The sequence below is a fragment of the Dermochelys coriacea genome, chromosome 3, assembly GCF_009764565.3.
Source record: "Dermochelys coriacea isolate rDerCor1 chromosome 3, rDerCor1.pri.v4, whole genome shotgun sequence".
Taxonomy (NCBI): domain Eukaryota; kingdom Metazoa; phylum Chordata; order Testudines; family Dermochelyidae; genus Dermochelys; species Dermochelys coriacea.
The window spans coordinates 86,385,637-86,962,352 of NC_050070.1; the positions used below are offsets into that span (position 1 = coordinate 86,385,637).

Here is a 576,716-nt window from a genome sequence, read left to right on the forward strand (position 1 = left end):
TGTTATCTCAGGTTTCAGAGTAGCAGCCATGTTAGTCTGTATTTGCAAAAAGAAAAGGAGTACCGGTGGCACCTTAGAGACTAACAAATTTATTAGAGCATAAGCTTTCGTGAGCTACAGCTCACTTCATCGGATGCATTTGGTGGAAAAAACCACCAAATGCATCCGATGAAGTGAGCTGTAGCTCACGAAAGCTTATGCTCTAATAAATTTGTTAGTCTCTAAGGTGCCACCGGTACTCCTTTTCTTTTAACTGTTATCTGTAACCTATCATTTAAATCCGCTTCTGTACCAAATGACTGGAGGATAGCTAATGTGACGCTAATTTTTAAAAAGGGCTGTAGAGGAAACCCCGGCAATTATATGCGGGTAAGCCTGACTTCAGAACCGGGGAAACTGGTTGAAACTACAGTGAAGAACAAAATTGTCAAACACAGAGATGAACATAATTTGTTGGGGAATAGTCAACATGGTTTTTGTAAAGGGAAATCATGCCTTACCAATCTACTAGAATTTTTTGAGGGCATCAACAAGCTTGTGGAAAAGGGGGATCCACTGGATATAGTGTATTTTGATTTTCAGAAAACCTTTGACAAGGTCCCTCACCAAAGGCTCATAAGCAGTCATGGATAAGAGAGAAGGTTCTCTCATGGATCGGTTACAGGTTAAAAGACAGGAAACAAAGAGTAGGAATAAATGGTCCGTTTTCAGAAAGGAGAGAGATAAATAGTGGTGTTCCCCCAGGGTCTGTACTGGGCCCAGTTCTATTCAACATATTCATAAATGATGTGGAAAAAGTGGTAAACAGGCAGGTGGCAAAATTTGCAGATGATCCAAAACTACTCAAAATAGTTAAGTTCAAGGCAGACTACAAAGAGCTACAAAAGGATCTCTCAAAACTGGGTGACTGAATTTCATCTGCCATTTTGTTGCCCAATGTTGATAAATGCAAAGTAATCCACATTGGAAAACATAATCCCAACTATACATATAAAATGATGAGGTCTAAATTAGCTCAAGAAAGAGATCTTAGAGTCATTGAGGATAGTTCTCTGAAAATATCCACTCAATGTGCAACGGCAGTCAAAAAAGCAAACAGACTGTTGGGAATCATTAAGAAAGGGATAGATAATGGGACAGAAAATATCATGTTGCCTCTATATAAACATCTTGAATACTGTGTGCAGATGTGGTCACCCCATCTCAAAAAAGATGTATTGGAATTGGAAAATGTTCAGAAAAGGGCAACAAAAATGATTAGCGGTATGGAACGGCTCCCATCTGAGGAGAGATTAATAAGACTGGGACTTTTCAGCCTGGAATAGAGACAACTAATGGGAGACATGATAGAGGTCTTTAAAATCATGACTGGTGTGGAGAAAGTAAATAAGGATGTGTTATCAGAAGAAGTAAATAACACAAGAACTAGGGGCCACCAAATGAAATTAATAGGTAGCAGCTTTAAAACAAACAAAAGGAAGTATTTTTTTCACACAACGCACCGTCAAGCTGTGGAACTCCTTGCCAGAGGTAGTAGTGAAGGCCAAGACTATATCAGGGTTCAAAGAAGAACTAGATAAATTCATGATGGATAGGTCCATCAATGGCTATTAGCCAGAATGGGCAGGGATGGCATCCCTAGCCTCTGTTTGCCAGAAGCTGGGAATGGGTGAGAGGGGATGAATCACTTGATGATTACCTGTTCTGTTCATTCCCTCTGGGGCACCTGGCATTGGCCACTGTCGGTGGACAGGATACTGGGCTAGATGGATCTTTGGTCTGACCCAGTATGGCTGTTCTTATGATCCAGAATGCAGCCTGGTCCGTGATTAAGGCACTAGTATGGGAGTTGGGAATGGAATGGGAATGGAACCTAGATATCCTAACTTTTCCAGTGACATGTGGTATGACATTGGGCAAGCCACTTATAGCTTGTCCATTTGGGGATACTCTGGAAAGTTAATCTGACTGAACCGAAAGGTGTGAATTTAAAGTGTATTAGTTAAATCACATTAAACTCCTGTGGATGCTCTCATTCAGAATTAAAGTATGAGACTATCTTTACGGTTTCCCTAATTTGTCATAATATTCAATGTTTCACTACAACAATTTATGATAAGGCTTTGCCGTGGTTAATGAACTATCCCCATTGTCTAGCCCAGATAGGGGCTAGGATGAGCAAACTGACTAAACTCAATACAGACAAGACGGAGCTGTGTCCTAGCCTTTGGTCCATATTTGCTTTTTACCTACAATTGACTGTAAAAGAAATCCTTGTAACCCAGTATCACCTCCGTCTTGTCTGAAACAGCAGGGAGAGATAGAAGGACAATGTTGGCACAAGAACACATGAGTATAAACTGGCTATGAATAAATTTAGGCTGAAAATTAAAAGAAAGTTTCTAACTATCAAAGGAGTGAGGGTCTGGAACAGCTTTCCAAAAGTAGTGGGGGCAAATAACCTAATTTGTTTTAAGATGGAAGTTGATAAATTTATGCATGAGTTACATGATGAGGTTACTTGCAAACACAGGGGACTAGACTTGATGATCCAGGAAATCCCTTCCAGTCTTATCTTCCTAAATACAGAGAGTGGGGAGTGGTGGAAGCGCAATGATATCTGTAATTATTGATGGTATTCTTGTAACTAATTGCCAGTTACATTGGGTATTAGTATTAGGATTCTCAGCTGATAATGGTAAGGCTCACAACCCTACCTCAGAAGATTCCAAGAAAAAAACCAAAGAGGTTCCTTTATTGTTGTGGGTTTGAAAATACTAGCTTAGCTAACGTTTAACCTTTTATATTTGCTGTTATTTTTTCAAGTACATGGTTAAAGTGCTTGTTAATTTAAAACAAATTGCATAGTATTTAGATTCATATAGTGGTATAAGAGTAATAGAGTAAATAAAGGATTTAAATTTCAAGACAAAATATTTAGTTTTATTTACATATAGAAACAGTAACTGTGGATAAATTGGTGATAAAAAGCAAGACGATTCAGGTAGATATATTTTGTGTACTGAATGTGCACTGGTATCTGGAAATGGAGCTCTCCAGAGAGAGGCTGGAGACAGAACCTCTTTTTAGGAAACTGGACACTGGAGAAATAGGGAGAGCATATAAGTTAAAAAGGCTTTTAGGAGTGTGATATGAGAGGGCATAAATTCATAAGCAATGTGGTCCAAGTCAACCAAAGCATACCTGACAACATCTTGCTTCTATAGGAGGAGAGGCTGCCCCATTACCAGCCAGTCATTGAATTATAAATGGGAATATTGAGTAAAAATAGGGATGTGGCATTAGTTATGTGGATAGCATTAGATTGATCATTGTGGGAATACTGTATCCAATTCTGGTGTTCGCATTTTAAAAAGAATGTTGAAAATGGGAAAAGCTACTTAGATAGCCATGGAATCAATTTCTTTTGAAAGCTTATCCAATGTCTGGCAAGATAAACAATAGCAATCTTCTCCCTTTCACATGTATTCACTGTTGCACATGATCTGGGCATACAGATTTTGAAATTCCCAACAGAGATTCTGGATATCAGATGGCCGATGCACTCAGTACTTGAATGTTGTAGCTTTGGTTTATAGAAATCGGTTTGCTCATTAGGCACTCAGATACTACAATGATAGGCATGGTATAAGAATCTAATTGTAATAGATTTATGGCTTTGGTTCCAGAATCAAACACAGGATGTATGCAATGGAGCGTAGAAGAATATTTTCAAAAGCAAATTTTTTCTGAACACGTAGAAGTTGAGGAAATTTAATTTAGGTCCTTAATTTTTTAATAATGACATAAGTATAGCACCTTTATAATTCCACATAATGTTTTTATTAGTGTAAACTTGGCTGACATTTTCAATATGCCTTTTATTCTTGTATATGAAAGATGTCAAAACATTTTTAAGAATTTCAGAATTGTGTATAATAATCTTAGACTGGCTATATTTTATACTACTGTGTGTGCTAATATTGAAGACACTGATAAGTGGTTGACTGTATTTGTAAACATTGTATTTTGTGTATTATTTTGACACCAGTTAACATTCATATTGCTAGCATTAACTCCATGCTTTCTAAATCTGATTCATTAGAAACATAAGGATTGAATGTTTCCTGTTGTTCATGGTGCTAAAATAATTGTAATCAAAATCTCAATTATTCAGAATAAAGTAGTGTAACTGTAGTTCATAAGTGGTCGTATTTAGTATCATGGGTATCATTGCAGACCACCTTATGTTTTCATCTGATATACGCCTGTCTCATATGTTTGCATTTGTGTATAGAAAAAAAAGTATTGCTTACTTACCTATTTACAATAGTATTCTGATTAGATATGCTCCATTTAACTTGGATTTATATTTAATTTTAAATGAACATGGTGCAACCTCACTCACTTTAATCCCACTGGGTACATTTTAAAATCACCTGAATGATTTAGGAGCCTAAATCATTGACTTTCACTTAGGCACTTTTTTTTTTTTACCCACTATCAATATTTTCCCTCTTATGATTTAACAGGGTTTTACAAAACATACCAGCTATATGATGGGAAGGTTGTATGTAAAAAAGAGAGAAGTAAAGTTAGACTAGGGGAGACACTATTGTAAACTAGCAAATTATGATGGAAGGTATTCCCTAACCTTCCCTAACATTTTTAGGATTTCTGCATATTTTGATGCATACATTAAAGCTGCTGATAAACTTAAACAGTACTTTGACAGTTTATCACCCAACCAGTACTTTAATCTTGGCTGGCTTTGGCAGTACAAAAGAGAAAATATTTCCTCATGAATAACTTTTAATAAATCATAGAAATTAATGTAGGCCTTTCCTCAGTAATAGGGATATAAATTTTCACCTTAACAAACACTGCTCTTGAAGATAAAAGGAGAAACCTATTCTGCAGTCATGCTAGTGTTGTCACTTGGACTGAAGGAATCTTCCTATTCTCCCAGCCTGATAGCAACCTAATCTCCAAGTGTAAAATTTTCAAAAGTGCATTGGGACATAGGCTCTTAAATCGCTAGGCACATTTTTTAATTTTTATTGGCTTCTTTAAAACTCCCAGGCAGTGAGACATTAATCAAAGCAGCACTCTCCATTTACGCATACCAGGTGAAGTGGGATTATCACCATTGATGCACCAAGAGCTAACACTAGGTGTCATTGGCATTGCCAGATCCTCTCTTTTTCCAATTAGGGAAGACATTAACTGGAACCCTTTCCCCTTACCCCCCACCTCAATCACAGTGATAGGGTTGGTGGAAGATTAAAATAAACTAATGAGAACTACCATCACATGGGATGAAAAATATCCCTTAACAGCATTCAGTAGCAGTACAAGCAAGGTAATGTGAATATAACAATTCCCCGTCTTAGTCCCCAGTTATGGTCCATAATCTAAACTTTTATTTAAAAAGATTGTTTCTACTTCTCATGATTATGAAGAGAACACTGTAGATGTGAACTGAGTGTAAACCAAAGTAGTATTGTCTTCCTGACTCTGCAGATGACCTGAAATAATAATTCTAAGCAATGTGAACTGCCCCATGTATCTCAGTGACTGAAGCCTATTACCATTTCAGTGTCAGCATTTCCTCCATTTCACTGAAATATCTAACTAATTTTCTTGTACACAATCCTGAACTACATGATGCCAAAAGCCCCAACTATTCCATACCCAGATGCCAAATCTCCATCTTCTGCCTTTCAGTTTCTAAGACGCAGCTTATATATTATGGATACAAAAATCTCTAGCATACTGCAAAATGATAGTATGGAGACAATGTACGTTTTAATATCAAAATAATTAGCAGGGGATAATTTACTGATCATGATAGTCATAATATTTAATTTATTTTAACATCTCCATTTTTAATTTAAATGAAGGTGCTGCAGAATTTCTAGTCTGCAGCAGAGTCCAAACACTTTGCTGTTAAGTAGATTTTATTCTGTATGCTTGGTTTTGTTTCACTGCTTTTCAGAGGAAAGCCTCAAACCTTTTTGATACCAAAGAGCATTTTTCCTCTCCATTAGTAGTTCTATTATCCCCAGGAAGGATCTGAGGAAGAGAGAGTTTTCTTTTTGACACATTGTAGAATTTCAGATGCTCATGTCCCATACCCCAAGCTTGTGGATTGGCAGTGACTGTGAGTACCAAAAGTGTGAGCATCATGAACATGAATTGTGCTGAGGCTCTTCAGTAGTGCATTTATCATGAATTTGAATAATTCCAGTGTAAGTAACAATTGGTAGAGGCTGATGCTTTCTGCTACAATATAGTGCAAACTACATTCAAATTGTGCTGCATTTTTCTGAAACTTTGACCAGACCTCCTCATGTCTGTGTTTTAAAACTTGAATTGATATATCCTTTAAGCTAAATCCCAGCCACTAAACATTGCACATCCACATACTTTGGCTTAATGCTACACATTCATCTTCTCCCTTCTGATGCTCAGATTTATGGTAAATTCCAGAATAGTCCCTGTCCAATATTTTGACATTATAAACCAGTTATATAAAGAAAGAATGTGGAAATTTATTTAGCTTTGTATTCAGCCAAAGATCTGTAAAATATGAAAGATACCTTTATTTTAAATAGCTTATGCAATTTCAACTCCTATATATTTGTAAAATTTTTAAAATTTATTTTTCAATATTGCTGTGGGCAGTAATGCTTTCAGTAGTTATATATTACATTGCTTGATGACAATTGCTAAACTTAAACAAATGCAAAACAAATTTCATTCTTATTTCTACAATATAAAAATATTGTACTACTAGACAATTGTAAAATTGGAAAACCGTTGAAAATTACGGTTTCTGTATATTATCAATTATGGACTACATCAAAAATATTGATGTAGTGTGCTAGAAGAAGTTTCAAAAGGGACCGATCCAAAAGATTGTTGTATACCCTTTGGAACAGCAGGACAGACATGAATTGTCTTGACAGAGCTGTGTGGTAAAGCTTGTACAGTATCTAACCACACTAGGCCTGGCTCAAAGCCAGCACTCAGGTCCCTTATTTTCATGATAACCAATTTCATGTAAAACTACATAAAACACTTATTTTTTAAAAAGTTCAAAGAAGATAAAATGAAAATAAATAAAAGTTCCCCAAATGCAAGAAACCCATAAAACCTACTTCTTGTATCATTTTCCTGGTATTTCTTTCAGTAAGTAAGTTTTATAGTTGAATTTATCATGCAAGCTGATTAACAAGAAGGTTAATACATAGGCTTCTAATAAAATATAATTTGTATTGTACATTATTTTTTAACAACAATTAGATGAATCCCTTTTATGTAAAGAGTTAATTGTCACATTTTCCTATAAACGTTCAAAAATAAGCTGCAGAAATTTGATGTTTAGGTCTATTGTAAAGGTCTGGGCAAACTGGGTGTGAACAGGCAGATTTAAATGTCATTTTACCTCATATTTGCTGTAGCTAAACATGTTCTTCCTTCTTGATATGCATTCATTCCCTCTGACCATCCTAAACTGGGGCTGTAAAAACAAGTTGCTTAGCACACTCTTTGAAAGAAGGAGTATGTTGCTAGAGTCCAGGACTATATTCACTTGCTGTTATGTTCCAGCACAGATTTCTGCCATGAGCAACTCAGTGGGTTACAAAATATATGTAGATCCCAGTGAATGCTTTTCCTCATAACATTAAAAAACACACCCCTCTCTGAAAGCCTGATTCTGAAATCCTTTTACTCCATTCAGTCGTTCCTTATTCCACAAGCAGTCCCATAGTACTCAATGGGAATAAGATAGACAATGCTAGGCCCTGAGCGAGTAGCTAGCTGTTTACTTCTGTCCGTAGCTTAAATAAAACCTAGTTTTAAATAGAAGGCATGCAAGCAAAAACATTAGATACATTTTGCACATGTAGTAATGCTTGGAATTTGAACTAGCACAGTAACTAAAAAATTTTGCCTTACTGATAATCGTGGTTACAAAATCCTTTTTTAAAAGGCCTGCCAACCACTGTTGGCAATGATTGAAAAGTATGTGAGAGTAAACTTGTCTGGCAGTCCCTATCATAACGATTTGTTTGTTTGGAAAGTTAACTCCAGTAGCAATGAAACCCACTGTCACACTGTCAGTGCCACCTGAGCCTATTGCTTTCATCAGCAAGAAATCAGTCACAATGAACTTTTGCAGAAACACTTTCCTAGACTCACATGGTTAGTGCCTTTTCCTGTTGTGCTAGATAATGGCTACTGCATTCAGCCTTCCAAAAAAGCTTCTAAATTGCAGATATGAATTTCAGTATTTTTGCAATCAAGCAGGACACATTTCATGGTTAAACATACTAATATTCAGCATAGACACAGAAGGAGGCTTCATCAATTACTTCCACTGGGATCTTCCAGAACTCCGAACATTCCTTTTAGGAATGACTATTGGATCTGAATCTATCAAAATTAGATGTTGGAAAATCTCTTGCCCCTAGAAATAAAGGAGATGTAGAAGTCAGATGCTGAAAAACAAATGTCTGCTGACTTTATTATTGAACAGCAAAAAATTAGTAGAAGTTGGTATTTATTTTTATTTACTTGTGATTAGTCATGTTCTTCACCAGATGCTCTAACTGGCCAATTATTAGAGGGACACAGTCAAAGATATTTTAATAATTTAGTAGTATTTTTGTATTTTTACTATTTTTTGAATAGTGCTTAGAATATTGAAAGTTAAATTGCTTTCCCTACTAGCTTAATATTTCTCCTTTGTATTCCTGTTCCTAGTTTATGAAACATAAGCAGACATGGAAATAGGTGGTTTCCTCTTTTTGATGGAAATATTGTTGATGTCAGCAAGTTTTAAGGAAAAGGGATTGTGAATTAACAGTGCTGTATCTCCCGATGCAGAACCTGAACAAAAAACTTTTTGCAGGTTAGGGATTATTTTTTGTACTCATTTTTAATTTTTCAGAAACAAAAATAGCAGATTAAAAATAGATATTTAGAATCCCCAGAGGTCTTTTACTTCTATAAGAATTTTGAAATATATTGTATCGAATTTTGGGCACGAACATGAGTTGACTTAAATCCTTTGCGACTCATTGTCATAACCCTAATCTTGAAAAACTCTTCCACTCTTTACATAAAAAGTAATTCCTAAATGAGACTATTATATTTTTAGTAAGTAAACGTATAAGTTTCTTAGCAACCCAACTGTTGATCTAAAGATACTCTTTGCCAGTTGATTGATAAAAATGTCAATCTGATTTTATTAATTTCTTTGTCTAATTTTTTTTATATGAAGCATGTTTATGCACAATTAAACAATGCCAAAATAATGAATTCCAAGAAAGCCTTTAGTAAGCATCATGTCAATCAGAACTCAGGGCTACAGAATAACTTTTTTTAGCCAAAGAATGTGAAATTATACTTTTGCTATGTTATAGTTTTAAGTGCTTTTGCTATTTTTACATAACATTTTGGATAGGTTCCCCCCTAAATTTTCAAAAGTGTTCGTATCTAGGCCAATAAATACAATGGCCAAAATTATGAAAATCTGGCAACTTTATTTAGGTGCCTGTCATGTGAGCTCTTTTGAAAATCTAGCTCTCAGTCTCCATCATTAAATCATTTAATATTTTATGACTTTTAACCAATTCAAGTACTTAATGTTAAAACTGCATAAGTATATTCACATGCTAACTGTTAATCTTGTCTTCCCTCCGTGCATATGGGCGCACCTCATCATTTATGAGTGAAATTTACGTGTACCTGGAAGGATGAATGGACCCTTTAGAAATCAAACAACCTTAATTTGAAGATAGTTCCATTTTTAAATGCAATTGTCAGTGTTGAGATGAAATGTTGTCTTGTTTAAACATCTGTATAATATGAACTGTAGGGTGTACATCTCCAGTATATGTAAAAATGTATTTTCATATTCCTTTATTATGTATCCAAAGGGGTACATCTGGTATAAAACAAATTGACAATATTACTGAATAGAACAATGGCTTTGGTTTTATTTTCAGCATAAATGGTATAACACTGAAGTCATAGTGGCTATCAGAGACATGAACATTTTGTTATTACTTTATCTGAGAACTGAATTATTCCTTTATTTCTTTTCTATCCTCAAAAATTAGAAAGGAAAATGTTTGTTTTGAGAGAGCACGTGTACATTCAGAGCGTGCTGTACACCCAAACTCTGGCTTTGCTTTTCTTTCTCCAGAATATGAAAGTACTGGCATAAATGTTCAAATGTAGATTTCTGTGCTGAAGGATATCACTGCTCTTGATCTTACTTGGTATTTTAAAATTTTCCTCTTTACATTTTAGTGCATTTTATTACGTTTTTAAAGCCATGATTCTTACGTTATCCATTTTGTAATATGTAGTTGAATGTAGGTGAAATAAATCACTTCAGCAAAATGAACTGTTTTAACCATTTTGGCAGGTTTCAGAGTAGCAGCCGTGTTAGTCTGTATTCGCAAAAAGAAAAGGAGTACCCGTGGCACCTTAGAGACTAACAAATTTATTAGAGCATAAGCTTTCGTGAGCTACAGCTCACTTCATCGGATGCATTTGGTGGAAAAAGCAGAGGAGAGATTTATATACACACACACAGAGAACATGAAACAATGGGTTTATCATACACACTGTAAAGGAGAGTGATCACTTAAGATAAGCCATCACAGCAGCGGGGGGGGGGGGGGGGGGGGAAAGGAGGAAAACCGTTCATGGTGACAAGCAAGGTAGGCTAATTCCAGCAGTTAACAAGAATATCAGAGGAACAGTGGGGGGGTGGGGTGGGAGGGAGAAATACCATGGGGAAATAGTTTTACTTTGTGTAATGACTCATCCATTCCCAGTCTCTATTCAAGCCTAAGTTAATTGTATCCAGTTTGCAAATTAATTCCAATTCAGCAGTCTCTCGTTGGAGTCTGTTTTTGAAGCTTTTTTGTTGAAGTATAGCCACTCTTAGGTCTGTGATCGAGTGACCAGAGAGATTGAAGTGTTCTCCAACTGGTTTTTGAATGTTATAATTCTTGACGTCTGATTTGTGTCCATTCATTCTTTTACGTAGAGACTGTCCAGTTTGGCCAATGTACATGGCAGAGGGGCATTGCTGGCACATGATGGCATATATCACATTGGTAGATGCGCAGGTGAACGAGCTTCTGATAGTGTGGCTGATATGATTAGGCCCTATGATAGTATCCCCTGAATAGATATGTGGACAGAGTTGGCAACGGGCTTTGTTGCAAGGATAGGTTCCTGGGTTAGTGGTTCTGTTGTGTGGTGTGTGGTTGCTGGTGAGTATTTGCTTCAGATTGGGGGGCTGTCTGTAAGCAAGGACTGGTCTGTCTCCCAAGATCTGTGAGAGTGATGGGTCGTCCTTCAGGATAGGTTGTAGATCCTTGATGATGCGTTGGAGAGGTTTTAGTTGGGGGCTGAAGGTGATGGCTAGTGGCGTTCTGTTGTTTTCTTTCTTGGGCCTGTCCTGTAGTAGGTGACTTCTGGGTACTCTTCTGGCTCTGTCAATCTGTTTCTTCACTTCAGCAGGTGGGTATTGTAGTTGTAGGAATGCATGATAGAGATCTTGTAGGTGTTTGTCTCTGTCTGAGGGGTTGGAGCAAATGCGGTTATATCGTAGCGCTTGGCTGTAGACAATGGATCGAGTGGTATGATCTGGATGAAAGCTAGAGGCATGTAGGTAGGAATAGCGGTCAGTAGGTTTCCGATATAGGGTGGTGTTTATGTGACCATCGCTTATTAGCACCGTAGTGTCCAGGAAGTGGATCTCTTGTGTGGACTGGTCCAGGCTGAGGTTGATGGTGGGATGGAAATTGTTGAAATCATGGTGGAATTCCTCAAGAGCTTCTTTTCCATGGGTCCAGATGATGAAGATGTCATCAATGTTGCGCAAGTAGAGTAGGGGCATTAGGGGACGAGAGCTGAGGAAGCGTTGTTCTAAGTCAGCCATAAAAATGTTGGCATACTGTGGGGCCATGCGGGTACCCATCGCAGTGCCGCTGATTTGAAGGTATACATTGTCACCAAATGTGAAATAGTTATGGGTCAGGACAAAGTCACAAAGTTCAGCCACCAGGTTAGCCGTGACAGTATCGGGGATACTGTTCCTGACGGCTTGTAGTCCATCTTTGTGTGGAATGTTGGTGTAGAGGGCTTCTACATCCATAGTGGCTAGGATGGTGTTTTTAGGAAGATCACCAATGGACTGTAGTTTCCTCAGGAAGTCAGTGGTGTCTCGAAGATAGCTGGGAGTGCTGGTAACGAAGGGCCTGAGGAGGGAGTCTACATAGCCAGACAATCCTGCTGTCAGGGTGCCAATGCCTGAGATGATGGGGCGTCCAGGATTTCCAGGTTTATGGATCTTGGGTAGCAGATAGAATACCCCAGGTCGGGGCTCCAGGGGTGTGTCTGTGCGGATTTGTTCTTGTGCTTTTTCAGGGAGTTTCTTGAGCAAATGCTGTAGTTTCTTTTGGTAACTCTCAGTGGGATCAGAGGGTAATGGCTTGTAGAAAGTGGTGTTGGAGAGCTGCCTAGTAGCCTCTTGTTCATACTCCGACCTATTCATGATGACGACAGCACCTCCTTTGTCAGCCTTTTTGATTATGATGTCAGAGTTGTTTCTGAGGCTGTGGATGGCACTGTGTTCTGCATGGCTGAGGTTATGGGGTAAGCGATGCTGCTTTTCCACAATTTCAGCTCGTGCACGTCGGCGGAAGCAGTCTATGTAGAAATCCAGGCTGCTGTTTCGACCTTCAGGAGGAGTCCACCCAGAATCCTTCTTTTTGTAGTGTTGGCAGGAAGGTCTCTGTGGGTTAATATGTTGGTCAGAGGTGTGTGTGTCTGACTTGGCTTATCTTAAGTGATCACTCTCCTTACAGTGTGTATGATAAACCCATTGTTTCATGTTCTCTCTGTGTGTGTGTATATAAATCTCTCCTCTGCTTTTTCCACCAAATGCATCCGATGAAGTGAGCTGTAGCTCACGAAAGCTTATGCTCTAATAAATGTTAGTCTCTAAGGTGCCACGGGTACTCCTTTTCTTTTTGCGAACCATTTTGGGTTGACAGACTCCTACAATGAAAAAATGTGAAACCTCTCCTCACCCAAAAAAATTGCAATAAAATTTTTCATGCAAACTTCATACACTTGTGTGGTTATATCTGTCTATATTTAAAATTCCTCAGAAAATGAAATTCAAATAGACGAATAATACTCTACACAAGAAGCATAAAGTGGTAATTTAAAACTGAACACAGCATATTGAACTATAGCCTTATAAAGAGAGGGTAGCATATCCTGAGTACAACACTGAGCCAAAGAATGTCATTGGCTTATCATTTCATAAATTCAGAATCAAAGTCAAAACTGCTGGGGGTGAGGATGGGTGCTCTAATCACTAGAATATGGAGTCATACCCTCTTTCTCTCCGTCTGGTAGGTGGCCTCTGAGCACACTTGCTAGATCAGGCCCTGCATGCAAGTTAGGCATCTGAATGCCTATCTTCTCCCTATTTGTGAATCACTCTGGGGATTAAGTGGGAGATAGGTGTCTGGATGCCTAAAATGCTCAGAGGCAGAAACATAGACACTAAGGGAACTTTTAACCAGAAAACATAGGCACTGTGTTTTGGCACCTATCAGGTTCAGCAAGAGTTTTGTGGGTTACAACGGAGCCAAAACTGGGACCTACATGCCAAAGTCTGGAGTTTGGGCACCTAAATATCTTTTGTGGATCTGGGCCACAAAGTTCAAACAATCTGACTAAAACTTTCCTTCTCTCTCAGCTTACACTCTGCTGACTTGTCTTATTTCCCTAGTTCTCCAGTTTCCACAAGTTTTCCATCTTAGAATGGATGTGGATTTTAAATGTAAAAACAAAACAACAAATAATCAACAACAAAAACTTGTCTGATTTCTACACAATATAGAGAAACAAACAAGTGCACACCTAATTTTATTTTTCCTTTCTAGGTTACTTTTAATAAAAAAAAGTTTAACCATGCCATATGGCACACATTCCCCACCCAAAGCAGTCCATACTTTTCCTCCTGACTCTGAATGTGAATAGGAAGAGCATGACTATGCTGTAACCTTTATGCAATCTAATAACTGCTTGTCCGAACTGATATCTTTTCCTCCCTTTATAGTCAGCATATTGCTAGCAGATAAGCAGAACATTTTCTATGATCTTGGGGCTCCTTGACCCAATCCTGCATCCATTGAATTGAATGGGAGTTTTGCCATTGTCTTCAATAGGATGAAGATTTGCCTCTGACTGTACTAGTCCAGTGTATATATAAATTGTAGCATGATCAGAAACAGTAACTGGGAATATTTATGAAATTATGTAAACAAATGGGAAATAAAGTGTGTGAATATTATTAAGGAAGATTCAATGGATGTTATTTAATAAAGGAATTAAGTAATTCTTATGTTGGAGAATGTTCCTTAATCATTGTAAGTATGAAAAAGTATTCTTCAACCTTTGTTATTATTTTTTCCTTTAGTTCCCTTTAGGATATATAACTGAGAGAGGAGAATGGCACAAACCCTGCCAGAATAGGATTCTTAAACATTAAAGAACAAATAGAGTAAAATATGCTAATTATAAATACCATGTTACCAGTGGTCAGATATGCTGATAGGTAACTTAGAAAGGTAAAATGTGTTCTAATTAGAATACCTATACCTGTAGCAATGGATATGAGACACCCTGGCACCCCACTATTCACCAATGTCATGTAATTAGGATATGTTTTGTATAATGCATGCCTTGTGAGGTATCATTCTAGAAGTCTTGATCTGCTAGACATTAACATTTTGTTGGCTTTGATGTGCTATCATCGTATGTGAAGTTTGGCTTAGTTACTGAAACATGTTGTGAGGTTGAAAATACCAACAATCAGCCTTTTAGGTACAACAGTAAAAAGGCCAAATAATGTTAATGGCTTATTGAGGAGTCCTTGTGGCACCTCAGAGACTAACACATTTATTTGGGCATAAGCTTTTGTGGGATAGAACCCACTTCATCAGATGGATGGAGTGGGAAATACAGTAAGAAGGTATAAATATACAGCACATGAAAAGATGGGAGTTGCCTTACCAAGTGGGGGGTCAGTGCTAACGAGGCCAATTCAATTAGGGCGGATGTGGCCCATTCCCAACAGTTGACAATAAGGGGTGAATATCAACAGAAGGAAAAATACTTTTTGTAGTGACCCAGCCACTCCCAGTCTTTATTCAGGTCTAATTTGATTGTGTCAAGTTTGCAAATTAATTCCAGTTCTGCAGTTTCTCGTTGGAGTCTGTTTTTGAAGTTTTTTTGTTGAAGAATGGCGACTTTTAAGTCTGTTATTAAGTGTCCAGGGAGATTGAAGTGATCTACTGGTTTTTGAATGTTACAATTCTTGATGTCTGATTTGTATCCATTTATTCTTTTGCATAGAGACTGTCCAGTTTGGCCAATGTACATGGCAGAGAGGCATTGCTGACACATGATGGCATATATCACATTGGTAGATGTGCAGGTGAACCTTGGGAGACAGGCCAGTCCACACTTATAGACAGCCCCCCAATCTGAAGTAAATACTCACCAGCAACTACACACCACACAACAGAAACACTAACCCAGGAACCAACCCCTGTAACAAACCCCTTTACCAACTCTGTCTGCATATCTATTCAAGGGACTCCATCATAGGACCTAACCACATGAAGGGCTCATTCACCTGCATATCTACCAATGCGATATATGCCATCATGTGCCAGCAATGCCCCTCTGCCATGTACATTGGCCAAACCGGACAGTCTCTATGTAAAAGAATAAATGGACACAAATCAGACATCAGGAATTGTAACTGACCCCCCACTTAGTAAGGCAACTCCCATCTTTTCATGTGCTGTATATTTATACCTGCTTACTGTATTTTCCACTCCATGCATCTGATGAAGTGGGTTCTATCCTATGAAAGCTTATGCCCAAATAAATGTGTTAGTCTCTAAGGTGCCACAAGGACTCATTTTTACTGATACAGATTAACACAGCTACCCCTCTGAAACAAGCAGAAGGATTACCCCAGGAACTGTGTACAACAGAAACCTCTCAGAGATAGCACTACACAAAGGGAACTGTTTGACCCAATTCACAGCAAAAGAGCTTTCCACCAAGTGGGAAGAAGATATAAAAGGGGGAAAATGACATTATGGGGTGACCTCACTCTCCCTACAACACCACCCTTGGAACTACCTGAGGAATAAAGACTGAACGGGGGGAAGTGATGGACTCAGGCTAAGGGATTGCTAGCTTGTGTATGAAATCCAGGGAAAATCCAAGCTGTGAAGCCAAGGCAGCTTGTGCCTTAAGAATCTGCCAGCCTGTTTATCACTCAGGGTAAAAATTTGCTAATTCATATCCCACCTGTCTAGTATGTTAAACTCAGTTTGCATTTTTGTTTATTTACTAGGTAATATGCATTGATCTGTTTGCTATCACTTAAAATCTATCCTTTTGTAGTTAATAAACTTATTTTATGTTTTAATCCAAACCCAAGTGTGCATGGTCCTCTTCACATTGAGGGAGACGTGGACCGGGTATTAAGCCCATATACTGGCCAGAGTTGACCAGGGCAGGATGGTACTGCTCTGGGGTCCTAAGCTGGGAGGCTGGTGGTTAGAGAGCCTGCATGTGACTGCAGCTGGGTGTGTCCCTACCTTGTGAATGCTGGTGAAAGTGCAAGCGTGGAAGGCTTTGCAACTTGTCACAGCAGCACAGTGTGAGAGGGAGCCCAGGCTGGTGGGTCAAAGGGCTCAGTGGTACCTCAGTTCCAGATGGCACCAGGGAGAACCCATCACAGGATGAAAGTCCAGAAATCAAAGGCTTGGTTGTTCCAGGCACCCATCTTCCATTTATTGCTCTCTGGCTGGGAATAAAGGGAGTAACTTGGATAAAAGCCAGATCTCCTATGTTTGTGAAAATATAATGAGACTCATCTGTTTAATAGACTGATAAGGGCTGTATAATGGGGCACACAAGCCTCCATGCAAGGCAGGAAGGGGGTTAATTGGTTACAGAAGACTCAATTAGCCCATATTAAGACACTTATAGATTCATAGATACTAAGGTCATTCTGATCATCTAGTCCGACCTCCTGCACAGCGCAGGCCACAGAATCTCACCCACTCACTCCTATGAAAAACCTCACCCATGTCTGAGCTATTGAAGTCCTTAAATCATGGTTCAAAGACTTCAAGGAGCAGAGAAGCCTCCCTCAAGTCAACCATGCCCCATGCTACAAAGGAAGGCGAAAAACCTCCAGGGCCTCTCCAATCTGCCCTGGAGGAAAATTCCTTCCCGACCCCAAATATGGCAATCAGCTAAACCCTGAGCATATGGACAAGATTCACCAGCCAGATACCCAGGAAAGAATTTTCTATAGTAACTCAGATCCCATCCATCTAATATCCCATCTCAGGGGATTTGGCCTATTTACCCTGAATATTTAAAGATCAATTACTTACCAAAATCCCATTATCCCATCATACTATCTCCTCCATAAACTTATCGAGTAGAATCTTAAAGCCAGATAGATCTTTTGCCCCCACTGTTTCCCTTGGAAGGCTATTCCAAAACTTCGCTCCTCTGTTGGTTAAAAACCTTCGTCTGATTTCAAGTCTAAACTTCCTGGTGGCCAGTTTATACCCATTTGTTCTTGTGTCCACATTGGTGCTGAGCTGAAATAATTCCTCTCCCTCTCCTATATTTATCCCTCTGATATATTTATAGAGAGCAATCATATCTCCCCTCAACCTTCTTTTAGTTAGGCTAAACAAGCCAAGCTCCTTAAGTCTCCTTTCATAAGACAAGTTTTCCATTCCTCGGATCATCCTAGTAGCCCTTCTCTGTACCTGCTCCAGTTTGAATTCATCCTTTTTAAACATGGGAGACCAGAACTGCACACAGTATTCTAGGTGAGGTCTCACCAGTGCCTTGTATAACGGTACTAAAACCTCCTTATCCCTACTGGAAATGCCTCTCCTGATGCATCCCAAAACCGCATTAGCTTTTTTCACAGACATATCACATTGGCAGCTCATAGTCATCCTATGATCAACCAATACTCCAAGGTCCTTCTCCTCTTCCGTTACTTCTAATTGATGCGTCCCCAACTTATAGCTAAAATTCTTGTTATTAATCCCTAAATGCATAACCTTATACTTCTCACTATTAAATTTCTATTAAATTACTCCAGTTACTCCTATTACTATTACTCCAGTTTACAAGGAGTCAATCCAGATCCTCCTGTATAATATCCCGATCCTTCTCCGAATTGGCAATACCTCCCAGCTTTGTATCATCTGCAAACTTTATTAGCACACTCCCACTTTTTGTGCCAAGGTCAGTAATAAAAAGATTAAATAAGATTGGTTCCAAAACCGATCCCTGAGGAACTCCACTGGTAACCTCCCTCCAACCTGACAGTTCGCCTTTCAGTAGGACCCGTTGCAGTCTCCCCTTTAACCAATTCCTTATCCACCTTTTGATGTTCATATTGATCCCCATCTTCTCCAATTTAACTAATAATTCCCCATGTGGCACGGTATCAAATGCCTTACTGAAATCTAAGTAAATTAGATCCACTGCATTTCCTTTATCTAAAAAGTCTGTTACTTTTTCAAAAAAGGAGATTAGGTTGGTTTGGCACGATCTACCTTTTGTAAAACCATGTTGTATTTTGTCCCATTTACCATTGACTTCAATGTCCTTAACTAATTTCTCCTTCAAAATTTTTTCCAGGACCTTGCATACTACAGATGTCAAACTAACTGGCCTGTAGTTACCCGGATCACTTTTTTTTCCTTTCTTAAAAATAGGAACTATATTAGCAATTCTCCAATCATTCGGTACTATTCCTGAATTTACAGATTCATTAAAAATTCTTGCTAATGGGCTTGCAATTTCAGGTGCCAATTCCTTTAATATTCTTGGATGAAGATTATCTGGGCCCCCCGATTTAGTCCCATTAAGCTGTTTCAGTTTCGCTTCTACCTCTGATATGGTAATATCTACCTCTATATCCTCCTTCCCATTTGTCATGCTACCATTATCCCCAAGATCCTCTTTAGCCTTATTAAAGACTGAGGCAAAGTATTTGTTTAGATATTGGGCCATGCCTAGATTATCTTTAACCTCCACTCCATCCTCAGTGTTAAGCGGCCCCACTTCTTCCTTCTTAGTTTTCTTCTTATTTATATGGCTATAGAACCTTTTACTATTGGTTTTAATTCCCTTTGCAAGGTCCAACTCTACTCGACTTTTAGCCTGTCTCACTTGATCCCTACATGTTCTGACCTCAATTAGGTAGCTTTCCTTGCTGATCCCTCCCATCTTCCACTCCCTGTATGCTTTCTGCTTCTTCTTAATCACCTCTCTAAGATGCTTGCTCATCCAGCTTGGTCTACAACTCCTTCCTATGAATTTTTTCCCCTTTCTTGGGATACAGGCTTCCGATAGCTTCTGCAGTTTTGATTTAAAGTAATCCCAGGCCTCCTCTACCTTTAGATCCATAAGTTCTTCAGTCCAATCCACTTCCCTAACTAATTTCCTTAATTTTTGAAAGTCAGCCCTTTTGAAATCAAAAACTCTAGTTGCAGATTTATTTTTGTTAATTCTTCCATTTAGTTTGAACTGAATTAGCTCATGATCACTTGAGCCAAGATTGTCCCCTACAACCATTTCTTCTATGAGGTCCTCGCTACTCACCAAAATTAAATCTAAAATGGCATCCCCTCTAGTCGGTTCAGCAACTACTTGATGAAGGAATCCATCAGCTATCGCATCTAGGAAAATCTGAGCCCTATTATTATTACTAGCACTGGTCCTCCAGTCTATATCTGGGAAGTTAAAGTCTCCCATGATCATGCAGTTTCCATTAGTATTTACTTTATTAAAGACATTAAAAAGGGCTTTATCCATATCCAAATTAGATCCCGGAGGTCTATAGCACACCCCAAGCACTATCGTAGGAGAGGCTTTACTAGTTTTCTTCCCCAATGTAATTTTTGCCAAGACGGACTCTGTCTTATCCATTGCATCGCTTCTTATTTCTTTACATTCTACCTCATCATTGATATACAATGCTACTCCACCCCCTCTACCTTTGTTTCTGTCTTTCCTAAACAGCACATACCCTTCAATACCTGTAGTCCAGTCATGACTACTATTCCACCATGTTTCTGTTATCCCTATAATATCTGGTTTCACTTCCTGCACCAGTAGCTCTAGTTCCTCCATTTTGTTACCTAGACTCCTCGCATTGGTGTACAAACATCTTAATTTTTGCTGTTTGGCCTCGCTCACATTTTGTACCCTATTAGGCACAGTCATTCTACATCCAGTATAACCTATTAGACTAGTATCCACACCGCCCTCACTCCTTATATACATTCTCCTACCCACGGCTATATCCATTCTTACTTCATCTTCTTCCCTCTCAATGCTAAAATCTGGCGTGGAGATTTTCTGGACATCTCCCATCCATCTCCCCCCAATTCCTAGTTTAAAGCTCTCTTTATCAGTTGTGCCAGCCTCGATCCTAGAAGTCTATTTCCTTCCCTACTGAGATGAAGTCCATCCCGAGAGAACTGACCTCTGTCCGTGAATGCCTCCCAGTGGTCATACATCCCAAAGCCCTCCTTATAGCACCACTGCCTAAGCCATCTGTTGACAGTCATAATCTTGTCACACCTTTGTTGCCCTTCTCTAGGAACAGGAAGGATCCCGCTAAAGATCACCTGAGCCTCAATTTCCTTAAGCGTCTTCCCCAGCCTAGCATAGTCTCCCTTAATACTTTCCAGCGAGAATCTAGCCGTATCATTTGTTCCCACATGAAGGATAATTAGGGGATTCTTTCCCGCTCCCTTTAGGATCCTTTTCAACCTCAGGTCTACATCCCGTATCTTAGCACCCGGAAGACAGCACACCCTTCTATTCTCAGGATCAGCTCTAGTTACAGGCCTGTCTATTCTTCTCAATAAAGAGTCCCCGATCACATAGACCTGCCTTTTCCTGGTGACAGTGCTATTCTCCAGTCTCTCCCCTGTTCCCTCTGGCTGCAAGTTCTTTCCATTCCTATTTTCCCTTACAACCTTCTTCAACCCATCCTGTATCCTCCTGGGGCTCATATTTGGTGTAGTCTCCCTTGACTCTTCCCCTTTTTCTATAGGACTAGCCTCTCTTCTCTTCTTCCTTACCCTTCCACCTTCAACAAGTACCTGCTGAGCCCCTTCTTCATTTTCCAACTCTGCAAACCTGTTCCTAAGCTCTATTTCTCCTTCACTAGCCCGTCTTTTTCTCTGCCTGGTTCTTTGAGTCACATGTTTCCACTGACCACTTTCCTCATCCAGTCTCTCCTCAAAATTCCCCAGCCCTGCTTCCATCTGTGAGTCTGAGCTTTTCCCTTCAGATACCTCATATCTTTGCTCCATCATCTGCTCAAACCCCTTCCTAAACTCAACCAGACTTTTCACCTGCATCTCCAAACCTCGGATCTTTTCCTTAGAGTAGGAAGAAAGCTTCCAGGGAGGGGTTTAAAAAGAACCATAAGAATGTAGGGCTGGAAGGGACCTGAAGAGGTCATCAAGCCCAAGTAAACTTGGACCATCCCTGACAAATGTTTGTCTAACCTGTTCTTAAAAATCTCTATCCACAACATTCCTTAGAAGCCTATTCCAGAATTTAACTACCCATATAGTTAGAAAGTTTATCCTAAAATCTATCCCAAATCTCTCTTGATGCAGATTAACCCCATTCCTTCTTGTCCTAGCTTCAGAAGACAAGGAGAACAACTGGTCATTGCCTTCTTTGTAACAGCCCTTATCATATTTGAAGACTGTTACCTGGCTGTCCTTTAGTTGTCTTTTGTCAAGATTAAACGTGCCCAGTTTTTCCACCTTTCCTCATAGGTCTGGTTTTCAAAACCTTTTATCATTTTTGTTGCTCTTCTCTGGACTCTCTATAATTTGTCCATATCTTCTTTTAAAGCATGGCACCTGGAATTAGATACAGTACTCCAGCTAAGGCCTCACCAATGGTGAGGAAAGCTGGACAATTACCTCCTGTCTTACCAGTGATGTTCCTTTTAATACACTCCAGAATGATATTAGCCTTTTTTGTGACTGCATCACATTGTTGACTCATATATTCAATTTGTGATCCATCCAGTTTAGTACTTTGCACTTGTTTTTATTGAATTTCATCTTGTTAATTTCAGACCAATTCTCTAATTTGTTAAGGTGATTTGTTTGAAATTTTAATCCTGTTCTTAAAGTGCTTGCAACCCCTCCCAGTGTGGTGCCGTGTACAGATTTTATAAGCATACTGTCCATGCCATTCTCCAAGTCATGAATGAAAATACTGAAAAGTACCAGAACAAGGATGGACCCTGGCGGAAGCCCACTAGCTATGCCCTCCCAGTTTGACAGCAAACTATTGATAACTCCTCTTTGATTACAGTCTTTCAACCAGTTGTGCATCCACCTTATCTAGAAAGATGATGAAAGAATTTCTCTCGTTTGCTTATGAGGAATGTGGAACTATGTCATGTGGAACTATGTCAAAAATCTTACTAAAATCAAGGTATATCATGTCTATTGCTTCCTCCCTATCCACTAGGCCAGTAACCCAGAAGAAAGAGAGCAAATGTGGAACTGTCACTGTAGGAGAGAAGGCTGGCCAGAATCAGACTTTGCCTAGCAAATCTCCTGGAGGAAAAGGAAGCATTTGTTTATGTTGCTTCCTTCTTGTTTTGAACTTTGAGTGCCTGGAATGGGTAGAACTGTAAATTACCAAGCTGGAGAGTTGTCTGTGCAACCCAGAATACAGTGGAGGTTGGGTGAAGCAGTGAAGACCAGGAAGGAAACAGACTGAGTGGCTGCTGCACCACATAATGCCAGAAATGGGGTGCTCTGGTAAGAACAAGCTATAAAACATGGTGGAGAATACGGGCAGGCAATTGGCCACTGGAATTGAGGGGAAACTGAAGCCAGTGAGTATTGACTGACGCTCCACCCACTTTAAGTAACTTGGAAAGATGGAGGAGGTGACATGCCTGCTGGTGATGATGCAGCAGCAACAGGAACAGAAGCAACACACTCATACCTTGCTCCTGTAATTGATGGAAAGCCTGCAAAAACAGCAAGCAGCACAATTTACTGCTCAACAGTGGTGGTAGGATGCCCAACAACAGGAGTGGTTGCAGAAGCAGCTGGGCTAAAAAGCTCTGGGGACTTCGGAGAGGGTATTGGAGAGGGTAGCTCAAGCCGGCTGGTTCCCGGACTGGTAAAGTTGGAGCCAGAGAATGACCAGGAGGCCTTCCTCTGTATCTTTGAATGAATGGTCAGTGTGCTGGGAAGAGTCTACTTGGGTGGCTCTGTTGGGCAAGGCACAGGCAGTCTATTGAGTGGTGAGCAACAAGTAGGCAAACTCATAGCCTCTGGTGAAGGTTGATCTCTTGGATAGACTGAAACTATCTCTGAAGCATGCCAGCACCATTTCTGGGATGAACTCTTCCCACAGAGAGCGTAACCACAAGTAGTTGCTCAGAGATTATGGGACTTCGCTGCCTGGTGGTTTTTCCTAGACACTAGTTCCATAGAGAAAATAACAGACCAGGTGGTTCTAAACCAGTTCTTGAAGGTTCTACCCATGGGAGCCTACAGCTGAGGAAGGCAAGCCCAACCTGCCTCAGCAGGTGAGGCTGTTGAGTGGGCAAAGCCTATTTTGAGGCCAGAGGAGCTGAATGATGTGGTAGACTGAGTGATCCACTCTGGAAGAGGGGCTACCCCAATCTGGGGAATTGCAGGGAAGCTCTCAAATAGAGAGTGTCCAAAGTAGCCCAAAAAGGGAGATGCACAGAAGCTACCTGAGGTCCTGGTAAGTCCCACAATCTGGGGGTAGGAGAGAGGTCCAGTAGCGTGCTTCAGATGATGTATGCCTGGGGATATTAGGTGAGAATGCCAGATAATGGAGTGTGATTATCTGGGTGGTTGTTACAGCCAAATTTTTGTCCTGGGTCCTCTCTGAATGGAATTGGGACCTAGCCATACGTGATACTGCTCAGGCTGGGAGGTGGAAGACCTTGTGGACTGAGGCTGTGGGCACACCATTGTCCAGGAAAATGAGGTTTTGGCGGAAAAGATGGAATGGCATCTCCATGTACAATGCCTGTGTGTACATTATTAACATAGGTCTATCTCACAGAGGGAGTTGAGCAGGAGGTACAGAGCTAGAGAGGTTGGTTACATGTCAGGATAGTAAAGGATCTTTTGTGGCTGGTGATGTTTCAGTGGCTAGAGTAAACCCACACAATGAACCTAACTGTACAGTACTGTACTATGTGAGAAATCTGCTGGGCTCCAGCTAGTGATCATCTTAAGCCTTGGAACCCAAAGACTGATTGCTTGGAGGGAAAGTTAAAATCCCTGTGACTGCAGTGACGTATCTGGATTACTCCCTTCTAGGATAAATTTGTTAGTCTGATAAGACAGAAAGGTCAATGGACCAAGGGTTTCCCAAAGGTATAAAGAAAAATCATGGATCGTGAGGCAGCCCTCCATGTTACTGCTGAGGTCCCTCTTTCCCATTGTAATAGGGCTCCCTCAGAAGCTATGCTGCCATTAGGTAGCCACTTGTATCCTAACAGCGTCCTTTTCCCCAGCCCTGCAGTGTGGATGGCCAGGAGAGTGGATACTATACCATACGCACGCACCGGAATTAATGGTGATAGTCAGCATTTAACTATAATTCTGAAGGAATTCTGGTCCATGGATTAGAACAATTTACCTCTTTTGCTGCTCTTAAATGTACTGCTCTAGCTCAAATAGCACAGGTCTGTGCAGTAGATTTAAAGTTCCTCCTGGGTACAGGACTGCTAATGGCTCATGCACAGGAAGGAAGGCAATGTGGTTCTGTATGATGAAATTACGTTTTTCTCAGTTTGCTTAAAAAAAAAACAAAACAACCCTAGGAAACTACATACAAGAACCATTAGAACATTCAACCTGTAGTCAAGCTCTCAGAAGTTCAGAAATGCCAACTTAAGGTAGCCTGTGCAATCTTACTTTGACCCCCTTATGTGTGCAGACTTTAATTACATGAGCACATACTGTTTGTTCTATAATACCTCTCTATCTTATGCAGTGCCCAGGCCAGACAGTTAATGAGACAGAAGGCTGCAAGACGAGAAGTGACATTTTCTTGTACGTAACACTGGACTGTGTCTCAGAAGAGGGGTTCTACTTCTACCTCTTAACACTGACTGATGTTTGTCAAAATTATAACACCTATGTACAGAAGAGGCTGGATTAAAGTTACACAAATAGGAAATACCAAAACTAACACTAACTTTTGAGAGCTTGACTTTGCAACCTTTGTTCTTTTAACATAGGTGAGGTGTGTTTGAAGAAATCATTATATTATATTTATTTGTATTGTGCTTGTACCTACAGGCCCCAGCCTCACTGTGCTAGATGCTGTAAAAACATACAACAAAGTTGCTGTCCTTGCCCTGAAGAGGTTGTGATCCAAATACAAGACAACAGATAATACATATAGTAAACAGCTGTAACACTGAGGCACTAAAACGTACGGTGTAAAGAGGAGTAAGAGGAAAGGCACAACCCTGCAGGTACTCACCAACAGAACATAAAAAAGAACTATAAAAATATCCAAACATAAGAGGTCCTGCTAGAGAAGTAATGTAATGCCCTGATTTACAAAGGGCATTGGTGGTGCTTATAGCATAACATGGAGGTGATTCAAAAGGTAATTTCCTCTAGCTTTACAATAAGATATAGGAAAAACTGTCTTGAATAATCACAAGGGTCGGTAGCTTATTGGTAAAGGTGGAACAAAACTGTACTACAATACACTGGGAATACCTTCTGGTGGTCTCAAGATATGATACTGGCTAAAAAGGTTGGTCTCAGACAAGTTTTACTGTATCAAATTTGACGTATGGAGCTGTCCATAAATTATGTAACTTATTTGGGGTGGGTCTTTAATCTTGTGAATTTGGTTCATTGTTACAAAGTGTTACAAGGGGTGGGAGCGTCTTGAAATTTTTTTTTTTAAAAAAGTTATATAATTTATGGACAGCCCTGTGACCTTTGGCAGTCTGGACTGCTAGTCAAGGACTGAATGAATAAGGAGGAAGAGCTCTCTCTCAAGCAGAATAGAGCTGAGGCACACTGGATGGTATAGAGAAGCCTGTACTGCCACTGCCTCTGATAGAAAATAAAAATTGTAAGGAAAGCTCCTATAGAACCTGGTGAGCAATAAATAATATTTATGTGGCTATGGAAGCTCCTCAGATACATTCTGGAAGGATTTGGTAATGGGGAAGCTAAATGTATTGGGTGGGGTTATTTTATTGGAATTTGGCTCTAGGACAGAATAAAAGAAGGACCTGGCAGGTGCATGCATCTTAGCAGCCACCAGAAACATAATATGACACTCAACATAGGAAACAAAGATTGGTTTGTTAAGTAATCTGAGACTGAGTACAAGAGTCATTTATCAAGTTGGCATTAGCACAACAGCTTAACAAACTAAACTGTAACCTTTTTTGTCTCCATTCCAGTTTGCACAAAATAATATTGCAAGTACAAATTCGCTGAATATGATAAGCTATTGTTCAAAAAGTCAATACAATAAAATAAAACCACACAACTAAAGTATTTGAATCTGAAAGATATTCTGCCACGTTCACTTCAGGTTACCTGGATTTTGGACTCTCCTATCGAGGAAAGAAAATGAGGCAGGCAAAATTTTAAGGAACTTTGTTTTGAAGAATAGAAGGCCTTTTTTTCAGAAATGGTGGCATCTGCAGCTTCCTCAGACTTCATATGAAGCTGTGGATGCTCAGCCCCTCTAAGAAACATAAAGCTATAAATTGCTGTACTGTTAAGGCTTGATTTTCAAAACTGTCCAGACAATCACATCTAAATTGAATGAACTAGTGAGATTGCTAGTAGAGTATTTCTACACACGATTTCATATTTGCTTATTTGCAAGTACTCAGTTTGCAAACAATCATTGATAATCATGTGCATAATGTGCTATGCTATGTTGGCATCTATAGTTGTAAAAATCAGGCCTTTAATGTCCTATGTTATATTCAAACATAATACCATTGCCTAAGGGGAAGTTATTCAGGAATAAGGTACGATGTGCATTTAAAACACTATTGCTATGCTGGAAGAACTCCCTGTGTGGACTCTTATTATGGAAGTTATTCTACTATAAATTATTCTATAGCTATAATGGAAAACTGTACTTATTTAGGAACAGCTATGCCAGTCAATTTCCCCATGTACACAAACCCTAAGAGACACGCACAATCTTTCAGACACTGTTATTCAAAAACTCACTCTCTGTACAGGTAAAATATATATAAAATTCTGGCAGTTTAGATTAGGGTTAGGTGTTTCCATATCTGAGCGAGTGTAGGAACCTCCCTTTCTGTAAATATACACTATATAATATTTCTGTGTGTGCATGTTCTTGTAGAGAGTTAGGGTGTTTAGTTCCTAATATGAAGTTTAAGACTTTGGAATGCAGAGTTGTACTCAGGATAACTGTAGGTACAGTGAAGGAGTACTTCTGGCACCTTAGAGACTAACAAATTTATTAGAGCATAAGCTTTCGTGAGCTACAGCTCACTTCATCGGATGTAGCTCACGAAAGCTTATGCTCTAATAAATTTGTTAGTCTCTAAGGTGCCACAAGTACTCCTTTTCTTTTTGCGAATACAGACTAACACGGCTGCTACTCTGAAACCTGTAGTAGTCTCTGTTCACAACCCCTTATGGTTCTATTCTATAATAGTTTCCATTATAACTCCATTTCCAGCCATATCACTGTCTGAAATGTACACCTTTCAGGCTGAAATTTTCCAAACGTGGCCTTTAACCAAAGGGTAAATAATTCTAGAAAGTTTGAGGGGGGAAAATGTTTAATCTGTTTTTGTTTATTGAGGAGATGGTATGATGGGATAATATGATTTTGGCAATTAATTAATCTTTAAATATTCATGGTAAATAGGCCCAATAGCCTGTGATGGGATGTTAGATGGGGTGGAATCTCAGTTACTACAGAGAATTCTTTCCTGGGTATCTGGCTGGTGAATCTTGCCCATGTGCTCAGGATTCAGCTGACCGCCATATTTGGGGTCGGGTAGGAATTTTCCTCCAGGTCAGATTGGCAGAGGCCCTGGAGGTTTTTTGCCTTCCTCTGTAGCATGCGGCACGGGTCATTTGCTGGGGGATTCTCTGCTTCTTGAAATCTTTAAACCATGATTTGAGGACTTCAATAGCTCAGACGTAGGTGAGAGGTTTATCGCAGGAGTGGGTGGGTGAGATTCTGTGGCCTGCATTGTGCAGGAGGTCAGACTAGATGACCATAATGGTCCCTGCTGACCTTAATATCTATGAATCTATGAGTGAGATTAGAGTGAAACAAGATACTTTCCCCATTATAAAACATGATCTCATTTTTTTGTAAATAACTGGATAGCTGAGAACCAAGAGTTGAAATTAGGTATGGAAATTGGCATCTCTAAAGGCTTTTAAGGGTTCTGATGAAAAAAAGATGGTTTTAATTTACTGGGCTATGACCCTTTGGAGATCACACTATCTGAACATGTCATAGATCTTGCATGCAGTGTTGCTGTAGCCATGTTACAGTATATTAGAGAGACAAGGTGGGTGAAGTAATATTTTTTATTGGACCAGCTTCCACTGGTGAGACAGACAAGCTTTCCAGCTTATAGAGAGCTGATGTGGCAGCTATGTAAATGCATATTTAAGTTTATCCCTAATCATCAAAGCATTGAAGTGGTACTTAACTAAAACCCTATTGACTTTAAGGGGACTTGAAAGGGTGTGCTGAGCAGTTAATCAGGTGCTAGTGGAGTTTGTGGAAGTGGTGCTTTACTGAATGTGTCTGCTGAACACCCTTTCAGTGAAACTGCCTCTTTATTCCCATTATGGGTAAGGTAAGAAAGGCACCGAGCTGGTACTGCTAACATTTTTGAAAGTGTTCATGAATTTTGGTTGCTGTATTGTTTAAGAGCTCTGCTGACGTGATGCCTCTCAGTGCCTCACCAGCTGTGTCTGAAACACTGAGAACCTGGAACTCTCAATTATTTTAGCTACTAGTGAGTGCTCTGCATAATGACAGGTTTCAGAGTAGCAGCCATGTTAGTCTGTATTCGCAAAAAGAAAAGGAGTACTTGTGGCACCTTAGAGACTAACAAATTTATTTGAACATAAGCTCACGAAAGCTTATGCTCAAATAAATTTGTTAGTCTCTAAGGTGCCACAAGTACTCCTTTTCTTTTAGTGAGTGCTCATTACTGCTAAAAACAAGTCCTAGGTGTTGTGAATTAGGCACACACAATGAGTGAGCGCCTTTGGAAAACTTCTGCCTGTCAGTGACTTGCTCAACCAGGTTCCCAAAGGAAGTTTGTGCCACAGTTAGGAACAGAGCCTAGAGCAGGGCTGCTCAATGGGCCGGTACCTCTCAACAATTACAGATGGGTTCTGAGTTACCCTGTCTGCAAAGTGCGGGCACGGGGCTGGGCCCATCACGCACAGCAGGGGGCGGATAAGCGAAACAGCGGCTGTGACCCCCCTCCCCGGAGCAGCAGCCTCGGCTGAGACCTTTGGCATCATTGCACCGTGCTGCTTTGTCTGGCATGTGTATTATGAATTTTGTGACTTTGTCCGGACCCATAACTATTTCACATTTGGGGACAACGTATACCTTCAAATCAGCGGCACTGCTATGGGTACCCGCATGGCCCCACAGTATGCCAACATTTTTATGGCTGACTTAGAACAACACTTCCTCAGCTCTCATCCCCTAAAGCCCCTACTCTACTTGCGCTACATTGATGACATCTTCATCATCTGGACCCATGGAAAAGAAGCCCTTGAGGAATTCCACCATGATTTCAACAATTTTCATCTCACCATCAACCTCAGCCTGGACCAGTCCACACAAGAGATCCACTTCCTGGACACTACAGTGTTAATAAGTGATGGTCACATAAACACCACCCTATATCGGAAACCTACTGACGGCTATACTTACCTACGTGTCTCCAGCTTTCATCCAGACCACACCACACGATCCGTTGTCTACAGCCAAGCTCTACGATACAACCGTATTTGCTCCAACCCCTCAGACAGAGACAAACACCTAAAAGATCTCTATCATGCATTCTTACAACTACAATACCCACCTGCTGAAGTGAAGAAACAGATTGACAGAGCTAGAAGAGTACCCAGAAGTCACCTACTACAGGACAGGCCCAACAAAGAAAATAACAGAACGCCACTAGCCATCACCTTCAGCCCCCAACTAAAACCTCTCCAACGCATCATCAAGGATCTACAACCTATCCTGAAGGACGACCCATCACTCTCACAGATCTTGGGAGACAGGCCAGTCCTTGCTTAAAGACAGCCCCCCAATCTGAAGCAAATACTCACCAGCAACCACACACCAGACAACAGAACCACTAACCCAGGAACCTATCCTTGCAACAAAGCCCGTTGCCAACTCTGCCCACATATCTATTCAGGGGATACCATCCTAGGGCCTAATCACATCAGCCACGCTATCAGAGGCTCGTTCACCTGCGCATCTACCAATGTGATATATGCCATCATGTGCCAGCAATGCCCCTCTGCCATGTACATTGGTCAAAGCAGACAGTCTCTATGTAAAAGAATAAATGGCCATAAATCAGATGTCAGGAATTATAACATTCAAAAACCAGTCGGAGAACACTTCAGTCTCTCCGGTCACTCTATTACAGACTGAGGGTGGCTATCCTTCAACAAAAAAACCTTCAAAAACAGACTCCAACGAGAGACTGCTGAATTGGAATTTATTTGCAAACTGGACACCATTAACTTAGGCTTGAATAGAGACTGGGAGTGGATGGGTCATTACACAAAGTAAAACTATTTTCCCCTGTTTATCCCCCCCCTTCCTCATAGGTTGTCAACTGCTGGAAATGGCCGACCTTGATTATCACTAGAAAAGGGTTTTTTTCTCTCCTGCTGGTAACAGCTCACCTTTTCTGATCACTCTGGTTACAGTGTGTAGGTAACACCCCGTTTCATGTTCTCTGTGGATATAAAATCTCCCCCTGCATTTTCCACTGAATGCAGCCGATGAAGTGAGCTGTAGCCCACCTAAGCTTATGCGCAAATAAATGTGTTCGCCTCTAAGGAGCCCCAAGTCCTCCGGACACGTGGGGGTCGCGCCGGAGGCACGCGCCCCCCTGCAGCCCCGAGGCCTGGCTGCCCGCCAAGGGAGCGACGCCCCGCCCCCGGGGCCCCGGCAGTGCGCCACCCCAGGGGTTGCCATGGCGGCCAGGTTTACAGTCACGTGCGCCGCGCCCGGCCGCTGTTCCGGGTGGTTTGCGCTCACGTACCCACAAAGCGAAAACGAGGTTGTTGAATAGGGAGGAGAAGGGCGAATCTGCCGCCATTTTGTACCGAGGCCAAGCGTCCTCCCGGGTCCCCCGCCCGCTCGCCCGGCAACGTCCATACGCGAGCAGCGACGGCGAGCCCGCCGCCTCCTCTCAGCTCCCGGCGTGCACCGCGGTAGGTGGGGCGTGTAGGTCCAAAGCTACGGAGCGTCAGCAAGGGCGCGGGGGAGGCGCGGTGCACGCTGGGAGTTGTAGTCCCTGGCTCCTTCCGCCTGTCACGTTAGTGGACACGCCGGTGTCTCGGCGGCCGCGGGGGCGGGGCTGGCCCGCGCCGCTCCCCGCACTCGGAGCCATGGCCGGCGCCGGCAGGAAGAAGCAGGTTCGCTTCGCCCGGCCGGAGGCGGAGGACACGCTGCGGGGCGGTGAGGGCCCGGCGGCGGCGGCGGAGCCGGAGCCGGAGCCGAGTCTGCTCCCGCAGCGCGCGCCGCGGCCTGAGGTGATCGTAGCCGGCGGCGGCGGCGGCAGCGGCAGGCGCCGGGGCGGGGAGGGAGCGGCGCTGCTGCTGCGATGGTGCATCTCCGGGGTGCTGTGCTCGGGCTTCCTGGGCCTGGTGAGCGGGGGTGGGCCGGGCCTGGATCTCCCCTCCCTGGCAAACCCGCCCGGGGCGCCGCTGTCCCAGGAGCCGCCCCCGAGGGGCAGCCCCGTGCTGGGGGCTGGACCTGGTACCGGTGATGCTTTGGCGCAGCCCCTGCTTCGGTGCGGTTGGGGGCCATGTGCGGCCCCTCTTCCCCGGGGGCAGGGCCCTGTGCGGGGCTAGTGAGCACAAGACCTGCAATGCTGGGGCAAAGCAATGGTCCCTCTAGCCCCATATCCTGTCTCTGACAGGGCCGCGGCCAGCTGCTTCAGCGAGGACCACAACAGGGTAATTACTGATAGACCCATCCCCTGTTGTCCGGTCCCAGCTGCTGCTATATGGCGATTTAGAGATACCCAGGGCATCGGGTTGAATCCCTGACCATCTTGGCTAAGAGCCATTGCTGGACCTATGATCCATGAATTTGTGTAATTTTTTAAAATCCCAGTTATAGTTTTGGCCTTTGCAACATCTTCCACAGGTTAACTGGGCTGTATGAAGAAGTACTGCCTTATGTTTGTTTTAAACCTGCTATCTATTAATTTCATTGGGTGACCCCTGGTTCTTGTGTTATGTAGAAGGATAATTAACACTGTTTTATTCATTCTCGCCACACCATTCAGATAGTAATAAACTAATGAGGCAGCACAGAGAGCATTGATAGAGCCCTAGGGCTGAGCTCAGCCATGTTGGCTTCCTGGTCATTTCTAGATAGTATTTTGGGTTTGGTTCGTCACACAGGCAGGTGAAACTATCCCAGGTGCTCAGCTGCTTGAGGAGTAATGTTTCTATAGCACTGGATTGTATAAGAACCTTTAATTTTGCATAGTAGTGAGCACATTGCTGGTACTGAAATGATGAATGTCCCATACAGCCAAGTTTTCCTTTGGTCTTATTCTCACAATGAGGTACTATTCCCTGCCTGAAACTCACTTGAGTGCTCCACGAGCTTATTCCAAAGGTGACTGCAAGTAAAACTTAAATTTCACTTTGCACTTGGTGCTTTTCACACAGTTAAAAGAAAACATGTATGTAAATGATCGCGGTAGAACAGATTTGGATTACATCAAGTGATATTTTAATATTCATTAGTAAGGCTAAGATTTTGTCCCTGATAGTTTTAATAAAAATCAGGGACAGGTCATGGGCATAAAAGAAAAATTAACGGAAGCCATGACCTGTCCCTGACTTTTACTAAGACTATCCGGGACAAAATGGGGATCTGTGCATCCCCACACCGCCTGAAGTGGGGCAGCTGCACAGGGGCTAGGAGCCGCCTGCAGGAGCTGGAGGCTGCAGGATACCGTACTTCCTGCAGCTCTGAGGGTTATCCGCTGCCTGTATGGGCTGGGAGCTGTGGGGTGCCCCCGGCTCCCATGTCAGCCAGGAGCTGTGGGATACGCACATGGGGGCCAGGGGCTCATGGTGAGCTGGGACCCCGGGGGTTCCCCCACTGCAGCTGGGAATTCCCACGCAGCCTCCACTGCCTGCGAGCTTGGGGGTTCCCTTCTGCCCGCAGTGGCCACCAGAGGCGGTGGGGGGACCCTGCAGCTCCCAACCGCTGAAGTCACGGAGGTTGCTGGAAGTCACAGATTCTGTGACTTCCACGACCTCCGTGACTAAATCATAGCCTTATTCATTAGCAATATTACCATGGCACCTAGGAGCCGTAGTTCAGGACAAGGATTCAGTTGTGCTTAATGCTATACAAAAATGGACAAAAAGACTGTCCCTGCCTTGAAGAGTTTACGATGTAAGGCACTATCTATATGGCCACTTTCAGTGCTAAAGCTTTAGTCATTCAGGGGTGTGAAAAAACACCCCCCCCCAGTGACAAAAGGTTTAGCTCTGAAAAGCGCCAGTGTAGATAGCGCTTTATCGTTGGTAGCCACGCTGTAACGTGAGTAGTGTAGACATACCCTAAGTAATCTGCCAACCTATTTTGGCCTGGTCTTATGTGAAATTCATTACCAACTTATAAGTTAAATTGAAAACTGGCACTTTAAAATCAAAATAAGAGTGCCCCCAACATTAGATTGCATTGTTTAACTAAATCAGTTTCTAAAGTGACTTAATTAAGATGGTACAATTTTTGTTTGCAGACAAAGTCTTTGTAACATATGTCATTTCCTGCTGCTGGTGAGAGTTTATTTTGTTAACCCTCCGCCCTCTAAAATGAACAAACAAAAGATCCCCACTGTTTTTCAGGGTATGAGCATTGCTGTCCTGGGACCTACATTTCAAGATTTGGCTGCAAATGTGAATAAAAATGTCAGTGATATTTACTACATTTTCGTGGGTCGTTCTTTGGGATACCTTGGTGGTTCAGTGATTGGAGGGATTATCTTTGACTGCATGAACCCTCATCTCCTCTTGGGTAAGTGTACTCAAAATAATAATCTTTTGTATGTGACAAATGTATATCTTGATGAATCTTTAATATCTTTTTAAAGTGTGATAACCTTCACTTTTTCCAGAGGGGTTGGTATAGTAACAAAATGTGAAAGTTGTATTCAGAAATATATCTCAAGCCAGCTTTCACCTCCCTTACCTTGGTGTGTCCTGCAAGTATCCTGTTGGCCTTTACCCTGCAGCCTTGTAGGATGAAAGTTGCATGTATGCTATCATCAGCATTGTCATACTCTTTTAAAAACACTGTACACTGCTGCAGGAGTGATACAATTAAAAATGATGAAATTCTGTTTCTGTTTCAGTTTCATTCCTGTCTCCTTTTATATTTGTGCTTTTAGTGAATTGATATACAATTTGATGATATTTCCTATGCAGAAGCAATAGTCTATTGGTAAGTCTAATAGGATAGCTGTTCTTGAATTGCAAAGGACCATATCTATGACTATCAGAACTAAATAAAAGATGCCTTTTTGCTCAAACAAAAAGAAGCAGAGTTGGATTTTTGTTTTTCTTATATTTATATAAAACAAATCAAATTTGATAATGGCCACATCACAAGCTCCATGAGAAAAATGAGAGAAGCTCAGCTGAGGTTCACATCTGATCATCTGTATTGCTGTCAGTGATACCACTTCACACAATTGAGTTACAACTTTACAAAAAAAAGATGTTGCAAACTCAACCTCTGTTAAAATACACTGCACCCGCTTGTTCATCTGTTCCATCTGACATGCACAAAATTTATGAATAAAATCTATTACAAATCTTCTGCTTCTCATTGATTCTCATTTATCTGTCAGACTTGAGGCATGTAAGTAAGCTGAAGACACATTTATCTAAAAAAGAAAAGGAGTACTTGTGGCACCTTTGAGACTAACAAATTTATTTGAGCATAAGCTTTCGTGAGCTACTCTAAGGTGCCACAAGTACTCCTTTTGTTTTTGCGAATACAGACTAACACGGCTGCTACTCTGAAACACATTTATCTGAAACCTGAAACAGAGATTCCTGAACTAATAAAGCAAAATCTTTCATGCTTATCATATTCAAAAGTAAGGTGAACTGATGGCAAGCTCTAAACACCGTTATCTGTAGAACTGTTTCCTAGGTTTTGCCTTAATTTTTCATGTATTGTCAATTTGAGAAATAATTCTCATGCTTTCAATTTTCAGTTGAATAGGCAATGGAGAAAAGATCTCATCTCATAGGTTGACTAAGTTTAAATTAATAAATTCTTTTAACAGAACTTATTCTTTTTGAAACTCTACAGTGAATTAAGAGCCTATTTATGATGTGGGCCTATAACGTGCTAATGTTAATGGAAGCTAAATTTGTGCATTGAGAGTAAGTGGAGAACATAGTTTAGCTGAGGACTGCCTAGTGTGATCACTAGAGCTGGTCAGAGGATGATGTTTCAGTTTTGTGAAGAATTTGACATTTGAAAATTTGACTTTATTTAAAATCGAAATGAAACTCAATTTTGAAATCTTCCAATCTAAAATGAGCTTTGCTTTGTGATCAGAATGCCTTGGTTTGACAAAACCAGAATGTTTTTCATCTTGGTTTTTATTTTATATTACTACCTAGTAATGCAAAATAATTTTTTTTAAACAGTCACTTCAAAATGAAAAACTGAAACCGTTCGTTCCAAAAATCTCAAAACATCCCATTTTACATTGTCAGAACTTTTTTTTTCCTCTCTCAAAAAGAAAATTTGGCTTGATTTTTGTGTGTTTTGATTTTAACAAACACAATTTCTGAGGAAAAAAATGGTTCCATCGAAATCTTTTCAACCAGCTCTCATGAACACTAATTCAGTCTAACCTGACTGCTTTAAGCTTAAGCAGTCTGTCATAAGACACAGATTTAATTATAATAAATTGACTGTTTTGGAGCTTCAGTATGGATTTTGGATTACCTTTATAGGGTTAACCATGCTGGGAACAGCAGTTGGTCTTCATGCCATACCATGGTGTAAGAAAGCACTATTGTTAACTGCCCTGATGTCAGTCATTGGGACTTCCATGGGTGTTCTAGACACAGGTAAGTTAACAGATCCTCTTCCCTGCTGCAGGAAGTCCTGTGGATTGAATGAGTCAACTGGAGTCTGTCAACTCCCCTTGCATCTATCTGAGAGAACTGTTTGCACTCATGAGGTGCAAGAGATCCACAAGAGCTGAGTTTATGCTCATCATTAAGACTTCCAATTTGTGTGGCAAGCATGTTCTGTTGTCAGGATAGGCATACGGCCTGCTAAAATAGTTAAATTTCACTTAGTGAAGGAGGAGGAATATGTATGTTTTGTTTTCTAGCATGCATGATGTATGTATGCTAAACTAAATTTGTGTTCATATTCATTGTCACTTGCCATTAAAGTTACTCTCTCTTGCTGTTACTACAGTAATATCATCCATACTGAAGACAGTAAGAGCAGTTTTTTCCTGATTGTGATGCAAATGGTGAGGTAAATGGCAGGCTGGAATAATCTCTAGAATGAATCTGCTGGTATATCTCTGACTGTATGTGGGATGGCATGGAAAGATTGCCAAGTATTCCTCAATTAACTACTTATTCAACCCATTTGTGTGACTAAGGTCTGAGTGAGCATCTCTAAGACAAATTTGATGCTATCTGCTGAGAAGAGAGCCTAGGTCTGAGTGTCACAAATAGGATGTCAAAGAAGATCCTGAGCTTTATCTGAAATGCCATAATGCTGCCAAATGGAATACTGTTTGAACTGAGTTAGTTCTTGTTCTTGAGATAAAAAGGTAAAAAAAAAAAAAAAAAAAAAAAAACCAGCATGTGCAGTGAAACCTTCTACTGCTTAATGTTTTTATAAGCAGAGCTTCACTCTAGCTAGATTTGCAGTTTTCACATTTCATGCCCTGAAACAGGTAAGGACTTTTGATTCCATATATTATAAAAGAAGTTCTTTATAATCGGCTTCCACTGTAGATTGTTCTGACAGATTGACTAGATATATATTAACTAAATAACTGATTGGGAAGAAACCATACTGTATCTTTAGTTTCCATATTAAATAAATGGATCCTCATCTCTTTAATCTGCAGGTGGAAATGTCCTTGCATTGAATACATGGGGAACAGACGCTGGACCACATATGCAGGCCTTACACTTCAGTTTTGCACTGGGTGCCCTTGTGGCCCCAATCCTGGCAAAAATGGCATTGGGCAGCTTCATATCTCCTAAAGTCCAAATGGAAGATGAAAAGACAAACCACTCTGTTCCGAGTGATATACCTAATGCACTGTCTGGATCAGCAATGACGCTGCATTCTAATATGAGCTTTACGTGGTCCTATATTTTCATAGGGACCTATATTTTGATAGTTTCTTTGTTGTTTGTTGTTCTGTATTCAAGGACCGGCTCAGTGCGAGATAAAGCAAAAGCTTCTCTGCAGAAATGCCAAATTGCCAAATATCACTGTGCCCTTCTCATTCTCCTTTTCCTTTTCTTCTTTTGCTATGTAGGAGCAGAGGTCACCTATGGCTCTTACATTTTCAGTTATGCAAAGGTTTATGCAGACATGAAAAAAAGTGAAGCAGCTGGTTTGAACTCCCTTTTTTGGGGAGCATTTGCAGCTTGCAGAGGACTGGCAATCTGTTTTGCTACCTGTTTATACCCTGGTACTATGATTCTGCTGAGTGTCATAGGTTCCACTGTCTCTTCTCTGTTCCTGGCACTGTTCAGTAAGCATCCAGTTTCGCTCTGGGTTGGAACAGCAGTGTATGGTGCTTCAATGGCTACCATCTTTCCCAGTGGCATTTCCTGGATTGAACAGTACACCACCATACAAGGAAAGTCTGCTTCTCTCCTTATAGTTGGTGCTGCCTTGGGGGAGATGTGCATTCCAGCAGTGGTTGGGTTTCTTGAAGGAAAATTTCACAATGTCCCTGTGATGATGTATGCTGCATTGGGAGCATCTGTAATGACAGCCGTACTATTTCCTGTGATGTATAAATTAGCCACTTCTCCCAGTGAGAGTAAGTTAAAAGATGGTGGTGGGAACGAGGACCAGAAAGCTTTGTTGTCCAACTTTGAATTTAATGAAGATGAGGAAGATGAAGAGGATGCAGGAGAATGGAATGAAGCAGACTTTGAAGTAATTGAAATGAATGATACAGTGAGAGAGTCTGTGGTAGAGACATCTCAAAAGATCCCAGGGGAGTCTCCAGCTAAAGTGTCCTTGCAGCCACCTTCAAACATATTTAATTCTTCTCCAGTGATTGCTCTTAGCTCCCCAGGGAGAAAGCAATTCAATAGAGACAGAGAGAAGAATGATTAAAGTAAAAGCTAGGCTGCTTACTTGAAATGACTGCCTGGCTTCTGTAAGGTAGTAATCACAATCAAATAAGCTGTTTTTGTAAAGAGATTCAGAATTTTAATAATGGTACAAAGCCAAGTGTTTCAGCCTCTGTGCTTGCCAAATCCCAGTTTATGCTTTTTTATTTTAGTCTGCAACCGTGCATCCTTCAGTGTCAAAGAATGTGTATGTTGGACACACCAAAGAGGGAGTCTGTGGTAATACGATCAGGTGTTTGTGTCATGGAACTAAAAGTAATTTAGACTAAACATATGGGAAACATTTCTTAAATGTGTGGCTGTAAACAGTTTCTCGAAGAAAGTGGTGGGCACCCTAATGTAACTTCAAGTGAGATTGTTCGGAGTATTTTAAACATATTTTTAGAACAATTCTTCATTGGCATCAGAAATGAGAGAAGAATATTGAACTTCTTGAATCTAGTGAAGGGGATATTCCATGGCACTTAGTTTAGTATGTAACATAAACCAGGAAATTGAGTTAAACAACAAGCTGTCGGTTGTGTCCTTGTCCTTTCGAGAAAGTGGAAAAGTTGATAGCTCAACAGCTTTAGTTAATGGATGTATTGTTGATCTTGACTGGGAATTGCCTGGCTCTGTCATTTTCATGTAATGTTGTGTAAATATAGATTTCTGTGTTTAGTTCATTTTAAATAATGGAAACATCAAATGTGTTGCACTAGAATAAAATATTTATTTAGGGAGGTTTTTAAAAATGTGTATTATGTACTCTTTCCAAGTATCTGGCAAGCCATCTTGCTTTGAAGAACAAAATGGTTTATCAAACATCTGCTGCATATTTTTTATTTTGAGAGGATGGAGAGAGAGGACAAGGGAGTTTTTTAAAAAGTAGTTGAGCTGACCTGCTATAATTTTTAACTCTTGATTGTTGAGCCATTATGAGCTACTCTTTAATCAATGGTTGGTTCCACTGAATGCATCCGATGAAGTGAGCTGTAGCTCACAAAAGCTTATGCTCAAATAAATTTGTTAGTCTCTAAGGTGCCACAAGTACTCCTTTTCTTTTTTCTTTAATCAGTGTTTGATAAACTACTGGTATCACAGGCAGTAATACACAGTAGCGTAATTACTTTACATATACCAAAACTAAATTTCAAAGGCAGTTTTACCTTCTTAGTAACCAGGAACCCCTAGTCCGTAGTATTGACTGAGGCCCTTAACTCTCAAATCATATTGTTCAAACAAAAGTTTTAAAGATCTGTTCTGGCTTTCCCTGAAGTTAATAGCAAAAATCCAGTGGGAGCACATACTTCTCTAGAAAAGGAAAATACATATCTTTTTTTCAAAGCAAAATGTACAAAACTGTCTGACTGTGTGCAAAGCTTAGCTTATGGCACACTTCAATAGCTGTTGGTTTACTTCTGGAAAATTAATAGGTTACAGTTACTAATGAAACCTTCCCTTTTCTAACAGCCACAGTATTGAGTGCAATCCAAGTTCTGAAAGGTACCAGAACGTGACCTATAACTGCTTCTTTTGTGCAAGTTGGATTGTTGCCCTCTGCTTTGTACTCTGGTAACATTGTAATGTTTCAGATACTTTGGATGTATTTGGAAGCTGCCTTAAGAGAAGGTCCATGTTCTGCACAGATGAGGTACAGTGGAGTGTTTCATGTAGAGAGAGAGAGATTGGAAATACCATGCTGGGGGAGGGGAGAAGAACTGAGTGCTAGCAAATAAATAAATCACCATAATGCCAAGAACAGACAAATATCAAAAGTGTTGTTTAGAATTAATTTGGAGCCTTCCATTTAATGCAGTCCTTCTATTTGAAAACCCAGATTTTGAAGGCAGCTTTCTGTGAGGCTGCATGATCAAAACTGGCTGTTTGTATTGCTCATTGGATAGTTAAGATTTTTGATGGTAATTTACTTTTGTAGTAAGAGTTGCAGTTTGTTTACATTTTGGAGCGTTTCTGTTGTGGTACAGAAACCTTTTTTAGAAGTTTGGGTTTATGACTGCTTCCCCTCTTCTCTCTCTCTCACCCACCCCCACACCCTTTATAAATTTCGCTTTCCTCTGAAATCTGAGGGGAAGAAATGGAGCAAGACCTAGCCATACTGGAAAACTTTTGCAGTTTATGGTGAGAGACAATGAAATCTTCAAGACATTTCCCCTCCCTGCTACTCCATAATGTTAGTGTAAATGCCAGTGTATTGCCTGTTTTTTCTGCAAAAGAGGGGAGCAGGATAAGATAATTGGATACTGACAGAAGACATATTTTAATAACGGACTGGTTCTGCTCCTTGAGTTGTCTGTTCAGAAGGGTATATTTTACCTACCTGGGTCTGTGATTAAACACTGGTAGGTAATCTGACTAGATTTTTTTTTTTAATTTATATCTTCATAGCTTCTGTTATAGTATCACACCTGCTATATCAATGCATTGCTAAACTTGGATTATGCTGTTGCAGTTGATGCATGAAAGCTCTCTCCTTCCCTTACTTAACAGTGTAAATATTTAAGGACCATATTCTACCCTTGGATGCATATGGCCGCCCATAAAGCCAATGGAAGCAGCTCTGCATATGCATTTACAATACTAGAGTTTGGCCTGCAAATCAGTATAGAAAATAACAACTGAACTGCAATGGTGGAGATCTTGACTTAAATAAGGAAGTCTAGGATAAGCTTTTGTTACATTCTGAAAATACTATTGAAATTCTATACTAAAAGCACTTACCATTTAATACTACTTATGCCTAATAATTGGAAAGCATGAATACTCTGTGCAACAACATGTGCATGGATGGCAAAAATCCCACAAATGACTTTGAAAATAAGCATATGAAGAAAGGTGGTGAGTCTCTCATACTTGGTGCTTTTTTCCCAGACTTTTTACAAAGGGATGTAAGAGATCTGTTGTTGCTGTAGGATCCTGAATGGAAACTGTTACAACAACAGCAAACCTGACACAGACATGCTGTCCACGTATGTGTGTTGTTTGAAACAAAACAGGCTTAACTGCCTTTTAGAGGTGTTTTAGACTTTTTTTGTCAATCAACTGGGTTTTTACTAAAATTGATACTCAAGCTTTAACAATTACTGGTTTTAAAGAGGAGCTTTTACTTGACAAAATCTAAACACAGTATGTTTTTGAATCATCAGTTCTATTTTGGTTTTTTTTATAAACCCTGTTTAGTATAATCTCTCGTAAAGCCAGTGATGGGTGGGAAGAAAGTGGAGGCTTTGTTCACTAAGCCTAGAGCATCTCTTTTGGCATCTCCATTCTTTACAGCCAGTGATCTTGTAGCCAGAAGAAAATTTTTTTTAAACCTTTCTGACCAGCATACAATATTTTTAATAAACCATTTAAACTGAATAGGAATCAGGAATTTCATTCCTCTCGCCTCTCAACATTAAAACAAACATGAAACAAAGCAATAGGGCCAGTGCTGGGAGACTGAAAGGCTAAATTAAATTTTTTTATTTTTGTGCTAAGGGAGGATAAAGTGAGGATGACGACAGACAAAAAGAAAAAAGCAATTTGAAGAGGGAGGTAATGTAAGCAAGGTCATTCTCAAGAATGTCTAATCAGTTTATACCCTGGTAGTGAAAATGAAATCCAAACTCCATGGAGAAACTTGGGCTCCATAGTCGGAAATTTACTTTGTTTGTGATCATAGCTGCTTTCTCCACAGTGGGCTGCTCAGTGTAGAGAGATTACATAATGTGGAGGTTTTATTTCAAGTTCACTGTATAAATTCCTGCATGATACATGCACCTAAATAATATTTTAAATATATTTTATAATATATATCAGATAAATGATCAGAGGGTTCCCCTGTGATACAATATAAGAGTGGCAAAGTGTAACACTCAAATAATTGGGGTAGCGTAAAGCTTTTTCTCTGTCACAGGACAACTGATGGAAAAATTGAAACTAAGAAATGCGGTATGTAGACAAAAAAAACAAATCTGTAGTGCAAGTCATCAACTGCTTTGACTAACGTCATGTGGAAATCTAGAATCAAGTTATACATTTAAAAATTACTTAGTAATAAGCCTGTCTGTAAGCCATTCCTAAAATGTTCAGATTGACCCCTAGCAGCCAGTGAGATGTTTTGTAGTATTTTTGAGTGATCACCTCTCTTCAAATTTGAGCACTTTTAGTTATTATGCAATGAAAACGTTAACTAAAATGGTGATGGGATGTACTTGCACAACAGCCAGCTTTCCCTCACTACCCCCTTTCAGCAACTATATTTAAATGTATGTAGGCAGTTTTTGTACATCAGATGATACATACTGTTACATGTAAAATATACTAAAGACAGATCAGCCAGGATGTATGTCAGTTTAGATTGATTAAGAAACTAATTAGTGACATGCTGCATTAGAATATTACAAGTTTCCTCTGCTGTCATCTTAAGATCCAACAACTATATAAAAGTTGCAGCCTTATGTCAGTCACTCTGTTGAGGGATTTCTGGGCTTTTTGTTAGCTGGAAAACACAAGTTACTGGTGTTTACTTTAAATTCATGTAGCTTTAGTATATTTGAATGTTAAAAGTTACCAGGTATTGCAGTTTAACCAGGAAAGTGCCTTCTTTGTCAGTCAATCAGTATTTAATTAGGACCTTAGTTTTGAATTTGATCAGAACCTTAAGAGACAAAGTATTTTATACTAGAAACAACCAGTGTCCTCCATATTTTTATTGGTTAATTTGATTATTTGGCAATACAGTTGTCATTTTAAGAAACCCTTGTTTCCTTAAGTGTCAGTGATCATCTTTAGTACAACATTTCAGTTATAGGCTTGTGGGAGCTGTGTTATGCTCAACGATAGCTAACTGAATTAATAGCAATTGCTTATGTCATTGAGAATCACAAGTACAAACTGAAGAAAGAAGAAAACACTATGAACATTTGCACATCAGTGCAATAAGATCTGTTCCTCTTGCTACATAGTTAAGGTGGGCAGCTGGCAGCAAATTGCCAATCTTCGAGCTAAATGAAAACATACTAATAGATGACAATGTCCATTAAAAAAACAGAATGCAATACTGTTTTTAAGATGAAGCATTTAAATGGTAAGGAACAATGTGAAGGTATTTTTGGTATTTGCACTTTTATCCCATAAATGAGACAGCACAAAGCTAGTAATATCAAGTAAGCAACAGTTCTTTGTGGTTTTTCTGTTATTCCAGTCTTGCTGTTGCTTACTGCTTATGCAACAATCTACACTTACATGAATTCAGTTTTTTCCATGCTTTTGTGTATGGTGGGCTTTTTGATTTAATATATTTAGGTTGAAAACTGCTTGATGTTTACATGACTGTGTAATGTGAAATTTATTGGATGAACAGTTTCTTGAATGTAATAAATTGCTCTAATTTACAAACAGGAGTAGCTTTTTATAATAAAGCTTGTACTGTGTTTCTGAACACTACTCATGAGCTTTAAATTTGCAATAAATAAAGGCCTAACTATTTCTACATTACTAGTAACAGGTCATTTTCAAACAGAAGCCTCCCAGTTTTGAAGCTTCCACTTCTCCCCTCTTTCCTTCCATTCCACCCTCAGACTGATAGAAGAAAAAATGGTTTAAAGAAAACTAGTTTTTGCTATTTAGAGACCGCTTTCTCCTTTACAAGCAGAAACATGGTATAAGTTTTAAACAAAAATTAGTACTTGTTGAAGAATGCTTTGAGGGCCCCCAAAGTTGTATTGTAATGAAAGGTGTTGGTTAAAAAGGGAGGTGAAAGCAGCAATAAAAATAATAGGAGTTAACTTTAATAATTAAATTAAATTTAATAGTTAAATTTAATAATTGAGTGCAAATCAGCACTTAGTGAAAAGACCAACACTGGAGGAGAGGCGAGTTTTATTAGTGAGAAATAGATCGTAACCAATCAAACTCTAAAATTAAAATTATCAGTCATGAATCATGATGTAGAAATGAGACAAGCTCTGTGAGGTAATATCTTTTATTAGACCAACTTAGAATATCAGGTTTGGAAGAGACCTCAGGAGGTCATCTAGTCCAAGCTCCTGCTCAAAGTAGGACTTAATCCCCAGCTAAAACTTCTCTATAATATCGTGGGACCAGTCTGACAACACTGCATCCATGATGCAGAAGTAGTCCATCAGTAATTGGGGAGGATGTTAAATGCTTTTAAATCAGCACAGCTTGATAACTTGCACCAAAGAGGAACAGTGCTTTGCCAAGATTGAGTGTGCATGTGCTCTTAAGATACTGCAGCTATAGCTATTTGGATGGTGAATTTCCAAGAAATGTGACGAAAGTGAGAATTCTTTGTAATATTTTTATGAACTAGCCATATGACTTTGTATCTATCCACTCTGTGTCATTATCTTGAGGGGGAAAGAATTCTCTCCCTGGGAGAGGTGTTTGAGACATACAGCCATAAGGGCTGGCTGGAATCAACACATTTGAATGGAAGACAGACAGTGGAAACCTCCATGACTGAAGATTGACTCCTACTGCATGTTATTTCCCTTAGATGTAGACAGTGGATTGAAAACAGCAAAGGGCTGTGATAACAAGGTTCTCAAACGTTATGCACTGTTGCTTAAGCTTGCCTTTTTCATTGCTAATGGAAGAACTCTTCAACATAATTGTTGTACAGCATTGAAAAGGCTTCTTGGTGCCACTGCAAATACTGAGTGAAGTGCATCATACCCTCTGCTGATAATAGCACTCTCAGGACTCCTACTTCACTCAGGATATGTCTACACTACGAAATTAGGTCAAATTTATAGAAGTCAGTTTTGTAGAAAGCGTTTTTATACAGTCAAGTGTGTGTGTCCCCACACAAATGCTCTAAGTGCATGTAGTTGGCGGACTGCGTCCACAGTACCGAGGCAACAGTAGACTTCTGGAGCTTTGCACTGTGGGTAGCTATCCCACAGTTCCTGCAGTCTCCACTGCCCAATAGGTAGAAATCCTAGTGCCTGATGGGGCTAAAACATTGTCACGGGTGGTTCTGGGTACATATCATCAGGCCCCTGTTCCCTTCCTCCCTCCGTGAAAGTAAGGGCAGACAATCGTTTTGCACCTTTTTTCTTGAGTTACCTGTGCAGATGCCATACTATGGCAAGCATGGAGCCCGCTCAGCTAACCGTCACTGTATGTCTCCTGGGTACTGGCAGACTTGGTACTGCATTGCTACACAGCAGCAGTTTATTGCCTTTTGGCAGCAGACAGTGCAGTATGCCTGGTAGCCGTAGTCCTGGGTGCTCTTTTAACCGGGCACCTGGGTAAATATGCGAGTGACTCAGCCAGGTCATTTCCCTTGTTTTGTCTCATGGCGATTGAGTACTACCGGCAGTGTACCGTCTTTTAATTTGCAGCCAGCAGAAGACGATGGCCAGTAGTCATACTGCACAGTTTTCTGCCGAGCACCCAGGAGGTGATGATGGCTAGTGGTTGTACTGCACAGTCTGCTGCCAGCATGATGTATATAGATAGATGAAGTGGCTCAAAACAAGAAATAGACCAGATTTGTTTTGTATTCATTTTCTCCTCCCTCCCTCTGTGAAATCGATGGCCTGCTAAACCCAGTTTTGAGTTCTTTCCTTGAGGCGGCCATTCAGTTTCTCATAAAGCCACCCTCTTTGTTGATTTTAATTCCCTGTAAGCCATGTTGTCAGTCACCCCTCCCTCCGTCAGCAGACAATCATTCCGTGCCTTTTTTCTGTGCAGACGCCATACCACAGCAAGCATGGAGCCTGCTCAGATCACTTTGGCAATTAGAAGCACATTAAACACCACATGCATTATCCAGCAGTATATGCAGCACCAGAACCTGGCAACATCAGCCCGTTGACGAGAGTGATGAGTACATAGACACAGACTTCTCTCAAAGCACGGGCCCTGCCAATGTGGGCATCATGGTGCTAATGGGGCAGATTCATGTGGTGGAACACCGATTCTGGGCCCGGGAAACAAGCACAGACTGGTGGGACCGCATAGTGTTGCAGGTCTGGGACAATTCCCAGTGGCTGTGAAACTTTCGCATGCGTAAGGGCACTTCCATGGAACTTTGTGACTTGCTTTCCCCTGCCCTGAGGCACAAGAATACCAAGCTGAGAGCAGTTGAGAAGCAAGTGGCAATAGCCCTGTGGAAGCTTGCAACGCCAGACAGCTACTGGTCAGTCAGGAATCAATTTGGAGTGGGCAAATCTACTGTGGGGGCTGCTGTGATGCAAGTAGTCAACGCAATCAAAGATCTGCCGATATCAAGGGTAGTGACCCTGGGAAATGTGCAGGTCACAGTGGATGGCTTTGCTGCAATTGGATTCCCTAACTGTGGTGGGGCCATAGACAGAACCCCTATCCCTATCTTGGCACCGGAGCACCAAGCCAGCGAGTACATAAACCGCAAGGGGTACTTTTCAATAGTGCTGCAAGTACTGGTGGATCATAAGGGACGTTTCACCAACATCAACATGGGATGGCCGTGAAAGGTACATGACGCTCGCATCTTCAGGAACTCTGGTCTGTTACAATAGCTGCAGGAAGGGACTTTCTTCCCAGACCAGAAAATAACCGTTGGAGATGTTGAAATGTATATAGTTATCCTTGGGGACCCAGCCTATCCCTTAATGCCATGGCTCATGAAGCCCTGCATAGGCAGCCTGGAGAGTAGTCAGGAGCTGTTCAACTACAGGCTAAGCAAGTGCAGAATGTGCATTTGGATGTTTAAAAGCGTGCTGGCACAGTTTACTGACTCGGTTAGACCTCAGCGAAACCAATATTCCCACTGTTATTACTGCTTGCTGTGCGCTCCACAATATCTGTGTTCTGTAAGGGGGAGACGTTTATGGCGGGGTTGAGGCAAATTGCCTAGCTGCTGGTTACGCACAGCCAGACACCCGTACGGTTAAAAGAGCACAGGAGGGTGCAGTGCGCATCAGAGAAGCTTTGAAAACCAGTTTCATGACTGGCCAGGCTACGGTGTGAAAGTTCTGTTTGTTTCTCCTTGATGAAATCCCCCGCCCCTTGGTTCACTCTACCTCCCTGTAAGCTATCCACCCTCCCCACCTCCCTTAGATCACCGCTTGCAGAGGCAATAAAGTCATTGTTGCTTCACATTCATGCATTCTTTATTAATTCATCACACAAATAGGGGGATAATTACCAAGGTAGCCCAGGAGGGGTGGCGGAGGAGGGAAGGACAAGGCCACATAGCATTTTAAAAGTTTAAAACTTATTGAATGCCAGCCTTCTGTTACTTGGGCAATCCTCTGGGGTGGAGTGGCTGGAGGCCTCCCCACTGCGTTCTTGGGCATCTGGGTGAGGAAGCAATGGAACTTGGGCGGTTGGTTACACAGGGGCTGTAGCAGCAGTCTGTGCTCCTGCTGCCTTTCCTGCAGCTCAACCATACGCTGGAGCATATTAGTTTGATCCTCCAGCAGCCTCAGCATTGCATCCTGCCTGCTCTCATCACGCTGCTGCCACCTTTCAGCTTCAGCCCTTTCTCCCCCCAGTCATTTTGTGCTTTCCTGCATTCTGACATTGTCTGCCTCCCTGCATTCATCTGTGCTCTGTCAGTGTGGGAGGACAGCATGAGCTCAGTGAACATTTCGTCGCGAGTGTGTTTTTTTCACCTTCTAATCTTTGCTAGCCTCGGGGAAGGAGAAGATCCTGTGATCCTTGAAACACATGCAGCTGGTGGAGGAAAAAAAAAGGGACAGGGGTATTTGAAAAGACACATTTTTATAGAACAATGGGTACACTCTTTCACAGTAAACCTTGCTGTTAACATTACATACATAGCATATGTGCTTTCATTACAAGGTCGCATTTTGCCTCCCAGCCCCCCCCCTCCCCCCCACGTGGCTAACAGCAGGGAACATTTGTGTTCAGCCATAGGTAAACAGCCCAGCAGGAACGGGCACTTCTGAAGGTCCCCTTAAGAAAGGCACCCTATTTCAACCAGGTGACCATGAATCACACTCCTGAGGATAACACAGAGAGATAAAGAACGGATGTTGTTTGAACGCCAGCAAACATACACTGCAATGCTTTGTTCTACAATGATTCCCGAGTACGTGCTACTGGCCTGGAGTGGTAAAGTGTCCTACCATGGTGGATGGAATAAGGCTGCCCTCCCCAGAAACCTTTTGCAAAGGCTTTGGGAGTACATCCAGGAGAGCCACGAATGCCAGGGCAAATTAATCATTAAACAAGCTGGCTTTTAAACCTTTTATAGTATTTTAAAAGGTACACTCACCAGAGGTCCCTTCTCCGCCTGGTGGGTCCGGGAGGCACGGGCTCCAGGTCCAGGTGAGAAACAGTTCCTGGCTGTCGGGAAAACCGGTTTCTCCACTTGTTTGCTGTGAGCTATCTATCTACAGCCTCCTTCTCATCGTCTTCCTCGTCCCCAAAACCTGCTTCTGTGTTGCCTCCATCTCCATTGAAGGAGTCAAACAACACGGCTGGAGTAGTGGTGGCTGAACCCCCTAAAATGGCATGCAGCTCATCATAGAAGCAGCATGTTTGGGGCTCTGACCCGGAGCAGCTGTTCGCCTCTCTGGTTTTCTGGTAAGCTTGCCTCAGCTCCTTAAGTTTCACACGGCACTGCTTTGGGTCCCTGTTATGGCCTCTGTCCTTCATGCCCTGGGAGATTTTCACAAATGTTTTGGCATTTCGAAAATTGGAACGTAGTTCTGATAGCATGGATTTCTCTCCCCATACAGCGATCAGATCCTGTACCTCCCGTTTGGTCCATGCTGGAGCTCTTTTGCAATTCTGGGACTCCATCATTGTCTTCTCTGCTGATGAGCTCTGCATGGTCACCTGCAGCTTGCCACACTGGCCAAACAGGAAATTGAAATTCAAAAGTTCACGGGCCTTTTCCTGTCTACCTGATCAGCGCATCTGAGTTGAGAGTGCTGTCCAGAGCGGTCACAATGGAGCACTCTGGGATAGCTCCCAGAGGCCAATACCATCCAATTGCGTTCACAGTATCCCAAATTCGACCCAGCAAAACCGATGTCAGCGCTAATCCCCTTGTCGGGTGGAGTAAGGAAATAGATTTTAAGAGCCCTTTAAGTCGAAAAAAAGGGCTTCGTCATGTGGATGGGTATAGGGTTACATCGATTTAATGCTGCTAAATTCTACTTCAATGCCTAGTGTAGACCAGGGCTCAGACTTGCTGCAGAGAAACAGTGGTTGTTGGAGCCCAAAGGCTCCATCTCCGAGTTGTGGCCACAGGTCTCCTGTGTGGCTCCTTGGGGTCCAGCAAACTGAAGGCAACTGTTTAAAGGCTAGGGCATAGCCCCAGCCCCTGTGAATTCATGACAGAGCAGGTGCTCAGACTATGAATGTTGTGACAAAATTTAAAAAGGGTAAATGGAATGCTCCAGGTACCGTATAGGTTACTCAGCCTGACATCAATCCTTGGCACACTCATTAATTACTGCTTGTATCCTTGCTGAATTAAATGTTGGTAGCATAATTAATGCCAGTTAAGATGGGCTTTATGGAAAATAGTCTTAGACTCTGCTTGGATGAGATCACAAATTTGGTTGATACAGAGCAGGATGACATAATATACTTCAACTTCGAAGGCATTTGATTTAATCCTACATCACATTCAGATAAAAAAATAGCACTGTACAAAAAATCAATATAGCCCATATAAAATAGAGCTTGGGGGGCAGTCCCTGGTTTGAGACTCATGGGCTCTTTTACAGTCCAAGTGCAGCTTGTGGAGGTTCTCTCTACCTACCACATGGGGAGGTGGCAGTGTGGGACCTCTGCCTTGCACAAGGGGGGTGGGTATAGGGACTTTTGCCCAGTATGGAGGAGGGGCTCAGGCCCACAGGGTGTGCATGCTGGGGATTGGCTGAAGCCCTGAGCTCTAGCAGGCATGCCCTGCTTCTCAAACTTTTGAAGATTGTTGTGTATGGCCCAGAAAGTTAGCCATCCCTGATATAGAGTAAGAAGTGGTTAACTGATGTACCATAATAAGTAAACAAAATTAAAAAGGTGGTGTGTCTTTGGGGTGCAGGGTGTCCTGGAAGGCTGTGTTCTTGGAGAGGGTGGTTCAATATCAGTGAGCTTGAAGAAAATAAAAAAAATTACTGGTAAAAGCGGCAGACACCATAAAAATGAGTGGGACAGGTCAGTTATACAGGCCAAGCAGCATTGCTTGGGAAGGCAACTTATTTGAAAAAGGTTTTAGTACAGCCATATGCAAGGTCAGTTTAATTATTATAGTAGGCAGGAATGGAAGTTCTCCCCATATAAAGCAAGAACTTTATAAACCATGTGGGAACCAATCCAGTAGCAATGCAAACATACTTGTAGATCTTCCTCCAATGAGGCTCATACATATCCCCCTCCTGCCCCAAGGCATTCCTGTGAATAGTTTTCTAGACCTAGTATGCCAACTGGTGCAAAACTTTACATCACATGTGCAGCAACTCTGAGGGCTCTTTCAAGGGTTAGAACAAAATGAAGGGTGTTCTATTTACTTTGAACAGAAAGTTTGCTAGAGCTATAAGAATAACTTTTTCTTTATGACAAAAGGAGTGAGAGGCTTGTATGGCTATGGGAATTAATTCCTAGGTCTGAAGGACCTCAGATATGAAACTGCAGAGCTATTAACTGTGATATGTTTCAGAGTAGCAGCCGTGTTAGTCTGTATTCGCAAAAAGAAAAGGTGCCACAAGTACTGCTTTTCTAACTGTGATATGTAACTTATCAATCACTTAAATCAGTTTCGGTATTAGATGAGAGACTAGCTAATGTGACACCAATTTTTAAAAAAGGATCCAGAGGTCATCCTGGCAATTAAGACCAGTAAACTGAACTTCAGTACCAGGAAAATTGGCTGAAACTACAGTGAAGAACAGCATTATCATAGCAGAATATGATTTGTTGTTGATGCTTTTCCACAGCTTTTGTAGAGGGAAATCATGCTTCCCTAATTATTAGAATTCTTGGAGGGGGTCAACAAACATGGACAAGGGTAAGCCAGTGGATCTAGTGTGCTTAAACTTTCAGAAAGCTTTGACACCCTCACCAAAGGCTCTTAAGCACAGTAAGCAGTCATAGGATAAGAGGAAGGTCCTCTTATGGATCAGTAAAAGACAGGAATAAATGGTCAGTTTTCAGAATGGAGAGAGGTAAATAGTGGGATCCCCCAGGGCTCTGTACAGAGACCACTGCTGTTCACCATATTCAAAAATAAGGATACGATTATGGCACAGAGGTTTCCATGTCTTCCAGAGACCTCCCTGATATTTTCTGCTTCAGTCTCAGGGAGGCAGGGCTGGAGCTATCAGCCAACAGGGGCCTCTGCAGCTCTCAGTCACTGTGGGTTGCAGGGGGACCTGGAGTGTCAAGTTCTGAGGGTAATGGGGGGGCCCACCCCAGAGCTGTCAGCCACAGCAGATGGTGAACACTCCCCTTCCTCCGTAGTAGGGTTCAGGCTCTCATCTCTCTCCCCCCGTTAGCCTCACGTTTTTATCACATTTATTTTTATTAAAAGTCAGGGACAGGTCATGAGCAATAAGCAAAAATTCACAGAAGCCCATGACCTGTCCCTGACTTCTAATAGAAATAATGGTGAGAATCTTAAGCTTATTCATAAATGAACTGGAAGGAGAAGTAAACAGTGATGAGACAAAATTACTCAAGATAGTTAAGTCTAAAGCAGACTGTGAAGAGTTACAAAGGGATCTCACAAAACTGGTGACTGGGCAACAAAATGGCAGATGAAATTCAATGTTGATGAATGCAAAGTAACGCACATTGGAAAACCTAATCCCAACAATACATTCAAACTGGTGGGGTCTAAATTAGCTCTTGCCACTCAAGAAAGAGCTCCTGGGAGTTATTGTGGACAGTTCTCTGAAAACATCTGCTCAATGTTCAGCGGTAGTCAAAAAAGCTAATAGAACGTTAGGAACCATTAGGAAAGGGATAGCTAATAAGACAGTAAATAGCATAATGCCACTATATAAATCCATGGCACAGCCACACCTTGACTACTGCATGCAGTTTTGGTCACCCCATCATAAATAGATATGGAAAAGGTTCTGAGAAGGGCAACAAGAATAATTATGAATATGAAACAGCCTCCATCTGCAGGAAGATTAAAAAACCTGGGACTTTTCTGTTTGGAAAAGAGATGATTAAGGGGGGATATGCTAGAGTTCTATAAAATCATGACTGGTCTGGAGAAAGTGAATAAGGATGTGTTAGTTACCCCTTTACATAACACCTGACCAGGGGTCACCCACTGACATAACTAGGCAGCAGGTTTAAAACAAAAGGAAGTACTTCATATAACATACAGTCAACTTGTGGAATATGTTGGCAGGGCACGTTGAGAGGGCCAAAACTATAACTGGGCTAAAAAAAAAAAGGCTTAGCTAAATTCATGGAGTCAAGGTCTATCAACAGCTTTTAGCCAAGGCAGTCAGGGACGCAACCCTATGCTCTGGAGGCCCCTGACTGGGACTGGATGGCAGCTCACTCAATTACCCTGTTCTGTTCAGTCCCTATGATGCATCTGGAATTGGCCACTGTCAGAAGACAGGATGCTGGACAAGATGGACCATTGGTCTGACCTAGTATGGCTATTCTTATGGTCAAAACTTGCCTTTCAGAGGTAATGAAGATTAGAAAGGCCAGCTCCAGACTTGTCTAATTTGTAATTGTGATTAAACTTGGCATTTGCTACTTAAATGGAGAAATGGATCTGCCTGGCTACAAAATGCCTGTGACACAGGTATGGCACTTTATCTTTGAATAAGGTCATTGTAGATCTGGGATTGTATGTAACTGCTCTAGTGGGGAGATGCGACAGAGATAAGACCTGGGAGCTCAGAAGACTATACTGAAAATGTGCCAGACAGGTATAGGGGGACAATATATATATATTTGGGAACAATAAATGTTAAGTGACTTTCCTGGGGAATCTCTAAGGGGCAGTTATGCAAATGCCAGAATTCCAATTATGCAAAAACCCAGCCTTTTGAAGCTATGCCCTGAGGAGAGGGTCAGTGTCTAGTGATTAACTATTGGCCAAAGCTGTACAAAGAAATGGGGGATCTACCCAGGCTTGGTTCTGGATCTAAAATGGATTAATTTGTAATCACAGGAAAAACCCAGCTGTGCGTTTTGAAGAACTAAAACCTAGCAGAGTGCTAGGTTGGAGCCGGGGGTATCTCTGGGTAAACTTTTAAATGTGTGTGTAGGTTCTTTTATTGTTTTAATGTTTTCTCTGTAATGTTTTTGCCTTAACAACAAATGTGCTTACATAGAAGGTAACTTAAAACTGCGGCTAATATACTGGTCATAGCCCTTGAAAACAAAGCAATGCACAGATGCTGGCTTGTTTCTGGGGCTATTATAGTGAAAGCAGGGTGCAAGATGCATGTCTCCACTCAAGAGAGGTGACACGTGGGAGCTGGAAACCTAAAGTGGGTGCTCTTGGTGGACCATGGAGGGGGAATGTAGGTGCAGTTGCCCTGAAACACCGACAACTGGTATGTCTGGTACCCATGTTTCTAAGGGGCTTAGTTGTAGGGCTCCAACCAAGCCTCCTGGAGAAACTCGAGTGCAGCTGAGATAACCAGAACCTTGAGATTATTATTACATTTTTATCACAGCAGCACAGAGAGATCAGGTGTGACGGGCACTACACAAACAAGGCAGTCTTGCCCCAGAGGGCATTTTGTTTCCCCTCACACCTGAAATGCAAATTTGACCAGATCTATACATGAAATATCCTGGTTGAGTTCTCTCCGAGATCTGTGTGTCACAGGTCAATGGAGAACATATGCTGAACTATAGCTCTCTTCCAATGCCCACACTATCTGTAGGTGTTCCTGGTTGGGAATATAGGAGTTTCTGCTTCAAGAGGTTTGTTATTTTCTGCATGTACAATATGGAGGCCTTGGCTCTCTATCAAGTCCAAAATATCTTATAGGCCACTGGAGGACTTCAATTCTTCTTTTTCCTCTTTTCTGTATCCTTTACGTCAGCTGTCTTGAAAGACAACAGATCTTTCTCCGTCCAGGACATTATTTCCATTGCCCCTGAGAAGCTTTGATCTCTGGTTACAGAAGAGATATAAATACTCATTCCTCAGTCATAAGCCAATGGGAGGTAGGGGGAGACTTCGTCTGCAAGTACCATAATTCCCTGCTACATGTTTCACCTTTCACCGTTTACTGATGCAGCTGTTACTGACCACTGTCATAGACAGGATACTGAGCTTGATGGACCACTACTCCTAATTCATGGTTTGTTTCTTCTTCATTTTTTAAAAAAGGATGTCAAAATGAACTAAAAGTATGATTGCTATGATATTTTTTTGAAAGTCTGTTGTCCAAGTATGCTTACTTCCATAATGGGTCTACAGTGAAAGTTGGGTTGGCTTTCAACATATTGTTTGTACTTCCCTGCACACAGTGAGGCATTTGAATGTGCTCTGTGAATGACCCCCTAATTTTGTATTGCATCACATGCATGATTCTGTGTCCTCAGGTGGAATTTCTGCAGGTGCATTTTGAGAAACCCAATCAAGAGTGAAACTAATGCATGGCACTAGCAAACCTACCCCATTGAGATAATTGGACTGCTGATGCCCTTCAGGAAATGATTGATGCAATGAAATTTTGGATCTTCGTACGTCTTTACCATGATGGTAACATTATGGCCAGAGCCATGGCTGTTTTGACTCTCTGTATAGTCTGTAAATGCTACTTCACAGAGGGACCACCACTTAGATTTAAGCCAGATGTTTGTAGGACAGCTCTGCCATGCGAGAGTGGGGGAAGAGGAGTCAGTCAGGGAGATACTACAGCAGCAGATCCAGGTGGTTGAAACCATCATTCCGCTATTTACCCAATCGGAGAGAAGTAGAAGAAAGATTGAAAGTTGCAACTGTATAAAAATGAATAAAAATAAAGGTTTTAAAACAAAATGGTTAGGAGAAACTGAACCACCAACTTGTTCCTCCACAGGAGATGATATGGCCTGAGCTGAAGGATTGAATCTCAGTCCAGGTGCCTCGAACAACACCAGTGGACTACCTCCAAATTCCATTGGTGGAGGATATTAACCATTAGTAATGAATGAGAGGAGGAAAAGTATAACAGAATGGATATCGTTCGAAAAGACTGAGTTAGAAGTTATGGGCTTGTTGACTGGATTACCAAGAGCTATTTGGTGACCTGTATAATACAGGTGATCAGACTAGATGCTAATAATTGTTCCTTAGTCTTAAAATCTATCAATATATGACTTTCCTAAGCAAGCCTCTCCATAGCCAAGTACTGTTCAGGATCAGAGACTTCCAATGAAACAATTTTACAATATTTTGCTTCTAACAGCTTCCTGTCTCTGCAATACTTGTAAATAATGTACTCTGCATTGCTGATTTTACGACAGACCCTGAAAAAAAAAGATGACAATGAGGATTTGTGAACAGCCGCTTTTCTTTCTTGAGTTTTGAGCTGATTTTTCTCCCAGATAGCAAAAATATTAAAACCAAAGGCTCTGCTTGCTACCCAGTGATGAGTAGATTGACCCATGAGAATAGCAACTGTATGAAACAATATTACTGTTTTGACCCAATGGAAGAAGAAAGACAATTAGCTAATTAGCTGGTTTCCCTCATTCAGCACATGCATGCTATTGAATGAAGTAATGACTTGGACTGCAAATGTGTTAAGTTTAAAAAATGCATATAAATTTACCATAGCTCATATTTTATTCAATTTTAATATGGTTTCCATTATTAACTTCTAAAACAAAATGATTTCCAGTTTAGAAAACAATGCACTGACCACATAATTCCTTTTTCATTTTATACAGTTATACAAATATTCTAAATACACATTTTGTCAAGATGATGGCAAATAAGATTTAACTGTACAATACATAAGGAAAGAAAATATTTTAAGCATATTTAGAAGCAATAGAAATGTCTATACAAAAGAAGCAAAAATGGAATAAAATTTCTTATATTTAAAGTATTGCAACAGTCCCACAGGTTTGTAACAAAAATGTCTTTGCACAGTTCCTCACAATGCCCCATTAATAGCTAAAGCAAGACAGCAATTTAAAGAAAATAATGTTTAAAAATGCTACACAATACTACTGTTTGCACAGTTTGATCAAAATAACAAATCTACTTGGAATCAAGCAAAACTTAGGAGGAAATATACCAACGAACTTTAAAATTATCTGTATAAAATTCATTGCACATTATTTTACTCAGTTGTTTGAAAAGTAAAAAAGTGTATTTACAAAATATTTCGCAGACAAAATTATAAAGTGAATGGATAATATATCTATAAGTAACACGTCTTGATACTGACTGTTCAAGAACACACGCTAACGGTTTCATTGTTTCAAGAGGTTTTCAGTGCTCCTTCCACAGCAAACCACTGGGAAGTAAACTTGACTTCTACTTTGAAATGGATTTACAAAATGTTACACATAACTATTTCAACATCTGCATTATAAAACAGTATGTTAAAAAGGTGAAAGAATGAAGGATTTTGTACATCTTAAAAAGTGAATAGATCAATAAGTGTATTTCTCATTTAGTTAAGATAATTGTTCATTATTCTTCAGATAGTAAAACCAACAGCTAAAATGGAAATCTTGGACTAGATGAACATTGAAAAAGCACCATGCACAACAGTTTTAGTGTAGTAAACACTGAAAAAAAAATAGCACCTGGAATCTTGTAACACAGATCATTTAAAACTGGTCGAGTAGTTGTCGGAGATATGGTGCCTTTGATAATTCTCGGCTCACTCTGGATAGCTTGAAAAGTACTGGACAGTTCAGAGAAACACACTGGATCTGTCGATCAAAGCAACCTGTACAGTTCTTGCATATCTAGATATATTAAAAAAAACAGCTTTTTTAAAATTACATTTAATCATAAAGGACTATTATAAATCAAACATAAATAAGACTCAGATGAAGCTTTTCCTTTTAAGTGAATTTTATTCCAATTGTCAGCCTAAAGTCCAATCAACAGAACAGGTAAAGCTCTGTCATTATTCAATTCTGACACAGAGGGATCAAGTAACAGTTGCAGTCCCCATGCTACCATACTGTCTCTCCTGAGACTGTCCAAGTGTCAATTGTGACGGTGGTGTCTGGAATGTGGACATCATCTAGTGTGACCTGGACTGAGACCAACAACTAGTTACACATCTCATTTTCAGTCACATTTCCCAAATTTTACTACCATCTGGTGGTAAACGCGAGAAATCCGTCAAAAGTATTACAAGTATTACTTTTAAAATATTAGGATACGATGATCGTATTTATGATTAAAAATTGCTCTTTAACAGTGGGGACTTAAACAATATTAGAAATCAAAGGTATTTCAAGCCATGATCAGATGTAAACAAGTATCTACCCTTTTAAATGTTTTGTTGCGTGAATTACTTACGTAATCTGAGATATTTGGTTGTAGCAATAGGGACAAACTGCCATGGTACAGCCACATGATCTCAAATGCTTCACCTGAAAAATCTTAACACACTCACCACTCTGTTTCTTTTAGTTCTCACCCCTTTTCCTCTTCTGCCTCTCTAATGACTTTCTCAAGATCTCCTAAACCTGTTTCCAGTTACACTTCAGTTTCCTTTTACGTTTGATCCTTACTGCATTCACATCCGACTCTGCATAGTTTAAGCAACTTTAAAAATCATAGGGAAGCAACTTCCTCCATTCCTAAAAATCTGTTCAGCTCCATGTCTGCAGTATCATCAAGCCCAAGCAGTTAAAAAAAAAAACCCATGATTTAGCATCCCCTGCCCATGAAATTCTAAAAAATAATAAATGTGGGTTCTTTTTATTTGTCTTCTGGTTTTTGAGCCTCTAGAATTCATGCTTAAAGCTTTACTCTATAACCTCAAGGGTTAAAAACTTAAAATTTTGTTTTAAAACAAGCTGAGATTCTCACATAATCACAGGACTCCAGGAGGTGGGGCCAAATATTCTTAAGTAAAGCCCTGTTCTTGCTGAAGCCCCAAGCCGGCATGCCCCACAGAGCTGAAGCCTCTAGCCCCTCCTCTCTGCCGGGTAGAAGCCACTACCCTACCACCCTGGTGCAAAGCAGAGGTCCCAAGCTCTCTCCCCTTCCTGCCCCCCAGTCTGATAGGTGAAGAATCTGGGGAGGAGACTCCATGAGCCACACTCTGACTGTAAAAGATCTGCATGCGGCTTCTGAGCCACAGTTTGGCTACCCCTGACATATAATTATTTCCTCATAGCAACTGAAAGGGAGTTACCCTCACAAACATGTTTATCCTGGTACAGGCTGTTTTCACTCCCCTTTGTACCTGGAATGCATGTGCTTAAAACAAGAGAAAAAGGGGTATACCATGGTACTAGAAACAAACAAGGTAAAAAGCTGATTAATTGAATCCAGTTCCAGGTGATGTATCTAGTACCTTTTACTTAAGCACAGTAAGCTTTAGGGATGTAATTTTGAAGAGCATACTTTCTGTGTATGGTCAATCTAACACTGCACAGGACTGCTCTTTGGAGACTGGTATCATATAGAACCTTTTTCCTGTACCATATTAATAAACTTGACTGACTTCCGTTTTTTGGTTTCTTGAGTATATTTCATAACAAAGTGTGGCCAAACAACTCTGTATACAATTTATCAACAGCCTCAACATGGGAAAGTCTACCTTTACACCCACTCAACAATTAGACTTCACTGGGGCCACTCCGGACTTCTCCGCTGCAAGAGCATACTTGCTCAAGGACATACTCAGGATGGGAACCTCCCAGGAAATGCTGGAGGACTGTAGCCAAGAAGCTTAGTACATGACTACTGCTGTAACCATGGAATGTGCAGCTACATCGGTGACATCAAACAAAGCCTGGAGAGATGCCTTGGCAATTGTCTGGCCTTCTGTTACAAAGGCTTCAAATTGTTCCCTTTGATCCTGTGGCAGGTTTTCAATAAAAGATGAAAACTTCGAATCGTTTGTAAAATTTTATTTTGCCATCAGGGCTCAGTAACTGGCTACCCTGAGCTGCAGAGACGCTGAGGAGTAGCTCTTGTGGTCCAGTCTCTTTATCTCTTTGTCAGATGGCATTGAGCCGGGTCAGTGTTGCTTATTCCATTCATTAAGGGCCTCAACAACCAAGAAGTTGGGTGTAGGGTGGGAGAAAAAATACCCCAAGCCTTTAGGTGGGATGTAGTATTTTTTGTCAATCCACTTACACCTATGCACTACAATAGCTGAAATTTGCTATACTATTCGTATTGGGGACAAGAGAGCATTATCAATTTTGCCCTGGGGTATGTCTGAAGGATGTCTAACAGGGAATGGTTGGATTCTTGTATCTCCTCCAATTAAATTTGTAAGGTCTTTGCTATATGTTTCATAAGGTCTTGAAAGGCACTGGCACCACCAGTGTAAGACAGTGGGGGAGGCATGACAGTCTCATCTGGTAAGACAGATTTGTGGGAAGACACGGTTACTTACTGTAACTGCTGGCTCTTTGAAACATGTGGTCCTTATCTAGATTCCAAATGTGGGCATGCATGCGCGCCATGCACTGTAACTGTTCATAGTAGCGTCTGTTGACCCGTGTGTATATTTTGCATCAGCCACTTGGCATGTTCGAGGCAGATTGACGCCACTCCAGTTCACTCTTACCAGGCATTAGCAGAGCCTGGAGCAGAGGGGATGGAGAGTGGGATTGGAATCCAGATAGGGACCACACATCTCAAAGAACCTCCAGTTACAGTAAGTAACCTTCTCCTCTTTGAGTGATGGTCCATATGTGGATTCCAAACATGGGAGAATAGCAAGCCGTACTCAGTGTGGAGGGCACAAAGGCTCTCATAAGTAACAGTCTGAAGGACAGCTTGGCCAACAGTTGCATCTGTGGCAGGTGCAAGAGCATAATAGTCGATAAAAGTAGGGATGGAGGACCAAGTGGCTGCCCGGCAAGTGTCCTGCCAGGGGATGTATGCAAGGAAAGCCAACATGGTGGCATGAGCCTGCATGGAGTGGGCTATGCCCCAGGGCAGGAGGAGGAGGGGATTCCAGAGAACGCATAACAGTCTGCAGTGCAGTGGGAGAGACATTGCAAGGAAAGAGCACGGTTGTGACAGTGGTCGGCGATGGCGACAAAGAGACTAGGGGAAGTGTGGAAGGTACGGATGCGCTGGAAGTAAAAGGCTAGCGCCCGATGTACATCGAGGGAGTGCAACATGCAGTCCCAGGTGGAGGCGTGTACTTTAGGATAGATGATAGGTAAGTGAACGCACTGGTTGAAGTGGAACGAGATGACTACTTTGGTAAGGAATTTGGGGTGAAGGTATAGGGAGACAATGAAGGGCGGGTCCCCCATCATGGCCGCCAATTCGCTGATGTGTCATGCAGAGGTGATGGCGACCAAGAAGATCGTCTTCATAGAGGTGAGCAAGGGAGCAGGTCACCAGGGATTCAAAGGGTGGCTTAGTGAGGATGGAGAGGAAAAGATTGAGGTTCCAGGCGGGGGTAGGTTTTCACACCGAGGGAAAAGCATTAAGGAGACTGCGGAGGAAATGGGTGGTAGTTGGATGCGTGAAAATGGAGAACCCATTTATAGGTGGAAGGAAGGCACTGAGTGCCACCAGATGGATGCAAATGGAGGAGTGAGCGAGGCCTGAGCGACGGAGATGGAGAAGGTAATCCAGAAGAATGGGAATGGAGACAGAGTCCGGGGAAAGATTGTAACGGTACACCCAGGGACTAAAGCAGCGCTACTTGGCGTGGTAGCAAGTACGGGTAGATGGGCATCTACTGTGCATGCGGACATCATGTATGGGGGACATGCAGCATCTATGCACAAGCCTCATCCGAATAGCAGGTTGTGGAGAGGACAGGTGGACAGTACTGGGGTTGGAGTATTGGAGGTGGCCGTGGGCTTGTGTAAGGAGATCAGAGAGCAGGGGAAGGCGAATCAGGGAATGAGCAGAGGTATAAAGGAGGTCTGGAAACTAATACTGGCGGGGCCAAGCAGGGCCCACAAGAAGAACCATTTCCTGATTCCCGGCAGATTTTGTGCAGGACCTAGGGGAGCAGGGGAATAGGCAGGAAGGTATAATGGAGCTTGTTGGTACAGGGAATGAAAAGGGCATCTCCCTGTGAGCTGGACTGAGGGCTCCCCCGGAGCAGAAGAGGGCAAGTTTGTGATTGGTCACTGTAGTGAAGAGATCCCATTGAGGCATGCCCCACTAGCAAAAGATGGAGGGGAACGTGGGGTTGTGGAGTTCCCATTCATGATTCGCATGGACGGAGTGATTGAGCTGGTCTGCAAGGGATTTGTTCACATCGGGAAGAGGTACAGCATGGAGGGAGATGTCGTGCTGGAGGCACCAGTTCCAAAGGAGGATGGCCTCTATGCAGAGGGACCGGCTCCGCCCTGCTTGGCATAGATGACAGCCACCATGTTGTTGGATAACACTTAAGACATGGCAGTCATGGAATAGTGGCAGAAATGCCTGGAAAGCAAAGTGGATGGCACGTGATCTTGCCCCAACTATGGGTGAACAGGGCAAGACAACTGCCAAAAGTAATCGGTTGTGGAATCAGAAGAACGGAGTAGGATTCATGGTTCTTGTGGAAAGAGTAAAAAGTTTTGCCTGGGGGTTCATTGCAAAAGGGAAGATGTGGCCAAGATAGAGGCATGGGAATGTCGTGGATGTTGTGAGCGAGGATGGAAGTGAGAGGGCTCAGGATGGTGCTGTGGATAGGGCTGATAAGGATGTGTGGGAAGGGAGTCGGAAAGACGACCGGTGCTGCCTACAGGTAGGGGCAGGGGTATAGTGGCCCAGCAATTGAAAGGTGACCTGAGAATCCTTCAGTGAATGGAGGGACTCATCAATTTGATCACTGAAGAGCTTTGGTTGTCGAAAAGGAGGTCCTCAAGTGTGGTTTGGACCTCCTTTGGGAAACTGCTGGACTGCAGCCAGGAGTCATGATGGAGGACTAGTCCGGAAGCCAATGAGCAGAAGGCAGTATCAGCTGAATCGACCATGGCTCGAAGGGCCACCTTGGTGACTAATTTGCCCTCCTCCATGAGGCGTTGGAAATCCTGATGCTTATCAGGGGCCAGGAAGGCTTGGAAGTCTGCAATCTTAGTATAGGAAAGAAAGTCTTATTTTGCCAGAATGATAACTGGCAATGCGAAACTGGAGGCCCACAGAGGAACTTCTTAGCTTCCTGGTCTGGGGGCGGGGTGAGTGAAACGAAGAGGTCGATGGAGGGCACGTTCCATGGCAGCCTGGACCACCAAGGAATTTGGAAGAGGGTGGGACAAGAAGTTCATACCCTTAGCTGGCAAAAAATGTCTACACTCAGTCCGTTTTGGAGTGGGGAGTGCAGGAGGCTGAAGTGTGCCAATCTGCTTGCACCAGGTGGAGGATGGCATCGTGTATTGGCAAGGTGGTGCAGGAAGGTCCAGGGGGCTTCAGAATGTCCAAGAACTGATTGTGGGGTCCTGTACACCTTCCACAGGGAGGTTGAGGGCAGCGGTCATGCAGCAGAGAAGGTCCTGTTACTGGGCATGGTCATCCAGAGAGGAAAGGGAAGGTGGAATGTATGCATCATCAGGCGATGAAGAAATGCCAGTAGAGACAAAGGGAATCAACGGTGCTGGTGGTACGGAGGGTGCTGGGAGAGCTGAAGCGTAGTGGGGATCCTCATAGACGAAGGGAAGATGGACAGGAGGTGAAGACATGTGGTGGTGCAGCCATGAAGAGAGTCTGCGGCTGCAGTACGGGTCACCAGTATGGCCAAGCATAAGGGTTGCCAGGCACTGGCAGTCCCTGTGGGTAGGCAAGCCACGGATTAGTCACTGGGCCATAGTGAGACAGATAGGGTTGGCAGCAGGGCTCTGGCTTGTAGGAGCAGGCTGGCGAGAAGTCTGGGTCCTGTTTGTAGGACCAGCCAGACTCTGAAAATGGATCTAGTAGGGGCAGGGCTGCCAGTGCCGGCAGAGCCATCGGTGTGGGGTGGAACAACGGAGGGTGGTCCACAAACGGGAGGTTCCACGGCCGGAGATGAGGGACTGAGAACCTGTGGTGTGGAGTGCCGAGGAGAGCCAGCAAAAGGCAGCAGTAGTTTGACTGTTGGTGTTAGGGGGCACAAGTATCCTGGAGTGCATATCCTGGACCAGGTGGTCCCAGTGGTGTGGGTGGCACCAGAGGTGACAGTGGCTGCGCGGAAGCCTCGGAGTCAATGCGCGACTTCTCACCAAACTTGGTGCAGCTTGGGAAAGGTCTGGAGAATCACCCGCCGTTGGTGCCAGCTGGCTTTCCGACGGATCTGCTGGTGCCAGATCTGTACGTGGCCACATCACTTCTTCCATGAGGAACGTAGGGAGATGAAGCTCCTGAGCTTCCCGAGTTCGGGACAGAAAAGATCGGCAGATGGAGCAGTGAGCGGTAATATGGGCTTCGCCCAAGCAGTAAAGGCAACGTTGGAGCTCGTCGCTTACAGAGAAGGAGCGAGGGCATGAAACAGTACTTAAAACCGGCTTGCCTGGGCATAGGTCCTGGGCTGGGGGAGAGACAGTCCCACAAGGGAAAAAGTCCAAAGAGTAACAACTAGCTAAAAAACTGACAACTAATTACAACTATTAAAAAGAACTGTGTACACGGCAAAAAGGTGAAAAACGCAGTACTTCTAGCAAGATAGGAGCACCGAAGAACAGGAATTCCGACTCTGGCCATGTGGCAATAAGAAGGAACTGAAATAGCATTGACCTATGCAGCCTCTTAAAGCTTTGGACATGCCACGTGGCTGATGGACGATATATATGTGGGTCAATGGACACTACTATGAACAGTTCTGGCTCTGGTGCATAGCACGCATGTGCACCCACATTTGGAATCCACATGGGACCATCACTCAAAGAAGGGGACCATCACTTCTTCCCCAGTTTGCTCTTGCTCCCCTGTAAGGTCCTCTGTGGAGCAGGACCCAAAGGCAGTGGGTGTTGCTCCTGACATGCCCTCTTATTAGATAGATCCTGTAGAACTGTTTGCCATAAAAGGGCCATGGGTTCCAATAAGCCCACTGATGGGCATAAGTGAAGGGGATAGGGTCCCAAGGTCTTTGCCAGGTTGCCAGGTGTCTTTCCTGCTGGGATTTTCCTCTTTAGTATGTCCTTCAAGGAAGGGAGGCTGGAAGGTGGATGAATCTTGTACAAACACCTTGGAAGCCTCCCATATCTACTGGAGGAGCAAGTGGTGCTAGTACCATGGTCAAGTCGGCATCAGGGCCCAAAAGGCATCTTGTAATTGCATCGGTACCAGAGGTTGGTAGTTGGATGGCTGGTGGGCTGAAGGGTATTGCATTGGTACTGATTAGAAATGTCTCTCTGTACCCTCAAAAAGTTTGTGTGGGGCTGGTGACAGTGTTTGTATTAGAGGACAAGTCACCTCTTAAGGGTGATCAGAGGGTAAGCAAGCTCTAGGAAGTGAGTTGGTACCAGCAGAGTGTGTCCCTCAGTACTCCTCAGTAACAGTAATTCACGCTCTTGTGGGATTCCAAGGTCCTCATGGAACAGACCCTGGACAGTACCGGTGACCCTGGATAGGGACCTTCAAGAGGTAGTATGTCAGGTAGTACTGGAGATGGTACTGAAGTGTGATCGGTGTGCTCTTCATGTTTGGCTACAGAAGACGGTACCAATGACAATTCTGGGTTGGCTCTGAAGTCCTTGTGTATTGAAGGGACTGGATCTGGGGTCAGTGCCACTCTATATTGTTTACCTAATGTCTTCTCAGTATGTGGTGGGTGTGATAAATGAAGTGGGGGTGAGGGGATAGTTTCCTTTTATGAACACTGACAGTGGTGTGACAGAATGTACTCATGTATCCACACCAATGTTCCCTCAATTTTTTTCCATCCTTGTGTGAAATTTTGTTATGTGCACCGAGGTAGTGCAGATGTGCGCCACCAGTAGAAACAAAGAACCTAGATATAATATTTATTTTTAAAAAGTTAAATAGGGATAATTACTCCAGCAAGGACAGGTTAGGCATTTTAGAACTCACTACTCAAAGAATTAAATTTAAGTGTAAGAGAAAGTGTAAGTGCAGCTTACAGGGAACATGGGTCCACACCCCACACACCATTGTGATCATCTTTGTACAAAGTATGCTTTGTGAGGTGTCATTTGAACACTCAATTTTCTGGTCATTATTGTCCTAATAAAATGTGTGTGGCAACATTGTATATGAAGTTATAAGTTTTCACTACATTGCATTATTAACACGTTTTAAACTGAAGTTGACAAAGAGGCCATCTCAAACAAAGGAGGCTGGAAGGTGAGGGAATCTTGTACAAACACCTTAGAAACCTCTCATATCTACTGGAGGAGCAAGTGGTGCTGGTACCACGGTCTCTGTGTGCACTCTACTTAATTTGAATGTGAGCAGTAAACAGAGTCATCAACTAGGAAGGGAAACAAAGGAAGTTCAAAGAGGTAAGGTAAAAGCAGCAGGGAAAATCTTTCCATATAGCCTCTGTCTCCTGAATCTCAGACAGAAGTATTTTTCAAGGGGGGGCTGATACTATAAAACACACAAAGGCACAAACACACAAAGGCACCCCCCATCTCTCCCTGCCCATCGTGTTCACTGCCCCCAAAGCGACAAAAGAAGCATTTGTTGAACTTTGGGAGAAGGGGTCCTGACCTAAGAAGTCTAGTCAGTCAGACTGCTGAAAGCATATGGTGAGAAACGTTGCTTGAATTTGATAGCGTTTGTTAAGTTAGGCACCAGTAGCATTTTAACTTTCTTTTTTTGTAACCATTTCTGCCTTTTATGTCTCATTACTTGTATTAATTAAAATCTCTCATAAACTTGTTTGATCTAATCCAATGTGTTTAAATTGAAGTGTCTGGGAAAGTCTATTTGGGATGGCAAGCAGTGTGCATATTATTTCTATTAAGTTAACAAGAGATTTTATATAAAGTTGCATTAGCCAGAAAGGCAGGACATACATTTCTGGGGGGAAAGCTAAGACTGGGAGTGTGTTGGGGTCACCTGGCTCTATAACAAAGATTGGTAAGAGCCAAGATGTGGCTGGCTGGCTGCAGCAGACATGCAGATCTAGCTGGGAGTGACTTGCATGCTGGAAGCTCTTTGTGAGCAGTCCTGGCTTGAGGCTACAGCAGGAAAGCACTGTAAAGGGCACCTCAGATTAGAGGGCAGGAGTGACACAACTACTCTTTAGTAGGACTGCACCCTGGTATGTCACTTCCTAGCCAGTGCTGTGGTCTCCATACCAGTGGGGATGGGAGCCTCAGCGGTACCTTTATGAGGATGCGTTTCTCTTCTTTCATCCCATTCTGGAGAAAGAAGTCTTTTCTTCTTTGAGGGCCTCGATCAGGGTAGTCAATAGGCAGATCGTGGGCAAAATCCGGACCGCCAGATGCTTTTGAAGAGGCCCTGAAATCTTTTTATTTACTTATCATTATTCTTATTTTTTATTATTATTTTCTCTGGAGTCTGGTCCTTGATCAAGAAATTTAGACCTTGACCAAAAAATAACTAACCAACCCTTGGCCTAGATGATTCAGGAGGGCCCCCAAGGTCTTTGCTTACTGTCACAATAGAGACAGTTGTTGGGGCTCTCTGAGCAGCCGGATCCAAAAGATAGGTGGGTGAATTGGATCCTGCAGCTCTCAGAGATCACTCCATCCACAGGAGTTTAGTCTGTCCTGCCTCAATTTCTTACATCTGCTTCTAAAACCTGAACAGATCTTACATTTGGAGGGGACGAGTGTCTCTCCCACTCAGCGGAGGCACCTTGAATGACTGTTACTGTGGGGGAAAGACCTATGGCAGGTCCGGCAGGGTTTGAAGCCCAGGGTGTTATATATAACCTGTTCCTGAGGCTGTGGATCAAGGCTCAAGAAAACAAAAGGGCCCAGAGCAGACAAAGGAAAAAAGGAAAGGGAACTGCCTCCCACCCCAAACACAAACTGTGCTAAATAACAAAAACAAAAAACCCCAAACAAATCCCCCCTCCAAAAAATAACACCCCCTCGCCCCCCAACAAACAAATGAGCAAGATAGGTAGCAAGCTGCACAGCCAGCTGTTGGACACCGTGATGCTCCATCTCAAGCTACAGGTGGTTGAGAAGGAACTGGAGTGGTGGTGGGTCTGCTCCTCCCTATATACTCTGTTACCAGAGCATAAAGTGTCCAGGGCACAGGCATGGACCCATGGACACTGCTGCTGAAAATCTCCAATTAAGAGTGCCTGGGTGTGTGAACATCCAGGCATGGAGCACCCATGGAAAAACTACTTGGCGAAGTGGGTTTTACATTGCATTCTGAAAGCTCTGAGATTTGTGATCATTCTGGGAATGAGCTGCACATTCATGGGCTAGTCCCTGAGGAAGCTCTGCCTCCCACCCAAAACTAACCCTCCAGATCAGAAATCCCATTGTTCCAGTCAAGTAATGCTCACACAGGGTGAAATGGCCCTGAGGAAGTTTGAGTGAATCCCATAGTGAGCTTTGATGATGACTGAATCTTGACTTTGAACAAGCTTTCACTAGGAACTCAGGGAAGACAACGTAGCACTAGAGTGATGCATTCTTGGCAGCATGTGCTGCAGGTATGCAGGTTGCTGAATGCTAAACCAATCAGACTTTAAACAGTCAGCAATTATATTGATCTCTGATCTCAACCCTACGGGATGCTAACAGTCGGTCTCCCTCTTCCCCCATTCTGTGTCCTCTGATCTATGGCAAAGATCCTGATGACAAAGGGCAGCAACAGTAGAGTTGATTTTGTAATGGACACTGCTGCTGCTGACAAGCCAGGCTGCCGCTGCCACCAGACATGTATTACATTATCCCTATTTGAAACAGAAACATAGCTGTTCCGTTATAAAACCATAACTCATTAACAAACAGCTCAGGGACTCCAAACCATTCACAAAATATATAATTCCCCCATTACAGCTCTGTGCACTGCTCCTTAATCCCAGTGCCAGAACAGATCAATAAATATTTAAATTACACTCTGCATTGCTTTGATAAGTTAGACAGACTGGAACTACCTGCTTTACTGAATGTATCAACAAACTGAATGTTTAGTTTCATCCAAGAACCTTTACCTTGAGATTTAAATTAAGCGACACAGTCTCATTGGGATATAGGAGATTTTTGTGACACTTTCCCATTGTTTCTAAATAGGAAGATGATTATTAGTGCCCCCCACAGATTTACTTAGACCAAGGCTCGTCAACCTGTGATGGACAGAACCCTGGGCCGGCAGCAGGCTAAGCAGGGCCGGCGGCTGGGACCTTGGCTCGCAGGGGCTGGCAGATGGAACCCCAGACCGGCAGTGTCTGCTGCCCCCACTGCTGGTCTGGGGTTCCATCTGCCGGCCACTGGCATGCAAAACCTTAAATTACAGTACATAAATGAAGACTTGGCACACCACTTCTCAAAGCTTGCTATCCTAAGCTATCCTAAGCTAAGCTATGACTTAGACCCTTTCCATATCCCTGTCAGCCTCAGGTATGTACTGTTTTTCTGAGACACAAACACTTCTTGTTGCGATTTGAAGTAAAACTGGAAATTCATCAGTTATTTTGGCATAAAATGCCTGTGTTTTGGATGGGTTTCCATAACTTTTGCCATTGTCACCACAAAAAAAAAATCTAACATTCATGATCTTTTGCTGAAACACAAACATCATCTTGTTCTAAGCATTTTCTTCAGAGTTGTGCAGTGCCAGGCTACTATAGTGCCAGATGCTATATAAAAAACATTAGACAAAGATACAAATACAGGAAGATAGCACCCGGTATGATGCATCTGGATTGTGCTTTCTGTTTCAGTTTGGTTTCAGAACTACTGAGTATTTTAATATTAAAAGGGCACCCACTAAAATGTTGCCCTGTGATCTCCTTTACCCTCAAGGAAAAAGTTCAGCCACTTTTCAAGTTAATTCTGCCTCTCTGTATTGTGGGCAGCTGACTAATTGGTCAATGACAAAATGCTGTGTCTGCTTTATTCCTACCTTGACCAGTTGTTCCTGCTTACGCTCCAACTCTCGGATTTCTTGGTTGAGAATCACTGCCACATGCTGTGGCTGGCTTCTGCATTTACTACAGATCCCATGCTGTGTCAGTTCATCACACACAGGACAGTGTAAGGTAGTGAAATACTGGGAGATCGTGACTTTTCGGCCTTCCAGATCGGTGCGGGCATTGGAGGCAGCTCTCTGGATCTATAAAAAAAATGTAAGAGATGAGGAGCTCTTAAGTTGGCTGCTATATTTATGCCTGAGTCATTCATCAGATTTTTAAGGTGTATAAATTTAACAGGATCTGCCGAGCTTGGGCTCATGTGTTAGTTATTAACAAGAACTAAGTCTCTTCATCTGAAGTGTATGATTTATACCCAAGTGCTTCAATACGTGTTAAGCTACTTGTACAGAGACCACCCATACACTGTGAGCTGTTTCACAGCCAAGCTCAGCATGAGGCAGCAGCAGAAAGAATCAGTAACAGAATTACATGCTAGACATATTCCTAGACAGGAGGAACTCATCTTGCCAACCTACGTTCACAAATCGGTTTAGCTGGTATCCTGCAAAGGTTCTTCTTAGGTGCTAAGGTCTAAGTCATTTCTGAGTACACCCATGATTGCAGTTTCAATTGTTCTCATTTCACATAGTAGAAACAGGGAAATTTTAGGCCCCAAATGTAACACACTGAACAGAAGTTAACAATTTTTTCCTCTTCTGAGTTCCACTTCTCTTCCACCAAGTTTAGTTTCCAAGTACTATTGCAATTCCCTGTCATATGCTTTTCATGTCCATTCACTGGTGATTTTAGCCCAAACGCCCAGGGATACATTAAGAAGAAACAGGCTCTAGGATCCACCAAAATGCCAGGTTGACTCTTAAATATTGCCATCCAATTCCTGGCAGTCTTCCACCTAGTCTTCTTCCCCATGTCCTGGACAGACTCTTCCTCCTACTGTTGCCCTCACCCTACACAGACTTTTATTGAGCTTGGCCCTCGCCTCCTCCCCTCACTGCATACACATACCTCTCCCCTCTCAAGGTACTTCACCCAGCTCCGCAGCCTTGAAGAAAGTAAGCACTCTGCATACAAGGCTCACCGGCACTGCCTCTGTCTCCTCTCATCTAACTGCTGCCACAAAACTTTCCTTGAGCTTTTAATCCATCACTATGGCGATAGGGAGCTCTTGAGAGCTGTGCTGTCCAGTATTCAATAGGGTGGGACACGGGGAGGCAGAGTGTACAGGTGATCCTTGTAGTGAGTGTACCAAAAAGCCAGTAGGGAACATTGTTTACCACATGGTAGGAGAAACTAGAACATACTGAAAAAACAAGGGGAATTTGGAGTTTTCTGGTGATGGTAGGGTCTGATCTCTAGGGCACACAACAAAGGTGTAAAATGCACCAGGGCTCCACAAAAGGGTGAAGAGCAGCCAGTTGTTATAAGAATGAAGAACCTCCCCTCTATCCAGAGTCAGCACTAGGAAAGGGACAAGTTTCCCAGGGACTTGGCATTGTGGCACCACGAGTTCTACTGGAGCAATCTGTTGAAGGTATTAGGTTGTGTGAATCTCACAGTAGATTAATCAGGACATGGGAAAGAAGCAGAAGTGAAAGTACAACTTGTATGGACATTATTAGCATAAAAACAAAACTCTTGAACATTTTTAATAATGATTCTATTGAGTGACAATTAAACAATACAACACATTATGGAGAGATGCTGGTCAATCCATAGTTAAGGGTAAAGCTAACTTTCTATAAGCACAATTTTTTTACCCTCCTTATATTCAGCAAAAACAAAACAATCCACCCAACATTTCACTTACTACATCTCAACCCAGGGTAGATTTTTCCCCCCTGAATATTCCTGGGCAAATCACAGAGTTTCAGAGACATCAGGGTTTAAAATTTCCTGTCATTCACTTTTAAATATTTTCCTCCTATTTTTGGTGCGTCATCTCTCCTAAACATATTGATGTAGAAATATAAACTTTGCTTTTCCAAGAGGGCCAGATAAGTACATGGGCCTTTCATAGGTTTTGAATAGATGCATGCAGGTATTAGAGAGAAAATTAAAGGGTGAATGCAAATGCAAAACTAGATACATATCCAGATATGTTAACAAAGAACACATGTAGTATATACTAAGGCAGAGGTGGGCAAACTATGGCCTGCGGGAACTTCCTGCCTGGGAGGCTAGTGCCCAGCCCCTCCCCTGCTCTTCCATGTACCCCGCAGTCTCAGCTCACTGTGCCACCAGCGCAATGCTCTGGGTGGCAGGGCTGCGAGCTCTTGCCGGGCAGCGCAGCTGCAGAGCCATGGCCTGACCTGGTGCTCTGTGCTGCGCTGTGGCGTGGCTGGCTCCAGCTGGGCAGCACGGTTGCCTGTCCTGGTGCTCTGGGCGACGCGGCTGTGCGCCGCCAGCCACCGGTGATCCAGGCAGCATGTTAAAGGGGCAGGGAGCTGGGGGGGGGGGTTGGATAGAGGGTAGGGGAGTTTGGGGTGGTGGTCAGGGGGTGAATAGGGGTTGGGCAGGTCAGAGGGCAGGGAACAGGGGGGTTGCATAGGGAACAGGGGTCCTGGGGGGCAGTCAGGAAGGAGGGGGGGTGGGATGGGGGGCGGGGGGCAGTCAGGGGCAGGGGTTCTGGGGGAAGTTAGGGAGAAAGGGTGGTTGGTTGGGGCAGAGGTCCCGGGGGGCAGTCAGGAATGAGAGGAGGGGTTGGATAGGGCAGTGGGGTCTGGGGGCGGTCAGGGGACAGGGAGGGGTGGATGGGGCGGGGTCCTGGGGGCGCTGTCAGGGGACAGGGAGTGGGGGGCAGGGGCCAGGCCACGCCTGGCTGTTTGAGGAGGCACAGCGTCCCCTAACCGGCCATCCATACAATTTCGGAAACCCGATGTGGCACTCGGGCCAAAAAGTTTGCCCACCCCGTACTAAGAGCTAGTCTACACTGGCAATACTAAAGTGCTACTGGCAGTGTTTTAACGTGCCTTGTGTGGTCATGGTGCAGCATGGGGAGAGAGCTCTCCCAGCGCTCTAAAAAAAACCACCTCCACGGGGAGCTTAGCTCCCAGTGCTGGGGCACTGTTTACACTGGCGCTTTACAGCGCTGCAACTTGCTGCGCTCAGGGGTGTGTTTTTTCAAACCCTTGAGCAAGAAAGTTGCAGCACTGTTAACTGCCAGTGTAGACAAGCCCTTAGATTCTTTTGAATTAATTTTGGAAGAGGCCAGGCAACACAGCTGATGATATGTATAGGACCAACCTTGAGTACTAGAGTTGCAAGGGAAACTAATTTTACTAAGTGAAAGAACTGCAGAGGGTTTAGTGATTTAATTTATACACTCAGGCACCAAATTATTACCTCATAAAATAAATCACTCCTGCTGTTACCTCGCACACAGCTCTTTGTTTAAAAAAGAGTAATCAAATTCAAGTACTACCCAAATACACTTATCTGACACGCTTACCCTTGGCAATTCATGATACCAGCTGAAAACATCTATGCCAATTAGCGAGAAAATTCTAGCCAGGGGTGGAAGAATTTGTTTGGTGATGTAATATGTGGCATTCAGCCTCAGGTTGGTATCTTGTAGGACCTCAATGGGCCGCCTCACCAGTTGTATCAGAGGCAATCCTGGCATGCCATACACAATGATATAGGGTACTCTTTCCCCAACTCGAGGCTCAGAACGACGGTCATATGCAAGCATCCTCCTGTTTAAAAAAAAAAAAAAAAGTCCTCACAATGCATCTTAAAATTAAATACTTGCAAATGAAACAAATAGGTATTTAAATCAGGGCATCCAAACTTGACCCAACTGAAGGTCATATCGACAGCTCTCCTGAAGCCTGAGTTCTGCAACTAACAAGCATAAAAAGGAGCATGCTGCAAGCTGTCTTGACCTTTAAGACAGAGGTATGTTCCACATCGAATACATGTCATAGAAAACTATGCTACAACTTGATCCAAACAGCCCAGCCTCCAGAAGTAACAGGAGGGTGGCCACAGGTCATATTTGGTTTACAGGTCACCTTTTGAGCAGCCACTATATTCAAATAAGTATAAATGACCAGAATACAAATGATTTTATATTCTTGAGCTAAGAGCAGGGTTTGTTTTTTGGTATCCATTTTATTTTACTAGGAAAAATATGGCCATAAGAAATTTTGTACTGAATATAGGAAAAATTCAACGGATGGCAAAATATGTTGAACCGGTTCATATGCAGCTGACCTTTTATTGTAAAAAAAATCAGTATGGTGAACTACACACTAACAACAAGCAGGATTGCTGTTTACTATCACAAACTATGGCAGAAGAGAAGCTTAATAGTATTAAAATAAGAGAATCCACTAACAACATTTTTTCTACAAAATTAATCTACTGCCAGTGAGAGGCATCAAATGACCTCTGAGACTGAAGTCCTCAAGAATGGTCAGTAACAGCATAGGTTTCACTACACTGCCTTGACGGTAGGTCTTGTTCTTGACCTTGAGTGATAATCTCTAGTAGTAAGGAAGAAACTGGGTTTCCATTATTATTCAATCCTTGATCCCTCTTCTGAGACACCCAACTAGGGCTAGTACTAACGGCTATGTTAGTCTGTGATGTAGACATATGCTCTCTGAGAAGTGGGCTGAGAACCACAACCAGAAGCACAAAAGATTAAGGAAAAAGGTGTTTGATAATCCATGATTAGCACTTTTAGGCTTCTCATTTACCTTGTGATTTCTAGTGCTGGTACACAGGCTCCAGGTCTGTAAGCGGAACTCCCTCTGTATTCCTTTGCAAAGATGAAATCTTGCATGCTGGCTTTGCCTTCTAGTAATTTCATGCATTGATTCTGAACATACTGTTTGATCTGACTTATGTCACGTGTTTCAAATAGCAGCTTGATAGAACGCTCAAGTATCTTCAAAACAAAAGGAGAGATGTGAAAAATCTGGTTTCTTGTTCAACATTAGTAAAAGGAGTTTAAATTTATATAAAGAAATCTTTTAAATATATATTCAGTATAAATTCAAAAACATACGTTTTAAAAAAAAAGAACCAATTTTTGTTTTTCCTCTAAGAAATCCCTATCTCCCATCTCTATTTTTATTTTACAAAGCAAAGAAAACCTTAAAAAGAGCACTGTATATGGAATTTATATGACAAACATATGGCAAATGCCACTACACTATATAGAAAGATTTTTCTTAATTTTGAAATAGAATATTATATACGACACCTTTCAGTATTCTCCTCTGCTCTTCAAAGGTGCTAAATAAATGCACCATATGAGCAGCTGTTTCTCAGTTTTTTTGAGGTTAACAATATTTTCCATACTACTTTTTCCTTTCTCGCAATACATATTTTTCTAATGAAAGAATGATCCATCACTTACAGAGTCATCAGCAAGAAGTATTTTGTGGGAACAGAACATAAAAAATAACTAATGTTTTGGCCTTCAGCAAAATTAGGTCAGCAGAAAGATTAACAAAAATGTTCACAGGGTGCTAGATTACAAGCATTCTGTTGGAAGGGGCTAAATAAAAAATAATTGTTTCCATTCTAGCACCCCATTTTTAGTCACTCAACTTTTTGGCATTTTCACCTTTCAGGCTCACATTTTCCATGCCTTGTCTCTGCCTGAAGGTGGTTTTTTTTTTCCTCAACAGTTGAAGAGTTTTTGAGTATGGATACAGTGAAAAAGATATTCTCCCACTTCAAAAATATTCTTGCCACCTTTTTCTGAGTAGCTCTACAGAAAAAACAGCTTGGGTTAAAAGATAAAATATGGCACAGAAATAGCCCTTATTAAGGAGGGTGCTTTTCCTTGTTTCAAAGGAAATTGGTTTTGATTTGACCGAGTATGAATAGCTGATTCTTTTTTTAAAAAACAAATTGAAAATAGACAGCTAAGAAAGGACACCCTCAGCATGAATTCTTGGCTAAACTAGCTGTGTAGTGAGAAGTGTGGTAGAATCCCCCATGAACACCTTGAAAGGTGCAAAGCATTTGAGAGAGGCTCCTGATCACCTTGAAAGGGGAGAAGTTCCAAGGACAGCCTTCTGCAAACATTGTAAGGACCTGAGGGAAGGATCATATGTGCTCTAATGAGTGAATGCAATGAAAAGTTTTGCTTAGTTTAAAGCAGGGGTCGGCAACCTACGGCACACGAGCTGATTTTTAATGGCATGCTGCTGCCTATTGAGTCCCAGTCACCGGCCCCGTTCAGCCCGCTGCTGAACCCAGGCCGGGACCCTGGCAGGCAGCAGCATGCCATTAAAAATCCTGGCCGGCTCTTCTCTGCTCCCCCGGGCAGGGTGAAGAAGCTTGGTCCTGCCAGCTGCTGCTGCAAAGCAGGGAAGTTCCCCCCTCCCCGCTTCTTCCCCCAGCATGCTGGGTTCCTGCCCCTCCTCCGCTCTCTCCCGATCAGCTGATGGTCCTTGCAAGGGAGGGGGAGAAGCTGCTCCGGAGAAGAGGTGGAGACAGGTGGAGACAGGATCTTGGGGAAGGGGGGTGGAATCAGGGCATATCCTCTCCAGCCCCCTGCCGTGAGCCCTGCACCTCCCCACATACCCTCCCAGCCCTCTGCCCTGACCCCTGCACCCCCCTCACACACCCCATGCCCTGACTCCAGCCTCCACACACATACCCAGCCCCCCCCACACCCCATACCCTGACTCTTGCACCCCCCACATTCCCACCCCCACCCTGAGCACCAGACGGGAGCTCCTGCACCCACCTCACATTCCCACCTGCACCCCTTGCACCAAGTGGGAGCTGCCCAGATAAGCACTCCATACCCAAACCTCCTGCCCCAACCCTGAGCCCCCTCCCTCATTCTAGCTCCTGGCCAGACCCTATACCCCAACTCCCAGCCTGCTCCTTCACCCTCAACCCTGTGCTCAGCACACTCCCACCCTCATCTCAGTGCAGAGATCGAGGATGAGAATGGGCTAGAACCAGGGAGAAGGTAGGTACCCACTCTATGCGGGCAGGGACGGGATCCCAAACCGGCAGCAGGGCCAGCAGCCGGGACCCTGGCTGGCAGGAGCTGGCGACTGGGACCCCAGACCGGCAGTGGGCTGAGTGCCTCAAGAGCTGCTCAGCTCACTGCCAGTCTGGGGTCCCAGCAGCTGGCCCTGCTCAGCCTGCTGCTGGTCTGGGTGTTCTGGCCGCCAGCCCCTGCCAGCCGGGGTCCCGGCCGCAGACCCCACTCAGTGTGCTGCCGGTCTAGGTGAACGGAACCCCAGGCCGGCAGCGGGTTGAGCAAGATCAGCATTTTAATTTAATTTTAAATGAAGCTGCTTAAACATTTTGAAAACCTTGTTTACTTTACATACAACAATAGTTTAGTTATATAATATATAGACTTAGAGAGAGAGACCTTCTAAAAACCATTAAAATGTATTACTGGCATGCAAAACCTTAAATTAAAGTGTATAAATGAAGACTCGGCATACCACTTCTGAAAGGTTGCCGACCCCTAGTTTAAGGTGTTGAAGGATTGGGTGCTGGTATGGTGGGCTGTGGCAGTGCCCTGTAAAACCATGTAGCAGTCCTCAGTTCAGTTCAGAAATCCAGGTCTTGCACTACTTGTGCCAGAAACAATGGAGAAAACCCCAAAGAACAGAGACAGATCTTGTCTCCAGAGTTAGAATTTTTATGGGGCATATATTGAAATGATTTTTAAGGACTGCATTTTTAAGGAACAACATACTATATTTGTAAAACTTGAAAGAATTTGTGTGTACTTTACCTTGGAAACAGCAGGACAAGAATCTCTTCGAACTGTCTCTATGCCTTTTGCATCAAATACTGGGTCTTTTTGATCCAGTGTTTCATACATATATCCCACATACCTCTTCTTGGTTTGCAAGACACATGGCAAATACACCTGTAGTGTTAAAAACATGTAGCCTCTTTATACTGTTATTCATTGGCAGCATAACAGGATTGCATGTTTAGAGGTTTTTCTAAGGATATGTTAATTTTGACTTTTTTACCTTTTGTTTCCTCACAAACACAAATAAAAGTAAGTTAAAGGAACATTAAAGGTCCACAGGAAAAGTGTAGGTTCAGACTGTCATTCCACATTTAACTCACCTTATATTCTATCTAGATATTGTCACATGATACGCAAACTGAGGATCCTGTAAGATTCAGGCACACAAAGTCACATACAGTCTAACAGTGACAGCCATCATTCTGAATGCTCTTGCCATTCTAGCCATAAAGAAAGGTTACTTACCTTACAGTAACTGAAGTTCTTTGAGATGCATGGTCCCTATGGGTATTCCATTGTGAGGTGCTGAGACTGGAAGATTTTTCATTAGCAGTATCTTTTGGTCTATGCTTGTGCCCTACACCTCCTCATGCCCCAAACGAAGGGCATAAGGGGAAGCACAGACTGCCTGCCTCTCCAGTTCCTTCTCTACTGTAAATCACTTTAGGAAAGGAGCTGAAGGAGAGGGGAGGAAGGGTGAGTAGTGGAATACACATAGGAACCACACATCTCCCAAGAACTCCAGCTACTCTACAAGGTAAGTAATCTTCCTTTCTTCTTCAAGTGATGTGTATTCCACTGTGGGTAATTCACAAGCGGTACTCACAGAGAAGGAGAGTGCACAGACTACATGGATGTTGTAGTGAAGGATGCATTTGCTGAGGGCGAAAAGTCTAGTAAAGCTATGCATAGAACCCTACATTGCAGCTCTACAGATCTCCAGGAGGTGAACAGCCTGAATAAAAGCCCCTGAGATAGCTTCTGCTCTGGTCAAGTGGGCCCTCACACCTTGAGGGACAGAGTTTCCGTAAGCTCATAGTAAAGTGGGATGCAACCCGAAATCCATTGAGAAAGTTTCTGTGAAAAGATTGCTTTCCCCTTCATCCACTCAGCAATGGAAAGGAATAGTTCGATTTCCCAAAGGGTTTTGTTCCTGCAGGTAGAAAGCTAAGCTAAGGCTCAATGGCTATCCAGAAATGGAGCTTCCTGTCTTCTCTGGTGATATAATGAGTTTGATAGAAAAAAGGCACATATCTGATCTGATTATAGTGGAATTCTGATGGAAACTTTGGAATGAACTTGGGGTGTAATCTCCAAAAAATCTTACTCTTATGGAAGATCATGTAGGGAAGTTCTGCCATAAGGGCCTCAAACTCACCTACTCTTCTGGCAGAGGTGACTGCTGTCATGAAGGCACCTTCATAAACAGATGGAGAAGGGAGCATGAGGCTAGAGCAGGGGTTCTCAAACTTCATTGTTCCGCGAACCCCCTTCTGACAAGAAAAATTACACCTGATTCCCACTGACCTGTGTTGGGGAGCCAAAGCCAAAGCCTGAGCCCTACTGCCCTGGACTGGGAAGCTGTCAAAGCCGAAGGCCAAGGGCTTCACCCCAGCCAGAGGGCCTGTAAACCTGAGCCCTGCTGCCCAGGGCTGAATCCCTCAGGCTTTGGCCCCGGGTAGTGGGGCTCGGGAGTCAGCCCTGAGCCCCAGCAAGTCTAAGCCAGCCCTGGAAACCCCATTAAAATGGGGTCACGACTTTGGGGTCCTGACTCACAGTTTGAGAACCGCTGGGCTAAAGGTTTGAATAGAGTATTCACGAGAGCCGACAATACTAGATGGAGATCCCAAGTTGGCATCGATTTTAGTACCAGAGGAAACATTCTGGCAAGGCCTTTCAAAAATCTCACAGTTGTAGGGTGCGTGAAGAACAGTTTCCCACTGGAGGATGGAAGGCATTAATTGTTGGCAAATGTGTACACAGCAAGCTGAGAGAGAGACTCAACTTCTTTAGAGAAAGGAGTAGTCCAAGATGGTAGGGATTCTCATGAGTCCTCTAAAGGTATCTAATGACGTTAGCACCAAAGGAAAATCCAATTTGTAGCATAACATTCCCTCAGAGATTTTCATGCTATAACTAAGGATGGAGATCATCATCTACAAACATGTCCTTTCTCGGTTTGTCTTACATTCAAATACCAAATAGATAGAGGTGTGCTGGATTGGGATTGGTGGTCTTTTATTGACCTGAGTCAATAAGTTCAGAAATAGCTGGATGCATGGCTGTGAAGCCATCTGCACAATGCTGGTGAACTAAAACTACTTCTGCCACCAGGATAACTGACAGTTTGTCCTGCTTGATTTCCCTCATGGTAAGTGGGGAATGGATGGGGAAGCTTATATTAATGGCTCTGACCACTATACTAGGAATGGGTCCCCGAGCTCCTTGGGAACAGTAAGTTGGGTATTTCTTGTTCTCTTGGGACATGAAGAAATCCTCATTGCTGGAAAATACAGTGTAACATCAAGTTGTGACATTTCTACTCATGGTCTCTGTGGAAGTGCTACTGAGACTGTCCACCAAGGTGTGCATTGCTCCTAGGAGATGCACTGTCAAGAGGGTGATCTGGTGTTGCATACACTAATTCCAGAGTCTGATCTCATCCGTGCAAAGGAGCAGACTTTGATCCTCCCAGTTTGTAGCTGTAGTATACTGTAGTCATATTGTCTGACATAACCTGAATGTGTACAGCATGGATGAAAAGCAGGAAACTTCATGTACTCCTTACTATTCATTGATTTGAAGCTTGGATTCTAGTTGGGTCCTAGAACCTGAACCACATTTTTGTCCAGATGTGCTACAGCCCAGTAGGGAAGCACCAATAATTAACTTCTTTGTGGATGGAGCAGGAAACACAGGGAACCCCAATGAATACAACTTTTTTGTTTCACCCACCAGCTGAAAGATGCCAGAACATTGTGGTGAATCAAGACTCTCCTGTCTGGATTGCCGCTGCTTGGATTGTAACCAAAGGTGAAGGCCCTGAAGATGGAGCCTTGCAAAGGGTGTCACGCAGGCAAAGGAAGACATGATCCAGTAGAACCACACTATTGTCTGAGGGCTCAATCAAAGCTGGTTGATGAGGTCCCTCGGGGCTTGGAATCTGTCCTGGGGTAAGTATGCTTTGGTTGTAATTGAATCCAAAGTTACTACAATAAAGTTTATAGTTTGCATGGGTACTAACGTGGACTTTTTTAGGTTTACTTGGAGTCCTAAGGATTGAAGGAGGCTGAAAGGGAAAAGACCACCGATTGTCCTAGTATGACCAACATATGGGCAGCTAGTCATCAAAGTAGGGAAATACTGGGGTGCCATGGTGACACAGGTATGCCACCACTACGGATGGCACCTTTGTGAAAACCCTCGGGGCTGTCAAGAGACGGAAGGGAAGCACTTTGCATTGATAATTGGTCTAGGCCCACTGTAAAATGCAGGAATCTCCTGTTCGCTGGGTGAATGTCTATGTGGAAATGGGCATCTGTCAAACGAAGAGCTGCAAACCAGTCATCTTTGTTTAGAGAGGAGATTATTGAGGCCAGGGTGATCATTCTGAATCTTGAACAGCATATGAAGATATTCAATTGTCTGAGATCCAGACTAAGTTTCCAGCCTCCTTTCTTTTTAGGGATGAATAAATATCTTGAATAAAAGCCCCCCCCCCATGCTATAGTGCGAGTAGGGAGTCTGCACCTCCTGTCAGAGTCCTTTCATGACCCCTCATGACATGGGTCCTTCAAGAGGGACAGGGGGATGAGTTTTTTTGAAAGGGATGTACAGAAATTCTATTGTATAGCCAGTGTTGATGATCTCTGGAACCCATCTGTCTGATGCGATATGATGCCACACTGGGGAGAAACGGGCCAGATGGCCACCGAATGGAGTATGGGTGTTGGGGGAACTGGTTGGCGGCTCTCACGGGTCCCATCAAAAATGTCTTTGTGGGAGCCTGGGACTGGGAAGAGTACAATGGAGGGATGTTCTGTCTGTTGCACTGCACTCTCTGGCACTTTCTGGGAGGCTCAGAGGCCCTTTGGTGGTAATAAGGTTGAGGAGCAAGATGTTGTTTGCATGGAAGCAGTTTGGAGTATTTTCTCTGAGGTGCTGGAATGTATATATCTAAGAAGTGGAGACTTGCACAAGAGTCCTTACGGGTGTGTAGTGACTCATCCATTTTTGTCACTGAATAGGTTGTTGCCCTCTAAGAGGAGGTTCTCCACAGGAGCTTGAACTTCCTTTGGAAACCCAGAGGATTGAAACCACGAAGCTCGTCTTGTGATGGTCAAAGTTGCTATGGAATGAGAAACTGTGTCCTCAACTGAAGCTTGCAGGGATGATCTATCTATCAGCTTACCCTTGTTGATGATGGCCTGGAATTGTGGTCTAAATTTCTGGGGTAGTTTGTCAGTGAATACAGAAAAATTATAATGAATACAATCATATTTAGACATCAAGGCCTGAAAATTCACAAAGTGGAAACGTACCCTAGCTGAGATGAAATTCTTTCTTCTGAAGAGGTTCATGTTTTAGCATCCTTGTCAGAGGGAGTACACCTAGGCCGGTGCAGTCTGTTATGTTCAGTGATGGCCTGACATACAAGGGAGTTCAGGGTGTGAAAACAAGTATTCTACCCCTTTAGACAGGACAAAGTACTTCTCTCCCCATCCTTTTTGAAATGGGGAGCAAAAGTAGGTAGGGAATGCCAGATTATTTTGGTCAGCACTAATACGGCCTCATTGATTGGAAGTGCCACCTTGCTAGGACCTGCAGTCTGGAGGATATTCAGCAACTTGTGAATGATGTCTTGAACTTCCTCCAGGAGAAACTAAAATGCATCTGTGATTCTCCTCAGGAGGTCCTAAAACTGTGTACAGCTTCTGGATGGCAATGGTGAGGTCACTGCAACTGCATTGTCAGGAAACGAGGACAAAAGTGAAATGAGTAGGTCCATTTGCTCAGGTTGTTCTTCCGCCTCATAGTGATTCTAAGAGGGTTGGGGGTTCTCTTCTATGAGGTGACCTCTGTTTGAACTTCTTCTCTGATCCCCTGAAATTGGGAGGTTTTAAATACAGATCCCGGGAACCCCAAGAGGGCCAGCAAGAGGGATCATATGGATAAGGAGGTGATCCCCAGGGAAAAGGGTACTGTTGGTCCTGAGCCAGGCAGTGTGTTCTATGGGAGTAAGAAGATGCCTAGGAAATTCTGGAACCTTTGTTGGGGCTGATCTCACGTCATGGTATAGTCAGTGAAGCCACTGGCTTCAGTCTCATGCTCACTGGAGGAATACGAGTCCTCAGATTCCACAGGCCTTGTAACTCTAGGCTGATCGACCGTACTGGTGAATGATGAACTGACACTGCAGGCACCACTAGTAGTCATCTGTATCAGTGAGTATTGGTGACTGTGGGCCAGAATACATAGCCAGACTGTTGAGGATAGTACACGCAGTCATAGAGGAGGGAGAGGGGATTCTGCCTTTTGGTAGAGCTAACAGTGCCAATTTAAGTCAGACGATGAGTGTTAGTACCACTGAATCCTTTTCCTTGCTGATGGACTCTACTGTTGGTTCAGCTGATGACTGCTCCCTTCTTTGCCTTGCTAGTGATAGGCCTGGGCTAGCTCCTTTGGTGATCAGTGGCTTTGGAACACTCTTGGCTCCCCATGAGCCAAGTTGGATCCGTGCTTCCCATGAGGTCCCGACATATCCATACTGGAGCATGGAGTCTCATCACATTTGGAGGGCATAAGGGAGAAAGTCCTCTTCTTAGATGAGGACTAAAGAGAGGATTTGTCTCACTTTTCATGTGAATGCTTGCTCTTACCCTCCTCCCATCTGCTTTGCCTGCTAGAGTCCTTAGCTCTGCCCTCTGATGTTCCAGAGCTAGGGAGCACTGTGCTTGGTGGGACACTTCTCGGCACCTCTGCCCGATGTACAGGGGATCTGAAGACCCAGGGTCGGACTAGGGCCTCATCCAGCACTCCATCAGATACCTTCTGAGCTGGAACTCACAAGACTGCCAGGTTTGGAGCCAAAAGGAACAACAAATATTGCACTTGGGAGGGAATGTGGGACTACCAAGCAGTATAAGCAAATGTCATCGAAGTCACTAACTGGGAACAATGGGGGGCAGGCTGCACAGGGCTTGAAGTGGAGATCTTGGGCATTCTAAGTACCCCAAATGATGGAGGAAGCCCCATACTAACCATCTACAAAAGGTCAACTACAGAAAAAAACCTGAATTTGAGGCAGGAACGCTAGCAAAGCTGTGGACACTGCAGGGGTTTGGTCTGAGACTAGAGGTGGTAGAAAGGAACTGGAGAGGCGATTGATCCATGCTTTCCCTTATGTCCTCAGTTTGGAGCATGAGAATGTGCAGGGCAAAGGCATGGACAAACAGACACTGCTAATGAAAAATCTTCCGGACTCAGTTGCAAGGAGCACATGTGCACCCCACAGTGGACTATAGATAGGGACCATCACTTGAAGAACCACCAGACTCTCAATATTGTTCTATTGAATTGTGCTGTCTCTCCCTCTCTAAAAATAAATTAGTTTAAAATATTAAATGAAAGGACAATCTCAACAATATAGCGGCCCTTAAACTGATATTATTCTTACCATTCATCATGTCAAGTGAAGGAGACACATTTATGAAAACAACAAACTTCTACTAAAGATATTCTCCACTGCTCTTTTGGATGTGCAATAATATTAAAATTATTTTGATCCACACTGCATTCAGGAACCTGTTCTTTGTGGGTGATTGGGGCCAATATGTCTAAATTTTCTCTGCAGACTTCCTCTGACAACTGCAGGACAATGAAATACAGCTGAAAGGATTGCTGGCCGTACACTCAAAGAAACACCCACAATTCTGTTAAGTCACTGATCAAAATCAAAACCTTATTGAACAGCTGAACCACTAACATGTTTAAAGATATAACATTTTCTATCCAGACATTTGGCGTAAAATGTATTTTCCTTTTACCTTTTCAAATTTCAGTTTTACTGGTTTCGGGTTGGTAGCTGTTACAGCTTCAGCAATTTCTTGACCAATCTTGAAAGACTGTTCCTTAGTGGCTCCTTTCAAGAGTACAAACATGCTAAAAAGATAAAAGTAGAAATAGGAAGTAGGGACACCATTACTTTAACATATATCCTGGAATGGGTTTACAAGCTATAATACATTTGCCAGTATCTTGACTGGGAAACAGGGACATATGTGGTTGACAAAATTCGTTGAGATTGTCCACCAGTCTACTCACTGACACATCCTCAACTTCTCACAGCAATCCCTTCCCCTCCAGCTTCCTTTACAGCACTTCATTTTCTTGCCTAACTACCTCCCCCTGGTGGTCCATGCATCATAGTTCTTCCACTGAATAAATTTTTACATTTCCGGCTCCGAGACATGGAACCCAGCCCCAAGTCCCATGACATCAGGAACACAAGATTCTATGCTATACCTGTGATCTGAAAGTGCTAGGCTGTGGGCGGTTGAGCTAGAAACAGCAAATTCTATATTGAGGAGGGATAAAGAATATAATTGGTACTAAACAGTTTATTCAGTATGAATTTAGTAGAGAAGTGGCTGTGCAGAAGGGGTCAAATTGGAATGGCACTTGATGGCTTGGTGAGCGGGTTCTCATTTCCAGGACGATTTTTAGTGCTCCAGGACTTCAGCTTTTTTTTAAAAAAAAAATACTTAATCTCTAAGTCCTTATGGCTGTGAAGGGGCTTACCGTGGCAGGATGCGTGCCAAAGGTTGCCGGTCCCTGCTCTGTAAAATTACCATAATGATCTTTGGCATGTTGAGAGGTTTAATGATCAATTTTTCTTTACTGAAAGCCAGCCAGAAAATGTATTGCTTAATGTGTGTATTACCTAACAGGACATATCTTATTTATATTTTTAGTTTATATATTGCACGACAATTAGTTATGAAGTGCAAGCTGGTTTCATTTTAAAACAGAGTGGGAATACTTCATGCCGGGCCAACATTAGACTCAGATCACAGAAGTAGTCACCAAAGGCACCTGGTTCAAAAGGGGCAGTTCTGGCCTGGCCACCCTCCCCCCCCCCCCCGTAGCAGGGTAGTCACCTGCTCCAGCCTTAAAGAGCTTAAAACAGCTCAGGAAAGGGCTGTGGCTGGGAGCAAGCAGTTCCCAGGCTGATTGGGGAAAGCAGGCTCAGATGTGGCCACGCCCCAATCAGGGCTCAGCTGGCCCTTATAAGACGGCAGTGGGCCAAGAGCAGACAGTCTCCTCTAGCTGTTGAGAGAGATGGGCCTGGCTTCTGGGGAGAGTATCAGGGTACCTGAGGTGAAGCCAGGCTGGGGAAGGCCAGAGGAGTTGGGAGGCTCCAGGCTGGAAAAGCCCCAGGATGCAGGCCTGGCAGACGGCCTAGGATAGGTACTGGAGTCACAGAGGGCAGTCCAAAGGGAGGCAGAGGCAGCAGGCCCAAGCCCCCCTGGCCTGTGATGATTGGCTTACACACTGCAGTCCACCCCAGTGTGCAGGGGCTCAATAGTGATTGGCAGTAGCCAAAGACTGAGGCAAGGTGGCGATAGTGGGTGGGGGTTCCCCGGGGAGAGGAGGCCCAGAGACTGTGGGGGTACTACCAGAGGGCAACACCCTGGGTAAAAGGGGCACTGGGGTCCGGGATGGACACGGGGGCCAGTGGCAAGCGGGACACCGGCCTGTAGAGGGCGCTTCGGAGGCTGGAAGAGCTAATTCCCTGAGAGACCAGCAGGAGGTGCCACAGAGGTGAGTCGCCGCACTGTTACACCCCCATCACACCAGTTAGGAACTATACCAGCAGGGCTCTGGTCCATTTAAGAGCATGTACCCTCCACCTAGCAATGGTTGGGAGTCAAACAGCAACCACTAATCAGTTTTTGAGGGACTGATGGCATGAAAGGGGATCTCTATCCCTATTAGCAGCACTTGGGAACTGCCATGGTAGCCCAGCTGACCCTATCTGACAGCTTTTCAAAATGGGGAAGCTAGCCCAGACTCCATAAAGGTAATTTAACAGTCTGAATTGAAATACGTACTGAACTGTATGTTTAATGCAACAGGCAAATATCATTTATTAAAACAACAGAAAAATAGATCCATGGAGACCTGCCGTAAGCTTTTGAATGCAGATCATGGTGATTTCCTCCTTTCCACCTCACAAAGGAGGCTAACAGTTTCACATAGCATCAGAAGAAGCAGCCATTAATTACCTGTCAGTATCGCCATATACAACCCGAGCTCCCCATTTTTTCGTATCATTCACCAGTTTTATAGCTCGCTCCAAGGTCTCTCTGGCTTTATGGACAATACTATCCCCAATCTGCAAATAAAGATACACTGAAAATCTTTCCTGCTGTACTACTGCATTCAAAACAACCCCTGTGTAAATCACCATCACTCTGAATCCATCTCTGCATCATCATCATCATCATGCAAAGTAAAGGGCTGCATTTGCTGGTTTAAAAAAACAACAACAATAGAAAGCAAATTCTGAAAACTGATTTACTGTAAACACGAATCAATAAAACAGGAAAGAATTCAGGAAAGAGCAACAGAAATGATTACGGCGGTGGAGGGATTAATTTAGAAGGAAAGATTACAGCTTTAGCTTACCTAAATAAGTGAAGGGAAGTTATAAGCAGCTATAGATATTTGAAAGGTTTAAGTACGAAGGAAGGAGGAGGATTGCTTAGAATGCTCTCAGAGGCTACAGCTAGGAGTACCGGGATAAAATTGTGCTAAGTAAAATGTAGACTGGGTATCAGGAAAAAACCTCACAGGAATTGCTATTCATAGTTTAATACATCTCTCTAATGAAGTGGTGAAAGTCCCATCTCTTGAGTCATTTAAAACTAGACTATGCACCTGAGAATGTACTGTACGGAACAAATGTGCATTAACGAAGAGATGGACATGATGACCTAAAATGTCTTTTTCTCGCTAATTTCAATTATTCATTAAAAGCAGAGGCTGCTTGGACAGACACAAACTTATCAGGTGTCAGTTTTTAATGGAAGTAAATGAAGAAAATGCTACTTTTGTCAACTTCTTTCCTGTACACAGAAAAGATATTCATTTTAATCATGAAGTTCCCTTTTTCCTTTTTATAAATTCAAGCTTTAAGAGTAAACCAAGTGATATATTGTCTCCTTAATATCACATATCATTCTTAGCATTGTAAGTGCATGTTGAGGAACAGTGACAGTCACAAGGGTGTGATTCTAGTCCTACTCAGCCAAAACTCCTCACTGAAATCATTGAGGCATTTTCTTCAGTATGGGTCTTCAGAATAAGGTTCTAAATGTCTAATTAAGGGACATATGTAACTTTATTTGTAAGACATTGTGCGGTAAACAAACCAGCAGAATTAATTTCAATTTATTTTAATGAAGGCTGAAATAAATTAACATGGAAGGTACATAATTTATTACATTCTTACTTATTCAAAAATCAGGAGAAAGCACATTTGTTCCATACAGTCTACATTTTCCTTAGCACATTTTTGTCCCAGTACCCGTAGCTGTAGCCTCCATGAGCATTCTAAGCAATCCTCCTCCTTCCTTGGTACTTAAACCTTTCAGTTTACTCTGGTTTTTGGATTGTACTGTTTTGTTGTTGTTTTTAAAAGAAGGGCTGAAACAGCTACACAAAATTGTTTTACTTTGATGATTGGAACTCTAGTCCAATCCATCTTTATGAAAATACTAATTCTAAGTATTTTGTCACTACAAAATGGATTTCAAAAGATTAAGCTCAATACTGAAACCAAGAGATTTTTAGTACTTTAAGAGCAAAAAAACAGCACTTATGGTAGCATTTAGATTAAATGTAGGTTTCAAGCACTGACATTACGTTATCTGGTGCTGCTTTAACTACAGTCTCTTTCCTAAATCCCTTTTGCATTTTATCTGCATCCCTTACCTCTATACATGGCATTCTTCCAGAAAAGTTAGCAGCAGTATAACCAAACGTGACATTAGCTATCAGTTTAAGACCCAGCTGACGCGCCTCAAGCATTCGAGTGATAGCTTTGTCATGCTTGTAAGCCTTTATTGACTGCTTCACCATTATCCTGGTCTTCAAAATTTCTTCCAACATTCTTGGCAACACGCCCTTTCTTACTGAAGGCTACCAAAAAAGGAATGAAGAGAAACAAAATGTTTAAAAAAAGCCAACTGAAACAGAACACAGGAATTAGTAGTTAGCCTTTGACATGAATATACATTAACCGTGAGGTGTTCTAGCAATCAGTACTTTGGCTGGTTTTGTTAATATACTTAATCTGAAAGGGAGGCAAAGTTTGGGGGAGCAGCTTTAATGTTATTTTTTTGAATTGGCAATGGACAATGTGATATTGTGCACTTGTACATATATTTAAAAGATTGTATTAACTGAAATAGGATTTGACTGTTTTACTACCTTTATTTGTTGACACATTTAAATATTCAGGATTTTTTTAAACTATAATATTCCTTGGAATACTTATCTTTTAACTTAAAGTTTTTGTTTTACATTAAATATTTTTCTTGGTGACAAGCTGAAACAGTTTGGGGCCATGAATGTACATTAGCTATAGTCAGCTAGGTCTACACATGACATAAAATGAAAACAGTGGAATTCAAATTAAATTATCTTCATCTTCAAAAGCACAGGCCTTTCTGAGCAGCAGCAGGAGAAAAAACGGTTAACTACGTTTTGTAACTGTTGTTTTTTGAGATGAGTTTCTCATGTCCATTTCACTGTAGGTGTGCACGCACCCCCGTGCATGGTCATCTGAGACTTTTGCCTTAGCAGTATCCATAGGAACTGTGTGCCCTCTGGAGAGCTGCGCTCACGGTGCGGTATATCAGGTGCCAACGGCCCTATGCCCTCAGTTCCTTTTTGCTGACAACTCCGACAGAGGTGTAGGAGGGCAGGTAATGGAGTGGACATGAGCAACACATCTCGAAGAACAGTTACGAAAGGTAGGTAGCCATTTTTTCTTCTTCAAGTGCTTGCTCATGTCGATTCCATTGTAGGGGACTTACAAGCAGAATCCTTGGAAGTGGACTCGGAGTTCACAGCTTTGCCGATTGTGGCATTGCTCTGCTGAAACCAGCATCATCTCGAGCTGGCTAGGTCAGCACATAGTGCGCAGCGAATGTGTGGACGGACGACCAGGTTGCAGCCTGACAAATTTCTTGGATCAACACCTGAACAAGGAAGGCTGCCGAGGAAATCTGCACCCTAGTTGAGTGAGCCGTCACAACAGCTGGCGGGAGCACCATTGCCAGCTTGTAACAGTAGTGGATGCAGGCAGTGATCCAGGACAAGAGTCTCTGAGCTGACATCATGCAACCTTTCATCCTGTCAGCGACAGCCACAAAAAACTGCACTGACTTATGGAACGGCTTTGTTCTATCAATGTAGAAGGCCAGCGCCCGCCTGACGTCCAGGGTATGCAGCCTGCGGTCGCATGAGGCTTCGGATATAGGACTAGTAAGTAAATATCTTGGCTCATGTGGAAGTGAGAAATGACCTTGGGCAGAAAGCCTGGGTGTGGACGCAGTTGGACCTTGTCCTATAGAAGACCATATAAGGTGGCTCTGACGTGAGCACCCTGATCTCAGACATCCAACTGGCCGAAGTTATAGCAACCAAGAAGGAGACCTTCCAGGAGCAAAGCAAAAGGGAGCAGGACGCCAAGGGCTCAAAGGGGGCGACCCATGAGCCTTGACAGCACAAGATTCAGGTCCCAAAGGGGGACTGGGTCCTTGACATGCAGGTAAAGGCGCTCCAGACCTTTCAGGAACTGTGCCATCATGGGATGGTCGAAGACCGACCTGCCTTGAAACGGAGGGTGGAACGTGGAAATGGCGGCCAGGTGTACCTTGACTGAGGACGACAAGCCCTGGAGCTTGAGGCGGAGCAGATAGTCTGGGATGTCCTGCTGCAAGGCCTTCTCTGCACGAATGAGCTGATCCAAGACCCAACACGTGAAGCGTTTCCACTTCGTCACATACATACATACATAGGTAGCCCTGGTGGAGGGCTTCCTGCTGCCCAACAGAACCCACTGGACACCAGCGGATCAATGCTACTCCTCCCCGCACTGTGACCAGTTGGATCACAGAAACCCCCTAGGGAACTGCCAACTAATGTGCCAAGACTACTTCTGCCCCTGCTTTCCCTGCCAGTTTGGGACTCCAGCAACCTGTCTTGCTGAGCCAGACAAGCCAGTCTGCTCCAACACAGACCCAGGGTCTGAACCACGTGCCCCAAAGCTGCAGACTTAACTGAAAGCAACTTAGGAAGTTCCTGTCTTTTACACTCAGATGCACAACTCCCAATGGGGTCCAAACCCCAAATAAATCCTTTTTACCCTGTATAAAGCTTATTCAGGGTAAACTCAAATTGTTCGCCCTCTGCAACATTGACAGAGATAGGTACAGTTGTTTGCCCCCCCTCCCCCCCGGTATTAATACATACTCTGGGTTAATTAATAAGTAAAAAGTGATTGTATTAAATACAGAAAGTAGGATTTAAGTGGTTCCAAGTAGTAACAGACAGAACAAAGTGAATTACCAAGCAAAATAAAATAAAATGCGCAAGTCTAAGTCTAGTACAGTAATAAAACTGAATACAGATAAAAACCTCACCAGTTCCAGTAAGCTTCCTTTTACAGACTAGGCTCCTTCTAGTCTGGGTCCAGCAATCACTCACACCCCCTGCAGTTACTGTCCTTTGTTCCAGTTTCTTTCAGGTATCCTTGAGGGTGGAGAGGCTCTCTAGCCAGCTGAAGACAAAATGGAGGGGGTCTCCCAGGGGAGAAATAGACTTTCTCCTGTGGGTAGACGCCCCTCCCTCCCCTGTATAGAATCCAGCTACAAAATGGAGTTTGAGTCACATGGGCAAGTCACATGTCCATGTATGACAGTTTCTTACCAGCCAAGCCACATTCCTGGGAAAGTTCAGATGTGGATTGGCGTCTTCAAGATCCATTGTCCGTTAAGTGCTTCTTGATTGGGCATTTAACTTGCACATTCCTTTCTCATGAAGCTGACTAAATGCTTACTAAGGCTACTAGAAATCAAGCAAGTCACCAGCCAATATTCATAACTTTGAATACAAAAATGATATATGCATACAAATAGAATGAATAGATTCAGTAGATCATAACCTTCACAGAGATATGTTACATGGAATATGTAGCATAAAACATATTTCTGTCATATATATCTAAACACACACACACATTCATCAGCATATTTCCATAAAGCCTTATGGGGGGGCACCGTCACAGTGTTTCCACTTCGTCACATAGGTAGCCCTGGTGAAGGGCTTCCTGCTGCCCAACAGAACCCACTGGATACCAGCGGAGCAATGCCATTCCTCCCCGCTCAGCCACGCAGCAGCCAGGCTGTCAAGTGCAGCACCGTCAGTTTGAATGCAGCAGGTTGCTGTGGCTCTGGGAGAGCAAATCCAGTTGAAGAAGCATCTGCAGTGGGGTGGTTGCTGACAGGCTCAGCAGCATGCCGAACCAGTGTTGCTGAGGCCACGCTGGGGCTATGAGGATGATCGTCGCCTTGTCTTGCTTCACCTTGAGCAAGACCCTGTGGATCAATGGTACTGGGGGAAAATAATATATTAACGTTTTGGACTATGGAATCAAGAAGGCGTCTGACAAGGAGCCCTCGTTCCTGCCCTGTAGAGAGCACAACACATGGCACTTCCTGCTCTGCTGAGATGCAAAAAGGTCCACCTGGGGAGACCCCCACTTGCGGAAGATTAGGCTGGCCACCTCCACATGGAGTGACTATTTGTGGCGAGACAAGAAGTACCTGCTGAAGTGATCTGCCAGGACGTTCCTGGTTCCAGGCAGATGGACTGCTACCAGGAAGATGATGTGCTGTACACAGAAGTCCCAGAGGGGCACCAGCTTGCCTGTTGATGTAATACATCGCAGCCATATCATCTGTGAGGACCTGCACCACCTTGCCCTTCAGATCGGGCAAGACCGCTTTGAGTTCCCTGACGTTGATGTGCAAGGCTAGGTCATGCTGCAGCCAACGTCTCTAGGTGATGAGCTTGCCCAAGTGGGCCCCCCACCCTAGATCCGATGTGTCCGAGACTAGGGTGAACGAAGGAAACGGGGTCACAAAGAGAACGCCTTGCAACACTCGGAGTTCCACCACCAGTCTAAAGACAGTGGGACATGGCTCGGCATCGTGACCACTTGGTCCAGGAGGTGCCTGCTGGGAATGTAAACCGAGGTCAGCCATGTTTGTAGGGGCCTCAGATGAAGCTGGGCATGGCTGATCACATACATACATGTGGCCCAACAGTTGCAGGCACGTATGGGGCACGATGAGCGGGTGGGCCTTTATGTAAGAGATTAAGTCCACCATGGTCTGAAACCGCGCTTCCGGAAGGAAGGCCCTGGCTTGCGTGGAGTCGAGAACTGCCCCGATAAACTTTATGCGTGTACTGGCGTTAACATGGACTTCTCCATGTTTATCAATGGGCCCAGGCTGAGACAGGTGGAGCGAACCAGATGGAGGCTTCTTTGCACCCTCTCCGGAGACCTGTCTTTGATGAGCCAGTTGGCGAGATAGGAGAACAGGTATACCCCATGCCGCCTGAGGTAAGTCGCTACTGGTGCCATGCACTTGGTGAACACTCTTGGGACTGACAATAGGCCAAAAGGGAGTGCTGTGAACTGGAAATGGCGGCCTCTCACTATAAAATGGAGGAAATGCCTGTGTCCCGGGAATATGGAAACATGGAAATAAGCATCCTGCAAGTCGAGAGTGGTGTACCAGTCTCCCGGATCCAGGGAAGGAATAATGGAGGTCAGGGAAACCATGCGGAACCTCAACTTCTTGAGAGACTTTGGGAGACTTGTTGCAGTGATGCAGGTCCCAGATGGGTCTTACACCCTCAAAATGCATGCTTCTGGCCTCCAGAGGGTTTAGAGGGCCCAGGCTGTGCAGGTGAGCGGGAAGAAGAGGGGCGATGTCTGTCCCTTCTTCTTTCAAAACCCTGGTGGGGCAGCCAAGGTCTTGGCGGTGGGGGAAGCTGGAAGGGCTTCCGAGCAGGCTGTGGCATATGTATGCCCAACAAACGAAGGATGGGCTTTGTATCCTTCACCCCATGCAGTCTGGCATCTATCTGTTCAGAGAAGAGACCACCCCATCGAACAGGAGGTCTTGGATTGAATTCTGCATCTCCTGCAAGAGGCCCGCCATTTGTAGTCACAAGTGATGCCTCATCACGACCGCCGACGTGACTACCCAAGTTGCAGAGTCCATTGCATCCCAGGCCATTTGTAGGGAGCACCTGGCTGCAGCTGTGCCTTCCTCCACTGGCGTGCAAAACTCCTGGGCTAACCCCCATGGGAGGAACTCCTGGAACTTACGGAGGATATCCCACAAATCCCAAAGTTTGTTGGATATCCCACAAATTAAAGTCTACCCAGGAGAGCCTGGTGGTTTGCCAGCTGGAATTGTATGCTGGCAGTAGAATAAATTTTCCTCCCGAAGAGATCCAGTCTTTTGGTCTCTTTATTCTTGGGAGTAGAGGAGGACTGGAGCCATTTTGGCCTTTTCGCTGGCCGCAGAGACGACCAATGAGCCTGGGGATGGATGGGTGTATTAACACTCGAACCCTTTAGCTGGGACAAAGTATTTTTTCCTCTACCCTTTCGGAAGTGGGAGGGATAGATGAGGGATTTTGCCACAGGGCCTTAGCAATCTTTAAGACCCCTTCGTGGATTGGCAAGGCAAGGCGGACTAGGGTGGAAGCAGAGAGGACATCGAACAATGAGTCAGTCTGCTCAGCCATCTCCTCCACCTGTAAGCCCAGATTGTCCGCCACTCTCTGGAGCCGAGCCTGATGCTCCTTGAAAGTCATCAGGGGGGCTAGCTCTTGAAGGGCCTGCCACTGCTTCGTCTGGGGACGAGGAGGATCTGTGGCTTCTTCCCCTCCAGGGGAGGGAGGTTTAGGGCTGGGTACCACTTCCTCAACCCTGGCCTCTGAGCAAATAGCATGCACTGAGCCCAGTGCCATTGGTATCACCGGTGCCACTGGTGCTGCAGGCACATCCGGTGCTGCACGGGGTCCAGTGTCATCTGCTGTTGCTCTGAGGCAGCAGCCGAAGATCTCTGGGAAGGGGGCATAGCCATGACCAGCATTCCCCACGAGCCCCAGTAAGGCCACTGGGCTGGCCACTTTCCTTGGTGCCACTGCTGCGATGTCGCGACTGATGCAGTGTCAGGACCCCAATCACACTGGTGGGATCTGGGTGAGGGGCTAAACTGAGCTCTCGAGGCCACAGGCAGTAAGAAGGAACTGAGAGGGCGTAGGGATGGCAGTGCCTGAAATGAGCATGGCACTCCAGAGGGCGCCACAGTTGTCCCTACGGATACTGCTAAGGCAAAAGTCTCCACCGACCACGCACATACCTACAATGGAATTGACATGAGCAAGCACACAAAGAAGAACTGTTACACATAGGTAACTGGGATTCCAGTATGATTAAGAAGTACAAATACATCACTGAATCACTGCACTGCATGATTAGAAATATAATTTCAATAATAGAGAAAATGAGCCTTTATTGAAACCCTAGTAAAAGTAAAACTATGCAACTATCATATTTATTTCCTGAATTGTCAAAATTTCAATCCTGTGATTTGTACTGTCAAGTGCTGGAAGACAACACACTGAAAAAAACAAAATATTTTTTCTTTTGCTAAACCAGCAACGTGTTTAATTTTGGATTAACCAACAAACTAAAAGTGAAAAGGTCTGTCAATGAGCAATGAAATCTCAGTACCTTGACAAAAGCCACTCCATTGGGTGACACTGTGATATCATGCCGAATCTGATAAAGTAAGTCAGGAGGTACTCTGAGGGATGTACAGCCAAATTTAAACTCATCAAATCTAGTAAAGAAGAAAATAAAATAAGGTCACAAAATGATCAATTAATTTACATTCAAAATAATTGGAAGTAAGAGTCTACACTAAAAATATTGATAGCACAACACAAACAGTATGAAGAAAAAGAGTACTTGTGGCACCTTAGAGACTAACAAATTTATTAGAGCATAAGCTTTCATGAGCTACAGCTCACTTCATTGGATGCATTTGGTGGAAAAAAACAAAAACAGTATGGTTACAGTCACAGACTACTATGAACAAGCCTATCACAATTTAAAATTTCTTAGTTACAAGTAACATTCTTTCAAAGCAAAGGAGCTATGTGTGTCCAAATTCTATGCTGAAACTATTTTGTCAATTTGTTCTGCAAATATCACCATGGTACCCAGGGGCCAATTTCTCATAGGCATGTAATCTTGATCTAAACTCAGCTAGAAATTGCACATGCTTTATTGGGTAATCTATAAATTGTTTAAGATTTCAAATCAGAAACTTGTAGAGTTGCCAACCTTCCAGATTGGCCGGGAGTCTCCCGGAATCAGGCTCAATCTCCCAGAGGCTACTGAAGCCAATCCAGGAGATTTTAGGCCACCAAAAGTCCAGCGTCGCAGTGCGGCTAAGGCAGGCTCCCTACCTGCCCTGACTCCACGTGGCTCCCGGAAGTGACTGCCATGTTTGGCTCCTAGGCACACAGGCATCCAGGGGATCTCTGTGCACTGCCCTCGCCCTGAGCACAGACTCTGCAGCTCCCATTGGCCAAGTGGACACGCTGGTTGTTTCCCGGGAGCCACCTGAGATAAGTGCCTCTTGGCCGGAACCCGCACCCCCTCCTTCCTGTACCCCAACTCTCTGCCCCAGACTCAGCCTGGAACCCCCTCTCACACATAAACCCCTCAGCCCCATACCCCAGTCCAGAGCCCAACCCCTTGCCCCAGTCTGGTGAAAGTGAGTGAGGGTGGGGGAGCGAGCAATGAAGGGAGGGGGGATAGAGTGAGTGGGGCGGGGCCTTGGAGAAGGGGCAAGGCCAATGGGAAGAGGCATGACAAGGGCATTTGGGTTTGTGTGATTAGACAGTTGGCAACCCTAGAAACTTGAGAAACTTTATTCTTAAGCTGGGTCATGATTTTAAATATCTCCCAACTTTGCCAACTATTGTTTACAATTAAAACAAACAGCAGTTTAAAAAAAACAAAAACAAACTAATCAACATTTTGGTCTCTAAAAATGGAAATGTACTGTACTGAATAATTAAGTCTAGCCTTAGATTTGGATCATTAAGGTATCAATAAGGAAAACTACAGCTTTTATATTAAAATAAGAAAACAACATATTGCCATATATCCTGTACATATAAAGGAGGAAAAAGTGGTTACTCACCTTCATGTAACTGTTGTTCATTGAGATGTGTTGCTCATATCCATTCCAATTAGCTGTGTGTGAGCTGCATGCACAGTCGTCTGAAAGTTTTTCCCCTAGCAGCACCCATCGGGTTGGCTGTGGAGCCCCCTGAAGTGGCGCCATCATGGTGCTCAATACATGACTCTGCCAACCCAGTGCCTCCTCAGTTTCTGCTTGCCAGTTACTCCAATAGAGGGGAAGGCAGGTGGGTTTTGAATGGATATGAGCAATACATCTCAAAGAACAACAGTTACGGGAAGGTGAGTAACTTTTTTCTTCTTTGAGTGATTGCTCATATCGATTCCAATTAGATGACTCCCAAGCCTTACCTAGGGGGTGGGGTCAGAGTTATGGAATTGCTGATTGGAGCACCACTCTGCCAAAAGATGCAACATCTCTGGCATGCCAGATGATGGCATAAAGAGAGGTGAACATATGCACCGAGGACCAAGTTGCTACTCTGCAGATTTCTTGTATTGGGACCTGGGCCAGGAACGCTGCTGATGAAGCCTGGGCCCTAGTGGAGCATGCCGTAAGAGCCGGGGCTGGTATTTTGGCCAGCTCGTAGCACATGTGGATGCATGATGTGATCCAGGAGGATACTGTTTGAGATAGACTGGGAGTCCTTTCATCCGGTCTGCCACCGCTATGAACAACGGCTTCGATTTCCTGAATGGCTTAGCGTGCTCAATGTAGAAGGCTAGTGCTCGCCGAACATCCAGAGAGTGCAGCCTCTGCTCACGGCTATTGGCGTGAGGCTTAGGATAAAAAACAGGCAGGAAAATGTCCTGACTAGGACGGAAGTGTGACACAACTTTAGGAAGGCCAGGTCAGGTCTGAGTTGCACCTTATCCCTGTGGAAAAACATATAAGGTGGGTCTGAGGTAAGGGCCTTTAACTCAGACACCCTCCTTGCTGATGTAATGGCGACCAGATAGGCTTCCTTCCATGACAGATAGAGAAGGAAGCAAGTTGCCAGCGGTTCAAATGGGGACCCCATTAGCCTGGAGAGGACCAGGTTAAGGTCCCATGCGGGGACAGGCTGTCTGATCTGGGGATGTAGCCATTCCAGACCCTTGAGGAACCGACCAACCACAGGGTTGGTGAAGGCGGAGTATCCAGACATTCTCAGGTGGAAAGATGAGATAGCAGTGAGGTGTACCTTTATGGAGGATGCTGCCGGACCTTGCTGTTTCAGGTGCAGAAAGTACTCTAAGATGAGAGGTATAGGTGAAGAGGGGGTGTACGATGCTGGTCACACCAACAAGTAAATCTTTTCCACTTTGCCAGATATGTGGCTCTAGAGGAGGGCTTCCTGCTGCTGAGTAGGACCTCTCTTTTGTTCTGAGCACAGAAGCTCCATGCGGTTCAGCCATAAAGCTTCCAAGCCATGAAGTGGAGGGACTGCAAGTCGGGGTGATGAAGATGACCGTGGTCCTGAGTGATCAGATCTGGGAGGAAAGGCAACACGATCAGGGCGACCACTGACAGTTCCAGGAGCATGTTATACCAATGTCGTTGAGGCCACACTGGCCAGAATTATCTCTGCCCCATCCCTGCGGACCTTGAGTAGGACCTTGTGCACAAGAGGGAACAGGGGAAAGGTGTAGAGCAAGTGGCCTTCCCAGGGTAGCAGGAATGTGTCCATGATTGAGCCTGGGCTGTGCTTCTGGAAGGAGCAGAACATTGGGCACTTTCTGTTGCTCCGGGTGGTGAACAGCTCGACCTGGGGAAACCCCCACCTCTGGAAGATGGAGTGTATGACATCTGGCCGGATGGACCACTTGTGATTGTGGAAGGACCTGAGGTGGTCCGCTAGTGCATTCTGAACTCCTGGTAGATAGGATATTTCCAAGTGAATGGAGTGGGTTATGCAGAAACTCCACAGCCAGAGGGCTTCCCGACATAGGGGAGAGGACTGGGCTCCGCCCTGCTTGTTGACGTAAAACATGGCAGTGGTATTGTCTGTCAGAACTGCTATGCACTGACCTTGTCGTCGGGCCTGAAAGGTCTGGCATGCTAGTCGCACAGCTCTCAGCTCCTTGATGTTGATATGGAGGGAGAGCTCGTCCTGAGACCAAACCTATGTTTGGAGGTCTCCCAAATGTGCACCCCATCCCAAAACTGACACGTCCATTACTAGGGACAAGGAAGGCTGAGGACTGTTGAAAGGGACTCCTTTGCACACTGTGCGAGCGTCAAGCCACCACTGAAGGGACTCGAGCACCTGCCCTGGCACCATGACCACTGAATTCAGACTGAGCGATAGGCCATGGCGATCCACGCCTGTAGAGGCCTGAACCTCAGTCTGGCATGCTGGGTCATGTAAGTGCAGTCTGCCACGTGACCGAGGATACTCAGGCATCCCCTTGCTGTAGTGGTCATATTGCCTGAGGCCTTGAATGATGTCCGTCATGGCCTGGAATCAGGACGCTGGCAAAAGTGCTCTTGCCTGAACTGAGTCCAACACTTCACCAATGAATTCTATTCTTTGGGTCGGTGACAAGGTTGACTCGTTCAGGTTGAGGAGGAGACCCAGTCTCTCGAATGTGGATCTGACCAATCTGACTTGAGATTCCACTTGCCCCCAGTGTGGCCCCTGAGCACCCACAGTTGTCGAGATGGGGTATACCTGTCTCCGATGGAGGAAAGCAGCCTCGACCGACGTGCACTTGATAAACACTCAGGGGGCTGTTGGGAGACCGAATGGAAGGACCGTAAATTGGTAATGTCTGTGGTCGACCACAAATCATAGGAATTGTCTGTGTGCAGGCTGAATAGCTATATGGAAGTATACTTCTTTCATGTCGAGGGCAGCGTACCAGTCTCCCGGATTCAAAGAAGGGATAATTGTGCACAGGGAGACCATGCGGAACTTCAACTTTCCCATGAACTTGTTGAGTCCTCGCAGATCTACAATAGGTCTGGGGATTAGGAAATATTGGGAATAGAATCCCTTGCCTCTGAGCTCCTGAGGAACTTTCTCCAGCACTCCCATGGCGAGGAGTGCCCACATCTCCTGGATAAGGAGTTGTTCATGAAAAGGGTCACTGAACAGAGAGATAGAAGCAGAGGTGGGAAGGGGGTAGGAGCTGAACTGGAGAGACTATGCCACTTCTACCATACAGAGAACCCAGCAGTCTGAAGTTGTTTGGGACCAAGCACAGTAGAAGTGGGACAGAAGATTCAAGAAAAATGGGGAAGGATCCAGAATTGTGGCTGGTGCGCCGCCCTTGGGCAAACCTTCAAAAGGCCTGCTTTGAACCCAACGATGGTTTAGTCAAGCCCGGGCCCTGGCCCTCCCCAGGCGGGGGGGTTTGAAGGCTTACGCCTGCCATTCCTGCCCCTTCTGCTATAAAAGTCCTGCCTCGGCCGAGGAGGATAGGAGTGCTGCTATTGCTGCTGAGGCTGGAAATGCTTACATTGGGTTGCCAGGGTGGGCATTCCCAAGGATTTCATGGTAGCCCTGGAGTCCTTTAGGCTCTGCAGCCTAGAGTCAGTCTGCTCCACAAACAGAACTGCCCCATCAAAAGGCAGGTCCTGCTGGGTCTGTTGAACCCTGGGCGGAAGTTCCGAGGCCTGCAGCCATGAGCTATGCCTCATGGCAATACCAGAGGACAAGGTGCGCGCCGCTGAGTCCGCAAAGTCTAGTGAGGCCTGTAAAGAGGTCTGTGCACCACCTTACTCTCCTCCACTATCACTCCAAACTCCTCCCTGGACTCTGTTGGCACCAGCTCCTTAAACTTGAGCATCGAGTTCCAGGAGTTGAATCTGTATCTACTCAGAATTGCCCTGCTGGTTGGCAATCCTGACTTGCAACCCCCCCTCCCCCGTGGAATACACTTTGCGCCTAAATAAATCTAGGTGCTTGGTGTCCTTGGACTTAAGTGCTGGGGCTTTGTTGTCTTTGCCTCTCCTTTTCATTTACTGCAGCCACCACCAATGAGCAAGGCTGCAGGTGTGTGAAGAGGTATTTATACCCCTTAGATGGGATGAAATACTTCCTCTCCACACCCCTTGTGGTGGGAGGAATGGAGGCCGGGATCTGCCAAATGGTTTTAGCATTTGCCTGTATAGTCTTGATGAGGGGTAGGCCACCCTCAACGAGCCATCTGGGGACAAGATGTCAACCATGAGGTCCTCTGACTCCACCACCTCCTCAGCCTGGAGGCCCGTATTTCGCGCACCCTGCGAAGGAGTTCCTGGTGGGCATGGCTGTCTATGGGGGGCAGCCCAGAGATGGAGGTGCCTGAAACTGCCTCATCCTGGGAGGATGATGAGGAGGCTAATGGGGGAACAGGGTACTCCTGACCCCGTTGGTCTCCAGGGGCCTCCTGTCCTGCCTTTCTGCTGGGGCCAACCACACCTGGATCAGGCTCAGGAACTGGGGTTGGTTCCAAGGGAAGTAATGCAACCAGTACCTCCTTGGCACTCCTAAGGGTGGGGTGACTGGCTGATGCCTCTGGCACCCGTGGTTCAGAGGCTGCCGAATTGGAACCTTTGGATTGGGTGCCCTGGGCCTGGTGGTACACCCATGGGGTCCAAAATGGCTACTGCGCTAGTCCCTGCCACTATGCAGGCCATGGTCCGGCCCCCACCTCAGGCCTTCCACAGCCTGACTGGTGCTGGCCCCACTCTGAGTATCTAGACCTCATCTCCAATCCAAAGACGGGGACCAGGACCATGATGGACAGAGCAGTGCCAAGTGCCAAGCTGAACTGGGGGGCGGTGCCGCAAGGCTGGAGAGCAGTGCTGCGATCTGGAGTGGTACTGAGATCGGGGTTTGTGCGGGGACGCTGACCCATGCCGGGATGACCGCTGCTGGGAATGGGATCTGATGTGTGATGGGGATCAGCATGAGGATAGCCATCATGATCGGGAGTGCTGGTACAACCTGAAGTGGTGCCACGAGTGCAACTGATGTTGCGATTCTGAGTGGCGCCTACACTCCGAGCAGCGCCAAGATTCCACCAGTGGTGCTGAGGGACGCTTCGCCGGTTTGCCTCGAGATGGTGCCACATGTTGTGAAACTGGAGGCTTGGCTCGAAAGACCGGGGATTACGGTGCCCTCATGGTGATGAGGTCCCTTGCGGCCTCAAAGATGGATGGCAATTCCACCTCCTCAATGACCAGGCTCAGGGAGTTCAATGGCACCGGACTCGACGGTCCCCCTTGTGGGGCCGAAGTCGATGATACCAGCTCCAAAGTCTTCTGCCCTGGGTGCTCCTCTCTGGGATGCGCCCCATTGGCTGCTCCAAAAGGGTGGGTCTCTGAGTTGGAGATCCACTCCTCCCCTGCTTCCAGTGCATTGGGGAATGGGACTGGTGCCGGGTCGATCCTGCTGGTTTCAGTGCTGGTGCTGCGGTCTCTCCTAGAGTCCTTCCATGGTGCTGCTTCTACCACTGCCGCCAGGGTGCTGTGCACTGATGAGCTTGGTGCCGGGTGTTGCTGTCTAAGTGCTGCCTCCATAAGGAGCTGCTTGAGGCGAAAGTCTCACTTTTTTTTTTTTTTTCTGGGGTGAAACCCTTTACAAATCCTGCACTTGTCTGCTTGGTGTGCTTCCCTCAGCCACTTTAAGCAAGCGTCGTGGGGGTTGCCCATTGGCCTGAGCTTCTTGCAGGACTTCCAGGGCTTGAACCCTTGGGACTTATGCATACCCCGAATCCCAACGGGGAATGTGGTCGGGGTGAAGGGGAAGACACCCCACTCCCAACGGCTATCTGCTCTAACAATCAAAAACACTGAAACTAAACTTAACGAGGCTAAGAGTAACTGTGAACTAAGCTAAATTGAAAGCTAGGGAAAATGAGAAGAGCTTGCTAAGCAAGTCACCACCGTTCCACCAACTATCACCGATGGTAAGAAGGAACTGAGGAAGCACCAAGTTGGCAGGGTCATATATTAAGTGCCATGAAGGCGCCACTCCTGGGGGCTCCACAGCCAACACGACGGGTGCTGCTATGGGAAAAACTTTCCGACAACTGTGCATGTGGTGCGCTCACATCTAATTGGAATCAATATGAGCAATCACTCAAAGAAGCATGTTAGTTCAGTTTGGAAAATGTCTAAAGGAATTTAGATATCACATTTTAATTTCTTAGACTAAAATCTTTGAATTATAATGGCAAAAATTTTGTATTTTATACACACATGCATACGGTTATGGCAAAATAGAGAAGAGACCAACAAGACTCTATCTGGACTCTGATTCACTCTTAAACAGTCAAGAGTCCAATTTTCAAAGATAATTGTTTTAGCACAGCATTCATAATTGCATATTTAAAAAAAATTATTGGTGAAACTTAGCACTATTTTTTATTGTAACCCTTTGAGATAATATTCACTCTCAACTTCCATGGTCTTTGATGGAAGATGAAGGTTCTCAGCACCTTACAAAAGATGCTCAATTCCTTGCAGGTTTATATGAGCAAGAAAAATAACTTACTTTCCTAAGTTCTCAATATGTCCCAGGCAGGTTGAAAAACAGTAATTGTATGCTATCACAATAGAAGGATATAACGACTGGAAATCTAGTACGAGAACAGCATTACTGTAGAAGCGGGACTCTGGCTCCATTATTAGGGGAATACACTGTGGGGCTTTCATTTGAGCTCGCTGCTGGACACTAGGCGTGACAGGGATATAATTCATTGGTTTAGCAATACGCAGCATCATTGACTCCACACGATACTGCAAAACAAAATTGAATATACAATTATAGTTAATATTTCTAAAGTGCAATATGCATGCTAAGTATTATATCCATACGAATATGCATTTGGGCTGTGCTGCCCTTAAACCAGAGACAGCAAGTTTTGCAATAGAATACAGTCACACTAATTTTTATTTTTAATGCACACTTTTCTAACATATGTGCCGGAATTCTTTCTTGTGTTTCTATGTCTTTTAGGGATAAGTACTGAAAACACTGCACTTTTGATGTACATCTACTAGCTGCAAAATGAATATAAGTTATAACCACTTCCAGTGTGCAAGTTCTTACCATGGCTGTGTTTTTGTTAGGTTCAAAGACTGTTGTGCAAAAGCAACAATGAGAACATGCAATTCTTACTTGCCATTTTCAACAGAAAATTGTGCAGGAACATTATTCCATAATGACCAAGAAAATTTAAATGTATTAATGTGATCTATATCATGTTAATAATTGTGTTCCACAAAACAGCTTTTATGTAGCACTTTATGATGCAAGGTAAGTGTAATTCAGTCTGCTTTACACACGCAGAAACAGAGAAATGATTTGCCCAAATTTGCTCCTCAGGGTCAGTGGTAGAGCCAGGAATAGAACCCAATCAGCCTTCTGAATAGCAGGCCCATTCCTATCCACTGCCTCCTTTATGCTGCTTGGGGAGCATAGGCAAGATAATAAAGCATGTCAAAGTGAGTACTTCTACCTTGCCCAAACTAATATGACACCACCACCAGTAGTATGAGAGTTATGGACAGGTGTAGGCACTAATATTACAAAAAGAACCTCAGAACTCTATATAAATAAAAATGTTCTGAGCCTTTGAAAGCGTCTATAAAAGTGAAAAGTACTATAATTCTAAGATTTGGATTTATTTAGGAAATGAAGGTTACTTACTTGTAACCAGAGTTCTTCAAGATGGCTCTGCAGAGTCACATTTATATATATTATAATGACTACTGGTGTCAAACAGTAGAACCTTCTCTAAGCAGTGTGTTATGAGTGCTCACTGCTTCCTCCTCCCTGTCCCCTCAGCGTCTCTGAACATTTTGAGGAAGAGGCTATATAAGGGGGCACAGAGCCCTCTACCATCTCAGTTCCTTCTGCCACCAACCCAGAGGCACAGAACAAAGGGACTCTGAGACAGAAGGGAAGGTGAGTGGGAAGTGTGAATTTGCAGAGCCATCTTGAAGAAATCCAATTACAAAGTAACCTTCATTTCTTCCTTCAGTGGCTAAGTACTACCATTTATGAGTAGCTTGATAAGCAGTGCTGAAAATAACATGGAGGAGGGAACAGAGTCCTAACTGAATAGAGACTGAAGCAACCCTCTACCAAATCATCATCAGCCCTAGAAGCCTATCGAAAGGATGGTTAGTAAAAGTGTACATAGAACTCCAGGTTGCGACCCTACACATTTCAGAAACAGGGACTTGCTTAAGGCAAGCAAAAGACACTGTCACAGCTCTGGTGGAATGAGACCATACTGTCATAGGTGCAGGAATACCCGCTAATGTATGACATTAACAGAACATTGTTTAATCTACCTAGAAATAATCTGTGGGGAGACAGCATAACTCACGTGATTGTTAGCATAAAACACGAATAATTTAGATATTTCAAAAACTTTAGCTCTATTTAAATAATGTGCAAGAGCTCTTCTTGCATCCAAAGTATGTAAAATAGATTTCCCTTTCTTAGTATGTAGTTTTGGGAAAAATACCAGCAAATTAATTGTCTGACGGATGTGAAATTCAGAAAACACTCTTGGCAAGAACATGGGATCAGGCCTCAGAACTGCCTTATCTTTATGAAAAGACATAAAAGACTAGACCTTTTACATGTACACCATGATCCAGTGGATCAATGGTTGCCTATAAATAAAAGGTGGCTCAGCCATCAAGACATTTAATTCACTCACCCTTCTGGCTGATGTTACTGCAATAATGAATGCTGTTGTAATAGACAAATAATACAAACACCACTCAGCTAAGGATACAAAAGATGGTTTCACGAGTACACACTAGACCAAATTAACAACCCAAGGAGGGACAGGTTTGCTCAAAAGGGCGCACATATTACATAGTTATTTCATATATTTCTTAACCAAATCAAGCACTAATGGCAATCTACATTTAACCAAAATATGGTAAGCTGAGATAGCCATCAAATAAACTTTCAAAGATGAATTAGATAACCCCTCAGTTTTTAAGTGCACTAAATATTTTCAAGTACAAGATATGGAACCTAAGACAGGATAATCAGATTTTCCCTGCATCCAAGCCACCATCTGGACTAGAGAGGAGGAACAAAGACAAGTATGACTCCTCAGAGTAATTGCAGAAGCTAACACTCTAAAAGAAGAGTCCAACGCATCAAATTAAGACCTGGGAGTATGCTTTGCCACATTGTGACCTTTGATTAGAATTGCATTTGCCAAGTTCCTTTTGTTATCTGGCAAATCCTGCACAAATAGTGTCATATTTTCCCACAGGAGGAATTGATATTGGGGCCTAACTGCTTAGTAATTTGCCACCTTACTATCAAGGTAGGCAGAAGAGGACACCTTTCTCCCCAGGGAGTCGCTCTTTTTCCCTTCTCTATCAGCAGGAGTAGAATGTGCTCATCCAGACCTTGACCTGATTCTGGCATCAGCCATCACCAGCAAATTAAGTTCAGGGCCTGGGTGAAAATATGAAAACCCCTCAGAGGGTATCTGATATAATTTGTCTGTGTTAGGATATAGATATTCAGGCCTGTCTATAAAGGCCTATACTCTAAGAACGTAGGTATATGTTTATCATTTAGCTAGTAATAGAGGTATACAAGAAAGAATCTGTGTAAGGGCCTTTTCTCACTGTGACAGTCTGAGGCCCTATTCTTAGGCCAATGCCTTCTGCCTAAGCAGCAGAGGCAGCCATAAGCTGGGAAGCGACTGGTCACATCCTCACATTCCAAACTAGTCAATATGGGGCTGTTAGGAAGGTGATCCAATCTATCACCTCCAGAGAAAGGGAAGAACCTAGAAGATGTAAAAGGATATTTAGGTTGATAGTTTTCCGTCTGGTAAGAACTCACTTATCAATAGACACAGCTGGGAAACCCTTATGTCTTTATAGATGTAGTTGTGAAATCCTCACTTCTGTATTGTTTTGTCATTATAGTTCCCACTTTGCTATTGTTTATTGGAATGGTCTCTGTCTGGTTCTGTGATTGTTTCTGTCTGCTGTATAATTAGTTTTTGCTGGGTGTAAACTAATTAAGATGGTGGGATATAATTGGTTAGCTAATCATGTTACAATATGTTAGGATTGGTTAGTTAAATTTCAGTAGAATGGTTAAAGTATAGCTAAGAATATTACTATATAAATTAGGGGCAAACAGGAAGTAAGATGGGATTTGAAAATAAGGAAAAAGGAACAAGGAACTTGGATTTAAGCTTGCTGGAAGTTCACCCCAATAAACATCGAACTGTTTGCACCTTCGGACTTTGGGTATTGTTGCTCTCTGTTCATGCGAGAAGGACCAGGGAAGTGAGAGCGTGAAGGAATAAGCTCTCTAACAGTCTGCCTTCTTGGAAATAACTTGCAAGAGACAAGAATGGACCACACAGCCTTAACAGGCTGCAGTAGACAATTGTGGTTTGGTAATGACATCCTACTCTTGGAAGTAGCCCCAAGAAAACCCCAGATGGGAATTTCCTCCCCAGTTACTGAAGGTAAGTTCAACATGGACATCATGTGATCCATAAGGTCATGAAACTGTAGAGCATCCTCAGCATGGAAAGAGGCAGAAGCACCAGCACATGCTCACGTGGTGACAAATCAACATTGTAGTCTGTCTCACCATCTCCATCTCCTCCTCATCTTCTGCAGACAGAATATCAGCCACCACTGTCTAAGATGAAGACGGATCAAGTGGAAGCAGATCCAGGGATTTCTCTGCGGCCGTATCCTTTACAAATGAAACATCACTCACCATCCATATGCAGGATAATTAAGAAATTCTTGTGACATACCACAAAAGGCCTTGGAGTCCAGGATTGCCAATTTCCCCAGCAACTGGGAATTGGGAATATACCTGCAGGCAGGGGACCAAAAGGGGGCACAAACCATGAGGAAACAGGTCTCTCTAGTCTTTCTCTATCCTCTTCTGGATACAGATCCAGCCTTGGATCCACTATGGAACACAGTCAGCAACGGCCTTGGAAAATAGACAGAAATAAATGGAAAGAAAGTGCTTCATGGAAATCCTGAAGGAGTCTTAGGAAGATGAGATACAAACTGATCCAGAGAAAGACTAATCTCCTCTATTCTTCTCTGTTTTTTAGGTGAAGACAATGCAGACCTAGGAACTGGCAAAGTTTGTCTCTTTCTTGAGACTGTCTGTTTCTCAGTTGGGTCCGAGGAACGCTTTGAAGTTGCACAGTGTACACATCGGCCACCAAAGTAAAAGTTCTTCTCGGATTCAAAGATGGATCTGGAACTGGAGTAGGGGTCAAGGCTGCCGCTGAAAACTTGGGATAGCACAGGAAATGGCTCTTGGTTCAATCATAGGTGGTTTGCCCCTCTACATCAACAGTAACATCGAAGACCTGACTGCTCAAGCTGCAGGACCCGGAGCCCAATCCAATGAGGGCTCTGACTTCCTGGCAATTTGAAACTGCTTCAACTTGCTGGAAGAAATCACAGGATCTGAAACTGGTCTCAAACCTTGGATCCGACAACTGTCCAGATTCAGCGGGTTTAGCCTCAAGCACCTTTTTAAGGAGAAGCACCTGCAACCTGTTCTGCCTCTCCCTGAAAGCTCTGGATGTGAAAGTCTGGAAGATAGAAAACCCAGACGGCGAGTGGCCCTCTCCCAAGCACTTGAGGCACCTAATGTGGTCGCTTGATCCCAGGAAGATAGCTGGGTACGAAGCACACATTTGAATCCCTGCTTCTTCTTTTTCTTCAGTTCAGCCATAACCCAAAACCAAACTACTAACTAACCTATCTATACTTATCACAAACTATACTAAACAATTAACAAGACACTAAGAATGGAGAAACGGCCTCCCAATCCAAATGGATCAGTTCACTTGCATCTTTGGCACGTGGTTGGAAGGAACTGAGATGGCAGAGGGCTCTGCACCTCCTTATATAGTCTTGACTTCAGAATGTTTGGAGATGCTGACAGCAGGAGGGGGTGCACGAGCTCTCTAAAAGACACCGCGTGGAGAAGGTTCTACTGCACCATGAGGCAGAACGATATCCGTAAGAGGGATAATGCAGAACCACTCGAAGAATAATATATATTAATTTATTTAGGAAAATAATACATATAGATAATATAAAGAGACAAAGTTGATTATTTCTACCTTGCCCAAACTGATATAACAATACCAGCAGCAGCGTTATAAAGACGACCCTCATAACCCTCTGAGGGTCTTCCACTCCTGCAGCACTTTAGAAGGGACCATGTGGTGAACAACAACAGCATATCTTGCTGGTCTGCCCATGCCTTTTGGAATAAGACTTTCTCTGCCTCCTGGTCACTCTCCTCAGTGTAATGTCATCAAGTAGTTAGAACAGCCTAAAGGGGACGCAGAGGAGATTACTATCCAGACTCTACCTTCGTACCCTGGTAACCCCCCTCACTCTTCATCTCAGCCCCCTCATGCCCAATCAGGGACAGCCTGAAGTGCAAGCCCCAAACTGGATCACATTCTGACTTGGCAACAACCTGGATCTATAGAAGTATCACCAAGACACAACTTTAATTGCAAATCCCAAACTGGGGAAGGCACATCTTGAGGCAGCAACAACCCACACTCATACAATTACTGCCAAGACACAGCATTGGCTGCAAGCCACAAACACTGCCCCTAACCACACATGGCTAAGGGGAGCAAGGATCAACACCATCTCCCAAGACTGGGATAAACCTCAGGGGGATAGAATTCAGAAATAGCAGATTAACTCAGTGTGCAATAAACTCCCTGTGCAGACAAGCCCTCAGAGTGATGAAATGCTAAAGTTCGAATTGCCTGTGCCAGCTTGACTCTGCCCCAGCATATATACATTACAATACAGTTCTTAATTACATGATTGCATACAATTTTGTTCCTAGAGGTCCTCTGCCTCATTCAGCAGCTAGGCTGAAAGGTGTACGGTGGATATTTTACTGTTCAACATCTGGCCCTCTGCCTCATGTACTATATATTCAACCATTTCACTGAGGTCTTCCAGAAACATTGCTTGACAGTAATAGAATATTGTGTCCTGAACAATATGTGCACTAAGTAAAATTACAGTTCCTGTAATGTACATCTAACTCAGCTTCTGCAGAGCTCTTCCTCATTAGAATATGTGATTTTGAACATATTTCACACACTTCTGTACATCTAAGAAAGTCCTCTCAACTTTCTTGAGCGTGATGAACCATTTTTCTCAACAACTTTTAAAAGAAATTTCACTTTCAGGCTAAGGCCAAGCATGGAAAATTTCAGCCCTTAAACAACATTAAAGTAATTATAAGCAACAGCAAGAGGTCCTTTAGAATGAATATACTTGGGCAACTACTGTAGACAACACTACACAATATGTCTATAAAACAGAACGTTCAATGTGGCCATATTACCGCTGCTTTTGAATTTCCTGACTTTCTTTAATTTAATATTTCAACCACTGTATTGCACAATGTAATCCTCCGTATTTAACAAAAAATACTGAAGACAATGTATAAATAAGGCGCAAAACAAACTTTGCACACAATATTTTTCATTCGAAAAGTGTCAGGAAAGTTCAGACTTACCTGTGAACCTCTTGTTAGTACATGCAAGAACTGAATTCCAAAAAGCCTTGCCATTTCACTGGTTCTACCAATCAAGTCCAGCTGTTCTAACATTTGGAGATTTCCACGGACACGGCTAATATAGTGATCAACCATTTTCCATCTGTGAAAGCAAATACCTAGGTTATAAACATCAGGGAGCCAGGAAGTTTGATCATGTAAAAAGATCGCTGTTCTTTTTACTGAAAAAAATGTATACTTTGACCAGGTGTTACAGATGGGAAAACGTGTTTCCGGTTTCCTATGAGACATATTTATATGATTCTTTCAAAATTGTGAAGTGCACGAACTTACTCCTATGAATTCTAAGACTTATGCAGAATTTGGTTTTGCAAGTTGCTGACATAAAGACAGTCTCAAATTCTCTAAAAGGTATATCTATCTATCTTTAAAAAAAATTATATATGCACACTGTATTCTTTCTGCCCGAAGAGAACCTAAACCACAGAATTTGAGACTTGACTTTGCCTGGATAAATGCACATTTTTTGTATAGAGAAAGAAAATCAAGAGGAGGCAACATAACCAATCTAATTATTACCACCTTTATTTTCAAGGCCCTGACACAACTCATGGGTCTGGATGTCAAACTGATGCTATATTTTAGCAATCTCCACATAGTGTAGAAGCAACCCTACATGTTTACAGATTGTCAGTTTAATTTACAATCTAAAAATAAATGTTTAATTTTCCATCTCTCACCCACTCAAAATGCAGTTAAGCTTTAAAGAAAGCATGACATGTATGTCCTGGAATACATTCAAATCAGTACTCTAATATTAAGAAGAGGTTACACACTTTGTGCAGTAACTACAGTTCAAGTTGTGTACCCCTATGGGTGATCCCATTGGTTAAAGGAGAGACTGCAACGGGTCCTACTGAAAGGCGAACTGTCAGGTTGGAGGGAGGTTACCAGTGGAGTTCCTCAGGGATCGGTTTTGGGACCAATCTTATTTAATCTTTTTATTACTGACCTTGGCACAAAAAGTGGGAGTGTGCTAATAAAGTTTGCAGATGATACAAAGCTGGGAGGTATTGCCAATTCAGAGAAGGATCGGGCTATTATACAGGAGGATCTGGATGACCTTGTAAACTGGAGTAATAGTAATAGGATGAAATTTAATAGTGAGAAGTGTAAGGTTATGCATTTAGGGATTAATAATAAGAATTTTAGTTATAAGTTGGGGACGCATCAATTAGAAGTAAAGGAAGAGGAGAAGGACCTTGGAGTATTGGTTGATCATAGGATGACTATGAGCTGCCAATGTGATATGGCTGTGAAAAAAGCTAATGCGGTTTTGGGATGCATCAGGAGAGGCATTTCCAGTAGGGATAAGGAGGTTTTAGTACCATTATACAAGGCACTGGTGAGACCTCACCTAGAATACTGTGTGCAGTTCTGGTCTCCCATGTTTAAAAAGGATGAATTCAAACTGGAGCAGGTACAGAGAAGGGCTACTAGGATGATCCGAGGAATGGAAAACTTGTCTTATGAAAGGAGACTTAAGGAGCTTGGCTTGTTTAGCCTAACTAAAAGAAGGTTGAGGGGAGATATGATTGCTCTCTATAAATATATCAGAGGGATAAATACAGGAGAGGGAGAGGAATTATTTCAGCTCAGCATCAATGTGGACACAAGAACAAATGGGTATAAACTGGCCACCAGGAAGTTTAGACTTGAAATCAGACGAAGGTTTTTAACCATCAGAGGAGTGAAGTTTTGGAATAGCCTTCCAAGGGAAGCAGTGGGGGCAAAAGATCTATCTGGTTTTAAGATTCTACTCGATAAGTTTATGGAGGAGATGGTATGATGGGATAATGGGATTTTGGTAAGCAATTGATTTTTAAATATTCAGGGTAAATAGGCCAAATCCCCTGAAATGGGATATTAGATGGATGGGATCTGAGTTACTACAGAAAATTCTTTCCTGGGTATCTGGCTGGTGAATCTTGCCCATATGCTCAGGGTTTAGCTGATTGTCATATTTGGGGTCGGGAAGGAATTTTCCTCCAGGGCAGATTGGAGAGGCCCTGGAGGTTTTTTGCCTTCCTCTGTAGCATGTGGCATGATAGACTTGAGGGAGGCTTCTCTGCTCCTTGAAGTCTTTGAACCATGATTTAAGGACTTCAATAGCTCAGACATGGGTGAGGTTTTTCATAGGAGTGGATGGGTGAGATTCTGTGGCCTGCGCTGTGCAGGAGGTCGGACTAGATGATCAGAATGGTCCCTTCTGACCTTAGTATCTATGAATCTATGAATCCACTTCAGCCGTGCATGCACTTCTCAAGCCCTTGATTGGAAAATTCAAGTTAGCAGCATCCGTTTGACCCTGGCATGCTGGATACCAAGGCTATATAGTAGTGTGGGGGCGAACCAGTCTCAGGTCCTTCTCCACCCAAATATCCCTTAAGGAACAGTCCAAAGCAGAGTGGAAGGAGGGTGGGTTGTAGAGCACCCAGAGGGAAACACATCTTGAAGAATAGCAATTTCACAACGTGAGTAACCTCTTCTTTGAGCAGTGTCCCTGTGGGTGATCCACTTCAGGTGACTTCCAAGCAGTATCCCCAGATAGAGAAAGGGAGCTTCAGAGTAGAGTCTAGAACTGAAGATAATACTTCAGAACCATGTGCCGCATCATACCTGACAGCATGGATTAGGGCATAATATTTTGAAAATCTTTGTATTGAAGCCCACGTAGAGGTACATATTTCAGAAACTGGTACATTTTTCAGTAATGCTGTAGATGTTGCCTGCAGGGATGAATGCCCACAGCATCATAAGTGATAATACAGCCATCTCAACAGTCTTTAAGTAAAGATCAAGGACCACGTGGATCCAGGAAGGAAACAAAGAGCCTAGGTGACTTCCTAAATTGCTTGGTCCTATCTAAATAGAAGGCCAATGCCCTTCTAACATTGAGGGTATGTTAACAGGATTCCTGCAGAGAACTATGTGGCTTCAGGAAAAACACTGGTAGATGAATAGATTGATTAAGGTGGAACTCCGAAAGAACCTTTGGTAAGAATTTAGGGTATGGATGAAAATAGACCTTGTGCTTAAAGCTCACCCTAAAGGGAGGAAACTGCCAACAAGGCTCCAATTTCCCTGGCCCCATGGGCCATTATGATGGCTACTAAAAATGCCATCTTCACAGATAAATGCAACAAAGAACAGGTTCAAATAGAGGTTCAAATAGAACTTTAATTCCTCCATCATCAAGAAGTCCTTAGTATATCTGAACTTCTGTGGTACTGAGTAGGGGACAGGTACTGACTTTGTAGCTGAGATCACGGTTGCTGAAGCCAGCAGTACTCATGATGATATCTGGCACCGTTGCTTGCTCGTGTACCAACGGATGGACTGAATGCATAGGAACTGATGGCTGGGCTGAACTTGATGGTGCCAGTCCTAAGTGGCTATGGTTGCCCTTCTTCCTGGTCAAAGGTACCGAGGCCCTACTGAAGCTGCGTCTCTCCTTTGTGCTCTGGGACTTCACAGCATTGCCAGTTCCAGAAGAGGAGTTCTTTGACTCAATGGTATTTAGTTGAGAAGTCCAGGTCTCAGAGACCGCAGATCTTGCTGGAGACCTGGGCTTTTTTGGAGCTGACACCTTAAGGTGAGAGTCGACACTCCTCTTTTCAGAAGCATTCCTTCAAAACCTCCTAAGTCTTCCCTTTTTTAGGGGAAGCCTGCGCTGAGGTAGGAGGAGCGCTGGATCTGACTGGAGACAGATGTATGGGAGTGCGTCTCCTGACCTAACTCAGGAACTGGCTGAAGAGAACGTTCCATCATTAGCAGTCTGAGTTTAATATCCCTGTTTTTCTTTGCCCTTGACTTGAGGGCCACGCAGAAGTTGCACTTTAGGGAGACATGGGATTCCCCCAAGCAATACACTTAGAGTGGCTATCACTTATAGATATAGCATCTTAGCAGGAAAAGCAATGTTTGAAACCTGCCAGGAAAAAAAAAAAAAGTCTCCCCAAGAGGAAAGAGGAGTAAAACAAGCCTCTCACTACTTATCTAACTAACTGATTATAACTATACTAACAGCTAACTATACAAACTATCTTAACTATAGAAATATTAGAAAAGCCAAGGCATGATCCAGGTGGACAAACTAGGGCTCTGTCTCAGGCTGAGGTGGCTGAGAAGGAACTGAGGGAAGTTTGCCTGGGCATGAGGGGGAATAGAGCACAAGTGCAGGCTGATTGGACACTGATAACTAAAAATCTCCAATCAAAGGCTCAAGAGGTGCATGCACACTTGAAGTGGAGCACTCATTGGAACACAACTCAAAGAATTATTAGTTGTTTATGTTAATTGTGGCAAAAAGTCCCCTTCAAAAGATTAAAAAAAAAAAAGGAGTACTTGTGACACTTTAGAGACTAACAAATTTATTTGAGCATAAGCTTTCGTGAACTACAACTCACTTCATTGGAGGCATTCGGTGGAAAATACAGTGGGGAGATTTATATACACACACAGAGAACATGAAACAATGGATTTTATCATACACACTGTAAGGAGAGGTTTCAGAGTAGCAGCCGTGTTAGTCTGTATTCGCAAAAAGAAAAGGAGTACTTGTGGCACCTTAGAGACTAACAAATTTATTAGAGCATAAGCTTTCGTGAGCTACAGCTCACTTCATCGGATGCATTTGGTGGAAAAAACAGATCTCTCCTCTGTTTTTTCCACCAAATGCATCCGATGAAGTGAGCTGTAGCTCACGAAAGCTTATGCTCTAATAAATTTGTTAGTCTCTAAGGTGCCACAAGTACTCCTTTTCTTTTTACTGTAAGGAGAGTGATCACTTAAGATGAGCCATCACCAGCAGCAGGGAGGGGAAAGGAGGAAAACCTTTCATGGTGACAAGCAAGGTGGGCCATTTCCAGCAATTAACAAGTATGTGAGGAACAGTGGGGGGTGGGGTGGGGGGGAGAAATAAAATGGCGAAATAGTTTTACTTTGCGTAATGACTCATCCACTCCCAGTCTCTATTCAAGCCTAAGTTAATTGTATCCAGTTTGCAAATTAATTCCAATTCAGCAGTCTCTCGCTGAAGTCTGTTTTTGAAGTTTTTTTTATTGAAGGATGGCCACCCTCAGGTCTGTAATCGAGTGACCGGAGAGATTGAAGTGTTCTCCGACTGGTTTTTGAATGTTATAATTCTTGATGTCTGATTTGTGTCCATTTATTCTTTTACGCAGAGACTGTCCAGTTTGACCAATGTACATGGCAGAGGGGGGTCTGTAAGCAAGGACTTGTAAGCAAGGACTTGTAAGCAGATTGACAGAGCCAGAAGAGTACCCAGAAGTCACCTACTACAGGACAGGCCCAACAAAGAAAACAACAGAACGCCACTAGCCATCACCTTCAGCCCCCAACGAAAACCTCTCCAATGCATCATCAAGGATCTACAACTATCCTGAAGGATGACCCATCACTCTCACAGATCTTGGGAGACAGGCCAGTCCTTGCTTACAGACAGCCACCCAACCTGAAGCAAATACTCACCAGCAACCACACACCACACAACAGAACCACTAACCCAGGAACCTATCCTTGCAACAAAGCCCGTTGCCAACTCTGTCCACATATCTATTCAGGGGACACCATCATAGGGCCTAATCACATCAGCCACACTATCAGAGGCTCATTCACCTGCGCACCTACCAATGTGATATATGCCATCATGTGCCAGCAATGCCCCTCTGCCATGTACATTGGTCAAACTGGACAGTCTCTACGTAAAAGAATAAATGGAAACAAATCAGACGTCGAGAATTATAACATTCAAAAACCAGTTGGAAAACACTTCAATCTCTCCAGTCACTCGATTACAGTTTTTTGTTTGTTTGTTTGTCTTCCACCAAATGCATCCGATGAAGTGAGCTGTAGCTCAGGAAAGCTTATGCTCTAATAAATTTGTTAGTCTCTAAGGTGCCACAAGTACTCCTTTTCTTTTTGCGAATACAGACTAACACGGCAGCTACTCTGAAACCTGTTATTTTCTTTTGTAACACATCCTGACTTTTATGCATCATCACTTGTAATCACTTAAAATCTATCTTTCTGTAATTAGCAAACTTATTTTATCTTAATCAGTGTGTTTGGATTTGTGTGTGTGGGAAACTCCATTTGGGATAACAAGGCTGGTGCATGTATCATTTCCCTTTGATAAAAGGATGGACTATCTATGAGTCTGCATTGTTCAGTAGTGTACTGGACAATACAAGACGCACATTTCTGGAGAACAAGGCTGGGAATAAGAATTTGCAGGTGTCACCCTATATGTAATTCATGAGTAAAGCTGTGAGTTTGTCACAGAGGTCACAGAATTCCATGACTTCTGCAGCGGCCAGTGCGCCTGGCCTGGGGGCAGCTCAGGCAGCCCCGTGCCACTCGCACTGGTGGCTGCTGGGGCAGTCTCAGGCCACCGCTCCCCCCTCCCCCAGCAGCAGGAGTTTGGGTGTGGGAAGGGGCAGGGAGGCGGGGCACGGGACGCGGTGAGGTGGGCTCTGGGCGGCGCTTAATGGGGGTCTCCCAGAAGCAGTGACACCTCCTTCGCTCAGCTCCTAGGCAGAGACGTGGCCAGGCAGCTCTGCACACTACCTCCATCTGCAGGCGCTGCCCCCGCAGCTCCCTTTGGCTTTGGTTCCCGGCCAATGGGAGCTGTGAAGCCACAGTTCTGGACGGAGGTAGTGCACAGAGCTGCCTGGCCATGACTCTGCCTAGGAGCTGAGCGAAGGGGATGTCCCCACTTTCGGGGAGGCATGGAGTCAGGTAGGGAGCCTGCTGGCCCTGCTACCCCACCACCCACAGCGCTCCCGGGCCAACCCCCTTCCCCCCAAGATTTAGTCAGGGGTATATAGTAGAAGTCTTGGACAGGTCACGTGCTGTGAATTTGTGTTTACTGCCTGTGACCTGTCCATGACTTTTATTAAAAATATCCGTGACTAAAAGGTAGCCTTATTCATGAGTGACTGGTCAGAGTGCTCATGTATTTAGCTGGGAGTGAATTTGCATGCTATAGGCTGTGTGAGCAGACCATGAGTGGATATTCTGACAGTAAAGCAGTATAAAATGAACCCCAGGTTAGAGAATTAAGGGGCACAGTTGTTCAATGATCCAGATTGTACCCTAGGTAATGTCACAACAATGAAAGCTAGATAGTAGGGATATCTCATTAGAAGTCCTTTGATAAACACTGTATGCTAAGTTAAGTGCTCTATAGGAAGTAATGAAAGACTTTAATACAGCACATCATGCCTATTCACGTATCTCAAAGCTGCAGCTCACATTCTTGTCTTGTTTTTTCCACAGTTGCTTTTCTATAAATAATAGAGGAAAGTCATACCACACTAAACTGCGAATCTTCCTTAAAAATATTCTCATAGCAATGAATCATTAGATCATTCATTACCTGTAGATATCTGCCTTGTTGTCAAACCAATCAGACAAAACTCGAGAGGTAAATAGAGGAAAACGCTGATGAAGAACATGAAAACCCACATTTTCAAATGTGTAGTTAGTTAGAGTCACCTAGAAAAATACAAGAGACTTGATAATGATCTTATATTTTTATAATGCCTTCCTTTCAGAAGACTCCTAAAGCTCTTCACACACTTTAGCAATAGATTTATGAACTACAAATAGGAATTTATTATCGCTGACATGCAGTTACCTAGTAGGTAAAATCATAGGAAATGTTTAACAGTCCACTGAAACAACACAACTGTTCATGACAGAAAGGGAATATCTTTCTCCAAATGAAAGTACAGGTGATAAATAGACTGCAATTACCAAATTAGAACTTGCCCAGGAATGGGTTACAAGAGGGACCCAATAAGAAGGTTAAACACAATGTAATCGAAGAGCAAAACAGTGATGGAATACGATAGCTCAAAACAGTTCCACAGACTTGAAATATTTCTTTTAGTAAAAGTACCATACTAGCTATTTTGCTAGGGACAAGTAAGCTGTTCTCAACACACATCTTGGACACAAAGAAGTAAAAAGAAACTGTGTTAAGAAACATTAGTGAAAATCAAAAGGCAAGGACTTCAGTATTTACATTTCACTAAAACAGTATCCCTTCAACATTTCAAAACACATTATATATCTGTTTCTGAAAATAACACTGTCTAAAAAGGGATAAAAAAGCTGTACAACAAAATACTATAGCCCAAGTCCCTTCATAAAATGTCTCAACAAAAGATTCTTTAAAAGTTTAGGATTAAAAATAATTAAAAAACAATTTCTCTCTCTTCTAAACTATTTTCAACATATTTTTAACTTATTTTACTTTACCTCATTTCTCATCATTCGCCAAAGATTTAGGATAATTCGTCCAACAATATTTATTTCACTCATTGTATCTGACCCATATTCATCTTGCTCAGCTGCAAATCTGTTCTCTTTCTTATCATCTAATGTAATGAAAAGAGGATACATTTAGACAACTTATAATATAGTCAACATTACTTCAAGCTACTTCTCTGAGAAGTTCTAAGAGCTTCCTGGGAAAAGAGCTTGAATGCATTTAAAATGTGTAGTAGCAGAACTGGAATTCAAAACCTGAGCGTGTGTAGGTAAAAAAAAATATATATTCTCATTACTCATTAAATAAGATTTTTAGTTATCAAAAAACCCAAAAATATTTAAACCAAACTCATGTCCCCTTAATTTTTCCTCTGGTATGTATGCCTATTTGAGACTACAGCTTGGTCTAGTTTTATTGAACTGTCCATTGCAAGTCTTTATTCTTAATGGAAATATATTGGAGCAGAGTTGCTGAAATGTTATTTGCATTTGATACTGCACTATAAAAAGGAGGAACACTTCCTATCCTAAAGGGCTTATCCTTGTGATAAAGTCTTGCACTACTGGGCGGAGGGTCTGAGAGAGGAGGATGCACAAAACCTTTTACAGTGTGAAAGTGGGAAAGGAGGCAGAAGACTTTGTTGGCGCAAAGGGAGGGAAAGGGAGATAGGAAGATTGCAAAGCTGTATGGAGAAATATTTTACTCTTGATATTTTAGACATCACTCTATCATAGGGAGAAAGGCAAAGTGGGTGAGGTAATATTTGTTACTGGACCACGAAGGGCCAAAAATCCATTAATATGTATATGAGATCTTAACCACAGTCTCTGTTAAGGACTTTTCACATAGGCCCAAATTCCACAGCTTGGTCTGAGGCCTGGGGCCTAGCTAATAATGGACAATATATGGCTAAAGAAAAACTGGGTAAACAAGAGACAACCTTGCTTTGTTTCAACTAGATAACTGGAGTCAGCAGAACTCCAGATGCAGAGCAGTAATTGAGTGTTCGTATCATGAGTTACAGACACACAAAGCACTGAGAAGAGCCTCAAAGTCTACTCCCTGGTGCAGGAAGGAGATTGCCAACACCCTCCCCAAATGCCAACCAGAGTTCAGGGAGAGGCCTAACATGTCAGTATGAGATATGACATCCTCCCTTCCACGGATATATCCTCCTTCACAGATGCCAACTCTAGTTCTCAGAAACACAATGGTGAACCCTAAAACTAAAACAATTGCTATTTGCTGTGTACTTTTCACTGTCTTTTTGTTTTAAACCCCCAAGAATGCACCTGTTGGACAACCAGAAGAGCTACCTCATTCATATAGACCCCAAAATCAGGATTTAACCTACGAATTGCAATAGGAAAAGTTTGAGGGAAAACACCTGTGTATTAGCAACATGTTAATCTGAGCTATGGGCGGAGCCATTATGTAATCTTTTAGACTATTGGTTTATTGTGCTAATCTTGTCTTGCTGCTAGAACCTATCCAGGGGCTTGGGAACTCCAACCCCGTCGCTTCTCTCTGCCCATGAAACCCTATATAATCTAATTGTAATCAATTGTTTAGCAGTGTCTCACTGAGCCTAATAAATAAAGTGACACTCCACTAGTGCTATGCGTAATAAACCCGCTTGCTTGACTCTCCATGGTGTCCATTCCTGTTCCTTCAGACCAACTTCTGATGGTGAGAGAGACAAGATTTCAAGCTACACAGAGCTCTTCCTCAGGTCTAGGAAAGGTACTCAGTGTGTCACAGCTAAATACAAGATCAAACAAATAGTTTATCATAAGTAGTTGGCATATATTCTGAAGGACGATTCAAGATATTACCTTACCTACCTTGTCTCTCTAATATCCTGAGACCGACATGGCTAAAACAACACTGTATACATGGGCAGAAAGGGAAAGATGACTTCCTTACTCTCAATTTTCTTGAGTCTTTGAAGTGCTGCAGAGGGTGCTCGTGGTGTCTTTCCTAGCATTCTCTTTGCTCTAAAATGGGAGGGCCATAGTTCTGGGAATTTTTTTTCTAAAGTTTATACGGATGTTTTGAAAGTGCATCAGACATAATTTAATATCTCAACATGAAACATTACAGTGACTATACTCTATGATACATTTTTAAAAAATTTTATATTTTTAGAACTATTTCTCCAAATTGTATCAGCTCCATCTGGTCTTTTAAATTAGCATAACAGAGCAAAGAGCATTCTGGGACATTTCTCCCACAATTCTGTATGTATGCCTACCCCATTTTTATTTGTTTGCTGCACAACTCTGTCCCCCACTTCTAATTTATCAAAGATACTCCTATACGGTATCCTATTAACAAAGAAGAGACAACACATTTTGCAGAATAAAGTAAACAACCGTATATAAGAATGATCAGATCTCAGCATCTATTTCCTCAAGTGGCCATAATGTAAATTTCCCCTTGAACGACTCTCAAGAGACAATTTATTCACTGCGTTCCACTTTGAGCACGCAAATGAGATCATAGAGAAGACAAAAGAACATAAAGCTATTGCTCACACTCTTTCATGCGTCATCTCAATCAGCAACAATGCTATGAATAAAATCTATTTCCCATTGACAAACTTTATCGATAAAACCTATAAGCCACTGACAAACTTTAGTTAGTCTTTCATACACATCATCAAAATGCATGCTATCTTTTTATCTTCTTTATTGTTTCAGACTTTTAGAGAGGAAAAAACAATGATTCTCCTTTGCCTGGCCAGCTGTAAAAAAAAAAAAAATCAAGGCAATATAAGTGGTAACAATAATTAATCTTTTCTGTCCACTTATATGCAGGATCTCCTGCAAAGCTAGAAAATGTCTAATATTTTTGAGTCTGTAACCTTTTTCTGTGACCATCAAAATTTCACAGAGTTTATTCAAGTATAAAGTCAGCCTGATCAGATAACACAGTCTCTCTCACTGGTTTTATCAACATCTCCTCTTTCGGCTTGTCTCTGAGTCTCTACATTTCTTCACTATGCATCATACCACGTGCTAACAACATAGAAATGAATTTTGCTGCCACAATAAAGATAATTAATGTCCTAATCAGCAATAGGCTCCCCAGTTGATGATCTGCAGAAACTCGTGGAACGTTCATAACTGGTACCTAGAGAAAACTATGTGTAGCAAATAAATCCCCACATACATACTACCACTGTGTGCATGCGCATCAGACTCAGTCAAAGGCAACAGCAGAGGGAAGAGCTCAGCTTTCCTTTTGCTAGCTGAATTTACAGGAAAGAGAAGGAAGAGTCCATGAAGGAGGCAAAGGGTACTTGCCAGCTCCCCCCTCAAAGGAGTAGAAGAGGTAGGTCCTAGTTGGAGAAGCACAGACTACTGGGGACTCTGGCCACAAAAAAGAGAGGACAACTTGGAACACAGGGGTGGGAGAAAAGAAGGGAACACGGGTGGAATCAGAACCCTAGCCAGAGGGTCATGCAAATAATGGAGGACACAGAACACACAGACACAGGTTTGCAGGAGGCGCTTTATCTGAATAGCTATTTCCTAATTTCCCCCCATCTTTGGAGCCAAAATCTATTCAACATAAAAATAAAATAAAATAAAATAAACCATCACTCAAGAAAACCTGTACTTCCTAATTTTTTTTAACGTCTGTGGTTGCGCCTATGTACCTGCATAAGTGCAGATATCCACCAAACAAAAAATAAATTAAAAGCATATTACCTTTTACCTAATGATATAAGCAGGGGCTGTGTTATAGTCTATAATATAACCTACCTGGTACACGAGAGATCATCTGGCATAAATCAACACTTAGTGCAGCAGCCCTCTGTAAGAGGTAACCCCAGGAATGCATTTGGACTTCATATCCTAACATAATATCAGGGTCATATCTAAAAATGGGGAAAAAGAAAATAAGCTTCATAATATCAATACATTTTTCTGAGACAATGTGGGCTTGATCCTGCTCGTGCTGAAGTCAACAACAAAACCACCAACGATTTCAGTGAAAGCTTGGTTTGGTCCTTCAATGACCACACACATAAAATATATTTTATTATAAACAATATTATTGACAGAATAATTGTTAACCTTAGTTTTTGGGTTTTTTTTTTTTTTTTTAAAAAAAGATGAACAAAATAGGGATCTCACCACATTTTTGGAAAGCATTATTATATTGACTGTAGGTGAAATTTGAGTAGTGGGACAAGACATAATTAAGTTGTGGTCCAGTAACTTCAACAAACTTGTTGCAAGCAGTCTGACAGAGTATAAACAGATTAATATGGCAAAATACTTCTATATTGTTTCCTTGAGAGGAAATTAATCCTGAATCTGTCTGGAATTTTGGTATTCTTCTTAGAGTAGAGGAAAGAAGGCTAATTTTGCAACTAAAAACACAAAACTAGATTCTCAGGAGATCTGAGTTCTATTCCAGGCTCTGCTACAGACTTCTTACATAAACTTGGACAAGTCTCTTAACCATTCTGTACCGGTTTCCCCATCTGCAAAGTAGAGCTAATTCTTCTACGACTACTACCTATATCTTCTCCTGCAAAACCTACTATTATTTGGGAAAACAGTCAAGCAATTCCTTTGATTACCAACAGAGATAAAAATGCTGGCTATGATGCTGAAGAAAATTTTTCATCGCATTTACAAAGAAAATAACTGAGAAAAAGGGACATTTCATAGCTCATGCTTTAATTGCTCAGTTTTACATTTCTTTTTCATCCTGCCCCCTCACTGGTTTATGTGGGATTTTGTCTTGTAGTTTCTGTTCTCAAAAAGCCCACGCTGTCTTCTTCACTAGTCAAACAATCTTATTAAGAGACACACTATTTGGGCCAGTTTTTGTACCTGCTAGAAACTAACAAATTCTAGTGACTGAAAGCTGTTGACTGGGGAAAAAAGTGAGTGGGATTGTAGGTATGTATGTCAGAGCAGGCTACATGGCCTCAGGTAGGCCAATACTGAGTACCTTCTGGCTGATACCATTGGCAAAATAAAAAGATGGGCCTCAAAACTATCTTGCATACCATTGCCAATCTTTCTGCAGAGATGGAAAGTAGCATTTGTACTGGCAGGATTTAAACATGCAATATTAGTAACAATCCAATCATCCTTGCTGTAGAGAGAAGAAATATGATCATTTTCCTCTCTAGACAGAAATTCACTCTGTACTAGCTTTGCTGCTATGTCATCTACCATTTCTTTCCATTCTGTAGTAAACATTTCTTTTTATTTCAATGAATTGCTTCTTCTTTTCTTTTTTTAATGTAAGTTTTTCCTGAGTGCTCATTTTCCTCCCGCTAATATTGAGGCAAATGGAGGAAAGAGTGCAGGTCAGACCTACAATACAGACAGAAGAGGGAGTTGTCTAGGGCCACAAAATATTTAGTGGACAGTAACTGCATAACTGAAAACTCTGGGGAGCTTTTTCCAGTTTTCCTTGGGCAACAAAACTCAGAGCTGGTACTGGAAAGTAAGAGGGGATTCTTAGAGGAAGATGCTACTGACCCAGGAAAAGTTATTTCAGTGAAGTTTATTTTAAGGCAGATGCAGGGGAATTTTCCCCTTGCAACTTGATGTTAAATCTTCTTGACTCCTGAAATGGTGCTAGGGAACTTATGAGAAACAAATATAATATTATGTGTCTAATATGAAAATTTGGTTAATTCAATGTTTATGCAGCCCTTTGCATGTAAAAGCACTATGGACAAGACTTAAGTGCTAAGAATGATTGTTTATTATGGCAAAATCTGCTACAATTTTAAAAAGTGACTTTACCATATACTCTTCAAGGAGATTATGTTCTCTTATATCCTGGTATATTATATTTCATATCTTCTCTCAGAAGCCACTCCCTGCTTTCTCACTCTGGGAGAGGGAGGGAGAAGGGGGGCAGATGGCTGTTGGACCATGCAGCAGTGAATCCACTGACTCTGTCCATGCTCCTTCTATTCCTGATTCCCTTAGCTCTGTGTCATGCAGAGGTATGCATTCCTGTGTAAAGCCCCCAAATCCTGCTCATCCCCCTCTGCGCAGCAGAACAGCACCTTTTCCATTGTATGTAGGGACCTCTATACCTGCACCAGAGGGGCAGCATTTGCCTTAAATGTGAAAGAAAGAAGCCCATAACATTTAATTTCTCTTTCATGGGAATCCACTGCTCCATCAAACTTAAGTTTTTCCATCTTTTTCAAGTCATTGAGGCAAAATGGCTTGCAATTTTAGCCTTCCCTTATCTTCTCTAGAAGCCTGTTTTAGAGCATCCTCTAGCGGTTTGCCTATTGAATTGCAGGCACAGCTCTCCTAAGTCTTCTACTTTTGGGTCTTTGACAAGAGGTTCTCAGTTCTTTTCAAGTACACTTTTCCAGTTTTCTCCCTCTCCCTGCAGACTGGCCTCCATTTGACAGGAAGATGGTCTCTCTGAGTGAGGACAGGGATTCCTTTAGTTGAACAGCAGATCCCCAGGCTCCATATCAGCAGAAGTTGAGCTGTCCCAACAGCAACTCCGAAAAACCTAGAGTTCCTGCACTTGCCTCTCTGTGCTGGTAGATCATATTCACTGTTTACACAAAGTTAGGGAGGGGCTGCTTTATAGCTGGTATCTGGCTTCTTAGCATATTTTACGCCCAATTCCTCGTTTTTTTCCTGATCATCTCCACACCACTGCAACCAATACAGGACAGGTCAAAGAGGGAATTTTGGAATTTCCCACCCCAAGACTGCTCCTAGCACCTGAAGGAGGGCCTTTGTAACTGTCCTTTTCAGTTTCAATGCATCTGATGAAGTGAGCTGTAGCTCATGAAAGCTTATGCTCAAATAAATTTTTGTTAGTCTCTAAGGTGCCACAAGTACTCCTTTTCTTTTTGCGAATACAGACTAACATGGCTGCTACTCTGAAACCTGTCCTTTTCAGTGACTCACTCCAACTGAAGTTTACTCTTCAGTTTCTCTGAGAGTTCACCCTCCCAGGCTGTATCTGCTCAGAGACAGTTTCCTGCACCTCCTGAATCTCAAATCTCATGTTATTCAATATCTCAATAACCTTTTAGAATGAGGATTTGTTGGTTCCCACTCCTCCCAAGTTCCTCCCTTTAGCTGTCTCCACAAACAGTTAAGCCATTCAGACACCCCTAGTTGTGAGTGCTCCTACTCTCCTCAGACAGCTCACGCTCCAGCAATCTCTCAGGACAGCTGGAATCTGCAGTAAAAATAAAACATTTTGCCAAAATCAACTCTTCTGTAACACCCTTAACATGAAGGAACAGGCAGCTGCAGCTCAAACATAAGGACAACATTTCTAGGAGCACCCTTTGAGGTGAAACCTCTCAAGTTTTAGAAAAAAATCTGAAAAAATCTATAAAATTTTGATAAAATTATGCCTAGCCAATCCTCATCTAGATGCTAGAATGTGCTGCAGCTCTTTTTGCTACAGCTTTCAGTAATACCGGAACTGTCAGTGATTTCATCCACTGTGTCCCATCAAGGCCAAGAACTAATAAGAGGGCATTATGTCAGAGAGGATCCTCTCCAAGACAATGAAGCCCTGCCAACTCATGTTTGCCTTCCCTTGATGGAACGTTCAAGAAATTCTTTGCAACGTGGGCTAGTTTCATTTCAGACAAATGGGCTCTCAGTATTATGAGAAAAGATCTCCTCAATAACTTTTGAGCACAACTAATTTTTCCATCATTTCCTTTGCCACAAGACCTTATGAAAACCAAAGGTATTCTAGATAGTATCTCAAAACCTCGCTTCTTTGGCATAATCTCCCAGTTCTAATGGAAGAGGATTTGGTTTCTTCTCCAACTTCTTTGGGGGTATTCAAAATATCTGGAAGTTTTCAGCACAGAAACACTTGTGCTTTATGAGTCAAGAGAAACACCAAGGATTTCTTATGCATCATGGGCCTCAAGAAGGCTTATCTTTAATGTCAAAATGCCCCATCGTTGAAAAATGTTAATGTTAATGCTTCTCAGCCTTTCATCTGCTCCACAGGCATTTACCAAACTGATGGTTATCTTGGCAGTCAATCTGAGATGAGGGTATTCAGATCTACCACTGTGGATGAACTACTGGGCATAGATGCAATTGTATGAGGCTTCACAGTTGCTGAATTTTCTTGAGCAACACTGAAGATGAATCTGTAATGAATGCTCTAATTACATCACAAGAGCTCTTAATTCTGTGGACCACTTTTCAAAACTGACATTGGACTAGTGGTGTTGAAGAAAAAAAACCCCAACTTATCAAAAGTTAGGACCTCATTCATTTATTGTTCTTCACTCTATAGGTTTCAACATAATAATGCCTCCAAATAGTTTTCTGAGTGATGTTCCACCTCCTCTCCGTCATAATTTTCTGATCAGGTAATGGGATTATCAAAATTCATTAAACCGATCTGCTGTCAGTCCCAACCAATAGATGCTGAGCTCCCTCTCCTGCTAGAGACCCCTGGGTCATTTGTTAAGGGAAAACCATTGGCAGATCCAACAGCAATCTGTATGATGAACAACAGATTGTTCTGATGGGAAACTCATATGTGTTTGCATACAACAGAAAGTAAATGGTCCTGTCCCCGCACAGAAGTCCTAGCCAGGCACCAATGCCATGGATCTGCAAACGATGGGGAATGCAGTAGTCAGCTTTCTTCGATATGTTCTTCCAGAGTTCATAACCAACCATGTAGAAAGTGGAAAGTGATGAAACCACTGTGGCTCAATCACCAAGGCAGAACAAGAAACAAAATCCTAAACAGAGGTCTGGACGACTTCTATTGCACTTGGAACATCTGGCTGTCTCCCTCAATGTCACATATATCTGGAGAAAGACCAAGAAATAAGCCAGTTGGCTCCACTGCTGCGGGATGGACCTGGGAGCTGAACTAGTAAGTCCCTGATTGTTTGGAGATGGTTCTTCCCACAAGTAGATTTGTGTTCTGTCCAATGCACCAGGAAATTAATAATTTTGGTTTCTGGCAGGGACAACCCACAAGCCTATTGAACAGATGTGCTGTCATTCCCATTGTCAGGTCTCCAGAATTATGCTCTTCTACAGAGATAGTCAGAAAGATCAACAAGAAGAAATGTGCATTCATACTGATTATTCCATTTTTGTCCAAAGTAGCTATAGTTCCACAGACTAATGCAAAGATCAGTAGTGAGCCAGGGATTTTATCAGCTTCTTAGAAATTAATTCACAAAAGTCTTCTATCTCACCCAGATCTTGAATCTCAGAGTTGTTCCCTGGATCCTGAACAGTAAGAATATGATCTGGTTGATTTCCTCCTCAACTGCAGGAAATCCTTCATCAGTTGATCTTACCAGGTCAAAAGGAGAATCTGGTGTTTGTGGTGCACTAAGCAGAAAAACCTTCTAACACTAGCAATAAAAGACTTTTTGAAAAATTTCCCCGTACTAAGTGTTCTCACTAAAGCTCCTTTTGAGCCCCAACAGAAACTTCTGTCTGCCAATCTTAGTTCACCTTCCTTTCAGTGATCACATCAGCAAGAAAATTCCTGCTCAAGTACCTTTACTCCCCCGACTCAAAGTTGTAATTGAGGCTAGCCACTGATTTTACATACAAAAACCCCACGGACTTCCATTTAACCATATCAATATTCTTATACTCTTTCTGCCCAAAGTCTACACATGCTGAAAGAGAAAACAGATGGACACAAAGAATGTGTCTAAATGGTAAAATTCTATTTGCACAGAACTACACCTACAGGAAGTTTGATGCCCTACTGGTATTATACAGGTGAAAAGTGGGACTAAGAAGGATAGGGTAAGACATCAAAGTCCTCTCTCTCTCTCTATGTATATGGATTAAGTCTGTCATCTTCGAGGAATACAAGTTACCTAAAGCAATTTCTGAGGATAAGTAGCTGACTCCAACAGGTGTACTAGAACATTGTAGGCAAAGAGACGGAGCCTCTTATGAAGAGATTTGCCAGGCAAGCTATCTGGTTGTTGGCACATTCCTTCAAAAAGCACTACAAAATCAATATCCTTTCTTCATCCAGTGATGCCTTCAGATGTACAAATGTTGAGTCTTCCATTGGTGCTGATCTTCATGAATAAATCAAAACTTCTAACTGCTGTGATATCTTTGACATGTTGTTTACATGCTGGCATTTTATTTCTTTTTAAATTTCCACCCAATTCTTGGGGGATTTTTTTAAAAACTGCTTGCTACTTCCAGTGGTTTCCCAAGGCAGATGGAGCACCCGATTTCCAAGAAAGATAAAGATAAAATTAGTTTCCTTACCTGTAATTTTGTCTTCTCTGAACAGGTATCCGCTGCTCTGTCAGGACCCACCCTATGTTGGTTGCTTTCAGCAACTCTTTTTGTATTCTGGCTTCATGGGGTTGGTCAATGTCATTCTCCTCAGAGGTTTTCTGGTTGGAGAGAGAGAGAATTGCAAATGTACTCTGCCTAGTACACATTTTGTCTTCAGCATGTACTCCAGCCAGATGATTCAGGGTTTAGTCTGCTTATTTTTCCTTGAGACTATGTCTTTCGCAGCTTTGGCAGTAGGGCCTTGCAGAGAGATGTGCCTGCAGTTCCAAGGTTACAGCACCAGAGAGTGCTGTAAAGCAGGCGTTCAAAACTTGGAAGAGAAAAACCCTGCAGTTTTCCAAGCCTAATAGAACAAGGGATTCCCATTCAGAGAAGACAAATTTATGGGTCAGGAAACTAGTTTTTATCTACAGGTTATGCTCATCTACCCATATAAATTTCTGTGTGGAAAGTATTTTGCCACAAAGAACCTGCAAAAACGTCTTCCTATCTTGGGGTTTTCTATAGTTCTCATCACTGTAATATCTAATATTTTGAGAGTTCAAGACTGAAACGTGTATACTGATTGTGGGATTAAGAGGAAAGGTTATAAATTTACAGGATTACTGATAGGAGTGTTTAGGTTCGGGGCTTTAACTCAGCTAACTAAGAGGCTCTTATTATATGCCTGGTATAAGAGGAAAGGAAAAACAGATGTTTTTATTCAAGAGACCACCATGCTTGTCCATTCTAGAAATGAGCCTTTGGGGAAAAACAATAACAATCAATATTTGAGAGACTGGCAGGGGCTGAAAGAACTAAATCTGCTGTACCATGCCTGAAAAATAAAAGCAGAACACACAGATATGCTACCTTTTTACAATATTCACTACTTCCTGGAAAAGAGCTCTCTCATCAGCAGCATAAGTGACTTCTAGTCCTGTAATTCCAGATCTTGTGAGCAAAGGGGCCTGGTCTCTGCTACCTAGAAAACAAGTGAAATAATCATTAATTTTTAGGATAAACTCCACTACTCCAGTCTCTCTTATTCTTTAAAATAAAACATACAACTCAAATCATTTGAACAGAGAAAATAATTTCTGTCTCTACAAAGTTCATTCATATCTGTCTTAATATTGATTAAAAATTACTAACACAATTAATCCTTCTCTGGATTATTTTTGTTCTCAAAGGTGGGTTTTAAGCACAAGATTTCCATTTTTTCACTTTGCAAATTGTTCCATGAAGAAGAGAGAATTTTCTAGAAATTCCCAAAGATGAACAAATTTGACCCAAGGAAAAATGTTAACATTTTACATCCGCAACAGTCAGGCTAAGAACTATATTTGAAGAAAAATGTTAAAGAACTGTACTGCATCTTATATTCTATATTCTCCACACAAAATATCTATTTTAATTAACTACATTACACTTGTTTAGACTAATTCTTTGCAAAGTGCTTTGAATATGAAAAGCCCTATACAACACAGTATACTTTTTAAAACACCAACCCCCACCCCCCCCGAGACTCGAGGAAATAAAAAATAACCAATTAGAGAGGAAGTGTAATGAAGCAGAACAACAACTGTGTCTTCAAAATTCCCTTACATAACAGATCATAACATCTCTGATTAAACCAGTCAACTGGAGTTTTAAAAGGAGCTTGATAAAAGATGAATATATTAGACCACATTAGCTCAAAAAATAATTCTGTGCATTTTCAGAATTAATTAAAAATACAGGCTATCACTTAAAATGCAATAATGTAAAATGATATGCAGCTCAGTCTCAAGTCACTCCTCAAGGAGCTCAACAAGCTCTTCACTAAGAAAACAGTGAGAGCACTTACAATAAAAGGAAGAAGGATTATCACAACATTTAAATGAACTACCTCTTTTTATCACTAAATAAATTCTGCAGATCAGTATGTCTGATTTTTCAATATACTACTAGTCTTATTCACAGTTTTCTCTTCATAATTTTTCAGAGCAGTTCCTAAGGCACCATAACAGTCTCTCATGACAACTCTCACTCAGTACAATAATGGAGTTAATTAAAAATACTAACAAAGAAACAAATACCAGAATAAGCTACATTAAAAGTAATATTAGGGACTTCACCTAAATCCATAAAATTCCTGCAATATCTTAACAAAGAAGCAGGTGAAGGATGGAACTGTTGCCTTAAGACTAAATTTCCTTTTTATTGGTAGGTTTTGGACTATGCCTTTATTGTTAGACAGTATTTTGTGGTTTAATATACAGCTATAATGCCACTTTTTTTTTTTAAATTCCCCAGAATAAATCTTAAAAGAAACAGGACTTTTTTTAATAGTCTAAACCAGTGGTACTCAACCTTTAACAGCTGGAGAGCCACTTCACCATTAAATGGAGTTGCAGAGCACCTTAAAATCAAGTACCGACATTGTGATCTTTGTGTCATGATGTTTCCTCAATGTCTGATGATGATGCAGTGTCACATCATCATCATATATTGACACATCATCCCCTCTCCCAGCAGCACTCTCTCTCTGTCTCTCTTTATCCCCTCCTGGCTGCTGGGAAGGAGTGGTGGTCTCTCCCCATTCTGCCCCCCAGCTGCTGGGTGGGAGGTGATCTCTACTCTTACCTGTGGGGGAATCCCAGCAGCTCCTTTTCTTTCCCCCTTTGGGAGGGGGAACTTCAGCGACTCCCACACTGCCGGTCCATTTGCTCAGTGCTCCCCGCGCTGCCTGATAGAGTGGAGCGCCGATCAGATGCCTACATTGCGAGAGCCGCCTGTAGGGCCATGAAGAGCCACATCCGGCTCTAGAGCCACAGGTTGAGTATCACTGGTCTAAACAAAGCCAAAAAGGTACAATACAATAAGGGCCCCTGTTTAGATCCTAAAAGGATCAGATAAAACCACAAATATAACCCTTAAGTAAAATATTAAACATACTGTCTTGATTTAACATTTTCTATTTGTAGCTAGCCAGCAATTTCAGCAGGAGACTAAGGCAAATTTTCCTCTTTACACCTCTGGAACACTGCAGGAGCTTGCTCAAGAGTACACAAACACAGGTATACTGCATACATGTATCATATCTGTGGTTTACAACCTATGCGATGGTTCATAGGAAGATATAAGCAGGAAAACTCTACCTATGCTTAATATGGTCTTTCATCCAGTACTCACAAGAGGAAATTAAATGAGTTAAAACAATACTATAGAACCATATTTGATCATTGCTTGCTAATGCTTCATTTTTACAAGATACAGATTTTGGTAAAGTACTCTTAAGAAAAAAAATAAATAGGAACCTTGGCTTGAGATTGTTCTGTCTTTATCAATCACTATAGCACCAGTGATTTCTCTTTTATCAGTATTTGGCAGTGCTGTGTCAGATGAGATGCAGAAGAATAAAGCACAGATAGGATCAAATTCAGGGTCTGGCTCCAAGTCTCGTCTGGTTCGAGCATGTAACTCCATACTGATGAGTGTAAGGTTTTGGACCTACATCAAAAAAAAACCCAAGTACAAGTTTATATTTTGTGGCTCTTTTCAAACAATTAAATTTCACACAGTTTTGAAAGAAGCAGATTATTCATATAAATGAAATCATTTTAAGCAAGGGTCCAATACATTTATATAAAACTACTTCCATATCAGAGGTAAAAAACAGCTGACTAAGCCTACATTTTTAGAATCTGTTTTTAAAAAATTATTAATTGTTTTGTGCAAGGTTACCAGTAGACAACTGTATTTTTAAGTAAACCAACTTGGAATAATTTTTACATATTGAATGTTTGTTTTCTAATGGGTACTGTTCTCCTGGTCCTTTAAGTCTTGATTGAACATTTCAAATGGCAGCACCAAGAACATGAAAATTACATAATCCATAATATTAAATTATAACACTTTTTACTTCCATACCATTTTTCATCAGAGAATTCAAACTGCTTTACAAATCTTATTGAATTTAGCCTCAACATTTGTGTGCAACAAAGTACCACCTCAGCTCCATTTTTTACAGATGGGGAAACAGGCATAGAGAGATTAAGTGATTTGGAAAAAATTCATAGAGAAGTTGTGACAGAGTTTTAAACAAAATACCCAGGACCACAAGAACATCCTTCCATTTAGTTGGTCAATGGACATACAAAGACTTGGTAATTCTACACTATAACATGAATTTAGGGTTATTCCATTTTTTGTATTTTCCATTTTCTCTGCAAAATGATATTTTCATTTTGAAAAAAGAAATGTGGGTATTTGTTAATAAATTCCTTGCTTATCCCATATAGGTGGAATCTAGCTTTTAAAAAACAAAACAAAGCTTATAAGTTTTAAGGAAGAAAAGAAATCCTGGGTTTTTTCCCCCCTAGAATGCACAATAGTTAGCATCCCTTGTTACACAGGGAGTGCCAATGTGGGGAAGAATATGAGAAGACACAGGTAATACTCCTTTGTTTTATAACGGAAGGTCATTTCAAGTAATACAAAAGTCAGTTTGCTTGTTTGTAGATTATGGGGATAAAAAACTGGGTTTGGGAGAATCAGAGGACTGGAGTTGAAGTGAATCTAGCAGCTATGCAAAGATTAGGACAAGGAAGCAGCAGAGTACTGGACACAAGAGGGACAAGGAAGTAGCAAAAGGTTGGAGGTGGGTGAGAAGAGGGAAAGCACAGTTCTTCCTCTCTTCTCAATGCCTTTGAAATTAATGTATCACACTTCTTAGTACTTATATACAATGGTTACAATCAGGCTTGGCATGATGTATAAATCTGGACTAAGCAGATACAGCTACAGTATCACTGTCAACAGATTCAGGAAAACAGTACATTTGGAATATTTTCCTCCAAACCAAAAAATTACTTTCTAAAAGTGAAAGCTAAAATTAAGCTGAAACGGACTGTGGTTCTACCAGTCATCAAGACAGTGCACTATATTGCTCAGGGTTCTGGCTACCTCCTGAATCCTACCTCATGCATCATCAGTTAAAGTGGAAGTACTGGGCTTTTTCAGTAAGAAAGTTAAACAATTTACTGAATCAAAATGGATTGTTGAGTTTTTTGGTAATACTTTTTGTGCAGTATTAAGCATCTAGCCATTCTGGTTATGATCCTTCTAAATTTGAAATAAAACAGTTCTGGCTTTCTGAGTAATGACAATTTAAATGTCAAGTTTAGCCTAAATAGATAATTAGAGTAATTTAGCATCCACCAAATGTGTTTTATGTATTGTCTGATAAGTTTCAAAAGTTATTCCCATCAACATAAGATGCATGATCTGAAGGTGCAAATAACTGAATATTTGATTTTTTTGTTCTTCTTTCCAGCTCAACATAGGAGTTAAAGAGAACAAAACCCAGAAGATTATAGGGAGTTTAGAAGCTCTATTGGTGAAGATCTTGGTGACAGTACTGTACATTTTCCAAAAGTTTCCACAGAATTTATTAGAATTTTTGGCAGATTTCTAGTGGCTCAGAATCACCAGGAGAAGTTATACAGTAAAAGCTCTTTTATCTGGCACTTTACCAACTGGCAAGCTCTATTAACCAGCATTTCTGATCTGCACTGAAAGTCCAGTTTATAGTACGGTTGGTGTGGGGCTGGCAGGGGGCTGGGAGGGGCTGTGAGGCACGCTCGGGGAGGGAGTTTGGGTCCGGGAGGGGGCTTGTGGCTGGGCAGCTCTGCAGGCACTCTGCCTCTGTCCCCCCTCCCCGAGGGCTGACTCTGTGGCTCCCAGCCTATTGGCTGAGAACTGCAGCCGCTGAGAGCTGCAGGGATTGGCGCCTGCAGATGGAGGCAGCATCTTGCTTGCAGAGCCGCCTGGCTGTGCCTCTGCCAGGAGCACCAGGGATGGGGAGCTGCTTGCAGGGAGCCCCCAGAGGTGAGCGCGACCCCCCCGTTTGGCACCCCAAGCCTCTCCCGTGCCCCAATCCCCTGCCTCAATCCCTGTCCTGGACCCAAACTCCCTCCCAGAGCCCGTGCCCTGCAGCCCCTCCCATGCCCCTGCCCCGCACCCTCCCCCAGCATTCTAAACCCCTCCCTCTAAGTGAACAGGCATTTTCACTTTACCGGCAACCCCTGTTCTCCAAGCATGCAGGTTAAAAAAGCTTCTACTGTATAGATAATGATAAGTTACTCCTCATATATTCATAAATTTTAAGACCAGAATGGGCTATTATGATTATCTAGTCTAACATTCTGTATAACTAGGGCCCTACCAAATTCAAAGTCCATTTTGGTCAATTTCACGGTCATAGGATTTTAAAAATAATAAATTTAATGATTTCAGCTATTTAAATCTCACATTTGTAATTGTAATTGTAGGGGTTCTGACCCAAAAAGAAGTTGGGGGGGTCACAAGGTTATTGTAGGCAGCGTTGTGATACTGCTACCCTTACTTCTGCACTGCTGCTGGCAGTGGTGCTGCCTTCAGAGCTGGGCAGTTGGAGAGTGTCGGCTGCTGGCTGGGAGCCCAACTCTGAAGGCCGAGCTACCACCAGCAGCAGCATAGAAGTAAGGATGATATGGTATGGTATTGCCAACCTTACTTTTGTGCTGCTGCCTGAAGAACTGGGCCCTCAGTAAGCAGCCACCACTGTCCAGCTGCCCAGGTCTGAAGGCTGTAGTACAGAAGTAAGGGTGGCATGGTATGATATTGCCACCCTTACTTTTGTGCTGCTGCTGGCAGTGTGCTGCCTTCAGAGCTGGGCGCCTAGCCAACCGCCACCGCTCTCTGGCACCCCAGCTCTGAAGACAGCGCAGAAGTAAGAGTGGCAATACCGTAAGCCCCCTAAGTTAATCTTGTGACCACCCCCCCCCCCCACAACTCCCTTTTGGGTCAGGATCTCCAATTTGAGAAACGCTGGTCTCTCCCATGAAATCCATATAGTATAGGGTAAAAGCACATAAAAGACCAGATTTCACGGGGGAAACCAGATTTCATGGTCTGTGATGCGTTTTTCATGGCCATGTATTGGATAGGGCCCTATGTATAACACGGGCCACTGAATTTTACTCAATAATTTCTGCATCATTCCCATAACTTCTGATTGAACTAGAGCATGATGAAAGGAGGAATCTTTAAGTGAGCTGTAGCTCACGAAAGCTTATGCTCTAATACATTTGTTAGTCTCTAAGGTGCCACAAGTACTCTTTTTTTTTTTAAAAGGTTAAGTATCCCTGAATTAGGATCTCTCAATCGTTAATAGGGAGCAATAGTTCATTTAATTTTGACACAATATTTTTAGGGTATATTAAGCTTCAAACTTTTTAGACTAAAAATTAAGCAGTCATTATCAGCTCCTCACTTTTGTGAGCTTTTAATTCACTCATTAAAAATTTCCTAAAATTATCAGCAATTTTGGATGCTGCAGTTAAATATTTAATATAATATTTTAAAACTTGTAAGTTACTTTTCTGAGTAGAACACTGTGATTATTTTTCAAATACTACCAAGCTGCATTTTAATTGTCACATTATTTGTGTTCCAACAAACAGAAGGAAACCCCATCTTGAGACTGGATTCTTATTTTATATGTTACCATAGTGCCTAGGAACTTTAGTCCTGGACCAGGAGCCCACTGTGCTAGGCACTGTACAAACAGAACAAAGAGACAGGCCTTGCCCCACCAATCTTACAAACTAAGAATAAGACAAGAGACAACAGATAGATACAAATGGATGGGGAAGTACAAGGAGTTGGCACAGTAAGCCGAGGTCTCTGCACACCAGTGGCCTAACTGTTAATGGAGACTACACCAAATGTGAGCCCGGGAGTATACAGGATGGGTTGAAGAGGATTACAAGGGAGAATAGGAAAGAACTTGCAGCCAGAGGGAACAGGGGATAGACTGGACAATAGCACCGTCAGCAGGAAAAGGCAGGTCTATGTGATCGGGGACTCTTTACTGAGAAGAATAGATAGGCCTGTAACCAGAGCTGATCCAGAAAATAGAAGGGTGTGCTGTCTTCCAGGTGCTAAGATACGGGATGTAGAGATGAGGTTGAAAAGGATCCTAAAGCGAGCAGGAAAGAATCCCCTAATTATCTTTCATGTGGGAACAAATTATACGGCTAGATTCTCGCTGCAAAGTATTAAGGGAGACTATGCTAGGCTGGGGAAGACGCTTAAGGAAATAGAGGCTCAGGTGATCTTTAGTGGGATTCTGCCTGTTCCTAGAGAAGAGCAACAAAGGTGTGACAAGATTATGACTATCAACAGATGGCTTAGGCAGTGGTGCTATAAGGAGGACTTTGGGATGTATGGCCACTGGGAGGCATTCATGGACAGAGGACTCTCTCGGGGTGGACTTCATCTGGGTAGGGAAGGAAATAGACTTCTAGGATGGATGCTGGCACAACTGATTAAGAGAGCTTTAAACTAGGAATTTGGGGGAGATGGTTGGGAGATGTCCAGGTAATCTCCATGCCGGATTTTAGCATTGAGAGGGAAGAAAACGAAGTAAGAAAGGATACAGCCGTGGGTAGGAGAATGTATATAAGGAGGAAGGGCAGTGTGGATACCAGTCTAATACATTATACTGGCTGTAGAATGACTGTGCCTAATAGGGTACAGAATGCGAGCGAGGCCAAACAGCAAAACTTAAGATGTTTGTACACCAATGTGAGGAGCCTAGGTAACAAAAAGGAGAAACTAGAGTTACTGGTGCAGGAAGTGAAACCAGATATTATAGGGATAACAGAAACATGGTGGAATAGTAGTCATGACTGGACTACAGGTATTGAAGGGTATGTGCTGTTTAGGAAAGACCAAAATAAAGGTAAAGGTGGTGGAGTAGCATTGTACATCAATGATGAGGTAGAATGTAAAGAAATAAGAAGCGATGGAATGGATAAGACAGAGTCCGTCTGGGCAAAAATTACATTGGGGAAGAAAACTAGTAGAGCCTCCCCTGGGATAGTGCTTGGGGTGTGCTATAGACCACCGGGATCTAATTTGGATATGGATAGAGCCCTTTTTAATGTTTTTACTAAAGTAAATACTAATAGAAACTGTGTGATCATGGGAGACTTTAACTTCCCAGATATAGACTGGAGGACCAGTGCTAGTAATAATAATAGGGCTCAGATTTTCCTACATGCAATAGCTGATGGATTCCTTCATCAAGTAGTTGCTGAACCAACTAGAGGAGATGCCATTTTAGATTTGGTTTTGGTGAGTAGTGAGGACTTCATAGAAGAAATGGTTGTAGGGGATAATCTTGGTTCAAATGATCATGAGCTAATTCAGTTCAAACTGAACAGGATTAACAAAAATAAATCTGCGACAAGGGTTTTTGATTTCAAAAGGGCTGACTTTCAAAAATTAAGGAAATTAGTTAGGGAAGTGGATTGGACTGAAGAATTTATGGATCTAAAGGTAGAGGAGGCCTGGGATTACTTTAAATCAAAGCTGCAGAAGCTGTTGGAAGCCTGCATCCCAAGAAAGGGGAAAAAATTCATAGGCAGGAGTTGTAGACCAAGCTGGATGAACAAGCATCTTAAAGAGGTGATTAAGAAAAAGCAGAAAGCATACACGGAGTGGAAGATGGGAGGGATCAGCAAGAAAAGCTACCTTATTGGGGTCAGAACATGTAGGGACAAAGTGAGACAGACTAAAAGTCGAGTAGAGTTGGACCTTGCAAAGGGAATTAAAACCTATAGTAAAAGGTTCTATAGCCATATAAATAAGAAGAAAACAAAGAAAGAAGAAGTGGGACCGCTAAACACTGAGGATGGAGTGGAGGTTAAGGATAATCTAGGCATGGCCCAATATCTAAACAAATACTTTGCCTCAGTCTTTAATAAGGCTAAAGAGGATCTTAGGGATAATGGTAGCATGACAAATGGGAATGAGGATATGGAGGTAGATATTACCATATCTGAGGCAGAAGCGAAACTCAAACAGCTTAATGGGACTAAATCGGAGGGCTCAGATAATCTTCATCCAAGAATATTAAAGGAATTGGTACCCGAAATTACAAGCCCATTAGCAAGAATTTTTAATAAATCTGTAAACTCAGGAGTTGTACTGTATGATTGGAGAATTGCTAACATAGTTCCTATTTCTAGAAAGGGAAAAAATGTGATCCGGGTAACTATAGGCCTGTTAGTTTGACACCTGTAGTATGCAAGGTCTTGGAAAAAATTTTGAAGGAGAAAGTAGTTAAGGACATTGAAGTCAATGGTAAATAGGATAAAATACAACATGGTTTTACAAAAGATAGATCGTGCCAAACCAACCTGATCTCCTTCTTTGAGAAAGTAACAGATTTTTTAGACAAAGGAAACGCAGTGGATCTAATTTACCTAGATTTCAGTGAGGCATCTGATACCATGCCACATGGGGAATTATTAGTTAAATTGGAAAAGATGGGGATCAGTATGAAAATTGAAAGGTGGATAAGGAATTGGTTAAAGGGGAAACTACAGCGGGTCATACTGAAAGGTGAACTGTCAGGCTGGAGGGAGGTTACCAGTAGAATTCCTCAAGGATCAGTTTTGGGACCAATCTTATTTAATCTTTTTATTACTGACCTCATCACAAAAAGTGGGAGTTTGCTAATGAAGTTTGCGGATGATACAAAGCTAGGAGGTATTGCCAATTTAGAGAAGGACCAGGATATCATACAGCAGGATCTGGATGACCTTGTAAACTGGAGTAATAGTAATAGGATGAAATTTAATAGTGAGAAGGGTAAGGTTATGCATTTAGGGATTAATAACAAGAATATTAGTTATAAGCTGGGGACGCATCAATTAGAAGTAACGGAGGAGGAGAAGGCCCTTGGAGTATTGGTTGATCATAGGATGACTATGAGCTGCCAATGTGATGCCAATGTGCCAATGGCTGAGAAAAAAGCTAATGCAGTCTTGGGATGCATCAGGAGAGGTATTTCCAGTAGGGATAAGGAGGTTTTAGTACTGTTATACAAGGCACTGGTGAGACCTCACCTAGAATACTGTGTGCAGTTCTGGTCTCCCATGTTTAAGAAGGATGAATTCCAACTGGAACAGGTACAGAGAAGGGCTACTAGGATGATCCGAGGAATGGAAAATTTGTCTTATGAAAGGAGACTCAAGGAGCTTGGCTTGTTTAACCTAACTAAAAGAAGGTTGAGGGGAGATATGATTGCTCTTTATAAATATATCAGAGGGATAAATACCAGAGAGGGAGAGGAATTATTTAAGCTCAGTACCAATGTGGCAACAAGAACAAATGGATATAAACTGGCCATCAGGAAGTTTAGACTTGAAATTAGACGAAGGTTTCTAACCAACAGAGGAGTGAAGTTTTGGAAGGGAAGCAGTGGGGGCAAAAGATCTATCTGGCTTTAAGATTAAACTCGATAAGTGTATGGAGGAGATGGTATGATGGGATAAGAGTGATTTTGGCAATTAATTGATCTTTAACTATTCATGGTAAATAGGCCTAATGGATATTAGATACCCAGGAAAGAATTTTCTTTAGTATTTGGTTGGTGAATCTTGCCCATATACTCAAGGTTTAGCTGATCGCCATATTTGGGGTCGAGAAGGACTATGAAGGCCCGTGAAAGTGAATACAAGCAACTTACGTCTGATGCAATGGGAGGAGCAATAAAGGAATGCAAAGAGAGGGATGATATGGTCAAAGTGACAAGCTAGGAAAATGGTCTTTGCATTAGAATTCTGAATGGAGATGAGCAGAACAAGTCTGCATTTGTCAAGGCCAGATAGTAGTATGTTGCATTAATCAATATGCAAGACAAGAGCCTGGATGAGAGTTTTACTTTGTGGATAGATAGGAAAGGCTATACTTGGAGATGTTATGCAGAAAGAATTGACAAGATTTAGACATAGCCAGGATGTGAGGACCTAGAGAGAGATCTAAATTGAAGATTACGTCCAGGTTACAGGCTGAGTGACAGGCAGAATGGTGATGTGGTCCATAGTAATCAAGAAAAGAATTAGTGGGAGGACCTGGCAGGGAAGATAAAGAGGCTTTGTTTTAGCTGTGTTGATCTTGAACTGATGGCTGGACATCCACGAGGAAATGTGACACAGACCGAGATTTTAGTTTGGACAGGAGACAGGTCTGGAGTAGAGAGGTAGATCTGTGAGCCATCAGCATACAGCCAGTAGTTGAAGTTGTGTTTAGAGAAGAGATTACTATGAGATACTGTGGCAAGGGAGAAGAGAAGAGGACCAAAGACAGAGCCCAGTAGAACCCCCACAGAAAAGTTGGAAGGTGAATGAGGAGGCTACTCTGAAGGACACGTTGAAGGAGTGATAACATTTTAGCTTAAGTGATCATTCAAAAGCATTTTGGCCCAAATTCACAGTAACACTTAAGCACTTTAACTTCATCAGGACTACTCACTTGCTTAAAAGTTAAGTATGAAGGGGTTATGGATCTGGGGATGGGGGTTGGGGGCAGGCAGCGCTCCTGCAGTAGAAATACTGTGTAAGCTGATCCAGGTTTTTGGACCTACATGTCACACTCCTACACATTCTGGGAAGCAATGGTTCCCTGTAAACTGCATGCACACACAGAGGGCAGAAGCAACAGCAGGACACAGAGGGGCTAGAGCAGCTGCTGCAGTGTCTGGGATCAGGCTGGGAAGCACATAGGAACTGAGGTGATTGGGTCAGGGCCAGGAGCAGCTACCCACCGCAGCTGGCAAGAGACATGTGAACAACTAGAATCCTGCACCACCCTAAGTCTTGAGCTGTTCCTCTCCACCCTGTCCACACAAGTCTCCCCATGCACAGCATCCACCCCACTCCCATTCCTATGTCTCCACCTCCTGCCCCCACTCAAAGTAAACTTCTGACACCTTTGTGTGTATGTGCTTACATGCTATGCTGAATAGGGATCTTAACCCTTTCCTTCTCACTAAGGGCAATATCAAAAATAAAAATTCAACAGAGGAGTGTGGCCTAATGGTTAACAGAAAGGATTGAGAGTCAGGTTATGGGTATTGTATTCCTGGTTCTGGAACTGCCATCCTTTGTAATCTTGGACTAGCCATAAAAGGGAAACAAAAAGAAAAGGAGTACTTGTGGCACCTTAGAGACTAACAAATTTCATCGGATGCAGTGAGCTGTAGCTCACGAAAGCTTATGCTCAAATAAATTTGTTGGTCTCTAAGGTGCCACAAGTACACCTTTTCTTTTTGCGACTACAGACTAACATGGCTGATACTCTGAAAAAGGAGATAGTTAACGTAAAAAAAAAAGTCTGAATTTTTTTTCGTGTTATCACACGTAATACCTAAGATTATAGTAACTGATAGGGTTAAACTATTGCCTTTACTTTCTTTTGAGTTTGTTTACTTTGTACATTTGACAGCACTTTGTGCATTTTCTGTTAGTTTCTCACAAAGCAATAGATAAGAGGAAAAACAGTTTAAAAACCATTAAAAATACCCAAATTAGTGATGGTTTAGGGGTTTATGCAGTATCTAAAACTACTTTTAACTCGTTAGATTTCAAGTTAATAGGAGTCCTTTAAACATCTATAGTTTAGTTTCCTCTATTGGGAAATGGGAATAATACTTACTTTGCCAAAAAAGGTGTTGTGAGATTTAGTTCAATGCTGTTAAAAGGAAAGAACTTTGAGAGCCTCAGACAGAAGTTACTATAGAAGCTTTATTAAAAATTAGAAATACCAAACCCTGATTAACAAGGATAGAATTCAACAATATTTTTCCCTTCAAACTCCTCCTTCCTTAAATAAAATTATAAAGCATGAATAAAGTTAAGCATGTTTGGTGTTGCAACAAGTTACCTCATGTAAAGCTTTTGCTTCCTGCAGGTTTTGCATACTGACTTTAAAACCATAAGAGTTGTTTAAAGACGGTCCTTCAATCTGAGAAGTTTCTTTCTTTGGGGCACTGAGAGCAGCAAACTGATTCTATTGAAAGAAATATATGCAGCAAAAAGATGAAAATCTATAGATTAATATATTTATGTTTCATTCTTCAGGTTACTGTTTTCCTATTTAACAACCTAAAGTTAAAAGCTCCTCTACAACAATTATAAGGAAACTTTCACTTAGCATTTGTCTACACAACGAGTTAGGGTGTATCTACACAGCAGAAAAACCAAACCAAACCAAACCCCACAGCGGCAAGTCTCAGAGCCTGAGTCAACTGACTTGGGCTTGTACCACAGGGTAACCATAGATAACCATAGATTTTTGGGCTTGGGCCAGAACCCAGGTAGTAAGACCCCGGCAGGGTCTCAGTACCGGGGTTCCAGACTGAGCCCAAATGTCTACATGGCTATTTTTAGCCCCATAGCAGCTAGTTGACCTGAGCTCTGAGACTCACTGACAGTTACTATTATTTTATTTTTTTGCTGTGGAGACATACTCTTACTGTGTAACAAGCCAGAATGTGAATCTACAGTGCAACATCTTACCACACTAACTCGCCATGTAAACAAGACCTTATCCTATCTTCCTGTGTCAGTTTCCAATAAGAAACCAAACCAATTGTTGTATCAACTTCCCTTTTTGGTCTAATTTTAATGAAATCTCATAGTGTAACAAGAATTTTAAAAAAGGGGCAAGTGTCTCTTCAATTTCAACTTTCAGATGGTTTCAAAGCCACAAAAAAGAAAATTACAAAGGGAATTTTGGTCAATGTGTGGCACTTATAAACTGAGCAATGAAGTAGTCACTTTTGCATTGGGTTGATCAAACCTACATAATAGATTAATCTAAAAGCACCTATTTATATACTGTATAATTCCATCTCTTGGTTGTGTGTTTATTTATATATACATGCACTTATTCTCACTATTGTATATTGACACTAAAATGTTAACACTGAAACAACAAATGAAAGTTTGAAATGATCAATTTTTTACAAAAAAAATCATAACATGAATACAGACAGACACATTTTAGGATTTGATGTGATCAAATTAAATATGCTTATCACTTTGCTCTCATTTTTCCTTTTGTATTTGTAGCTTTATAATTCCCATTTAGTTACCATGATTATTGTCTATTGTGTGTGTTTATTACACATGCACACACACAGATAAGAATAATTTCCCAGATCACAACAGCAAAAACAAAGCAAAAGCCCATAAAAAATAGAGATTTATCACAGACTCAACAAATTCCAAAAATTGAAAAGGTCAAAATATAAGTACAAGTGAGATAAAGGTACTTGTTTATCTTGACACATGGGCTATTTTTGCGTCTGAACTTGAAAGCGCACTAAATGTAATTTAATAAACCTGAATCTTTGTTTCCAATTCTTATTTACCTTCACTTGTGTTGTTAAAAGTACTCTTCGAAGCGTGTCAGAGTTACTTCCTCTTCTGTGATTCAATTTCTGCATCTTTGGTTCTGTAAAAACATAGAACAAATGCAAATGTTATTTACTTTCCCCCAAATATTCTAAGAAAACTGAACTACCTACCAGGAAACAAAAAATTCTTCTATCTATTATAATGTGCACAAATTGATCACCTCCAGTCCAAAGAATAGCTTTGATAACCTAGTGTGTTTTACAGACTATATGGCACTGTATAATAAGACAAAAACACTCAGTTATCTTGGACAGGCTTAAAATTTAAGATATTTAATATTTATATTCTAATTTCAAAGTAAATGTGTTTGAAACATAACAGTGACTTAAGCAAAAAAGACTTAATGACTTAAAAATACTCAACATTTAATTTCAGTTATGTTGTTCATGTTTTAACTATCACTTTAGAATTCATGTTCTAACCACAGTACCACAGTTTTTAAGGTGTTCTGACACTTAAATCTTAATTAATAATTGAATAATTACTTTCACTGGATAAACACTTGTGAAATAGATCCCTTTAAAAAAAAAACGTTTAACTTGCCCTTCCTGTAGAGAGAGCGTTATTTTTCAATTATTTCAAAGTATATTAAACTCTTTTCCTATTATTTGCGGGAAATGTTTTTGTACATCTTGTTGTACCTGGCTTAATAAATAAATTTACCTGTTGATAAAGGAGTAAAATCAAGTGCTTCAGCTATTCTTTCTTGACATTTTCTCTGTACAATGGGTGTGCTATGAAGGCAAACTGATTCGGAATTTCCAGCATCTTCTCTGACCAGAAGTGGAGAGGTGCTGAAGGATGCCCGACCTTCATCTTTGACATGTTTCTGTACATTCTCACTGGGTGCTGTGTCATTTTCTTCCACAGGTGAAGAAATTATGTTCTGACTCTGCCAGTCTGCATCTTCTAAACTAGATGGTTTGGAATCAGGGGATGCTGCTTGTTGCCAAGGAGGAAGCACTGGTGAATCTGGTGAACTATAATTGACATAATAATCATCATCCTCTTCTTCTTTATCAAGTTCTATTGCTGAAGGAGCAAGCAGCAATGTCCTGCTTTCAGGTGGAGTTTTACTGGGTTCTATGGTATTTGTAGAAATCTGTACAGTATTAATATATTTATCACAAGTTTCCTTGGTCTGTGATGGTGTAGGATCTGCCTGTGAAACAGGAGCATCTTTTGTAGGCACAATAGGTATGCTGTCTTGCAGGCTAGGTAAACTGAAATTCTTAGCTGCTTTTACCATTTCAGTAGGCTGATCTTCAGGCAATGCTATGGATCTGAAATTCTCTGCTGCTTTCTCAGTGTCAACAGGCTGATCCTTAGGCAACTTCTTGACATGCTCATACTCTTCTTTGGCATGAAGCCACGTCTGAACCTGTTGGCGACTCGGTGCGCATTTACATGGCATGATGACTATTTTTTTATCTTCGCTAGTTTTATGGCTATTAGTTTCTCCTTTGCCATCAATGGAATGACAATTACGTGGTGGTGAACCTGGTCTAGGACTTTGTGTCATTGCTGAAAATGCAATCTTCCAGAGGCGTAGTCCTTCCAACGAGAAATCTCCCTCAAACTCAGGCAGATCATTTGGAAGTCTAGTTTCTACTGTGAGAAGCCGTCCTCCAATCTCCCTGTAAAGACAATATTTTAAGCTATTATTCTGCCCTAAATTGGAAATCTACTGAGAGTAACTCTTTCCTTTCTTTCTAGTGGAGGGATGGGAATTTCTGAATCACTCAGTGCCCCAAGGATTTCTTCCAAATGCTACCTGCTTTACCTTTTATCTTCCACACTAAATATTCTAGGACAATCATCAACTTTTCAAAAAAGGAGTGCTTTAGTTCCATCCAGACTCTATCAAACACTCTCCTGAATCAGCAAGAGAAATCATTAAAGGAAATCACTTTTCCCTCAGAGACAGACCATGCCATTTCCACACAGCTCTCAACTCCTATTAGTTCAAGAATGTTGGAACAAACTGGAGTCTCTAGCATCATGGAGAGTAGTTCAGTACAGTATTATTAAACTACTGTAAAGGCTATTTTTCACACTCAAACAAAATTAAATTTTAACGGTCAGTAATAATATATTTGCAAAGACAGTAGCTTGGTGTTTTGGAGTAGAAAATATTAGAACATGATGTAGTTGGGGATTTAGTTGGGGATTGGTCCTGCTTTGAGCCGGGGGTTGGACTAGATGACCTCCTGAGGTCCCTTCCAACCCTGATATTCTATGATTCTAGTTTCAGAAAGGAAGTAGAAATCCCATTTGGTTAAAGAATCACAGCTGAAGGACCACTAAACTTTCTGATCCTGATGTAAAATGCCAATGAATTTCTGGAAGAAGCAGCTGTTAGTACATTTAGTACAGAATTAGTAAAGGTAACACATGTACAACTTCAACATTGTGAGGAAGTGTCACTTAGTACACTGTGAATGTACAACCAGTTTCACTACTTGCATACATCATAGCATGGTCAACAACTGTCATTAATTAAAGGTCTGGGGTATCTATGCACTTGTCAGAATTACAAGCAGTCCTCAAGATGAAAACCAGGAAGAGTACTCATGGCTCTAATCTCTAGAACAGGAATGGACAACAGGCGGACCATGGACCAAACATGGACCACCAGAGGCTTTTGAATGGACTGCAAAATCTTTTTATTTACTTATCTTTATTGCTATTGTGGTGTGAAAAATGTTTCTCTGGAGTCTGGACCTTGACTATACCGTGACCAAGAAATTTGGATCTAGACAAAAAATAATTGACTGTTCCTGTTCTAGAGCAAGTCACATGGGCAGATGTCTTCCTTCACCCAAGGAGAAGGTAGTCATAGATTCATAGATATTAAAGTCAGAAGGGACCATTATGATCATCTAGTCTGACCTCCTGCACAATGCAGGCCACAGAATCTCACCCAACCACTCCTGCAATAAACCTCTCACCTATGTCTGAGCTACTGAAGTCCTCAAATCATGATTTAAAGACTTCAAGGTGCAGAGAATCCTCCAGCAAGTGACCTGTGCCCCTTGCTGCAGAGGAAGGTGAAAAACCCCCAGGGCCTCTTCCAATTTGCCCTAGAGGAAAATTCCTTCCCGACCCCAAATATGGTGATCAGCTGAACCCTGAGCATGTGGGCAAGATTCACCAGCCAGATACCCAGGAAAGAATTCTCTGTAGTGACTCAGAACCCACCCCATCTAACATTCCATCACAGGCCATTGGGCCTATTTACCATGAATAGTTAAAGATCAATTAATTGCCAAAATCACTGTTATCCCATCATACCATCTCCTCCATAAACTTATCGAGTTTAATCTTAAAGCCAGATAGATCTTTTGCCCCCACTGCTTCCCTTCCAAAACTTCACTCCTCTGTTGGTTAGAAACCTTCGTCTAATTTCAAGTCTAAACTTCCTGACGGCCATTTGTTCTTGTGGCCACATTGGTACTGAGCTTAAATAATTCCTCTCCCTCTCTGGTATTTATCCCTTTGATATATTTATAAAGAGCAATCATATCTCCCCTCAACCTTCTGTTAGTTAGGCTAAACAAGCCAAGCTCCTTGAGTCTCCTTTCATAAGACAAGTTTTCCATTCTTTGGATCATCATAGTAGCCCTTCTCTGTACCTGTTCCAGTTTGAATTCATCCTTCTTAAACATGGGAGACCAGAACTGCACACAGTATTCCAGGTGAAGTCTCACCAGTGCCTTGTATAATGGTACTAACACCTCCTTATCTCCATGGGAAATACCTCACCTGATGCATTAGCTTTTTTTACGACCATATCACATTGATGGCTCATATTCATCCTGTGGTCAACCAATACTCCAAGGGTCTTCTCCTCCTCCGTTATTTCTAATTGATGCATCCCCAGCTTATAACTAAAATTCTTGTTATTAATCCCTAAATGCATAACCTTACACTTCTCACTATTAAATTTCATCCTATTACTATTACTCCAGTTTACAAGGTCATCCAGATCTTCCGGTATGATATCCTGGTCCTTCTCTAAATTGGCAATACCTCCCAGTTTTGTATCATCCGCAAACTTTATTAGCACACTCCCACTTTTTGTGCCGAGGTCAGTAATAAAAAGATTAAATAAGATTGGTCCCAAAATTAATCACTGAGGAACTCCATTGGTAACCTCCCTGCAGCCTGACAGTTCACCTTTCTGTATGACCCGCTGTAGTCTCCCCTTTAACCAATTCCTTATCCACCTTTCAATTTTCATATTGATCCCCATCTTTTCCAATTTAACTAATAATTCCCCCTGCAGCACCATATCAAACGCATTACTGAAATCTAGGTAAATTAGATCCATCTTTAGGGACAGCAAAATTGGCATGTGGCATTAAAGTGGATAACGGTAAGGAAAGGACAATTATTCTATTTTATTAAACTACAGAGTTAAAACAAAAGCCTTGGAATTTAAGTTTATCACTTCAAATCTTTTACATCATAGAGTGATGTAAAAATTCCTATATATAGCTAAAATTAGCTTTAGGAATACATGTAATACATGTAATTAGATTTAACATAATTACAATTATACATACATATAGAAATGCCTTGTAATAAATGTGAACAGACAAATTACCTTGGCTTTTCTGGTGCATCAGAAGGATTGCTGCAAAATGGTTCTTGGTAAATTGTTTCTGCAAGGTCATGATCTAGCAAAGTTGCCATGATTTCTTCACGACTTGGTGGTGACATGAGAGGTTTAAGAATGTGAGCAGTACGAGGCATAAAACTTCCATTCTTTGACTGTGAGGGTGAACTGGTTGATCTTGGTGAACTGTCTGGAGTTGGAGTTAATCCTTCATTGTTTCTTGAAACATACAATTCTAAATCCTCAGAAGCTGCATCCACGAGCTCACCATCCGGAGAAGACAATATGGAAGTAAAAGAGGTATTAATTAAACCAAGTGGCTGACATGGTTCAAAAGTGGTTTCTTTTCTAGTGCAGCTTTGAATGAAGTCTGAACAGCTTGACTGTGGAAGGCTAAGAAATACCTCTTTATTTACTGGATTTCTATTCAACTTGAACTTCTCATTTACATAGTCCCCTGCCTGTTGCGTACAGAAAATATCTACTGATGAGCTAGTTCGAGACGCTGAAGGATGAACATTGTTTCTCCACTGACTATGGCGATGGTTCTCATTGTTATCCATAGAGGTTTTCTCAAAAAGTTCAGGACTTAGAGCACCAGATGTTATCCATGTACTTGGGTCTGAAGAGCAATGTTTTTCTTCCTCAGATTTTTGGCTGTTATGACTGAAACGTTCATTTTCTGCTGTTTGTCCAGGAAAAAGATCCTGAACTGCATCACTCAAAAACTTCTGTGGCAGACTTTGATCTGCTGGGACAAACTGACTTGCAGAGTACAAACTACAAAATCCAGTCTGCCCTATGGTATTAATATCAAAATTGTAATTATGGTCTGGTGACAGGCTGTCTTCAAGTGAATAGCAGCTTTCAAAGCCTGGGTCTGAAAAAAAAACAGGGCTGTCATCAGATATAAAGTGGTCAATCTGATTAGTGTTATGCTGGTTTGAAGAATCCACTTTTAAAGGTTTCGGTGTTTTTTCTTTAGGTTTTGTATTTCTGGGAGTGCGAGACTTTCTTGGTGATGTGACTGACTGTGATCTTTTAATTGCTTTATGCTGTTCAGGAGAGCAAGAAATATTTTTGTTTATCTGAGGTGTAACTGATAATGGCTCTTGCAAAATACCTGCATGTTGTGCTTTTTGCTGTCTCTTTTGTAGTAACTCTTTTAGAACAGCTAATCCAGACTGTCCTTCACTGAATGCTGATGGGGTCATTACAGTCCTGTTTTTACATTGGGAGATAGTTTTTGTTTGTGAGATGGTTTCTGACAAAGACCGATGCTTTATTCTTTCGGGTTTAAAATGAGACATATCAAAAATAAATCCTCCCTGTTTTTGCTCCCATTTTAGCTGTTTCACTGGACTCCTTAAAGAAGTTACAAAACAGTTCTTAGGCAACTGAAGCGATCCATGGCTTTCCTCAGATGATTTAAGTATAGAAGAATAAGGATCTGCATGTTTTGATGCTTCTGGTAAGCATACAATCTGCTGCTGGTTATTGTCTTTACAATGCAAAAAATTAGTGGTATGCAACTGATCTGTCTTCATTGTATCTGGAAAGCTATGAGTTTCATTTAATTTTCCAACTGATGACAAGTATCTATTCTGTGAATTTATTATCTCTTCTGTCTTTTTAGATGTTTTATCTTTAGAGTTGCATACATTCTGTGTTACCTGAGACGAGTGGGTAGATGGGTCAAATATATTATTTTGAATCAAACTAGATTCCTTCATTCGAAACACAGCATTTTGACTCTTAGACCTTTGGGAGTTTATTTTTGTTATTTCCCTTCCAGGTATCACAGGAGCAGAAATGACAGATGAATGAAGATTTTCTCTTGGAGTAGACAAACCTTGCAAACCCATAGGCTTATCAGTTTCCAGCAATGGATGAAAATAGCCAAATGAATTTCCTTGTACATCCACTGTTGGGGGGAGCTGTGTTGATAGTAGATGGCCTGTTGAATAGCCAGTTAGAGCAACATCTTTCTGAGTAAGAAGTGATTGTGAGCTGCCAAAGTTGTGAGTAATTTCAGGCAGATCTTGATGTTTCAGCACAAATTTAACTTCTGCAGTAGAATGAGTATTTCCTTTTTCATCTTTAAATGTCATACGCTTTCTTGATGACATTTTTTCAGCTATTTTTTGTCTCTGTTTTGTCCTAGGTTTCTTCTTTCCATCATTTGCTGTTTTATTAGTCTGATTAATCTTGTTCCTTTTCTTAGTAGCTACAGTAGCAAATTTCTTTTTACATTTCTTAACCTGAGTTTTTGCTCGACTATTTTTTCCTACAATGGAATTAACAGTCTTGCTGATGTACATGTTAGGACCCTTAATAAGTAAAGCTTCTTTGTCTAGTCTATTCATAATTTCTTCTGCTTTTGGATCAGTGGGAGACCAGCAGCGAGGGGGAGATGCATTTACTGGACTTATGCTTCTCTCAGAGAGAAAACCTAATTTAGACATAACGTCACTATAGTGATAGTCACAGTCTTCAGCTTCAGCATTATAAGATGGTGAAGGGGGAGAAAGGATTGCATGAGTTCTTTTTCTGAAAGATAAAGTTCTTTTAATATTTTTACTACTTGCTTTTTGTGGTTTTCCAACTTTTTTCTTAGCTGACTTATGTTTTGCTTTCCTTCTGTGACTTTTCTTTGGTGTTAATGGATAAATAGGATATTTGGTTGCAGGGGAGTCAGGAACGTTTGGCCAAAAGTCCTTTAAAGGTGCAAGCTTTTTATATAGGTTCATCTTTTCTTCTGTAAGTATCACTTGTTCTTCACGAGAGTCTATTTTTCCTATTTTAACAAGCATATTTTTTCTGCCTCTAAATCTATTAATGATAATGTATTTGATAATAACAGGTGGCAGTTTTTTAGAGAGTTTTCTACGTTTTCGAGATTTCTGAGACCCATCCAAACTTTCACCACTTTCTATGGGCTGAGGTAGGCTAATTTTTGAGTTGTGCATGACAAAACTTGACTCACTGTCTTCAGTCTCATAATTTACTTTTCGTTTAGTTCGGAGTGTATATTTATTCCCACATAATCCAAATGACTGCTCTCTTTCCATGGATCCATCTCTAAATTGGCAATCAATACAATTAGCATTATTTGTAGGCATTTTGTTTTCAAAAGCACCATGAGGAACTTGAACTAAATCAATAGGTAATGCACTGTCCTTGTCAGGAATGTTACTGCAAGCATCATCTTGTGTATAGCAGCTTTCCTTCATGGATGCAATATCACTGACATCTGCAGGCTCCTGATGATTGCTAAGACCCAATTTCTTTTTATTCAGCTTTAACCTGGATTGTCTGTTGCCCTGCTGTAATTTATATGTCACAGGAGCTAATTTTTGTGGTCGGCTGAGACAATTAGAAAGAACAACACTGGGAAAAAACATATAATGTGCTGCTTGTTGACTGAGGCTTGGTTTTTCTGTCTTATGCTCCTGAAATTCTTCATACCTAATTTTAAGTTTATTAAGGCTACCTTCTTCATCAGTGCTACTTTCAACAGAATGCCCTGCAGTTCGATTCCCTCCTGAGCAAGACACCAATTCACAACTTTCTGTTACCGTTGAAGGAAAAAAGCTATTTATACCTGTGCTGCTGGATTTTTCATTTGCTTCACAGGGTCTTTTATTTTTGGAGAGGCTTAACTCTGAAAAACTGAATGAGTTTTTACTCAACACACTATCACTAATGTGGCAGCTCATATGCATAAAAGAGGCATCATCTTTGTCTACCTTTCTGATGCTGGTGTACTTCCTACTTGGTATCTGTCTGCTCACCGATGAAATATCTTCTTCATATTCAAAAATATTATTTTCACATGAAGAAACTGGAAGAATATCCTTCTTATTACTTTCCTTGTGAGAGTTTTCAGAATGGGCGCTATTGCTGAATGATGTTGGACATTTTGCAGTGTAAGTGCTTTCTTTTGTGAGAGAATGGCCTGAAAGATCAGGTCTTGCTTCAGCATTTGGTTGTGAAAGCTCTTCTACTAAATCTTCATTGTTCAAAACATGGGAAGAAAGGGCACTTGTGTGTTTACACTGAAAAGTAATCTTAGCAGAAGATGGGGGTTCTAGCGTAGTAGCGTCTTTGTGAAACATGGAGGTCTTTACAGACATTTTACTTGTTGCAATTATGGAGGAGTGAGTTCGAGAACTTTCATTATTCAAAGGATTGTCTGGAATGGAAGAAAAGCAATTATTTTTACTTTTTCCCCCCCATTTCAAAATATCTATCTTAAGATATTAACCATTTTAAAGATACCTCTATGAAAAGAACTCCCATCAAAAATCAAAATCATATTTTATTTATGGGCAAGATTGTTATGACTATGATTACGGCTATGTTTTAGGCACAGGTATTTTTGATAAAAGTAATGGACATGTCACGGGCAGTAAACAAAAATTCACGGCCTGTGACCTGTCCATGACTTGTACTGTAAATCCTGATTAAATCTTGGGTGCTTTGGGGCAGAGGGAAGCCCAAGGGTGCTGCAGGTGCTTGGGGGGGGAGGAGAGGGTGGGTTTGGCCGTGCTGGTAGGCTCTTAGGTGTAGGGGTGGCCGGGGGCTCCGTGTGCTGCCCCCACCCCAAGCACTGGCTCCGCAGCTCCCATTTGCTGGGAGTCACGGCCAATGAGAACTGCGGAGATGGCACCTACAGATGGAGGCAGCATGCAGAGCCATCTGGCCATGCCTACACATAGGAGCTAAGGGACACGTCACCAATTCCAAGGAGCCCCCCAAGGTAAGCGCTGCCCAGAGCCCTCACCCCTTCCTGCACCCCACCCCTGCACCTCAGCCCTCTCCCACACCCAAACTCCTGCTGCTGCTTGGGGGGAAGGGGCACGGTGGCCTGAGACTGCCCCAGCAGCGGCTGGTGTGGCTGGCTCAAGGGCTACCCGAACTGCTCAGGCAGCCCCTGGGCCAGCCACATCGGTCATTACAGAAATCACAGAGTCCCGGAAAGTCACAGAATCCATGATTTCCAGGACAGACTCACAGCCTTAACTATGATGCACGTGATCATAGGAGTCGTCATACCAGATCAGATCATTTAAACAACTAGTGCAGTAGCCATTCTCCAGTCATTCCTAAATACTACACAAATACACACATGCCAAATTTTTAAACCAATGGAAGAATTTAGGCTTCTAAATCCACCTATAAATACCTAAATACAAGTGGCCTGATTTTCAGGAGTGCTGACCTACCAATGCCAATGATGTCAAGGGAGCTGTATATGCTCACTACCTTTGAAAATCAGGCTTATTAGGATTACTAAATTTAGCACTAGAAGCTTAATTTCAGATTTTGAAATGTTAGCTATAGTCATTTGCTTTGCTCCTGTTTCAACTTGTATTATTTATTGATCTGTGTCTATCTCCATGCACTTCCATAAATCATGGAAATCCAATGAAGGATTTGTTTGGTTATTACTCAGATAAAAGGATAACAATAGGGATACACATTCTATTCAAGAGAAGAATGCCCAGACACCTCATCAGCTAAATAATTGAAGAGTTTGCCGAAGGGTCATTATACACTGTTAAATAATAATTACTAGGCATATAGCCTCTCTCTCTCTCTCATCTGTGATCGTATACTATTACTTTCAAATTTGCAATGCAACAAGGCACCGTCACAACGTATTATCATAACCCTTCATGGATTATTTTAAAATATATTTCTAAAATGCAAAACCATTCCAGAAAATGTATTTTTAAAAACAGTGTTTAAAAACCAAATTTTTGCCTTATTGAGCACATGCAAATTGCATTAATTTATTAGAGCTTTGTGCATATGCAGGGCAAAATTTGCACCCCAGGGAGGTAATTAATAAGAATTTCATGCATACAGCTAGATTTCAGACCAAGAAATACGGTGTTGTAGAGTTTGAATTTAATCTACAATTTCAAGTTTGTAGACCATTTAGTATAATTAATACAGTGTCTCAAAACTATGTTAAAAAAATATAATGATGTAACCACATTACAATTTTCTGGTGCAAGTGTTGCAGGAACCAACTTGGGGCAGAGCTCTTCTTGACTGGCTGCTCACAAACAGAAGAATTAGTAGGGGAAGCAAAAGTGGATGGGAACCTGGGAGGCAGCGACCATGAGATGGTCAAGTTCAGGATCCTGAAACAAGGAAGAAAGGAGAGCACCAGAATATGGACCCTGGACTTCAGGAAAGCAGACTTTGACTCCCTCAGGGAGCTGATGGGCATGATCCCCTGAGAGAATAACATGAGGGGGAAAGGAATCCAGGAGAGCTGGTGGTATTTTAAAGAATCCTTATTGAGGTTGCAGGAACAAACCATCCCGATGTGTAGAAAGAATAGTAAATACGGCAGGCGACCAGCCTGACTTAACAATGAAATCCTTAAACACAAAAAAGAAGCTTCAGTGGAAGATGGGACAAATGACCAGGGAGGAGTATAAAAATATTGCTCAGGCATGCAGGAGTGAAATCAGGAAGGCCAAATCACACTTGGAGTTGCAGCTAGCAAGGGATATTAAGAGTAACAAGAAGGTTTTCTACCGGTATGTTAGCAACAAGAAGAAAGTCAAAGAAAGTGTGGGACCCTTACTGAATGGGGGAGGCAACCTAGTGACAGAGGATGTGGAAAAAGCTAATGTATTCAATGCTTTTTTCCCCTCTGTCTTCACAAACAAGGTCAGCTCCAAGTCTACTGCACTGGGCAGCACAGCATGGGGAGGAGGTGACCAGCCCTCTGTGGAGAAAGAAGTGGTTCAGGACTATTTAGAAAAGCTGGATGAGCACAAGTCCATGGGGCCAGATGCACTGCATCTGAGGGTGCTAAAGGAGTTTGCGGATGTGCCATTGGCCATTATCTTTGAAATCTCACAGTGATCAGGGGAGGTCCTGGATGACTGGAAAAAGGCTAATGTAGTGCCCATCTTTAGAAAAGGGAAGGAGGAGGATCCAGAGAAGTATAGGCCAGTCAGCCTCACCTCAGTCCCTGGAAAAATCATGGAGCAGGTCCTCAAGGAATCAATTCTGAAGCACTTAGAGGAGAGAAAAGTGATCAGGAACAGTCAGCATGGATTCACCAAGGGCAAGTCATGCCTGACTAACCTGACTGCCTTCTATGATGAGGTAACTGGCTCTGTGGATGAGGAGAAAGCAGTGGATGTGTTATTCTTTGACTTTAGCAAAGCTTTTGATACTGTCTCCCACAGTATTCTTGCTAGCAAGTTAAAGTAGTATGGACTATAAGGTGAATAGAAAGCTGGCTAGATCCTTGGGCTCAATGGGTAGTGACCAATGGCTCTATGTCTAGCTGATAGCCGGAATCAAGCAGAGTGCCCCAAGTGTCAGTCCTGGGCCCGGTTTTGTTCAATATCTTCATTAATGATCTTGAGGATGGCGTGGACTGCAGCCTCAGCAAATTTGCGGATAAACTGGGAGGAGTGGAAGATATGCTGGAGGGTAGGGATAGGATACAGAGGGACCTAGACAAATTAGAGGATTGGGCCAAAAGAAATCTGATGACGTTCAACAAGAACAAGTGCACAGTCCTGCACCTAGGATGGAAGAGTCCCATGCACTGATACAGACTAGGGACTGAATGGCTAGGCAGCAGTTCTGCAGAAAAGGACTTAGGGGTTACAGTGGACGAGAAGCTGGATATGAATCAACAGTGTGCTCTTGTTTCCAAGAAGGCTAATGGCATTTTGGCCTGTATAAGTAGGGGAATTGCCAGCAGATAGAAGGTGATACATGATCATTCCCCTCTATTTGACATTGGTAAGGCCTCATCTGGAGTACGGCATCCAGTTTGAGCCCTACACTACAAGAAGGATGTGGAAAAATTGGAAAGAGTCCAGCGAAGGGCAACAAAAATGTTTAGGGGGCTGGATCACATGATTTATGAGGAGAGGCTGAGGGAACTGGGATTGTTTAGTTCGCAGAAGAGAAGAATGAGGGGGGATTTGATAGCTGCTTTCAACTACCTGAAAGGGGGTTCCAAAGAGGATGGATCTAGACTGTTCTCAGTGGTACCAGATGACAGAACAAGGAGTAATGGTCTCAAGTTGCAGTGTGGGAGGTTTAGGTTAGATATTAGGAAAAACTTTTTCACTAGGAGGGTGGTGAAGCACTGGAATGGGTTACCTAAGGAGGTGGTAGAATCTCCTTCCTAAGAAGTTTTTAAGGTCAGGCTTGATAAAGAGCCCTGGTTGGGATGATTTAGTTGGGGACTGATCCTGCTCTGAGCATGGGGTTGGACTAGATGACCTCCTCAGGTCCCTTCCAATCCTGATATTCTATGATTCTATGTTGGTCTCAGAATATGAGAAACACAAGCAGGTGAGGTAATATCTTTTACTGGACCAATTTCTGTTGGTGGAAGGTTTAAGGTTTGTGTAGTAGACCAGTAGAAATTGGTCCAGTAAAAGATATTACCTCACCTACCTTGTCTCTCTCTTTAAAGAAAAATGACTACTATTAGAAAAAAACTAAAGCAAATACTTCATCTTAATATTAGGATCCCTTTGCTACAGAACCAAGTATTTGTTCTCTCTCTCTCTCTCTCTCTCTCTCTCTGTTTCATTACCTTGTTCAATATACTTATATAAAGATAATATATAGATCACATTACTAAAAGTAAGTAGAAAATAGTATTTAAATATTCTCTTATCAAAATCACATTTTGAATTGAATTACCCACATTATGAATTGAATTTCAGACCTTTTTTATTTTTGCAGAGGTAATGAGGGTAAGGGGAGAATTTTTTTTTTTTTTTAATTCTGAAACTTGAAACTTCTTCCTTGCTAACTTGTTCCTGCTTGCTGTTACATAGTTTTAAACTCATGCAATTTCAGGATATAGATATGCAATACATTGAATGAAATGAAGGCTGAAAGTGAGTTATACTGCATTAATTATGGGTGGTATATAACTGAAAAACAGTACATAGGGAGTCTGGATTCTTTCACAAGTTTACTAAATTCAATATACTTACAGTGAAATCCTGGCAGACTAAATGGTTTCATGAAAATAGTAGTTTCTATATTGAGTATGCATAATAAAAATTTTAAATAAATTAAAAAAAAATCCCTATGGTAACAGGATGAGCTTTACCTTCTCCCTTAAGACTAATTTAAGACCCTCTTTACTCAGACCATAACATAACACAAAAAAAAAGCAGGGCAGGAGAGGGAAGGTACAGTTGGGAGAACCATAAGCCTTTTATGATTAATCATCTTATAAGCCAATTTACAGTATTTAAGGGCCATTTCCTGAAAAGTGTTGAGAGCATATCCCTCCCACTGACTTGGGAATTGAGGGCAGTCAGATCTTCCAGGATTGGTACACAGATCAGGAAACCATTTATGTTCCATGCAGTAACTTAATTTTTAAAGGATTTGTTTAAAAGGTGTAATTTTTAAAAGTAGTTTTACCATTTACTTACCACCGTTTTCATCTGCAGTTCCATCTAACTGAGGTATAGAGAGATTAGCTAGAAGCAAACTGTTACCACTCCATTCCATTTCTTCTTCTGAAGATGAATCCTCCTCTTCAGTTGAGCTTCTATGCATATTTTTGCTCACTGACCTAAAGAAAATTAAACAACCCTGATAAGAGCCATATATTTTAGATTGCAATAAACCTCTGGCTGGAAAGAATTATGGTGGAGGTAAGTGGGAGTCCCTTATCTTAAAGGATCAACCTACTGCTGGTGGTCCAGAAAAGAAGATTTAATCATTGCCCCCAAGGTGAACGGGAACACATGGTGCTATTGTTGGACTGTCGGGTCAGTCTTTACAAATGTATTTCCTAAACATTCACTCCAGGTACATCAAGTGTCAAACCTATACAGCAAGGCTCTAAACTGATTATAATGGAAAAGATGACAGATCAGGAACATAGATACAGGAAAAAGCTACCTTAAAATATGTTTTCGACAGCAAAATTAGAGGCTTGGATACAAAAAACACACATATAAAACTGATTATCAAGTGTCACCACTTTAAAAGCCATATCTAGTCTGAGATCTACCCAGAACTCCAATGCTCAACGGGAGTCTCTTCTGTAAGTCAGCGGTAGTGTAGGAGTATTTAAGTCACTTCATTTAGAGTTGCTCATTCACAGGAGTTGAAAACATGAAGTATTTGGGAAAAAGGACAAATATTTCTTTAAAAAAAGGAAAATCCTGTTTTCCATGTCAAATACATACCTTCTTTTTGCCCCATGCTCTTCAATGCTGCTATCCCATCTTTGGGACATTAGCAAACTGAGTTCCATCTCTTCCTTTTCAATGTGTGGTTCATTTTCTTCATCATCACTGTTCTGGAGATTTCTATAGCTTCCAAGAGAATTATTTTGAGATAACGTTCTATGTCCTCCCATTTGATACCCATCATCCTCTAAGCCAGCCAACAGGTGTATCATCGCCTGATCAGAACTACTGTCCACTGCAAAAAAAAAGCCCACACATACATAATTTTTACCTACATTTTATTTTACTTGTAAATGAATGGTTTAGTTATAGTTTCTCAGTAAAATAACTTTAAAATACAGTTCCTAACCATTTTTAATCAATTAATTAGGTAGTGATGGGAGTTGGTGGAGGCATCAGAAACACAGCTCTCTTCATGACCACCTTATTTTCCATTTCCCTGTTTTACATCAACCTCTCTACCTGTCAGGCTCCAATCCTGACAGCCTTATACCTGTTTCTTACATTTCTTCCTTCATGCTCTACTAAATTCACTCTCATCAATGCTCCTTTCTCTCCAATTCCTTACACCTCCTCAGACTCAGTGAAAAAGGCTCTCTCCCTTCATTGCAGCAGTTGAAGCCATCTTCTTTTACTCTCTTCTCTTCCTACGTAACCTTACCTCTCTTGAGTAATCAAATTCCCATGCTGCCAACTCCCACCAACTCCTCTTCACATTCAATTCCCTCCTCAAACAGGCTTCTCTGCTTTTCCTCCTATACTCCTCTGCACCCTTCGCTGTCCAAGATTTTTGCCTACTTTAAAAAAAAAAGCAAAATTGAAAGCATCCAGGAAGAATATTCCTCCTCTCCTTCCACCCCAATTCCTTCTTTTTATTCAAAGATCTATTTTCTACTATTTGCCATTAATCCCACAAGCTGTTCCCCTGATCCCATCCTTCTCTCTCTCCTTTCATCCCTCTCAATCTTTAAAATGTTCTCAATCCTTGGGCATCTTTGTCTCTGCCTTCAACTAAAGAATCATAAAAATGTAGGGCTGAAAGGAATCTCGAGAGGTCATCTAGTCCAGCCCTCCATAATGTGGCAGGACGAAGTATACTGAGACCATACCTGACAGGTGCTTGTCTAACCTGTCCTTAAAAGCCTTCAATGATAGGGATTCTTCAACCTCTCTTGGTAACCTATTTCAAATACTTAACTATCCTTATAGTTAAAAAAGTGCTGCAGATTAAGACCATTGCTTCTTGTACTACCTTCAATGGACATGGAAAACAATTGATCATCATGCTCTAACAGCTCTTAACATACCTGAAGACTGTTATCAGGTCCCCACTCAGTCTTCATTTCTCTAGACTATACATACCCAGGTTTTTTCCCTAGCCTTTCCTCATAGATCAAGTTTTCTAAACTTTTCCTCATTTTTGTTGCTCTCCTCTGAACTCTCTCCAATTTGTTTACATCTTCCTTAAAGTGTGGCACCCAGAACTGGACACAATACTCCAGCAGAGGCTTCACTAGTGTCAAATACAGTCAAACAATTCCCTTCTAATGTCTTAGAAATACACCCCAGAATATTAGGCTTTGTCTACACTGCAGAGTTTTGTCGGCAAAAGGCAGCCTCTGGTGGCAAAACAGCGGAGGTGTACACACTGCAATGCCCACTTTTGGAGACAAAACTCTTCAGTTTTGGCGACAAAATAAAACCACCTTGATGAGAGACAGCGTTTTTTTACAGCAAAGTTAAAATGACGAAGTGTCAGTGTAAACGTTGCTGTTCATCCCAAAGAGAATGTAAACGCTCCCCCAGTATCACACAATGCCCGCCACTGCTCTGCTCACTGTTTTGAACTCATCTGCCCTGCAGGCATATGCCCCTCCCTTTTCAAAGCTCTAGGAAGTTCTGACAGCTCAGCATGCTGCTCTGCTCCCAGAAAAAAGAGCAAATCATTAATGTGGAATGTTGTTGTCTCCTGCACTAGGCACACAGAGGCAGGCAGGCAGGGGCAGGTCTGTGTGCGTGAGAGACTGCTGTGCTGTGCAGACCCAGGGAGGGAGGTGAAGGCTGATGTCCGCTGTGTCCCCTTCTCCCTGCCACAGAACTGGTTGCTTTCAGCGGCTGACACAGCATGCCAACACACACACACTCTCCCCCAACATACACACACTCTCTCTCTCTCTCTCTCTCACACATACACCCTACCCACACACTCCCCCAACACATACTCTGTCTCTCCCACTCCACACACTCCCCGTCATATGCTCTGCCCCCACTCACCCCTCCCCGCTTCAGCTGAAAAGTGGTTGGCAATCTAGTAGGATGCCCATGGAACAATGGGATTGAGACACCTGCATCATGTGACAGTGAACCTGCCCCATGAGGCATTGCAAACCCTTCCCAAAGCATCCTGCAGCCAATTGCACAGTGGAAAACCCACAATGCACTGCTCTCTGTGTCAATGCACAAGCTGCTAGTGTGGATGCACTCTGCTGACACAAGGAGCATAGCGTGGACATGCAACAGTAGTTTAATTAAAGCGCTTTAATTAAAGTGGCATAACTTTTGGCGACAAAACTCTGCAGCCTAGACATAGCCTTAGCCTTTTTTGCAGCTGCACCACTTTGTTGACTCACATTTAGGGCCCTACCAAATCCATGGCCACGAAAAACGCGTCACAGACTGTGAAATCTGGTTTGCCCACTATTAACGATTTAGAGACCCTAATACACGGGCAGTTAAAGATTCCTCCTTTCATCATGCTCTAGTTTAATCAGAAGTTATGGGAATGATGCAGAAATTACTGGGTAAAATTCTGTGGCCAGTGTTATACATAGGGCCCTACCAAATTCTCAGCCATGAAAAACGCATCACAGACCATGAAATCTAGTCTTTTGTGTGCTTTTAACCTGTACTATACAGATTTCACGGAGGAGACCAGAGTTTCTCAAAATGGGGGCCCTGACCCAAAAGGGAGTTGCAGGGAGGGGGGTGGGGGCCGCAAGATTTGGGGGGGAGGGGGAGAAGGGGTGAAACAGTATTGCCACCCTTACTTATGCGTTGCTTTCATAGCTGGGCGACCAGAGAGCAGCGGCTGTTGAGCAGGTGCCCAGCTCTGAAGGCAGCGCCCTGCCAACAGCAGCACAGAAGTAAAGGTGGCAATACTGTACCATGCCATCCTTCCTTCCTTCCGCGCTGCTGCTGGCGGTAGTTCTGCCTTCAGAGCTGGGCTCCCAAACAGCAGCCACCGCTATGCAGCTGCCCAGCTCTGAAGACAGCACCACCACCACCGCAGAATTATGGGTAGCAGTACCACAGTCCCGCCTACAATAACCTTGTGACCCCCCCCCCCCCAGCTCCTTTTTGGGTCAGGATCCCTGCAAGTACAATACCTTGAAATTTCAGATTTAAGTAGCTGAAATTATGAAATTTACTATTTTAAAAATCCTGACCATGAAATTGACAAAAATGGACCCTGAACTTGGTACGGCTCTACTCATATTCAATTTGTGATCCACTAGATCCTTTTCAGCAGTACTAACATCTAGCCAGTTATTCCCTATTATTTGTAGCTGCGCATTTGATCTCCTTCTTAAGCTCAGTACTTTGCAGATGTCTATATTGAATTTCATCTTGTTGATTTCAATTCAAATTCCTCTAATTTATCAAGATCCTTTTGTATCCACCTATCTTGGGGAAAAATTCTTCCCATCCCCACATACCTCTATGGAGCTGGTTTGTTAAAGCCAGCCTATGAGAGTTCTCTCTCACCCCAAACCCAGAGGAAGAGAGCTGAGAACAGTGGAAGCAATATAGGCAGGGGAGAGAACAAGCCAGCCAGACCCCCTCCTCTCTAACCCAAATTTTGGGACTCCAGAATCTCCTTAAGCATCTCTACACCTCCTAGAGACATATGGAACAGGAACTCCTCCCAGCACCTCTAGTTGGTTGACCTGGAAGATGACAGCTTGGATTAGAAAGGAAGCAGCAGCAGCAGAACAGTCTTTACAAACCAGCTGGATTGGTGAGAGATTATAGAAGGTGACACTGGAAGGCAACCTTCTAAACTGCAAACTCCTTGGGGCAGGGAGTGTGCCTTCCTCTGGGTTTGATACAGAACTAAATACACTAAGGGAATGCAACTGTTGCCCAGTAGCAAAGAATGTATTATTTATGTCGTGGTTATACTCACTGAAAACAGCAGTCTGATTCAGTCTCTGAGACGGATGAAAACTCTGACTATTTTCCATGATGTTTAAAATCGCTTCTTCGTTAATAAGCGCATCCTCCTCTTTATTAGTATCCCTATTAGTTTCTTTAAAAAATTAGACAAAACTTGGAGTAATATACATCACTGTTTCAATATGAAAGCAAAACAATTTCTAAAAATTAGTTTGTGCTATTAAACATTTCAGTATTTATAAATTATTTTATAAGACTTCTAAAAAAGCTTCTGTGGTTCTATTGACTATGAACATTTTGATCCACAAAATGTCTTTGTGGTGGTGAAAATCCTGCATGTATTGGGCCAGATGTTGTGACTTGCTTCACATTCTTTGCACTGCTCAGGTAGCACAAAGGGTAGGCCCCTAAGAACTCCTGGTGAAGGGTTTACTTTACTGGCATTACAAGGAGCTAAAGTGAGGGCAAAGGTACTGTTTAGTTCAGGCAGTCTATAACAAAGAGCCAAATCCTGCTTAACTTATTCATGCAATTAGTTCCAATGGCCTAAGTATGTGAATGTGTAAGGCTTGGTCCCAAAAAGTAATGTCACTGAAAATATTCACCTGTGTTCAGCTTCTTATCTTTGTGCACTTCCACCATATTGGCTGGTGAACATGGAACTGCTTTAGGAGAAAGTATTTCCGAATGTAGTGTTAACTCAGCAGAGAACTCTTCTGATCCATTACTGTAGTCCACTGATCCTGACAAAGTTCTATTTAATTAAAAAAAAATCTTTAAAAATGACTATTCAGGTTAGCACAAAAGGTTATAAATCATGGGAAATGGCTGACCACTTACACAGAGAAGTCATTTTGCTTCAGGATTTCCTTAAGTCTCTTTTGAAAGATTTTTTCACTCTCTGTTGTTGGCACAAATCCACGATCTTTAAGATTTAAAAAAAAAAAGTTTTGTTATTTGGAGCTTTTATTCTGATCTAGCAACACAAAGTGACTTGTGTATGACTGCTAGGATGATCGCTTACATTAGCAACTCACTAATCTTTTGAAAAAATATATTTGCTTAAAACCAGTTCAAATTTGAGTGTGACAACTGTGATCAGAAACCAAAGAAAGACAGTACAATCATTACCAATGCAGCTATTATTCCTGGGGGAATTCTGCACCACTGCGCATGTGCATAATTAATGAGCAGTGCATATTTTTAAATTTTTTGTGCAGAAAAAAGTTTCTTCCAGAAAGTTGCTGCAGTTCCACCTTTTTCCCACCACAGGGTGTTGGGGCGCTAGACCAGAGAAGCAGCTCCCAGCCAGCCAGGAAAAAGAAAGTGCCTGCCTTCTTCACAGCGCCTGTTGGGCCAGGTCAGGAGATGAGGGCTATGGTGAAACAGACAGCTGGGGAGTCAGACAGGGGCTCATAAGGGCTAGTGGGGCAGGGGCTGAATGGGAGTGGAGGCACAGGACTATGAGGGGAGGGACGTGCAGGGCCACCTGGTGATGGGGGAGAGGGTGCAGGGTCACATAGGGACAAGGGGGTGGCTGAGTGGGGCACAGAGACACAAGGGGACAGGTGGAAGGGGTGCAGGGCCAAATGCGGATGGGGAGTGGGTGTCTGAGTGGGGGTGCAGGGACACGTGGACAGGAGGTGAAGGACACATGGGGGAGCAGGGACAGATATGCCTGACTGAATGGGAGAGGCTAGGAGTCAGCCAGGGTCTGCATGAGGGGAAGCTCCTTGATTTTTCTAAGTACTTACCTTTATATAGTACTTTATATGTCTAGAGAACAACTCCCACTGACCTCAGTTGCAGCTGTGAATACTCAACAGCTCTGCAAATTGGACCCTACATGTCTGAAGTTAGGCACCCAGAATATGAGAGAAACAGTTAATGGCCACCTATGAAAATTTTCATGTATGTGACTTGCACATTATCACATAGGCACTATGTGACAGAGGCAGGTATTTCTCCAGGGCAGCATTAAGCTCCCTAAATCATGAGACAATCCTTTTTCTTCTTGAAGTCTCCTACGTCATTCACCAAACATTTCCAAACCTCTCCAACAAATGAGGTGGGTCCTACAGAGAACAGTCTCATTGACTACACAACCCTGATTAGTTCCAAGAGTACAGTTTTCCCTGTGCAATAAATTTTTAACATGACCAAAACAATGTATTTTTCTCCTAACCTTTTGAGAAATAACTACACTGTTTTAACTGAAACTTCACCAAAAAAGAAAAATCAGTCTTAGGCAGACACCCTAACATCAGTCCAAATGGACTAAGTCTGACAAACTTATAAGCAACTGAATATAGAGTATTATAATGGAAAGTGTCAGGCAACCTTAACTTTATTATACAAAGCACAGGCAACTACCTGTGTTGTGTATAATATATTCTGTTAATTAATATGATTTTGAATCAAATTTTCATATATTAAAATAAAAATAAAATACAAACATTGGATAATGCTCTTTCAATAAAAATAAAAACAATAAATCTCAAAAAACCTGAAACTTAATACATTAACTTCAGCTCTGTATCCTACTCACCTCTCCTATAAAAATGTTCTATAGACAAACTGCACATCACTGTACACTTCATTTACCTTGTGAATCAGATGGACTAATCTGAGAAGATTCATTCTTCTCTCTCCGGCGCTGCTTTTCATCTTCCCATATAGCTTGCAAACCAGGGTTCCTGCCAATCTGGGCTAAATATGCCAGAATACATCATAAAAAGGTTGTCAGGGTGAAGAAACAAATTATTTTAATAAGTCTGACAACAGCATATTTTTCCACTAATAGCTTTTGCCACATCAATCCACTGCTGTTCATTGCAAGTCATACCTTGCCTAAACATACTGGTGTAATGCAAAGTTCTGGCATAATTCCTCTATTTATTCCGCAGTAACCCTTGCTTTTGAAGACTCTTACTACTTAGTTGTGTGGACAAAAGTATAGCTTCTTTTGGCACCCATGCCAATGTTAATTCAGTGTTCATTAAGCAAGATGTGGAAGAACCAAAATAACTAAAATTTTACATCTTTTTCTTAACAGGCCAAAAAAGCCTCCTGAGCTCCATTGCTGAGATTCTCTGTTGTTCCTGTGATGCTTGGCTATTCTTCTAATCAGCTGCTTTCTCCTCTCTCCAATTTCCATTTTATAGTTCTTGTTTATCATAGAGTTTTTTACTCCATCACTAGAGTATCTGAGTGCCTTATTATTTATATTGTATGCAGTATATCAGATGCTGAAATCAGGGTTTAGGCTTCATTGTGCTAGGCATTATAATATGACAATATAAATCCCTGCCCTGAAGAGCATTACATACAGAATAATTAGCAATTCACCTTCAACATCCAATCGATTTAAAATATCAGCAGCTACTGCATCCACCTCCAATTCGCAGGTACTCTGTGGTTCAACACCATCTAATATTAAAGAGCTGCAGTGAAATAAATATCATAGTCAGATGGGTTAATTTTATAATGATTTTTCTTGTGAAATTTTTAAAATAACTCTTTCCTTAATACTTGCAGGGAAAAAATTACTATGCTAATTCAGTCCACATAACTATCAGTTACTATTGCCATTCACTATCAGTTTTTAATTCAACAAAAATATACCTTTTTCTTATTTGGATACATTCAGAACTCCAAATATCAAGGTCATTTTTTTGGGGAGAAAGTGGAGGAAGGAAGCAAAGATGCCATTTTTGAAATACTGTGGCAGGGATACTTTTAAATGGATTTCAAATGTGAAAATAACAGGATACACATTTGAATAGAATTTGCTTTTAATAGGAGAATATTCTTACTGCTAATTCCTTTCTGGGATGCAGATTCCACTAAGTCCCCCAAAGTGCAAGCTCCGAGGTGAAGGGCATGAAAGTTATGGCCCAGTGCTTTGACATGTCGTCAGAAGTCACCTCCGAATGCAGGCTTGAGCCACAGCACAGGGAGTCTGCTAATGTAGACTGAAGGTGCTTCTAAACCAGTGCAACTTTTTGCCCTCTCTTCTTGTACTGTGAGCTCATGCTACCTCTTCACCCCAAAAAAATGAGTACAAGGCCCAAAAAAGCAAGGCTTGCAAGTAAAAAAAAAAAAAAAAACCAAACAAACAAGCTTTGCTGCTCCAAATGGCAAAGACTGTAATATGTTCTTTTTCTTAGGAGGCAGGAAAAAGTTTGAGGAGAGAAAATGGGAAGTCCGTGAAATTAGCTGAAGGTTATCAAAATGTGAACTTGTCATTGGCTGCTATTTGGTCTAATTTTCTTGAGAAAAGCTACACATCTGTTTTGTGCCAGCAGAACTGGGACCCAGAAATAGCACTTCTACACACTTTATGTACTGCTTTGGAATACCTAATCCATGAATTTGTTATCAGTTGCACAATGATTACAGAGGCAACAGTAATCATTAAGCAGTAGTTCCTATAATAAAAGCATTGGAAACCAAATATCTTGCTTTGGGAGGGCTGTTTTGATGTAGAGTACTATTTATATAACAAACAGGCGGGAAGCTATAGCCACTTTAGCACTGTCACCTATATTCCTCTTATGGACAAATAATCTTGGTTAAAATATCACTTATTTCCTTTTTGGGGGGAAATATCCTGGAACTCTCTTCAACTCTTCTCTAATTGACGTAAAGATGTATGTTAAACAGCTCATCTGAAAAATGGAATATTCCCTTAATAATATATTACAGTCTTTACTCTTGGTATGAGCCAGACAACAGTTCTAAGCATTTAAAGCCAAATACACTGTGGACAGGAACCTAGAAAGTGACCCTTAATACAGACTGTTCACCATTATGCACATGACAACATTATATCCTATCACTTGGAAGAAATGCATAACTTCCGTTTTTTTTAATTTAAAAAGAACATACAATAAGTAACTACAAATAGATTTGAAAGAGAGACAGAAGAAGAGTTTCTGCTTTGGTAGTAATATAAAAAGAGAACATCCCAAGCATGAATAGCTTTCCAAATAACCACAAATTCACTTCCATATATCTTTTAGTAGAAACTACAGTTACTTAAAGAAACATTTGAGATTTCAGCTATATGAGAAGTTTATCTAGGAATTACAGAAGTGTTCTTGAAATAGACAGAGTCAAACACAAGTTGCAGGTCTGTAACTTCTTGTTTCAAATGATGAATTCCTGATGGTGCTAAAAAGGATGACCTCCACACTTCAGATCCACATCAGACCTCAGCATAATTGCTGATTTCGTCATTTAAACAATGCTATAATGTTGAAGATAAAAGTAACGATAACATTTTCCCTTCATTAATTTTGCTATCCTTTACAATGAAATATAAATGAATTTGCAACACTGTATCTAAAAGTTTGTCATGCTGATATGAGTACCAGTTAGTATCATTCTCTTTTCTTATGGGGCTATTATGGATGCTAATTAACTAGTTACACCATAGTATTCAAGATTAATGTTTTCCCCACTGCATTTTTAAATTCAATTATGAATTTAGTAAGTACATCAGGACTATAAGTCTTTTCAGAACTTTGTAAATCAAATGGAACAGTCAAGTGGCTTGGTATTAATACATTTGGTACAAGTTTAACAAAATGAAGAGGACTGAGGGGAGACTGCATACTTAATTTGTGACATACCCAGACCTAGCATCAGTGATTGAAAACCAATTTATTCTTTCATTAACAATGGTTTAAACATCAAAGAAAAAGAGTGTAGTATTCCAATCAAATGATTAAAGTTCTTCTGATTGTTAAACTATTTTAAAAAGTAGGAGAGAGGGAGACACTTGGTTGTCATATTGCCAGCATCAAAAGGGGTCTGTTTTCATTAGGTTCATTGCTGTTAATAGAAGGGTCAAAAATAATTGTTAAATTATCTCCCCTACCTGTTCTGCGATGTTGTAACTCTGATTTTCAAATTATCCCCCAATTCCACATTTTATATATGCAATCCTACACACACCATTGTGCACATAAACCTCTCAAAACTACGTATAGTAGTCATCAACATTTTTATTAAGGCAAAATACACCATACTGCTCTTCTTATCAGGCTTGCTCTATAATTAGCTATAGAAATATCCCTCATCAAATGCTCTTAAGCAAAGTAAGCAGTCATGGAATAAGAGGGAAGGTCCTCTCATGGATCAATAACTGGTTAAAAGATAGGAAACAAAGGGTAGGAATAATTGTTCCATTTTCTCAGTGGAGAGAGGTAAATAGTGTAGTCATCCAATGATCTGTACTTGGACCAGTGCTGTTCAACATATTCATAAAGGATCTGGACAAAAGGAAAGGAGTACTTGTGGCACCTTAGAGACTAACACATTTATTTGAGCATAAGCTTTTGTGAGCTACAGCTCACGACACTGGATGAAAGCTTATGCTCAAATAAATGTATTAGTCTCTAAGGTGCCACAAGTACTCCTTTTCTTTTTGCGGACACAGACTAAGACGGCTGCTACTCTGAAACCTGGACAAAAGGGTAAACAGTAAAGTGGCAAAGTTGGCAGACAATACAAAATTACTCAAGATAGTTAAGTCCAAAGGTGACTGAGAAGAGTTACAAAGGGATCTCAAAACTGGGTCACGGGGCAACAAAATGGCAGATGAAATTAAATGCTGATAAATGGACATTGGAAAACATAATCCCAACTATACATACAAAATGGTGGAGTCTAAATTAGCTGTTACCACTCAAGGAAGAGATCATGGGATCATTGTGGATAGTTTTCTGAAAAGACCCACATAAATATAGAGGCAGTCAAAAAGTGAAGAGAATTGTAGGAATTATTAGGAAAGTGACAGATAAGATGACACAAAATATAATGCCACTATATAAATCCATGATACACCCACAACTTGAATACTGTGTATAGTTCTGATTGCCCCACCTCAAAAAAGATACATTATAGAATCATAGACTTTAAGGTCAGAAGGGTCCATTATGATTGTCTAGTCTGACCTCCTACACAACGCAGGCCACAGAATCTCACCCATCCACTCCTGTAACAAACCCCTAACCTATGTCTGAGCTATTGAAGTCCTCAAATCGTAGTTTAAAGACTTCAAAGTGCAGAGAATCCTTCAGCAAGTGACCGGTGCCCCATGCTTTAGAGGAAGGCGAAAAACTCCCATGGCCTCTGCCAATCTACCCTGAAGGAAAATTCCTTCCTGACCCCAAATACAGCGATCAGCTAAACCCTGAGCATGTGGGCAAGACTCACCAGCCAGATACCCAGGAAAGAATTCTCTGTAGTAACTCAGATCCCACCCCATCTAACATCCCATCATAGGCCGTTGGGCATTTACCATTAATAATCAAAGACCAATTAATTGCCAAAATTAGGCTATCCCATCATACCATCCCCTCCATAAACTTATCAAGCTTAGTCTTGAAGTCAGATATGTCTTTTGCCCCCACTGTTCCCCTTGGGAGACTGTTCCAGAACTTCACTCCTCTGATGATTAGAAATCTTTGTCTAATTTCAAGTCTGAACTTCCTGATGGCCAGTTTATATCCATTTGTTCTTGTGTCCACATTGGTACTGAGCTTAAATAATTCCTCTCCCTCCCTGGTATTTATCCCTCTGATATATTTATAAAGAGCAATTATATCTTCCCCCAGCCTTCTTTTGGTTAGGCTAAACAAGCCAAGCTCTTTGAGTCTCCTTTCAAAAGACAGGTTTTCCATTCCTCGGATCATCTTAGCAGCCCTTCTCTGTACCTATTTCAGTTTGAATTCATCCTTCTTAAGCATGGAAGACCAGAACGGCACACAGAATTGGAAAAAGTACAAAGGGCAACAAAAATTATTAGGGACAGCTCCGATATGAGGAGAGATTAAAAAGACTGGGACTGATCATCTTAGAAAAGAGACAACTAAGGGGGGGATATGATAGAGGTCTATAAAATCATGACTGGTGTGGAGAAAGTGAATAGGGAAGTGTTATTTACCCCTTCACATAACACATGATCCAGGGGTCACCCAATGAAATTAACAAGCAGCAGGTTTAAAACCAAAAGAAGTAGTACTTTTTCACACAATGCATAGTCAACCTGTTGCCAGAGGATGTTGTGAAGGCCAAAAGTATAACTGGGTTAAAAAAAGAATTAGATAAGTTCATGGAGGATACGTCTATCCATGGCAATTGGCCAGGCTGGTAATGAATGCAATCCCATGTTCTGGGTGTCCCTGAGCCTCTGACTGCCAGAAGGTGAGAGTGGACAACAGGGGATAGATCACTCGATAATTGCCCTGTTCTGTTCATTCCCTCTGAAGCATCTGGCACTGGCCACCACTGTTGGAAGACACGATACTGGACTAGATGGACACAGGTCTGACCCAATATGGCCATTTTTATGTTCATGTTAATATAAGATGCTAAGGGGCTCACTTAAGGGGGCAGGCACATTTTCTGAAAGATTCTCAAGCCCTGTTACTCACACAGTCTCTAGACTGTAAAGCAAACTGGGTAGTTTATCACATTACCACTAATTCAGTAAATTGACTATTAAATCTTATGTCAGATATAATTAAATTTTTACGTGGTTAGAAGTGCTTCTTGGTATTTGAGCATAGCTCTCTAAGAAAATAATTAATACAATTTCTGTTAAAGAGAAAGAACAGGAATTTCACATTTAAGACTGATGCTCTGTCCTTAACTCAGATTAATGGCAGGAAAGGCCCTTCAGAGTTCATAATGATGTAGTAAAGGCAGAATCAATAAATATTACTGTTCCATATTTTGAAAGAGGCTGGATGATATATTCACAACTTACAGTGATAAATATTACCTATTCCAAAAGTAACTAGGAAGCATGTTAAACAGAAAATGCTAAGGTTAAACATTTTGAAATATGCAGAACCCATTAATTTGCACCAAGAGTTTTAAAAATTGACTATACCCCAAATTAAAAAACACAGTAAAAGAACTAAAAAAGAGCCCCACCGTGGCTTAACAACTATGTAAAAGAAGCAGTGAGAGATAAAAAAGCATCTTGTAAAAAGTGGAAGTCAAATCCTAGTGAGGTAAGTAGAAAGAAGCATAAACACTGCAAAATTAAATGTAATAAGAAAAGCCAAAAAGGAGTTTGAAGAACAGCGAGCCAAAAACTCAAAAGGTAATAACAAAATGTTTTTCAACTACATCAGAAGCAGGAAGTCTGCTAAACAACCAGTGGGGCCACTGTATGATTGAGATAGAAAAGGAGCACTTAAAGACGATGAAGTCATTGCAGAGAAGCTAAATGAATTCTTTGCTCCAGTCTTCACGGCTGAGGATGTTAGAGAGATTCCCAAACCTGAGCTATCTTTTGTAGGTGACAAATCTGAAGAATTGTCACAGATTGAAGTATCACTAGAGGAGGTTTTGGAATTAATTGAGAAAGTTAACAGTAACAAGTCACTGGGAGCAGATGGCTTTCATCCACAAATTCTGAAAGAATTCAAATGTGAAACTGTAGAACTATTAACTATGGTTTGTAACCTCCCCTTTAAATCAGCTACTGTACCCAATGACTGGAAGATAGCTAATGTAATGCCAATATTTAAGAAGGGCTCTAGAGGTGATCCTGGCAATTACAGACCAGTAAGTCTGACATCAGTACCGAGCAAATTAGCTGAAACAATAGTAAAGAATAAAATTGTCAGACTCATAGAAGAACGTAAATTGTTGCGCAAAAGTCAACATGGTTTCTGTAAAGGGAGATCATGTCTTACTAATCTATTAGAGTTCTTTGAAGGGGTCAACAAACATGTGGACAAGGGGGATCCAGTGGACATAGTGTACTTAGATTTCCAGAAAGCCTTTGACAAGGTCCCTCACCAAAGGCTCTTATGTAAATTAAGTTGTCATGGGATAAGAGGGAAGATCCTTTCATGGATTGAGAACTGGTTAAAAGACAGGGAACAAAAGGTAGGAATAAGTGGTAAATTTTCAGAATGGAGGGGGTAACCAGTGGTGTTCCCCAAGGGTCAGTCTTAGGACCAATCCTATTCAACTTATTCATAAATGATCTGGAGAAAGGGGTAAACAGTGAGGTGACAAAGTTTGCAGACGATACTAAACTGCTCAAGATAGTTAAGACCAAAGCAGACTATGAATAACTTCAAAAAGATCTCACAAAACTAAGTGATTGGGTAGCAAAATGGCAAATGAAGTTTAATGTGGATAAATGTAAAGTAATGCACATTGGAAAGAATAACCCTAACTATACATATAATATGATGGGGCTAATTTAGCTACAACTGATCAGGAGAAATATCTTGGAGTCATCATGGATAGTTGTCTGAAGACGTCCACGCAGTGTGCAGCGGCAGTCAAAAAAGCAAACGGGATGTTAGGAATCATTAAAAAAGGGATAGAGAATAAGATGGAGAATATCTTATTGCCCTAATATAAATCCATGGTACGCCCACATCTTGAATACTGCATACAGATGTGGTCCCCTCATCTCAAAAAAGATATAATGCCCTTCAGAAAAGGGCAACTAAAATGATTAGGGGTTTGGAACGGGTCCCATATGAGGAAAGATTAAAGAGGCTAGGACTTTTCAGCTTGGAAAAGAGGAGACTAAGGGGGGGATATGATAGAGGTATATAAAATCATGAGTAGTGTGAAGAAAATGAATAAGGAAAAGTTATTTACTTGTTCCCATAATATAAGAACTAGGGGCCACCAAATGAAAGTAATGGGTAGCAGGTTTAAAACAAATAAAAGGAAGTTCTTCTTCACTCAGCACACAGTCAGCCTGTGGAACTCCTTGCCAATTCCTTGAGGTTGTGAAGGCTAGTACTATAACAGGGTTTAAAAGATAACTGGATAAATTCCTGGAGGTTAAGTCCATTAATGGCTATTAACCAGGATGGGTAAGGAATGGTGTCCCTCGTCTCTGTTTGTCAGAGGGTGGAGATGGATGGCAGGAGAGAGATCACTTGATCATTACCTGTTAAGTTCACTCTCTATGGGGCACCTGGCATTGGCCACTGATGGTAGACTGGATACTGGGCTGGATGGACCTTTAGTCTGACCCAGTATGGCCATTCATATGTTCTTATGGCTCTCATCCATTGATGTTGATATTTAACAATTTTTAGAATACTGAGCTAGCTCCAGAGGACTGGAAAAAACAATTTTTATAAGAACAAACAGGATAACTTGTGTAACCAGGATGGATGATTTATATCAGAGTGAATAAATCATTGATTTTAATCATGATTTAAATGAGGAAGCAAGAAACCTTGATTTACATCATTGCTTTAAATCTTATTTTGCATTTGTACTTTTTAGTTATTTTTCAGGAGGCAAGCGTTACAGGGATCATTCAAGGCAGCAACTAAACAGTGCCTTGCCGAATGCATCACAAAGACACATTACTGGGACTCATTGTCAAAATACTTTTCAAAGCCTCCCTGATTCAAATAGCCCCCCTACTGAGCTCCTCCAATTACACTGATATCTGACCGCTTAGAATCACCAGCCAACAGATCCACCTCATCACTCCACCTCTAGGGAAACTTTTCCCCCTTCGCAAAATGTTGCAAATGTTATGCAATGCACAGCAGGCTGCTATGACCATTGGAATATTTTCCTGAATGAGGTCTAACCTGCCAAAAAGGCAGCGCCTGCGACTTTTTAATCTGCCAAAGGCACATTCAACAATTATTCAGTGCCTGTTGTTGAAGAGCTCTTTGCTTCTTCTCAGTTTTCCCCTTACTTCCATGAGCCATGTAAGCAAGGGGATGGCGGGGTTTCCCAGGATCATTGTGAGCATATGTCCATCCCCCATAGAAATCTTCTGGAAAGAAATCCCAGTGTGCAGCTTTCTATATAGTCCAGTATTCCTAAAGATGCGTGCATCTTGAATTTTCCCTGAACAACCCACAATGATGTGTATGAAATGGCCCCGGTGATCCACCAGTGCCTGTAAAGACCACGGAGAAGTAGCCCTTTCAGTTGATGTACTCCATCACAAGATGGTCTGGCGCCAAAATTGGGATATGCATTCCATCTATTGCCCTGCCACAGTTAGGGAATCCCATTGCTGCAAAACCATCAACTATTTCATGCACATTACCCAGCGTTGCAGTCCTTCATAGCAGGAGGCGATTAAAAGCCCAGCACACTTGCATTACCACAACTCCCATGGTGGACTTTCCAACCCCAAACTGATTTGTGACTGACTGGTAGCAGTCTAGATTTCCCAGCTTCCACACAGCGTTCGCCACTCACTTTTCCACTGTGATGGCAGCTCTCATTCTGGTGGTCCTTGTGCCACAGGGCAGTGGCGAGTTCTGCACACAGTTCAAGAAAGGTGGTTTGTGCATCCAAAAGTTCGGCAGCCACTGCTTGTCATCCCATACATGCATCACGATGCGATCTCATTACTCAGTGCTTGTTTCCCGAGCCCAATACTGACTGTCCACCATGTGCAGCTGTTCCATGAATGCCAACAGCAATCTTGAATTGTTTCTTTCCATTACACACGGCAGGGCAGGCACCACAGATTCTCTTTCTGTTTCTCAGCTCATGAAATACTGCAGGACTAGTCATGCTGTGTTCTTAACGCTCATCACCAGACTGGTCAGCAGTTCAGGATCCATGCTTTCAGGCAAAGATCAAGGGCGCACAGTTTACAGGGCTGTTTAAAAACAGCAAGAAACTGAGTCAGAAGCTCGTGGCGTGATGGAATGGAAAGAACTGCAGCATGGAACAATGAGCACGTCTGCATGATGCATTGCAATTCATTCTGAGATCTCCCAGTGGCAGAGGGTTGCAAGTTGCACAGTGGGATAGCTACCCATGATGCAACGCTCTCGTCGATGCAAGAGCACTGACTAGGGACGGGCTCTGCCGACGAAAGGAGCGTTGGGTGGACATGCACAACCGATGTAATTAAAGCAGCATATGATAGTCGACGTAACTTAAGTTGACTTAACTCTGTAGTGTAAACAAGGCATTAGTCATATACTGGAAGTGGAATACAAGTTTTCCTGCTTTTTCAACTCCCAATTACTTTCTTAACTTTAAATAAATTAGTCATTGCATTAAAAGAGTTGAATAAACTGAAAAGAAGAAAATACTTTCTCTGCATCTGCAGAAGAAGCTACTGCTATCAAAAGCTGGCCTTCAAACAACTCCCCTACCTGTCCAAGGTCATCACCAGAAGCAAGCTCCCCACCGACAGACCAGGAGACATCCACTCAAAGCGGCCCCAGACCTTGCCAGAATAACAGATGCAAGCTGAAGACATATTTCTACTGCTACAATGATCAACACCCCTTCTCTCCTCGCAACACACCTTTCAAGATCCATGGATCCTAAATCTGCCTATCATAACATGTGGTATACCTTATCCAGAACACAAGGTCCCAATAACAACTCTGTGGGTCAAACCAGACAAACACTACTCTCTTGAATGAAATCACATAGGAAAATAATAAAAGACAAAAAACATTCCATCACCTGTGGGTGAACACTTTTCACAAAAAGAAAAGGAGTAATTGTGGCACCTTAGAGACTAACAAATTTATTTGAGCATAAGCTTTCATGAGCTACAGAATCCGATGAAGTGAGCCATAGCTCACCAAAGCTTATGCTCAAGTAAATTTTTTAGTCTCTAAGGTGCCACAAGTACTCATTTTCTTTTTGTGAATACAGACTAACATGGCTGCTACTCTGAAACTTTTCACAAAGTGATCACTCTATATCTGACCTATCAATCCTCATCCTCAAAATAACCTGCACAACACTTTCAAAAGATGAGCCTGAAAAGCTTAAATTCATAACTCTCCTAGACACTAAAAATCATGAACAGAACAAACTGGATTTTTGGCTTATTACCACAATCCGTAACCCACTATCTCATCCCCCTTTTTGTTCTATGACTACAGAGGTGTTAACAGGCCACTCCACCTTGAATGGTTCCTTAGAATATGTGCTAACTACCTATGCTAAACAATCTGTTCCACTTAGTATTTAGCTTTGATGCTCAGAGTATCTTTCCCAGAGCCGAAGAAAGGCTCTGTGTAACTCAAAAGCTTGTCTCTCTGACCAACAGAAGTTGGTCCAATAAAAGATATTGACTCACCTAATTTGTCTCAATAATATCCTAGGGCCAACACCACTGCATAAAAGCTCATTTAGTACTTCAGCAAACTTTGGTTCCATGTGCTCAGCTAGTGACTACCAGTTCAATGATCTGACTCTCTTTAAAACTTTGGCAGCAAATATATATAGCTTAATATTTTTTATTTAATTTATGATAATTTATTAAAATATTTTAAGTTTAGGTCTTAACATAGGTTGTCATAATTTCAAATTTAATTTTAAACAGATTTTTGAAAAGAAAAATACATTTAATTTTAAATTTAAAAATAAAATTTTTATTTTTAAAAAAAATCATCAATTATCTTCCCTGTGAGTAATGATAAGCTAGTTAGCTTGACACTGATCTCAAGAAAAAGCATGGAAAAGTTGATGAGAGATGTAATTAGTAAAGAATTAAAGGTTGGCAGCATAATTAATGCCAATATATGCGGTTTTATGGAAAATATACCTTGCCAGACAAACCTGATAGCATTTTTTGAGGAGATCACAAGTTTGGTTGACAAATCATATACTTAGACTTCTCTAAGGCATTTGACTTAGTACTGTACAACATTCTGATTAAAAAATTAGAACTATACAAAAATCGATGCAGCACATATTAAATTGATTTAAACTGACTAACTGATCGTTATTGAAACAATTTACATAGATATGTTTTGGATCTTCCATCACTTGTAGTCTTTAAATCAAGATTGGATGTCCTTCTAAAATTATATGCCTTAACTCAGTCGGAACATCTGGGCTTGATGTTGGTATCACTTGATAAAATTCTATGGCTTATATTATGCAGGCCAGAATAGATTATTATAATAGTCCCTTCGGGCCTCAAACTCTATGAATCTGAATGATGGATAGAATGCTTGATCTTATTATGGATTTTCGTGGCTGTTTCCACCAGAAGAAATTTTTTTTAAATGGGAAAATTTTACTATTTACTTTCCTGCCAATCTGGGTGCTCAAAATAACTAAGTAATCTCAGCCCAACTAAACTAGAGTCTTTGGAAGCAGGAACATAAAGACAGTAGGATGGTAAACCTAGTTGAGGTTAATAAGGAGAAGAGTAGACTCAATTTCAAAATATTTTAAAATGATGGTGTAATGTTGCATTTTACACCATATGGGAGCCAAAATTCATAGGGTTAACACTGAGTTTAAGTTACAGACAGCAGATAAGCAACAGCTAGGAGATCTTCAGAATTCCCTGATAAACCAAGGTCTCTTGCAATGCCTCAATTTTATTTAAGGACAGCTTTCTAGTCTAAAGCAGTGGATGTGTATCATAGACCATGCCATTTCCATCTTCTTTATACTTTAATGTATGCATAAAGATATAGGGCAGTATACTACATTGGGATTTTAATAGGATACTGTAAGCTTTTTTAAGCTCCAAAATATACTGTCCTCCAAAATAAATCCCATTCAACATACCTGGATCATTCTGTGATTAATTGGACTGCCACAGGATTATCACAATTTCTATTAAAACCAAAACTGTAAGACAATTTTCTAGACAGTTTCTGGACACTCCCAGAAAAAGTAGACATTCAGGGACAATTCCTAGCTATTATCACTTACACAAACTGCCACAAGCAAGGACTGAAAATGCTTTCTGATCACTGGTCCAGGACCATTGCTTAGAAAACTTTATTAGACATTAAAGTATTTATAATGGATTGGCAAATTGTTTCTAGTTCTGGCAGGTTGTGAAATATAAGACCTTAATATTTTTCAGCATCTCCTATTTCCATTTTTTTTCCTCAAAATTTGAGGAATTATTGGTTGTCAGTTAAGTAAAACTTCAATAGTTCACCAAGACTTAAAAAGAGGATTTGTGTCTTTGTGCAAGGGGAACTACTTCAAAGTCTAAAGGTTTCTCAAGTCCATTGCTGCTGTTATTGTACGCAATTCCTCTTTCCATGTCCAAGAAATGCTACAACAGCACACCTGAGTTAAGCGGAGAAAATATCAAGAGTATCTTTTTCTCTCTAAATCAGGTATCTTTATCACATTACATAAATAGGTCTTTGTAGTTCCTGATGAAGAATCAGGAACTGCTTATTGCATCAACAGCAGCATGGGACTCTAGCAGCCTCTCAAATGACATTGTCCTTTTACTGCAGTTCCCACTTCTAGAAAATAATACTTTTTAAATTTTATTGAAATACTGGTAAGGTGCAATAGCTGACATTTAATAACATTTTTTCAGTATCTTTAGTGATATCAATACTTTAGAATAAAATCATTCTGATTAATAGTGTGTGAAAGACATAACTTTTTTATATATTATTTTTGCATAAAGCCCTGGATTTTGAGATTAATGTTTTACCACCATTTGAATCTAGGTGTCTACATTTTTAAATGGCATATAGCTTTAGTTTTAGCTGTATTAATTATCAAGATATATACTATCAGGTGAGAATTGAAAGTGGAGGTAAGATATGACAGAAATCAGACCAGTGTGATTTTCTGCTTAATATCTCACAAACTATCAGAACTAGAAAGCTAAAAACTCTTGTTTTTCCAATGATGTGTTGCAGTACTTCTCAACTATGGGTTGCAACTCCTGGAAGGTGAGGGAGGGGGTGAAGAGTCAGTAAAGGCAACAAGGAGGATTGTGAGGCTTTGAAAATTTTATTATAGCTCTAAAGCAAAAAAAAATAAAGTTTTGAGAATAACTTCTGGACAACCAAAACCTTTAAAGTTTGTGAGGTCAAATTTAGTAGTTGTAGGAGTAGTTGTATTATATAAAACTTATTGATACTTTTTTTATTCTTGCTTTTATAGAAAATATCAGGGGATTGTGAAAATTTTTGACTTTGTATAAGGGATCAGCAATCTGTAAAGGATGAGAAACACAGGTATATGGTATTCATTAATATCTGTAGTGGTTAATGAAATATCAAAAGTTAACATGGTTACTAGTTCCTTCCACCAGCAGTGCTATTTTGAAACTGGTGCAGGACTTAAAAATAATAAGCCATTGACCTCAGATCGTTATCATGTTTAGTTCTTGGCCAGGTGAAAACCCTCAGATTCAATCATCTACACTAAAAAAATTCCCATGGCTAGCATTTCAGTCCCTTCCTTTACTAACTAAGCAGAAAGCAAAAATCTTTTTCTAGGTAAAAATATGCCCCCTGACTGCAAATAAGGGAATAGCAAGACCTGTAATATCTGTGTTGGGTTTACATCTCATAGAATCATAGAATCATAGAATATCAGCTTCCGTTACCAGTTTGGAGGCATTATTATAGCAAAGCTCTGTCGTTTTTATTTCTCTTAAAAATTTGTGCTTTAAAAAAAGAAGAGAAAACTCGTACACCTAAAATCTGTTCCACCAGAATGAGGAGTACTCTTGAAAAACTACATCTGGAGCAGAAGATTCACATTTTTTGGCACTTGTGGCCAGCTTCTAATATCTGAAGTCTCTCATGTTTTGCATGCCACGTTTCTTGGACAGACTGACTGATGACTGAGATCAGTAACTATTGTATTTTGTTTTCCTGTGACACAGAAAACTTGCAGGGCTTTGAGATGCCCTTCCAGTCAATTCAACTTATTTCTTCCAGAAGTCTGGCTTTCCCTATCACCAACTGCTGATCAGGACTGCCAGTTCCCAGGGTTACTGAACCTCTGATCCCTTTGTAGCCTTCTTGAAGGTACCCCACTTAGGTACCTCCTCAGGCCTCCAACAGTCAACTTTCTCTAGACAGGCAGGATCCCACAGTCCTCTCTCTTCAGATCAGGGACTTAGGCTGCAGACTCCCGCAATTCACTGGGATTATCTCAGCAGGTCTGACTTTAATACAGGACTTTTATTTCTGAACCTGCATTTCTGTTCTCTCAGGGGCAATGACAGAGTTAGCCAGTGACCAGCAAACTTTCACAAAGCAAAGTATTATTATTGCAGACCAAAAGCATTACAGAGATAACACATCTTAAAAAACAATAAACAGTTTATGCAGGTGTAGCTTACCTGGCAGTCCTCTGTCTTCCATATGGAGACTGCTAGGATTTAAAGTACTTTTAATACTTCACATGGTCTGCCTCTCTTGGTCACAAGTCTAATGTCAGTTCTTGGATTGAGGATGACTGACTTGCTTCCTGAGAAGAGTAGTCTCTTTATATAGTTTACAGTGCTTTATATGCAGGCCTACTGAACCAGGACAGAAAGTGTAAAGGGAGGGCAAGAGTGACACTTCCACAAACTTGTTACCTGCATTACGGGTGTACATTAATTATCCGCCCAGTATTTTTAGTTCCTGCTGGAAAACTTTTAGCTCCCCTATTTAGTCAGGAATACAATCACTAAATAAAGATACTTATAACATTTATAAAGTTGATATAATAGTCTTTAAATATTCCATGTGTCTATCGCATTTGTCACAAGGACAATGGCCAATGATTTGTCCTGTGATCTGATTAAAATGCTTAAGGATGATTAAGGATGGATGCATATGAAATAAGCTGAATTGGCAGAGAATTTTTGTAAATGCTCTTAATTCTTGAACGTGTGCATTTAATAGATCTGAATAGTTGACAATGCTAGACCCCTAATACCACACTTGGGCTGTAGCAAGTGATTCTCCAAAGTCAAAGAGTGATGGATCTCTGGCACTGAACTTGGTCAACCAGGACTAATCCAGTGATTGTGGTGCTACTTAAACAAGGCAACTAGACGCTATAGTGAGTGGATCTCCGAAGTTGATGCTGGATTTACAGATGGCCAGTCTTAGTCAACCAAACCTAAAGAGGCTTATACATCAACAGGAAGGTGAGGTGGCTTTTCCACTTTTGTGGGTTCTGAGGCTCTACAGGCACCTGCCTTTCTTCTCTTCTCTTTGGAAAAACTGACTAACTATAGATAAAAATAGTCCTCAAAGGGCAGAAAGAAATAAAAAACGATTAAAGAAATATCGAGAACATCACATCTGATTCAAGCTCACTGCATCATAAGCAATTAGAAGGAACTGAAGAATGGTTGACGTCACTCCCTTTATACCCTCAAAATCCTTCATCCAGTGAGGAGGGGGAGATGAGTGACACCAACACAGTCCTCACCAGAAGATTCTGGAATCGCATAGCACAGGTACCTTGATCCATACAAGTGGAAATATGCAGAAGCCACTCAAAGAAGACTGAAAGGAAAGGAATGTTCTCAAGTTTTCTGAAAATGTAAAAAAGACTTGTGAAAAAGTTTGGAAGGTGGCTCAGGGAATGAACCTGCTGTGGTACATTACATAGCTCTAAGCAGCATGAGCTATTTTTCACGCTCTTTTCCATCTTCCTTTTCTGGAGAACATACAAACACACATTTCTGTAAAGCTGTTGCAACCATCTTTACAAGCAACTGCCTGAAGACTGGGAAACTCATGGAAAACTAGAAGAGTGAAAGAGACTTTAAAGCTCTGAATGGTTGCTGCTGTCTTTAGGAACCAGCAGCTAAGTGTAGTTTGATGGTCCACTATTCACTTTACTACAGGGATGATTACAAAAATTTGCATTTATCAATGAAGATGGAAATATTCTCTGAAATAACTTGTTTTATTTGATCTTTAATCAAATGCCAATAGTTGGAAAGTTTATTGTAAAAATAACTGACATCTGAATTTTACATTTGTATTTCAAGTTTTATACTACAGTGAGTTTTTACAACCAACAAGATCCTGAAAAATAAATGATGGTTAAATGAGTCCCCTTCATACAAAACTAAAGTAACACAAAAATTATTACCTACATTGTGACTAATTTTTGCATTCTTTGCACAAAGAAAAATGGCATACTGGGATAATTAAAATTAACAATGGAATTCAGAGATCATTCACGGATGAATATATTTAACTGCCTATACATTTTTGTCTTCTCTACATATTAGTGTATTATTTTTTTTTAAAAAAGTTGTTTAGACATGCTGACCTTGGTATTTCATCCTCTTCCCATCGAAAAAAAGTTCCAGTAATGGAATTTTCTGGCAAATTATCTTTGTAACATCCAATTCCATCTAAAGTATCACCTAGAAACAGAAATGTATAAGGAATCACGTTAGTTTTACAATACTTTACATTTTTATTTGCACACTTAATTACCCTTTTAAAGTTATAGGTTTGCACTAGCAATACGAATGCTTTGAAAGAAGGAAAGAAATGCTTTACATGTGTGACAGACTGCAAAAAGGAATCACACTACCCTTTACCTTACTGATAATTTCTCTACCTATGAATAGATTCACATGGACACCCACCAAAAAAAGAAAAACAAATATTCACAACATACAATGAAATCATTAAAATTAAAGCTATAAACTACTTTTCTTTTTTGCTTTTTAAGGGAGCTTCAAGGGAAATTATTTGTCATTTCTGATCTAAACTCCCTCAGGATTCCCAAATGCCTGGGGCCTCAGCCAACCTCCCAATAGAAATCAGATACCAGATAAAACTCTAAACATTACTTAGCACTTTTTGTCTTTCTTATGCCCTGAACGGAAAGAGAATACACAATGTATTCCAGATGTGGTGTCCATAACAGTAAGTAGAAATCTGCAGTGAAAGCAGATGGTGTCTGACCTGCAGATAAAGAAAGGACTGTATAGGTTTGCTCACAGGTTTCAGTTTAAGGAATTGTGCTCCAGGGTCAAGCTGGGGAAGTGCCCTCTGAAGATTTACTACCTCCTCTGTGGAACTTAACTCTTCAGAGGAAGGAACGATGAAGCACACACAGGCAGTGGCATTAGAAACAACAGTTTTGCTTTTGCTGTTTGACAACAGCAAAAACAGACTCTAAAAAGATTACTCAAGTCTCCCACTTCCACACTAAAGATCAACTTGAATTTCAGATTTTCTCAACTTTTATTGGCTCGTGGCACACACCAACAGTTTTTTAAATTTAATTTATATCCTTCAACAAGAAAATCTTCCATATTTGTTAACGAAGATCTATTAGTGATCCAGGAGACAAGTGTCAATCTCTTGGGTAAATATATACTTAGAACGTAAATACTTTTTTTCTTCTCCAAAACTAGTTGCACGTTCACTGATACTCACCATGCATCATTTAGAAACACAGCTTCATACACATTTTTGAATACACACACAATAGGACTCAGTAAGCATTTACATGTTTTAAAGGTATAGTACTGAATCTGCTAAATAAGCATTTAATAAACATTTTACCTGTAGACCACGTACTAGGAAAAATAGTATTTCATTTTGAAAATGTATTTTCTTGAAGCAATAATGCTTTTAAAGCATTCTTGCCCCTATTTTTTTTTTAAACATCCACCTTGCAAATAAATCAAAAAAGTAAGGGTCATTTTCAGTAATAATCCAATCTGAGTTTATTTTTAAGAAGTTATTTGTGAAGATTTAAGGGCACCCCTATAGTCCTCTTCCCACTCCTGGAATAAAGTCTAGCCCCTACAGCAATGTCAGAGAACCCCTAGGGTTCATGGCAAAAGAGGAAACTCAACACTGAAGACTCCAGGTCTTCAGCAGGTATGGCAGGGGGACCTTTCCCCCCACTAATATACCCCACTGAGAAGGAGGGAACAGATATACCTGCTTCCTCCAGACATATGCAGGCAAGGTCTGAGAATACCACATTGCCCCTCACCATGGATCTGCCTATTTAGCAATCATACTTCCAAAATGGTACAGTTGTCTGAGTAGCAGGACTGCCTATGTAAATCAACCATCTTGGTTTGATTCCCACAAACACACAGTTAGGTACAGGACTGATACTGGATTTGCTACTCCCTGCCAGGACAATCTGTGGTATTGCCTACAGGGGAAGAAGAAACGGGCATGTGCCTCCTTTGGTTACACCCACTCTCTCTGTCCAACCTCTCCTCCATTCAGGAACTAGACCTTTCAGACTTAAAGGTGGGAGAGAAATTAAGGGGCTAGCCTGACACGTTGTTTTTTGTTCACCCTTCCAGGTAATAGAATAAAAACAGCAGAACTGACAAGGAGCTGAGAGGCTAGGCACAGCCCGTCTGAAGCAAGAGGCAGAGAAAGAGATTAGAGAACTGAAGACTTGTTTCCACAGGTAATGAAACTGGCCACAACTCTTTGAGCCCACCTACAAGCCAAGTGTGACATCTGAATGTTGTTTTCCTCTCCACACATTTAGACAGGAGACCTCTGAAGGGAGGATGGAAGAAGAAAGTGTTCTCTACACCTAAGTTTCCTGTAATCTGCGTGGCTATGCAGCAGGCTATCAAGGGCTGTGGAGGTGGGGAGAGATGCCCCTTCCCCAGCCAGCCCTGCCAGAGCTGCCACAGCCAGGGAGAGGCGCCCCTTCTCCAGCCCAGTCCAGCCGGAGTTGCCATGGAGAGGCACCTCTCACCTGGCCCCAAGCTGCTGCAGGGAGAGACGGCTGGGGGGAGTCCTCTCTCCCACTGCAGCCCAGGGCAGCCTGCACCCCAAACCCCTCATCCCATCCCCACCCCAGAGTCCACCCCACAGCCGGAGCCCCCAGCTCCTAGTGATTTTAGAAATCCAGGGCACCATTTGTTCCACTTTCACCAGTCTCTCTCTATTTCTGTCTATCTCCCTTGCTTCTGCAGAAGTTTCTCAGTGTTTCCCCTTGACTCCATTTTTTCTGTCATTGGCAGTTTTGTCTCAGCAACTGTTTTGTCTTTTTCTTAGCTTCTTTCCTCCCTTCCCATCAGACCCAGGCTTAAATGCCACATTGAAGGCTGGCTGTTAGTTTCCAACATGATGCAAGTGTAAAACTGATGAGATTCTGAGCCTCTACTGTACATCCAGGCTACCTCAAGGGGAGATTACTGTCATGGTTTGGCATTTAAAAATGATGAACCTGAAGGAGAACAGCATGTTGCTTTAATATTGGAAAATGTAGTGGGGTCACCCCCCACATCCCAACCCTCTGCCCCAGCCCTGAGCTCCCTCCTGCACCCCGAACCCCTCATCCCTGGCCCCACCCAAGCACGTACCCTACAGCCAGAGCCCTCACCCCACCGCACCCCAACCCTCTACCCCAGCCCTGAGCCCCCTCCCGCACTCTCAACCCCTCGGCCCCATCCCCGCCACACATCACTACATATTGGTGCACATAACAACATTAATTACGCACATGGATGTAAAAAATTAGAGGGAACACTGCCTATACCCTATTTGCCTGCCTCTGGGAGGCTCTTTTGGTATCTTGGGGAGAATGCAAGTACCTGATCCTGCTTCTCCCCTATTCCTCCCAATGACTGGATGTAGGGCCCCAAGGATTATGCCCCTTGAAGATCTTTTCTCCTTATCAGAGCTGCAGTCCTCTGACCTCCCACTGCTCCCGACATATAGAACAGCAAGAGAGTGGAATTATTCCTGAGCATGGAAAGGTTAAGGGTTCCAAGAGCTTTTTAGATACATTTAAAATAAATGGCTATAAGGGGCTTCATAACAGAGTATGTCTGTGTCTGTCGGTCTCAGGGTGGATAAAAAGTGATTATTTAAAAAAAAATCAGATTTTTTATTTAAATCAATTTTTTAATTCTTATTTAAACTATAATTTTTAATTTTTTTTAAAATAAATTCATTTAAAATGAAATCCAAATATGTTTAGGTCTAAACTCATGATAGTCTCTTAAAGCATTTAAATAAAAAAATATATATGCTGAATCCATGAGCCTCTATCAAAAACTTTTGAGTTAAAGGCTGCTTTTCAATATACAGAAATAATTGGGGAAAATATCGAACTTTTAATGTCAAGCTTTATAAATATGGTACAATATGTCACGTACTATATTAAGGGCTTTTTTTGTTTAATAAAAATATATTTTATATGCTGTTTTGTGTGTTTAATTAAATTCCAGTTACCAGCCTAATGCAGCTTGACACAAATCATGAGCAAAAAGTTACTTAGTAAATAAGCAATAAATCATTCATCATTTTCTAACATTCTAAAAAAGTACATTGAATATGAATTTGAAAATATTAAGTTATATAACTGATTAAATATATAGTTATAAAGTACCCTCTTTGGTATCAAAAAGATGTACCAAATCTAGCATAGAGGCTCTATTTAGTTGTAAATGAACATGTTTTAACAGTTATATTAATCAATGAGACTGCATCTTTCTTTAGAAAATAACTGAAGTACAAAGAAAAAGTTGATTTAAATCGAGGCTTTCCACTTGGTGATTTAAAATGCTTTGGGGGTGTGTGTGTGTGTGTGTGTGTGAAAATAAAAAGGGAACCACAATTTAAAATCATATAGACGACTATTTACCATTTCTGATGCAAATAATTTGTGGCAATTCTTTTAAACACATTATTTTGTAGCTCTGACAGATAAAACAAACTCTACATTTTTGTTTAAGTAACGCACCAAAAATGGACAGTAGTTATTTTTCTAAATCTCAGTCAATTTTGTCCTTCCCTTTCTCCCTCCCCATCAAAATACTAAAAGCATTTATATCACATTATGGAGTAATCATTTGCAAATTATACTTTTATGTCACAGGAATTTGAAGTACAACATGCCAAACTGATCTTTCAAAAGGAGAGTTAAAAATGTATCCCTTTCTCAGACATATATACATTTCAAATTTTAACCTGGAAAAAACAGCAGTGGTATAATTAATTAGAAGCACTTTCATTAAAAATTTTGTCAGAGGATAACAACATAACCTAGCTATAACTTCATGAATGTGCCACTACAATAAAGAACAAACCACAAAGGATCTAGGGCACAACTGAAAGAATGAATACCAAAAATATTTAAACAATGTAATCAATCAACTAACCTCACAAAAGCCTATGCTCAAATAAATGTGTTAGTCTCTAAGGTGCCAAGTACTTCTTTTCTTTTAACCTCTACATGAATTCTTCAACTAAAGATAAACTGTGGTACAAGCTGAAAAAGCTTCCCTTATAATTTTGGACTGGAAAACAGGTGCTTAACTTTTGTGACTTGACATTCAAATCCACATCTGTCATAGGTAGCATATGCCTTGATAGTCATGCAACAGCTCATGTGTCTCTAAGTGGCCCTTTCCCCACTCTGCTTTGCTTTTCAAGTCCAGAAAACATGCACAAATTAGAACAATGAGAGAAAGCTCAAAGTGAATTTTGATGAAGAAGGCAAAGCTATAAATGAATAATATACTGTAAACAGATAATACACAAAACTGTATTTAAGACAGAGCAAAGAATGGTAAAATCTGAAACCTAATGTTGTTCCATTTGGAAGCAGTGGTTTGAACCTACAAGACAATTATTTACGATTTAGCCTTGAGAAATAAACACCTTACTTCTTCTCTTTGCTTTTCTGAATTTGACAGCAGCCAGGTTTATTAAATTCATTCCATACAGGTTGTAGTCTATAAACAGTTGTAGGAGGTAGGGAATATGGGCTTCATGAGGCTGGTAAAACTTATTCATTATGGCTCCACCTTGTAGAAGCTCACATACTCTAAAGTTAAAAGCAAATTGAAACATGTTGAAAAGTTACATCATCTTATTGGGTTTATCAATTAAAATCACAATAAATATTTAAAAATTCCACAATATATTTAATTTTACTAACATTATAAATGCTGCAAACCTCTATGTTTTAACAAATGTCCTTAACAAAACTGGTCTGCCCTAATAATAATTCAGTATCTGAAAATAGACACAGAGAAGCTGTAACCGTCCAATTATAAAAATCTCTACAGAAGTATCATAGCACATAGCAATAGTTCTGGGGACTGACCTAAGGCACTCAGAAGTCCATGGAAAGCTTTGCATTGACCTCAATGGCCCAAGGACAGTTGGAAAAGTAATTATTATTTGTGACTTTGAAAATCTCCCTGTGGTCCTTTGCCATATTAACAAACAAGTCATAAATGTTTGAAAATTACAAACTGTTCATGCATAATACAGTACTCTAATTTTTTAACAAAGCAACCTTTGTATTACAGCATACATCTGCAGACACATATTTTCTTCAAAGATCTGTACATTAAAATAAATATATACCTTTGAATAATTACAAACACGCAATTAATTTATCTGAATGTCAGAATGGTATCTGCATTTGTAAAGGGTTTCAGTGCATTTATTTGACTATATAATACAATAAAATGTTATCTAAAAATCAAAACTAGGTAATTAAAGGAAGAAACTATGATAAGATAACACAGTTCAAATACGAATGATTAAAATCTAAAAGTTTCAATATATGGTTCCTACAGCAATTGTAACTCAGCCGCATAGTGCATATACAATATATTAAGACAAACTTAACTTCATATGAAAAAGCCTAGTAAAATTCTTTTATCCTACTTATTTGGACCAAATAATTTTCTGGACAATCATTAATATAAGAAAAGCCATTCTGTGTCAGGCTAATGGTCCATCTACCCCATCTCTGACAGTGGCCAGTGCCAGACGCTTCTGGCAATTGGAGGTTTAGGGACATAAGCATGGGATTGTATCCCTGACCACCTTGGCCAATAGCCATGAATGGACTATCATATTAGTTTTTTCATAATCATAAATTAGATTTTAATAAGGTTAACATATAATACAAAATATTACATAGATCCAAAGGATTCAGTTATGCTATGAATTATAAAGACGGAATTTCCTGGGGTTTGTGCAATTAATCTCAATCTTAATGTTGCATTAACTGTTCTTTGCATTTAATGACCATAATGTTACATTACTGATTTATACTAAATTATCTGATTTTTCCAGATCATTTTAAATTCTGTGATTGGATACCAGAATTTAAAAAACTTTATAACAAGCATTTTTATTTATGAAAATTCACCTCATAGTACTTGAAATATCACTATGTTGAATTCAATTCTGTTTTAACTCCATTGACTTAAACAGTTACAACAAGAATTATTTTGACTGAATGTATTTAAATCTGAATAGACAATTAATTGCAGCTACATTTCATGTTTCATTTCCCTTGCATAAGCTATTCCTTAAAACTACTCACATGCTTAACATTAGGTATATGCTTACATACTTTGCTGAATTGGGTAATAATTACTAATATTTAGGGCTGTCAACCTATTCCAAAAATTAATCACGATTAATTGTGCAATAAAAAAATTGAAATTAATCATGCAATTAATCACGCTCTGAAACAATAATAGAATACAATTTATTTAAATATTTTTGGATGTTTTCTACATTTTCAAATATACTGATTTCAATTAAAACACATAATACAAAGTGCACAGTGCTCTCTTTATATTTATTTTTAATTACAAATATTTGCACTGTAAAAAACAAAAGATATAGGATTTTTCAATTCCCCTAACACAAGTACTGTAGTGCAATCTCTTTAATATGAAAATTGAAATTACAAATGTAGAATTATGTACAAAAATAAAACAATGTAAAACTTTAGAGCCTATAAGTCCACTCGGTCCTACTTCTTGCTCAGACAAACAAGTTTGTTTACATTTGCAGGAGATAATGCTGCCCACTTCTCATTTACGTTACCTGAAAGTGAGAACAGATGTTCGCATGGCACTGTTGTAGCCGGCATCACAAGATATTTACGTGCCAGATGCACTAAAGATTCATATTTCCCTTCATCCTTCAATCACCATTCCAGAATACATGCATCCATGCTGATGATGGGTTCTGCTTGATAACGATCCAAAGCAGTGCAGCTGCAAGTCTATTTTCATATTCTAAGTCAGATGCCACCAGCATAATGTTGATTTTCTTTTTTGGTGGTTTGGGTTCTGTAGTTCCCACACTGGAGTGTTGCTCTTTTAAAACTTCTGAAAGCATGCTCCACATCTCGTCCTTCTCAGATTTTGGAAGGCACTTCAGATTCTTAAACCTTGAGTAGCTATTTTTAGAAATCTCACATTGGTACCTTCTTTGCATTTTGTCAAATCTGCAGTGAAAGTTTTCTTAAAATGAACAACGTGTGCTGGGTCATCATCCAAGACAGCCATAACATGAAATATATGAAGAATGCAGGTAAAACAGAGAAGGAGACATACAATTCTCCCCCTAGGAGTTCAGTCACAAATTTAATTAATGCATTATTTTTTTAACGATCATCATCAGCATGGAAGCATGTCCTCTGAAACGGTGGCCGAAGCATGAAGGGACTATGAATGTTTAGCATCTCTGGCACATAAATACCTTGCAACGCCAGCTAAAAAAGTGCAATGTGAACACTTGCTCTCACTTTCAGGTGACATTGTAAATAAGAAGTGGGCAGCATTATCTTCTGTAAATGTAAACAAACTTGTTTGTCTTAGTGATTGGCTGAACAAGAAGTAGGACTGAATGGACTTGTAGGCTCTAAAGTTTTACACTGTTTTGTTTTTGAGTGCAGTTATGTAACAAAAGAAAATCTACATTTGTACATTGCACTTTCATGATAAAGAGATTGCACTACAGTACTTGTATGAAGATAATTGAAAAATACAATTTTTTTGTTTATCATTTTTATAGTGCAAATATTTGTAATAAAAAATAATATGAAATGAGCACTGTATACTTTGTATTCTGTGTTGTAATTAAAATCAATATATTTGAAAATGTAGAAAAACATCCAAAATATTTATTAAATTTCAATTGGTATTTTATTGTTTAACAGTTCAATTAAAACTGCGATTAATTTTTTAAAATCAGGATTAATTTTTTTATCACATGAGTTAATGGTGATTAATTGACAGCCCTACTAATATTTTTATTATCTTAAATGTATATATTTCTTCCAAATGAAAATACATGGAATAGTCATCTCTCTTCCCTTTTTGGTTCAGAAGACATAGTGAAAGCTGTTGAGAGTTCTATTTTATTGTAGCCTTACCTTTTCACCATTGAAGGATTGTAAAGATAGATCTTCATAAACTCTCTCTCCTTTTCATGATAACCATAAAAAGGCCTGGAGAGCAATAAAACAAACAAAAAAGATTACTGATTATATTGTAGCAATATTTACACTTAAATTTCTCTCTCTAGTTTATTTTTTGTTTACCTTTCTCCACTCTTGAAGATAGGTTGGGCATTACACATCCAGTGTTTTAGTCACAATTTGTATATATTTATTTATACTTCCGAAATTAAACAAAATCTTAGTTAATTTAGAAGTAAGACTGCTCAAGTGCAAACTACGCCAAAGCAATTTACTAAAAATTTGGGAAATTTCTAGTTAATATAATATTTGCACGGAGGATAATAAAAAGCCATGAGTCCTATCACCCCATAAACCATTATAATCCAAATGCACTCATCATCTCAATATCATCTTTCAGTTCCAATGCACAGTCATCCCTAAGGCATATATCCAATTCCTCAAAATCTTAATTCCAACCTAATATTTTTGATAGGTACTAATGAACATTGTAGGTTTCTAAACTGAAAGTATGTTGGTCTGTAAACTATCGGACTCTTGCTGAGGTCAGAGTTTGGGTGTGTGTGTGTGGGGGGGGCAGTATTAAGGACATAAAAAAGAAGTGGTAGAAGGGCCATCCATATCGTGACTCCATACAGTCCCAAGCAGAAATTTCAATCCAACAATCTTGGTCAGGTGGGTCAACCTAGGAATCCTGTTCAATTTGGCCACAGGAGATTTGCCAGAGAGAGAAGCTGCCCGCTTTGGTTCTGAAGCACTTTGGATGGCAACTGTCTCCTCCTTCCTGCTTGTTGGGGAAGGGAGAAAGAGAAACAACACTGGGAGCCAGACTATGGGCTTTTTTATTGTTTTGATTGTGGGGAGGTTGGACAAGGAGCCCAAATAAGATGGAAGACTGAGAATGGATGAGGAGCCCAATGGTGGGGTTGATAGGGACAGAACAGATTGGGATTGGCTAGGCAAGGAGACTGGGGGTAGGATATTAGGATGAGAAACCCCAAGAGGGAAAATGGAACTGGGAGCTAGGGTGTGTAGGGGAAGACTGGGACTGAAAAATAGCCCAGGGCTGGTTGGGTAAGGGATATTGGAACTAGGTGAAGAGTCTGGGATGGAAGACTGGGACTGGCTCAGTGATGGGACAGGGGCAGGGAGACGAAGATAGAAAGGGAGAAGCTAGATGGCACAGACATAGAAAGGATTGTTGGCACAACAGCGTGCTACTTTCCAGAACCTAACATTAAACACAAGATTCCATAGTCTCAACATTCCTTTGCTATCAGCAAATAGCTGTGAAACCCACTGGAGAACTGTATCTCTCTATCCCCTGTTATGTATGAGCCACATAAAAGATGCTAACCTACTACTTCTGTCTGTTACTCTGTTAGCTCAAGTGGCAGAGGTCTGTGGGGTGGTCCTAAAGATTCCAATCCTGTTCACGACCCATGTGCATGTCAACATGATGCCACGTGATGGATTTTTCAGTTTCCTTTTTTTTAAACCTAGAAAATTACATATAACATTAAAAGAACATTAAGATTGCAAAGCTAAGCACTGAGAAGTTAGGAAATGCCTGAATTAAGATTACCTGTGGACTCTTTATTTGGCCCTATTGTGTGTATGCATTATGATACAGTTTTAGTTGCACAATCACATTCTATTTTTCTCTACAGCACTCCTGTCTCATTCAGTGCACAGAATGGATCATGCTTGGATGATGAATTAGAGTCGTGTAGTGAAGGAGGCTGCTTTCTGTAGGACCTCTGCCTCACTTGTTGCAGAAATTGGGGAAGGTGTGTAATGAATGAGGCAGGGGACTGCTGGAAGAGAAAGGATGGACCCCTGGTTAAAGAAGTTGAATGCCACCATAAGAGAACTGGATTCTACTCCTGCCTCTATTACAGTTCTTGTGATGCTAGGCAAGTCACAACTTTGTAAGTGGCCACTAACTGTGTATTCCTCATTTTCTAGGTGCCCAATTTGTGACTCTGGGGCCTGATTTGCAGGAGTTCTCAGCACTCACAACTTCAACTTAAGTCAATGAAGCTGTAAGTGCTTACATTAGACCTTAGTCCATCCCATGCTTTGCTGAACATTGGGCTACCCACATTTGCTGTCCTTGCTTGTCAACTACCCTTCTCTCCAAATCTTCCCATTTCATGTTGAGGTGCTTGATGTTGTTCAGAACTGTTCATTTCCATATTATTTGCAGTCTTCCTCTCTTTCTTCTTGTGCTTTCTGGCCTCCATTCAAGGGAGGTATTTGGTAAGTGTTCTTTTTCCATTCTCAGCACATGTCCCAGCCACTGATTTCTTCTTTTGTAGATTATTTGTGAGAGGATATCTTGTCCAGTAATTTTTCTGACTTCTAATTTGTCTTCCTATCTCTATAGGTTATTCCGAATATTCTTCTCAAACATTTGTGATTAAATGCATCCAGCTTTTGCGTATCTTTCTTGGTAAACTGCCATGTCTCACTGCTATATGTTGTGATGGCGATAACAATTGCTTTGTGCACATTCAGCTGTAAGTGCTATATAATGTTAAATACTCTGAAAAAGCAGGCCCTAGGCATCTCAAATTGGGTACTGTGACAAAGCTCTGTCCTTGCCTCTGTGGGTCCCGCATTTCCTGGCAGATTTCGCTAGCCTCAGAGGCTCACTGTGACCCTCCATGTAACCCTTCTCTCTCTAGAGAAAAGGGTCACAGTCTACTGAGCCATTTGCATCATAAGACAGCAAGGGAGGTGAGAAGTTATCCTTCCTTGCACAGTCTCTGTTGTCTCCCAGTCTCAGTGATTAATCAGGGGGCAAAGGTGGGGGGGGAGGAGCCCGGGCCCACCCTCTACTCCGGGCTCCAGCCCAGGGACCCTAATAGTATCAGCTAAGGTAGCTGATCTTTTAGAAACATGACATTTACAATTCCCTGGGCTACTTCCCCCACAGCAGCCCTCAATTCCTCAAGCTCCACTTCACCCTTACCTCAGGGCCTCCTTCCTTGTGCCTGATATGGTGTGTACTACTCAATCTCTCCAACCGTGTGACTTCTTCCCACAGCTCCTGACATGCACACCCATCTGACTAACTGGGAGGCTTTTAACTAGTTTCAGCCAGCCCCTGATTGGCTTCAGGTGTCCCAATCAACCTAGCCTTCTCCCTGCCTTCTGGAAAGTTCTTAATTGGCCCCAGGTGTCTTAATTGACCTGGAGCAGCTGGTGGACAGTGTACTGGAATAGCCCATCTGGGGTGGAGAATGCTGTCTTTTCTTTAGCTTCTTTGGTCAGAGGAATCTGCCAGTACACTTTTGTCAGATCCAGTGTAGTCAAGAATCAGGCACTACCCAGTCGGTCAACCAGTTCATCGATGCATGGTATGGGGTATGCATCAAACTGGGATATTTCATTCAGTCGGCGAAAGTCATTACAGAATCTCATGGTACCGTCAGGTTTAGGCACTAGAACAATTGGACTGGACCACTGACTGTAAGATTCTTCAATATCCCCTAATTCTAACATTTTCTTTACTTCAGCCTTGATTTCCTCTCTTTTGGTTGCTGGAATTCGGTAGGGTCTCAAGGTTACCTTGGCTTCGGGGATCGTGCGGATATGGTGATAGGTCTCAGTCGTCCACCCTGGTTTTGTAGAAAACACATTTCTGTTGCGATTAATCACGTCGGCTGCCTCGATCTTTTGGATCGGCATCAAGTCAGATGATATCCTCACTTGCTCGTGTAAGTTATCCTCCTGGGGAAGGGTCTCCTGCATGACTAAGCACGTCTCTCGATCGTGCCAAGGTTTTAGAAGATTGATGTTGTAAATTTGCTCTGATTTCCAGCAACCTGGCTGCCACACCTTATAGTTCACCTCTGCCACGGCTTCGATTATTTCGTAGGGTCCCTGCCACAGGGACAACAGTTTACTTTCTGCTGTGGGCACCAGTACCATCACCCAATCCCCTGGCTGGAACCGTCGAAGCTTCGCTTGGTGGTTATAATGAGTTCGTTGGGTCTCCTGTGCTCTCTCTCCAAGTGTTCCCGTACAATGGGTGTAACTCGGGCTATCCGATCTCTCATCTGCAGTACATGCTCAACTATGTTCCTTCCGGGATTTGGCTCCTCTGGCTATATCCAATATGCCCCGAAGGTGGCGCCCATATAGCAGTTTGAATGGAGAAAAACCCGTGGAGGCTTGCAGAACCTCCCGGATGGCGAACAATAGGGTATCCCAATCTTTCCCATCCCGGCTCACCACTTTCCTGATCATGGCCTTGAGGCTCCTATTGAACCTTTCCACAAGGCCATCTGTTTGTGGGTGGTATACAGAGGTCCATAGGGCTTGTACATGGAGCAATGAACAGAGATCTTTCATCAACTTGGACATGAAAGGTGTCCCTTGATCAGTCAATATCTCCTTGGGTAGCCCAAGCCGGGCAAACATCTGTACTAGCTCCTTGGCTATTGTCTTGGAAGCTGTGTTGTGCAGGGGAACAGCTTCCGGGTACTGGGTTGCATAGCCCAGTACAACAAGCACATGTTGGTGGCCCCGAGCTGTCTTCTCTAGGAGCCCTACCAGATCCATGGCTATCCGTTCAAAAGGAACCTCTATTATTGGAAGAGGTATCAAAGGAGCCCGCAGGTGCGGGCGAGGGCTATGTAACTGATACTCTGGACAAGAGGTGCAGTATTGCCGGACATCTTCATGTACTCCTGACCAGAAGAACCTCCGCAGAATCCGTGCCTGGGTTTTCTCTACCCCAGGTGTCCTCCAAACAGGTGACTGTGGGCGAGACTCAATATGGCTTTTTGATGTTTTTGTGGCACCAGAAGCTGTATCTCTTGCTCCTGCATTTGCACCACACGGTACAGGAGATCTTTCTTCACTATAAAGTAAGGTCCAGGACCCCGGACCTTCCCATCCACAGGTATCCCATCAATCTCGGCCACCTTTTTCCTGGCATTACCATAGCTGGGGTCCTCCGCCAGGTCTCACCCAAAAGTCTCTCTCCCAGGACTAACCTGCCCAAGCTCCCAGGGGCCAGCTTCTGCTTCTTCCAACGGCTCGCCGCCGTCATGGCTGGGGCAGCTTCTGGCTCACTTTCTGTGGTGGAAGTTTCTCTGTTGGCTCTCGCGTCCATCTGCCTACTAGGGAGGTCTTCTGGCCCTGTGTCAGGATCCGGGTTCCCAAGGCCTTCGTGGCCTTCCTCTCCTTTTTTGTTTTCCAGGTCTTTTGGGGGGCTGAGAACAGATCCTGAGAATTCTCAGCGAACATCGGGGGTTGACATTCCCCCGGTGACGAGTCGCTGTCCTCAGGGTCCCCACCTCCATCCAGCCTCTCCGGGGGGAGTAAATTATCAAACCCTGGATAGTCCCTCCCTATGATTACAGGATATGGGAGTTTAGGAACTACACCCACGGTCACCTCAATGGGGTTTCCCTGAACCTCTATCTCCACGGCCCCATGCACGCACGTCACTACTACGTGTTTGGCTTGTAGCAGCTGACTATTTTTTACCATCTTACCCGATATGAGGGTGATAGCACTTCCAGATTCCACAAGTGCTGTAGTCTCTGCTCCATTTATCCTCACTGGCCTGGTATAATTATGCGGGGCTAATGCGACCCCCATGAGGTGGATAAGGGAGCATGGGACCTCCCAATCCCCCAAGTTACATTGCATAGGCTCCTCAGTGCTGGGACACTGTGCTGCTATGTGTCCCCACTCCCCACATGCATAACAACTATAATTGCTTTTAATCACTCCCCTATCCCGGGGGTTAGGAGGTTTAGTTCCGGGGCTCCCCCCACTCAGGCCAATCCCTTCCTTCTGGGATCCCCGCTGGTTTTCGGGCCCCCCCCTTCTTCCACCTAGGACTCCCCAGGGGGTTGGCTGCCCAACCTTCCAGGGTTGGGGTCGGGTACTTGCTTCGACAGGGGCCTTCCTTGGGTAGTCGGGTCAGTCCCCTGGCTGTCATCCGTCTTTCTACCAGTGTTATCATCTTGTTGTACGTGGACGGATCGTTCTGGCCTACCCATTTGCGGAGATCTGGCGGCAGTCCCCGCATGTAATGGTCTATGACCAGGCTTTCCAAAATCTCCTCCAGCCTGCACACCTCGGGCTGTAACCACTTCCGTGCGAGGTGTATGAGGTCGAATAGCTGGGACCTCTGGGCTTTGTTCTCCTGGTATTTCCACTCATAGAACCTCTAGGCCCTTAACGCTGCCGTTATCCCTGATTGTGCTAGGATCTCTGCCTTCAGACAGGTATAGTCAGTAGCATCTGTGGCAGACAAGTCAAAGTAGGCCTTCTGGGCATCTCCACACAAAAAAGGGGCGAGGATGCTGGCCCACTGCTCCTGGGGCCACACCTCACGCTGAGCAGTCCTTTCGAATGAGAGGAGATATGCCTCTACGTCATCTCTTGACGTCATCTTTGGCAGACAACCAGTGGCCCTCAGGGTTTGCGTCCTGTCGGACCCCTGGGCGGTAAGGATCTTCAGCTGGTCCACCACCTTTCTCAAGAGAGCATGATCTTGGGTCGCCTGGCTCATCAATAATTGATTGGTTTCCTGCTATAGCCGCATAGACTCCTGTTGTGCCATTGCCTGAACCCGGGTGGCCTCCTGCTGGGCTGCCGTACCTTGTACCAGAGATCTTACCACCTCCTCCATTCTGGTATAAAGCAAACAAAAACAAAAACAAAAAAATCCAAACCCCAAGTGCACTTTTTTTTTTTTTTTTTAAAAAAACAACCCTCTTTCTTCCGCCACGCTGTGAATGAAATCCCATTCCTAACACCAGTTGTGACAAAGCTCTGTCCTTGCCTCCGTGGGTCCCGCATTTCCTGGCTAGCCTCAGAGGTTCACTGTGACCCTCCATGTAACCCTTCTCTCTCTAGAGAAAAGGGTCACAGTCTACTGAGCCATTTGCATCATAAGCCAGCAAAGGAGGTGAGGAGAAGTTATCCTTCCTTGCACAGTCTCTGTTGTCTCCCAGTCTCAGTGATTAATCAGGGGGCAAAGGTGGGGGGGGAGGAGCCCGGGCCCACCCTCTACTCCGGGCTCCAGCCCAGGGACCCTAATAGTATCAGCTAAGGTAGCTGATCTTTTAGAAACATGACATGTACAATTCCCTGGGCTACTTCCCCCACAGCAGCCCTCAATTCCTCAAGCTCCACTTCACCCTTACCTCAGGGCCTCCTTCCTTGTGCCTGATATGGTGTGTACTACTCAATCTCTCCAACCGTGCGACTTCTTCCCACAGCTCCTGACATGCACAACCATCTGACTAACTGGGAGGCTTTTAACTAGTTTCAGCCAGCCCCTGATTGGCTTCAGGTGTCCCAATCAACCTAGCCTTCTCCCTGCCTTCTGGAAAGTTCTTAATTGGCCCCAGGTGTCTTAATTGACCTGGAGCAGCTGCCATTTCACTTATACTGGTACCAGGGATTTGTTTAGCCTGGAGCTAATATATGTATCTCCCACTACTCTTCCATAGCCATCTGGCCTTGCCTCGTCACAGTACCCAAACTTAAGGCCACTTTTGACCTTAAATGCTCTGTGCCTCAGTTGCCCATCTGTAAAATGGAGATAATAGCACATCTCACAGGGGTGTTGTGAAAATCAATTATTATTGTTTGTGAAGTACTCACCTGAGCATCCACATTGCATTGTAAACCTGGGCTTAAAATTGCTGGACCTGGGCTAACATGTCCATACTGCATTATGCAGACCTTCTGATTTGAGCTACACTGCAAATGACAGGGCTTGGACCCAAGTATCAGTAGGACTTGGGCTCTGAATCTCTGCACCCAGATCCTGAGTGCTTTGTGACCCAAGTCAGACTGATTTGTGCATGGACAGAAGAGCAGCTTGAGCTCAAACCTGAGCCAGAGCCCAGGTTTAGTGTGCAGTGTAGACATATCCTAATAATTCTGTTTTCTGAGTAGGGTGTGAATGCTGTAGGGTAATAATAACTTGGACTACATACTGAACAATGAAAAAACAAAATCTATAATAGCTGCTCTTTCAGTGAACACCTCTATCCTGTGCACTGAATAAGGCAGGGATCCTATGGCAGAACTAGTATGCGATCATGTAATTAAATGTTGTTGAAGGAACATTAGAACTCATAAAAACCACCCAAAAACCACTCAACACAAAAGGGCCAGTTTCTTCAAGGACACAACTGACTTCTTCCAGAAACTCCGCAACATTACCAACCTTCCTCAGAACACCATCATTACCACCATGGATGCCATCTTCCTATCCATCAACATCCCTCACCATGACAGCAGCACAACCTGCCCTGAACATCTACAAGACAATGGATAACACACAGATATCCATCCCAAACACATCTCCACTCATACATTTAATCCTCTTACATAAGAACTTTACATTTAACAACAAACAATTTGTCCAAACAATGTGAACAGCCATCGGTATGAGGATGGCTCCCCGATATGCCAAGCTCTTCATAGGACACCTTGAGGAAGAATTTCTAGAAAAATGCACCACAAAACCAATGATATACCCGAGATAAACTGATATCATCCTCTAGACAGATGACCTAACCTACCTCATCCATTTCTACCACAACTTCAACTACCACCATCCATCCCTCAAAGTCTCGCTAGAACACTTCCACAACAGCATCAACTTCCTGGACACCATGATCAGCTTCAACAATGGAATTCTACATACAACTATATACAAGAAACCAACAGATCACCACGCTTACCTCCACAGATCCAGTAACTGCCCCAGACACAGCAAGAAATCTGTTATCTACAGCCAGTCACTCAGATATTACAGAATATGCTTCAAGGAGAAGGTCTGGAATATATACCTCAACACACTTTAGACTGCCTTCACAAACAAGGACATTTCAGAGTAGTAGACCAAACCATGGAATGGGCCATGCAAATACTCTAGAAAACATGGTTTAAAAAAAAAAAAAAAAAAAGCCCACCATCCACACACCTTTTAGTTGTCACCTACCACCCCACATTGGAACCCATATGGGGTACCAAACAACTACAATCTCACGCTTGATGGGGACCACTCAATAAATCTATTCCAAACCACCTCTTCTGGTCTAAAAACAACCTGCGAACCTTATCATCAGAAGCAAGCTCCCCACATACCAGGACATTTCAACTTAAACAGCGCCAGATCTTGTCAGAAAAACAGATGCTACTCCAGGGGGAATTGTGCAACTCTGTGCATGTGCAGAATTCATGTCTGGTGCAGAATTTATTTTTCCTGCAGAAAATACATTCTTCCTAAGAAGTGCTGCAGTTCTACCTTTCACCCACCAAAGGCCACTGTGGTACTAGAACAGCCAGCAGCTGGCTGTTTTGATCATAGCACCCTGTCCGTGGAGCCAGGTTAGGACAGACAGAGTGGGGCACACGGTGCTGCTGGGGGTGGGGTTACAGACTGGGGTTCAGAATGGTTAGTGGGGGGACAGGATGGGGTGCAGGCTCGGAAGGATTAACAAAAATAAATCTGCAACTAGAGTTTTTGATTTCAAAAGGGCTGACTTTCAAAAATTAAGGAAATTAGTTAAGGAAGTGGATTGGACTGATAAACTTATCGATCTAAAGGTACAGGAGGCCTGGGATTACTTTAAATCAAAGCTGCAGAAGCTATCGGAAGCCTGTATCCCAAGAAAGGGGAAAAAATTCATAGGCAGGAGTTGTAGACCAAGCTGGATGAGCAAGCGTCTTAGAGAGGTGATTAAGAAAAAGCAGAAAGCATACAGGGAGAGGAAGATGGGAGGGATCAGCAAGGAAAGTTACCTTATTGAGGTCAGAACATGTAGGGATCCAGTGAGACAGGCTAAAAGTCGAGTAGAGTTGGACCTTGCAAAGGGAATTAAAACCAATAGTAAAAGGTTATATAGCCATATAAATGAGAAGAAAACTAAGAAAGAAGAAGTGGGGCGGCTAAACACTGAGGATGGAGTGGAGGTTAAAGATAATCTAGGCATGGCCCAATATCTAAACAAATACTTTGCCTCAGTCTTTAATAAGGCTAAAGAGGATCTTAGGGATAATGGTAGCATGACAAATGGGAATGAGGATATGGAGGTAGATATTACCATATCTGAGGTAGAAGCGAAACTGAAACAGCTTAATGGGACTAAATCGGGGGGCCCAGATAATCTTCATCCAAGAATATTAAAGGAATTGGCACCTGAAATTGCAAGCCCATTAGCAAGAATTTTTAATGAATCTGTAAACTCAGGAGTTGTATAGAATGATTGGAGAATTGCTAATATAGTTCCTATTTTTAAGAAAGGGAAAAAAAGTGATCCGGGTAACTACAGGCCAGTTAGTTTGACATCTATAGTATGCAAGGTCTTGGAAAAAATTTTGAAGGAGAAATTAGTTAAGGACATTGAAGTCAATGGTAAATGGGACAAAATACAACATGGTTTTACAAAAGGTAGATCGTGCCAAACCAACCTGATCTCCTAGATTTCAGTAAGGCATTTGATACTGTGCCACATGGGGAATTATTGGTTAAATTGGAGAAGATGGGGATCAATATGAACATCAAAAGGTGGATAAGGAATTGGTTAAAGGGGAGACTGCAACGGGTCCTACTGAAAGGCCAACTGGCAGGCTGGAGGGAGGTTACCAGTGGAGTTCCTCACGGATCAGTTTTCAGACCAATCTTATTTAATCTTTTTATTACTGACCCTGGCACAAAAAGTGGGAGTGTGCTAATAAAGTTTGCAGATGATACAAAGCTGGAAGGTATTGCCAATTCAGAGAAGGATCGGGATACTATACAGGAGGATCTGGATGACCTTGTAAACTGGAGTAATAGTAATAGGATGAAATTTAATAGAGAGAAGTGTAACGTTATGCATTTAGGGATTAATAACAAGAATTTTAGTTATAAGTTGGGGATGCATCAATTAGAAGTAACGGAAGAGGAGAAGGACCTTGGAGTATTGGTTGATCATAGGATGACTATGAGCTGCCAATGTGATATGGCTGTGAAAAAAAGCTAATGCGGTTTTGGGATGCATCAGGAGAGGCATTTCCAGTAGGGATAAGGAGGTTTTAGTACCGTTATACAAGGCATTGGTGAGACCTCACCTGGAATACTGTATGCAGTTCTGGTCTCCCATGTTTAAAAAGGATGAATTCAAACTGGAGCAGGTACAGAGAAGGGCTACTAGGATGATCCGAGGAATGGAAAACTTGTCTTATGAAAGGAGACTTAAGGAGCTTGGCTTGTTTAGCCTAACTAAAAAAAGGTTGAGGGGAGATACGATTGCTCTCTATAAATATATCAGAGGGATAAATACAGGAGAGGGAGAGGAATTATTTCAGCTCAGCACCAATGTGGACACAAGAACAAATGGGTATAAACTGGCTACCAGGAAGTTTAGACTTGAAATTAGACGAAGGTTTCTAACCATCAGAGGAGTGAAGTTTTGGAATAGCCTTCCAAGGGAAGCAGTGGGAGCAAAAGATCTATCTGGCTTTAAGATTCTACTCGATAAGTTTATGGAGGAGATGGTATGATGGGATAATGGGATTTTGGTAAGTAATTGATCTTTAAATATTCAGGGTAAATAGGACTAATCCCCTGAGATGGGATATTAGATGGATGGGATCTGAGTTACCCAGGAAAGAATTTTCTGTAGTATCTGGCTGGTGAATCTTGCCCATATGCTAAGGGTTTAGCTGATTGCCATATTTGGGGTCAGGAAAGAATTATCCTCTAGGGCAGATTGGAGAGGCCCTGGAGGTTTTTCATCTTCCTCTGTAGCATGGGACACGGGTCACTTGAGGGAGGATTCTCTGCTCCTTGAAGTCTTTAAACCACGATTTGAGGACTGCAATAGCTCAGACATAGGTGAGGTTTTTCATAGGAGTGGGTGGGTGAGATTCTGTGGCCTGCGTTGTGCAGGAGGTCAGACTAGATGATCAGAATGGTCCCTTCTGACCTTAGTATCTATGAGCTAGTGGAGTGATAGCATTGAGCCATGGGCTGAATGGGAGAAGTGCTGCAGTGCTACATGGAGACAGGGGGTGGGAGGGATTCAAACCACATGGAAACAGGGGGCTGCAAGGACACATGGGGAAGAGGGACAGATGTGCCTGACCGAATGGGAGAGACTTGTGGTCAGCTAAAATTTTCTTGGGCAGTAGGGGCTCTCTCAATGACTATAGCTTTGTCCTTTTTGATCTTGGGTAAAATCCTGGAGATCAGGGGAATTGGTGCTAAGGCATACAAGAATCCTCCAAACCACCAAAGAAGAAAGGAAGCGCACTCACACTTCCTCTAGAGGAAAAGTCCTTGCACTTGGTGTTGTCCCACATGGCAAAGTCGTCTAATGGTGGGAGTTCCCAACTGGTGAAATATTAGATCTAGAATGGATTTCTGCATTTGTGGCTGGTTACCACATTCTTACTCAGGAAGTCCACCAGGTTTGTGCTGATCCCTAGTAGATACAGAGCTATCTGATTCATTCCATGCTGGCACCATTCCCAGAACCTGATTGCCTTTTAAAAAAAGGGGGGGGGGTGATCAAATGATTCCCTGCTTGTTTCTGTAGAGTGTCACCAACATTTTGCCTATCAGAATCCACACCACAGCATTTTGGAGGACAGGTAGGAAAGCCGTGCAAGCCAGTGTGATGGTTCTCAGCTCCAAGATGTTCATGTAGTTTTAGATCATCCTAAAACCACAAACCTTGCATGTGAAAGTGATTCAAGTGGACATCCCATCCTGTCCCAGATGTGTCTGTAAGTAGCATCACTGCTGAGGAAGGGACCGAGAAGGGTTGTCCTTTTCTTATGTTCATTGGATATAACCACCACTCGTGTTCCAACAGGATATGAGGCAGGACCGTGACTTGTTTGCTCACAAGATGTCTTGATAGAGAACAGACTCTCAGTCAGCACTGCAGAGGCCATAGGCAAAGTCTGTCAAGCAGCGTCACATATGTACATGTGATCATATTGCCAAGGCCGCGGGGCCCCTGACACATACATACAGTTGTCGTCAATCTTGTCCACAAGTGGTATGCTATCAACTGAAGAAACTGGAACTGGTCCTCGGGCAGCAAATCTTTTGCCAGACTAGAGTTGAGCCATGCTCCTATGAATTTTACTGTCTGTGTAGTAGAAGACACAACTTCTTGGTTCACCAGGAGTCCCAACTGGGAGAACAGGTAGAGGAAGAAATCCAGAGCTGCTTTGGTCTCATCCTGGGACTGGCCTCTGATCAGCCAGTTGTCTAAGTAAAGCAAATATGGATTCCTTATTTCCTTTGTGCGCTATGGTCAGACATTTGGTAAACACTCAGTGCTGTAGGAAGTCCAAAGGGTAGAACACTCTATTGATAATGGCTGGGACACACTGTGAATCTTCGGTACTTCTTGTGGGATGGATGTGGCAAAGTGGAAGCACACCTTCTGCAAGTCTAGAGCCGTGAGCCAGTCTTGAGCTTGGAGTGATAGGATGATGAAGGCAAGCATTACCATCCTGAACTTGAGACAATGCATATGTGTGTGTTGAATCTTCTCGGGTCTAGGGTAGGATGAAGACCTCTTTTAGTCTTTGGAATAAGGAAACACTGCAGTAAAAGCCTCTTTCCTATATTCCTGGGGAACTTCCTCTATGGCTCCTAGACAAAGCAAGGAAGCCATTTCTGTTTGTAACAGACACTTGTTAGAGGGGTCCCTGAAAGGGGACAGTGAAAAGGGGTGCATATGTGATAGCCACAGATAATGATCTCCAGCACCTGCCTGCTGTTACAGCAGACCACGCCTGGTGGTATGGGGCAAAGCAGCTTCCAAATGTCATTCTCTATGGACTGGTTCCTGTACAGGCTTTGACCGTACTATCAAATTTTCTGATGGAGCATCACGGCAAAATGTGGGGCCAAAGGCAAGGAGGGTTGATGCCACTTGTTATAACCTGGGTGTTTCCTGGCCTGATACTCCATTTGCCTGGGGTAAGATGGGGTATGTGGTCTCTGCTAGTGCAATGATTGAGGGTGGTACATTCTTACTCAGGAAGTCCAGCATTAAGGCTGGGAATCTTTCAGTAGATGTAGGATGCTATCAGTCAGTTCAATGAACAGCTCCAAGCCCTCCAAAGTAAAGTCCTTAGTCATGGCTTGTTAGTTGGGAGGGATACTCAAGGCTTGAAGCCATGCATTGTCACCACAATGATCATAGACCTGGCCACATTGTCAAAGTCATCCATTACTGCCTGTAGAACTGTCTTGGCCACAAGCTGGCTTTCTTTTGTAACACTTTCAGCTCCCCTCTGATTTTGTGAGAGAGCTAAGCCAGGAATGGTCTCATTCTGTCCCATGTTAAAAAATCATATTTGGCCAGCAATGCCTGGGAGTTAGCTACCCTCCACTGGAGCAAGGCCAGCGTGTATGCCTTTCTTCCAAAAAGATCTACGCATTTGGGATCCTTGTCCTTAGGTGTGTTTTTGGTGGGCTTTGACTTCTCTCGGAACTCAAGGGAGCCAAGGTTGGGGTGGGTGTAATAGTTCTTGAACTTCCAGGAGGTACCATGTTACAGGGAATTCATGTTTTAGTGGCTGGCATTTGCCACAAGACTTTTGCCAGATCTAGGATGCCTTCATTTATGAGAAGAGCAATTCCGGCTGGACCAATGGCCAACAAAATAGCAAACAGCTTGTGAGACTTCACAGAAGGTGAGTGAAGTCTCAGTCTCCACGCTGTCTGTGATATCCACCAGGAGCTCTAGGAAGTCTTTGAAATTGTGCAGTGCCAGTATTGGTGCCAAAGCTATTGCCTTATCTGGGAACAAGGAGTCCAAATATGACATGGAGACCAGTAGAATGGAGCAGACTGCTGCACAGCAGGCTCTTCTGGTACTGGAAATACCCCCAGTGATTTTGACTCCATCCCCAACAACACAGACTCAGAGTGCTCTGGAGCAATGTTAGGTACTGGAGATATGCAGCAGCATTGACACAGTCCTGGGTACTGATAGAGCTTTACCAGTTGGTGCCACCCATGATTCAGGTGGACTCCTCTTCACCATCCCCAGGACATACCTTTTTGCTGGAATATCTCTACAGACCTCAACCATAGGCACACCAGGACTATGGGCAGTGAGAAGAGTCATTCAATTCTGAATTTCCTTCCTCTTTGTAGTTTGGTAACTGAGGTTTTGCTAAGCAAAGCCATAGAGAGAAGGAGACCTCCTTCTCTTCTGAGATAGTGGGGACTACATCCTAGAGGCCCAGGAAGGTAGGCACCAATAACTCTAGTGTCACTAGGGCATTCTGTATGGTTATGGAGGACTGGTGAATTGTTGGATGGACCAATATTAGTCCTGGTGTGCATATGGTTGAGGTCTGTAGAGGTATTCCAGCAAAAAGGTATGTCCTGGGGATGGTGAAGAGGAGTCCACCTGAATCATGGGTGGCACCAACGGGTAAAACACTATCAGTACCCAGGACAGTGCCAATGCTGCTGCATATCTCCAGTACCTAATATTGCTCCAGAGCACTCAGAGTCTGTGTTGTTGGGGATGGAGTCAAAATCACCGGGGGTATTTCCAGTACCAGAAGAGCCTGCTGTGCAGCAGTTTGCTCCATTCTACTAGTCTCCATGTCATACTTGGACATACCAGCTTGTCTCCCAAAGTTTTTCTATATCCCTCTTTATGAGAGGACACTGAGCTCCTGCCCCCATACTAGATCCAACGCTAACTCTCATAGATTGCTCCTGCAGATGGAATTTCAGCCTCATATCCCTCTATTTGTGTGTTCTTAGAAAGCAGAGGCAGACCGAGTACCTGCTGGGATGTGAGACTCTCCCAGGCAGAATATCTTCTGTGCCCATCTTTCAGTGGAAAAACAGTTCACTGCAGGACAGAAAAGGTTTTCCTGTGGGTTCCGAGTCCACCATATTTTAAGTTTCTGTACTGGGGGAGGGTTTTTGTACTTGGCTTGAAAAGTAAATAAAAGAATGAAAGTCAATCTGAAATATCTCAGAAGATTTTAAGAGGGTTTCTTGAGAAGTTTAGCCTCAACTAAATTCCAGTGGGTCAGACACTAACTAGGTTCCATCTCACCACAGGTAGTAAGAGGGAATTGAGGGTGGGTTGTGGCTGCCCTATCTTTTATGTCCTTATATGTGAACACAAAGAGGCACAGGATACATGCATGGCCCCAATGGACATTGCTATTCAAAAAATCTGGTCTCAGGCATATGAGGTGCATCTACTCCCTACAGTGAGATCCACAACAACACATACTCAAAGAACTAGTGGATTGTTCTTTGTTTCAGACAGGCAACCAGTAGATACAGTCAGTGTTCAAAGATTATCCTTCCTTTAGCTCTGACTCTGCCTGCTTGTCTCTTCCATATTTTGAAACTTAGGCACTAAATATTTCTCTTAATAGTCCTTCCTACAGCAGGGAAAGCATGCAAGCAGGGCTTAGATTTGAGAAGGTAAAAATTACAGAGCTTTCAGCACCTAAAGTGTCTATCATTTGCATTCAGAACCTGACTTGAAGTTATAACAAAAGAGCTGCCAAGCTGCTAAAGAGAGGGATATGGGATCTGTTACTCTATCCCTGCAGCTTTCTGGCTGTGTTGCAGAATGGAGGAGGAGGAGGAAGAAGACAGAAGGGTTGTCTTCACTAGGCTACTCTGCTTAGTTTTCAATTTTGGTTCCTTCTCTCCAGTGAATATCTCCAGTGCTCGTCTTCTGCTGCTAATCACATCTTTTACAAGAAACCACAGATAGGAAAGGATCAGATTAATATAGTAACTCTTCACTTAACGTCCTCCTGCTTAACGTTGTTTCAGTTACGTTGCTGCTCAGGGTACATGCTCATTTAAAGTTGTGCAATGCTCCCTTATAACGTTGTTTGGCTGCCTGCTCTGTACACTGCATGTAAGATTTTGTGGAAGAGCAGCGACTTTACAAGGGAGCATTGCACAAGTTCCTCTTCTCCACCTCTGCTTCCTCCCCCTACCTCCCAGCGCTTCCCACACTGCCAAACAGCTGTTTGGAGGTGCTTAGGACTTTCTGGGAGGGAGGGGCAGGAGCAAGGAAGCACTGCGTCTCCACTTGTCCCCCCTCCCTCCCAGAAAGTTCTAAGCCTGCCAAACAGCTGTTTGGCGGTGCTTAGGACTTTTTGGGGACGGGGAAGGAGTGGGGGATGCAGAGTGCTCCGGAGAGGAGATGGAGCGGGGACGGGAAGAGGAGGGCCTGGAGCGGAGCGGGGGCGGAAAGAGGAGGGCCTGGAGCGGAGCGGGGGCGGAAAGAGGAGGGCCTGGAGCGGAGCGGGGGCGGAAAGAGGAGGGCCTGGAGCGGAGCGGGGGCGGAAAGAGGAGGGCCTGGAGCGGAGCGGGGGCGGAAAGAGGAGAGCCTGGAGCATCCCCCAGCAAAGTCGGCTCCTGTTCTTCTCCGGGTAAGCTGCCACTGCTGCTGTGAAGGTGCTTCCTAGTGTCCTTGCCTGCAGCGGGCTGTGCCTGTGTGGGGTAAGCCAGGGGCTCTTCCCAACCACAGTACAGTACTATACTGTACAGTATATACTGCCTTTTGTCTGCCCCCAAAAAATTTCCTTGGAACCTAACCCCCTGCATTTACAGTAAAGCTTATGGGAAAACTGGATTCATTTAACATAATTTCACTTAAAGTTGCATTTTTCAGGAATATAACTACAACATTAAGTGAGGAGTTACTATAGTTTCACTGCTGCTCAAGTTTCTCATAGCAACCGTGAAAGCCAATAATACAGCGATCAGATTTCGTTCTGCTGCAGCCTATATAAGCTCTGAGCAGTAACACAGGCACTTTCTGCAGTCTTCAGAAGGAACGATTGCAATGGTTCATGCTGGGAAGGTTATCTTGATAAGTATAATTGCTATGAACTAGGGATTGCCCAAAGTGCACCCTACTGGCTGGCTAGGCCAGTGTTGAACACCCTTTTTTCTAGATGAAAACAGATTTCGCAGAAATTGCGTATGTTCATCCAGAAAAACTTCTTGTTCATCATGGAGGGTTTATTAAGAGTAAATTCTTCAATCCCTGGTTATCAGAGTCAAGTAAATAGTGAATTTAAGAGAATCCTTAAATGTTAACATCTGGTAATAATATTCCTAACAATTCTTGGAACAGCAAAAACACATACTAAATAAGAAGTAAGCAAACAGTGTTGTCCTGGGCCATATGTGCATGTCCCAGGGCCCTGTTTCAAGGCTTGGACCATCTACAGCGTCTAGCGATGAAACATCACATGATAATAGAGTGATATTTCCTATAAGAGGGAGCCTGTGCAACCTGAGAGCCTCTGCATCCGATCTGCAAACCGCAAACATGGTCCGCAGACGTCCACAGATGTGCGGGGCTCTAGATATAAAATTTGGAACCATATCCATCCATGATCCATAAACATGGTCATTGGATATAAAGCAGATATCCGCACATTTGCAGGGCTTGACAAAAAAATCAGGAGACCTAAGAGGAAGAGGTTTTCTTTAGGAAACACCATGTAGCAGGACCTAGGTTTTGGTAAGGAACTACTGAAACCAGCTCATGGTTGAAAGAACTGTAGAGTTTGGAAAACACTGGTTTTTATTTACAGTAGAACCTCAGAGTTACAATCATCAGAGTTACGAACTGACAGGTCAACCACTGACCTCATTTAGAACCGGAAGTACGCAATTAGGCAGCAGCAGAGAAAAAAAAAAAAGCAAACAGTACAATACTGTGTTAAAATAAACTACTAAATAATAAAGGGAAAGTTTTAAATTTTTTTGACAAGGTAAGGAAACTGTTTCTGTGCTTGTTTCATTTAAATTAAGATGGTTAAAGGCAGCAAATACAGTACAGTACTGTGTTAAACAAAGTACTAAAAAAATAAATGAAAAGCAGCTGTATTAAGTCAATGTTCAGTTGTAAACTTTTGAAAGAACCATAACGTTTTGTTCAGTTATGAACATTTTAGAGTTACAAATAACTTCCATTCCTCAGGTGTGTGTAACTAAGAGGTTCTACTGTATGTTGACATTAAACTGTTATTTTACTACAGTTATGTTATTTTAATAAACCAGACCCCAAGAAGGGGTGTTGTTAGATGTATATAAGCATGTGTAGTTACTGGACAACTGTGAGTTCAAGGACAAACTGAGGCAGTGGACCTCCCAGTGCCAAACCACGTATGCTGATCCATCTACACAAACAAAAATAACAATAACATAATGTAAGTCATACTTACATTCCAGATACTAATGATACCTTGAACACATGTTGAACAGTAGAAGATGGATTGCCTAAAGCCACATTGAGTGCTCGGTCAATGCTGAATGCCACCTGACGAAGATAGTGTTCTGACTGCTTCCCATAACCATCATATGGCACATAGAGATAAGGAAAGATACCATGTAAATGGAGACAAGTCTTCTGACCTAGAAAGAAAAAGAAAGTCAAGCTGAGCAGCTTTTTCATGTAATAACAGATGTAAAAATATTCTGGACAGTCATCCAACTAACATGAATATAAAATCCACATACTTGGGTTACCAGGTGACCCAAGTGGAACTAAAGCTATCTGCCTGCCTAATAATCGATAAACGGGATACCTTCTGCTTAAAAAAAAAAATAACTTACCAACTGTAAACAAAGGGGCTTTTTGAAAAATATTTAACTATCAATTGAACATTCTCCTCTACAGTATTGTTCAGCAAGGTAAGATTTCTCAAACGAAGAAGAGAGGCACAAAAAGGCCCAGGGCAAATAAGATGATATTCTTTCTTGAGGAATTATTTTCCAGAAAGGACTTAGGAAAGCTAAAAATAAATTCTCATATTGATGGTCTCTAAACTTGGTATTTAATTTTTTCCAAAACAACTAGAAAATATTCTATTGTATTTGATGCAAAGAAAAAAGACAGCAATACAACCATAAGATGATAAATATCCTATATACATTTCACAATATTAATCAATTAACAAAAGAAAATCAATCATGGTACTGCCAGTAACATGAGGAATGTATTTCCACAGAGATATTTTCACACATATCAAAAATCTATTGAAAAAAACTCTATATGAATACTCCAGATTTGTGTTCCAAAAATATGAGAATTTTCATTAAGATCAGGATAATTAATAAATTCATATAATTGATCACTACAGTTGCTTTTGAAAGCTTTGAAAACAAAAACACTGAGCCTTGTTGAAATCTGTAAAAATCCGTCTTTTCCTCAAATAATTCAAAGATCTGCATGATAAAACATTCCCATTTGAGAACCTATAAATCAGCATCAGATTATAAAGTTTTGAAATTTATTCTACAGATTTGAGATCTGAAAAAATTAAAATCCTGTGTCTCAGATCTAACTTTTTTCTTTAATATATTTTAAGATCTCCATTAGTTATTTTTAATATTGTAATTAAAAAACAAGATTCTAGAAGCCTGTGTATTTGCCCACTCCTTTGTTGTAAAACAGAACAATCAATAGATAAACTAAAAGCCCTCCATATTTTCAATACAGATGAACTTTTCGACCCAATACTAGCCCTGGCGTGGTAGCAATAGAATCATATCCCGTTCTCCTTCTAAATCTCACACACAGAGGTTGGAGGCCTTGAATTTATTCTCCAGAGTCTTCGACCTGTGACATAACAGTATTATCATGAATTAAAGTGCTAGACATAAAACTATTCACTTCAGTTTAATTTGATTCTGATCTTTAATTAATTGACCCTTTTCAATTTGTTCCATAGATGTCTCTAATTTTGGAATTCTTGATCAAATAAATTAAAAAATAAAAATCGGATGCTAAACAGATGTAAAACAGTCAGTGTAATGACATCTCCAGGACATGCTGAGGAATTAGAGCTCAAAACAAAAAAGAAGCCAGATCTATGTTAGGGGAAATCATCATTACTGTGAGGCATCTCCATCATTTCTGCTTATAGTAGGCTGGATATACTCATACAACTACTGCGGTTGCTTTGACTTCTACATTTTCTTGATCCCATGTATTAAGTAGCCTATAAATCAGCTGTTCTCAAGCTGGGATCCGCAAGCCCCCGGTGCCCACCAACACCTGCGCTGAAGCCAGGAAGTGAAGACTGAAGCCCTAATCCCTGGCGCGGCGCCCCTCCCGCCCCACATCTACTGTGGGGCTGAAGCCAGGAGCCCCGAGCCCTAGTGTTCCCTGTGGGGCAGAAGCCTTGAGCCAATGGGCAGATTTGGGAACATGGAGGGCATTGCCCAGCCCCCAAACTGCAGCACAAGAAAACGGCAGTCCCAGGGGCAGCTCCACACCTTCCCCCATATCCTCTCCATGCCCCCTGCCCAGGTTGGAGGTGGGAAGCTGGAGCAGTGCGGGACAGCTGCTGTTCTGGCTGGTACCATGGAGCAGGCAGCGGCAGTGTTCCCTCTTCTCCTGCTGGTGCCCCAGGTTGAAGCTGCTCCTCTGCTCCCAGCCCCCTTTGCTCCCATAGAGGCAGCCAGTAAGAGCCCCCTGGGTGGGGAGACCAGGCTCCATGGCTAGCAGACCCCTCCTGGGAAAAGGGACCGCAGGGGAGTCATAACAGCTCACAGCCCCTAATACCCCTCTCCCTGCACCCTGAGCTACCCCCTGCCTGCACACAGCCCCAGCTACCCTCCTCCCTGCACCCTGAGCTACTCTCTACCTGCACACAGCTCCTAGCCATCCCCTACCTGCACCCTTAGCTACCCTCCTGCCCGCATACATCCCCTAGCTAGCCTCCTCTCTGCACCCTGACCTGTTTTCAAACTTTTAGAGCTAAGCCCCCCACCTTTGAGTTATAATTTTTGGTTGCATGCCCCCACCCGCCAACCCAGACAGGCTGGGTGGCCTGCTGAGGTGAATCACAGGATGGAGGTGGCGCTCCCTCCCTGGACCCCACCATACGGAGATGGCTCAAGCCCCACTGGCCCCTGCCCCCCCAAATTAGAAATCAAACTACACTTATGCCCAAGGCCCCTTCCCCAAGGTTCCCCCCACCCATCCACGGGCCATGAAGTTTTTATAGCATGTCGAGGTGGGCCTCACAGAGAAAAAGACTGAGAACCCTGCTATAAATGGCTCTAACTTTTGCTAACAGGCTGCTATGTCCTATTCCAAAAGAAATTATAGTAACTCCTCAATTAACGTTGTAGTTATGTTCCTGAAAAATGCCACTTTAAGTGAAAGTATGTTAAACGAATCCAATTTTCCCATAAGCTTTACTGTAAATGTGGGGGGTTAGGTTCCAAGGAAATATTTTGGGGGCAGACACAAGGCATTATGTACAGTACAGTACAGTACAGTATTGTGGTTGGGAAATACCCCTGGCTTACCCCACACAGGTATAGCCTGCTGCAGGCAAGACACTAGGAAGCTCCTTTGCAGCAGCAGTGGCAGCTTACCCGGAGAAGAACAGGAGTCGACTTTGCTGGAGGATGCTCCAGGCCCGCCTCTTCTCATCCCCACTCCACTCCAGGCCCACTTCTTTCCACCCCCACCCCTAAAAAGTCCTAAGCACTGCCAAACAGCTGTTTGGCAGGCTTAGGGCTTTCTGGGAGGGAGGGGGGACGAGTGGAGATGCAGTGCTTCCTTGCTCCTACCCCTCCCTCCCAGAAAGTCCTAAGCGCCGCCACACAGCTGTTTGGCGGTGGGGGAAGTGCTGGGAGGCAGGGGGAGGAGGCAGAGGTGGAGAAGAGGAACTTGTGCAATGCTCCCTTGTAAAGTCGCTGCTCTTCCACAAAATCTTACATGCAGTGTACAGAGCAGGCAGCCAGCCAAACGACGTTATAAGGGAGCACTGCACAACTTTAAACAAGCATGTTCCCTAATTGAGCAGCGACGTAACTCTGAAACAACGTTAAACGGGAGGACGTTAAGTGAGGAGTTACTGTAGCTATAACAACTCAGAAAGAGATATTACCTAACACTGCCTTTCTTAAGTATGTTGTGTCAGGGAAGATCAAGTGTGCAATTCCCATATCTTAGGAAATGAAAGAAAGTTTAAGAAGAGAGAGTATCATATAGGGACATGGAAACAGTGATTTGCATCCTCCATTATACGATGTTCCATCTTGAACTAACAGTCCCCCATAGTTCCACAGGACTACAACTTGCAATTACAGCTAGCGCACCTTTATTTTTAATACACAACTTGCTCATATTTATTTCTAAATGAATAGAAGGAATTACTGTTTTTATTCAGGTTTCAGAGTAGCAGCCGTATTAGTCTTATTCGCAGAAAGAAAAGGAGTACTTGTGGCACCTTAGAGACTAACGAATTTATTTAAGCATAAGCTTTCGTGAGCTACAGCTCACTTCATTTGAATGCATCTGATGAAGTGAGCTGTAGCTCACGAAAGCTTATGCTCAAATAAATTTGTTAGTCTCTAAGGTGCCACAAGAACTCCTTTTCTTTTTGTTTTTATTCAGTAAATGGCAAATCTTTCTAATCTGCTTCATTCCCTCCCCAAATAAGTCGTGTGTTGTAACTGCTGCCTGCTAACATCACTAGGTTGGCTACTGCAAGTGGAAAATGTTTCAAGAATTCAGATAGTTAACTAATCACTTTTAATAAGCCACAACCTCTTCATTGTTAGTCCATGCAGTTACATTATTTTGATGTTTCATTTAAACTACAATAGAATATGATCTATGTGAAATATAAGGTAGTACTAGAGGTAAGATTTGTCCAATTTACCTGATACATAACTAACTATTTTACTGCTTAATGTAAGTGGGAGTGGTGCTGGTGGTGGGGGAGAGAGATAGTTAAAAAAGGAAGCCATCCAAGTTAAACAATGACAAGGAGAAATATTTACTTGTTCTGACAATAGATCTCTACTTCTCCACTGCAGAATACTATAACATGAGCATAGAAGATCTCTGCCAGTGTATCTTTACATTGTTTTGGAGGTATCACTACTGTGGTAAGAAGTAAATTCAGCCCCTGTGCCCATTCATAGATTTTTACCTACCTACTGAGATTGCTAATAAAGATTTAAATTAAGTTTAGTTGTGATGTCAGCTTTGAAGTGTACATTCTTTAGGAAATGGATGTATACCAATTATTTGTTTCACAATCTTCTCAGCAGCCATCAGGTAACAACTTTGGGAAACTACTGAACTGTGCTGGATTTGAATCTATGATCTTCAGGTGAAAAACTATCTTCTTAATGATTTTTTTAAAATTTACATTAATATGATTAGCTCCACTGTTCAGGAATTGTTTTTATGCTGTCAACACATTTATTAAATCAAAGCAAATGTAATACATAACAGTTTAAGTTACATAATGAAGAATGTCAGCTATATGCATACATATTCAAGGACTACATTCTGCTGTTACATTGGTGTAACCCTGAGGATCTCCTTTGTAGCAACAGAGCAAAATTGTAACTCTGAGCAGAATTTTGTACACTACGTATATATGCAGTGTCTAGATACCACTGTGATTTGTATGCAAAGTATTCAGATGTAAGATATTCTACCATAGGACTACAGCAAGATAATACTTAAAAGCAATAAGTAAAACCAACATATATTTTTATCAGTGTTACAACGAAGGGTCTCAATCCCTGGTTCTGGTCAAGATGTGCTCATAGTACATGAGGTGGTAGGGGAAACGCCACTGATCTTTAGGAATGTCAGGAGACAGTTTGGCCCTCAGCTTAATTATTATTTGTATCATTGTAATACCTAGGAGCCCTAAGTCATGGACCTGAAATCCATTGTGCTATATGCTCCCTGTCCCAAACAGCTTACAACCTAAACTTATTGCTCCAGCTTTTCCACTGGTCAGCAAATGAGCACCCAGGGCACTTGTTCCATCAACTGGGAAATGCCTCCTTAAGACATTATTGATATACCCTGTACATAGGATTTTTCCCATGCTGGGATACTTTATTGACTTTATAGATTGATGTAGAGATTTTGTTTAATATTTTCATCTATATTTAATTCTGCCCATCCTGGAAAACTGTTTAAACATGTTAAAAAAAGAGGTTGTGTTTAACTTCTGCTTTATGTATAATGTGCTTATTATTAGTAGTACCACAACAGCAGTGGAAATAGAAAGTAAGGAATCTTAAGTGGAAAAACTCACTGCTTTCCATTTTGGGGTAGAGGTAATTATGATGATGTACACAATTGGGGATGCTGCTCGTCTATGTGGTTGTAGCTGACCTAGGTTTCAGAAAGTGGTAAAATACATGAGACTCTTTTCACTTGATAGATCTGCTAAAGCTCTCTGACAATATTACTGAACATTTTTGAATGCATAAAAGTTATATATTTTCTGAATGAAGAAAATGTAGTGTTGATGTAATATACCTACGACTTCTGAAAGGCATTTGACTTGATAATGCACATTTTGATTAAAAACAATACAAAATTGACATGGCACAGACAAAATGAATTAAAAACCGGCTAATTGACATGTCTCAAAACGTAACTATTAATGGGGAATCATCACTGAGTGAGTGTGGTTCTGATGGGGTCCTGTAAGGATTGGCTCTTGGCCCTTACACTGTTCAAAATTATCAGTGTCCTGGAAGAAAACAAACACAATCTAGGAGATAACAAAGGTATAACAAGAAACAATGGCTGGAAGTTGAAGATATTCTATTTAGACTAGAAATATGGCATAAATTTTAAAACAGTGAAGGTAATTAACCATTGGAAAACAGTTACCTACTTTTCATAACTACTGTCCATTCCAAGTAGGCGTACGCGCACAACGTGCATAGTCGCCAGAAGGTTTTTCTCCATTGGGTTGGCTCTGGAGCTCCCTGGAATCAAGCCTTCATGGCAGTGTATATAGGTCCCTGCCGACCCGCCACCTCTTCAGTTCCTTCTTTCCGGATACTCGGACAGAGGGAAGGTAGGTAGCTCTTGGAATGTACATGAGCAACACATCTCGAAGAACCACCATTATGAAAGGTAGGTAATGTTTTTTTCTTCTTTGAGTGATTGCTCATGGGAGTCACTTACTTGGAATCGACAAGTAGTCCCTAGGAAGAAGAGTCAGAGTTCACAGAGTCACAGAGTGTAGTACCGCTCTGCCAAATGCAGCATCGTCTCTAGCCTGCTGTGTGAGGACATAGTGCAACATAAAGATGTGAAAAGATGACCACGTCACCGCCCTGCAGATATCTTGAATAGGAACCTGGGCCAGTAATGCTGCAAACGAAGCTTGCGCTTTATGGACTGCGCCGTTAATGCTGGGGCCGGTACCTTTGCTAGGTCGTAGCACTCCCTGATACAGGCTGTTATCTATTAAGAGATCTTTTGGGATGATACCGGGAGCCCCTTCATCCACTGAGCCATTGCAATAAAGAGCTGTGTCGATTTTGGAAATGGCTTTGTCTGCTCAATGTAAAAAGCTAACACTCATCTGATATCCAAGGAATGGAGCATCCGTTCCCAGTTATTGGCATGTGGCTTAGGGAAAAAACACTGGAAGAAAAATGTCCTGATTCATGTGAAATTGCGAGACCACGTTTGGGAGGAAAGCTGGGTGCGTCTGCAACAGCACCTTGTCTTTATATAAAACAGTGTAAGGTGGCTCAGATGTCATGGCCTTGAGCTCAGAAACCCTCCTGGCTGATGTTATAGCCACTAGGAATGCCACCTTCCAAGAAACGGGGTTCCAAAGGAGAGAGCATGTTGCTAGAGGCTCAAATGGAAGGCCCATCAGCCTCGAGAGCACCAGGTTGAGATCCCATGGGGGAATCAGCTGCCTTACTTATGGGTACAGTCTATTTAGCCCTTTGAAGAAGTTGCAACCATGGGGTTAGCAAATACTGACTGTCCAGCTGAACCGGGATAGAAAGCCGAAATAGCGGCCAGGTGCACCTTTATCAATGATACTGCTGGACCCTGCTGTTTTAGGTGAAGTAAACAGTCTAGAATGAAGGGAATTGATGACTGCAACAGAGGAATGCCCTTCTGCAGAGACCAAATCAAAAACCTCTTCCTCTTCCAAGGAAGGATAAAGGCGTCTGCAAGCGAGCCCGAACTGTGATTCAGGAAGGAGTAGAATTGCTGACACTTCCTGTTGCTCCATGTTGCATATAGGTCTATTTGAGGAAATCCCAACCTCTGGAAAATGTTGATCGTGACATCCTGGCAGAGAAACCACTCGTGGCCATGAAAGGACCTGCTAAGGTCATCGGTTCATTCTGTGAACCTGGAAGGTATGATGCCTCCAAATGTATTGAGTGGGTGATGCAGAAGTCCCACAGCTTGAGGGCTTCCTAACACAGGGGAGAGGAGTGGGCACCACACTGTTTATATAGAACATCGGTGTGGTATTTTCTGTCAATGCCAATATATATTTGTCCTATTGATGGATTTGGAACGTCTGGCAAGTGAGGCACAAAGCACGCAGCTTCCTAATGTTGATGTGCAGCGAAAGTTCTGCCTGGGACCAAAGACCTTGAGTCCTGAGTATTACTAGGTGCACTCCCCCATCCCATCACCGACACATCTGTGATTAGGGACAGCGATGGCTGAGGTCTGGAAAAGGGTACATCCGAACACACTGCTTGTGGGTTGAGCCACCACTGGAGGGACTCGAGGACGTGAGAAGTGAGTGTGACCAGTCTGTCTAGGTGGTCTTGGTTTGGCCTGTATACACAGGCTAGCCAAACCTAAAGGGGACAGAACCGTAGCCTAGCATGGTGTACCACATACATGCAAGCAGCTATATGTATGAGTAGTCTCAGGCAATTCCATGCCGTAGTGGTGGGGAATCTTCTCACATCCTCTATGATGGTGCTCATGGCGAGGAAGCAAGATTCCGGGACGAATGCTCTGGCCTGACTGGAGTCCAGGAGAGCTCTGATGAACTCTATCTTTTGCGTGGGGGTTATGGTTGACTTCGCCATGTTCAGAATGAGGCCAAGCCTGTGGACCATCATCCGCTTCAGGCTCACGTGGTCCTCCAATTGGCCCAAGAGCGGCCCTTGATTAGCCAGTCATCTAGGAACAGAAATACTTGCACTTGCTGCTTCCATAGGAAGTCTGCCATGACAGCCATGCACTTAGTAAACACCGGAGGGGTCGCTGAGAGGCTGAAGGGAAGGACTGTGAACTGATAGTGGGTGTTGCTGACCACGAATCAGAGGAAATCATCTGTGCAACGGGATTATGGACACGTGAAAGTATGCGCTCTTCAAGTTGAAGGCAGCGTACCACTCCCCCAGATCCAGGGAGAGAATGATGGAAGCCAGGGAGACCATGGAGAACTTTAGCTTCTTCATCAATCTGTTTAGGTTTTGTAGGTCTAAAATAGGCCTGAGCCCACCCTTGGCCTTGATGATTAGGCAATAACGGAGTAGAACCCCCTGCCCCTGAACTAGAAGTTGTTTCTGAGAGGGATGGGGAAGGTGGGTGGGAAGGCGGGAGGAAACAGATTTTGAGAGAATATCCCAATTGGAAATGGGATGTCACTAAACTGGGAGGAGTGGTAAATACGCTGGAGGGTAGGGATCGGATACAGAGCAACCTAGACAAATTAGAGGATTGGGCCAAAAGAAATCTGATGAGGTTCAACAAGGACAAGTGCAGAGTCCTGCACTTAGGACGGAAGAATCCCATGCACTGATACAGACTCGGGACCGAGCGGCTAACCAGCAGTTCTGCAGAAAAGGACCTAGAGATTACAGTGGACAAGAAGCTGGATATGAATCAACAGTGTGCTCTTGTTTCCAAGAAGGCTAACGGCATTTTGGGCTGTATAAGTAGGGGCATTGCCAGCAGATTGAGGGACATGATCATTCCCCTCTATTCGGCATTGGTAATGCTTCATCTGGAGTACTATGTCCAGTTTGGGGCCCCACACTACAAGGAGGATGTGGAAAAATTGGAAAGCGTCCAGTGGAGGGCAACAAAAATGATTAGGGGACTGGAACACATGACTTATGAGGAGAGGCTGAGGGAACTGGAATTGTTTAGTCTGCGGAAGAGAAGAATGAGGGGAGATTTGATAACTGCTTTCAACTACCTGAAAGGGGGTTCCAAAGAGGATGGATCTAGACTGTTCTCAATGGTAGCAGATGACAGAACAAGGAGTAATGGTCTCAAGTTGCAGTGGGGGAGGTTTAGGTTGGATATTAGGAAAAACTTTTTCACTAGGAGAGTGGTGAAGCACTGGAATGTGTTACCTAGGGAAGTGGTAAAATCACCTTCCTTTGAGGTTTTTAAGGTCAGGCTTGACAAAGCCCTGGCTAGGATGATCTAGTTGGGGATTGGTCCTGCTTCGAGCATGGAGATGGACTAGATGACCTAAGGTTCCTTCCAACCTTGATATTCTATGATTCTATGTAAAGCCTCCACTCAATCCAGCAGAATGCGATTGTAAGATTTGTAACTTTTCAGTCATTTCTAGTATGATCATTAAGTTCTGTAACCTTTTGCAAACTTTGTAACTTTAGTTATTGTTAGCATAGTCTTTTAAGCTTTTTAACTCTTGCAAGTTTTGTAACCTTTTCAGTTACCACTTTTATAAACCTCAAAGCTTTGCAATACACTATCAAGCAATCAGAGAGTATAAACCAGGGAGTGTATGTGGGACTGGGCAGAGAGGAACTGCAAGGAGAATAAATCACGGAGCCAGGAGTGTCTGATGTAATCTGCCCTGAGAAGGCAATCATGGGGTGCTGTAAAGAAAAGAAGAACCTGGTATGCATGAAAAGAACGAGGCCTGGGAATGCTTCTTGGTGAAGGACACAGAAGGGAAACTCAGTATACCTGACAGGAGCCGCCCAGTTCCAGCACAAGGAAGAAGGCATACACACAAGCCCCCAGCTTCTTGACCTGCTCACTGGCCCGGCTCCTTGACTGCAGGCTGACACACCAGATCTACTATGCTTCGGCTTCCTCTGCTGTCTCCGGTAACTCTTCGCCTGTCTGAGTATATGGGTGCATGACGGTATGAATGCAATGAATGTCTTTTCTGTTTGATCCAACAGCGGCATTTAATAAAAACAATATAAGTGTAACCCTGGGTTGGTTTCTAGGGAAACTGAGGCAACACTACCGTGCTCAAGACCCATCGATCTGAGGGTATTTGAATCCAGGCACAGTAGAAATGGGATAGACGATTCACAAAGGGAGGGAAAGGATCTGAGATTTGAACTGGTGTGTCACCCCCACGCACACCTTCAAAAGTTTGGCTCAGAGCTGCTTTGCTGCACCCTGGTCCTGACCAGAGGAGGTCTGTTTTGGGCCTCCTCCTCTTACTCCTGCCCCGCTTCCTGGTATAGTCCTGCCTCAAAGGAGCTGAGTAGAAGCGAGAGAAGGTTTGAAGGTTGAATGGCTTTCTCTGGGGGAGTGGAGTATGCAGCCATATGAACTTAAGGGTTTCCCCCAAGTCCTTCAAGGCTATGGAGCCTACTGTCTGTTTGCTCTGAAAAGAGTCCTGAACAGTCAAAAGGCAAGTACTGGATGGTGTTTTGGACTTCATGCGGGAGTACCAAGACTTGAAGCCATGAGCTGCATCTCATGGCTAATGCGGTTGCCACAGTCCGAGTAGCTGAGTCCGCCGAGTCCAGAGATGCTTGTAAGGAGGCTCTTCAGACTACCTTGTCCTCCTCCAGGACAGCCGCAAATTCAGAGTGGGAGTCTGCCAGTAGCAGTTCCTGGAACTTGGACAACGTGTTCCAGGAATTGTAGTGATAGTGGCTCAGCACCTCCTGCTGGTTGGCTATGCAAAGCTGGAGCCCCCCGGTGGAATACACTTTTCTACACAACGAGATCCAGCTTCTTCACCTCTTTAGACTTAGGAGTCAGCCCCTTCTGTCCCTGTCTCTCTTTCTAGTTGGCCATCTCGGCTGTCCCTGTCTCTGTTTCTGGTTGGCTGCCTCCACCACCAGAGTACCCAGTTGAGGATAGGTAAACAGATTCTCATACCCATTGGATTGCACAAAATATTTCCACTCTTCCCCTTTCGCGTGTGGGGGAGGGAGGGAGGGAGGGAGGGAAGAGAGGTGAGTGTTTGCCATAGCACCTTAGTGGTGTTCTGGATAGTTTTAATGAGAGGCAAAGGGCTTTCAGGGACCAGAACGTCCACCATAGGGTCCATCTCCTCTGAGACCTCCTCCACCTTCATGTTGGGGTTTTGAGCCACCCTTCTGAGCAGTTTCTGGTGTGCCCTGGTGTCAATGGCAGGCAGTGTGGTGGAGTGCCCGCCACTGTTTCAACCGGGGAGGATGATGCCCGCGAGGGCAACAGGTCTTCCTCCTCCTCTGGTTCGCAGGGATCCCCCTGTGTCAAGACACCTGGTGCAGTGCCAAGGGTGGTGCTGGTTCCCAGGCCAGTGCCCACCTCAGTACAAGTCCTGGTGCCGGGACCCGCATCAGTCTTGATGCAAACACGCATGCCAATCTCCTGCCCTCTCGGAGGTTTCCCGGGCTACCGAAGTCACTGATGGGAGGAACCCACACCTCTGAAAAGGATCTGGATCCCAGCCCTTGTGCTTGGTGGTAAGCCCATAGTGTCCAGAAGGGCCATTGAGCCGGTGCCTGCCATTGCGGAGGGCCAGGACATCACAGTTAGAAGCTGCCCTTCTTCCTGCCTTAAGCGGTGCCGGGAATGGTTCCGGCTCTGGCAAGAGGCGTATGACTCTGCCTCCGAGTCCCATGAATAGTCTGACCTCAGCAACCAGGGCAGTGCAGACCGAGATGGGTGCCGGGGAGCTGTACCGAAGCAATGAGAGGAGGTGCTGCATCATTGTCTGCTTGCCTCTCGAGGGCACAGTGCTTCTCTGTGGCACCGGTGTGGGGGACTGCGCCATCATCGCGATAAGGTCCTAGCTGCCTGCTAGGTGTCCGGCGTGGTAGAGAGGTCTATGTCCTCCTCCCGACACTCCCACACGAGGGAGTCCACAAGAACCGGACTCGACGTACCGCCCCGCAAGGCCGAAGTCAATGGTGCCGGAAGAGTTGGAGCCAGAGCAGGGTGTCCTGACGTAGGACACACCCCGCTGGCACCTGCTCACTCCACTACTTTAGTGGGAGAGCGCCCTCTATCCATCATCTTCTTGTGCAGCCTGGCACTTGAATGGGAGCAGTGCCGGGCACTCGCACCAGAAGAGGTCTTCAGCACTGGGGAATGGCATGCTGAGGGTCCCTGAAGCCAGAGTCCTTTCTCGACACCATGGCTTCCCTTATCGAGGCCGGTGCACTCCACACTGAAGTGCTGGGCTTGGGTTCAGAAGCCGCCTCAGGATGGAGGGTTGATTCCATAAGAAGCAGTTTCAGCCTAAAGGCCCTCTTTTTTGGTCCTTGGTCTGAAGCCTCTGCAGATCTTGCACTTATCTGGTTGTCTGGTTATCTCCCAGACATTTCAGACAGGAGTCATGTAGGTCTCCATTTGGCATAGGCTTCAGACAGGACCTACACGACTTGAAACTCTGAGACAGAGGCATGCCCCAGTTCCCAGGAGGGAAAATGTGATGATGGGGACTGAAACTTATCTAAACCAACTATACTATTTACACTAACTATAAGATTTTTAACTAATTTACAGGTAACACTGAACCAAAAGTCCACCAGGGGATTGCTTGCTGTTCGCAAGAGAAGCTGCTCCAACGACCGTCACTGGCGGTAAGAAGGAACTGAAGAGGTGGCAGGGACCTATATACACCGCCATGAAGGGGCAACTCCAGGGAGCTCCACAGCTGACCCGATGGGGAAAAACCTTCCAGCAACTGTGCACACACCCCTACCTGGAATCGACATGAGCAAGCACTCGAAGAACAATTTATTAAGAGTTGTGGTATATTCTCCAGCATTGGACATTTTGAAACCAAGACTCACTGTTTTTCTAAAGGATAGGGTTCTACTCCAAATAAATTAATTTGGGGGAAATTCTGTGGCATGTGTTATGCAGGAGGTCAGACTAGATGATCACAGTGGTACCTTCTAGTTTCAAAATCTATGAAAATAAATCTGGCTTCTACAGTGTTTCATACAAAGTATCACCAAATGCACTATGTATATCCTCAAAAAGAAAAGGAGTACTTGTGGTACCTTAGAGACTAACAAATTTATTTGAGCATCTCTGAAAGCTTTTGTGAGCTACAGCTCACTTCATCAGATGCTCAAATAAATTTGTTAGTCTAAGGTGCCACAAGTACTCCTCTTCTTTTTGCGGATATAGACTAACACGGCTGTTACTCTGAAACCTCTTTATATCCGGTGACTGATATGGCAATCTCCTGAAATCTCCTTGGAAAATCTTATTGAATAAAGTTTAGGTATCTTTGGAGCCCATTGTATTACATAAAAAAATTATATATTATGGTGGGCCTGGATTATCAATGGACTATATACCGAACAACACTCCAGACGCAAATGATCTTTTGAGACAATATGCATGAAGTGGATTTCCTGGGAAATCTCTAAGGGGACGTGAACACAAATTCACCACCCCGATTATGTAAAAGCCCAGTCTTCTGAAGCTACACCCTGAAGAAGGGACTACTGTCTACTGTAGTAGTAGATTTCCTGTTCCCAGATTCTGAAGATCAAAGGCCCAAGCTGTACACATGAAAGACTAACCCATTTATGGGTATGCTTGTTCTAAGCTGAAGCTGTTATGAACATGTAATCACAGAAAAACCCTTTGACGGGATGTCACAGTTAAAGGCAACTGTACCTGTATTTTCCCCTTAGCGATTCAGCAAGGGAACTCACTCTCATGTGTTTGGCTCCCTACGTGTTGACCTTCTTCAGTGGAGTCATGCATCCTTCTCCCTCCTGACCAGGGTATTTCCAGGCTAAACATTTCCCTACCTTCACTGTGTTATTCACAGAAAAAGACATCTGTTTAAATAGGCCTTCTTGCTTTCGGTCTTCAGAGAATAATCGCAGTAATAGCCAACAGTTATAAGCTACCACACTGTTCTTTCTAAGCAAGTATATTTTATTCTTAAGGTAAAAGCACTACAAAGAAAACATTTTTAAAAATAAAAACCTACATACATGCTAATAAGGTTAACAGACATCACACCTCTTCCCCCACCATATCCACAAGGGTTCTTGGTCAATGTCAGTCCTTCCAACGCTGCCTCAAGGACTGGGGCCCTCTGTGGACCAGAGATATTGTCTATTTACTGCATCAGAACAAAGCCACTGAGTCAGCTTAAACTCAGGCTATTTATTCAAAAGTCTTTTCTTTGTCTGTTAGTCACTGGACAATCCACACTGGGTCTCTCAACTTTCTCCTGTAACAGCAGACAAAGAATCCCCCATCTCAGGGCAATGCTTCAAAGACTGACTCCGTAGGTGGAGGTTTGCAATCCCCTACTCCCCAGTACTTCCTAGGAATTCCACTTCATACATCCCGAAAGATCAATCATGCCTGGTACACTATTCGGCATAGTCTTTTGAAGTTCACATTATCTCACACAGATCTCATTAAATCTTATCCCACAATAGTACACAAACGTGCATTTTCAATACAATGGACCCCAAACGTATTAAACATAATTCAATAAGGTTTAACTTAATTCCATAATGTTTGCCTAGGATATCACAGGATATTGTCATATCTGTCACATGGGGTTTGAAGGACTAACTCCTACCAGAGTCCCTGCCGGATTTGTGGGGAAGGAGGTGATCTTGTTAGTGTAAGCTTGTTAGTGTGTAGGTTCTTTCATTGGTTTTAATGTGTTCTCTGTAATGCTTTCATCTTAAGGATAACAGTGCTTGCTTAGAAAGAGCTGTGTGGTAACTCATAACTGGGAAATTATGCTCTTTAAAACCTCTAAAGAGAGAGAGCTAAGTGCAGAAGCTGGCCTGTTTACACAGTCTGGCTTGCTGGGAGTAACACTGTGTAGGCAGGGAACTGTGCAGCCTGGGAAAATACCTCATTTGGGCGGGAGATGTGGATCTCTACCCAAGAGAGGTGATGGCTGAGGGGCTTGGAGCTTAGCATGGGTGTGCTTAGTTGTCTAAACTTTCATAGTGACTCTTTTGTTTCCATGTATATTAGGATAACATTCATACAGGGTCGATATGTTAGTATGCACTGTTTTATTTAGCCAAACACCTAATAAGACTTTAAACAAAAGAAAACAAAAATCAAAGTTATCACTGAAACTAGGTCCAAATAAGAATTTCGGGAAACATGTGTTTTTTCAAAGATTCATGTAATAAATCCAGTTGATGTTTATTAGCTGTAGCCAAAAGGAAAGCTGCACCCTTTAAAATGAAAACTGTTTTCATTGTAAGTCAGTTTTTGCAGGAATGGCAACGTACAGGTTTTTTTAGGACTCTGACAACCATAAAAACAGAGTTTAAAAATAAAATGGAAAAACTATTTGAATGACAACAAAATTATGTTCTCCACACTGTGATGTTATATAAAAAAATAAAAACAAACAAAAACAAAAAAACAACCAGAGTAAACTAGGCTATACTAAAAAAAGAAAGAAAAGAGACACCATTCTAATCTAAACTCATTTTTAAAAAGCTTTACATTTTCACCACAAATTATATAGATTGTTAACTAAATATAAAACTACCCAATATTACTACTTGAAATGAAACCTAAGAAGTGGTACATTTATTTCAACTGCAACTATTTATCAATGAACATAATTTCTCAGTCAAAAATGCCACTTTATAAATCAAACAAACTTTTCTCACATAAAAGTTCTTTATACACCGTTCACATCCCCCTTCATACTCAGATGTAAAATTCCAAATGAATGAATATTTAAACTACTGTTTACCAGTCGGGAAATCATATGAAATATACATGCTGACTTGCAGTTTTCTATTTCAATAAAAGAAAGTTTAAGTTACTGCTCATCTAAGGGAATTATTTGTCTAACTGCTGACAACATACATGGGCCTTATGGAACTATTTGCTTTTAGACTAATTAATCCTAACTAGAACAAGTTGGGAATTTTCTGACAAAACAGCGTTTTCTTGGAAAATGCCAATTCATCGAATCCAAAATGTTTTGCGGAAACTTATTGGGTTTGACAGACATTTGATGAACCACAGGCAGGGGGCTCATAGCTTCTAGGCTCCCTGCCATGGAGAGTTCTTGGGGCTTCCAGCTGTGAAACTGGGAGCCTAAAAGCTGTCCACAGCTCTGAAGCAGCCCTGCCATTCAGACTGCCTGTAGCCAGATTCCCCTACTCCCACAAACTGGTAAGCCACCTGCTGGGAAAGTTTTGCAGGGTGGAGAGCCAGCTGGCCCTGGAGTCCGGAAGCCCTGAGCTCCCCAACCTTGCTGTCCTGGAGTGCAGAACAGCTACTGAATGAAATTGATATGATTCTTGTCAGTTTTTCTGCTGATGTTGTGTGGTAGGCAGCAGTGAAACTGACAAAATTATCTCAATTTCATTCAACAGGTGCCAGGTTTCCAAAGGAGCACTTTTTGTTTTGGAAATACCATGTGCTGATGTTTCTGAAACAAAAGTTTTGGGGTGTTGTTTTTTGTTTTAAATTTTCAGGTCAGAGACTTTTCCAAAAATGTGGTTTTGGTCTGAATCTGAACAAAATCAAATTTTAAAATATCTAAGTTTCCCACAAACCAGAAATTCTGAGTTTCAGCCAGCTCTAGTCCTCACTTGTATGTGTACCATTGTATTTAGCTACTCTCTGTCAGAAAACATAATTTTTATTTGTAACTCATGTTACTACATCTCTGATCCCACCAGTCTTGGAACGTTGAGCCATTTGCTTTTATCTGCTTTCACCAGACAAGAGATAAGTCAGTGGTCCCCAAACTGAAGGGCACGGAGGAATATTTGGGAGGGTATATGGTGAGGGGACGGCAGGGAAGAAACGCCCTCATCCCTACTCCACCCTCAGCCATAGCACAGCTCCAGCCCCAGCTGCAGCTTCACTACGCCACCTGCCCAACTAACCCCCAACCCAAGCTCCTCTGCTGAGCCAATTGTGCAGTAACAGGGTGGGGGTGGGGGGCAGACAGATTCCATTATTAGTAAGGAGGGGGGCAACAGGAAAAGTTTGGGCACCACTGAGATAAGCGGTAGTATTATATTGCACCAAACATTTTGGTAACAAGTACTCTGGAACCCAAACTGGAGTGTGGTGTATCTGTTTTTCATTGTACCGCAGGCAGATTCTAGCACTGAAGCTGGCATTGTAGCCATAGCGGATCATATGGGGAATCCACTGGTGGAATAAAGCTGAGATAGAGGCTCCCAAGCCACCCCTGCTCCCTGATGCCTGTGTAAGGGGCACGCCCAGGCTTCCCTACATCCAGCTGATCTGTGGCTGACAAACTAGTTTCTTGGAACCATTGGCTACTCTGAGTGATTCAAGGGGACCATCCAGCACACAGTTGCCTCAGGACTGAGGGAGCACAAAGACTATCTTTACACAATCCCTGTCCCCCTTCCCCGAGTTGCATTGTTTGTTCCTCAGCATAGCCAAGGATCTAGGCCTAACTCTCATCCTCATGTGAATTCCCCCAGATAAAGTCTCTCATAGCATTCAAGAGACAAATGCTAAAGAGGATAGTCTGAGATTAATATAACTGGTGCAGGGCTTGAAAAATCCACCAAGTGTAGGGGCATGCAGTTTTTGCAGAATTTAAGTTTTTAATTAAAAAGAATCTTCCAGCCCTTATGGTTGAAAGATAATCTTCCAAATGCGAACTGATGTAGAGAGATGAAGTCTTTCTGAGCTTACAGGCAGCTCCAGTGACTGCTACAGCTGCTGCTCATGGCTTTGCCAATCAGAGTACAGTTAACAGGGCTCAGATCAGAATCCTGTAACAGGTCAGGAACCATATACATTTCATACTGCTTCTGCTTGTGAGTAGTATGGATAGAGGCAAGTATTGACATAATTCACAGAGGACCACCATCCAGAAAAACCTAGGCTCCTTACTGCAGCCAGCAGGTGAGCTTACTCTGTCTATGAACTGGAAGGATCCCCAGCTTCCTTAACTACATTTGGAGAGCCAATGAAAACTATGCATTGTCTTCGATAAGGTAGGAGAGAAATAGTAATTTGACTAAAACACTCCTGATTATCACTACAAAAGGGTTGTTGTTTTTTTCCTTCTGCTGCTAATAGCTCACCTTAACTGATTACTCGTTATAGTGGGTATGGCAACACCCATTTTTTCATATTCTCTGTGTATATATACACACATCTTCCTACTGTATTTTCCACTGCATGCATCCAATGAAGTGGGTTTTAGCCCACGAAAGCTTATGCTCAAATAAATTGGTTAGTCTCTAAGGTGCCACAAGTGCTCCACATTCTTTTTGCTAAAACGCCCGAGAGCATTACTGGAAGAAAATCTTGAGCGAGTTAAAAGGTACTGCTGCTTCATTTCATGGAAAACTTGCCAAATCATCATCTATTAACTTACACCAATGTGCAGATAACTGATGAGTCATTACTTAAAAAGTAATATGGATTTAAAGGCCATTAAAAAGGGGTCGGGGAGAAAAATGAGCTTCTAAGATTAAAAAAAATCATGAAGAAACAAGATACTACTTACCCTAGTTCAAATGCTTAAATATCAAACAAATCAAAGCATAGAATAACAAAAGGTAAAAAACGTGTGCCAATATTTGGAGAATGGCTGCCATATGTATTAATGTTATTTGATCATGACACCATTCTATAATCAATTTACTTTTCTCTTAGGAAAAAAAGAGTCTACACATAGCCAGCCCTAAACACCAGAGAAGTGCAGTAAAGTTAACTGAAACTGAAGCCACTAGGATAGAGAACTGCAATCACAAAGCAGCAAAATATGAAGGGAGCTTCCATTTTACGCAGGTGGAGAGAGAAATATGAGGACTAACATCTTCTGACTCTGGAATGCCCAGGCACTCTCAACCAGCTGGTGATACGGTTCAGACAGCACTGGAATGTAAATTGCAAATATGAACACATGATGTGCCAGAGCTACAAAATATGCAGACTAAGGATTATCATAATAGTACCTCTGGAGAAAAGCTTTTTCATAATTTAAAACTGGATTCTGCTCAAGCTTTCAAAAAATTATCTTTCTTCGGGCTGAGATTAAGCATGGTACATTTCAACCCAAAATTAAAAAAATAAGGTATTTATGAAAGAGTGAAAATGACTGGGAGTAAGTTTGTAATTGCAAAGACTTAGGCTATCAGTGTGTTTTACTATAAAAAGTGCCAAGCATGAAAGGTCTCTCATACTTTTGAAGATATTGCAGAGCCAAAATTTCAATGGATAGAGACCAGCTTGCATGTGTAACAATGCACCCCTAATTGCATGTTTAGGCTGGTGCAATTGTAAATGCAGACATGCAAACACAGAGAACTTGGGCACGGTTCCTTAAAAAAAAAAAATCTAACTTTATATGCAATTTGGATTTTGAAATTCACTTAATAAAATGACAGTCAAAAGACTACACAGTAGTATATCCTCATGAAACTATCTTGAATTTCATACTCTGTTTATCCCCAAGTATCCATTTTCCTTCTTTACAACATCTCTGAATGGTATGTAAACCATATCCATTATGAAAAGGAGTACTTGTGGCACCTTAGAGACTAACAAATTTATTAGAGCATAAGCTTTCGTGAGCTACAGCTCACTTCATCGGATGCATTTGGTGGAAAAAACAGAGGAGAGATTTATATACACACACACAGAGAACATGAAACAATGGGTTTATCATACACACTGTAAGGAGAGTGATCACTTAAGATAAGCCATCACCAACAGCAGGGGGGGGAAGGAGGAAAACCTTTCATGGTGACAAGCAGGTAGGCTAATTCCAGCAGTTAACAAGAATATCAGAGGAACAGTGGGGGGTGGGGTGGGAGGGAGAAATACCATGGGGAAATAGTTTTACTTTGTGTAATGACTCATCCATTCCCAGTCTCTATTCAAGCCTAAGTTAATTGTATCCAGTTTGCAAATTAATTCCAATTCAGCAGTCTCTCCTTGGAGTCTGTTTTTGAAGCTTTTTTGTTGAAGTATAGCCACTCTTAGGTCTGTGATCGAGTGACCAGAGAGATTGAAGTGTTCTCCAACTGGTTTTTGAATGTTATAATTCTTGACGTCTGATTTGTGTCCATTCATTCTTTTACGTAGAGACTGTCCAGTTTGGCCAATGTACATGGCAGAGGGGCATTGCTGGCACATGATGGCATATATCACATTGGTAGATGCACAGGTGAACGAGCCTCTGATAGTGTGGCTGATGTGATTAGGCCCTATGATGGTATCCCCTGAATAGATATGTGGACCACTATGTGGGTTTGTTTGCTCAAGGCTGGGCAGCTGTGGCAGGGCACAGTGACCTAGAATCCTATTTTCGACGTCTCAGACTCAAGGAATATTTCCAACACACCTCTGACCAACATATTAACCCACAGAGACCTTCCTGCCAACACTACAAAAAGAAGGATTCTAGGTGGACTCCTCCTGAAGGTCGAAACAGCAGCCTGGATTTCTACATAGACTGCTTCCGCCGACGTGCACGAGCTGAAATTGTGGAAAAGCAGCATCGCTTACCCCATAACCTCAGCCATGCAGAACACAGTGCCATCCACAGCCTCAGAAACAACTCTGACATCATAATCAAAAAGGCTGACAAAGGAGGTGCTGTCGTCATCATGAATAGGTCAGAGTATGAACAAGAGGCTACTAGGCAGCTCTCCAACACCACTTTCTACAAGCCATTACCCTCTGATCCCACTGAGAGTTACCAAAAGAAACTACAGCATTTGCTCAAGATACTCCCTGAAAAAGCACAAGAACAAATCCGCACAGACACACCCCTGGAGCCAGGACCTGGGGTATTCTATCTGCTACCCAAGATCCATAAACCTGGAAATCCTGGCCGCCCCATCATCTCAGGCATTGGCACCCTGACAGCAGGATTGTCTGGCTATGTAGACTCCCTCCTCAGGCCCTTCGTTACCAGCACTCCCAGCTATCTTCGAGACACCACCGATTTCCTGAGGAAACTACAGTCCATTGGTGATCTTCCTAAAAACACCATCCTAGCCACTATGGATGTAGAAGCCCTCTACACCAACATTCCACACAAAGATGGACTACAAGCCGTCAGGAACAGTATCCCCGATACTGTCACGGCTAACCTGGTGGCAGAACTTTGTGACTTTGTCCTGACCCATAACTATTTCACATTTGGTGACAATGTATACCTTCAAATCAGCGGCACTGCGATGGGTACCCGCATGGCCCCACAGTATGCCAACATTTTTATGGCTGACTTAGAACAACGCTTCCTCAGCTCTCGTTCCCTAATGCCCCTACTCTACTTGCGCTACATTGATGACATCTTCATCATCTGGACCCATGGAAAAGAAGCTCTTGAGGAATTCCACCATGATTTCAACAATTTCCATCCCACCATCAACCTCAGCCTGGACCAGTCCACACAAGAGATCCACTTCCTGGACACTACGGTGCTAATAAGCGATGGTCACATAAACACCACCCTATATCGGAAACCTACTGACCGCTATTCCTACCTACATGCCTCTAGCTTTCATCCAGATCATACCACTCGATCCATTGTCTACAGCCAAGCGCTACGATATAACCGCATTTGCTCCAACCCCTCAGACAGAGACAAACACCTACAAGATCTCTATCATGCATTCCTACAACTACAGTACCCACCTGCTGAAGTGAAGAAACAGATTGACAGAGCCAGAAGAGTACCCAGAAGTCACCTACTACAGGACAGGCCCAACAAAGAAAACAACAGAACGCCACTAGCCATCACCTTCAGCCCCCAACTAAAACCCCTCCAACGCATCATCAAGGATCTACAACCTATCCTGAAGGACGAGCCATCGCTCTCTCAGATCTTGGGAGACAGACCAGTCCTTGCTTACAGACAGCCCCCCAATCTGAAGCAAATACTCACCAGCAACCACACACCACACAACAGAACCACTAACCCAGGAACCTATCCTTGCAACAAAGCCCGTTGCCAACTCTGTCCACATATCTATTCAGGGGATACCATCATAGGGCCTAATCACATCAGCCACACTATCAGAGGCTCGTTCACCTGTGCATCTACCAATGTGATATATGCCATCATGTGCCAGCAATGCCCCTCTGCCATGTACATTGGCCAAACTGGACAGTCTCTACATAAAAGAATGAATGGACACAAATCAGACGTCAAGAATTATAACATTCAAAAACCAGTTGGAGAACACTTCAATCTCTCTGGTCACTCGATCACAGACCTAAGAGTGGCTATCCTTCAACAAAAAAGCTTCAAAAACAGACTCCAAGGAGAGACTGCTGAATTGGAATTAATTTGCAAACTGGATACAATTAACTTAGGCTTGAATAGAGACTGGGAATGGATGAGTCATTACACAAAGTAAAACTATTTCCCCATGGTATTTCTCCCTCCCACCCCACCCCCCACTGTTCCTCTGATATTCTTGTTAACTGCTGGAATTAGCCTACCTGCTTGTCACCATGGAAGGTTTTCCTCCTTCCCCCCCCTGCTGTTGGTGATGGCTTATCTTAAGTGATCACTCTCCTTACAGTTTTCAGAGTAGCAGCCGTGTTAGTCTGTATTCTCAAAAAGAAAAGGAAAGGAGTACTTGCAAGTACTCCTTTTCTCCTTACAGTGTGTATGATAAACCCATTGTTTCATGTTCTCTGTGTGTGTGTATATAAATCTCTCCTCTGTTTTTTCCACCAAATGCATCCGATGAAGTGAGCTGTAGCTCACGAAAGCTTATGCTCTAATAAATTTGTTAGTCTCTAAGGTGCCACAAGTACTCCTTTTCTTTATGCAAACTTTGTTACTGTAGGATGCAGAAGAATCTAGATGTCAACAAGGGAGTTGCTTCCTTTAGCAATAATAGCAAAGCAAAAGGAGACGATAAGAGATTTGTGTGTTCTCAAAAGATTTTTAGGTTCTCTAAGTTAATTGCACAACATTATATTAGCAGCAGGGTTGAAGACTGCAGCTGTAAAGTAGAAACCTGCCTCTCCTAGTCCCTGCACAGCAAAGATCCTATTAAAACAAGTTAGTAGAAAATAATTCTGCAAATGCATATATTAAAGAATAACTATGAGAAAGGCAAGTCATTAAAGGCCAATAAAAAAGTGATGCAACAAAGGTGTTTTTTAAAAAAAAGTAAACATGACACTTCATATTTCTTCTGGTCTTCACTGCAGTGTTAGCTTGAGATATAACTAGTGTTGCCTCAACCCAACTCCAGTGTACATAAAAATTTCTAGCTACAGTTGCGTGTTACTTTAAACTTGATGTAGCTGGCTGGTAAAGGTATGGGTCGAAAGTGCAAGTGTTGCTGACACCTTCCCTAGTAATGCAGCAGAGATATAGGTACTCTCTCCATGCTAGCTAATACAAACTCTTCAGCTCTGGATACCGTGACTACATTCTCTCAAACTAGGCTAACAGGAGAGGAGTAAACTTGAATGTAGACAAAAAGAAAAGGAGTACTTGTGGCACCTTAGAGACTAACAAATTTATTTGAGCATAAGCTTTCGTGAGCTACAGCTCACTTCATCATTGGATGTAACGAAAGCTTATGCTCAAATAAATTTGTTAGTCTCTAAGGTGCCACAAGTACTCCTTTTCTTTTTGCGAATACAGACTAACACGGCTGCTACTCTGAAACTTGAATGTAGACAATTTGAGCTAACACTCCAGTAAAGACAAGTCCTTAGTATGTCAACTAGAGAGAAAAATATAATTTGAGGCTTAACCATTTGCTACATTACTCACAGATAGGGTGACCAGATGTCCCGATTTTATAGGGACAGTCCCGATTTTTGCAAACTTTATGAAGGACAATTGACTGGGTACATCTCACCTCAGGACGGGATGCAGAGATAACTTTTCTTGACACCTTAAAATGACTGCTTCTTGGAGAAGCTAGTCCTGGAACCCACAAGAAAGGAGAGGCAATTCTTGATTTAGTGCTAAGCGGAACCCAGGATCTGGTCCAAGTGGTGAATATAGCTGGACCACTTGGTAATAGTGACCATAATATAATTAAATCTAACATCCCTGTGGTGGGGAAAACACCACAGCGGCCCAACACTAACATTTAATTTCAGAAAGGGGGACTACACAAAAATGAAGAAGTTAGTTAAACAGAAATAAAAAGGTACAGCGCCAAAAGTGAAATTCCTGCGAGCTGAAACTTTTTAAAGATACCATAACAGAGGCTCAACTTAAATGTATACACCAAATTAAAACACATAGTAAGAGAACCAAAAAAGCGCCACTGTGGCTAAACAACAAAGTAAAAGAAGCAGTGAGAGGCAAAAAGGCCTCCTTTAAAAAGTGGAAGTTAAATCCTTGTGAGGCAAATAGAAAGGAGCATAAATTATGGCAAATGAAATGTAAACATATAATTAGGAAGGCCAAAAAAGAATAGGAAGAACAGCGAACCAAAGACTCAAAAAAGTAACAGCAACAATTTTTTAAAGTACATCAGAAGTAGAAAGCCTGCTAAACAACCAAGGGGGCCACTGGACAATTGAGATGCTAAAGGAGCGCTCAAGGATGATAAGGCCATTGTGGAGCAACTAAGCAAATTCTTTGCATTGGTCTTCACGGCTGAGGATGTGAGGGAGATTACCAAACTTGAGCCATTTTTTTTAGGTGACAAATCTGAGGAACTGTTGCAGATTGAGGTGTCATTAGAGGAGGTTTGGGAACAAATTGATAAACTAAACAGTAATAAGTCACCAGGACCAGATGGTATTCACCCAAGAGTTCTGAAGGAACTCAAATGTGAAATTGCAGAACTACTAGCTGTAGTCTGTAACCTATCATTTAAATCAGCTTCTGTACCAAATGACTGGAGGATAGCTAATGTGACACCAATTTTTAAAGAGGGCTCCAAAGGTGATCCTGGCAGTTACAGGCCGGTAAGCATGACTTCAGTACCAGGCAAACTGGTTGAAACTATAGTAAACAACAAAATTGTCAGACACATAGGTGAATATAATTTGTTGGGGAAGAGTCAACATGGTTTTTGTAAAGGGAAAACATGCCTCACCAATCTACTACAATTCTTTGAGGGGGTCAACAAGCATGTGGACAAAGGGGATCCAGTGGATATAGTGTACTTAGATTTTCAGAAAGCCTTCGACAAGGTTCCTCACCAAAGGCTCTTAAGCAAAGTAAGCTGTCATGGGACAAGAGGGAAGGTCCTCTCATGGATTGTAACTGGTTAAAAGATAAGAAACTAAGGGTAGGAATAAATGGTCAGTTTTCAGAATGGAGAAAGGTAAATGGTAAGTGGTATCCCCCAGGGGTCTGTACTGGGCCCAGTCCTATTCAATATATTCATAAATGATCTGGAAAAAGGGGTAAACAGTGAGGCGGCAAAATTTGCAGACGATACAAAAATTGCTCAAGATAGTTAAGTCCCAGGCAAACTGCAAAGAGCCACAAAAGGATCTTAAAAAATTTGTTAGTCTCTAAGGTGCCACAAATACTCCTTTTCTTTTTAAAACTGAGTGATTGGGCAACAAAATGGCAGATGAAATTTAATGTTGATAAATGCAAAGTAATGCACACTGGAAAACAATCTCAATTATACATACAAAATGATGGGGTCTAAATTGGTTGTTACCACTCAAGAAAGATCTTGGAGTCATTGTGGATAGTTCTCTAAAAACATCCATTCAATGTGAAGCGACAGTCAAAAAAGTGAACAGAATGTTGAGAATCGTTAAGAAAGGGATAGATAATAAGACTGAAAATATCATATTGCCTTTATATAAATCCATGGTATGCAGAATACTGCATGCAGATGGGGTCAGCCCATCTCAAAAAAGATGTATTGGAATTGGAAAAGGTTTAGAAAAGGACAACAAAAATTATTAGGGATATGGAACGGTTGCCAAATGAGGAGAGATTAATAAGAGTGGGACTTTTCAGCTTAAAAAAGAGATATGATAGAGGTCTATAAAATCATGACTGGTGTACAGAAAGTAAATAAGGAAGTGTTATTTACTCCTTCTCATAACACAAGAACTAGGGATCACCAAATGAATTAATAGGCAGCAGGTTTAAAACAAACAAAAGAAAGTATTTTTTCCACACAAACGCAGTCAACCTGTGGAACTCCTTGCCAGAGGATGTTGTGAAGGCCAAGTCTATAACAGGGTTCAAAAAAGATCTAGATAAGTTAATGGAGGATAGGTCCATCAATTGCTATTAGCCAGGATGGACAGGGATGGTGTCCCTAGCCTCTGTTTGCCAGAAGCTGGGAATGGGCAACAGGGGTTGATCACTTGGTGATTACCTGTTCTGTTCATTCCCTTTGGAGCACCTGGCATTTGCCACTGTTGGAAGACAGGATACTGGGCTAGATGGACCTCTGACCCAGTATGAATGTTCTTATGTTCAGCTAATTGCAATTCCAGATCAATAAAACCCCCAAACTTGCTAACACTACTAACAGGGAGGGTAATGTAAGGATGTAGGGCTAGAACCTGGGTTGGCAGAGCAGGCAGTGGCTGATGGTCCCACAGTGCCACCAGAGCTCTCTCCAGGGAGCTCTGCAGAGAATACTGTCCAATGTAATTGCTTAAAGGAAAAACATTTAATACAAAAGTATGGGGAAGACTCCTCCATGTATTCAAAAAAGAAGATTCAGGGACTACCTGAAGTACCATATTCTATTAATCTATTTATCTGTAGACACCAATTTTAAACAAACTGGGTGTGAAGGGTGCTGCAAAAAACAGCTACAAGTGGAAGGAAGGTGCTATAAGGCTCCTATAACACTAAGACTTGGACCAAGAAGAAGATACAATATAACCCTGGATGGGAGACAAAAAAAGAAACAAAAAACCCCCACAGATTTTTGTTTTTTCAAGACCATTATGCAGATCAAGTTCTCAGAATCTCTTGAAAAAACCTAGATTTGTGGACAGTTTCTACATTTTAAGACAAGCTCTCCTGAATGTTCATGCTCTAGAAGAAAAAACCTCTCAGGTTCCAGAACAAGAGCTCAGGTGTTGTAGGTCTGGGAGTTTGAGAATCCTGAATAGAAATTTACCTCAGTCCAGTCCAAGGATGCTAACATGACACTTGTAATAATCTGAGAAACTATGGGTGCGTGGCCCACTAATTGTTGTTAATTGATGGAGGACTCAAATGATTTAGTTCTTATTCTCATGTGTCCAGTTGATATATGCTTAGTCCTTGGAAACACAGGCTGCTCGTTAGCTCAAAAACAGGTTGTTTTAAACATTAGACACCTTTTGTTGTGAGCTCCTCAGGGCAGAGACTGTGTAATGATGATTTGGTAAGTATCCAGTATATACAACATTGTCTGTAAAAAATGTAAGTAACTAATTAACAAAACTTCCTACCCCTGGAAGCATAATTTCCCTGCTTTCATTCAGGATTTTAAACCTGCACTTTCTTATCCCAGCTTGGAAGTGCAAGCCTGCCACAGAGGTCCTACTGTTGCTTTTCATGGGGAGGGCAACCAAATCCAGAGGAATGGAGAGAGAACACTCACAACTTGTAACTCCAGGAAGTTGTTCTGATTGGAATGAACCTATCTGAGTTCGCTCAGTGGAACAGAAAATGATCTGGTTCCTGATGCTGGAAATTTCACTAATAAACAGGACCATTTTTCGGGTACTGACATCTATCATCACCATGGGACAGTTATCCCTCCAGCCACAGTTACACAAAGTGAGGCAAACAGTTGAACAGCTCCTAGAAGAAATGCAATCTGTGAAATCTGTCTTTGGGCAACTGGATTAGAACCAGGAAAGTTTGAAAGAAGCAAGCCTGATCCTGAGAGGGAACTAAGGCAGTCTTCTGAAAACAGATGAGGAAACCGAAAGACTTGAACAGTTAAAAAATCTACTATGTTCAGATACTAATCTTGTAAGAACGGGTTATCCACAAGCTATCCATGAACTTCCAGTTAAAGACTGATCTTCAGAGAGACATCATTGGACTGGTGAGAAAACAATGAAGAGAGAAGTCAAAAGGCATTGCCTGGTTAGGAAATGGGTCCACATTGCTGCAAAGCATAGGGAGCATTGGTGGAACGGTTAAATTAGTATATGGAGGCAGGCTTCCTTGTATAACAATGAAAGATCATGAGGAGAAATCTCTTTCAGAAAGGCCTAGACTCAAAGCAAAAATGGACCTTGCATACAGTCAGTCAGCCTGGAGAGAATCAATATACTGAGCAAATTTGTCTCTCTCTTTCCTACTAGGAACAGTGATGAATTAACACCCCAAAAATCCTCAGGAAAAGGAGCGCTTGTTTCTGGTGAAACTAAGTTTGCAATGCTGTCCTTCACTGCCTGTTCACTGGTCCAGAGAAAGGACAGGCAATAGGGTGGACAAAGGAGGGGGAGCCTAAATCTTTGGAAGTTTATCTATTAGTTTTGACAGCCCATCTGTCTGATGTGTTTTAAAATTTGATTTGGAAAGCTTGAAAACTTTGGAACTCTGTTCCAAAGGGTGTAAGATGTTTTGTTTTGGGATTTATTTTTTTCTTTCCCTTGTCCCCCACCCTCCATTGCATTCTTGGATGCAGTGCTTTTTCCCCCCAGTAACAGTACACAACGGCATCTCAATGAAGGCTTGAACTAACTACCTCTGAAACTGAAGAGCTAGCCCAGCCTTACAGGATACTACTCAGCCTCATAGTTGTAAAAGTGCAACTTCTGCAGCTATAGCTTTGCTGCCGCCCTGGTCAATTACCTGCCATTTAAGGGTATGTATACACTGCAATTTAAAACCTGTGGGCTGGCCTATGCCAGCTGACTCAGGCTAAGAGGCTGTTTAATTGCGGTGAAGATATTCAGGCTTGGGCTCAAGCCCAGGCTCCAGGGCCCTGTGAGGTGGGAGGGTCCCAGAGTTCAGACTCAAGCCCAAATGTCTACACTGCAAATAAACAGCCCCTTAGCCCAAGCCAGGTGGCACATGCTAGCCACGAGTCTAACTGCAACGTAGACATACCCCAAGAGACATATAAATGCCTTTTTAAAAAAAGATTTATTTTTAAACATATTTACAGAATCAAGGAATAAGGAGTGGTGGTCTCGGGGAAGTGTAGAGCTGGGAAATGAGCACTCCCACTTGAAGGCCCTTTATTGTGTAGTAATGCTCGTTCAACTTTAAAGCATTGCTGAAGTAGTTTTACACTTATGAAACAAAATGGTGTACTTTCCTCCCTTGATGTTAACCTTTTTGTTCAGTATCACAGACTTCTGGATCATCCATTGAACTGGCAGCCTGATGATATGAGCCACTGGACCCTCAACAAAGTTTCTTGGTTGAAAGTTGTTGTCAGGCTCAAAATGTCCAGTTAGGCTCAACTAGAAGTTGTAAAGAGAAACTGGAAGGGGGAAAGCTTAATTGATTTTGGATTTTACGTGCAGAATCCATCCATTTCTGTTTATTGTCACATGCTGATTAGCTACATGTACTACACTGCTCATCTGCATTGATAAGAAAAAAAGCAGAAAAAAAAGGCAGGTTAAATTAGCCTACTCTGACCTAATCAAGGTCAAACAGAAAACAGGTCTTCTAGTACTGATAAACCAGGAGTATGGGCTAGCTCGCTCTGTTGCATTCTGCGAGAACGAAAAAACGGAACACAAAAGGTAAAAAAGAGGAATTGGACTAGCCCACACTTGAAGGAGTCAGGGGAATGGAAGGTTAACTGGCACAAGTGGGCCAGACCACTCTGCTGACTCACTAAGAAAAAGCCAATGGAAAGAACAGGAGGAGTTGGAAAACAGCAGGCTAGGCCATGCAGCACAAACCAACATCTGAGAGAGAGAGAGAGCAGTGACCATGCACAGAAACCTCAGGTTGCCCTGATGCAATGGTAACTGGTGTCAAGTATGGAGAAGATGAGCGATTTGAGTGGGGGGAAGGAGGGGAAGAAAGGGGGATTGTTTTTTTTAAACTATGGTTTTGGTTTAAGAGCCTGTGGGAGTAAAAGCTGACCTGAGAGGGAGCAAGGCGACAGAACCATTGAGGGAAGAGGTTCAAGATACTGACCACAAACAGGACTAGCTAAGGCCCTTCCTGGAACAATTTGGGCAAAAAAAAAATACTAGATTACCGTGGCACTTTGAAAGGGGTGGTTGGGGTCCTGTGCCATGGGTTTTTCCTGTCCCTCTGACTCACCAGTCTCCTGGAGACACTCCTGAATGCCATATTTCATCCCAGTTGGAACAGAAAAACAGCAAAGGACCTCTAGTTTGTTGCATCCGAAGTCCCAGGTCTTACTGGTGAATTTCTGCCCCAAGCAGTTTAAGGCAATGTGAACACTGTTGTAGAATAGGGGAGTCTGCATTACTGTGTAGCCATGCAGTGTGCAGGAACCCCCTTAATCTTAACTGCGGGGTGGCCCTACTTTACTGTGTGTTCTCTTTTCAAATACAGTTTTCCAGCAGACTTCTGTTTTCCAAATATCCTCCCACAACCAGCAGGGCACCAAGGCGAGGGAAAACAAAAACAAAAAAAATACAGTGCACCCTCGTTGTAACACCCTTCATAATAATGAATCTTCAGATATAATGAACCCAGTCCCTGGATCCCACACCTAGCCCCGGTGCTGTATCGGGGGTGGAGGAGCTGTCAGCGTGTGGCGGGTCTCTTTTGCTATAATGAGCCTCTGGCTATAACAAACAAATGGCTTGGATCCCGAGGGGTATGTTATAGCGAGGGTGTGCTGAAACAGCTCCTGTCTGAAGAGAGAGAGAGAGGAGAATCCTGGGGAAGCCTCCTGCTTCTTTGAGCAGAGGCAAGATAATGGGGAGTTAGCGAGGCAATCAGTTATTTGAACAACTCTAACTGCTGGCAGTACACTGGGAAGCTAGAGAAAGGGGTTTAAAAAAATAGAGGTGTCTCATGCTTGGAAACTTAGGAAGAACAACCCAGTTGTAATGGATAATGGAGGACCAGGTACCTATGAGAAAGAAAGAAAGAAAAAAAAATCTAGATCTTTGCTTATAAAATCTTTTTTGCTTCTTCTTGCCCTGCTTATGTATGGAGAGAGAATGTTTCTCCTTTCTACTGAACTCTATGAGCGTCCTGTCCAAAGGCTCACCAAATAAATGTGTCTCTTCTGAATTCTGAAGACAAAGTAACTGTTTTGGCCTGGCCATCTCCTGTACCAGGGATAATAGCCCTAGCTAAAAATTTGCCACAGTTAATGTGGACTTCTGTCTCAAGTGAGTTGCTATACATTTCTTGTGTTAATTAAATTTCACTTCCTCTTCTTTACACGAATACTGCAGAAGGTGTCGCAAAAATGTATACTTGTATAATTGCTGTTTCAAAGTCCTTCCTCCCCCACACTTCTGAGTTCCAATTCCTCTATTGTGTGGTCAGTCTGATTCTTAAAGGAAGCACTATCCATTGAAAGGATGCACTCTTACTTTTAATAAGTTATACAATAACTTCAATATCTGGCAATTCAAGTAGTCTTCCCTTACAAGCAGTTCTCCACTCAGCATTATTTCCCCTTCTTGTGGACTGATGCATTAACTCCTTCTCTTCAGATTGAAAATATTTACCTTTGCTTTTGTTATCTGGTTTATTTTCTGTCTTATCCTTCTTACCTCCTATGGAAGAGTACAGCATTTAGTGAAGACTGGTGCACATACCTTCCAAAGGAGAAAATAGTTTTACATGTGTTAAATGACCACTCTGAAATGGAGTTGACAGTACAACTTAAGCTGATGATCAACAAGAAATACTAAATATTAATCAGTATATACAATCAAAATATACTTCCTTGTCCTGCATATCTTACAGTAGGTTGAAATTTTTTTCATGCTTTTCATTGAAAGTAGACAAAAAATTCCACACAGCAACAGAGTTGGTCAGAAAATTGGAGGGTGGAGGGGTATGAAAATTTTACAGATCAACTTCTTTGTAAAAAAAAAAAAAAAAAAGGCTAAAAATCCTTGTTCAGTTCTATTAAATATTAAGACAAATTAATCTTTTTCATTATATTTTAAATATTACCACATATAGTTTTCAGCATGTTTTAGATACTTTGGACATGTAACGCCTCCACCACTTAATTCTTTGCTACATCATGCAAAACACACCACTTGTGACTCCTGAGGGATAAGTGATTTTACACATAAAAGAGCAGCATATAAATTAATACATGTGATTAGGGATGGTACACCAGACAAGTGGTATATCGTAATATACAATTGTCTCAAGAATCAAAATAACCTAAATTAACAAAATCAATAATTGCACGTTTTATTTTGTTTTCCTACCCAAGTCCTCCTGGCAAGAGGTACTAATCATCTGAACACTTCTTGGACCCCAAGAATCCTCTTATTTTCCCCTAAACATCCCTCACTCTCAGATCACTGAACCATACCTACTGTCCTTCTGGCTGATGGGGATTTGCCATCCAAGTGAGCATATCTGCGTAATAGATAGTCCCTTACACCAAGGATCACAGCAATATTCCGCTTACTCCCAGTCCCAAAGGACCAGTCACTTACTCCAGGTCAATTGCACTTTAGATCTGGTAACTACTCTTATTATAAATTATTTAAACATTTATTATATAGGAAAAGGAAACAAGAGAGTTATTTACAAGGTTAAAGCAGGTAAACATATATACACAAATGAGTTCCAATCTTAAGTTTCAAAAGTAATAGAAGCTTCAAAAATAAGCAAGCTCTGTGTCTCCTTCAGGACTAACCAGGCTAAGCACTGGGAATCTTTTGCTTATGCCTAGTAATCTTTGCCCCTCAGAGTCCAAGCAACATAAAAACAATGTTGTTCCATGTTGTGGGCAGGTATTTCCTTCCCCTCTTCTCTCCTGAGCTGCAAACTCAGCTGATGGGAGGAATCCACTTTCAAGACTCATCTTTATTAAGGGAAGGGAGGGAGAGTAAACAACAAAATTTTCGCAAAAAAGAAAAGGAGTACTTATGGCACCTTAGAGACTAAAATTTATTTGAGCATAAGCTTTCTTGAGCTACAGCTCACTTCATTGGATGCATAATGTATACATGAATGCATTTAGAAGCTGGGTTTCAGTAATACAGCTAGCGTGTTCCTATTTTATTCTTTACACTTTGTGATACTACTAAATTCCTGTCTTCCTATCTCTTGGTTTTTTCTGAAATATGATGCTCGACTTTCTCATCTTGAATCATGTATCCATCCCCCCTCTTTTCATCTTCTGTAAAGTCTAGCTCACGAAAGCTTATGCTCAAATAAATTTGTTAGTCTCTAAGGTGCCACAAGTACTCCTTTTCTTTTTTGCGATACAGACTAACATAGCTGCTACTCTGCAACAAAGTTTTGTTCTCTTTAATGTTCCACTCTAGTTCATCTGGTGTTGATGGCCTTCCTTGTCAGACAGGACATAACACCTTCCCTTGGAGACCAGCATTTCACACCATTTAATATCTCTCTCCCGTCTGGTGATTTACTATTACAGAGCCTTACACAATGCAAATGCTCAAATATTACCTTACAATATGGGATACAGATGTTCTACGTGAGATTAATACATGCAATTCACAAGCATTTGATAAAGTCTACATACTAAACATATTCTTAATTCTTATATCTGTTTCAACAATACTAATACATAGGTGAGCCAGAGTGATTCCAGCTACGTATTTGTCTGTATTCTATGGAGGCATGGGGACCTTGGCATGAGATGACACCTGGTCTGTCAGTATCACATCATACTGTAAACACGTTGATGCAAATGAAACACAGATCCATGCCATGTGGGCTAAATCCCAGATCTGAGGGTTAATGGATAAATCGAAGACAACCAAATGAAAAAACAGATGTACACGTGAAACAAACTTGTATCTATGCATCTTATGCAGTGTTAGAAAATTCTAAAAGCTTTAATCCAGCATCTAGGACATAAAAATCCTGCAATTCTAATTAAGTAAAGAACTAGAACAATGAGTTTGTGTTATCAATCAGTGACTATGTAGAGAGTCCAAGATAAGTGTGCTACAAAGAGCAGCATTCTTTGAAAAAAGAAAGACTAGAACAGACAAAAAGTCATGAAATCCTTCAAGGGCTGCCAAGAGACAGACTTTACAGAAGATGAAAAGAGGGGGGATGGATACATGATTCAAGATGAGAAAATCGAGCATCATATTTCAGAATAAACCAGGAGATAGGAAGACAGGAATTTAGTAGTATCACAAAGTGTAAAGAATAAAATAGGAACACGCTAGCTGTATTACTGAAAGCCAGCTTCTAAATGCATTCATTTATACATTTTACAAAATGTACAACACAGAAAAGCATTAAAAATGCAATTTGAGGGGGGACAAAAAATTCCAATGTTGGTGACTAATGCTAATTTTCAGAGATGCTGAGCATGCACAGCATCCACTGAGTTCACTGCAGTGAGGGATTTTTTTCTGGAATGGGGAGTAGGGGGGTCTTAAGAAGCTAAAAGGGAAAAAGTTGGGTGGAGCCTCGAGGACTTTACTCCATGATAGACAAAGACAAGAAGGCGTGAGGGAATAAACAAACACACAAGAAACAAACAAAAAATAACCTATGGGGGGAGAACAAAATTAAAAGGAGAGACAGCTTAAACATTTTTTCCCTCACGGGGTGGTGGTGGGTATTACCTTTACAAATATTTTGACTAAGAAGCAAAGTTAACTAACACTTAAGTGGGAGCCAAAATAAAACATTGAAATAAAAGAGTATTACTGCTCAGAGCTCCAGTATGAAACTGCAGAAAAACCTGAGAGTCTCTGGATTAAGTTTAGAAGTGTGAGCAACAAGGGTGATGTCGTGGTGGGAGTCTGCTATATACCACCGGATCAGGGGGATGAGGTGGACTAGGCTGTCTTCCAGAAACTAAAGGAAGTTACTAGATCGTAGGCCCTGGTTCTCATGGGAGACTTTAATCACCTTGATATCTGCTGGGAGAGAAATACATCAGTGCACAGACAATCCAGAAGTTTGTCGAAAGTGTAAGGGACAATTTCCTGGTGCAAGTGCTGGAGGAACCAACTGGGGCAGAGCTCTTCTTGAATCTGCTGCTCACAAACTGGGAAGAATTAGTGGGGGAAGCAAAAGTGGTTGGGAACCTGGGAGGCAGTGACCATGAGATGGTAGAGTTCAGGATCCTGACAAAGAAGAAAGGAGAGCAGCAGAATACAGACCCTGGACTTCAGAAAAGCAGACTTTGATAACCTCAGGAAACTGATGAGCAGGATCCCCTGGGAGAACAACATGAGGGGGAAAAGAGTCCAGGAGAGCTGGCTGTATTTTAAAGAATCCTTATTGAGGTTACAGGGACAAACTATCCCGATGTGTAGAAAAAAATAGTAAATATGGCGGGCAACCAGCTCGGCTTAACAGTGAAATCCTTACTGATCTTAAACACAAAAAAGAAGCTTACAAGAAGTGGAAGATTGGACAAATGACCAGGGAAGAATATAAAAATATTGCTCGGGCATGCAGGAGTGAAATCAGGAAGGCCAAATCACACTTGGAGTTGCAGCTAGCAAGAGATGTTAAGAGTAACAAGAAGGGTTTCTTCAAGTATATTAGCAACAAGAAGAAAGTCAAAAAAAGTGTGGGACCCTTACTGAAGGGGGGAAGCAACCTAGTGACAGAGGATGTGGAAAAAGCTAATGTACTCAATGCTTTTTTTGCCTCTGTCTTCACAAACAAGGTCAGCTCCAAGACTACTGCACTGGGCAGCACAGCATGGAGAGGTGGTGACCAGCCCTCTGTGGAGAAAGAAGTGGTTCAGGACTATTTAGAAAAGCTGGATGAGCACAAGTCCATGGGGCCGGATGCACTGCATCTGAGGGTGCTAAAGGAGTTGGCGGATGTGATTGCAAAACCATTGGCCATTATCTTTGAAAACTCATGGTGATTGGGGGAGGTCCTGGATGACTGGAAAAAGGCTAATGTAGTGCCCATCTTTAGAAAAGGGAAGGAGGAGGATCCAGGGAGCTACAGGCCAGTCAGCCTCACCTCAGTCCCTGGAAAAATCATGGAGCAGGTTCTCAAGGAATCAATTCTGAAGCACTTAGAGGAGAGGAAAGTGATCAGGAACAGTCAGCATGGATTCTCCAAGAGCAAGTTATGCCTGACTAATCTAATTGCCTTCTATGATGAGATAACCGGCTCTGTGGATGAGGGGAAAGCAATGGATGTGTTATTCCTTGACTTTAGCAAAGCTTTCGATACGGTCTCCCACAATATTCTTGCCAGCAAGTTAAAGAAGTATGGGCTGGATGAATGGACTATAAGGTGGATAGAAAGCTGGCTAGATTGTCAGGCTCAATGGGTACTGATCAATGACTCCATGTCTAGATGGCAGCCGGAATCAAGCGGAGTGCCCGAAGGGTCGGTCCTGGGGCCGGTTTTCTTCAATATCTTCATAAATGATCTGGAGGATGGTGTGGTTTGCACCCTCAGCAAGTTTGCAGATGACACTAAACTGGGAGGAGTGGTAGATACGCGGGAGGATAGGGGTAGGATACAGAGGGACAAATTAGAGGATTGGGCCAAAAGAAATCTGATGAGGTTCAACAAGGACAAGTGCAGAATCCTGCACTTAGGACGGAAGAATCCCATGCACCGGTACAGACTAGGGACCGAATGGCTAGCCAGCAGTTCTGCAGAAAAGGACTTGGGGGTTACAGTGGATGAGAAGTTGGATATGTCAACAGTGTGCCCTTGTTGCTAAGAAGGCCAATGGCATTTTGGGATGTTTAAGTAGAGGCATTACCTGCAGATTGAGGGATGTGATCATTCCCCTCTATTCGACATTGGTGAGGCCTCATCTGGAGTACTGTGTCCAGTTTTGGGCCCCTCACTACAAGAAGGATGTGAATAAATTGGAAAGCGTCCAGTGGAGGGCAACAAAAATGATTAGGGGACTGGAACACATGACTTATGAGGAGAGGCTGAGGAAACTGGGATTGTTTAGTCTGCGGAAGAAAAGAATGAGGGGGGATTTGATAGCTGCTTTCAACTATTTGAAAGGGGGTTCCAAAGAGGATGGATCTAGACTGTTCTCAGTGGTACCAGAGGACAGAACTAGGAGTAATGGTCTCAAGTTGCAGTGGGGGAGGTTTACGTTGGATATTAGGAAAAACTTTTTCACTAGGAGGGTGGTGAAACACTGGAATGCGTTACCTAAAGAGGTGGTAGAATCTCCTTCCTTAGCAGTTTTTAAGGTCAGGCTTGACAAAGCCCTGGCTGATGATTTAGTTGGTGATTGGTCCTGCTTTGATCAGGGGGTTGGACTAGATGACCTCCTGAGGTCCCTTCCAACCCTGATATTCTATGATTCTATGAAATCTACTTTATAATCTCCCTTCTCATTGAAGAAAGGGGGGGAGGAATCTTCCTAAATAAAAAAATTAAAATAAAGTGTACATAAAATATACTGTAATCTAATTTTTATCAGAAACATACGCCTATATTTCCACTGCTAAAGCAAACAAATATTATTTTGCACCCCATGGCACCTTTCACCCAAGAGTCATAAAATGCTTTAAAACAGTTAATCCTCAATACTCCCTGGAGATAAATACAATACTCCAATTGATGGAACTGTTATAGTTAAATCCATACATGTCACATTGAAAAGGAATGAAGAATTCAGCATTTGATCAATTTCCAGTAAGTAATATGGGTTTGATAAAAACCTTAACTCACTTAAGTATCGGTTTGAAGGACTGGCCCGTGTTAGTAAATTACAATAAGATACCTTGCATAATGACAGGTTTCAGAGTAGCAGCAGTGTTTGTCTGTATCCACAAAAAGAAAAGGAGTACTTGTGGCTGGGAGTGGATGTGTCATTACACAAAGTAAAACTATTTCCCCATGTTTATTTCCTCCCTCCCCCCACTACTGTTCCTCACACGCTCTTGTCAACTGCTGGAAATGGCCCACCTTGATCATCACTACAAAAGATTCCCCCTGCCCCCCTGCTGGTAATAGCTCACCTTACCTGATCACTTTTGTTACAGTGTGTATGGTAACACCCATTGTTTCATGTTCTCTGTGTATATAAATCTCCCCACTGTATTTTCCACTGCACGCAACCGATGAAGCGAGCTGTAGCTCACAAAGCTTCTGCTCAAATAAATTTGTTCGTCTCTAAGGTGCCACAAGTACTCCTTTTCTTTTAATAAGATACCTGATGCTAGAAGGTCAAATAAGACTATATTACAGCTGGTTCAAATGATAAATACATTTTACAGAAATGTTTCTGAATATCTTCACTATTCCACTGAAAAAACATTGACAAAAGCTTTCCAACTAGGTTTACTGAATATTGTTTACTCACCAATCTTAAACTTCAAAAAAACCCAAACAAATAAAAACATGGCTACACAAGCACAGAATCTGTCACAATTTTCTTCCAGCTCTGGTGTTTCTTCAATGGAGTACTAATTTTCATTCACAAAACATGGCTTAACTGGGTTCAGAAAAATACCAAGGTAATCATGATAGAAATATTCTAACTCAGTGGTTCTCAAACTTTTTTTTTCGTGAACCACTTGAAAATTGCTGAGGGTCTCGGCGGACCACTTAATGATCTTTCCAAATGTTGTCTGTACTGTTAGCTAACTATTGTAAAGCACTTAGGATAAAAGCGCTATATATATAAAAAAACCCAATAATTAATAAACTTATGTTCTACAAATAAAAGCACACAACTCATATTTTAATATCAGTTGTCTTACTTTTCTAATGCGATGGATATGTCCTCTTTCCCCTGCCGTGACAGCCCCCAAGCTGGGGCTGGGAAGGAGGGGGGTCTCTCCCTCTCTCCCCCGCCATAGCAGTCCCCGAGCTGAGGCTGGGAAGGAGGGCCGTCTCTCCTTGGCAGCCTCAGCCCTGGAACTAGGGGAAATCACCTCTTTCTCTGGCTGCCACAGCCCTGCACATCCCCTCCCACATACCCCCTATTCCCCCCCAAGGACACCACCTCACCTTACATGTGCATCTTCTCGAGGGTCCAAGCACCTAATTAGTGAGTGAAGCCATGCCTGTGCAGCTCCACTAATTAGGTTGATGGCCCTTCATTCTCTTGTGTGCAGCCACCCAGGCGCACACCTTAGAGGAAACTATGCGCGGACCACCTGAATGGAGCTCGCAGACCACAGTTTGAAAACCTCTGTTCTAACTTTTTATTATTTTTAACTGTCAGAGTGCTAGGTGCTTTAAATGATGCTATTTCTGCCTCAAGAAAGAAGTTTACAATCTAAACACACAAACACACAAACAAACACACACATCAGATGTAAAAATCAAACCTGGAAGATGCAAAATATTGTGCTAATTTAAGTGTCTTTTTCTCCATTTGGAACTGTATCTGGGATAGTTGAAAGCAAAGAAGAAGAGGACTACATTATACTTCTTTTGGACCCATCAATGATACCATCACTCTTTACAGAGCATGGTGTATGCACCAACGAGTTCTTTGATGGCTGCTGAGTCCGATATGCGAGTGACTGTCCCATCCATAGGTAAGGCACATCCATGAACTAGCAATGTTCTGAATCAGAGCAGCAGATTCTTTCCTCCTCTGACACGGGTCATCATAAAGCTTGATCCCGTCTGCCTCGCAACGGCTCCCTCCATCTACAAGCTGACTCCGGCAACCAGAGTGGCATTCTACACTCCTTGCCCAATCGTCCACAGAGATTCCAAAGGATACTAAATCAATCTTTGCAGGTATCCTGAAATTCACTCAGCACTCTACCTCTCTTTCTAGACCCTTTACAAGCTTCAGAGTACAGCACACTCTTTGGGATCCTGTAATCCGGCTATGGCTTGACACTTCCAAGCCACCTGAGCCTTTTCTTACTAATCAACATTCCCATGAATGACCAGCACGATTTAACATTTCCACATTTGTCACCCAGTCTTGCCATCTTATTCGAAGAATTTTATGCAAGATCTGATATGAAAACGGCTTAGTCTTTTGATATGTTTGGTGTACGTTGTCCATGTTTCTGAGCCATATAGACAAGTGGATAAAACATGTCTCACAAATATGGATTTTTCACTTTAGTTGACAATTTATTGTTCCAGGTCCTGTCTTGCCAAAGACCAAAGTTCCTGGCTGCTTTGCCAATTCTACTAGAAAGCTCAACATCAAGATTTACAGTGCTGATAACAGTAGAGCCAAGGTAGCAAAATTGGTCATCAACATCTGGATGAATACCATCTAAGGTCACATCTGTAACTGGTTCTGAAGCACCTTGATGCATGATAGCAGTCTTTTTCAAGCTCATTGCTAGCCCAAAGATTTTGCATAAATCAGAAAAACTTGGCAATAAGATGCTGTAGGACATCAATACTATGAGCCACAAGGGCTGCATCATCTGCAAACTACAGGTCTCTTATGATGATCTCCTTCACTTTCGTCTTAGCTTTTAGCCTTGCAATGTTAAACAAACCTCAGTCTAGTGGTAAGATAGTCACCCTCTTGAACATCACAGAACACATGTTAAAGCAAGAATGAGAAGTAAATATTAAACAATGTTGAAGCCAGTACCCAACCCTGCTTCACTCCTTTGTTGATGTTAAATGAGTCAGAAACTTGGTTTTCATACATTACAGTTGCCTTCATGCCATCATGTAAGGATTTCACAAGGTTTAGCATTATAGCTGCATGGGACAGTTGAAAGCAAAGAGGCAGAGGATTAGATTATACTTCTTTTTGACCCATCACACGCTATTTAATTGGTTAAAGGAGTCACTGTGGAACAATCTGAGTCACTTAATCCAACTCCAAAATCTATAGCAAGGTCTGAGCATGAAACCCCATCATACTCAAACTATTTAATAGTGTAGACAACCTATTACAATATTGTCTGTGGACAGCTCACCCTCATTAACAATTGCATTATCTGTCTCCCCACACATCTGTGATAGTTTGACATCAATGTGGCAATGACAGTCATGTGGCAACTACAACTTCTTGCATGGAAAAGTAATATTAGGAAACTTTTTTTAAAAACTTTCTTTAATGTAGTAAGACATTAAGACAAAAAGTCTGCAGTGAAAAGCCTGAACACCTGTACAAGTAGCTAGAAGAAAGGAGGAGCAGCCAATACTAGGGGCTTGTCTTCACTAAGGGCTACACTGCTGTTGCTTTCAGAGTAGCAGCCGTGTTAGTCTGTATTCGCAAAAAGAAAAGGAGTACTTGTGGCTCCTTAGAAACTAAAATTTATTTGAGCATAAGCTTTTGTGAGCTACACTTCATTGGATGCTGTAGCTCACGAAAGCTTATGCTCAAATAAATTTGTTTGTCTCTAAGGTGCCACAAGTACTCCTTTTCCTATTGCTGCTGCTGCGATCGATGCAGCAGGTCTAGTAAAGAGACGATAAATTGATGGGAGAGCGATCTCCCATTGACTTCAGACCTCCATCTCGCTGAGAGGCAGAAGCTATGTCAACAGGAGAACATCACCCGTCAACACAGCATGGTGCAGACACCACTGTAAGTCAATCTAATCTAATAGACTTAAATTACGTATCTTATGTAACTGAACTAGCGTAACTTAGATCGACTCACCTTGTTAGTGTAGACCAAGCCTTAGTGACCAACAAATTCTCTGCAGACCACTAACAAGTGTTCCATGGAGTAGAGACCGAGTCTGAGAACCTCTGCTTTACAGAGCTCTTCGTCTCTATTTGTCCAAAAAACAAAGGATCAGGGCTAGGTGTGAAACCTATGTCTCTTATATGGCAGGGCAGAACAAACCTAGCTTTTTTTAAATAATGTTAATTTCCAGGTATGTGGCTTATTTTACTTCCACGTAAAAGGGGGATGGGTTTAGCCAAGTCTTTCCATATTCTAGTTTACACAAAGGTTTAATATTAAATCATCAAAATGACCAAAAGAATTAAGTTATTTTGGGCTGCATTTTTTCAGTCTCTCTCTAATGACAGAAATGTAGTATATGAAATAGTTACCAAAACTGATGAATTTGGAAAAAAAAAAAAAAAATCACGTACAGGTAGGGCCCTACCAAATCCACGGCCATGAAAAATGCGTGCAATCTGGTCTTTTGTGTACTTTTACCCTATACTAGTGGTTCTCAACCCATCTATCATTGTGTTACCTGGCTGCAGATTGAGAATCACAGTGCCCCCCCTACTTAACCCCCACCCCTATGCTCAGCACCCCCCACCCAGAGACCCCTCCACAGAGTGGAGCCAGGAGCAGAGAGCTGGGCGTGGGCTGTGCGGCAGCTGGGAGCCCGCTGGGCAGTAGGGCAGCCGGGATGACCGGAGCCTGTGGCCTTTAGCACACAGCCAAGCTGTGCGCAGTTGTATGCTTATTAGGCCACATGTGGCCCACAGGACACTGGTTGAGAACCACTGCCCTATACTATACAGATTTCACCAGAATTTTCTCAAACTGGGAAGTTATGCGGTGGTCGCAAGGTTTGTGTATGTGTGTGGGGGGGGGGTTTCACGGTATTGCCACCCTTACCTCTGCTCTGCCTTCAGAGCTGGGTGGCCAGAGCATGGCAGTTGCTGGCCAGGCACCCAGCTCTGAAGGCAGCACCCCACCAACAGCAGTGCAGAAATAAGGGTGGCAATACCATACCATTCCACTGTTACATCTGTGCTGCTGCCTTCAGATCTGGGCAGCTGGAAAGTGGCGGCTGCTGGCTGAGGACCCCCTCCCCGTCTCAGGATTGTGCTTCTTGCAGCTGTCTGAACTTACAAGACAGCATGCTGACAGTCTTTCTGCCCCCCCAAAACACAGTCTCTCTCCCCCGCTCCATACACACACACACTCACTCCCCATCCCCCACCCCATCCCCTTCAGTTGAAAAGCAGCTGGCAATGTAGCAGGATGCCCATTGAACAATGGGATTGGGAAATCTGCATCATGGGACGCTATATCTGCCCCATGAGACATTGTAAACGCTTCCCAAAACATCCTGCAGCCAGTTGCACAGTGGGATAGCTACCACTATGCACTGCTGTCTTTGCTGTTGCAAGAGCTGCTAATATGGATGGGCTCCAGCGTCACAAGGAGCACAGTGTGGACACACAACAGCGGTTTAATTCCAACTTTTTAATAAAAGTGGTACAACTTGTGGTGCAGAAACTTGCCAGTGTAGACATATCCTAAGTCTTTGCAGGATCAGGGTCTAACTGGATCTTCAACGTTAATACTCGTCAGTGCCTCCTTATGTCTGATCCACTGTCATTTTTGAGACCAGGCGGCTTAATGGTTAGAAAATTATTTCCTGCCTCTGTTCAAGATTTACCTTATTCAAGTAAGGATATGAGCAACTCTCTTTGCAAAATACAGCAGACTCCTAAAAAAAAAAAAAGCTTTCCCATTTCTTAATGTCTTCAATCCACTCTCTTATCTCTAAAATACTATTAAATATGTGTCTCCTGTAGAACATTAACGGCCTCTAACTCATGTTAATGCAGTCAGGGACTAATCAAAATAAGGCATAATTTGCCTTCCTGAAAGCTGAATATATCAACCAGGTTAGCAGTACTCTCCCCGTGGCAGATAAAACAAGGAGGGAAGTTTTACTTTTAAGTTTGTATCTGATACCTCAAGTCACACCAATTGAAAACTAATGAGTATTTCCCCATTGCTCTTGACTGACAGATAGTATTAATAAAGCAAAAGTTGCTAAGAGGAGAAGCAGCTTAATATCACTTCCTACATCGCTTGCTAACTTTTAAATCCATCTTAACAATAAACTCAAATGAAGGCTATTTGTATAATTACAAATAGTAACAGAACACAGAGATTTTTAACCTAAACATGTAGGAACAACGAAGTTTAACTGAAATTTCACCGAATACTTTGAAATGTCAAGAATTCAGGATGGTCATTCCAACATAAAATAAATGAAACATGGAATGTAAATTAACATGCAAAATTACCATTTCTGAACCCTTAGTTTCACTAGGCCAGAACAGATGGAATCCTACTTGCCAATCCTTGAACTTTGGGCATTAGATAGAAAATTTTTTCTAATCTGGACTATAAAAACAACTCTAAGAATTCTGGGACCAAAAGCCTGATCCACTGAAGTAGAGTACCTACTTATTACATTCGGGTGGGGAGGAATAAAGATCAGACCAAGAAAAAAAAAAAATCACTCCTCTATACTTGCTTTGCATTATCTGACCTTTGAAAAGAATTATAGCTGGTTGAATGTTTTTTCATAGGTAGCTGGGCTTTCTGACTCAACTCACCTAAAAGACCTATGAAGTGATCTTTTCCTCTGTGTGAAAGTGGTTATCCAAAAGCACAAATAATTTAGCCTATAGGCCTGAAAGATTTAATTACAGATGGAGCTGGCATCTAAGCCTATAATTAAAGTTGCCTAACACCTTCATGACAAGTGAGTATAACTTTGTCAAAAACTTTCATACCACCTGGTGTCTGCTTCAGGCTGGTTTTGTTTGTTTGTTTTTGCTTAAGTTTAGATTTTAAAGTTTCAGCCATTTCTAAGAACAAGACTAAGGGGAAATATGTTGTTTTGCCCACATTAAAAAATTCTTAAAATCATTCTGAGAAGCTCTAGCACTTCAATGCTTTGGAGCAGAGACCTGAAATTTGGCAGGGATGTGCCTTTTGCTATTGCTGTGCTGACTGGACTGTATATGTACCAAACCCACAGAGTGACTGAGCATGCTCCATTACAATGCAGCAGGATTTTTCCTGCAATTGTTTCTCCCAGATGCTAGAGACCATTGCAGAACTGAGCACCAGAACTGAGTGGGGAAACTGTCTCTCTTGTGTTCTCAGTGGCCCCATGCTGGTATGCAAGCAGCATGGAGAAGGAAGAAGCTGCTTAGCTAATGCTTGAAGACCTGGGGGGGAAAACAGGGTCAGGAACAGAGGGAGGAAATGGGCAAGAGAAGAGTGGCAGAATGGGGTTTGAACAGAAGAGGAGCAGAGGAAAATAGGGATGGGAGGACAGAAGCAGAAGCAGCCAGGGGCAGGCTGGCTGGAACTAGGGCAGAAAAGAATTTAACTATTAGACCACACTCCTTACCAGAACATGGAACTGAACCCAAAATTCCCTACTCTTTATGTTCTTCTATTGTCAACATATAGCTGTGAAACCCACTAGCAAAGTGTTTCTCACATCCCTTCTTAGTGGCTGGCCCACATAAAAGAATCTTCTACTGCTACCAGTTACCCCATTAGTGGTAGAGGTGGAAGACTATGCTGTGGATCTAGATGTCCAGCCTTGCCATGTCACAAGCATTACTCAACTACGTAGGATAAAATAAATTATTAAAATCAGCTACAATACTTGCTCATTAGCTAATTTTTCACACTCAAATATTAATCTTATTCAAAATACGGCATCTGCCGCTTCTACCAAAATACTACGAGCATTATAACTAAATTACTTCCATTTATTTTTCAAAATTAGATTTAAAAAAATTTCATTGGAAGCCAAAATACTGTAATATACCTGTTCATACTGTATGCAGTTGAACTGGAAAATATCTGCCAGTCTCCAAGACATCCATGGTATCCATTTTTAAAAATTTCGATAAAGCTGCGGAGGAAATAAAACCGCACAGCACATCAGTTTTTCACTTTACTATGTCTCTGCCATTCCTGATACTCTTCTTCTCGATTTCCAACCAAGCACCACAAGCAGAGAGACAGATTTTACATGCCAAAAATGAGTTGAAATATTTAAATTTCTGTCCTTCTCCCCTCAAAAAACTGAAAAATTAATGCTGAATTTAGTAAAACTGAGGGCAATAAGCCCTAAATATTTGAATTCAAGATGTTTTTGTAGTGGCTGACATGAAATGTAAACAGAAAGATCATTCTTTTAGAAAAAGGAACTCAACTGCAACTTTAAGGCTATGTCTACACAGCAACGAAAAATCTGCGGCTGGCCCATGCCAGCCAGCTCAGGCTAATATTAGGCTCAGGCTGAGGGGCTGTTTCTGGGTTGTGTGCACTTCCAGGGCTGAAGACTGGACTCTAGGCCCTGCTATGAACAGCAGCAATTAAACAACCCCACAGCCCAAGTGTCGCAAACCCTAGTTGGGTGGCCCAGGCCAGCCGCAGATTTTTCTTTGCTACGTAGACATACCCTAAAATGTTCAACATATTTAAAGGAAAAAAAGAATTCCAGCACTGTCACGTACTTAAAACAGGGGAAAGAGATTTAGACAATAAGTACAAACACACAAATATAATTTGTGCTTAGTCTTTCTATAGCTCTCCTTTATTTGTTCAAGAATGTTTGGTTGAAATAAGTTCTGCAAATATTTGGAACCACCAACATGCCGGTTAAGCATCTTGTTGTAAAATACAATATATTCAGATCAAACTGTAGCTGCACTTGAGGTCATAGTCTCAATTTAACCAGTCATAATAAGGTTTTACTATTTATTGTTAAAACTAAATACTCATCACAGACCCACGTACTATACTTACTGTATTTAAAATAGCCTTTGAAAATAGACATAGGAGATAAGTACCAAAGAGGAGGGGGAATCTACAAAGAGAATCCTCTTCCAAGACACACTATTCTTCTAGATCAACTAAGGGCTTGTCTTCACATACAGCACTACAGTGGTGCTGCTGCGCTGCTTTAGTGAAGATGCTTCTACACGGACAGGAGAGCTTCTCTTGTCAGCATTGTTAATCCACCTCCCCGAGAGGTGGTAGCTGTGTTGACAGGAGAAACTCTCCCATCAACATAGTGCTGTTTACACAGGGGGTTCAGTCAACCTTGAGCAACACAGTTATACCAATAAAAGTCTGTAGTGTAGACCTGGCCTAAGCAACTGATGTTTAAAGCAAGCAGTTTTTAAGACCAATATAATTTTAGAGTAATCACACTACCTACTGGAAGCCAAATGCAATTATTTTAAAATAGAAGTGGGAATGCGAAATTCTACTTCTAATCCAGTATAGAATTTTAGCAGTACAACTTTACATCTTTTGCAATATGTTTATCAAATGATGTAGGTAGATAGAATAAATGTATAGTCAATCAATGTAGAAAGATTTACGTACTAGAAATTAGCAAATTGAATCAATTTTTCTAAGTCGCTTCAAGCAGGTTTTCTGAAAGGAATACGTGGATTTAAAATGGGAACAATGAAAAAATTAATAGCTCTCAAAATTTATACAAACTTGGAAAAAAAATTATGTAGTTCCTACAATGTGTCTCAAAAACAATTTAGTCTTCTCTGCACACTGACTTATTGCCATTTTTCGAATGAGTGCTTAATATAAAAAAAAACCCTTAACAATTAAAATAAATACATGTGAAAGAGTTCTGAAATAAATTAAATTAGTGTATTGCGAGAAAATGAAAAACTGATCCCAGGCTGCAGAATTATAGAATCAAACAGACATACATGAACAAAACAGTTAAACTAGCTGACCCTTGCTAACCCTGTGGTTCTATGATTCTACGATACTGGTTTCAGAGTAGCAGCCGTGTTAGTCTGTATTCGCAAAAAGAAAAGGAGTACTTGTGGCACCTTAGAGACTAACAAATTTATTAGCGCATAAGCTTTCGAAGTGAGCTGTAGCTCACGAAAGCTTATGCGCTAATAAATTTGTTAGTCTCTAAGGTGCCACAAGTACTCCTTTTCTTTTTACGATACTGGTGTAACGGCAATGCAGACCATTTCAATATAACAACAGTGATTCTATTAGTCCTCCCACAGCTATTCCCCAGTGCATTGGTTCACATCTGAAGTGACCTGTCTGGTTGCCTGTCCACACTCATCTGCTCCAGGTTGATACAGATTAGATGTCCTCCTTCCATTTAATACCACTTGCAAATAAAGACCTTTTGGCATCAGCGCTCCCTGCTCCCCCCCCTTTTTTGAGTACAAGTACTTGGACCCTGAAATAACTGCCATCACTATGTTTTGTCCTTTCGTGAGGTCATGTAACCAGATTTCTGGAGTGCCTTGCCCTCTCAGGAGAGGAGCACATCCAGCCTTATCTCCTCAGTAGTCAGACAGCTCTAGTAACTTGCCTGTACACATGCACTTCCAATTATTTTTGCCCAGGAGGCCACCGCTAATCCCTGGTTTGTGAGGGACAGTCTGATCAGAGGCTGAAAGGCCAGCAGTACATACCTGAGTCAAATCACACCTCTTCTATATGCCAGACAACCAACTGGATAAGCAAGAAGCAACATAAAATGATGATGAGGGGACCTCATCCAGTAAGTTTTTGGTGCTATACTTAATCAATATATCTTATTTATGCAGGTATGGAGGAGTTTGGGGAATTTTCTTCTATATTCTGATTGCATGCTGCATGCCTGTTTGCAATCAGGTGGCTTTAACTATAGGAGAGGACACTAGTGTCCATCTCTATGCAGTACCTTACACCTCTGATAAGTCACCATTCTTCCTCCCTCCCACTTTTCTCTATTAGATTGAGCTCTAAAAACACATGAATACCCAATATTCACCACATCCCACCACACATACATTGGTCTCAGCACCACCACTATATGGCCAGGCACAAAACAGATGTGCAAACAGCCAGAAATGGGAAGACAGCCACCACATCATATTAGAAATTTTTTTATTGATACAGAAAAAGTGGAAGTATATCACTGACAAAGGCATTTAGCCACAATTTGATCATTGCCCTGAACAGTCATAATATTTCAAGCACTGCATCTTATTTGCCACTGAAGAAAAGGTATCTGAAGTTATACAACTATCACTGCAAGCAAATCAAGCATTGGAATGGGTACATAACAGTTTACATATGCACTGTACTGAAGGCTACAGACCTTATTTATTTTAAGGTGTACTTTTTGCACGTCAGGTGGCATAATAGCAGCACATTTGGAACAGACAGTCAAGTCTGGTGCACAGGTTACAATGCAAAGCAAGCTTCCTGAGGCCATATAACTGAGATTTTCTTCTATACTAGCAATCTCTCTGTCGGAACCATCCTGGTAAACAACAGAGCTGCATATCTCTGCATAGCTGGCCCCTCACCCTCTTAAACCTTAGGGTGAATATCCTGCAACTTTGGGAAGCTCTGCTAACATGCAGTTACTAATGTTCCCTATATGATCTATCAAGTCCCCTACCCCAAGCAACCATCAAAAACGGAATTAGAAAAGATACACTACACCAAAGCACAGTATCCCATTTTTTGGGAATTAAAAAGCTGCTAACCATGACAGACATTCAAGCCTGATAGGATAGTTAGGAAAAGAATTTTTGAAAATGGGGAAAACTGGTGAAAAGAACATTTTTTTCTGTTGCCATGGTGACATTTGCTATTACAAGTTACACTAAGGCTCCTCTGTTTTATAGCACCTGCCTTTATATGCCTGCTACAGAGAGGGTTGCTATCTACTGTTGAACTCCTTGCCAATTCTGGCAAGAGAAAAAAAAAAAAAGAGTGAGGAGGACATATTCAGTAAATTCATGTTTAGATCTCTGCCGTCTGCCAAGAAGACGGATGAATGGAGAAAACTGTTCATTGCCCATAATAAGCAGGAACGAAAAAAAGACAGGGAGCAAAGATGGAAGCTGGCAAGGAAGTAAATAGAGCAAACAGAACAAAAGATAGGAAAATGAAGTAGAAGATACTGGAAATGAAGGAGGGGCAGGCTACTCTGGTAAAGAATGCTGTAACTAATTTCTCTCATATCCCAACTCCAGCAAAACCAGGTGCTGCATCCAGTGGAAACAAATTATTGGGAGCTCTGTGTCACACTCACAACCACAAGGGAGAGGCTGTTCTCCTCTCCCCCACCTCCGCAATTCCATGCCCCAAGATAAAGAATACTTATGAACTGCATGATAAATCTTTACAATGTACCTTGCCAGAGGAGCGCAAGACTGCCTCGGCACTTAGGTTGTGTTTGGGAGGATAACAAACGCGGCTGCTTCTGTTTGTGTTTTTTTAGGCATGCCATATCTTGCTAAGGAAATTGTTTCTGGTTGTTTCAGGTCCTGGCCTTGACTTGCTGTGAATGTGGCCTGCATGTCTCTGCTAAACATACCATGCAGAGGAAGATACCTGGAGTGAGATGTGCCTGTTGGTAGAGTCCTTCAGGAAGCAGGTAAAAGAGTCAAAGGCAGCACAGCATGCAGGAGCACAAGTACTTCATCGACAGGATGGAGGATGCTAGGTGACTAGAAAAGACTACAGGGGCACCAGAGAAGGAAAACCAGCTGCTCCGTAGGGAAGAGACTGGCTGCTGGCAGTCCTCCACCCCTCACCTAGGACTCTTTTCCATCCAAGAACTTGTATGTTGTACTGGCAACAGGAGGAAGGAGCACACCCCAATAGCTTATGAAGAGGAGCCATCTGCCCCCAATGCTGGGAGGCTCACATCCATGACCCCCAAGAGGAGGCGGCGAAGGGTTGTGGTGGCTGGGGACTCCTTTCTGAGGGGTATGGGGCATCCATGTGCTGACTTGAAGCTCTTGTCCCGGGAGGCATGCTGCTTGCCAGGAGTCTGCATCGGAGACATTACAGAAAGGTTGCCAATGCTTATCCATTCCTCTGACACCTACCCCAACCCCATTCTGCTCATCCATGTGGGCACTATTGATACGGCCAGGTATGACTCTGAGCAGATCAGCAATGACTACAGGGCTCTGGTACTGACAGTGAAGGAGTCAGGGGTGCAGGTTGTGTTCTCGTTCATCTTCCTGTCTAACGGCCCAGGCAGGAACACACACATCTAAGAGATTAATGCATGGTTGCTCAGATGATGTCAATGGGAGGACTTTGGCTTCCTCAACCATGTGATGCTGTTCTGCTAGGAGGACTGCTGGGAAGAGTTGGGGTCCAACTGATCAAGAAGATCATCATCTTTGGATCTAGGAAGGTATCTTCTCAGAGGTAACAGGTTTTTTCTCTTCATTCTATCAGCAACACAGTCAAATAATTTGAGGATTATTCTAAACTCCTTAGTTCTCTTCAGGTAAAATACCAGTGCCCTGCAGACAACCGAAACATGAAATTTCTTGACAACTTTGTCAGAATGGGGTTTCTGAACAAAGGTTAGTTAAGCACACAGGCTTGTTCATATAAAATATGAAACCATGTAGGTAAGAAATTTGGGGAGAGGACACAAGCCAACTTTGTCCCTACAAGAGACCATACAAGCGGAGTCAGCCAGCCAGCAAAGCCTGAAGCTCCATAATTCTCCTGGCCAAAGAAATAGCTACTGAGAATGCTACCTTCATTGAGAAATGAGACAAGAAGCACGTAGTCATAGGTTCACACGGGAATCCCATTAACACCAAGAGAACCAAATTTAGATCCCAAAATGGCATTGTATCTCTAATAGATGGGAAAAGTCTGTCCTAACCTTTCGGGAACCTAACAGTCATAGGGTTGGATAAAACCCATCTTCCATCTACAGGAGCATGGAATGCTGAGATGGTAGCCAAGTGAACCCCCAGAAAACTGATCAAAAGGCCACTTTTTATTAGGTCAAGCAAATAATTCCAAATAAACCAAAAAGAAGCCCCTAGAAGGGAGGTATCCTTCTGCTGGGACCACACTGAAAATATCTTCCATTTCATGAGGCAAGTGTACTTGGTGGAGGACTTTCTGCTATTCCAAAGAACATTCTGTACTGCAACAGAAAAGACGGTTATCCACCTTTGCTTAACTGTTGTTTTTCAAGATTTGTTGCTCACGTCCATTCCGTTCTAGGTGTATGTGCACCCACATGCGCGGTCATCTGAGATTTTTGCCTTTGCAGTATCTGTAGGCCTGGCCGTGGCACCCACTTGTGTGCCGCGCTCATGCGCTGGTATATCAGGCATCGCCGGCCCTATGCCTTCTTGGTTCCTTCTTGCCAAAAACTCCAACAGAGGGGCAGGATGGTGGGTAATGGAACAGACATGAGCAACACATCTCAAAGAACAACAGTTATGAAAAAACGGTGTGACAAACCTCCAACCCTTGTCTTAGTGGGTCTTGCGCTTCGTGGCAGACTACACTAGCCTCAGAGGCTCACTGTGAGGGTCACAGCCTACTGAGCCATTTTCATCAGAAGCCAACAAGGGAAGTGAGGAGAAGCCATCCTCCCTCACGCAGTCTCTGTTGTCTCCCAGTCTCAGTGATTAGTTGGGAAGTGGAGGGGGGAGCCCAGGGAGTGGAGGGGGGAGCTCCAGCCGAGGGACCCTGACAGTAGCAGTTCTTGGTAGCTCACTTTTTGGAAACAGGACGAGTACGATTCCCTGGGCCATTTACCCAGAGCAGCCCCCACTTCCTCAATATCTATGTCACCCTTACCTCAGGGCCTCCTTTCTTGTGCCTGATAGGGTTTGTACTGCTCCGTTTCTCCAGCAGCATGACTTCCTCCTACAGTTCCTGACACAGTCAGGTGGGGGGCATAACTGGGAGGCTTTTAACTAGTTTCAGTCATCTCAAGCTTGCTAGGTCAGTACATAATGAGACGTGAACATGTGGATGGATGATGAGGTAGCAGCCCAACAGATCTCTTGGATCAGTGCCTGTGCCAGGAAGGTTGCCAATGATACCTGTGCCCTAAGCGAGTGTGCCATCACAATCGCCGGCGGAGGCACCTTCGCCAGCTCATAACAGCAGCAGATGCAGGCCATGATCCAGGACGAAATCGTCTGAGCAGACACTGGGTGACCTTTCATCCCATCTGCCACCACAAAGAACAACTCTATGATTTATGGAACGGCTCTATTCTATCTAATAAAGGCCAGAACCCTCCTGATTTTGGAGGAGCGGGGGGAGGGGAGAGGGAACCCTGCATTCCTCATCTGATGCATGAGGCTTTGGAAAGAAGACAGGTAAGTATATGTCCTGGCCAGTATGAAACTAAGAAATGATATTAGGCAGAAATGCCGGGTGCAGATGCAGCTGGACCTTGTCCTTGTAGAAGACCACATAGGGCGACTCTGAGGTGAGTGTCCTGATCTCAGACACCCTGCAGGCCAACATTATCGCAACCAGGAACGAAACCTTCCAGGAGAGAAGCAGGAGATAGCAGGAAGCCAGAGGCTCAAAAGGGAGACCTTATGAGCTTTGACAGCACAAGATTCAGGTCCTGGGGGGCCGGGAAGGACCAGGGACCAGATGTGCAGATAGAGGCACTCCAGACTCTTTAAAAACCACACCGTCATATGATGGACGAAGATAGACCTGCCTTGGAATGGAGAATGCAATACCAAATGGCAGCCAGGTGGACCTTGATCAAAGAGAGGGACAAATCCTGGACCTTGAAGTGCAGCAAATAATCCAGGATGTCCTGGAACGGGGCCTGTTTGGTCCAGATATGCCACTCTGAGGCCCAACACGTGAACCTTTTTCTCTTGGTCGCCCTGATGGAGGGTTTCCTGCTGCCCAGCAAGACCTGCTGAACACTGGTCAAGCATGCCATTCGTCCATGCTTAGCCACACAGTAGCCAAGCCGTAAGGTGCAGCACTACCAGGTTTGGATGCAACAGTTCTGGGACTGCAAATCCGGCCGAAGAAGCAGCTGTAGCAGGGCAGCTGCCAAAAGGCTCAGCAAAGTGCCGAACCAATGCTGGCGAGGCCATGCAGGGGCTACCAGGACAATCTTTGCTCTGTCTTGCTTGACTTTCACAAGGACCCTGTGAATTAACAGCACTGATGGGAAGGCCTACATCAGCACTCCCGACCATGAAATGAGGAAGGCGTCTGACAGGGAATCTTTGTCCATTCCCTTGATCAAATGGAACATGTGGCACTTTCTGTTCTGCCTGGACATGAACAGGTCCACCTGGGGAGTTCCCCACCTCTGGAAGATTACGCTGACCACCTCTGGATGGAGCGTTCATGCAAGACAAGAAGGACCTGCTGAGGTGATCTGCCTAGATGTTCTTGGTGCCAGGTAGGTACCAGATGAATGGCATGCCACACAGAAAAGTCCCAAAGGCTGAGCGCCTCTTGACAAAGGATCAAAGACCTGGAACTACCTTGCCTGTTGATGTAATACTTTGCAGCGGTATTGCCATCAGGACCTGCACCACCTTGCCATTCAGGTGGGACAAGAAAGCCTGGCAGGCCAGGTGAACCGCGCTGAGTTCCCTGACGTTGATATGGAGGGCTAGATCCCCCCGTAGCCAGCGGCCCTGCGTACTGAGCTTGTCCAGGTGGGCTCCCCAGCCCAGATTTGAGGCATCGAAGACCAGGGCCAATGACGGGAATGGGATTGCAAAGGAGACTCCCTGCAACACTGACTCGGGATCCAACCACCAATCCAGGGATGACAAGATGTGGTCTGCCACCTACTGGTCCAGACTGTGCATGATGGGAATGTAGACTGAGGCCAACCACGCTTGCAGAAGCCATAGATGGAGCCAAGCATGGCTGACCATGTATGTGCATGCGGCCATGTGGCCCATCAGTCACAGGCAGGTGTGGGCTGTAGTGAGCGGGTGGTTCTTCAAATGGGAGATCAGGTCCAACATGGCCTGAAAATGCACCTCCAGAAGGAAGACTCTGGCTCATGTGGCATCAAGAACCACTCCAATTAACTCCATGTGCTGGACTAGCACTAATGTGGACTTTTGTGTGTTTATTAACAGGCCCAGATCATGGCAGGTGCGATGCACCAGATCAAGGGTCCTCTGCACTTGCTCCTGAGACCTGCCCTTGATGAGCCAGTTGTTTACATACGGGAAAATCTGGACCCTGTGCAGTGAGAAAGAACTGAGACGGTATAGGGCCACCGACACCAGATATATCAGCATATGAGCACAGCACTAAAGGGGGCACCATGGCCGACACTATGGATACCACTAAGGCAAAAATCTCTGATGACTGTGCACGTGGGCATGTGCACACCTATAATGGAATCGACATGAGTAAGCACTCGAAGAAGAACAGGTAGGTTCCTCACCATTTAACCACTGAACATTCAAGCAGTAAGGAGCAAGCTAGGAGGGTTGAAATGCAGAGTCTGGATGTAATTTGTGAAATTATGTCCTGGACCCGAGGAGGATTGTTGGATTTCAAATAGAGAGGTTCAAGAGATCCAAAAGCCAATATTGACAAGGCCAGGCTGATATCAAAATTAGAATTGCACGATCTAGTCTGAGCTTTCCCATCACCCTCAGTACCATAAAGGTGGGGGGAGAGGGTAGAGCATAGAAAAGTTTCCCCTTCCATAACAGTAGAAAGGCACCTGTTGCTGACCCTGGACTGAGACCTGCCCTTGAACAGAATAGATGACACTTCCTATTCTGTTGAATGGTGAACAGGTCCATTTCTGGCACTCCCCAAAAATGGACTTTGCTATGTCAGGTCTGAGGGACCATTCATGACCTCTGCTGAATGATCTGCTGTGATGGTCTACTAGGAAGTTCTGAGAACGAGGGAGGCAAAGTGCTTTGAGTGAAATTTTATTCTTGATGCAGAAAGACCAGAAAAGTCCATGCTTTGTTGGCAAAGAGGATCTGACCTAGCACCTCCCTGATTGTTGAGATAACGCACTGAAGCCAGCAGTGCTTTTCATGAGCACCTGTACGGAACAGTCTATGATGTCGGGAAAAAAACACTTTACATACAAGACAAATAGCTCTCAGTTCTCTCCGACATTGATGTGGAGGGAAAGCTGCTGATCTAATCAGAGACCTTGAGTCTGAAAGTTCCCTACAGGTGCTAGCCAACCAAGAGATGAATCAAGTAGGACTCGAGCAAAGGGAACTCTGCTGAAAACAATGGCGGGGCACATCCACCAGTCCAGGGACCTGATAAAATACATCCTAAAATACTCAAGGAGCTGAGATATGAGATACGAAAGCCATTAGCAATTATTTTTGAAAGGTCATGGAAGACAGAAGAGATTCCAAAGGACTGGAAAAGGGAAAATGCAGTGCCAATCTATAAAAAGAGGAATAAGGACAACCTGAGGAATTACAGACCAGTCAGCTTAACTTCAGTACCCGGAAAGATAATGGAATAAATAAGCAGTCAATTTGTGAACACCTAAAAAGCTACTAAGGTGATAAGTAGGGCTGCAATTTTGTCATGGAGGTTACAGAATCTGTGATTTCCACAGATCTCATTGACATTTTCTGCCCAGGGGCTGGACTGCTGTCAGCAAGCAGCCCCGCAGCTCTCAGCTGCTGCTGGCAGAGACCCCCAGCAGCTCCTATCCTCAGGGCAGCCGGGGGACCCCGGAGCTCCCTGGGGCTACCCCAGAACTCCCACTCGCCATGGGCAACTGGGATCCCTGCAGCTGCCCAGCTGTGACGGATGGCAGGAGCCCTGCCACAGCTGCCCAGCCTTGAGCAAACAAACCCACATAGTGGTCCACATATCTATTCAGGGGATACCATCATAGGGCCTAATCACATCAGCCACACTATCAGAGGCTCGTTCAACTGCGCATCTACCAATGTGATATATGCCATCATGTGCCAGCAATGCCCCTCTGCCATGTACATTGGCCAAACTGGACAGTCTCTACGTAAAAGAATGAATGGACACAAATCAGACGTCAAGAATTATAACATTCAAAAACCAGTTGGAGAACACTTCAATCTCTCTGGTCACTCGATCACAGACCTAAGAGTGGCTATCCTTCAACAAAAAAGCTTCAAAAACAGACTCCAACGAGAGACTGCTGAATTGGAATTAATTTGCAAACTGGATACAATTAACTTAGGCTTGAATAGAGACTGGGAATGGATGAGTCATTACACAAAGTAAAACTATTTCCCCATGGTATTTCTCCCTCCCACCCCACCCCCCACTGTTCCTCTGATATTCTTGTTAACTGCTGGAATTAGCCTACCTGCTTGTCACCATGAAAGGTTTTCCTCCTTCCCCCCCCTGCTGTTGGTGATGGCTTATCTTAAGTGATCACTCTCCTTACAGTGTGTATGATAAACCCATTGTTTCATGTTCTCTGTGTGTGTGTGTGTGTGTGTATATAAATCTCTCCTCTGTTTTTTCCACCAAATGCATCCGATGAAGTGAGCTGTAGCTCACGAAAGCTTATGCTCTAATAAATTTGTTAGTCTCTAAGGTGCCACAAGTACTCCTTTTCTTTTTGTAACAAGTGTGATCAGGTAAGGTGAGGTATTACCAGCAGGAGAGGAAAATAAACCCAGAAAGTAATCATCAGTAGTTTACCGTCAAGCTGGAAGGGCATATTCAAGTGAGGTCCTGCAGGGACCAGTTCTGGGTCAGGTTCTGTTCAATATCTTCATCAGTGATTTAGGTAATGGCACAGAGAGTACACTTATAAAGTTTGCAAATGATACCAAGTTGGGAGGAGGTACAAGTGCTTTGGAGGATAGGAGTAACATTCAAAATGATCTGGATAAACTGGAGAAATGGTCTGAAGTAAACAGGATGAAATTCAATAATGACAAATGCAAAGTTTTCCACTTTTGAAGGAACAATCCGTTAAATACATACAAAATGGGAAATGACTGGCTAGGAAAGAGTACTGAGGAAAAGGATCTGGGGGAGATAGTGGATCACAAGCTAAATATGAGTCAACAGTGTAATACTGTTGCAAAAAAAAAAGCAAACAGCATTCTGGGATGTATTAGCAACAGTGTCGTAAGCAAGACACGAGAAGTAATTATTCCACTCTACATTGTACTGATTAGGTCTCAATTAGTATGTCTAGTTCTGCGCGCCACATTTCTGTGGACAAATGTAGACAAATAGGAGAAAGTCTAGAGAAGAGCAACAAAAGTGATGAAAGGTCTAGAAAACATGACCTATGAGGGAAGATTGAAAAAAATGTGTTTGTTTAGTCTGGAAAAGAGAAGACAGAGGGGACATGATCTGAGTTTTCAAGTACTTAAAAGGTTGTTACAAGGAAGAGGGAGAAAAGTTGTTTTCCTTAACCTCTGAAAATAGGACAAGAAGCAATGAGCTTAAACTGCAGCAAGGGAGGTTTAGGTTGGACATCAGGAAAAGCTTCCTAACAGTCAGGATAGTTAAGTGCTGGAATAAACTGTCTAGGGAGGGTGTGGAATTTCCATCATTAGAGATTTTAAAGAGCAAGTTAGACAAAAACCTGTCATGGATGGTCTAGATAATGCTTATTTCTCCCATGAGTGCAGAGGACTAGACTGGAAGATCTCTGAAGGTCCCTTCCAGTCCTACGATTCTATGATTCCAGACATTGCTTGAAACCTGGCTTGAGGCAAATATGCTGTCGCCAACAATTTTGCCCCATACATTTGATTATCCGTACAAAGAAGAACTGACTTGTCGGTGTTTCTCTTTTGCCTCATCTAGTAGCTTGTCTTTAAACTCAGAGATCATGTCCCAGATGGAATAATCATATCTAGCTAACAGAGCCTGATAGTTCTACTCTCATTTGTAAGCTTGAGGACAAATAAACTTTGCGTCCAAGTTAAGTCCAGGGTTTTTTTGTGTCTTTATCTTTGGAAGTAGCTTTAATATGTCTCTGTCTAGCCTTCTCATTCACAGCTGCTACAACCGAAGATCCAGGAGCTGAATATGAATAAAAATATTCATGCCCTTGGAAAGGTACCTGTGGAATGTAAAGCATCTACCAGTTTGTGAGGGTTATTTTACCCCAGTTCAATCTGTATCTCCATGGAGGTAGCAACCACTTTCATATATTTCTTTTAGGTTTTGTAGTCATCTGTAACTGGAGATGATGATTCTGACTCTGACACCGTAACCTCACAAGGGGATATGGAAGAGGTACTGAGCAGAGGCATTAACATGTCCATTTTCTCTAGTGGCAGTTTTACCTCCATAGAGGAGGGTCAGAAGCTGGTGGGAAAGCCTCCACAGCTTTCTGGGCACCAGTATAAAGGAGGGTACAAGGCGGAGAGTGACGTCTCAATGGAGATCTCGTAACACGGTGTTGCAGAGAAGCCCTGGAATCTGCAGGAACTCCCTGCGAATTCCAAAAGGGCCACTGCTGCACCTGGTATGGTACCGGAGACAAGACACATGGCAGTGTTTCTCTGGATAAGCTCCTGTAATGGCCATGGTACCAGAATTAAGATCTATGCATTAAGGAGTGAGGAGACACTTGGTACCTTCTAAAATAGAAATCCAACCCGCAGGAACCCACTTTGGAGTCAAAACACAATCAGCATTGGAATGCTGAGGTGGTGCAGTACTGGGTGGAGAAGCCAGGAAATAGGCATGTCAAGAAGTAAATAGTAGCCACTGTAGGCTCCAGCGTTTCCTATGGAAGATACCGTAAACTTGGTTTGGAACCCTAAAGAACCAAAACCAGGCATTTTTGCTACACAGTCAGTTGCCGACAGAGCCATATGTATACGTACCAAGGCAGATCACAGTGCCAAATTCTATGTGATGGAAAGTGGGAGTTACAGTCTCCTCTTGCAACTAGCTTACACAGTACCAGGGACAGAGAATGGTGTCTTTTCTCTTGGTCCCATTGTTGCAGGGAAGTTGCTAAGTCTGACAGCATGCTCTGGAAATGACTCAGTCTGAATCCTTGCATACCAAATGGTTGGGTACTGAATAGGGTGTAACCGTACCTCTGAGTCACAACTGAGAATGCCAAATTCAGGACAAACTGCTGAGAAATAGGGAAAATTCACCCAGAACTGGTGGTTAATCTCCCATAGGATATATCAAACCAGCAACAAAAGTAAACTTCTGTTTCACCACACTGGCTAACAAGAAAGCAGTTTCCTTAGGTATTCCAGTCCTTGTATCACCACAAAAACACTGGATTTAAAGATGAGTGGTTCTTTAAAACCAGTCTCATCAAATAAAAGGTTCTTCTGATCCCAGAGGACCAGCCACATACCCAGGTCAATATACAACTTAAATCTTACCGAAAAAATCCCGCTGTTGCCAATCCTTCAGTATCTGAAATCTAAACGTTTATTTATAAAAAGAAAGAAAAAGGTGAGAGTTAAAATTGGTTAAAGTAATCAAATATCTACAGTAATTGCGAAGTTTTTGGTTCAGGCTTGTAGCAGTGATGGAATAAACTGCTGTCTTAAGTCAAGTCTCTGGTTGTTTCCAAATCATTGGAAGGTCCTCACTCTCTTGGTTAGAATGCTCCCATTAGTGCAAGTCCATAGTCCAGAGGTTTAAGCAGGAAACAGGCAAAATGGAGATGTTTCCAGTGCCACTTATAGCTTCTTCCATGTGGAGGAAAATCCTTTGTTTCAAGCAAAGGCCTCAGCACAGCTAATGGAAAATTACAAGTAAAAGATTGAGTTTGGAGTCACATGTCCCTGCATAATTTCGCTTAGTCACAGCAGGAAAGTCAATTATCTACAGATAGGTGTCTCCCATGGTCCACTGTGAATTAAGTATTCCTTGCTGAGCAATTTAATTTGAATACTCCCTTCAAGATGACAGGTTTCAGAGTAGCAGCCTTGTTAGTCTATATTCGCAAAAAGAAAAGGAGTACTTGTGGCATCTTAGAGACTAACAAATTTATTTGAGCATAAGCTTTCGTGAGCTACAGCTCACTTCATCGGATGCATTCCGATGAAGTGAGCTGTAGCTCATGAAAGCCTATGCTCAAATAAATTTGTTAGTCTCTAAGGTGCCACAAGTACTCCTTTTCCCTTCAAGATGTGCAGGCTAAATACCTTGTGGGCATTACCCCAGGAGGAAACATTTGAAGTACAGGTATAGAGCCAATACTCATAACTTCAAATACAAAAATGATACATGCATACAAATAGCATAATTATATTCAGCAAATCATAGCCTTTCCATAGACACCTTACTTGACATCCTTTGTACAATATTTGTTGCAATTATATAAAAGTAGTAACAACAATGATCTACATGGTCATAGTTTAATCAGATAACGTCACATAGGGGTACAAAACTGCCTCCATCAGGGTGTGTCAAAGCCAAACCTCTCTCAAATTCATTTAGGTTTTAAACTCTGTACAAATGCAATGGGATACTCTGCTCACTGCTGGGTGGTGCCTCCCCTGCTGGCTGTTCTGGGGATTAGCTCTGCCAGGCTTCCTGTGGTTGCACTCTGTCCCTCTCTCAGTCTGTGGTCTCTCCCTGGCTCCAGGACCTGCAGCTCCTCTTCATGACTCGGCCCTCTAGCCAGATCGCTAAGTGGTTTCCCCTTCCAAGGTAGTTTTTTAGAGCCTCTTTCCATAAGCAATGTCTGGAAGTCCTCACACTCACTGCCCTGACTATGTCACTTCTGCAGTGACTCCGGCAGTCTTCCTATTCACTGCCCTGATGGTGTCACTTTCCCAGTGGCTGGTAGGGAAACCTGGGTTTGGCTTCTACAGCAGGTTAGAACATAAGAATGGCCATACAAGGTCAGACCAATGGTCCATCTAGCCCAGTATCCTTTCTTCCAACAGTGGCCAATGCCAGGTGCTTCAGAGGGCATGAACAGAACAGGAAATCATTGAGTGATCCCTAGCATCCACTCCCAGCTTCTGGCAAACAGAGGCTAGGGACATTCAGAGCTTTGTGTTCTATTCCTGACCGTCCTGGCTAATAGCCACTAATGGACCTATCCTCCATGAACTTAGAGGGGTTTGTTTTTTATTAAACTTTGTTATATTTTGGCCTTCACAATATCCCCTGGCAATGAGTTCCACAGATTGCCTGTGAATTGTGTGAAGTACATCCCTTTATTTGTTATAAACTTTGGGTCATTGGGCGACCCCTAATTCTTGTGTTATGTTAAGGAGTAAAAAAAAATTTCTTTATTCACTTTGTTCACACCAGTCAAGATTTTATAGACATCATATCCTCCTTTAGTTGTCTCTTTTCCAAGCTGAAAAGTCCCAATCTTTTTAATCCCTCTTGATACGGAAACTGTTCTGAATCCCAGCCATTTTTCTTGCCGTTCCCTATACCTTTTCCATTTCTAATATATATTTTTTGAGATGGAATGATCAGATCTGCATGCAGTATTCAATATCTGGGCGTACCATAGATTTATATATAGAGGTATTATATTTTCTGTCTTATTATCTATCACTTTCCTAATGGTTCCTAACATAGTTAGCTTTTTTGACTGCTGCTGCACATTGAGCGGATGCTTAGAGAGAACAAACTACAATGACTCCAAGATCTCTTTCTTGAGTGGTAACCAGTAATTTAGACCCTATTCGTTTGTATGTAGAGTTGAGATTATGTTTTCCAATGCGGATTACTTTGCATTTATCAACATTGAATTAAATCTGCCATTTAGTGGCTCAGTTGCCCAGTTTAGTGAGATCCTATAACAGGCTGTACACCTAAATCCACCCCTTTTATACTATCATAAATCTTGTACAAAGTATGCCTTGTGAAGTATCATTTGAAAACTCAATTTTCTGATCGTTACTGTCCTGGTAAAATGTATGTGGCAACATTGTATGTGTAGGTTTCAGAGTAGCAACCGTGTTAGTCTGTATTCGCAAAAAGAAAAGGAGTACTTGTGGCACCTTAGAGACTAACAAATTATTAGAGCATAGCTGTAGCTCACGAAAGCTTATGCTCTAATAAATTTGTTAGTCTCTAAGGTGCCACAAGTACTCCTTTTCTTTGTATTGTATGTGTAGTTATAAGATTTTACCACATGATATTGCTAAGACATGTTCCAAGTCTGGGGAACAACCACAAACCAGTGCCTCAGAAACAAAAGGCTAGCTAACACTTCAGCCAGGTGTCAACAAAATCAAATGGACCATCACCTAGTTAAGTGGCCTATCATTGGCAGGAAAGAGGGTGTAGGTGAAAATTTACATCTTGACAAAGAAACAGTGGGGGAAGGAATGCAAGACAATATAGGAAAGGAGTACATTAAAGAATATATAGACAAGTTAGATGTATTCAGGTCAGCAGGGCCTGATGAAATTCATCCTAAAATACTTAAGGAACTAGCTGAAACCATCTCAGTATCACTAAGTGATTATCTTCAAGAATTCATGGAGGACAGGTGAGGTCCCAGAGAACTGGAGAACGGAAAACATAGTACCTATCTTTAAAAAGGGGAACAAAGTAAAACTATTTCCCCATGGTATTTCTCCCCCCCACCCCACCCCCCACTGTTCCTCTGATATTCTTGTTAACTGCTGGAATTAGCCTACCTGCTTGTCACCATGGAAGGTTTTCCTCCTTTTCCCCCCCCTGCTGTGGGTGATGGCTTATCTTAAGTGATCACTCTCCTTACAGTGTGTATGATAAACCCATTGTTTCATGTTCTCTGTGTGTGTGTATATAAATCTCTCCTCTGTTTTTTCCACCAAATGCATCCGATGAAGTGAGCTGTAGCTCACGAAAGCTTATGCTCTAATAAATTTGTTAGTCTCTAAGGTGCCACAAGTACTCCTTTTCTACTTGGAAACCTAATTTGGAAACCTGGGAAGATTCTGGAACAAATTATTAAACAATCAATTTGTAAGCACCTAGAGGATAACAGGGTGATAAATAATAGCCAACAATGATTTGTCATTAACAAATCATGCCAAACCAACCTAATTTTCTTCTTTGACATGGTTACTGGCCTAGTGGATAGAGGGGGATTAGCAGATGTGATACAACTTGATTTTATAGTAGCAGCTGTGTTAGTCTGTATCCATAAAAAGGAGTACTTGTGGCACCTTAGAGACTAACAAATTTATTTGAGCATAAGCTTTCATGAGCTACAGCTCACTTCATCGGATGCTGTAGCTCATGAAAGCTTATGCTCAAATAAATTTGTTAGTCTCTAAGGTGCCACAAGTACTCCTTTTCTTTTAACTTGCTTTTAGTAAGGCTTTTGACAGTGTCACATACTACATTCTTGTAAGAAAACTAGGGAAACATGATCTAGATGAAATTTTAATATGGTGGATGCACAACTGATTGAGAGACCATACACAAAGAGCAGTTATCAATAATTCGCTATCAAACAGGAAGGACATATCTAGTGGGGTGCCACAGGCATCTGTCCTGAATCAAGTCATTCAGTATTTTCATTAATGAGTTAGATAATGGAGAAGAGAGCATTCTTATAAAATTTTAAGAAGGCACCAAACTGGGAGGGGTCCCAAGTGCTTTGAAGGACAAGCGCTTGGGAAATGGGGAATAACTGATTAGGCAGTAGTGCTGCTAAAAAAGGATCTAGGGGTTTAGAGCAGAACACAAATTGAATAAGAGTCTACAATGTGACGTAGTTGCAAAAAAAAAAAAAAAAAAAAAAGGCTAATATTCTGGGGTGTATTAACAGGAGCCATGTAAGACATGGGAGGTAACTGTCTCTCTCTACTCAGCAATGGTGAGGCCTCTGTGTTCGCTTTTAAGTATCCCCTTTTAACAAAGATGTGGACAAATTGTAGAGAGTCCAGAGAAGATTGAGGGAAAAGAAAAAAAAAAGATTTAGAAAGTCTTACCTATTCGGAAAGGTTAAAAAAACTGGACTTGGTTAGCCCTGTAAAAAAAAGACTGAGGAGGGAATTGATAGCCTTCATATGTGTTAAGGGCTGTTACAAGGAGGACTGTGATCAATTGTTCTCTATGGTGACTGAAGGCAGGACAAGAAGTAATCATCTTAATCTGAACTACGGGAGATTTAGGTTAGATAGCGTGGCGGGGGGGGGGGGGGGGGGGGCTTAACTATAAGTACCATTAAGTACCGGAACAGGCTTCCAATGGAGGTTGTGGGATCCCCATCACAGATTAGACACACATCTGTCAGGGGTTGTCCAGGTATGTTTGGTCTAGATGGCATATTGAGGTCCCTTCTAGCTCTTCATATTTTTCTATGATTCTTGTTCGTTCTTTAAAAAAAAAGTTACCTTGCAGTTTCCTTAAAAAGTGCTCTTGGATTTGTAATGCAAGCTATAGGCATATATCATGAGTATTTTAATTGTGTTCAATTATAACAGCTTATTGTTTATTATTGATAGGGTGCATGATCATCTCATGGTTTGTTTTATCTGAATATCATCAACAAAAAAAATTCTTAAATTGTTGATTTGCAAACTTATAGATAACTTTAATGAAATATATTTCAGTAGTTTAGAAAAAAAATACATTTTTAAGTTAATCTCCCCACAGAAACTTCAAGGATTCCCATTACACAATTATGCAAATGTTTCCTAAAGATTTATTCCTTAACAACTACTTCTGGAAAGTGGGCAGTAACAACCTCCTACTGCATTAAATAAAGAGATAATACATGTAGTAAACTGATACACAAGAGGTCATGTCTATCCTAGAACACTGGAAACACAGTTATTAAGAAGTTAATCATTACATTTAGCTCCTCAGCTTCCTATTCCCAAAATATAAGCATTAGGCTTCCCTAACCCTGGCACCCTGGATGGTAGTAACAATGATTAAATAGTTAATTGTATCTGATTGCTCAAGAGAGCTGAAAGTCACTCCACCTCTTCTTACCAGTCATCACTGAGAGCCTGACCTTTGCTCCCATACAATAAGTACTGGTAACATGTGGTACTCGGAAGCCTCACCTCATTTCATGAGACACTTCTACCTCCCCTTCAGTTATCCAAATGCACACTCCACAGAGATTGTAGTGCTACTCAGAGTGAAGCTAAACAGTTTCTTTCTCCTGTCCACATGGCCTATGCAAAGGTTCATAAAATGGGGAGCAGAAGGTATGCTAGGCTGCCTAAAATGACAGTTGGTACTCAATGCCATTGATGTGCATGTGTGACTGGGTCAAAAGCATCTGCACTCTACAGCCATGCACACTTCCATCAGGAACAGCCCCTCCTGGAGATTTTCCAACACTGGTTATCCACTGACTGGTCAGAACAGGAGGTGGCAAGCTTCTAGATGTCAGCTGCCATGTGTTCTCCACAGAGGAAGACTCTCCTTTTGGTTGTCTGGCACTGGAAGGGCTGAGTGATGTTTGCACAGGCTTTCAGGAAAGTGGCTTTCCACATTAAGTTCTGCAGTCATTTCTAATCATCACAGGTCTGAATCACTATGCTGTTCCAACAGTCCTGCTCATTACATGGGCCCAGAAGCAGCACTCCACTGAATTAAAATACTCAAAGAACAGGTCATTCAGGAGCATCTGCTTACAATCCTACTTTGCTTCCTGGAATAGCTGCATAAACATCACACTGGCTATGGTCATCTGCAATGTAATTCAGGAATGTCTGGCAGCTTGCACTCCGCTGCAACAGTATCATGCTATTCATATCAAGGATAGACTGGATCTCAGCATTCATCGGTATCTCTATGTTGGCAGACAGCTGTATGTAAATAGAACAGACTAGCAAGAACCAGATAAGTTATGGGATACAGCAGGAGGATTCAAGGGAGTTTGACCTCAATGTCCCACAATTTCTCTGGGTTAGCATTCCACATTATCCAAAATAAGCATAGTCTAGTACAGGGATCGGCAACCTTTGTCACGCGGCCCACCAGGGAAATCCGCTGGCGGGCGGGGATGGTTTGTTTACCTGCAGCATCCGCAGGTTTGGCTGACCGCAGCTCCCACTGGCTGCGGTTCACCATTCCAGGCCAATGGGGGCTGCGGGAAGCAGTGTGGGCCAAGGGATGTGCTGGCTGCTGCTTCCCGCAGTCCCCATTGGCCTGGAACGGCAAACCGTGGCCAGTGGGAGCTGTGATCAGCCAAACCTGAGGATGCTGCTGGTAAACCAACCAGCCTGGCCTGCCAGCGGATTTCCCTGACAGGCCACATGCCAAAGGTCGCCGATCCCTGGTCTAGTAGCTTCACTTAGCACCTGGGATATCCACCCAAAGTGCAATGCTCTTCTACCAATAAAGCACTATGTTGTGTAAAACATAATGATGTACAAGCAAAGTAGTTTAAACCAGTTTACACACAGTTGTGTAGCTTCACAACCTCTTTCATTAGATTAAACAGATTTTAAGGCCAGAAGGAACCATCAGATCTTTTCTAATTTGAATTTGTCTGTATAATTTGAATTTAAACTTCCTGACATTGGTTCTTGTTCTGCCTTTCTCTGCTAAACAGCCCTTAAGCACCTATTATTTTTTCCCTGTGAAGGTATTTATGCACCATAATCAAGTCATCTCACCATATCTTTTTAATATAGTAAACAGACTGAGATTCTTAAATACTGTAAAGTATTTTTCTTTGTCCTCAAAATAATTTTTGTGACTCTTTTCTTGCACCTTCTAGTTTTTCAAACATCCTTTTAAAAATGTGGATACCAGAACTGTACACAACATTCCTATATCAGACTCGCCAAGGCTGTATACAAAGGGAAACCATCTCCTTAATCCCTGTTTGTACATTAAAGAATTGCATTAGCCCTTTTTGCTGCAGCATAACACTGGAAGCTCATGTTCAGTTACTTGTCCTCTATGTCCCCTAAATCCTTTTCAGTCATTGCTGTCAAGGACACAATACCCCATGGTGTAAGTATGGCCTGCATCTGTGTTCCCACTAAGCTGCGTGGTCAGGTGGCTGCTCAGGAGTGTGATTCAAGTGCCACGCATTTGATTAACAGATCCATGTACATCCAGCCAGCAGTGTGTGTCCAGGTGCCCTTCCCCCTGCTGCTTTGCAGCCACACTGCTCCTGACTTCTGTCTTGGAGCCCCTGCTGCTCCTGGGACTCTCCTGCTGGCTGTGTAGAGCAGGGGGAAAGTGGGGTGCTAATGTCAGGGTATCCCCCTTTTCCCTTCCCTGTACCCCATCTCAGCAAAGCAGGGAAGAGAAGACAGGACTCAGAGCAGGAGAGGGTCTGAGGTCTGAAGGAGCCTCCAAGCGGTGAGTGCCTTAAAGAGACAGTGCACAGTCTCTCAGACTTCCCCAGCAGCCAGCGCACGCGCACGCACACACACACACACACACACACACACACACACACACACACACACACAGTCTCTCTCCCCCTCGCCCCTGCTCATGTATCCCATCTCCACAAGGCAGGGGAGGGCACACTGGGCTTAGGAGGAGCAGGAGACCTTTCAGTGAGAGTGCCTTAAAGAGACAGCACATGGCGTTTCTCAGAAACTTCCCCAGCAGCCAGCGCGCGCGCGCGCGCACACACACACACACACACACACACACACACACAGAGTCTCTCTCCCCCTCGCCCCTGCTCATGTATCCCATCTCCACAAGGCAGGGGAGGGCACACTGGGCTTAGGAGGAGCAGGAGACCTTTCAGTGAGAGTGCCTTAAAGAGACAGCACATGGCGTTTCTCAGAAACTTCCCCAGCAGCCAGCGTGCGCACGCGCGCGCGCGCACACACACACACACACACACACACACACACACACACACAGTGTCTTTCACACTCACCTCTTACCACATACTTGTGTTATTGTTGTTACTTTTTGGTATTTCCTGAAATGCACATATATTCTCTGTAATTTTATTCTTTCAAAGTGTGTTATTTTAGTTTTTTTACTTGTTTATGCATTTCATAATTTTTATTTCTCTGTTATACTTAAATTTAATTCTTTGAGTAGTGAATTCTAAAATACCTAACCTGTCCTGGCTGGAGTAATTATTCCTATGGTGACTTTTTAAAATATATATATAATATTTAGGCTTTTTGTTTCTACTGGTGGCGCACATCTATCTACCCATTACCTTGATGCACATAAAATTTGTTCCGCACTTGGATAGAAAAAATTGGAGGGAACATTGGCCTTCATTCTTTGTTCCTAGATGTATCACCTTGCATTTTACTACATTAAAACACATTTTGTTTCAAGAGCCCAGATTACCAAGCAATCCAGATCACCTGTAAAACTGTCCTGTCATCATTATTTACCATTCCTCCAATCATTGTGTTATCTGCAGATTTTATCAGCAATGATTTTATGTTGCATCTATATAAACTACACTGGTGCAAACTTTCTTGCATAGACTACTTTAGTCATGAGACACTTTTCACAGCAACAAATACTGAAGTAATATCCAACAGCTTCTCATGGGAAACAACATTTATTCCATAAGAAGAAGAGCCATCACATTCACCCAATGTATATAGGCACAAAGGGAGGAAACCCTGTCTCAAGCCTGAAACGCCAACTGGTATTCTGAAATATGTATTATTACTCTATGACATACAGCATCCTTACCATTAAAATGCCTGGATTCAAAATGGTACCAGAAAGTTCCCATGAATTTCGCCCATTGCAGTGATAAATTTTTATCACCAAACAGCACCTCTTTGCCATCTACTTGGAGAAAGTTGCTTAGTTTAATATTAGCACAGTTTAAAAGGAATACTGGTGATCACTAACCCAGAGACCAACCAATATGCTCAGAAAAAGTGTGTCATGAAAAAAAATTTGAAAACAAATAAAAATGTAGAAAAGTTGAACAAGAACTCCGATATCATATATGGGGGGCTTTATCTATGTAAGGCCATTTTAGCAATAATGCTCCAAGACGACAGTCAACATCAAATTTCAAAACGTTGAACTGTCAAGAATCTAATAATCAGCTCAATGAAAAAAGTAAATAAAAGGGCTTATTCACTAATCAAAGGCTTCACTGCATGCATTTAGGTATTTGGACTAGGGTTGTCGCTTAATCACAGTTAACTCACACAATTAACAAGAAAAAATTAATCGCCAATTAAAAAATTAATAGTGATTAACCGCAGTTTTAATTGCAGTTAAGCAGAATACCAATTGAAATGTATCAAGTATTTTGGATGTTTTTCTACATTTTCATATATATTGTATTCTGTGTTGTAACTAAAATCAAATTGTATTATTTTTATTACAAGTATTTGCACTGTAAAAATGATAAAAGCAATAGTATTTTTCAATTCACCTCATACAAGTACTGTAGTACAATCTTTGTTGTGAAAGTCCAACTTACAAATGTAGATTTTTAATTACATAACTACATTCAAAAACAAAACAATGTAAAAGTTCAGAGCTTACCAGTCGACTCAGTCCTACTTCTTGTTCAGCCAATCGCTAAGACAGACAAGTTTGTTTACATTTACAGGGGATAATGCTGCCCTCTTCCTATTTACAATGTCACCAGAAAGTGAGAACAGGAATTTGCATGGCACTTTTGTAGCTGGCATTGCAAGGTATTTACATGCCAGAAATGCTAAGCATTCGCATGCTCCTTCATGCTTCCGCCACAATTCCAGAGGACACGCTTCCATGCGGATGACGCTCATTTAAAAAAAAAAAAAAGCGTCAATTAAATTTGTGTCTAAGCTCCTTGGGAGAGAATTGTATGTCCCCCACTCAGTTTTACCCGCATTCTGCCATATATTTAATGGTACAGCAGTCTTGGATGGTGACCCAGCACATGTTCATTTTAAAAATTCGTTCACTACAGATTTGACAAAACACAGAGAAGGTACCAATGTGGGATTTCTAAAGACAGTTAGGGCACTCGACCCAAGGTTTAAGAATCTGAAGTGCCTTCCAAAATCTGAGAGGGATGAGGTGTGGAGCATACTTTCAGAAGTCTTAAAAGAGCAACACTCCAGTGCAGAAACTACAGAATCCGAACCACCAAAAAAGAAAATCAACCTTCCGCTGGTGGCATCTGACTCAGATAATGAAAATGAACATGTGTCGGTCTGCACTGCTTTGGATTGTTATCGAGCAGAACCTGTCATCAGCATGGATGTATGTCCTCTGGAATGGTGGTTGAAGTATCATGGGACATATGAATCTATAGCACATCTGGCACAAAAATATCTTGTGACGCTGGCTACAACAGTGCCATGCGAACGCCTGTTCTCACTTTCAGGTGAAATTGTAAACAAGAAGCGGGCAGCATTATCTCCTGCAAATGTAAACAAACTTGTTTGTCTGAGCGATTGGCTGAACAAGAAGTAGGACTGAGTGGACTTGCAGGCTCTAAAATTTTACATTGTTTTATTTTTGAATGCAGGGTTTTGTTTTGTTTTTTACATAATTCTACATTTGTAAGTTCAACGTTCACAAGAAAGAGACTGCACTACAGTACTTGTATTAGGTGAATTGAAAAATACAATTTCTTTTGGGTTTTTTTTTTTTTTTTTACAGTGCAAATACTTGTAATCAAAAATAAATATAAAGGGAGCACTATACACTCAGCCCTACAGAAGAATCTGTCCTATCTCAGGGCCTCTCCTTCTGTCCCTCCCCCCCAAGAACATGATACAGTTCTGTGGTGACCGAGCATCCTATTTTCAACGCCTCCGACTCAAGGAATATTTCCAACACACCTCTGAACGACATACTAACCCACAGAGAGCTTCCTACCAAGACCTCAAAAAGATGGATTCTGGGTGGACTCCTCCTGAAGGTCGAAACAACAGACTGGACTTCTACATAGAGTGCTTCCACCAATGTGCATGGGCTAAAATTGTGGAAAAGCAGCATCACTTGCCCCATAACCTCAGCCACGCAGAACACAATGCCATCCACAGCGTCAGAAACAACTCTTGACATCATAATCAAAAAGGCTGACAAAGGAGGTGCTGTCGTCATCATGAATAGGTCGGAATATGAACAAGAGGCTGCTAGGCAGCTCTCCAACACCACTTTCTACAACCCATTACTCTCTGATCCCACTGAGGGTTACCAAAAGAAACTACAGCATTTGCTCAAGAAACTCCCTGAAAAAGCACAAGAACAAATCCGCACAGACGCACCCCTGGAACCCTGACCTGGGGTATTCTATCCGCTACCCAAGATCCATAAACTTGGAAATCCTGGACGCCCCATCATCTCAGGCATTGGCACCCTGACAGCAGGATTGTCTGGCTATGTAGACTCCCTCCTCAGGCCCTACATTACCAGCACTCCCAGCTATCTTCGCGACACCACTGACTTCCTGAGGAAACTACAATCCATCGATGATCTTCCTGAAAACACCATCCTGGCCACTATGGATGCAGAAGCCCTCTACACCAACATTCCACACAAAGACGGACTACAAGCAATCAGGAACAGTATCCCCGATAATGTCACGGCTAACCTGGTGGCTGAACTTTGTGACTTTGTCCTCACCCATAACTATTTCACATTTGGGGACAATGTATACCTTCAAATCAGCGGCACTGCGATGGGTACCCGCATGGCCCCACAGTATGCCAACATTTTTATGGCTGACTTAGAACAACGCTTCCTCAGCTCTCGTCTCCTAATGACCCTACTCTACTTGCGCTACATCGATGACATCTTCATCATCTGGACCCATGGAAAAGAAGCCCTTGAGGAATTCCACCATGATTTCAACAATTTCCATCCCACCATCAACCTCAGTCTGGACCAGTTCACACAAGAGATCCACTTCCTGGACACTACGGTGCTAATATGCGATGGTCACATAACCACCACCCTATATCAGAAACCTACAGACCGCTATTCCTACCTACATGCCTCCAGCTTTCATCCAGACCACACCACACGATCCATTGTCTACAGCCAAGCTCTACGATACAACCACATTTGCTCCAAACCCTCAATAGAGACAAACACCTACAAGATCTCTGTCAAGCTTTCTTACAACTACAGTACCCACCTGCTGAAGTGAAGAAACAGATTGACCGAGCCAGAAGAGTACTCAGAAGTCACCTACTACAGATCAGGCCCAACAAAGAAAACAACAGAACGCCACTAGCCATCACCTTCAGCCCCCAACTAAAACCTCTCCAACGCATCATCAAGGATCTACACCCTATCGTGAAGGACGACCCATCACTCTCACAGATCTTGGGATACAAGCCAGTCCTTGCTTACAGACAGCCCCCCAACCTGAAGCAAATACTCACCAACAACCACACACCACGCAACAGAACCACTAACCCAGGAACCTATCCTTGCAACAAAGCCTGTTGCCAACTCTGTCCACATATCTATTCAGGGGACACCATCATAGGGCCTAATCACATCAGCCACACTATCAAAGGCTTGTTCACCCGCACATCTACCAATGTGATATATGCCATGTGCCAGCAATGCCCCTCTGCCATGTACATTGGTCAAACTGGACAGTCTCTATGTAAAAGAATAAATGGACACAAATCAGACGTCAAGAATTATAACATTCAAAAATCAGTTGGAGAACACTTCAGTCTCTTTGGTCACTCGATTACAGACCTAAAAGTGGCTATCCTTCAACAAAAAAGCTTCAAAAACAGACTCCAACGAGAGACTGCTGAATTGGAATTAATTTGCAAACTGTATACAATTAACTTAGGCTTGAATAGAGACTGGGAGTGGATGGGTCATTACACAAAGTAAAATTATTTCCCCATGTTTATCCCCCTCTGCCCCCCACTGTTCCTCAGATGTTCTTGTCAATGCTGGAAATGGCCCACCTTTATCATCACTACAAAAGGTTCCCCCCGCCCCCGCTCTCCTGCTGGTAATAGCTCACCTTAGCTGATCACTCTTGTTACAGTGTGTATGGTAACACCCATTGTTTCATGTTCTCTATGTATATAAGTCTCCTCTCTGTATTTTCCACTGAATGCATCCGATGAAGTGAGCTGTAGCTCACGAAAGCTTATGCTCAAATAAATGTTAGTCTCTAAGGTGCCACAAGTACTCCTTTACTTTTTGCGAATACAGACTAATATGGCTGCTACTCTGAAATTTGTAATCTGTGTTGTAATTGAAATCAACATATTTTAAAATGTAGAAAACATCCAAAAATATTTAAATAAATGGTATTCTATTATTGTTTAACAGTGCAATGAATCTTTTTAATCGCTTGACAGCCTTAATTTGGACCATTATATAGCAATGGTTGTGTTTAAAATTTGACCTTAAGTTTAAAAGAGCACTGCCAAATTCCTAGCCTTAAAGGTCAGTAATTTTTACATTTATGTTGAAATTATCCTTGTTAAAAAATATTTAACATTCATTATATGACAGAAAAACAACAAATGCAAGTCTGTTAAGGGCATGCTCTGCATCTTAAACAAGTTGTTAAATGTCGACAATCAAATATAACTTAATCTGAACCAAGCAAATGCTATTAAGTGTTGGATGTGTGTCTTTGTTCCAAGATTGAAGATTTAATCACATACTGATTTAATAGCAAGTCTCCTGTCAAACTTAAATACTACCGACTTCTAAGGATTATTTGAGTGCAACAGCTGTTGTGTGTCATCACAGGCAACTACAATACAAATCTGGAAACTGCACTAGAGTCCTCTCTACTTTTACCTGATTAAAACTGTGGCCAATCATCCAGATCTTAGTATTCAAGTGACAAGTACCTGTGTTCACTATATTTTTCAGTGAAGTCATAAGTCATTCCTGATCTAGTAACTAGCCACGCTTGAGAAAATATTGTTTCATGAGAACATAAACAAACCCTGTATCCTTTGTCTTAAATGTTTAATATTCAATAAATTATAAAACATTTGCCGATTTTTCAATATTCTGAACTCTAGCAACTTAGAATTTTGCCCATCATGGTACAGAAATGTTTGCAACATAAAAGTCATAAAAGTCAAACCCAGTGTTTTTTCACATTTATTTTGCCATCAGGCATAAAAGGCTAAAGAGTCAGAACACCACATTAACAACTGAAGTGTGCCATTTCAGCAAGCAACCAGAAAACTTGGCAGCAGCAGCAGAGTGCCACAGCGCTCCAGATCCAGTAGTTTTCTATTTAAATTCTCTCCTTAAAAGAGTTTGATTTTATGACAATCTCTTCTCCCTCATGTAGTATTGCCAACCCCAAGTTTACAAAAAACATGATTTATTTTTAATTGTGGGTCTTTTTATTGGCCGTCTAGTTTCTGAACCTATATAAAGAAAAGGAGTAAAGAAAAGGAGTACTTGTGGCATATTAGAGACTAACAAATTTATTTGAGCATAAGCTTTCGTGAGCTACAGCTCACTTCATCGGAATGCATCTGATGAAATGAGCTGTAGCTCACGAAAGCTTATGCTCTAATAAACTTGTTAGTCTCTAAGATGCCACAAGTACTCCTTTTCTTTTTGCAAATACAGACTAACACAGCTGCTACTCTGAACCTATATAGTTCACATTTTCAAGATTTCCTCCGCAATTGTGAAGACTGGGAATAGTGGTTTTGGTCTTGTTATTTTCAATTAAAGTAGAGATTCTAATGTAATTACTTGAGTCCAGGACCTGGGGCTTTAAAATAGAACATCAAATACTGTGAGAATTGAACTCTGTTGCCAGAGAATGGGGAGAGAGATTTCATTTTTACTTAAAACAAAATTACGTATCTACATTTCTTTAAAAAAAATCAAAAATTTAAACCATACTATATTCTACCCAGACAAATTCTGTACTATCTAGATGTTTTACTATCTAGATTTAGATGAATTATCTAGATGTATTTAAGAATATTCTTAACAAGATTGTATCTAAGATCTTAACATGACAGAGCAGTTTCTGAAACAAGAAATATGCTAAGGATGTGTCTACATTTGAGCTGGGAGGTGTGATACCCAGCTCATGTAGACATATCTACACTAGCACTACTTGAGCTAGTGCTCAAAATAGCAGTGTGTCTATGACGACACAGGCAGCATCTCAGACAAGCCACCCAAGTATGCACCGAACGTGTTGGGCAGGATTGTACTCTGAGCTGCTAAGCTGAACAGCCACTTGCGCTGCTGTGAACACACTGCTATTTTTAAGCATTAGCTCACACACAGCTAGCTCAAGTATGTCTACAAGAGCTGGGAATCACGCCTCTTAGATCAACTGTACACATACCCTCAGAGACAATCTCATAGAGACTGAATATTTTTGAGCTACTCATGCTTTTAAATGTACAGAAAAATCCTACACCTCTCTCTCCAAGTCAGATAGCAAGGGCTCATATTCATAAGAACAGAAGAATGGGTCAGACCAATTGTCCAATCCTGACTTCTGACAGTGGCCAATGCCAGATGCTTCAAAGGGAATGAATAGAACAAGATTCAGAGTAGCAGCCATGTTAGTCTGTATTCGCAAAAAGAAAAGGAGTACTTGTGGCACCTTAGAGACTAACAAATTTATTTGAGCATAAGCTTTCGTGAGCTACAGCTCACTTCATCGGATGTATCCGAATGCATCCGTCCACCAAATGTATCCGATAAAGTGAGCTGTAGCTCACGAAAGCTTATGCTCAAATAAATTTGTTAGAACAAGATCATCAAAGTATTCCATCCACTGTCACCCAGCTCCAATAGCTGGCAGTCAGAGGCTTAGGGATACCCAGAGCATGGGGTTGCATCCCTGACCATCTTGACTAATAGTCATTGCTGAACCTACCCTCATGAACTTATCCAATTCTTTTTCAAACCAGTTATATTTTTGCAACATCCCCTAGCAACAAGTTCCACATGATGACTGTATGTTGAATTAAGAAGTACTTCCTTTTGTTTTGTTTTAAACCTGCTGCCAATTAATTTCATTGAGTGCCCCCTGGTTCTTGTGTTATGTGAAGGAGTAAATAAGACTTCCGTATTCTCTTTATCCACATCAGTCAAGATTTTAGAGACCTCTATCATAGGTCCCCTTAGTTATCTCTTTTCCAGGTTCCATACCCTTAATAATTTTTGTTGTCTTTTTCAGCATCTTTTGCATTTCTAATGTAACTTTTTTGAGATAGATCAATCAGAACTGCACACAGTATTCAAAGCATAGGCGTTCCATGGATTTATATAGTGGCATGATATTTACTCTCTTATTAGCTATCACTTTCCTTATGATTCCCAACATTATGTTAGCTTTTTTGACTGCCGATGCAGATTGAGTGGATGTTTTCAGAGAACTATCCAGAACGACTCCAAGATCTCTTTTCTGAATGATAAGAGCCAATTTAGATACCATCATTTTGTATGTATAGTTGGGAATACGTTTTCCAATATGCCTTACTTTACATTTATCAACACTGAATTTCATCTGCCATTTTCTTGCTCTGTCACCCAATTTTATGAAATTCCTTTGTAACTTTTCGCAGTCTGCTTTGGACTTAACTATCTTGATTAATTTTGTATTGTCTGCAAACTTTGTCACCTCACTGTTTGTCCCATTTTCCAAATTGGTGAGGCATGATTTCCCTTTACAAAAGCTACGTTGACTCTCCCCAACAAATCATGATCATCTGTGTGTCTAATTCTGTTCTTTACTGTAGTTTCACTTAATTTGCTCAGCACTGAAGTTAGGTTTACGGGCCTGTAATTACCAGAATTGCCTCTGGAGTCTTTTAATAAAAACTGACCTAATATTAGCTATGCTCCAGTTATCTGGTACAGAAGCTGATTTAAGTGATAGGTAAGCCCCTTCATTTTCAGTTTAAACTGATTTTTACAAAAAAAATTCCTGGGTTTTATAAAAAAAATTCCATTTTTTCAGATTTTTACCCTACTTTTGTATCATTCAAATATATAAAAAAATAACCTGTTTTATTATGAAAACACAATACACTGCATGAGATACATGTATTATGATAATACATTAGTCTGTGTGTATGTGCAAAGCTGCCCGTTGAAGTAAGGCAATTTTTTAGTCTAGAAGGTGCACACAATAAACAAACAGGCACACATGCTCTGAAGTCCATGTGCATTTGAATGTACCAATGAATCTCATGCCCATCACGTATACATTTCAAACCGTTAGCAGATAATGGTTTCAAGATTTGACACACTACAATGGGAAGAAAATGAAAATCTGTATCAGGCTACATTTCAGAACACAAGGAAGTATTTGAAAGTTTTTAAAAAAACAAAAACGGGAGAAAAGGATGAAGTTGAGTGTATACACTGCAAATGGTCCGTCACTTGTTCAGAGAAAGCCCATGGCGTGCCAGACCAGTTTGTTTACCTGCCTGCGTCCACAGGTTCGGCCAATCACAGTTCCCGCTGGCCGCGGTTCGCTGCTCCAGGCCAATGGGAGCTGTGGGAAGGGCAGCCAGCACATCTCTTGGCCCGCGCTGCTTCCCGCAGCCCCCATTGGCCTGGAGCAGCGAACTGCGGCCAGTGGGAGCCACAATCGGCCAAACCTGCGTATACGGCAGGTAAACAAACTGGTCTGGCATGCCAGGGGCTCTCTCTGAACAAGCGCGGACTGGCTTTGAGAACCACTGGTTTAAGGCATACGCACACCTGGGTCAAAGGCAGGGTCTCACTCCATTATTTGAAATTATTTTAAAAGTATATAAACATATGTGTGTGTCTGTGCATTACACAAACACACACTAAGTAAATAAATACTTTGTAAACATGTTTTGAAGTAGTTTATTTTAGTGGCCTCTAGTGTACTAGCTTCTCATCTCAGGGCTCATAGAAAAAACAGAGGAGTGTTTGCTCCGATTTTTCCTTCACAGACTCTATTCCTTCAACAGCTGGTGCTGGAATATGACAGTGATCATCTTCTCAACTGCTTTCTATTCCTGTGGCAGATTATTTGGAAAGAATGGTAGAGTCTAGCAACAGATCAGAGTTACTGGAAACATTACGGGGAAACAATGATTCGTAACCTTCTGATCATCAGGGGAGTGACTGCCCTAAATAGCCTTGAAAATTACTTTCCTCCCACTGACATACATCCATATTCTCCCTAAAGCTTTTTATTCCAAGGTGTATGGAAAACTGTAAGAGGCCATCATTCTTCTCAGAGATGTCCTTGTTTAATTTTCCAATGATATGTTTTTACTGCATTTAACCTGAGTCTGGACACCCAGGCTAGCTCATGCCAGATGAGAATGTCCACACTGCAAATCCACTCTGGCACTATACCTGAATTGCTGTATAACAGGCACTGAACTCAAATATGTGAGTCACAAGGACTTCTGGGGGCATCCCCCAATGTTCTCAGCATGAGCTGCTCTATCAATTGTTTTGCAATGGATTGTGGGAGAATTTATCTGTTCTTCCCAGGCCACTATATGGAAGTGGTCTCACGCCATCAACTCAGTAAATCAAACCACTTTTGTCTTAGCATGCTCTAGACTTCTGTCCACAGCTACAGTGTCAACCCATGGCAAAGCATGGAGCCAACTCAGGATGATTACCTGTCCCAGCTGTTGGCATTAGTGCAACTTATTTTAGCAACACGAAGCAGATGCAAGACATGAGAGCATTTCAGCAGAGACTTGTTGCCTGAGAAGACGGTGGCAGGTGTTTCTGAGGAGACCATACTGGCTGCCTATGGACATGCAAAAGTGGGGACAGCTAATTCAGGTTTTAATAGCTGTAGAGTCCCCCCATGATGATAGGCAGATCTGGGGCAGGACCACAAGCACAGTCTAGTGGAATACACTGTCACACAGACTTGATATGACCAGCATTGGGTCCAAAATTTCATAATGATAAAGGCCATCTTCTGTGCAAAGAGCTACGCTCAGCCTTTCAGCATCAGAATACACAGATGAGACCGACCATACTAGTCCAGAAACAGGTTGCTACTGCCATCTGGAAGATGGTTATCAACTACTACAGGATGGTGGTCAGTTTGATTTTGGCAAGTCAGATGTCAGTGCTGTGATAATGGAGGCTTGCAAGGCAATTATTGCTATTTACTAATGGGTGGTGAATATTGCTACGGTCCCCAAATAGCAGGCTTTGAGTGGATGGCATTTCCAAACTATGCTGGGGCCATCTTCTGTGCCTCTGTCTCCTCCCTCTCCCTCATCACCTGAATGGGTAGAGGACAGAGTTCCACTTATTCAGAAGCAGTTGGTAACACATGCGGTCACAGCACTAACTTCCCTCAGCCCGTTATCTATTCTACTTCAGCAGCAAGAGAAGGAGCCAAGGCCTAGTCCATACTTGGTACTTGAATCTAGTTTATTTTTTGTGATGCTTCATTATTTAGTATTACTATATATTATGATGTTGCTGTTTCTTTTTGGATTTATTGTATTTAAGTACTTGCCAAAGGTTTCTAGTGTTTTATAAATCTAAAGAAATGAAATACAAACTTGTGATTAGTTTCAACTGAGCAGCTGATGGTCAGCAACGAACATCAGCCCCAAGTGTAGACAAGGAAAATTGAAATTTGCACCTGGTGAACTTAACCCAGTTTCAAGCAAGGGTAAATGCAACTGGTTCAAATCACTGTTTTTCCTTATCTACAGTTATTTCCACAAGTATAATTACATTGATAGCTGAATTCCAAAGTATACACAGAGCCCAAGTTGTTGGACTGAGGTCTGGTATACTAGAAAGAGATCTGGTCCTGACAGTTGTGTAAACAACAGGTGCAGATGAACCAAAGCTGATCTAAATTTGTAGCTAAATCATATTCAGCAGTGGGTCAGCTTCACCCATCCTAACTGACAACCACTGTCAACACCAGGCAATTTTCCTAGTGTAAACAAACCCAGAGCACACATGCTAGAGCAGCTGTTACTGCCCACCTCTCTCCTCTCACTGTTTGGACTGACCAGCTATCAGTGAGAAGACTGACCCCATGCCCAATCCCCCAAACCCATGTTATACCCATCCTTTCCCAGATGTTGGGTTGGAGACATTTAGTGAGAGTGGGAGTGGAAGAATGAAAAACGTGACTACTCTGGAGGGAAGGGAGAATGACTATGGCAACAACAACCAACAAAAGAGAAGGAATCCCATTAAAGTTGTGGCAGTATATCATCATGCCCTTTTTTTGCCTCCCATGGATGTATTGTCTTTGCCCCAAGTTGCATGTTGTGCTTACCTTCCTTCAAAGAAGAGTTGGCCATGACTAAATCTGGAGTTAGTTAATTCTGCTCCTTAGCTAGCTGGGGGGGGGGGGGGGGGGGAAAATCAAAGAAACACTATGTAGAGCTAGTCTAAATTTTCAGAATTTCAAGTTTAACCAAAAAAAGCCCTAGATTTTTTAAATGATAATTTTTGGGATTGTGAATCACCTTTAAAAGCTATCTAATGCATCTTTCTCCCCTCCACCTCACCAAAGGAATGGCCTGCCATATCTACATATTGTCAGAACATCACAGAATTTTTTTTTTTTTTTTTAAATCTCAGATGCTCTCCAAAGAGAGATAGCTGGCCATCATAATTTGTTATAGGTGTTGATGTTCAGGAAGTAAAGAACCAAGCTACCAGATGCCAGGTGGAGTCTTCAGGGCTGATGTGGAAGCAGGGGCGGGGGACAAGCTTTCAAGCCACACAGAACTCTTCTTCAGGTCTAGGAAAGATCAGAATGTCACAGCTAAATACAAGGTGTAACAGATTGTTAAACATAAGCAGTTCACCTTGAATGGTCTCTTGCAACATAGGTTAAGTGGGCAATTAACACTCCCACAGCCAAAGGACAAAAGGGGATTAATGCAATCAAGATTGTTGTAATGAGATATAAAACCAGTGTCTCAACTGTGTCCATAATTTTTATTGTTCTAAACTGAAAAGTGACTTAAAAAAAAGACAACCAACGGAGTTTCTTATTTGTGTTTCAGTTAAGCTACTTTAAGCTTGTTCATCTTGCAAGTAAAAAGACAGAGTTTTCTTGAGTGCTATGCCATGAATATTCTTGCAGTAAGTAGTACATAGAGTACAAGTATACCGAGAGAGACTATTTTCTCTGCTGGCTGCAATACTTGACCTTTGCCCTCAGACCAAATGTCACATAGATGTGTATTCAGAGTAGCAGCCATGTTAGTCTGTATTCGCAAAAAGAAAAAAGAGTACTTGTGGCACCTTAGAGACTAACAAATTTATTTGAGCATAAGCTTTCGTGAACAAATAAATTTGTTAGTCTCCAAGGTGCCACAAGTACTCCTATAGATGTGTATAATTTTCTGCACAACTAGCTAGCTTGTTATCTGTTTCAAACACACGTCTTTTCTTAAGATGCTGTGGAAAAGCCATGATTTTCACACTTGTGTCCTCAGCACAGAGTAAGGAGAATTATTCTTAAGAATCAGAAACATTCAGTTCTGGTGCATAAGTCAAAAGTGTATTGTTATTCAGCTAGTGTGTCACAGCTACAATATTTTCCTCATGTCTTGTTCATTTTGTTCTTGGGAGCAGCAGAAAAAATGGGAAGACATGCAGCAGAGATCTTGTTCAGCTTTGCAAGAGGTCATTCACAACTTGACAACCCAAGTCCTGACACAGAAAGGGCTCACAGCACTTTATTTACTGTTTCCAGATCAAAGACGTCAGTCACCAGTCCACCAAATTGACTTACAATGTACTTTATAAATCTTGGTTTTCATCTCTCCCTGGGCAGACAGTACACAGGGATAGGAAACTTTGTTCTTCCCAAAACAGGAGAATGTCTCTCTAGGATAGGGATGATCATGTTCTTTCTAAAAAAGAAAAAGGAGTACTTGTGGCACCTTAGAGACTAACAAATTTATTAGAGCATAAGCTTTCGTGAGCTACAGCTCACTTCATCGGATGCATTTGGTGGAAAAAACAGAGGAGAGATTTATATACACACACACAGAGAACATGAAACAATGATAAACCCATTGTTTCATGTTCTCTGTGTGTGTGTATATAAATCTCTCCTCTGTTTTTTCCACCAAATGCATCCGATGAAGTGAGCTGTAGCTCACGAAAGCTTATGCTCTAATAAATTTGTTAGTCGCTAAGGTGCCACAAGTACTCCTTTTCTTTTTGCGAATACAGACTAACACGGCTGCTACTCTGTCATCATGTTCTTTCTAGTTATTTATGAAAACCCATTAGACATTTTTGAGTGTCACTACCTGGAAAGTTTGTTATCCATAGAAGGAACACTGCTCCAAACCCTCAGTGGATCATTTTATTCCAGCTGGTGGATGCTGAGCTCTCTCTCTTTCCAGTATCCATCCCTGAACTGAATTAGGAGGATACCTTCAAATATATGTTTCTCTGTGGTCATTCATATGTTATTCAGTGGTTGTGAGAGTGGAAAATATACAATTAAAGCTAGATTTCTGCCAATGGTTGAGATAGGGTGAGATTTGATGGAGATACTCAGAATTATTGGATTAGTCTCACGTGAACTCTGGATCACTGAACCATACCTGTGTAGATCAGAATTTCCCAATGGGCAACAATAAGAACTGAATTTTTGTTTTTCTTTATGGCCATCTTCTATTAACATTTTTCTGACCTGATATCTTGTACCTGATAACATTCATTCTCAGCCCAGATCTATTATTCATTTCCCTGTCACCATGTACCTGTCCTCAATCTAAGATACTTCAGGAACCATACCACTCTGTTTGCTTTAGTATTCTCTCTGTACAGAACCCTGATCAGAAAAATTGTCCAGGAAAAGATACATTGATTTTTTTTCCTTCTTCCATAAAGCAAGTATTATTGCTACCATGACCCTGGGACCATATCAAATCAAATAATAATGATCTAAATTGGGAAAAGAAAAATCTGCCATTCATATGCAAAACACAGAAATAATCTGTGGAATGTTTTGAAGACAAATCTCCTTTAGAACTTTCAGATGGCACCCTGGCTTTGTTTGTCGTTGATTCTCCGAGTTTAGAAATAGAATGGGGAGTGAGTTACATTGAGCAGAAGTAGACAGGAGTTTTCAAATCATGTCATGGCATTTCTGTCGTTGCTGTGACTGAGATTAGGGCAAAACTGTTCGTGTAATTCTGCTCCAGGTAACTCTTCTTTTAAGACACTGAAACAACGTGGCACCAACTGGGCTTGTTGTAAAGCAACAGAGGGCAGCTACTGACCGCACCTTAGCACTCTGTGCTTGTTCTACCTACCACATGCAAAGAGGTATTTTCTCCTATTGTACTTTAAAGATTGCTTCAACTTGCCATCTGACTTTAATTCCTTTTTACAGCCTGTGTCAGCAAGCATGATATAAGTCAACTTTTCCAATTATTCTGAATAGCCTCAGCTTTCCCTAAAATTTCTCACTGTATTGTTACGATAACTGGGAATTGATTTGCCTTAACATACAACTTCAAGTATCAAAGTCCTGTGTACATACATGAAACAGATTTGTATCCCACTATCTTTTTCAGACAGAAGTTCTTAGGAAATGGGATTTTTATGTTATGTTGAGAGGAGAACCATACTGACGATACTGTCTACCCATGTTAGCACTGCTTGTGAAAGCATGTGGAGGCACTTAGGCTGTCTGATCACTGTTCATATTTATTTATTTTTGTTGGCCTGATGCCACCGGACAGTTTTCATACCCAAAGGAGGGGAACTGAGGTGATGCCTGTCTGGACTTGTACTAGGCTGCCCATGAAGGGCTTACAGAGTGAAGAGGCCACTCTTTCAGGTAAAAATCTCCCAAGTTAGAATTGCTAAGCTCCTGACCACTTGGGAAAATATCACTATTGAAGGGAAATGTGGCTAGCAGGTTAAATTTGCACTGGAACCTTCTGGCCTTAGAAAATAAAGGCTCGGAGGGATGAGGGGAGGAGGGATTAGAAATAAATAAAGGGTGAGACAAGCCAAGAAGCCATTTACTGCCTGTTTGTTCTTCCAAAGCTGGACTGCTGTCCTTTTCAACCTTCCAGAGCCATCTCCTGAAAGCAGAGAAGGTGCAGTCAATGGAAGGGACGAGGTGAAGGCGAGGGATGGCCTGGCAACCTGAAACAGAAGCTGGGAACAATAACCTGGACATTAGGGCATGATGACCAACAGCTGGCCCAATAGTTAGGACATGGCAATCCACAGTAGCAGCTGGTAACAACAGCTAAATATTACCCAGTCTTTTAGCGTGGCAGGAAATCTCCATCACTTTATTACATCTTCCCAGGGCACATGAGAAGAGAGATATAACTATAGCTTGTCTAAGGCAGCTACACACCTCTTATGCATAATTTCACAACACTCAGTACACTCCTCCTGAAAGTCTATCCTCTGTGGGTTTTTTTGAAATATATTTTATTATTTTATGTGCTCTCTCTGATTTGGAGTGCTGGCCTCCCTCCCCACTAAGAAAATTCCCTGTGTATATGTGTGAGCATAGACCTACCTACGGGAATAAGCCCAGGTCTGTTTTTTCTGTATTTATCTGCCATATTGCACTCTGTTATGGAGAGCCAAACTGAGGACTATCTGCCTTACTGCATTCCATGAAGGTAAGCAAAGGAAATAGCATGGATTTTGTATACTCAGTTGTTTCCCATGTGGGAGTTTTTCCCTAATAATCCTGCTTCAGAGAGTGGAATGAAATCAGGCTCAGAGATCATTCCAAAACCACTTCAAGTAACTAGCATTCTCCTTCTCCTCAGAGCCTGGACTTGTTTGTCTCCACACTTCCACATGGTCCCATACTGAGTCTCTCAAGGAAGTTAATGGCTGGGGCTCAGGAATGAGCTCCCCAGAAACTCTACCCCATTACACTGGATCCAGATGGGTCTGTGTTTCTCCTGAATGTCTCTATCTGGGATTTGAGTAAGGAATTATCTGTGGGAGGGTATGCTAAAAAGGTGGCCCTAAGGTAAGGGAGGCGAGTCTGAAAGCCCCTTATCCCACTGCATTGGTAATGTCCATGATGTGCCCAATGACCTCCATCCATGAGCAAGTGGAGAGGGAGGAAGAGGCTGAGCTCCACACTAAGATGTGGCTGCTGGTGCAGGCTAGAGTGATTTAGGCAGGATCTTCCTTTTGGCATGCTGCCCGTTCATGGATTGCTCCCCTCTTGGAGATGGGGAAGCAGGGGCTGCCTGCCTTGTAGCTAGATCTTTTCCAATCCTGCTATGGGAAGAGGGTGAAGGCAAACCCATCCAGACTGAGCTGCACCTTCCTCAGCAGAGCCACCCTATCTAATTCTGCCTCACTCTTTTCCTGTTTGGGGAGTAGAGCTGTGGTGACCACAGACAGACTGGGCTGTGAGGAAAAACACCTATCTGCTTACAGAGCCAACCAAGCTCCCCAGTTGGACACCTGATAAGGGGGTAAAGCAGGAGACACAGACCCTTCCTTCTGCATCTGTTATTTCTCAGCCTAGCTCTCTCCCTGTCATGACCAGAGCATGGGCAGTCTGACCTAATGGTCAGAGCAGGTGTCAGAAGACAGCTGAATCAGTTACCAGGAGTTCAGAGTCCAAGGCAAGCCAGAGGGCAAAATTAAGAGTCAGGAGGAAGGCAGGGTCATCCTACCAGGAGATCAGTAGCAAGAAGCAAGTGAAGCAGTCCTAAACAGGGAGATCCCAGTTGCATGGACAACTTCCTGTTCCTGTGCTGGGTTTATAGAATAGCTGGGAACCAGTCAGGACCCTCAGAGTTCTGCCACCTGGATTCCAGAACTGGAGTCCTCTGTCAGTGTTCAGCTTCTATTCTGGCAATGGTTAACTAACTGGTCACTGGGTGGCAGGTTGGAACTTGCTAGCTCTTAAGAACCCTTTGGATCTGTGTTCAAGACCCACAGTTCCTGACACTCCCTGCAGCCTACAGGGGCACTTGCCATTGCAAACAACTCAGAACGGGAAACAGAGCTAAGTGAACAACCTGGGACCTGGACAGATTATTGAACTATTTTTAGTTTAAAATTTTAAAATAAAGTTTGGAATTTCCCTCAGAAAAGCTCTGCAGCAAGGTGTCACATTAAGTCACTGCCTGCTCTGAAGGCAGATAAAAGAAGGGAAACTTTAAGGGGCAAGGCGTTCCCCTGCTGCCAGTGACTGACAGGTTTGTTTTTGCCACCAAGCTGAAAGCAGGCTGAAGTACCCCCTGTAACAGATCTGTTGCCCGTAGCAAGATGAAGAATTCCTCCTTCCAATATGCATTACCTTGCATTTGTCAACATTTCATTTAATTTGCCATGGTGTTGTCCATTCACCTAACTTTCACAGGTGCCTCTAAAATTTCTCAGTCTTCTACTGTCTTCAGTAATCAAAATAATTGCATTATATGCAAGTTTCCATTATAGCTTCAGCCTTTTGAAAGCTAAATTAGCGGTTTTCCTTTATACATTATTTTACTGCACATTCAAAGAATTCTAATGGATTAGTGATGCACAATTTTCCTATACAGGATGTTCTGCTAGTTACTACCTATGACCTGGAAGTTTTAGAATGCTACTTCTAATGATCATTTCAATAAACTTCCCAGGTACGAAAATAAGGTTTCCTGGCCTATTTCCCAACCTATCAGGTCAATCCCTTTTTTAAAAATAGGCACAATATTTACAACCTACTAATCCTCCAGTACAGTAATGGCATTTAGTGAGAGACTGCATGTTTTAGCAGCTGTGACAGCTTAAATTCCTTCAGAACATCTGTATTATCTAGTCTTGGTGACTCACTGCTCCTCAGTGTTATCCCTTTGATCCAGCTCCTCTTCTTTTGATACCTCAATCCCTGATAGTACCTCATCTTTATTGCCAGAAAAGAGTAGGTATCCCCTACCAACATTCTGTAGTAAAGAATGATGTGAATGGCTGTCCAAGATCAAGTTTAAAAGTTATGAATATTCTATTTTCCCCCCTTATCTCTCTCACTCTCCTTTTGCTTCATTCCTTTTGCTCATTCATTATTACCGCCTCTCCACCACAAACTCACCTTTCCATAATCTCTTTCTTGTTCCCCAGACTGAGGGAGAATTTAGTGGAGAGGCAGCAACAATGAATGGTAGGGAATGGAAGAGGAAGGACTGGGAATGAGTGAATGAAGAGGTAGACATAATGTGTGGGAGGATGGGGGAGGGATTCAGACAGACGATGCTCAGATTTTAAGCCTGAGCTCAGGCAGACATTCATAAAACAGATGGGGGAAAGGGGTAGAAAAAGACCAGAACCTAGGATTGAGGAAACTTGAATTCAATCCCTGGCTCTGCCATAAATTTCCTGCAAGACCATGAGAAAATCATTTACACTGTGACTCAAGTCACCTTCCTGCTAAACACTTCCCTAGCTCACAGGGGTGTTAGGAGAATAAGTTCACTGGTAATTATTATTAAACTTTATTACAGAAGCCTCAATGAGATTAGGACACCATTGTGGTAGGCACTATACAAACACATAATAAGTCAATACCTGCCCTTGGGAGTTCACAATCTACATAGATCAGTAGTTCTCAAACTTATTTGATTGAGCCCCCCTTCTTTGTGTGTGTAGTCCTTCCCCCTCTCCAGTCTATATACCTCCATCCAGCTCTGAAGGCAGAGCACAGAGCAGTGGATGCTGGCCAGATGCCCAACTCTGAAGGCAGCACCACGCCAGCAGCAGCGCAGAAGTAAGAATGGCAATGTGAAAAGTTATATTTGTCAATATTACTTTTCACAGCAGACTTAGTGCCCCATTGCCACCCTTACTTCTGTGCTGGTGTGGCCATCCCAGGGCTGATAGCCAGAGCTCCACTGACTCCAGGTGAGGGATTTGGGGGTACAGGGAAAGAAGCCTGAGTCTGGGCTGCCTCCCAGTAAGGGAATGAGGGGAGGGGAGGAGAGCTCAAGCCCTAGGGCTCCAGCTGTTCCCTTTATCCCCACCTCCTCAGTGTGCACAGTTCTTCTGCATGAGCCCCAGCCACCCGGGGCTGACAGCCAGAGCTCTTAAAAAAAAAAAAAAATTTTTTTTTTTAGAAAGGTAGCATTCAGCTCGCGTCTCCCTTGACACGTTCCTGCCCCATAGTTTGAGAACTGCTAACACAGACAAAACAGAATGGGAGAAAGGAAGTACTATTATCCCCAAAGACATTAAGTAGCCTTGGACAATTCCTTTTAAGAAGTGAAAAAGCTAAGCCTTGAAATCAGCAATGCATTACTGTACAGTGCCTTAACCACAAGACCATCTTTTGTCGCAATGTTATGGTGGGCCTCTAGATACTACAATGACGGAGGCCATGACCAGGAACAAATGTTCATGTCTTGGATCATATGTTTGTGCAATATCCAGATTAGCACTTACAATCATGTTAGTTAACTTGAGTTAACTTGCAATCAACTAACTTGAGTTACAACACAAAAGTACAGAATGAAAAATATCTCCTCTTCACGAAGGCACAAGATTATAAGAAAAGTGCCATCTGCAAACTTGGAAAACAATTTCATGACATCTCACAGTCTATGAGTGGTCTCAAACCTGTGTTGAAGAGGAGGAATAAAGAGAATTAAATCTTGCAGGATTCCAAATGCAAGAGACCATGATCACTTTCTGGGATGTAACCCAGAAGAACAAATGGATCCAGCGAAGTGCTACATTTTGGGGCAGGAAGGGGGAGGGAAGGACAACAGAAGGTTTAGAATCACTGTGACACTGGCAGATAAGTGCCAGTTCTTGCCAAGGCTTTAGGCCTCATTTGAGTACACACAAATTCATGGCTTAAAACTAATCTGTTTCACTAGTGTGTTAGTACGGCTACGATGGGTACTGGACTTAGAACAATGTGTTTAGACTTTTTAAAATGCCTGTAAATTGCAGCATGCATTAATCTCACTTATAATATCTTTATCACATGCTACAAGGTAATATTTAATATTTTGTTTTGTAACTATACAAAAAATATTTCCTCTGAAACTGTGAACCCAGTCAGGAGGTATCATCTCCTGCCATTAAGCGAGTCTATTAAAACTAAATGGACGATGGTGGGACATAACAATACAAAGACTGTTAATTTCACCCTCACACCCATGAAGAGGTTATGTGCAAAAGGGCTCTTCCCATCAGCTTAAATTCTGGAAGAAGAAAATAAAAACAGCTGACAAGAAAATGTTTCATCTTTTGTTGTTTGGATTCTCACAGTGCCAGAGCTAAGAAACAGAAAGAGATCTCCACGGTCAACCTGAGTTAGCCCTAAAAGACATTCAGAGCTGACAGATTACTACAACTCTGTCAACTTTTGAAACCATAGTAATTCATTTGTGTATACGGTAGAATCTCAGAATTATGAACGTCTCAGAAATGAAGGTTATTAGTAACTCTGAAATGTTTGCAATTCTGAACAAAATGTTTTGGTTGTTCTTTCAAAAGTTTACAGCTGAACATTGACTTAATACAGCTTTGAAACTTTACTATGAAGAAGAAAATGCTGCTTTTAACCATCTTAATTTAAATTAAACAAACACAGAAACAGTTTCCTTGCTTTGTCAAAAAAATTAAACTTTCCCTTTTTTTTTTTTAGTCGTTTACATTTAAACATAGTACTGTTTGTGTTTATTTTTGTCTCTGCTGCTGCCTGATTGCGTACTTCCGGTTCCAAATGAGGTGTGTGGTTGACTGGTCAGTTTGTAACTCTGGTGTTCGCAACTCTGAGGTTCGAGTATGTGTTTGCCTGCTCATTTCATTTCATGAAAACTCATTTCTTTTCTTTGTTGTTAAATCCTTAGATAGTTTACCATAGGAATGGTTACAAGCATTGTCTTTTGTATGAGATCTAAGGTACATATTGACCTGGGGTAGGGACTGGGGGCAACCTGAATGTTTTGTGATCTTTGAGATCTATCACTAAATCCAGCTTGCCTAGGTGGCAAGATAGACTGGAATGCCCAAGGGAACTGTCCGTGATTCCATGATAAGACTGATATAGTGCTTTAGGAGCTCACATTTGTTACTGAGTTGGTGAAATCAAATTATAGAACATATAACCAGTATGGGGTTTCTGCCCTGCTTCTTGACAGTCTGTCCTGAGACTGGCACTCATGGTCATGAGTCACTCCAGACAGCATGACAATCATCATCAATAGTACAAAGGATCCTGGGAAATCTAAGTGCAAGAGAAAGCAAATTGCCTTTCTAAAGGCCAAGAGGTCTTCTCATCAATGCCAGGAGGACTGAATGTGTGCAATGTCCTACTCTGAAGCTGGACCGTTAGGGTTCTAGGACAGCACTTGAAACGGTTTGTTTTTACACACCATTAATTTCTGCAGAATAAAATATCTTTTAAAAAAAATTTAAGTTTCTAGTTCTTTGATTGCAAAGATAACCTTCCAAATGAGAATCACCGTTGTCTTAAGTCTGGAGAAGAAATGCTCCTCTGCCTCTTCTGCTGCTGTTCATAGATTACTCTTGGGGGAATGCTGCACCCCAGGACACCGCAGCCAGTACCAGGTCAGACCCATCCAGGGCCAGGTCAGGACCCCCCACCTCCCCCAATCCACCCAACCCTTTGTGCATCCAGACCCTCCCGCCAAGCCTCACTTCCCTCACACCCAAACCCACCCTACCAAATTACCCACATCCAAACCCCAACTTCACCCAGCTTTATCCCCTACATCTGGAACCCTCCTGTACCCAGACACCCCTGCTGAACTCCACCCCCCTACATCCAGCCCTGGGGCTGGGGACATGCCAGGCTCAACTGCTAGTCCCAGCTGGGCTGGGGAAGAAGAGCATTTCCCATGTACAGAGTAGCTGGGGTCAGGTCAGATCCACCTCCAGAAACCTCCCCTGGCTCCACACCCTGCTTTCTGCCCCATTGCTCCTCAGCCGCTAGGAGAGGGGTCACAGTACAGGGAGCTGCTCCCCCTTCTGCCCAACCCCCATACATCCGTACTCCCCTACACCCAAACCCACACCCTGGCAACACCCAGCCCTCTGTCAGCCTCTCCCCCTGCATCTGAATCCCCACCCTTTCATGCAGAGTACCCCCTGCCCCCAGACACACACCCCCACTGAGCCCCTCTGGATCCAGAACTCCACATCTAGAAGACCACTCCCCGAGTCTCCCCAAACTCAAACCCCCACCTCAATGAGCTCCACTCCCTATGCACCTGGACCACTCTGATGAGCCCACAGCACCCAGATCCCATGCCAAGCCCCGCACCCTTCCAGCTGAACCCCAAACACCTTCACTTGGACCCCCCATAGAGTCTCATTGCCTCTGCACTCAGAACCACCTCAATGAGCCCTGGTGCATCCAGATCCCTCCCCCACCCAGATGTCCCAGTGAGCCGCCCGCACCCAGATTGCACCACACAGAGCCCTCTCTCCCCACACCTGGATCCCCCCACATTTGGATCCTTCCAGGCTGAGCCTGCCTGCCCACATCTGGTGCACCTGACGTGGAGGGGCAGGCCCAGCCCTTGTGCTGTGTCAGAGTCGGGTCCATGTCTGTGCTCCCCACTGCCACACTGGAGCCTCCACATTTATTTATTGACAAATAAAATTTGCAGAATTTTTAAAAATCGTGTACAGAATTTTTAATTTTTTGGCACAGAATTCCCTCAGGAGTAAAAGATGATGCCAAGCAACACTCACTCCAAACCCATGTGGCAGTAACAACCATACTCAACTACTTCTGACAAAGACACACTTATTTTCCAAGAAGACTGTTTGCCAAGTTTCCCTGTCCAGGACGTTCTTTTTTAAGCAAAAGGAATACTGTTAGTCAAACCATGTTAAAGATTTTCCTTAAAATAGTTTCTTAATATAGGTGGAAATGTACTTGTATGGAAACGAGACAAAACATGCTGCACTATTACCAGGTTTGAAAACTGTTTCACACTATATTACAAGTCATTGTGTCTACAGGAGCTAAAGAAGCTAGGAAAGCAAACTACTATGGCTTCTTTGCTATCTCAAACAAGTAATTAGCAAAGATTATTCCAAGAGCTCTGTTGACACTTATGATGCAACAATAAGATGTTGTAGCAAGCTCAAATTGATGTATAAATATAGCCATATTAATTTCAGTCTCATTCAAAAGAAATGGTGGAAAAGATTAGCCAAGTGGAAAAAAATAAATTCAGTATGAAAAATACTCCTAAGCCAACAAAAAACTTTTAAGAGTGAGGTTAATCTAGTTAAGAAAAGGCAGTCTTACACAGAGTTATTTTAGTAAGCCACACCATTCTCATAACTGCAAAACATTTATTATGTCAAAAGGAGACCTTAAAATAAATATCTAATAAACTGAGTGCTTTCAAATCATGTGACTATACCAAGACGTCTTTGGGCACGTGGTGCTCAGGAATTAAAAATGTTTTCTACACAAGACAATAATAATCAAGGTATAACAGATCGTTCATTTTTATTATTTTTGTTACAGTAGTGTAGGGGTAGGCAACCTGCGGCATGCAAGCTGATTTTCAGTGGCACTCACACTGCCCAGGTCCTGGCCACTGGTCCGGGGAGCTCTGCATTTTAATTTAATTTTAAATGAAGCTTCTTAAACATTTTAGAAACCTTATTTATTTTACATACAACAATAGTTGAGTTATATATTATAGACTTATAGAAAGAGACCTTCTAAAAACGTTAAAATGTATTACTGGCACAAAAAACCTTAAATTAGAGTGAATAAATAAGACTCAGCACACCACTTCTGAAAGGTTGCCGACACCTGCAGTAGTACATCTGAGACTGGAGTCCCATTGTGCACTGAGCAAACACAGAACAAAAATTCCCAACCCAAAGAACTTTATATTTTATTGTTGGTCAACATTACCTTAGAAATGTTATTTGAGGATGAGTTGTAATCATTGTATGGAAATAGTTAATCTGTATCATTATCCTGAATTAAAAAAAAAAGTTTAAAAAATCATTTATGTATTGCTAAGAACTCCCTGCCTGCATATTTTTTAAACTATAAAATACCCTGGTAAACAGTCTGGGAGGTACCTGCTACAGCAAAATGATACGGTTCTTTCAATTATCCAGAGTGAGTGAAAGAAATTTAATTCCAGAAAGACAAGCAGGGGAACCCTAATAAGTAAATACTAAAGTGTTTAATCATCAATCTGAAAGTAATTTAGAAACAGGAAAGAAGGGGAAAACACTTTATCCCATGCCACCACCCTTCACTTAAGAGATCTATAGGTAGGGTCCTACCAAATTCACAGCCATGAAAAATGGGTCACTGACCATGAAATCTGGTCTCCCCGCCCCAAATTTGGCCTTTTGTGTGCTTTTACCTTATACTATACAGATTTCACAGGGGAGACCAGCATTTCTCGAATTGGGGGTCCTGACCCAAAAGGGAGCTGTGGGGAGGTGGGTGGGGGTGTCACAAAGTTATTTTAAGGGGCGGGTTTCGGAAGTACCACCCTTACTTCGGCATTTCCTTCAGAGCTGGGCAGCTGGACAGCAGTGGCTGTTGGCCAGGCACCCAGTTCTGAACGCAGAGTTCCGCCAGCAGCAGCACAGAAGTAAGGGTGGAAATACCAGACTATGCCATACTTCTTTCCTTCTGCGCTGCTGCTGATGTTGGCTCTGCCTTCAGAGCTGGGCTCCTGGACAGCAGTCACGGCTCTCCAGATGCCCAGCTCTGAAGATAGCGCCACTGCCAGCAGCAGTGCAGAAGTAACAGTAGCAGTACTGCAACCCCCCTACAATAAACTTGCAACCCCCCCTCCAACTTTTTTTTGGGTCAGGACCCGTACAATTACAACACCATGAAATTTCAGATTTAAATAGCTGAAATAATGAAATTTACGATATTGTAAATGCCATGACCATGAAATTGACCAAAATGGACCATGAATTTGGTAGGGCCCTATCTATAGGTACATAATCCAGAATGCCTGCTTTTACAATATGGCTTTAAAACGGCAGCTGCTCAAATTTGCATGACATTTTATAGCACAAAATAACATTTTGGTAAGGAGGTGCTTGGAATGTTTGTATGTAATATACTACAACGGACAGGATGTTGTAGGAAGTATTGTCTTGTAATTACAGCACTTGACTGGGTCTCAGGAGACCTGGGTTAAATTTCAGGCTCTCCCAGACTTCTTGGGTGATCTTGTCCAAGTCACTTAATCTCGCTGAGTATGTCTGCCCTACAAGTAGACACCCACTGCTGGCCAGTGACAACTGACTTGGGCTCATGGGGCTCAGGCCGCAGGAGTGGGCAAACTTTTTGGCCTGAGGGCCACATCATATTTCCAAAATTGTATGGAGGTCCGGTTAGCAGAGGCTGTGCCTCCCGAAACAGCCAGGCATGGCCTGGCCCCCGCCCCCTATCTGACCCCCCCCGCTTCTCACCCCGATGGCCCCCCCAGGACTCCTGCCCCATCCAATCTCCCCTGTCCCCAGACCACCTCCCACCACCCCATCTAACCCCTCCTCTCATTCCCGACTGCCCCCCCAAACCCCTGCCCCATCCAACCACCCCTTCTCCCTGACTGCCCCCCGCCACCCTATCCAACCCCCCTTCTCCTTTCTGCCTGCCCCCATTCAACTCCCCGTTCCCTGCCCTCTGACTGCCCCGACCACCACCCCTAACTCCCCTGCCCTCTATCCAACCCCCTTACTGCACTGCCTAGAGCAGCGGTGGCTGGCGATGCTACAGCCACGCTGCCCAGAGCGCCAGGACAGGCAGCCGTGCCACCTGGCTGTAGCCAGCCACACCACCGTGCAGCACAGAGCTGGCAGCACAGTGAGCTGAGGCTGCAGGGGAGGGGCTGGGGGCTAGCCTCCTGGCCCAGGAGCTCCGGGGCTGGGCAGAAGGGTCCCGTGGGTCGCCGTAGTTTGCCCACCTCTGTCTTAAAGCCTAGGATCCAGCCCAAGCCCAGAAGCCTGCACTGCAATTAAACAAGCCCGCAGCCTGAGTCAGCTGGCATGGCCCAGCCATGGGTTTTTAATTCCAATGTAGACACCCTCTGTTCCTCAGCTGTAATATAGAAATTGATTTCTCTACCTCACAAAGGCGTTATAAGAATAAATTCATTCATTAAATGTATAAAAGAGACACTCAAATACTATGGAAATTGTGGTCATATGAGAAGCTATTACAATAAAACCCTTTACATATAAAGGTCTTCTAGAATACCTCAAACCCTTGAGGAACAGAATTTCAAATAATGGGAAGAACCAGTCAGAGAGCTTTGTAAAGGCAGTGTAACTAATTTCAACCCAAGAACATAGTGGGATACATTCAGCACTTCTCTAAAAAACTAGCCTGACTGCATTCTTATGCTGTACAACCCGGCAAGAGTATAACCCAAGAGTAAATTTCAGTTAGTCAGAATTGAAAGTAATTACCACCATTTAGATAAAAGGTTGGTGGGTTCAGTTGTGTCAGGTCTTTTTGTTGGGTTATTTTTATGAAGGGGTTGGGCGCTCTGATTCTGGCATTGGTAGTTTGTTATGGGTGTTATAAATTTTGTAATTTCTGTATGAAATCGTGTATTTTAATCAGCTCTCAGACTTTGGGATGAAAACTAAAAAACAAAAGTCAAAATTATTCAGTATAATCCCAATTAAAAAAAAATTATACGACTGCATGGACATTAAAGACAGCACTACCTAATAGTCATTGTCACAAAGAATTTTCCTAATAACTTGAAAAATCTTATTGGGGCTCCAACCCCAAGATTCTAGCCTCTCCAGTATGTAGCTCCCATTGACACAGAGTTAAATATACATATGAAGAAGAGACTATGTCCCCACTAGTTCTTAAAATTATAGTAATAAAATGGGGGCATCCGTAACACATCTGTAGAAAACATGACTTTCATGGCCCAATTTTCAGAGGAGCATCCACAGTTCCAGACTTCCAAGAGAGTTGTGGTTGCTCACTACCTCTGAAAAAACAGACTCTGAGCTTCTAGAATCATACTAAACATTTAGACAGTCAGTGGAACTACACTTATTTAGATCAACTGAGGGTCTGACCATTGAGGGGTACATAAAAATAGTCTCCAAACCATCAAGAATTTTACCTGCTAACAAAGAATGCCTTAATTAAATGCAAAAGGATGGGCCATTTAGAAACTATATCAGCCGTAAGATTATTTTAATGCAGTTTCTTGTTATTGCTGATGTTTAATATTAATTAAGGGATCAAGATTTCTCAGTACAAATGACAAAAACAAATATCTGTTCTCCCAGGAAAAAACAAGAAAATTGACCCATTTCTAAATAAGTATTAATGTATTTCTCTTCCTGTCTTTATGGCGAAGAGCACGTTTTCCTTTGCTTTCCATTTCATACCTTTAGAGTTTGTGGGTTTTAAAAATAGACAGTGTGTGTCCCTCTTACATGACAGGCTAATTCTTCAATAATAAACCTGAAAGTGTGGAATTTTGCTCACTATTTTCCATACTGTACACTATGTGTTAAATTAAACTATTTATCAGGAGGTTGTTTATTTACATTATAAAACTGTTTTGTTTTACATTCTTCTTAATTGTAAAAGGCTATATATAAACTAACAAAAAATTCCACCCATTACAATTCCCTTTGGGCATAAAGTCTTTTGTCTAAATCTAGATCCCATTACGTGGCAATAACCCTAAACTTGCACAGCAATGATAAATGCAAATGTTAGTGAGAAACAAGAAAAACCGTCTCATTCTTTTTTTTAGATCTGAAATTAAGTATAAAGTTCAGGAACGACAAACAATGGTGTCCAATTGCAACTGAGCAATTTGGAAAGTGTTTGCATTTCCTGAATAGGAAAGGAGCCACTGATTCCACTATGCAACTGCAAATTCAGTCGGAAACAGCAGCAGTTTTCACCACAGACATGACTGTTATATTCTTGAATGTCGACTCAGAATTTAACATACTAAACAAGAAACTACCTCAACTCAGATTTGCTTCTCATTTTAAGATGAGCATATACAGAAACTATTTGCCAGAAAAACAACTGCTTCATGCTGTTGGCTCCTTATCCTTTTATCTGGCTGTTCTCCAATATTAATGGAGAGATTTCCCTGTTCCAAATGCTGGTAGCTAGTGAAACATGGGTTGATGAACAAAACACTTTCCTCCTTGTAAGTGTGTAATGTACCATTATGAGGGATTCTGTTGATCAACAGAGATCATCATAAAATACCCACAATGAACTAGTTTCTTAGACCTTCTACTCCTTTAGATAAGTAACCATGTTCCTTATGTTTAAGTTTCTGAATTAAGAATGCCAGGCTGATCAATGATTACATCTTTGGATGTACACTTGGAGAGGGATGCATTTTAAATTTAATAGAAAAGCCCCAATTCTAGCATCTAAACAAAGCCACCAGAGAGCATAGCTCTTCTTTAAAGCCCATACTAGTAATTTTGAGAATATTAATGAAAGGTTTTAAGCTCCCACTCTATAGAGCAAAAAACCCAACCACATTTTATTCATGGACTGTAAAACTACTGTACTTCAGAACCTGATTTAATTAATTTCTCTCAAAAGAATCAATCAATCAATTTCTCTCAAAAGAACAGTTGCGTTTGAGAGCAATATGTACAAATAACTAAACTTGGCAATGCAAGAGTAGCCAAGGTGGTTTTATTAAAATAAGATGTTAAATTCAATCTAGTCCAAGCACAGTATTTTGGGGAGTTATGAAAATATCTTACTTTTAAAAGAAAATCTATATTGTGGGAACCCACAGAGACCCCATATAGATCAGAGCCCACTGTTTTTGGCGATATAAAAATATGACACTGGTAAATTTGGTGCCAGCTCTTGCCAAGGCTGTAGGCATCAGTTGAGCACTGACAAATTCATAGCTGGAAACCAGACCAGCTCATCTGTATGTTAGTATTGTTCAAGATAGGTGTTAAACTTCTAAGGATGTGTTTAGACTCTATAAAAGGCTTGTAAATTGCTGCATGCGTTAATCTTACTTATAATGTCTTACATGTTACCTTATAGCATGGGATTATAAGTAAATTTTGCTGTGCTGTAAAAATGCCTGCTGTGAACTTATAAACTCAGGCAGGAGGATGGCTCCCCTCCCATCAAGGACAACTATCAAAACTAAGTGGGCCATTGTGAAGCATCACAATATAAAGACTGGGCTAATGGCCCTTTGACACCCGTGAAGGTTCTATGTACAAGGAAGCTTGTTCCACCAGCTTGAATTCTGGAAGGAGGAGGAAATAAAGATAGCTGACATGAAAATTCTTCAACTCTTTGTTGTTTTGACCCTCACAAGGCTGGAGCTAGGAAACAAAAGCAGAGATCCCCAGGGTCAATCTATCACTTCTGACAGATTACTACAACTCTGTCATCTTTTGAAACTATAGACTGTAACTCATATGTGTGTATGTATTCCCTGCTTTAACTGTAAATAACTCATTTCTTTTCCCTAGTTAATAAATCCTTAGTTAGTTTTCTATAGGATTGGCTACAAGCATTGTCTATGGTGTGAGATCTAAGGCACAAATTGATATGGGGTAAGGGACTCATCTCTTGGGATGGGGAATAACCTGAATATTTTGTGATCTTTGATGTAAGTGACCATTTATCACTAAGTCCAGCTTGCCTGGATAGACAGACTGGACTGTCCAAGGGGACCATCTGTGACACCATGGTAAGACTGTTATAGTACTTCAGGAGTTCACATTTGTTACTGGGTTGGTGAAATCTAATTCTAGAAAATACCACCAGTTTGGAGTGTCTGAGCTGTAGCTCACGAAAGCTTATGCTCAATAAATTTGTTAGTCTCTAAAGTGCCACAAGTACTCCTTTTCTTTTTGCGAATACAGACTAACATAGCTGCTACTCTGAAACCTGCCCTGAGGTTGGCACTCACAGTTGTGAGCCACTCCAGACAGCATGACAACAAACATGTATGAAGACTTGGGTGAAATCCTGACCCATCTCATTTAAATGCGGTCAGGATTTCACACACAGGCCTGGTCTACACTTAAAAATTAGATCAATCTAGCTATGATGCTCAGGGCTGTGAACATTTTCAAACCCAGAGAGCCATAATAGGGTTGACCTAACCCCTCATTGAGATGCAACTAGGCCAACAGAAGAATTCTTCTGTCAACCTAACTATCACCTTTTGGAGGGTTAAATATCTACATCGATAGAAAAACTCCTTTCACTGATGTAGAATGCATCTATATTATTGCACTAGAGTGGCACAGCTGCAGTCATCACTTCATCGGATGCAGTACTCCTTTTCTTTTTGTAACTACAAACAGTGCTTCAATGCAGAAACTGTCTCAGAATAAAGAAAAGGAGTACTTGTGGCACCTTAGAGACTAACAAATTTATTAGAGCATAAGCTTTCGTGAGCTACAGCTCACTTCATCGGATGCATTTGAAGTGAAGTGAGCTGTAGCTCACGAAAGCTTATGCTCTAATAAATTTGTTAGTCTCTAAGGTGCCACAAGTACTCCTTTTGTTTTTGCGAATAAAGACTAACACGGCTGCTACTCTGAAACCTGACTCAGAATAGTTCACTTTTAAAATTTGTTCAAATGCGTGTGTCTGAATTAAGTTTTCTGGAAACTACACCATTTAGCATATCAAAATCAGTGACTTTTATATGCAGAGTTCTTTGGACAACCCACAAAATATCTCTTATCTTAAAGTTATGAGACCACCAGATAGAGCTCTTTCCTTTAAAAAAAATTATTATTATTAATACCCATTGATTTTCAGCTCACAGTTCCAAGTCAGGCAGTTCCTCAAGGATGCCAGTACTTGCACCTAGATTTGATCTCTCAATTATTAATATGGAAGTATGCAGCCCTTCTTCCTGATATTAACTTAACTAAAAGTAATAGAATATTTCATGTTCTGCCTAGCCATGTATCCATGTGAACAAGCATGGTTGGCTAAATACCGTTATACCCTAGTGAAGGAGATCTGTAGCTTTTGACAGTAATATAACACCATATATTTTCAAGGCCAAAATTATGTATTAATCTTGTGAAAAATCTCCTGAAGTTCTAGAAAATGCACTGCACATCATTTATTTTGTGTCTGATTTGCTGTAATGAATCTTTAGCATAACAATTATGCAATACCAATGATCTTTCTGCACATTTCCCCTTTTAAGGAAATAGGACACTTCTATAAAGATTTATGCCAGAAATTAAATGTACATTTAAAAGTATATAAAAACAAATATTTAGTTACTATTTACAATGGTTAACCAGCTCTAATGAAGCCAAAACCTCAGCTATGCTTAAGGATTTTCAATCTTAAAGTATGATTAAAAGATTTTATTAACACAGGTAGCCCAATGATTTGGAGGGAACAATACGATTCTACCTCCAAACAAAAACAAAAAACCCCAACCAGATATCAAAGTTTAGAAAAGTCTCAATTCTTACTTAGTTCAGCGAAGGCAACATATCTGATATGCAGCAGAAATAGCCATTTAGTCTATTTAATGCAGTAACATTAACAGAATAAATCTGTCTTGTGCATACCACCAAAATGCAATTCCAAATATACTTCCAATGTATTAAACATTTTGAAAAGATTATTGTTGAGAAATCCAACTCAGAGGCCAGAAAACTCTGAACAGTTTTCCCTACAGCATTAACTTTGCTATGCTGCAAATACTGTACTGTATACTAATGAACACCATAAAACAATACATTAAAAATATTGTTTTAAAATGTAAAGGAAAAAATAAGTCGTTACTGGTCTGTAAATCTTATAAATGGCATAGGTTTTGATTTAGCTTAAGGGTCCCCACACAGGTTCAATTGCAGGATCAGGGCCTAAGGTTTTAGCTTAAGGTTGCTGATAAAACAAAGTAGTTTTGAGTGCAGCCAATATTTATACCACTCTACTTTCAAGTTATCCTGGAAGGGAGGAGGGGGAGTAAAATGAAAATCTTTAGGTGCCAAAAGGCAGACTTCAAGCATTCATAGTTTTAAAAACTTCTTCAATATTGCTTGGCTTGTTTTTAAGACTCTCAAAGGGGACTAAAAAAGCAGCCAATTTCCAAGTTTCTACCTATAGCCACTGCGTTCGCAAGTGCAAAAGTCCCAGTCAGAACACAAGGGAAAAATATTTCTGCATGCACATTTGGTTAACTCAGATGACTGAAACATTTTTACTGGAAAAAGTTATCTTTGGGCTGAGACCAAACATACGAAGTTTCAGAGCAAGAGGAGTTTGAGAAAATTATAAACAACTAGACAATAGATATTGGAAAGGAAGCCGTAAGACAACCACAGGGCCCCTATAATGAAGACCCCCCCACCCCTAACCCAGTGTCCATCAGAGCTTTACCCTCTCCTGCTTAAGTCCTTCCTTAAAACACAACTTATTCTGAAATAAGTCCTCTCCTTGAAGGGTGTGCATAAAACAACAAAAAAGGTAGAATTTGTTTATTTCATTTTGTTGTCTAAAGAGGAATTTGATATGTGCTACACTCAGATCTCATCTAAACTAGGAAAATAGGCAGCATTTTATAGATTCATAGATACTAAGGTCAGAAGGGACCATTCTGATCATCTAGTCCGACCTCCTGCACAGCGCAGGCCACAGAATCTCACCCACCCACTGCTACGAAAAACCTCACCTATGTCTGAGCTATTGAAGTCCTCAAATCGAGGTTTAAAGACTTCAAGAAGCAGAGAAGCCTCCCTCAAGTGACCCGTGCCCCAAGGTACAGAGGAAAGCGAAAAACCTCCAGGGCCTCTCCAATCTGCCCTGGAGGAAAATTCCCTGGAGGAAAATGTTAGCCCTAGCTTTGCTGAGTGCGGCAGATAAAGTTAACCACTACAGTGCTAAAAACATTCACTACACTCCTGTGATATTGGTAGAACATGAGAAGAACAGGACTATTCTTTGGGTGATTATAGAGACTAATTGTTAGATTATTGTATTTTAAAGTACTGTATACCAATTGTGGGATTTACCCAACTCCTGTCAGGTATTACCATAACATATGAGCTACTTTTTCCTAGCATCTGTGAGCCATTGCCAGTCAGTGGATCATGTGTAATGAGAAAAACCCAAGTTACAGTCTTAGAGATTCTATGACTCTGACTTTACTCTCAGCCTCTGTTCTATTTCCATTCATGTTATAGCTCCACAACTTTATCTTCCACATGTTTATTCACAGCATGTGCCCTACTTCCAAAATACCAAATCCTTAAACATTAGGAGATAAGGATGAGCAATGCTATCATTCACCCTTCAGAAACTAGAGAATTCAATTGCATAATAAAAATTAATTGATTTATCAGGAGTAGGATCAAATTAAAAGTTTCATTGCCAGCAGGTTTACATGGGGGAGAATAAAACTGGGAAAACATCAGAGGCTACTATTTGGAGTAATGACAGGTTTCAGAGTAGCAGCTGTATTAGTCTGTATTCGCAAAAAGAAAAGGAGTACTTGTGGCACCCTGGAAACTAAAATTTATTTGAGCATAAGCTTTTGTGAACTACAGCTCATTTCATCAGATCCGATGGAGAGCTGTAGCTCACAAAAGCTTATGCTCAAATAAATTTGTTAGTCTCCAAGGTGCCACAAGTACTCCTTTTCTTTATTTGGAGTAAGTGACCGAAATAGTTGTGTACCTAAGTTTTCTATATGGCTCAGGCTTAGATAAAATCTGCGGGAGATTATTAATGAGAGGGATTGGAACTGGGGCAGATTTATGACTGACATACAGCCTAGTCTCTGAAGAAGTGATTGCATCCTCAGGAGAGCACCTTTCCTTTGGTGCAGATAACCTGGTTTGCAATGCAAAAGTCTCACAGCTATTGCTACTTTACGCATGACCTACAGTAGGCCTTTGACTCCATCCTCCTTTCCTCTCCCCCAAAGTAGCGCTTTGTCTGGCACACAATCTTTGAAATATGGATGTTTCTCTTCTGTCTTTATTGATACAATGGAAGTTACTAAATACTGGGCACTACGAGATATTGAGTTCCCCATATATATAGTTGTATGGTCCTGATCCTCCACTCACTCATTTACATAAAGTTATGCACATGAATAAGGACTTGCTGGATAAAAGCCATGAACTGCAGAGTATTTGAGAGAAGACTGCAGTTTTCCCAGAGTTCTCACCACTGCATAGTTCTGGGCACTGAAAAGGGGAAAACTGACGCCCTCTACCCCAACAGGGGACACCATGACTAAGGCTAAGATTTTGTCATGGTTATTTTTAGTAAAAAAGTCACAGGCAGGTCACAGGCAATAAACAAAAATTCACAGAAGCCATGACCTGTCTGTGACTTTTTCTGCTGTGGCTCCATGGTTTCCCCAGCCACCATGGGGGCTAGGAGCTGGGGTTCCCCCTTTGTCCACTCCCAAAGAGAAAACAGGACAATCCCAGTCACTCACTCGAGGCATCCCTCTTCCCCTCCCCACATGCGAGGCTGTTGCCCATCGCTGGAACCCCGTCACCTATTGCTGAAACCCTGCCAGGGCCCCACTGGCTGCCAGTTCCAGAGTCCTGCAGCCCCTGTGGCTGAAGCAGCAGAGAATGTCATGGAGGTGTCTGGAAGTGATGAATTCTGTGACTTACATGACCTCTCTGACATAAATGTAGCTTTAACTATGATCCATGTGGACCCTTCCCTTTCCCAAGTCATGTGGGGGGAGGGGGGGGAAGAGAGAATTCCAGGGAAGACTCTCTACCCCAGTAGACAAAAAAACAAGCCAGAAGGAAAGGACACAAAACAACCTCAACTGGTTCAGCTGCAGGAACCACTGGATAATGACAGTCAGTGGTTTCTATAGTTATGACTTATAGATACCAAGGTCAGAAGGGACCATTCTGATCATCTAGTCCGATCTCCTGCACAGCGCAGGCCACAGAATCTCACCCACCCACTCCTACAAAAAAACCTCACCCATGTCTGAGCTATTGAAGTCCTTAAATCATGGTTTAAAGACTACAAGGAGCAGAGAAGCCTCCCTCAAGTCAACCATGCCCCATGCTACAGAGGAAGGCGAAAAACCTCCAGGGCCTCTCCAATCTGCCCTGGAGGAAAATTCCTTCCTGACCCCAAATATGGCAATCAGCTAAACCCTGAGCATATGGGCAGATTCACCAGCCAGATACTACAGAAAATTCTTTCCTGGGTAACTCGGATCCCATCCATCTAATATCCCATCTCAGGGGATTAGTCCTATTTACCCTGAATATTTAAAGATCAATTACTTACCAAAATCCCATTATCCCCATCATACCATCTCCTCCATAAACTTATTGAGTAGAATCTTAAAACCAGATAGATCTTTTGCTCCCACTGCTTCCGTTGGAAGGCTATTCCAAAACTTCACTCCTCTGATGGTTAAAAACCTTCGTCTAATTTCAAGTCTAAACTTCCTGGTGGCCAGTTTATACCCATTTTGTTCTTGTGTCCACATTGGTGCTGAGCTGAAATAATTCCTCTCCCTCTCCTGTATTTATCCCTCTGATATATTTATAGAGAGCAATCATATCTCCCCTCAACCTTCTTTTAGTTAGGCTAAACAAGCCAAGCTCCTTAAGTCTCCTTTCATAAGACAAGTTTTCCATTCCTTGGATCATCCTAGTAGCCCTTCTCTGTACCTGCTCCAGTTTGAATTCATTCTTTTTAAACATGGGAGACCAGAACTGCACACAGTATTCTAGGTGAGGTCTCACCAGTGCCTTGTATAATGGTATTAAAACCTCCTTATCCCTACTGAAAATGCCTCTCCTGATGCATCCCAAAACCGCATTAGCTTTTTTCACAGCCATATCACATTGGCAGCTCATAGTCATCCTATGATCAACCAATACTCCAAGGTCCTTCTCCTCTTCCGTTACTTCTAATTGATGCGTCCCCAACTTATAACTAAAATTCTTGTTATTAATCCCTAAATGCATAACCTTATGCTTCTCACTATTAAATTTCATCCTATTACTATTACTCCAGTTTACAAGGTCATCCAGATCCTCCTGTATAATATCCCGATCCTTCTCTGAATTGGCAATACCTCCCAGCTTTGTATCATCTGCAAACTTTATTAGCACACTCCCACTTTTTGTGCCACGGTCAGTAATAACTCGCGACATTCTATCCTGGGCTAACTGGCTGTTGGTTCCAACTCTATTCCCCAGTCTCCTCACTTCAGTCTCACACTACATGCCTTATATGCTCCTTTTCTCCCCCATTTCCCATGCCTGGTTCCCTTTACGAACCCCCTCCTTTCAATATGTCACCTCCCTTCCTTTGTGTTTAAGCGAATCCTCTCCTAACAAAATCCCATCCAAAAAATCTCAGAGCTAACATGATGTTTAGAGGCCATCACTTTGTTCACTCTGCTTATTTGTTGTATCCTTTTCCTCTATCCTTTTTCTGCCTTGTCTATTTAAGTTGTAACTTCTTTGCAGCAGCTACTGTCTACTACTCTCTTAACAGTATCTAAAACTATGGGGCCCAATTCTCACTGAGTCCCATGGCAATACTGTAATAAAAATCAATAATAATACAGATGAAAAATCATTTGTTTCTTTTGTTAGGCTTCCAACTCTTGGCACCAGCTCATCAAAATTCTGGCTATCAGCATATGTAGTTGTAAATGCTTCAGAGATCCTATTCCTCCCTCAAAAAGAAAAGGAGTACTTGTGGCACCTTAGAGACTAACAAATTTATTAGAGCATAAGCTTTCGTGAGCTACAGCTCACTTCATCGGATGCATTTGGTGGAAAAAAACAGAGTAGAGATTTATATACACACACACAGAGAACATGAAACAATGGGTTTATCATACACACTGTAAGGAGAGTGATCACTTAAGATAAGCCATCACCAACAGCAGGGGGGGAAGGAGGAAAACCTTTCATGGTGACAAGCAGGTAGGCTAATTCCAGCAGTTAACAAGAATATCAGAGGAACAGTGGGGGGTGGGGTGGGAGGGAGAAATACCATGGGGAAATAGTTTTACTTTGTGTAATGACTCATCCATTCCCAGTCTCTATTCAAGCCTAAGTTAATTGTATCCAGTTTGCAAATTAATTCCAATTCAGCAGTCTCTCGTTGGAGTCTGTTTTTGAAGCTTTTTTGTTGAAGTATAGCCACTCTTAGGTCTGTGATCGAGTGACCAGAGAGATTGAAGTGTTCTCCAACTGGTTTTTGAATGTTATAATTCTTGACGTCTGATTTGTGTCCATTCATTCTTTTACGTAGAGACTGTCCAGTTTGGCCAATGTACATGGCAGAGGGGCATTGCTGGCACATGATGGCATATATCACATTGGTAGATGCGCAGGTGAAGGAGCCTCTGATAGTGTGGCTGATGTGATTAGGCCCTATGATGGTATCCCCTGAATAGATATGTGGACAGAGTTGGCAACGGGCTTTGTTGCAAGGATAGGTTCCTGGGTTAGTGGTTCTGTTGTGTGGTGTGTGGTTGCTGGTGAGTATTTGCTTCAGATTGGGGGGCTGTCTGTAAGCAAGGACTGGTCTATCTCCCAAGATCTGAGAGAGCGATGGCTCGTCCTTCAGGATAGGTTGTAGATCCTTGATGATGCGTTGGAGGGGTTTTAGTTGGGGGCTGAAGGTGATGGCTAGTGGCGTTCTGTTGTTTTCTTTGTTGGGCCTGTCCTGTAGTAGGTGACTTCTGGGTACTCTTCTGGCTCTGTCAATCTGTTTCTTCACTTCAGCAGGTGGGTACTGTAGTTGTAGGAATGCATGATAGAGATCTTGTAGGTGTTTGTCTCTGTCTGAGGGGTTGGAGCAAATGCGGTTATATCGTAGCGCTTGGCTGTAGACAATGGATCGAGTGGTATGATCTGGATGAAAGCTAGAGGCATGTAGGTAGGAATAGCGGTCAGTAGGTTTCCGATATAGGGTGGTGTTTATGTGACCATCGCTTATTAGCACCGTAGTGTCCAGGAAGTGGATCTCTTGTGTGGACTGGTCCAGGCTGAGGTTGATGGTGGGATGGAAATTGTTGAAATCATGGTGGAATTCCTCAAGAGCTTCTTTTCCATGGGTCCAGATGATGAAGATGTCATCAATGTAGCGCAAGTAGAGTAGGGGCATTAGGGAACGAGAGCTGAGGAAGCGTTGTTCTAAGTCAGCCATAAAAATGTTGGCATACTGTGGGGCCATGCGGGTACCCATCGCAGTGCCGCTGATTTGAAGGTATACATTGTCACCAAATGTGAAATAGTTATGGGTCAGGACAAAGTCACAAAGTTCTGCCACCAGGTTAGCCGTGACAGTATCGGGGATACTGTTCCTGACGGCTTGTAGTCCATCTTTGTGTGGAATATTGGTGTAGAGGGCTTCTACATCCATAGTGGCTAGGATGGTGTTTTTAGGAAGATCACCAATGGACTGTAGTTTCCTCAGGAAATCGGTGGTGTCTCGAAGATAGCTGGGAGTGCTGGTAACGAAGGGCCTGAGGAGGGAGTCTACATAGCCAGACAATCCTGCTGTCAGGGTGCCAATGCCTGAGATGATGGGGCGTCCAGGATTTCCAGGTTTATGGATCTTGGGTAGCAGATAGAATACCCCAGGTCCTGGCTCCAGGGGTGTGTCTGTGCGGATTTGTTCTTGTGCTTTTTCAGGGAGTTTCTTGAGCAAATGCTGTAGTTTTCCTCCCTCCTCATTCAACCTGCACCTTTTTTTTTTTTTTAAACACTATAGTCAAGATTTAGAAATTCTTAAAAATTCAACTTTTAAATACAATAGGTAGACAAGATAGGTGAGATAATATCCTTTATTGAAGAGGAGCTGTTTGTAGCTTGAAAGCTTGTCTCTTTCACCAACAGAAGTTGGTCTAATCAAATATTACCTCACCACCTTGTGTCTAATATTCTGGGACCAACATAGCTGCAATACTAAATACACTTGGGTCATCTTTACATAGGAATTAAGTATTTTCTACTTAAAATTTTAGAGTAGGTTGCATTTTTTTAACAGAAATTAAACAAAAACTATTGAAACAGACTGTTAGAAAAATACCATTTTTTAAAGCTTGTCTGGAAAATGCGACTCCACAAATTTCTTTCCAAATCATATATTAGTAAAAAGAATGGATCGAATTACTGTGGCAAGTTAAATTCTTTTATTCACAACATATGCTATGTTTTTTTTAAGTCTGGAAAATATTGTAGAGTTTTAAAACTATATTTCTTACACAAACTATTTGATTTTTATGAGTCAAATTATGGCTATATTTGTAATGTTGAGTCTGTGTTTGTATCCACCCTCAAAAGATTCAGAGCATACAGATTCAAGTGTTTTGAGATTGATTACCTTTATTTATTCATGCTATATTTGAAAGCATAACTAGCTCAAATTATCATGTGTATAGTAATAGTGTGAACTTTCCTCTCTTTTATCCGTAGAACAGTACTGCTCCAGAGCAGCATTTCCCAAACACTTAAATATTTTGTAATTGGTACTCTGGGCTCCTCCTTTCTAAATTAAGGGCCAGTCCTGCTTCCAGTGACATCAAATGCAAAAATCCCCTTGAACTGAATTTGTCCCATTTCAAATCTACGAAACAGATGTTTGAAACTGGCAACACTCCCTTGTGGATTAGAGCAGAGTGGGAAATGGCAGGTATTTGCCTGTATAGCTGATGTTTTTATGTGGTAATTTGTGGTTCAAACAGATTAGAAACCATTGTTGTAGAGTTAGTCGCTAGTTTAAACATTTTTGGTAACCAGTGATATTTCTACCTATCTGAATTTTTTTAGTGTCATTCTCTAGGCTTGCCTATATGAACATTTAGTTCATAGCAAATTGGGGTGCAAATCTACTGTACGTTAGCTTGCCACATGCTAAGCGTCCATGTGGATGTTGATGATGTGCACCAGTGGCTTTGATTTACTGTCCGTTGAAACAGGAGTAGCTCCAAATGCATTAGGGAACTATTGGTGTGAGGCAGCAGAGTCCAGATCAGACACTTATTGCACAGCATGCAAGCGTGAGGTAGATTTACACCCCAGTTTGCTGCAAACTAAGTTTTTGTGTAGACAAGTCCTTTATTAACCCAATAATGTTTAAAGTAATTTTTTGTATAACACTTCAAAAAAAAAATGTAACTACCAGAAACCCCACCCATAAGCCTGTCAGATAGTGCACTTTAATTAAAGATGTTTTCACACCCAGTGTGTCAAAATAATCCTGTTTTTTCTCCAGACAAGTTATTCCTATGAGTAGAGGGAAAGTTCTTCCATAATGTACAGACTTCGGGGGAGTAGAGTTGTGCTTAAAAAAAAAAACCTTTCTAGCTTCTCTGACAATTCTATGACAATCAATTCCTGTTAACTATTTAACTCTCTGAATACCAGATATTTTATTTCCAATGAACACTGAGAATCATTTAATACAAACCTTGCTATAATCCGTGTATTAAACTCTAAGCAACTTCAGTTATAGTGTGAACAAACTGCCTATTGTCAGCTGTGCTTAATTAGGCAGTACTAGAATAGCGTTAAAAACAAAGGATCAGATACTTCTTGTCTCTCTTAGGAAAGTCATCTTAATGAAAACACTTGTATTTATAAGGCATGATCTGTAAAATGGGGAAATTGAGGTAGTAGGAATAAGAGATTTCAACATGGTAGCAGAGCCAAGAAAAGAAGCCAGATCTCCCTAATTGGCTATACTTGCAGATGTAGAGCACTTTGAGTTAAACCCGCCTTCACAGAGCACAGTAGGGAAAGATTGCAGTCTGTCCACACTGACAGCTACAAGTGCACTTGCGTGGCCACATTAGCAGCTCTTGCAATGGCACAGAGAGCAGTGCATTGTGGTAGCTATCCCAGCATGCAAGTGGCTGCAACGTGCTTTTCAAATGGGGCTGGGGTGGGGTGGAATGTGACAGGGAGTGTGTTTCTGTATGTGGGGGGGGGAAGAGATTGGTTTTGGGGGGGGGGGCTGAGCGCATGTCAGCATTCTGTCTTGTAAGTTCAGACAGCAGCAGACTCCCCCTCCACCCCGCTTCTCTCTCTCACACACACACAGCATTCCACAGTAAGGGTTGCTTTGTCTTGGAGCAGATAAGCATGCCAGCTGTCAGAAACTGAGCTTTCAAAGGGAGTATCCACATTCCTACAGAGAGTTCAAAACAATGAGAAGAGTGACCACTTGATTTAAGGGGATTATGGGATGTTTCCAGAGGCTGATCAGAGCGCAGTAATGCAACACCTTGTCCGCACTGGCGCCATGGTGCTCCAGCGGGGGAGCAGCAAATGTTATTCCACTTGCCGAGGTGGAGTATGAGCAGTGCTGTAGCCGCAGAGTCAAAGTGTTCTACGTGCCTTGCCAGGGTGGATGGGTAGTGAGCTAGTACGCCCGGGGCTCCTTTACTGCGTTGTAACTCACAAGTGTAGCCAAGGCCCTAGTCTTGTGCTTTAGGCCACACTTCCTCCAGCCAACCATCACAAAAGTCAACAAGACTACCACGAGAGAAGATAACCTTTGGCCACATCCTACTTTTCTCCACAACTCCTAAGGGAAATAAGTGGTCTTACCAATACTATGGCACCCCTACTTAAGTGCAAGGAAACAGTATCCTGATGGAGACCCTAGTACTTGACCTTGGCTGTAATTAGGTGAACAGGGATGAGCTCTTCTTGGGAGTCCTTTCCGAGAGGAAGCACCTTTAGTTTAAAAAAAAAAAAAGCGTGGCCCATCCCCAACATAAAGCCATGAGATTGAAGACACTACTCTTTTTTTCCCTCCCCTTGCCTAGAGTTTTGACCAAACCACTAAGAAAGAGTTCTACAATAAGTCTGGGAGGAGTGAAAGGGGACAAGGGAATAAGCAAATGAATGTGAGTAGAAGCACCCTTGTGATGAAGGAATATTAATTTTAGGATGAATCCTGCTCCCATTGTAGTTAATGGTAGGGTTGACAACTTTCTAATCGCACAAAACCAAACACTCCTGCCCTGCCCCTTCTCCGAGGCCCCGCCCACACTTGCTCCATCCCCCACGCTCCCCCTCCCTCACTTTCACGGGGCTGGGGCAGAGGTGTGGGCTCCATCTGGGGGTGTGGGCTCTGGGGTGGAACTGGGGATGAGGCCTTTGGGGCATAGGAGCAGGCTTGGGCTGGGAGTTGTGGTGGTGCAGGCTCCATGAGGGAGTTTGGGTGACGGAGGGGACTCCAGATTGAGGGAGAGGATTGGGATGCGGGATCCTGGTGGCATTTACCAGGGCTCCCGGGAAGCAGCCACCAGGTCCCTGCAGCCCCTACATGCATGGGTGGCCAGGGAGGCTCCACGCGAGGCGCCTCCAGGCACTACTCCCATTGGTTGCGGAGCCCTCGGGACAGGGGCAGAGCATGGAGCCTCCCTTGCCGCCCAGCTGTTTAGGTGGTGGCCACTTCTGGGAGCTGCATGGAGCTAGGGCAGGCTCAGAGGCTGCCTTAGCACCGGGACCCCACTGCACCGCTGACCGGACTTTTAACGGTCCGGTCAGTGGTGCTGACCAGAGCCGCCAGGATCCCTTTTCGACCAGGCATTCCAATCGAAAACTGAGCACCTGACAATCCTAGTTAATGGCCAAACCCCTAATGAAAACTACTGGAGAAGGACTGTGTAATTTAATGCTTGATTGTTGTCACTATGATGCTGAAAGTACAACTGGGTATTAACCATCTCTATAAAGGTCATTAAAGCAGAAAAAAAAAAGGATTTCATATAAATGTCAAGTACTTTTTATACATTTTTTTCATTTTATTTCCATTCAAGGAAAGGCTAAAATCTCCTCTCATGAAGCACGGACAGCAAAATAAGAGTGTGTTGCTTATAAGCAGTGTGAATTCCCCACAGCTACCTGCCTCATAATGGATGATAACTGAACACTGATCCACATAAGAGTCTGAAAGGAAGGACAATTGTAGTGGGAGTCTACCGATGTAAATCACCTTGGGTGTAGCTGGCCTTAAAAACAGTTGTAACTTTTATAAAGAAATTTCAAAAGGTGCCACATTGATAATCCTGGAAAATGACCTCTCTATCCACAGAACAGAGCCAACATAGGCAGCAACAAAAAAAGCTTCCCAATGTCTTGCTAAAAGTACCACACTGTTCTGGAAGGGACCACCTTTGCAAGCGAGGGTAGTTCAGTTTCCATTGTCCATTTGATCCTTAGTGGTTTCTATCATGTGAAAACCTGCCCAATAGAAAATCAAATAAAAAAAACCCAATTCATTTCACATGTGCCACTAAAAAGTCAGCAAAAATAATTTCTTAGCTTTCTACCGACTTGGACTTGAAACAATGACCTAGAAGTGAAAGACTCCATATCCCAGTGTATAGGGCAAACTGTCTGGAGCCACTGTTTGCAAAACTTGCATTACATACCTGCTCTAGAGAGTAATGCTAGCTATTTTAGGTTAGATGCAACAGTCTGCAGGCTCTGCAACTCCTGCATGAAATACTGTGGTTAGGACATCAAATCAGGTTGCAATGAATCACTTGTTTAGTTACACTGGTGTATGGTAAAGTGGTGCAATTTTCTGGGCGTATATCTAAATCCCACGGATTCTTTCTGCGTAAATCTCTAAGATATGACTTTCTTATCTATCCACTTAGCTAAAACTTTTGTCCAAACTCTCATCTCACATCTCAATTACCTTAGTATTCTTCTATATGGCCTCAACAAAGGCAATTTTATCCCACTCATATCCATACAGAATGCTGCTGCAAAGATCATTTTGCTAGGCTGTTGTTTTGACCACATCACCCTTTTCTTTGAATCCCTCCACTGGGTCCCCCTTCTGAATCACATCAAATGTATGATACTTGTGTTAACTTTCAAGGCCCTTCATGGTCAATCCAACACCCTTCCTATCATCGCTTATTCGCTACTGAGCTGCCAATACTTGCCTCTGATCAACCCATTGATTGAAGCCTCCATCATGCGCTTATTACATTTTCAAACAAGCACCTTTATGCTTTCTCACATGCTGACTCTCACACTTGAGAGGTGAAATCCACAAAGGTACCGCATTATGCGCCTTCAACCCTTCTTTTGTTGTGCTGCTTACAAAAAGCTTAACAACAATTAGGATGTGGTGTGCAGAGATTACTGCCTACCATTCTGACCAATACGATCTCATTGTTTCCTTGTACTACTCTGTCTGGCTGTATCCATCTATCATCTCTTGTCTTATACTTCGATTGTAAGCTCCTTGGGGAAGGGACCATCTGATTATTATATGCTTATACACCACCTCGCATAATGGGTGCCTGGTTCCTGACTAGGGCTCCTAGGTGCACTAGTATACAAATAAATAAAAAGAAAAAGATTAGAGTATATACTGCCTGATCCAGCTCCCACTGAAATCTCTGGAAAAGCCTTCCACTTATATCATTACATATAATAAAATTTGTTATTGTAGCCTTGTGCACAAATTCAACACTATTTTACACATGTATTTACAGGCCACTGTAAGAACCAGAAAGTCAAACCAGCTGCCATCAAAGCACGCAGCACAATAAAACTCGGTGCCAAGACAGCGGTCCATGTTCCCAAATGACATATCTAATTATTGCTGGGTATCCCATTCCTCTGTTCTCCTGGGCCTTTCTGGCATGTTTTGCTCATGCAGGCCATGACTGGACAGGAGTAAGTGAATGCATAGGATACATTGGTTCATTCCATTTCATTGCCTGTGACCTGGTCCAGCCACCTCCTGAATTGTCCAAAGAATGCATACCCTGCAGGCTGTAGAGCAAGAGATGACGATAGCACTGGAGCCTCGTAGCCATGGGCTTAAAGTAATCACTCAAAAAGCTCTTTCTGCTGCTCTTTCTTACTCTCTCAAGAATCTGTCCGCCAATTTCTTCTCATGCTGTACAGATTCTGTCTCTCCTTCCACCCTTTGTGCATCTTATCTATTTGACACTACTTCTGGTTCTTCTGGAATTCTCTCTCACAATTAGTTTTATCTAGCTGCTCTCTCATCAGCCTATCCCAGACGCTCTCTTTGTTCGGGGTAGATTGGTCCGAACTCCCAGGTTCCTGGTGCCATGTGTTTGCCCTGAGGAGGTGGAAGGGCCTTGAAAAAAGAATGACAGAGTACATTGTCTGAGCACGACAAAAGTTACATTTCCAGCCCTGTGAAAGGGACTGCTTTAATTCAAGGTCAAAAGATAACACTTTTTATTAATGAAGTGTAGTCACAAAGAAAACACTGTTGACTTCAGATATCCTTTGGAGCAGCACTGAAAACTATCACACACCATGGTAAGACTCTCATAAAAAAAATCATTTGAAATTATTTTTATATCCCTTCATTTTCTCAAGGTGGAGGTAGGGAGGAGCCTTATGAGTGGTATAGTTACCATCCATGTTTTTTGAATCCTGTCAAGAAGGGCAAGCTCTGGAGAACATTGATATTCTGGAGGTACCCAAGGGGAAATGTGAACTTCTGTTCCAGGCCAATGGACAACAGCCATTTGTATGCTAAGGAGATATTCAGGCACCTAGTGACCAACCAGCACATCTCAGAATGGAGGGATCTTGTGAATTACAGAGGCAGCCCTAATAAGTATGCCCTGCCCAGAGCATAGCAGACTGTATGGAGTTCTTACTCTGTGAGAATTTTGCTTTCATCACCAGCCAGCAATGGGTGACAATTTGCTGTAAAAATCAACAAGATGCTGATTTAAGGTGGAAACAGTACAGCCTCCTTACAAGCACCCTGCATCCACACACAGACCCAACTCACTACTGGCAATGAGGACTCAACACACACAGACCACCACCCTCTGCTGTAATTTGGACTCGTAATAGCTACTTTTTAAAAACTCAGTTCCCAGGCAGTCCAGGACAGTGCAGGTTTGGCTGATTTATAAGGCGCACTATATTTCACAGGCGGGGTATGTGAGGTTGTTCATTGTAAAACCCCAACCCATATTCATAACAATAATTGAGCAACTACTAAAGATTTCATGAAAACTGCTTGTTTAACTTTTTCCTCTTTTTGTGGTGTCCATTTTGAAGCCCACATAATGTCAGGGGGAAGGCGCTAAGGAAATAGCGCAAGTTCCACCATGAACAGAAACACACCAGAACTTGTGTTAATAACTTAACAGGCCCATAAGCCGAAATCTCTCCCATCCATATGTAAATAGAAACAAATGGTGACAGAAAGTTACCAGACTCCAGCTTCAGCATTTGTTCCGATACCAAATCTGCAGTGGACTGCTCCTCAGGACCATTATAAGACAAATCTTCTAAATATGGACCCAGGATGTGCTGCAGCTGCTCCAGCAGCATAGTTTCCCCAGTTACCAGCAGCAATAGGGTCACTTATTGCCCTTCATTTGACAGCTGACTCTCTCCTCTGGCTATGCCTGTGATGGGGGCGGAGAGCTTGCAATGGTAATATCCCTACCAAGCAGATTGTTGTGCACCACTGTGGGCTCAGGCTCAGTACTTGCCACAGTTCCTTGTACTCGACTGATTTCCTCATAAAGAGGCAGGAAAATAGAGAGTTCCCAGAAGTTCCATTAGCATCCTTGACTTTGCAGTTCTGTCTTCAGATGCTTGAGTTACTCTCTGTATTGTTCTGCTGTCCAGTCCATCCCAATGCTACCAGGTACTCAGATATAATTTTGTAGACATAATAATTTCTTATGCTCTTACAGAAGTTGAACACCTTGCTTGCCTCACACCAGAGGTTAATCAGAATCCATCTATGTTCTTCTAGCCAGCTAGCAGCATGATTGATGCACGACAACTTCTTAGTGCTAGCCATACTAATGCACGTCCGCATCGACTGTGTTTCCAGTTGAGCAGCCCGCATGAAAACAAAGGGTTAAACACAGAGCAGTTGCATTTGAACCAGGCGGTTGCTTTCTATTCCTGGGAAGCGTGTGGGAAGTTTTGGAATTAAAGGCTGGGAAGGACAAATCCAGAGGACAGTGTTGGTTGACTCTCCAGATCCAAGTCTGGCAACTGAGACCAGAGCTGCGTCCACACTGAAAAATGCCTGAGCTTTGATCTCCGTCATAGTGGGACTTGAGCTCTGACCCATCCCCCTATCAGCATCAGCGGCCTGAGTCAGACTAATTTCTCTGCAGACTGCAGCGGGGTTTGGGCTTAAACCCGAGTCAGAGCCTAGCTTATTGTGCTGTGTAGCTATACCCTCAGTGGTCAATAAGTCTCCTGGAAATTCCAAGGGCCCCAAGCTGCATTCAAAATTACTTCTTTCCATCATGATACTTACATGTCTCACCATTGTGCCAAGAATGAATCTGAGAACCACCAAATTAAACCAAAGAATGAATGTAAACAAGAGTTTAAACTGTACCACTCTCCTGCCTAATTTCACTCTGGAGGCTCTAACACCAAAACCATGTCTTGGGCTCTCTCAATACTTTTATAAAATTGCTGGTCAGAAGAAAAGGAGTAAGAAAAGAGGAAAGAAACATGGATGGGATAATGTATGTATTTAACAGATCTGATCTGTTGATCCATGTTCTATTATAGTAAATGCTTACTTATGGAGCACTTTTTATCGACAGATCTCAAAAGTGCTTTACAAAGATGGGCAAAGTATACCGTCTCCACAGAAGAGGAAATTGAAATGCGGAGTTTAAGTGATTTGTCCAAGGTCACAGAGAAATTAAATGAGAGCTGGAACGGAACATACACTTTCTGACTTCTAGGGCTTGCCTACACAAACAAGTAGGTTACGGCAAGGTAGCGTGTGAATCTACCCCACGCTAGCCTGCCGTGGTCTAATTATCCATGTGCATCCTGCTGATGCACAACAACAGTTTGTTAGAGTGCTCTTTGAAACGGAACTACTTCAAAGCACATTAACGAACTGTTAACATGCATCAGGATCCATACCCTAGTTTACTGAGTTCTAATTCTTCAAGTAGGCAAGCCCCTAGAGTCTCATACAATCCAATGGAACACACGCTACTGTCCTCCTTATATTTTACTGGATATTTTTATTCTAAAAAAATTAGCTCTATCCTTTGAAATAAGTTCTATTAAAAACGCCCATGGATGCAAAACATAAGTTGACAACACTGCATCTGACACATTTTCAGATTTATAGAATGAATGAAGTCAGAATTATTTTTCTTTTCATCAGATTAAACTATTGACAAGTTATCTGAAAACATAGCAAAAATCTAATGGATCTATGACAAGTTATTCATAACTATAAACAGGCCTTAAAGAAATTCCATTCACCCCTGGAGAGAGGAACTTGCCCTGGCAATCAAGGGGCCTTAACATCAATTTCTGTAGATTTCAAGCTTTCATTTACTAGCTCTTATAGTTGCAGAGATACCCTTTAAAAAGTTAAACATGTAACAGATGCAGCAGCATCTTTCCAAGTCTACAGACAGACTCACTATCTCTATTATTACTCAGTTTCCCCAAGCATCAGGGGAATAAGATTAAAAAGACTCCGACCTGCTTCTGTGCCACTATTCATTCTCTAGACAGCAGTGAAACGTCATGGATTACATCCATTTCAGGCTTATTCAGAAAGAGGCAGGCATTAAGGTTACTCATGGTGGAAGACTGAAAGGACAGACAGAGGCTTGGAAATGGGCTACCCAAAACCTCCTGGCTGCAGCAAGGAGAAGGGGTAGACTTGTATAGATCATCTCTCGCTTTAGGACAGTGGCGGGCAATCTGCGGCCCATCAGGATAATCCGCTGGTGGGCTGCAAGACAGTTTATATTGACCGTCCGCAGGCACCTCCACTTGCAGCTCCCAGTGGCTGTGGTTCGCTGTTCCTGGCCAATGGGAGCTACGGGAAGCATCAGCCAGCACGTCGCTTCTTGTGAGTGCCCCCCTCCAGCTGATGGATCCCTCACCGGATTTTCAGCGACTCAGTCCTCAGGGTGAGCCACCTACACTGTCCCTGTAGCCCTTCCTGGGCTCCAATCCTCAGTTTGACCAACAGGACCCCTAAATATCCTCATTGGCCAACTTGAATGTAGAGGTTCCTGCCCTGAGGTGGAGCAGCACCACGAGGGCTTCCTCCCTCAGGGCTCTTCACTTACCCTTTAGTCCTCTGATCCCAGCTCTCCAGCTGAGTCTATCTAGACCAGCCTCTTTCTGGGGGGAGAAGGGGTAACAGTACAGCGAACAATCTGTTCCCTAGGCCTGTCTTCAATGAGTCCTGGCAGCAAGCCAGAAGCTATTCCCTCACTACCATGGTTCCTGCCAGCAACTACCTGCCTTAGCCCTTGCAGCCAGCTAAGGGCACCTCTTGTTCCCCCAGTCCCTGCTAGCAGACTGATCTCTCCAGGCTCTTTCAGCAACTTTTATATGAGCCTGCTGGGCCCTCATTGGCTGCTACCTGTAGCCTCTCTGATTTGCTGCTTCCTCTGCAGCCACTCTAGCCTGTTTGGAGGAACTCTCCACTGCTCCTTTCAGGGATGGGTGTGGCTAGACTCTGGGGCCTCCAGCAGGAGGCATTTGGGCCCAGTCCACCTGATCACAGGACCCAAAAAGATTATTATGTCCACCCAGAGGTAATGAGCTCAAGATTTACCCTTCAAATATCCACAGCAATGGACCCACAAATCAATTTTTAAAAGCGGGTAAAGTACTTTTTACCAGAAAGTGTTTATGGGCACAAACTTTTTTACCTCTATGAGCAATTTGCCCCTATTTATATATATTATAGTTTGTGTGATGGCTGGCAAAATGATCAATTCATGATACACAACTATGAATGAAACAATGTACTGCAATACAGAATTCCCTCCTCACTCATCTGGCTATTTGAACACTATCTCCCATCAGAAGAGATGGGAATACAGCCAGATCCCGCCAACACCCACAGCTTCCAGAAGATACAAAATGTAGTGCTGATAGGACTCCAACTTCTAGAATCTAAATGATTGATTGGTATATGAAAATAGTTTAATCTCCACTGGCTCACCAGGTGGGCCTTGGAGCCCCCTTTTGAACCCAAGACTCTTACTTAGCTGCACAGTATGGTAGTTTTGTTTTAAACATACTAAGATTAACATAGAGACAACCAAACCAAAGGTGCAAGCTGTCTATACAAGCATAGTGGCTAGGTGCTATGCACAGTGTTGCAACTTGACACTTTTTCTACCTGGCTGGCAAGAATACACGTTTACCTTAATTAGAAGGGCTGATTTCCTTCATGCAAGCTTATAAAAAAAAAAAAAAAATCCAAGCATTACCATTACTTAAGGCTTGAGCTGTAGAGGTGTGAGCCACTATCTTATAAGACCCTCAAAAAAATCAGATTTTTTTTTTAAATCCATGCTAACATCATGGGTAAATGTTCAAATTTCACTGGATATGCATGGCTGCCAAGTCTCTCCCCCAAACTTCCATATTTTTTTCAACAGTACAGAGGCAAAAGCGGGCATCACTGAGCCTGCAGCTGCTCACGGAGGGTAACAGACTAGTTCCATCTCAGAGGGATGTGGTGATGCAGTCCTATTCCATGGAGTTGACGTGGGGGAGGAGCGTCTCACCAATGGGCAGGGTGACAAAAGCCACCTGAATGAGCAATGAGAGCCACATGGGACAAGCCAGTCTAGCCCAACCTGACCCAGGGCAGGGATCAGGGACCAGCTTGTTCAATACTCAGCTCCAGCCCAGGCCTCTACTGCTCTTTTGTGTCCAGCCAGCGAAGAGAGGGGAGCCATACTGACAACAAGGCAACTGGCAGCCCTGGCTTTCCCCCACGGCAGCCCTCACAGGCCCGTGGGAGTCACTGAAGCACCAGCTGGCAAGGAGCTGAGACTGAGATCCATCCCCCACAAAAAGCCACCACTACATGGAACACAAGGTGTGTGAGGGGACCGAGGCATGAGAGATGGAACCCACTTCCAACTCCTCACCAGCCAGTGCTACAGTGTCTCCTACAGGCCTATGTGGGCCTCTGTGAAGCGAGCTGGGCCTAGGCTTCTAATTGCCACATTGTCAGTGCCACATATCCCCTCCCCACTCCTCCCGGCTGGACAAGCAGCAGCAGTGGTAGCTTGGGTCACAGCTAGTCCACTAACCTTTCCCTACATCCTCGCCCCCAACACCACCATGAACAGCCACAGCCTCAGTGGGAACCTTCTACCTCCCTGCTGGGGAGGGGGGGGGGAGAAATCACAGTATTGGGCTAATTTCACAATTTCCATAGATCCACGAAATCATGGATTTACCCAGGGCCTTACTTATACACCAGAATATAAGTCAGTTTACTGATTCTGAATCACATACAGCCAATACATTAGTCAACTTTAAAATAGAATTTTCTCCCATTTAAAAAAGAAGTCAATATATTTCTAAAAGATTAAATAAAATCTCATTTCATGATAGTTCCACTGTAAATAGTTGCAGAGTTTACTATACCTAGTCATTTAAATATATTAACGTTGAAAGTGAGGTACTAATAATTGCTACTTCCAAAAACACTTAATTAAAAGAACCTAAATTCCATCTGTTTTTACCATTTAAAGACAATCAGAACTACAAAATGTATTTCTCAAGTCTTATCAGCAAACATTATTAAAAGAATGGAAAAGAAAAATAAGGCAAGCTACTCTTTGTGCTAAAAAGTAACGTGGAAATAATAGATAATTAAAGCACCTTTCCTCTGCAGAAGCCAGAAGAAAGTCACCATTAACCAAGCTGAATTAGAAACAGTTCTGCTATGCAAACACATAATAAAGTTTATGTCAGGGAAGCAAAAGGATTTCTCAGTATGCTCTGAGTCACTGGGCAAAGTGAAGTACTCTACTGTTTACTTTCCATGCCATACTCCTGATATAGCAGATCCTCAACATCTTCTTAAAGAAACTATAATCAGTCTTCTCTTATGCATTTAAAAAAATAGTAAGCCTGTTCCTTCCAAACAACCTCAGGCTCTAAATTTATGAATAGTGAAACAATTACTTATAGGATTACATAATTACTTTCTCAAAGAAGCTTCCCTCTATCATATGTAGTTTGAAAACTATTGAAATGTACAGCATTTAACAGATTTTATTATGGGGGAAAATATGAAGCACTGAATGTATGCAAAATGCAAATTACAACAGAAGAGGCCTTGCTATTTTATATCAGCTTATTTTTGTGTTAATTCAACCTATCTACTTTAAAAATTTAAGCTTTAGGTGCATCAGTTTGCATCTGCTTCAATTATCTTACCTTCCTCTGCACCTGAAGAGTGTGCAGAAAATATAACACTGAAATTTCAAATATGAATAAAGATTGCTATACTATACTAATGGGGGAAAAGACACCTTTATTGTGCACTCTTACTGCAGGTTCTGCCCTCCCTATCCGATGAAGTGAGCTGTAGCTCACGAAAGCTTATGCTCTAATAAATTTGTTAGTCTCTAAGGTGCCACAAGTACTCCTTTTCTTTCAGTGTACATTAAATACTCTACTTATAACACACACATCTGTAAAACACACAAATACCTTAGTTCCCAAGATCAGTATCATACAACACGAACATTTCAATGTTCTCTAATATTTGTAACAACTGATGGAAAGGGGGCCTTTTTTCATCTTCACTGTGCATTGAAAACTTGCAATCCATATTTAGAAATATGTGTTATTGGTAAAGAGAACGTTAGTATTTTGGGGACGTACCTTGGAATTGCCTGACTTTTTATCGATGTAAACGATAAGAAGCATAGCTGAATGGGTAATGAATAATAAAGAGAATAGAAAGTCGCAGGGGCCAACATGTGGCTAGTGGTTAGGACGTTCCCTTCTGCAGTGCAGCACTATTGCCTATTGGTCTGAGCAATTTACAATATACTAGCGTAACAGCAACATAAAAACAACCACTTCACAAGTCTTGTTGCAGAAGTCCCACGTATGGAAGGAAGCCGTTTAAAGATACAGTACTTATAAATTAACTGACTATTCACCCCCTCAAAGACACGTATGAATTTTTTTTCTCCTATCCATTCACACACAAACGCTGCGTCTCTTTCTTTAAAGAGGCAAACCCCAACACCTCACGGCCTGGGTTACGTACAAATCCCTCTATCCGGAGCAGAGCAGATCCTCAGTGTTTTTACAGCTGGGCTTAGTTGTGGTTCACGAGCTACGACCGAGCCTATACGGAGGCAGCTTCCCCTGTGAGCGGCGCGCATGCAGCGATTTCCTACTCTCCCCAGGCACAAGCCTCCCCGCTCAGCCTCACACCTGCAGTTCCCGATCCTGCTCTCAGCGCCCCCACTCCACCAGCCATGGAGCCGCGGTCTACAGCGACCCCGCGGTCCCCACCGGCTCCAGGCAGGTATCAGCCCGCGCAGCAGCAGCCAGCTCCCGCTGGGGCCCGGCGGGGGAGGGGCGAGGCCGGCGGCGGCAGGTGAGGCACACGCCGCAGCACGCCGGGGCTGAATCACAAAGCGAGCCCTGCGGGGGGGCTGGACCCGGGGCCTAGCGCCGGCGGGGGCTCCGCAGAGGCAGCGGGGGTCCCTTACCTGCAGGGGTGGCGCCGAAGACTCTCACCACGGGCACCTTCTTGGCCTGGGCCTCTCTGAAGCGGGACTGTCCGGGGTCCAGGCCGGGCAGCGGGCTGCCCATGTAGTAGTCGGCGGTCACGAGCCTCACTGAGAACATGTTCGCCGCCGCCGGGAGCGACCCACGCACTGAGCGAGCGCGGAGCCCACACGGCTCCCCCGCCGCCAGCGCAGCCCCCGCCCTCCCGCCGCCGCTCCCTCCCCGCCCGCGCGCGCGCACACTCACACACACACACACACACACGCGCGCGCGCGCGCACTGAGCCGCCTGAACTGGCTCTAGAAGAGCCTGGCCGGCCGCGAGCGCCTCATGGGCAGAGCAGTCCCTTCCCTCGGCAGCGCGGACGCCTTGGCGGCGGTGCCTCCTCGGCTCCAGCTGTTGTTGCCATGATGATGATGTCACGGACGCAACCACTGGGGGGGGGGGGTTTGAGGGGGCGGGCGGGCGGGGGGAATGTGTTTCTCCCCTTCTGCGCTTCAGCACAGGGTGTTTTTTCCGCTCCCTGGGCAGTGGAAGCCGTGCGGTATCCGTTTCTCGACAATCGATCCTAGCGGCTGGGTGAGCCTACAGAGCGCCGAGTCATGGATCGGGCAGGGGACTCCTCGGCTAGGATTGGGTTAGGCTGGGTCGGGCCGCCATTTTGGATGCTGAGGCGTCTCGCTGCGGGAAGGTGAGTCGCCGCCCGCCGCTAGGGGAAGGGGCAGTCTCGTGTCACGCACGAGACTGGGGAGGGGAGTAGAAGGAAGAAAGGGGGAGTGGGAGTTCTCAGGTAACGTTTCTGCCGTCGCGTGCGCCCCCCTTGGCTGTAACGGTCACCGCGCGCGGCCCGCAGGAGAGGGAGGAGGGGAAGCGAGCGCAATTCTCAGCCTATAAAAGAGCGGCGGCGGCTGGTGAACGTGCTGCTGGCGGCTGGGAGGAGCCGTGGTGCGGCCGCTGCACGCTGCGGAGGAGTGACAGGGGCTGGTCCTCAGCGCCACCGCCAGCCCGGTCTCTGCCCCACGGCCGCTTCCTCCACGGCAGCCAGTGGCCCGGCTGCAGCCCGCGGAGAGCTGCTCTCAGGCACCGCGAACGATGCGGCCGCTGCCGTTAGCGGGAGGGGGAACGGGCTCCCTTTGCGCCTCGGGCTCCTTGCGGTGGAATGATGGCAGGGCGGCCCCGCAACTCCCTGACCTCCCCAGCGCCCCCCCCGGCTATCAGCCGGCGCCTGAGGGGCCAAGCGCCAGCCCCACTGAGCCCACCAGGAACCTCCTCCCAGCGAGGCATCCAGCGCTCGGGAGCTGCCCTCCTCGGTGGCAAAGCGAGAGACCGGGTGCTGCCAGCCCACTGAGTGAACCCCGCATGATCATGAGATTGGCTTAAACATCCTGAAATATTTTTTCCTTAATAAAGTCTGGGCTCGTTTTATTTGCCTTCGGGTTTCTGAGCCTTTAGGCTGTGTCCAGCCCCTACTAAGGGTAGAAATGTCGGGGGGGGTTTAAATAAAAGCTTAAGATTTTCATGCAATCTCTGTTCCCCAGCTGGGGCTTTAGGAAAAATACTGAATATCACAAGAGTTGACAGCCATGGAGATCCACCTGTAAAAAGGCTATGTGTTTCGTAGACCTATAATATTTTTGTTTGGTGCGTGTATAGACTGAAAGATACAGCAAATGTACAAATCTATAAAATCAGACATAAATTGAGTATGTAAACCATATGGTGCCCACTTAACCTGTGTGTGTTTTGGTTTTAGATTTAAACAAAAAACAGAGCAGGCAATTCCTACCCTTCACTTACTCTCTGAAGTTCACACATCTTGAATGGATTTTTCGGTCCATTTTTCTATTCATTGTCTCACTGGGTCAATTTGTTTTCTCTGAGTTACTTTTGTTCCTTTATTTCATTTTCACATAAATGGAAGAAAAAGTAATGCTACTCAAACTTTGCCCATAATCACAGAGAAATGGGATAGATCTTCCTAGCACACATAATTGACATTAAGAAATTTGATACTGAACTCTGAGATCTAATAAGAATTTAAGACACAATTGAGGTGCAGTGCCCATTTCTGTAAGAGCTCTTGGTTTGCAAAGGGTCATATATGGAACATCTTTTTAACTACGAGGACTAGAAATGTTTGTTTTTAAGGAAGCTTAAATTCCACAAAAACTGATAGTTGCTAGGAAAGTTCTGGTGAAGCATGTCACTGAATACCAGCTCAGTCTGACCCAGTTTTCATCTTCCTGTTATTGTTCTTTGAACAAATTTTATCCTGCTCCCTATCAACTACTAACTTTTCCTCATTTCCTCCCCTCCACTCACAGGGGGCCTGCAGCCATCACTACACTTTCTTCATGTTACTTCTTTCTGAACTCCTGCTGTCTTCCTGTTAATCTGGCTGATTTTTGCTTCCATCTCATTGAGTATCCTTGCCATCTTTTCCTAACTCAGTGATGGCTTTGAGAGCTAGCTTCTTTACTTCATCTAAAAAGGAACATGAAAGCAGCCAACAGTGTACTCTGAATCTGGAAGAATCGCTGAAAAACTGAGGAAGCAGGAAGAGAACAAGAATAGTGGACACCTAATCTGGAGAAAATTTCCTGTCCAAGTGAGCCGTTTCATCTTCTGACTGAAACTGCTATGAGTTGCCTTCAGAAGAATTAAGTGACTAGTTTCTTGTCCAGTTTTTAAGAGTTTGCTTAAAGTTTTAGTCTCCTAGCCTAACATAACATTCTACAATTAGCAATTTATTTGTAACTCCCAGACCCAATGAGTTCCATCTTCTCAGATTCAGAGCACACTTCTCTCTGTTTTCATTTTACCTGTGCATTTAAGTGAAGAAGTTAGCCTCAAGGCCATCACTGATGCAGGAGCTTGTTTACAGGGATCTGAGTACCTGTGACAGCCCTGTCAGCCGGTGGCAGATGCAAGATCTATTCCTGGACTTCTGGATTGCAGCTTTTTGTACCTGGACAGTCTCCAATATATGATATACTCAAGTATGTTCTCTAGTTCCTGAAAATTCTGACATCCTAGAGAAGTCAGTTCCAAATGGTAACATCGTGATTGGAGAAGCCTCTGCCAACTCCCCACTTCAACCCCATTCTCTAAATGATATACTCTCCCCAAGACCATCTCCAGTTTTCCATTCTAAAGTGTCATCTCCTTTGCCTGCTCTTCCAGAGTTACCATCTACAGTTGCTAGGCAGCAGCTGTGCTCCTGACCAACCATCCACATATTTGAGTGAGAATAATGAGACTTGAATATACAACTGCCACTAATCAAATACAATTAAACAGCTGTACAATAAATTAATATTAGTATTAGTAATAATAGTATCGACTGTCTCCATAACTAGCTAACTACAGTCTTAAAAGATAGAATTTACTCAACAGAAGAAAATAAATATAGCTGTTTATTTTTATGTTTGAACAGAAGACAGATCAGCAGTAATTCACCTATTCTTTTTCCCAATTAGTATTATGTACTTTATAAAAATCTATAAATGCATGTGCCGTTCACAATAGAATACTTGTCTAAACTGACAATGCCATCCAAAAATTCAGTCTGGAAAAAAATGGCCTACGCTTAAAATGTGATGTCACTCAGAGGTGTGCAAAATCCATATTATTGAGTAATATAGCTATGCAGACCCAACTCCCAGCATAGATACAGCTAGGTGCATAGGTACGTCACTCAGGGAAATGGTGTTCCTACATTGGCAGAAAAATCCCTTCTGTCGCTGTGTCTATATTAGGGGATATACCAGCATAGGTATGACACCATGTCTATGCTGGTATAGCCCCCATAGCTATGATGTCCCTCATTCAGTCCTTTACTTCATTAAGAACTTGATTCTGCACATCCAGCAAAGCTCCCACTGATTTCAGTGGTGAAAGATCAGGCCCTAAAGACTGGGGATAAAATTTTCAAAATATCTAAGTGATTTGGGAGCTTAGGCCTATACCCACAAAAGAACTTAGGTGTTGCAATGTCCAGTGAGCTCTGGGATGTTCTAATGTGGGTCTCCCTCAGTCTCTTCTGTTGAAGCTGTTCCATTTTAGATAGATAATTCAATATGCATTGGGCCAGAGAGAGTGAGAATGACTCTGATCCAATAGCTAGGATATTCACTTGAGAGGTGGGAAACCAGGTTCAAATCCTTTCTCCTCAGGTGGGGGGAACCAGTGTCTTCCTATCTCCTGGGTAATTTCCTGTACCACTGGGCTAATGGTTACCACTGCCATTGCCTCTCCTCCCCTCTTGCCCATTTTGTGTGGAATTAAGCATGCTTTCAGAATGCTCCCAATCAGGCCTTGCAAGAAAAATGGGTGTTGCCCTCCCTATCTTGTAGACTGCACTGGGGCTTAGGTGTGGCCCCTCGACAGGCACTGAGACAGAGGCATTGTGTGCACATCCAGCATCAAAAGCTTAGGCACCTAAAGGACTTTTATAGTGAAAATGTAGCCTCTGAGGGATTATAGGTGCCTCCAGAGTTAGGAAGCATCTGAACGGAGGTTCTGAGGAGCTCAGTGGTGCCTGAGTTTTGCACTTACGTGCCTAAAATGGGACTACAGTCTTGTCTACACTTGAAATGCTACAGTGGCAAAGCTGCACTGCTACAACTGTGCCACTATAGCGCTTCAATGTAGACACTACCACTGATGGTAGGGGTTTTCCCTTTGGCAATCCACCTCCCCAAAAGGCAGTAGCTTAGTTGATGGAAGAATTCTTCTGTCAACCTAGCGTTATCTAATCTGGGGGTTAGAATAGTTTAACTACAATGATCAGGGGTGTGGATTTTTCACGCCCCTGAATGACGTATTTAAGATGACTTGTGCTTTTGGGGATCTAAAGCCTAAATCTTATTTTCAAAAGTGACATAAACACTTAGGAACCTATGTCCTAAGAGAGTCTTAGACCTGGTCTACACTACACTGAAAACACTTCTACTGCACTGCAACAACTACACCACTGTAATGTTTAAGTGAAGACACTATCTATGCCAATGGGAGGACTTCTCCAGTCAGCATAGGTACTCCACCTCCCCAAGAGGCAGTAGCTCCTATTGCTGTCTACGCTGGGGGCTAGGTTGACTTAAATGTGTTGTTCAGGGTTGTGGATTTTTCACACCTTTGAGCGAAGTAGTTATACCAACCTAATTTCCTAGTGCAGACCATCTTAAGTCTCTTGAGAATGTGATTTAAGCTCCTAATTTGCTTAGGCAGTTCTGAAGATTTTATCTTGCCACTAGACCCTGACGTACACAAATCTAGAGACAATAAGATCAGGTAACTCACTTGATCTCAGCAATTAGGCTATTACATGGAGAGAGGCCCTCTGTTAGGGCCCATATATGCTAGGAAATTGACTGTTGAGAATGGATTTCAGCAATGGGTTTCTGCTGGAGAGTCTTTAACTGTTGGAAATAATTTAGCTGTCAATATAGACAGGACAAAATGGTTTTCAACTCTATAATAGAAAACATTATAGAGATTTGTGGACCATGGTATACCTGTTACCTGTAAAGAGTCCTTTTTGCAATATAAATACTACCATGTCAGGGGACCAGGACGCAACACGGTTTTATGCCCTAACTCAGTTACCAATATCTATACACACAAACACAGTTCTAAAGGGTTTTTTCTTGTAATATTTATAAACACCTTGTTTAGTACACACATACTTGTATGTACATGTGAATATTTGTGTTTGCTTGGATTTGCACTTAGCAATGTTATTCTAATTCCAAAATAAAGTAAGTTGAACTTAAAGTATAGGATCCACGAGAGTAACAGTTCTTTTTCTTCAACATTTTCAGGTCTTATCTCTGCCTGGTCCCTCAAACATCCATGTCAATGAACCTGCATGCAGGAAAAACACATAAGTATTCAAGAAAATATCATCACTTGAAGTGAAAAAATGAAGAATGAAACATTTTTAAAATGTGGAACTATAACATATAATTTCTCCTTTTATTTAGAAGTAGGGCTGTTGATTAATCACAGTTAAGTCACGTGATTAAAAAAACTAATTGCAATTAATTGCAGTTTTAATCGCACTGTTAAACAATAGGATACCAATTTAAATTTATTAAATATTTTGGATGTTTTTCTACATTTTCATATATATTGATTTCAGTTACAACACAGAATACAAAGTATATATTATTTTTGATTACTAATATTAGCACTGCTAAAAGAAATAGTATTTTTCAGATCATCACATACAAGTACTTTAGTGCAATCTCTTTGTCATGAAAGTGCAACTTACAAATGTAGGGTTTTTGTTACATAACTGCACTCAAAAACAAAACAATGTGAAACTTTAGAGCCTACAAGTCCACTCAGTCCTACTTCTTGTTCAGCCAATTGCTAAGACAGAAAAGTTTATTTACATTTACAGGGGATAATGCTGCCCTCTTCTTACTTACAATGTCACCAGAAAATGAGAGCAAGCATTTGCGTGGCACTTTTGTCTCCAGCATTGCAAGGTATTTACGTGCCGGATATGCTAAACATTTATATGCCCTTTCATACTTTGGCCACCATTCCAGAGGACATGCTTCCATGCTGATGACGCTCGTTAAAAAACCAATGAGTTAACTGAATTTGTGACTGAATTCCTTGGGAGAGAATTGTATGTCCCCTGCTCTGTTTTACCCGCATTCTGCCATTTATTTCATGTTACAGCAGTCTCAGATGATGACCCAGCAAATACAACGAGGAGTCCTTGTGGCACCTTAGAGACTATCAAATTTATTTGGGCATAAGCTTTCGTGGCCTAAAACCCACTTCATCAGATGCATGGATTGGAAAATACAGTAGAGAGGTATAAATACCCAGCATATGTAAAGATGGGAGGTGCTTTACCAAGTGGGGGATCAGTGCTAATGAGCCAATTCAATTAAGGTGGAAGTGGGCTATTCTCAACAGTTGACAAGAAGGGAGGAAAAATCACTTTTTTAGTGCTAAATGTTCAATGTAATCAAGGTGGCCCATTTCAAACAGTTGACAAGAAGGTGTGAGTATCAGCAAGGGGGAAATTTAGTTTTTGTAATGACCCATCCATTCCCAGTCTTTATTCAGGCTCACTGCAGATTTGACAAAACACAAAGAAAGTACCAATATGAGATTTCTAAAGATAGCTATAGCACTTGTCCCAAGGTTTTGGAATCTGAAGTACCTTCCAAAATCTGAGTGGGATGAGGTGTGGAGCATACTTTCAGAAGTCTTAAAAAAGCAACACTCCAATGCTGAAACTACAGAACCCGAGCCACCAAAAAAGAAAATCAACCTTCTGCTGGTGGCATCTGACTCAGATAATGAAAATGAACATGCGTCAGTCTGCATTGTTTTGGATTGTCATCAAGCAGAACCTGTCATCAGCATGGAGGCAGGTCCCCTGGAATGGTAGTTGAAGCATGAAGGGACATATGAATCTTTAGTGCATCTGGCATGTAAATATCTTGTGACACCAGCTACAACAGTGCCATGAGAACACCTGTTCTCATTTTGAGGTGACATTGTAAACAAGAAGCTGGCAACATTATCTCCCGCAAATGTAAACAAACTTGTTTGTCTGAGCGATTGGCTGAACAAGAAGTAGGACTGAGTGGACTTGCAGGCTCTAAAATTTTACATTGTTTTATTTTTGAATGCAGTTTTTTGTACATAATTCTAAATTTGTAACTTCAACTTTCATGAGTTGAAAGACTGCACTACAGTACTTATATTAGGTGAATTAAAAATACTATTTATTTTGTTTTTTTACAGTGCAAATATTTGTAATCAAAAATAAATATAAAGTGAGCACTGTACACTTTGTATTCTGTGTTGTAATTGAAATCAATATATGAAAATGTAGAAAACATCCAAAAATATTTAAATAAATGGTATTCTATTATTGTTTAACTGTGCAAATAATTGCGCTTAATTTTTTTAATTGTACGATTATTCACGATTCATTTTTTTAATCGATTGACACACCTATTTAAAGGATCTGACTTTCAGACACGTGTTGGTATGAGAGAACTGGTTGTTATAGTAAACTAGAGGGAAAAAATCCTAAATTATTATACATTAATGCATATATTTTAAGCTTAGTATAGCAAGAATGCACTCATTTTAATTAGGGAATAGCTAATAATATAGTGACACCAATGTGTAGGGACTGAGTGGGTTAGAATGGATGCTTGATGAATAAAACTTAGATTAAGTTAAACTAATTAAGTGCATGTTACATAGTTGAGACAGGCGTCACTGGTGGTAGATGATAGAAAAAAATCTTCAGACTACTAGGTAGGTGACAAAGCCAAGTCAGAGCTAATAATTAGATAAATATCTGCTCTGTGTGGTTTGTTCTTTCTCCTGTCATCTTGCTGTGGAAAAGTGTGACAGGGTAGGGTTTTATTAATCTTTTAAAATATAAATTATATGTACACTGTGCTACGTGTTTATATAATGCAGGTAAAATCAAAGAATTGTGCCTTTTGTTGGGAACAGGAAATAGGCATTTGCTAGTTCATTCCAATGTCTTGTTCTCCTGCAGAAACAAGCAGTTATCCTTTTGGTGGACAGTTTCATTATGTCTGTGGAGTGAAATTGTCTGCTGGTCATCGTCCTGGAACTTTAGGTGGTCTTTTAGGTATTCTGGGCCCAGGTCATTGAGAATCTTGAAGACAAGGGTCAAGACCTTGCATTTGACATGGTATTCTGTAGAAAGCCAGTTTAGTGAGAGGACTGGTTTCCGTGTGCTTGTAGCTGGTGTTACTGAGGAGATGTGCTACTTTATCTCTACTAGTTGTTGTTTCCTCAGGGAGGATGGTTTCATGCCCAGGTATGCATCACTATTTGACCCTATATCAACCATCAACCCTTCCCAATATAATTATCTACTCTTAAGTCTATATTTATGTAATTATATACAAACTTTTCTGTGTGTGTATTTTTTCAGTGTGTACACAGACACACACATTTTGAAAAAGGGTAGTTCTTCATAAAATTCTCTGTAAACTATTAGTTACAATGATTAATAGCAAAAATTGAACATTAATCCTAAAAAATTCTTCAAATATAGCCTGTGCAGGAGATTTCAAATGATTTTTATAAGCATGTGGGAAATTTGAAGTGTCCCTTGATGTGTTAGTAAAATAATTTGGGACAAAAAATGGACTGAGATAAGGTGCTAAATTTCTTAAAGAACCCATTTAAATTAATTTTAACCCCCTGAACTAATGAATGGATTTAATTGTACAGTCTCAGAAAAATCATTCTGAAATTTTGGTGTGAATATTTGCTATTCTTCATATGTAACACAGTGATTGAATCTCTACTTTAAGTGCAAAACTCAAACTAAACTATGAAAGTGTGACTTTTGCTTCCATAATATATATACACTGGTATATAATACTCACATATACACACTACATACACGTTCTACTTTGTGCTGATTAGGCCTCAACTGGGCGCCACATTTCAGGAAAGATGTGGACAAACTGGAGAAAGTCCAGAGAAGAGCAATAAAAATGATTAAAAGTATAGAAAACATGACCTATGAGGGAAGATTGAAAAAATTGGGTTTGTTTAGTCTGGAAAAGAGAATACTGAGATGATAACAGTTTTCAAATACATAAAAGATGGTTACAAGGAGGAGAGAGAAAAACTGTTCTTAATCTCTGAGGATAGGACAAGAAGCAATGGAATTAAATTGCAGCAAGGGAGGTTTAGGTTGGACATTAGGAAAAGTTTCCTAACTGTCAGGGTGGTTAAGCACTGGAATAAATTGCCTAGGGAGGTTGTGGAATCTCCATCATTGGAGATTTTTAAGAGCAGGTTAGAAAAACACCTGTCAGGGATGATCTAGAGAATACTTAGTCCTGCCATGAGTGCAGAGAACTGGACTAGATGACCTCTCGAGGTCCCTTCCAGTTCTATGATTCTATGATTCTACATTAAAAAAAAACTACAATAAAAGAGCTATAGACTTGCAAGGCCAAGCACTCAAAAGTTAGGAAACATCAGAATTAAGGTTGGCTGTGCAACCACCCTATCCTATCCCACCTCCATTCCTCACTCCTCTGCAACTAGTATGGCAGCTGCTTTCTCCTCCTCCACACTGCCTGAGAGCCAGCAAGGGTAGCACTGAAGACACAGGAGGGAGAGGCTATCTGCACTCAGTTCCTCGACCCAGCATCATAGTGGCCCATAGAAGCCTGGAGGAACAATTACAGGGAAATCCTGTGCAGTCTCTGCAACCCTGGGATAGAGCACACTCAATCACTGTGTGGGGATGGTGCATGCACAGTCCAGGTGTTTCAAAGCACGGATGTGCTAGCACCTTTCAATAAAATAGTCTTAAGAATTGTTTTAACACATAGGGAAAAAAATATTTTGTTTTTCTCATCTTGGTTTCGAAAGTGGCTGAACCATTTTAGCTGAAACTATCCAAAATTACTCAGTTTGACATCAACATGGAAAAATTCAGCCTAAGCAGTTAATATTTGGCAATGTTATAAGCAACTGAATATAGGGTCTTATAATGGGAAGTATCAGGCACTTTGATTATTGGCTATGCCTATAATTCACATAAATTCATTTTGTGTGTATATTTTGTGTGTGCTGGTTTTATAATAAATATTTATGTTGTTTACAAAAAACATGTTTCTATGAATTAGCAAGTTGGGCAATGATGGATGAAAAGGGATACATTTTAGACACCACTTTCTCCATACAGCCTGGTCTTTTGGAGAGATAAGGAGATACGTTGCCTGATCTGGTCTGTTCAGTTGTGCGTATCCTTCCTCTCCAGGCAAAGTGAAAGGAGCACTGATCAAATCTGTCGACTCCGAAGTATATGTTACTGTTGAGAGTCACTGTTAGAGCAAGAACTTAGAATCACAGAATATTAGATATGGAAAAGACCTAGCCGATCCTTGGTCCATCCCCCTTCCAGGATTGGTGCTTGAAGTACATTCACTAATATGTTGTGCTATCTGGTTTTAAACATCTAAGCCTTCCTTCATTTTCCTTGGGAAAACATCGCAGAGCCTAACACACAGAAATTTTTCCTAATATTCAGACTATATTTTCCCTTTCCTAATTACTCTTACTTATACATTCTTGTACCTCCCTAAATAATTCTTCTTCCTTGGTGTTTACACCTTTCAAATATATTTGCAGAGCAGCTGAATTTTCTGAAATGGTATCATGAACCCTTTAGTCATTACTCTGCCAAGCTGAACTTACTTAGCTTTCTAATCTTTCCTCATGAGTCAGTCGCTTCAGCCTCCAAATAATTTTTGTTACTTTTATCTGAACTCCTTCCAGTTTGCAGAGATATTTCTGGTACAGTGCCCAGAACCTAGTGCAGAATTCCAGGTATGGTTATACCAGAACTATATCCAGCGGAACTGTTACCTTCCTGCCCCATGACATGGTACTTGTAAGGGCTTGTTTATACTGTGATTTACTATGCTGCAAGCAAAGCCTGCTGTATATTTAGTGACTATGAGGACCCTGCTGCCACACACTAAAGGTTTCATAATACGCTTTGATCTACTTGCTCTTTGAAACTTCATTAGATCAAAGTGCACTATGGAACTTTTAGTGTGCAGCAGTATGGTCCACAAGGCCACTTAGTGCATGGCAGACTAGCTCGAGTGCTGTAGACTCACACTCTGGCTTGCTAAATCACTGTATACGCAAGCCCTAAGTATGCAGCTCAAAACTGCGTTGGTCTTTTTGGTGACACCACATTTCAAACATATGTGTAATTTGCTGTTCATTATTTCCTTAGGATTTTTTCAACATTTTGGGTTTCATATTAATCCCTCCCATTGAATATTAGTGTTACAAATTATTTTTTATTATAGCTTGTGTTTTTCTGAGCTGAATCTCATTTTGTTGTTTTCTGTCTACGTTTTTAACAACTCTATGATATTTTGTACTATATTACTATCTTCAGTGGTGTCTACAACATGACTTCTTCCAGACCAGTAATGAAGATAGCAAATGAAACAAGGCTTCACACCAATGCCTATAGCACTCCACCAATAACTACAAGGCTGTATATCATTACCCTTGTTTATTGTTCTTCAGTTAGCTTTTATTTTACATTAATTTGCCAATTTGAGTGATCTTCAGAGTAAGGTTTCATGAGATGCTGCTTAAATCCAAACATATAATATCTTCAGCATTCCTTCAACCAAGCATTTTATAACTTTTTTTTTAAAGCAAGCTCATCTGATAAGATCTGTTCTTTATAAACCCAGATTGTTTACTGCCTAGGATTCTGTTATTCTCTAGGGTCAAAATTTTTAAACGTGACTGGCCTAAAGCTAGGTCAAGTTTAGGTGCCTAAATTAGTGGCCTTATCTGGGTGTCTAAAAAGAGATTTAGCTCAGTTTTGGCACTTGGGTTTGAAAATGTGGTTCAGATGTTCAGTGTTTCCATTTTTTATTAAGAATATAAACTAGACACAAGATATTTGGAGCACGAATCATACCTTTGTTTGTGCACGAACATCACCTAGCACAATGGGTTATTGATCCAGCGAGGGGCCTTTGGATGTTACCAAAGTACAAATAATAATAATTGCCAATACAAGTTGTCTTATCTTTTTTGAAGATAGGCACCACATTTATTTCTCGCCATTCTTATAGCTCCGCCTTTGTTCTTCTTGAGTTTTTTGCAAACTAATAGCCAGCAAGAGAGTGAGAAAGAGTGATTGTTTACTGAGAAACCTCTCTGAGAAGCTAAGGGTACATTTACAACACAAAAACAAAAAACAGAACCCCCTGCTGCAGCAAATCTCAGAGCCTGGGTCTACAGACTCAGATATATGCTACTGAGCTAAAAATAGCAATATAGACATTCCAGTGTGGGGTGTAAGACACACACACACACACACACACACCTGGATTCAGAACCTGAGTGCCACCCCGAGTGAAAACATCTACACAGCTATTTTTAGCGCCTAGTGTGAGCCCACAAGCCCAGATCTGTATACCTGGGCTCTGAGGCTCACTGCCACGGGAGTTGTTTTTGCAGTGTAGTCATACCCTTAGTGTATACGAGGTAACATTGCCGCAGGTGACAAGTTACCTAAGGATTTGCTCCCCATTGTCCAAATCTTCGTTTGAATATAAAGTGAAGGTAGAGAAAGAGAATAAGGTGCATGCATTTGAATAACTACAGATGCATGTATCCAAATCTGAACATATCCAGAGTTGCAGAGTGGAAAGGATTGTCTGTTGGTTAGAGGTGGGCAGAACTGAAAGTCAGGATTGCTAGATTCTGTCTCTAACTCTGAGAGGAGAATGTCGTCTAGCAGTTGGAGCAGCAGATATTGTAATCAAGCACACAGAGTAGACAAAGTAGCGTAGCCGGGGGGGAGCAGCCGCTCCCCCTCTGAGGACAAGTGACGCCTTTTTAATTTATAGGTGCCTTTTTTAATTTTTATTCACCCAGCTGCACTCCGGGCTTCGGCAGCGGAGGCCTTCACTCGCTTCGGGTCCTTGGCGGCATTTCGGCGGCAGGGGCCTTCAGTGCTGCCAAGGACCCGGAGTGCCACCCGGTGAGTACAAGCGGGTGGCACCATTTTTTATGTCCCTTGCCCCGTTCGCTCCCCTAGCTACGCCAGTGAGTAGACATTCATTCTGAAAGCAGTGCAGTTAAGTGAGACTTCATCTGTTATATTGGTTTCTTCTCCCATGTCTATCCTTAACTATCTTGTGCAACCTCTCAGTTACCTTACTGGCAAAACAGATTATATATAGATACAGCTCTCAGAGTTAGAGTGTTGGTACTCATCCACAGAAAAAATAGGGAAGGGATGTGCTCTAATATAATTTAGAAATAGCTTCTTAGATGGTTCCCAGAGTGAAGGGAGCTTTCCAAGAAGTGATCACATTCTCACACTCAGGCAACTTTGAACACATTCTTTATCTTTAAAAGGAAACAGAACAGAATCCGTCAGTAAATCAAATGAAGTCCTGGTCTTGTCTGCTGTAATCTTGTAGTGCAAAAACATATTGCTGTAAAATCAGGCATTGGGGCTGGACATTTGAAACAGAAACTGTCATGGCTGAAACCATTTCTGTGTTTAGAGAACAGTGGGTAAAATATCATATGTTTTATAAGATAAGACAATATCTTTTCCACACTTCATGCCTTTTCTTTATTATTTATTCTCTAAAGACAGCTGTTGTGGTAACTGTTCTGTGGACTCTTTAGATACATAGCAATAGGCAGATCATATTTCATATATTGTGTACAGTAATACCCTCTCCTATAATGACTGCACAGTTTCTTTTCGTGGTTTTTTTTAATACAAATAGAGATTGTGTTTCTTGCCAAAAAATCCCCATCTCATTTTAATTGTTGTCTGTATGTGATGAAATATCTAAAGAGTAAATGTTCCTGCTGCAACTTTGTAGAACTGGTAGTATCAGTTTCAATGGTTGGTAAACAGAGCCATCCATCACCTCTCCCAACACTATGATTTGGTCAGTTCCCTAGTTCCAACTTCCACTCCCTTCCGCAGAATTGTTATCTGCATAGAAATATTCATAAACAGATGGGTGTGTTTTTAGTAATATATATAATTTAGAAATTTATTCAACAAAATAAGAGGCTATTTCAGAGGAACATTCTAAACAATCCATGTTTCCCAGCTTCAGGGTCACGTACTGAGATTTTATACGGATTTAGCTTTCAGTAACAAGTTGAAACTGTTATGATGGGGGTTTTTTTATGTTAAATGGTTTATTTTAAAAGTAAATTCTACTCAACTGGAGAGGGGAAATAGACACCAGTAACTGTTAAAATGTCATTAAGGGCACCTTCTGTAAACAACCTTTGTCCTTATATTCTGAGGACAGAGTTGGGAGGAGTTGAGGGGGCCTGGTAAAGGCACAGCAAATATGTAAACTTACTACTTTTAGTTCTAGTAGTGTTATATATTTTTCTCTGTCAAATATGAACTAAAACAGATTGTTGGTTAGTTTTTTCCTATTTGATTTTAATGTATATTATACACAAAATAGCTTGTTAAAAGAACATTATTAAGATTGCAAAATCAAGCACTCAAAAGTTAGAAAATAGCAGAATTAAGATTATTTCTGCAACCATAATTTGGTCCCTTTAAGCATATACATTATGATACAATCTCTAATTACATGATAACATACTATTTTTTCCCCACAGGACCCCCTACCTTATTCAATTCATAGGATAGACCAGTGGTTCTCAACCAGGGGTCCTAGGCCCCCCTGGGGGGCCACAAACACGTTTCAGGAGGTCCAGCGTTAGACTCACTGGGGCCCAAGACAGAAATCTGAAGCCCCATTATGTGGGGCTGAAGCCTGGGGCCCTAAATCCTGCCACCTGGGACTGAAGTCGAAACCTGAGCAACTTAGCTTTGTGGGGTCCCCGGTGGTGTGGGGCCCAGGGCAATAGCCTTGCTTGCTAACCCCAATGCTGGCTCTGGCTTTTATGTGCAGAAAAAAGTTGTTGTGGCACAGCTGGGCAGTGGAGTTTTTATAACGTGGAGGAGTGGGGACCTCAGAAAGAAAAAGGTTGAGAACTCCTGGGTTAGACAGTGCTCTCTTACTGAGCAGTTGTTCAATATTTTGTTTTCTCCTCATTATTCACTATGGCTTATTTACTGCACACTGATCAAACCCTGTTCTGAAGACAGATTTATTAATTTCCTCAGGGGTCTGTCTATGGCCCACATCACTATAGTATCTGAATGCTTCACAGATATTCATTAATTAATCTTCACAACACTGCTGTGAGGTGAGGGGGTATTATTATCCACACTTTACAGATGGGGAATTGAGACACTGAGCGATTAAGGTCAAAAAGTGTCTACTAATTTTGGATGCACAATTTGAAATACCTAGAACCTGATTTTTTTTCAGAGTACTTTACTTTATATGTTCAAGCACAGCTCCCATTGACTTCAGTTACAGCTGTGAGCATTCAGCACTTCTGCAATCAGACTCTGGGTATCAAGTCAGGCACCCACTGAATGAACCTGCACAATTAGTGACCACCTGTGAAAGGTTTGGTTTAAGTGATTTGCTTACCATCACACAGGAACTCTGTGGCAGAGACAGGAATTAGATTCAGATTTCCATGGCAACGTTCACCTGCCTTAACCATGAGACCCTGCCTTGATCTTCCAGCCTCATTCGTTACACACCTACCAGCTTCTGCAACTGATGAGGCAGGGTCCTGTAGACAAGAGTTTATAGCATAACACTGATTCATCCTTAGAGAAGGTGTATCTGTTCACTGAATGAGGCAGAGTCCTGCAGAAAAAATAGTATGTGATCATATAAGTAAAGACTGTATCACAATGTGTATGCACAAAGGGGCCTAGTTAAGGTTGCACAGGCAACTTTAGTCAGATCAGTACTAGAAGCTGTGATGGGTGGAACATGCTCAGTGCTCATGGAGTCAGGAAATTTTAGCTGTTAAATCAGAGGTCCCCAAACTGGGGTGGGGAGGAACATTCAGGAATGTGTGTCAGGGCCAGGCCAGCCCCTACAGGGGGTGGGGAGGAAGCGCCACCGAGCCCTGCTCCGCTCCCACCTCTGCTCAGGCCTCACCCCTAGCCACAGCTTGGTCGCGGCTCTGCATCTGGCCGCAGCCCCAGCCTGAGCCCCCTTACCCCAGTCCACGTCCTCCTCCCCTCCAGCTGCGGCTCTAGGGAGAGGGGAGGGGGCACAGACGGAGGTAAGGGAGGGGGCGTGACCCAGAAAAGTTTAGGGACCACTGTGTTAAATACTAAGAAGTTTCTACTGAGCAGATGCACACTGTATTTTTAAAAGGCTTATAACTTGTCCAAATGTGGGTGGATTTTCACAGGGATGGCAAAGGCATATCCCTGGCACAAGCCACTCTCCTGCCAAATTTCAAGTCTCTGCTCCAATGCATAGAGGTGGTAGAACTTTTCAAAGAAAAGGTCATCCTAAATAATGTAGTTTCCCCTTGTCTCTTTCTTCGATATGGCTAAACTGTTTTATTTGAATTTTTTTTTTAAAAAAGACCCAAGGCAGACACTCAGCATGGAAAATTTCAGCCCAAATGGTTAAAGTTTGGTAAAGTTATAAGTAACTGAACACAGAGTCTTATAATGGGAAGTGTTAGGCAACCTTAATGATAGGCATCCCTAACAGCCTGCCTATAATAATGGCTGACCATCAGGTTTTTTTTATGGAAAATGATACCAAGATGCCACTAGTTCACAGGCACTTCTTATATCAGATAAATAGGAAAAACAGATAACAGAACTCTCCAACAGGAAAAAAAAACAAGATAATTGTAAGAAGACTCAGATACTGGCACAATCAAACACAGAATGGGGTCCTGGTCTAGGACTAAGGCTCATAGGCACTATGGTAATACAAATAATAAATAATAATAATAATGTGATGTTTTATATTTCCATTGAGTAAGGTCTGAAGCAGTATGTTTGTGTAATTCTCCTTCACATCCTTGATATGACCAGAAATTGGAAAACTGTGCTGCCGCCAACATTCCCTGTAAACTGCACACACATGTGGCCGTGCAGCAATCTCCCATATACTGCACGTCACAAACCATGCGACTCACAACTTCCTCTGTCTCTGGGGCAGGTGCTGCAAGGGTTGGGCTGGTGACTCCATGCTGCTGGGGATGGAGATGAGAGCAGGACCTGGAGGTTTGGAGCAGCTACAGAGGCACTCTGGATCAGGCCAGGGATCGGGTAGGAACTGGGGTGATCAAGCTGGGATTGGGAAGCAACTACCCCAGGCAAGACAGTCACAAACCATTAGGACCCTGCTTCCCAGCCTGGAGCCAGCTGCGCCACCCCCAGCCATGTCTCTGTAGCTCCCCTGGCAGAGCACCCACCCCAACACCTCCTATCCCTGACACCCTGACTTTCCCCCTTTGCCCAGCTGCCCTGATTCTCCCTGTGGACTCACGTTCAGCCCTAGCATAGTGTCTATGTCACACAGCGGCTCCCTGCGGTGGAAGCATTTGGACACCTCAGATGGGATCCTGGCCATACCCTCCTCCTCCTAGGCTGAGCTGGGGCAGGTTCAGTCCTGGCTCAGGGGCAGAGGTGAGCCCAGGTGTCAGCAGCCGGTCAGCCAGTAGTTCCCCCGCTTCCTCTTACAACTGTACATCCTGTCAGACATTTTGCTCTGATGGAGTTAGGGCATCAGTGTAAGGATCTGAGATTAGGCTGGAGTTAAATCAGAGGCATATAGAGAGCCTGATCCTCACACAAGTACTCCTGACTCACCAAGTCTCATTTAAGTCAGCGGGAATACTTGGGAGAGTAAGAGTTTTCAGAATAGGGCTCAGGAACAGTAATATGGAAAAAAAATTTCAGGGGTCACGTGGGTGTAAACGAGGGCAGAATTTGGACCACAATGGACCATATTTTCAAAAAAGATAAGCTTCCAAATGGATGGCCAGACTCCCACTGAGAGCTGCTGGATTCTGAGCTCTTTGAAAATCTGGCCACTTAACTTAGGAGCTTAAATGGGAATGATTGAGCCCTGAGGTCTTTTGAAAATGTGGCTCTGGATGTCTATCAGGACTGGAAACTCATTGCACTCAATGAAGTTTGGTGTTCTGACATTAAAAGTTTGGAAAATTAGAACTGAAATAAACCAGAGCTTGCTGGATGCGGGAGAAAATGTATTACAAACATTTATGAAAGCAGAAGTATGAAATAGAAAAAAGTTAAGCTATTAATTACAAGTCAGGTTTGATAAAATGCATCGAGAAACATGATTTGGTTTTACTGCTGGATGTGTGTCAGAGTGTACATAGAAATGCCAGAAAAATATACTCCAGATCATGAATCCTTCAGAAATAAGCCACTGACTGTAGCTTTCCAGTAATCCAGCAAGGGAGTCTTAACTTTTTATTTTCTAAATGAATTCATTATAGATTAATTTGAAAAATAGGACATGCTCTACTTTAAAAAGAAAAATGCCAAGATTAGAATGATCGGCAAGTACTCCCAATAGTCAGCTCAAGAGGGGCATTCAGCACAAAGTTCACTTAAATGCTCACTTGAGTTTTCATTCTTATGTGGCATGACCTTGCTAAGATATTTTCTTCTCAGTGCACATTTTCAGTTGTAGCAATACAGTGACAAGTTAACTCAGTGTAAGAAGACTTTTTAAAAAATAATAAAGGACAAGGATAAAAATGTTGTGCTCAGTGGAGTTTGTAGCCTGCTCCATGCAAAGAAAATTGAGAGGGTATATTGGTTGCCATAAGAGCTGCGTAAAAGAACAAGTCGAGTGGCATTGGAACTTGGAAACATTTGGCAATTGACTTAAAAGAAAAAGAAAAAAGGGTGGCCAGATTTGGGGCCCAATCCTACTACCTTACTTACACAAATAGTCCTTAACTATGTAAGTAGTCCTGTTGAAGCCAATGTGATTTCAATGAATGAATAAGGGGTGCAGGCTCAGGCACTTAAACATAATAACTGTGCTTTAGGCATCCTTAATCAAGGACTTCATGAGCCAGATCCTTGGTTAGGTGAGGGCAGCTTCTCCTTTTACAAAAGTGCCATAAGACTGCTTACCTGACCTCACACTTGTGGAGGATCTCCCCTGAATAGTGGGATGCTTGAATGACACGGTCACTCTAGCATCTCCTACAATATGTCCACCACTCACCCCCTCAGGTGATGACAGAAGCATTGCCAGAGGGGAAAGAGGGTTGCGGTGTCCCTATGTTCTGACAAATTTTATCTCTGAGAACAGCCCTTTGGGCAGCCAGTGCAAGTTAGAGCAAGGTGAAGACAGCTCTGAATTTCAGCACGGAACTGGCCTAGCACCACATTGGCTCAGGATCAAGGGGCAACAAAGATGGGCTTCACAAGCAGCAGGTATAATAGACGAACTCAGCCGCTGCTGACCTGCTACTGGACGCCTGGGCTGTGGTGGCCCGCCTGCACTCTGCCTCTTCCCATCCCTGCTCCGCCCTTCCCCAAGGACCCCAACACCTGCCGCTGTCTGGCTGACTCCCTCCTCTCCTCCATTCCACTCCCAGCCTCTAGAAGTCCCTGCTACTCCCCATGTACCTCCTCTCTTCCACCCTCCCCTCTCCCACAAACCCCTGTCACTCGCCGCATCCTTGTGGGCAGTGGGGGCCTCGCGGGGGAAGGGGTGGAGGAGAAGAGGAACTTGGTGAGTGGAGATGCCTTGCAGGGGAAGAGGGGAAGAACACAGTGAGCAGTGGGGTGGGGCCTGGAGCAGGGGTGGGGCTGCAGGCAGAAGAGGCAGGGCCTCCGGTGGAAGAGGCAGGACAGGGAGCTAGTCTTCCCCAGGGGAAGCTTTACCCGCTGCCCATAGTGAGCTTCTTTATCCCACTGTCTAAACTGCACCAAGTGCTCCTTAGAACTGGAGTTGAAAAGGTCTTGTGTGTCCACTTGTGTTCAGCTGGTCAAGTAAAGGTCCAAATCCTCCACTGATTTGAACCTTGTTTAATCATTTACCCATGTGCAAAATGCAGGTAAAAATGTTATCTAATGAGAGTAGCTGTGTTTAATACTCACTTTGCACAGGTGTAAATGACAACACAAACTGCAAAGCTGTAGAAAATCAGGTCAGTAGATTTTACAGTATATCAGATAAGGTTTCTGATCCTGTGAACACTGATACATGTGAGCAACTTGTAGCTTCAGTGGGACTACTCATTCGAGTAATCAAACTGATGGGTATAATTCTTTACAGGATCAAATCCTGTGTAGTCATATTTTAGATTATTGTCCCTTTTTGTAATATTGCTACAAGTCATGTGCCTCTGATGTTACCTTGTGTTCCATGTGAGTGATTTACTGAATCTGAAATTGAATACATTTATATTTAATGGTTTGCACTCGATTCTCTGCCTGTCCAGTACCAAGCCCTTAGAAAGGCATGTCATACAGCATATTTTAACATGTCAGTGCAGCAGAATAGTAGGACACAGAATTTAAGTTCAAAGGGTCACGAGGCTTCAGAGGATGTGTGCTGTATGTGCATAGGTATATTCAAGTGGTTAACAGCAGTGGAAAATGTTTTGTGGTTTTTCATTATTTGCATCAAGCTGTCCTCACCTCTTAGATGTTAGAGTGGGTAAATAAAAAACGTTCTTTTTGCTTGCTCTTCATTAGCGTTACCAGACTTAACTGATTCTGCGGGAATACACTTATACTCACATTAAAAAAAACCAAAAAATTGTTAATCAAAGCTGACTTCAAAGTAAAGCTGTGTGAAATTCTTTGGCCTAAAATCTTTCCTCCTACCCCCTGAAAAATGCAGATTCAAGTCAACTCAGATATTTTACTAATGTGTGTTGATGTCAGCAAATTGGTTCGGCGGGGGGAGGGAGAATAGAAATGTTGGGTAAGGTTCACAAAACAGAGAAGAAGATAGTGGTGATGGTATATGTTCCAGTGGTTAGTCCACTCAGCTGGCTTGTAGAAAATCAGGGACAAGTCCCTGCTCCAGAGTGCCCTTAATCATCAGTGTACTGGGTATTGCAGGGTGTCCTCTTTCACTGAAGCTTTCCACTTTGTATAAATAATTATGTATTCACTGAAGCAGAGACTGGAATCCGTGTTCCCTTTGTTCTCCATGGTGAATGCCCTAACCATTGGGTTATTACAGTCACTCTTACTGGCTCAATGAATATTTAATTATTTATACAAAGTGGATCAGCTTCTATAGGAGAGATTGACAGTGCTTTCCCCAGTCCTTATCACTGGTATCTAATAGTCTAGTGGTTAGAGTACTCACTTGGGCTGTGGGATATCTGGGTTCAAATCTCTGCTTTAGAACTTGGGTTTCTTCCATCTTAGGTGAGTGCCCTGGCTATTGGGCATAAGGGGGCCATTATCACCACTATCTTCTCAGTTTTGTGACTGTAGCCATTCATTTCCAGATTTCATTAGCTTTTTATTAAAAGAAACAGTTAAAAGTTCCTGAAATAAAAACAAAATGTTTAATTGCAGGTTGATCAAAAAACAGTTTCTTTCCTGACTTTCCTATTTGTCAAAATTTCCACAAATGTTTGATTGAGGTTGACCCCACAAAAAAAAATTTCCCCAATTTTTTGGACCTGTCAGCAACCAAAAAATCAGTTATCCACACAGCTCTACTTTATAGTACTAATGACCCACAGCATTTTGATTTAAAATGGCAGTTCAATGATTTTAATGTTATGCATATTTGCTAGCTCAAAACAGAGAACTGGTCATTATGTCAGGCATAAAATGTTCATTGTTTTTGGGGCACTGCTTCATAGTTTGGGATAACAAAGACAAAATGATATACACAATTAGATTGTTAAAGTTATACAATTATTTTGACAAAGTGGTACAATAATCATTTTTATTTTTAGAATTAGAATGCTTTAAATACACTCAAATAAATAAATATTATACTTGCATCATGACCTACAGTATTTTAATAAATGTGGATTGAAATATGCTCTTCCTTAAGAAAGCCCATTGAAGAGGCCTGAGGGGGAAACCTTGCTAGATGTGGAGTTTCCTCTAAATTCTACCCTTGTAAAGATCAGGACATTGCCTCCCTGTAGAAGAACCAGAGGTTTGGCCTCCAAAATCTCTTAGATATTGAGGGAATCTGCTAGAGATGTAAGGCCATCTGCATGGAGCCTCCTGTGCCTCTACACTGGGTCCTTGCTCCTTGTGGCTCAGCCACAGCTTCCTGACAGCACAGCTCCTATGGAGCTGCACTACCAACTCAGCCAGGAACTGCCCCAGAAAGCCCCCTTAACTTCCAAAGAAAGTTAATATAGCCTATAGCTCTATGTGAACCTTCGTGGGCTATTTCTGAATGTCTCCATGCATAGAAGTAGACCTGCAGTTCTCAAACTAATTGCACAAAACTGAACACCCTTGCCCTGCCCCTTCCCCAAGGCCAAGTCTCTTCTCTGAGGCCTTGTCCCGCACTCACTTCAGTCCCCCTCCCTCCTTTGCTCGCTCTTCCCCACCCTCACTCACTTTCACTGGGCTGGGGCAAGGGTTGGGATGCAGGAGGGGGTGAGGGCTCCAACTGGGGCTGCGGGCTCCAAGGTTGGGCTGGAAATGAGGGGTTCAGGGTGCAGGAGGGGGCTCCAGGCTGGGGCAAAGGATTGGGATGCAGGAGGGGGTGAGGGCTCCGGCTGGAAGTGCAGGCTTTGGCGTGGCGCTGGGGATGAGGGGTTTGGGGTGCAGGAGGGAGCTCAGTGCTGGGGCAGGGGCTTGGGGTGTGAGAGGGAGTTCCAACCTGGGGCAGGGGATTCGGGGTGTGGGTTCCGGCCATGTGGTGCTTACCTCAGGCGCTCCCAGTTGGCAGCGCAGCAGGGCTAAGGCAGGCTGCCTACCTGCCCTGGCTCCGTGCTGCTCCAGGAAGTGGCCGGCATGTCCGGCCCCTAGGTGGAAGCACAGCCAGGCGGCTCTGCGCAGTGTGCCCTTTTTTTTTTTTTTATTTAAAGAGCTCTGGCTATCATCCCCAGGTGGCTGGGGCTCGTGAAGAAAGGCCGTGCACACCCAGGAGGTAGGGATAAACGGGACAGCTGGAGCCCTGCCACCCGGACTTAGGCTCTCCTTCCCCTCCCACAATCCTTCCTCTGGAAGCAGCAGGACTCTGGCTGTCAGCCCCAGGGTTGCAGCAGCAGCACAGAAGTAAGGGTGGCAATTGGGATCTAAGTCTGTGGTGAAAAGTGATATTGATGAATATCACTTTTCACATTGCCATCCTTACTTCTGGGTTGCTGCTGGTGCGGCACTGCCCTCAGAGGTGAGTGGCAGTATATGTACTTGTGGGGGAGGAGACAGGACATAAACAACTACAGACACAAGGAATGGGGGCCGAATCAAATAAGTCTGAGAACTAATGAACTAGAGAATACAAACCTCTCCCATGTTACCTTGCACTGGCATTTTTAAAATATTGATTTTCATTCATGGCACCTTTAATGTGCCGTACTGCTATTGGACACATTTGTGATAGAACTGCCATTCCTAACATTTCTTCTTTCTACATTCCAGAATCATAAGGCCCATTTACCATAACTCCATTCACTTGTCAAGCACTGATACCTTGCAATATTGTATTAAGTATTTAAAAACTTCTTTTTGAATATATTAATAGTTGCAGTTTCACTTCTGCCTTTGGTAGCCTGTTAAAGGTTCTTTATATAGTATACCCTGATTTTAAGTAATCACCATTTAGGATCCAGTCATGAATGCACTGAGCACCCTGAACACCCACTGAAGACCATCAGGCCTTCAGTGATGAGTCTTTCTTTAGCTTCAGTTTATATCCTCTTGTTTTTGAGCTAGTGATCTTCCTGAGTACTTTTTGTGGCATCTACTTTCCTTATTTCTCTCTGTAGTGGGTTGGTGGTCATCCCTCCCCCTCAGGCTTGGAGGTAGGCAACTCCGATTCACTATATCACAGCAGTCAAAGTCCTTCAGCAGAGGAATTAGCACATCACCAGTCCATAGCCCTGGCCCTTTAGGCAGAACCTGTCAACAATCAGTCCTTAGCCTAGCCTCCTGGCTAGGGCAGACAGCATGTACAATCTGATGCTCTGGCCCTCTGGTCAGGGCAGAGCAAGGAACAGTCTTTAACTCAGCCACCTTCTGGCTAGGGCAGGCAGCGATCAACACAATCAGGACCATGATCCTCTGGGTGGGACAGGGCAATAGGCAGTCTTTAGCCCAGCCCTCTGGTCGGGGCAGACAGCAATCAATAGAGTCAGGGCTCTGCAGTGATGCTGAAACAATTTTTATAGTGAGGGTGCTGAAGGCGGAATCCATGTATTTGGGTTGTTATTACTACTTCAAGCCAGGTGGTGCAGCAGCACCCCTAGTTCCAGCACCTATGGGGCTCTGACCCTCTGGGTGGGGCAGAGCAACAGCAGTCTAATGCCCAGCAGATAGCAGACAAACACAGGCTGTTCGGCCTAAGGGTGGGGAGGCTGCCACCTCAGGGGTGGGATTGGCAGAACGGGTAGGGGGTCCCAGCCCAGGGCCCTAATAGTGATGGGTCAGCAGGGATCCTGCTGAAACACAGTGACTCGCACTCTGACAGCAAAACTGGACTAAAAACTGTTTTCTCTGAGCTACTTTCTACCATAGTCCAAGGATAGGGCTCCATAGTCCACGGGTCCTCCATTTCCTTTGGGTACTTGGCAGCTGGCAATCCTAGCAGCTCCTTGGGGTACTCATCAGATGGCAGTCCTGGCAGCTCCTCAGGTTCTCCTCTAGGAGTAGGGGTTGGTTCATCTCAGTCCCTGCTCCAGGGCCAGCAGCAAAGCAGAGGCATCTGACTCCTTCCCTGTTCTCTCCCAACTGAGCTGGTCCAGGCTCTACCTCTTATACTTCCTGTCCCAGCTCTCGTTTCTGGTGCAAGATCCAGGCTCGCTCCAACCACCAGGGGGCGGTGAGTGGTCCCTCCCCACCAGGCTCGGCAGGAGGCCACTCTACCTCACTACATTCTCAAATTTTATTTTCTTAAATCCAGACGCAGAGCCCAATCTTGTATTTCTTGCACACTCAAAACTCTTGCTGACTTGAATGAGAGTTTTGGGAAGAAAAAGCATGCCCATTCAGACTGCTGAATCCACAGTTTGCATATGCCTGCTGTTTTTCACTGGCCCTGTTTGTAATCCACAGTCAGAAATTGGAAAAATTAATTGAACGACTTAATCTAAGACAAAATTTTATTAGTTCTTCAATTCAGATTCATAAGTAGCTAATTTTATTTAATGTATTAAAATAGAAAAAAAAAGGCAATATTTTGGTCCAGATCCTAGCCCCTGCTCTGACTCCTTTGTGTTACCAGAGTATCACAAAGGGCCTAGAAAGTGTTAGCATTCCCCCAAGAACTCTTCCACTTAGTTCCTCAGGAACTCAGTTTGACTCCAGTCTTGTCACTCAGGTTCTTTTATTTGGCATACAGCAAAGCTACACTGTGTAGATTAGATTCAAGTGTAGAGCGGTGGGTATAGGGCGTACCACACATCCAAAGTTACACAGGAAAACTTTACCTTATATCCATTTTTACTAACACTAATAACATACGAATTCTTAACTATACATTGTATCCTATGCTTCCTGATGGGCTTGGTTATTTTTTAGGAACCAATCCCTGGGCAGCATGCTCTCTCCATGTATAACCTGATTTTTACATTTTAGGTTTATCTTGTCCGTTGACCCTAGCTCCAGGGTGTTCCTGCTTATCTTAGCTAGCAACAGACATCCTGACTCCAGCACACTGCTTGTTAAACCCCTATTAACAACTTAACCTTTTATACCATGTAGACTAAGAAATGAGGTCTTACTTATGTCAAGTTACTGATGCCCAGCCAGGCCTACAGAAAGCTGCTTTATAAGAGCAGCTAAGGGAGGATTAAATCCCCATCTATAATCGAACTCCCCCAGCATAGGGTGAGTATTGGGGGATGGTGGAGATTCTATTTCAATGATCCTTGCCTAGCATAATAGCCCCGAGGGGATTGTTACAAGTTGCTAGAATTTAAAGTATCCTGAATAGAGTTCTAAGGCAGCTGAGGATCTGGCCTTTTATGTGGTGGTAAGAAAAATCCATATTTGGATATATGCATAATTTCAGTGCACAGTAGCTCACTCACATGTGGGAAATAAAAAGATGTATTAGTGGCAACATACATTTTTATCTGCAGAGAATATAGTATTCCATATTTATTATAATAATTAACAATGTGAGTAACTGCTCTGTGTTGTATCATGAGTTTGTTTACAGACTAACAATAATCTTGATATTCTTAAAAGTAGGACTGAACTCAAGATTAAGTATGTATGAGCAACACATGCCATCATAGATAAATTATATATATCATTGGCCATGTAAAGACTGCAGGAACAGGCCCTAAAAGTAAAAAGTGTAGTGCTTTAGCAGCTTCCGCTCATATAACTGCAGCAACTTAAACTAACTGTCTGAGCTCTAGTGGAAAAACATTTTTTTTTCCAGAAACAAAACACTTTGTTCTTATGTTTTTAATTGAGTGATAGAAAAATACTTCTGTGTGGTCATTCTTGCTAGGAGAGTCAAACCCACAACATTTTCCATTTTGCACTGTTTATTTCTTTCTTGGCTAGAAGATGCCTTTATGAACTGGATTTATAAACTATTAGGCTGAGGGGATAGAATGTTTTCTAGAAAGGTTCATTCAGCAGTATATTACAGCTTCAAGGAGTGCCTTCTAACTATGTTTGTTTTTCAAAAGAAAAAACCTGGCTAGTTAATTGAAGCAGAGCCAAATTCACTGCACAAATTACTTTGGGGAAATCAATAGTATTACTCCAGGGATTAGTTTGGCCCTTTAGTTTTTGGAATATGTCTGATTGTGGTCTCTTGAAACTAGGTTGTTTATAGGTAGAAGTTACATGATTCCCAACTTTTTGTCTGGAAAAAATATGAAAAGAATAGACAATATTTTTACTGAGCTATTTGAGAACACATTTCTGGCTATGCATTCAGGACTAAATAAGGAGCAAGTTCTGTGCTAAAAATAGAAACTGAGGCTGGTCCAGCTGCAGCATGAGTTGTAATCCTTGTAGATTTAAGGGGGAAGGATGGTTGGTTCATGTGAGGACATCGTAATATGGAGACTCAAAATCACCTTTGTCTTGTTCCTAGAAGGCCATCATATCCTACCTGATGTCTTAAACTTTGCTGCCTGTTAGCAGAATGGTATCGAATTATAACAGCAGTTTGTTTGATCTACTACTTCACAGATAGGAAAATACTTTTTAAGATTTTAGGGAAAATTATGACTTGTTTTATGTAGGTTTGCTTGTGTGGAGGACATGGGGAAAAGGGCAGAGACTTGGTACCTTCACAAGAACTGGGCAGAATACGTATCTAGCGCTCCCTTGAGAATTATGCTAGCATGCCTGCCAATGCTCCAGGTATCGAAGAGGGCATAGTCAGCCAACTTGGGGGTTTGGCCAGGTCTCTAACCCTCTTCACAAATGCTGCTGTTGGCAGCAGGTACAAAGGAATTGGTGATGCTGCTCCTTTTGGGAACAGCCATAAGGAGCACTGCAGAATGCATTGCTTGCCCACTGATCTCCTCGCCGACCTACCCTTTGTCAGCAGCATGATTCTCAAATTACCTTGCCGTGTATTCCCCGATATTTATCGAATGGTTACCGTGTACTGGTTCTGTTTGGGAAACGTAACCATTAAATGTTTGGGTTATAATCAGGTCCCTGTGGACTCTAGTGCAGAGCAAGTTTGATCTAAATTCTGCTGCATTCCAGACTGAAAATGCTGCATTAGCTTCAGATAATTCATTAAAATCTACATCTAAAAATTTAAGTATGTGAAAATGAATTCCATCAGAAGTGTGTCCTCACCACTATTTTAATTTGATATTAAATTAAATTTTATGCTGTTCCTACATTTTTAATTTTCAGTGAGCTTCAGAATTTTATATTGAAAATAATATGTAACGTATGTATTTTGACATGTTGATTACAGAATTTGTCAAGGAAGCTGAAATTTTGGTAATGGAGTAGGAGACAGTTGGACAGGAGTGCCATTTGCGGAGGGCGGGGGGAGCACCTGCCCCCCTTTCCGAGTTTCGAAGCACATTTGGGTGAAGTCTGCAGCAGGAGGAAAAATGCTGTACCTTCCCCCCTCCTCCCCGCTGCCCTGCTTTGCTGCCCTCTGCAGCTGCACTGCTCCTGCCCCCTGCCATGGAGCCTCCAGTGGCTTCACTGCTTGGGACCAGGAGCCTGCCTCCTGATCTGCTGTGTACATCTATACGGGAGCTGATGTTGGGGTGTCCCTCTATCTCTTCCCGCGTCCTCAGTCTCCACTAAGTGGGGTGGGAGGGACAGAGAGCCTGCCTGTGCTGCTGCCTTTGGCTCAGGAGTGGGTGCTGCTGCTGTACTGAGCAAGCATTCAGGCTCCTGAGTGTTTGGCTTAAAGAGACAGCATGCTGACACTCAGGCACACATACAGTCTTCCACACGCACTCCCCCCAACACATGCTCTCTCTCTCTCTCTGTGTCTCTCCCACACACACAGAGTCTCCCTCACACACTTCCCCAACACACACACGCACACACACACACACACACACACATGTGTTATTATTATTGTTGTCATTACTTCTTGATACTTCCAGTCAAAATGTGCAATGCACATCTATTTTCTGTAATTTTATTCTTTCAAAGTTTGTTAAGGCTTAAAGTACTGTTATTTTAGTTACAGTAGTTATATTTAGTTTTTTGACTCATCTGTGCATTTCATTACTTTATTTCTCTTTTATGCTTAAATGTAATTCTTTGAGTAGTGAGTTCTAAAATACCTAACCTGTCCTGGCTTGGGTAATTATCATAATTACTTTTATTACCATATTGTGCTTCGTCATTCATTATTTAAAAGTGGTACAATCAAATAATAGTATCCTTCTAGAATGTAAATTTAGCTTGTACTCAACCTAGCATTGCCAGTTTAAAAAAAAATTTAGCTAAACACATAACTTTAGACACTGTGCAACTGCAGATCACTTATTTTCAAATTGTATTTTAGTTATATATGTAAAATTAAATTTGATTGAAAATAAATGTGGTTCCAAGTCTGATACTAATAGTAATGATGAGTTGGTGTTATGTTGGTGAGTTACATACATGATTGTGATCAGCAAACATAAATTCCAAAATAATTAGAAAAATAATTCCTGTTCTTAATAAAAGAGAAAAAAACTTAATCACATACTTTAAAATTAAATAAATATATGTTTAGTGGAGTGAAAAACAATTGACTAAAATAGAGGCAGTAACACAGAGTGTGTCTGTTAGAAAAAGTAAGCAGATTTTAATTATTTTAATTTATCTCTACTAAAGATAGTGTACAAAGTATCAAACCTGTGTTTCTGATATCTGTGTTAAAGCCCCAGAACGGGTATCTCCAGGTTTGGGATTGGGAATATCTTGCTGTATTAAATCTCCTGATTGTTCTAAATATAATATAAACATAAAATATGGCTTTAATTGGTGTTTGTGTATATTTTTTCTTTCTTTATATAGGTACAGTGCTCCTGTCAGCTAATTTCTAAGTTATTAGCTGTAAAAAACCTAGAGCTTTCAGGTGCCTTCATAGCCCCTGGAATCACAAAGCTCCCCCTCCCCAAAAATCTGAAATGGTGCCCCTGCAGTTGTACCTTTTGACATCTGGGAAAGTGTGAAAAGACGGTTTGAATTTGTGAGTAAACATGTTAATCATCATTGCTCCAGTCATGAAATAGTTAATATTGTTGATAGTGAAATAAATATCATTATGCTTTGCACACACAACTTGCACTGGTTTAACTAAAATCATTTAAGTTATTGGCTTCAACTAAATTGAGATAAGCGTGTCTTCTTAGGAGTTTGTACTGGTTTCACTAAGGGCTTGTGTACACACATTTTTGTATCACTGTCTTGGTTTGAAACCAGCATAGTTAAAACCCAAACTACCAAAATTGTTAAATCAGTATAAAAATTGTGTGTAGACCACACATAAATACATTTTAAAATGGACTTTGGTGAAATGTAAGTTGTGTGTATACACAACAGCTTAATTTTCAAAGTTAAAACCCTATTAAAATGAGTGGAGCAGTTCACATCTTTCAGTGCTATTATTCCAGGCTGTCTGCTAGTTTAGGCAGACATCACAACATCAATTTATGATTAGTTCATGATTGGAAGGTTTTCTTTGCCATGACAAGGGCTAGACACTATATTTTTTAAATGAAAGCTTGGGCCTTGTCTTTGTTAAACGTTGCATCGTCTAAGGATCTTTTTCTAAATTGATTTAGTTAAAGAGTACAAACCCCTTTGCAGGCACACTTAAAATTATTTAAACCTGGCTTAGATCACTTTAATTTAACCAATTTTAAAACACTATTAGTTAAGCCAATGCAATTTTTAGTATAGACAAAGCCTTAGATTTTGGAGCACAATTCTGCAGCAAATTCCACTTTCTCAGAATTGCAGATTACATAGACCATGCTCATAGTCATCCTTTCAGTAGTTTCACTCATTTCCTAAACTTGTACATGAGGATTATGAAACATGACAAGCAAGAGCCAGCTGACAACTATATTTATTACTTTTTTCCTTTTTAGAACCTAATCACAATATCTTCCCTTATCTCTGTGAACCATATGATAGTCATGGACAGCAGCCAAAAGTCTGCCTTCGTCAAATGGTTTATTATTTCAAAGAACAATGTGGCATTAAGGCAACTCATCTTCTATTATTCAAAACATATTCAAAATGCTACATATTCAAAATGCAGGTAAGTACAATGTATGATACACTATTGAGTGATAAGGGTTGTGCTATTACAGAAATGATAGGAGATAACACTGACATTATATCGGGATAAATAAGTCAGTGGTTCCATATGGATTCCTATTTTTACTGTTAATTTTTAAGTTAATAAAACATAGGCCTTAATTCTACAAATGCAAACAGTCTCAGAACTATGGGAACTAATGGGAGTAAATGGTTAATGATATGTGTCAGTAGGGCTTTCAGGATCTGGCCAGACTTAATGATGTAAGAAATTGAGGGGCTGGGGTTAAAAAAAAGTATATAGGAAAAACATCCTTTTGGGTATGAATTAGCTCCAGTGCAAAAATGGTTTCCTAGTAATGAGTTACTTCTTATTATTTGTATTCTGATAGTGCACAATCTGCTAGGCACGTTCTAAGCACACAGGAAAGTACATTTGTTCTCCTGAACCGATAGTAATCTACAAAGCAAACAACATATGAATGGCAGGGAAGAGGAAGACAATCAGAACATGTACAGGTGTATACTTTTTTTAAAAAATGTGAACTGGGGGTCACACTCTTTATAGCTTCTATAAGCGGAGCTTTTTGCACACAACAGGGCTACACACATTCCTCCATCTCCCTTCCCCAAGCTCTTTGTTTGCCACCCTCCCATCCACCCCTATTTCAGGGACTCCTTGAAACTTATCCCACCTCCCCCCCAGTCATGCTTCGTGCTCTGTGTGTCCCTCATCTCCCCACAGTCAAAGCTGTGTGTGCCCCCATCCTCCTCTCTGCCACATGCCAGGGTTCCCCAATCTCCTCTTCTGCCCGGGGTTCTGTGTGCCCCTGATTCCCACCTTCCCCTGTGTGCCAGAGGCTTTGTGTTCCCTCCAGGCTCTTCCCATGTCAGGGGCTCCATGTGTGCCCCTACGTCCTCCATTCCCCAGCCCCATGTCAGGGGCTCTGTGTCCGCCCCCACCCGCGGCCATTATTTTTCTGTCAGGGATATACCTTGAATAAGTTATCAAAATGTTAATCTCTATTGCGAGAATAGGCGAAGATGAGAAGGGGTATTGTTATGCTGGAAGCTATTAATAGGTGCCATCAACCAGTTGTTTTATATATAGAAAAGTGAAGAGGTGCATGAAGCTCTGGCTGTGCCAGTCAGGTGGCAGGTTCTCCCTATGTCCCCCATTTGTCCCCTTTTGATTTTCTGAGTTTCCCCAAAATCAAAAGGGTTCAGGCCATTATTGCCTGGAACATTCCCTGAAATTTAGGAATTTATCAGATGTGGTGTTCAAAAGTTATTGTGTTACATACACTGAGACAGATAAATGCCATCAAGCTGAGCACAAGGTCTTCACAAGCTTAGCTAATAAAGAAATATGCTTCAGTTATCTCCCACTGCCTATCACTCTGAGATATGGCTAAAGATTTGTGCCGATATTCAGACTTCACTCACTGCATTGAACAGAAAACAAATGTCTCCCTTTAGATATAATAGCAAGAGCCAAGCTTAAATTGTCAGCCTTAATTTGATTGTTATTATTCTTATATATTTAAATAATCTTGTAAAGAGACACAACTTGGTTAAGCCCAAGTCAAAGGAGTGACTTTTAGTTTCCAAATATTGAGGGTGGGGGGAATCTACCACTGAATTTCTTGGAAGTTAAGGGAGGAGAAAATTAGCAATAACTGAAGCATTTCATAAATATTAATTAATTCAATAATCAAAACCCTTTTTTACTTATGGAGAAAGTGAGGCACAGAAAGGGTAACTGATTTTCACAGGGTCACAGAGGAAGTCTGTTGTGGGACCTCTTGTCTCCCATTCTTGAGTTTTAACCACAAGACTATCTTTCTTCTCATTTTTACACTAAAATACCTTCAAGACAGAGTGAATTCCCCTTGCTGCTCTGAAACATCAGGTAACTGACAAACAAGTAAGTGGAAACAGGTGGCCTCTACACTGTCAAATAACCGCATACAACAAAAAGATTTATTTTCTTGGGGGAATTCAGTGGCTTGGAGGATTGGTAATGGGGTGTGGAATAGATTTTGTCACTATCCAGTCCAGATTGGTAGTGACTAAAACTTATTATCTTCTGGTGGCTGTTTGGTGGCCTCTGTAAAATGAATTGGTGGTCTCAGTCCAGTTTCCAATGGACAAGTATCCACACCACAAAATCTACCAACATAGTCAGCCATCTCAGCAGAGACGAAAGTCTGATTGGTGATGGAGACCAAACTATTCTCTCATTGCTAGAAGTGATCCCTCTTAGGGTTCTGCAGTGCAGGCTTACCACATGCTTTATATATGTTTTAGCCCAGACACTGGTTCATCCATCCACACACAAAACCTCAGATATGTGCTTATATGCCTTTTGAATAAGTGCTCGCATGCATGACGGGGGTGTGGATTAAAGCAGGTTTTGCTTTAAGATGTGTTCCTACCCACCCACTTTGAAATAAGGATGCAGCTAAATCGTGTGTTGCTAAGCTTGTGTTTAGATAGTCCTCCAATAGCTTCCCACAATTCCTGGATCCTGTGTGTTCCAACCCTTCTACCAACTTACTTCCCACTCACATTTTATGCACTGGAAGCCATGTATGTGACTGTTTATATGTAATAGCATTTACCCCCTGATTCTATGTGTAAGGGGACTGTTGTCCCCTTACTAAAACTCAGTGGGGGTGTTTTGGTTGGTTAAAGGAGGGTGGGGGAGGAGGAAGGGAAGCGTTAATGGGAAATCAGGACCCTGAGACTCACAGTTCCCAGGAACGATGGGGAGAAGCCAATGCTCTGGGTCAGACTGATTGATGGGGCAGGCAGGCTAATCAGGGAGTCAGGAAGCCAGGGGGTCGTGTCCTCCGTGTGAGCTGGAATTGCCTGGGTCAGATAGAGTGGAACTAAGCTAAGGAGAAAGCAGGGGCCCAAGTTGAGCTGCGGAGCAGAGCTGTGCTGGATCCAGAGGAGCCAGAAAAGCAGCTCAGGAAGTAGGGAGCAGAATAACAGAAGCAGACCACAGAGCAGACCTGTCCTGGGAGGAGAGCTGCAGCAACCAGAGCCAGAGGGGCCAGAGAAGCAACCCAGGGAGCTGGAGGCAGAGCACTGGCAGCAGCCGTGCTGAGGCAGATGGAGCTGGAGCTGAGGCAGAGTGGAGCTGGAACTGGAGCTGTCTGGACCCGGTGCATGAGCAGCTGGGGAGAGAGCGAGGGGGACCCTGGCCAGCAGGCCCAGCACAGGGAGACCCCCCCAGCCAAGAGGCTTTGCAGGCCAGACTTGGAGGGGGATTGTAACCCTGACAGGGTGGGGGCGACGCTGGGAAGAAGGGTCCTGCCACCTAGAGCCTGAGAGTGTGTTGCCACCGCCAGAGCAAGTGTCCAACCCGCAGAATCCCTGCAGCACAGTCGGGGCCTGAGAAGGAGGCCTGCTACTTGTGAGGAACAGACTGAACTTCCCTTACATTCCAGAGACGCTGGTTCTGATGTCTCCATGCTACAGAGCGTGGTGATGAGTTTTCCTTTAACATTTCCCATTTTTTCCTTATTTTTAAGTTTAATAAATTGTATTTACTTTGAACTGTATGTAATGACCAGTGGGTCAGGGAAGCATCCAGTGCAGAGAGAGAACCCCGGAGTGGGGACACCCTAGCCCCTGCCCTAACTGACCACAACAAGGTTGGGGGTCAAGCCCCCCAGGAATCCAGGGCACAGCCTTGTTGGGGTTATGAGGATTCTGCCACACCTGAGAGTGGAAGGGGAGCCCTCTAGGTCAGGCAGGCCTCTGGGTAAAGGAAGTGTGAGCGAGGACTCAGATCCTTTCACTATCCCACTTCCCCTGGGTAGCGTATAAGCCAGGAAAGTTTCCCACAATAGCGGGACCATTCCCCCGCTTACATATGCAACCTTCTCTATTTCCTGCCCAGCTCAGCCCATCTGTGCAAAACAACATTACAAGCTGCCTACCCAGTCTGCTGCTAGCTGACCAGAGGAGCTCACCAGGTGTCTCATTAACCTCTGGTTTGAGTACAGCAGGGAGTGTGATTTTTAGGAGAAGCAGCCAAAATCTGCACTAGTATGAGACCACCTTGAAGAGACTGGTGGAGGTGGGGATCAGTTGGACTGGTTTTCAGTGCAGGGGGGCACATCAAACATATAAAGACCCTGTGTCACAAGGCTAGGGATGGCAATATCTGTCCTATATCGGTTCTGCTGATAAACAGGGGACTTCAGTCTCCAGGACTGTGAATGTGAAGCCTTTCACAAGCAATGAATCTACACCCAAATTGTTAAAAAAGTAAAAGTTTTCATTTCAGTTTTGAAGATTATTCCAGGGATGCAGACTAGCTGCAGGGAATTTCTGGACAAATAAGTTCAGCCTGAGGCAGAATGAACTTTTTCTGCTGATTCCTTGTGCACTTGATGGGGGGATGATGGCATCCCTCAGCTTTTCCCACCTCTTCCCATTCATACACTCAGTGGTTCTGGGCTGCTGCCCCCCTTCTACACAGAAAGGGTGACATCTGCATAGAGGATCATCTCTACTAATGGATCTCCAGGGCACTATATGGCCTCAAGTTAAGGATCTCAGTATTTGTTCCTGAGATTGTATGTTTTTTGGGGACGTGACTGTATATGTCATTTGTAAATAAAGCACAGTGTACACTTATGGTGTTATAAAAATAGTGTTATAATAATAATAATAATACATGAAACTTAGCATTGGAATTTGGCATACCACCTTTAAATGAGCTAACTTGTGATATTAAGATTATGGCAGATTATGCTTTTTGTTCCAAGAAGGGTGATATTTTGTCATAGAGGACTTTTTACCGGAAAATTTACACAACAAGATATCTTACTAAGCTTAAAGAAAAGGAGTACTTGTGACACCTTAGAGACTAACAAATATATTAGAGCATAAGCTTTCGTGAGCTACAGCTCACTTCATCGGATGCATCCGATGAAGTGAGCTGTAGCTCACGAAAGCTTATGCTCTAATAAATTTGTTAGTCTCTAAGGTGCCACAAGTACTCCTTTTCTTTTTGCGAATACAGACTAACACGGCTGCTACTCTGATTACTAAGCTTAGATACAGTATTCAAACCACACTGGAGTCTGAGGTATTGGAGATGTGCCATGTCATCTGGTGGAAACTATATTATTTCTTGGGATTCCCCAGTGCAGTCAGAGCTAAATCATTTCTTTGGTAATGTAAGAACTTCCAGCCATACAGAGGTTACAACATACAAAAGCCAAAAGAAAAAGAGTAAGAAAGAAGAGTAGAAAGCAACAGATGAACAAAATTAATTTAGAACAACGTGGCATAAACTATTGCATTCTTTTGACTGTTGACCTTAGACTCCAAAACTTAAATGTAGCACAAGGAAACATGATGGTTATCAGGAAAAGAATTTACAAAGATATCAACAAACTAATGTTTTAGACTCATGGATTGCCAGGTGTTCGGTTTTCAACTGGAAAAGCTGTTAGAAAAGGGGACCTAGCAGTGTCCAGTCAGCACTGCTGACCAGACACTAAAAGTCCGGTTACCAGAGTAACTGCGATCAGCCTCCTCACCAAGAGGGCAGGTAGACCAGCAGCTGCTCAGCTGCTGATGGAGAGCCTCAGCGGCCACTACAGCAGGCCTCTTGCAACCTGGGAGGCAGCTCCCGCTGAGGAGGGGAGCTGCGAGCAGAGCAGGCAAGAGGAGGTCAAATTCCGAGCATGCCACAGGAAGGAAGGAGGCAGTCTGCTACCTGTAGGTGCAGATATCGGGAGAGGAGCTGTTTGGAGAGCAGCCCCTGGCCCCACTCCACTCGCCCGCCGTTGGCTACAGAGGGGGGTCCGGGCTTTGCGTGCTGCGTAGGGCTGCTTCCCCTGAAAGGCTGGGCTGGGCTGTCAAACCAAGCTCCACACACAGCACAATCACTGCCCAGGTAGGAGCTGCCCCCTAGGAACTGTGGCGCCCACTGCTTCCAGATGGCAGAAATTGGCAGGTCTGGCACTTTGCAGCCAGGCTGCCCCAGCCACTGCCGAGGTAGCCCTGGAGCTGGAGTAGGGTGTGGAGGAACCAGAATCGGTGGGTCATTAAACCCCCAAGGAGATCCCAGAACCAATATTTCCATGTAAGTTTTTTGGAGCCAGCCAGGGTGAGCGGGTTGCAGCTGTCAGGGGGGATGGCTACAAACAATGAGGCAAGTTCCCCAGCTGGAAATGAGCAGGTCCCTGCCCCCAGACCTGGACATGTTTGGGACCGTCCCTTGCCTTGGTATTGGGGACAGAGGAGCTGGGGGAGGTGGGGAAGGGCAGGGAGTCCTGGGTTCTCTCCCTGGTTCTGGGAGGGCAGGTTTTAGAGCAGAGGGTCTGGGAGCCAGGTCACCTGAGTTCTATCCTCTGCTCTGGGAGAAGAGTGGGGGCAAGTGGGTTACAGCAGGAGAGCTGGGACCCTAGACTCCTGAGCTCTATTCTTGGCTCAGAGAAGAGAATGGTGGTTTGTGGTTAGTGCGGGGGTGGGACGGGACTGGAAGTCAGGACTCCTGGGTTCTATTCCCAGCTCTTTCACAGACTCCTTGTGTGACTTGAGTGAATGGCTTAAGGAGAGAGCCTCCCCCCACCAGGTAACTGGAGGGGTGGGGAAAGTACAGTGGTCCCTGGGCTGGGTGCAGGGCAGGTGGGGGGGAGAAGAGTGAGCAGAGGGTGGGACCTTGGGGAGAAGGATGGAGCAAGAGGTAGGCCTCTGGGGAGGGGGCGGAGCAGGGGTGTCCTGTTTTCAGAAATTGGAAAGTTGGCAATTCTCATATGAAATAGTTCAGTTCTATTACTGCATGCAACAATAAAAAAACACGAACAAGGTTCCTCTTAAGTTTGCACTCACCCAAATTTTCACTCTCATCTCCTGTACTGCCTCAGTTTCGCTACCTACCACCAGTGATGAGCTGCCAAAATCTTAACAACCGGTTCCCTATAAAAAGTTCTGATTTAAGGGATGTGCCCCAGTATGTATTTTTTGTACCAACAGGGTTACCATATGTCCGTATTTTCCCAGGAGGAATTTTTAAAATTTAAAAATTCCTCCTGGACGGCGATTTAAGAACCAAAAAGCCTGACTTGTCCGGGAAAATACGGATGTATGTTAACCCTGCCTGAAGTTCTTTTTTAAAAAGATGGGCCTGAACTAGAAATGAGCTCCATTTCACATGTGTGGGTCCCCGCCACTCCCTGGGGGTGTGCTAGGGTGACCAGATGTCCCGATTTTATAGGGACAGTCCCGATTTTGGGGTCTTTTTCTTATATAGGCTCCTATTACCCCCCAACCCCTGTCCTGATTTTTCACACTTGCTGTCTGGTCACCTTAGGGCGTGCACATGTGTGGGTCCCAGCTGCTCCCTGCCCCCCTCATTGAAGCAGGTGTGCAGGGTTACTGCCCTGGGAACTGCAGGGTATCAGTGGACGTGGGGCCAGCTGCAGATAGGGGCGTGGGGCAGGGCTAGCTGGAGGAAGGGGGTGGAGGGCTGGCTGTGGGCAGGGCAGGAGATGTGGAGATGGCTGGAGACAGGAGGGTGCGGAGTTGGCTGGAGGCAAGGGGGTGCGGGGCTGGCTGCAGGCAGGGCAGGGGGTGAGGAGCTGGCTGGAGACAGGAGGGTGCGGGGTTGGCTATAGGCAAGGGGGTGTGGGGCTGGCTGGAGATGGGGCAGGCTGCGGGCAGGGAAGGGGGTGCGTGCGGCAGGTGTTGGCTGGATACAGGGCAGGTAGTGTGGCAGGGACTGGCTGCAGGCAGGGGGTGCGTGCGTCAGTCGGGGCTGGCTGCGGGCAGGGCAGGGGGTGCGGGGGTGGCTGGAGATGGGCTGGCTGCAGGCAGGGCAGGGGGTGCGTGCGGCAGGGGTTTGCTGGATACAGGGCAGGGAGTGCAGCAGGGGCTGGCTGCAGGCAGGAGGTGCGTGTGGCAGGGGTTGGCTGTGGACAGGACAGGGGGTGCATGCAGCAGGGGCTGGCTGCAGGCAGGGCAGGGGATGCGTGCGGCAAGGGCTGGCTGCGGGCAGGGCAGGGGGTACGGGGGTGGCTGGAGATGGGCTGGCTGCGGGCAGGTCAGGGGCTGTGTTTGGCAGGGCCTGGCTGCAGGCAGGGGGTGTGGGAGTGGCTGGAGATGGGCTGGCTGCTGGCAGCAGGTGCGGCAGGGGCTGCTGCGGGCAGGGGATGCGGGGGTGGCTGGAGATGGGCTGGTGCGGGCAGGGGGTGGGGGGGTGGCTGGAGACAGGGGCTGGCTGGGGGCAGGGCAGGGAGTGCGGGGGTGGCTGCAGGCAGGGCAGGGCGTGCGGCAGGGGCTGGCTGCAGGCAGGGTGGTGAGTACTCACGGGGAAAGCAGCAGGACACAGCCCAGGCCCAGCAGAGCAGCCGGGGACCCACCAGGCAGCAGTGGGAGCCCCAGGGCCAGGGGAGCAGCAGCAGCAACAGGGCTTGTGCAAAGGGCCAGGTGGCAGCCTACATGGCTCCCGCAGTGCAGCGCCCCCGGCGGCCGGAGGAGGAATTACATCACTTCGCGGCCGGAGCCCATCAAAGCCTCAGCAACCCCTGCAGAGAAGCAGGTTAACAACCGGTTCTAAAACTGCTTCAAAATTTAACAACCAGTTTGCGCAAACCGGTGAGAACCGGCTCCAGTTCACCACTGCTACCACCCATGTCTATCTCCTTATATATCATTTGCTCATTCCTATTTTCGTGCCGTCTTTCATTCCACTTCTTTATGTGTAGAGGAGCCTTCCAGTTGGTGTGCACTAAGCTCCCTTTTTCTCTTCCTTTAAAATCTTCTGAAAATCTATATAGTCCATGAAGCATTCCATCTAGTATACCCATACACCATTCTGAGTTTATATGGTGCCATGTTGCATTGAATTGTACTAGCTCACACCATCACCTGTATGTTATGTGAGTAAGACCGGCTTACATTTCTCATCAGCAGAATAAATTTTGCATCTCATTGAAGCTGAAGATAGGCACCTCAAAAACTACAAATGGTGCAATGAGTACCAACCCATTTACTAGGCAACAAAGGCTGGCATGAGCACATCACATCAGCACACCACGAACTCCATTGGAACCACTGTTCCCTCTAAGCTGTGCACGTGTGTGTGGGCACAAAGATCCTAAACCCCGCACACACGGCGAAACACTGTGCGCACAAAAATTTGCACAGAAGCACAACAATTTGCACAGAAGAAATTTTTTGCGCACAGGACCTATCAAAAATTTGCATGGAAGAAATATTTTGTGCACATGGCCTGTCAAAAATTAGAGGGAACATTGATTGGAACCCTGTTTATTTCCAGATTACAGTCAAACAAAACACACAAAAACACCTGACTGCACCCTGCATAGTGATACCATGACTCTCTTTGCTGCCAGTTCATCCATTGGAATCTCTTCTGGGTACAATCTCTTGTTGTTACCCCTTGCATGCAGTGGAAGTTGTAAACCTATTTGCAGACTCTCTCCTAAGAATGAGTTTATGCTATGGAAAGGTTGAAGAACAACAAAAATAGAGAATAAATTACAATAATCCTTTCCAGAAGACCCATAGGTGTGTCAAAAAAAATAGGTACCAAATTCAGACATCATGTCACAATAGGTCAAACTTTACCATTAGATATACTCTTTAATTTCAATGGGAGAGCAGCATCTTCGTATGAGCACAGAATTAATTTGTATTTAATTTTAAAATGATCAAATCCAAATGTTATTCTTCCCTTGCCAGTTCTGCGTAGGGATAAAGTGCCATCTTGCATATTGATTTTCTTGGAGTGATTCCCAGAAGAGTTGTGCTCTGCTCTTTTTTGCCCATATATCACTATCTTTATTTATAAGCTGTATACCCTATTGTTTCAATCCCTGGAGATAGTCCTGTTCAGGAAATATCTAGACAATATTTAATATATGTGAAAGTGTGACAGTGCCAAAAAGAATCTACTATGGGATACTCCAAAGTGACCAAATTCCAGGTTTCAGAATGAACAGGAAGGTTAGTTTCCGTGTTTTACTTTTGGCTATAGAGTTTCCTCACTTAGTACTTTATGAAGACAGGTTTCAGAATAGCAGCCGTGTTAGTCTGTATTCGCAAAAAGAAAAGGAGGACTTGTGCAACTTAGAGACTAACAAATTTATTTGAGCATAAGCTTTGAGCTGTAGCTCATGAAAGCTTATGCTCAAATAAATTTGTTAGTCTCTAAGGTGCCACAAATCCTCCTTTTCTTTATGAAGAGACATTGTCAAGATTACTAGGCCCAGAACAACAACACTTAACACTCATATAGTGCTTTTTGTCTACTGAGTATTTAAACACGAATAAAGTAAACCTCATAATGCACCTTTGAAGTAGTATTATTGCTAAGAAAGAGTACAAAAGAATAGCAAAAGCATATAGAATTAGTGCCCTAGTGGATGGGAGGAAGTACTAGATGTAAATATCTTGATTTTAGTAAGGCCTTTGACACAGTCCCACATGATATTCTCATAAATCAACTCGGGAAATGTGATCTAGATGAAATTATGGTAAGGTAGATGCACAACTGGTTGAAAGACTGTACTCAAAGGGGAGTTATCAATGATTCACTGTCATTCTGGAAAGACATATCTAGTGGGGTCCCATAAGGGTCAGCCCTGGGTCTGGTACTCTCCAGTATTTTCCTTAATGACTTGGATAATGGAGTGGAGAGTATGCTTATAAAACCAAGATGGAGGAGTTGCAAGGACTTTGGATGACAGGATTAGAATTCAAAATGACTTTGACAAACTGGAAAATTGGTCTGAAATCAACAAGATGAAATTCAATAAAGACAAGTGCAAAATACTTACCTTAGGAAGGAAAAAATCAAATGCACAACTACAAAATGTCTAAAAACTAGCCAGGTAATAGTATGGCTGAAAAGGATCTGGGGGGGTATAGTGCTTCACAAATTGCATATGAGTCAACAATGAAACGTAGTTGCGAAAAACCCTAATATAACTCAGGAGTGTATGGTTAAAAATACTGGGGATGAAAAAAGAAGGCTGAGGGGAGACTTGATAACAGTTAAGAACTGTTCTAAAGAGGATGGTCCTACCTCCAGTGGACATGGAGAACAAGTAGTATTGGGCTTAATTTGCAGCAAGGGAGATATGGGAAAGGGAGATATTAGGAAAAACTTTCCCACAATAAGCATAGTTAACCTCTGGAATAGGCTTCCAAGGGTGGTTTTGGAATCCCTATTGTGCAGGTTTTTAAGAAAAGGTTGAACAAACACCTGATAGGGATGGTCCAGGTTTAGATGGCCCTGCCTCAGCGCAAGGGGCTGGATTTGATCACTTCTTGAGGTACCTTCCAGTCCTACATTTCTGTGATTATGCTATGTTGTAATAGGGAGCAGCCTCAGTAATATCCTCATTTTACAACTGGGGAAATTGAAACTCAGTAAGATTTAGGCCCACGTTTTCAAAAGGGTCCACTAATTCTGAGAGACCAATTTGAGAGAACTGTTTAAAGATGGGCATGTAAAGCTTGAGGCATCCAAAATGTGCAGAAAAAATAACTTGGCCAAGACCACAGAATTGGAATCATCATCAGAGCTGGGATTAGAACTCAGTAATTCCTGGGTCAGATCACATCTTTCTCTCAAAATGTGACCCACTGGTCCTCACCTTTATATTTGTCTTGCTAAACTCATGAACAGTAATTTTATATGGCTGTTTTGGGAATAGGTTGGGCTGCAACAATGTAGGTACCAAAAATGCTTCCATTATTGTTTTAAAAAAGAAAAAACCCTCTTACAACCCAATCAGTAACAGCGGGCCCAACATCTCTAAGTAACCTGTGACACCAAACTAAAGAATCTCTGCAGGGGGGGGGGGGGGTTTACATTTGGGAAAGGAATAAAGTACAGTTTCAGAACTTCATAATTTAATAAGAACTATGAAACAATATCTTCCATGAGATTGCCCTTTTAAAGTAGAAACAGTGACATTAAGGGGCCAAGTTTACATTGTAGATTATAGAATTAAAGTTTATGTCTTCTCTTAAGAGTCATTCTAACAACAGCATTGTGAAATTCCATAGTTATTGTGTCCCTATGATTTCATACAGTAACTCCTCACTTACAGTCGTCTCGGTTAATGTTGTTTCATTGTTATGTTGCTGATCAATTAGGGAACATGTTCGGTTAAAGTCGTGCAATGCTCCCTTATAACGTTGTTTGGCAGCCACCTGCTTTGTCCACTGCTTGCAGAAAGAGCAGCCCATTGCAGCTAGCTGGTGGGGGCTTGGAACTAGGTGGACCAGCAGCCCCCCATGAGCTCCCCGCTCCCCTAAGTTCCCTGTGCGGCAGCCGCCCAGCAGGCTATCAATTGCTGGGCAGTTCAGCTGTCCTTCCCCCCACTGCCATATGCTGCTCCTGCCCTTTGCCTTGAAGCTGCTCCAGGGAGCTTCCTGCTTGCTGTGCAGGGGTGGGGGGGAAGAAGGGAGCTAATGTCAGGGTGTCCCCCCTTCCCTCTGCTCCTGCCACCCGCTTACCCCATCTCTATAGAGCAGGGGGGGACACAAAAGGGAGCTTGCTGGCAGCAGCTGCTGTCTCAACTTGTTGATCTACTTAAAAAGGCAAAAAAGAAAAGGAGTACTTGTGGCACCTTAGAGACTAACAAATTTATTTGAGCGTAAGCTTTTGTGAACTACAGCTCACTTCATCGGATGCATTCGGTGGAAAATACAGCCAGGCAATGTACTTAGAGTGGCGTCAGCATACTTAAAGGGACAATGTGCATCTCTCTCTCTCTCTCTCTCTCACACAGGGTGTGTGTCTCTGTCTCTGTCTGCCATGCTGTCTCCCCTCCCTCCATTTGTGCTGCCTTGTAGAGTGTGAGGCTACATTAACAACATGTTAGCCCTTGAGGGCTTGGCCGAGTGTTAGTTCATCATTTAGCAGTAAGGCATTCGCTGGGAAATATCCCACCCACTTCCACCCTCTGACTTCACCACCTCAACCAAGCTTCACAATCATCATTGCTGTGTGTAGTATTAAATTATTTGTTTAAAACTTATTCTGTGTTTTTATATATATATATATACACACTTTTGTCTGGTGAAAAAAATTTCCCTGGAACCTAACCCCCTTATTTACATTAATTCTTATGGGGAAATTGGATTCTCTTAACATCATTTTGCTTAAAGTTGTATTTTTGGGGAACATATCTACAACATTAAGCGAGGAGTTACTGTATCAAATTTGCTTAGTTGACAAATAAGATGTTTTTTCTAACTGCTAGCCCTGCAAACTCATCCTGGGCAGCAAAAGAATCAAGCTGGGTCCCTTCTTTCTCATATATCATTAGCACTGGAGACCACATTATGTCCTTATTTAATTTTGTGCAAGCAGATTGTCTTCATATTATTTCTTCAGTTACACCTGTGCAATCCCATTCATCTTCAGTGTACCGGTGGAACTGAAGAAATAACATGACCTGCAGGAACTTTATGACTGGTTATTAGTGCCTGGGAAAGTTAAAATCCATCTTGATTCTCAAATCCCAGGTTTAGTTTGTAGGGCTGGGAGTCAGAAAAAAGTTTGTTTTTTGGGAAGCGGAGCACATTTTCTAACAATTCAGTGAGACACAAACATGGAACTCTGCAAAGCTGTATCAACAGAGTCACTTTTCAGAATGGAACTGTACTTTAAAATATTCTTATGGGTAGGTCAGAAAGTCAGTTTATTGAAAACTTGGATTATACTAACGTTCTGATCCATCTAACAAATCAAGTTTTCTTTCGTGAATCACCCACCTGTTGCTGGTCATTCCTTCCATATGTAAAACTGATGAGTATCCCATCTTCATCCTGTCTTATCTATACAACAGCATTTGGGCATTGTGAACACCATTGTGCCCATAGCATGCTTATAAAACCTCTTATGTCCGTGCACGACTACTTGCAATGAGGCACAGATGTTCACATCACAGCTGCAATTGCAGTGGCTCTGAGCAAGGCTAAGCACTATTGCATCAGCTACTGAGTCACTCTGCACCACTGTAGTTCCAAAGTAGGCAGGAAATGCAAGGGTTGCAACTGCATGGCGCAATGAGTTCACCGACTGTGATCCCACATTGCTCCTGCTCTCCCTTCAGTGACAGTTGTCAGGTAAGAGCACTCACTCTGTTGCCTGTCAAGCCACTCACCTACTGGCTGCATGCAGGCCTGAGAGCATATGACATGGTATTTTGCGTTATCAGCTCTGCTTTGTTCCTACACTTCTGGTACCCCAAGCCTCAAAGCAGCAGAAGACATGAAAAAACAATGCAAAATAAACTACTTTATATATTTTCAAAATATGCATTTGTGATCTGAACAATTATTTTTAGGATATTCACCTAAACATCATAAAGAACAACAAAAAAAAAGGATTGGTTAGTCAGTAAGTATACACACTGAGAGACATATGACACTGTATTCTGCGTTATCAGCTCTGCTTTGTTCCTACACTTCTGGTACCCCAAGCCCCAAAGCAGCAAAAGACATGAAAAAACAATGCAAAATAAACTACTTTATATATTTTTAAAATATGCATTTGTGATCTGAACAATTATTTTTAGGATATTCACCTAAACATAAAGAACAACAACAAAAAAAAGGATTGGTTAGTCAGTAAGTATACACACTGAGAGACCTGAACATACAAAGGACTCACTTTTTTGGGAGTTGGCATGGCAGTCCAAATGCCATCTCAGCAGCATTTCCCAAAATCCTGAGATCTGGAAAAGGAAAAAAAAATCTTATTAGTTAATGCATACACAGGAAGGCAAACCATGCTTTCAGCCCCCAAAGCAAATCCACATACCTCACTAGTGCACCAGTCCATACATCTCTCACAACTCCTGCAGTGGACCATACCCAAAGATGTCAGGAGCATGTGCAGCTGAAGCTGTTGATTTTCTACCATAGCACCTGCAAGTGTCAGGGCATAGCCTGTTCCCTTTGATGCATGCACAGATTATTGTACAACACAGAACAATTTAAAGCAGTTTGTGACTGGGTGCCTGGGGTGGATCACACTGAGAATGCCATACTCAAGGCAGACTGCAAAAATTAGGCAGACAATCCCCCCAAATGGGTTGTTTACTCTATAATTAGATTCACCAAAACTGATTCTTCTGTAGTACCACACTGGTTAACCAGAAGGCAAACACAATCCCCCTTTCCAGCCATTGGCTCCTATCCAGACAAACAGGTCTAAAATATCAGAGGGGTAGCCATGTTAGTCTGGATCTGTAAAAGTGGCAAAGAGTCCTGTGGCGAAAGCTTATGCTCCCACGAAAGCTTATGCTCCAATACGTCTGTTAGTCTATAAGGTGCCACAGGACTCTTTGCTAGGTCTAAAATAGTGTGGGGTTATTGAAAGCCTAATTCGCCATATGTGAGGTTCTGACTAATCCCAAAGGATCAGACACTTACTTCAGGTCAGTATGTATTTCAGCTCTTTTCCAAATAGCATGCTGTCAGCCAATCCTTAGTAAACTAACTAAAGATTTATTAATAAAAGAAAAGAAGAGAGTTATAAATGGTTAATAGATCATATACATACAAATGATTGTGAAATCCTTATATCAGGTCTGTAGCAATGATGGAATAGATTGCTGCTTGCAAATGTCTCTCTGAAGATTGGAAGGTCCACTGTCCATAGTTCAAGATACTCCTTTTAGTTGTATATCCACAGTCCAGAGAATTAGAGCAGGAGAGAGACAAAATGGAGGTGTCTTGGGTGTCTATTTATATTCTTTGCCATGTGGATGGAAATGTACTGTCCCAAACAAAGCCCACAGCCCTGTGTATGGAAATTTACTGGCACAAGATGGAGTAGTCCAGGGTCACATGAGCATATTACATGCCCTTTCATGTTTTGCGGAATCACAGGGGGTGGCCATTGGCTCCTTGCTGTCTGGGGCATCTGCAGGAAGACCTACTAGGCAGGAAGAGTTTTGTCAATGGCCCACTGTGAGAGCTGAGTGCTCTTAATGGGCCATCAATACATGGCTGTCTAGCCTTGGTGTAAATCTATATTGGGGGTGTCAACCAGGAATACAACACGGGTTTAAGATACATATACATAGCCAGTATTCATAATCTTAGATACAAAGATGATACATGCATATAAACAGAATAAACATGCCTAGCAAATCATAACTTTTCCATTGATACCTCACATCAGTGGCTCTCAACCAGGGGTACACATATCCCTGAGGGTACACATACCCCTGGGGGTACACAGAGGTCTTCCAGGGGGTACTGAATTCATCTATATTTGTGTTTCTCAACCTCGGGGTTGTGATTCCCAGGGAGCTTGGGGGGCAACTTTCGGGAGATTGCAAGTGCAGGCCTGATATTGGGGTGGAAAGCAGGGCAATTGCCTGAGGCCTTACACCACGGAGGGCACCACAAAGATATGTTACATGCTTCCTCCCCCAGCAGTGGGGCTCAGGCTTCGGACAAGGCTCACAAGTGAAAAACTGGAAATGTAAGTACAATATTTATATTCCAATTGAATTGTTTTATAACTATATGGCAAAAATGAGAACGTTAGCAATTTTTCAGAATAGTGTGCTGCAACACTTTTGTATTTTTATGTCTGATTTTGTAAGCAAAAGTAGATTCATGGATACTAAGGTCAGAAGGGACCATTCTGATCATCTAGTCCGACCTCCTGCACAGCGCAGGCCACAGAATCTCACCCACCCACTCCTACAAAAAACCTCACCTATGTCTGAGCTATTGAAGTCCTTAAATCATGGTTTAAAGACTTCAAAGAGCAGAGAAGCCTCCCTCAAGTCACCCATGCCCCATGCTACAGAGGAAGGCGAAAAACCTCCAGGGCCTCTCCAATCTGCCCTGGAGGAAAATTCCTTCCCGACCCCAAATATGGCAATCACCTAAACCCTGAGCATATGGGCAAGATTCACCAGCCAGATACCCAGGAAAGAATTTTCTGTAGTAACTCAGATCCCATCCATCTAATATCCCATCTCAGGGGATTAGTGCTATTTACCCTGAATATTTAAAGATCAATTACTTACCAAAATCCCATTATCCCATCATACCATCTCCTCCATAAACTTATCGAGTAGAATCTTAAAACCAGATAGATCTTTTGCCCCCACTGCTTCCCTTGGAAGGCTATTCCAAAACTTCACTCCTCTGACGGTTAGAAACCTTCGTCTAATTTCAAGTCTAAACTTCCTGGTGGCCAGTTTATACCCATTTGTTCTTGTGTCCACATTGGTGCTGAGCTGAAATAATTCCTCTCCCTCTCCTGTATTTATCCCTCTGATATATTTATAGAGCGCAATCATATCTCCCCTCAACCTTCTTTTAGTTAGGCTAAACAAGCCAATCTCCTTAAGTCTCCTTTCATAAGACAAAAAGAAAAGGAGTACTTGTGGCACCTTAGAGACTAACAAATAAATTTGTTAGTCTCTAAAGTGCCACAAGTACTCCTTTTCTTTTTGCGAATACAGACTAACACGGCTGCTACTCTGAAACCTTTCATAAGACAAGTTTTCCATTCTACTTAAGTAGATTTTAAGTGAGGTGAAACTTGGGGTACGCAAGACAAATCAGACTCCTTACGGGTACAGTAGTTTGGAAAGGTTGAGAACCTTTGCCTTACATGACATTCTTTGTATAATATATATGGAAATTGTGTAATAGTGGTAACACCAGTGACATAAATCAGTGGTTCTCAACCAGCCTATGAGGGGGGGCTGCAAGGAGGTTTCAGGGAGGGTCTGCCAAAATAAACCAGAGCGCAGGGCTGGCATTAGACTTGCTGGGGCCCAGGGCAGAAAGCTGGAGCCTCAGCCTTGATGCTGAAGCCAAAGCCCAAGCAACATAACTTCAGAGGGGCCCTTGTGGTGTGGGACCCCGGGCAATTGCTCTGTTTGCTACTCCCTAACACTGGCTTTTAATGTCCTAGATATGCAGAAAAACAGTTGTGGAACAGGTGGGCCGTGGAGCCTTTAAGCATGTTGGGTTGGGGGCCTCAGAAAGAAAAAGGTTGAGAACCCATGATATAAATGGTCTCCTTTCTTATATATAGGTTTCAGAGTAGCAGCCGTTTTAGTCTGTATTCGCAAAAAGAAAAAGAGGACTTGTGGCACCTTAAAGACTAACAAATTTATCTGAGCATAAGCTTTCGTGAGCTATAGCTGTAGCTCACAAAAGCTTATGCTCAGATAAATTTGTTAGTCCCTAAGGTGCCACAAGTACTCCTTTTCTTTCTTATATACAGCATTAACCAGTTATTGGAATCAATCAAAAATGTGAAAAGCTGCAAATATATATTATCCATTGTAAAAGGAGTGCGTGGACACCATGCCTTGTGTAGTCGCAAAGCTCTTAGCCTTATGTAACCCTGACTTATGTCAGAGTATTGGGGTCAGGAAATAATGATGAGTCTCTCGCCAACATTCCTTTGCGTCACATATTTATTTTATGTCACATACATTATGCATGTGCTTCTGGGAGCCATGCTGGGAATTGTGAGAGGGGTGCAGTGCTGGGTGTGGATGCAGTGCACTGTGTTACCCTTTCAAACAGGATGGCAGCTGTGAATGCATTGCACCAGGGGTTCTCAAACTGTGGGTCGGGACCCCCAAATGGGTCACAATCCCATTTTAATGGGGTCGCCAAGGCTGGTGTTAGATTTGCTGGGGCCCAGGGCCCAAGCCCAGACCCCACTGCCTGGGGCTGAAGCTGAACCCCGAGTCCCACCACTCTGGGCTAAGTTTATATGCCCCCCACCCAGGACACCAGAGCTCGGGCAGCGGGGCTCAGTCGGGGTCGGTCTTTGGTCCCCCTTCCCCCGGGGTCGTGTAGTAATTTTTATTGTCAGAAGGGGGTCACGGTGCAATGATGTTTGAGAACCGCTACAGTGCACCATTGTAGCTTGTACTAGTTCAGTCACACTAGTGAAAATTGCAATAGTGCAGTTCTCTAGAGTAGATAAAGGTTCTCAGACCGAGCGTTAGAAGCATCGTGAATGCAGAAGGGCATGGGCAGCACAGAGCATATCATATATTGCTGTGTTTAAATGACTATGGGTTCTACAGCCATGAGTTGGGAAGGGCTTCTTATTAATGAGTTGACCTTTGATCTCATAAATGTAATGCTTATGTTGTGGCTGAAATGCATTTTATACCAGAAGGCTTTTAAATTACTTTTTGTTTAAAAAACAAAAACTGACCTTATTACACTGAATTTGTGCTCAGTTTTTTTTCAACAGAAATGAAGCATTTAGAAACGTGAATAAATGTTTCACTAGGAAATCTTTTTGCAAATTGGTATTTTTTGAGAAATGAGATCTGGATGTCATAATAAACTGTTAAGTCATAGAAGGAAAATTGCATTGGACAGAACTGGATTTCGTAGTCAGAATATTTTAGTTGGGGACAGCACAGAAAATCTTATAACACTGGTATGCTGTATAGTGTGGAAGGAGAAGAATTCTTTGAATTGCATGATTTTTTCATTCACGTAATCAGTTTGTTATGCACACAGTGATGCCATGGGACACTCGGCATTTTAGCTGCTGGGTTTCCCACTGGCAGCATCTGAAGAACTTCATTATATGTATTTATCACATGATGCACTTCATCAAACAAATGGAACTGGGAGAATAAGTCTTTCTAACAAGATTCTTCAGAGCTCCCTTATAAACTATTTACTGATATACTCTTCCATGGTCAGGATACAATGAGGTTCCTTGTACTGCAGCATTCGACACAGGAAGTTCATTATCCCCCATTCAAATTAGGCACAGAGAAAGGAAGCCCACGCACAAAAAAGAGCCACTTACAAAAAAGCAACAGATAATTTGCAAATGCTTTTAGTAAGGAATCTCAAATCAATATACAGTTGGATTAAAAACTCTTCTGGAGAATAGCCTTATCATTTTATTTTGTTCTGTAAAGTGCCATGCATAACAATGGTGCTATGCGACTAATTTCTGCAACATACTAGTGATATTGCAGAAAATTAAGTGCTTTTTTATCAGCAGAAATTAACTAATACAAGCATATAAAAATAAAGGAGTCAAAACTGGAGTTACAGTTATGTATGCTGTTAAATAATACTTACTTTGGGTTGCCAAGAAGTCCTTTTAAAGCCTGCTGAATCCTGGTATGTGATAAGGTTTGAGGTACTTAAACTCCTGCGTGACAAGCTAAATGTACAAACACAAGCAGCGTGTGTATGCATAAGCTGCATCTGCTAAGATAGGTTCTCTTTATTTTTGATGTACATAGACACTATTCAGTTCACATTCAGATCAGGAAGGATGATTGCTGTTGTGCCTCCTTTGATGAACTCAGCTCAGTGTGCAATATCTTAGGTAACGTGCAGAACATTTGCTGAGCTTGCCAATTGATGTTACCTCTGTGTCCGCATTGATGTAATCAGTATCTTTCTGATAAAGATAACTGTAACTTCTTCACACTGCCAGTGCCCTCTTTAAGTTACCTTTCTATATGCTGGCTTTTTTTAAAGTTTGGGTGAATATAATGCTGATGAAAGTTAGGGGACTAATAGCGTTTTGGCTCAACTATAATGCAGTGATGCTCCATGCAGGATTCCCCGCCACTGCCTGATAAGCAACACTTCCTGCTTTCCCTATCTTAAAACTTTCTGAGCAGGTTAAACTATGATTTTTGTGGTGCAAGCAAATAGGGAGGAGGATCAGAGGCTAGATTCTCAAACCTGGGTCTCCAGATTAACAGTTCTGTGTACAGGAAATTGCCATTGCAACAAGGGACATCAATCAGTTCAAGAGGAAAGTAGATAAAACATTAAAGAAGGGGAATGTGTGTGGTTGAGAAATACAGGCAAATGGAACCAAAAAGGAAGCAGATATGACGGGCCTCCTGTTTTTTCTCTGTTGTAGCTTGGATGAATGAGGCTGCAGTTCTTGACACTCACTCTATGACTCAGATGTTTATTTGAGTGATCGAGTTAAACCTTTGTCTCTGGTGCCAATTCCCAAACTGGCCAGGATTTTCAGTCTCACATATTAGTTTTTCCTATTCCCAGCCAGATGTGCAAAGGAATGGGAGTATTCTCAACTTGATGCATGGGTTTAAGATGTGCATCTTTAATTAGTGTTACAGGAAGGTACGGAAGTAATGTTATGTGTTTTAAATAATGAATATCTCTAATTAAAAGATGTCATACTAGGGCAGCTAATCTTCATACTGTCATAGGTCTATACTTTATAAGTCTATAGCTTATTGCTATACCAATATAAGCATCTTTATACCAGTAAAACTGCATCTGCACTAGGGCGTTGCACTGCTTTACCTAAACCATTATAGCAGTACAATAACTGTGTAGGCAAGCTCTAAGAAAATATCCCTTTTCACCACCCTTTTAGTGGTGAACACTAAATTCCTTCTTTTTCCTCCTTCCACTATGTAGTAAGGATTAAAATACACATCCTGGGCATCTCTTCCCCTTTGCCCCATGTGGCCAATACCCCATTCCTGTATATCCTTACTCTCTCTCGCCTCTTCAACATAAGCCATATAGCCATCTTCTCAGTTCCACTATGGCTGCTTGAAGAGACAGCTTTCACCCCTCGGAAAGGCAGCCAGCCTTAGCGTTGTCCATATACCTTTATTGCCTGACTCCATGATAAGAAGTGCTCTATATTTTGGGCCATGCTTGTTGAAAGACAGTATTGAGTGCTTATTAGTGATAGGGATAGTCAGTGGCTTCCTTAAAGAAGACAAGTTGCCAGTGACCCTTAAACATGATGAGTCCTTGGTCAAGAAACCGTTACTTGTGAATAACAACCTTGAAATTAGTGCTTAGACTCTGCTCTACATCCCTTTTTGGGGAAGTGTTAAAGAGATCACTCACAGCAAGCACGGCCCAGTGGCCGAGCATACTGTGGCAGGTTCTCTTCTTTCCTGGTGCCACTCAGGTCCTGTGGTCAGGGATGCTGGAACAATTATAGTGGGGGTGCTGAGAGCCATTGAACCAAACTGTAAACCTTGTATATGATGCAAACCATTTCAAGCCAGGAGTTGCTGGCCCACCTCCAGGACCCCTAGTTCCAGCACCTGTGCCATCCCTTCTGTGATTCAGCCCTCAGCCGGGTCACATGTTATTGTCTGCCCCTTTTGGGATATATAGACTCCAGCAATGGGATTTCCCTCTGAGTTAGGTGAGAGGGCTTCTCCCTGGCTGAGTTCCCCCTCAGGATCTTGACCCTTCTGTCCTTAGGGCCTTCTCTCCTCTGGACTCCCCAAATCAGGGGAAGGCATTGACCTTTGGCACCCTCTATAGGGGAATCTGGGTTTACCCTCACCACTGGGTTCCAATACAGGACCCAGTGTAAAGCGGCTAAGTCTTGCACCAAAGTGCTATAATGCTGTCTCCTGGATCACTTCCTACCAGTCCCTTCTTTCCAAATGGGTATAGTGTAATTAAATACCTGGAATCAAAAATAAAGTTTCAGTTCTTCTGAGAATCACCAGTGTCTTCCCTGTGTGTTCCTGCAGTGCTCTTCTTCCCAGGCTTTCAGGGTGTAGATCAGTTCACCTCCACTGTCTGCAGCCTACTGAATTGGCCTGTTTTCTTTTTGAGCTCCTCTTGCAAGCAGTGCATACTTTGGAGATGTGGTGGGTGGGGCTTCCTGATCCCAGAGTAACCATTTAACCCTTTCCTTACTGGTATGGGGCATTGTATACTCCATCACAGGAAAGTTATAGAGCAGGAAGTTGTTGTGATGAGTTTTGTGTGTGTGTGATGTGCTCTGAGAAATTAACTGGTTAATAACTCATTTCACATTGGCCACCATACAGCCATCAGACTGTAATGACTTTTGGTTACTACCAGCCTGGGCTGGATTAAGTGAGGTGACCTAAAAGTGAAATGCTCTTTAATGTATCATCTCCTCCACACCCAATATCAGACTTTTAAAAAGTGTTTCTTATTAAATCTCTTCAACTTATCAAAAGCACTTGGAAGATTGCAGACTTTTTTATAGCACACTTCAGCACTCAGTCTCTTGCTGAAACTCCCAAGGTTGAAATTTTTACATCACTGTGATACTTCTCACCCAGATATGGCAGTCACAAAGCATTTTATTTAGCAGACTTTAACATGATGAAAATAGAATGGATGCATCACAATAACTATGTGTCAGTCCAAGTAAAAGCAATAGTTAGCTCTAACAAACTCCCTCAATGTTGCTGTTTTGGGGATGAGCTACTTTAAAAAAAGAAAAAAATAAAGCTCCAAAGAATAAAAATATTTAACTATATTCATTCAAAATAAATTAGCCGTGTTGTGGGTAGTCTACAACAACATTGTCCTCAAACAAAAAATACTTCTGTTCCCAGTGGTCAGAGAAAATGTGCTACAACCTGCTGGCAATAACTGTTTCAATGCAAATGTAGTGCTTGGTTCTGTTCTCATTATGGCCATGGCTTTAGTTAGACAAGACAGGTGTCTTCAGAAGAGGCGCACATTCAATTGCATATGATTTCAGAGAGATCTTAGAAAGTTTAGCATAAGTATTTGTGAAGTTACCATTTATCACTATAACAATGACTGTCTAGAAGGGACCTGTTACAACACAGTAGGCTGCTGGCATGGTTTAAATAAAGGACTCTCTTGCAGTGGAGATGGAACTGAACCATATTTTAACCACATTCCTGACTTATACAACTGACTTGAATTTATGAAGACCTGGAGCATGATTTAGGAAGCTGTTAGGGTTCCATCTATGCTGCAACTCCAGTTTGTGTCAGTGCTACTGTATTATGAAAGCATTATCCTACAATAGTTACAATGTCAATTTAAACTGGAAATTTCAAAAGCAGCTGTCTTTAGAAAGCTGGTTTCAGAGTAGCAGCCGTGTTAGTCTGTATTCGCAAAAAGAAAAGGAGTACTTGTGGCACCTCAGAGACTAACAAATTTATTAGAGCATAAGCTTTCGTGAGCTACAGCTCACTTTTTCATCCGATGAAGTGAGCTGTAGCTCACAAAAGCTTATGCTCTAATAAATTTGTTAGTCTCTAAGGTGCCACAAGTACTCCTTTTCTTTTTAGAAAGCTGGTTACATTTCCCAAACAACAGCCTTTGGTTTATTAAACAATGGCAGATTTCTCCAGGTAACCAGACTCCTCTAGGTGAAGGGAGAAAAAAGTCTATACTTTTTGTAATAAAGCCAGGGGATGAAACATGGATGTTTATTTTGAAAGATAACATACACCTGTTCTGTCTGCTGAATACTAGGTAATTATTGGAGGCTCATTTTCATCTGTTTCCATGGTAAACTCTTTGCACTTCAAGGCCTTACAGCTTTGTTTCCTTTCAAGAGGAGGTACTTGCCCTAGCTTTTCCAGTAGCTTTAACCCAATAACATGGAAGTGTGATAATAGTAATTGCTCTTCTCCCTCCATCAATATGTCTCATTTATGTAGCACTGATGTATGGACTGTTTTTCAACTCCTTTTTGAAGTTTGCTGCGGCCTATAGTAGTCATCTTTATTAACATTCCTGGTTCTTCTTTGCCTTCACTTAGTTGCCAGATAGAGATAAGGAAGGGCATGCTGCTAACAATGGTGCTTTTCAGGCAAGCTGCTCTAATGAGCAGGCTTGGTAGTTTATCTTGCTGTCTGTCCAGACAGGTTACAGGATCTTTGCTTCTTTGTTTTGTTAAATGGTACAAAAGAAACTGGACGGTTAAAAAACCTATGGGGGAAACTGGCAGTTATGGGAAAGTACATCAACAAGAATTTTCAAATATTTTTTCATATGAGACCTTATTGGCTTGGCTTTTTATCAGAATGGCTGTAAAGTATCCTCACTGGAGATTAGCTATGGAATAGAACCACTGCAATACGATTTTGTTAAGTGCTGGTGACTTGTATCAAAGGCTCATCCCAGTAGTGTAATTTGAGTTTCTTGAAACTTATAACAAGAGCAGAGAGATACCTCTTTCACAGCGAATTTTATTTATACTATTATACTACACCCATCACCAGGTTAAATTGCAAAAAGAAAAGGAGTACTTGTGGCACCTTAGAGACTAACAAATTTATTAGAGCATAAGCTTTCGTGAGCTACAGCTCACTTCAAGTGAGCTGTAGCTCACGAAAGCTTATGCTCTAATAAATTTGTTAGTCTCTAAGGTGCCACAAGTACTCCTTTTCTTTTTGCGAATACAGACTAACACGGCTGCTACTCTGAAACCTCAGGTTAAATTGGTAGCAAATAAGCCCTTATGCCTTAATCTATATCTTGATTACAGGGACAATGCATAACCCCCCTCCCTCCCCCATGAATCCTACTAGCTGGTCTGATAAGCAAACTCAGACATAAAACAGTTGTAAATGTTTAAGAGGCACCTTTCATCCCCTTCATTACCTGTATCTCAGCTTCTACTAGGCAATAATGCCAGACTCTTGGGAAATGTAATTATTTACATATGGAATGTTTATATATGTTACTATGCTATTTACATATATAGTTAATAATTTACTTAGACTTTGGCTGCAAATATACTTTTAATGCTTGCTCTCATTCATTTTTCTTCCCTTCTGTGTCTCAGTCTTTTGTCCTCTAACCCATTTCCTTTATATTAATGTAAAATGTTTAATTTTTAAATAGCTTCAGTATATTTTGTCTATCTTTTCCTTTTCCTTTCCCCTTATCTGCTGACTGTTTCTTTCTCTCTTACTTTTCTCTATCCTTTCTATTCTTTCATTTTGTTTTTCTCCTCCTTTCTCTCACTTTTCACAACTCCTACCATTTCTCTATATTACTAAACATCTTTAAGGGGAACTGCTCACAAGCTCTTTCCTCATCACCATGCCCTCATCATTGTGGCGTGTATCCTTCTAGAATGCTCTAATTAATTTAAAGATCAACAAAGCTTGGGAATTGTTATTTGAAATGGAATCAGTGAGAAAATGTCTGAATAAAGGGATTGAGCTCCTTGTGCTTCCTAGAATCTGATCCTTTCTCCCTCTCCCCAATGTTATTGTTTCCAGTAAGATATTATTATAATACATTTTAACGCCAGAAAAGACCATTATGATCATTGGGTCTGACCTCTTGGCATAAAACAGGCCATAGAATTTCACCCAGTGATTCCTACACCAAGATCAATAAATTGTGGTTGAACTGCAGGATGTCTTTTAGAAAGACATCTAGTCTTGATTTAAAGATTCCAAGGGTATATCTACACTGCAATATAAGACCAGGGTTAGAAAAATTTGAGTTAGCCAACTCTGGGTTTGTTAACCTTGGCCTTGAATGTCTACAAACATTTTGTAACTCCATGTTAGGAACTGTTGAACCCTGGCTCCCAACCTGAGGCTGTAGTGTCTACATTGCACCCACACCACAAACTTCATAGCACCTCCCAAAATGTGGCTGCTCTCGCCCTTTGTTCATAGTGCAGTGTGGGAAAGCTTGACTGTCTCCCAAATGTGACTGTCCAGAGGACAAAAGAAGTCAGCCCATGGGATTGTGGGATATTTTTGGTGGATTCCCAGCACACAAATCCAGTGGGACTGCATCTACACTGCAAAACTATAGGGCTTGAGCCCTGGGTCCTGGTTTGACTCAAGCTCAGACCCTCCACCCCTGTTGGTTCCTGGGACCCTGGGTCCGAGCCCTGGGTTAGTACTTTTTGTGTGTAGATGACAGTTTAGGCTTGAGCCCGAGTTTGAACCCTGGGTTTACATTGCAGTATAGACATACTCTTAGGATAGGTCTACACTGCAATTAAACACTCACGGCTGGCCCAGGTCAGCTGACTCAGGCTCGGGCTGCAAAATTGCAGTGTATATGTTTGGGCTTGGGCTTGAATCTCCCCATATAGCCTTAGCTCCAAATGATATGCATTATTGATGATTCCAAGTGCTAAAAATTATGAGTCACTGTCAGGTCTCCCCAAAACTGTAAAATTTAAAAAAATATTGTGTTTTTTTTTTTTAAATTTGCCTTCACTTTTCAGAGCCTTTAGAATGCACTCAAGTCACATTTTCAAGCTTTTCGCCACAATCATGCCAGCTAAAAGTTACTATTAAAAAAAAAGGTGAGGGGGAGCTGGAATTTGCACGTACTCACATGCCATCAGAAGCTGGGGCTGTAAGAAATACGTCAATTATCACAAGACTCATGATGAAGTAACGAAAGTGACAACATTGGATATGCCCCTCATCAAAGTCACCTAGATAGATAGAATTAGATAGAATTCCTTATATCAGAGCCCCTACAAAGAAAATCTGCTTTAGGTGTATTTATATTACAGGCCCCCATCTTGCAGCTCCATTTCTGATTGCTTCTCATGCACACAGCAAGGCAGGCCCTGCCAAACTGCATCTACCTGGAAGGGCAATTAAATATTTTGCCCACCTTTTTGGTTACACAGATTTCATTGTTAGTCTGCACAAAAGCTTTTGTGAAGCTAATTTTGGAAATCACTCTATAATACTGAATAATAAAATTGAGGAGGATCATGTGAAAGTATTTGCACTGACTATAGCTAAGGCTCTGTGTCTGTCATGGAGGTCACAAAAGTTACAGATTCCATGATTTTCCATAACCTCCGTGATTTCTGCAGCAGCTGGTGTGCCTGACCCCCAAGCTGCCTAGGAAGCGGTGGGTGTGTGGCCCAGGGGGCAGCCAGAGAAGCCACTGCTCGGTGGCCACCAGCAGCTGGTGCTGCTGTCCCCTGGGCCTCCCCGCCAGAGCAGCAGCCCCCTGGCCTCCCCAGAGCAGCATTCCACATGCCCCCAGCTAAGATTTAGTCAGGTATATAGTAAAAACGTGAATTTTTGTTTTTTTGCCCGTGACCTGTCCATGACTTTTACTAAAAATACCAGTGATTAAATTGTAGCCTTAATTGTAGCTGATTCTGGGCTTGTTCCTGGAGCCCTTATGAGACTATTCAAAACAGTAAGGGCTGTAGGCTTTGACCATTAAAGTTGAATAGAATCCCAGCTGTTATGTTAATAAGGCTAACTGAGTAAAAAGATAAACAATCACTCCTCCGACATATTTTTTATATCTTTAAAAAACTCTGTCATTTTTGCTGATCTCATATTAGGTAGATTCTCTGTGTGCCAACCTCCATATTTCCTTAGACTATTTTATGACTCACTAAGTCTTACAAGTGGTGGGGTTGTAAAGTTGTGTCTCTGGGCTAGCACACTGTTGCAGAATAGCGACTGTTCTTTGTCACGTTCTTGTTTTAATAAGGGTTAAAGAGCAGAAGCAAAGCTAAAGCCCAGTGTAAAAAATATTGTAGCATTCTATGGTAATAACTAAAAACATATTAAGCTGTAGTGCTTTGGAATATTATTGTAGAATAAAGTAGGTGTTTGTTAGGGACTATACTGTAAGAGAGTAGCACTTTAGTGACTTGGGATCTAAAAGGGCCCTGTCATGCTGTCTGGAGCGGCTCATGCCCTTGAGTGCCAACCTAGAGCAGACTGTCAAAAAGTAGGATGGAAACCCCAAACTGGTTGTATGTTTCTATAATTAGATTTCACCAACTCAGTAACAGGTGTGAACTCCTAAAGTGCTACAACAGTCTGACCATGGAGTTACAGACAGCCCCCTTGGGCATTCCAGTCTAACTTGCCACCCAGGCAAGCTGGACTATGTGATAGATGATCACTTACACCAAAAATCACAACAATATTCAGGTTACTCCCCGTCCCAAAAGGACCAGTCACTTATCCCAGGCCAATTATACTCAGATCTCAAACTGAAGACAATACCTGTAGACAGCCCTGTAATAAACTAAGATTTATTAACTGAGAAAAGAAATGAGAGTTCTTTACAGGGTTAAAACATAAATCTCACACACACACAGATACTTACAGTCTTAAGATTTTAAAAGATTTTAAAACATAAGCTTTTATAATAAGCAGCTGTATATATCCTTTAGGGCTGACCTATGCCAAGCAGCACAGGGATCTCTTGCTTATGTTTAGAAATCTTTGCCCCTCAGAGTTCAGTCAACATGAAAGATACCCAGTTTCTCCCTGTCAGAGATTTTTATCTCTTTCACCTCAGATTCCAAGCTGATGGAATGAGTTCATGTGCAGGCCTTCCCTTCCTGGAGGGAGTGAGGAATGCAATCAACAAGGTCTCTGTCCTCCGATGCTACACAGTGGCTCATTTGGCTTCAGTGGGCTATCTTGTGTGCAGGATGAACATTATACCTTAATTAATGCTTCTTTTCCTGTGGTGAGTTACACAATTACAGAGGTTTACAGTGCAAACACTCAATATAACTTTATACCGTTGGCTACAGAGGTTATAAGTGAGATCAATACATGCAGCATCCTGCACTATTCATAAGGTCTAGACACCAAACCCACTCTTATAACATTAATATCTACTTTAACTATATCTTCCATTGTTGTATCCAGTGTTGATGTAGCCATGTTGTTCTGAGGACATTAGAGAGACAAGGTAGATGAGATAATATCTTTTATTGGATCAACTTCTGTTGGTGAGAGACAAGCTTTTGAGCTACACAGAGCTCTTCTTCAGGTCTGGGAAAGGTACTCAAGAGCATCAGAGCTAAATACAAGATCTAACAGACAGTTTAGCATTCAATATATGCTGTGCTAAACTATCTGTTCAATCTTGTATTTAGCTGTGACACTGATTATGTTTCCCAGACATGAAGAAGAGCTCTGTGTAGCTCAAAAGCGTGTCTCTCTCACCAACAGAAGTTGGTCCAATAAAAGTTATTACCTCACTCACCTTGTCTCTCTATTTTGGGGCCTTCCCATGAGCTGGCACCTGGTCTGCCAGAGTCACAGGGCCTCTTATCAAGTACAGTGCAAGATAATCTGTTTGAGTAAAAGATGTATTACCGAACAGTCACCAGTGCTTTAAGGTTGCTCCCAAAACACCATAAAGCCTCATTTATTTCTCCCCAGCAATAAATAAAACAGGTTTTACAAAAAGCAAATATATTTTATTGTCTATACTATTGTTTGTAACACTGTAAGATGCAAGAACATCTGGATAACAACAAAAGAAATCCTCAGCAAACAGGAAGGCGGAATTGTTTTACACTAATTGCAACATCATTTACAGTAATTACGTGCTGTGTGGTAGACTAGCAAAGGAATATTAGAAACATCAATAAAAATAAAATTGGACATTTTTTCCGTTTGCGATGTGTTTAAGAATCAAGAAAGGGATTATTCCTGCTCAGCTTCAGAAAGAGATGTTTGATACAGTAGAGAAGTGAGGGAGCTGAGTCTGAATTACCCAAGACAATTCCTTTAACAGAAAGAGAATCTTCCATCACCAGAAAGGGCCACCTGGAAGAGTCCTGGCTCCCTGCCAACATTGCCCTTTAACAATTGCTTGTCATGCACTTTCTGTAAAAATGTTCATAATGGCACAACCTGGAGTGTTGGCAAAGGTCCTACTGGAGGAGCAACATATTCCTCTTCTCTCAGTAACCGCAATAAGATGTTGTTCTTATTTTTTGGCCAGCTATAAATGTGAGTGTTCTGAAGCCAGGTAGGCACATGTTCCTGCAAATAAGAAAAAAAAAACCAAAACCATAACCACATAAAATCCCCTGACTGCATATCACTTTCTTGCAGAAACCTCCCAGCAGTGCTATTAGATTCTGCCATACAACCGTCACTGTGTCTCTACTATGGCCATTTCCTACAACACTGACAAGAAATTAGTCACACTTGGATTTTTATTTATTTTTTGAAGCAGGTTGAGTCTATGTATTTCTCAGCTGCATAACTCAAAAACACGAAAAAACATATGTGTATAACATTTTTATATTAGCGTACTTTGGTGCTAACCATCATTCATGTTTTAATGTACTTTTCCCTGATATCAGTAACTATTAGACAAATGCCTAAAATGTTCATCACCATAGTATCCAGGCACTATGAATATTTATATAGTGCCACATATTTACATGGTACTTAATGAACAAAGAGTAAAAATTTCCCCCAGATGGAAGGATGGAAACTGATTATTTAGACCAACAGGTTTGCATATGACTCATGAGAAGTATTAATAAAGTCAATGTACTGACTCTGAGTTTTGTTGGGGTTTTTTCATTCTAGCATTTTCTTTGCCCTCTGATTTTACAAGGTTCGTCTGATAGCAGATTGATCTTCTTACAGCCCTTGGTTATCAGGGAATATATAGCAAAACATACCAAAACTACTGTGGACTCCCAAATGCTTTGTGTGTATTAGCACATAGAAAATCACTGGCTAACGTTCCATTGGCAGACTGTAAAGGTTATGTTTATTGTTATTTATAAAACAAATCAATTAAACATATACATACCTATTACTTGTCTATTCTCATTTAGAACATGGGATGAAAATTAATAAGTAACTAAATTCTCCATTTTGATCGTTTGGCTAGCGAGACATAGTGTTTTAAACTGCACATTGTTTGGGCATTCATGTAAGGAATTAAATGCTTAATATTTTTACCTAAATCACTGAGGTTACCATTCTGTTGCCTTAATGCAAGGGCGGAATCAGCAGCTAGATCTGAGAGCTGTAAACCCAGTTCCTTGTAGCATTATATGAGTAGAGGCTGGAAAAGCCCACTCAGTCTTTGGCTTAAGCTGCTTGTCACAATTTCTTCTCCTTTCAGTATTTATTTAGTTTCATAGTGAAAACTATCGAGACCAGTTGGTTCCTATTGGCTCCTTGGTGGTGAACTTTATTCCATATATGAGCAGTTCTCATATCTTTTCTTCGAGGGGATTACTTACTAAGTTCCAGACCCTATCATTATTATTACCATTCCAAGCATTGATCCCTTCATCTTCTCATGACAATTGCAGTAATACTGTGCTTGATTACATGAAAAATTATTACCAGGACAGTATAAAGGAAGCAAAATAAAAATGAACTTGGTTTAATATGGTGAGTGTGGCTTCCTGTTTACATCATTCCACTTTGCATCTATATTGTTTATTTCTTCTCTATATGTGTCAGGTTTACATATATTGGTACCCACACCTCCCCATACTTCCTACAGCCCTCCTGTGATGTTGCACGACATATGATTTTATGAAAATATGCTAATGAGCGTGAATATAATGTAACTGGAATATGCTTCCTGCAAAAGGTCTCTTGTAAGGTATCATTACAAAGCTTATAATCTATGGAGTGTGGTCATCCTATTTGTATAAATGTATCATTATTGTATCTGAAAGTAGAAATATGAAATATAACTCTGAGGTCCTACTGTAATTATGCAAAGTGTGGGTCATTAATGGTGGTTTGGAATCTTGATGGCTCCCATCAACTAGGATTGGGATTGGCAACCTTTGGCCTGTGGCCCGCCAGGGTAAGCCCTCTGGTGGGCCAGGCCAGTTTGTTTACCTTCTGCATCCACAGGTTCGGCCAATCGCAGCTCCCACTGACTGCGGTTTGCCGCTCTAGGCCAATTGGGACTGCGGAAAGTGGCAGTCAGCACATCCCTCGGCCCACGCCACTTCCCGCAGCCCTCACTGGCCTGGAGCAGTGAACCGTGGCCAATGGGATCTGCAATCGGCCAAACCTGCGGACGCGGCAGGTAAACAAACCGGCCCAGCCCACCAGGGGGCTTATCCTGGCAGGTCGCTTGCCAAAGGCTGCCTATCCCTGAACTAGGACAATTGACTATAGATGGCTCTGTTTACTTGCAAGCCTTCCTGTGAGTCAGGCTGGGAAGAATGAAGGCTTGAAAAGTGTGAATTGAGAGTGCTTTGTTCCAGGTGAACCTTGAGTGGGCCTGACTGTAAAAAGCCAGTCAGCTGTGAAATAGCTGAGCGGCGAACAGCAGAGAAGCTAACAGAGGGAGTTTGCCTGGGAGTTCACCGGGGGAAAGCCCACTGAGGCTTACATCTTGCAGGCTTCTCTGAGTAGTTACTACAACTCCTGAGGAAGCTTGTATAAGGAAGGTAATATGGATGGTGAGCATTCAGCTGTTGTGACCTGCACTGGATGTGCCATGTTTGTCTTTCTTCCACAGCACAGAAGCGACTTTGTCTATACAAAGTGCAAGCTGGTCTCCATATTGAAAGAGAAGGTTCAAGGTCTGGAGAAACAAGTATCGACCCTGCATTGCATAAGCAAAACCGAAGATTTCCTGGACAGACGTCAGGATATGCTTCTACGGACACAACATTCTGAAGATTCAGAGCACTCTGTGCAGTGAGGACAGAAGGACGGTGAAGAAATTTGGCAGCATGTGACCTCCAGAAGAAGAAAGGGGAGCGTCCATGTACCAGCAATGCAGATACAGGTAAGCAACTGTTTTCATGTTCTCTCCACAGGTACTAATGCAGAGAGTGGACTAGATGATACATCTGAGGGAAAGGAACAGAAGGAGACTCCGCCGATTGGAAGGCATGAGATGCACTGTCCTAGGGATGGGGGTTCCATGACTACTGCTCCCAAGAGAAGGAGGCTGGTGGTGGTGGTTGAGGAATCTATCCTCAGGGGGACTGAGTCATCTATCTGCTGCCCTGATCGGGAAAACTGAGAAGTCTGCTGCTTGCCAGGAGCTAGGATTCACGATGTGACAGAGAGACTGCTGAGACTCATCAAGCTCTCGGATCGCTACCCCTTCTTGCTTCTCCACGTGGGCACCAATGATACTGCCAAGAATGACCTTGAGCGGATCACTGCAGACAACGTGGCTCTGGGAAGAAGGATAAAGGAGTTTGAGGCACAAGTGGTGTTCTCGACCATCCTCCCCGTGGAAGGAAAAGGCCCGGGTAGAGACCATTGAATCGTGGAAGTCAACGAATGGCTACGCAGCTGGTGTTGGAGAGAAGGTTTTGGATTCTTTGATCATGGGATGGTGTTCCAAGAAGGAGGAGTGCTAGGTAGAGATGGACTCCACCTAACGAAGAGAGGGAAGAGCATCTTCGCAAGCAGGCTGGCTAACCTAGTGAGGAGGGCTTTAAACTAGGTTCACCGGGGGAAGGAGACCAAAGCCCTGAGGTAAGTGGGGAAGTGGGATATCGGGAAGAAGCACGAGCAGGAGAGCCTAAGAGAGGAGGGCTCCTGCCTCATACTGAGAAAGAGGGACGATCAGCAAGTTATCTCAAGTGCCTATACACAAATGCAAGACGCCTGGGAAACAAGCAGGGAGAACTGGAAGTCCTGGCAGAGTCAAGGTATTATGATATGATTGGAATAACAGAGACCTGGTGGTATAACTCACATGACTGGAGTACTGTCATGGATGGATATAAACTGTTCAGGAAGGACAGGCAGGGCAGAAAAAGTATGGGAGTTGCATTGTATATAAGAGAGCAGTATGACTGCTCAGAGGTCTGGTATGAAGCTGCAGAAAAACCTGAGAGTCTCTGGATTAAGTTTGGAAATGTGAGCAACAAGAGTGATGTCATGGTGGGAGTCTGCAATCGACCACTGGACCGGGGGATGATGTGGACAAGACTTTCTTCCAGCAACTAACGGAAGTTACTAGATTGCAAGCCCTGGTTTTCATGGGAGACTTCAATCATCCCGATATCTGCTGGGAGAGAAATACATCAGTGCACAGACAATCCAGGAAGTTTTTCAAAAGTATAGGGGACAATTTCCTGGTACAAGTGCTGGAGGAACCAACTAGGGGCAGAGCTTTTCTTGACCTGCTGCTCATGAACCGAGAAGAATTAGTAGGGGAAGCAAAAGTGAATGGGAACCCGCAGGCAGTGACCACGAGATGGTCAAGTTCAGGATCCTGACACCAGGAAGAAAGGAGAGCAACAGGATACAGACCCTGTTAAGGTTCCTTCCCCACTCTGAACTCTAGGGTACAGATGTGGACCTGCATGAAAACCTCCTAAGCTTATTTTTACCAGCTTAGGTTAAAACTTCCCCAAGGTACAAACTATTTTACCTTTTGCCCTTGGACTTTATTGCTGCCACCAGCAAACATCTAACAGATATATAACCGGGAAAGAGCCCGTTTGGAAACATCTTTCCCCCCAAAATCCTCCCAAACCCTACACCCCCTTTCCTGGGGAAGGTTTGATAAAAATCCTCACCAATTTGCGTAGGTGAATACAGACCCAAACCCTTGGACCTTAAGAACAATGAAAAAGCAATCAGATTATTAAAAGAAGAATTTTAATAGAAGAAAAAGAATCACCTCTGTAAAATCCAGATGATAAATACCTTACAAGGTAATTAGATTTAAAACATAGAGAATCCCTATAGGCAAAACCTTAACTTACAAAAAGACACAAAAAAGGAATCTACATTCCATTCAGCACAGCTTATTTTCTCAGCCATTTAAAGAAAACAGAATCTAACGCATATCTAGCTAGATTACTTACTAAGTTCTAAGACTCGATTCCTGTTCTGTCCCCGGCAAAAGCATCACATAGACAAAGAGAGAGAGGCTTTGTTTCTCCCTTCCCCTAGCTTTTGAAAGTATCTTGTCTCCTCATTGGTCATTTTGGTCAGGTGCCAGTGAGGTTATCCTAGCTTCTTAACCCTTTACAGGTGATAGGGTTTTTCCTCTGGCCAGAAGGGATTTTCACTTAGAGGAGAGGAAAGTGATCAAGAACAGTCAGCATGGATTCACCAAGGGCAAGTCATGCCTGACTAATCTAATTGCCTTCTATGACAAGATAACTGGATCTGTGGATGAGGGGAAAGCAGTGGACGTTTTATTCCTCGACTTTAGCAAAGCTTTTGACATGGTCTGCCACAGTATTCTTGCCAGCAAGTTAAAGAAGTATGGGCTGGATGAATGGTCTATAAGGTGGATAGAAAGCTGGCTAGATTGTCGGGCTCAACGGGTAGTGATCAATGGCTCCATTTCTAGTTGGCAGCTGGAATCAATCAGAGTGCCCCAAGGGTCGGTTCTGGGGCCGGTTTTGTTCAATATCTTCACTAATGATCTGGAGGATGGCGTGGATTGCACCCTCAGCAAGTTTGCAGATGACACTAAACTGGGAGGAGAGGTAGGTACGCTGGAGGGTAGGGATAGGATACAGAGGGCCCTAGACAAATTAGAGGATTGGGCCAAAAGAAATCTGATGCGATTCAACAAGGACAAGTGCAGAGTCCTGCACTTAGGATGGAAGAATCCCATGCACCGCTATCGACTAGGGACTGAATGGCTAGCCAGCCATTCTGCAGAAAAGGACTTAGGGGTTACAGTGGACGAGAAGCTGGATATGAGTCAACAGTGTGCCCTTGTTGCCAAGAAGGCCAATGGCATTTTGGGATGTATAAGTAGGGGCATTGCCAGCAGATCGAGGGACGTGATGACATTGGTGAGGCCTCATCTGGATACTGTCCAGTTTTGGGCCCCATACTACAAGAAGGATGTGAAAACATTGGAAAGTGTCCAGTGGAGGGCAACAAAAATGATTAGGGGACTGGAACACATGATTTATGAGGGGCTGAAGGAACTGGGATTGTTTAGTCTGCGGAAGAGAAGAATGAGGGGGGATTTGATAGTTGCTTTCAACTATCTGAAAGGGGGTTCCAAAGAGGATGGATCTAGACTGTTCTCAGTGGTAGCAGATGACAGAACAAGGAGTAATGGTGTCAAGTTGCAGTGGGGAAGGTTTAGGTTGGATATCAGGAATCTCCTTCCTTAGAAGTTTTTAAAGTCAAGCTTGACAAAGCCCTGGCTGGGATGATTTAATTGGGGATTGGTCCTGCTTTGAGCAAGGGGTGGGGCTAGATGACCTCTTGAGGTCCCTTCCAACCCTGATATTCTATGATTCTAAGGCTTGGAGTCTCACAGGACATGTGACCATGTCAACGGATACCGGAATCCATCTTAAACCTGGTGCTTTTCCATTTAGAAGGAGGGGTGGAGACCCAGAGAGAAAAAAGATTCCCTCTTTGTGCCAAAGCTCTATAAGGGGGTGGAAAACAACAAAGGGGGTTTCAGTCATGAGAAATCCCCTAGCTACCACCTGAGCTGGAACAAAAACTGTACCAAGGGAAAGGATTGGGCCCAGACTAGAAAGGAGTCTAGTCTGTGAAGGAAGCTTATTGAAACATCTCTGAAGGTGAGATTTCATCTGTATTCAGTTTCCTACTGTATTAGGCTTAGACTTGCATGTTTTATTTTATTTTGCTTGGTAATTCACTTTGTTCTGTCTGGTTTCAGAGTAGCAGCCGTGTTAGTCTGTATTTGCAAAAAGAAAAGGAGTACTTGTGCTCACGAAAGCTTATGCTCAAATAAATTTGTTAGTCTCTAAGATGCCACAAGTACTCCTTTTCTTTTTTTGTTCTGTCTGTTATTACTTGGAACCACTTAAATCCTACTTTTTGATTATTACTGAACCCAGAGTTAGTGACTAATACCTGGGAGAGCAAACTGCTGGGCATATCTCTCTATCAATGTTATAGAGGGCTATTATCTATCAATAATTTATGAGTTTACCCCGTGTAAGCTTTATACAGAGTAAAATGGATTTATTTGGGGGTTTGGATCCCATTAGGAACTGGGTATCTGGGTACTAGAGACAGGAGCACTTTCTAAGCCATTTTCTGTTAAGTCTGCAGCTTTTGGGGGACATGGTTCAGACCTGGATCTGTGTTTGCAGCAGGCTAGCGTGTCTGGCTTAACAAGACAGGGTACTGAAGTCCCAAGATGGCAGGGAAAACGGGTTCAGAGGTAGTCTTAGCACATCAGACAGCTGCAGCGGCAGAGGAGCCAGCAAACAGAGCTGTAAACAGGGGAGTTTGAGTGGGAGTTTGAAAGGGGAGTTTGTATTGTGGTGCTTGTTTGGGGTTTGCTTTTGCTGGGGGGGTTCTTTTTGGTGTGACTTGTGTTTCCCAGATTAACAGGATTTAGGTGAGAAGGCGATGACAGATACGGAGGCAGCTGTGGGAGTGACTCCTGTAGTGAAAGACATATTGAGGATGACTGGGTGTGGAAGCTGTGGTATGTACATGATCCTGGAGGGGGGACCTGGTAAGCGTTTTTTCTGCATGAAATGCCGTCTGATAGAGCTGATGGAGGAAAAGATCCGAGGTTTGGAGGTACAGGTGGAAAGTCTCGTTGAGTTTAGGAAGGAGTTTGAGCAGATGATGGAGCAAAGATATGAGGTATCTGAAGGGAAAAGCTCAGACTCACAGATGGAAGCAGGGCTGGGGAATTTTGAGGGGAGACTGGGTAAGGAAAGTGATCAGTGGAAGCATGTGATTAAAAGGACCAGGCAGAGGAAAAGACGGGCTAGTGAAGGAGAAATAGAGCTTAGGAACAGGTTTGCAGAGTTGGAAAATGAAGAAGGGGCTCAGCAGGTACTTGTTGAAGGTGGAAGGGTAAGGAAGAAAAGAAGAGAGGCTAGTCCTATAGGAAAAGCGGAAGAGTCAAGGGAGACTACACCAAATATGAGCCCCAGGAGGATACAGGATGGGTTGAAGAGAATTATAAGGGAAAATAGGAATGGAAAGAACTTGCAGCCAGAGGGAACAGGGGAGAGACTGGAGAATAGCACTGTCACCAGGAAAAAGCAGGTCTATGTGATAGGGGACTCTTTATTGAGAAGAATAGACAGGCCTGTAACTAGAGCTGATCCAGAGAATAGATGTGCTGTCTTCCGGGTGCTAAGATACGGGATGTAGACCTGAGGTTGAAAAGGATCCTAAAGGGAGCGGGAAAGAATCCCCTAGTTATCCTTCATGTGAGAACAAATGATACGGCTAGATTCTCGCTGCAAAGTATTAAGGGAGACTATGCTAGGCTGAGGAAGACGCTTAAGGAAATTGAGGCTCAGGTGATCTTTAGTGGGATCCTTCCTGTTCCTAGAGAAGGGCAACAAAGGTGTGACAAAATTATGACTGTCAACAGATGGCTTAGGCAGTGGTGCTATAAGGAGGGCTTTGGGATGTATGGCCACTGGGAGGCATTCACAGACAAAGGACAGTTCTCTCGGGATGGACTTCATCTGAGTAGGGAAGGAAATAGACTTCTAGGATCAAGGCTGGCACAACTGATAAAGAGAGCTTTAAACTAGGAATTAGGGGGAGATGGTTGGGAGATGTCCAGGTAATCTCCACGCCAGATTTTAGCATTGAGAGGGAAGAAGACGAAGTAAGAAAGGATACAGCTGTGGGTAGGAGAATGTATATAAGGAGCGAGGGCGATGTGGATACTAGTCTAATAGGTTATACTGGCTGTAGAATGACTGTGCCTAATAGGCTACAGAATGTGAGCGAGGCCAAACAGCAAAAATTAAGATGTTTATACACCAATGCGAGGAGCTTAGGTAACAAAATGGAGGAACTAGAGTTACTGGTGCAGGAAGTGAAACCAGATATTATAGTGATAACAGAAACATGGTGGAATAGTAGTCATGACTGGACTACAGGTATTGAAGGGTATGTGCTGTTTAGGAAAGACAGAAACAAAGGTAAAGGTGGTGGAGTAGCATTGTATATCAATGATGAGGTAGAATGTAAAGAAATAAGAAGCGATGGAATGGATAAGACAGAGTCTGTCTGGGCAAAAATTACATTGGGGAAGATAACTAGTAAAGCCTCTCCTACGATGGTGCTTGGGGTGTGCTATAGGCCTCCGGGATCTAATTTGGATATGGATAGAGCCCTTTTTAATGTTTTTAATCAAGTAAATACTAATGGAAACTGCGTGATCATGGGAGACCTTAACTTCCCAGATATAGACTGGAGGACCAGTGCTAGTAATAATAATAGGGCTCAGATTTTCCTAGATGCGATAGCTGATGGATTCCTTCATCAAGTAGTTGCTGAACCGACTAGAGGGGATGCCATTTTAGATTTAATTTTGGTGAGTAGTGAGGACTTCATAGAAGAAATGGTTGTAGGGGATAATCTTGGCTCAAGTGATCATGAGCTAATTCAGTTCAAACTGAACGGAAGGATTAACAAAAATAAATCTGCAACTAGAGTTTTTGATTTCAAAAGGGCTGACTTTCAAAAATTAAGGAAATTAGTTAGGGAAGTGGATTGGACTGAAGAATTTATGGATCTAAAGGTAGAGAAGGCTTGGGATTACTTTAAATCAAAGCTGCAGAAGCTATCAGAAGCCTGTATCCCAAGAAAGGGGAAAAAATTCATAGGAAGAAGTTGTAGACCAAGCTGGATGAGCAAGCATCTTAGAGAGGTGATTAAGAAGAAGCAGAAAGCATACAGGGAGTGGAAGAGGGGAGGGATCAGCAAGGAAAGCTACCTAATTGAGGTCAGAACATTTAGGGATAAAGTGAGACAGGCTAAAAGTCGAGTAGAGTTGGACCTTGCAAAGGGAATTAAAACCAATAGTAAAAGGTTCTATAGCCATATAAATAAGAAGAAAACTAAGAAAGAAGAAGTGGGGCAGCTAAACACTGAGGATGGAGTGGAGGTTAAAGATAATCTAGGCATGGCCCAATATCTAAACAAATACTTTGCCTCAGTCTTTAATAAGGCTAAAGAGGATCTTAGGGATAATGGTAGCATGACAAATGGGAATGAGGATATGGAGGTAGATATTACCATATCTGAGGTAGAAGCGAAACTGAAACAGCTTAATGGGACTAAATCGGGGGGCCCAGATAATCTTCATCCAAGAATATTAAAGGAATTGGCACCTGAAATTGCAAGCCCATTAGCAAGAATTTTTAATGAATCTGTAAACTCAGGAGTTGTACAGAATGATTGGAGAATTGCTAATATAGTTCCTATTTTTAAGAAAGGGAAAAAAAGTGATCCGGGTAACTAGAGACCAGTTAGTTTGACATCTATAGTATGCAAGGTCCTGGAAAAAATTTTGAAGGAGAAATTAGTTAAGGACATTGAAATCAATGGTAAATGGGACAAAATACAACATGGTTTTACAAAAGGTAGATCGTGCCAAACCAACCTAATCTCCTTTTTTGAAAAAGTAACAGATTTTTTAGCTAAAGGAAATGCAGTGGATCTAATTTACCTAGATTTCAGTAAGGCATTTGATACTGTGCCACATGGGGATTTATTAGTTAAATTGGAGAAGATGGGGATCAATATGAACATCAAAAGGTGGATAAGGAATTGGTTAAAGGGGAGACTGCAGCGGGTCCTACTGAAAGGCGAACTGTCAGGTTGGAGGGAGATTACCAGTGGAGTTCCTCAGGGATTGGTTTTGGGACCAATCTCATTTAATCTTTTTATTACTGACCTTGGCACAAAAAGTGGGAGTGTGCTAATAAAGTTTGCAGATGATACAAAGCTGGGAGGTATTGCCAATTCAGAGAAGGATTGGGATATTATACAGGAGGATCTGGATGACCTTGTAAACTGGAGTAATAGTAATAGGATGAAATTTAATAGTGTGAAGTGTAAGGTTATGCATTTAGGGATTAATAACAAGAATTTTAGTTATAAGTTGGGGACGCATCAATTAGAAGTAACGGAAGAGGAGAAGGACCTTGGAGTATTGGTTGATCATAGGATGACTATGTGATGCCAATGTGATATGGCTGTGAAAAAAGCTAATGCGGTTTTGGGATGCATCAGGAGAGGTATTTCCAGTAGGGATAAGGAGGTTTTAATACTGTTATACAAGGCACTGGTGAGACCTCACCTAGAATACTGTGTGCAGTTCTGGTTTCCCATGTTTAAAAAGGATGAATTCAAACTGGAGCAGGTACAGAGAAGGGCTACTAGGATGATCCGAGGAATGGAAAACTTGTCTTATGAAAGGAGACTTAAGGAGCTTGGCTTGTTTAGCCTAACTAAAAGAAGGTTGAGGGGAGATATGATTGCTCTCTATAAATATATCAGAGGGATAAATACAGGAGAGGGAGAGGAATTATTTCAGCTCAGCACCAATGTGGACACAAGAACAAATGGGTATAAACTGGCCACCAGGAAGTTTAGATTTGAAATTAGACGAAGGTTTCTAACCATCAGAGGAGTGAAGTTTTGGAATAGCCTTCCAAGGGAAGTGGGGGCAAAGATCTATCTTGTTTTAAGATTCTACTCAATAAGTTTATGGAGGAGATGGTATGATGGGATAATGGGATTTTGGTAAGTAATTGATCTTTAAATATTCAGGGTAAATAGGACTAATCCCCTGAGATGGGATATTAGATGGATGGGATCCGAGTTGCCCAGGAAAGAATTTTCTGTAGTATCTGGCTGGTGAATCTGCCCATATGCTCAGGGTTTAGCTGATTGCCATATTTGGGGTCGGGAAGGAATTTTCCTCCAGGGCAGATTGGAGAGGCCCTGGAGGTTTTTCGCCTTCCTCTGTAGCATGGGGCATGGGTGACTTGAGGGAGGCTTCTCTGCTCCTTGAAGTCTTTAAACCATGATTTAAGGACTTCAATAGCTCAGACATAGGTGAGGTTTTTTGTAGGAGTGGGTGGGTGAGATTCTGTGGCCTGTGCTGTGCAGGAGGTCGGACTAGATGATCAGAATGGTCCCTTCTGACCTTAGTATCTATGAATGAGGTGGCAGTACCAAGGGGGTTTCTGTGACCCAACCCGTCACACCTCCCACTACTCTATAATCTATCCAGGTCACTTTCCAGTTTGGTCCTTTCCTGCAGTACATTTACTTCCCTCTACAATTGTAGTGTCATTAGCAAATTTTATGAAGATTGATCTTATTCCAGAGAAACATGAAATAAAGACTACAGTCACAAAGGCTGTAGAGATGTGCTTAAATCTGTAGTTTAATTGAGAAAAGCACCTCTCGAAAACCTAAGAGTGTCCTAGAATGGGCTGCAATTAGCAGGAAGTGTCATTGCTTGCAGACAGATGTTTCACCACTCTGATAGGGAGAGCTCAGCAGGACACCTGGAAATACTCCTTGGATCACTCTTTGAGAACCACTGCCATATGCTAGCTAGTCTCATAATACACAAAGTTCAGCCAAAATTAGTTTAAGTGTGCTATTCTTATATCTGGCATTAGGCCCAAATAGACCTGTAGCATCCATTTTGTCTATTTACTTCTGAATCTTGTCCCATTCTTAGAGTATGTTTACACTTCAAACTGAAAATCTAAATTCCAGCCTGAGGAGACATACCCCCAGTAGCTTTGATCAAGCTAGCATGGTAAAAATAGAGTGTAGCTGCAGCAGTGCAAGCAGCAGGAGGGGCTAACCATCCTAAGTTAGCCCTGGCTTCTTGGAGGGGTACATACTTGAGGTGTCTAGTGGCTCCAGCTGCTCAGGACACCATGGTCACACTCTGTTTTTAGCACGGTAGTTCAATCAGAGCTAGCATGAGTACGTCTCCTCAAACTGGAAAATACACCTTCAGCTCAAAGTGTAGACATACCCTTAATCTCATTTTTTCTAATAATACTATAGTATTCTCTTAAATCTTTTTGAATTACTAAAATCTCAGGTTCTGCATATATACTAGCTCTCAAGGACTGACAAAAGTTAGGATTAACTCTGCCTTATGGGTATGGGTAGAGCTTTAAAGGCTACAGATAGATGGATAGATCAAAAGAAAACTCAAAGCAATATGCTGTCCTTGATCTGCCCAGAATTCCCACTGATGTCAACCTGGCCCTAAGCTTTAAAAATTTCTAAAGCAGGTGTGGGAACGCCTTAGTTCCCATGGTTTCGCTTGTACTTCCATTTGAAGAGAAAAGCTACTTTGGAAACTTTATGGTCTAAAGGTAAAATACTATAGCACCATTCATCCTGAAGGCTCCCAAATGCTTCATAAACTAGAGTAAATTTTTCAAAAGTTTGGGGCTTAAGAGTTAGGTGCCTAATCTATATTTATTTAGGGACCTAAATAAATGATTTGTATCCACAGATGCTGGGCACACACATCTTTCACTGATGTCCATGCTAGCTATGATTTTCGGCATCTCTAAAAATCAAGCCATTTATTTTGTTGCCTAAATATAGATTTAGTAGTCTAACATTAGGCAGCCAAGTAAATATAAAAGAATCCTTCCATCCACCATTGAAATGCAGAAACCACATGGATCTAATGTGTAGAGCCCTGCGTGGATACAAAATTTATATCCGCAGATATGGATATCTGCGGATATAAATTGGTATCCGCGGAGCTGCAGGGCTTTACAGGGAACCGCAGCAGCAAAAGCAGCATGTCGAGTTGCCACTATCAAGAGCCAGTGCCCTGTGCTGGCAGCTCTTCCGGTGTGGCTGTATCACTCCCAGCCTCACCCACTGGGGCTCTGTGACCAGGGACAGCTGCTGGTGAGCCTGGTGCCCATCCCAGAGGGCGGAACAGCTACATGGGAGGAGCTGCCAGTGAGGGGTGCTAACTCTTGGGACCGGCGGTCTGACATGCTTCTACTTTTGCCACTGTGGTTCCCGGTATAGCCCTGCAGCTCCACGGATACTGATTTATATCTGTGCATATCTGCATCTGCAGATATAAATTTTGTATCTGCACAGAGCCCTACTAATGTGACAGCTGTTGACAGGCACAACAAAACTGCAGGTTAAAACATTTTAGAACAAGAAGTGAAGATGAATACCATATCCATTTGAAATTTCAGCAGGAGAATGTAATTACCCTTCTAGAACTTGGAAAGGACAATGTGTTTGAGATTTCTACTGTCGCAAAAATTTGAGGGAGGTCAGTAAGAATCACATATGAGAAGGACTTTGATTTTATATGTTATTTCCTATTTTCAAATGAATCTTCAAAAATCAACAGTGAGGACAGGTGAAACTGCAGGTCTTGCAAAACCTTGTAGTTTGTCTGATGGTCCCACCACAGGTCACATGTTGACCTACTATACCTTAGTATTTATTGTCTCTTTGATTTTACTTGCTTAAAAAAAAGATTGGAAAAACCTCAGTTCCCCAGGATCATAAATCTCTCCCATCAAACCCATCAGCATTATCTCTGGGTAAACTTGCAAAATAATAAGGTGTGATTATAAGAAGCTTGCTTGGCAGATAACTTATCTCAAAGTCAATTAAGTTCTTTCACTACTCAAAAAGAAAAGGAGTACTTGTGGCACCTTAGAGACTAACACATTTATTAGAGCATAAGCTTTCGTGAGCTACAGCTCACTTCATCAGATGCATGAAGTGAGCTGTAGCTCACGAAAGCTTATGCTCTAATAAATGTGTTAGTCTCTAAGGTGCCACAAGTACTCCTTTTCTGTTTGCGAATACAGACTAACACGGCTGCTACTCTGAAACCTTTCACTACTCAGGAGCATTTGATTCTGTTCTGGTTATTACACTTATTAAGACCAAATATATCATGTTAACATACTGATTAATACTATGGTATATGTTTTATTTGTACATAAAAATGAGGACCATTTGAGTAAAATATTGCTCAGGAAATTATTAACAAGCTCTTATTAAGCACCAAGAAAATGAGTCTTTTTATTTTATTTTGCACATTGATCAAAAATAATACATGATTCATTATATAACAATTTGTTTTTACCTTTTTAGCATTTGGGAAGAGCACAGGAATGAATCTAAAGTTCATGCTTCCTTGTTGGATAAACTCAATCTGCATCTAAAACAGAACAAATCTGACATTTAATTGAAAAGATTGATCTTTTAAATTAATTTTTCTGTAAACATGTCCAGACTCCTACAGATATAGAACATTCCCTGCTTATTTGAATTTTGTTCTGTTAAGATATTTGAGCTATGGCTAGTCAACCTTCACTTCTAATTACACCAAGCATCATTTGTGTGGCATATTTATATGACTTCTCTCTATACAGAAATAAGAGACAAGGAAAGGATTCGTCAAAGCTTATTGGCTATCTGCCAGTTATCCAGAATCAAATAAGTATATGTTTGGTTGCACCTAGTAATCCTGTCAAATAAATCTAGAATTGCGTAAGTATGACCTGATAAGAAGTACTATTCAGTTTACAAAGTGGTGAAAGCATTAATTTCAATATCGTCCCAGTCTGGGTCAATTGTGTCCTAGCAAGGATGCTAACTAAACCCCTGTCACATGTAGACTCGGGTTTAATCTGATTTAGGTTCTGATGGAAGTGGTGAGAACTGAAAGTGTTGCCAAGATACTGGGCTTAGCTCTCAAGTGGGGGATGGGTTACCTTTGCATTAGCTCGTTCTGGCTGATCAGTGGAAAGCTCCAGAGAGAACTATTTTGAGAAGTTTAAATAAGAGGTTAGTTGTTGCAATGTGAGGCCTATAAGGTTATGACATGAGCTCTCCGGGGAGCTGACAAGGGAGGAAGAAACATCTAGGTTCACAAAAGTACACTGGTCTGAGTCTCCTCCCCTGCCAGTCCTGTGCTTAGCTTCACAGTTCCATGTCTCAGTCAGATTTACCACGGCCTGACAGAGCCCTCTGTCAGTGGGGTGAATTACAAGGAGGAAGGTCAAACAGCATTATATCAGATCATGCTCGGGTGGGGGCATGGAAGAGCATATAAAGGGTTTAAGATGATGAACTGGAATATCAAAAATTCCAATTTCATAAAACCACAACGAATATGGAAGAATAAGGCACACATGATTAAAAGGATGTTGTATTAATCTTGCACTGCATTTCCCAGCCAGTGATACTGGGTACAGAATACTGACTAGAAGGGAGGTGTTAATGTGAGCACCACAAAGAAAACAAAGAACATGCATTTAGAGAAAGATTTGCTTTTAAGAGGAGATAATGCAGATTCCTTTTAAAATGGCAAACGCGTGCCCTCACTTACCATCCTGTGGATGTATTTAGTATGTAAGCCATGCTCATCCCTGTCCAGCTGGGATTCAGCCCCTTCAACATCCTGTTTGTATTTTGGACTGATTGCTATGATTATCATCACCATCTTCTGTTAGGGAGAAAAGCACTCATATGAAATTGTGAAATGTACTATGTTTGATAGAGGCTTCTTGGAAACCTGCCAGTTTGTATTTTAAGTGCTCTTGATGTTCTTGGCAAATATCAGAGGATCTCATTCATTCTGGCATGTGAAATACTGTGAAACTCATCCATACACTCTCCTCTCTCTTTCTTGCAATTGCTACTTTTACATATAAAACACCTAAATGTCAAGAGATAAGATCAATAGATATTAGTGTTGACCATTTTACAGTTGAAACAACATTAATAAATTTATATGTAATATAGTTATGCCCAGATTTTCAAAAGTGCACATGCCACTACAGTTGTCAGTGGGGTCCACACGTAGGACCTTCAGTACCAAAAGTACAATCCCCTGTCACCTACTACTTGAGCTCCTTTAACTGGGAGAAAGTAGAATACTGTATAGTTGTTGGGGCCAGATACTACCAGGAATCATGGTAACTTGCACTGGACCAACATATTACATACGCGCTTTTTCACATGCCTGGCTTGTATGTACACAGTGCCAGATGTGTGCGCACATGTCGGGGATTGGCATGTACCTATGCACACACTTGTGTGCACACCCATATTGCTTGCATAGACTTTCAAAATGTGGGCTTGTCTTCAAGGATCTCAAAGCACTCTGCAACCAGTAACGAATTAAACCTCGCAACACCCCTGTTAGGTAGATAAGCATTACTAACTCCATTTTATGGATGGGGAAGTTGAGGCACAGAGAGGCTAATTGTCTTGACCAAGGCGACATAGTGAGTTAGATGCACAGACAGAATGCATGAATCCCAGAAATCCAATGCATGAAGCTGTGCACCAAATGATAGAAATTAATGTGGTGCTTTCGACTCTGTCAGCGGGTATCCGTTTCTGGTTCTGTTTATTACAATGATTTGGCTTGATCCCACAGGGACTGAGTACCCAGAACTCCCATGAACTTCAGAGGAAGTTGTAGATGCTGAGGACTCTCAGGATCAGGCCCATAAGTTGTAGCATTATAGTCTTCACTTTGAAGCAAGCTGCACTTGTCAGAAAAATACAAAGCTGTCAGATTGAGTCTTCGCTTTGCCTCCTAGTAGAATACTAAGTTCTAGTTTACTTTTATACAGTACATTGATCCATAAAGGCCCTAGTCTCACAAAGTGCTTTACAGACATAATAATATACAAACTATATACTGGGAACAGAATCACTGCATTCACCACTGAAATGCAGCTGCCTTTGGGATGAAACACAGTAATTGTCTTAACCGTGCTTAGAAACACTATACAAAAAGAAAAGGAGTACTTGTGGCACCTTAGAGACTAACAAATTTATTTGAGCATAAGCTTTCGTGAGCTACAGCTCACTTCATCGGATGCATTTGGTGGAAAATACAGTGGGGAGATTTATATACACACACAGAGAACATGAAACAATGGGTTTTGTCATACACACTGTAAGGAAAGGTTTCAGAGTAGCAGCCGTGTTAGTCTGTATTCGCAAAAAGAAAAGGAGTACTTGTGGCACCTTAGAGACTAACAAATTTATTAGAGCATAAGCTTTCATGAGCTACAGCTCACGCATCTGATGAAGTGAGCTGTAGCTCACGAAAGCTTATGCTCTAATAAATTTGTTAGTCTCTAAGGTGCCACAAGTACTCCTTTTCTTTTTACTGTAAGGAGAGTGATCACTTAAGATGAGCCATCACCAACAGCAGGGGGGGGGAAAGGAGGAAAATCTTTCATTGTGACAAGCAAGGTAGGCTATTTCCAGCAGTTAACAAGAACATCTGAGGAACAGTGGGGGGTGGGGTGGGGGGAAGAAATAACATGGGGAAATAGAAAAAAGAAAAGGAGTACTTGTGGCATGTGTAATGACTCATCCATTCCCAGTCTCTATTCAAGCCTAAATTAATTGTATCCAGTTTGCAAATTAATTCCAATTCAGCAGTCTCTCATTGGAGTCTGTTTTTGAAGTTTTTTTGTTGAAGGATGGCCACCCTCAGGTCTGTAATCGAGTGACCGGAGAGATTGAAGTGTTCTCCGACTGGTTTTTGAATGTTATAATTCTTGATGTCTGATTTGTGTCCATTTATTCTTTTACGTAGAGACTGTCCAGTTTGACCAATGTTCATGGCAGAGGGGCATTTTTGGCACATGATGGCATATATCACATTGGTGGATGCGCAGGTGAACGAGCCTCTGATAGTGTGGCTGATGTGATTAGGTCCTAGGATGGTGTCCCCTGAATAGATATGTGGACACAGTTGGCAACAGGCTTTGTTGCAAGGATAGGTTCCTGGGTTAGTGGTTCTGTTGTGTGGTGTGTGGTTGCTGGTGAGTCTAAACTACTACATGCCACAAGGGGCCACAACAGTGGTTCCCGTAACCCACCCAGCAATATTGTTAATCTATCCAACTATACTCTTAACCCAGCAGAAGAATCTGTCCTATCTCGGGGCCTCTCCTTTTGCCCCTCCACCCCCACGAACATGATACAGTTCTGTGGTGACCTAGAATCCTATTTTCAACATCTCCGACTCAAGGAATATTTCCAACACACCTCTGACCAACATATTAAACCACAGAGACCTTACTACCAACACTACAAAAACAAGGATTCTGGTTGGACTTCTCCTGAAGGTTGAAACAGCAGACTGGACTTCTACATAGAGTGCTTCCGCCGACGTGCACGGGCTGAAATTGTGGAAAAGTAGCATCACTTGCCCCATAACCGCAGCCATGCAGAACACAATGCCATCCACAGCCTCAGAAACAACTCTGACATCATAATCAAAAAGGCTGACAAAGGAGGTGCTGTCATCATCATGAATAGGTCGGAGTATGAACAAGAGGCTACTAGGCAGCTCTCCAACACCACTTTCTACAAGCCATTACCCTCTGATCCCACTGAGAGTTACCAAAAGAAACTACAGCATTTGCTCAAGAAACTCCCTGAAAAAGCACAAGAACAAATCCGCACAGACACACCCCTAGAATCCCGACCTGGGGTATTCTATCTGCTACCCAAGATCCATAAACTTGGAAATCCTGGACGCCCCATCATCTCAGGCATTGGCACCCTGACAGCAGGATTGTCTGGCTATGTAGACTCCCTCCTCAGGCCCTACGTTACCAGCACTCCCAGCTATCTTCGAGACACCACTGACTTCCTGAGGAAACTACAATCCCTTGGTGATCTTCCTAAAAACACCATCCTGGCCACTATGGATGTAGAAGCCCTCTACACCAACATTCCACACAAAGATGGACTACAAGCCGTCAGGAACACTATCCCCGATAATGTCACAGCTAACCTGTTGGCTGAACTTTGTGACTTTGTCCTCACCCATAACTATTTCACATTTGGGGACAATGTAGACCTTCAAATCAGAAGCACTGCAAGGGGTACCCTCCTGGCCCCACAGTATGCCAACATTTTTAAGGCTGACTTAGAACAATGCTTCCTCAGCTCTCGTCTCCTAATGCCCCTACTCTACTTGCGCTACATTGATGACATCTTCATCATCTGGACTTATGGAAAAGAAGCCCTTGAGGAATTCCACCATGATTTCAACAATTTCCATCCCACCATCAACCTCAGCCTGGACCAGTCCACACAAGAGATCCACTTCCTGGACACTATGGTGCTAATACGCGATGGTCACATAAACACCACCCTATATCGGAAACCTACTGACCGCTATTCCTACCTACATGCCTCTAGCTTTCATCCAGATCATACCACACGATCCATTGTCTACAGCCAAGCTCTACGATATAACCGCATTTGCTCCAACCCCTCAGACAGAAACAAACACCTACAAGATCTCTATCATGCATTCTTACAACTACAATACCCACCTACTGAAGTGAAGAAACAGATTGACAGAGCCAGAAGAGTACCCAGAAGTCACCTACTACAGGGACAGGCCCAACAAAGAAAATAACAGAATGCCACTAGCCATCACCTTTAGCCCCCAACTAAAACCTCTCCAACGCATCATCAAGGATCTACAACCTATCCTGAAGGACGACCCATCACTCTCACAAATCTTGGGAGACAGGCCAGTCCTTGCTTACAGACAGCCCCCCAACCTGCAGCAAATACTCACCAGCAACCACACACCAGACAACAGAACCACTAACCCAGGAACCTATCCTTGCAACAAAGCCTGTTGCCAACTCTGTCCACATATCTATTCAGGGGACACCATCATAGGGCCTAATCCCATCAGCCACACTATCAGAGGCTCGTTCACCTGTGCATCTACCAATGTGATATATACCACTATGTGCCAGCAATGTCCCTCTGCCATGTACATTGGTCAAACTGGACAGTCTCTACGTAAAAGAATAAATGGACACAAATCAGACGTCAAGAATTATAACATTCAAAAACCAGTCGGAGAACACTTCAATCTCTCCGGTCACTCGATTACAGACCTGAGGGTGGCCATCCTTCAACAAAAAAACTTCAAAAACAGACTCCAACGAGAGACTGCTGAATTGGAATTAATTTGCAAACTGGATACAATTAACTTAGGCTTGAATAGAGACTAGGAATGGATGAGTCATTACACAAAGTAAAACTATTTCCCCATGTTATTTCTCCCCCTCACTCCACCCCCCACTGTTCCTCAGATGTTCTTGTTAACTTCTGGAAATAGCCTACCTTGCTTGTCACCATGAAAGGTTTTCCTCCTTTCCCCTCCCCGCTGCTCGTGATGTATGTGTGTATGATAAAACCCATTGTTTCATGTTCTCTGTGTGTGTATATAAATCTCCCCACTGTATTTTCCACCAAATGCATCCGATGAAGTGAGCTGTAGCTCATGAAAGCTTATGCTCAAATAAATTGTTAGTCTGTAAGGTGCCACAAGTACTCCTTTTCTTTTTGCGAATACAGACTAACACGGCTGCTACTCTGAAACCAAACACTATACAGTAATTTAGGACAGGATGTGAGGAACAACATGTCCAATTGAAACTTCAGACAGAACTTAACTACCAGAGTTCAAGTTTGGCCGAGATGCCACAATTAACACCCCAGCTCGTAGAGAAAGAGCTCTGGGATGTTTAACAAACAGAAGGAATCGAGATCTTGGTTTAATGGTTCATTACATGCCTCTTTTGCTTGTTTTAGTCTAGAACACGATGAGGGTACAATCATTTTCTTTTCTTTTAAATCAGAAATCCTAAATTAAGCTATTGATCTATATCTGTTCTATCAATAGAAAACAAATCACAAGTGGATTGGCTATGGGAGATTTAATGTTCCCCAAAGCTAAGATAGATTAAAAGCAAAGCAGGGCAAAACAACTTCATGCAAATACCCATCTAGCTACTTGTGTTGTGGACCTATTGTTGTACAAAAATGCAGCATCATATTTCACATTCTTTTGTAGAAGTGATGTTGCACCAAATATCCCCAGGTTGGGGACAGTGAGTGCACAGGCAGAGAATGTATGCGCAGGAGTCTGGAGCAGAAAAGTTGGAAAGGGTCTTGGGGAAGGAAGGTTAGACCACTGGCAGCAGGCAGGCAGATAGGGAGATCAAATCAATCAGCCTTGTGGGGAGGGAGAATGTCATGCTAGGCCTGAGGGGATAGACAAGGAGAAAACTTGTGATGTGCGGAGAGGGAGAAATGGATGAAAAACTTGATGGAGGGTGGTGAGGGCAAGGAGAACTGAGGAAAAAGAAACAAATGTACTCATGTTCACTCCACTGTTTAATGAAGACAAACTATTCTCAGTGCTGTATGTTCAGTGTAGGTGTGTGCACCTCACATTTTGGTTCTGGTCCTTCATTACTAGTATCAAACTTAAGAATTTTCCTTGTGCCATCTCTGTGGGAAAATATCCAGACAAGATTAGATTGACTTTACGTACATCACCTAAGTAGCGTTCCATCCACTTAATGATGTCAATGCCTCGTACTGTGTCCTCAAATATATCAATCTGCAAGAGAAGGAGAGTTTGAAATTATTACTTCCCCACTGTTTAGCTGCAGGTCCTGAGGGTTGTGAAGATGGAACAGAGACAGGAGAGTTTCCTGGAACATTTGTAAAAAGTTTACCAAACAAATTTTAAAGTCAAATAGTGTACTAAAGATTCAGAGTCTTAAGTGTTCACTATTCCTAGGTGAAAGACAGATTAACATTTATGTATCAAAATCATTGCCTTTTTTTAACTTTAACATAGCTACTTATTACATGATTTCAGAAAGTCCCAATCAATGACAGTTATAGTTCAAACCAGAGTGAAACTCCACACAAATTAATGACACTATCCAAAAGTGCTAGTTGGTGCTGAAAATTTAAATAATGGTTTTGAGAATATTCCTGAAGTGCCTGGTCTGTTCCTCCTCCAGTTCTGTGGCTTCTGAATCTCCCGTTTACTGCCCCCACCCCAACTCTTCAAACCAAACACACACAACACTCTCTCACCCACAGCACACCCCCCAAAACAAAATTTGCCATTATTTCCCTAAGTTGGAATCATTGCAAAAGGATACATGCATTTATGTCCAAGACAATTTATCAGAAAAGATCCACAGCTTTCTTCCTGCAAAATTCCATGATTAATATCTGAGCTTGGCTCCTCACTGCCCTGATCAGCAAGGCTATTGCTATTAGAAGCAGCAATCCAGGCTGCAAAGAGTGCCAAAGGTCAGGAAGCTTCATTGTAATGAATACAATCAGCCTCAATCAGCTCTCTGCAAGGTTCATGAGCTCCATAAATTGACAGTCTATGACACTGGCTAATGAAGTACATTTTAACAATTCCAAGGTTTTGGTAGATGAGCCATGTGCCTGTCTCCCAAGTCTCTGTTTTTCTCTTCTTTAAAAATAATGAGAGAACATATTTGGGTACCTGCTTTGATACCATTTTCCTACATTTGTTACTCTGTCTCCAGAGATGATATCAACGGTCTTCATATGAATTGGTCATATTTAGAATCAAACTACTATAAAGAAGCGTCACTTGAGCCTCTGGAAAAAGGCTTTGATTCAAGAAAGCAAATAAGCACGTGCTTAACTTCCATTAAGTCCTATTAAGTTTAAAGTTATGTGCTTAAGTGCTTTCCTGAATTGGGGCCAAAGAGTGAAGGTGGGAGAATCAGACAACTTATGCTCCTGAAATAAGAAGAAATGAGTTAAAATTGGCTTCTATGGATATCGAGTCCTGGAACTTTTGTGGATGATGCTTGTACAGGTGAGAATTGTGTTAAAGAAAACCCATGAACAGTTAAATGAAAACCTGGATGGCATGTAGGATTGACAGTGGAACACAGAGCCTTTCACACCTCTAGGTCATTGGCTTGAATCCTCCTAGATATGTAGTGACCAAAAGATCTCACTGTCTTATGGTTGTTTCAGTAACTTATGTGAAATATCTGGTGGGTTTTGGCCTTTGTCTGATTTTTAGCGCACAGATGTCCACATCTGAAAAAACATCTACAAAATTAGTTGTCTCTGTGAAGAGGCCATGGTTTGGACTGAATGAACATGAAAACCAAATTGATTTTTCCTGCCCAGAGATGCTCAATCCTAATCAAGGTAGAGGCACATTGATGGAGCAGCACATGAAAGCTCATATGGATGTCCACACTGTACCAAGTTATCAAAAAATGTCTCAAGGACTATCAATCTAGCACCTTTCAGAAGCATGAAATTCACTTTTAAAAAGTCAACAAATGAAAATGTGAATAATCTAATCTAACCTTTTCATCTAAAACCCATTTCTCTTTTACCATTCCCTGAATCTACAACATTTAGTGATGCATCAAAAAACATACACCTCTCTGTTAAAAAAAAAAATCTCTTTTCTCCTTTATCTGAAAATCATTCTTTCCAGAAGGAATACTCACTGCAGTTTGAAATCCATTTACAAGCAGAAAGTTCACAAATTTCATAACCTCCATAGCTGCATCCACTGAATAGGTTATAAAAACTTTACCTAGGAGAGACATTCATATAAATAAGTGATGAGTCAAAACAGATGATTCAAAGAAAAGGAGACAGTTTCATAACTTTACTTACTCAGTTGTGAAGTCAGTGAGTGGGGGCTGTGCCTTGTACATTTGACCACTGTGACCAATTAGAGAGTCAGAGATATTTTGAGGCCAGAAGAGACTATTATGATACTCTAATCTAACCTCCTGCAATAACCCTGGCTATGGGATTTCACCCAGTAATTCCTGCATCAAGGCCATAACTACTGGTTGAGCTAGAGCATATCCAAAAGTGATGTTGTTAGTCTAATTCAGCCCTCAGACATAATGGCTGTAATATGGGATTTTGAAGGTAGATGTAAAGTGGTGGAAAATGTAAAGTTCCTCTTGAGATGTGGAAGGATTACACTGGAAATATATATCACCTGTCAATGTTTAAAAGGACACTGACTATTTAAAATCCTAACTTTTTCTTGAGAAAGACATTGGAAGACCATTACAGCACTATTTATAAAAGGTGGTATTCTTCTTTTTATTCATAGCCCTGGATCAAGGTTGGTGTAGCATTTACTACTTCAGCAGGAGTGCTGGGAGGCACAATACACCTTCTGTGCCACTCCTTTAGAGAGTGCAGTGTGCACTCCCCTGTGTGGGCTGCATTAATTCATTCAGAGTGGGGACTGAGACCATGGCCTGACTGCCTTTCTACCTGCTTGGGGTAGATAGCTCTGCTAGAGCACTATATGGATACCAGTGTGCCAACCTCTCAGCCTTAAATACCTGCATAGGAGCTTAACCATAATCTGGCCCTAAGTACTGTGAGATAAATAGGTTCCAGAGACAGGATTCAAGGATTTGTGTGGCTCATGTGCAGGAAACAGATTCTCTAGAAATGCTCTGAATTGTATCTACTGCACTGACCTGTCCCTACTGTCAGGGATTAGAGAACCGAGTAGATTTTTAAAATCTCTATGATTCTTTTAGGAAGTGTTTGGTGATTTCAGTTCCAGCCCCAGACACACACAAACTGGGAAAACTCAAAAATATTAAAAAAAAAAAAAGCCTTATAAGAAATTATCATGATAAAATCAGCCAGTCTTAGGCCTCAGTCCCCCATCTGTAAAATGTGGCTAATAGCACTATATAATACTAAGCAACTTTATTATTATTATGATAAGGGTTGCTTTGTAGAAACAGGTGAAGATTCTGAAGGAGGAGGCGGTTCTCATCTTTTCCTTAACTGATCCAACCATCACTACAGAAAAGTCTCTGTGTTTTGATTGGTATTATTTCATTATTAAGAACTATAGTGCCTCCTGCCTCACAGGGACATCTATTTTAGCAAGAAATCAGCTGGTCCATGAAAACAATCCAAAAAGTGTTTGTTTATTTTCTAAAAACATAATGTCAAATAATTAATGAGAATTATGTTAATCTGTTTCGAGTTCCAAGGGAATAATTTGTTACACCAAACACAAACACATTCAGGACCTGATGACGTTTAGTGCAAAAAGTCTAGTTCATGTTAAGTGTTTTCTTTCTTTGTTGTCTTTGTGTTCTTACGTTGTTTACATTTTTTAATGCTAAGCATGTAAAGCTGACCGGCTGATGATCACAGACAGCTTTTGCAATAATAAAACCTGACGGAAGAAAATTGCTAACAACTTACGCAACTCTTCTGGCAGATTGCTTGTTCTCAGAGTTCCCCTGGCTGCAGGGTTACTAAAAGGTCTTGGGACAGCAGCTGGGGGCAGAAAATTGTTAACCTGAGCTACGAAGTCAGAAGTACACCGATAAGCGTCATCTTGGGCACATGCCATGGGTGGCAGCCCTCCATTGGGTAGCTGGTGTCTAGAAGAAAAAACAAATGGTGATTTCTCATATACATACACACACGCAAACATAAAATTTGAGTTATTTTAAAGACAAACAAATGCTTTGTTTTAACAGCAAAGAGACTTGGCTTATCAAATATTTACCAAATAACAACATAGGACTGAAAATCTGAATTTAGGAGAGATTTTGAAAAGTCACCACTGGCTCAGCTTTTCCTCAGATCTATTTGGGTATGTTTGGATATGTGTTTCCATTGATACTTCCTGGCTGGAAGTCTACCACGCTGATGTAGTTTATTGCAAAAATTGATGGAGTCTGACCAGAGATGCTGGCCTAAAGAGGAGAATCGAAGTCTGAGGTACCCAGACTACAACTCCCATGAGACACCATGGCAGCATTTCCAAACTGAAATATTTTGGTTATGGACCAAAAATCAAAAATGTGAAAAAAAGGTATGTAACCAATTATAGTGGATAGGATTGAGAATTACCATGTTAGAGACTTGCGTTCTGGGCCTGCAGTGACCTTGTATAATGCTTCTAACTAGTTATTTTTTAAAAAAGAGGAGTAGGGAGAGAGTTTTCAGCAGCTCTTCCCCAGCTGTGTTCTTGGCTGGGGTTTATGGCCTTAAAACACTCTCTCTCTCTCTCTCTCTCATTTTCCACCCCTTGTCCCTGGATGTGAATGACAACAACGTATTTTTTGTTATCAGATTAAAACTTGCTGGGTTTGCTCTGGCACCCATTTTCTTTTATGGGTAAAAAGTTATAAGATACTCTATATAGATAGGTTTCAGAGTAGCAGCCGTGTTAGTCTGTATTCGCAAAAAGAAAAGGAGTACTTGTGGCACCTTAGAGACTAACAAATTTATTTGAGCATAAGCTTTCGTGAGCTACAGCTCACTTCATCAGATGCACCCTGATGAAGTGAGCTGTAGCTCACGAAAGCTTATGCTCAAATAAATTTGTTAGTCTCTAAGGTGCCACAAGTACTCCTTTTCTTTCTATATAGATAATCCCTGTCAATGTATAACTTTTATTTTAGGAATCAGTGCAAAGGAGCAGCAATGTGGCCGAAAGATGGTCTGGATTTATTGCACAAAGGGTACAAATGGTACAAAGGAAAATGAGACATGCTCCAGAAAAAATCATGCCTATTTTCCACAGCTGCTTAAAAACTTTCCAGAACTCCAAATTGACGAATAAATGCCAAAAGTTATCACCCATTTTTAAAACTTGACTGAAACTCTCTCAAGACACTAGATATTCACCACTCTTTCCACTGACAAGTTGAAAATCTCTAATGCAAACTTAATTTGCTACTGCATCTCACTTTGCTCATTATTTCTCTTTTCTCAATTATTGCTCTTAATTCTCTGGAGGCAGAGAATGCTATGTAGCCACCAGCCAGGACTCCAGAGTTCTGTTGCTAGTTCAGTTTCTTACCACAGGCAAGCCACATAGCTAAATATTTTCATAAATGAATGCTTAAAGTTAACCCACCTTAATTCATAATTCAGCACCTAACTAAAGGTGGCCTGATTTTCAAAGGTGCTGAGTGCCTGCAGCTCACACTGAAGGTAACTTTAGGCAATCAAGTTTGAAAAAAATTCTCTCTCATGTTCTCTATCTCTTGACTGAGGATAGCACATTATATAGCACAATGGGGCCCCTAGGAGCTATAGTAGTAGTAATAATAATTACAAAAATAATACTAATAATAATGACGATGTGAAGCCTAATGAATGAAATGTTTGCAAAATTCTAGGAGATCCTCAGATGAAAAGTGCGAGATGTGCTATGTTTTATTATGTCATGAGAAGTCAATGAATATGCTGGAAGTGTTAATTTAGATAGCTATCAGAATTAAACAAGGTTTTCTCTCTTTTCCTCTGAGCTACAGAAGAGATAAGGATGAACTTATTTGTTGCAAATCACTGAGGAAATCAAGGCTGATCTGGCCGGCATATCATAAAACTGGAGGCTAAAGAATGTAACCTCATTGATCTTTTTCATAAACGAGGTCGGGAGGGAAAGAGTTCCGAAGCTTCAACTAAGATATTTCCAACTCCTCTTTCTTTTAATCTTCAAGTATTTACACTTGTGCACACATCAGAGTGTAGCAGACACTGGAATAATATTTCAGATAACTGGCTTTAAAGTTCTGGTACCATGCTGAGAGTCTGTATTCTGCTATGTATGAGGCCCCATTGCATGGGAGATAGCAAATAAACTTAACAAATCTCCAAACCAATCTTTCCACACACATGTCAACAAGAAACACTAACATTACAGGCTTTACAAATACTGGTTCCAAACTCCAACAAAACTGATCTAGAATTTTCAAAGTTTGTGTCCCAATTCTCAAAGCATACTTACGGAAATCGTGGGCGTACTGGAGAGGAGCATTCTCTTTGTGGAACTCTTTCTCCATTGCATTTAGGAGCATGAGGATTTGAATAGTTATGGATTACTTGCTGGGAAGGATGGATGACTCTCATGCAAGGTCCAGGAACAGAAGGCAGTGGTTGCGAGGGTTGTGCAAAATGTTGGAAGGGAGTCCTACCATCTAAGAAATTAATAAAATAAACACAAGGATCTCATCATTTTACTTTTGACTAACTGGAAGTTTTCATATTTCAAACACAATCTACATCATTTCTAGGAAAGCTCTAGCAGCTTGTAGGTTATATAGTGCGATCAGTAGCAGGCTTAAGAAACATTTTACAGAACAAAGTTCCATGCTTGAACAAACAATGGCGTTCAGCTTTCCACAGTGGGTTGAAATGTTGGGAAGATTGACAGTTAAATAGTGAGAGCCGGTCTTCGTCTATATTTAACATGCCTGACTTTTTTTGGCTCTAACCTGAGAAAATGAATCATCTCAATGGTCTCATGAAAGCAGAAGAAAAATCCTGGAACAAATCAGTTTGCAACACTAAGGCTAAACAGACTGAAATTATTGTAAATGAAAAGAGAAAAATTATCTTTCATTTTGTTACTTCATTCTGAACGAATTTGCTGTCTGTCTAACAGTAACCTCTTAAGGCCTTGAGGCTGGTTCTATTACTATCCTAAAGGAAGGTAATGTGACAATCCTTGCTAAAATAACTTCTTTGCAAAAATGCTATTGGTTTTTTGATGTGCACATCATAGTATCTATTAATTAATTATTATTATTATTTGTATTACCATAATACCTAGTCATAGAGTAGGAGCCCATTGTGCTAGGTGCTGTACAAAAACAAAACAAAAAGATGGTTCCTGCCTCACAGAGCTTACAATTTAAATTTAAGACAATGGGTGGATGCAAACACAAGGGGAGTACAAGGAGACAATATTTATGATAGGTTACTGTTCACTGAAAACACAGCCTAAATGTTCTCAAGTTTTTGTGGGCCCCACAGAACAGGAGAGGTTTTAATGAGGGATTGGAAGGAGGATGGTAAGTTAATTCCATAAACATCTGCAAAATTATTGCCTTCTAACACATTACATGGTGCAGCTGTACAAGCAGTACATCACAGCAAGAGGGGGGGTTTGATGAAGGCTCTCATTAGAAAGTGCTGGTATCCAACCTTAATTGGAGATGTTCTACACAGTCACCCAAGTTTTCATTTTTCAGTTGTGACATTAAAACTTTAAATTTTATTTTTATTGTATTTTGGGGTCTCAAAACTTTTTTGTTCACTTTCTGTGCCTGGGCTGAATGTCAATCAGCAGAGAAGGGCACAGCAAAGCAGCACCCAGGCAGCTGATAGCAAAGGCAATGAATGCCAGGACACTGCACTACTGTGTGCCATTCCATAGTCTTTCCTCTTCAAGGGTCAAGTATAGCTGGGCATAGGGGACCACAGACGTAACTGGAGTGGGGAAACTGAACTGAGGCTGTACATTTGAAGAACTGTGTTGTTGCTGATAAACAGGCAGTAACTTCCAATGAGCTACAAGATTCAGAGTAGCAGCCGTGTTAGTCTGTATTCGCAAAAAGAAAAGGAGTACTTGTGGCACCTTAGAGACTAACAAATTTATTTGAGCATAAGCTTTCGTGAGCTACAGCTCACTTCATCGGATGCATTGTAAATTGTAAATGCATCCGATGAAGTGAGCTGTAGCTCACGAAAGCTTATGCTCAAATAAATTTGTTAGTCTCTAAGGTGCCACAAGTACTCCTTTTCTTTTTGAGCTACAAGAGGAACAGATGGGGAAAGAGACTTTCCCTTCAGCATCCCACGTCAGGTTCATTGCCAGGAATGGCTCCCTGGCCCAGTGGTGGCACTGGCAGCCACATGCCCTCACCCAACTCATCTCTAGACCTTCACACGTGTAATGGCTGTTTTGGTATATACAAAGTATAGTTTAGGTACAAGCAGAAATAGAAAGCAGTGGAAGCAACTTGCATCACGGGCCGGGAAAACCGAGTCCATTGCTTCGGTCTCTCTGTTTGTGGACTCCCTAAGATGGCACTGCATCAGTTCCCAGTCAGGAGGCAATTATCAGGACTGGAAAATTATTTTTTTACAAAATGAAAGCTTAAATTATGCAGAAGCAGATGGGACAGGAGTGAAGTGTTAGACATGTTGCCAACTCTTGCTATTTTATCATGAGTTTTGTGATATTTGGTGATTTTTAAAAAACGCTGATATCCTGGAGACATATTATAACATGACAATCTCAGTTTTCATTTAAAAAAATTAAGTTTCTAGCCATTGTGCTCACAGAGAAAATGTGACCCAAAAGACTCAATCATCAGAGGCAAATAAAAAGAACCCAATATTTACTGTATTTGAAAATCTTGTGATTTTTAATCCAAACTCATGATTTTGAAGTGTTTGGGGTGGGCAATACTATGCTAGTAGGTCATATTAGCTCAAACTGACAATTGGGCCCTTGTTTGAATCATATTTGGAGTTCTGTGGGGGATTTGTTTATAAATACGAGATTAAAATCCACAAGTAATTTGTGTGTTTATTAATAAAAGTACTTGATATTCTTTACATTAGTTCTCTTTTTATTTACATTTGTTTACTTTAGAACTTCATGCTATTTAGAGTCACTATTTCAGTGTCACAAAGCTAAATACTCTATTTTTTCAGCAACTAAATAATGAATGCTCTTATTGCCTCTCATTATGATAAACTGAAGGTAACTTCCTTCCATAGTAAAATGTTAACAGAAACAAAAAACATGGTTATAAACAATTGCCATTTATGGTACTGCCTATTCCAGATGTTAAAAAAGCCAAGGCCCGAAAAATCATGAGATGGGCTTTAAAACAATGACATTTTTAGACAATCTTTTTCTTTGCCTTCTGCGATTTGAGCCTTTAGAGTACAATAGAATCATGTTTTAAAGCTTTTCTTTCCAACCATGAGGGCTAGAGACTTAAAAAAATCAGTTATTGTAAGACTTCTGATAAAATTATGAGAGTTGGCAACATACTATTTATTTGTACCACTGTGGGCCCCCCCCCCCCCCCCCGCCGCCACCCTATTAGCTGTGTCACTGCTAGGTATGGTTTGAAAAGGCCCAGAGGGAATGCAAAATGAAAGTAAATATGTTTTGGGGGATGTTGCTTGTAGTTGGCTCTAGGGGGACAGGCACTGCTATGTGAGGGATTGGGTTGGCTTAAAGGATTTTAAGACAACACAGTCTCACCTCTTTCATTTGGATATTCCTGATGCTATAATAAATGGATGTTACTTACCTGTAACTGGAGGTTCTTTGAGGGGTGTGGTCCCTATCTGGATATTGCACATGTGGGACATGCATCCAGATTTTTTTGTTTGCAAGCAGTGTCCTTTGGCCTTTATGTGTGCCATTGCTCTCCTTGTGCTCTGAACTGAGGATATAAAAGATAGTGAGGGCTGATGCCTCTCCAGTTTCCTATTCTTACCTCAGTTAAAACAGTCTGCAGCAGAAAGGACAGAGGGCAGGTAGTGGAATATAGCTAGGGAGCACACATCTCAAAGAATCTCCAGTTACAGGCTAAGTAACCTCTATTTCTTCTTCAAGTGATTGTCCCTATATACATTCCACACGTGGGAGATTAACAAACAGTAGTCAGACTGCAGGTTGGTGCAAGAATGCAGAAGTGATAACTAAATGTAGTACTGCTGTTCCCACAGCTATATCCACAGTTGACGACTGGATCAGAGCATAATGTCTCATAAAGACATGAAGAGAGTTCCAAATAGCTGCTCTACATATCTCTAGGAGAGGTACATCTCTCAGTTATGAGGCTGAAGTAGCTTACTCTCGAGTGTCATGAACCTTCATCCCATCTGGAGGGGGAATATGAGCTAGTTGGTAACTGTGACTCAGTGCATCCCTTTATTCACACCCTGCATGCTATTGTAATAATCTTTGTATAAAATATGCCATGTGTGGTATCATTTGAAAACTAACAACTCACTGGTCAATAATATCATGGTGAAATGTGTGTAGCAATGTTATATGCGAACTTATGAACACAAGCTAAAATTATGACTGAGATGTGTTTATCAGACAAGTCTGGGGGGGGGTAAACCTGTTTTTCAGAGACAAAGGACAAGCTAATGCCTCTAGCCAGATGTCAACATAGCTGATTGGCAATCACTGGTCAAGTGGCCATTCTATGGCAGCGAAGCGGGGCAGGAACCGATCAATCTGCATTTTAGCAAGCAACACTGTGGAACTTCTTTCACCACAAGAATCCATGTCTCCATACTCTTGGCAGGAAGGAAATTTATCTAGGGGTAACCCTCAGGAAAATGCATTTCAAAGGGTGACTGGACTATAAAAGTTAGAGACAAAAACACCCCAGAAATTCTCTTTCTTTCTCTCCCTATCTCTCTTTCACCTAAAATGACAAAGGAACCAGCCTTTGGACTTTGGGAAGGGTTCTGATCTGAGAATTTGGTCAGCCCCATTGCGGGGAGTATGTGATAAGGATTTTACCTTGAACCAAATCTGGTTTATTACATTTTAGTTACTACAAAGTGTTTTATCTTTATTTCTCTTGTAACCATTTCTTGTAACCATTGTACTTGTACTCACTTAAAATCTCTCTCTTTGTAGTTAGATTTACTTATTTTATTCTTTAAACACAGCATTGGATTAGTTTTGACTAAACTGAATTGTTTAGGTAACTCCAATTAAAGTAGCAAACTGTTGTATATTGACCCCTTACAGGAGCAACAGAACTTTAATATCTGCACTGTCCAGTAGAGGGCTGGACAGTGCAAAACATATGTTTTGGGGAAATGTTGGGACTGGCTGTGTGTTGGGGTCATCCTGCAAGTAGTAACCAAGGCTCCTGGAAGCCAGAGAGTGGCTGGTGTGTTGTTGGTAGGGCACTGGGGTCAGAGCTTCTGGGCCAGGGCTGTAGCTGTACACAGACATCGAAGGCGTGATCTGCATACAGTTTGCCTGTTTGTGAGTGGCCCCCTTGGAAGCTACAACAGCAAAACATTGTGAGGCACCAAAGCTGCAAGGCAAGTGGTAACAACCCTTCACTGGTCTGGATTGCACCCTGGAATGCGACAGTATCAAAGGGTAATGCAACCAAAGATCCATAGGTACTACATCAGCTCTAGAAGTGGATGGGAGCACCAGGAACTCTTTATCCTGACACTCCACCATCAGAGCAGACATTGGAACTGTCGGATCTGTACCTTTGTGTACCTCCTTCTCTTATCAAAAAGATTTATTCAGGCCTAAGTCCTTAGCACCTACTTGCACTGGCTCTCCTGACTTTGTTGGGGTCGGAAAGAGATCTTTTCTCTTTGGGACAGTTTTAGATTAAGATCACTTATCCTTATGTCTGTGGGAGTGCCATTTGCTTTCCTCTGAGCCCTTTTCCTTAGGCTTACCAATCTTAGCCTCTTTCCTGAACTCATGCTCAGAGGGGTGCTGCCCTCTTGGTAAGACTGTTTGGGAGGCGTCGGGATGGCCCCTGGCTTGGATCTGATTGGCGCTTCATTGCCTTCTTTGTGAAAAATGCTTTTTGAGTCTCAGGTCCAGACCCCTCACACGTTCTGGGGGAAAAGAGCAGCACATGTATGGCAGAAATATGAGCCTCCCCCAGGCAGTAGAGGTAATGCTGATGTTTGTTGCTTGATGAAAAGGAATGAGAGCAGGAAACACACTCTTTGAACTCCAGGACCCAGGGCATAACCCCAGACTTCTCTGAGGGAGAAGTCCCGGGAGGAGGGGGGGAAGAAGAAGGGGAAGAAAGTGGGGAAAAACACTATCTAACTATACTATGTATATTATACTATAAGAACTACTACAACTATTAAAACTAACTATATAAGATATCTTACAGCAATAATACAGTAAAAAAGGAACTGAGGACACCAAAACTTCCAACTAAAGTCACACAGTGACGTTGGCTGCAAAAAATTCTGGACTTGTGTGCATGCGTATCCCATATGTGCAATACACATAGGGACCACCACTCAAAGAAGAAAAATTACTTGTCACAAACACAGTGGAATCACATATCCATGATTTCTGACATCAAGTGCATCATATAATGAATATATAAAGTAACAGTCCTTGGGCGAATAGCTTTGCTGAGAGGATTTCTTTGACATCAAAAGCAGTTTTACTGTTCTTTCATGAATGGACGATAGCAGGTGTTCAGGGCTAGATTACAGCCTGTGAACACAATACATTATATTGTTATTGTCTAGAAAATACATAATAGAATGCAGTAAGTGCAAAGCCTTATTGTGGGCTGTGATTGCCTAATAATCATTTGAAATTTAGAAAGCTGTCAGGAGGTGATTTATGCTGCACTGTGCATGTAACAGGGAGAACCACAGTTTCCAGCTTCTTGGTCCTGACCAAATCCATTCCAGCCATTTTCCGTTTGTCTTTTGGATATGATTGAAATATTGCTTTGATTTCTCTGTGGGGATCCTCCCCGGTTCACATTTTAAAACAAACTGTACCCATTCTGTTAGTGTACAGCTGCACACAATGTGTGTGTGTGGAGGAGATAGGGAGGGAGGGAAGAAGCAAGGGGATATTATGAATTTAGCTCTTCTTCTCCAGGAAATTAAGTGATGTAAGGAGGAGAGAAATGACCAGAACATAAAACAGCAGCAAGGAAGTTGGAACACAAAATGCATGACAGGGAAAGAATAGCTTCTCTGCAATAGCACCAACTGTGTTCTGATGAGTGAATTTTGAGGCCTAGAACTGATTTATTTGAATTGAAGGTTCTGCCTTAGCAAATTCACTGACATCATGCCAACATTTAGGAAGATAAAGGGGTTAGTAATATGTGTTAGAAAACAATAGGTGCATCCTGCGAAGGAAGTACAATAGGAATAACAACTTATTAAAATATAGTTTGGAGCTAAGAGGACAATACCATAGAAAAGCATATTAAATGCTGGTCAATTACATTAACTTACATGGATTTTGGTGGTGTGGATCAACTGGACAATGGTATCTGAGGTTCCAGTGAGCTTGTGGAGAAAAATTACTGTGTAGCATTTGTTGGTATACAGGATACTGCTGAGGTTCAATTCTGAGAAACTCTCTGGATATTAATGGTCCTGGAAGGTCCTGGGGGTTAAACACAGATGTAAGTGGTAACGGAGGTTCTAACTGCCTGATGCCCATGACATCCCAAAGCTGAGAATCATATCCAGTGTCTACAGTTGGCAGGTCGAATGGTGCTCTGTTGTTGGATGGCTGATGTGACTGTAAATTCTCTTGGCTTTTATCATCAAATGAATTCTGTGAAACATCAGAAAAACTTTTGTTTGATTTACTAGAGTCGTGTCCAGTATCAGGAGAATCAATTGAAAGCTGAGATCTCAATAGCTTATTTGTTTTCTCCATAGCTAAAAGATGAGACTGAGGTGGGAGCATCCCAGCCTCTGATTCAGTGGAAGCACAGGAAGGCACATCTTTTCCAGAATCCTGATATCTTACCCAAAGACTACTGTCATAATCCTCCCTTGCTATGTTGTGTGGTACAGGCTGATGATCGTTTGCAAGCTCTGAAGATTTACATAAATGTGACTGATCAGCCAAGGAATTTTGAGACATTTGAGTAGGATATGGTCCTAAAGGTACCAAATTCTCCATATTTTCAACAGAAGGTTTCAAAGCCTCTTCTAGTGAATGTTCTGGAAATGGGGACCAGAATGCAGATTCATCAACTTCAACTGGTATGCTTCGACTCATCACAGTGCCTGAAAAGGGAAGAACAAACAATATAAAACTATCAGCTCATGGTTAATTCCTGGAGTTACTATAAAGATAAACTTATATCTTCAATGTTATGATTCAAGACCACAGAGTGAAACTTTAAAGACAGAATATGACAGAGCAGTGATGTGTTTTTAAAGACAGATCAACAATAGGAATATCTCTGCTTGGTTGACTTTTGATGAAGAAACAAATGCATTGAGCAATAGCCTTTGACTAACCTGCAGTGGAGGCCATTTCGAGTTTTTGTGAAGACTGTGGAAATATGAATCAACTTTCTTAATTTGGTGCCAGGATTTTCCAACAAACTGGAAAACAAGAAAAATTATCCTTATTGAAACAATGCAGTTTTATACAGTTAAAAATCTAGAAATAATGACTATGTATCAGAGATTTACCAGGAGTACTGATTGAAGTTCTGAGAATCACATTTCAGAACACAGAGAAATTTAAGGGCACTTCTGGTACTTTGTGTTCATTCCTGCTAAGTCTGGAAGGACAGCCTGTCTCGTGTTATTTCCAGACAGAAAGTTTAGGTTATTCTGATATGGGGATTTGGTTCAGCCTGTTCCAGAGATGGGACCAACTGCAAGTTGTGGATCCAGACCTGATAATGAGCCCCACCTTGCTGCCCATCGTCTACACTCTCCTTCTCAGCCAAACTAAAGAACTTTGAGTCCTGAGCCAAACTTAATGACTAAAGCCAGTCTCCAATTGCTGGCTCTTATTTAAGCAGTTCATCCCTTTGGTTATTACATGGATACTGTTAACTCCGGTTACTGGGAGTCTACAGACATTTTGAAATGTTTGTTGTTCTTAAGGTTCCCTTTTTCTGATGATGTAATAACCTTGATTGAATGGTACAGGTCATATGGAATTTCAGATGCCCTGCCAGAATTCAATAGGGATCCAAATTGTAAAGTCATCAGCTTCTTTTTATGGTGTTACCAGTAAAACAGTTCCAGCCAAATTACTTTCTTAATGTTTTAATATAGCATTGTCATTACAGTAGCAGCCAGGCCCAAAGCATGCATCATTACTATACCAACTTTGGGGAGTTAGAACTATGTGCCCCACTGCACAACTACACAAAACATTGTTTCTATGCTCAATCTAAAGTTATCTGACAAGAGTACTGATTCTTGGATAGCATGACCACTCTCAATTGGCCTCTAATATTTCAGAGTGGGCCTCAAGAGGCTTTCTTTGAAATTATAATGTAAATAAGACGTCAAATGAAGCTATGTAAGCCAACACCTTATAAAAGGCTGCAACAGCCAACAACCTAATAGATAATAGGCTGTTATGGGCAAATTCTATATACAGTTCTGGCACCCTCAGGGCTTCCAACAGATAGGGTGAGGAAATATGCACCGCCTCCTTTACAGTTTTACTTCTGTCCTATTGGAAGAAGCCAGAAACCAAACTAGGACAATCAATAAAGATGAATGGGACAAGAACTCATAGCAAAGCAAATGGCAACATCCACCAACAAGAGAATTTGGCTTAAAAGCTTTAATAATCACAAGCATAGAGTATTAAAGAGCTTCCAATAAACCAAGAAGAAATTTACTTCAGTTACAATATTCAGTAACACGTACTTTAAAGAGAAAGCTGTACATAAAGAGTATGTTCCAATGAACAAAGAATTCAAAACAGTCAAGCAAGATCATTGAGAAATATGTTCTGTGTCTAACTGAGAAATGTCTCAACCATTCTGGTTTCAGTAGCTCTTTCTCCAAAAATGTGTACCTTTAATTTGAAAAAGTAAAAACATGCTCTTTATAGTTAATTCTTGGTCAAACTGGGGAAGAGCAATTGCCAATCCAGTTCATCTACTCTAAAATGTTCCCACAAGTCTTGTTCTTTTGCAGTAGCATAAAGGAAATAATACAATGTAAAAACTGAAGCAAATCCAATTTGACTTTCCTCAGAGGAAAATCATTGCGAAAGGGACGTGCATGTAGCAAGAGTTCTGGCAGATTTAAGCTCTTTTAACTTTCACATCTTCAAACCCAACCATGTCAGAGAGTATGTATAGCTTATTAAGGCTGTAGGAGCCACTGTGATAAAAATCACCAAAATCTTCACAAGGCATAGCCACAAGGAAGACCAAAAAATGGAGATTTTAGGACAGATCCTTGAGTGCTTTGTGGCCAGTGTGTAATACTACTGTATTACATAGGCCAAACCTTATTTGTACCCTCCCATGTTGATCAATTCTCTGTAACTGTGATCCTGAGGCAGAATAGAGCTGGTGACGTGGCACAAGAAAACCACCTCTGGCACAATGACATTTCAGGTTGTGGTTCTCTGAAAAGGAGATGTGGCCTGGCAAAATTATTCTCCACAACTCCTGGGCTGTACGTCTAGAGAAAGGGTTTCTCCAATGTGTAACTTCAGGTTTTTCTACACAGGGTAATTTACCACTATAGTTACATATATAGTTTATAATTAAACCAGTATAACTATGCTGGTAAATTTCCCAATGTAGACAAGCCCTTAGAGCAGTTATTGGGCAGCACAAACACACAGCACATGTAGCTGCTTTGTCAGATACCAGGACACAGGCCAGAAAACAAAGTACAGTGCTAACTAAATTCCTTTTTATTGCAGGCATCCATGCCTGAAATCCTGACAGTAAGCTCACCAACATCATACAATTTTTCCTGTGGTTTGTATCCCTTTTTCCTTAAGCCATAGACATATGATTGCTACTTTTAGCTGAGTCAATGTCCTGTGACAATAATAATGTGTGTGACTCTAAAGGGAAAACGGAGTTCTCATAGTTGGCACAGGATTAAGATGAGGACTTGCTTTACTCTGTTCTTTGCAATAATGATGAAGTGATAGTTGCTTGGAAAGGTTGGTTATATCAGTGGTTCTCAACCTTTCCAGACTACTGTGCCCCTTTCAGGAATCTGATTTGTCTTGCAGACCCCCAGGTTTCACCTCACTTAAAAATTACTTGCTTACAAAAATCTGACAAAAATACAAAAGTGTCACCACACTATTACTGAAAAATTGCTTACTTTATTTTTACCATATATTTATAAAATAAATCAATTGGACTATAAATATTGTGTGTACATTTCAGTATATAGTATATAGAGCAGTATAAACAAGTCATTGTCTGTATGAAATTTTAGTTTGTACTGACTTTACTAGTGCTTTTTATGTAGCCTGTTGTAAAACTAGACAAATAACTAGATGAGTTGATGCACCCCCTGGAAGACCTCCGCGTACCCCTAGGGGTACATATATTCCTGGTTGAGAACCACCTGCTTATATCACTGCCCCCATCATTCTTGTACTGCGATCAGATGACTCTTCTGGGAATATGAGTTAAGGCCAGGTTTAACAAAGGTATTCAGGCACCTAATGATGCAGATAGGTGCCTAGTGATATTTACAAAAGTGCCTAAGCAGGCTAGGTGCTAATTCCCATTGAAAGAAATCACTTGTATGCATATTTAGGCATCTAAATATCTTTGTAAATATGGCAACAAGGGTCCCCGGCCATGGCGTGCTTGCACATACTTGCTTTGTGACTGGGGAATGAGTTGGGATGTGTATGATTTGTGGGCAACTTTGGACCAACCCCCAAGTGAAGAATCGACCAGTGTAATGGCATACTTCACACATGGGTGAAAGCTGATTAAGGGGCCATAAGGGACATCTCTAGACTTCATTCACATTGCAAACTCTCCTCCCACCATTGAATAGCAACTGCTCTTTCATAAGATGTTTCCCTTGGTATCCATCTTGGATCGTAAAGATAATGGGCAAATTCATCTGTGGTGTAAACGGGCATAACTCCATTGGCTTCGTAAGTCATACTAACTTAGCACCATTATTATCTGCAATTATCAAACATCTGAACATGGCAAATTACAGAAACAAGTTCATCAGGGCTGAATCTGTCTGTTGTCTCTTTGATGGTCACTGAAGCGAGCATATCAAAACACCAGAAAAGCACTCCAGTTGGAAATTCCGTCTTCAACAGCCGTCAGCCTAACACCAAAACTGATAACATTGCCGGCCAAGTGAGGAAATTACCTGTTGAGAAGAATCAAGCATCTGATTCAAAGCCGACTGGCTTTGAATGATGCAACTGAGAGTCCTCTTGCTCCTAGATATATAGGTCATTTTCAGTGTGAGCATTCAAGCAGCAGGGGGTAATATAAAATCTCAAGGGACTATTTGAAACACCTTAGTAATTTACTAAATTACATCCAACGTAAATACCCCTTGCTGCATACTAAACAAGTTGCCTCTTGTCTTATCCCCTGTGGACATGACAACGGAAACGCTTTCTCCTTTCCTATTGGTGTGTCTGTTTTTAAACCACACTCATCACCATACTGTCTGTATGCCTAGAATTTTAATCCCTCAGGTCCTGTGGCTCTGCGTGTTGTATAGGGGTGCAGTTTTGGTTACCCCATGTCAGAGGGGGTGAATTAAACCCATTGTATGCAATGTTTGAGAAATTAAAACTTTAGATTAAAACCCCAAACCTTAGGAAGGGATGAGGATGCTGGAATCAGACCTATCCCAGCTTATTACATAGTTTTCTTTGTTTTTATCTTATAGTCCACAAGAATGACAGAAAAGAGATATGGCCTTTCCATAAACACGATATAGGTTCAAGAGATGAATAACCATGTAGTCAAATATCTGCTCTCAGAATGCCAAACCAACACAAAAGTCCACTGTAAAGTATATTTTTTAAAAAATCTTGATTGGTGAACAGGCTGCACAATTATCTATTGGTTAAAATGTTAATAATGGTTTCTTCTCCAAAATTAATGCTAATTATGCCTTATAGTAAACTTGAAACAAATAAGCAAAAATTGTTTCGGTCCAAGGCCTCACCTGCCTGCTATTAGATTTACATGATCTTTGAGACATTTCAGATACCCAGAAGATGTGAATGTTTCAAACAACAAACCAAACCAAAAACCAAAACCCACAGTGTGGCTATCACCCAAATGAGAACGAAAGCTTTTTACCTCCCTTGGAGGTTGCAGACAGAGTTTTTCCTCTTGTCTTCCTGTGAAACATAAGATAAAAATAAAGAAAACAGTTTTCTGGCTCTTCTGATCATTCTACTTAATAGTCTTAATAAACTGGCATTTCTTTAGCATAAAATCTCTGTCCAGTCCTCCCTTGCTTGCATGATCTTCCTTGAAAGGAGACCTGGCAAAGCTGCAGCTTGGTGAAGACTCCCATTGACGTGCAAGCTCACTTCGGCCAAACATACCAAGAGAGAAGCTGTTGCCTGACATGCTCACCCTTGGACTAATGGTACAGGCTGCACTAGTTTCACAATTCTCAAACAGAAAGAAAGAACTATGGGACCAAGTGATCCACCTTCTCTGGGCCATTTCTTGGGCACTGAGAATACAGATTTTCTTTAGGGCTTGGTTTACATGCCACTGGGTATCATTATTTCTAACTCTAAGGATAGTTTGCACTGGCACAGGTTATTTAGGGAGGTTGTAGAATCCCTATCATAGGAGACTTTTAAGAACAGGTTAGACAAACACCTATCAGGGAGGGTCTACGTATACTTGGTCCTGTCTTAGCGCAAGGGGCTGGACTAGATGACCTCTCGAGGTCCCTTCCAGCCCTACATTTTCTGTCATCCTCTCTCAGTGGTTTTGGTGGGAGAAAGCAGCTTTAAATTGCAGAAGCCCTGTGCAAGAGGCTACCCAAGGGATAAGTGAAAACACTGCATGCCAGGGAACCTATCTACCTTTGGGGTGATGCTGGCAGCAGGCTCAGTCCATATTTTGGTGGAAATTTCCAAAAGAAAACCCACACGTGGTTGGCAATGTTGATGATTCAGTAAGTAACATTCTTCCTCCCAAGTCTATACTGAAACAATGCTTCAGTATGATGTTAGTATTCCACTAGAGGTCCCAGCTTTTGGAAGAGATGTAAAACTGAGACCTTGATCCTGTTGTTATACAGGGCCTCATGCTGTAGAGTCTCATGCAATTTCTCTCGACATTTTTCTATTTAACATATGCTAAAAGTAGAGCACAAGACAGACAAATAACTTACTTGGGCCCCTGTTGTCAAGAACTGGGATAAAGGAGTCCTTCAGCATATCAAAACGCCCTCAGCAAACCATGATCTGATTCCTCTTCTAGCACTGAGACAACTGGAGAATATAGTTTATGGCCCAATCCCATCCTCAAATATATAGATCTATTTTAGGTTGTATTTTCTTATTGCCAGAAAGCTCCAAGAATTTAGTATTCCCCCATGACTTAGGGTACCCATATGTCCCGTTTTGGCTGGGATAGTCCTCCTTTTTAAGCTCTGTATCGGATGTCACGACTTTTTTTGGCAAAACTGGGCATTTGTCCCATTTGCTCTTGCTTGAGGGGGCTATGGAGGAATGTTCAGGCAAAAGCAAATGGGACAAATGTCCAGTTTTGCCAAAAAAGTCATGACGTCCAGGATATTGGCTTGGGCAAGAGGCGACAGCAGGCGGCTTGAGCCACACCCACACAGCAGGGCTTGGGCCAGCCTGTGAGCACTGACCATCTCTTACTGGGTGTCCCATTTTCAGTTTAGGAAACTATGGTCACTCTACCATGGCTATACAGGAGATTACTGACAACCAGCTTGAATTCTTGTGTGGACTCCTGCAAATCATAAAGTGAGGCCTTTAGTAAATGGAATTAACATTCTAGTAGCAAATTTAGTAAAAATAAATGGAAAAAATCCCATTAACAGCCCTTGTCTCCTCTTGTTCCTTCCTCTCCCCATATTCAAAGTTTTGTAACATGGATTAATTTAGTAAATAGCCTTGGAGAGTTGGTCTTAAGTGAGCTGATAGACAGTGGCTTAAGCTCTTGTGACCAAACTTTTCCAAGCTTCCTTGCAACAGTTCCCAGACTGAGAGAAGTTCTTCCATTTCTCCTGCCAGATAAATTGAAAGCTCTGGAGCCAAGGGAGAGCTGACTGTGCTGTTGAAACAGTCCTGGACAGCAATGTTCACAATACGACCACATCATATGCTTGTTCTGGACAGTTTGCTTTGGATGTCTCTGGTGCGGGTTGCAGGGGAGAAAGTAAGTGGAAAGAAAGGTAGGGATCAGACACTCACTTTTCCAGGTCAGTAGAGCTAGGCCTGAGGTGCAGAGTTCAATAGCAGGGCTAAACTCCCTTAACATTCAAGAGTTTGTAGCTGGAGGTTAGCTTCAGGCCCATCTTTACAGTGTAGGGATTTCATAATCAACCTCAAAGCATTCCATCTATTTCCCAATTTGAAGGTCAAGATTCACATCCCCACAGAATACCTCCAACTGCCTGGTTTTGATTAGACAACTTCTGACAAGGGAGAGGAAGGAACCTGCAACAAATGAAGGTGGTTGTTCTCTCATTCTTTTTCAGGGACCTTTGAGAGTTGAAGAGCAAAACTAAGTGAAGTCAGGCCCAAACCTTTTCAGCAGAGTGCAGTGCTGCAAACAGGGGAGCCATTTGGACCTATGACCCAAATGATCAGGGTCAAAGAAAATCTAAACTGAACAGTTTGTTTTTGGCTGCACTAACCATGTTTAGCTGCACTCATTGCCCATACCTGTTGTCACCAATGGGTACGTTCCATAATGAAGACAGGACCATTGGGCCATGTTTAAAAGGTAGATTTATATACTATTTGAGGGAGGGACTGATTCTTTTGTACGTCTTCTGGGAAGCACCCAGCATACTTTGGATGGTATAAAATAATAAATAATATGGTAGAACCTCGGAGTTACAAACACCTTGGGAATGGAGGTTGTTCGTAACTCTGAAATGTTCGTAACTCTGAACAAAATATTTTGTTGTTCTTTCAAAAGTTTAAAACTGAACATTGACTTAATACAGCTTTGAAACTTTACTACGCAAAAGAAAAATGCTGCTTTTAACTATCTTAATTTAAATGAAACAAGCACAGAAACAGTTTCCTTACCTTGTCAAATCCTTTTTTAACCTCTCCCCTTTTGTTAGTAGTTTACATTTAACACAGTAATGTGCTGTATTTGCCTTTTTTTTTGGATCTCTGCTGCTGCCTGATTGCATACTTCCAGTTCAAAATGAGGCGTGTGGTTTACCCGTCAGTTCGTAACTCTGAGGTTCTACTTTCTTTTTCTTTTTCTACTTTCTTTTTCTTTTTCAGTGCTGACATGTTATCAGTTTTTTGCTATTCTTACATATTCTCTGCAACCAACACAAGGATTGTATACGGAAGGAAAACTGTAGCACATGTGTCTAACTCGAATGGGTAGGCCTTACCTACAGTATAAAATACCATACTCATTTTCCAGCACTAGGGTAACTACACTGGTGCTAACAATGGTGCAAGTGTCTTTCCCCTTATCTGGCCAGGGGAAGGGGTAGTTCAACCAGGAGGGGTGATGGGAAATGTAAGCCCTGCTTGGCTAGGAGAAATGGGATGTACAGTGGGGAGGGGGCTAACAGGAGTTGTAGTCCCCTGCTTTACAGATCCATCATAGCACTTTCTGAAAATCAGATTCCTTTAAGCTGTCTCCCATTGGGTACCCAAAAAATCACTGGGCACTTTTGAAAATCTTGACCCAGAACTATAATCCATAGTAGCAGATTCCTGGATGCCCAGCCTACTGCATGGGCTAAAAAAAAAGGAGTTTGTATTCCTACTGGAGCTTAATCAAGTCGGAGCTTCAGCATTAGATAAAAATTATTGCAGTGCAATATTTACAGTGTATGTCGAAATTGTGCCAGCATTCAGCAATAGCTAATCTCATCTCAGATACCAAGATTATAATATAAGGAAACAGAATCAATACATCTTCACAGGAAGAATGACTCCCTTAATAAAGGTATGCCTTTGGAAAGTAAGGTTTTCAGGGCAGAGACTCTGCTATGTGCTTGGCACATTTTCCTCATACGTTTAGTACAGAGGTGGGCAAACTAAGGCCCGCGGTTGAATTCCATGATTTCAACAATTTCCATCCCACCATCAACCTCAGCCTGGACCAGTCCACACAAGAGATCCACTTCCTGGACGCTACGGTGCTAATAAGCGATGGTCACATAAACACCACCCTATATCGGAAACCTACTGACCGCTATTCCTACCTACATGCCTCTAGCTTTCATCCAGATCATACCACTCGATCCATTGTCTACAGCCAAGCGCTACGATATAACCGCATTTGCTCCAACCCCTCAGACAGAGACAAACACCTACAAGATCTCTATCATGCATTCCTACAACTACAATACCCACCTGCTGAAGTGAAGAAACAGATTGACAGAGCCAGAAGAGTACCCAGAAGTCACCTACTACAGGACAGGCCCAACAAAGAAAACAACAGAACGCCACTAGCCATCACCTTCAGCCCCCAACTAAAACCTCTCCAACGCATCATCAAGAATCTACAACCTATCCTGAAGGACGAGCCATCGCTCTCTCAGATCTTGGGAGATAGACCAGTCCTTGCTTACAGACAGCCCCCCAATCTGAAGCAAATACTCACCAGCAACCACACACCACACAACAGAACCACTAACCCAGGAACCTATCCTTGCAACAAAGCCCGTTGCCAACTCTGTCCACATATCTATTCAGGGGATACCATCATAGGGCCTAATCACATCAGCCACACTATCAGAGGCTCGTTCACCTGCGCATCTACCAATGTGATATATGCCATCATGTGCCAGCAATGCCCCTCTGCCATGTACATTGGCCAAACTGGACAGTCTCTACGTAAAAGAATGAATGGACACAAATCAGACGTCAAGAATTATAACATTCAAAAACCAGTTGGAGAACACTTCAATCTCTCTGGTCACTCGATCACAGACCTAAGAGTGGCTATACTTCAACAAAAAAGCTTCAAAAACAGACTCCAACGAGAGACTGCTGAATTGGAATTAATTTGCAAACTGGATACAATTAACTTAGGCTTGAATAGAGACTGGGAATGGATGAGTCATTACACAAAGTAAAACTATTTCCCCATGGTATTTCTCCCCCCCACCCCACCCCCCACTGTTCCCCTGATATTCTTGTTAACTGCTGGAATTAGCCTACCTGCTTGTCACCATGGAAGGTTTTCCTCCTTTCCCCCCCCTGCTGTGGGTGATGGCTTATCTTAAGTGATCACTCTCCTTACAGTGTGTATGATAAACCCATTGTTTCATGTTCTCTGTGTGTGTGTATATAAATCTCTCCTCTGTTTTTTCCACCAAATGCATCCGATGAAGTGAGCTGTAGCTCACGAAAGCTTATGCTCTAATAAATTTGTTAGTCTCTAAGGTGCCACAAGTACTCCTTTTCTTTTTGCGAATACAGACTAACACGGCTGCTACTCTGAAATCGGAAAACACCAAGGCATTCTGGCTTAGAGTCAGAATACCTCCTGGAGCTTTCCATTGAACAGGGGGCATGCACACACCACTACCCCACAATGCTGGCTGGTGAACAGGGGGACCAACACAGCCACAAATCTCCACTCCTCCCTGCCCCTTAAGGCTGGCATGCATCTCCGTGGGGAATAGCTAGGGTGTTGTCCATGTGCTTTCTTGAGCATAAGGCTTGGAATTCTGCCTGGCTCTGATGCTCCACTGAAGAGGTAGTAACACATTGCTTTAGAGCTAGAGGAAGACAAAGATACCAAGTCAAAATTTTCAAACCATGGCACTATTATAATGTTGTGTGACTTCAAAGGATCTTGATGAATTTTCTTCAAACTTTGCAGAAACAGTCTCCTTTTGCTACAGAGTAAACATGGCAATTTCTAGGCCAAATCCATTTTCCAACTCAAAGTTCTGAGGATGCCAAAATAGGGCTCGATAGTAGAAGTTGGTTTCAAACTGAACTATGGAAATACTGCCACATCTCCTTAATACTATGGGTGCTGGAAAGACAGCAACGCTGTGCGCTGGGTCAACATGAGGCCGACTGTTAGACATTGACATCAGCACAGCTCTAGGCAGACATTCCCCCAGGGATCTAGTCTCAGGCTTCCCCCTCAACATGTTTCCTGATGAGGAATGAACACCCACTCTGGGTACCTGCAGAAGGAGCCACCAGCCCTGGGTGAACACTTACACATAAGCTCCAGCACTTTCTTCCAAGGCATGCAGCCTGCCATCCAAAGCAATCACAAAAGAGTTGCTATGGGTACCACTTGGCTCCCGAAGGCACACAGAGCCTAAAGGACTGGAGCTTCCAATGCACTGAGCATAGTAGTATATTGAAGGGCACTCTGGCTGCCATAAGTCAACATCAGAACCCCTGCCCCTCAGTTCAACCGTGATATAGACTTTAGCCTGATCACAGCTGCTCCTTTGAGCTCACCAGTGCTGTGTGAAGAGCGGAGGCACATAGGAAACTAACAGGGGAGCAGTGCCTTGGGAACTAAGAGAGTGAGAGCCCTTCGTGCCAGGCTGCTTGTGCTGGTGCCTGAGTCACTCAGATAAGATAATGCCATAGAAGACCCTGGGTAGATAAAATCTCCTCTGGTTCAAATCCTGCTAGCTCAGACTCTCACACTGGAGTGGTGTTGTGACCCTGTGCACCAGGTCACAAATTTGGCCCAGTTGCTCCTCTGTTATGCCCCCAGGCAAGGGGCTCTGCTGTTACACCACCCAGCTCTGGTCAGGGGACAGGGGGTGGGAGTCTGGGCCCCCTGGGCTCCCCATGCCGAGTTCAAGTTCTCAAAAATGGGGAGGGCACAGCCCCCTCTGTTTCAAAAGTGTGTGTGTGGGGATGAACTTCCCCCCTCATCTCTGGCAACCAGCCCTAACACAATAATCAAAGTGCCCTCAATCACTCTTTGTATCCAATCCCCACAGTAGAGTAAACTGAAAAACAAGATATTCCCTCCACAGGACCCTCAGCAGTGCTTGAATTGGCTAAGGCATGATTGTGACCTTACGCCATTGGGCTGTCATGCTGTTTAGGATGTGATGACTAAGTGTGCCCAGTTCAGCCTTATCCAGCTGAAATTCCTTTTCTTTGATTCCAGACAACAATCATCAATAGTAGTTTGCAAAAACTAAACAAATTCCCAAAGCCAATAAGTGGCGTGGATAATGCGAAATGTACTCGAGGCCGCATGCTAAACAGGGCTTTGGAGAAATACAAGACAATGAGAGGAAGAACAGAGGTCTTACCAACCTTTTCCCCCTCCTCCATTGACATTTTTTGAGCCTATGGAGCTAGGAACCATTTTGTTATTTCCTTGCAGATGGCACCAAAGAGTTGGTACAGTCTCTACCTAAGGTCTTGTTATTGCTAAGAAGGGTTTGCTGGTTTAGCTAGACCAGCAAACCTGCCTAGTATAGATGAAGCTTATAACTGTCAGTATAGCTCACAAACAGCAAAATAGACTACACCAAAATAGACTACAAAGCATAGTTTTGCTGGCATAATTGGGTCTTACACTAGTGCATATACCAGCATAACTATGTTGGGAAAACATCAGCTTCCTGACATAATTATGCTGGTATAAATTTTAAATGTAGGTCAGGCCTTAGTTCTTAGAGGATACCTTAATTTTGCAATACCATGTAATTCCAAGCAATTTGTTGCAGCTGTAAGGCACCGTATATGGGGGGCATATTTACTGTTCTCACTAGCCAGCAAATGTTAGTGAGAGTTGCCAAACTGAGTATTCTGAAAGGGATGTTAACTTATCAGTTGTACAGCTGATTTTTAAAAATTAATATCAGATCACTTGCAATCTGTTCTGATATTAACATCAGGTTGGAAGTGTTTTATCTTGGTCTATATGAAAAACAGTAAAGAAATAGGATTAATGATGTGCCCTTTTAGGCAATTCCTAGATTACTGGGAAACAACCCCTCATTATGGCCAAGTAGGCAGCAAGGCATGGACCTGCATGGCAGGCAGTGCAAAATCACGCTGTCCCAGTGGTGCCACAATTCCTCCAGAAGCTCCTGGGGAGCACCGCTGTGCCACCATGCAGAAGAATTCAGGATCACTGGCTGACCCCTGTGTGGGGGGCACAGAGGGGTACAGGTGAAAACTTCGTGTAAATTACTTTCCAGTGGAACACCTGTGCAACAGCCAGCCAGGATCAGGCCCGTCGCTGGCATTTTTCAGACGTCTATACAAATGCTTAGGATGTAAGGACGACATAGAAACATGGCGTATGTCATCCATTTCCCGAGTGTTTACTCACAGACAGTCCTGATCCAAATCTGTAAAGCGAAGCAGCTGAAGCACTGTGAGCTGTTTGCCAAACTAACTGTTTGCTAAACTGTTTGCTAAAATGGGCAAAATAAAAAGGAGGTTAGAGCTCAGAAAGAAGAGAAAGAAAAACAAGAGTGGGTCAGTGGTTAGTAACAAACAGTGACAGGGAATGGCAGTATCTTTAAGAGCTCTTACCTTGGGGCTAGCAGGGACACAGGCTGGACTGACCAAGGGTAGAGAGCAACTGTTGGGCTTTCTCCTGCACACTCTTTTCCTGTGGATCTTTGTTTTTTTTTTCTTCCTTTATGCTCCCCTTTCTCTTTCTCTTTCTCTCAGGTAAGTTGCAGAACAGGCTCTGCAGCAGGAAGTAGAACTTGTATGCAAATCACAAATCAGAAGTGGAAAGCGTCAGTCTGAAAATCTCTGAGGGGGAGTGAATCAGTAACAGAGGAAAACTACTTTGAAGTTAAAAAGTCCCTTGAAATGTTTCTGTCCTTACAAGTCAGGCTGCTGTTTAACCGGTACAGATAAGTAACTGCAGGGGAAACCCAATAGGATTTTCAAACATAATATTCCTGAATGGAAGAAGTGTCTGATTTTTTAAAAAATACTAGAATGTATATTGCCAGTGCCAACTGCTCAAGAATCGTGAGTTGGACCACCAAAAATCATGAGATTGTCTTACAAATCATGTGATTTAAAAACGGGTTATTTTTATTTGTGTTCTGGTTCTTGAGTCTTGAAGGTTGCACTCAAGTAATATTTTCAAACTCTTCTTCATAACCATGTTTAGGAACATTTGTTGTAAGAAATTAAAGTTGAGATTCTCATGTAGTCACAGAACTCCAGCAGCTGGGACTTTAAAATATCAAACATGGCAAGAGTTGGCAACAATGCATAGATATTAGAAGCGCTTCTGGTATCATCCAGCTTGTCTTCTTGCCAGTCAGGATTTTCTCCACAGTATATTCTCTAGTGCTTTCTCCAATCTAGCTTACATGTCCCAAGGAAACTGCCTTCCACTACTTCCTAGTCCAATAGATCTCACTGTCAGGCCTGTTAGCCTACATTTTCCTTGCTTAGTTTCACCCATTCCTCCTACTTATACTCCTAGGTGCCACTCATTTCTCCTCTTTGGTGTTTTCACCTTTCCAGTATTTGTAGGCAGCCATCAGGTTCCCCCTGAACTCTAGCTTAGTCAAGCTATACATATTTAGTTATCTAAAATCATCCCTTAGAAGTCAGTTCCTCCTGCTGCTTGCTTGTTTTTATTGCTATCTTCTGAACTCCCGCCCATTGATCACTATCTTGGTAAAGAGGCACCCACAACTGAATGCAATATTTTGGATGTGGCCATAGCAAAAAGCAGGGAGGTAACAGAACCTCTGTTTCCCTCCTCTCCTCTCACTCCCCTCCCCCATGATGCTTTTGCATATTTCCTCATCATACACTTTGTTAAGAGGATGTGAAGTTTCCAAGCACATGGCAGTTCTTTGAATGAACATTACCTGCCACCTCTTCATAATACAATCCCGAAGTCAGGCAAGTCTTTTCTGTAGCCAAGCCACATTGCAAACTGATGCCTAATTTACTGGCCAGTGGTCTTGTTCAGCATTACTGCTTCTAACCTTATTTTGAAAAATACTATGGTATTCTACAGTAATAGGTGAAAACACTATGTCTTGTATTTACCAACACTGCATTATTTTGGGCTGTTGCTGTAGATTACTCTGGTACATTTCCTGGAGAAGCCCATGTTTCAACCATCATTTGCTAGACTGGATGGACTTTTTCTGGAGCCCATTATTTCTGTACCTTGATTGGCAGGAAAGATTCCTGTTGAGCATCTTGTAATACTCCCTGTCACCCCCCTCTGCCCCCCTTCCACTAAAGGGCTGAGCTTGCTGCCTCCCTTAGCTGCCCATATCAGCCTTACAAGTGAAAGACTAGTGTCCATAACTGAACCCATATTTTCCCTCTGGGGCATTGCAAAGCAGTAATACTAGGCCACTGAAACAAAGCCAAAATGGCTGCTTGCTAATAGTTTCTTCCCTTCTCAGATTAGCATCAGGTCTATGGCTGTTCATACCCATGGCAAACTGGAAAACACATGCCCTTCACTTCCCACAATCCGTAAACATTTTGCTGCTCCAGGCAACCACCTGTTCTGCTCATATAATAGAGCCAGCCTTGGATGTGACAAACATTCCTACCAATTAATGTGGCATTAGTTGTGGTGCCATTAGCATGGCCTTTTAATCAGTTTAAGTTTAAAGCCATCTGTCTGTAACTAAGACGTGGTGTTTTGCTGCATGCCTATTTTTCACAGTGAAAGCCCATCCTCTGAGAGCTAAAAGAAAAGGAGTACTTGTGGCACCTTAGAGACTAACAAATTTATTAGAGCATAAGATTTCGTGAGCTACAGCTCACTTCATCATCAATCTCTCTGGTCTGTGAGTCTGGGCATTTTACAGCACTGTTTTATAATAAGACTGGGTTTGATCCGAGAACCTTCACAAATCCATATTTTACAAAGTGCAGCTACAGCAAGGTAATTCTTGGTTGCAGCTGGCTTGCTGGAATAGCTGCAGCATGCACGCTAAGCACAAACACCTGGTAGATGTAGGATCTGGAGTTTCTGGCTGGGCATATCAGTGATGGTGACTCATTCAGGGCAGTTCAGGCAAATACCATATTTACTGATATATAAAGCTAAGCCATTTATGCCACAATTTCCAGGCAAAACTTTTGGCTTATACACTAGTCAAGCAGGGAAAGAGGGGAGCCAGAAGTTCTGCCAAGGGGTCCCCTAAGTTACTTCCTATTTAAGGAAGACTCTTCCATAATGTCTTAGGTGGGGAGCATAGGGACAGTGGGAGAAGGATCAGTTTACATGCAGGACATTTGTTTGTTATTGTCTGCAGTGAAGAGAAGGGCATTGGCTTTCTGGGAGTTGGTTTATGAGTGAATATATACGGTAGAGCCTTGCATGTTCATCATCATTGTCTAACTGGGGCAATGAACTGTGAAGGAGACCAAAGAATGTTTATCAATCATTCATGCAGCACATTAACCAGTGCTCTGACTCAAGGGCAAGAACGTCAAAGTTATGCCTTTGTGGACAAAAATGGCACTGGGTGGGTCCAGACTATCCATGCTGACCCCTCCCAATCCCAACATCTAGACAGAGTGAACAGGGATTTTCAACAGGTGATATCTAATGTTATTAGCATATCTATAGTATATTAGTTATATACCAGGGCTCCCCAACCCGAACAGGCATTCAAAGCTGAAAGGGTTCTGAAGTCTGTAACTGTTTTTTCCAAACCTGGTATTTGTAGTTGTCAGATGACAGCCAGCTGCTGAAACGTACAAGGGAGAGTTCTCACTATGAGCTGACAGCTGCCTGCTGGCTACCCACAGCCTTTCTGACCCTGCGTGTAGGGAAATGAAAATAACTCAGTTTCTGGTGGCCAATTCATGGTTTCACTTCTGTTTCTATGGAAATGGGCACGGATTGGCAGAAGAAAAGGTACATAAAGTGTGTGTATGTGTGCACGCATGCACGCCTGCATAAATACATACACAACACATACATATAAATGTTTTTAAAAACCATTTTTGAAGGAAATACACTTAGGTAGTGAAGTTATATTGGATCCCTGCACTTCTCAGGTTACGAAGGGAATTGGACCATTGAAAACAGCATTTTGGCTTCTATATAATTTAAGACTCTATCTTGTAAACACTTATTTACTGGGCACAATGCATAAACCATTGAAGACAGTGGGATTACTCAAGGTAGTACATACTTTACCTGGTAGTCCATATTTGTAGGATTGGGCCTAAGGTCATAGATACGTTTATTGTGCACAGTCTTTCTAGGCTCTTGAATAGTAAAAAACCTATTTAAACTAGAAATATAATGGGTAAAGAAATTTGTGCTTTAGTGCTAATTTTCATTTGTGGTTCACTGAGCCCTAATAGTATTTGAACTTGATGGGACTGAATAAGCAGGACTCTTATGTAATAATAAAAATAAAATAAATAATAATAAAAACCTAACCAAAAATTGTTCCATCCAAGGGTCTCAGGGAACATCACAAGAATTAGTAAAAAAAAAAAGACTCAAACCTCCCTGCATGGTAGGAAAGTACAATTATCTCCATTTCACAGATGGGGTAACTGATGCCGAGAGGATGGAATAACTGCTTTTGTGCAGCTCCCCAGCAGAATATCCCCAACACAAGAGGCCCTCTCTGCTAGAAATGGAGAGATGGCACCATTGGCTCAATCCTGGCAGGATCATCTAGGGCAGGGAGTCTGTTGGGGGGGAGGAGGGAAGGTGGATGTGTGGCTCTGCCTGACTGTATGGAATGTGAGGTTATGCCAGTGGTTAGACCATCCTTAAGGCTGCACTAACCTGCTCCGGGGTCAGGTTGGCCCCCCCCCAACCTCAGCATAGAGGAGGCACCAAGCCTCCCCTCTTGGTCCCTGCACTGGTGGCAGGATCACTCCAGCCACAAGAAGATAAGTGACGTGTCCAAGGTCACACACTATGTCTGTGGTAGAACTGGGAATAGATCCCCAAACTCCTGAGTCTTCATGTTCTTTAATCACAAGACCATCCTTCCTCTTACAAAATAATAGAAAGGAAAGATTCCCACCTGTCTCAGTCAAATTACAGGGCTGCTCACAGGGGGCTAATTAGAACTCACTAGGGAAGAGACTGGAGTCTGAGATCTGCTGGTGTCTTCCCCAGGTGATTTATTTCAGGGGACCAGTGGGCTGAGTTTGCCTGACTGACACCAATCCAGGCTTCTTTAGCAAAATACTTTTCAGCAGTGACAATCACAGGACGCACCAGAAGGGAGGCTCTTGTCTAAGCTAAGTGGATTCCAGCTACTCCCCCTGCCTGCCCACTTCCCCACCAGCATGCTGCTGGCCTTCTGCCTGAGAGCAGAATGCAGCAGCTGACCGGTCTGTTTGCAGCGTGCACCTCCACTATGGAAACAGCAAGGGAACTCTGGGCCATGGGGGAGCCAAAACTGGGTCCTCAACACATGGAGTGAACAGTTTATACCCTTTAGTTAGCGCCACTACATTATGGCAAAAGGAGATAGTCACAATCATGGCCACACACGCAACAAAAAACATCATTTGATTTTTGGTGCTGCAGCTGATTAGGCTAGTTGAAACGAGGAGGGAAGGGGCAGACACCTGAATTAGTATCTGACAGAGTTTTTAAAGTGCTGAAAAAATTAGATATATTGAACAGAAACCTTCAAAAATCAGCTCCTGATCTCACTCCACTCATGTGTTAGTATGCCATGGCCCCAGGCTTGAATGGGAAGAACTGCATCTATACTCTCGCCGATGGCATTTATTTGTGTAAAATACATGTGTGTCTAGAATGTCTCACCTGAGCAGCAGCAGCAGCAGGAATTCTGATACCGGTTGTGGAAGTTCTTTATATTTGCACTGTGTACATATTAGAGTCAGATGAACACCTCCAATTTTACCCCACAAAGGGATGAAAGGAGCAGAAAATAGCCGAAAGTCTGTCAGAAGACGAGGAGGTGAACCTAATCAGCACAGCAGTATCCCTCCCCTTATCTTAGAGTTTGATATAGGGCTTCTGACTGTGGTAGCTACACATTGGACCCTCTTCGCTGATGGATGGTTTGGTGCTCTGCAGAGGGTATGGCTGGCAGGGAAGTGGCAGAGCCATGGATAGCTCACTTTTCACAGCATCAGTAAACCCATGGTGAAATAAGCCAGGAATCAATATTGACCTCTCTCTGTAGATTGCTACTTTGAACGTGCAGAGGGGCTGTTTGTGATCCAAGCACAGGTGAACACGCCAAGATCCACAGGTTTGTCCCAGACCTTAGGACATTTATATGCAGGACTGGTCTCTGTCTCTTTGAAACTCGCCAAACCCCACCCACAGCCACAGGAAGGCATGGTGTGGCAGAAACTTGGTCTGTTTCACCTAACTTGGTCCTTGTGAAGCTTTTTACAAGTGGTGGTATTGTACCCCACTGAATATTTTTTTTTAAACTGCACAAAAGATTAGCAGTGCCTGCCAAGGTAATATTATAACTCTAATGGTGGAAAACCCTTTTTCCTGAGGGTATACATTGCCATCATCTGTTATGTCTAGATTAAGAGACTTGGTTACATTTGATTCAGCATCTCAGATAATGAGCACCAGCCGTCTCCTGCCCGAGCCACATCTATAACCTGTTGCTTTCTAAAGGCCTAATCCTACAGTTTGGAAGTTTTACCATTGACTTCAGTGGAAGCAGGATCATGTCCATAATTCCTTAAAACCAGCATCCCGTTTGTACAGTATTTCAAGCCGAATGTGATGCGTCATGTCGGACCCTCTGGCCTATAAAATGCATATTCATATTCTAAGAGCAGAACATGACTGGGCTTGATTGACAAGGCACATAATGGGAAGCCTTTTTATTAGATGTGGCTGGTAGATGACAAGATCTTCAGCATTTGGAATATTTTTCATTTCATAGGAAGAAAATGTCACATCAAGCATAGTTTCTTACATTAGCTCCCTGGTCTGTTTATTCAGAGGACTATTTAGTAACACATGTTTTTGCTTCCAACTGATTAACTGTTTAAAGAATAGCAGTCACGTTATTGAACTTAAAATTAAAATAAAGTAACACTTTGAATTAATATAGAGAACATTAATTCACAGAGAGTTTACACTAAATAGGTATTTAGTTACTTTTCCTAATTCTCCTCTTGATCACAGTCTGCCATGTGCTTACCATTTTTGTACTCCTAGGGAAACTGGGACCTGTCTCTTCCCTTTCTAGCTGTTTGAGATTCTTAGTCACATGTCTATAGAAATGGTCTTTTAGGCCTTTGCTTTGCTGTTTGCTAGTTATATCCTGGTGTGATACCTAAAAGGAAAAAACACAGTGCCTGTATGTTAATTTATAAGATGCTTCCAATTAATCCTTTCTTAATGATAAAAAACCCTCCTGCCATTTGTTAAAAACTTTCCCCACAGTATTATATATCCTCTTAATTAAGAACAGAAACAAACTAATACCTATTTTATTCCCTCTTGCTTCCAATTAGTCCTCCATTGTTCATTACCCACCAGACACTTGACAATTAACAGAACAAAAATACCCCAACAACAGAATATATATTTCTTCAGAAATGACATGTCTAATGAAAGTGAGACAGCCTTGGTGTGTAAAGGAGCAAGAGGCAGGAGCATAAAGCTTCCCATGTGGATCAAAGACATATGGAAGATATGCAAAGGCTACATAGGTAACATGTTTTATATGCTCCACGTATATGTGATCGTACAGATCTGGGTTGCAACCCTACCTAATTTGGAGACACAGGAGCAAAAGAAATTTGGCTTTCATTTTATAAAAGGATTCTCTGCCCCCTTGCCCATGACATTTGCCTTGACAAATGTGAATCAATTGCCGTGTTTGGTAGCTTGTCAAAGATTTTTCATAAAGACCACAGGTTATTCATAGTTCCCCACTAGTCACCCAGGACTGGACTTGGAGAGCCGTGTAAACCATTCACACGGCTCCCTCAACTGACTGCATATGCTCACCCCTCTGGAATATCCAAGATCAGACTCCAGCTCTGGTGCAGTGTTTTCTTAGCTCCTGATGGCAAAAAAGCCATCACTAATGACCTCCCAGACAACTGACCTCTGCTTGTGTGGATCCTCTGCTATACAGCTAGCGTGACCTGTGAGAGGGAGGCAGCTCAATGGCAGGCGGGACCAGGAATCCAGCACTTTAATTAAAGCTTTAAATGATGCCCTCTCTGGTCCTGGGCACGTCACTTAGGCTTTCTGCTTCAGTGTTCCTACTTGTAAATCTGATCTGCCTCAGGTAGAGCCAACGACAGAGTCAGATAATTAAATGTGTTTGTAAACGCCAGCTGTGTGCGAATTGTCACCAGAACACACAAAACCTTCTAGGTGCTGGGCGCCTAACAACCCCGAATGCCCTGCTTGGTTACACAGTTACCAACATTTTAAAAAGTTTGCAAGGGACAATTATGCCCAGACCCCACCTCAAGCTGCACTTTTATAGCAGGAGGGAATTGGGCGGCGGGGGGAAGGGGGACACACGACTGGGGCCAAAGATCCCCCTCCACTCATTCATTTATTATGTAAATTTAGTCCATTAGGTCTGGGGCCTATAAAGATATAAAAAATCACTTTGCTCCATTTCCCCCAAATCTTCAGACTGAACCTGTACAGAACAGCGCATCGTGGCAGTGTGAAGTTTGTTATATTTCTTGGGGAGGCAGCAAAATATTTGGCAAGTCTGTCCAGTAACGATATAATGAATCACTTGTAATGCTATGTTAGTGCACTTTTCCTGTATTACAACCTCCTGCCCCACAAGTAAATGTATAACTTACTATTAGATGGACTTGAGATGCTAATTCGGCAAAGTGGCTGGATGCTTAGCTTTAAGCAAATGAGAAGCCTCCATTGATATGAGACTGCTCACATGCTTAGAGTGAAGGGTGTGCTGGAGTGCTTTGCTGGAGTGTGTCTTGCATGCTCAGCACCTTGCAGGACTGAGCCCGGGGGACACGGACACGTACTTTCCACAGGTGGAACTGTAGAGTGGAAGGAGGCGGCAGTAGATTTGGATTTATTCTCCGTGCATCCAAAAGGGGAAGTGGAGAGTAGCATACACAGTCATTCTTTTCAAGATCTCTCTAGATTTTAAAGCTAACCTCAAACTCTTTTAATAAACTCGTGTGATCAGTTTGGAGTCTCTCCTGAGTAGTCTTACCTCTTCTGATGAAAGAAAGAGGGCTAGTGCTCTATTAAGGCAAAATCTGCTTTATTTGATGATAAGCCAGACCTGGCAAGAGAGCAGTGCCATAGATCTTACTGTATGCTGACTATTGGAATACAAGTCATTCATGCTTTCACTCCCCATGTAACTTAGAGATCCTACAATCAAGAGGAGCGAGGACACAGTCAGAATCCCTCTGTCTAACGGGAGCATGAGCCAGAGGTTGGGGCCTTGCGGATAACCCTGGGAGAGGAGAGAGAAAAAACAAAACTTTCTACGAAGGAGGAAAAAAATTTACATATTAAAATCAGACCTGTTTAAAATACTGTGAAGGAAAGTTACAGGCAAAATCAAGATAAAAGTGAAGTTCAGCCACACAGGCTGCAGAAGTCCCTTGTCACCATCTGAACCCTTAGCCCCCAATTCTGAGCTGCTTTGACTAACCTTTCAGTTCTGGGCCTAACTGGGGGTCTGACTGGCCCCACTGTAAACTTAAAGCAGCCCAGGGCTGCTCTAATGTAAGCACGGACACCTATAGCTGGAGCATTCTGGCCACATAGTCCTCCCACCACCCCCGCAGGTCCTTTATATCAGCTCTACCTCACCCAGGGATCACTCCTGATGTGGTATTTCCTGGCTGGAGGAACCTGATGGTATAATGGGGCTGGAAGACAGCCTTGAATTGGGGCTTAGGGACAGACATGCGTAGAATTGAAGTGGTCCATAGGCCTTTGGACAGGCATGCTGCACTTGGGTGAGTCCCACCCTCAGTGATTAAGGTTGTACTTTTGTTAGTGAGCCACGTTTCTTAAAATGAAAAATATGTGCCAGGCTCTTGTGGTAGGATCTTGTGAGCAGAAGTGATGATAAACAGTTCAGCAAACTGCACTGAGAGCTACAAATGTGCATTGTACATCGAAGCTGAGAGCAGGGGCTCAGCAGCAACACTGACAACATTGAAGAGCCAAACCAGAACCTTCACCTCGTCTGTGACCTTCTCTTTGTAGGGGAGGGGATGGGAATAATCTTATTTCTTTGACCTTTGCTCTTTTCACCATTCTGACAGGGCTTAATGCTGAATTATTCCAGAAAATGGGCAGAATGATCAATTCCCCGTCCCGTACCCATATGGCTAACAGTAGTTCAGATTTATAAAGCACTTTCCCATAGTGAGTCACACTTGCCGTTTCCTGCCTTGTCTAAATAATATTCTAGTTATTCCTCCAATTTAAACAGAGGATACTGCTACTTTCTGGTATGAAAAACTGGAGCACAGACCCACCAACATTGTTATAATCTGATTACATGAATCCCTGGCCAGAGTTAAACACATTGATGCTGCAAGCACAGCTGGTGCTGCAACCTTTAAATCTGTCTGTAAATGACATGATGTACTTTCAACACAGCCTGCACGCTAGTGACCCATTTTTTTTTTCCAGAAGGGCACTCTCAGAATCCACCCTCTTTTTCTCCTCTGGCTGCTCCTCCCTGCACACACACATGCCACATGCCCCAAAGGGCAGTTACTCTCCATGGATGGCTGGAAATCTGCTTATATTGCTCTTTGCATTAGCAGAATAGGTTACTATACATCAACCCACCACTACACTGCAGGAGCAGAGCATGCTACTACCAAAACTCTTCTAACCCTCCGTTGTTCTAGCCCTCTTCTAACCCTCTAATCAGTTACTCTTCAGAGTCCATTTTTGTGTCTTACAAGTAATCATTCTCTTGTTTTTCCTAGGTTGAATTTCTCAGAGAAAGGGAAAGAACAGGAAGGAATGGATTAGCGTTATTTACTGCTTTGAATTTTTAACAGCCGCCTCTACTTTTTCATACAAAAATTTGATTTTTTCTGTAACTTGCACATATTTTTGCATACAGTTGTGGAGTCTGGTTTGAAGCTCCTTGGAAAAACCAAGGACCACTAGGTTAGTGACTACTCTACACAGAAACCCTGGCCCCACTCAGGTCAATGAAGAAATTCCTATGGACTTCAATGGTGCCAGGATTTCATCTCATATATTCAACAGAATCCCTTTCCCTCGGTTTGGCTGTGAAAATTTCCAAGGTAACTAGACCTGAGGCTTTAGATGGGAGAGACCAAACATCCAATACAGGTGAAATCACATCTAACATCTGAACCTGCTTTAGTTTGTATAGCTAAATGGTCTCTCTTCCTAAATTAAGATAGTAGGGAGGGCTGTTCCAATTAATACTCCAGAAATCTTTTCAGTGGTGAATTCCCCTGCACGTGAATTAATCACTGGGAATCATAGTTGCTTTCCAATGGGACTGCAGAAATGCTATGTGATTCCAGATTTAGTGCCACACGTTCTCCTTTTCTTTTTCTTTTCTTTTTTGGAAACAGCCTCCTCCTTGTTTTTAAGATAATGGTCTAGGTCCCAATAAGTATTTATACTAACTTAATTATTGCAGTATCTAAGTGCAGGACAGTATGAACTAAAACAACAAAAATTAGGCAGTCCTCCACTTATTTTGTAGGTCTGGTGGATCCATCTTCTTGGCCCTACCCTACTTTCAAATTTGTGGACTCCACTAGAGACACCTGCATGGGAGGAATATTCTTCATTTCCAATTATTTTTTTAGATCCATCAGGTAACCAGTTTTTAATCCAATCCATATAGGGTACGTTCATTTTCTATAGTGATAATTTTTTAAAATTCAGAACATTATGTGGGACTAAGTCAAATGCATTACAGAAGCCTAAGTATGTTATGTCAACACCTTTATCAACCAAACTTATGATCTCATCAAAACACAGCAAAAAGTTTGTTTGACAATACCTATTTCCCACCAAATCATGTTTATTGGCATTAATCATGTTAGCATCCTTAAATTCTGTATTGATTGTATCCCATAACAGCCTTTCCATGATTTTGCCCTGGTTTGATGTCATGCTAACCAGATTATATAGTTATCCAGGTCATCCCAATTATCCTTTCAAAATATTGGCACATTGTCTTTTTTTCCTGTACTCTAGAACTTTCCTAATGTTTCAAGATTTGTTAAAAATCAGCATTAATGGTTCAGAGACTTCCTTGGCCAATTCTTTTAATACTCTTGGATGCGGGCTAGCTGATCCTGCAGATTTTAAAACGTTGATTGGTGAAAAAGTGTGATTTTTAAAAATTTGATAGTGTTCCTTTACAGAAGTTTCAGAACAGCTCTGTGTCAGTCAATGCCTACTAATGGACTTTTATTAATTTGTAACATACATGCCATCAGCTTGTTTAAATACACTGCTAATACTTGCTTTGTTTCATGGAGATAGGAGAGTTTTGTTTTGTTTTAGTACTAACAAGTAGAAGCAGAATTAGCTACCAGAGGAAAAGGTCTGAATTTGTCAATCAGCAACTGCAACAGCCTGCATAAAAGTTACATGCAGACTATCCCAGGGCAGCAATGTAGCAGAGTCCAACATGGTGCTCATGGCTTGGCAAGAGGCCCAAGCGACAAACCCAAGAGTTAAAAAATTAAACAGCAGCAGCAGCAGCAAATAAACACATTTGTTTCCAACTGGAAATGCATAAAAAATCCCAGCCATTCCCACTGCATGAATCCCATCCTGTGTGCATGTATTGGGTACCACAGCTACCAGCACCATGTCCTTAAAAAGAACAGGAAACAAACAGGAAAACGCTTAGTTGTACTTAAGTGTGTTAATTGGGGAGCACTATTTAGGATCTGGCTGTGTCAGCAATCAGCTTATCAGAACTCATTGTGCTTTGGCTGACATATCAAGATAATTTTTAAACCTTACTTTAAAGATCTCATCTCTGTAGGTTTTGTTTTAAGGGTACTGGTGACTGAGGGAGAAAGATGAACATAACTCATTTGGGCAGATTTCTATGATGAGACTGGTTAAACAGTCCTAAAAATATTCTGTCACCTTGAGTATTCAATTGCTAGAAGGCTAGCAGTATTGTAGTGCTACAGTTTTTGTGGCAATCATAGCCAAAGTTTTGAGTGATTTTTTTTCACCGAACATTAGCTTGTTTGATAGAAAGTAGCACTGCTGTACAATTTTATACACCAATAAAGGCCAGATTTGTGAGCCGCTTCTTTGAAAGAAACCTGTCAGTCAATGATCAATATTGCAAACACTGAACAACTCATTCTCCGTATTTCACCAGATTATTGCTTTACAAGCTTAGTAATTGAAAGAAGGCCTATTAAGTTAATATGTGAATATTCAGAATATGACTATACAAACTAAGTAAGATAAAATATTAAACAATAAAAATTGCATTTCGACCATCAGAATGTATTACTTGACTGAACATGGGTTTCAACATTCTTATGCAGTAATAAGACTAAAGTTGATCAATTTGTCTATGCATAAATCAATCGTTTCCTATGACACTTAGATGCCCAAATATTAATGATGAAATCAAGAGAGCTATTCTAGAATAAATAGCTCTTCCAAACACAGAACTGTGAAATACTCTACATGTTCACCCATCCTTGACATTGAACTCCAGCTGTTTTGAATCTTATTAACTTTGTAATTTGGACAATGATACCAATAAACGAATGATCAAGTACACCCCCTATTAAGGTTGATGCCAAAATGGTATTTTCCCCTTCTTCTCTCCATGATTTAAACAAAAGAACAAATATCCAAAGGTAAAATGCTCTCTTTTAATTACTAAATTAAGAAAGTTAAACAGTTTTAAAATGTAAACTTGCAAATAAATCATAACAAAATGTAATTAAGACTTTAAAATTTGCAACTCAGTATTAAAAACTCAATAGAAATAGAAAGGAATTGGTTTTTGGTTAAATGTAAGTCATTCAAGGCTGGTACAAATAGACAGCTGAAAAAGTAATACTTTCTTCCGTGCATTTCCCATGAAATGTAAAGAAGTGCATAGTAATTCCACTGGAGAACTCGCAGACATATAGAAAGTAATTCCATTAGCAGTACAGGACATTTAACACACTTATTTTACAATGGGCAATGTTACACATGAAACAGAAAATCCTAATTGCATGATAAACAGTTTAGTAGGTGGACATCACTAAAATGCTATGGTTTTAAGATCATTTGAATGTGGTTACAATGTTTATTAAATAAAAGTTTTTGAATCATTTCAGTATACATGTTTTGATACAAGAACTTGCAGTTTCAATCTTCCAGTTCAAAAGGTGATGGTGTGGTTTTTCTTAATTTAAATATGTTCATTTAACTTGAAGAACAAATCATAACACGCTTGTCAAAGATTGGAAACATTACTGTAAATACAGCACATGATTCCTGAAAGAGCAAAGTTACAACCATCTACAGGTACATAGTCATAAACAAAAAGTGCAATCCAATTGAAAAAATTCATGCTTGGCAAATGCCAAAATTAGATCACTGGCTGTCAGAATCTCACCAGTGTTTACAAGTTTGCAGTAAAATTATCATGTTCAGGGTACTACTGCATCAGCATGGCTCATTCAATCTGAAATGAGTTTCCTCTGCAACAGAACCCATATACCGTATGTACAGGTATGTATATATATTATATACATATATATTATATATAAAAAAAGCAAAAAACAAGCTCCTGTCCTGATTTTTTTTGTTAAAACATGAAAAAAATGTTTTTGACAAAGAGGCCACTTTTGGAAAATAATACTTTGAGTTGAATTGGGAGAAGATTAGTTAAAATCACATAGGTTTTGCATTTTTTAAAAAGGAAAGCACTAAGATCAGTTATTGGCACTAAGTTACTATTTACACTGAACAGAGGTTTTGCAGTTTACATAACATCAATACAATGCAGTTTCTGAGTCTCTGATTAAGAAAAAACATGTGTTTTTCTCCTTGTCATAGAGGACATTCAGATTATTAGGACAAGTGGTCATGGATAAGTTCTGTAGAAGTTCTCAACTTCAGACTCATGTGCATTCTGGTGCTGGAAGATGCTGCACTTTGGCGAAGCGGGTCACTGAGTTGGAAGCTAATGAGGTGGGGGAGGGGGCACCTGATAATGACAGTCTGTGTAGACCAGGAGTTTACAGGTTGTCACCAGGCTGGTACTGGGGTTCTGTTGCAGTAAAGTAGTCTTCAAGGAAACCCTGCAAATATTCAAAAGTTGGACGTTCCTCTGGGTCTTTTTTCCAGCAGTGGATCATAAGCTCATGGAGGGATATGGGACAGTCCTGAGGACACGGCATCCTATAACCACGTTCTACCTGTTCCAAGACTTCACGGTTATTCATACCTACAAAGAGGCAATGTGAAATGGTCTCTGTTAAAATACATAGACTTCTCCATGTATAATACATACACTTTTCTCAAGCTTAATCAGTCCTTTTTGAAACAAACAAACAAACAAACAAACAAACAAACAAACAAACAAACAAACAAACAAACAAACAAAAACAAACAGTTCCAGCTTTACAACCACTCCAGTATAAACTGGATCCATTTTTTTCCTAAGCAATGAACTCATCTAAACCACAGATCAGTAAAACGCTGCTCTCAGGAATACCCTTATATCCACTCCACTGACTTCAAATGAGTTGTCATGAGTGTAACAAAGGGAAGACTGTGGCGATATGTCAATAGATAGTTGTGCAATTGTCTGTAAAAAGGTTTGTTTAAGAGTTATTACAGCCTTTTGGTGTACAGAGCTTTTTTTTTTTTCCTAATCACAATCCTAAAAGTTTTTTTAAAATATGAAAACTAACTTTTTAAAAGGCTCAATTTGAGCTTGCTGAATTTAAAAAAAATATTTTAGTACTTGCTGGGAATGTGATGGGCAGATTTCAATAAGAATACAAATGACACTGTTTTTAGACTATCAGATATCACTGACAGCATCTCTTAATATTTATACAGAAGTTTATTGTTATTGGTGACCTAAAGTCCCTTGTTCTGCATCTGACTTTGTTCATCCTGTGCTACTTGATATTAACTGCAGAATTTGCTTTGACAGAAAACTGTAAATGTTACATATTGGAGTGCCATTTTAAGAATTTGGTTTACTGCCAGTGTAGTTTCGAACACACACTAATGTTCCTTCTATTACTTCCTATCAAAAGAGAACAAATTTGTTCTGAATGAGGAGATGGGTAAAATATAAACAAAACAACCCTGCTCACAAGAAGACCAACTCTCCCTGCAGAGACACAGCTCCTCCATGATCCCGCTCCTCGTGCTGCGAGATAACTCCCCACTATGCGTTCCACTGCCAGACATCTGCCTTCCTTATCTGTGCCTTGGCTTTCCATTTTTCCCTCTCAATAACAGATCATTCAGTTGAATTTTTTCACCCTAAATAACTGAAACATATTAGCAACCTTCACTTCAGCTTAACTAAATTCTTTGACATTTTTCTTGGTTTTTTAATAATTTAAAGGAAAAATTCCAGTACCCCGCCATATGAAAGTATTTACCAGAAAATATATACATTAATTACACCTTAAATGGCAGCTTGGATTCCAGCTTGCTAGTACTGTAACAAGTTTTCTGCCAAGCTATACCTGCCTACTTAGTATCCTTAACCCTGTGGGTTCTGCTGAGAAACTATGTAAGTATCTCAGACTCTAAACACACTAGGCCAGCCGGACCTTTGGCTTAAAAGTCTGCTACATACCAAATGGACATCCAAATGGGCCTCATTTGTCAACATGTAACTTCCAAAATACATCCCACCAGTTCTTGAAAATGGCAAAAAACCCAGTGCTTTGCAAGCCCTTCACCAGAAACCAAAGGTGATGTTTCTAGGTTTCACTGTTTTTGAGACACACTATCAGAGCACTGAAAATCTGTCATGCAGGCAAAATGTCCGTAAGTATTTGTTTCATGCCACCAATGTATAATGTAAATAATACACAAAAGCATAAAGGCAGCTCTTGCCCCAAAGAGATTACAACTGAAAAGATAGGCATGCAAAAGGTGGTATGCCCTGGGAAACACAGAAGCTGGATGACAAGGTTTTGTGTTTTCAATTACAAATGCCTCTAATTTTTCAAACTCTCATCTTTGAATCAGCTGGGTCAAGTCACCTCACATTTTGGCGTAAAAATCTCTTCAGTGCTTCTTGTCTCTCATAGGCTAAATTATAATTCTTTCAACCTTGAATAAATATATTATTAGTAACATAGGTGAAAAATATTGTTTGTTTACATTCTAGAATTTTTATGTTGGCTGGGTCCCTTTATGTGCGAGGCAAGTACAACACAGATAGCAGCACCATTGCCACAAACTTTACTCCCAAATGTGAATTAATTAGCATTTTGTTATTCTGCAATATTAGTTCAGTATTTTTATCCAGTGTATTATTTTGTGCAGGCCAGTACATGGTAAAACTTGATAGTAGACTATATGCTGTAAGGAAAAGCCTAAGGAGAGAGTGAGGGAGGGGAAGGAGAAACCGTTCTCAACCTCTTTTTCTTTTTTCTAACACGTGGGAAAGATTAACAAATTCCATGTACTGTGCTAACTGGAAACATATTGACATTCTCCCTCCACCCCAGAAAATCCAACTATAAAACAATGAATCTGGCTATTGCTTGTCATCCTAGTGTTATCCAGAAGAATTCATCTTGCAAAGTCTGAGACTCCATCAAGCTACCCCTGGCATTCATTTCGGAAACTCATATCTCTGCCAATAGCTACAGAATCCATACTTATCCAATAAACTTTACTTTGTTTTAAATGAAATGAGCTATCAATTTAAAAGGGACAGTGCCAAGATAAAAAAAAAATCTTTGAATCCATCTGTATTACTAGTCAGATATTTGATTTATTGAAATCACTTAAATCATTATGTTTACTTTGTACTTCTTATGCTGTTTGTTTACTTTCCTACAAACTTTTTAGTAAGAAAGTGAATCTAGATACGCCAGTTTCACTGTTTCTCCTACATTAGCACAAGGCTGTTGTATTTCCATTTCTAACAAAGCAGAATATTTAAATGGTTTGTACAATTCATTTCTTGTCTAAAAAAAATCCAACCTTTTCATTTACTTAAACAAACACATACAGTCAGTTGTATTTGTAGGTTTCCAAACCCTTTAAAAGTTCTCTCTTACAAAACATGTCTGGGAAATAAACTGTTCAATAACATCCTAGGCAGCAGAAATTTCACTGTCCTGGATTTCAGCTGCATTCAAACCTTTTCTAGAACTAGCATTTGGGCCAGGGAAAATATTTGCACTTAAGTTCTAAAAGGCAATTTTTCTATTAGTTCCTGATTCCACCATAGGAGTGAGAAAACGCATTGCTTTATTGGTGAAGAATGTTGCCATTTGAAGACAACACATCTCTTTCCTGTCTCAGGTTATTAGAGATTTGTATGTGAATCACTAATGCTGCTGGGAAGCTATACAAATCTGCTGCCCAAAGCTATAGAGATCAGAAACAGAGAAGCTCTCCTACCTGGTTTACCTAGAAAAGCTCTGACAGAGTTTCTCACTCCTGATCACTCTCCTTTATTTTGGAGGAAAGGGACGGAGTGTCATAAATGGGACCTAAAAGCTCAGTTCTGGCTTGTGGAGAAGTCCAGCTAGCAAACAAAGGGCTTGTCTACACTGGCACTTTACAGCGCTGCAACTTTCTCGCTCAGGGGTGTGGAAAAATACCCCGAGGGCTGCAAGTTTCAGCGCTGTAAAGTGGCAGCGTAGACCATACACCAGTGCTGGTAGCTAGGCCCGTTGTGGGGGTGGGTTTTTACTAAACTAAAAACTAAACGTTTCTTCTGGGCTACCCACAAAAAGTGAGTTATATGTATAGCTGTAACACAATCAAACCTCAAAATCAACCCCACAGCTAATTTCTCACAATACCTTTTGCGTCTTTTTTGCGAATACAGACTAACACGGCTGCTACTCTGAAACCTGTCTTTAAGACAGTGTCTCACTACTTGTTTAGCATCAATGCGCTTGGTACTTGTACAATAACAAAGTAAAACTGTCCTTACCTGGACAATTTTAGTTTAAGGCTAGGTCTTCACTACCATGGGATAACTAATCCATATAAGCTCCCTGCTGAAAAACCTTGTGGAAACAAGGCACTTGAGTACTACTATGAGGGACAGTAGGTGAGGTCAACCAGAGATGTGAGGAAAAGTGCTGACCTTGCCTAGCCACCTAATGGTAAAGACTACAGTGCCTCATCTCCACTAGGGTTTTAGAGCAGGATAGCTAATGCACGTTAGTAAAAAAGCACCTTCTTTGCAGTGAAGACACAGCTGTACCCTAAAATCATCAGAGTAGGAACAGTTTAATTTGGGTATTGTACATTACACACCTTATTATTGACACTACACAAACAATAAGGATCCCTCTCTGCTTCATTCGAGGTGCCGCAGGTTTGTAGACTGAACTGGGTGTTGAAACCAGTGGCAGAAATTTGTGAAGCCAGCTCCTGAGACCCTTGCATCAATATTTCTTTTTCTCTAGGTGCTCAAAAAACAATCGCGCGTGTCTTACTCCCTTGTTTACTATATCAAAAATATATATTGAAGTACCTCTGCAAGAGAAAAGCAAATACCAGATCATACAACTGTATCCTTCAAAGCCAATGTTCTTAGTCAAAGAATCGTGTATATTTATCTGTAAAACGTGATGCACAATCACTAAGTAGCATTTGCTAGCTAAAGGTGAAGTACAGTAAATTGTATCACGATGTAATCCTTCATATGATATCTTTTTTCCATGTGATATTAAATATTTTGAGACATGTTTAAATTGCATTTAACTCTGTAAAACATAAGAATAAATTTGGCCAACAGCTAAGAAAAACTGTCCGTCTACCCCTCAAATGGCATTGATACCCTTACTTATGCTATGGGTTAGATTTTATGAAAATATCCTCTAATAGGCAGAGACATCTGCATATGCAGATAGCATTCAGCACAAAAACTGAGTAGCTATCAACTTTGGGTATGTGAATGAGGGTGCCAATTTGGAGGCAATTTTTAAAGAAGCCCATCGAAAAGGCCAAGTTTCAGTTTTACAAAAACAAAAGCAGGAGTTGTCTTTGGAAGATGAAGCTCAGGCTGAGTCAGCAAAGTTGACAGGTGGACTGGATAAAAGTTCCAGCTCTGGCCCATCTCTGAGCCTCATTCTTCACTCTGTTGCACAGGTTTTTATGCTGGTATAACTCCAGAGCAGTCAGTGGAGCTGCACCAGAGTAAAACCAGTGTAAGAGTGAAGGATCAGGCTACTTTTATACTCACACATCTGATGAAGTGAGCTGTAGCTCACGAAAGCTTATGCTCAAATAAATTTGTTAGTCTCTAAGGTGCCACAAGTATTCCCTTTCTTTTTGCAAGCTAATATACTTATCTAGCCACACCCCAAGGGGGACAACCACTGGAAAGGCCAAGAAAGAGGCAGCACCACACTTTCAAACCCTCAAGAGGGAAGAAAATTATCTGTTTTTAAAAATGGTTTTTGTTATCATTTCCTATGTATTTTTTTCCTAAAGCAGGACTAATCCTCATGGCATTAGCTAATATTTTCCAGAAACAGCTTGAACATTTTGAGCTAACAGCCGAATGACTGACTCTTCCTCAAAGTGAACAGTATCTTATGACACAAACAATCCCACTGAAATCCATGGGAGAGTGCCTGTGTATATGTAATAGGTACTATTTGCCATGAGACATGGTTGCACAACTGGGCTCTTAGCCTTTGTAAACAGAGCTTTGCTATTTTCAAAGGCCGCACTCGGATGAAATTCCGTACAGGATTTGATGACACTGTGGCAGATACTTCTCCAAGTAGAGCATGTACATATGCTGCCATTCCGTGCATGAACATACTAATAGCAATTTTAACACCAGAAAGCAGGACAGGCAAGACAGATGTGCTTGGTCAGTGTAGCTGGAATGTGGCTGCACTGCTTGATAAGCAACATTTTAAACAATAACCCTGCTGTACAACAGCCAAAGAATTGTAGCCTTCTACTTCTGAACTGAAAGAGAATATTAAGATCCAAGGGGAATCTAGGTAAAGCAAAAACAGTAAAACTAAAAATAAGTTGATATTCATTTTGGCTTTGGTTCTCTCAAACCCCATATAGTTTTTATCCCCCCCCCCATGTACTAATAGTGACTAATACTGTTGAAGTTGCTTACTTCAAGCCCCTGTCTTATAAAAGGTTAAAGAGAGCACCAATAGATTAAACTGAACATTGCAGCCCATCTGTTAAGAAATCATTCTACTGCTGGTAGGGACCGCTAGGGCTGGGCTGTAAGGTTTAATTGTGAGCCTTGACATCTCCTCAATCTCTGCCTCCTTTTCATCACAGTGTCTGAGGCTCACAGCTTCACCTCCTTTTCACCGAAAATGAAGCACCGGAGTGCTCGATTTGCAGATTGAGAGAGAGAGAATGCCGTACTTCCCATTCATACCCACAATATTTCCCCCTCCTGTCTGTTTGTCTTCCCTTTTCTGCTATATGTTGTCCCTCTCCCATTTTACCCAAACAAAACAAGATGATAAAATAACCCTTTTGCCCCAGGTATTCAATGGCATGGTATCTCTGCATGCAGACCTGTAGGTTCATACCTGGGCAAACGATCCACAGACATTCTATCATCTCTTGGAGCACATTTCAAGCAAGGGTGTTTTCTTTTTTCCAGCCCCCAAGACTATAAGCAGCAGTGTCTGTAGACTGTATCCTTAACTCTCTTCAGAAGCTAGTATTTGATATGGCTCTGACTGCTTTGATAATTACAGAAGTTGACTCTACAGCATCACACAAACTGGTTTAGCATCCTTTCAATTATAACCTACCAGCAGTCTGTTATAGTATACAAAACCCATGCAGTGATGACCTTTACCAGTGTTTAACTATTTGGACAAGTCTTAAGGAAAAATACAAAGGGTCTAGACATTCTAGTTTTCTCATTTCATAGACTGTATTCATAATGTTAAGGAAAGAAGAAATTTATTCTCCATGAAGTGCACTGTTGCCACCATTCCCTTCCCCCCAAGCCACATGAACACCTCTCTCCTTAGAAGCTGTTAAGAGTGAAACTGCCCCTTCTGAAAACTGTGCACAAGCATGTCCACTCATCTCTAATGTAAATATCATTCCATGGCAGGGTTTCAACAAAGAAAGTAACAGGCCCTCCCTTTCCCCTCCCTAGAGAATGTAACCCATTTGTGAACCTGCTCTGGACTGGTATCTACATGTTACATGAATAATTTTTTTCACTTCCATTGGTTTTTATACCCAGGATTGAGATTCAGAAGCATTTAAATAGAGTTTTGGCAACGTCAGGTATCAAAGCTAGTACAACTAGACTCATGTATAAATGGATAAATCCATTCTGTATCTTATCTACTGATATTAAAAAAAATTGAATGCAAATGTTACTGTGACTTATTTGGGCTAAAATACAGTATTTTACATTGTCTTAATTATTTTGCTGGAAACAAATGATCAATTTAATTGATATCAGTAAAAAGAAATTAGAATGAAGATAGGTTAGATTTACTGTCCGGACACCACCCTTATAATGGCATTGACACATTAGGGCCCTAAATTAAGAAAGTATTTAGGCATATGCACAACTTTAAGCATGTGAGTACAATCCTATCTGAATTCAATGGAACTGCTTACGTGTAAAGTTATGAATGCGCTTAAGAACCTTCCTAAATTGAGACCTAGATTAGTATTGTCGACTGCTTTTCTTACCTGGATATGGCACTCTCCCTTTTGTTACAAGCTCTGTGAGTAATATTCCAAAAGACCATACATCTGATTTTATTGTGAACCTTCCATACAATGCTGCTTCTGGTGCAGTCCATTTAATGGGGAACTTTGCACCTAATGAAAGAAACAAATGAATTATGATCAAGATGGGTAGTACAGACGTAACAAATGACTGTTTCATTCTGTGGGTGCTGCAACAGTCAAAGTCCTGCACAGAGACATTAGCAAATAACTCAGTGGAATATGGTCAAGGCTGTAATGTGTGATTCACAGGAAGCAGGGTGGATAGAATTTGTGAAGAGAAGGAAAGGCTTAACAGGGGCTTGTGGGATCATAAAATCATAGAAGATTAGGGTTGGAAGAGACTTCAGGAGGTCATCTAGTCCAAGCCCCTGCTCAAAGCAGGACCAACACCAACTAAATCATCCCAGCCAGGGCTTTGTCAAGCCAGCCTTAAAAATCTCTAAGGATAGAGATTCCACCACCTCCCTAGGTAACCCATTCCAGTGCTTCACCACCCTCCTAGTGAAATAGGGTTTCCTAATATCCAACATAGACTTCCCCCACTGCAACTTGAGACCATTACTACTTGTTCTGTCATCTGCCACCACAGAGAATAGCTGAGCTCCATCCTCTTTGGAACCGCCCTTCAGGTAATTGAAGGATGCTATCAAATCCCTCCCTTACTCTTCTCTTCTGCAGACTAAACAAGCCCAGTTCCCTCAGCCTCTCTTCGTAAGTCATGTGCCCCAGCCCCCTGATCATTTTCATTCTGCTGGACTCTCTCCAATTTATCCACATCCTTTCTATAATGGGGGGCCCAAAACTGGATGTAACACTCCAGATGTAGCCTCACCAGTGCCAAATAGAGGGGAATAATCACTTCCCTTAATCTGCTGGCAATGCTCCTACTAATGCAGCCCAATATGCCATTAGCCTTCCTGGCAACAAGGACACACTGTTGACTCATATCCAGTTTCTCATCCACTGTAATCCGCAGGTCCTTTTCTGCAGAACTGCTGCTTAGCCAGTCGGTCCCCAGCCTGTAGTGGTGCATGGGATTCTTCCGTCCTAAGTGCAGGATCTACACTTGTCCTTGTTGAACCTCATCAGATTTCTTTTGGCCCAATCCTCCAATTTGTCTAGGTCACGCTGCATCTACTTCTCCCCCCAGCTTAGTAGCATCTGCGAACTTGCTGAGGGTGCAATCCATCCCATCATCCAGATCATTTACAAAGATGTAGAACAAAACCAGCCCCGGACCAGCCATGGGGTACTCCGCTTGATACCAGCTGCCAACTGGACATCAAGCCATTTATCACTACCCGTTGAGCCTGACATTCTAGCCAGCTTTTTATCCACCTTATATTCCATTCATCCAATCCATACTTTTTTTTAACTTGCTGGCAAGAATTCTGTGGGAGACTGTATCAAAAGCTTTGCTAAAGTCAAGATATACCACGTCCACTGCTTTCCCCATATCCACAGAGCCAGTTATCTCATCATAGAAGGCAATCAGGTTTGTCAGGCATGACTTGCCCTTGGTGTATCCATGTTGGACTGTTCCCTCCTCTTCTCCAAGTGCTTCAGAATGGTTTTCTTAAGGACCTACTCCATGATTTTTCCAGGGACTGAGGTGAGGCTGTCTCTCTCTCCCCCAAGGTCCTTGTTAACATGTTTCTCTCAGAGAAACATTGTCAAAAAATTTAAACTCAACATTGAGGTTTTATAAAAAAAGAAATGTTAAAAACCAACAGAAACTTTTGTGCATGTTTTCTCCCAATAAAAATGTTTTCAATTAACATTTCTCTGCAGCAGTCACAACCCAAACATTGCTACGGCATGCTAGTGCATGAGAATAGAAGTGAAATTATTAGAAACACACCTTTCTAGCTTCACTGTCCAAAGGGAGCAAAAATACAAACAAATCATACATGAAAAAAAATAAATCTAAGATGCTACTGGTAACATGCAAGGATTAAAAAAAATACTGCAAATGAAGTTTCTTTGGATGTGATGTCAGGACAGAATTTTGGCCTGTGATTTATATCTCAACAATGTCCTTTTACGTTCCCTGAACTGAAAAGTCTGTAGTGATGTGCAGTTCTAATGTGTTCATCCATCATCATAGCATATAGGTGCCAATGGTGGCAGCAGGGTTGATTTTTGCCTTTATCAGTCAGTAAAATAATGGGTCTTTAAACATTGATTTATTTGCTTTTCCAATCATTAAAACATTTTTCTACAAAAACGGTAAAATATTACTTTTAAAAAATCTTGCAGTATAATTAAGTGGCATTACCTTCTTCTGATTCCTAGTGGCAAACACTCTCAAACTGTGAAACATATTGAATTAGTGAGAATTGTTAGTGTTTGCTCGTAGAAATTGTTTAGCTTTAAAGAGATTCATGGAAATCACAACTTTGACAAATAACTTCTAGGTAGTTAATTTACTGCACTACTTATAGTAATTTGCTAATACTGTTTTGCTATCTCATTCAGTGATCAGTGTCTTGAATTTTCTCCTGTTCTAAGCAATATGACTTGGGCTCAGAATACAAAGTAGACAAAGTAAATCTTGAGTTCCTTTAATTGGTAAAACGCCAGACACTATTTAAATACATTATAGGAATAATTTTAAACTCAAGAGCTGAATTATTTACCAATTAATACATATTGCTGAAGCAAATGGAACAGGTTGAGTTGCTTAGGTAAGTCTTGCCAAACTTAAAGACACAGGCCCAACGTTTTCAAAGATGGGTGCCTGAAGTGAAGAACCCTTGTAGATACCACTATAAACACAGGCTGACTCCACAGTGCTCTGCACCTGCAGCTCCTGCTGACTTCAGTGGGACTTGCAGATGCTCAGGATGTCTGAAAGCCAGGCCGTTTTGTACTTATGTGGGTGAACACAGATCTAGGAGTCTAATTTTAGGCATTCAGGTTTGAAAATTTTGGCTATGAGCACATTCTCTTATGTTATTTCCTTAAGGGACTGATCTGAGATTACAATACTTCCTGTCAAAATTTGCAGAGAAGCGCCTTATCCTCTTCTAAATTATTCCTTAAAATCTATCTTAGAGGTGGTGTGTTCAAATCACTGCTGTGTGCAACGTATGAGAATGGCTGTCTGGACTCCTCATCCCCCGTCAGCATCAGCATTGACTGTAGGAGGCTGGCCCCTACCTGGCTTCCCCAATTACTGACAATGCTGAGGAGTGAGGACTACGAGCCTCACCTCGCACAGCTCTCTAGAGAAAGTGTGAAATGTGCATCTGTACGGTTAACATTTTGTATAGGTTTGGATTACTGCTCCAGATGGCCCTGACCTGCTTGAAGATCCACACATATCACAAGGAAGTGGACAGATGAGTATCCTGACATGCTCTGAACTGGCAGAGCCATCACTAAGTGGTGGGCGGGAGCACTGTGAGATTGCACCGAGAGGCCCAATTGTGCTGCTGCAATTACAATGCTTGCACTTCCTGTTCACACCAGCACTGCAAAAGTGTAGATAGTGTAGAGGGCCATATTGCAGTATACGACACTGTCTAAATGCAATCACAGTGATGGTGCGAAGTGTTTGCCGTACATCACCTCTGTAAGAAGCTGTAGGTGGATAATATGCTTTTATAGGTGGCTAAAGGATGGCAACACCAAAATGCTGTAGTGTAGACAAGCCTTCTGAGAGCAAGGGGGTGGTTGATCAGCAGTGCTGGCAACCTTGAAGGGGATATGGTCAAGCCTTGCCTCCCTTTTAGCACCAGACCACACAAGAGATCCCCTTCCTAGACACTATGGTGCTAATAAGTGATGGTCACATAACCACCACTCTATACCGGAAACCTACTAACCGCTATGCCTACCTACATGCCTCCAGCTTACATCCAGACCACACCACACGATCCATTGTCTACAGCCAAGCTCTACGATACAACCGCATTTGTTCCAACCCCTCAGACAGAGACAAACACCTACAAGATCTCCATCAAGTATTCTTACAACTACAGTCCCCACCTGCTGAAATGAAGAAACAGATTGACAGAGCCAGAAGATACCTATTACAAGACATACCCAACAAAGAAAATAACAGAATGCCTCTAGCCATCACCTTCAGTCCCCAACTAAAACCTCTCCAACGCATCATCAAGGATCTACAACCTATCCTGAAGGACGACCCATCACTCCCACAGATCTTGGGAGACAGGCCAGTCCTTGCTTACAGACAGCCCCCCAACCTGACGCAAATACTCACCAGCAAAGTGACACACCACACAGCAAAACCACTAACCCAGGAACCTATCCTTGCAACAAAGCCCGTTGCCAACTGTGTCCACATATCTATTCAGGGGACATCATCATAGGGCCTAATCACATAAGCCACACTATCAGAGGCTTGTTAACCTGCACATCTACCAACGTGATATACGCCATCATGTCCCAGCAATGCCCCTCTGCCATGTACATTGGTCAAACTGGACAGTCTCTACGTAAAAGAATAAATGGAAACAAATCAGACGTCAAGAATTATAACATTCAAAAACCAGTCCGAGAAAACTTCAGTCTCTTTGGTCACTCTATTACAGACCTAAAAGTGGCAATTCTTCAACAAAAAAACTTCAAAACCAGACACCACCGAGACTGCTGAATTGGAATTAATTTGCAAACTGGATACAATTAACTTAGGCTTGAATAAAGACTGGGAGTGGATGTGTCATTACACAAAGTAAAACTATTTCCCCATGTTTATATCCCCCCCCCCACTGCTCCTCACATGTTCTTGTCAACTGCAGGAAATGGCCCACCTTGATTATCTCTGTAAAAGGTCCCCCCCCCGCTCTCCTGCTGGTAATAGCTCACCTTAAGTGATCACTCTGGTTACAGTGTGTATGGTAACACCCATTGTTTCATGTTCTCTGTGTATATAAATCTCCCCACTGTATTTTCCACTGCATGCATCCGATGAAGTGAGCTGTAGCTCACAAAAGCTTATGCTCAAATAAATTTGTTAGTCTCTAAGGTGCCACAAGTACTCCTTTTATTTTTGATGTGCTAAGAAGTCTCATGGGCCAGATCCTCATCTGGCGTAATTTGGTTTATCTCCACTGGTGTGACTACAACTATGCAGATTTATATCAGAGGGGGATCTGGCTCAATAGTTTCTGCCAGAAATGTAAGTACTGTGTTTATTAAAATCTAACAGATCTGTAACGTGACTGACAAACCAATCACTATCTAAATATATTAGCAAAAAGAAAAGGAGTACCCGTGGCACCTTAGAGACTAAGAAATTTATTAGAGCATAAGCTTTCGTGAGCTACAGCTCACTTCATCGGATGCATTTGGTGGAAAAAGCAGAGGAGAGATTTATATACACACACAGTCTCTCCTCTGCTTTTTCCACCAAATGCATCCGATGAAGTGAGCTGTAGCTCACGAAAGCTTATGCTCTAATAAATTTCTTAGTCTCTAAGGTGCCACGGGTACTCCTTTTCTTTTTGCGAATACAGACTAACACGGCTGCTACTCTGAAACCTAAATATATTAGGTCAGCATAGTTTGTCCTTACCCAGAAGTCAAGTCTGAACTGATTGCTTTTATCCCCACTTATCAAACAGTTTCTGAATTAATTCTGTATGAGAGCAGCAATTCTTGTCTGGCTGTGCTGCTTACATCATGGCCTTCAGACAAACAGCTAGCTTACTGGAGTCAGTGCAGGGAAATAAAGTCCATCAGACACATGGATTCTTAGGCCAGTGACTCTATTAGAAAAGGATATTAATAAGAGTCACAGGCCTGTTACTAAACTCCCTGGATGTCTGGCCAGGATGAGGAAGAACAGGGCGTCTCCAAACTAGACTTCGTTAGGATCAGAAGGACAGTAAGCCCAATTTAATTCTCCTTTCCCCGACAATGCATTTCATGACAGGAGTAGGGGGAGGAGCTGGGTGGAACTTCCAGAATGTATTTTCTCATGCTAAGGAAATCCTTCAAGGCTTTTGTTTTGTATTTTCAAATTTAAAACCATAAGAAAAACAAACACACAAAAATCCGACAATTGAAACTGTGTCCCCTCTGTCCCAAAGCTGCTGCTGTATCACTGCACTCTATGCTGAAACAAACTTGTTACTACAGGTCACCAAGAACAAGCACTGGGCTTGGCAGAGTACACTACCTTTCTGGAGAAAACAGGACTCTGAGAGTATACTTTTTTTTTTTTTTAACAAAGCTAAAACGATGGAAACTATTAGATCAACTATTAGAGAATTTAATTCAATGTTAAGTAGCATTTGGGGCTGGAAAGGGAAAGGGAAAGCCACAGAGATAAAAAATGCTGAAGCAAGCACGTAACAGGAAACAAGTCAGTTTTGGTAGACGACTGAGTGACAAATGCTGTGTGGGGGGAACTGAGCCAAAAATGTACTATTAAATCTTGTTTGCTGAGAGAACTAATATGAAATTACGAGCCTGGTAAAACATTAGAAACGAGAACAAGGTCCTTACCCCATCTCATTTGGGAAAATGGTCATGGGGGAACTCCCAATTCTTAACAGAGCTCTAACTGTCTCCCCTACTCAGAACCCCCAAGCCTCTCGAACTGGTCACTCTCCTGTCTGTTGAGGACAATTGGATGGGGTTTCCTTTGAAGCCCATCAGTGTTTTTTTCTCAAACACTTAGGGTTTGCTGTTGAGAAAAAGAGTCATTACTCCTTTCTTTCCATGCTACTGCTGGCCCTGGAAATGAGAGATGAAGAACAGAAACCTAACCTTGGATGTGCTGTACTGCGGTAGAGTCAATTGCAAACAATGTGGTCTGGCTAGCTGGAGAACCAGGTGTCAGTTCTCTACAAAGGACTGACAGAGCACAAAGAAAACTCCCATTTCAAGAAAAATCAAAGCAGATACACCAGAGTATTGAGACAAAAATGTATCTGAGAGTTCACAATCACACATACACAAGCTACAAAAATAGCTCTAGGTGGTCTGGAAGACATCAGAAAAATCCTTATTGTTTCATCAGTGTTGGAGTAGCATTACCACAAGTGCTGCCAATATATGCAATAGACACATGGACTGGAAAATAAATCCCATTTTACAAAGGACATTTTAAATTTGTTTCAGCTGCTCCTGCTTATAATAGGAACCACTCCTTCCCAGCAGCTCTCCCAAGCAGTCATGCTATGTGGCTGGGTAAGGCTCTACATCACTGATCTGGTTCAAAGTTCAATGGGAACAATGCCGCATGGGAAGTCTCGGGTAGGAAGTGATGCAAGGACTCTGACTCACTGGTCTGCAGCAGAGAAGGAGGCAGTAGGGAGACAATTAACTTTGAAGCTTGCTGTACAAGGCTGACACAAGCAATGCCATTTAAGACAACCAGGCAGAAAAATTAGAGCATGACCCAGAGGAAAGTGATACAATGGCAACTAGCAAAGAGGCAATAGCCTTTCAAATGAGTATCATTTTAATATACAATTTCTTTCCTTTGATTATTCACTTACATACTAGAAATGCAAGATTTATTTTTTGACAACAAAGCAAGACAAGAGAAGCCAAATGTTCACTAGAAGCCAAATGATCTATTCCATATATTCAATGGCAGTACATAGTTTCTAGTCACACTCTTTAAATCACACTGGGTGTGACCATCTGTTTCCTTCCTGATGATTGCTCAGAAGCGGTGGATGCATGGACCTAACCGCTTGCTATTTACCTTTCATAAATCATGAGCAGTCAGGCCTCTTTGCTTAAATCTAAAATAAAAATAAACTTTCTGGTCAACAAAATGTTACCACCAGCTGAGAAAGATTCATCTGGACCAAGAATCCCACATGTTAAACCACTGGGGCTTAGATCATCCCCATCTGTTTCCTTTCAAAATATTTACATGGATCCAAAAGTAACACTTTTTGGGGACGGGGGAAGAAATAATTCCCCCCCACCGCAAAAAAAACCCCAAACAAAATTAGTTCCCAGAGAAAAGTGGAGAGGAGATTGTGACCTAAGCTACTTTATTTTAAACTTTAATCTTAAGATTTCACACGGTCCAGCACTTCCTTTCTCCAAAAGGAATTAACAATCTGCCTCCCCCTGCCCTCATTTTCCACTCCTGTGTGTCAGAATCACCACAGAGGCAGTAGCCGTCTAGATAAACAGAGCAGTCCCCAGATGCATGCCCTTAGAGGATTAGACTGATAGGTCATGGGAAACATGCAAAGGCAGCACAACTTCTTTGTGCTACTATGGCCCCCACCATATTAGTACTCAAAACTGAGTTAAGAAACCATGATTAAAGCCAATTTAAATCAGATTCTAGGCAAAAGTGTTAGGTTATGAAGGGATTTTAAACCTGTTTCTAAGTCCCTAGGTTCATACTGGTTACTCAGATTGTATTAGAAACCAGGGTAATTGGAACTGAGCAAAACTGAATATATATCAGGCATGGCGAAACTGCGGCTTGCAAGCCACATGTGGCTCTTTGACAGGTCAGCTGCAGCTTGCAGAGCTTGGGGCTTCACCCTGCGGGGGAGAGGGGTTTGAACTGGTGCTCACAACTTCAGCTCCACCGGGGGTGTGTGATATCAACCAGCAATGTCTTAAATAGATTTGTGGAACTGATGGAACCTATCAGTGCTTTCCTTGAAGAAAAGGAAAAGTCTTATTCACAACTGAAAGATGAGCAATGGATGCAGGATCTGATATTTTTCACTGATATTATGAACCATCTGCAAACTCTCAACATGGCACTTCAAGGGAGGGATAAGATTATTTCTGACTTTACTCAGACAGTCTTCAGCTTCCATAATAAGTTAAAGCTTCTGCAAAGAGACAGTGTCAAGAGACTTCAACCACTTTCGCCATCTCAAGTGTAGGGTAAACACATTCCCTGAAATTGTAGAAGATCATGAACTTGAGGAATACAGAGGTAAATTACAAGAACTGCTTGATGATTTTCAGGCCAGGTTTCTTGTAAAACCCTTCATGGTTGATGTGATCAATGATGGCTGTCCGATTCCCAAAACCATGGTTACAGAAACATCTACTGTAGAAAAGGAACTACTGGAACTCCAGGAAGAGCAGGCTCTAAAGACGACGCATAAATCACAGTCTACAATTGAATTCTGGAAGCAAGTTCCAGGAATGAAGTGTCCTCAACTCAAGAATGCTAGTGTGCAACTCATTTCAATTTTGGCACATCATACTGCTGTGAATCGCTGTACTCAATGATGAAGTTCATAAAAATCGAAACATTGCGCAGTCCTTACAAATCAACATCTGACTGAGCTTCTCCGTACCACCTTGACAACATATCAATCAGATTTCCAAAGTCTTAGGACCAGGATGGAGACCCACAAAGCCGCTAGCTCTTGCAGTAATTAGCCATGATACAGTAAGTAGGATGTTAATATTTTTTAAAATGCATGTGTAAAGGTTGTGCGTGTCTTGCGGCTCTTGAACTTCTGAAGATTATTGTATACGGCTCAGAGGGTCAGTAAGTTTGGCCACCCCTGGTATATATGGTTGCCAAGCTCAGCCAAAATTTACTTTAGAGCAGGCTATAGAAGCAATAGCAAAACTAGGAAACCCTTTAAACAAGATTTAGCTATAAACCTTCAGCACAGTGCTACCTGGAGTGATCCTGGGACAGTGCAGCTCATGCATCTTCTCTTGCTCAGGGTTCTGCTCTAAGGCACAATCTATACAGAGCTCTAAATGACTTAAGTATGGCACAGGAGAGGAAGCTGCGGCATAGAAAGGGTAGGTGACTTGCACACAATAAGTTTGTGCTGGACACACAGAACTCAGGTCTCCTGACTCTCAGGCATGTATCCGAACCACAAGGCCATTCTCTCTCCCCAATTTAAAACACTTGCTTGTCTTCACCAGTCCAAACCCATCTTTACTCTCTCCGAGTCCAAACTTTTTCCATCCTAACTTTAATCACTTATTATTATCCTATAAAATCGAAGATTATTCACAATGTAAATAAAATGAGGGCACGTGGGGTTTACAGGGATTTCTAACATATGAAAAGAGCTAATTATTCTAGGAGATGTAATCCAGAAAGGAAATAGGACATCCAAGGATTTCCTATGAATTCTAAGCTGAGAAAATGTTGTCCAGCAATGTTGCCTACAAAACAAATAGTTAGTCATGTCAAAATATACATTGGGGGCTTTCCAAAAAGAGAAAAAAGTGGCAGTAAAACAAAAAGGAGAACATAATTTTTTTTACTGCACATTTTTTCCCAAACTATTTTATGGGCTGGATCCTACTGCCTTTACTCAAGCACACCTCTCAGACTTCACATATGGGACAGGCTTGAGGGAGTGGACCCTGTACACCGGAATGTGCACTTAGTGCTCAAATCAGCATTAGTTAACTCTCTGCATCAGTACTTATCACAATTTCTTTAAGAGCTCAGACAGAGAAAAAGAGGCTCTCCCTGTAAGCCGATCTCTCATACCGCTCTCAAATAACTGGAAAGACACAGTAAGCAACTGTTAGCACTAGTGTGAGTATAGGCTGGTTAGGGTGCCACATTTCTGCAAACAAGTGCAGCTGACAACAGCTGAAAGAAATTTATAGAGATCTGAATGGCATGATGGCTTTTGCTCTCACTGAAATATGCAGCACTCTGAACTCTTTGGCTCATTTGGTGAATATTTCAGAGCCAGAAAACAAAAGAAGACTCTTTGCTAAAAACAGAGAGAGATTCCATACTAGAACAGTGACATTTGGTTAAGATAAAAGCTCTGAATGGGTTATGAAGTATTTAATCTTCCCTACTTTTTGATGACATATAATATGGTTTAACAAAAGACCCATGGGTTAATGGAGTTCCAATATCTGGAGTGGTATTTATTGATATATATTGGGCAAGTACTGCCATTGGACAGACCAAAACTATATCCTGCGTCTTTGCAAACTTGAACACACTGAAAAATTAGGAATGACTCGTAAAGATTTACAGAGTACAAAGTGTGTGTGTGTGTGTGTGTGTGTGTGTGTGAGAGAGAGAGAGAGAGACAGAGAGAGAGAGAGAGAGAGATAGCTCAGCATGAACATAGGATTTTTAAAAAGGTGACTTTAAAGGAAGTGCAATAAGGGTTGCCATAAAAACTTACCATCTCAAAGAGTATTGTATATCAGTGGTTGCTCATGCCCAGCAATATGTATGGCAGTGGAGAACGGTTTTCATATTAAAAAACCCCCTAAAAAGTCCCAAAGAAAATACTGTTCTCAGACACACACAGATGTGTTAAAGAACGAGTACTTGATTAAAGTAACTTCCTCCAAAATGGACTAAAAACCAAGAAAAATGAAGTCCAGCCCAGCAATATTTACCATGGTTAGTGCATATAGGAAGAAAAAATAATTTCATTAGCATATATATATGAACGTATGCCTCAGCTTACACACATATATGTTGCTATGTTGCTGTATTGTTGTTGTTCTTCAGCTTTCCTTGTGAAGATGGCGGGAGACAGGGTGGGGAGGGGAGGAGTTCTCTGTCAGGGCACTTGGATGATACTATTTTCAGTTGAGGGCTGACCAGAATTAGCTAGAGTAGTCACAGTTAAGCAATTATACATTCCTCCTCTCCTGGGCTTTATGTACTACCTCAGCAAAGCTCCCAGCCCTTTATCAGGATTAGGAATTAAAACACAGGTTAATATTTTTTATAGGTCAAATCCTGAACTTGAAGTAACCTCTTGGTATTTTAGCATGTTTTTTTCTTCATCTGTTTCAAAAACCATATTCAAGGTTACATTTGCTACTGCTCCCACCTTGTCTCGCTGTGTATTCGTTGTCTTCAATCAATCTTGCTAATCCAAAATCAGCAATCTTGCATATTAGGCCATTCCCCACCAGGATATTTGCAGATCGCAGGTCTCTGTGTATATAATTCATTCGCTCAATGTAAGCCATCCCTCCAGCAACCTGTTAGAAGCACAGGTGTCAATAGGCATGATTTAAAAATGAAGTCCTACACGATTGTGGTACGAAACACACGCAGCTAATTGCTTATAAATTAAGACATACCTGTGCTGCCATGTCCACTAAATTCGGTAACTTTAAGGCTCTTCCTTCTCCATCTTTTAAGAAGTCTAGCAAACTCCCTGCAAATGCAAAAGTTAACACTGAAGAGTCACTTTAAGAAAACAAGGTTATTAATGAGGAGGGAGGGATTCCATTTAGTAAATAGTATTTAAGAGCAATATTTTTGGTTGAAATGACACCGTGTCAAGTTTCCAGAATTAAGGGAATATTTCAAAAACAGGGCAACTCCCACTTACAAATACATATTAATTACAAATCAATTCTGAGAATATGATACTGCTGCTTTACTATATTCTCCTATATATTTGTGGAAGATTATGTAACTAGACCAAAAAAAGGAACAAAAGCCCCATTGTCATGGGTGGCAGGTATCAAAGGCCAGAGTAGGCTGAGCTTCGCCAACCAGCTCTGTGTGGCTCTGCCCCCAGACCCTCTCCTGCTTCTTGTGGTGCTCTGCTGCGGGTCTTCCTCCTGGCCTGGGCCCTGGGGGAAGACTCTGGGTGGCTGGAGTTGGTGCTCGCGCTGCCTGCGTGGCGCTCCAGGGCTGGAGGCACTTGGACGTGTGTGTGTGTGTGTGTGTGTGTGTGTGTGTGTGTGTGTGTGTGTGTGTATGTGTGTGTGTGTGTGTGTGTGTGTGTGTGTGTGTGTGTGTGTGTGTGTGTGAGAGAGAGAGAGAGAGAGTGAGAGTGAGAGGGGGCTGGTGGGCGGAGATGAGGTGGGGCGGTGGGCTCTGGTGGGGGAAAGGGGCAGGAGGGACAGGGCCTCGGCAGAAGGGGCAGGCCAGGCGCTAGCCTCCCCAAGCCCCCAATTAACGTGCCACCCATGCCAGTTGTTTTAAATTTTCCCTGAATGTTACTGACAAAATACATATGTCTAACTTTTCATGTATGTGCTAATATTCTTTTGAACAACACTGCTCTCTAAAAGCCTGATCTAGCTGAAAACATCCACTCAATTCCAAGATAGGAAGAATAGTAAGAGGCCAATACGGCTCCTTTAGGAGCTCTTTAGTGACCTGAAAATAAAAAAGGAATCCCAGAGGCATGGACATGAGCTTCCTGGAGATGAATACAATGGCTGCATAGAAGGTATCAACAGGAGAGCTGCTGCTTTCTTGGCCATAGCATGCTGTTCCAGGAGGGAGGATTGTTGGGAAGAGATGGGGTCCACCTGAGAGCATCTGCATACACTGACTCGGCAACAGAGTGAGGAGGACTTTTCGTCATGTTCAAAGGAGGCAAGTTGACAAAAGCCCCCAGAAAGATTTTTAAAAAGGTGACCATAACAGAGGACTAAACATTGGGAGAGAAATAGAAACTTCAATAGGGGTCATCAGAGAAACCTTGAGAAATTAAAGAATTGGTCTGAAATCAAAAAGATGAAATTAAATAAAGACAAATGCAAAGTACTAAACTTAAGAAGAAAAAAAATCAAATGAACAAATATAAAATGAGGAATAACTGGTTAGGCAGTAGTACCGCTGAAAAAGATCTGGGGTGTTTTGTGGATAACAAATTGAATGAGAGTCAACAACGTGATGCAGCTGTGAAAAAGGCTAATATCCTGAGGTGTATTAACAAGAGTGACCTTGTTTTACGTAAGTTGTTTTACGTTATGTTGTCATAGTTAAGTAGATAAAAGTGATGATATATGGAGCAGCCTGAAAATTAAAGCTGTCTTCTGAGGGTAGCGTGTGTCCTAAAAGGCTCAGCACTGCCAAAGGGGGAAAAAACATCTCAGACTGACAACATGAACAAGAGATTCAATATGAACACTCTGGTGCCATGTAGAGTTAGGATTTTCTGAAGCAATATACAATATAGTTCAACGGTAGAACTTTTGAAACTCCTGTTATCAAGGAGGATAAGATGCCGTTATAACTGGAACACTTATGCTGTACTTGCCTGCTTTATTTTTTTTTTTAAGCTGTGTGTGACTTGTACAGAAACCATATCAACATTTTCAATTGTTGGGGCCCAATTCAGACCTCGGGTAATAATCTGTGCCTACTTATGCCCAGGACTGAATTTGGCCCAACATTCTTTACACTGTGTACACACACCCACCCACCCAGTGCTTGAACATAGAAAAAGAGACTTAAAAGAAAAGGAGTACTTGTGGCACTTTAGAGACTAACAAATTTATCTGAGCATAAGCTTTCGTGAAATAAATTTGTTAGTCTCTAAGGTGCCACAAGTACTCTTTTTGCGGATACAGACTAACACGGCTGTGACTCTGAAACAAAAAGACTTGTTACTCAAAAGGACCAAGGTCAGAAGCACTATTTCACCTTTATTCATGTACTCTGTGACAATATAGATTGGCTCTTCAGACACCACAGCATAAAGCTGGACTAGCTTGTCATGCTTTAGCTTCTTCATGATTTGAGCTTCCTCTAGGAAGGATTCTGGGGACATTGTGCCAGGCTTCAGAGTCTTTATTGCCACTTTAGTATTTCCATTCCATGTACCTACAACCAATTCATAGATATTTTGTTAAGTTGAGCATCCTTTTGTCTGGAAAAGGAAAAACAACATCTAATTTAAGTGCAGAGTAATTTACAAGGACACCAATATTATTTTTATTTTTAAAACTGCTTTATTTTTTTTGCTCTTTATTGTTTACATTTCTTCCTATCAATTTAGTTTTTTCGTTATGGCAAAATATTACTTTTCATTACCAATACAGGGCCTGATCTCTCCATTTGTACTCAGGTTCTGACATCAGTGGAAGTTTTGCCTAAATAAGGAATTCAGGATTGAGCTCCTGATGCTGAAATTAACACTTATTTTCTTGCTTATATAGGATAGTTTCAGTGATGTCAGTACAGCTTCAGGAATAGGGCTGGCTAGTTCACTACTGCTACATACATTATCAGAAATAGATACTGACAGAAACTAGTCTGTTACACAGAATCCTTGTAATTACAAGAGTCAGCAAGGAAGGAAACAAAGGCAAATGCTTAATTTTTTTTAAATGCAGAAATTAGTGGTGCAGGCTCTCCAGACGTGTTCTGCACTGAACACTGACTGTGAAAGTGGCACCATGGGGTTCCATGATCATTGTGTCTCAATAATTTCACATAAAATTTGGTCCCTTTATAGAGTTGATTTATGCCTTATTGACAACACCAACACCAAACGACTTAGGTAGACAATTATACTGGGTGAAATTTACTCCGTGTGTGTGGGCAGCAAAAGACCTACGTGCTATTTAAGTCCCACTTAAACCTTCAAAATACGGCATAAGTAGGACTGATGTGGTGCTGGTACTTTGTTGGGGGTGAATTTTACTCACAATCAGTAAGTAGCAGTGATCAGTCCAAGTGAGTAGTAGGAACAACCCAAAGGCAAAAATGTTTGCACATAGTGTTTGCACAATTATGACTAAATTAGTAAAAATCAAAGCCTGCTTATGTTCGATTTGAAAAAAAAAAAGCGTGTGTGTGGGAAGACTGCCGAGTTTTTGAAATAAATTGTTCTCTCTGACTAATTGAGCAAACTCTTCTTTTTAGTAAACCTGGCTCAGCAGAGTAGCACGTCTCAGTTGCACCTTAGCTGCACTTGTAATGTACCACAGATAAGGTAGTGAAATGCAAGATGGAAAGAACACTGCTTGACTTTTAGATTTCAGGGAGAATGTTGCAGGGTTGGCAGAAAACTTTACCATCTGTAAAACGGAGTGCATTTTATATGGAGTCATTGAGAAACAGAACCACACAGTGCCATTTACAGAGTCACTTCGCGGAACAACAGCACATTTTAAAACACCATGAACATGTACATTAAGAATGAAATCCTGGCCCTATGAAAGTCAATGGACATTTTGCCATTGATATCAATGAAGCCAGGATTTCACTCCAACTTCAAGCAAAATTAATTGCATGTTATCTATTTACTCTTGACTTATTAAAATTATCCCAATGTTCATTCCATCAACCTTTAGGATATGCATGGTTTGTGATTCCACTGTAAAAATATTTTATCTTCTGTAAATTTCTCCATTTAAAAAAAAATCAAAATAAGGTTTTAGGGATTTTTAAACAACCTTTTTACTAAAATTTTCATTCAAATAGTTATAATTTTTTGTTACTATGATTCGGTATTTTTATCTGCTATTGAGACCACCACTAGCACCACCACTTCCATTACTGGAGATCTGCTTATGTACAGTATTTTATCTATAGCTGGCTGGCTACTATTAAAATACATTATTAATAGCAAAACTTGAGTAATTTTTTTTTAGTATTTAACCAGCTCTAATTTTGTGCTGCTTCAGGGTCTATCAGAGATTATTACTTCCTCGTTATTATAGACTTATTATTTTTCTTAATTGTGCTTGCATTTCTTTCTGTCTGCTAGCTGCACTGTTCAAAACTATGACTGCAGTACTGTATATTTAAATACTTGTATTTGGGACACTTAATATATTTGCTGCTGAAGTTAATTCTAACTATTTAAATCTATGACATACTGAGCCATTCACTGAGAAGTAGCAGAAACTTGCAGGAAAGTTTCCCCTTACAAATTTTCCTATTTATTTTCAGTCATAGATTGATGCAAGTTCCTATGGACATTAATGTGTCCTTTGTATCATAAGTCATTAGTAATTTTGTTACCCAAAGCATTTAAACAAAGGGTCAGATTAACTGGTCCACTCTGGCTGTTTTGCGCCCTTCCCACAATGCAAACAAATAAAAACAAAGCAGCTGCAAAATCCCAGTTTAACCAACTCGTTGAGCTGGATTTACAGCTGCTTTGTGTCACTGCAGCAGCACAAAATAGCTAGCCCACACTGGTCCTACTGGCCCATGATTCTTAGGTAATATTATTGCTAATGATGAAGATGTCTTAACATACCGGAAATCTTTTTTACTGATTTTAATAGGGCTGTGAAGAGTACAAATTTACTGCAAAAACTAACTCGCTACTTATAAAATAGCTATGGTGCTTTATTTTGGTGCTGCTAAGATTTAAAAGTATAAAAATATTTTTTTAAATTATTTTATAATCAATACAAATTGAAGATCAGGTAAAGGGGATTAACTGGGCAAGTGGCAGGAGCAGAGGCCTGGCCACTGAATTTACAACTTGCAAGAATTCCTTGGTTTCAAAGCAGTGGCCCAGTGGTGCAGGTCATGACTGTCCTCCCAATCCCCAGATTTCTTTACTCGGGAGTTATAAATTGCAAACTAAACTAGCGAAGTGAATGGATGGGAAAGCTATCCTGGCAAAGTTAGCTATCCCCATATTTACTCTTATTTTTAAAACAGGGTAAGTGGCTATTTTAGGGCCTGATCCTGTAAACACTTCCCTGTATGAGGAACTTTAAACACGTGTGTGTTTTCAGGGTCAGCTACCTAAGTAACAGTTGTGCTTTACACATTCTGTATTACTTCTACTTCATTATCTAACTTAGTTATTTACTCATATGAGTAAATTTAAAGCAATTAATAAAATTTAAAGTAATAAATCCCTCATACCAGTGAATGTGAAGGGAAGAAAGTGAACACAATGTTTGCCATAGAGCGATCATAACAATCAGTCTGATCACATCAATAGACACAGGGTAATACTTCAAACAATTTGATTGTTTTTCTTAAAAATCTCTATTCAAAAGGTTTATTTCTTTTAAAATGGCCTTAAAAGATCCATCCAAAACAAAACGTATTCTCTGCCTTACCACGCCACACTTCAGCGAAACACCCCTGACCAAGCTTCTGTTCCAGAAATAATGAATCACGTGCAACTTCCCATGCATCTTTAGCCAATCCGACGGTTTGTGGAGTATGATTCGAAGCAATCACAGTTAAGTTAAAACACAAACCATCAGCTTTCTCTATAGGAAAGGAAATTAATAAAAAATACTTATAATCCAAAATTATGCATGCATTGAGAAAGATGGAAGGTGATTTGTCCTTCAGTGCCATGTTAAGTTTTTGCAAACACTCACATTTGAAACTGAAGGTAGGGAGTTTATGCCAGCTTGCTGAAAGACCCTTTGTATAATTAAGATTAGAACATGAGCTTTGATGCATTATTAAGGCTAGGGTAATTTGTCAAAACTGAAACCTTGTAAAGGAGCATATGATATCAGCTTTCTTTTGCCACAAAAGTACTTCAGATGTTTGAAACTAAAAATGTTCAAAGTCAGAAATGTATCTAAGACATTTTTCCAAATTAAAACAATTTTTTTTGGGTCTGGCCACATAACATTTTGAATTCCACCTTCCACCTTGTAATTCCCAAACAGAAAGACTATTTTAGAATAATAGTTCACTCCATACCCATCCATACTTCCCCAAACTGCCCATTTCCCAGTCTCTTGATCAACTGTAGGGATTCTCGTGGAATTTCCCAGACATCTTTGGTTTTGACAGACAGATCAGTAAGCCTTGGCATTCCTTTATGACAGGGAACTACTAAGCGGCAGCAAAGACCCGCAGCTCTCTCTGACGGAGCAGAAAATGCAGCAAACAGCAAAGAGGAAAGAAAAAAGTTTGACACATGAAACAAAAACAGTAAGCATAAAAACAATGCTACTCACAACAGCTGTTAATAGCATAACAAAGCATCTTTGAAGATTAGAACTTGAACACTGAAGCATATTCACTTGAGACAGAACAGGAAATATTTTAGTACCTGCTTCTAGACTCTTGAACTGAAGCTGACTGCAAATTGTTTTCTTACTTGAGGTAATGCCCTGGTATACTAACTCAGGATTTGTTCCTAATACTGCAATAATGCATGTTCATAATTAATTGGTGCAGTACAGATTAATATATTTATTTAAAAATACCCATTGGTAACCCATAAACTGGTTTATTTATACACTTCACATGAAATTGAATTACAAAAAATTAGTAAAGATTGTTTCTGTTTTTCTGAAAACCACTGAATGACAAAAAATTGGTAGGCACTTTATGGCATTGTAGGTTTTTGTATTGCATTCAGCTCCGCATGATGGCCACCATATTGGCATATACACCAGAGACTGAACTATGAACCTCTAGACCTACAAGCATGAGCTATTATTGCTTCAACTAAAGCTCTGTGGACAGAGGCTGTAACAACCCATATGCTCTGTAGATCAACAGAGAGGAGGACCTATAACACCCACCTAGTGGTAAGTTACATCTGCTCCTTTTCGGACAGACTAACACTACTCCTCATTGTAAACCTCACTGAACACTGACTAGCAGCAGACAGGATTAGAACAGAAATGACTCCAATTCATACAATTTTAAGCTCCCCATTCTATTATTAATAAACATTATGATTTATATATTGCTGTAAGGGCACATTGCACTTCCAAAAATAGATTGGACAAGAAGGTACCTACTCTTTAGGTAGTTGAAGTGGTTTTGCAGAAAGTGAAAGGAGAAGGTTTGCTAAAAGATGTACAAACTATCAAAGACTGCAAATCAGGGAACTTGAACCAGCAAGTCAGCCTGTTCGTTTGGAAGCACCTCCACTGGGAAGGTTAGAACAATGGCTACTCAATGAGTGTTTCTTTAGATGTTTGGAAGCCTCTGCATGGGCTTGAGTGGCTGCAACAGGGAATTTAGGGATCTCATGGTCTTCTGCTCTCCTTTAAGAGAGAGGAGCCCATCAAAGACATATTTGCTGCTCCAAGGAAATGGACACTGAATGCCTAAGAATAGACCAGACCTACTTTTTCATGAATAGCCCGTCACGCCTAACCTTATGGGATGGGTGACTGGAATTCAAGTGCTCTGTTAGTGGAAAGTCCAAGCTGACTTCAGATCATCCTGAGTAAGAGCCGGTATTATCTTAGTACCTTTGATCCCTTAGGTTTATCCATGAAACTCAAGATACTGTACCAGAGATGAGAAGAAATGCCTTGAATCTAAGGATCCAAGTATTTATTGTTGTTCAGTGTAAAAATCACCTTAAGCATAAGTTATAACCACTCTCTTGGGTAGGCCCATCAGGAAGAAGGAAGAAGAAAAAGCAGGGCAGGGCAGAAATATGCCACACAGAAAACAGAGCATGGATATAACATACAGGAAAAAAACCATGGAAGTTTTTAAAAACATGCACTGTTCAAAAATCTTTCATAAAGTACATTTGAGTCACTTATTATGAAAAGCTAAGACAAGAATTTTCTTAAAAATATATGCTTCTATTTTAAAATATGCCTATTGAAAGGTATGTTCACCTTTTACATAAATATTAGTTAACCTGTTCAGAGCTTAGGCCTTTAAATTGTAAGTATTGTATATACAATTTGAAGCTAATCATGGAAGATAAAACAATGCAGCTTGCACTTCTGGCTAGAGGAAAAAGGTACAATTTCATTAATTATTATGCAATGAAAAAATGTTGAAGGACAGAGGGATATAACTTCCCTCCCAAATGAAGTACTGCAGGAGTCATTGTCTTTACTTTTTTTTTTGAATCAGCCATTATTATTTTATATAAATAAAATATGGAGAGTGCTGTACATGTAACACTCAGTGGAAAAATATAGGCAATATAGTATACATAAATGTATAAGGAAGTACGAGTACACCTTCTGGGTAAATTATTTCTCTCTGTCTTTAATGACACTTTCAGGCAGTCAGAAATTAGCATGGAGCACTCCTTGCTCCACTAGTAATACTTTGGTGTAATATGCTGTATGTCAGCAGTTGCTAATGCAGAGTAAATTCAGGCACTAAAATGTGAGAATTAATTTCAGCAGCTCTGTTGGCTTACAAATGTAACTTTGGCAAAAACCTTTACTACAATAAAATATTACCTTTAATAAGCTCTGCATCAATCCCATGTAACATTTTTGGCCAAGTCAACTCAGAGTGCTTTAAACTGGTTTCTTCAGTTGCTTGTTAGTACTATTAATTTTGTCAATTTCAAAAGGTTGTGCAGGGTGTGGAATGATTATATGCTTTTTGATTAAAGTGCATGGTGCTGAAACAAGCCAATTAAGAGTAATTTAGAGAAGTATGCGGCTAACTTTTGTGCCTTGTGCCAACTAGGTGGTGGCCCTTCCCAATTATTATCCATCCTGTTCATGCCTGAGGGTCACACATTTAACATTGGTGGAAACAGATTCTTTCTGTATTAAAAGCGTGGCATAGCCTGAGAGGGAGAGATAATGAGGTATGGAGTATATTTCACCTTGCTGAATTAAATCCAGTCTAGGAAGAAAAAAAAGAAAAGTACCACCTGTGGCACCTTAGAGACTAACAAATTTATTTGAGCATAAGCTTTCATGAGCTACACGAAGCGAGCTGTAGCTCACGAAAGCTTATGCTCAAATAAATTTGTTAGTCTCTAAGGTGCCACAAGTACTACTTTTCTTTTTTGCGAATACAGACTAACACGGCTGCTACTCTGAAACCAGTCTAGGAAGGTGTCCAGAAAGTTGTTACTATCTAACATCTGTCACATGGCCTGTGTAAAATGAGTTTGTGGTCTCAATCCACTTTCCATTAAAAAAGTGGTGACAAAACAACGCATCACCACAATTAATTAATTAGCAGAGGCATGGAGACTGTACTATTTTCCAACCCCAGTGCTCAGGCACAGTGGCAGGGCTGTGTGGGGAAGCCTACACTACAACTGTTCATGAGCTACCCAGTCTGCAGCTAAACAGAGGACTTGTGCCCTAAATACACACAAACATCTAGAGTATGACATTCAAAAGGGCTCCGTATTGGCTCCACTCTGCTTCTAAGGGCCCGTCTACCCAAACAATTAGCTTGCAGCAAGCTGGGGAATGAATCTACACCACACTAGCTGGCCAAGGACTAACTGTCCACCTGCACCCTGCTGACATGCGTTAACAGCCCATCAGTTCCCTCTGATCTAGTCCTCTTTGAAGTGGGACTAGATCAAAGTGCACTAACAAAGTTGTTAATGCGCATCAGCCCTGGACAGACAGTTTGCAGCAGTGGGGTGGATTCACATCCCAGTTTGCTATGAACTAAATGTCTGTATAGACAAGCCCTCAGCCAGTGGGAATTTTAATACTGATTTCAATAAGAGAAGAACTAGGTCAGTGCTGAGTACTTCTGAAAAAAAAAAGTGAATCCTTATTAATTTTTTCTACAAAAAGAAAATTTACCTTTAAAAATACTGAATTGGCATGTGCAGTAGCAACATGGGTTAAAGCCAATCAGAAAATAAAGCAAAAGTGATGAAATGGAAAGTGGCTAAATTACAAAGGGAGTCAAAGCCTCAGATCTGAATGACCCCGTGCTCTTATAGACTCTGAATCAAAATGCTGATCTGAATTTTGCTGTTGACCACTAACTCAGTTATCGATATGAATTTTGTTGTTCAAGCTCATCTGTAGTCTAAACCCTGGTAATTGCAAAATTATTTTTGTTCAGAGAACAAGATGTATCCAATGCAAGTAAGTGAGTTTCAAAAATAATGATTGAAATGCCATGTACCACAGGAATTATTTGGATAATTGTACACTAGGAAGTTCCCCAAAGTTGTGCAGTTCACAAAGTACGTAGCTTAGATGAGTGCACAAATGCACTTTGGGGATTTTAGAAAGAAAAAATAAACAGGAGAACAAATGAAATTTCACTGCCAATGTACTCTATGAATGATGTGTAAAACTGCTTATAAATAATGGGAAAGGGATAATAAAGATGCACTGCAGTGAATGAGACACTTAATAAAAAGACTCCTTAGGACATCTTACAGAGAGAGGAGAGCTAAACAGCAAACATTTTTGTTTTGCAACAGTCGAGAGAATCAGATATTTATCTGCAAAGTTACCTGAATAATGCTGAACTAGCTGCTGAAGTGTTTCAAACTGTGCCCTAGTTGTGATATAATATCCGCCACTGTCAAGTTTACGAATCTTATAATGTTTGACATGGTCTCCTTTCATATCATCCCAATCACGAATAGACAGGGAATAGGCACCTGTTCAAAGTAAGGAGAAAAAAAAAGTATAAGCCGTCATTTTTAGACAATTTAAAAAAAAGTGTCAGTCACTTATTATTAGACTAAAAAGACATTGCACAGAAATAGTAAATATTATACTTTAAATAAGAACGGGTGAGCCTAACAAAATTACAGGTTTCAGAGTAGCAGCCGTGTTAGTCTGTATTCACAAAAAGAAAAGGAGTACTTGTGGCACCTTGGAGACTAACAAATTTATTAGAGCATAAGCGTGAGCTACAGCTCACTTCATCGGATGCATTTGGTGGAAAAAACAGAGGAGAGATTTATATACACACACACACAGAGAACATGAAACAATGGGTTTATCCTACACACTGTAAGGAGAGTGATCACTTAAGATAAGCCATCACCAGCAGCAGGGGGGTGAAAGGAGGAAAACCTTTCATGGTGACAAGCAAGGTAGGCTAATAACAAAATAACAGAACGCCACTAGCCATCACCTTCACCCCCAATTAAAACCTCTCCAACGCATCAAGGATCTACAACCTATCCTGAAGGACGACCCAGCACTCTCACAGATCTTGGGAGACAGGCCAGTCCTTGCTTACAGACAGCCCCCCCACCTGAAGCAAATACTCACCAGCAACCACATACCACACAACAGAACCACTAACCCAAGAACCTATCCTTGCAACAAAGCCCATTGCCAACTCTGTCCACATATCTATTCAGAGTACACCATCCTAGGGCCTAATCACATCAGCCACACTATCAGAGGCTCATTCACCTGCACATCTACCAACGTGATATATGCCATCATGTGCCAGCAATGCCCCTCTGCCATGTATATTGGTCAAACTGGACAGTCTCTATGTAAAAGAATAAATGGAAACAAATCAGATGTCAAGAATTATAACATTCAAAAACCAGGCGGAGAATACTTCAGTCTCTTTGTTCACTCGATTACAGACCTAAAAGTTGCAATTCTTCAACAAAAAAACTTCAAAACCAGACTCCAATGAGACACTGCTGAATTGGAATTAATTTGCTAACTAGATACAATTAACTTAGGCTTGAATAAAGACTGGGAGTCGATGGGTCATTTACTTTTACACAAAGTAAAACTATTTCCCCTGTTTATTCCCCCCTTCCCCCAACACTGTTCCTCAGACGTTCTTGTCAACTGCTGGAAATGGCCCACCCTGATCATCACTACAAAAGGTTCCCGTTCCCCCCCCCCCGCTCTCCTGCTGATAATAGCTTACCTTAAGTGATCACTCTTGTTACAGTGTGTATGGTAACATCCATTGTTTCATGTTCTCTATGTATATAAATCTCCCCACTGTATTTTCTACTGAATGCATCCGATGAAGTGAGCTGTAGCTCACGAAAGCTTATGCTCAAATAAATGTTAGTCTCTAAGGTGCCACAAGTACTCCTTTTCTTTTTGTGAATACAGACTAAGATGACTGCTACTCTGAAAACTGCAAATACTGTGATTTAGATAAATGGCAAAATATGGTAAATGTCGAGATTTTCATGGCACTGGCTGGAGATAGTGATTTTATAGTTACATAGTGCTTTTCATCCAGAAGAATCTTAAATTGCTTTTCAAACATTAACAACCAAATAATAAACTTTAAATATAACAATCACTTTGTCCACTACTGCAGTGCAGCCATCCTGGAGAGAGAAAACAGGACAACACAGACTATCCATCAAGCAGGGACACAGACCTGCAAGAATGCCCATTGAACATGTCTCTCCAAATCCACGGTAGGACTCTGTCTAATGCCTAGACTGGAAAGCAGACATACAAATCTGTCCTCTTCCTTATCAGAGATGACAATATATCCTACAGCATGAAGCAGTTTTCTGACTAAAAGATTTGTGACTTCAGAACTGAAGGAGCTGAGATGTATCTTTATCCAAAGCTTAAAAGGAGATTGTGTCCGCACAGAATTGATTCAAGCTCATGAGAATCTGCACTGTCATAAGCTCTATCATTCTGGTGCCATTTTCCCTCCTCATAAATGAAGAGGCAACCAGGAATATGCTGGTGAAAGTTGCCCTTTTCTACAGTTTCAATCTGCCCAATACATGAGATTGGTCACTACAACCTCCAGGCTTGAGGAAAAACAATACTGATTGTACCTTTTGTGACAACATATACACAGGGCCGGCTCCAGGCACCAGCATTCCAAGCAGCTGCGTGGAGCAGCAGTTCAAAAGGGGCAGTAGTGCGTCCGGCCGCAGCGGGAAATCGATGGCAGCCCCTCTGTTCCGCCTGCTGCGGCGGCAAATCGGCGGCAGCTTCTTCCTTTCGCTGTCTGCAGCGGCAGTTTTTTTCACTGCTTGGGGCGGCCAAAGCTGTAGAGCTGGCCCTGCTTATACATTATCTCCTTTCAGCAGTATCACTGGCGAAACGGTGCTTAAAAGCAGCTATGCAACCAGCTTTTCTGCTGGAAAGTATCTCCCTAGGTCCAACTTGGAGACAACTGCAAGGAGGAGTCAGATATAGAATTTAAAAATTCCTTTGGTCATACTGGATTGCAACAGACTTCCCATGAGCTGTTCACCACAGATTTGAGCTCCAGTGAGCAAGACCCTCATAGGGCACGTCCGTACTGCAAAGAAAAACTTGTGGTGCCGAGTCTCAGAGCCCAGATCAATTGGCTTAGGCTGAGGGGCTAAAAATAGCACTGTAGACATTCCTGCTCAGGCTGGAGCCTGGCCTCAGAGACTCTCCCCTATGACTGAGTTTTGAGAACATCAACATTGCTATTTTTAGCTCTGCAGCCCGAGCTAATTGACTTGGGCTCTGGGACTTGGTACAGCAGGCTTTTCTTTGCAGTGTAGACACACCCCGAACCTGCTGCAAGAGCTCTCAAACTCCTGTTGTTCATCCTTTAGGATTAGGAAAAACACCACCCGGAAAACTGCCGATGTTTATATACATTTGATTCTGTTTTGTAAGAGAGGGAGACGTACTCAGGAGGAGAGAAAGATTTTTGTTAGCATGGAGCAAAAATTGCACATTTAGGAGCTTATTTTTCTGAAGAGATTTCCCTATTGAGATAAATACATCTCTACAAGTTGAGTTCAGAGATTCTTTTTTAAAATAGTTTGGGGGCCAGAGTAATAAACCTGCTCTCAAGCTATGCTTTGTATTGACATTTTTACATCGGAGTCCTACTCATGCAAGCTTTCCAGGCATAGTTCTTTACTTAGATATCTAGGCTTCTGTAAGACTTGCACCCCTGGCAACAGCTGTATTTTCCTTAGTCACGCTCACTATCTGATTAGTATTTTAGATTCTTTAGAAAAATGTAAACATAGCCTTACGCTCCAGTCCTGCAATCGGATCTGTGTATGCAGCCCCTTGTGTAGCCCCACTGACCTCAGATCAAATGGAAGGACTGGAGAATCTTCATGTATTTCATTGTTCAATAACCTACAGTGTACTTACTAACTGTGCCATAAGGGACAAATACACACATACATGTATGGATAAATATTGCATATACACAAGCATACAACTTTAAAAAAACCCCCAAAATACATAAAATAAACAGCATGGAGGAGGGGAGAACGATCATATAGGCAAGTAGTGATGACATGTCTGGGGAGTCAGGCATTGAAAGGATGAGATGACAGGTTTGATTTATTTATTTTCAAAGTGGAGGGAGTGGGAAAGCTTGACCAAAGAGGGTTAAACTCACTCCTGAAGTCAAACTTAATACTTTTAACATGATCCTGGCTGATTCATAGATTTTAAAACCAGAAAAGACCATTATGATCATTTTGTCTGACCATTATAACATAAGCCACAGATTTTCAGTGATTCCTACATCAAGTCCATAACTTCTCATTGAGCTAGAGTGCTTTTAGAAAGTCTTGATTTAAAGACTCCAAGAGATGGAGAATCCACCATCCAATATGTTTTATTCTTTGATCTGAATGGCAAGTTGGCTAAATTTTCTCTTTCACCGTCTTCCCTGAGATGCCCCATGCATGAGTCGGGAAATAGTAATGTTGACAGTGGACATGAAATTAAATAAAACACCACAAAACCCCTCCATTTCCAACGGAAGCCTGTCCTGTTGCTGTAGAAAGCCTCAGCAAAGTCATGCAGCAAAGAAAATGAGGTTGATATTATATCGAAATGCATCCGATGAAGTGAGCTGTAGCTCACGAAAGCTTATGCTCTAATAAATTTGTTAGTCTCTAAGGTGCCACAAGTACTCCTTTTCTTTATGGAAAGTCTAGAAGCTATACAGCCATAGAGACTATGAATACTGTGCTTTGACTCTGGTTGCTATGCTACGGGCACTTGTATCTGGCTGCTACACGAAGGTCAAGTTGCAGGGTAATAGCATGGGAAGCTATCCTTTTGAAGCAACAGAATATCAACTCTGACATTCCATTTGGAATTAGGGGCTCTGAAGGAATGATTTGGCACTTGCACCTGAATTATTAAATAGGATGTATCATATAACGAGAGGTCAGATTGGAAAATATAAATGGTGCTACTCTTTTAAGTCCTGTGAACAACCTTAACTCCACCCACTCATGATGTCAACTCTTCACACAATGCTCCTTCTTTTCACATGCTTTTGAAATACTTGAATTTAAAATGGTTAAAAAAATTCTGTGACACTAGCATTCTAAAGAGATGAAGAAAGTATGGAGAAACATTACCCCCCCCAAAAACTCCTTACTTATATTCTTTCGAGAAGGTGAGATTTGGTCATTTTAATTGTACAGAAATAAATAATAGTTTTCACTTAATTGAGTTGTAGTGATCACTGCAGTCTGACTAGGTGATATCATTCTATCTTGCTGATTTGTCATAACCATGAGCTACAATTTCTGTCTTACACGTACCATTAATATTTATAGAACTGGCCATTTTACCTTTGGTGGTTTCACTTTCACGGATAAGGAAGGTACCTCGTGGGTTTCCAAATGACAACAGCTGTCTCTCAGCATCTTTTCGGCCAAGTTTGCCAAAATACCACCTTAAAAACATAAGAGGAGGTAAGAACAATGCTAGATAGGATGCTCAGAAGGGTTACTTGACTTGCAAAGCTCCAAAATAGTAGATGATTGAAGAAAACTACAGATCCCTCTATTCTGTCCACTGTGGTCCTCATACTTTAGGCTTTACCCTGGAACACAAGTGACAGGTAGTGTATAGAAAGTCTGAAAGAAGCAGCCGGTCTTTGGGTTTGGAAGGGTGATCAACATCCACCTCAAGCCTCTGGTAAGTGCTGATATCTAGTGCTTGCCAGAATTTGGACTATTGCATATAGTGGATAGAATGAATGAAAAACAAGTTGAGCACATTTTAAAAATGCGCTGCCACTGGAAAGAGAGCTGCAATCAGACTAACTTCTGAGTCAACAGTATATTTTACATTTTGTTTTAAATTGCAGTATAACAGTTTATTCACCGGTGGCTTCTTGATTATATACCCATTTTATCAATGGCCAATTTCTCCTCTTGCACCAGAGCTAAAAAAAACTGAATAGAGGGACCAGATATAACCTAAGAGAGTAAAATTTTTTCATGATTCTGTAGATTTTTATGCTCTCAATGCCATTGTGCTAGATTCATTTCTTTGTTCTTGGCATCCAATAATGTAAATTTGTTTGAAATCAAAACAACTCATTAAAATAAGGCAATTTCACGATGTAACTTTTATGCTTGGTGTTTCAAATACGGATTGCTCTAATGGCACAACATGCCGATTATGAGATAAATATAATGAAGCTCACGGGCTCTTAAAGTGTTAGTCCACAGGGGCTATAGCCCCTTCAAACGATGCTTTATTGCCTGCTGCAGACTCTGTGGGCCATCATCCCACATTAAAAATAACGGTTGGTACAATCTGTCCTGTTTTACGTAAATTACTTGTTCCTGGGGCACTGGCAAGTTAGTTTGGGCAACTCTAGTCTAAAGCAAGAAACTGGCTAGCATAACAGAACAAGGTCTGCTTCATTTGCTGTGGTTTCTTCCTCTTTGTTTTGACACTGCTCAGTTTCTGCTCCCTTTGTTACTAATTACCTATTTATCAGTGCAGCTGAAAACTGAAATAAAAATGACGCAAGTCACTTGAAAATCACTACAATCAACTTGAATTCTCAAATCTCCTTCAATTACAGTGTTAATATCTCTTTAAAACAAAAAGAAAACATACTCCTCTGCTTGGATGGAGTCGACTGGAGCCACATAATTACTGGGAATGTAACCAGTTTCTCCTGTTGTCAAGGAACGTGCCTCCCACCAGTCTCCTTCACTGAAGGAATAGAGGTGAGAAAGTCCGAGTGAAAAATACAGTTGCAAAGAAAATTATTTGACTGCGAAAACATGAAGCTGTAGGTAATGCTTAGAATTAACAACAACTTAACATTTTTATCATACAGGCATTTTGGAAAGAGAATGTGGTACCATTTTAAGCCAAATTAAGACATGTACCTTTATGCACCTTTTTACAATTTTTTTTAAATTGGTGATCAGAAGTATAGTTTTCCAAATTCAGCACAGTGGCATAAAAGGCTATTTATTTCCACTCCAGTCACCCGCAGTAAGGGCTGAGTTTGACTTGGAGTATTGAATAACTGGTGCGGGGCCAATTTTCAAATATAGGTTCTTGTGAGGGCCCTGAAACAAAATACTAGATCCAAACTTTTGGGAAGTTTGAGCCGCGTCCATCTCTAACCTTACTAGAACATCCACACCTTAAGCAGGATGCAATTGATGGATATTCAAGAATGTAACAAGGCCATTTACTTGCCTTGTTACCAGTCTGCAGCTTGGGATAGCCTCTGAAAATTGGGGTCTGTGTTGCTTCTCCTGGTCACCAACAAAAGCTATTTTAAATAATAAATGATTTGGCTACATTTTCAAATCATTGTGCAAGCCACTTCTCCCAAACCTTTCAAAAGAAAGAAAAACAGGGCCATCTCAGTACAGTGACTGCCCCCTCCCACACCCATACACAGCTTCAGTTTATGTCAATAATAGGCAGATATATAGAATAAAGACAAGAGATGGTCCTTAGAAGAAAATCTGCTGTAATGAAATGCAATAGCTTTAGAAAATGTTTATTTCTCAGCTTTTACAGAATGAGAGGATTCATGGTTTAGTGGTCTGAATACAATGCTGGGAGCCAGATAACTCCGACTTCCAAGTCCATCTCGAGTGTGGACTACAGGGGATTGAATTGCAGAGCTCACCAAAGCACTGTGCTCTAACTGTCCTGTGTGGACACTGCTGGTTTGATCTAAAAGGTACCTAGTTTGCATTAACATAGCCCACTTTCAAATAGGACTATGTTATCACAAAGTAGGTACCTTTTCGTTAGCGTCAGCAGTGTCCACTTGGGGCAGTACATCTCAACACTCTACAATCCTCATTCCTGTAGTTCACTCTGGCACACTGTAGCCAAGCTAAAGACTCAGATAGTTTATAAATTCTGTCTCTATTTCCAAATCTGTAAAATGGAGATTTAATTAAATTATACAGAATTATCAAATGTGAACTAAAAATCTTAAAGCTTCCAATAAGCAAACAGGAACTACAGAAATCAGATATGGCAATGCTGTTTTGAACAAGCATTTAAATTATATGAAGATGAACTATCTTAAAACTTCCTATTTCTCTGTGAGCTAGTTTCTGAGAGAACTTGTAAAATGCTTCATAAGATAGCTCAGAAAACAGCTGAACTTAGTCAAACAGGAGATGTTCTTTTTCATCTTTTGATATTGTAATCTTTAAAAAAAATAATCCACATTCTGTTATTCATTTTATGAGTGTGATTCCCCCCCCCCCCCAGTCTATTTGCAGTAGGGCTCAGGCAATCTCATCCATAACACAATCTTTATTCAGGAAATTTTGGTTAACACCATCTAACATGGTACCTAAAATAATGCACCTAAATAAAAATAGGTGGTTTTCAGGAGTTGTTGAGCACACACAGATATTACTGACTTTCATAGAAGCTGTGGGTGTTCAGCACCTCTGAAAATTGGGCCACTTCTGTTTATGTGCCTAACTTTATGCAGTCAAAGTTTGAAATCTTGTCCTTTGTGTCCATATAAAATATTTTTGGGAGATGACAAAATGCTTTTATTAATAAATACAATTAAAATCCTCTATGAAATCTTTGTTTCTATTATTGCACAACAGAGATCTATTAGTTATTTTTTATTTCCAATGTATTATTGCACATAAATTCCACTAGATGGAGGTATTTTATCATATCCATAAATACTACATACTGTATGTCATAAAATGTTCCAAAAGAGAAAAACATAAATCTTTCTCAATGTGCTGGTGAGGAGGGGAATTAAATTACATTTGGTATCAACCTACAGCAAATCCAACATTAATTTTAGGGATCCATGAAATAGCTTAGATAAAGTTTATTACTGATCTGAACTTTCACCCAGAAGATTAACCAAACCTGAACCTCTTTTAGACTGAAAAAGAAATCTGTTCAATTGATAACAAAACAAACTCATTTTTGTGCACCTGTGTGCTTCATGATTCCAAGCAGCACCAGAAGAGCACAAAAGAGGCTTATTTTGTATTATATCCAGCCTGAAAGGAACATAAAGAAAGTATGAATTCTCACAACAAAGCCTGTTCTTGTAAGTTTCCATCCTGATTTTCAACATTCCAGGAGTGTGGTTAGGTATTGGAGGTTCTGACTATGTAGGCCCAATCCTGATAGTTACTGAGCACCCACAATTCCTAAGGGAGTCAATGGGTAGCTGATTTTCTTTCTAGAAAACCTTCCTCCACACAATATATACCAACATCAAAATGCATTGCTACCATTCATGTGTGGGTGGAATCTGTTCTTTTTCTCCATCCTTACAATGACTCCAAATAATATAGCTTACTGTGAGCTCCCATTGACTTCATTAAGTGGAATGTTTAAGCAATTTATAATAGACTGATTTTTTTGTGTGTTTCAAGCCATGATATAGCTTGCGGCAAGGCTTCAAGGCTAGGATAGTACCAGGCAATATGAAAAAAGTGGATAATATGAAAATCTTTAGTCAGATTTTTTTTTTGCATTTGCTAATTTAGAAGTGGAGATGTTTTCAAACTGCTATTCTCTTTACAAGTCTTAACTGAGGCTTCTGTACTTTCATCTAGATCAAAGCTCTCCAGCTGCACAGTTTCATGAAATATTCCACAGAACTACCTGACTCTTTTCATTTTAATGGATGCTGGGCCAAACTGAGCCCAGAAGTTATTCTATTAAAGTTGATGGAGTTACATCAGGGATGAATTTGCCCCACTGTCATAAAACGGAACGTGATACTGCTTTTGTCCCTTACTGTATACTTTTGGATATTAATCCATTTTTATTTCATAAAGGACAGCAACATTAACCACAACACGTAAAGCTTTCTACAAGTTATTCCAATATAGGATTCACAGTAAATTGCCAGCACAGTAATTTTTAGAAGCAGATTTTAACCCCCAAATGAGTAGCTTTTCATGGACAGTAGCTAAAATTCATTTTAAGAAATTGGCTTAAAGTGCAGTTCTACAATATGACTGTAGAAATGGTGTATTACTCAACAGATCTGCTCCCTGTGCATATTCAGAGTTATAGCCTCTTACTGTGTGACAAAAATGTTATTGCTTTTTACTCCCATTGGCATACAGAGCAGGACTGTATTCCTTTTTGTGAATCAAGTTTTTTTTTTCTTTCAAATTAAACTCCCATTTAAAATATTGAAGATAATGGAATTGCAGAGGTGTGAACATGGGCCTAATTTGGCTTGCAGCACTTTTATTACTGGTGGTGATGCACAGAACCTTGTGCTCTCAGTTCCAAGACTGAATTTGCTGTGAATTCTAAATTCCATTAGCTATTGAAATCATTGAAAGAGGCTCTCACCATGGAACCTCACGATGCCACTTTTCAAAGAAAAATTGCAGTTCTGGAAATTTCCCCCCCATAATAAAGTCTGTAAAAAGCAGTGGAAGACAAGCACAAGACCTAAAAAGCATATTTCTTGAATCTGACACCTTTTCTTTTACTGATTATAAAGTTGATAAACAGAACTGTTGACATTATGCTATCTTTAATTAGAAGATAGTAACTGACAAGCATGCCACCCCCTTAAAACTCACGAGCTGTTAAGTATCTGAAATTTTTCTCCTTTCTGAAAACTTAAGTCATCTTCTGTTCTTGCTTCATAGTCATAAAGCGCCACAAAAAGAGTTACACCTGAAAAAGAGAAGATAGCTGAATAACACTGTCATTGTGATACCATGCAATGATGTGTGTGTGCAAAAGAGCTCAGTTTGGTTTGTAATTACTATAGGTAGTTAGGTTACCCCCACTGCTTACAACTAGTAACTACTATAAGTTAGTAGTTATATGGTTGAAATTATGGTTATTTTACTCAGTAACTTCAATGCTTAGTGCAGTTTATTTCAATGATTAAATGTCAGAGGTGACTTTTTCCAAAGTCAATAGGCCCCTTTAATTTCAGAGTAGTCTCTGAGCTCTAGTTGTACTTTATACTAAATAAATATATTTTTAAATAAATGTGCTAAAATATACAATGAAATAAGCTCGTATCAGGACCTACCTGTTCCTCCTCTTGTACGCAAAGTCCCAGTATGAGAAGAGGAATTGACACCCCCGAAGACAGTCAGTCCCTGGCCTCCTGTTGCGTGGAAGTTGTTGTAGTTTGGAATTGAAGTCACACCGAAGCTAGGGTAGTGCTGTGGAGTGGGATCTGTGCCATAGCGATATCCTGAACTCTGAGTTAAACTGCCGTCCCTCTCATCTGTCAGTTTTGTTGCTTCTTTATCCTTGCATTGCACACAGCCCATTATCTAAAATCCTACAGCAAAGAAGAAGAGAAAAGTGTTTTTACAGTGATCCTTGCCGAATCATAGACACTACTAGGAACTAAGTTAAGCTGACCAGCTCGCCACTCGTGAGCAAAAGTTCAGATGACCAGATGTCCCAATTTTCATCGGGACAATCCCGATTTTTGGGTCTTTTTATTATATAGGCTCCTATTACCCCCCACCCCCTTCCCGATTTTTCACATTTGCTGTCTGCTCACAGCTGAAGTTCAATTTTTGCCGATAAATTTAGATTTTTTTTTTTGAGGAGGCTCCTGTGGCACTCTTCTCTTAATCCACATTTAGGCATCTAAAAAGTGGTTTAATATTCAAAACCACTGAGCTCCCAATAGCTCCCACTGACTTCACATGGAGGTAAGGCAATGCCGATGCCATTATGTGAGTCAGACAGACATGACGAAGCAGGCTAAGAATGACAGAGGGGACATTAAGCCACCAAACCCTAGACCTATGGAAGAGAGAACTGGCAACAGAAGAGGCTGAAAAACAAAGCTTTCTCAAGTTCAAATCTGTCTAGATCCCCTTGGTCCATATTATGGCAGCTAGCCCAAGCTGTAGCCCAGCTATCCCTGGCTACACTGCTATTTTTAAGACAGTAGCTTGAGAAGAGCCAGTGTGTCTGCATGTTTGCACTGGGAAGTATGCTTCTAGCTGCAGTGTAGACCTATCCAACAGAGTGGAGAGGGGGCTGCAGAAAGCTGGTTATGATTCCCTGATTTAGGGCTGCCCAATCTTGATTCACTTAGAGCTGCTTATGGAGTGCTAATTGGTCTCATCAGACTTGAGAATCCCATCCATATTTCAGACTAGTGTTATACTGTTCTTTGATACCCTGGAAATATTTCTTCCTTTAAAAAGATGTCCGTACACAGTGTTACCAAGTAATTTCATTCATTTCTCTCTCAAACACTACTTTTGCAGACAAAACCATCATTATTTAAATATAAAAATCATTAAAAGCTTGACATCTCAGTGGAAAATTATATTTTCTGAATTGTTTGGACATTCTCTCCACAATTTTCATTAAATGATAATAAAATAGGTTTTATTGAAAAGATGCTCTTGTGGATACTCTATAAACATGCTGCCATTACTGCAACTTTGAACAGGGCAGTAAGGTGCAGCCTCCATATAAAAGCAACACATCAAATAGGAATCATGCACATCTAGCTTTGCAGTTGAGAGGATTTGGCCTCTCAGGTAGAAGGCAAACTATACAAATCTGAACCATTTAATAGTGACGGTGTGAGTAAATCAAGTAAAGCAACACAAGGAATTTGAAAATGCAAAAATGCTCTATGAAAGTTGAAGTATTAAGAAACTGGAGGTAAAAGTTACAGCAGAACAACATTTTTCATTTGAAGACATTTGCTCTCATGCAGAGTTTATTACTTTAATAAGTGACATTTTCAGTGACATTTTTTAAAAATTTCCCCTTTGACAAAAAGGTTGTTGTCCTCCTTCCTTTCTCTCCCCTTTTTTCTTTTCCCACTTTGGCACTGAGAAAGGTATGAAGGCAGAGGAGAAGGAAAAAAAGGGGTTAACCCAAAAAACGCCAAAAAACCCCCCTCCCAGTTAAACAACAAGTACTTTCTCCCAGCAAATTAAAAAAAAACAACCAAAAAACGAAGACAATGACTGTTTTTCCTCCCAGCTCTACTAAATACACACAGATCTTAAGCTGGTATAAATTGATATAGCTCTATTGAAGTTTGAGAGTTTGTGCATTAATTTATAGCAGCTGATGATCTGTCCCTACCTATTTGATTGGCATGTTCAGTCAGTCAATGAGAGGAAGTTAAAATGACAAATGCCTCAAAAAAAATTATTCAAGTGAGTAATTCTGAAAGAGTGAATTAAAAAAAATCATACCACCAAATACAAATATACAAATACAGATTTTCAAGACAAATACTTTTGCATGTATTTAGCATGTATGAGTATAAAAATATTGCTCGGGCATGTAGGAAAGATATCAGGAGGGCCAAATCGCACCTGGAGCTGCAGCTAGCAAGAGATGTCAAGAGTAACAAGAAGGGTTTCTTCAGGTATGTTGGCAACAAGAAGAAAGCCAAGGAAAGTGTGGGCCCCTTACTGAATGAGGGAGGCAAGCTAGTGACAGAGGATGTGGAAAAAGCTAATGTACTCAATGCTTTTTTTGCCTCTGTTTTCACTAACAAGGTCAGCTCCCAGACTGCTGTGCTGGGCATCACAAAATGGGGAAGAGATGGCCAGCCCTCTGTAGAGATAGAGGTGGTTAGGGACTATTTAGCTGGACGTGCACAAGTCCATGGGGCCGGACGAATTGCATCCGAGAGTGCTGAAGGAATTGGCGGCTGTGATTGCAGAGCCCTTGGCCATTATCTTTGAAAACTCGTGGCGAACGGGGGAAGTCCCGGATGACTGGAAAAAGGCTAATGTAGTGCCCATCTTTAAAAAAGGGAAGAAGGAGGATCCTGGGAACTACAGGCCAGTCAGCCTCACCTCAGTCCCTGGAAAAATCATGGAGCAGGTCCTCAAAGAATCAATCCTGAAGCACTTAGAGGAGAGGAAAGTGATCAGGAACAGTCAGCATGGATTCACCAAGGGAAGGTCATGCCTGACTAATCTAATCGCCTTTTATGATGAGATTACTGGTTCTGTGGATGAAGGGAAAGCAGTGGATGTATTGTTTCTTGACTTTAGCAAAGCTTTTGACACGGTCTCCCACAGCATTCTTGTCAGCAAGTTAAGGAAGTATGGGCCGGATGAATGCACTATAAGGTGGGTAGAAAGCTGGCTAGATTGTCGGGCTCAACGGGTAGTGATCAATGGCTCCATGTCTAGTTGGCAGCCGGTGTCAAGTGGAGTGCCCCAGGGGTCGGTCCTGGGGCCCGTTTTGTTCAATATCTTCATAAATGATCTGGAGGATGGTGTGGATTGCACTCTCAGCAAATTTGCGGATGATACTAAACTGGGAGGAGTGGTAGATACGCTGGAGGGGAGGGATAGGATACAGAAGGACCTAGACAAATTGGAGGATTGGGCCAAAAGAAATCTAATGAGGTTCAATAAGGATAAGTGCAGGGTCCTGCACTTAGGATGGAAGAATCCAATGCACCGCTACAGACTAGGGACCGAATGGCTCGGCAGCAGTTCTGCGGAAAAGGACCTAGGGGTGACAGTGGACGAGAAGCTGGATATGAGTCAGCAGTGTGCCCTTGTTGCCAAGAAGGCCAATGGCATTTTGGGATGTATAAGTAGGGGCATAGCGAGCAGATCGAGGGACGTGATCGTTCCCCTCTATTCGACACTGGTGAGGCCTCATCTGGAGTACTGTGTCCAGTTTTGGGCCCCACACTACAAGAAGGATGTGGATAAATTGGAAAGAGTACAGCGAAGGGCAACAAAAATGATTAGGGGTCTAGAGCACATGACTTATGAGGAGAGGCTGAGGGAGCTGGGATTGTTCAGTCTGCAGAAGAGAAGAATGAGGGGGGATTTGATAGCTGCTTTCAACTACCTGAAAGGGGGTTTCAAAGAGGATGGCTCTAGACTGTTCTCAATGGTAGCAGATGACAGAACGAGGAGTAATGGTCTCAAGTTGCAATGGGGGAGGTTTAGATTGGATATTAGGAAAAACTTTTTCACTAAGAGGGTGGTGAAACACTGGAATGCGTTACCTAGGGAGGTGGTAGAATCTCCTTCCTTAGAGGTTTTTAAGGTCAGGCTTGACAAAGCCCTGGCTAGGATGATTTAACTGGGACTTGGTCCTGCTTTGAGCAGGGGGTTGGACTAGATGACCTTCTGGGGTCCCTTCCAACCCTGATATTCTATGATTCTATGATTCTTATGTTAATCAAACAAATATTAACAGAGGACCACTGAACTGTGAGTTCTTTCTCCTGTCCCACTCCAGTGGCTTTTTAGCCTATTTACCCCCATTGTCTTTTCTTGTTAGTGTGCAACTTGTGAGTAAGAACTGGGTGCAGAATGAAAAAAGATCTGATGAAGAGGGCTTTTTCTTTCATTTGTCCTTTTCAGCTCGGTTACAATGTCTAGACAGCTCAAGTATAAAGACTGCCTGATTGTAGTACCTTGTAAAGCGTGACAGAGGGTGTAACATACATGCATCTTTTCAAGCCAAGACTTTGAAAAATTGTCCATTCCTGGCTCAAAGAAACGAACTAGGCAACAAATTATATCATGCATAGTTACATCTGGAAGAATGCACAAACACATTGCTGGAAATGATTCAAGATTACTTCAGGGTTTTCACAGATAATAAATATCTCCATTCAACGTCACTACTCTAGTTATATCAATGACTGGACTGCAAGAACAAATTTCCTTCGTTACCACAGAACAGACCCACCAAAAGTCAGGATTTACAGTTTTGTAAGGTTGGAAACATGTTCATTAATGACAGAGTGAGATGACCAAACAAAATCTGGAATGTTTTGACACCAAATTCTCAAGAGATCAACATACCACATTGTTCATCCAACACGCTGTGCAACTTTTGGTAAATGAACAAGTTTCCATTAGGAAATGCAGTACTTCTCGCACATATAATTTACTGGGTCATGTGGCGATTTCATAATTTGTCATTGGTGTTGCTACAAAAGCAAATTAATTACGGTTAACTTTTCAAATGCAAACAAGCTGCATATGTTTCTGGTTTGTTTCGAAACATACAATTTCATGAGCAATATAAAAAGTTGATACATTTTATTAGACTTCCTTAGTGACAATTGAAAATATCTACTGTTGGACCCGTCTCTTTCTTGTCCTTGTTAACTATCTGGAATCTAGTAACTCCATTGCAGGATACTTAGTATTAGCTTAGCCAAAGAAATTGTTTCTTTTCAAGTGGCAGAAACATTCTTGTTGGATAAAAAACAGAAAACAAATTCTGTCATTATTTATTCTATTGTAGCACCTTAAACTTCATTACTTTTGATTAATATCTAATTAGTCTCAATCTTCTTTTATCTACTAAAATAACACTACCCCACTTTCTCCTGAAGATTATTGATTCTGAAAACTATTCTAGAGAGAAGCCAAGACTAAAGAACAACAAAAGCCACCTACCACTATGGCAACGTTAAAAATAAAATGATCTATTCACAAATTCTGGTTTTAGTAAGTGGGATTTTGTTTCAATATTGAGCTCTTCCTCACAGCTCTTTCCCTGCCACCCCTAGATTATTTTTATGGAATGTGGTAGAGATGTAATCATTAAGATGCATTATAATTTTAGAATTTTAGCAAGCAAAGCATTTTTGGGGGGAGGGAGGATTAACCACACACTTTGCTAGAACCGTTTCATTTTTATTGAAAAAGAAAAATAGTTTAACAAATGGGCTAGAAACATTAAAATGTTAATAACAAAAATATTTGTATAAGCTCTTGTGCTTGCTTTCCTCCCACTCTCTATACTAATTGTTTCCTGTTTGAAGAGAGAAGAGCAGCCAAATGAGCTGAATCTGACTTAAGCCGGCTCCTTGCCATGCTACAAAGTTTTGACCAGAGGAGTCAAGAAGCAGGTCAGCGTTATACAAAATTACATATCTCAGTTAATGTCTGCACATGAGCCTCTGCTTCATGTACATTAAACTAAGGCATATATTTAGGCTTGGAAGCATTCGATTTTTTCATTAAATGTCAATAAACACTGATTTCACTATACCCATACAAACTGACTAAAAAAATATTTCCAATCGATAATTGTTGAAATTTACAGATAGGCAAAGAAAAATGCTGCTTGAGAACTTAGAGTTTGACTTGAGGCTAAAATTTTGACATATGATGACAGTGTGTTTTAACAGTTATAAAGCTTTAACTTTTTAAATCTCAGTGTCTACTGTCATTAAATAATTATCTCACCTAGATTTTTAAATTTTCACAGTTGCAGGGAAAAAAATGAATAAAAATTGAAAACATGCTTAAAATAAACATTGATATTATCCATTGAAATAATAATAATAAAATAATAATGATAATAATTGAATTCTGCCAAGTCTAAATATGTTCCATATGTAAGTAAAACACTATGGGAGATTTGTTTACACCAGAAGTATTCTGACCACATGGGGTCGAGACATGTGGTTGAAGTGCTGCTTATCACACTGTAGCTCTGATTTAGGAAAACATCCCTATTCAGGACATCACTTATGCATGTATTTAAGTCTCAATGAAGTATATACTAAAAGCGAAGCACATGCATTCCACTATGGAAATGACTCTCAGTGCTTATGTTTTGGGGCATCATCACGGAGAGCTTCTGCTATTTTAGTGGTGGCAGCAGTTATTGCTATACCCTAACTTTATTTGATTCATTAGGAGCACAGACTGAGATGTATATGTTAGGTTCCATGGTAGGGACAGAAGCCCCATTTCTTCAAAGGACAGCTATTAGCCAGGAAGGGATGGGGCTTTAGGATGTGATCATACAGTCCAATATTGCAATAGTTTCATTGTTCCCTATTCAGTGGAGATTTTCCTTTAGTTTCTGAAGCCCAAAGGAAAGGAAGCACCGCAGAAATTTCTATAATATCTTTCACTAAGGCACAAAGGGGTCTTAAAGAAGAAGTTCAATACTTCTTGCTTCTCAAACTACACCAAAGCTGACAAGCCAGAGCCTACTCTAGTTCCTGTACCTAAAACTCATCAGGAAGAAGTGGCTGGGTCCAGATTTGGAGTGGACATTTACCATGAATGTATTTCTTCAGGCTATGAAAAACTTTATAAAGAGTCTTACAGCCCTCTACTGCAATTCTAAATTCTGGAGAATATACCACAATCTGCTACTCTTAAAATAATGTTCTAGTTGCAAATGCAGCTTTCACTAGAATGGAGGCAGTACTAGATGGGGGAAGATAAGGAGCAGCTCATAGGTCTAATGATGCCATGCCCCCTACCCTCAAATCTATTGCCCTGCTGACAGACCCCACAGCTTCAGAGTGAAGCTATTCACTGTGACAAAGACACCGAGATGCAGCAGGGACACATTCTTCCTCTTTCCTGTTTGTTTTTTTATTTTGGCAACTAGAGTTGATCACAAAGTAAATTCCTTGGAGAATTTCTTTCAGTTGAGAAGATGAAAAGGCAGGAGGGAGTAAATGATTAACATAACTGCTTCTTTTAGTTAACTTTTAGAGGTTGATGGGAAATTACTAGTAGGGAAGCTGGAGAAAGGAATCTCAGGTTCTAGTGGCACCTTAGAGACTAACAAATGTATTTGAGCATAAGCTTTCGTGAGCTACATCGGATGCATTCAGTGAAGTGAGCTGTAGCTCACGAAAGTTTATGCTCAAATAAATTTGTTAATCTCTAAGGTACCACAAGTACTCCTTTTTTTTTTTGTGAATACAGACTAACACGGCTGCTACTCTGAAACCTGTCAGGTTCTAGTGAATGCCAACTACATAGGAAAAATGAAAACCTGGGCTTTTACTCAGTTTATATGATAAACGTCCTCATCAACCCAGCCAGAGGCAGCATCCAAACACAGAAGATTAAAAAATTTTTCCTCGAGGATATCTTCCTGATATTTTCTGTTTTGCTGAAAGTATGCATCATTTTGTGACATAGATACCAAGTTGAATGAGTTATAGAAGACTTCTGAAACACAGAAGGTCACATTCTGGGTTATTGTGCTTCCTGGTTTACTGACAAAGTAGGATTTTTGTCAAGAAGAATTAAGTAATTTTTAAAAAGTAACCTCAATCTTTTTGTGTCCGGCATGCCACATGCAATCTGGTTCAAGGGGATAAATAAACACTGACATTTGCACTGCATTTAATTCATTTTGCCTTAATTCATCTTTTGTGCCCATTGCAGACTAAAAGCAATGGCCTAAATTTTAAGAGCAATAAATGATTCTGTGCTTCAATTTTTGGGAATCCAGCTTGATGTGATTTTCAGAAAGTCCTGAGCAACAACTCTGACAATATTGAAACAGCTGATTCAAGTTGGGCACCAAACACAAGGCGTTCAAAGTTAGCCACTTTTGAAGATTCAGGCCAATACTTATAGTACATAAGAATGGCCATATTGGGTCAGACCAAAGGTCTATCTAGCCCAATATCCAGTCTTCTGACAGTGGCCAATGCCAGGTGCCCCAGAGGCAATGAACAGAACAGGTAGTCATCAAGGGATCCATCCTCTATCGCCCATTCCCAGCTTCTGGCAAATAGAGGCTATGGACACAAACCCTGACTATCCTAGCTAATAGCCACTGATGGACCTATCCTCCATGAGCTTATCTAGTTCTTTTTTGAACCGTGTTATAGTCTTGGCCTCCACAACATCCTCTGCAAGGAGTTCCACAGGTTGACAGTGCATTGTGTGAAAAAATACTTCCTTTTGTTTGTTTTAAACCTGCTGCCTATTAATTTAATTTGGTAGCCCCTAGCTCTTGTGTTCTAAGAAGTAAATAACAACACTTCCTTATTTACTTTCTCCACACCCGTCATGATTTTATAGAACTCTATCATATCCCCCCTTAGGCATCTTTTCCAAGCTGAAAAGTCCAGTCTTATTAATCTCTCCTCATATGGCAGCCATTCCATATACCCCTAATCATTGTTGTTGCCCTTTTCTGAACCTTTTCCAAGTCCAATATCTCTTTTTTGAGATGTGGGACCACATCTGCATGCAGTATTCAAGATGTGGACATACCATGGATTTATATAGAGGCAATATGATATTTTTGTCTTATCTATTCCTTCTTAACGATTCCCAACATTCGCTTTTTTTGACTGTCACTGCACATTGGGTGAATGTTTTCAGAGAACTATCCACGACTCCAAGATCTCTTTCTTGCGTGGTAACAGCTAATTTAGACACCATCATTTTATATGTTGTGACAAGATGGCTGATGTTAGTCTGGTGGGTCCTGAACTTTTCTTGGCGGGGAGCTAAGATGCCAATCCTTGCCCCTGTTCTTGGGGCATCGATGGCCCCGCTAGTGGCCCAGAAAGGTGGCAAAGGATGGAAGCAGGATAGTGGTCTGGGTTTGCTCCTCACTCTGAGCCCCAGCCCCTCTCAACCCCTGTGGGTTCTTACCCTCTTCCCCTTTGGGTGGGGTACCTGCAGTCCTTAGATGCTAGGGAAGGTGGTCTCCCTCCCTTACTGGGCCAGGGTCCCCCTTACTTCGGTTTTCTGATTTTCCAAGTCTCACAGCACACCTCCAAGCTCCAGTCCTCAGTCCTCCTCCTCCTCTGTCTGCCTGAAGCAGGGTGGTTTATGAGGTTCCTAACAGAGCCTTAATTGACTGCAGGTGATCCAATTAACCTGCAGCCACATTCCCTAGTCTAGAGGGAACCACGCCTTAATTAGTCTTGAGTTTATATATTTCTCCTCTAGCACTCTCCCACTGTTCCCTGGCCCTCCTGTATCAAAATGTATAGTTGGGATTATGTTTTCCCATGTGCATTACTTGCATTTATCAACAATGAATTTCATTTGCCATTTTGTTGCCCAGTCACTCAGTTTTGAGAGATCCTTTTGTAGCTCTTCACAGTCTGTCGTGGACTTAATTATCTTGAGAAGTTTTGTATCATCTGCAAATTCTGCCACCTCACTCTTTACCCCCTTTTCCAGATCATTTATGAATATGTTGAATAGGACTGGGCCCAGTATACACCCCTGGGGGACACCACTATTTACCTCTCTTCACTCGGAAAACTGACCATTTATTTCTACCATTTGTTTCTTATCTTTTAACCAGTTATCAATCCATGAGAAAACCTTCCCTCTTATCCCATGACAGCTTACTTTGCTTAAGGGCCTTTGGTGAGGGACCTTGTCAAAGGCTTTCTGAAAATCTAAATACACTATGTCCACTGGATCCCCCTAGTCCACATGCTTGCTGACTCCTCAAAGAATTCTAGTAGATTAGTAGTATCCTTAGCTTGCTCCCCCCATTCAGTTTTCTTAGATTTACTCTGGTATTCACAGTAGTAACCATTTTTTTTTTAAATCTTGAAGGTGGTTCTTCTTTTTTTTAAAGATCTAAACCAGCATAATATATGCAACATAATGGGTCAACTCTCACTATTTTTTTTAATTCTCCAAAGTTTACTAATGACCACCTTCATTTTGGTTCTACCAGTGATTCTACGGTTTGCGGGAATTAGAGAACACATCATAAAGATGCCCTGCAAATATTAAAAGTTAACACTTTTGAACATCATCTATTGTTTCTCCATCTTTTAGAAGGTATTTTATTATACACTTATTTTTATACCTGACAGAATCATTGGCAAGCGCCCAATCTTCTTTGATTTTTTAAAGTGTCTGACTTGATAATGAGATTTTTAAAGATACACAGAAGATTAAACAGATATATTGATATTTCTGAGCAAAAGGCCATACATGCCATGCTCAAAACCTTACTGTCTAACAACAGAAAATCAGTGAAGGTGTTTAAACAACAGATTCAGGAGAGAAACAGGAACAATGAAAGATCTAGCTGCATGAATTTGATTTTTAAAAGAGCTGTCCTTTAAAGCATCCCCAGGATTTACTGAGGTGTATGAGCACAAAGTTTCAGCATTTTATAATTACCTGCCTGCCCGAAGCAACTAGAAGTCCGAGTAGCATGAATAAGCTGATAACAAGTGACAATTCACATCTATTGGAGGTACAACTGGAAGATGTGTCCTAAATGAATTCCTACAGCTGCATTATGCTGGCGCAAAGCAAAGGCCTTTTGACAAGCTGAGTGCTCCTATTATTCTCAGTTGTCTATAAGGAACTGCTGAAAGTTTAATATGAAGGAATTTTCTAAAATGAAGCTAAGAAACATTTTAGGAAAATGAGAAGCTCCTATTACCTCCAACCAGCAGAACTGGTTTCTGAGCTTCAGGGTGCCAAATCAATTGTGTCATTCTTTGACACTTGAATGGCAAAAGAGGAAGCCCCAAGAGAAAACATGGTAAACTGTTGGTACATACATAATACAAGAGAAAGCTAATAATACTTAGTTTGCGTCATATGCCTTGTAGAGAACCATGGCCTTGCTTGACTGCTTACCTTCTTTCTTTAATGGCCTTTTCTTTCTCATGCCTGACTTTAGTTGTGCTGTCTATTTCTGTCCTTGGTCAGCTAGCACTGGAGCCCAGAGATTGGAGAGGATGCATGTATACAAGACAGGTCAAGAGACAAAATGCTACCTGACTGGCCCTCTGTGCCAGAGTGATCATAGCAGAGATGTCCACAAATACAGATTGGTGGCAACTGCATCAAAGGAGGAAAGATTTAGATGATGGGTCTGAGAAATATATGCATCTTCCTAATGTTGATATTCAGTGGAGCACCTCTCAGATTCCTGTATTGCTTTAATGTAAGAATCTAAGACTATATTCACTATCAGCAAGAGAGGAACAGGAAAGTCAGTGTTCCATCTGGACGGTAGTGGCAAATACTGACTTCACTTGCTGTGCTTGTTTAAGGAACAGTTGTAGTGGTGGAACTGGCCTGTTGCCAAAGGGTTGGAGGTCACCTGGCAAAACCACAAGAAAACACATTAGCACAAAGCGTCTGTTTGAGCAGGCGTAATCAAAAACTCCCCAATGCAACAAATGAAAGAAGAGGAGGCTCACCCTCCAAACTCCAACAAAAGACTACTTTGCCACTTTTTCTAGTTTCTATAGCGTTTCCTTGCCAGATGAGTTTGTGAATGTTATGGCCTCATCTTTTTTAGAAACAGTGAATTCTTTTTCATTCTCTGTAGCATGCCAGTTTCAGTCAAAACTGCAGTGTCTTAAAGGAACAGTAACTTGAGTCAAACCTTGTAGATTGTTCTGGGTAGTTGTAGTTTTATTTGATTTATTAAAAGCAAGCACCATTGAAATCCACAGCTCAGAAGGTCTATAAGTTAGACATGTTCTGCTGCAATGTTCAGAATCTAAGCTTATACATTGTAATTTTTTTCTGAAAAAAAAAAAAAAAAAAAAAAAAGGAGGATTTATGTATAGCTACCCTGGCAAAGAAAGCCTTCAGTCTTTAAATGAGTGCACTACTTCAGTAAGAGGCAGACTTAGTCTAGAGATGAGAATTTCTTTCCTTTATTCTAATAAGGAGTTTTAAAACCTTATTTAAGGGTTAACACCAATAACTAAGCAAAGTAAACACACAGCTCATTGTATGATATTTTAATTTAAACAATGAATAGAACTCTCGGAGAAATTTTGGTTTAGAGTGTGAAGACACATGTAACAAAAATATACAAGTTACATTCTAACTATACCCAGCTGTCTGTGCCACTCAGTACGCTGGGCCTAAGAGGGTGGGTGGACAGCCTGCAAGAGCATTTTGAGCCACTGATTCTAAGGGCTTGTCTGCATTTGAAATGCTACAGCAGCACAGCTGCACCGCTGTAACACTTTAGTGTAGACTCTACCTATGCCGAGAGGGGTTTTCCCATCAACATAGATAATCCACCTCCCAGAAAGGTGGTAGCTGGGCTGACGGAAGAATTCTTCCATCAACCTAGCTCTGGCTATGCTGGGGTTAGGTTGGTTTAATTATGTCGCTCAGGGGTGTGGATTTTTCACACCCTTGCGAGAGGTAAGTAGATTGACCTACCTATTCAATGTAGGCCAGGCCTAACTTTTAATGTATATTTTAAAAACAGGCCAATTCCCCACAAAAGAACAACTGTTAAAAAAGGCAAAGAATTTCACTCAGAAAGAAGTAAAATGAAGGCTCCTACTGATTATTCTCCCCTCCCAATCAGGAAATAGAAAGATGATTGGGGGTATTTGCCCCTTTGTTTTTTTTCCTTTGCAGATTCATCCTGTTCTGAATTTTTCTCTGTTCTTATTTTTTAAGAGTTTAATTCGATTCATGTGATCTAGTTTGCTTCTTGATGATGTACAAGAGGCAGCCATAAAGATTTTCTTCCCCTCAGAATGTTTTTTTCTGATTGCCTTTTTTATATAAGAAATTCAGGTGTCCCCTATCCTGTTTCTCACAGAAGGCTCTGTGATTGATGCATTAATAGGATATGACATCAAGGAAACCATTCAAGCTGACACCTGACAGAAAGGAGGTGATTTATATTCAGATAATTTAACACTCTGTTATTGTTTTTATTCATGCCTATTTGGCTCAAATGCCTGAACAGTTAGAATACAAACTCTCTTGTTAGGGATTCAGCACCTATCCCCTTTCACCTTGAGATCGAGAGCTCAGTCCATATATTTAGGTCCTTCAAGGGTAAGCCCTATCAAATCTCATGTGAAGACCAGATATGACATTCTTTGGGGAAAAAATATCAGTAAAGAGCTTTCAGGCTTTTTAATTATAAACACTCTCTCTCTTTCTCCAACCCACCCAATCATGAAGCAGCCAAAGAACATGGTAGACAGTGCAGATCACAGGAGTGATATGCTCTCTATGCCCAATTGCATTCTGCACTAACTACAATTTCAAGATTGATTAAAGGTGCAGCCCTATGACCTTAAGGTGATAAAGGCCTACATTAACCATGGCAAGGTCTATATCTGAAAGAAAAGGTTAAAGTACATGCCAGTAACACACAGAAACTATGACTGTCTACACTGAAATGCAGAAATAGTTTAGTACTTTTCTAGCAAGAATTATATTTAAAACTCAGCTATTACTCTTGTGGTTTCAAGTCTCCAGAAAACCGTTTTTGCGTCTTTATAGTAACAAATTAAATGTAAAGATTTGAGCCTGGCCTGGTGTTTTAACCATACCACCAAACTATTGTCAAACATTTAATAAGCAAAGTTTTAAGGTAACATGGGTTAAACCCTGTTTCCTTGATCACTGGCTTAAGATGGATATGCATGGTTCATGGAGGTGAGACACAGTTCAACCCATTTTAACTGACATTTTCAGAACTGGAAAAAATAGTGAAAAAATAAGAGTTTAAGGCTTACAGTGAAAGACTACTGACCATCGATTCAAAGCGTGATCAGTGGTTGGACGTGGAAATGACAAATTGTATCTTATACAGTGTAATTGTAGCCATTCTGGGTCCAGGTATTAGAGACACAAGTTGGGTGAGGGGTAGTATCTTTTATGGAACCAACTTCTGTTGATGAGAGACAAGCTTTCGAGCCACACAGACCTCAGTATGGCTCAAAAGCTTTCTCTCCCACCAACAGAAGTTGATCAAAAAAAAGATATTATCTCACCCACCTTGTCTTTCTAGAATCTTAGTCTACACTGAACTTTTTATTGAGATCTGCCACCAGCCCACTATTACCTGCACAGTTCCACTAGCAGGACTGCAACAGTGGGAGTGCTAGTATACACAATCTGCTTGTGCTTCCAGTCCTGTCTCAGTTAGATTAGTGGTTCTCAACCATTTTTTGGTGTGAGACCTGCAAAATGGCCAAGAAGTCATCTCACAACCTATCACATCCCACAATTTTTGCAGCTGCAAAAAGTGACATATTTCACCTGAACATTTTCAGCCATTTTGTGGAGGGTTCAGCCAGTTTGTGCTACTAGGTGAGGGAGCCAGTGGATGGTGGCGTTTCTCCTTCACTTCTCTCCTGCACAGTGCTCAGCTCCAAAGGCTGGCAGGTCTGACCCACAACTCCTTGAAGCACTGATTCCCCTGCTCTAGAGTCGAGAAAGAAGCTGTTCTGGGATTGCGTGATAGGCAGGTCGGGCACAGCAGGGATGGAGGCAGCAGCCACAGCAGCTGGAAGAAACTGCTTCTTCGCAGGCTTCTACTGAGCTCTGGTGACCCAGGGATTTTGACGCTTGGGTTTGCCGTGTTGTGACCCACTGTTGTCTGAGCAATACCAGCCTAAATCTGCACAGGATGCTGCAGCATGAAAGCTGACCATACTTGTTTAGTTTTCACTGTTGCTACTAAGAACCTGAGGGGCAGCATCAGAACTGACAAGAAATCAGATTAATTTAACTCTCCTGAAACTTCTGAAAGTGTGAGCAGCAACGGGGAAGGCTCACATAGGCACAAGTGCTGGTGGTGACAGAACAGCGTTCTGCGTTCACATCCTACGCAGCATGGTAATAATGTTTGTACAAGGTAGGCCTTGTGAGGTATCAATTAAAACACTCAATTTTCTGATCAATAAAATCACGGCAAAATGCATGTGGCAGCGTTATATGTCAAGTTATAAACATAAGCTGAAAACATGACTAAAAGTATGTTTTCCAGACAAGTCTGAGAAGTGGCCAAATGGTTCCTCAGAGACAAAGGGTAAGCTGACACCTCAGCCAGGTGTAACCAAGGCTAATGGACTATTACCTGCTAAGCGGCCATTTTTGGGCAGGAAAGGGACCAGGGATTAAAAAAAAAATCTACACTTTAGCAAAGAAGAAGGATGGAGTTCCCTTCTACACAGACTGCTCATCATCTTGCTCCTAGCTAGAAATGCTCCTCAAAGAGGACAGGACTACAAAAAGGAAGGGGCAGAACCCCCAAGACACCCTTCTTTCTCTCCCTGCCCATCACATTGACTGCACCTGAAGAGACAAAGAAAGCAGCCATTTGACTCTTGAGGCAGGCTCCTGACCTGAGAGTTTGGTCAGTAACCTGATGGAGCATGTGGTAAGAAAACTTTGCTTTGAATGTAATATAGTTTTCTAAATTAGGCACCTGTAACCATTTTATCTTTATTTTTCTTTTCAGAGTAGCAGCCGTGTTAGTCTGTATTCGCAAAAAGAAAAGGAGTACCCGTGGCACCTTAGAGACTAACAAATTTATTAGAGCATAAGCTTTCGTGAGCTACAGCTCACTTCATCGGATGCATTGATGTAGCTCACGAAAGCTTATGCTCTAATAAATTTGTTAGTCTCTAAGGTGCCACGGGTACTCCTTTTCTTTTTATTTTTCTTGTAACCATTTCTGGCTTTTATGTCTCATTCCTTGTACTCACGTAAAATCTCTCCTTGTAGTTAATAAACTTGTTTTATTGTTTTATCTAATCCAGTGTGTTTAAGTCAAAGTGTCTGGGTAACTCCATTTGGGTACCAAGTTGTGTGCAAATTATTCCGTTCAAGGAATAACTGACAATATATTTATACTGTCCAGGACATACATTTCTGGGAAAAATCTGGGACAGGGAGTGAGTTGGGGTCCCCCTGTGGTAATTTTTAAACCTGGTAAGAGTCATGGTATGGCTGGCTGGCTGCAGCATACACATAGACATAGATGGGAGTGACTTACATGCTGGAGGCTGTTTCTGAGCAGTCCAGGTTGGAGGCTACAGCAGCAAAGCATTGTAAAGGGCACCCCCAACAGGGGTGATATAGCTGTACAGTCTGGATTGAACCCTAGTATGTCACTGCAGTGGGGAAGGCAAGCGTATCCCCTTCCTCAGTATATTATCCAGTCAGCATCCTGTCCCCATCCCACATGACTGCAGGACTCCCATATTCTCCTTTCTGGCTCTTAATCTCACAATCTTCCCTGTTGTTTAGGTGCTTGTGTTTCTCCGGGAGTGGAGTGTTCCATGAGGGAGGAGGATGACCGACCAATAAGAAGCAGGGAAAAGACCACATCAGTCACCTCACAGCAGCTGGTTGGCTCTAGGTTGGGGAAGCTGAGGAGCATGCATAGAGGAAATGGGCCATCAAATTGATCAGGAACTAGCTAGAGGGTATGAAAAATGGATGCCCCGCTACCCCCACAAGCAAGATCTATGGACAACAGCCTGACAGAAAGCCCAGCACCTTCCTTTTCCAGATGGTTAAAAGGGGATTTTGTCTTTTCACCCACACATTGCTCCTCCTCCCATTTTTAGTCCTTGGTTTATTAGGTTTTAAAGCCCTGTGTGGGAGCCTTTGGGCAAATGTGGGAGAGGTTCGTGGGGTTAGTTAGTTTCAGGAGCCCAAAATGAGTTTGTGTTTCACAGATCAGTGGGAGCTGTGTGTTCCACACTGTCCTAATTAGAGGATGTGAGTGTTATAGCCCCCCGCTACAGAGCCTGTCTCTTTAAATTGTAAAAATTTAGGCTTTTAGCTCTGGCAGTTCCCACTTCAGTCCCTGATGTGTCAGCCAAGATAGCGAGTGTCACATTTGCAGGGATGGCAGTTAAAAACAAACAACTCAAAAACCTGAGGAAACGTGATTTGGAATCATTTAAAGACAGTATACTGGGTCTCCTCCCCTACATAGGTTTGATATAAATGCCTAGAAACTGCACTTTAGATGTCTGCACCCACAAGGTTACACGATTGTCAAACTGATGAAAGTACCTCTGAAGATCCAGATAACTGAATGGAATGGAGGATGGCTGCTCAGCCCAACCTATGAGATTATCAAGCTTGGCCACAAAGAACTCTCCAACTGTCCAAAGATGAAAGATGATCCTTGTTGGGGACTGTCTGCTAATAAGACTGTAAAAAAACATTCTGCAAGGGACAAGTGAACAATAGGATGGTGTGCTGTCCTCCCAGAACCAAGACACAAGATCCACCTGCAAGACTGGATAGGCTTCTGAAGTTGGCAAACAAGGCTTCACTGGTGATGGTGTACATCAGTACTAATGACTGCTTCACAGGACACCTTATGGATTATAGGCTACTTCAGGCAACTTGGAAGGCTCCTGAAGGAGAAGAATGTCCTAGTTATCTTCTCAAATATCCTTTCTGTCCTGCAATGGACAACAGAAGATTCTGGAAGTGAACTGCTGGCTAGGTAAGTGGTATAAGGTAGAGGGTTTTGGTTCACTGGAACATTGGTCCACTTTCTTTGGGGAGAGGGGTCTGTAAAATTTGGAAGGTCTCCGACTCAGTAGAATGGGAACCAAACTTCTAGGGCAGTGTTTCCCAAACTTGGGATGCCACTTGTTCAGGGAAAGCCCCTGGTGGGCCCGGACGGTTTGTTTACCTGCTGCGTCCGCAGGTTCGGCAGATCGTGGCTCCCACTGGCCGCGGTTTGCTGTGCCCGGCCAATGGGGGATGCGGGAAGTGGCACGGACTGAGGGACGTACTGGCTGCTGCTTCCTGCAGCCCCCATTGGCCAGGCACAGCAAACCACGGCCAGTGGGAGCCGTGATCGGCCGAACCTGCGGACGCGGCAGGTAAACAAACCGGCCCGGCCCCCCAGGGGCTTTCCCTGAACAAGCGGCGTTCCAAGTTTGGGAAACACTGTTCTAGGGGACAGGTACTAGATTAGTCAGGAGGGCATTAAAGTAAAAACCAAAAGGGGAGGGTGAAAAAAAGAGAACAAATGAGTGTTATTTAGCACAAAATCAAGATGTCAAGCACAAAATGAATCAAGGCACCAAGGGATGTAAGCAAGAAGAAATTATTTAATTGCTTGTACACCAACGCTAGGAGCCTTAGTAACAAACAAGAGAAATTGTAATTGCTCATTTATGAGCATAAATCCAACCTAACTGGTTACTGAAACCTGGTGGGAAGATTCATTGATTTATAATATATTTTGAAAAGAGAAAGTAGGCAAAATGGGAGGGAAAGTGGCGCACTGTCAAAAATGGTAGAGACAAGTTGGAAGCAAATGATCTTTTTCACTTGGAAAAAAGCCAGATGATGTATTTAACATCACTCTGAGTTACCACTGGAATGGAAACAGCAGCTACTCAAATTAGACATTTTCAAATCAGCAGATCTGGATACTTTGTATCCAAGAGTTCTAGGAGAGCTGGTTGAAGAGCTCTCTGGATTGTAAATGTTAATTTTCAGTAAGTGTTGGAACGCTGGGGAAGTTCCAGAGGATTGGAAGAAAGCTAATGTGCCATCTTAAAAAAGGATCAGTGGGATACCTCAAGTAATTATACGCCTGTCAGCCTGACGCTCATCCTCAGCAAAATAATGGAATGGGTGATATAGGACTCAGTTAATACAGAATTAAAGAAGGGTAATATAATTAAGGGGAAAAATGGAAAATAGAGCCCGTCAAGCTAATTTGATTTTTTTTGAGATTACAAGCTTGAAGGCATTTGACCTGGTGTTGCATGGCATTTTGATTAAAACCTTAAATTACAAAATCAACATGGCACACATTAAATGGATTACAACAGACTAACTGATAGGCCTCAAAAGGTAACTGTAAACAAGGAATCATTATCAAGGTGGCTTTCTGGTGGGGTCCTGCAGTGACTGGTTCTGGCTATATGCTATTTCATTTTTTATCAATGACTTAGAAGATATAAAATTGCTACTTATAAAATTTGCAGATGACAAAGTTTGGGGAGTGGTAAATAATGAATAGGACAGGTAACTAACAGAGCAATCTGGATTGTTTGACAAACTAGAAACAATCAAAGAATTTGCATTTCAATATGCTCTAATATAAAGTCATATATCTAAGAGCAAAGAATGCAGGCCATACTTACAGAATGGGGATTATTTCCTCGGAACCAGTAATTCTTTGGCATCACATGGATAAATCATCTGAACGTGAGTGACTGGATGTATAATCAGGGGAATATTACCTTTGTATTTGGCACTGGTGTGACTACTTCTGGAATACTGTGTCCAGTTCTGATGTCAACAATTCCAGAAGGATGTTGATAAATTGGAGAGAGTTCAGAAAAGAGCCATGAAAGTGACTAAAGGATTGGAAAACATGATTGCCAATGAAAGTCTCACAGAGTTGAATCTGTTAAGGGGTGACTTGATCACAGTCTACAAGTAATAACATGGGGCTCATCAATCTAGCAGACTAAGCTATTGTAAGCTGAAGCTAGACAAATGCAGACTTGAAATAAAGGGTGAATTTTTTTTAAACAAAGGGTAATTAACTGTTGGAACAATTTACTAAAGATTGTGGTGTATTTGCCATCACTAGAAAATTAAAAGTGGAAATTGGATATTTTCCAAAAGATATGCTCTAGTTCAGCCACAACTATTGAACTTGAAGGAGCAAGAATTATTTCAGGGAAGTCCCATGGCCTGTGTTATACAGAAAGTCAACTTAAGGGATCATAATGGTTCCTTCTGGCTTTAAAAATCTTGCACCACCAGACTTAGTGTTCCACTAAAGCCCTCTCTTGGTCACCTGTGAATACGTGTCATCTCTCCTGCTCACTGTGTATGAAAGACCACTAAGGCAGTGGTTTTCAACCTGTTTTCATTTCCCCAACAACATTTCAAATGGAGGTACGGACCCCTTTGGAAATCTTAGACAGTCTGCAGACCACAGGCTGAAAACCACTGGACTAAGGGGTCAACCCAAGCACTACTCTCTAGCATGCTGAATGGCCTGGGAACTTTCTCTCTCATATATCACTTCTTTCTCTACATCCTGTTGAGGCAGTTAAATGATGCCAAAAAAGCTCTCAGCTGTAAAGTCCCAGGGTTGAATTCTACAGGTGGGCTGCAAGTCTTAGGTGGAATTCTCAGTGGAGAGCCCTTGGCTATTGAATTTGTTCCTGCGTGCAGTCTGCCAATACTTAAGTTTAGTGATTTTTAAGGACACAGTACAAGCTTCTGTTCACTTTGTCTGAATCTGGGCTCACAGCCAGAGGATCTTAATCCCATCAATGAGTAGGGGTGGTAAGGGCTGGGGGCAAGGGTGTAGTTTGATCTGTGCAAATTGTTGGCACCAGATCATTTTAAATTTCTGGAATGAACCTACTTATCACAATTGATTGCTTCAATACAAAAATTCTGTAAATAAAATAAATGGAATAATCTAATTTACTTGAACTAAAATTTGATTCATATATTCCATTGCAGAGATTCAGAAAGCATTATTTCATATAAACATTTCATTATATTTAATTAGTCTCTATTTGTCAGGTTCACTAAAAGGGGAGAATGCTTTTGGCACTTTCAGTCACTTTGGTAAAAAGATGTCTGCTAAAATACAACATGTGTCAATTAAAAAAAATACCACTGTACTATTGCACAAACACCAAAGTAGTATCCCAATTAAACACAAAATTATTATTATGGAAAGTTTCTGCAACAAAAAGTGAAACTCTGCACACTAGCTAAGCTACAGCAGTAAATGTGGTCACAGTTTTAGGAAGAATGGAAAAACTGTGTAAGCATGATGATGGCAAACATTCTCTCCTATATCTTGAACAACTGTCAGCAAGTTTCTTGAGACACAAATTGTGTGACTGGCAATCCTTTTTCAAAACTTTTGTTAAGCTTATGTCAGTTTCAGCAGACTCTAAAATGGATCAGATCACAGCCTCAGAACTATTGACAGAATTGTTCTGTTTAACAATGGCACAGTGACTATGTTGTATTTAGGTGTGTGTCAAGACGATGCTTTTCTGATCGTTGGATCCCAGCACCGTGCATTTTTATTTCAATGGTCTTTGTCCACCCAGGATCTCTCCCTTTCCCTGGGTGACTCTCCTCCCTCAGTATAGCCCAGGTGATTAAATGTCCTGTTATACTGGAGTATAATTCTGTGTTCTACAGATTTGTTATTCATGTTAAAGGATGTATTATTTGCACCTAGATACCAGAGAATAGGTAGGATAGAAAAATTGAATTTACTGCAAGAGACCATGTCATCCTGGTAAATTTCCTAATCATACAAGCATGAGAGATCTGCACAGAAACACTATTTTTAAAGGTTTCAGAGTAGCAGCCGTGTTAGTCTGTATTCGCAAAAAGAAAAGGAGTACGTGTGGCACCTTAGAGACTAACAAATTTATTAGAGCATAAGCTTTCGTGAGCTACAGCTCACTTCATCGGATGCATTTGGTCCCGATGAAGTGAGCTGTAGCTCACGAAAGCTTATGCTCTAATAAATTTGTTAGTCTCTAAGGTGCCACACGTACTCCTTTTCTTTTTACTATTTTTAAAGAGCTCTAAAATCCTGTAGAAATTATAAATTCAGTATAATAAAAAATAACCTCTGTCTTAAGATAATTCTTGAATCCCAGACACAGAGAGAAAGAGAATTAAATGGAGCATGCAAGACTATCCGTTTTAATACAACCAGACTAGACTGAGAATAACTATGGAAACTTTTGAAGCCCAAAAGTTGCTATTTTGCAAATCTCAAGAGGCAACACTGACCTGAGGCTGGCTGCAGTTTCTACCCCAATTCTAGTTTAATGTATTCCAGTCTGACCCTCAGGTGACAAAGCTGCTGGAGAACATACTAAGACACAAATACAAGCAATTGTTTTGACATAATTCTTTCGGATGCAAGCAGATCCAATCTGTTGATGTAAACCGAGGACTAAAAGGGGGGCTAGGGTGGCTTAATCTACACCCAATTAAAAACATGTTTTAGCATGGCTAGAACAACAATGTTAATATCAGTTGTTTAAGAAAGGGAGAACTAACACTATGTTGCATATCAGTACACAATCATAAAATCACATTCCCACCCAGAACAAGAAGTATCTAATATATAAGTAGCATGTTTTGTATCTTGGATTTGAGACTCATGAACTACTATGAGAGTGGCCCTTTCCCCATATTATACATACGAAATATGCTCTTTCTCCATGCAATGATACTATAAAATCTCAGGATAGTATAAATCAGTCCTTTAGAATTGCAGCACAGAGATACTAGAGAGAGTTATTAATTACCACCCCCCTCCCTCCAAAAATCCCTCTGTCCTTGTTAGGTTCAAGGGATTGCTAGAATGAGCCAAGCCACTTTCATTAGTATGATCAGTATCAAACACTGTGTCAACACTGGTTTATATAAATGGGGTTTAAATACCTCTTAAGGCCATGTAAATAGTATGCCAACTCACAGCATGTCAGAGCAATGCAGGCAACTCTACTATTGTAATGGGATTGCCGAATCTAACATGTAAATCTTTACATATCTAACTGAAATATAGTAAATGAATAATTCAAGGAAGCTGATATGAAAAACATGATCCTTGCATTTATCTATTGTTTCATTTGCTCCTGCTTCAATTTCCATAAAAACACCAATGGCATATATATTCAGATGTGTGTACTGTGGAGGGATATCGATAGCCCAACTCTGAACTTTGCTACTTCTTAGTTATCTGCACAAATTATCAAAGTTAAACATGTGAAGTTATCTGTACCACTTCCACGTAGGGTTGCTAACTTTCTAATCGCACAAAAGCGAACACCATTGCCCAACCCTTTCTCCGAGTCCCCCTTGCTCACTCCATTTCACCCTCCCTCTGTCGCACCCCCCCCAACCCCACTCACTCATTTTTACTGGGCTGGGTCAGGGGGTAGGGGTGCAGGAGAGGATAAGGGATCTGGTTGTGGGTGTGGGCTCCGGGCTGGGGCCAGAAATGAGGAGTTTAGGGTGGGGGAGGGAGCTCCAGGCTGGGACAGGAGATTGGAGCATAAGCTCTGGGATGGGGCTAGGGATGAGGGGTTTGGAGTGCAGGAGTGGGCTCTAGACTGGCGGGTGGGGGGAGCTGAGCGGTTCAAAATGTGGGAGGGGGCTCCGGACTGGGGCAGGGAATTGTAGTGTAGGTTCTGGGGTGGGGCCGGAAATAAGGGGTTTAGGAGGGGGCTCTGGGTGAGGGCAGGAGTGCAGAGGGTTGCGGGGTGTGGGCTCTGGGAAGAAGTTTGGGTGTGGGAGGGGGCTCCAGGCTGGGGCAGGGGTTTGGGACACGGGAAAGGGTGAGAGGTATGGGCTCTAGGTGGAGATTACCTCAGGGGGCTCCTTGGAAGAGTAACATATCCCTCGACTCCTAGGTGTAGGGGTGGCCAAGTGGCTCTGCACTGTGTGCGCTGCCTCCACACACAGGAACCGCCCCTGCAGCTACCACTGGCTACGGTTCCCAGCCAATGGGAGCTGGTGCACAGAGTAAGGGCAGCATGTGAAGCCACCCCTGCACCTTGAAGTCGCAGGGACATGTCGCTTCCAGGAGCTGTGCAGAGCCAGATACGGAGCCTGCCAGCCCCACTAACCAGACTTTTAATGGCCTGGTCAGCAGTGCTGACCGGAGCTGCCAGGGTCCCTTTTCGACCAGATGTTCCGGTTCAAAACCAGACACCTGGCAACTCTAGTACCACTGCCACCATCTCCTCTTGCTCGCCTCCTTTTTCTTGGTCAATCTTTAATTTCCTCCTCCATACTTGTGATTTTCCTTTCCCATCTCTCCTTTTCCCTAGCTCCTCTTCACTCCAGATCAACAGATTGATTGAAGAAAATTGTGCAGGATAATGATAAAAAAGAGCCTCTTTTCATGTGGCACAAGCTGCAGATTGAAAGACTAACCTAAGGGTATATCTGCACAGCAATTACACTTCCCAACTGCAGTGCAGACATAACATTCTCTTTTTGGTGAGATATTAGAGTATGTGCAGAAATTGGTTCTTATTTACATATTTTCTGCAGCTGCTTGCACTAGTAATTCTATTGCTATAAAAGTTGATATCGCATCTGGTGAAGACAAATGGGTAGGCAGATTACCATCCTGTACAAAGAAAATGTAAAAAACAGCATCTTTGGGGCTGACTGTGAATAACCACGTTGTAGCTGTTGAAGCTATCTAATCAGCATATCAGAATACACACACACAAAATCAAATCCAGCCACCTCTTGTTTCTTCAACTTCCTAATAAAGGAAATTTCCATCATAGGGCCTAATCACATCAGTCATTATCAGAGGCTCGTTCACCTGCGCATCTACCAATGTGATATATGCCATCATGTGCCAGCAATGCCCCTCTGCCATAAACATTGGTCAAACTGAACAGTCTCTATGTAAAAGAATAAATGGACACAAATCAGACGTCAAGAATTATAACATTCAAAAACCAGTCGGAAAACACTTCAATCTCTCCGGTCACTCGATTACAGACCTGAGGCTATCCTTCCACAAAAAAACTTCAAAAACAGACTCCAACGAGAGACTGCTGAATTGGAATTAATTTGCAAACTGGATACAATTAACTTAGGCTTGAATAGAGACTGGGAGTGGATGGGTCATTACACAAAGTAAAACTATTTCCCCATGTTTATTCCCCCCCCCCCACTGTTCCTCAGACGTTCTTGTCAACTGCTGGAAATGGCCCACTTTGATTAACACTACAAAAGGTTTTCTCCCTCCCCCCGCCCCCGCTCTCCTGCTGGTAATAGCTCATCTTAAGTGATCATCCTCCTTACAGTGTGTATGGTAACACCTATTGTTTAATGTTCTGTGTGTGTGTATATAAATCTCCCCACTGTATGTTCGATTGAATGCATCCGATGAAGTGAGCTGTAGCTCACGAAAGCTTATGCTCAGATAAATTTGTTAGTCTCTAAGGTGACACAAGTACTCCTTTTCTTTTTGCGAATACAGACTAACACGGCTGCTACTCTGAAACCAATGTATCTTGTGCACTTGTTCAAAATGTTATAATCGATTTAGAGAGACAGTTAAAACATGATTTAGTTTAATCTATATTGTGAACCAGAACCAGGTTTTACCAGTGTTAGGGGACAATGGCATTAATATGGATCCCTCAACATGGTCAACTTTTCAGTACAGTCAGGAATAGCAATAGCATCTTTAGTGTAGACAGGACATAACTGTGTTATAACAATGGTTTATGGAACATTGTTATAGGACAATCTTACTTTATTTTGGCCCATTTTCAGTACCCACCACCATGAAACTAACACAAGAAAAATAAAAGATGACAGTTTATTTCAGATGCTAAAATCCAAAAGCAAAGGAAGTCTCAGAACTAGAGCTGTGCAAGTGTTAGTGCATTTCTATGAAGACACCTACTTTTGTGTGAGACAGTATTTTTTTTTAGCATTCTTGTTCCTTGCCCCAACATGAATAGTTATGATGGCCACAGCTGATGTGTTATTAGACTATTCATACTCACTGTTATTTCATAGCAGCACTAGCACTTGAGGTTTGAGGTGCATGGAAGTGTTTTTTCACGCGCTTTAAACTCTCCCAACTAAATATTAATTGGCTATGACTTTCAGTTTGCAATGAAGCGAGCTGTAGCTCACGAAAGCTTATGCTCAAATAAATGTGTTAGTCTCTAAGGTGCCACAAGTACTCCTTTTCAGTTTGCAAGTGATACCTTCGTATCCATTGGGTAGCAAAGATTACTGCAGCAGTTTTACCACAGGAAATGTTATACTTACAGGAAATAATGCAGGAAAGAAAAGTGATCTAATTTCTATTCTATTCCACGATTGTAACTTCTTTCTATAACGTGTAGTCTTGAGAATTTTGTTCCAGAACATAGATATTGTTCCAGACCAAGATTTTATACACTTAGCCTAAAAATCATGTCTGCAGCTAAACAGTATACCAATGCATCCAATGAAGTGAGCTGTAGCTCACGAAAGCTTATGCTCTAATAAATTTGTTAGTCTCTAAGGTGCCACGGGTACTCCTTTTCTTTTTGCGAATACAGACTAACACGGCTGCTACTCTGAAACCAAACATCCTTTTGTGTCACATTCCAATTTGGGTAAGGAAATTTAGATAAGTGACTGAAACCTCTCATTTAAGGTATTACAATTTTGAGTGGTAGCTGTTGGTGTCAAATGGATAAACATTTAACAATGAACATACACTTTTAGTTCACAGGTATTTGTTTAATGTTCAAAGAAGAAATAATTTCAAAAGCCTTCTAGATGATCCTAGATCCTAGCATTCTAGATAGTAAGAAAAATTCAGTCTTCCCAATTTCCAATGCTTTTATGCAGGATTGGACCCACTTACTGTGTCTATAAAACTAACATTACTAGAATGACAACTTTGTTTTTGTTTCTGTACAACCATTTTTTTGTACAGGAAACCAGATGCATTTTTTGTCAACTTTCCACTTAAGTTTTTTTTTTTTATTCTTAGCCCCTTTTGTTATTGTGACAGACAATATTAGTATTTGATAAATGGTAAGTGAGCACATGCAACTGCCTAGGGTTTTCTCTCTCTCTCCTATCTACAAGTTAGTTGTCAAAGATGGTTTCCACTCTACTTCTGGGCAAAAATAAGGATATGCCATGTTGCTTAAACTTTGGATTTTGAGCTATAAAATAGATTTTGCAAGCTGATCAACCAATGTTTTAAGTCCTTGAAACATCACAACAGACACAAAAAGATACAAAATTTTGCAAAATGAGCTGGTGAAAGATTTTGTACAAAACAAAGTGAAAAATGTTGTAATCAACTCTGTTCAGCTGAAGGCATTACACAGACCTTCCAAGTACTCCTCATTTGAAATGTAAAATGAAACATTCACACTCTATTGGGGGGGCTGACTGCAGCTTGCATCTGCCCACTGGTTCAGTGTACAGACTCCTCCTTCAGAAGAGAAGTGGGTAGGAATGTGGGAGAACCATAGGGCATAGATTTCCCCTCTCCCATTAAAAAGAGGAATCACCCATCTAATTTCTTGAAATATTAAAACTATTTATACCATCACAGAATAGCTCACCTTAATGTACATACCTAATATGCTTAAACCAATTCAGAGAAGGATCGGGATATTATACAGGAGGATCTGGATGACCTTGTAAACTGGAGTAATAGTAATAGGATGAAATTTAATAGTGAGAAGTGTAAGGTTATGCATTTGGGGATTAATAACAAGAATTTTAGTTATAAACTGGGGACGCATCAATTAGAAGTAACGGAAGAGGAGAAGGACCTTGGACTATTGGTTGATCATAGGATGACTATGAGCTGCCAATGTGATATGGCTGTGAAAAAAGCTAATGCGGTTTTGGGAGGCATCAGGAGAGGCATTTCCAGTAGGGATAAGGAGGTTTTAATACCATTATACAAGGCACTGGTGAGACCTCACCTAGAATACTGTGTGCAGTTCTGGTCTCCCATGTTTAAAAAGGATGAATTCAAACTGGAGCAGGTACAGAGAAGGGCTACTAGGATGATCCGAGGAATGGAAAACTTGTCTTATGAAAGGAGACTTAAGGAGCTTGGCTTGTTTAGCCTAACTAAAAGAAGGTTGAGGGGAGATATGATTGCTCTTTATAAATATATCAGAGGGATAATATATATATATTATAAATATATCAGAGGGATACAGGAGAGGGAGAGGAATTATTTCAGCTCAGCACCAATGTGGACACAAGAACAAATGGGTATAAACTGGCCACCAAGAAGTTTAGACTTGAAATTAGATGAAGGTTTCTAACCATCAGAGGAGTGAAGTTTTGGAATAGCCTTCCAAGGGAAGCAGTGGGGGCAAAAGATCTATCTGGTTTTAAGAGTCTACTTGATAAGTTTATGGAGGAGATGGTATGATGGGATAATGGGATTTTGGTAAGTAATTGATCTTTAAATATTCAGGGTAAATAGGACTAATCCCCTGAGATGGGATATTAGATGGATGAGATCTGAGTTACCCAGGAAAGAATTTTCTGTAGTATCTGGCTGGTGAATCTTGCCCATATGCTCAGGGTTTAGCCGATTGCCATATTTGGGGTCGGGAAGGAATTTTCCTCCAGGGCAGATTGGAGAGGCCCTGGAGGTTTTTCACCTTCCTCTGTAGCATGGGGCACGGGTCACTTGAGGGAGGCTTCTCTGCTCCTTGAAGTCTTTAAACCAGGATTTGAGGACTTCAATAGCTCAGACATAGGTGAGGTTTTTCGTAGGAGTGGGTGGGTGAGATTTTGTGGCCTGCGTTGTGCAGGAGGTCGGACTAGATGATCAGAATGGTCCCTTCTGACTTTAGTATCTATGAATCTATAAACCAGTGGTTCTCAAACTTTTGTTCTGGTGACCCCTTTCAAATAGCAAGCCTCTGAGTGTGACCCCCCCCTTATAAATTAAAAAAACTTTTTTATATATTTAATACCATTATAAATGCTGGATGCAAAGCGGGGTTTGGGATGGATGCTTACAGCTCGCAACCCCCATATAACCATCTCACAATCCCCTGAGGGGTCCCGACCGCCAGTGTGAGAATTCCAGCTTAAATGGCATTTTAAGATGCCTATAAACCAACACAGGATTTGACCCATTAAACATATACGATTTGGGGGGGAAGAGAGAAACCCTTGCAATTTTAGGTATTTCATGATGGCGTCTGTAAGTGACATGAATTGAACAGAATGCAATTACAGGATGAGAATTAGTGCTTTTGGATATTTAAACTTCAATTCAACAAGCTGTTTAAACACACAGGTAACTTTAAGAATGCGAATAGTCCCAACTGCTTCACTACCTTGTTGAATTGGCACTTTGGAGGAGAAAGACAGAATGTGGCTTTGTCGATGCTGAGAGAGTGCATCAGTTTCACAAAATCAGTTTCAAAATACATCTAGTTAAACCAGTGCACATCCTTAATGTAGCCATACTAAACCAGTCGAGTCCTTCCTTTAATTGATTTAGCTTGTGCTATAAGTTACTAACTTAAGTTAAATTGATATAAAAATAATTCAAGTGTATCTACATTAGATTTTTGCACTGTTTTAAACAGATTGATTTAAAAACCGATTTAGTTAACACAACACACTTTTCTAGTATAGACAAGGTCTGTGCTAATTTTTTAGGAGCATCAACTGCCTCAGGATTCTGTTAAGTCTCCCACCACTGAGCTTTAAAAAAAAAAAATCCTCCATCTAAAGGATGGAACGACTTTCTGCCTTTTGTCAATACCTGTGTAAGTCTTTCCATTACAAAATTGTATGGTCTTCAGTGTAGTTTTCTTGAACCATGAAAAATGACACTATATTTTTCTTTGTGGTTATTCTGCAGAGTACTGTTTAAAATGCCATCATGAGAAAAGTTAAACAGAACAGTCCCTGACTTTTCTCAGGTTCCCACTAGTGCATTTTGTACTTTTGTGCTCTTGTAAATTCAGCATTGCTTCTAAACATGCCACTATTTTTTTTAAAGTGATACATATTAGTTCATCTGTTTTCTCTGTGAAGTCTTTTTGAATTCTTTGGGGACAGGAAGGATGTGGGCTCCTTCTCATATTCAAATCAGGCAAATTACCGGTAGTCTTTGCTTAGTTCCGACAATGCAATGCTTATTTTCTTCTTAAACATGAGAAAGGTGGAGGAAAAACAACATTCTAAGTAGGCTAAATATCTCATTTGGCCTCCTCTCATAACCTTATTTCAGAAGGAGATAACTTCGGGAGAGTAAGGTTATAATTCATTATGTAAAATACGATTAAATAGTTTGCATAAATGGAAAGCGTTCAAGTGGTTTGCGATAGATTACACTTGATAAATGGTTTGAAGACTCCAAGTTGAATATGGAAACCATATTTACACCTGCTGAAATGATCATCAATCTCCCACCAACCACCATTTTATAAATACACCAGCATCACAGAAACATGGTAGGCACTTCATAGGCAAGGAGAACAGTTAAGTCCCTGCCCTTTCTGAATATAAACTCGGAGTAGACACTATGCAGCCAAGGGATATGATACAACTAAAAGCAGGTGAGTGAGTGGTGAAATATAGTTAGTTTTGTTAACATTTTCTTGAAGGGAGGGCTAGGGTTTACATGTTTCATGGAAGAAGCATGTTTTAAGGAGGGAGCTAAAGGAGGAAAGGGCATTTTTGACAATATGTGAAAGCGTTGCTGTAAGCAGTTAATCAGCTGGGATTCTGTGGGTCGTCAGCCTTGCAACCACTGGAGAGATGTGCATTTTCTGGGAAACTTCACACTGTTTTTTTCTTATAAGGTTTCAGAAAAAAACAACCACCCCCACCACCACCTAAAATTCCAAAGAACGCGGCGTTCCCGTGGAGTCCCCTGAATGTGTTGAAATCCTTGAAAGATGTTTCTCCTTATTCTGCTTTTCCTTTCCTCCTCAATTCTGACCTCACACCCTACAGAATGACCCTTCCTCTTTGCCTGCTTTCTCACTTTTGACGCCTCTGATCCTCATGGCTTCCATGGCTGGAGCTGGGAGGCTGCGGAAGAGAAGAAAGCGCGACTGCAGTCAGAACACAGCAGCACTCCAGCCACCTTACTTCCAAAGCAGACACATTTGCACTGGCTCCTTGTGCTCTGTTGCTACCTCTCGGTCCTCCAATGCCAATGGCATTTAATTTATTAAAATTCATTAGTAGCCACATATACAAAGCCCCTTGCTCATTTGGATCATGGCAAATGTCCAAGGCAAATGTCCAACACAAATTTCTACTAAAATTCTGGGGTTTGTAGTTTGCTGAAGCAAAAAGTTAGCAAGACTCTGTCATTGTTGATGCCAGGGCAATGCCATTGGAAGTGATTCAGAGGCTCCAACCCCTCACCCCCACTCTGGCTCCACGCTTGAATTAGAGCTAGTGTTGCCCCCAGAGGCAATAGGGCCAGGCTTTCTGGCCAGAAAAGATGCACTCCAAGCTTCAAAGTTTCGGGTTGTGTTATCTGGGCTCCGGCTTGGGCTCCTGCAGCTGTACTGAAGCTGTGGGAGAGAAAAGGCTGCTTGATTAGAACAGGACATGGTAGGGGGTGGCATCTTGAATGGTGATTTGCTCTTCAGTGGGTTGCTAAATCATAACAGAGCAACTGCCACTGAGTAGTTCTGCAGCATTCGAACCCACTTACAGGAATGAATGAAGGGGCCTGAAAAGCCATGTTACAGAGCTGTCTGGAAAGTTCCTGAATAACAGAATGCAGATGAAAATCTGCTGGCCTGACCTTATTTCTAGGGGCAACAACTGCTTTGTGATAAGAAAAGGAGTACTTGTGGCACCTTAGAGACTAACAAATTTATTAGAGCATAAGCTTTCGTGAGCTAGAGCTCACTTCATCGGATGCATTTGGTAGAAAAAACAAAGGAGAGATCTATATACACACACAGAGAACATGAAACAATGGGTTTATCATACACACTGTAAGGAGAGTGATCACTTAAGATAAGCCATCACCAGCAGCAGGGGGGGAAAGGAGGAAAACCTTTCATGGTGACAAGCAAGGTAGGCTAATTCCAGCATTTAACAAGAATATCAGAGGAACAATGGGGGGTGGGATGGGGGGGGGAGAGAAATACCATGGGGAAATAGAAAAGGAGTACTTGTGGCACCTTGGAGACTAACAAATTTATTAGAGCATAAGCTTTCGTGAGCTACAGCTCACTTCATCGGATGCAGTTTTACTTTGTGTAATGACTCATCCATTCCCAGTCTCTATTCAAGCCTAAGTTAATTGTATCCAGTTTGCAAATTAATTCCAATTCAGCAGTCTCTCGTTGGAGTCTGTTTTTGAAGCTTTTTTGTTGAAGGATAGCCACTCTTAGGTCTGTAATCGAGTGATTAGAGAGATTGAAGTGTTCTCCAACTGGTTTTTGAATGTTATAATTCTTGACGTCTGATTTGTGTCCATTCATTCTTTTACGTAGAGACTGTCCGGTTTGGCCAATGTACATGGCAGAGGGGCATTGCTGGCACATGATGGCATACATCACATTGGTAGATGCGCAGGTGAACGAGCCTCTGATAGTGTGGCTGATGTGATTAGGCCCTATGATGGTATCCCCTGAATAAATATGTGGACAGAGTTGGCAACGGGCTTTGTTGCAAGGATAGGTTCCTGGGTTAGTGGTTCTGTTGTGTGGTGTGTGGTTGCTGGTGAGTATTTGCTTCAGATTGGGGGGCTGTCTGTAAGCAAGGACTGGCCTGTCTCCCAAGATCTGTGAGAGCGATGGGTCGTCCTTCAGGATAGGTTGGAGATCCTTGATGATGCGTTGGAGAGGTTTTAGTTGGGGGCTGAAGGTGATGGCTAGTGGCGTTCTGTTGTTTTCTTTGTTGGGCCTGTCCTGTAGTAGGTGACTTCTGGGTACTCTTCTGGCTCTGTCAATCTGTTTCTTCACTTCAGCAGGTGGGTATTGTAGTTGTAGGAATGCATGATAGAGATCTTGTAGGTGTTTGTCTCTGTCTGAAGGGTTGGAGCAAATGCGGTTATATCGTAGAGCTTGGCTGTAGACAATGGATCGAGTGGTATGATCTGGATGAAAGCTAGAGGCATGTAGGTAGGAATAGCGGTCAGTAGGTTTCCGATATAGGGTAGTGTTTATGTGACCATCGCTTATTAGCACCGTAGTGTCCAGGAAGTGGATCTCTTGTGTGGACTGGTCCAGGCTGAGGTTGATGGTGGGATGGAAATTGTTGAAATCATGGTGGAATTCCTCAAGAGCTTCTTTTCCATGGGTCCAGATGATGAAGATGTCATCAATGTAGCGCAAGTAGAGAAGGGGCATTAGGGGACGAGAGCTGAGGAAGCGTTGTTCTAAGTCAGCCATAAAAATGTTGGCATACTGTGGGGCCAACTCACATACTCAAAGAAACTGTGGAACCACCTGATTAACATCCTCTACAGCAAACAGGGAAAGATTAAGAATGAGCTCTCAAAACTGGATACTCTCATAAAGAACCAACCTTCCACACAAACTTCCTCGTGGCTGGACTTTACAAAAACTAGACAAGCCATTTACACCACACACTTTGTTTCTCTACAAAAGAAAAAGGACACTAAGCTATCTAAACTACTATATGCCACAAGGGGCCACAACAATGGTTCCCGTAACCCACCCAGCAATATTGTTAATCTATCCAACTATACTCTTAGCCCAGCAGAAGAATCTGTCCTATCTCGGGGCCTCTCCTTTTGCCCCTCCCCCCCTACGAACATGATACAGTTCTGTGGTGACCTAGAATCCTATTTTCGACGTCTCAGACTCAAGGAATATTTCCAACACACCTCTGACCAACATATTAACCCACAGAGACCTTCCTGCCAACACTACAAAAAGAAGGATTCTGGGTGGACTCCTCCTGAAGGTCGAAACAGCAGCCTGGATTTCTACATAGAGTGCTTCCGCCGACGTGCACGAGCTGAAATTGTGGAAAAGCAGCATCGCTTACCCCATAACCTCAGCCATGCAGAACACAGTGCCATCCACAGCCTCAGAAACAACTCTGACATCATAATCAAAAAGGCTGACAGAGGTGCTGTCGTCATCATGAATAGGTCGGAGTATGAACAAGAGGCTACTAGGCAGCTCTCCAACACCACTTTCTACAAGCCATTACCCTCTGATCCCACTGAGTGTCACCAAAAGAAACTACAGCATTTGCTCAAGAAACTCCCTGAAAAAGCACAAGAACAAATCCGCACAGACACACCCCTAGAACCCCGACTTGGGGTATTCTATCTGCTACCCAAGATCCATAAACCTGGAAATCCTGGATGCCCCATCATCTCAGGCATTGGCACCCTGACAGCAGGATTGTCTGGCTATGTAGACTCCCTCCTCAGGCCCTTCGTTACCAGCACTCCCAACTATCTTCGAGACACCACTGACTTCCTGAGGAAACTACAGTCCATTGGTGATCTTCCTAAAAACACCATCCTAGCCACTATGGATGTAGAAGCCCTCTACACCAACATTCCACACAAAGATGGACTACAAGCCATCAGGAACAGTATCCCCGATACTGTCACGGCTAACCTGATGGCTGAACTTTGTGACTTTGTCCTCACCCATAACTATTTCACATTTGGGGACAATGTAGACCTTCAAATCAGCGGCACTGCGATGGGTACCCGCATGGCCCCACAGTATGCCAACATTTTTATGGCTGACTTACAACAACGCTTCCTCAGCTCTCGTCCCCTAATGCCCCTACTCTACTTGCACTACATTGATGACATCTTCATCATCTGGACCCATGGAAAAGAAGCTCTTGAGAAATTCCACCATGATTTCAACAATTTCCATCCCACCATCAACCTCAGCCTGGACCAGTCCACACAAGAGATCCACTTCCTGGACACTACGGTGCTAATAAGCGATGGTCACATAAACACCACCCTATATCGGAAACCTACTGACCGCTATTCCTACCTACATGCCTCTAGCTTTCATCCAGATGATACCACTCGATCCATTGTCTACAGCCAAGCTCTACGATATAACCGCATTTGCTCCAACCCCTCAGACAGAGACAAACACCTACAAAATCTCTATCATGCATTCCTACAACTACAATACCCACCTGCTGAAGTGAAGAAACAGATTGACAGAGCCAGAAGAGTACCCAGAAGTCACCTACTACAGGACAGGCCCAACAAAGAAAACAACAGAACGCCACTAGCCATCACCTTCAGCCCCCAACTAAAACCTCTCCAACGCATCATCAAGGATCTCCAACCTATCCTGAAGGACGACCCATCGCTCTCACAGATCTTGGGAGACAGGCCAGTCCTTGCTTACAGACAGCCCCCCAATCTGAAGCAAATACTCACCAGCAACCACACACCACACAGCAGAACCACTAATCCAGGAACCTATCCTTGCAACAAAGCCCGTTGCCAACTCTGTCCACATATCTATTCAGGGGATACCATCATAGGGCCTAATCACATCAGCTACACTATCAGAGGCTTGTTCACCTGCGCATCTACCAATGTGATATATGCCATCATGTGCCAGGAATGCACCTCTGCCATGTACATTGGCCAAACTGGACAGTCTCTATGTAAAAGAATGAATGGACACAAATCAGACGTCAAGAATTATAACATTCAAAAACCAGTTGGAGAACACTTCAATCTCTCTAATCACTCGATTACAGACCTAAGAGTGGCTATCCTTCAACAAAAAAGCTTCACAAACAGACTCCAACGAGAGACTGCTGAATTGGAATTAATTTGCAAACTGGATACAATTAATTTAGGCTTGAATAGAGACTGGGAATGGATGAGTCATTACACAAAGTAAAACTATTTCCCCATGGTATTTCTCTCCCCCCCCACCCCACCCCCCACTGTTCCTCTGATATTCTTGTTAACTGCTGGAATTAGCCTACCTTGCTTGTCACCATGAAAGGTTTTCCTCCTTTCCCCCCCTGCTGCTGGTGATGGCTTATCTTAAGTGATCACTCTCCTTACAGTGTGTATGATAAACCCATTGTTTCATGTTCTCTGTGTGTGTATATAGATCTCTCCTCTGTTTTTTCCACCAAATGCATCAGATGAAGTGAGCTGTAGCTCATGAAAGCTTATGCTCTAATAAATGTATTAGTCTCTAAGGTGCCACAAGTACTCCTTTTCTTTTTGCGAATACAGACTAACACGGCTGCTACTCTGAAATCTGCTTTGTGATAATCAGCTTTCCTTTTGGTCGCTAGCATAAGCTTGGTGGCAGGCCAGTTCTCCTCACTGAGGCAGCAGTGGTTTTGGAAGGGATGAGGAAAGATGGCAGCCTGCTTCTTCTATTGCAGGGGTGGCCAAACTTACTGACCCTCCGAGCCGCATACGACAATCTTCAGAAGTTCGAGAGCTGGGGCGCGCCTGCTGGGCCTTGGTGTTTCAGCCCTTTGGGTGGTGCCTGCCAGGGCTCAGGGCTTCAGCCCTGCTGCTGCTGAAGCCCTGAGCCCCGGCAGGTGTGCCCCATGGGGCCGAAGCCCTGAGACTCCCCTCTCCACTGGGCAGAAGCCTCTACCCCACCGCCCTGCTGCAAGGAGAGGTCTTGAGCTCCCCCACAGTCTGGTAGGCAGAAAATGGGGAGGTGGGGAGGCTCCATGAGCCACACTTTAATGGTAGACGAGCCATGTGTGCCTTGCGAGCCAGTTTGGCCACCTCTGCTCTATTGTTATGGACGCTTCTCTAATTTCCATTGCAGTTTGTTAGAAAAAATGGATTTGAAGGTGCTACAGAGTTCTGGGAGCCCTGAGTACTATGCAAGGAAGTGTACTTACTGCTAGATTTATTACTTCTGTCATTTGCTCCTTCAGATGATGCTGAAGGGAGGATGGGTTATAAATTAAAAAAAATCACTTTTTTCCAACAGCAGATTAAACACTCAGCAGTTATCACAACACACTAATGTGCTGATAGTTTGAAGCAGTTCCCCTCTCCCTTTGTTGGATGATAAATTCTTCCTCATGTTCTACTGGTCTTGTTCGTTTGCTACACTCAGTCACCATCTGCCCATGACAGACAGTTGCTGCTGCTGTAAGCATTACTTGCCCATGGCAAGAGTAACTGTCAGAGAGATGGTGACAGAGGAAAACAGACAACTGGCAGCAGGTAATTCTCAGAGTATTTCTTTTATTTCTGGAATTGTATTCAGACACCATCGCATCTGGTACCAGAATCCCAGAGTGAAATGCCTGAGCTGGCAGGACAATGAGGAGTCCTTGTGGCACCTTAGAGACTATCAAATTTATTTGGGCATAAGCTTTCGTGGGCTAAAACCTACTTCATCAGATGAAAGCTTATGCCCAAATAAAAAATCTAAATTTCATATGAGTGTATTTTTTTTAAATGGAAAATCAGGATAATTTTGAAACAAAACCATGCTACAGTAAAAAGTTATGATGTGTAGTATCGGGTGTGCAAAAGAGAAGAGGCGACAGTGAATGCAGCTTTTAGAAAGGCTGTACCTATCTTCAAATGAATAGCTTTCACTAAACCATTTGGATTATCAAAGCACTAACAAAACTTGGTATGACCTTTTGGCAATGCCAATGACATTTAATTTTAATTGATTGTTGCTGTGTGTATACAGCTAATCATACTAATTACTCATGGGTTTTTAAGTGATCTGACTACTGATGGGAAACCACAGTGTGTTCATATGTGCACATGTCTGCAGTGTTTCCACTGTGATCTCTGAAGAAAATATCTCTAGAAATTATTTGAGTGGAACATTTCTGTACATGACCATCTCTCCAGGGATACCAAGCAAGATCAGTCAGCTTTCAGATTGGGATTTCAGGGAAATGGTGAGGAGTTGGTACTGTTTATTTTATAGTGTGACATGTTGCATAGAAGAAAATCAATGCTGACCTTGCATGAAAAAGAGTAGTTACAAAGCATGTACAAATCTAAAATTTATTTGGAAAGATAGCCATGAAGGTATGTCTAGATTTTTTCTGTGAAACCTTTTCAAGACAGATAGAGGGAGGAAAGGGATTAAAAACCCAAACTTGTTATTGTGGTCTCTTTAAGGGTCAAAAAGTTTTTCAATACATGCATAAAAAGAGGTTGTAAAATAAATATGAATCAAAACATCAGTGTCCCCAGTACGGTGTCACTAATTCAATTAACACTACAGATAGTTATATTACTCCTAGTGCATTTGTCCAAGACTTACTATCTTCAAAAATAAGAAATTAACTATGGATTGCAATGGAAATCAGATGCAGAAGAGACTTACGCCCAATCCTGAAAACACGTACACATACTTAACTAAGTCCCACTGAGTTCAATTGCATACATATGTGCAGGACTGAGGTCCTACTGGATTATTTATTCTATTTCCAAGTGGGGCAATGCAAGATTATTCCCCATTTACAATATGACTTTTAAAAGGAGAATTAACTGTCTACACTAATTGAAAAGAAATGTTTCAAATCACAATAGCTATCTAAAATAAAATCCCCTTTTTTCCTAGTCTACTCAGACCCACTGACTTATGCAGGTTATCAGTGAGATGCAGGCAATAGCCCAGATAATTTTAGAAGCCTCAAGATGCTACATATTTTTTTTTCTACAAATCAAATCATAAATGTCAATTTTAAGATGAGCTTTCTTGGGAGTTTCAGGCTAGAAGGAAAATGTTGCATCCCACTGGGGGATATAATAGAATGCAGGTGAAGCGTTTTAAGGTGAGTAGTGCAATTTATCACATACATTGTATCTCCACTTTTTTGATAATCATAGTAGGCTATGACTACACTATGAGCTAGGGTGTGATTCATCTGCTTGTGTATACATACTCACACCAGCTGCCATTAAGCTAACACGCATATAAACAGCAGCATAGCCGTGGTAGAATAGGCTGAGCCATGCTGAGTACATATCCACGGCTGGTTTGTGCTCATCACTGCTTTGCTATGCTTCCACTGCCAATGCCAGTGCTACTATAGCTCCATTGCTACCTATAGTCGCGGTAGCTCAAGGACAGCTAGCGTGAGTATGTGTACACAAGCAGGGGAATTGCACCCCTAGCTTGTAGTGTAGCCATAGCCTCAGATAAATGTATACAGATATTTCTTCCCTGGGGACTACACCTTGATGTGGTGGGAATACTTGTGTGTTCCAATGACCCTGAGAGCTATGCTGGTGGGACTGTAATACCTGATAGAGCCACCTGATCAAAGGGTAGAGACTAGATGAAAAGCAGCCCATCGGTTCTCCAGGTTGGTGGCTGAGTGACAGGCCAATAGCCTCTTCTTGTAAAAAAGTTGAAGTCATAGAAACACAACAACATAGCCATATCATGCTGCTTGCTGGAAGACGAGACTGGAGCCTTGTTTGTGTACTAAGCAATGTCTGACAGTGCAGGAAGGATTCAGATTAAGTTATTACATAATAAACATTCACTAATAGCAGCCACTGGAGTCAGCAGACACTGACCACCTCCTCCTACAATCTGACAGGGGTATAATCTCTTATAATCCTGATGTATGCCATTTGAACGGGCCAGGAAATACAGATCAGTCTTATCAATACTCCCAAGTGTCACATCCTTATTCCTCCCCCCACAGAAAAGTACTAGTGTGCAAGAACATGTCATACTCACAATTCTGTGAAATACTCTTGCATAAAAATAGCAGGAGAGGACTGTAAAACGTGGGATTTCCATCAGTTTAAACTGCTATGAACTGCTACGAAGTCAGAGATTTGAATACACCATAATCTACAGCCGCCAGCCTCTGCTGTTCATGTTACATCTTGAACTGCCATCTTAAAAGCCTTTGCAAAGGACATTTTTATCATGCTCCTTTGAAAAATTCTATAGTTTCCCAACAGTAAAATAATGAACATAAAATGTGTAACATCCACAAATATTTCAAGAAAGAATTGTGATGACTTCAATATTTCCAGATCACCATAGAAAAACAGCTGGTTATGTCAGAAGTAATTTATTCTTGTGTAAAATACAGAATGCTACACTGGAGACTACAACACAATCTAGGTTCCAATGATGGTGCCCATCACCATAATATCTGAGTATCTCCTCAATAACCAAAAAACCCACTAGCTTAGTCTGATAAGTGTCTAGTTTTTGACCCTACTGCCCTTGAGACTGGGAATAGATTTAATCCAACAGCATCACAGCTAGTTACCTCAACACAGCAAAGAAAAAAAGTTCACGGCCATAGGCTAGTCTAGAACAGATAATCCTGGAACAAAACTCAATCACAAAGTGATCAAACATAATGAAAGGGAGAAAATTATAAAAGAGAAAAGGTTGTCAAAGCACACTCCAAGGGGACTGATCCCAGACTCTCCATTTTCTGGTTCGTTAGTCACATCAGCCTTACAAGCATATCAAGTTTGTTGCTGGCATACCAGTGTCACTGGGGAACTGTCCATTAAAGAAACTTAGAAAACTACTATTAACCATCTGCTATGGCACTGGCATCTGCTGCCCTCACACCACAAATTAAGAGATTGAGGAGGGATTTTATACAGACTACAAGATCTAAAGAATCTGCAGGATAGAGTAGAAAAGTAGAAACAATTTCCAGGGGACCGTGAAGCCATATCAGAAACTCCCAGGATTTATCCCTGACATATTGGGAAACTGACTATGCTGATGGGCAGCCCCAAAGAGAAAAAAATTAAATGAAAAATGAAAAAAATATAGGGAGTTGTGATGCTGGTCATATTGAGAGTGATATGGCACTCCCCGTTTATTATGTATTATTATTTACACAGCAACCATCTCTAAAGCTTTTGTTAAAACAAGATAGGGGTCTCAGGTATGGCATGCTTGGAATGGCATCAGTCTGCCTCTGACTGCGTGTTTTTCCATGTGAGAGGTAAGGAAGGAGGTAGTGGTGAGAAATTGTGAAGATCTTTTACTAGATTCTCTTTATTTATTCAGTTAGTAGCAGAATTACACAGAAATATTTTTTAATTTGAAAAAAATAGAAGTCACACACACATGTAATTTTAATGATGGCAGTCATTGCTAGATTGTGTACCAAAGGGAAAATATACCTCTGATAATTTTACAGCCCCCATAGGTATTCAGTGAAGTGCCTAGCAACAAAAGTCAATTGGTCATTTCTCCAAAGAACCTAAGGCCCTGATCCAGCAAACATTTATGTGCAAGTAGTCTAGGACAACTCACATGAATACAAATAAGCATGTGTATAAGTGTTTGCAGATTTGGGGCCTAAACGATGAATTTATCTGACAAATGAGAACATAAAAATGTGCCAGAAAGGAAGATGGCAAGGAAGGACAAAAATAGGATTACAACATTATTCTGTTTAAGTACACGAGCACACAAAACAATATGGAATTGATGGCACATGTGTCTATCAGTACCATCTCTTATCTTGAATATTGCATCCTTTCTCCTCTGAGCTTGGTCTATTTTTCACCTTTTGAGATTATAAGATTGTGGGGGCAGAAACTGTTTTTCTATGCATCAATACAACACACAGAACACTTCAGGCACTACTGTAATGTAGCATAAATAATAATATAGTTTTTTGTTTCAAGCATGAGTCTAATAAACTTTTTGTTTTTATTAAAGATTGAAGTAGTTTTCTCTCTCTCATTTCAGCTGAAAAGGTTTCTGAAACTCTGTCTTAATGGTGTAGTCTGAAGAGAAAAAAGAAGACTGAACTACAGACTATCATTTACATCTGTGCATGCTGATTTCCCAATATCATCTAATGACATGCAGGAGAACTGGTGGCTTGATCCAAACCTCTCTATATAATTAGCAGCTAGTTAGAGGGCAAAACTTAAGACAGTGATTAAAGCAAACCTTAAAAAAAGTAAATGTAAAGCAATGTTTGGCATTTGTAAGGGTATTTTGCAGATACTAAAATGGGCTTAATTGAATTCTTATAAGTAGAGTTATGATGTTGCATATTCCTCCCAGAGAAAAAGTAGTTTAGCTCATTTGTAAAATATCACATTTTATCCACTCAACCATTGTTTCTGTGTTCTGATACAATCTGCCAAACTAACTGCTTATAGCAAGCTATGACAGAGAACTATGAGAAGTGCACAATATGTACCATCTGTCAGTCTCCTAATCACCATGTGGAATAAATTTGGAGAGATCATTCTGCTTCAGTGACATAGCTGAATTGCAATTACTGGATCTTCTAGCAGCCCCTTTTATCGCAAGTAAAGTTTATGGATTTAAATATTTATTTGGGGGTGGGTTACATGAGAGGAGAGTGAAAAACAATGGGACTATGCATGATAGGAATCAGAATGCTTGGTAGAAAGAGAGTGCAGGTTGTGTCCTAAGACTGCAGAACTAGGTGAAGGAAGGAAGGAAGGAGACTGACTAATAAAATACTGCATAAAATGGCAAAACAGGACAGAGTAAGGCCTTATCTATGATCGGGATTTGCCCCCATTACAGTGATTGGTATAGCTGCACTGGTGACTCTAAACTTCATTTTACTGTAGTTTTGGTCTTGAGGTAGTCAGTGGGGTTTATACTAAAAGACAGGAAATAAACTTCCAACTTATGGTGAGATGCAGAAGGAGCAAAAAGCACTTGACAGGTGTACTCAGTCCAAGGTGTAGGGCAGGGATTGGCAACCTTTGGCACGCGGCCCGGGCCAATTTGTTTCCCTGCAGCATCTGCAGGTTCGGCCGATCGTAGCTCTCACTGGCTGTGGTTCACTTCTCCAGGCCAATAAGGGCTGCGGGAAGCATCAGCCAGCACATCCCTTGGCCTGCGCTGCTTCTCGCAGCCCCCATTGGCCTGGGATGGCAAACCATGGCCAGCGAGAGCCGTGATTGGCCAAACCTGCAGGTAAACAAACCAGCCCGGCCCGCCAGCAGATTTCCCTGACGGCCACATGCCAAAAGTTGCCGAAACCTGGTGCAAAGCAAAGACTGTCTGCTTCAGAGACATGTTATTTTCAATTGGCATTTTGGCCAGGCCCACCAAAAAGCTGGGTAACCAGGAATAGGCATAAATGGAAGAGTGAACAAAAAGGTAACAATATTTTACATTTCAGAATACATCCAAGATCTTTATGTATTATAAAGTAAGCTATTTTAGAAAATTGTTAGAGAGGCTTTTATAATATTTTTTTCTGTCTCTCTGCCTGTAAAACCTCATGAATGAAAAAGTAACTGAAGCAAAACAGTAAAAAGGATCAAGAAATGAGAAAACACAAGCACATAAATGTTTAAAGCCTCTAAAATTTTACTAAATGAAGTCTTCTCTAAGTCAGCATGTTGTAAAACACCTTTTTGGGCTAGATACAAACACTTTACTCTTGGAAAAGTGGGCTTCCCAATCCTCTAATGGTGTTTAAAGCTCTAAAAAATTGTGAGTTATTACACTGTATACCACTCATTGTTTCTTTGGTTTAGTTATTTTTGGCATCAGTCCAGGATTGCATAAAATAAATTCAAGCCTTGGACTAGTACAACTTTAAAACCAGGCTCTTCCTTGACCGAGTCTGCCACATTTGGAGAGAGAGAATGACATTTATACAGTCATTTCTTTTTAATGCAAGTTTAGTTATTTTTTTAAAAGGTGGCAGTGGGAAAAACTAGATAACAGATTACAAGGTTAGATGTCCACCTGCAACTGGGCAAAGGGCAGGTGAGGTGGTCAGTGGGACACAATAATACCATTTACTGTATGACTGCCTAAATATTGCAGTTAATTCCAGGGCTTTCGTGATGATACACACACCATTCACCAATATAGACTAAATACTTATTGAGTAAGGATTTGAAATCTGGATTAAATTCATTATTTATTTTATAAATCTTAAATAGACTCCACTTCAGGACACAGCATCAGAGTGATATTCCTTGCCTTACCGAGTTTGTATGGGACAACTCCTTCGTAGTCCACAAATGTCAGGGTGGATTGATTTAAATCACCAAGCAAGAAACTTTGATTTAAATACTGATATCGTCCTTTGCAATTGTACTTTATTTTCCTAAGGAAAGACTGATTCTCATTAGTGGGTGACCACTGACATGTGTTGATTTGAAACTAAATACAACCTTTACGCTAAATTCGTTGTTTCTCACTGCTAACCAGGATACACTATATCTATACATATTTATATTAAGCAATTATATAGTTTAATTTCTCTATATTTGGATTCTTAATTTTTACATTTTTATATTAGAAAATAGTGAATGATGCATTTCCAATTTACTAGATTAATTTTCACTTGTGATTTCTGCCAAATTCTATTTAGATGTAAATTAAAATTAAAATGTGCACAAAGATAGTATTTTATGTTTTATTAAATAAAACTATCTTAAAAGTACTAGAGACATGAGAAAAAGTTTATTAAAACATGTTTTGCATTTAAACCAAACTGATATATTATATAGTTAGTGAATTGAACTGATTGTTTTCAGTCACTATGCCCTTAAAATTTTAGAACTAAAAACCTCACACCTAGTTTTTATTTATATAGATTGGAAGATGAAAATGAGCTTTCCTGATTTTTCAACTTCCAACTGGTTTTTTAACTTTGAATGAACTAGTCATTGCACTGAACAGGTTGAAGATGATGAAATGAAGAAAATATACTCTCTCCACACCTGCAGAAGAGTCTACTGCTGTCAAAAGCTGATTTAGCCCTTCTATATAGTCAGGCGACTTCCACCAGATCAATAGTTTGATCTTCTTAAAAACTTGGTAGCAAACATGTACTGCTTAATTTTTTTTGTATTTAATTTAAAAGGGATTTTAATAGATTATAATAAATTTAGACCTTAACATAGGTTGAAAATTTCAAAAAATTAAATAGATGTAAAAATTAGGTTTTTTTTTTAAAAAAAAACAAACCTATTTAATTTAAACACCAAAATCTGATTATTTTAAACATCAGGATTATTTAAAAACAATTAAAATAATCAATTTTTATTCATCCTGATAAATGGTTGCTACTTGTTTAGCCACAGGGGTTGCTGCCGAATAATGCAGGATGCTCTAGGCAGTATTCCCAGTCCCAGATGGCCCAAGGAATGAGAGACCAGGCAGGAATCTAATCTAGCTGTAAGTGAGGCCCATTTGGGTTTTCTTGGTGTGTTTTTTAAATGGATACTATGACAGAGCTTTTCAGACATACTGAAAATTCTCACTAACATATGATCTTCACAATCTTTTTCAGTCTCTGTTCCTGGTCATTCTGGATGCCTTCCCAGGTTTTCATTTATCTTTGAGCTCAACAAACTGATTAATATAAACTTCATGTCCAAAAATACTCAGTCTTGGTCATCTGTAATGAGATATCTCTCCCGCTTCTCATCATCTTCTCCTGAATAAATTTTCACAATTCTCATTTCTCACGCCAAAGAGGAGATTACAAACAAACAGAAAAAAAAAAAAAAGAGAAAAAAGGAAGGATAGTAAGAAAGCTGAAGTAGTATAATAGCGATGTGTTTAAAATGCAGTACGGTGAAATATATTTGTGCCCACAAATATTACCACACCCTTCCTGCAGAGATATTATGGGACCAAACACAAGGTTTGGGAATCCCAAAATACATTTCACAAAAGGCACTACTAATCTCTTAAAATAAATCCCATAATTAAGTAAACTTTTTTTTGGAAATCTTACATCAAACTTCTGTCTTTCATCTGGTTTCATGGACCTCAACTATGCTGGACTGAAAAAACCCCCACTAAAAGATGCTGAGGCTGATTGTCTTTAATTGGTCAAGAATTCATATGCTGTATTGAATGGAATTAATACTGACATAAATTAGAGTATTTCAGAGAAAAACAAACACCTAAATTAAACAGATGCATTGCTGCAATATTATGAAGTGTAATGCTCAGCTGTCAGAAAGTGACCAATTTTTGGTTGCCTGTACAACATTATATTAATACATACACACGAGGTTAGAGTTAGTCTTATTATATCGATCATATCTCTTTTCTGCAGAAGTATGCCTGATTCAGTACATTAGAGGAATGATGGTCCGTGAAAGGGAAGCTGTTTAACATTTCTTTTTAAGCTCAGTGTATAGCCTATACCTCATTTATAGCACACCACCAAACCTCTCACGAATAAAGATTTCTGTCTCTGTCCCCTTTTATAGCAGGCTGTTCTATGGCATTCTTCATCATAGCACGTAAATATCTTTTTATAGGCAGGGCTGGTAGCACTGCCTACTAAGGTTGTGTGATATTTCCCATTATAAGATCCAGTTTTCACTTGCTTATAATTGTGACAAACTTTACCCACTAGGGATGATATTTCCTGTGCCGGGTCTCTGCCTCAGGCTGAATTTTGTTTTAAAAATTTTCAGCCAAAATAGTTAAGCTGTTTCTGTGAGTGATGGTAGGGAAAGTAAGTTTTGCACATGTTAAAGAATTCTGGCCATCTTTTCTTTCAGAAGTCTTAGCACCTCCATGCTTTGGAGTAGGGACTAAAAATTTGGCAGACAGGTCACCTTTGTGTCAGGGAAGGGCCTTTTGCTGTGTCTGTGAAAATATGCTCAAATTTGGCTAACTTATAACTTTTCAGTTTCAACGTGCTCAGTAGTGGTTTGCTAGAGCTTTGACGCTAAATTTGCCATAGATTCTATCCACTCTGGGCATGCTCCAGTCCAGGGCTGAGGAGGACTTTCCCTGCAATTGCAGCACTAGCAGAGATGAAAGTAATCTTAGGCTGGAGATTTAAAGGGCCAGGAGCTCCCTGCAGTGGCCAGAGGCCCAGGCCCTTTAAATCGCTTCTCCCTGCAGCTGGAGCCCTGGGGTAGCGGCAGCAGGGCTCCTGCAGTGATTTAAAGGGCCTGGGGCTCCGACTGCTGCGGGGAGCCCCTGGCCTTTTAAATCGCCACCCGAGCCCCACTGCCAGAGCCCTGGGGTAGTGGTGGCAGAGCTCTGGGGGTGATTTAAAGGGCCAGGGGCTCTGGCCGCTGCCAGGAGCCCCAGGCCCTTTAAAGTGCTGCCCGGGCCTGGCAGCCTGAGCCCCAGGGCAGTGGCAGCCAGAGCCCCAGTTGCTTTAAATTGCCCCTCAGCCCCAGGGCTCCCAGCCGCCTCTGCAGCTGGTAGCTCCGGGGGTGATTTAAAGGCCCCAGGGGTCCCAGCCACAGCCGGAGTCCCTGGGTCTTTAAATCTTGATTTAAAGGGCCCTGGTATTTAAGGCTCCAGCTCTTCCGGTTGAGGCCGCATCCCCTGCTCAGGACTCCGGCATACTGGTAAGTCCTTTAAGTTACTTTCACCCCTGAGCACTGGGCTATGCCACCGTGGAACTGATAGCAAGGAGCCTGTCTGTCCTGTGCTCTCAGTGCTTCCCCATGCTCCTCACTCTGTGCCTGTCCCAAATGTTTATAGGATCAGGGCCAAGACTTGTGGAGCAGGGAGGGAGGAGGAGGGAAATTGGAACTGGGAACCAGTGGCATGGGGGGAGAAAAAGGAGATGGGAGGGCCAGGGAGATGGATACAAAAAGCAGCCAGGGTGCAGGGGAGAAGTAAATCTGGGTGCTCAGAGACTATGAAAAAGAATCGGGAGGGTGGGATAATGAGATTAGATGAGAAGCCCAGGGGACTGGAGGGCGAGAGAGAGAGATACCAATCAGATGAGGATCAGGGATCCTGTAAGGGTGAGACAGGGACTGGAGGTGGGATGAGAAGCCTGAAGAGCAGACTAGTTATATGAAAATGGGACTGGTATGAGGAGCCAGAGATGGGGAAGAGACAGCAACAGATTGGAGGGGACGGGGCCAAGGGGATCACGATTTGAGAGGGGGGAGGTAAAGAGACAAAAAAGTCTGTGCCCTCGAGGGCACATTCCCCTCCCCCCTCTCACTTTTCACAGTGGAGAAAGGTAAATAGCAAGAATCTGTACTGGAACCTGTGCTGTTCAACATAATCTTAAATGATCTGGAAAAAGGGATATTCAGTGAGGTGGCAAAGTTTTCAGATAATACAAAACTACTCCAGGCTAACTGCAAAGAGTTACAAAGGATCTCACTAAACTGGGTGACTGGACAACAAAATGGCAGATGAAATTCAAATTTGATAAATGAAAAGTAATGCACATTGGAAAATGTAATCCCAACTATTAATATAAACTGATGGAGTCTAAATTAGCTGTTACCACTCAAAAAAGATCTTGGAGTCCTTGTGGATGGTTCTCTGAAACCATCCTCTTAATGTGCAGCTGCATTCAAAAAAGCTAACAGAAAGTTAGGAACAATTAGGAAAGGAAGAGATAATAAGACAGAAAATATATGCCACTACATTAAATACATGGTACGTTCACATCTGGAATACTGAGTTCAATTCTGCTCGCCTGATCTCAAAAATGATATATTGGAATTGGAAAAGGTATAGAAAAGGGCAACAAAAATTATTAGGGGTATGGAACAGCTTCCATATGAGGACAGATTAATAAACCTGGGACTTTTCAACATGGAAAAGAGATGACTAAGGGGGATATGATAGGGGGCTATAAAATCATGAGTGGTGTGGAGAAAGTAAATAAGGAAGTGTTATTTACTCCCTGGGATAACACAAGAACTAGGGGTCACTAAATGAAATTAATAGGCAGCAGGTTTAAAACAAACAAAAGGAAGTATTTCTTCACACAATGCAGTCAACCCGTGGAACTCTTCCAGAGGATTTTGTGAAGGCCAAAACTATAACAGGGTTAAAAAAACTCTAGGTAAGTTCAAGGAGGATAGGTCCATCAATAGCTATTAGCCAGGATGGGCAGGGATGCAAAACCATGCTCTGAAGTGTCACTAGCTTCTGTTTGCTGGGAATGGGCGATAGGGGATGGATCACTTGATGATTACTTCTTTTGTTCATTCCCTCTGAAGCACCTGGCATTGGCACTCTTGGAAAACAGGATACTGGGCTAGATAGACCTTTGGTCTGACCTAGTATGGCCATTCTTATGGACTACTACTAATCTACTCCAGTGCAGTAGATCTAAAGATTCCAAAACTGCTGATGAACTATGTGAGTATCAATATGATGCAACATGACAACATTTGTTTTTTTTTCTGTTTAAAAAAAACCCCATAAGAAGTTACTTTTACTTACACACAGAAACACACGTGTTAGAAAAACACTAAAATTCAAGTTGCTTATGCAAACTGCCCTTGTCCTCCTCTCCCATTAAAAGAGCCGAATGGAAACACTTAGGGTATGTCTACACTACGAAATTAGGTCGAATTTATAGAAGTCGATTTTGTAGAAAGCGTTTTTATACAGTCAAGTGTGTGTGTCCCCACACAAATGCTCTAAGTGCATGTGGTCGGTGGACTGTGTCCACAGTACCGAGGCAACTGTCGACTTCTGGAGCTTTGCACTGTGGGTAGCTATCCCAAAGTTCCTGCAGTCTCCACCGCCCATTTGAATTCTGGGTAGAAATCCCAGTGCCTGATGGGGCTAAAACATGGTCACGGGTGGTTCTGGGTACATATCGTCAGGCTCCCGTTCCCTCCCTCCCTCCATAAAAGCAAGGGCAGACAATCGTTTTGCACCTTTTTTCTTGAGTTACCTGTGCAGACGCCATACCACGGCAAGCATGGAGCCCGCTCAGCTAACCGTCACCGTATGTCTCCTGGGTGCTGGTGGATGTGGTACTGCATTGCTACACAGCAGCAGACAGTGAAGTATGACTGGTAGCCGTTGTTGACGTAGTCCTGGGTGCTCTTTTAACCGGGCACCTGGGCAAACATGGGAGTGACTCAGCCAGGTCATTTCCCTTGTTTCGTCTCATGGTGATTGAGTCCTACCGGCAGTGTACCGTCTTTTAATCTGCAGCCAGCAGAAGATGATGGCCAGTAGTCATACTGCACTGTCTTCTGCCGAGCACCCAGGAGGTGACGACGGCTAGCGGTCGTACTGCACAGTCTGCTGTCAGCAAGATGTATAAAGATAGATGAAGTGGCTCAAAACAAGAAATAGACTAGATTTGTTTTGTATTCATTTTCTCCTCCTTCCCTCCCTCTGTGAAATCAATGGCCTGCTAAACCCAGTTTTGAGTTCTATCCTTGAGGCGGCCATTCAGTTTCTCGCAAAGCCACCCCCTTTGTTGATTTTAATTCCCTGTAAGCCAACCCTGTAAGCCATGTCGTCAGTCGCCCCTCCCTCCGTCACGGCAACAGCAGACAATCGTTCTGCGCCTTTTTTCTGTGCAGACGCCATACCACGGCAAGCATGGAGCCCGCTCAGATCACTTTGGCCATTAGGAGCACATTAAACACCTCACGCGTGATCCAGCAGTATATGCAGCACCAGAACCTGGCAAAGCGAAACCAGGTGAATAGGCAATGTCAACGCGGTTACGAGAGTGATGAGGACATGGACACAGACTTCTCTCAAAGCACGGGCCCTGCCAATGTGGGGATCATGTGCTAATGGGGCAGGCTCATGCAGTGGAATGCCAATTCTGGGCCCGGGAAACAAGCACAGACTGGTGGGACCGCATAGTGTTGCGGGTCTGGGACGATTCCCAGTGGCTGCGAAACTTTCGCATGCGTAAGGGCACTTCCATGGAACTTTGTGACTTGCTTCCCCCTGCCCTGAGGCGCAAGAATACCAAGATGAGAGCAGCCCTTACAGTTGAGAAGCGAGTGGCAATAGCCGTGTGGAAGCTTGCAACGCCAGACAGCTACCGGTCAGTCGGGAATCAATTTGAGTGGGCAAATCTACTGTGGGGGCTGCTGTGATGCAAATAGCCAATGCAATCGAAAATCTGCTGATATCAAGGGTAGTGACCCTGGGATATGTGCAGGTCATAGTGGATGGCTTTGCTGCAATGGGATTCCCTAACTGTGGTGGGGCCATAGATGGAACCCATATCCCTATCTTGGCACCGGAGCACCAAGTCAGCGAGTACATAAACCGCAAGGGGTACTTTTCAATAGTGCTGCAAGCACTGGTGGATCACAAGGGACATTTCACCAACAATCAACGTGGGATGGACGGGAAAGGTACATGATGCTCGCTTCTTCAGGAAATCTGGTCTGTTTCAAAAGCTGCAGGAAGGGACTTTCTTCCCAGACCAGAAAATAACTGTTGGGGATGTTGAAAAGCCTATAGTTATCCTTGGGGACCCAGCCTACCCCTTAATGCCATGGCTCCTGAAGCCATACACAGGCAGCCTGGACAGTAGTCAGGAGCTGTTCAACTACAGGCTGAGCAAGTGCAGAATGGTGGTAGAATGTGCATTTGGATGTTTAAAAGCACTCTGGTGCAGTTTACTGATTCTGTTAGATCTCCGCTAAACCAATATTCCCACTGTTATTATTGCTTGCTGTGCACTCCACAATATCTGTGAGAGTAAGGGGGAGATGTTTATGGTGGGGTGGGAGGTTGAGGCAAATCACCTGGCTGCTGGTTATGCACAGCCAGACACTAGGGCGGTTAGAAGAGCACAGGAGGACGCAATGCGCATCAGAGAAGCTTTGAAAACCAGTTTCATGACTGGCCAGGCTACGGTGTGAAAGTTCTGTTTGTTTCTCCTTGATGAAACCCCCCGCCCCTTGGTTCACTCTACTTCTCTGTAAGCTAACCACCCTCCCCACCTCCCTTCGATCATCCCTTGCAGAGGCAATAAAGTCATTGTTGCTTCACATTCATGCATTCTTTATTAATTCACCACACAAATAGGGGGATAATTACCAAGGTAGCCCAGGAGGGGTAGTGGAGGAGGGAAGGACAAGGCCACACAGCACTTTAAAAGTTTAAAAAACTTATTGAATGCCAGCCTTCTGTTACTTGGGCAATCCTCTGAGGTGGAGTGGCTGGGTGGCCGGAGGCCCCCCCATCGCGTTCTTGGGCGTATGGGTGAAGAGGCTATGGAACTTGGGGAGGAGGACGGTTGGTTACACAGGGACTGTAGCAGTGGTCTGTGCTCCTGCTGCCTTTTCTGCAGCTCAATCATACGCAGGAGCATATTAGTTTGATCCTCCAGCAGCCTCAGCATTGCATCCTGCCTCCTCTCATCACGCAGCTGCCACCTTTCAGCTTCAGCCCTCCCTTCAGCCTGCCACCTCTTCTCCCGGTCATTTTGTGCTTTCCTGCACTCTGACATTGTCTGCCTCCATGCATTCGTCTGTGCTCTGTCAGTGTGGGAGGACAGCATGAGCTCAGAGAACATTTCATTGCGAGTGCGTTTTTTTCGCCTTCTAATCTTCACTACCTCTGGGAAGGAGAAGATCCTGTGATCCTTGAAACACATGCAGCTGGTGGAAGAAAAAAAAGGGACGGTGGTATTTAAAAAGACATTTTATAGAACAAAGGGTACACTCTTTCACGGTAAACCTTGCTGTTAACATTACATACATAGCACATGTGCTTTCGTTACAAGGTCGCATTTTGCCTCCCCCCACCGTGTGGCTAACAGCGGGGAACATTGCTGTTCAGCCATAGGCAAACAGCCCAGCAGGAATGGGCACCTCTGAAGGTCCCCTTAAGAAAAGCACCCTATTTCAACCAGGTGACCATGAATGATATCACTCTCCTGAGGATAACACAGAGAGAGCTAAAGAACGGATGTTGTTTGAACGCCAGCAAACATACACTGCAATACTTTGTTCTACAATAATTCCTGAGTACGTGCTACTGGCCTGGAGTGGTAAAGTGTCCTACCATGGTGGATGGAATAAGGCTGCCCTCCCCAGAAACCTTTTGCAAAGGCTTTGGGAGTACATCCAGGAGAGCCACGAATGCCAGGGCAAATTAATCATTAAACATGCTGGCTTTTAAACCTTGTAGTTTTATATATATAGTATTTAAAAAGATACACTCACCAGACGTCCCCTCTCCGCCTGGTGGGTCTGGGAGACAGACTTGGGTGGGTTCGGGGGGTACTAGCTCCAGGTCCAGGATGAGAAACAGTTCCTGGCTGTTGGGAAAACCGATTTCTCCGTTTGTTTGCTGTGAGCTATCTACAGCCCCCTCATCATCATCTTCCTCGTCCCCAAAACCTGCTTCTGTGTTGCCTCCATCTACATTGAAGGAGTCAAACAACACGGCTGGGGTAGTGGTGGCTAAACCCCCTAAAATGGCATGCAGCTCATCATAGAAGCGGCATGTTTGGGGCTCTGACCCAGAGTGGCCGTTCGCCTCTCTGGTTTTCTGGTAGGCTTGCCTCAGCTCCTTAAGTTTCACGTGGCACTGCTTCGGGTCCCTGTTATGGCCTCTGTCCTTCATGCCCTGGGCGATTTTCACAAATGTTTTGGCATTTCGAAAACTAGAACATAGTTCTGATAGCACGGATTCCTCCCCCCATACAGCGATCAGATCTCATACCTCCCGTTCGGTCCATGCTGGACTCTTTTGCGATTCTTGGACTCCATCATGGTCACCTCTGCTGATGAGCTCTGCATGGTCACCTGCAGCTTGCCACACTGGCCAAACAGGAAATTGAAATTCAAAAGTTCGCGGGCCTTTTCCCGTCTACTTGGTCAGTGCATCTGAGTTGAGAGTGCTGTCCAGAGCGGTCAGAATGGAGCACTCTGGGATAGCTCCCGGAGGCCAATACCATCTAATTGCGTTCACAGTACCCCAAATTTGACCCAGCAAAACCGATTTCAGCGCTAATCCCCTTGTCGGAGGGAGTAAGGAAATCGATTTTAAGAGCCCTTTAAGTCGAAAAAAAGGGCTTTGTCATGTGGATGGGTGCAGGGTTACATCGATTTAACACTGCTAAATTCGACCTCAACGCCTAGTGTAGACCAGGGCTTATACTACTAACAACTATGGGTATGTGTGAGCTGTCTCTTTAAATTTGGACACAGGGAATATTTGGAGCTGGTTTCAAGTCAACACATTCAGTCATGACAATTAATACAACAGAGTATAGCAGGTAGTCTGGAGCTAAGAAAAACAAGAAAACAGCAACCTAAATCTGATTACTCAAGGGCAGTGATTACACTAGAAAAAGGACAGAGAAAAACAACAATGAAAATGAAAACTAGATTAAAACTAAAGAAATGGTATGCATAACATATCTAGCCTTACTACAATTCAGGTTGGTTTAGACTGCAAGAGACTTTCACACACAGATCTTCCTGGAAAGGTGAAAAAACCTTTAGCCTCCAGAAGGAAACTGCAAAGTGAAGATGCCTGGAGCACAAGTATGAAAAATTTCAGCCCCCAAATGAATTGCTTTAGAACAGAGGTTGGCAAACTATGGTCTGCGGGCCACATCCGGCCCGCGGGACTGTTCTGCCTGGCCCCTGAGCTCCTGGCCAGGGAGGCTCGCCCCGGCCCCTCCCCTGCTGTTCCCCCTCCCCCGCAGCCTCAGCTCACCGCACCGTCGTCGCTGCAATGCTCTGGGCGGCGGGACTGCAAGCTCCTGGGGCAGTGCAGAGCCCAGCCTGACCCGGTGCTCTGTGCTGCGCAGTGCGTGTCTGGCTCCAGCTGGGTGGCGTGGCTGTAGCGCTGCCAGCCACCGGTGCACCAAGAAGTATGGTAAGGGGGCAGGGAGCAGGGGAGGGGGATTGGATAGAGGGCAGGGGAGTTCAGGGGGTGGCCAGGGGCCGGGGGTGTGGATAGCGGTCGGCGCAGTCAGAGGGCGGGGATCAGGGGGGTTGAATGGGGCAGGGGTTCCGGGAGCAGTCAGAAAGGAGAGGAGGGGTTGGATGGGGTGGCGGGGGACAGTCAGGGCGGTGGTTCCGGGGGCGATCAGAGAGTGGGGGGGTGGATGGGACAGGGGTCCCGGGGGCAGTCAGGAATGAGAGGAGGGGCTGAATGGGGTGGCAGGGGGCAGTCAGGGGACAGGGAGAAGGGGTGTTGGATGGGGTAGGGGTCCCCGGAGGGCAGTCAGGAAGGAGAGGGGGGTTGGATGGGGCAGCAGGGGGCAGTTAAGGGTGGGGGTCAGTTAGGGGTGGGTGGTTCAGGGGCAGTCAGGGAGCAGGGGTGATTGGATGGGCAGGAGTTCTGGGGGCAGGGGGCAGTCAGGAAGGAGGAGGGGTGAATGGGGCAGTTAGGGGCAGGGGGGTCCAGGGGTGGTCAGGGGACAGAGAGCAGTGGGGGGTGGATGGGGAAGGAGTCCTGGGGGAGTGCATCAGGGAACACGGGGGGGTTGGATGAGGCAGAAGTCCCGGGGGGGGGCTGTCAGTGGGCGAGAAGCGGGGGGGGGGTCAGATAGGGGCGGGGGCCGGGACACGCCTGGCTGTTTGGGGAGGCAAACAAACAGCCTCCCCTAATCAGCCCTCCATACAATTTCTGAACCCCGATGCGGCCCTCAGGCCAAAAAGTTTGCCCGCCCTTGCTTTAGAAAGTTTAAAGCCAGTAAAAATAGGGTTGAAAAGTACCAGGTCAGCCATAATTATAAAAACAGCTAATGATTAGTGTATTCTGGCAAATATTATTACAAAGCTTGTGAAAACTGCAAAATACAGATGCCAAGTCAAAAGTTAGAGGGTTATTTTTACAGGAAAAGCATTGAAACACATCCATTCCCAGGTCTTTATAAAGGATATAAACTTGCTCTCCACTACCGTGCAAGATCTTCATATCTAAAGTATTGTCAGAACTATGTCACCACTTTTGGTACATTCAATACAATTATTTGCAGCTATGAAAGCTATCCTATAAATCAAGTATCTTTACCTGTGAACATCCAGAGCATCACAGCTTTTCAGAAGGTAAAAAGACAACAAATATATACTATATGTTCACAAAAAGAAAAGGAGTACTTGTGGCACCTTAGAGACTAACAAATTTATTAGAGCATAAGCTTTCGTGAGCTACAGCTCACTTCATCAGATGTAGCTCACGAAAGCTTATGCTCTAATAAATTTGTTAGTCTCTAAGGTGCCACAAGTACTCCTTTTCTTTTTGTGAATACAGACTAACACGGCTGCTACTCTGAAACCTGACTATATGTTCAGTGTCTTTTTCAATAACTTGTTATTTTTAAAGCCAATCAGGCACTACACATACGCTACACTAGACATTTTTTTTTTATTAGAGCAAAGGAATTTGAGCTTCCTATACAGATGTGTTTTCCGAAGAGTGTGAAGTAGGTGAAGACACACATTTTCCATAAATCTGTTTCTAGCTATAGAACCTTAAACAGCAGAATATAGTATGAAACATTCAGGAAACGTTTGTTTCTTGGGCAAGACCAAGAAAGTGCATTTTTTTTCTTATTGCTCAATTTTCTTTCATGCTGTGAGAGCTTCTGTACCAATCCAGGTGTGTGCTTACAGTTTCTTCCAAACAGCATTTGGTCCACCCTCCTCTCACCTTCCCTTCACAAATGAGTACAACATGGCAACATCCCTACATGGCAACTCTATACTTGCACCTGCACATGGACGACATACCCACGGTAGCTCTGATTGAGCTAACCTGATAAAAATATATTGTAGCTGTGGCTGTGCAAGTTGCAGAAGGGGCTAGCTACCCTGATTGCGCACCTGTCCAAGACACTAGGTATGTACTTGGAGCAGCTAGCTGCTTGTGCCACCACAGTTACACTTCTATTTTTAGGGCACTAGCTCTGATCAAATCAGAAATAACATCTTCAGTGCAAAATGAAGACATACCTGCAGGTCTGTTGTAATAATTAGACTTAAACCTTTACCCTAATTGTGAGCTCAACTGTAAGAAGTATGTGAAAGGTCATAAAGTGTCACAATAACCAATAATAATAAATGTTGATGGGAGAAGGTATGAAAGGAAGATAGAAAGACTAAATCAGTAAAACAGAAAGGGCCTAGTGATATGGTTTAAGAACTATGTTAAAACATTCTTTTTAAAAAAACAGATGATATTGAACTGGAAATTAATGAACCAGAATTAATGTGTTGAATATTAGGCCTAATTGGTGGAGCATAACGAGGGGGGATGACCTATGCCACCCATTCCCCCCCACCCTTTGGGTTCTTAAAGAGACTCTGGAAAAAAACAACTACTCAGCAGCGCTCATCTCATCCAAACTCATCTCGACCTCGTGTGGAAGGGGCAGGGCTAGCCTCCCTGAATGTGGGGTGCACACGCCAACCACGCATCTCATTTTCCCTGACCCCAAGACTGAGGGAGCAGACCAGACTGAAGGATTTTCTTCTTGAGAGCAAAGCCTGATGGCCTTGCTCCTATTTAAGAATTTTGTTTTTTACCTGGAAGGCCTGAAATTTATCATATCATCATGACATCCCATCCTCTGCGGCGATTCCTGATTGCCAGCAACACAGACACATAAGATCTGTTCCCTTTTGTATTACTTTCTGCCCTGTTCTTTCCTCTTCCCCTGCCCTCATTGTCTCGACTTTTTGTTGAATCCTGCAATCAACTGCATTGCATCAGCACAGTGAGAAGAGACGGCCACAGTCTTGCCCTGTCTAAGCAGAAAAGACGCAGCCAGATTATGTCCCTGACTGGAATGTGAAGCAGGGTCCAAGCAACAGGAGTCCTGGTAGGCTTGCCAGGCAATGCATCCATTCATAACTGACCAGCAGTTTAGTGTTCCAAAACCCCTCAATGAAAGCTATGTCCCTTACCCTTTCTATATTCTCTCTCCTATACCTTGTGTGTCTCTATCTGCTAAAAATAGGAAAAGTGAATACCCTTCACACATTGTGGCTGAGTAAAATTAACCCTTTCGTTTTCATCAAAATGAAAATAAGAGATTGAATTTTTTCCTCCAAAACGTGAGAGACTTTAAAGGGTTGTGATTAAATTTGTTTTGCATAATCACTCAATTTCAGTTTCAGTATAAACTGGTTTTGATTTCTTGTTCTTTCTTGTGTTTGATCAAGAAACTTTCAACTTCAGAATGAGCGTTTTCGGGTCTTGGCAAAGAAACCAAGTAAACCATCAGCTTTGTAGAAATCTCCCACCCCCCCCAACTTCGTATCACTGTTTTAATGTTGGACAGTGAAAGTTTATAACTAAACTAACTCTTTTGACCTTTGAGGTCAATACAACAGACCTCAACTGAAACTTCAACAGCAGCACAATGTAATGTGATAACTCTTGATGGGTTGTTTGCAGGGACTGAACATCAGGTGCTCTATATCTGAAAGCATGAGCCTCTACTGCTTGAGCTAAAAGACATATCTTTTAAGCCTAGGGCTCCAGTGAACTCAAACCTCTCCATGGTCCAGACAGCTGTGGACAGAGGCACGCATGGATTACACTTGAAAAAATTAAGTGGGTAAGTACAAAAGGAAGATAACTAATTTTAGGCAAGGATGTTGTACTAATTGTTTAAAGGAGAGGTCTGGGACTGGTACAAAAGAGACTGAAAACAGAAAATTAATATGCAAAAAGTATCTCTCTCTTCTGTACGAGTCCAGATAGTTGGACCTTCCCAGAGTAGTAAATCTACTTGGGAGGGACTAGCATCTGATGACAGTTCGTAGCACTTTTCTGCTGAAGGCTGCACAGGTCAAACCTGTAAATGCCTGGCAGATATCTGCACTAACATCCAGGAAGGAGCTTTACAGAATTCTTATCAAAAGAGGCCACTATTCACCCTGCTCAAAAAGATACTATCAAGCTGGTTGAGTGGGTTTTAAATTCATCTGAGACATCCCTCCCAGCATTAAAGTACACTTCTCTAATCAACTCCTTAATCCATTATGAAATTTTTGATTTGGAGACCGATGACCTTTTCTAGGACCTTCATGCAAGATGACTAACCTATGAGCTTCTTAGCTCAGCTGCTATGTCAAGATAAATTCAGAGAGCTCTCTTGATGGCCAGCAATGTAGCCTACACTTCTTGTAATTCAGTGAATTAGAGTGTAGGAGTGGGCAAGGTTATTTCTTTGTTCAAACAAAATGTAGAAACTGTTCTTGGTCTGAATTCAGGCAGAGCCCCGCAGACAAACTTGTCTTGGAGGAAATCATCATATATGGTCTCTCTGACAATGTTCCTCCTCCACCTTGGTGGGTCTTGCACTTAGTGGCGGATTTGCTCGCCTTGGAGCATCATAGCAGCCCTCAGTTTGGCCGTTTTCATGAACCCGCAGTCCAGGTCAACTTCTCCTGTGTCTGACCAGGAGTTGGGAGGTTTCGGGGGAACCCGGACCGGCCCTCTACTCCAGGTTCCAGCCCAGGGCTCTGTTGAATGCAGCTGTCTAGAGTGCCTCCTGGAACAGCTGTGCGACAGCTACAACTTCCTGGGCTACTTCCCCATGACCTCCTCCCAACACCTTCTTTATCCTCACCATAGGACCTTCCTCCTGGTGTCTGATAATGCTTGTACTCCTCAGTCCTCCAACAGTACGCCTTCTCATGCTCCGCTCCTAGTGTCTCTTGCTCCCAGCTCCTCTCTCTCACTCACTCACACCCCACAAACTGAAGTGAGCTCCTTTTTAAATTCAAGTGCCCTGATTAGCCTGCCTTAATTGATTCTAGCAGCTTCTTGATTGGCTGCAGGTGTTCTAATCAGCCTGTCTGTCTTAATTTCTCCAGAAGGTTCCTGATTGTTCTGGAATCTTCCCTGTTACCTTACCCAGGGAAAAGAGACCTACTTAACCTTGGGCTAATATATCTACCTTCTATTACTCTCCTTGCATAATGACAGGTTTCAGTGTAGCAGCCGTGTTAGTCTGTATTCGCAAAAAGAAAAGGAGTACTTGTGGCACCTTAGAGACTAACAAATTTATTAGAGCATAAGCTTTCGTGAGCTACAGCTCACTTCATCGGATACATCCGATGAAGTGAGCTGTAGCTCACGAAAGCTTATGCTCTAATAAATTTGTTAGTCTCTAAGGTGCCACAAGTACTCCTTTTCTTATTACTCTCCTGTAGCCATCTGGCCCAACCCTGTCACATCTCTTACAAGGTATGACCTGAAGGTCCCTGACTTTTTTGCCTGAACAAGTGGCCACAAGAAACACCATAAGGTAAAGCAGATGTAATTGAAGTGAGGAGCTGTGAGAACAACAGAACCCCAGACTTCAGACAGTAGTAGCAGCAGAATGGAACTGGCATGCACTCACATTCGGATGGCCTTGCAGAAATTCCAGGATGTCTACAACTGTAGACTGCTAGCAGTCTATTTTCATTCTTCTACACCTCTAAATAGGTCAGGGAAGTAGATTGTTTTCTAAAGTATAGCATAGTAGAGTTGGCTAATTGACAGTCTCCTAAGATTTGAGACTCAGCTACTTAGCAGCCATGCCATAAAATTCCGAAGTGAGCTGGGGCTGAGGCAAGTTGCCTAAGCAGATGCTCTGTGACCAGCAGTCTGATGGGTCTTTCCATGGACAAGTTTACTAGATCTGCGTACCACACTTCCTTGACAAATTTGAAGCAATAAGAAGGAGCTTTCCTGGGGATCTGGCAATCTCAAGGGCCAGGGAAAAATATATGAACTCCAAGTTGAAGCTCCAGTTGATTGCTAATATGTACTGTTTGATAAGGGGTTTTTAACCTTCTGTAAAAGCTCCTTGTCCTTTTGTTTGGACTTTGAGTTGAGCTAACAAGCTCATGATTGACCCCCATTTTCAAGGCATCTGCTCAAAACACCCTGGAATTGATTTCTCAATCTCCAGGCTTATCAGTACCCTGCCCCACCAGGCTAGAAAGGCCGTGCTCCCTCCATGACAACAGGGGACATACTTCAGCTATCTTGTTGCTCCTGGTGCCCCTTTTCTACAGGTCAATCATTGTGCTCTTTGACTGGACTTAGATTGCTGCATTCTTGTTCTTGAATGGAAATTTACCAGAGCAGTCCAACCACCTAAGTCTGCTGATGGACCATTACTTTAGTGTCAAGGACCACTGCCCTTAGACTATGGCTTTGCCCAGATGTACTCCCTAGCCCTTGAGGCTTGACATACATCAAACTTTAGGATTTTCCAATCCAGGAAGCCCATGTGCACTCCTTGGCTTCTTATAGTTTAGCCAACACTTTAAAGAAAGCTGGACTTTTATTAGGATCACTAGTTGCTTGTGTTATCCCTCAATTCTGTCTTCCATTGTGGTAACAAACCACTGCAGAAATCTCTTGGGGTAGTGAGCTCACGTTACTACTCTGAGGCTCACTGGTCTACATCCTGGCGTCTGTGGGCAATTTTAGTTAAATATTCTTACTCAGCCTCTCCTTGTACGTGATATAGCTGCAACAGCACATCATGCGTGGTTCTCAGTACAAAAGCTAAATTGTCAACAGAAAATTGCTTAAAATAAGAAATATCAATATTGTTTAAGTACATCTGTACAGGTTTTAGAATGCATTTAATTTCTTCGCTAAATTCTGATATTAGCAAAGTTTTTGCTATTATTTCTCATCTTTAATCGCAGATGATGCGCTTTGTATTAGGTTAAGCAATGTACTTTTAAATATATATTGGCTAATCCAGATCTTTTCATACAAAACAAAGGCATATATCCTTTCTTCTGTCAGGGAAAAAAACCCCAGTGTTCTCAGAGCTCTTTGAGTTTTAGAATTACACCTCTGTAGGCAATTCTACACTGGAACCTTCCAACAGCAGAATATGGAGTAGACCACCTTTGCAATCTGAATGTCTTTCTTGAAGGGAATCCCTGCCCAATTTCATGTCGAGCCAAGTTTACAGGGACAGTAGTGGTTCAGTGTTCTGCTGGTGGTGATTCCATAAGAACAGAAAGAGGAGCTGGGCTTCCTGACACCAAACAAAATTGAGTCGGTTGGGCCTCTCCTAGAGGTAGCTGCAGGGCTGAGTCTACTGCTTTGCTGCAGGGCTTCTGAACTTGTGCTGGAGCAAGAGTATCATAGAAAGACTAAGTAATGGGCCTGAGGGGAACAAGAAGACTGGGAGAAGAGAAAAATTTCAGGACTTTTCAAATGAGCATTTCCATTCCCTGGGGGCTTGGGGCATTCAGCTAGTGTTACTTCCTCCTTCCCTTACAACACCCTGTCTTCTGGCTCGGATTCAGTTTGGCATCTCATTGACCTGGGGTCCTTGCAAGCTGTCAGCCATGTTGCACTCCCACAAGACTGGCATGTGGGATCAAAAACCTGTAGGTAGTTGGTGCCTCACGTGATGTTGCCAATAGGATGACTAGATTTTGAAAATGACCTGTCTTGTGAGCATGGGGAGGAAACGGAGGGTGGGCACAGTACAAAAGGGGGTTAATCATCTCATTGTTACTTTGTCCTCTCCTGTTTGTCAGATCCACCTGTTGTCTCTTGTCTTATGAAAAGATTGTCAGCTCTTGTGGGATGGAATAGTCTTTTTGAGATTTGTCTGTATAGTACCTAGTTTCTTGGTACTATCGCAATACAAATAATATATAGATAACACTTAGTATTTATGCTTCATGCCAGACTGTTGGCTGTGGTCAGGGAGGTTCATGTGAAAAGGCTCTGAAAATTGGAGGTGGTAATGGTGACCATTCCTTCCTCTTCCAGCCCTTATTTCTCTTCATCTTCCCTTCTTTCTAAATGGGAGCTAGCACAAGTTGCAGAAAAGGGAGGGAGATAACAATTTAACTCTTCATTGGTCTTTTTGCTGATTTCTCCGAGTCCCTTTATTTTCCACAGGTCACATTCCTTTTAAATTAATCTTTTTCAGTCTCATCTTATCCATATCCTACCATATTTTTGCCATTTAGTCTCCTCCTCCATTGTTTTTATGCTCGTTTTCTTTTTCCCCTTTCTTAATTTCTTCTGTCATTTTACATCCCTCTCCCATTTACTTTACCCTTTTCTTTCTTCCCTCACTTTCACATGCACTTTCCTTTCATTCCTCTTGCACCCACCAGCACACACATCTGATGCCAAAACACATTAGTGCCTGGAAGGTGGGTAGTTAGGCAGCTGGTTGAATGGAAGGATTAAATGTCCCTAGTCCCAAACAGGGAGGTGCACATGGCAAATGGTGGCAATAAATGATCTACTCCAGAGCAGCAAAAGCAGGTATAGATGGGAGGGGAGAAAAGAGCCACTAGGTTTTGGTGGGTGAAGTGCCTGGGGGAAGGCAAGAGGGAGCTGTTCAGTATGCAGGTTTCTGTGGAAGGGACAGCTGCTTGCCTAAGGCTGTGTGTGGTCCTAGAAGCCCTGTTCTGAGTAGGATTGAGAGCAAAGGTTACATCCCTTGCACCGTGGAGAAATGAATGGGGGTGCGAGGGGATATGAAGCAGGTAATGCCAGACGGTGCTTCTGAATGCTGAGCTAAACTATTGTTAGGCAGTGCCACCTATGGCCTAAAGTCAGCAGTACCACTTAAGGTGCTCACAGGTCACATGCAGCTGATGCAAAACACAGGAAAAACCCTGTTTTTAGTAAACCCAAATGAAACAAGAAGTACTTGTGGCACCTTAGAGACTAACAAATTAAAAAAAATTTAAAAAGAATTAAAAAATTTTTTTTTGTTAGTCTCTAAGGTGCCACAAATACTCCTTTTCTTTTTGCGAATACAGACTAACACGGCTGCTACTCTGAAACCAATTGAAACAGAGTGCCCTTCCTCCACCCAAAACAGCACATGATCACCCTAGGGGCCTACTCCCATCTCTCTTTTTTGTTTAGTCTAGCCAGCCAGCATACTGATGCTCTACCTGCTGGGAGACAAACAAATGAGATATAAGAGCTGACAAGTCCATTATGTAATGGTGCCCCTGGCTGGGTCACCCGTGACTGACAATTGAACCTAGGACCTGAACTCAAAGAAATGCAATAGCTCTGTCTCCTTCTCCTGGGTGGGGAGCAACTGTTCCAACAGTTAAATCCCAGGAGTGACCGAGAGATTTCAGCCCAAAGAGTTCTCTATGACTGAAAACACTGTTGCAAAGAAATGTGCCATCTCTACCTAAGCTATAACTTTAGTTTTTTACACTATTACTGTGACGGATATTGCAACCTCATGCAATATCTTTGGGGACCATACTGTATTAAGTTACTGAATGGCTTATGTATCATTGTGGGCTAGACATCATATGCAACTTCAGGGAGGAAGGTTACCAGAGCTTCTCTAGGAACCAAAAACAGTGGGGGGTGATTAAGGTAAATCACTTAGGTTGTAAATACCACCAGAGAGGTACCAACCCCTGGGGAGGCTTATATATACTGGTTTAAACTGGGGTTTCCAGAGACTAGCAAAGACATAAAAAGGCTAGGTTTAAATGGACTCAGGGCCTTTTTTCTGAACCAGCAAAAATGGACAGGACCTTCTGTCCAAGGAGGGCCCCCAAATATTGCAGAAAGGTTGGAAAGACTTTGTCCTACTAGGTATCCATCAGACTGATTCCCAGTATCAGTAACATGTTTTTAAATCTTTGTTTTTATTATGTTTTCTCTGTAATGTTTTTACCTTGAGAACAAATGTGCTAGCTTAGAAAGAGCTGTGTGGTAACACGCAACTGCGAAGCAATACACTGCTTTTTCTCCAACAGCTATGAACAAAGTGCAGGCACTGGCACTCAGGCAGACAGGCTAGCTGGTGATATCACAGGGTAAGGCAAGGGTGTATGCGGACTTAACAACCTCCCCTCCACGCCCCCAATCAAAAGGCAGTTGGAAAAGGGTTCCCTGTTCAGAAACAGGGGTGGCTGGAGAACTGACTGGGCACTCTGGGAGTGGACCACAGAGGTGCGTGATACAGGTGTTATCCTGAAACTGTGACCATTACCATACACTTTGTTTTTTTTTTAAATTAGGTCTTTATGATTCCTCTGCTTTAGGTTTTAGCTTAGAGGCTTTTAAGTACTCTATAACAGCTGCAGCACTAAGCAGAAGCCATTCAGCAATTAAACTGTCAAGTACATTCCTTGCCTTAAGACCCAGCATGGTTTTTTAAAAAAATCTATTTATTTATTTTTAAACATCTCTCATTATCCCCTGAAAGTCTCCATACAAAAAAAAAATTGAAAAAATTGAAAAAATATAATCATCATTAATGACTGTGCCTTTGTAAAGTTAGATTTTCCACAAGCAAGACAGTTTTCAAACTGGAAATGAAAAAGGTTCAAACAGTTTCCCTCCACAATCATCATTGTAAAACAAAAGCAATAAAGGCAGCACCACTTACCAGAATGTCCCCCCCCCAAGTAAAGTAAGTTGATATTCACCACATTTCTTCTAAAACAGGTCCTGCAAAGAGAGAGAGAGATTGCTTAGTGACTGACTCATTTTCACAACTAAAAGAATGTGACTTATATTACAGCACATTTTCCACTTGCACCTTCACCCCTCCATTTTTAGGCAAGAGATAATTGGATTTGATCTTTCACAACTCATTTCTGAAATCCATCAGTTCATCACACAAAACATTAAAATGATTACAGAATCCCTTCAGACCTGCTCAGACAGATCACTGTTACTGACTACTGGTTATTCAGGTTTCAGCGATGTAAGGTCAATAATATGCAATAGGTAGCAGCAGCAATGAAAATTTGCCAATTATTTTAATCACAACCCCAATACATTGGTTAACCTGATGATCACTCCTTGGTAAAGCAAAGGAATTGATACATTGGTTTTATAATACTGCAGTCTGCCCTAAGCTTTTAGTAGATTTGAAATCTACATGTAAGAAAAGAAATATATGTCTAGAAAATCAATCTTTAGATTTTGTTTGTATGTACAAGGTAATGCAATTAGCAAAAGGTAAAAAAGACTAGACGAGCATGTATCAAGACAGATTTCAGGAACAGTTTGAGAAGCATGGTGAGTAAAACTGACAAGCACCACTATTTTACCAAGACTGAGTAAATTTCAGATGACAGTTATTTTTTCCTCCGGCTAAATCATTAGACAGAATGACTGAGTGTACACTAGCAGAAACGTCAAAAAATTTTTTGAAAAAAAAAATTGCTGAAGGAGAGAGAGAAGCTGCATTTTTGTTAGTATACAAATTTGGGGGAGGGAGCAAAAGCATGGACTCAAAACTGAGAGAAGGGAAAGGACTCTGCCAACAGTACCTTATGGTTTAGTAAGTGGAAATAGACATGTATGTAACTACATGTCAAAAGTCAGTTTCAGGTTTTTCCCATACATCAACACAGTAATAATATAAAGCAGTTTTTAAAATGAACTTTTCAATGTCTTTGTATTAAGACTGGGGCTAAATATGGAAAAGAGCGAGTTTTCTAGATCCATCATTAAGCAGAAAGGATTCAGTAGTGCAAGCACCGACTCCACATGCATGCATTCTGATAAAAAACTGCTTTGTTAGAAGAATTTGACTAAATACCCAAAACATATGGAAAAATGTTTCAAAAGGACCCAAAAGAGAAGGGAGAAAATATGCCGAGTTGGCAGCCCAAATAGAGAATCTTCTAAGAAACAGAGAGGACGGGGTAGAGGCGGCTACGGAGTTAAAGCTGACGGAGTAATTTTACAATTTTGCACGAAAGATTTAAAGGCCTGAATTATTGATGCAACAGCATTGCGAAGGCTAGAGTGTTGGCAGATGATTACACCAGTAACCTTCCTGAAATCATGGCATGCACATGTGTAGGAAGGGAAGCAGAGAGGATTTCCTGGGTTGGATTACCTTTTTCAGATCAGATTATATGATTATTTTTACACAGATGTAGCTGAAGGAATCTATAGTATGGGAAAATCCTGATTTAAAAACAAACAAACAAACAAACAAACAAAAACCCCTCCACATCTAAAACTCTCTCTCTAAATCACAGGGGTTGGACCTACAGTGCTCTGGACCAAGGTTGGGAAGCAGATCTACAATACCTTAAGTCTAACTGCTCAGAGTTTGATGTTGTACATAAAGATTTGGCATAAAGAACTCTAGCAGAAAACTGAAAATAAAAGTGGAAAATATTTCCTCCAAAGTATTAGGGGCAGAAACACTTGTTACGGATCTTGAAAATAAAACATGGAGGCAAGAGCCAATTTCTGTTAGTTTGGTGATTGAAAGTAAAATGATCACCAAGTTTAAAGCTGGGTGGAATTCTTGAAGACACTAGAAAAGATTGCATTGAAATCATTTTCTGAGACTTGGTTAAGACACTTATAATTCCAGTATAGTCCATTTCCTTCTTAGCTGCTAGGCATTTGGGTTGGGGGAAAAAAAAGCAATTAAAAAGTCTACTTCTATCGCAAAACAATTTGGATAACATAGGTACCTAGTCAGTTAAAGTTTTAAGAGGAGAAAGGCTTTTGGATGTTCTTGAATATCAACTGTCCCAAATTGGGATGTATGGTATAGTTATCTTTAAAGCCACATGAGAGAACAAGATGGTTATTTCAGTTCCTTGCTGACTTTACACTGTTGCCTCAAAATTACGGTCAAAGTTTGTTTGAATTTCTTTATATCTATCTTGTATTTTGTCTGAATGAAGCAATTTTATACTTTGTTCTGGTAGTATTAAAAACAATCAGGAATTTTTAAAGCCTCAGAATGCAGAAATTGGGACCTTACGACCAAAACCATGTAATTCTTCCTGCTGTAGTTTGGGCCTCTAAGTCTTTCAGGAACTGGCCTTCTTGTCCTAAAGAGAGATGTAGAAGAGACGGCCAAAACCCAGGACATTTCTCATACCAATCCAGTAAACCAACAGGGGCCAGAAACAGAAGTGCAGGATTCCCCTTATTTGCTAACAGTCAAACAGTAAAAAACTAAAATATTACCTCCTATGGTTTGTTATAATGTGAATATTACAGAATTCTCACTATAGCCTTGGATACACTGGGCATCTTGCACACTGCAGGAACTCGATACACTAAGACCTCCCTCCCTCAGTGGAACTGGACAGTAGAGTGGGAAAACATTTGAGACACAGGCTTGATAGGTATTTTTGTTTGACCACAGGTAGTGAATCCTATTTAAGGACCATTTGGGCAGAGTATCTTGTTAAAGGTTCAGGCAATAACATTTTAGCATGCCACTAGCCTACCATTCTAAAAACTGAAAGAAAGTTCAGGAATTTTGTCGTTTTGTTAGATTAGCCTCATTTTGGAAAGTAATGTAATATGTGGCCTGTCTATCTCTTTATTTAGAGAGGAAACCTGGTGTTTGGGGAGAAGAAACAAAAGAGATGTGTTCCCTATAAAGGAAAGCAACAGTTCTTGTTACATGGACTTTGGAACCGAATGACGATGCTGTATAGGTGTTTGAACAGTGGCAGGCTGAGAGCACAAAAGACTTCTCCAACGATATAAGTAAAATTTCAAGTTTCTGTCATTTAAGCTTAGAGCCTACTTAGAGGATCTGTTTGTAGTGCATGTACAGATAGGCAGGCAGAGTTCATAATTCTTTATTCTACTTCAATAATTCCCAAATAACAATCCCTTTAATTGAAGACAATCTGAAATAGGATTTGTGATGGGTTGGATCACAGAAACCCCCTGGGAGCTGCCACCTGATGTGCCAAGATTACTTTTGCTCCTGCTTTCCTGCCTTGTCAGTTTAGGACTTCAGTGCCCTGCCTGGTTTGAGCCAGACCGCTATCTGCTGCAAACCCAGACCCAGGTCTGAACCACGTCCCCTAACAGCTGTAGGCTTAACTGAAAGCAGCTTACATAAGCGTTCCTGTCCTTGACACTCAGATGCCCAACTCCCAATGGGGCCCAAACCCTGAATAAATCCGTTTTACCCTGTATAAAGTTTATACAGGGTAAACTCATAAATTGTTCGCCCTCTATAACACTGATAGAGAGATATGCAGAGCTGTTTGCCCCCCTTCCCCACCCCAAGTATTAATACATACTCTGGGTTAATTAATAAGTAAAAAGTGATTTTATTAAATACAGAAAGTAGAATTTAAGTGTTTCCAAGTAGTAACAGACAGAACAAAGTGAATAGCCAAGCAAAATAAAACACACAAGTCTATGTCTAATCAAACGGAATACAGATAAAATCTCACCCTTAGAGATGTTTCAGTAAGTTTCTTTCACAGACTGGACACCTAGTCTGGGCACAATCCTTACTCCTGGTACAGCCCCTTGTTCCAGCTCAAGTGGTAGCTAGGGGATACCTCATGATGGCTGCCCCCTTTGTTCTGTTCCACCCCCTTATATGGATTTGGCACGAGGCGGGAATCCTTTGTCTCTCTGGGTCCTCCTCCCCTCCCCATCTAAATGGAAAAGTACCAGGTTTAAGATGGATTTCAGTACCAGATGACATGGTCACATTTCCTGTGAGACTCCAAGCCTTCATTCCTCCCAGCCTAACTCACAGGAAGGCCTGCCTGCAAACAGAGCCATCCACAGTCAATTGTCCTGGCTGATGGGAGCCAACAAGATTCCAAACCACCATTAATGGCCCACACTTTGCATAATTACAATAGGCCCTCAGAGTTATATTTCATATTTCTAATTTCAGATACAAGAGTGATACATTTATACAAATGGGATGACCACACTCAATAGATTATAAGCATTATAATGATACCTTACAAGAGACCTTTTGCATGAAGCATATTTCAGTTACATTATAGTCACACTCATCAGCATATTTTCATAAAATCATATAGAGTGCAACGTCACAGGATTCTGATATTGTTAATAGTCTCCAGTCACTGACAAGCACCTTTGAGAGGAACTAAACAGACATTGGGAGAGGCAGGATCAGAAAAAGACAAATTGAATACAAGGTCTAAGCCATAAATATTTTGGTCTCCTTCCCCAAACAATGCTATAAGTAAAGCTGGTCAGGAAATGTTGTTTGGTCCCATTACAAGTTTTAAAAAAAATTGTTTTCATTAATTTTTCTTCAGAAGTTTTTGGGTTTGTTGAAAAAAAAAAAATCACCTTCTTCCCTCCCTCTGACACTGAAATTTCAGTTGTGATTTTCAATGAAAACAGAAAGAAAATATAGAAAATAGTGGACATTTCCCTTGGAAGTGTCTTTTATTGTGTGACAAAAAATAAAGGTTTTTTTAAAAAAAAAAGTTTAAAATGACAACTTTTGATCAGCTCTAGCCACAAGGAGGCTAGCAAGGGTCAGTGCATACACAAGAAAAGCATAATGTCCAAAGGGGTACTATCGCTACTTGTAGGTGTGTAATATGGGGAACCCAAGAAACCTTTAGTTCCATTCCCTTTGTCACTTTGGAGAAAAGAATAAGGAGGAGATAGGGCACTGTGAATGACACCACACTATTTTAAAGGTAGAGATCCTCTCTAATTCACTCATTTTGTTTTTTAATGCATCTAAAAATGTATATGTTACAGTGCACTAAAACACCTTCTTTATAAAATATTTTAATAGGAACTATTCCTGACCCGTCAGTCTCCTCAAAAAAGCAGCAATAAAAAACGTTAGTGCAATCCACACCATCACATTTTGTTTATTCCATCTATTTTTATTTATTTTTTGCCTTAAAGTGTCCCATACCTTTTCCACCATTAAAGTAAAACAGCAAAAGCTGGATGCTAATATAAGAACATGGAAGTATAAAATATAAATGTAATGAAAGTTACATACACAATAACATTTTATTTAGCAATGGCATCAGATATAGCTTTTATACATCATTTATATTACTAACCACTGGACTGGGCCTCCAAGGTCTTGGTTCTGGGACAAGGTTCATGTGGGAAGTTGCTTAATCTATCTGTGCATCAACTCCCCATCTGTAAGAGGGGGATTTTCATCTTTTCTCACTGGTTTTAGGAGGGCAGATTTAGTCAGGTTTGTGACATGCTCAGATATTACATTGATGAGAGCCACAGAAAAGTCTCTAAATAAATACTGACAAAATACTGCCAGTTTCAATGGCTGGGTTGAATCTGGTTAATAAATAGGCATTATTTAGCCTTACTGGCTATCCAAAACAACTCAATCAGAATCTCATATATTTTGGTTCATATCCTGCTACTTCACATGATTACAATTAGGAGGAAAAAAGAAGAAAACAGGTACAAGTTTAAAAGTTTCGCTAGCACTGAGAAACCTGGATCAGTATCTGCGGTTAATGACAGTTCTAGTGTAAGATTTGGATCTACTATATAAAGAAAGGTGGTGTTCACTACTGTGCTAAAACTGACCCTAGTATAATATAGATTTTAGCATTATAGTTTAGATTTATTATACATCTGTATAGACTTACATTCTCTATTTTAAATGTGTGGGATTTTCTGGATCATATATTAATCTATTAAGTATTATTCTCTCTTCAATAGATTGTAATTACAGAGTGTTAGTACAAATTTTGCTCTACCTTTCTTAGTCACACTGGGGTCTCCATGTTATGCTAGTGACATTGGTATCCCCTATGACTTGTACATTGGCCTTCACAGGACTTGCCCAATTTTATTCAGAATTGAATGATTTTTTGTGTTCGCTGCTTTTCCGAAGTCCACCTACTTTACATTTTTAATCCTATTAAACAACAAGAGACTTCTGAAAAAAAATCCAGAATTGAACACAGCACACACACAGAGGGAAATTATACCTAATTCATACAGAAACTGTACAGCTTAAATTCTGCCTACATAAAGCAATCTAGTACCATACAATGCCAAACTATACATAAAGGATTCTTGTCCTGTGAACATCCAAAAGGTTTCTAACAATAAAACCTTTTTTTTTTAAAAAAAAATCTAAGAAATGTTTAGGTTACATAGAGAAACAGAGGCATCTCTGTTAGCTTGAAGTAATTCTTTGATAAATGAGGGTTCCAGATGGGAGGCACATAATATGAAAAAGCCCAGTCATCAGCAGGAGGAATCGCGAGGCACCAAACAGGGAGCTCCTAAGGGAATTGACTCCCCCGTCCCCACACTCTTCCCCCTCTGTGACTGACAAAATCCTGGACATCACCAGCCAAATCCATCAAGACCTCACATTGACTTTTGATGACTCTCCTCTCAATGGGGATGAAATCCAAAAAGAAAGAGGGCAGTGTCTATAAAGCAGGATAAGTACAGTACTAGCTTCTTTCAGAAATCCAGTGGTTTTCACAGAATCATTTTGCATCAGCAAACTTCAAGACATGAACAAGGGCAACTGGTCCCTACCATGCCCCAAAGAAAATGGAGAGACAGGAATAGTATGGTTATCTCCAGCACCATCTCCATAATATCCAAGCTCTGAATGAGCATCTCATGGTGCAGGCTACATCTTGGAGAAACATATCTCAAAGTCCCAGTTGCAGTTGTGAGGATCCATCACTCTCACAATAGCAGCAAGTGTTTATGTACAAAAAAACTTAGGAAAGTACTTAGGTATTTTTAGATGTGTTTAATTCAATGTTTTGTCATTTTAAAGAGTGTAAATCACATTTTTGTTCTTTAACCTTCTGTCATATCCAATATATTATCGCCAGCATATGCTTCTTTATCACCTGGTGCCATATCCGGCATGCCCCTGCTCTCTGGCCTGCCACTTCCCCTTTCTCCTCCCGCACATATTGCTTGGCTCCCTTCTCCCCTGGATGCTTCCCTCACACTGATGGCTCCAGCCGCACTGGCATTCCTGCTAGTGCTTCAACTGATGGTGCACACATCTCCAGTTCACCTGGTTGTCAGTCCCTGGCTTTTCCTTCTTCATCTACATGGCAGGAGTGAAGCAGAATCCTTCTCGTGTTCACCTACTTTTACCGTTATCTGTTCTCTTTGCAAGAGAGATCCTTGACATGGGCGGAAGCAGTTGGAAGCATGAAAAAACTGTGTGACTGCCAACTCTATAGACCATGATTTGAGGACTGCTGATCAAGGTGATGTGTATACGTGGCAGAGAAGGCTGAAATATGTACAAATATAGGAAGATGCAAAAGTGCTAAGAGCCAGTAACAAGAAACATAACGAATGACTGGAATGCCTCAGTGTGAATGAAATTAAAGATATTGTAGATTATACGGTACAAACTGAGACCATAACTGCAATCACAGCCTGTTTCTAACTTCTGCCTTTTGAAGTATGACAAAAAAAAGTCTCATACTCTTAAAATCCCCCTGCTATTCATTTTTTCTTGCTTTTTCTAAATGAAAACATTTTAGAAGTCATCTTTTTAAAATGATTGACAAGCAATATAAAGCATACATGGCTCATGCCATCAGAAGTCTGGCTTGGCAATAAGTTTAGGCTATCTCAGGCAATCAAGGGGCTTAAGCAGTCTTAGAAAAACTATTGGGGGGTTCAATAATACATGTATTTAGACTGGGGTATCCTATAGTTTCTAGCTGTTTCTCCCCTTACTTAGTTGCATACTCATAAAAATTATGTACTCCTCAAATAGTAGGAAAAAGATTTTTATTAACTATGGGAACAGTGCTTACATTTTTACACCCAGGAAATAAGAGTACTATGCAAAAAGAGGCAGCCAAATACTTTTATGAATGGGGCGCACAGTTCTCAAAATAGATCAGAGTATAACTCTCATAGCTGTCTCTTTGGAATGTTGCTGGGATACTATAGATGCTCACTGAAAAGGACAATATCCTACCACAGTCATCAGGGCATGAAAATAAAGTGCATTATACCAGTGGTGCATAAGTCAGTTGAGCAGTGTTATAAGTATGATCATTTATTATTGGTATTACAAAATCACCTACGGCCCTCTTATTACCACTGTGTGAGGCACTATACAAAACACAGAGCAAAAGACATTCCCTGCCCTGGACAAGTTATAGTTTAAGGCAGTGATTCTCAAACTTGTTCCGCCGCTTGTGCAGGGAAAACCCCTGGAGGGCCAGGGCCGGTTTGTTTACCTGCCGCGTCCACAGTTTTGGCTGATCGCGGCTCCCAGTGGCCATGGTTCTCTGCTCCAGGCCAATGGGAACTGCTGGAAGCGGCGGCAAGTCTGTCCCTTGGCCCGCGCCACTTCCAGCAGCTCCCATTGGCCTGGAGCAGCGAACTGTGGCCACTGGGAGCTGCAATTGGCCAAACCTGCAGATGCGGCAGATAAACAAACCTGCCCGGCCCGCCAGGGGCTTTCCCTGCACAAGCGGTGGAACAAGTTTGGGAACCACTGGTCCAAGGCCTTGATCTGTCAATGAGTTCTGCATGCATGGGACCCTGGTATTCACACAGAGCTCATTGCAGGGTAAATCCCCAATTATACATTGCTTTCTGCATCCTTGG

General features: G+C 42.0%; 4 protein-coding genes and 2 long non-coding RNA genes across 26 annotated transcripts in view; 2 read left to right on the forward strand and 4 right to left on the reverse strand.

Moving 5' to 3' along the window:
- Positions 1–4,496: 4,496 nt before the first annotated feature.
- LOC122459314 lies at positions 4,497–8,340 on the reverse strand. The gene is made up of 2 exons (XR_006279916.1): positions 8,209–8,340; positions 4,497–7,525 (listed from the first exon to the last, which is right to left on the reverse strand). It is a non-coding gene; the product is annotated as an uncharacterized LOC122459314 (long non-coding RNA).
- A 23,217-nt stretch (positions 8,341–31,557) lies between these two features.
- MFSD4B (major facilitator superfamily domain containing 4B) lies at positions 31,558–39,755 on the forward strand. Of its 4 annotated transcripts, none has more exons than XM_038395396.2 (4): positions 31,558–31,700; positions 34,368–34,536; positions 36,498–36,614; positions 37,643–39,755. In XM_038395396.2, exons 2-4 carry the CDS (start codon positions 34,371–34,373, stop codon positions 38,875–38,877), a joined length of 1,518 nt encoding a protein of 505 aa, XP_038251324.1. In that variant the 5' UTR covers positions 31,558–31,700; positions 34,368–34,370; the 3' UTR covers positions 38,878–39,755. The 4 variants fall into 4 exon arrangements, with proteins under 4 accessions (XP_038251324.1, XP_038251321.1, XP_038251322.1 ...); XM_038395393.2 differs by lacking the exon at positions 31,558–31,700 and adding an exon at positions 31,878–32,135; XM_038395394.2 differs by lacking the exon at positions 31,558–31,700 and adding an exon at positions 31,878–32,021.
- A 15,415-nt stretch (positions 39,756–55,170) lies between these two features.
- On the reverse strand, positions 55,171–335,881 carry REV3L (REV3 like, DNA directed polymerase zeta catalytic subunit). 4 transcript variants are annotated; one of them, XM_043510836.1, is made up of 33 exons: positions 335,306–335,737; positions 323,433–323,495; positions 211,805–211,994; positions 192,515–192,589; positions 188,985–189,145; positions 183,638–183,734; positions 166,961–167,055; positions 166,217–166,321; positions 164,453–164,537; positions 164,218–164,366; positions 163,623–163,745; positions 159,434–159,671; positions 158,669–158,811; positions 149,202–153,408; positions 145,256–146,229; positions 144,547–144,629; positions 143,055–143,180; positions 132,593–132,785; positions 130,164–130,275; positions 122,778–122,893; positions 118,995–119,113; positions 118,108–118,226; positions 110,646–110,787; positions 103,590–103,834; positions 95,641–95,749; positions 88,746–88,952; positions 87,035–87,144; positions 84,794–84,908; positions 77,721–77,858; positions 74,695–74,885; positions 73,440–73,686; positions 69,961–70,170; positions 55,171–57,776 (listed from the first exon to the last, which is right to left on the reverse strand). In XM_043510836.1, exons 1-33 carry the CDS (start codon positions 335,442–335,444, stop codon positions 57,636–57,638), a joined length of 9,567 nt encoding a protein of 3,188 aa, XP_043366771.1. In that variant the 5' UTR covers positions 335,445–335,737; the 3' UTR covers positions 55,171–57,635. The 4 variants fall into 4 exon arrangements, with proteins under 4 accessions (XP_043366771.1, XP_038251320.1, XP_043366773.1 ...); XM_038395392.2 differs by lacking the exon at positions 323,433–323,495 and having other exon boundaries at positions 335,306–335,881; XM_043510838.1 differs by lacking the exons at positions 323,433–323,495; positions 335,306–335,737 and adding an exon at positions 258,043–258,499.
- Positions 335,882–358,647: 22,766 nt separating this feature from the next.
- LOC122459315 lies at positions 358,648–367,209 on the forward strand. The gene is made up of 2 exons (XR_006279917.1): positions 358,648–365,602; positions 366,507–367,209. It is a non-coding gene; the product is annotated as an uncharacterized LOC122459315 (long non-coding RNA).
- Positions 367,210–396,663: 29,454 nt separating this feature from the next.
- TRAF3IP2 (TRAF3 interacting protein 2) lies at positions 396,664–447,092 on the reverse strand. 5 transcript variants are annotated; one of them, XM_043510841.1, is made up of 11 exons: positions 446,866–447,091; positions 446,660–446,744; positions 433,686–433,772; positions 432,660–433,448; positions 425,632–425,821; positions 423,087–423,268; positions 421,334–421,422; positions 419,353–419,421; positions 413,335–413,451; positions 412,087–412,161; positions 396,664–397,256 (listed from the first exon to the last, which is right to left on the reverse strand). In XM_043510841.1, exons 3-11 carry the CDS (start codon positions 433,699–433,701, stop codon positions 397,110–397,112), a joined length of 1,674 nt encoding a protein of 557 aa, XP_043366776.1. In that variant the 5' UTR covers positions 433,702–433,772; positions 446,660–446,744; positions 446,866–447,091; the 3' UTR covers positions 396,664–397,109. The 5 variants fall into 5 exon arrangements, with proteins under 5 accessions (XP_043366776.1, XP_043366778.1, XP_043366779.1 ...); XM_043510843.1 differs by lacking the exon at positions 446,660–446,744 and having other exon boundaries at positions 432,660–432,987; positions 433,186–433,448; positions 446,866–447,090; XM_043510844.1 differs by lacking the exon at positions 446,660–446,744 and having other exon boundaries at positions 432,660–432,813; positions 433,186–433,448; positions 446,866–447,089.
- Positions 447,093–460,141: 13,049 nt separating this feature from the next.
- Positions 460,142–576,716, reverse strand: part of FYN (FYN proto-oncogene, Src family tyrosine kinase) — a 191,236-nt gene continuing 74,661 nt past the window's right edge. For 4 of the 11 annotated variants that reach the window (XM_038394537.2, XM_043510848.1, XM_043510847.1 and 1 more), the window contains exons 2-13: positions 567,757–567,818; positions 502,767–503,024; positions 502,303–502,399; positions 498,344–498,442; positions 497,059–497,162; positions 492,010–492,159; positions 487,539–487,703; positions 483,543–483,722; positions 481,235–481,311; positions 480,979–481,132; positions 469,169–469,300; positions 460,142–461,732 (exon numbers count right to left, since the gene is read on the reverse strand). In XM_038394537.2, coding sequence (XP_038250465.1) covers positions 461,524–461,732; positions 469,169–469,300; positions 480,979–481,132; positions 481,235–481,311; positions 483,543–483,722; positions 487,539–487,703; positions 492,010–492,159; positions 497,059–497,162; positions 498,344–498,442; positions 502,303–502,399; positions 502,767–503,013 — 1,614 coding nt within the window. In that variant the 5' untranslated portion in view covers positions 503,014–503,024; positions 567,757–567,818 and the 3' untranslated portion in view covers positions 460,142–461,523. Of the gene's footprint in view, positions 461,733–469,168; positions 469,301–480,978; positions 481,133–481,234; positions 481,312–483,542; positions 483,723–486,934; positions 487,091–487,538; positions 487,704–492,009; positions 492,160–497,058; positions 497,163–498,343; positions 498,443–502,302; positions 502,400–502,766; positions 503,025–503,141; positions 503,153–507,522; positions 507,652–512,103; positions 512,255–567,756; positions 567,819–576,716 lie in introns of those variants that run through there. The other 7 variants (XM_038394539.2, XM_043510853.1, XM_043510845.1 and 4 more) reach the window with 7 other exon arrangements.

What these genes read in the sequence shown, in the direction of transcription:
- MFSD4B (XM_038395393.2), top strand. Translation starts at nt 31,878, where the DNA reads ATGGCCGGCGCCGGCAGGAAGAAGCAGGTTCGCTTCGCCCGGCCGGAG. An exon ending in GAACCCTCATCTCCTCTTGG is followed by an intron (nt 34,537 to 36,497) that starts GTAAGTGTACTC and finishes TTACCTTTATAG; the next exon opens with GGTTAACCATGCTGGGAACA. An exon ending in CATGGGTGTTCTAGACACAG is followed by an intron (nt 36,615 to 37,642) that starts GTAAGTTAACAG and finishes TTTAATCTGCAG; the next exon opens with GTGGAAATGTCCTTGCATTG.
- REV3L (XM_043510836.1), bottom strand. Translation starts at nt 335,444, where the DNA reads ATGTTCTCAGTGAGGCTCGTGACCGCCGACTACTACATGGGCAGCCCG. An exon ending in GAATCAGACTGCTGTTTTCA is followed by an intron (nt 159,672 to 163,622) that starts GTGAGTATAACC and finishes TTTTTTTTGCAG; the next exon opens with TGGACAGTAGTTCTGATCAG. An exon ending in AAGCAAAAGCTTTACATGAG is followed by an intron (nt 132,786 to 143,054) that starts GTAACTTGTTGC and finishes TTTTTGATGTAG; the next exon opens with GTCCAAAACCTTACACTCAT.
- TRAF3IP2 (XM_038395853.2), bottom strand. An exon ending in TCCACACCACCAAAATCCAT is followed by an intron (nt 425,822 to 432,659) that starts GTAAGTTAATGT and finishes TTAATTTCTTAG; the next exon opens with ATGGTAGGACTCCCTTCCAA. An exon ending in TCTTCCCAAATGCTAAAAAG is followed by an intron (nt 397,257 to 412,086) that starts GTAAAAACAAAT and finishes TCTTATTTGCAG; the next exon opens with GAACATGTGCCTACCTGGCT.